Source organism: Vulpes lagopus, chromosome 8, assembly GCF_018345385.1.
Source record: "Vulpes lagopus strain Blue_001 chromosome 8, ASM1834538v1, whole genome shotgun sequence".
NCBI classification, from domain to species: Eukaryota; Metazoa; Chordata; class Mammalia; order Carnivora; family Canidae; genus Vulpes; species Vulpes lagopus.
In genome coordinates this window covers 90,384,093-90,960,808 of record NC_054831.1, presented here as the reverse complement: position 1 = coordinate 90,960,808, position 576,716 = coordinate 90,384,093, and the positions used below count along the sequence as shown (strand labels likewise).

The following is a 576,716-nucleotide window of genomic DNA, read 5'->3' as shown; positions in this document are numbered from 1 at the left end:
GAGACACAAGGATAGACAAACCCATCCCTGCTCTTGAGGCGCAAGTGTTCTGATGCGTGTACAGTACATATCACACCGTCTTCACCATTCAGCCTCTGACCATGACATAATGTAATTGAGAGGAAAACATCCTAAGATGTAACGGGAATATTTAATTTCTGGTGTCCAAAATAAAGGGTAGATCTAATATAAAATTACCCCTCTTACGTACTCACTAGAAAATAATTAACTGAAGAAGAGAGAGAGAGGAAAAATGGGTATGAATTAAATCACAGAAGAGATGAACATTTATGGCTCCTACTGTGTATACACATCAATGTGCTAATTTATTCCACAACATTCAATGAGGTGTGAATAATATAATTGCTTTCCAGAAAACAGGCAGAGTAGAACATTGTCGTTGAGAAAAAAATCACCAGTGTCATACAGACCTGAGTTTGTTTCCTGACTCCACCACCTAGAGCTTCATGCCCTTGGGCAAGCCATGGAGACTGAGAGTTTTTTTCTTAGTCAGTACAATATGGATGATAGTAGTATCTGCTCCCAAGGAATGCTGCAATGATTAAATGAGATGATGCATGAAAGCGCTTAGTGCAATGCTCAGTACAGAGGAGTACCTAATAATCATATTATTGTTGTTATTACAATGAATATCTCTCTTTTGTACAAAAAAAGTGTGAAATATTCCCTCATCAGCGCTGACTCTTGAAAGATCACTGCTGCAGGATATGGTTACAACACTGAACAAGGTAGATACTTATTTTAAGGAGCTCATCCTACTAAAGATGCAGTCAGGTTAGCTGGCAATTTGAATACAGGGTGATAGGGGTATGATATGAGAAGTTAGGATGCTCCATGAGCACATAAATGAAGTACACAGTCTAGTCTAGGAGTGTCAACAAACAGGTCACAGAAGAATAATAGCCAAGCTCCGTCCTGAAGGTGGAGTATAAGTATGTTGTGCAAAGGGAAGAGGAAGAGAGTGTTCCAACCTGAGGGAACAGCATGTGCAAAGGTGAGAGAGAGCAAGTTCTATTAAAGGAAACCAGGAAGCTTTAGTATGGAAAGTTGTGGAAGAGGAAGACACTACACAGAGCAAATAGAAAGTGCCATATTCTGGATACAACAGAGACAATGCCATTTTATATCATCTGCATAACAAATCCATAAATTATGTGGTTTTATCCTCTGTTTTCAGAACAGAATGCAGAAACTCAAGTGATTTAGGTAAGTTTCCCAAACTTCCATCTCTGGTTTACTACAGAGTCAGTATCCTTTCCATTAAGCTATAGGCTTCCTCTCTGTATGGTGTGTGCATATGTGTGATGCAATTTTTAAATAGATTTTATTTATTTATTCTAGAGAGACAGAGAGTGGAGGAGGGGAGCAGGGTAAGCAAGACAAGCAGACTCCACTCTGAGCGTGGACCCTAATGTGGGCCTTGATTTCATGACCCTGAGATCATGTCCTAAGCCAAAACCAAGAGCTGAGCCATCCAGGTGCCCTGTATGATGCAACTTTAATCCCTTCTATATCATAATGATTAAAAATACAACTTCAAAGAAAGGACATTCCCATAAAGTTGTTTTGAAGCCACAAGATTCAAACCTGGCTTATCTAATATCAGCTCCTCAGATGATTTGAGAAAGCCATCTGTGAATGACAGCTCAAAATATACAAATCATTTGATTTCTTAAGTAGTTTCTGTGTATTATAAAAAAAGAAATCAGGGACACTTGGGTGGCTCAGTGGTTGAGCCTCTGCCATTGGCTCACACTGATCCTTGGGATCGAGTCCCACATCGGGCTCCTTGCAGGGAGCCTCCTTCTCCCTCTGCCCGTGTCTCTGCCTCTCTCTCTGTCTCTCATGAATAAATAAAATAAAATCTTTAAAAAAATAAAAAAAGCAATCAGACAGTCGCGTCTTGACTTTGTTCTCTACATCATGAGTTTGCGCCTTATCCTTATGAGGGATCAGATAAAGTTGTGGCAGGGAGGGGAAGGAGTGATCTTATTCACCTATGAACAATTTAATTGGACCCCAACTTGCACACACACGGCACATGTGTTAGCAGCATAGCCCAGAGCAGGTGGGCGGAACAAGCAGCAGACTTGATATTTACTGAGAGAACAGAGCAAATGAACAAGTGCTTATCTGTCAATTCCTTCGCCTTCCTTTCTGGTAGTGCTTTTCTAATAGGGTTGTCTTTGCAATGAGCTGCCCTTACATCTGACCGGGAAGCTAAGGGAAGGATATGAAACTGTGCTCTAACACTGGAAAATACGTCTGATGAAATTATATTTCTTTTTTTTTAATTGTCTAGGGCAATATTTAAAAATATATGAATGGGTAAATATACCTTTTCATCTTTAGGATGAATGTTACATTTCATTGGATTAATGTACGTATTTTGCCCTGAAATCTTGTACCTGAATTTGCAGAGTTTGGGGAATAGAGTTTTTCCCCTAGTGAGATTGACCTTTTTAGATGCAAACTGTTTCTCCATCTAGCCTAGCCACGCTGTAATTAGAGATATTTTCTCCTAGGATTTCACGAATTTTTATAGTTTGGAGGCTATTTCACTGAGAAGTTTAGAAAAGGCAAATATGAAACAATTCAGGATACTAGTCATAGTAGGAAATTATGAGGTATCTTTAAGTGTCCGTGAAATTAAGGGTAAACTGCCATCCTTTACTTCTCTCAAAGCACATCTCCTTTCAGCGCATACCCAAGAAAGGGTGCTGTGGTCCTCCATAGGCGCCTGCTTTGTTTTTCTAAAGTTATGTTTAATTCTTCATTCTGTGCATTTCTAGGAGTGACTTGTAACAGATTACAACATTAAACTATAAAAGAATAACAGAAGAAAGAGAAATTGCACATTTTGCTTTTGATAGATCCCAAAGTAGGCCACACCTTCTCAAAATTAGTTATATTCATGAAGCATTACTTCTAAATCAGAATTTTGCTTTGCAGACTCTTTCGTTGTATGGTTAGCAGTCATTTCAGATATACTTCATCTTTATTTTAGGGTGCCCAACCTGTGATGAGTGCTCTTAGTCATTTGGCTTCTCTGGAGAATGGTTCAGAACCTAGGGGGTGGTGGTAAAGATCCAGCATTTTGAAAGAAGCCTTTTAGAAGGACCAAATAGAGTGTCCTGAAGTTGAATTACTAAAGCAATTTGAGTCTATTTGTTGTAGTCAAAGAGGTCTCTTTTCAAAAACTCTCTGTAAATTGTTCAGATCAGCATGACAGAGTTTACAATGACTTAAGAAAATTTCAAGTGTGAAACAGTGTACCCTGATGTACTTAAAGTCCACATGATTTTAGTGAAAATCATTGGTTGCTCTAAGTAGCAAACAATTAAAAATGATAGTAATAATAGTAGTGGAAAGAAGAACAAGAGACTAAAACTACCAATAATAATAACAGGTATTTATTTAGTGCTTTCTATGTGCCAGGCACTGAGCCCAACACTTTATTTGCACCCTCTCATTCAACACTTAAAAATGTTAATTTTTCAGTCCAGAGTAGTGGAACTTACAAAGATCAGACATTTGGCCCAGAGTCACAGGACAGAAGCCCAAGTAGTGTGGCATCAAGGTCTGGGCCTTAGCCACTACACAATTCTTGATCCTATAGGACAGTCACAAATATGGAATTAAGATAGTGGAGTTCATTTGTCATCTGACACACTCTCTGGGTATAGCTCTGCACCTGTGAAGATGTCATTAGCTATTCCTGGGGATTGGACTTGCCAGCTGTTAGAGATGGGACAGGGTAGTTCCCATGCTTCTGTCCAGTGCTGCTGTTCTATGATCATGGATACTGTTGTATGACGTATGGTAAGGGTGACCAACCATCTCTGTGTGTTGACAGTTGAAAGGGTTACTGAAATGGGGACTTTCAGTGCAAACATGGAGACAGTCCAAGGCCAAACCTGGACTGGGTCACCTACTATAATACCTGATACATTTACTTCATTACTGTGGGCATTTGTAGGAGAGTTCTTTGAATTCCTTTGACTGGGGCTTTCTGTTTCTTAGATAAAATCTTGCAGAACTAGAGCATAGGATATAATATTTGAAGGGACTTGGGCATGCTTTTCCCTCCCCATGCATGTTATTCTCGACAAGATATGTTGGGATAGTTTCACCTACCTTTCCTTTCTCTTCAAAATAGTGGGCTAAAAAAAACAAAAAACAAAAAACAAAAAACAAAACAAAACAAAACAAAATAGTGGGCTAGTTTGTTTTGTCAAACTTGCCTTTTCATCAATACTTGTGGAACGCATGCTGACAAGATGACAGCAGTTGTAATCCATTTGAAATTACCTCCACTGATTGAAGGGAATGGTTATGTAATAAAGATAACTTCTTTTTATTGAACAACTACTTGTGTAAAGGCACTGCGTATATGCTAACTGAATGTTGACAGGAGGGATTCTGGGTAGCTTTATTATCCACACTTTAAGGATCAGGAACCTGAACTATTTCCATCAATCTGAGCACTTGAGGCAGCAAGAAAGAACATTTCAATGAATTTCAGCATGTAACAAAATGTACATATGAAACCACAATTTTAAATAACATAAACTACAAAGTGCACCTGTTTATATCCAGTATATATTAGAAAATCTTTAACTCCAAGTAAAAACAATATGTGCAAAGCTTATTTTAAAAATGTAATGAGTAATTACATTTTAAGAGTGTAATGACACTGTTTCCACAATGTCTAAAAACAAAACTACAAAACTATGGAAATATGGCAAACATTTACTGTATGCTTACTATGTGAATTTAATCCTTGCAGAAACAATACAGAATCTAAAGTTTAGCCAGATTAAATTATGTGACTAAGAACCATGGGGGACCATTTCAGAGACCATATTGGAACTTTGGTCAATCTGATGCTACTTGGGTATGATATGCAATACTTAGGAGTTTGAAAACTGGATTATCAGTTCAATTTTCCTACCTTTATTTGAGTATTATGGTAAATACGATCTCTATTTCCAACTTCTTTGTCAGAAAGTCATCTTTCTTCCAACTACAGAGAGTTAGATAAACTTTTTCTTCTTAATTAATTATGTGATTTAATATTTTACTCTCACTAGACACTTATGTATCCTCTGCTGCCCAGTTATTCTCTCTTTCTATGTCGTTCTTTTGCATTAAAAGAACTGAGTGTCACGCAAACAGTAACAAGTGTTGAAGAAGTAGCACATTATATATCAGCTAATGAGGTCTGGTTTCTTCCACATATATGGAGTCATTGATAATTCTCAAATCCTTTTAAACAAGAAAAGAAACCAGTTCGGTTCTAGACTATTCAAATTATTGGTAGTTAATTTGCTGGTTAGTATTAAACAGTTTTTATTTTGCATAAATAAAAATTTAATCAGAAACATAGTTAAGTTTGCATAATTTATAGCAAATTCAAATACTTGTAAAAGCATGGGTATGCATACTATTACCATTTTAAAAGGATCATCATACTAGCATAAACATAAATATCAATAATCGTACTTTGATCTAGAATATTTTCACTAATAATTCCTTCCACCATTCCTATGGAAGAAGGAGGGACTTATTCCAACTTCTGAGATAGAAGTTAGAGAGATTAAATTACTTGCTTTTTAATAACTGTAAAAAATTGTAATTAGTAAATTAAAAAATTGAAAAATAGTCTGGAGCACATCTTCCCAAGACACAGCATTCATTGAGCTTATTTCTCAGCTGAATTATGAAATATTGACAAATTTCATGTTATATTTATATTTCAGAGTGGCCTCTATCACAGAGACCCTACATTTAGGTCCAGTTCTTTATATCTCTCCATAAATTCTTGGTTCCTTTTTTATTTTTATATTTCTCACTACTTTTTTTATAATACATTTTTATGAGAATAATGATAATATACATTATATAATAGAATTCACCTTTTAAAATATTTATTATTTTGATTCTAGTATAGTTAACACACAGTGTGATATTAGTCTTGGTTATACGATGTAGTGATTCAACACTTCCATACATTACCTAGTGCTCATCATGACAAGTGCACATCTTAATCCCCATCACCTATTTCACCTAATCCCCCAATCTCAACCTCCCTTCTGGTAACCCTCAGTTTGTTCTCTCTACCCCCCCCCCCCCCCCCCCCCCCCCGCCCCGTCCTCAGTTTGTTCTCAAGTTAAGAATTTGTTTGTTGGGCAGCCCCAGTGGCGCAGCGGTTTAGCGCCGCCTACAGCCCGGGTGTGATCCTGGGGACCCTGGATCGAGTCCCTGCATGGAGCCTGCTTCTCCCTCTGCCTGTGCCTCTGCCCCCCTCTCTCTCTGTGTCTCTATGAATAAATAAATAAAATCTTAAAAAAAAAAAGAATTTGTTTCTTGACCTGTCATTGTCTTTTATTTCCTCTGCTGCTTTGTTTTGTTTCTTAAATTCCACATGTGAGTGAAATCCTGTTAATTTGTCTTGCTCTAACTGACGTAGCATCATCCTCTCTAGTTCCATCTATGTCATTGTAAATGGCCAGATTTCATTATTTTTTATGGCTGATTAATAATCCATTGCATATATCCATTATATCTATATCTATATCATCTATATCTATATCTATATCTATCTCCATATATACACACACACTCTTCTTCATTTATTCATCTATGGATGGACACTTAGATTTCTTCCACATTTGGCTATTGTAAATAATGCTGCTATAAACATAGGAGTGCATATATCCCTTTGAATTAGTGTTGTGTTTTTTTTTTTTTTTTGTATTTTTTAGCTTGATTACTGAATCATGAGGGTAGTTCTATTTTTAACTTTTTGAGGAATATCCATACTGTTTTCCAGAGCGGCTGCACCCGTTTGCTTTCCCACCAAGAGTGCAAAAGGGTTCCTTTTTCTCCATATCCTTGCTAACATTTGTTGTTTCTTGTGTTTTTGGTTTTAAGCATTCTGACAGGTGTGAGGTGATATATCATGGTGGTTTTAATTTGCATTTTTCTCATGATGACTGATGTTGACTATCTTTTCATGTGTTTGTTGGCCATCTGGACGTCTTCTTTGAAGAAATGTCTGTTCATATCTTCTGCCCATTTTTTAATTGGATTATTTGTATTTTGGGTATTGAGTTGTATCAGTTCTTTGTATGTTTTGGATAGTAACCCTTTATAAAATATATCATTTGCAAATATTTTCTACCATTCAGTAGGTTGCCTTTTAGTTTTATTGACTGTTTCCTTTGCTATGCGGAGCTATTTATTTTGATGTTGTCCCAATAGTTTATTTTTGCTTTTATTTCCTTTGTCTCAGAAGATGTATGTAGAAAAATGTTACTATGGTCAATGTTAGAAATCTTATTGCAGTGGTCTCTTCTAGGATTTTTTTGGTTTCAGGACTCATATTTAGATCCTTAATCCATTTTGAATTTATTTTTCTGTATGGTGTAAGAAAGTGGTCAAGTTTCATTCTTTTGCATGTACCTGTCCAGTTTTCCCAACACCATTTACAGAAGAATCTGTCTTTTTTGCATTGAATATTCTTTCCCCCGTTGTTGAAAATTAATTGACTATATGATTGTGGGTATAAACCCACAGGATTATATTTATACCCTGGGTATAAACCCAGGATTCTGGGTTTCCTATTCTGTTCCATTGTTCTATGTCTATTTTTATGTTAGTATAAAGTTTTATTCCATACTGTTTTAATTACTAAAGCTTTTTAATATAACTTGAGGTCTAGAATTGTGATATCTCCAGATTTGCTTTTCTTTTTCAAAATCGCTTTGGTAATTTGAGATTTTTTTATGGTTTCATATAAATTTTAGGATTTTTTGTTCTAGTTTGTGGAAAGTGCTATTGGTATTTTATAGGGATTGTATTAAATATGTAGACTGTATTCAATAGTATAGACATTTTAGCAATATTTGCTCTTCCAATCCATGGACATGGAATGTCTTTCCATTCAGCTTTTTAAAATTTGTCATTTGATGAATTTTTGACAAATATATGAATTCATGTTCTGTTAGTTGTTTTTATCCTTTACACCTCTGTGGTAGATACCAGTTCTCTTGACCTGGCATTCAATCTACAGTTTTTTCATCATTCTGTAGTCCATACTTTTTCTGTAAAAGGTCAACTAGTAAATATTTTAGACTTCATGGGGTGTATGGTCTCTGACACAACTATTCAACTCTATGTAGTATATAAATACCCACAGACATATAAGTATATAAACAAATGAGTGAATATTTTCCAATAAAACTTTATTTATGGACAGTAAAATTTAAATTTCCTTTTTTTGGTGAAATTTAAATTTCTTATAGTTTTTACATATCACAAAATATTTTTATTCTTTGAATTTTCCCAATGATTTAAAAATGTGAAATCCAGTTTTAGTTCACAGGCCATACTAAACAGGTGGTGAGGTGGATTTGGTCAGTTTGCTGACCCATACTGTCATCTGAAGAATCATGAAATTACAAAATTTCAGAATAAGATCTGGAGAGCATCTTATCTAATGCTTTCTTTCTTTAATTATATATAGAAATGAAGCCTAAAAATAGCAAAGAACCCTAAATGGTTTAAAGAAATTATATGGAATGTCAGAGAGTCTGCCCTGGTCAACTAATAGTGACTGACTGCAGTACTGTGTTGGGAAGGAATGTCAAGTCCAATTCAGACCTCTTGGGAGAAAAATCGTATTGTGATTGATTGATGTCTGCCTTGAATGCTACAGTGGAACCACAGTGAGTGGATATTCAACCTATGTAAATTCACTTATTTATGCTCTGCTAAAGGAGGGGGAATTGGTTAAAGGGAAGGTCAAGAAGCAGCAAGACTATATGAATGGGAGTTTGAGAATAAGAAAGTGAATAAGTGAATAAATAACTGCAATACTGCAGGCTTTTCTGATTGCCATTCCACTCTATGAGTATATTCCTTAAGTGTGAAAAGCTGGATAGGAGTATCTTGTTCCCTTAAACATAACTCCATATGGAGAGTGAGTCTAGGCTTTAAAATACCATTTTTTTAATTGCAGCAAATCTCAGAGGCAAGACGCCCACTTAATGTAGTGTGTGTGTGTGTGTGTGTGTGTGTGTGTGTGTCTGTTTAGATTTTATTTATTTATTTGAAAAAGGCTGTGGGGGATAATCTTAAGTAGACTCTGTGCTGAGTGCAGAGCCCAACACAGGGCTTGATCCCACAATCCTAAGCTCATGACCTGAGCTAAAACCAAGAATTGGTCATTTAACTGACTGAGCCACCCAGGTGCCCCCAAAGCAGTATGTTTTCATAAGGGAAAGAAATTTGACTTTGTTGGATATTTTGAAACATATTATAATGGTTCTCATCTGGAGCTTTCCTAAGAGCAATTCGACTTGATGCATTTTTACCTTATGTGATGTACTTAAACCCCTCCCTGATGAAAGATGTGTCCCTACACTAGGTCACAAATTTGACATCCTCTAGCAAGCCCAAGGTAGCATTGGGCTTTAAAAACTCAGCTTCAACTTTACTTAGTAGCCTCACCCACAGGACACAAAGATTGAAGACTATGTCAAATGGTTAAGGAAGGATGCTTCATTTGTCACATCTAGAAGAAATTGAATCAATTTATTCCATTCCTCTGAAGTTCCAGGAGGACTTTCTATAATGATGTCTTTACTTATTCTTTTTTTTTCTCAGACTTTGATATTTGGAGTAAAGGAATAGTCAGCAGGGCCAAAGAGTATTCTTTACCTTTCTGATAACTTAATTGATGTTCAAACCATTAGCTTGCCTTAGTCATTAAAATGTCTGTGCTAAGTATTTGCCTTGTAGCCACCCTAGGAAGAAATGGGACCAGACAAACAGAAGTTCAACCGACAATCCTGAACTCCAGTAGTAGAAGTTGAGGTCCTTGCCCAGGGTCAATGTCAGTCTACACCTGGTTTTTGGCCGATGCCTGTACTGATCACAACTTATATAGATACAAGTTACATTGCCATTTTGTCTTGCTCGGCACAGTTTCTGTCATAGGGAAGTTGGTTACCCAACAGATATGGAACTCATATAAAGACAGATATAAATTCAAAATATCATTCCCCTTCTTGATCCCAGTTTTAAATATTTATATAAAGCCTTGGGAAAGTACAGAAGCAGAATATCCAGGTAAAAATTGCAGTTTTAATCACAGATTAGAAAAACCTGGCTTTATTCAATTTTTGCCTTATGTGCTGATTATGTTCAATATTCTTATCTGTGGCACAAAGAGAGTATTCTATCTGTCTCTTTTGGCACAAGAGGACTGCAAGAATAAATGATATACTGTGCTTCAGTATAATTCCTTAATTAACTGGTATACTATGTAAAAATTATGATAATACAATTATTGCTCAATCACGATGATTATTCGTGGTTTATGACAGATAGGCTTATTTGCACCAATTAGTTCTAATTTACCCAGCAGATACCCTTTTCTTCTTACAGCCTGTAACTATCTGCTAAATACACTCTTCCAAATTATTGGTTGGGTAAGAACAAAAAATCCATTGCCCTGGCTGTATATCAACTTGATGATATGGCACAAATAATCTTTGTGTTATAAATAGTTTCCTTTCACTCCAGATGCAACTAGAAAGTCAAAGAAAATAATGTTATAGATGAAGAGAAGCATTCTTTCCATCTTCTGGAGTGAACACAGTACTGCCAGTGTTTAATTTCCCCCCCTCTTTCCTGACTTCCACTGGCACTGCCTAATTATACAGCTCTGATAATTTTCCACGGTGATTTGGTAACATGTGAAAGGTTACATTTTTTCTGGCAATAAAGAGACATTACAGCTGTTCTTTAGAAACCTGGAAATTTAGTCATTTCTGATTTTGTCCTCTGGAAAGTTAATGCTATATGGGTCAAGGCAAATATCTTTTTAGAATCTTAGTTTTAATTTAGTTTTTTTTTTTAAATTGTGGTAAAAACACATAACATGAGATCTACCCTCTTTTTTAAAAATTTTTTTAAATGATCTTTTTTTAAAAAGATTTTATTTATTCATTCATAAGAGACAGAGAGAGAGAGAGAGAGAGAGAGAGAGAGAGAGAGAGTGGCAGAGACACAGGCAGAGGGAGAAGCAGGCTCCATGCAGGGAGCCTGACGTGGGACTCAATCCCGGGTCTGTCTCTAGGACCAGCCCTAGGCTGAAGGTGGCACTAAACTGCTGAGCCACCCCGGCTGCCCGAGATCTACCCTATTAAATATTTAACTGTATAGTGCAATATTTATAGCTATAAGCACAGTGCATCAGACCCCCAGAACTTTTTTTATTTGCATGACTGCAATTCTATACCCATTGAATAGCAACTCCCCATTTCCCCCTCCCTTGGCATGGCATGGCAACCACTATTTCACCTCCTGCTTCTATGTCTTCAACTACTTTAGATATTTTATTAAAGTGGAATCATTCAAACAATCTTTCTTTGTTCTTATTTCTCTTAATATAATGTCCTCAAAGTTCACACATGTTGTACCCAATGATAAGATTTCCTTTTTTTAAAAAAAATTTTTTTAGGGATCCCTGGGTGGCGCAACGGTTTGGCGCCTGCCTTTGGCCCAGGGCGCGATCCTGGAGACCCGGGATCGAATCCCACATCAGGCTCCCGGTGCATGGAGCCTGCTTCTTCCTCAGCCTGTGTCTCTGCCTCTCTCTCTCTCTCTCTGTGACTATCATAAATAAATAAAAAAAAAAATTAAAAAAAATTTTTTTAAAATTTTTATTTATTTATGATAGTCGTAGAGAGAGAGAGAGAGAGAGAGAGAGAGAGAGGTAGAGACATAGGCAGAGGGAGAAGCAGGCTCCATGCACCGGGAGCACGATGTGGGATTCCATCCCGGGTCTCCAGGATCACGCCCTGGGCCAAAGGTAGGCGCTAAACCGCTCCGCCACCCAGGGATCCCAAGATTTCCTTTTTATGGTTAAATAATATTCCATGGTGTGTAAATACCACATTTTCTTTATGTATCCATCTGTTGCTAGACATTTAGGGTAGATTTAGTTCTTCCCTACTATGAGTAATGCTACCCTGAACACAAGAGTGCAAACATCACCTCAAGACCCTGATCTCAATTCCTTTGGATAAATACCCACGATTGGAATTGTTGAATCATACTTCTGTTTCTGTGTGGAAGCTTTTAAATTTGATGTCCCACTCGTTTATTTTTGCTTTTGTTGTCTGAGGTTTTGGTATCCTAAGCAAGAAACCATTGCCAAGACCAATGTCATGAAGCTTTTCCCTATGTGTTCTTCTGGGAGTTTTATAGTTTCAAGTCTTACATTTTTAAATCTATTTTGTCTATAGTGTAAGATTATCATCTACTTTTATTCTTTGCATGCAGATATCCACTTTTTCCCAGCAGCTTTTAGTTTTTTAAAAATATTTTATTTATTTATTTATTTATTTATTTATTTATTTATTTATTTAACAGAGAGATATGAATAGAGAGAGCATGAGTGTGGGGAGAGGTAAATGGGGAGGGAGAGGCAGGTCTCCCCTACCTGAGCAGGGAGCTCCACACGGGGCTCTATCCCAGGACTCTGGGATCATGACTGGAGTTGAAGACAGATCCCCAACTGAATGAGCCCACCAGGTGCCCCCAGTATCTATTGTTGAAGAGATTTTTCTTTCCCCCTTATGTCATATTGGCACCATTGTATATGCAGAGGTTTATATTTGAGCTGTCTATTCTGTTCCATCAGTTTGTATGTCTGTATTTTTGTCAGTATCATTTTGTTGGGGTGATGGTGGCTTCTTAATTTTTAAAATGAGAAAGTGTAAAGCCTCCAACTTTTTTCTTTCTCATTGTTGTGTCTATTCAGGATCTTTGGGGTTCCATGTTACTTTTAGGATTGGTCTTTTTATTTCTTTGAAAGTATAAATGTATGTGGGAAAATGATGTTAGGATTTCGGTAGGGATTTCACTGCATCTGTAGATCACTTTGGGTAATATGGCCATTGTAACAATATTAAGTCTTCCAGTCCTAAACATATTGGTGCCCTCTTCAATTTCTTTCAGAAGCATTTCAAAATTTTCAGTTTGTAAGTCATTTGCCACCTTGGTTTATTCCTAAATATTTCATTCTTTGTGATGCTATTGTAAATGGAATTGTTTCCTTACTTTCCTTCTCATGTTGTTTGGTGTTACTGTTAGAAATGCAGCTGATTTTTGTGTCTTGATTTTATACTCTGTAGTTTTGCTGCATTTAGTTATCAGGCCCAAGTTATGTGAGTGTGTGTGTAAAGTTCCTAGGGTTATATATATATAAAATCATGGCATCTGTGAACAATGATAATGTTACACCTATATTTCTGATTTAGATGATTTTTCTTTCCTTTTCTTACCTAATTGTACTAGCAGGTACTATACTTCCAGTACTGGCTGAATGGAAGTGTTGAGAGTGGGCATCCTGTCTGTTGTTGATTTTAAAGAGAAGCTTGAAATTTTTCATTACCGAGTATAGTGTTAGTTATGGGTTTTTCATATGGACTTTATTATGTTGAGATAATTTATTTCTATTTCTAGTTTCTGTAATATTTTTATTATGGAAGGGTTTTGAATTTTATGAAATGCTTTTTCTCTATTGAGATGGTCACATGATTTTTATCCCTCCTTCTGTTACTGTGGTGTATTGCATCGATTGATATGCATAGGTTGAACCATCCTTGCATCCAGGCCTAGATCCCCCTTGGTCATGGTGCATGACCCTTTTAATATGCTATAAAATTCTGTTTTCTAATATTTTCCTGAAGATTTTTGCATCTGTCTTCATCAGTGATATGGGCCAGTGACTCTTTTTTTGTAACATCTTTTTCTTTTTGGTATCAGGGTAATATTGGCTTCATAAAATAAGTTTAGGTGTGTTTGAAAAAGATTGTTGTTAATCTTTCTTTACATGTTTTGTAGAATTCCTGCTGATTAGTAAATCATATTACCAATCCAATCTCCTTATCATAGGTCTGTTCACATTTTCCTTTTCTTCATGATTCAATCTTGGCAGTTTGTAAATTTCTAGGAATGTATGCATTTCTTCTAGGTTATCCAATTTGTTGGTACATAATTGTTCATAGTAGTCTCTTATAATCTTTTTAATTTCTTTAGTCTCAGTTGTAATGTCTCCTCATTCATTTTAAATTTTATTTTCTTGAGCCTTCTTGCTTTCTTCTTAGTCTAGCTAAGGGTTTGTCAATTTTGTTAATCTTTTTTTAAAAAACTATTTTCATTTTTGCTGATTTTTCTATTGTTTTTCTAATATCTATTTAAAAAAATTTCTGCTCTAATCTGTATTATTTCCTTCCTTCTGCTAATTTTGGGCTTAGTGTGTTCTTTTTCTAGTTTCTTAAGGTATAAAGTCAGTTTGTTTGAGATCTTTCTTCTTTTTTGCTTTTAGAGAGCATGAGAGAGAGGTGGAGAGGGGCAGAGGGAGACCAGGAGAAAGAATTTTAAGCAGGCTCCATGCCCAGCACAGAGCCTGATATGAAGCTTGATCTCACAACCCTGAGATCATGACCTGAACCAAAAACAGGAGTAAGATGTTTAACTGACTAAGCATCCACCTAGGCGCCCCACGAGATCTTTCTTCTTTTTAAATGTAGACTTTTGTAACTATAAACTTCCTTCTTAGTGCTGCTTTTGCTGCATCCCATAAGTTTGGGTATGTTGTGTTTCATTTTCATTTATTTCAAGGTATTTTCTAATTTATTTTTTGATTTCTTGTTTGACCCATTGATTATTCAAGAGCATGTTTTCTCATTTCCATGAGTTTGAATTTTCCAGTTTTTCTTCTGTTGTTGATTTCTAGTTTCATTCTACTGTGATCAGAAAATACATGTGGTAGATTTCACTCTTCTTAAATTAGTTATTTGTTTTGTGACCAAACATGTGATCTATCCAGGAGAATGTTCTGTGTGTACTTGAAAAGAATATGTATTCTACTGCTGTTGGGTTGAGTGCTCTGTATATGCCTCATAAGTCCATTTAGTCTGTAGTGTTGTTCAAGTCCTTTGTTTCCTTATCAGCCTTTTGTCCGGATGGTCTATTCCATTATTACAAATGGAGGTATTAAAATTTTCTACTGTGTTGCTGTCTATTTCCCCCTTCAGTTCTATCAGTGTTTGCTTCACATATTTTGGTGCTCCGATATTGGGTATGTATATATTTATAGTTGTTATAAATTATAACCTATAGGGTTATAATCAATAACCTTGCAACTCCCTTGCCTGCCTACTTGACGTATGAAGTCCTAAATAACCAGATGGTGGTTGTAGCTTCAAGTTTGGTGTAACCTTCTCTGAACAGTGTGGTTGAAATGTTCCTAAATCACAGATTTGAAGTTCAGATAAAAAAAAATCCTAAATTTTTAGGGATGGAAAATATAGTTTATCCAAGTAGATCTCTAGCAGTTTGTGTAAGAATAATCCTATTTCCAATCTTTGGTTCCCAGATCATATATTCTAGTTCTTAGGGACACAGTAAATATGGTGGACTTTTTAGTTCAATGCACACATGGTATTTTAGAAGACGGCACTGATAGCCCACAGATTGTCATATAAACAATCTCCTTTGTAGCTCTGCTACACTTATTATTAAGTCCTAGGTCTGATTTTCAGCATTGTCTGTCCTGTGGCTGCAGGAGATAAGAATCTTATGAAATCCCATCATGGACACCAAATGACTGTCATGGTGTTTCTTGAGTTGACAGTTAATTTGAGTCTGTCAATTTTTTCTTCAAAGCTTCTAAAGGCATTAGTAAAAAGTAGCTAACTCCATAATACTTATGATTACCATTGTCCCTCTATCATTCACCTGTAATACTACTACAAAAGGCAGTGCTTCACCTCTAGGTTATCTTAGTCCCTCACTGGTGAAAGTCTTAGTAACAGGGAGATAGCCACTAGCAGGGGTTCTCTGTATCTACTCACTACTAGCAAAAGAGTCCTGATTATTTTCTGACAGCTTATCTAGTTCTAGAATCCTATCCTCATGTCTAGGGTCTGATATCTAGGGCCATTTCTCATATCCACTGCCTAACCTAGGTTCCCCTCTAAAGCAGAATATAAGACAAGTCGGTTTACTTTGGGAAGTAAGTGATCCTAGGGAATAGGAATAGGGGAGGGGAAGACTCAGAAGACCATAACTGGGAAAAGGGGAAAGGTAACAGAAGAGGGGATTATTGAGCTGTTCTTAACTGTGGTCCACTGAGGTTACTCCTTGCAGATCCCTCTGAGAAGCTTGTAGAATATTCCTCTGAAATGGTCCACCAAAGGACAAATGAAGGGAACATTTAATGTTATATGCTGCTTCAGGGTATGATAATCCCTAGGAATTTAATTCCCCCTCTAGACTATTCCTTAAGAGCATGGTCCAATTTTTATATCCCCAATGTTGACCACAACACTTTGAACACAGAAGGTACTTAATAATGAATACTTATTGAATGAGACACTCAGTGAATGTGCTCTGCTTAGTCGTTATACTAAACAAGCAGTTACTGAAATCCACAGTATACATTGAGCCTTTCCCTTAGGCAACAAGTATGAATATTAACAGTCTTAGTTCATTTGGGATTCTATAAAAATGTACCATGGACAGGGTAGCTTATGAACAGCAGAAATTTATTATTTACAGTTCTGGAGTCTGGGAAGTCCAAGATCAAGGTGCCACCATGGTTGTGTTCTGGTGAGAGTCTTCTTCTGGGCTTATAGCAGAGCCTCCTTGCTATGTGCTCACAGGTGGAATGGGCTAGGGATCCCTCCAGAGACTCTTTAATAAGGCACTAATCCCATTCTTTTTTTAAATTTTATTTATTTTTTAAAATTTTTATTTATCTATGATAGTCATACACAGAGAGAAAGAGAGGCAGAGACATAGGCAGAGGGAGAAGCAGGCTCCATGCACCAGGAGCCCGACGTGGGACTCGATCCCGGGTCTCCAGGATCGCGCCCCGGGCCAAAGGCAGGCGCCAAACCGCTGCGCTACCCAGGGATCCCAAGGCACTAATCCCATTCTTGAGGGTTCCACCCTCATGAGTTTAGCACTTCCCAAAGGCCCCACCTAACTAGTATCATCACATGGCATTAGAATTTGGAATTATGGCATGTGAATTTTGGGGGAACACAAATATTCAGACCATAGCATTAACCTATGTCTCCAAAAAAAGTATCTATCTATTCTTTGTTGATCAGGGCTATCTCTAGTGGGGTGGGCATTTCAGTGGCTTCCATACTTCCTTTTTTGATTTATATATATTTATTATCGTTTTATAGTTCCTTGTCCACCTAAAACACACACACACACACACACACACACACACACACACACACACAAAGTCTCATACACACACACACACACACACAGATACATTTTGTTCTGGAGTTAGACTGACTGGGTTTGAGCCCTGATATCTCTACTAATATTCTGTGTGACTGAAAAACTTACTTAATCTCTCTGTTCCTCTGTTTCTACACCTTTAAAATTACAGTAATTCAATACTTGCCTTATGGGCCTATTGTGAGAATTTTAGGTGATAAACCAAATGACATATATGATAAATAAGTACAAGCCCCAATTGAGACATTTCCATGATGGTAATAGTAGTAATGAAAGAACCGTTTCACAAGGAAATTATCTTCTGTGTGTTTCATGGCTCTTGGCATCATCTGAATACATATTATTATGGGCAATGCTGAAAATATTTAGCATTTGTCTGGCACTGGTATTCACCAGAGTGGTCACTGGTCATTAATAATCATGGTGGCCATACTGGTATGTACAGGCTGATTATCAGCATGCAGCACCCCCCACCCCCCAGAACTTTCCCAAAGTGTGGGACTCTTCTGATATTCTCCTGATGCCACTCCTCATCTGCAGGTTTCCTATATCCTGGGGTGATTTGGGATTATGCATAATTCTATGAAGGCAGATTAACATGGGAGATAGGCTGCTGAAGGGTTGGTAACAGGTGACCAATAGCTGCTTCTGGGCAATAGCACTTATTGTGGTGATGAGGGATGCTCACATGCCACTCTTACCGTACTTCCTTCAGTTTCAGGAGTCTCGTGCATTTTGCTGTTGAAAGGACCGAAGTCTCTGCCTGTGCACAACACTGGAGTCACCTGAAATCTATTTACCAGCTCTGTTGTCCCAGCTATCTCTAAGGCACTAGCAAATACTTAGGAATTTCTATCTCCTGATTGTATAAGAGCCAAGTATGGAGGCAGCTGGCACATTCCCGCCATGACAGTCTGACTTTGCAAGGCTGTCAGCTGAAGGGGAATAGTTTTTAAAAAATTATTTATTTATTCATGAGGGACACACAGAGAGGGGCAAAGACATAGGCAGAGGGAGAAGCAGGGTCCCTGTGAGGAGCCTGATACAGGACTCAATCCCAGGACCCTGGGATCATGCCCTGGGCCAAAGGCAGATGCTCAACCACTGAGGCCCCCAGGTGCCCCAGAATAGTTTATTTTAAAAAATTGTATTTATTTACTTGACAGAAAAATAAAGATGGAGAGAAAGTACAAGCAGGGGGAGCAGCAGAGGGAGAGGGAGAAACAAGGAGGCTCCCCCACTAAACAGGACTGTGGGATCATGACCTGGATGGAAAGCAGATGCTCAACTGACTTAGCTACCCAGGCACCCTAGGAATAGTTTATTATTATGAAACCATAACAATGACTAAAATAGACAGCTTATAGTCATTTGGTTTCTGAATAGTGGCAAACTTACCCATTGCTTCACTTTATAAAACCAATAGCTAAAGTATAATTAATTCCCACTCCATAAGTGCAAGATAAATGGATCCTTTGAAAAGGGAAGAGGTAAACTGTTTTGCATATTTTTTTTGCAATACATAACCTTATAGATTCTCATTCATCATGTAAAACCTGAAAACATGACCTTATAAATGTGAATCCCCAAAGACCATTTGGAATCTGTGCTGCTGGGTTTTCTAATTCTCCTCCCACAGAGCTTATTGCATCAAGAGAGGGAATGAGCTGTAGTGGAAAGAATGTGCAGTTATAAAAGTGATTTTGTCCCTGACCTTCTACATTCTAACTTTGGGGCAGTTAGCAAGGCATGTCACTCTTCTGCTTCTTCATGTGCATCAAGATCTTCCTTATATACTTTACTGCCTCATGTTCCAACCAGTGCTCTGTGACACTCTGAATATAGCCATACAGTTTTTGATTCCAGCAAAATGTATTCCCATCCCCACTCCTACTCCTCAAGGCAGCTAAATCAGCTCTGGGGCAGATGAAACCTCAAGATTTGTTTTCTCTCACTAGTGCCTGCCTTCTCTTGGCACCACTTCACATTGCGGACAAAGACCAAATAGAATTGCCAGACATTTTCATGTTCTGGTTGTCCAAGGAGCATGCCACAATGCCCAAAATGTGACCAGTACTAGAAAGTTGGACAAGGCCATCTGGTTGGTGCAGTTGCAATTGAATGCCAAAATCTGTCTTTCTATTTATGAGGTATGTCTATCCTTTTATAGTAGAGTGTGCTCCTTTAGTGTTACACAAACTGACTTCAGAATTCCTGTAGCCAAGCATGTGAATTTGACAAATGGAAATTCCATCACTCGTTGGAAACATTTGATTTGAAAAATCTACTTACAATCTGCTTTTATTATCACAGTACTTGTCAAAAAAGATACCGGAACTCCTAGAACTTTTACCTAAAGCTAATTTTTGCAAATATTTGCTTAAAATTGTTTGTTTTTAAATTACAGAGTTGAGTAAATAGGTGTTTTTATGGATAATGTCTAACCTGAATTTGAAGAGCTCATCATTCAAGAAGATTTGATTAAGAATTCTATCAAGCTATTATTTGGAACTTCTACAAAGTAAATATTTAGACAAATCTGTAATACTTTGTATTTTATTATTTTTTAAGATTTTATTTTTATTTATTCATGAGAGACACAGAGAGAGAGGCAGAGACACAGGCAGAGGGAGAAGCAGGCTCCCTGTGGGGATCCTGATGCCAGGACTTGATCCTGGGACCCCCGGATCCTGCGGGCTTGATCCTGGGACCCCCAGATCACAGCCTGAGCCAAAGGCAGACACTCAAACACTGAGCCACCCAGGTGTCCTCGTATTTTATTTTTATAACAATACAAATAAGGTGTAATAAAAATTGTGTCAGCTCATATAGATACTCTCAAATCTCTTCCAGTTTACTCCAGTATCCTATATAAATATCTTGATTTTCTATGTTCCATGATGAGAAAAGATTGGGAGCAACTGACATACAGGGTAGGTCTGAGGCTCTTTTGAGAAAATTCACAAGAATGTCTTTTGTGAATCATATTTTTTTGGGTACAACTATCACATATTATCTCATTTTATGCTTTCAACCCAATACTTTGCCTTCCTAACAGACCAGTTCAGGCTCCAACAGTTTACCAGTATTTACCTAGTATACTGATTCAAAACACACACACTCACACACACACACACACACTACACACACACACACACACACACTACACACAAACAAACAAGGAACTGGAATCTTTCAGGGTTGAGTAAACAGAAGGCAATTTCTATCAATATAATTGCCCTAAAAGATATCATCCACAAACTTCACACAGCAAAACCTGAATAAATACAGCTCCTCGTTTAGTTTATAGCCTCTTACCCTTTTTCTGTATGGGAAAAAAAGTTCTGCAAACTTTATGTGACCAACATATTCATTCCTTTTTTTTTTCTCTCTCTCTCTGAATGTACTCTGTTATAGCCTGCAAGCTCCTTGAGAGCAGGAGCAAGTTTCAGAACTCTGGACAGAAGTACTAGTTTGTTGGATGATGTAGGTTTTAGCACTCTGTCCCAAGAGGGTCAGACAATTTATTACAACTCTTTTGGGTCTCAACAAAGTAGGTGAAAACAACAGGGCATCATAATCCTGGCTTCCATTTAAAAATATTAACACTAAAGGCACTGAAGAGACAATAACTCATAATAGCTTTCTCCATTCTACTTCTAAAATGTGTACTGAATCCATCCACTCCCCTCTGTTCTCTCCATGTCCTTTTGTGTAACTTCAGTCCAAGCCATCAGCATATGTCATCTGGGCTACAATTATAGCCTACTCCCTGGCCTCCCTCTCTGGATTCCTTACACTATGTTCCCTACGCAGCAACCAAATCCTATCACTCCTCTAATTAGAATCCTTCAGTGGCTTCCTACCTCACTGGAATGAAATCCAAATTTACTGTGGCTTATTAGATTTGAAATACTCTGGCTCACTGGTGTGTTTTCCTACTTGCTCCTCTGCTTAATGTGTTACAGTCACACTGACCTGTGGACTGATCCTTGAGTCTGCCCAAGTTCCTTCATCATTCACAGCATTTTTTTAATGGTTCCCTCTACCTAGGATCTCTTTCCTCAGATCCTCAAATGGCCAACTGCCTCTCATTCTTCAGCACTTGACTCCCCTAATTAGAAAGAACTTCCCTGGCCATCCTGATTAAAGTAGCCCTCTAGAAACACTTGGGTGGCTCAGTGGTTGAAAGCCTGCTTTGGCTCAGGTCATGATCCTGGGATCCCGGGATTGAGTCCTGCATCAGGCTCCCTGAATGGAGCCTGCTTCTCCCTCTGCCTGTGTCTCTGCTTCTTTATCTCTCTCTTTCTCTCATGAATAAATAAATAAAATATTTTTTAAAAGTAGCCCTCTAGCAGAAGTCCCATTCTCCATCTATGGACTTGCTTTATTACCATCATAGCACCGTGTTTAACATTCATTCATACTCGAGACTATTTTGCTTATTTGTTTCTGCATTTATTTTCTAACTTTTCCAATGAAAGATAAACTCCTCAAGAACAGACAACTTGTCTTCTTTTCCTACCACTGAATCCCCAGTAGCTATTAGAGTACATGGCAGATAGTAGTCACAATAATTATTTGCTGAGTGAATCAATGAATGAATGAAATGTACCATGACAGTAATTATAGTAATTATAACAGGCTTTTAGGTTAGAAGACCCTGCTGGGAAGATAGAAATAAAAGAAGTAGAAATTGCTAAAACTCATGCTATCAAAATAATATTCTTTCTCAGTTGGAAGTAGAAGCTATTAAGAGAAAGAGAAGTAAAAACAATTTTTCAGGTTCACTCTATTAGCAGTCAAGCTAGAATTCAAATCTAATACGGATACTGAAATGCATGGTTTCTTTACTGAATAGCACTGGCCACAAATGGCCAGCTTTCTTTCACTTATGGCATTGCCTAATGGCATAGTGGTAAATGTTATTACATAATTATTTAAAATGTCATCATAAAAAATGTCATCAGGTCTCAATTGAGTATTTATCATGTTTAAGAACCACATTCTTTCTTATAAATATTACCTTTCTTCCGCTGAAATTATTCCAATCTGACTTGCCAAACCATGGGTCAGAAGGATGCTAACTCACTAGTGAAATAAAGCAACATCTGCAGTAAATTTCCCATATTCTGGACCACAGGCATGTTAAGAGAAGATAGATTTTAAAAAATGCATTCAGTTGGAAATCAGAAATGAATTCTGGGAAACCAGTCTAATTGCCTGATTGGAAGCTGTCCCAGATTTTTGAAAGTTTCTCTTTAAAATAAAAGGAAGATGCTCTCAGAAATTAAATAGCTGCATATCTACCACAGTGATTGTACCTCTCATCTCAGGAACTATAAGCTCTGTTGTATCAGAGGAGAATTCTTTCCCTCCATCTAGTAAAATTCTCGGCTCAGAATCATAGCCAGACAAGCCGTGTATCAAAGTCTACAGATGAATCCATTTATTCATTGGGCAAGAATTGTCTTCATGTGTCCTCTTGTTCATAGTACCAGCTCTAGTCAGTTCTCTTATGCCAATTACACTGCCAACTGTTTCTTACATTATCTCATTTTGTTCTCATAGACAACCTATTTTTCCTATTTCATCCATTATGAAATTGAATCTTAGAGAAGTGACTTGACCAAGGTCACACAGCTAACAGGTGTTAGATTGAGCTTCAGCCCCATCCAGTATGATTTGAGCCCAGGCTCTAAACCATTGCATTAGACTCTACCCTTAAGCATACTGCTGTGTAATACCATGTTCTCACAGTTGAGGAATGTGTTCTCTTTAAATGAAAACCAAACCAAACTAAACCAAAAAAACTTAACAGTCAGCTATTTTGCTTAATTTATTTTTATTGTAATATTGCTTGTTATAAGTCAAAACATAAATCTAGGTATATGTTTCTATACTCACAATTCATATAAAACTGTAAAAATCAAATATGTTTGTAGATTAAACAAAGAATAAGACCAAAAAAATTCAAATGAACACAATTTAATGGAGAAAATGAATCTTGCTTTATTGAAATAAAACTGCCACTCCCAGCAGGGATCTGGTGGTGCTTCTCTGGTGGAATTCTTTTTGATTGGGCATGCCTCTGGTCCTCTGGGCCATGATGCCTTGCCACCGCCACCACTTTTCTCAATTAAAAATTCCATGACACCTTTGTTTGTGATGATCACTTGGTCTTCACATAGCTTGAGCATGGCATTGACATATTGCCTTGCTTTGCCCTTTTCCCATTGGCCTGTGATGATTGAAGTATGCCACCAAGTGCCAATGTGAGCATTAGCACAGATGTGAAAGCAGGCACTGAATTCATGCACTAGTACTTGTTTACAAAGCAGTCATCCAAATATTCCAGAAGTGCTGATAGTGTTTTAAGATATCAAAAGAAATGCAATTTAAAAAAATTAGAGATGAATTTAAGACCTAAAAGTATGGCCCCAGACACCACCAGACGTCCGTAGATCCTTGTTTGAGTAACCCTGTCCACAGTCAGTCTTTCTGGGTTCAAATGATAATTTACTGTGTGAACTGGGTACAAGCTACTTAATCCTCTGGGCTCTGTTTCTCCATCTGTATAATGGAAAAGAAAAGAAAGCTGTCCTACAGTTGGGAGTGTTCATTGATACAGTGCACATAAATAGCTTAAAAGGTCTATGAATAATTTCTAGTATTGTTAATATTATTAGGTGATCATGATGTGTTGAAGATTGCAGATAGGCATACAACTCACATAACGCAGGGAACAATTGCTTTGAATCTCTATACACAAAGTGCTCTTTTAATGTGGATAAGGCAGTGAGAATAGCACATTCGCACGGCTGGTAAGTGGCAAAGCTAGGATGGAAACCTGGCAGTCTGGCTCCCTGGGATGTGCTTTGGAGTTCTTGAGAGAGGCTCAAAGTTAACAAGAGAGAGGAACATTGGTCATCAGCAGAACCTGTCCATCTCACTCTAAAATAACCACACGTACGCACTGTGACCTACTGCCTCCTCTAGCAAATGTCACAGAAGCTTGAATTTAAAAAGCTCCATTCAGTCTTGGGCACTTTTTCTCCCTCCTTCCAGAAAATGCAGCTGTTGCTCTGGGATTCCTCCCACTTTATATGCGACACATTTTAAAAGGAAGATAGTGCTCCTGTGTCTATATTGATGGCAATCACTTCATTCCAGCATGGGTGAGCCAGAGGACTCAAATTGTCTTCCACGCGTGGCAATCTCCCGAATGCAAAGCCCAAAGAGTCTGCTTTTTCCTGCACAAAGTTTAAGAAAGTGAATTAGTTGTCAGCATTTAAGTATCAGGAGATTTAAAAAATATTTTATTTATTTGCTTTGAGAGACTGAGCAAGTGAGCATGAGTGGGGGAGGGATGGGGGAGATAGAGAATCCCAAGCAGGCTCCCAACACAGGGCTCAATCCTATGACCCTGAGATCATGACCCAAGCTGAAATCCAGAGTTGGATACTTAACTGACTGAGCCACCCAGGGGCCCCAATATTAGGAGATTTTATATAACAGTCCAGGTTATTGCCATCTCCTGAAAAATCAGAATATCCAGAAACATTGAGCCTACATTTCCATTGATAACAATTGAGTGGAGCTGAGCAGCAAAATGGGCATATGAGCTACATGCTGCCATAGTCTCTTGCCTCAAATCTCCTCTCACCTTCAGTATTAGCCTGGTTTCCATAGGCATTGAAGTGTGACACGTGGAAGGCACTTGATAGATGTCGGCTACCATCACTGAGGAGGTTTGGTTGTTGTTGACTGGCAGGTTTTTGAGCGTCAATTATGGTAGATGGCAAAAAAGCGCCCACAGTGCTTGCACGTACATCCCTTTGCAGTATGGCTGCGCCATTCCTCTGATCAAGATGAAGACCCCATTTCTCTACCCCATGAATCTGAGTGTGCCCATGTGATTAGCTTTGGCTAATGGGCATTAGCAACTGTGCCAAGAGCAGAGACTTGAAAAGTGCTTGTACGCTGGGGGCTGTCCCCTCCAAGTGGCCCACCAACACCAATTAGCGGATGAGTGACATGCAGAGGGAGGGGCTCAGCCAGGCGAGCAAGGCCACTCACTCTAGGCCTATGCCTCAGGTGAACTTTTCAGCCAACCCCCAACTCAGGGGAAGTAAGAAATCAGAATTGTTTTAATGTGGGTTGGCCTTTATCCAACAGCTAACCAAGGAGGCAAAGGCTTAGAGTGCCCCCCACAGGACAGATCCAGCAGTAGAAACTGATTCTCCTGAGGGTCTTCAAATTAGGGTAAGCCAGTGACTCCTCTGCTTTAGCTGTCACGGAATGAGAAAGGACAGCAGTGAAAAATCAATAGTGGGAAAATTTTTAGGGTGTTTTTAAAAGTGAGGCATGAGAAATGAAAAAATGAATGAATGAATTAATGAATGAATGAATGTGAGGCGTGAACTTTAAGATAAATATACCAAAAACCGAGGTAAAGGTAATTCAACCAGCTTACAGAAGTCCTAGAACATGTAAATAAAATAAGCATAATCATACCATTCTAAGATAATTCCTTGATAACTTTTCTAAGATCAAGATATTAAGCATGTGCCTAAGAGTTTCTTTTTTTGGAACTTTATCAAGATGGTCATAATAAATGTAACAGAAAGAAGAAAAATAAGAATAGCTTCTATAGTGAACTCTTACATACTGAGCACCTTTGTAAGGATTCTTTTTCTCTTTTTTTAAAAGATTTTATTTATTTATTCATGAGAGACACACACAGAGAGAGAAGCAGAGACACAGGCGAGGGAGAAGCAGGCTCCATGCAGGGAGCCTGACGTGGGATTCGATCCCGGGTCTCCAGGATCACGCCCTGGGCTGAAGGGGGCGCTAAACCGCTGAGCCACCCGGGCTGCCCTGTAAGGATTCTTAACGTAGATTTTCTTCTCTAATATTCACAATCCCCTATAAGAGACGTCCTACTGTTATGTCCATTTTACAGATGCGTAAAATGAGCCTTAGAGACACTGGACAGCATCTCCAGGGTCCCAGAGCTGGGCCCCAACCCGCCGTTCTGTTCCGAGCTCCTGTTACTTATGTCCAACATGTTACCATTTTTCTTGGGGCAATAGTCAGAGTGATCAGAGGGTTTAGATCTATTAAGCTCTCCAGAGACGATCTGAATTTGAACAGAGGGCTTGCCCACCAACCATCCTTTAAATTCAAGTTTCAAAATCTCCTTGACCCCAGCACAGCAGTTTTTATTCCAATCCACCAGAGGGCAGTATGAGGCAGAGTTTGCTTCTGGAGTCCGCGGGCCTTCGGACCGCTCCTGCAGCCTTACCTGGGGATCCTCACTCGCCTCTCCATCTGCTTGTTGTTTCCTTGCTTTAAAATGCTTAGGATGTCCCAGCTTTTTCAGAGCACCCTTCTTTTCCAACTAAGTGGTGTGAGTCTGTGGAAATAGTGCTGGATAAATTGCCTGAGTTGTAGTTTACTTGTGATCCTGCGTTTGCAATTCCCTGATCTTTGGCAATCCCTGGGCTTGCTGGGGTCAGGTTCATTGATGTGATGGCAAGATGAGGGTTGGATGAGTTTTAAAGATCACTCCAGGGCCGCCTGGATGGCTCAGCGGTTGAGCATCTGCCTTCTTCTCAGGGTGTGATCCTGGAGACCTGGGATGGAGTCCCACCCACATCAGGTTCCCTGCATGGAGCCTGCTTCTCCCTCTGCCTGTGTCTCTGCCTCTTTCTGTGTGTCTCTCATGAATAAATACATAAAATCTTAAAAAAGAAAATCACTCCAGCTCCCATGTTCTCTGATTTCTTTTTTTTTTTTTAAGATTTTATTTATTTATTCATGAGACACAAGTAGAAGCAGAGACATAGGTAGAGGGAGAAGCAGGCTCCCTGCAGGGAGCCCCCATACGAGACACTCAATCCCAGGACCCCCAGATCACACCCTGAGCCAAAGGCAGACCCTCAACCACTGAGCCACCCAGATGCACCTCCCGTTCTCTGATTTCAAATGTAGAAGATGATATGAGTCTTAACAGTGTGCAAACAAGGGTTTGTAAGGAATAGTCTTAACAGTGTACAAACAAGGGTTTGTAAAGAATATCCCATTTGTTGTCATTGCTGTTTATGAATTGGATTAAATATGACCAAGCCCCCACCCCACTAGACTGTCATTCTTGGGGCTCCCTGCAGCTCTCACTGCCCCCAATTGCCTAACAGTCTCATGGGTCTAAGAGAGTGTCAAATGTCAAGGAGGTGCCTATTCTTGGGTTTTCTGTCCCCACTGGCCTCCTGAGGTCAAGCACCTGCTGCTTGCATTTCTTGCTTGAAGAAACTGGGGATCTAGCGTCTCACTCCTCCGAGTAGGCCTTGGGGTCAATAAGACTTTGACCAACAACAGGAAAGATGTGTTACTGATTGAAGCCTTTCTCTGGCTGTCTGCAAAGGTGCTCTCCTGGTTCCTCTTTTCCTATCATAAATGTTTTCACTCAAAGGAGCAAGAGGGAGCAAGGGAGAATGGAGAAGGAGGGAGAAGTGGGGAATCTGTCCTCCAGCAACCTACTACTTCACTTCTGCAAAACCTCCTGGGAAGAAGAAATCCAAAGGATCTGCCTATTTTCATGGAAAGTGGGAGGGAAGCCATAACAGAAAGAACTCATGTTAATATTGAAGTAAATAGTCTCCTGAGCTCCATAGGACCAGAGCCTTGAGAGCAGGAGGGGACAGTGTCTTGGGCTAGATTGTATTCTCCACGTGTCCATGAGTGCTTACTTTTCTTCTTCAGTCTGGAAAAGAAAAGGAGAAATGGACAGGATTAGTTTTTGAAACAAAATGATGAGTATTTAAATGATGACCTAGGCATGGCTGTGACGCTGGCTCCACTGCTTCCTGGCTGTGGGACCTTGGAAAATACTGACTCTTCCTTCCCCAACATGGAGGTAGGTAAGTTCTGGATCTGGTGTAGAGGAGTTTGCTGATTGCTTGACAGGGGCTTCATAATCACCACCACTGGGGGAGGCTGCAGACACGTTCATGGAATCCTGCATGAACAGTTTTGCGTGAGAAAGCCTTGGGAATTCTCTCCTCCTTTGCTGAGACCCTCCTAGCTTTGTCCCTCAGTCCACCTGTCCAGACATTTTGACCTATAGCCAGTCTGGGACCTTCTGTAGAGCCCTCTGGGTTGATAGTCTTCTGGGAAGTCTTTCTCCTGGATTCCTGCTTTACCTCTGGAGATAGCCTGTTCCATTCCATGCATAGCTCATTCCATAAACTGAGATCTTACTCCAGATTCAAAAACCCTAAGCTAGATTCACAGTCCCAGGGCCCCAGATATGGTCCATTAAGTGCAACAAAGGTCTTTGTACCAAAGTAGCTGTTCCAATCTACATTCCCATAAGCAGTGGGGGTAACAAGTATTACCACTGCCCTGTCCTCACCAACCTTTGGTGTCAGATTTATTATTTGCTATTCTGGTGAGTGTGGTGTTGCTTTTCATTGTTTTTGGTTGTTGTTAATTTTGGTAAATAGCAACAACACACATAATGTGAAGTCTAGCCCCTTAAAATGTTAAGTGTACAGTATAGTTTTATTGTGTTTTTATTGGGATATTCTGATTACCAAGAAAATTTAGCACTTTTAGCATATTTATTAGATTTTCTCTACTGTGAATAGGCTGTTCAAAAGCTTTTCCCCACATTTTTGGTTTATTGTGTCTTTTTCAATTGATTGAGTTCTTTATGTAGCCTAGATATTTGCCGTGTGTCAAGTGAACATATGTGTGATCAATGTATATTTCCAGTCTCCAGCTGATCTTTTCATTTTGTTTATTGGTCCTGTTGATGAAGTTTGGTAAATCTATCAATTTTTTCTTTTTTTTTTTTTTTAATTAATTTTTATTGGTGTTCAATTTACCAACATACAGAAAAACACCCAGTGCTCATCCCGTCAAGTGAATTTTTTCTTTTTGAATTATACTTTTTGCATCTTGAGAAATCCTGTATACACAGAAAAACTGGGTGGAGTCAAATTTTATTTTAAAAAAGATTTGATCAAAATCCTAGAGGAGAACACAGGCAATACCCTTTTTGAACTTGGCCACAGCAACTTCTTGCAAGATACATCTATGAAGGCAAGGGAAACAAAAGCAAAAACGAATTATTGGGACTTAATCAAGATAAAAAGATTCTGCACAGCAAAAAAAAAAAAAAAAGTCAACAAAACTAAAAGACAACCTACAGAATGGGAGAAGATATTTGCAAATGACCTATCAGATAAAGGGCTAGTATCCAAGATCTATAAAGAACTTATTGAATTCAACAGCAAAGAAACAAACAATCCAGTCATGAAATGGGCAAAAGACATGAACTGAAATTCCACAGAGGAAGACACAGACATGGCCAACAAGCACATGAGAAAATGCTCTGCATCACTGGCCATCAGGGAAATACAAATCAAAACCACAATGAGATACCACTTCACACCAGTGAGAATGGTGAAAATTAACAAGACAGGAAACAACAAATGTTGGAGAGGATGTGAGAAAGGGGAACCCTCTTGCACTGTGGGTGGGAATGTGAACTGGAACAGCCACTCTGGAAAACTGTGTGGAGGTTCCTCAAAGAGTTAAAAATAGATCTGCCCTACGACACAGCAATTACACTGCTGGGGATTTACCCCAAAGATACAGATGCAGGGAAAGACTGAGACACCTGCACCCCAATGTTTATAGCAGCAATGTCCACAATAGCCAAACTGTGGAAGGAGCCTCAGTGTCCATCGAAAGATGAATGGATAAAGAAGCTGTGGTCTATGTATACAATGGAATATTCCTCAGCCATTAGAAATGACAAATATCCACCCTTTGCTTCGATATGGATGGAACTGGAGGGTATTATGCTGAGTGAAGTAAGTCAATCGGAGAAGGACAAACATTATATGGTCTCATTCATTTAGGGAATATAAAATATAGTGAAAGGGAATAAAAGGGATAGGAGAGAAAATGAGTGGGAAGTATCAGTGAGGTTGACAGAACATGGAAGACTCCTAACTCTGGGAAACGAACAAGGGGTGGTGGAAAGGGAGGTGGGCGGGGGGATGGGGTGACTGGGTGATGGGCACTGAGGGGGGAACTTGACAGGATGAGCACTGGGTGTTATGTTATATGTTGGCAAATTGAACTTCAATTTAAAAAATAAAAAAGAGATTTGATTTATTTATTCATGAGAGGTACAGAGAGAGAGGCAGAGACATAGGCAGAGGGAGAAGCAGGCTTCATGCAGGGAGCCTGACAGAGGACTTGATCTCAGGACCCTGGTATCACAGCCAGAGCCGAAGGCAGATGCTCAACCACTGAGCCACCCAGGTGCCCTGTGTGGAATAAAATTTTAAAGAGCTTTTGCATATCCCCAAAAAACATTTCTAAGCTCTCTTACACATATAATATTCCAGAGATTGGCAATGACCACCATAAGGATATTGGTTGGTTAAATGCCATTTGTTCAACTAGTTAATCATATGAAAGACAATACAGTTAGATTTCTACCTCATATCATACTAGAAGTTATGCTGGGGTCTTTAAAGCACTGTATATGAAAAGAAAAACTTTTTTAAAATATAAGGAAGAACTAACTGATTTTATTAAAAAGTTTTTCTTTCAGGGGTTTCTGGGTGACTCAGTCAATTGAATGTCTGATTCTTGATTTTTGTTCAGGTCATGAGATCAGTGTCGTGGGATAGAGCCCTGAGTTGGGCTCTGTGCTCAGTAGGGAATCTGCTTGTGATTCTCTCTCTCCCTCTGCCCCTCCCCAACTCCAGCTCACACACACTCTCTCTAAAATAAATAGGTAACACCTTTAAAAAAAAGTTTTTCTTTTAAAATGTGGCCCTACTCTATTTTGTCAAAGCTCAATATTATAAGTGCCACGACTAAGTGTAGTGCAGCAGAGGTACAAGACAGGAGTGCTCAGGAATATGGTTGTCTGTGTGTCAGGGCCAGATTATAAAGGGTCTTGAACATGAGGCCATGGTGCTGGAATTTTATTTTGGGGATAGTGGACAGCCACAAGAGGCTTTGCATAGGAAAGTGGTGTGATCATCAGATGAGCCTTTCAAGAGAAAGTTCTGGAGCAGTAAGGTGTAGAAACAGGAAAAGGGACAAATGTTGAGAAATCTGTTGGAGTAATAATCCAGGTGAGAGCCTTGAAATGGTGCAGTAGCCACTGGCATGGATACAAGACTGGGTGGATTTGAGAGCACTTAAGGACAGAAATTTGCTGGGAGCTATTTAATGCAAATTAGCATTTTCCTGGCTGCAAGAAATTGGCCACCTGGAAAAGCAAAAGTGAAAGGGATGCAAATGGAGAAATGCAATGTCCATATATGAGGTCCACTCTTGGGGTGGAATAAACCATTCCCAGTTATCATGAGTTACCATCTCAAAGCTCCTCTCTGAAGGATATTCAAGAAATGTTCTTTTGTGGGTGTTGGTGCACACGTCTTTAACAATAGCATTTTAATACTAAAAATCTATTTTAGTATTAAAGCTATTTATCTGATTTCGGTAATATTCATTAGTTTTACATGGGAAAAATAACAGAGGCTTGAACAGTCAGTGGCATTTGGCAGTGAAGGGAAAGATGCTTCAAATTCACAAAGATGAAATGTAGAATAAGTCTATATCAAGGAATTACGCTTAACAAATTTTAACTGGCAAAATTCATACTAGTTGCTCACCTGTGATTGAGGTGCCTTTTCCAAGGAGAAAGAAACAGAACTAGAAGCTCATTATCAGTGCCAGGAAATGCCTTCCTATCTCCCCACTACCTGAAATGGGCACAAAAGGTTAGTGCCTTAGAAAATGAGAGAATAACAGAGGAAAGAGGACATTACCTTTTCATACAAATGAGTCCAATAAAATGATGTTGGCAACTGTGGTAGCAGAGATGAGCTGGAGATGGGATGTGCAAGTTGGAATGAAAATGTCCTAAAAATAATTACCCATGGGAAGGAATAGCACCATCAAAGTTGGAACAGAAATGGCCAAAAATTTTAGTGTAGTAACAAATAACATTTAGGAAGTTCTTACCCATTTTGATGGTGTCGCCATCATCCAGTGACCAACCTCCGGTACGGTAGACAATGTCTACTTGGTTTCTGGCTTCATATGCACATACCATCAGTACGCATATCCCTGGCCCAAATTTAGTTAAACCTCCCTATAAGGGGAATGAATGTGTTGTTTGTATTAAGTCAAAGGTACCTGAAGGAATCACATTGTCTGGGGGAACTAGGATGACTTTGATTTAGGCTTGTTGGGTCCAACCTTGGATTTGAACGTGAGTGAGATAACTTCAAAGCACACAGCTATATAGGAAAAGGAGGGCTAATGGAATAATTATCTGTGCCTTGCTACAGATAGAGAATAGGGAACATATCATTGCTTGCAGCTTTATAAACATAAACGAGAGAGATTTAGCATTTTCTATTAATTGGTGCCTGATAAGGGAACTTAGCTGAAATATGGGTGGTGGTTTGAATTCTTCTTTTTTCTTTAATTTAAATTTTGTTAGTTAACATAGAAGTGCAGTATTGGTTTCTGGAGTGAAATACTGAAACTTGAATTCTTTGTGTCTTTATACCTTTCACAGTTCCTTTACGTTGAATCTCATTTGATCCCCACAAAAACCTTTGAAGTTTTCAAGGGATAAAAATATGATCCCCTTTCTTTGGCAGACGGAGAAAAGGAGGGAGGAAGAGGAACTGTATTTGGGCGGTGGATCTCTGTTAGGGAATGTGACCTACTGCTAAATGTATAGGTTTTTAAGTTAGATGGCTCTGGTTGTTTGGGCAAATTATTTGGTCGGTCAGAGATTCAGTGACTTTATCAGGAAACAGATTAGAATATCCACCACTAGTTGTTACAGAAGGAGCATAAAGGGGGGATGCTATAGGTGAAAAAACTGACTCAATGACTCTGAAGCCATAGAGGCTTCAGAAGGTATAGAGGTATAGGTTAGAGGTATAGAGGTTAAAGGTATAGAGGTTAAAGGTATAGAGGTTAAGACAGGCTCTGAAGGTTCACATCCCAGCTACATCATTTACTAGTTTTAGGGATTGGCAAGCCATGTAACTTCTCTTGAAGTTCAGTTTTCTCATTTATAACCTGGAGCTCTTAAGGGAGAATCTACCTACTAGAGTTGCCAGGAGGGTTCATTGAAATGATGAATGCCAAGCATTTAATGCAGTATATTAAGCACAGGCAAACACCGGATAAGCTCAAGGTATTATAGTTTGGCCCTAAGTTAACCAGGATTCTCAACACAGGTGCTGTGCATCACATGATCATCAGTACCTCCTAATATTTGTAAAATGACTAACCAGCAACTCTTCCTACATTTCTGAAACCCTTTCCTTTTTATAATCTGGGATATATATATATATATATATATATATATATATATATATTTGTTAGAAGTCAACTTCTGCAGAGAAATGTACACTGTTTTTGTTGTTGCTGTTTTCCCACAAGCTGGGCCAGAGAACAAGTATGGAAGTCCTGGCCACCCATGCGGAACTGGCTGCTCTGAGAGCAGGCATCTTCACTAAGGAGGTGAGTTAAAAACAAAACCCCAGCACAAATTATGCTTCAATTATATCCATTTCCTATAGTGGGGGAAGGCTGCAGTGCTATCTTTTCCTTGTTTGAAAAAGAAAGTAGAACATTTGGTGCGAAAAAGGCAGTGACAAAAAAGACATGTTTGACAGCTATTTCACACTGCTGTGAAAGACATTAGCTCTTCTCTGGAGCCAGAAAGGCAGAGTGGGGACCATCCGCTTGTCTAAAATGTCAGAGAGCACTGAAATTCAAGTGCAATTCTTTTACGCCAAACTTAGGGGACTCTTCTACTTTTTAACCATCTGCTTTCAATTGGGAAGCTCATGGAGGACTGGGGCATTGTCCTGCTTTAAACCTATTTTCTCAACTAGGTCACATAAAATGTTGTATGTAGAGGTGCAGCTCTGAAGCTTTTTTCTGATGATGTTTGCTTCTTAAAGACATTTCAGCACAAGTGCATCGATTGTTACTGTTACACCTGTGACATTAAAAAATGTTTGTCAATTGATTCAACAGATTGATTAAGAGCTAATTATGCTCACTAAAGAAAATGAAGCAGACAACAAAAATAAAACTAAAAACTATCATAATCCTAACACAAATATTAACTATTGTTAACAGCTAATGTAGTTATATTATAGCATATATCTTTCTACTCTTTTATTTTCCATGTATGTTTCCATTGAGTTTTTTTTTAAAAGATTTTATTTATTTATTCACAAGAGACACAGAGAGAGAGAGAGGCAGAGACACAGGCAGAGAGAGAAGCAGGCTCCATGCAGGGAGCCCAATGTGGGACTCGATCCTGGGACTCCAGGATCACGCCCTGGGCCGAAGGCAGGTGCTAAACCACTGAGCCACCCAGGGATCCCAAATTTTTGTTTTTAAATGGGCAGTGCATATGTGGGGGTGTTGATATATTTTCACTCTGTTTATTTACTATCTAAACATCTTCCCAACATAGTGTGAGATTTTTCTCTCTTTAAAATTATTAATTATTTGAAATATTTTGGACATAGAAAGGTATAAGGAATAGTATACCTCATGCTAAGTATCCACCACCAGTCATGACCAATCCAGTTAAATTTCTTCTTGCACCCTCAAAGATAATACAGATCTTGTTATTTTGTTATTTTTTGTTATTTTGTTATTTATTATTATTATTTTTTTGTTATTTATTATTTCCATCAGCTCTCTATATTTTTATTACACATTTATGCAGCTTTAGGATTTTTAGTTTTGTTTTATCTGGTTTATGATATTATGTTGTGTCAAATGGTAATGTTTCTGTTAACTTGCCTTTTTTCATCAGTGTAATTTTTCCCAGATTCATTCATGTTGATACCTGTAGCTTTGATAATTTTTACTATTGTGTAACATTTCGTTTTATAAATATGCCACAAATTATTTGTTCACTCATGAGATGATGGATATGGTTATATAGCTCTCCTTCTTCATATAGGTGAAAGTAGCTCTATGTACCTGGAAGTGGAATTGAATGCTTGTAGGGTAGAACCTTGCTCAACTTAATTAAATATCAAATTGTTCTGGAAGGGGTTGTATCAATTTATACTCATCAGTATATGAAATATTCTATTTTTTCAAATCTTCCCCAATTCTTTAAATATTTTTGCCTATTGTACAGGTGTGAAATGGTTTTCTGTTATGGTTTTAATGATGACTTTTATGTTGATTAGTGAAAGTGAACATTTTTTTATATATATTTGAGTTTCCTCTATGATATTAACTTCATATACCTTACCAGTATTTCAAATTTATTATTACTTATAGGTCTGTAGAAAACATACATCTGTTGGGGGGGGGATACATACACACACATATATGATAATCTTTTGTCATATTATTAACAAAAATCTTTGGATTTTGATGTATATTGTATATGTTTTTGCTGTCTTTTGATGGGCAGGTTTTAATTTTAATATAGTTAAATGTACTAATTTTTCTTAATGCATTTTGTATTTTGCTTAATAACACCCCAATGTCACAAAGTTGGTGCACTTCTCTCAAAATTTTGAGGTATTTGCTCTTCATATTTAGATCCTTATCAAATCAAGAATTGATTTTTGGTTCAGTATGTAGTAAAGATCCAGTTATTAGTCACCAATATATGTCCTAGTATCATGTGTAGATAGTTTATCATTTTTCCACCGACCTTCAACAACCTTCTCTGACTTATATCAGTTTCTGCATATGTATGGGTTTGTTTCTGAGCTTTCTATTTTGTTCCATTGGTCTGTGTGTCTAAATCTACCAATGCTATGTTATCTTAATTAACTATAATTTTGCAGTTTTGGTATCTGGTAGTAAAAATTTCCAAAGTTCATTTTTTTTTCTCATGTTTTTCACTGCCTTCAAGCTTGAGTTTTCTTAAAATTCTCTGAGCTATTCCTGGAACTTTGCATTACAAAATAATTTTAAAACAGACTTATTAAAGAAAAAAACTGACTTATTAACTGAAAGAAAACAAAAGCACTGATTCAAAAAGATACATGCACCCCTATGTTTATTGCAGCATTATTTACAATAGCCAAGATAATGGAGGCAGCCTAAGTGTCCAACAATAGATGAATGGATAAGGAAGATGCTGTGCGTGTGCACGTGCATGCACACACACACACACACACACACAGAGGAATATTATATAGTCACAAAAAAGGATAAGATGATGTTATTTGTAATAACATGGCTAAACTTAGAGGGTATTATGCTAAGTGAAATAAGTCAGGCTGAGAAAGACAAATACCATATGATTTCACTCATAAGTGGAATCTACAAAATAACCTGACTTGCCAAAATCCATAAAAAATATTGGTGTTTCAAGTGGAATTGAATTTATAAATTAATTTTGGAAAAATTGACATTTTTACTGTGTGGATTCTTCTCAGTTATTTCTATACTTATTTAAATCTTATTTAATCTTTTAATAAGGTTTTAGGATTTTTCTTTAGAAATATTACATATCTTTAATTAAATCTTTCTAAAATAGTATATTACACTGTTAAAAATTGTATTTGCTAACTATTCCTAGTTAAATAATAGGAATAAAATAATAATAAATAATAGAAGTGCAATTAACCCTCTTCTTAATTGACAAAACACATTTGTATATTATCATTTCTTTTTTAATCTAGATAATCCTATCTTATCTAAATAATTAGTGCTTTGCTTTTTCCCTTTAACACTAAATAACAAGAAAGTGTATTTACAGGGATGTCCATAATCAGATTAAGAAACTTCTCCTCTACTCCTTCTGTGCTAATTGCTTTATCATGAATGGATATTGAATCAAATTGTATTTAATATGTTTCTGCTGCATGTATTGAGATGAATTATTTTGTTCCCTATTAATCTCTTAATATTATAAAATATATTGATTAATTTTCTGATATTAAACTATTGCTATATTACTGGAAACAAACACAACTTGCTCACAATTAGGCAGTTTTTAAAATGTTATTTATTTAAGTAATCTCTATACCCACCTTGGGGCTTGAACTCATGACTCTGAGATCAAGAGTCATATGCTCTTTTGACTGAGCCAGCCAGGTGCCCTAGGCAATGGTTTTTTTTTTTTTTTTTTGTGCCAGAGTTACATACTGCTAATATTTTCTTAGTGCATTTACATTTATATTCATAAGCTTATCTAGCTGTTACTTTTCCTTGTTCTCACTGTCCTCATCTCAAGGTTATCTTACCTTCATGAAATGAGTTGGGAACTGTTTTTTTCTTCTCTGGAAGTCTGGTATTTTCTGTGTGTATAAGAATAAATTATTAATTACAGGTTTACTTTCCTTAATGGGTAAAGGTCTCCTTGTAATTTGTGATTCTTCTAGAGTTAGTTTTGGTGAGTTTTTAAATTCTAAAACGATGCACTTTTAAAATTTATTTAAAATTGATTTGTTATAATTTTTAAAGTCTATGCTTTAATTACAGTCAAAGCTTATGTGGGCTTATAGAAACATTATACTCTGAGTTCTTGTATTTTGATAGCCATTTGCCTTTATGCTTGAAAGTCAGTTTGTCTAGATATAAAATCTGTGGCTCACATTTACTTTCCTTGAGTATGTTAAATATGTTACTCCATTTTCTTCTGATATAAAACACTGATATTGAGACTTCTCATGGTGATTTGATTTTTCTTTCTTTATAGTGACTTTGTCTTGCTTATATGCTCAAGGAACTTTTTCCTCTTTGAAGTTAATAATTCTGTCAGGAATATATCTCGCTCAGTAAACACAGAACAAGCATTTGCTAAAATCTAACAATTTTTCATGATTAAAAAATAGTCTCAACAAATAAGAAATAAAATAGAGCCTCCTCACTCTGATAAAAAAATCTCTACCAAAAAATCCATATCTATAAAAGACTTAATTCTTTCCCCTTAAGATCAGGAATAAGAAAAAAATGACTATTCTTATAATTTCTATTCAATATTGTATTGGAGATTCTTGCCAGAACAATTAGGCAAGAAAAAGAAATAAAGACTTCTAGGTCAGAAAGGAAGAAGTAAAACTATCTCTATTGCAGATGACATGATCCTCATATATTGAAAATTCTAAGGGATCTACTAAAAAGTTATTATAAGTAATAAAGAAGCTCAGCAAGGTGGCAGGTTGCAAAATGAATATATAAAGATTGATTGTGGGGGCACCTGGATTGCTCAGTAAGTAGAGCATGTGATTGTTGATCTCAGAGTTCTAAGTTCAAGCCCCATGTTGGGTGGAGAGATTAATTAAAAATAAAATTTTTAAGAAAATGATTGTGTTTCTATATACTAATGAATATTCCAGATGAATTCCAATGGATATTCCAAATTAATTTTTTACTTTTACAGTACATTTACAAATGCATCAAAAAATACTAGACTATAAATTCAGTCAAAGGAATTCAAGAGTTGTACACTGAAAGCTAGAAATTATTGTTGAAAAAAGTTAAAGATGTAAATAAATGAAAGACATCCTATGTTCATGGTCAGGGGATATAATATTGTTAGACATTAGTACTTGCCAAATTGATCTATAGATTCAATGTAATCTTGGTCAGGAAACAGCTTTATTTTTTGCAAAAATTGTAAGTCATTCTTGGAAATATAGAAATCCAGAATAGCTAGCTAAAATTATCTTGAATAAGTAGAACATAATTGTAGGACTTTGATTTTCCAATTTCAAAACTTGCTACAAAACTATAATAATCAAAACTATACAGTTCTGGACTAAGAATAGATAGAGAACAATGGAATTGAATTGGGAGTCCAGAAATAAACTCTTACATCTATAATCAACCAGTTTTCAGTAAAGGTGCCAAGCCAATTCAATGGGGAAAGATTAGTCTTTTCAACAAATGATGCTACAAATGGATATATCCACATGTTAAAAAAATGAAATTGGACCCCTACCACATGCCATACACAAAACTGAACTGTAAGTGAATCAGGAAAACAAGTGTAAGTACTAAAAATATAAAACTCTTAGAAGAAAACGCAGGGGAAAGTCTTCATGACAGTGGATCTGGTAATGATTTCTTGGCTATGACATCCAAAGCACATTGAATTGTACACTTTAAGCAGATGAATTGATGATATGCAAATTATAGCTCAATAAAGCTGTTAAGACATAAATTACATATCTTGGTGATAATTATTATCAGTCAATTTTCTCCATTATATAGTATGTCTAATTAATTTGTTTCCCGGAAAGTTTCCTTGAATTATAGCTTTTGGATATTGTTTTGAAAATGAAAGTCAGAATGTAATATTAAAAGTAAAGGATATATTCAGATATAGGAGGGGGATCTATAGATATTATATTACCATAAATCATATGCAGAACTTCATAAATTTGTACTCCTTATGTTTTAAGATGCAGAAACAAAAGTAAAAGTCACTTACAAATGGAAATTAATTAATAGCTGCAGTGTATTTTAAGGATAGCTGTAGCCAGACATTCACATGATAGTTATCCATCTCTTTGCTCTGCTCTATTTTCCTCTGTGGTCTTCTTTGTTGGGCATTTCCTTACTAGTTATGGCCCTTTAGTGGTTTTTGGTTTGAACTAAAATGACTCAGTAGCTCCATTGGAAATAAAACTTCCTACTAAATTATTTCTGAATTATAAGATTTATCCTGATTGAACAAGGTGGAGCTACTTGGTTTTTGTGGACCAAATTGGGATGTGTGCTTAGTCCTGCATGGTTCAATATGGACACAGGTAAATAGTTCTGACTGGCTTGACAGGGGTCTCATGCTCACACATGGAGTGAGGTAAAGGAAGTTGGTCCCCAAAAGAGAATGAAAGGTTAAGTATTCTCTCACCACTAGAAATGGCAGAGAAGCAGGCTGGGAAAAAGTAACCCTCTTCCACAAAAGGAACTTCTCCTTACACCACTTGCGGTCTTGCCACAAATGGTGAGATAGGCAGAAATATCATGTATTCTTGTTTGATAAAGGAAGATCTATAAATAAATTGTTCCCCAAGTCTCCCAAGGTGGTAAAAGGTAGAATTGGAATGGAATATATATATCCCATGTTTTGAGTTGCCAATAGCACTTTATTTTTTTTTCAACATCCTGTTCTGCAGCTTCCTTGGCCCTTTTTGCCTGGATGCCAAAGAGCCGGGCATTGGCACAGGCCATGTGGAGGCTGGCAAATGCCTTGAAGTTCTTCTCCTCCTCTGTGATGACTCTGGCTTTCTCCTTGTAGACATTCCGTATGGGCATGACCAGTCCTGTCAGCTGTGTCGCCAGTTTGAGTTCTTCAGCAGAGCTGTTGCCCTTCTTGGAGGCCAAAGACTTCCTGGGGCAGAGGATGAGATTGGAGCGGTAGTCCTTGAGCCGCTGCATGTGGGCCTGCAGGGACTCCGTGGTCTTGTTACGCCGCCATGGGTCCACCGAGATGCCAGTGGTCCACGCCACCTTCTTGTGGATGCCGGCCACCCAGAGCTCCTCCAGGCTGAAGCCCCTGTCAGCCAGCACCTTCACATGGTACCTCACCGTGGGGCAGAGGACGATTGGCTGGATGGGCCCTGACGCAGCCAATTCCACTTGGCTTGGATACATGGCAGCATTACAATTCTTTAAATTCCCTTGAGTCCAAATGCCCATAATTGTTTCTTGAATTCTTTTGGTAAATAACCAGCTTCCCAGCTAGTCAGAGATTTCCAGAAACTATACTACTTGAACACCAAGACAGTCTACAATTTTGCTAGCTCGAGATTCCAGAAACTTGCCATTTTCTGTGTTAGACTTTACACCCCAAGAACATGACCTGCTTGCTGTTCTTCCCACATCTGTTCTTTCCTATCTCCATACCTGTGGCCAGGAGGTTCTCTCTTGTTGAAGTTTCCCCTTCTTTATTAGTCTGATTTCTTTTCGTTTTTATAGGTGGGTTGCTGTTTCCTTCTGCAGAGTTTTTCCTCCTCACTGCAGACAGGACAGGTACCCAACCCCATACTCTTCTCTGCAGTTCTCTGACTTAACATCTTTCACATCTTCTTTTTCCACCGAGCACTGAATTTCTTGTGAAGATGGATTGCAACTTGATTCTCACTGATTCTTCAGGGCTCATTATAATGCCTGGCACATAGTAGGCCCTCAAGTCCTCAAAAAATTTATACTGAATAAATAAAAGACTAATCAAAGATAAGAAATAATGGTGCAGGAAAATTAGATGATAAAAAAATTAGGTCCAAAACTATGAAAAATGTAAAGGATTGGCCTTATAAAACAGGTTAATGGAAAGGTGACTTACTGATAAAAACTGGAAACAGTGATCCAAATAACAGGTAAAGTATAAAGGACAAACAACTAGGTATTGTTAGAACTTAATCAAGAGAAGGAAACAAAAAAAACACTTAAATAACTTTTTTGACAGTAAAATAGATTATCCATTTAGCATTTGTCAGACAGAAAGCTACCATGAGATGTTATTCATTTTCCTCAATAAAAGGCTCACTCTTGTTTTGTAAATAATAACAGATTTTCTTAGAATAGCACTGAAACATTTGAAAAGCTCTTTAGCCATGTAATGTGATCGTGTCATCCAGTGAGCAGGTACTGAGGGCCCTGAGTGACAATTACAATGTGAAGCACAGAGGGAAATCAGGCTGTTCCTGCCTTCGAGGAGCTTACAGCAGCCATAGAAATGAAGTCAACAGTCAGATCAGGAAAAGGCATTATAAAAGAAGTTATGTGGTAGGCCCAAAGGAGGCGATGAACATGACTGGTAGGGAGGAGAATGAAAGCTTTGTGGTAGGAATGGGTTGGTCATGCAGGGTCTGTAGAGTGTGGCACACAAAGAAGAGAAAAAGGACCCTCGACACAGAGAGAAATGCATTGACAAAGGCAAAAGTTGTATAAATGGTGGCAATGTGTTCATGGAACAAAGGAAATGATTAGTAGGCGACAAATCATTTGATACCCCTCTTGTGCAAAGGTGCAACCTGGCAAGCCTTGTAATGATGAAAATGCAGAAAAGTGACACCAGATGACTTCTCAGGTTGGGTCCAAAAAAGGTGAGGTGGCTTCCCCCTTTTTGCTGGAATGCCAGTCCATGTAGTCGTGCACTGCCATGTAAGAAGCCCATCTGTTTTGAGATGGTCATGCTGAGGAAGCCACGTGTAGGCATTCGGTTGACAGCTCTGCTGAGCTCTCGTCAGACAGCATGAGTGGTCACCTTATGAGGGAGCCATCTGTGACACCTAGCCCACTTGGGTCCTGGTGACATCTCACTGCAACCACATGACAATCCAACCAAGAAATGCCTAGTTGGCCCCTTTCTGAATTCCTGACCTCTCAAAAACCAACAAAGTAAATAGAGGGAACAGAATAAAGTGGTATTTTTAAGTCACTAGATTTTGAAGCCTGGAATAGGAGAGAAATTCTTGTAGGTAAAAGTCATAAAATAGGAGTTGTTTTTGCCATTCTAGCATTCCTTTCTTCTTATTTTGATGGTAAGTCTGATTTTTGTAGGTGACCCTATTATTAAGCCATGTAGTTCAGGTGTGTCTGGCCCTGTCCATTTCTTCCTGAATGTGCCTGCTGCATAGCCATATTCCTGTTAGGAACAGTGTTCGGTAAAAGGATGGACCAGTGACCCAAGGCGTACCATTGTGATTTTGCCTTGTGTTGAAATTTGTGAGAAAGGCGCTCCCTTCCAAAGAGGTTGCAAAATAATTAACAGGTAAGCCTAAAATGTTAAGGAGCAGGGTTTTTTTATTGACTAGGAAGAGTCTAATTGAGAATAAAGTCACTATGGACGAAAGCAAAGCAGAAGATGGAGAGAATTTGCTTCCCAATGAGATGTGAGCCTTCAGGTCTAGGTGTTTCTGGTTTGCCCAGGGTTTCACTGTTGTTTCAGAAGCAAAGTTCTGCCTTTTGAGTAAGACTATGGGAAGGGTGTTTCAATGAACTAGCATCTGAAAGATTCCTGCTGTTATAAGTAGGTAAGATCAAGGTCATGGAGGACTTTGTATCCTAGGCTGGTAATTTTGTACTTTATTCTGATGATGATGGAGAGTCATATAATGATTTTAATGAGGATCAACATGATTTAGATGTGCACCATCTTCAGTGAGAAGAAAGGATTGATGGTGGTGCTAGACTAGGAACAGGAAGATGGGCTAGGAGGACCTAGTGTGAGTCTAGTGAGGAACTCATGATGCCTGAACTAACCTAGCTGTTGAGGATGGAGACAAGGAGATCTGAAAGCTATTTAAGACATGGATCAACAGAATTCAGACAGATTGGGTGTGGGGATGGGGAAGAGGGAAGAAACAAGGATGGGTTTTAGGTTTCTGGCTCATCTGATGTAACATTAGGAAGAAGATGTTTCGGGCAGCCCCAGCGGCCCAGCGGTTTAGCGCCGCCTTCAGCCCAGGGCCTGATCCTGGAGACCCAGGATCGAGTCCCACGTCGGGCTCCCTGCGTGGAGCCTGCTTCTCCCTCTGCCTATGTCTCTGCCTCTCTCTCTCTCTCTGTCTCTGTCTCTCATGAATAAATAAATAAAGTCTTAAAAAAAAAGGAAGAATATGTTTCATTACGTGTCTGAGGACACTGAGATTCAGAGAAGTTAAATGACCCGCCCAAGGTTGTGTACCCAGTAAGAGACATAGCCAGCCTGGTCTTCGGGCTTTAAGATTGCTGCCCTTTCAGTTATACCAGGCCACGCCCTGTGTTGAGAGTGCCATGGGCATTGTGGTCCTGGGAAATGAAGTGTCTGGGGCTACTTGTTGGTCAGCAACGTCAGGAAGAAGCTGATTTCACAAATGGTTTATTTTGGGGCCCCTTATACTATCTGTTTGGCTGCCAAACCAAATGTCTGCAGTAGGGCATTCGTAGCACTCATGCTGCTGTGGCTGACTTAGCAGTGTTTGTGAAAGGTACGGATGATTTGGTTTTGGCCTTTCTGCATTCCAGCTTCGGAGGCTGATTACAGGTGTAGAAGCATGAAGGGAGAGAAAATCTATTCCCTAAAATGGATTATTGATTGGTACTAAAGACCAAAGGATGTGAATTTTCTTTTTTTTTTCTTTTCTCCTCTTCCCTTTTTTCTTTCCCTGTTTTTCTTTCTTTCCCTTTTTTGAGTATAATGGACGTTCAATTTATATTAGTTTCAGGTGTACAACACAGTGATTTGATAAGTGCATACATTATGCTATGCTCACCACAAGTGTCGCTACCATCTGTCACCCTATGGCACTGGCACTGGCTATGTTCCAGCTGCTTGGGTGTGACTTTTCAACAGCTACAACACAGAAGAAAGGCAGGTAGTAAAGGGGTGCTTGAGTGGGAGTAAAGGCCTCATTAAAAAGAGAAAGAAGAAAGCAGGCCAATTTAGTTTAAAGGCAGTAGGAAGAGAATATTTTGAACTTGATGGAAAAGGCACCAGGGAAGGAGTGGCAGCAAGCTGAGTGGTGGATGCTGGTGTCCAGGTTTATCTTTGCTGCTAGGGGTGGAGCTCAGGCCCACCTGCCTTGAGTTGGGCTTCCCTCTCACAGGGAGGCTGAGTTCACGGTGGTCAAAGTTCAGACTCTAATCTCGAACTTGACATGAATTCTCATTCTAGGTTTCTAGGTCTGCAATTCGCTAGATGTATAAACTTTGGCTAATGGTTTCAAGTTTCTTAAGGCTCAGTTTTCTCAAGTATGATATGTAGAGAGCAATAACATAAGTCTCATATAATCTGCCCAGTAGTGATGACCAGAGCCGGATGTTATTATCCCCTTAGGACAAGAGTAGAGAGAAAATGAAAAAAAAAAATACACACTAAAAAAATTCTTTGTATGATTCTTTGGCTAATAAATATTAGGTGTTAGTATTATATTCAGCATCTTTATCCTTATTAATTACCTTAACAAATGTCTCTTGCTTCCCAGATCATAATTTCATTTTTATTGCATCAATACTGATATTAATTATAACATCAGGAATGTTAATATCGTCCTCTTCAGAGATTAATCACATGGATTCTCTACTTTGGATATTTTCTCTTGTGTCTGTAGTATAGAATCAGTGAAATAGATTATAGTGATTATAATCTATTGTGTAGTATAGAATCAGGTGTAATATATAGTGATTCAACAATTCTATACATCTCTTAATGCTCATCATGAGCATCCCCATCACCTATTAATCCCCATCACCTATTTCACTACACTGGAATTAAAATAAAAAACTTAAAAAGAATGAGTAAAATTTTAATGACTATATTGTCTTTATTGTTGCCCAACAAGATTCCAGTTAGGTACTATGTTAGGTGCTAAGGAGAGAACAGGAAACAAGCTATGCGTTTTATGCTGCAGAAACTCACAGTGGGGAGTAAACCAGGTAATAGAGAAGTGATCACATGTCATAATCCTAGGTTGAAAGCTATTTATGCAACCCAGAAGAATAATGAGCTATTTTTAGGCACACGCCTAGCATAATAGTTGGTTCTTACAGGAATTTATGAATCTGAAACCCACCCGTATATTCTACTTTATATTTCTTGGTCTCATTCTTCACAATCTAAAAACCACTTGAGCATATTTTATATACAGATATATCTGCTTCTTCCTGGTTATATTTTTTAAGTCTTTTGTCCTCTTTGAGCCACAGCGATCTCATCAGTAATACTTGGCATCCGAGGATTGCTATGAATGTTAAAATCATGACGTGATGCGCTCAGCCTAGTGCTTGTTACATGGAATCCGCACAGTTGATATTTGCTGGCCATAAAATTTATTATTTTTTAATAATAAATTTATTTTTTATTGGTGTTCAATTTGCCAACATACAGAATAACACCCAGTGCTCATCCCGTCAAGTGCCCCTCTCAGTGCCCGCCACCCAGTCACCCCCACCCCATAAAACTTATTTTAAAATGCAGTTACAGGGGCATGTGGCAGGGGGGGTTCAGAGGTTGAGCGTCTTCCTTTGGCTCAGGGCCTGATCCCGGGGTCCTGCGATGGAGTCCTGCATCAGGCTCCCCACAAGAACCTGCTTCTCCCTCTGCCTGTGTCTCTGCCTCTCTCTCTCCCTCTCTGTGTCTCTCATGAATAAATAAATAAAATCTTTTAAAAAATGCAATTACACTTGGCAAACTTTTGCCAAAATGATCAGTGTTGATTTCATAGACGTTAGGTAGACAGGACAAGCCAGCATTCTGTTCATTTGAAGAAGAAATAACTAGGGCTCACAGAAGTTCAATGGCTTGCAAGCCGTTGCTGAGCTAGTGAAGGACACTAGTGGGGATCACTAGTGGGGATCTTCTCCTGAGACTCCAGGTAGAAGTGCGGGTATTGAGGAGCTAGAGGGGCAGCTGCACGGGCAGCTCCCCCTGTGGCCTACTTGACCTCACATGGGGTTTTCATCACCTGAGAAAGAGGACACCCTGAATTTGAGAGGATGTGTAGAAGAAGGGGCCATTTCAAGGCACCAGGAAAGAAGCCGCATATGAGGCTGGGAAGAGAGAACAGCCGAGAGGCCACGGGCCATGAGGAAAGATCACAAGGGGAAAATCCTCAGGCTTTGGATCAGGTGAAGTTGTACTCAAATAACCCCTCCTGCGCTTACCACCTGTGTGACTCTGCATAAGTAGTTAACCTCTCTCAGCGTATTTTTTTCAACTCTGAGATGGAGAAAAGGAACCCTTATTTGATCATTATTGTTAGCACGAAATACATGTTTTATAAAATTCCAAGCCAGTCCGGTTCCTTAGTGTAACTTGGTGCAGTAAACCTACGTATGATTATTGCTGTAGTTGTTATTTTCAAGCAAGCCTCCCGGTAGACATTTTACCTGTGGAATCAGACAGCTTGAATGAGGATTACCCAACCTGGAGGGATGTCTAACATTGTCAAAAGGCTGTTTTGAAATGGGGAGATTTTGACAAAGTGTGAAAATCAATCCATTAAGTTTTTAGCGATTTTGAGCAAGAAGGTGATGGAGGTGGCAGGTTCCTACAGCCCATTGGTCTTTCTTCAGTCTCAAACCCAGGCTGGGCCCAAAGTGAAAAACAGAAATAGGGCAGTTGGTGACCGAGATTCAGAGATGAGGTGGAGGTCAGAAATATTTGTTGTAAATTACTAATACATTGCTAAAAAAATTATCAATTAGTGAAGATGCATCTTTCCCCTTTGAAGTGGCTGCCTCCTGACTTTATCAGAAAGGCTCTAAATTATGAATCCCACATTGGAGGTGAGGGGACAACTGATTGGAAACCTATCATTCTATGATTGTTGAATTTTAGGTCCAACTTTCTATGCAGAGATGGGGACATTTGGTAAGTTTCATTCTTATTGGGTTGTGGATACAAAACGGATTGGTTTTGAGGGTTTTTAAAAAAGATTTTATTTATTTATTCATGAGAGACAGAGAGAGAGAGAGAGAGAGGCAGAGACATAGGTAGAGGGAGAAGCGGGCTCCATGCAGGGACCCTCATGTGGGAATCAATCCTAGGACTCTGGGATCATGCCCTGAGCTGAAGGTAGACAGCCACAGAGCCACCCAATTGTCCCTGGTTTTGAATTTTATTCTATCTTTATAATGTTTCAATATGTTATTCATGTGTGATCTTGCATAAGTCACTTAAATAATTTGTGCCTCAGTTTATTCGTCTGCAAAATGGGGATATTAATAGTAACTTGTTTGTGCCCTGTTGGAGAGGATTAAATGAAATTGCTTTGCAAAATGAGTAGACTGTTGTCTGGCATTGAGTACGTGGTCAATAAATAGTAGGTCACTTTTCCAAGTTGCTGTCTCGGGAAGGTAACAGAGCTTTTGTATAAGCCTGTGTAAAGTTCCCTGTGGGTTGCATTGATTACCTGTTTGCTGCTTCCCTGCCAAACATTTAAAAAGAAAAGAGGTAAGTTATGCAGGTGGCCTAGCAAGGAGGAGAAAGGAGCAAGGAAGAGAAAGCTGGTATTGGGAGGATGGCCTGTAGGGCCAGAAGGGGTAGGATGGCAACCATTAAGAAAGCAGATATGTCAAAAAAGTGGCTGGGAGGGCTTTTCAAGTGGCAAAGTTGCCCTACATTGGTTTAGTGTTAGATCTCAGAGGCTGTAAAGTCTACTCTGTGCCCCTTCTCCCTTTTGATGTGTAAAGAGCTACTCGAAACACCCCTTGTGCCAAGTGGCATTGTAGCCTCTTTATTTAAGTAACCTTAATTTTTTTTCCCCTTTGAGCGTAGTTGATGCACGGTGTTACTATAATTTCAGGTGTACAGCAATAGTGACCGCCACCGCTGGGTGTTATGCTGTGCTGACCACCCGTGTGGCTCCCACCTGCCACCACACCATACTGTTACCGTATCACCATTCCCTGTGCCGGAAGCCTGTGTCTCCCACTCCCCTTCACCCATTTTGCCTATACCTCACCCCCACCCATCTGGCAAGCACATTCTTTCTCTGTATTTAGAGGTCTGATTCTGCTTTTTGATTAAATAACCTTTTTTTTTTAAAGAATATGTTTATAGAAAGATTGTGAGCACAGTACACTTTGCACTCAATTTCCCCCACTGTTAGCATTTTACTTTAGCACAGCTCCTTAATCACAGCCAATGAACCAGTACTGATGTTACTGTTAACTAGACATCATACTTTAATTGGATCTTATTAGTTTTTTTCCCTAATGTACTTTTCTGGGTCTGGGATCCCATTCAGGACACTGCATTACACTTAGTTGTCAGGTCTCCTTAGGCTCCTCTGGGTTGTGACTGTTTCTCAGCCTTTCCTTATTTTTTATTATCTCGTTTTGAGGAAGACTGGTCTCATATTTTTTTTTCTAATGTATATTTTTTATTGGAGTTCAACTTACCAATATATAGTGTGACACCCAGTGCTCATCCCATCAAGTGCCCCCCTCAGTGCCCGTCACCCAGTCACCCCATCCCTCCGCCCACCTCCCTTTCCACCACCCCTTGTCCGTTTCCCAGAGACTGGTCTCATATTTAATAGAATGTCCCTTTCCCTGGAAGTTGTTTGATGTTTTGCTCATGGTAGTATTGGAGTCAGGGAATTTTTGGAGGAGAAGCACAGAGATTCAGAGCCACAGCGTCACATCATAAGGAGTGTACATACCACCAACGTGGCTTACCGCCGAGCACCTGGCTGAGACAGTGGTCATCAAGTTTCTTTACTATAAGGCTACTATTCCCCTTTCCACATTGTACTCTTCAGGAGAAAGTCCCCGAGTGTAGTCCACACTCAAAGAATGGGAAAATCACCTTTTGCCATAAGATGGCAGTAATATTGACAGAACAAAGAATATTTGGGAATGTCTATTAAGGGCATATTATGTGCCAATGGTTACGTTAAATTGTTCTTCCAGGGCAGCCCGGGTGGCTCAGTGGTTTAGCGCTGCCTTCAGCTGAGGGCGTAATCCTGGAGACCCGGGATCAAGTCCCACATCAGGCTCCCTGCATGGAGCCTGCTTCTCCCTCTGACTGTGTCTCTGTCCCCCTCCCATCTCTGTCTCTCTCTCTCTCCCTCTCTTTCTCTGTGTGTGTCTCTCATGAATAAATAAAATCTTTTAAAAAAATAAATTGTTCTTCCATATTGACTCACTGCATCCTTGTAACAGCCATGAGGAGAAGCCAAAGCTTGGATAAGTGACCTGCCCAGTGTCACCCAATGTCACCCAGATAGGAATTGCAAAGGCTGAGTCTCAGATGCAAACATCTCTGATTGGCTCCCTGCTGCTCTCAGTGGGATTTCTGATCTGTCCAGTCTGGCATTTTCTACCCAATGAATCAGAGTCTCATATGTTCTCAGTAACTAGGTTTGCATCTGGGTTTGGTGCATGTCCTTGTCTACTCTCCAGGCCTCTGGTGCTTCTGATGGGACCTCTCAGGTATCTGAGGGTGAGCCTTGGTCCCACCAGCCCTGGGGCCCATCGACATGGCTTTGAAATCAGCCGGGCCTTCCCGCCCAGCCAGGCTGTTACACAGGGCCATCCTTCCACAAGTCGAACAATTTGTAACAGTGTCATCTTTTGTCAGCTTCTATCTTCTATCTCTGGTGTTCTTTTGCAGTGAGGGATATTTGGCAGCTCTAGTCTTTTTTTTTTTTTTTTTTTTTTAAGACTAGCTGCCTTTCTATTAACTTCTGGAATCCCTGGAGAGAAAAGAGATAAGGCTTTCCTTGTGAAAATGCTGCAGCAAATATCCGTGGAGACTAATCCTTGTACGCTATTAATGACTTTCTGATTATCTCGTGTTTTTATTATCCCTTCCCCTCTATTTACAGGGGTAATTGAGAATCAACAGAGCAGCCTTCACGGAGGCAAAGACAATCTCTCACCGAGGGTACTCATTCCACCTGTCCCGGGTTATCTATGGCAGGTTCATAATCTTTCAGAGCTGCAAGTGACACGTAAGATCACAAAGCCTTCAGTGTTTGGTTTATTATAAAACATGAATTGGTGATGATCATGGAGATTGCCAGATAAAACAAGAATAAGGAAGAGAGCTTGTGTTCTGAGCCTAGACATCTGGTTCACTCTGACTTCAGTGAAGTCACCGCTCTGTCCTGTGCCCGTCATGTGTGACACCTGGTCCCTTCCTGAGAGAGACAGACAGGTGGCTGCTACGAAGGAGACCGGGCTTCTGAGGCATAGGCGGCCCTTTGGAGTTTTAATGCTGCGGAGAAGGAAGTATCACTTGTCCCTGTGCTCCACACCTGCAGGACAGCTCGGAGAGCTATAAAAAACAAAACAAAACAAAAACAAAAACAAAACAAAAAAAAGGCACACTCCTGGGGAGAATGAGATGCCCTCCTTGGAGATCACCAGGGGAGGGGGGGCTTCATCAAAATGTAGTTTCCTCTCAACAATTCCAGTTTGTTTATTACTAGAATCCCGTTTACGGGTCTGACCCAGGTTCTTGCACTGGGGCAGGATTCAGCTTGTGTTTCCCAGAAAAATAACGTGGCTTGTAAATGAGCAAGGCTGTCTGTTGAGGAAAGGCCACAGAGCCCACAGAGGCGTGCTGGGAAGTCGGAGCCACCCAGCCAGAGCTGCCCTTAATTGCTGCTGCTCCAAGAAGTGAAAGCTCCAGTTTCTAGGGAAATTAATGTTTAATGATAAGCAAGGCACTTGAAAGAGTAGTTCAGGAGGCAAGAAATACTCCACAAAGGCAAGTCTCTTCTTCCTCTGGTTTCTCCTTCTATTTCAGAAAGATCCACTGAGGCCAGGTGGACACCCCCCCCCCAACTGCCCTGGGCATCCTTCACTTGCAGATTTTGCAGTCAGTGGTTGAGTGAGGGATTCCGACTTCCGTCCCCCGTCCATGGGCTATTCTATCGTGGTTTCAGTGTGGGCCAGTGCCTGAGCTTCAGGAGTGTGGCTATGTTACTCCTGGCCGCTCATCAGCAGTCATACCTGCGCACAACACTGGTGACTTCACACCTGGGCGGCCCACATGCTTCGCATGCCTTTGTTATTTTTACACAAGCATCCCCAGAGCCACGAGGGAAAATGCCCTGAGGGAGGAGAGCAGAGCTGTGGAGTTTAGGAGAGAAGGAAGAAGGGAAGAGGGAAATCTGCTCTGTAGTATTGGGATCAGGGTGTGAAAACACATGCTTCGATTGTGTTGTTCTGTACGGCCGACTTTTTAATCATTTGATAGTTCATCTCAAATGTCTGGGCAAAGTCCAGCTGTCCTAGATGGAAAATTCAGAAGAGAAATGACTTGCACAAGGTCTAGCAAATCACTGGGTCCCAGAAGAGAAAACCATGGCTTCTGGAGTGCGGAGTGCTGTGTGAGCCACTTATCTGAACGTTCCTCAGTGCCTGGAACCATCTACTTGCCCACTCCGCAACAGAGATGCATCTAGAGAGGCACACCTAATGCCTGGAGCACAGGAGAGGGAACGAGGTGCAGTTAGATCTTAGCTGTGCCACTTCCTTGTAGCAGCCCTGCCATGCCTCCCACATTCTCTGCATCCTGGTGGATACTGAGGCCAACCCTGTAGGGACAACCCTGTAAGTGGCCTATAATCAGTTGTGACTTAGAAGGAAAATTCTGTGTTCACTGCTGGGTTTTTGTTGTTTGAATGGAGTATGAAACCTAAGGGGAAGAGCTGGATTGCCAGGTCCAACACGATGGACATTTTAGAGGCTGAGGGAAGAAGGCCATAAAGGTAGAGACCTAGCAACAGGCAGGCGAGCAGAGAAATGCAGAGAATCGAGATGCTTGCTGGTGGCCTTAATTTAAATTTGGCCCAGTGGTGAAGATGGGTGAACATCTGCTTCCACATCTGTCTCCATAGCCACACTCAGACACACAGACCTAAATTTCCTTCGAAGAACTGACACCCTGGACAGAGAGAGACTGATGCGACCAAGAGGAGGCAGTAAGAATCACGTGAGGGGAGTTGATATCTAGGGTCTCAGGCAGAGAGGAGTCTGAGTAGCTCTTATGCTCAACCATGCTGGGCGGCAGCCTTTGGAAGCCTCCTCATCTCATGTGATAAAGCCACTGTCCTTTCTGTTGACTGTGAGATCTATACTATGGGCACTTGGTGACCTTTATGACTTCTTCTTCTACCTATGTCACCTACCCCATACACCCTCCATTCCAGCTACCTTGGCCTCCTTCCTGTTGTTTTCAGAATAGAAACAGAGTAATCCTAGATTACCTCTACCTCAGGACCTTTGCACTGCTCCTTGCCTGCAGCAACTTGCCCTCCATATCTAAGCAGTTTACTCTCTCACTTCTCTGAGAATCTGCTCAGATGTCACCTTATGAGAGAGCCCTTCCTTCCCATTATCTAGAACTGGAGCCTTGAGCCCCAGCACTCTACACCTTATCCTGCAGTATTTCTTCACAATTTTTATCCCTTTCTGACCTATGCTTTGTTTGCTTGTTGTTTTCTATCTGCCTTTCCCATTAGGGTGAAACCACAGTGCCATTTAAATGTTTTGACCATGCTGCACAGCAACACCCTGAACCTACAGGGGGGAAAAAATTCATGAAACAACATTCTTACTATCTGTGATGTGCTGTGATATTTTTCTATTCTATTTTATTCTATTTCTTTTAAAGAATGTTGGCCATAACCCGCTAATGGGTTATAAACCACAGACCGAGAACAATTCCTGGAATATATTAGGCAAACAATAGATGTTGAAGGTTTGTGAAAATGATTATACACTACTAACTCTGTTTAGAGAAGCCATTTTCCAATGAAAAGAATAAAAGTGTTGCTGGTGGATGGCAAGCTTTGGGGACATAGGTACCCCCCCATCTGGTTGGCACAGAGAGACTTAACAGGGGCAAGCCCAGATATCTTGGAAAAGTAAATTGAGCCCTGATTCCCTAACATCAGGCACATGAAAAGAGTATTTTTGTTAATTCCCACATAGGTAATAGCTGGTGTCTGCATAAATGGCTCAAATCTTCAAACTTTGAAGGGTTTGACAGGGTTTATTTCTGATTTTTATCATTATCGGTGGATCTAAAATGTTAGCTGCATAAAATAGTCTCTTATTAAAAGCAGGCTATTTTTATTCCAGTTACTAACAAACAAAGGCAAAAACAAAGCAAGAAAAATCCTTTGAAGGAAGGTACGTATTATAAGCCTAATTTGGTAAACTTACTAATTAATATAGAGCGAATCCTTGTTAATTCTGTAGGTTAATAGTGGTACTAGATTAAGTCAAATTTTAAATACTTAATTATAAAAAAAAAGCTGTTTAATCACATCCTCTCGGAAAAAAAGGAAACAGTAATACCACGTTAATTGTCTACATCGACTGTAAACTTCATTCTATTTTCAGAGACATTTAAAATGTGAAAAAGGTGTACCTTAATATGGAAGAAATAGGGTAACTCACATTTATTGAGTGCATGCCAGGCCACGTGCTAAGTACTTGATATACATTAATCCTTTTACAATGTTGTGAGATAATTGTCTAGGAATGTTTGGACCCCAAATAGTAGGCTGAACCACTTAAACTGCTTGGAATGGACAAAAGTCACAGATGCTCTTGGAACCTGGGAGCAGTAACTCATGCCTATTTTATGCACAGGCCTTACTGACTAGCAAGTAAGCATCTCATTGGGCTAGCCTGGTCTTGCAGCCTCTCACCAGGGAAAAGACAAGGACCTGAAAATCTCCCCCCAACCCAAAACTGTGTAATTCAGAAGGAATCATTTCGGGAATAGAGCTGACAAATAATCAGCAGGAGGAGGACCAGGCACTGGGCAGATCAAAGCAGTAGGCAATCGGCCCCATGGTCTGTGTCTGGCCCCTGGTTGGTCACATTTGATTCATTAACAAGAACAAAAGCTTCCACTTATTGAGCCATGTGCCAAAAATTTTGTGGGATATTTTAAGCTCATATTTCTTTAATCTTCACAATCAGATGTTTACTGTCCATGTTTTTCAGAGGAGCAAATGAGATTCAATACATGCAGATATCTATGAGGAATTCATCCCAAGTCATTTCTTGGCAGCTCTGAACATGCCACAGCATCCCGTGTCCCCATCTTTCTTCCAGGAAAGTCTTCTTTTAACTGCATGAGTGCTTCTCTTCTCTCTCTCTCTCTCTTCTTTTTAAAGATTTTATTTATTTATTCATGAGAGACAGAGAGAGAGGCAGAGACATACGCAGAGGGAGAAGTAGGCTCCCCACAGGGAGCCTGATGCGGGACTCGATCCCGGAACCCCCGGGATCACACCCTGAGCCAAAGACAGGCGCCCAACCACTGAGCCACCAGGTGTCCCTGCACGAGTGCTTTCCTTTGGTGTTGTATAAGTAGTGCATCAGGATAGCATTTCTTGGGAAAACTGATGACATTATTTCCTCAAGGAACAGTCACTGACACAAACTTAACACTTCTTTGCCCTACCATCTATTTCTAAAAATCCTCAGTGTCTGTATTTGTGCAGAAATATTGCTGTTCCAAATTTCCATACTGTCTAATTCAATAAAGGCAACAGCAAGAGCAGCTTTGTGAGACAGGGAATAAGTAGAAATTGTATTATTTAGTCCTGAAGTAAAGATCAATGAAATCCAGTCAATTGATATTCAAATACAATAAGCGAACACAGCATTTTAATAATTCACATGAAGTTCTCAGGTGCTTTGTCCATGAGAATAATTAACACCCCCTGCATCTGTGCACTTGGCAAGCTTCTCCCACAGTCTTCTGAATCGAATTGTGAAAATTCACTTCCACAACCTCCTTGCCAACACAGGGCCATAAAATGCATCAGTAGGATTCCAAGCTTTGGGCTAATATTAGCATCTGCCTCTGTGGATCCTCCTGATTCCTTTTGCAGAGCACAATGACAGTGTTATGTGTTATTGCCATGGATCTTAGGAAAGAACTCATTACTTACCCCAAGGCTGTTCTGTCTCCATTACTTTCCATTTTCTAATGGAACATGAAGAGACTGAAGAAGAATGTAATTGAATTGTCAACTCATAAATGATCTGGCCCTGCCAAGGAGGAGATCCTGCCAAACTGAGTGACTTATTATTCTCATGTCCCATCACCTCTTCCAGCCTTGGTCTTTACTTAAACTTTTTCTACACCTATCATGACTTTTCTTTTTCCCTGGAGAGCTTGTTAGAACACAGATTCCTGGGCTCCAGGCTGAGAAATTCTGATCTGGTAGGTCAGAAGCGGGCTCAAGAATTTGCATTTCTAACAAGCTGCTGCTGATGGTAATGCTCCTGGTCCAAGACGGAAATTCAGGTAGGCTTGCATAGATTACAGGAATACTTAAAATGTTGGGGGAAGTTAATTCTGGATTATGGTTTTAAGATGAGGATTTTTAAAAATGAGATATAACCTTTTGGAGATGTCAGTGAAAACTTAGGCACCCATGCAAGTGCGCAACATATCACTTCCTAAGCTGAAGTAATTATAAGTGAACTAAGACCATATGAGGTGAGGAAGCTGTAGAGAGGAAGAGAGGAAAAGCAAAGGTAAACCTGGGTACACGGGATGCAGTGGCATGTCAGAGCAGCCAAGAAATGACTTGCTGATGAATTCCTCATAGATATCCACATGTAATGAATCTCATTTGCTCCTCTGAAAAATGTGGACAGTGAACATCTAATTTGTGAAAGTTAAAGAAATACGGGCTTACTGTGTCCCACAACATTTCTGGCACATGATAGTTTCTCAATAAGGAGTAACCCCAGAAGGCATCTCCAGAAAAATGGTGATGTTGTGCTTCCATTTTTGGGATTGCAGGAGAGATAGGTGATAGAGCCTACAATTCATCTACATATGAGGATCTAATATGAGATTTCCGCTCCTGGGATCCCTAAAGGGCAATAGCTTCAAACCAAGAAAGAATGAGAAACAAACCCACTGCTCAGGATGGAACACCCACTGAATAAATGAAATAAACAGAATACACAAACACTTCTGTGTAGCTTGTAGCAGAATTCACTTTGTCTGTAGGGTAAAAAAAATGCCTCAAAAGGAGATTTTGATTAAACGAGTCCCCAATTTTTAATATCCCCAGGTGATTACAAGAAGAAATACACTTATTCTCTGAGGGAATGCAACCTCAAGTTGCATTAGCAAGGAACACAAATTCACAGCAAACAGACATGTACACATGTACACACGTGAAATACACATGGAAACAGGACGGCATGAGAAGAATCAGAAGAAACAGCAAGTGGCAAGATAATACTTGCAAAGACCTAAATAATTTTGGGATTATTAATAAAGCAAATAAGAGAACTCCATATAATATAAAGGAAAAGTTGAAAGAATCATCTTTGTATTTCCCAATTACATGCATATCGTAATTACTCAAGCAATATTAGTTGACTGAGGCAAACAGATACCTGCTTCTGTAGCAAAGATTATCAAAAGTAAATGCTTCAGAAATATAGGGAGGTAGTAGGTGATTACATTCTCCTGGCAACAATCAATTGGCATCAAGGAGTCCCTTACCCCTAGAAGTTATTAGCTTAGTAATCCTACACCCTCTCTGAGCCTGGTGGAGCAGCTCTTCTCACTTATCCTTCTACAAAGGTAAGCATTTAAGGGAAGTTCTGAAGGATCTAGGCTCTTTGTTAGCTCTGGGCATACGTCTATTAATCCAAGAGACTTCCTTTAGACTCCGCCATAAGCTGCTCAGTCACTGACAGTGGAAGAGCAAGAGTGGATGCTGCCTATGTAGATAAGAAATCCCAAACTTTATACTTGTTAAAAATAAGGCATTTTTTGGAATTGATTGCAGAGGTAATTTAGACCGAAATCTTTAAACTTGGGATCCACATACATTTGGGGGCCCACTCCTGGGTTTTAGGGGATCTGCAAACTTATGTATCAAAAATTTACATATTTCTGGGGAGAGGATCTAGAAATATTAGCTTCAGAGGGGCCCACGGCTCCACAAAAGATTACAGTAAGATTAATTTTTGTATATTTCTTTTTTTAAAAAATTGGGGAACTGAGAGCCAGAAAGTTAAAATGATTTGCCCGATGTCACAACTTGACATGGACATCTGCTTTCTGAGTGCCAGCCACATATATCTCAGGGGGCAGGTATATCCACTCAAAACTTGTGTCTTTGGTTAAGGCAGTTAGAGAGTGGGTCATGAGTATATCCAAGATTTAAATCTCTCTCAAAAGATGAGAACATCTCTGAAGTTTTCCAAACTTCCTCAGTGACTTGCTAGCCTGAAACCCACTCACATAGAGTGTTTCCATTTCCTTCTTTGCAAGGACATAACAGCACAGACGCAGGTTCCTCCATCATATGTGGAGTACTCCACCTCAGGCATCCAAACCGCACCCCAGACAGATCCTAAATCTCCATCCTTCAACAGACACATCCTTCTTCTGTCAGTATTTGCACAGGGAGCCAAAACAAGGGCCTGGCTTTGGCAGGTTTTCAGGTTTGGTCAGACAACTCTGAAATGCATATTGAGGCTGTGGAGGATCAATAATTGCCTTCCCCAAAGAGTCCTCAGCAGCAGGCTTACCATTAGTGTTAGAGATAACTTAAAAGATAAGCTTTCCTGTAAGTCTCCTTGCGAGTGGAGTTTGGTAGAAGGAGCATGGAGTGGGTTTGCCACTTGCTAGCAGTGGGACCTGAACAATCACTTTGGCTCTCAGTTTCAAGTGAAATGGAATCGTTTTAAGTGGATTAGATATGCTTTTATGTATGATTCAGGCATTGGGAAAGGTCCTTGTTTCAGTTAACAGCTGATGAAAAACTGCTGTGCCATACAGTTCCTGCTTTATAAAACAATGTGTGTTTCCTATGTGGTTTGCCCCTTGAGCACTTAAAATTGAAATTAAACATATGTGAGCCCCTATAGAAACAGTGATACTACTTATCTCACACAAGATTGTTGCAAAGGGGTGAATAACTTACAGTTCCTGAACCTTCCCTCAGGCCAGGGCTGACTTTTAGTTAGCTTTGTATCCAGGGTCTAGTAGTTGCCATTTACTCGATTCTGGCTGATTTACTGAACCACCCTGGGCATCACTTTTATGATCCGCCAAGTGGAAACAATGATAGTACCAATCTCGTTAGAGTCATGAGGTTTCAAGGAGGTACTAAATATAATGTGCTTAGAAAAAATTTTAAAGTTTTCAATCAATATTATTTTTATCATAACCAGTACAATTCATTCTCATGATGCCTCTTATAGTTCCAATATTTATAGAGGATCAATGGTATTTTAAAAATAGGGATGCCTGGGTGGCTCAGCGGTTGAGCACCTGCCTTTGGCCCAGAGCATGATCCTGGAGACCTGGGATCGAGTCCCACGTTGGGCTCCCTGCATGGAGCCTGCTTCTCCCTCTGCCTGTGTCTCTGCCTCTCGTGTGTCTCTCATGAATAAATAAACAAAATAATAAATAAATAAATAAATAAATAAATAAATAAATAAATAGATAGATGATAGATGATAGATAGATAGATAGATAGATAGATAGATAGATAGATGATAGATAAATATTGAATAGCCAGGTTGGCATCTGGCACAGAATAGGTGCTCAGTAAATTGATTGAGTTGATGAGCTACTACACTGTTTGGTGCTTCATAAGCACTTAAACACTAGTAAGTCTGAGTCTGGCTGAAATTATTCTGAAGGCCCTGTCTCCTCCTGCCCACCATTGGTGGTCTTATCCTCCCTTAGACACACTAGTGACAGTAGGGCTCTTGCTAACTACCCAGGCAGCTCTGTTCCCAGCCCTGCCTTCGTCAGTGTGACGCCTTTTGGCAAAATAAAAGGGCACAGCTGCTAAAAATAGAAAAGAGGAACGCACCCTGTGGTCTCTAGGGGGAAAGGGTAACCAACCCTGTGGTGTCTGTCGGCAGCCCCAAACCCAGAATGACAGGGACCTGCCCCATTTCTATCCCCAACCACAGGCCAGTGCCTTTGGGCTCCTCAGCCTCACTCTGGTGAGCCGAAGGCAGAGGAGCCCTTTGTAAACCATGACCTCCCCTGATCTTCTACCTCTTGGGCCTTGGGTAAGAGAAGGACTTAATAATACCCTCATGGTCTACACACTCCTTCCCGTCCTAAACCTGGGTGAGTTACTCTCAGATCTGGGAGCTCACTCACTTTTCACCTGGGGATCAGAGTTGTCCTGCCTCACAGCATCGTTGTGGTAGATTAAGTGGGTTCTCAGCACATGCCATGTGCTGAGAACAGTGCCTGGGATATAGTATTGACCCTTGAACTACAAGGGTTTGAACTATGTGGATCCACTTATAAAGTGGGTTGTTTTTTATAACGACAAATGATTTTCGTAATAACATTTTCTTTTCCCTAGCTTACTTTATTCTAAGAATATGCTATGTAATACATAAATCATACAAAATATAAGTTAATTGGCTGTGTTATCAGTAAGACTTCTGATCACCAGTAGGTTCTCAGCATTAAGTTTTGGGGGTCAGTGTCCCTAACCCCCACATTGTTCAAGGGTTAAATGTAGTAAGCTGGTAATATGAGTGGCAGTTAGTCCTGCTTATTACTAATACTACTGTGCGCAGGACACAGGATTGGTAGGCCCTGTTTGGGCACAGGTAGATTGATTACACAGTCTCTTAGTACAGAATGGTGTTAATAGCTCAGTCTTTAGAGTTAGAAGTTCCAGGCTCAGCTCCTGGACGTCGGCTTACAGTGAATGAGCTCTGGTGGAGTGGATACCTTGTCTGAGATTCGGGTTCACCATACTACACTGGCTAAGCCACCCGCTTCCCTTTCCGCAGGGCTCCCGGGGGTACCAGATTGGACAATGGATGAAAGGAACTTTGTAAACAAGGGACAGGAGAGTGGGACCATATCCCCTAGACTGTCAGGTTTCCTCCAAACACTCCTGCCTTATTCAGGGGAGATACCATGCTGGTAGTTCAGAGAAGGAAGGGCCTGACTGTCCCTCATAGCCCTGGGATTCTGGGAGGCAGTCACTCAGCTCTGGGCTGGGTATCCTTGCCTGGTGGGGGTCCGGGGGAGGCAGCATGTACCATTAGCCTGGATTTGGGGAGGGAACATCATTTCCTTGAAAGAATTACATGGCTGGTTTTGGAATCACAGCTTCTTGGATCGGCTCATAGAATGGAGTCTCTGGCAAAGCAAAGGACCTTACCAACTCTTCTAGCTTAACAACAGCCACATTTGATTTCTCAATACCTACTGTATGTCAGGCACTACTCTGGGGACAAAGGTTTCAGCAGTCCGCCTCTTCCTGGAGCTCATCTTCTTCTCAGAACCCCTTCACCTCAAATTCCAAGAAACTGAGACCAATGACTCAGAGGTGGAGGGGCTTGCGCATGTCACATTTTGATTTTTGCAGCTGAACTAGATCCACAGGCCAGTTTGCCAGCCCCGACTTATTCCTCTATGCATAGTCTCACAGACTGAGCAAATTCTTCTTTTCTTCCCTCTGAAGTTACCTGTCAACCCCCAGCCTCAAAAGAACACAGTATGTGATGCCTGTAAAGGACTGTGTGCCTTTAGGAGAAGAATGGAATCATTATTTTACCCTGGGCTTACTTCCCTTACATTCTGCTGACAGCATTATTTTTGCCACGTAGCTTATTAGTGGGAGAAGCTGCTAGGGCCACTGCAGGTGAGGTGACTGAAAACCTGCTCAGCATTGGAGACTCTACGGCCCCTTGGGCCTCCTCCTTGGCTATTTTCAGTTGCATCCCTTTCTCAGGCTTGTTGTCATGCTTTGGAGAATTACTGAACATCCAGGGGCTTTATGAGCCCGCCTGAGCCGGTTTCCCTGACAGGGTGTGGTTCTGGGCATGGAGGTGCTCCTGCCACTAAAGGAAATGCATTTTCCCAGTACAGATCCCCACTCCTCCCTGGCCTTCCTCCTTAGGAATCTTCAAAGGCTTTCAGCAAAGCCTAAAACTAACAGAAAAAAGAAAGCATTTTGGACATTTTTCCTCCTTCAATTTTTGTCCTTAAAAGTGTTTATCAGGAATTTGTATTTAGGTATCTCAGGGGACACTATCCCTGTGTGAAAGCCACTTCTCTCAGTCATAGCTGCCCCTGTTGCATGCTTGTCAAGGTCCAGGGGTGGTGGTACAATGGTTTATCCGGTACCTCCACCTTTTTCTTTTTATCCTGGCAAACCCTTATGGAGTAAACACCATTAGCTCCATTTTACAGATAAGGAAATGGAGGCCCAGAGAAATTAAACCCTGGACCAAGATTATATGCTCTATAAGTGTCGGGACTGGAACTCAGATCTGCCCAATTTCAGAGCTTGTGTTCTGGGTTACTAAGTGTGGCTGCTACTCTGCAGATTGCAGACAGGCAATGAAAGGAATCAGTGTGACATAGCAGTGAAGACAAGGTCCCTTCCTGCTGTTTGTGTACTTTGAGTCAGCTTATTCCCTGAGGTCCCATTCTGCTATTTCTGGAGCTCAGTTTTTCTCATAGCATGAGTATGTACTGCGCGAGACTTCCTTAATGCTGAACCTAGTTCATGGGAAGCATGGGCTCTCTTAGCGAAGTAGAGCCTCTCTATGAGACTATTATAGAAGGCGTAATGATAGCATCCCAAACTTCTTTATTCTCCAGTTTCTAGAGGACCACTGCATATGCATATATAATCTTGTATCTTCCTAGGTAGAGGTTGCCAGGACATAGCTCCAGGTTGCTTCACTCTGAGCAAGTAGAAGTGGCTTCAAATGACCACTTGCTCATGTACCAATGAGGGCCTTGAATGAGTTCCTTCACTTCTCTGAGTGGCAGACTCTCTATCCTCAAATGGGCATAATCATAGCCTTATTATAAGGTAACATAAAGATATTTTTAGAATTCTTAGGATTTGTCTGTAAACAGTAGACACTAAGTAAATGTTGACTGCTAATGTTACACTCACCTGATACCATCCATATCACATGCTTATTTTGATACCCATTCAATACCAAATACTGAATTCTATACATCCTCTGTCATATTTGTCAAAAATTGGTATAATCTATATACTTAATAACAATACTAATAATACTACTGATCATATAAAGTCACTAGATCTGTTTTAGAAAAACACCAAAAAACAATGACAGTAAAAACACTCAGCATCACATTTAGCATTTGCTGAAAACTGATTCCTGAGCTAAATTTATAATTCTAGGAGACACATCGCTGACTCCCAAGTAATCATCGTCATGGGGGCGCCTGGGTGGCCCAGTTGTTTGATTGCCCAGCTCTTGACTTCAGCTCAGGTCATGATGTCAGAATTGTGAGATTGAGGTGCGTTGGGCTCTGTGCCCAGCATGGAGTCTGCTTAAGATGCTCTCTCTCCCTCTCTTTTTCTATCTCCTCCAGTCCTTGGCTTGCTCACTCTCTCTCTCTCAAAAATAAAAATGAAAAAAAACCCCTAATATTTATTAAGCCTCACCATACTTAGGAATCTGAAAAAATGGTTGTTTTTTATTTGCCCATATTTTTGATACTCATGTAGGTACTTTGGAAAAGCCAAGCACAAGCGTCTTATGCAACAGGTTAAAATCCCACCCGCCCCTGCCTTCATCCCTTCCTGGTCATTTGGTTTTGACAATTATTTAGCCATAATGTTGTTGCAGGGCTTCAAGAAGAAAATGTATAGATAGTGCTTGGACCATAGGAATACCTCTGTCTTAACTGCTGTTAATGTCATTATTTTGTTATAATTATGAAAAAATTGGATGGGAAGCAGATCAGCAGGACATGGATATTGTATCATATATGTCCTCACTCTTTCTGTGTCTATGTGGATGTAACCTAGAGAGAAGGAAAGGAAAAACCAGCAAAGCTAGGCAAATGTCATTGTTTAGATCACTGTAAACTAAAATACCTCATGTTTTCCCCCCTTTCCAGCAGTTAAAGTCTTCTTGGCTGAAGCACTTCTGTATTTGTGTTTAGGCTCACTCAGACTAAATTTGTTTCCACTGTGAATAGAATGAAATGACATGTGAGAATCTTCTCATCTCTGTTTTCCTTATTAGTTATGTAACGTGACATTTTTAAAGAGTGAGGACTGGGATTTTTTTTTTTTTTTACGTATCATTTTGTGCATTTCAAAATTAAACAAATGGCCTGAGAATTTATATCTCAACTATAAAAGCTTTAATAGCTCAGAATATATTAAAAAATATTAGGATCACATCATTTGCTCAGCAATAGGATTTTAAATTCCATAAGGAAGGCCTAGTAATATCTCTCTTCCCTTTATCTAGAGGCTGGTACAATTTTTTTGCATTTACAAGAGGCTTAATAAATGTATAAATATGGGGTATTAATTTTGTAGCTGAATAACTGAATAAATAAAAAAATCATCTTAATACTTGTAATGAGGTCTTAACAGTTTGGCAGAGCTTTAACAATTCTAGGCTTTCTATGATTCTTTGTAGGGTCTGGACAGTATAGGAACATGCTGGCTTATTATTGTGGCTTATAGAAAAAATAGTTATGATGTTTGAGTTCCTACTGTGTCCCAAGCATGTGCCGGGAGTGTTACAGATTATCTCATTTAGTCCTCACTTGGACTCATATGAGGTTATTATCATGACCATTTTATAGGTGAGAAAACTGAGGGTCAGAGAGGAGCAGTGGTTTCCAAGTTTACACACCTGGTCAGTGACAGGTCTGGCTTTCCAAACCATGTCTGTCTGACTTTGAAACCCATGTTTTTTTTCCAGGAATGTCATAACCCTTCTCCCTAGGTCACCCAGACCTTTTCTGCACCAGGCTTGCATTCAGAGCTAGGAAGGCAGAAAGGCTAAAAATACCAGTTCCTCTACTCTTTCACCTGCCTGGGGACTGCTTGCAATCCCCAGCTAGTCTCAGCTAGGAAGGAGTGCCAGAAAATATCATTAAAATCCCATCGGTCCCTGGAACAATTGAGTCTGCAGACATATTTGATCTTTGAAAAGCTCCTTATAGATCTGAATAGAAAGGCATTTAATTTGGAAGCCCAGCCCACGTTACATGAGATCAAAGAAGGAAGGAGTTCCCTCGTGGGTTTAAAGATGCATTGAATGCCAGTGGAGCCCAAACTAGCTCCTTTCCCTTTGTCTCCCTTTTTGGGTCAAGGATCAGTTTTGTATAGACCCACTGTGGAAACTCAAATGGAAGGCATAGTCCATGAATAAGCTTGCTGAGTTGTATGTGTGACCCACAGTGCCTTCTGCATTTTAATTAGGAAGTTTGGGACTTATGACCATTATTTCTTCTGCTGTGCCCACCCCCCTTTGCTTAAAGTTAATTAAGTTTGCTGCTCTCCAGATGCTCAGCTCCCAGTGCCCCAAGGAAGAGAAGCTGTCTGTGTGTGAAGGCCCCAGAGCTGACAGGAAGAGTCACCAGATTGTTATTCAGCCGCGGGATGGCCTGGCCTCCTAAGACCTTGCTGCTGTCCCCACAGCGTAACACCGAGGGGCTTCTGACTGTCAAGGACTCAGACAGTAATTCTCTACTCTGGGCTTCCACGGAATGTGGCAGTGCATTGCGTGAGGCGTTCTCTCTACATTTCACCACCAGGAGCTACATGGCTTTGGCATGAGTAATAAAGCTAACGTGTGTCGAACATTTATTCCTTGCCAGGCAGATTGATCTGTGAAACGACTCATGAAATTAACTCATTGCATCCTTTCAACATTCCTATGAGGTAGATTTTATTATCATCCTCATTTTATTCTTGAGAAAATGAGACACAGAGAGGTTAGTTAGTACCTCGCCTATGGCAACACAGCTGGTAAGGTATCTACCCATTGACCCAACCAGCTGCTGCCCATTGATATCTTAAACTACAGTACAAGCACACACAGAAACCCATACCCCTCATCTCCCTCTTCTCCAGTGGTGGTCTATCCAAAGTTAATAGAGAAAACCAAAAACCGAAACCGAAAACAAACAATCAGAAAGAGCAAAACTATAAAGATAGTTTTGAACATACCTTTGGATCATTTCATTATTAGCCAAGGCTTGCTCAAAATTCTCTCTCTGATAGAATGCTAAGAACACCACTGCCCAAAAGAAATATATGCCATTTAGTGGCCACACTAAAAAAAGTAAGAAGCAGATACAGAAAATTTTAATAATATATTTTATTTAAACTAATAGATTCAAAATATTATCATTTTGATATGCATCCCATATAAAAACTATTAACAATGTATTTTATATTCTTATTATTCATCTAAGTTTTTAAAATCCGGTGTATATTTTATAGCATGTCTCAATTTTAAGTAGCCACATTGCAGATGATCAGTTGACACACATAGCTAGTGGCTACCACATTGGAGAGCACAACTCTGGAAACTTGCTGGGGCAGGGGTGAATAACTAGGTTTCCACTCTCAAGGAAACACCAGGGGAAGAGGCAGATAAGACAGTGATGATTTTAACACAATATGGAAAGTAAAGTCACAGAGAAGGCACAGGGTATGTTGGGAGGACACAAAGAGGGACCATAACCTGGCCTGTCAAAGGGGAAGCACAGGGAAGCCTTCTGGAGGACCTGGTATTTGACCTGACTCAAATGATGAGTAGGAGTAGGTCAGATAAAGTGTTTCAGGAAAAAGGGAATGGTTTTGTGTAAAAGTTTGAGAAGGCATGGGCTACTCAGGAAATGCACATAGCTCCTGCATTTGGAGGTCTAGGGGGAGGCTCTGTGGCATGATGATAATGGATGTGGAGTTGAATCGTGATTCTGTCATTGAATTGGACAAGTGACTGTGCTTCTGTAAACTTTAAATTCCTCTTCTGCAAAATGAGAATAACACCATCTACCTTATGTATTCTTTCAAGGATTATATCAGCTAATGTATTGAACATTCTTGGCCCCTAGTAGGTGTGTAAAGAAAGTAAGCTTACTATTAAGGGAGAATTTGAAACAGATGAGGCTGTAGAAATAAGCAGGAATAAGATCATGGGAGGTCTCATAGATTATATGAAAATACTGAGACTTTTCTCATGAAAGCCGTAAATAGAGTTGTTAAGCAAAGAAGTGAGACTTTTTGTTTGTCGAATCAAACAGAAATTGTTTAACAAAGGTTTCATGAGCACCTACCATGTACCCAGCACCATTCTATGTACAGAGATATAGTGATGAACAAGGGACAAGTTTTTTGCCCTGAAGTAGCATAGATTCTAGAGAGATGAGACAGTCTAATACAAGTAACCAAGCCAATAAATAAGATCAGAATGTTTTAGCCTTAGTATCTCAAGTGGAGACAATATTGAAAAGAGGGCTTCATCTATTGGATTGCAAATTAATTGAGCAGCTTGAATCAAAAGCTCAGATTTACCCTCAAAGTCTCCCATGTTGTCTGGGATCTGCAGTGACTTGAAGAAGGCCAAGACTTGGCTTTAGTCAATGTGTGAGACCAATGCCTTCTGACCACAGTGAGCTAAGGAGAGTTACTAATGATGATAACGCATGTAAAGAGTTCCCATTTCCCCTAAGTAGTGCCTAAAAGAAGGATTCTGGCTCTAGGGATATGATAGACTCAGATTAGAATCCTGGTTGTAGCATATAACGCTAACTGTGGTAGGTATTCTCAGAAACTGGTTGCCATGAATCCTTCCATCCCTGTTTGTGCGTGTTGATCCACCCATCAAGAGGGAGAGTCTGTTTCACTTCCCCTTGAATCTGGGCTGTACTGCTTTGTGACTTACCTTGAAATACAAATCAAAACCACAGTGAGATGCCACCTCACACCAGTCAGAAGGGCTAAAACTAACAACTCTGGAAACAACAGATGTTGGCAAGGATGTGGAGAAAGGGAAACCCTCTTAAACTGCTGGTAGGAATGCAAACTGCTACAGCCACTCTGGAGAATAAAATGGAGGTTCCTCAAAAAGCTAAAAATAGAACTATCCTACAGCCTAGCAATCACACAGCTAGGTATTTATCCAAAGGATACAGAAATATGATTTGAAAGGACACATGCACCCCAGTGTTTATAGCAGCACTATGAACAACAACCAAACTATGGAAAGAGCCCAGATATCCATCGACTGATGAATGGATATAAGATGTGGTGTTGTGGTGTGTGTGTGTGTGTATATATATATATATATATATATATACACACACACACACACTGACACACACAATGGAATATTACTCAACCATCAAAAGGAATGAACTCTTGCCATTTGCAACCACACAGATAGAATGAAAGTGTATTATTCTAGGCAAAATAAGTCAGAGAAAGACAAATACCATATAATTTCATTCATATGTGGAATTTAAGAAACAAAACAGATGAACAAAGAGGTAGGGAAGGAAAAATAAGATAAAAACAGAGAGAGAGACAAACCATAAGAGACTCTTAAGTATAGGGAACAAACTAAAGTTTGCTGGAGCAGAGGGGGGTTGAGGGGTTGGGGTAATTGGGTGATGGGCATTAAGGAGGGCACATGGTATAATCAACACTGGGTGTTCTATGCAACTAATGAATCACTAAATTCTACCCCTGAAACTGATACTACACTATATGTTAGCTGTTTAACTAGAATTTAAATAACATCTTGAAAGAAAAAAAAGTTTGGGAAAAGTGATATCCTCCCAGTTCTAGACTTGTGCTGCTTTCAAATATGTGAAGAAAAGTATTTGACAAGATTAAAAATCTGCTCATTGTAAAAACTAACAAATTAACAATAGAAGGAAACTTCCTCATTCTTACAAAGGGCATTTATAAAAAATCTATAGCTAACTTCATTCTTTGCTGAAATACCAATATTAGATCAAGAGGGATGGAAAGATGCCCATTCTAACCACTACAATATCTATATAATGTTGTATAGGCCTTAGCTGTTGCAATAGTTCAAGGAAAAGAGAATATATAAAATTTACAAAGGAAGAATTAATACTATCTTCAGAATTGAGGTAAATGCTTATATTGAAAGTTCAAAGGAAAATAAACTACAGGAAATAATATGTGAATTTAAATCAGTCTTATGTTTATATACTAGTGGCAAATATTGGAAATAAATTTTAAAAGCAATTCCACTGGGGCCTCTGGGCTGGCTCATTCAGTGGAGCATGGGACTCAGAAACTGGCTGCCATGAATCCTTCCATCCCTGTCTGTGCGTGTTGATCCACCCATCAAGAGGCAGAGTCTGTTTCAAGAGGGGTTTCAAGAGGGAGATCAGGGGACTCCTGATCTCAGGGTCATAAGTTTAAGCCCCATGCTGACCTTAGAGCTTACTTCAAAAAAAAAAAAAAAGCAATTCTATTTATAGTAACATCAAATGTGTATACATGTATACATGTATACACTCACACACACACACACACACACACACACACACAGGAATAAATTTAATAAATGACCTCTATAATATAAACGATAGAATGGTGTTGAAGAAATTAAAAAGGCCTAAATGTTCATGGATAGAAAGACTCCATATTGTTACAATGTTAATTCTCTCCAAATGGATCTACAGATTAATGTATCCTAAATCATAACCATAGTAGATATTTTTTAGAAAATTGATAAACTGATTCTAAAATGTATATGGAAAAGCAAAGAAGCTAAATAATCCAAAGCAATCTTGAAATAAAACAGTGTTGGGAAACTCACACTACTGGAATTTATGATTTATCATCAATGCACAGTAATCAAGGCAGTGCGATGCTAATATAAGGGCTGGCACATAGATCAATAGAGCAGAACAAAGATGCAGAAAAAGGTTCACACATGGTTTTTTCCCCGGTAAAGCCATTACAGGAAACAAGTGGAGAAAGAAAAGTCTTTTCAACAAATCAAATAAGAATAACTGCTTACCCATAAGGAAAATAATGAAGCTCGATCCCTGTATAAATTGCATAAAACTTTAGAGTTAAACATGGTAGAGTATCTTCTTGACTTAAGGGTAGTAAAATATTCCTTAGGAAAATAACAGAAAGGAATGCCATGAAAGAAATAAGAGATAAATTGGAGTTCTTCAATATTAAAAACCTCTGCCTGTCAAAAGACAGCATTTAAAAAATGAATAGGCAAGCTATAAACTGGAAGAAAATACTCACAAAATGTCTGTCTGGTAAAAGACTGGTATCTAGGCTCTATAAATAATTCTTGTAGCTCAATAATAAAAAGATAAATGCCCTCCCCCAAATTGGGTAAAAGACATGAACAGACACTTCACAGAGAAAGATATATGAATACATAAGAAAGTGCTCAACATAATTTGTCATCAGAGAAATACAAATTATAACTCCAATGAAATGACTACAGCCTCCTACAATGGTTAAAATTAAAAGGACTGACACCAAATGTTGATATAGTTTTGGAGCAAATGGGCTATTTGTTTGCTGGTAGGAATGTAAATGGGATGATGAGCTTAGAAATGCTTGCACTGCCTCTTATAAGTAAGTATACACTTATAAGAAAGGAAAACAGAAGTTTACCAGACTGGTACTAGAATCTTAGAAACTTTATTCTTTTATTTTTTAAAGATTTATTTATTTATTTATTTATTTATTTATTTATTTATTTATTTCAGAGAGCATGAGGGAGAAAGAGAGAGAGTAGGGGGAGGGGCTGAGGGAGAGAGTCCCAAGCAAACTCCCTGCTGAGCGCAGAGCTCATCTCTGGGCTCCATCCCACAACCCTGAGATCATGACCTGAGCCTAAAGCAGGAGTTGGATGCTTAGCCGAGGGAGCCACCCAGGTTCCCCAGAAAGAAAAAATATTCTAAGAAGAGAGAAAGAAAACTAGGATGAGTTCCTGACAATGATAGGAATATAGAACATCTACTAAGATGAGGTGCTGAGCATGTCCTACAGCAGGTCATGATCTCAGAGTCAGACACTTAATGGACTGAGCCACCCAGGCACCTTGCAGCTTTAATCTTAATGGCCCAAACTGGAAACAGCCCTGGGGCCAATCAAAGCATGAATAGAAGGTTGGTGTGCTCAGGAGTAGAATGCTACACCGCAATTAAAAGAAAAACAAACCACAGGTACACACCAGCACGGATGACTCTCAGAAACAGTATCATGACTGAAGTAAGGCTTATCTAACAGAGCAAGTACTATGTGATTACATTTTTTTTTTAAGATTTTATCTATTGTTCATGAGAAACAGAGAGAGAGAGAGAGAGGCAGAGATATAGGCAGAGAGAGAAGCAGGCTCCATGCAGGGACTCCGTCGTGGGACCCGATCCCGGGACCCCAGGATCACACCCTGGGTCAAAGGCAGACGTTCAATCGCTGAGCCACCCAGGCATCCCTGTGTGATTACATTTAAATGAAATTTTAGGCCAGACAGTAATACTCTGAGATGGAGAAAAAAAAAAATCTGAATAGTGGTTACCTCTGGTAATGGGACTTGAGAGTAGCTATGGACTAAAGCGGTTTGAGGAAATACTCGGGTGAAGGCAGTGTTCTGTATCTTGATAGGAGTTTGGGTTATAAGAATGTATGATTTTGTCAAAACTCAGCAAATGCATAGTTAAGATTTTTGTGTTTTGTTGTGTGCAAATTTTACATCAAAAGAAAAAAAACCATAAACAAATACTGGACAGTAGTTGAAGCTATGCATCCTGAAGTCTTTAGGAAGAAGTGTTCTGGTGTTGACAATTTACTGTTAAACATGTCAAAAATGAAATGGTTTGATGAATAGATAGAAGGATGGAAATTAAAGCCAATATAGCATTAGATTGATGTACTGTGGGTGGATAACTGGGTGCTAATTATAAAATTACTTCAACTTTCCTGTGTGCTTGAAAATTGTTCTACCTTTAAGAAGCCAAGCTTCTTAATGACCTCAGTATAGTGACAACATTGCCTGGGTCTGTCACTGTTATGTTGACTTAATAAAATAGGAGGGTCTTTTCTTGTAGTCAAGCAAGGAGTGTTGAAAAGTGACTACATGTGACCCTCAAGGAGCTAGTATATACAATAATGAATCTTGTGTTTTATGCCTTCAAGGTCACTCAGTAATTTTACTTAAATAAGAGAATTATAGTTCCTAGTAGTATGATTATCATAGATCTTTCCAGTCACTTCACTTGCTTCCTTTGCTCTTTAGCCACTCTAGGATAATACATACTCTTTCTACATTTTTGGTTTAAGGATCTTTGTGAAAGTCAAATGTATCTGGGTAAAAATAATAATAATAAATGAAGATAAATAAAAATTTAAAAAAGCAAATATAGTTTATTTGCTATAATCTATTATCAGAATTATGTACATTCAGATAATGAGGGATGGGGGAGACCAAGTTTCCTTAATTCACTGTCCTGGAGACATGGCTGTATATGGACACACCAGAGCAGCACTATCAAGTCAGTCTTAGGATAAAGGAGGAAAGAATTGGATACCTCGAATGTGAATTATGGAGAATTATTCTGGCCAGGAAAGCAAAGTTCTACACAAGTCCTCTTTCCTCTGGGTAGCTGTATCACATGAAAGAGGTGTTGAAAAGGAGTAAGGCTCCTCTCCCACACTTTCAGGGGAGAAACAGTCACCCTGATTCACAGCTATCTCTTCCAATCATCGTTTAAGATCCTGGCCATCTCCTCTTCCTGCTGTCAGGTCAACATGGCCATCCATGGCCCTGGTACAGAGGGCAAATGCAATCTCCTTCTCACATGAAGATGCAGAAATCTACAGTATTGCCAAGGAAAGCATTCACAAATTAGCATCCAGTCCTTTAAGTATATCCATTACTCAACCGTCATACTCTTGGAGATTTTTCCTTGTAAAGATTTTTGGGAGGAAACACTCATTTGCAAGCTGTTGATCAGTTCATCAGAGTGGATATAAAATATGATGGCAGCAGGTACTTCAGTCCTGTGAGTTTGCCAGGGGGAGAATCCCAAAGACTTCTAGGGCTCTAAGAGTTTCATTCAAGGATGGCCAACTTGACCAGTGAAGGAGAAGAAATGTATCACTATACAAAGAGCTAAATATTTCCTTGAAATGATAGTGCTCTTTGAAATGATTTTGCCTTAAAGCATCAATTGGATCCATCAATTAACTTTACAGGTGCTTGTTTAACCAACCCATCTGTTTTAATTTCACTTTAGGCTTCTTACAGGAACAATATTACTTTTAATCATAACAGAATATAGCACAACACTGATATTTTCTTCTCTTATTTGCTTTTCAAAGGCTGCAAATGACACTTGTGTACATGGATGGCTTTTGGACAGAGTAGTCATTTTTAAAAATAGGGCCATCACTGATACCTAATACATACTCTCTGAACAAAAGTTGATGGGTGACTTGGTACAGAGTGAGTCACCTGAGACACAAAGTCTTCACATCTCAGGGATTTAGGAGATGGTCCTGTGAAATTCCTGGCATAAATGATACTCTATTCTTTTTCAAATATTTTTTCAAAAGGTATTGATTTACTTGATGATAATGTCATTTTAACTTCTCTTAATTGTTGCGATGTTCACAAACTCTTCCATTCACCCATCCATTTAGTTGTTCATTTTGCAAACACTTCCTGAGCACTCAGTATGTAAGTACTACATCAAGAAATGGGGATTTTAAAATGCATAAGACATCACCTCAAGGAGCTTATTTTCTAATTGGAGGAATGGTGCATAGACAGTTAAACTATGATAAAATGTGAGATCTAGAAATTTCAGGTGGCCTTTTGTACTTTTTCAAATGATATAAGGCAGTAAAGGAAGTGATTTTTGGTCCCATTTTATAAATTTATGACACACTGAGGCCCAGAGGTATGACTTCCCCAAAGTCACACAGCTAGTTAGTGGCTAAAACTGGAAGTAGAACTCAGGCCTTTTCTTCACTCACCAAGGCCTTTTTTCTATCAAAACCCAGTGTCTATATTTAGTGATTATGCTTATTGCCTTAGTTAAATTTGAATATCTACTTCGTGCTTAAAAAAGAACCCAAATCATTTTTGCTTCAAGAAAAAAGCTGACTTTCCTAATTGCAAGCTTAACCAAGTACTAGAGTATATATGTCTTGTGCATAGATCATTACCAATTAAAGTGTGTAAAAGCAGCTGATGTAGCTAATCTTGTAGGAAGTAAGATGCAAAATTGAAGCTACACTCCTCTGGGTGCTCTAGAAAAGTAGCCATTTTGTTTTGAAAGAGAAGAGCCCACAAGGCCTCTAGGGTAGTAAATCCTGAACAGAGTTCCTCATTTTCTCAATACTTACTAGTATATCCCCAGGGTAAAAATCCTTTGCATCCAACCTCTAGAACAGGCTGGCAAGGTAAATCCTGTAGACCAAACCCAGCCCACCTCAACATTTGTAAATAAAGCTTTATTGCAAACGCTCACACCCATTTGTTTACAAATTGCTCATAGCTGCTTTCATGCTTTAACAGCTGAGTTAAGCAATTCTGACAGGAGTCATATGGCCCACAAAGCCTAAAATACTTACTGTCTCGCCCAATACAGAAAAAAATTGTCAAGCCCTGCTTTGGAATACATTTTTTTTTTCGACTTTCACATTATACCGTGATGAGTGTAAGATGGGTGTACACTTTCTGAAAAGCAAAAACTTTTCTTTCTGTCCCTTCTATTCCATCTTCATGTTGTGTGTACAGTGCTGTGTGTAAGTTTATGAGTGGTTTTTTGTTTTGGGGGTTGTTTTCTTTCTTTCTTTCTTTCTTTCTTTCTTTCTTTCTTTCTTTCTCTCTCTCTCTCGTTTTTTTTTTTTTGTATCAGTTCTGAAGTCTTGTTAGGTATGCAGAGTTCTATTTTTCTAGCTGTACAGATTCCTTCCGAGGTTTCATGTGCTGCTTTGGACATGCCACCTGTGGTAGTGGGTTATGTGGTGTGAAAGGCAAATCTTACCGCTTAATGTATAAACCTCTTACCACAGGAAGCATCGCTGTTTCCAGTAAGTATTGCTGAAGACAGAAAAAAAACCCCATCTTTCTAAGAAACTAAAAATGTATGTGCTTTTTAATGTAATAACTCTTCTCCCATACAACATAGCCCTGGTTGACCAGTGATAGGGCAGAGAAAATTCTGTTTGAGTGCTTACTGTGTACCAAGTGTGATACCAAGCACTATAGAGGCATAATCTCGTTTAGCTTCTCAAATGACTAAAGTAAGTGTTCCAATGAAAGAACTCAGTTTTGAAGAGGTTGGTTTTCCAAGGTTACACCATTAGTAAATTACAGAGTGTTTTGGTACTCTAATTCTAAAGCCAAATAACCTTAAACACTGTGTAGTACTAAGGGCAAAAAAAAGAGTAGGTGTAATGATTATCTACTACTGTGTAACAAACAGCCCTGTGCGTAGTGGCATGAATGGTTTGGGAATTTGGGCAGAGCACAGTGGGAATAGTTTATCTGTGTCCTATAAAGAGTTCAGCTAGGTTTCTCAAATGGCTTGAGATGTGTGGGAAAGCTTCATTGGTACCGTATATCTGGAGTCTCAGTTCTGGCTGTTGGCTTGATTTCTTGGTTTTACTACACTTGCTTCTATTCAAGCTAAAATTTTCAAGATGATGTTATTCACGTGTCTAATGCCTGAGCTGGGATTGCTAGAACAGCTGGTGATAGCTGACAATCTCCCTCTCTTCATAGAGCCTCTGCATGGCTAGTTTGGGTTCACAGAGCAATTACAGGGTATTCAGATGCGGCTGCTGGGTTCCCCAAAGGGAACCTTTGAAGAGATCAGAAGTGGAATCTCCCAGTTTCTTCATTTGTGCCAATAAACTGTACAGCATCATTTCTGCTCTATTCTACTGATCAAAGCAGTAACAGAGCCCACCAAGATTCAGGGAGCAGGGGAGTAGAGCCAAAGAATTAGCAGTCATTTTTAATCTGTCATGGAGTTTTCCAGAGAAGATACACTTTAGAAACATTGATTACATTATTGCCTCTGGGTGACTCACAGTGTACATTTGCCTATTAAAGATTGTGAGAATTCCCAGAATGAAAAAAAAAAAACCACTTCCCAAATATATTTGAATGGAGAACCTTATTTTTGTATTACAATTCTTAAGATCCTATGGCACTCACTTCATGAAATATTTTTGTAAGGAAATACTCTGAAGTAGGAGAGTGTCTTATGCATAAAAATCTTTGTTGCACTATCATTTGTGATATGTTAATGTTGCACACAACTCTACATTAAATATCTAATATTAGAGAAGTAGTTGGGTAAATAATGATCCTGTAAGATGTTATATAGCCCCTAAAATGATCTTTACAGAGAATTTTCCTATCTAAAATTATGTTTACATGGCAAGATTCTTGTGCTATATTTTTGTTTTTGCTTTGTTTTGCCTTAACTCTGTAAGATAATTGTAGGTTCACATGCAGTTGTAAAAAATAATATAAGAGATATCTGCTTTCACTCACTTTGCTCAATAGCAATTTTGTGCTCAACTAGGGTATAATATCCTAGCGGAGAAGTTGATACTGACATGATCCGCTGACCTCATTTGGATTTTGCCAATTTTACATGAATGTGAGTTTAGTTCTATGCAATTTCGTAGCATGGGTATGCTCAATTAGCACCACCACATTAAAGGTTTAGAACATTTCTGACATAAGGATCCTTCCTGCTACCTCTTCGCAGGCAGAGGCACCCCCTTGCCCCTCATCTCCTGGCAACCACTGATATGTCTTCCGTCTCTGATATTTTATCATTTCAAGAATGTTGTATATATATGTATGATATGCAACCTTTAAGATTGGCCTTTTTCTCTCCATGTAACTAACCTGAGATTCCTCCAAGTGTTTGCATGTATAATTAGTTCTTCCTTTTTATTGCTGAGTAGTATTCTGTGACATAGATGTACCCCAGTTGGTTTAACCACTCAGACACTGAGGTACATTTATCTGTTCTCAGGTTTTGGCTGTTACACATAAAGCTACTGTGAACATTTATGCACAGGTTTCTGGATGAATGTAAGTTTCATTTTTCTAGGATAACTGCCCCAGGATGAAGTTGCTGTGTTGTATGGTTGTACTTTTAACCATAAACCCCCCAGCAGAATTGGATATGAAAACTCTGTAAACATTTGTGGCAAAATACTGGAAACAAATATACCTAAAATATTAATAGTGGCTACTGCTTGCTGATAGATTTATAAATAACTTAATACGGCTTTTTATATTTTTCTAATTTCCAAATTTTTCCTAACAAATATAAATTACTTTTAGACTTAGAAAAGGTTTTAAAAAGCAAAAAAGAAATGCAGATAAGAATAGAAGAAAAAGTACTGAAATACTCAAAGTAACTTTATGGACAAAGAGACTACATTATTTTAATCTTCTTTTAAATGTTTGGAATTTTCCAAAATTTCTTTAATGAATATTGATTATTTTTACCTAAAATGAGGATAATATGTTTTAAATGTCGAAATTGTTCCTGTAGACTATATTCAGATTTTAGTCTCTATTTTCCCATAGATCTATAGCAGTTTATAGCAGTCTTCAGAATCTGATTCTTTGAAAAATTCTTTTTTTTTTTAAATTTTCATACAAAGTCTGTTCCTAATTCTTTTGTTTCAGTAGGCATCTCATGGTACCCACTACTCTTCCCCTAACTTCTCCACATCAAGCCAGAAATAAACTTTAGATCTGTTGAAATTTAACTACAGTTGTTGATCCAAGCTTCTGCCCTTAACATTAAGAAGTTAAAATCTTTCCAAAAATGGTAGTGGCAAATAATATTTTATTTGCACATCCCCATGTCCTGAGTAAAATGGAGTCAAAGAATCTAAAGACCAGAGGCACAGCCAACAATTTCCTTTTGAGTCTTTCTATGTCATTTCCTTCTCTCACTTCCCACCTGCTTCCCTTCTGTTATGATATAAACAGGTCATAACAAAGGGCCTTCTTGACAAACATTATATGGTCTCATTCATTTGGGGAACATAAAAAATAGTGAAAGAGAATAAAGGGGAAAGGAGAAAAAATGAGTGGGAAGTATCAGAAAGGGAGACAGAACATGAAAGACTCCCAACTCTGGGAAACGAACTAAGGGTGGTGGAAGGGGAGGTGGGCAGGGGTTGGGGGTGACTGGGTGATGGGCACTTGACGGGATGAGCATTGGGTGTTATTCTATATGTTGGCAAATTGAACATCAATAAAAAATAAATTTATATTAAAAAATTAATACAAGTTCTTTGTTCACAAATTGAAAAGTACACAAAGTGTAAAAGAGAGAATATAATACCTATAATCACCACCTAGAGCACTAATAAAATGTGTAATTCCTTAAAAAAAAGGGGGGCCTTCTTTACTCAGGACCCTGTCCACAAGCTATTAGGGATTAATGATAATTTGATAGTCACCTTAAAATAAAACTTCATGAAAGTTTGACATTCCCATGGCTGAGTTTCTACAGTCTGGCTTTTATCATACAAGAATATCTTACCTACTCATGATGTTATATTCCAAGACACACCTTTGCCCAATCTTCCATAATATGCTTTCTTCTACCTTCTAGCTTCTTGAGGTAGATAGATTTTATTTGAGGTTATTTTAAATAAAAACTGTTTGAACATAGGTTATTTTCTCTTTAGAGAAAAGAAAAGAGAGTTGAACTCATGAGAATTCAGACTTTGAAGGAATTTACAGGTATTGATGTATTTAATCCTCATTCCAGGACCCCAAGCCCACCTCTGCTTTGTAGCTAATGGAAGAGATGAGCACTGTGCTGAAGAGCCATGGAGGGTTAAGTAGCTTCAACAGGGGCCTAAAAAAAAATCAATGATTCTGAATTTGTAATTTCCAATTCCTGTGTTTGTGCTCAGAGAATCTGGTCTTTGAGGGAAGGTCAGAGAAGAAGGAGCCTCTATATTGTACCCATGACATCTGCTTAGAAAAAGTGACTCTGACCCTGGTTTGGTTTGTATTCTCATCCTGTGATTAATCCCTGTGCAGAGATACTATTATTGCCGCTGAATTTTCATTGGGCCAAAACATATAGTGAAGCTCAGAAGGTAAGGTAAATTACCTCATCAAGGCAGACTTTCCTAAATTGGTTTACCGATTCTGTCAGTGGTAATTCAAAATTCTTTCCAAAATGGGCAATATTGCTTCTATCATTTGACTCTATAGCCCAGTTTGTAATTCCAGAGGCCAAAAGGTAAGAATTCAGTCCCCTTAAGACATGAATTATTTTTTCCCTGGTGCTTTTACCAAGAAATATCTCAAGTAAGGGAGCAAACAGCTGATGCTTATGGAAAACTTTTAGTTGGCACAGGCTAAAGCTAATTAAACGGATGAGTAACTTTGGATTCTCAGATTCCAAATCCCATTTCAAATATCCTATCCCAGGGAAGATGGTACTGATGGAAGCATTATGAAATGTCAGGAATATCTAATCAGGGGTTCATCTAGCCTTTTCTTTCTCCCTTCCTCTCCCTGCCTCTAGTAAACATTTATTAAGCACCCTATCAGCATATGTCACACAACACCAGGCGTTGTGGTCAAAAGCATGAATAAATACATTACCCAAAGGGACAACCAGACTTCACCTTCGTTGTTTCTATGGCCCTCGTATAGAGTTTTCTTCCTGTTCCCAAATTGGATATTCCTCTGAGAATGATCCTTTCCTCATTTTTAGACTGGATTTTTACTTTCCACTCAGCCCTGGGATGTAGCATGTGACCTAGACCTCAGGCCCCATTGCTTTGGCCAGTGACTGATTCGATAAGAAGCATAAGCCCCAACCAATGCCGGTGTAAGCAATGAACTTACCATGGGAAAAATGAGAAAGAGCTTCTTCCTCTTTCTATTAGAGGGAAACAATAGATAATGACTGAAGCTGTGGCAGCTGCCTTTGAGCAGTGGCATTGAGAATGTAGTAAGTATTAAGGATGAGGTTAGGAACCAGAGAAAAACTACCCTGTTGACATCATATGAACCTTGAATTAAAGCATTTCTGAAGGAGAGCTATCCCTAAACTGTTCAGTTTTGTGAGCTGATGATTTTTTTCTGAAGCCTTTTTGAATTGGTATTTCTATCATTTCTATCAAGCTATCTTGACTAATATACCTAAGAACAGAGACACCATACGGTGAGTGCCATAGCAAGTATGTGAGCTAAGTAAAGCGAAAGTTCATGGGATGGAGGGATTACTTCCCGCAGAACATGGGGGAAAAGGGCTGTATAGTAAGGAGAGAAGGTGACACTAGTTCTTGTGAACTTGCTACCCCTGAGTTAATCCAAACTTTGTAACGATGTTGATTATGAGTGAACCATTTTCACATTTTTAAGATCTGGCCACAAATTGTCAGGCAGAAGGAAAAACAGATTGGGATTTTGATTAAAGGACCGATGCATAAAAATCTATCAATCTCAAAAGTGACATTGAATATCTACTATGTTTTATATGTTTTTAGAACTAAGGTAGTTACACAAGATAAGACATCTTTATAAAGGCTTTTCCCCGTCTATAGCCCATTTCTCTTATTTCAAAATTTCTTTGGGAAAATCTTTTCTCCTCTTACTTGGCTCAGGTGGTTGGATGGGGCTGACCACACACTTGGAGTTCCATGACTAAAGTCTACTCAGTGCAGAGCTACCTACCCTGGGACAGATATAGGAGTGGCTGGAGAAGGGTGGTTATTTTCCCCTGGACTTGTTGCTGTGACAATGTGAGCACCAGTGATGAGTTCACCTGGGAACAGCAGAGAGGGAAGCTGATCTGAGAGATATGGAGACTGGACCCAAAGGGTATCTATCTTTTGAGCTCCTGGATCCAGCTGTCCCTGTCCTAACCCAGGGATCTGGGCTACATTAGCAAGTAAATATCTTTATAGGATTTAGCATCTTGGGTTTTTTTAGTACCATCTTCAAATATCAATATTTTTGGAATGCCTGCTATGTTGATGGCACTAAAGTCTGACTTCAGGAAGCTTATTAAGTGGGAAGACATCTCTTACAAGCATGAAAGACTTAGAGAATATGATGATGGCTCTTTCAGAGAAGGGAGACATCAATGAGAGCCAAAGGCTTTGGGAAGAGGTGGAACATGAGCTGAAATATGACTTTATGTATAACCCATACTTCATTTTTAAAAACAATTTTAAGAAGTTCCAGTGTGGGGCTTGAACTCATGACTCTAAGATTAAAAGATGTATGCTGTATGGACTGAACCAGCCAGATCCCCCCAAACTTCATTTTTATATAAAGTATGTCAGCAGAGCATACTGAGACCTTTTGTTTAGAGCAATATTGACACACATCTGTTCAAATAAATTAATGTTCCAGTTCTCAAGCTACTCACTTGACAAGAAAAACAATTTTGTTCCCCATTTTAAATAGAAGGAGTAAAATAGAAGGAGTGGTAGTGGTGGTAGTAGAAATAATAGTGTTTCATTCTCACTATTTACTTAGTTCTGTCTCTTGGGTGGCTTATATAATCCTCACAGTAGCCCTAGGAAGTGGCTGTCATCCACATCTTCATTCTGTGTCTGAAGCCTAAGACATAGAGGTGAGATGCTGGGGTCAAGATCACAGCCCCCAGTTTAAATCTACCTCTACCTAATCTCAGAACTTGTGTCTTTAACCACCACACCTTTCTGATTCTAAAGAGTCAATATCCAGCATGTGTAGAGATACCTATACAGGTGCATCAAATGTTCCAGGCTTCAACTGGAAATCCCCTGAGATGGCTTCTTTTTTTTTTTTTTTTTTTTAGATTTTATTTATTTATTCATGAAAGACACACAGAGAGAGGTAGAGACACAGGCAGAGGAGAAGCAGGCTCCATGCAGGGAGCCTGACATGGGACTCGATCCCAGGACTCCAGGATCACACCCTAGGCCAAAGGCAGGCGCTAAACCACTGAGCCACCCAGGGATCCCCCTGAGATGGCTTCTGAATGCATATCTGGGTCATGGGGACACCAGGCGCAGGCGGTGTGAATGGGGACGTGCTCGTGACAAGCTGCCCAGCCTACTTTGGAGAATGGGTTCTCAGTCTTAATTCCTTCATCCTAATATATGCATTTAATACTTCATGAGAATTGTTTTTGCAAAAGTTGGGCACAAATGCCAGAGAAATGGCTCATCACCTTCCTTTAAATTTGAATGCTTTCTGGAGCGCAGTTTATGTGTTTTACTTGAGAAATAGGCATTGAACAGAGAAATTGTGTTTGCAAACATCTCTTACCAAGTGATGCTGACAAAATATAATTGAATTCCATCTTTTTTACTTTATTTGCGATCTGCTGCTTAATGAGCATTTCCAACTTCAGTGTGATTTTTAGGTTCTGCTTCCAGATCTAGTACGTGACAAGTAAAATCAGAGAGAATGCATTAAATTGGATTTGTAATTGCCCAGCTATCTTGGTGGCTGTCTCTTGCAATTAGTTTTAATACTGTCAGCAATGAGGTTTGGGTCTGGGAATCTGTTTTACACTCTTGATTCTCCAGACTGGTGATGGCAGGGTCTTTCGTGTTGACTGACATGCCCTCCCAGGCCCTGTGTATTCACGTCAGCTTCAGGATGTGAAAAATTCAGCCAATAGGATGCCCTATTTCTAAGCCAAGGTGTTTAAGGAAAGTCAATAGGAGAGAACATTTGAGGAAATGAAGACAATCTGGTTGAGGCCAGTTTGTGCGTGGCTTTATGACTCCGCAATTTACTGGCTTGCGTGTGACCTTGAGCAATATACCTGGCCTCGATTTCCACTTCCGCAGAAAGGGGTAGAGTAGTGCCCATCTCCTAGGGCTGCTGGGAGGATGAAGTGAATGCTGGGCACACAGTCAGCAATTAGTAGAGATAAGCTTCTGCCATCCTCAGCGTTATTTTTATTTCAGGAACATGGAGATGTACGTTTTTCAGGACATCACTTAGGACAAAGATGCTGCCTTTGCTCCTGCTGAGGTACCTGAAGGCCGGAGCCAACTGATGACTCAGGCACTGTCCCCAGCAACAAAAACCCGGGAGTGCAGGGGAGCTTCGCACCCACGGTGCCTGAGGGCCTGAAAACATGACTAGAGGGACAGATGCCCACCATCGTGAGGATCATGATACCAACCGGGGGATGCTAACCACCACCAGGAAGATTGCCCTCTTTTCTGTAGCCCGCAAACCGATGTGTCCTTGTCAGTGTTTTCTGTGATGGTTTTAAACTTCCAGAAGGCATCTCTTCTTTTTTCTGAAAGCAGACCAAGTATATAAATCATATATATGTATAGAATATATAAATAAATAGTCCTTTGGGTACAGTGCCCAGCAAACAAGTGCTCAGCCAATTAGACTATTGCCGATGAAATGGGATAGAAAAAAACATCTTAAGTTAATTAGGAAGGTGCTCTGGACTGAATTATGTCTCCCCAAAATTCATGTATTAAAGCCTTAACCCCCAGTGTGATCCATTTAGAAATGCGGCCTTTGGGAGGTAATTAGATTTAGATGAGGCTGTGAGAGTAGAAGCCTTTGTGATGGGATTAGTGTCCCAATGAGAAGAGAGAGCAGAGAACTTGCTCCATCCTGCCCCCACCATGTGAGAAAGCAGCCATCTACAACCTAGGAAGACAGCTTCACCATAACCCACCCATGCTCGCACTTGGATTTTGGACTTCTAGCCTCCAGAACTGTGAAAAATAAGTTTCTGTCTGTGCTGTTTTGTTATGGCCCACCCAGTGAGGATAGGCCGGTTCTCTGCAGTCACAGTCATAATCCCCCACATGAGTAGGGAAAGAGGGGACCTGGAAAAGGAGGCAGTGTAGGAGCTGGAGCAGTGGGTCCTGATCGCTCCTGTAGCAGCCCAGCCCCAAGATGGGGGAAAGATCCTGTTTTTTTTTTTTATTATTATTTATTTATGAAGATTTTTATTCATGAGACACACACCCAGAGAGAGGCAGAGACACAGGCCAGAGGGAGAAGCAGGCTCCATGCAGGAAGCCTGACGTGGGACTCGATCCCAGGTCTCCAGGATCATACCCTGGGCTGAAGGCGGCGCTAAACTGGCTGCCCAAGATGCCAGCTTTTAAACAAGCCTATCCGTTGCTTTGGGTGTGGGGCCAGGTCTGATGGTGGGAGAGTCACTGCTCAAGTACAAAGAGCCATCTGACTGGAGGCTGGAACTGACCCAGAGTACAGACTCCACAGTCTTGTGGCCTGAGGTGGTTCATCCACACCTCTGACACTGTGTCCTCATCTTATAGAGGAGGGGGTGACAGTAGTTCTAACGTTTGTGGGGGCCCGTCACCTTCTAGGTGGTATGTACTGTACATTACCTCATTTAATTCTCACAGCCAATTTTATTTTTATAGTGTGGCAAACTGGGGGGAGGGAGAGACACTAAATGCCTTATTGAAAATCCCACAGCTGGGAAATGCGGGGTTACACACAAATGCAGGCTGAATCAGACACCAGAGCTGCAGTGTTTGTGACGGTTTGTTATGTTAATTTTAAAGTGCTGAGATTGGTAGCTGCCATAAAGTGTTTGTTCACTAAATTATAGTGGTTATTTTTATCACAGTTGAATTAGTATCAATTGTCTCTGTCATTGTTATTTAAGACAGACCTGGGATGCAAGTGTGGGTTTCCTTACAGGTGGCCGTGGATTGGTTGCATGGGTCCAATCAAGACCAAAGTGTTTTCTAGGAAAAAGTGTTTTCTGCTCTTACCCAACCGAAACTACTTCTCACAAAAGGTAATAGAGCAGTCAATTAAGCCTTCCGGTTCTGGAATCAGAAGGCTACCAGTTACTAATTGTGTCACCTGGTCAAGTCCCTTCAGCTCTCTGTGCCCGTTTGCTCATTGGCAAAGTAGGCTTATGCATTGGTTAATTTTGCATGTCACCTTGGCTGGGTGAAGGGGGTGCCCGCATCAGGGGAAACATTATTTCTGGTCATGTCTGTGAAGGTGTCTCTGGAAGAGGGGAGCATGTGCATCCGTAGGCCAAGTAAGGATCACCCTCCCCAGTGCAGATGGGCATCATCCAATCCACAGAGGGCCTGAATAGAATGAACAGGTGAAGGAAGGTGAATTCACTCTCTGCTTGAACAGAGACATCCATCTTCTCCTTCCCTCAGACACTGACTCTCCTGGTTCTTCGACATTCCTCCCTAGACTGAGACTGACGTTGGCCCCTCAGGTCTCAGGTCTTTGGACTGAATTACACCACCAGCTTTTTGAGTCTCCAACTTGCAAATGGCAGATCATGGGACCTCTCAGCTTCATCACCATGTGTGCCAATTCCTATAATAAATCTCAATCTCTGCCTCTTTCTTTCTCTTTCATTCTTTCTCATATTGATTATATTTCTCTAGAGAACCCTAACACATAAAACTTCATAATGATTTCCTTCTAGGAAGATGGTTGAAGGAATTAAATAAGAAAATTAAATAAGACAATTCCTGTAAAACATCCAGAATGGTGCCTGATATATTCAGTACTCAGTATGTAGTAGTTAATTTTTTTTTTAATCTTTCAGGAAAATTCTTGGACCTCTTGGGCTGACCCTGTTACACACATGAAAAAAAAAATTAGGCTTAAAGCCATCCAAGCTTGCCTTTGATTTCACTTCTAGAATAGCAGAAAATCTGAAACATAGTGTCTGTGACCTTACATTATGTGACATGTCTGAGTTGAGGCAGGATAGTGTCCAGGGAAGGCCAAGGCTAGTACTCTGCTCTCTTGCCCAGAGGGTCATTTCCACCTTAAAAGTCTGATTGAGGCCTGTAGCTTCCCCAACCAATCTACACTCCCTGTTGGGTTGGGATTGAACCAGATTCTCATTATATTTGGGAATAATTGACTCGGAACACTACATGAAAGTCTCCTGTATGTAGGTATATGCAGATATCTATCTATCTATCTGCACATATATGTATGTATATGGATATATATATATATGGGTATCTATCTATCTATCTATCTGCACATATATGTATGTATATGGGTATATATATATATATATATATATATATATACCTCTCAGTGAAAAAGAATGTGCACCAAAGATTTGGAAACTGGAAAAGTCTATGAATTGAACCAGACAAGTAAGAGCTCAGAACCCATAGAGTAAAAGGCCTGGGCTGCCATCATCTGGAGTGCCAGGCTTTGCATCTTTAGATTTTGTAACTCAAAACAAATCTATTTGTTAATAATTCATTAATCACAGCCACTGTTTATTAGTGATTTGCCATGTGGCAGACACCAGGCTAAGTCCCGTGTAGAAGTCACTATTTCCTGTAATTACATTATGAGTCAGTGCTGTTCTCTCCTGTAGGGAGACCAGGAAATGGAGACCCGGAGGCTAAGTAATTTGCACTAGGCAGCCCCACAAAAGGTATGGGAGAGCCAGGGATTGAACCCATGAGCTGTTGGGTGCCGTATCTATGAAATGTGAATTCTGGTCTTCTTAGAAAGTTGTCAGCCTCAAGATTTTTAAAGTTGACTTTATTCTAGAGTGATGTCTGTTATTATATGCAGAGACCCTTTTCTCCCCAATATGGCAATATGCCTTGTGTTTATTGGGAAAATTAATGAGTTGACTGGAGCCACCTGAAAAAAATTTGCTGTATAGACAAGCCTTGCCCAAACACAGCTACTGTTTCCAGAGAGGGCTACCCATCGTGCCAATATCTAAGAAGATATCATTTCTCTACACGGACCCACTAATGGGAGAGCTGAGCAATCACCTGGAAAATGCAATCGATGCCAGCAGGCAATAAGAATAATTTAAACCAATAAACTCTTTTCCCTCAACTGCAAGGTTTGGTGTAGGGTTTTCTTTTTCTGTCTTTTTATTTTGTTTTCCATTGGCTGAGCTTTCCAAATAATTGTTCCATCTGTCCACTTCACTTTGCCTGAGTAATCACAGCCCGAGGGGAGTTAGAAGTCAAACGTCAGACATGCAGGGAAAACTAATGCGTGGGAGGCTGTGGCAAGAGGAATCATTGTTCTCCTTCCCTACAGCTGGGCTAGGGATCTGGAAGTAAATTACAGGCACCAGTTGCCCCAGAGAGACAGCCACAGTTTAGGAGTGGGGGTGAGGGGAGCGATTTGGGAGACCCCATTGTAGGGAGTGTTGGTGCCAGGATGGAGTGTGCTTAGGGGTTAAGGAGACAGATCATAGCCAGGCCAGAGATGGAAAGCACGGAGATAGGAAATAGAGACAAGAACACTTGTAACAGCTTTTTAACTGTGCCATTGACTCCATACTGCCCCTGGCTGGACCTTGTCTGTGCTTTATTATTTTTGTCCTCTCAATAGCTCTGTTTCATGGATAAAGAAACTGAGGCCCAGTGAGGTCAGGTAACTTACCCAAGACCACACAGCTAGTGAATAGCCGAGCCAGGATTTGAAGTCAATCTGTCTTAATCCAGAGCCTTTGCTGTTAGCCAGTGCCATTGGCTATTCTTAAACCAGAGTGCTCACCAAAGGTGAAAGCAGAATAAGATGAGCCCAGGTTATAAAAGCCTGGTTATAAAAGCCACGTTATTATTTATTCCATATCATGATATTTTACATGCATTGGAAATAAAAACAAGTTAAAGCCTCCATTTACAGAGGCACAGAGGGGTTAAGTAGCTCCCTGAACCACAAAGCCAGCCCATCGTTAGTGGACGATTTGAACTTGGGTCTGTTGAAGCTGCTCGCAGCCTCCTTTCTTTCATACCTGTCAACTTCCAGGCAAGGTGAGTCAGCAACGTCACTTATAAATTATGCTACAAACAAATAAAAAGAAGCTTGTAAAAATGCTGTATTAAATAGGGTTAAATAGATTTCTAAAATATAAGACTTCTTCCAGCATCTCACCTGCCCATGATGCCCATTGGGAACACCCAAGGGAGGCACATGATGTGAAGAATGCCCCCAGCTTACTTGACTGTGGAACAGTTTTTCTCAGATAAAGTTTGGGCAGTGGTATCTACCACAGATTAGGCTTTGCTCCTTTACCCTTGCCTCTGTGTAGCAGGACGGAGGGTTTTTAAAACACCAGCACTCACACTGTTGACCACCAAATACCCGAATCTTACGTTCCTCGAACAGCCAAGTGGGGAAGTGGTGAGATCTCTCTTAGTTGCCCTCACTGCCTCCTCTGGACCCTACCTCAAAGTTCAGTCTTCAATGTCCATGGTGAACCATCCTTCCCAGGTGCATTGATTCACATAGAGATCATTCGAGCCTGATTACCCATGACTAGAAAATAATGGATTCAATTCTTATTCTTTTTTTTAAGATTTTATTCATTTATTCATGAGAGACACACACTGAGAGAGAGAGAGAGAGAGAGAGAGAGTGAAAGAGACACAGGCAGAGGGAGAAGCAGGCCCCACGCAGGGATCCTGACATGGGACTCGATCCCAGGTCTCCAGGATCAGGCCCTGGGCTGAAGGCAGCGCTAAACCGCTAAGCCACCCGGGCTGCCCCATGGATTCATTTCTTAACCCATCTTATTAAAGACTTCTTGAAAAGGGAAAATGAGTGCAGAGAAATGCCTCCTAGTGGTGGAATTTTAAGCACGAAGGTCAGCTTGTCCTGGGGACTGGGTTGCAGGTTCCTCCAGGTGCTAATGCGTGGGCCACAGCCTGTCCTGACTGAAGAGAAAGCTAGCACTTGGATGAGTGTTTCAGGGTGGCTATGTCAGAGGCAAAAACTGCATGACCAAGATCTTTTGGTGGGTTGCCTGAGACCAGGGAGAAACCCCAGGATGAATTTTCAAGTTGATGGACATGGAAAACTTGAGTGTAGGGCACCATGGTGCCATTTAAAATCAAGGAAATAAATCTACAGTATTTTATTTATTTATTTATTTATTATTTTTTTTTTTTTTAGTATTTTATTTTGGAAATATGTTTTGTGTTCTCCTAAATTCTGTAATACTGAAAATAAAAAACACAGCATGTGATAATCTTTTTTTTTTTTTTTGAAGATTTTATTCATTTATTTGAGAGATGGGAGAGAGCACCAGCAGGGGGAACAGCAGAGGGAGAGGGGAAAGCAGGCTCCCTGGGATCATGACCTGAGCCAAAGTCAGGTGCTTAACTTGACTAAGCCATGCAGGCACCCCAGCATTTGATGATCTTAAAATGAAGTGAAAGTGTGATTTGAGACAAAGGAAAAGAGAAGGCACTGCAACCATAACCAAGTAGGCCATTGTGCTGGTGCCGTTCTTTGGCTCTCTGACCGGAAGTTTTCATTGGCCCAGTTCCTACCACGTATAGGTGTCGGGAGGACTCATTCCTTCACACTTTCATCCATTCACCCATTCACTAGTTACTAAGTGCTGGCTACAAATCTGGCATTGTGCTTGGTGCTAGGAGCATAGTGGAGAGGGACAGACATAGTCACTGCTCTCAAGGAACCACACTCCAGTGGGGAAAATGAATGTCGATAAAATTCACACATCCTATTAAATAAGATAGCTTTGTCACAGAGTTAGGAGCCATGGCTCCATGGCAATGGCAGGTGATGGTACGTAATGCCTATTTTAATATCTAGAGGGCATCAGAGCAGAACATATACAAAACGCCTCCATTCTCCCCTTCCCCATCTCAGTTAATGATAACTCAACTCTTCCAGTTGCTTAGGTGCAAGATATCTTGGTGTCCCTCTTTGACACTGTCTTTCTTGTATACCCAGCATGCAATTCTCCGCACCACCTGCAGTGTTCCCATTCTGGTCTATCCCTCCCTTGATTGATTACCCTAGTCTCCTAACTGACTTTGTTTGTTTTCACTCTTACTTTCTATACAGTAGCCAAAGTGACTTTTTTTTTTGCTTAAAATTCTCCATTGACTTCCCATGTCATTCAGAGCTTAAGGTAAACATCCTTACAATGTTCTGAGTGTTTCAGCCCTGTCTCATGGTCTGCCCGTCCTTGTGGCCTCCTGCTCCCTCTATGGTCACACAGCATTTCCTTAGTGTCCCCTGAACATGTGGAGCACTTACCAGTCTCAGGGATTTTGCAGATTTTTCTGGAATGACCTTTCCTGGCTGTCTGTCTCATTCACTTTTTTAAGGTCTTTGTTCAGATGTCACTTTGTTGAGGCCGGGGGCGGGGGGATGGCTTCCTGACCTTATAAAAACTAGTTTCCCTGTAGATTTTACCCTCTTTGAGCAGCTTCTTTCCACTTTACAGAATTTACTACAACTTAACCAATTATATATTTATTTCAATCATTGTATATCATCCCATCTTCTGGAGTGTCATTTTCATGAGAAAAGCTACCTTGCTCTTTTCATATCCCCACAGCCTTGAACATAGCAGGTTCTCAGTAAATATTTGTTGAACACTTTTTAGATGAATAATGATACCATAAGAAATAGCATTGTACCAGCCCTAGAGCTTGGAGAAATGGCCCAATTCCAATCACATTCTACTCACTTCATCTTTCCTGCCATTGTAATTGTTCTTCCCATGATTTATGATTCAGACATCTTCTTTTGCACAAAACTATAGGAGACAGAAAGTAGCTTATGCCCTGCAGAGTGATGTTTCCCTCAGCAGCTCCCCTCCATGATGATCATCCTGAATCTGATTCAGTGGGGTCATTTCAGCAGGTGAGCCATGTTGTCTATTGTTGTGGGGCTCTCCCTGCACCTAGTTCCTTCAGGAGACACTTTCTAGCAGCCTCTGCTCCAATCAGACAAGAAGTCTTCCCATGCATGGGAGCTGTATGACCTGAAAGAACAAGGATGAGGAGGAAAATTCAGGTCATCAAAAAGCAAACTATTTCCTTTCTTTTTTTTTTTAAAAAAAGTTTATTTTATTTAAATTAAATTAATTAATCTATAGAATATTATCAGTTTTGGAGGCAGAGTTCAGTGATTCACCAGTTGCATATAACACCCAGTCCTCATTACAACACATGCCTCCATAATGCCCATCATCCAGTTACTCCATCCCCCCAACACTCCCTTCCAGCGACCCTCACTTTGTTTCCTATGGTTAAGAGTCTCTTATGGTTTGTCTGCTTCACTGATTTATTTTTCCCTCCATTCCCCTATGAGCCTTTGTTTTGTTTCTTAAATTCCACATATGAGTGAGATTGTATAATAATTGTCTTTCTCTGATTGACTTACTTCACTTAGTATAATACTCTCTAGTTCTATCCATGGTGTTGCAAATGGTAAGATTTTAGATTTTGATGGCTGAGTAATATTCCATTATCTATCAATGAACATCTAGGCTCTTTCCATAGTTTGGCTATTGTGGACGTCGCTGCTATAAACACTGGGTGCAGGTGCCCCTTCAGATCACTACATTTTTATCTTTGGGGTAAATACCTAGTAGTGAAGTTGCTGGGTCATAGAGTAGCTCTATTTTTAACTTTTTGAGGAACCTCCATGCTGTTTTCCAGAGTGGCTACACCAGCTTGAGTTCCCACCAGCAGTAAAAGAGGGTTCCCCTTTCTCTGCGTCCTCGCCAACATCTGTTGTTGCCTGTCTTGTTAATTTTAGTCATTCTGATCGGTGTGAGATGGTATCTCATTGTGGTTTTGATCTGTATTTCCCTGATGCCAAGTGAGGTTGAGTGTTTTTTCATGTGTTTTTTGGTCATTTGTATGTCTTCTTTGGGGAAATGTTTGTTCATGTCTTCTGCCCATTTCTTGACAGATTATTTGGTTTTTGGGTGTTGAGTCTGATAAATTCTTAACAGCTCTTGGATCCTTTATCAGATAAGACATTCATAAATATCTTCCCCCATTCTGTAGGTTGTCTTTTGGTTTTGTCAACTGTTTGCTTTGCTGGGCATCTTTTTCTGTTGGTGAAGTCCCAATAGTTCATTTCTGTGTTTACTTTCTTATGCCCCTCTGTCTGCTGCTTTCTGTACTTGGTGTATGTGTAGTTTTAAGAAAAATCTGAATGTACTGATTTACTTTTACTAATGAATGCTTTATTTACCAAAGGAACCCAGAGGTGCTTTTTAACCAGCAAGCTTTTGTCTACACGTAGGATAGAATTTGGGTTGCAGAAATACCATCTCTTTTTCACAACATCGGTACCTGCTGGAGAAGACAGGAGGTGGGAAGCCTGATTTCAGGCTCACTGGGCTGATTTCTGATTGTAGCTTTGTCACACTCAGCCATATGACCTTGGACAAGACCCTTCACCACTCTATGCTTTAATTTTCTTACTTATAATCACTTAACCCATGGGCTGTTGTGGGGACTGTGTGATCCGTGTTTCTCTTGGGCTAAGCATGAAGCAGAGCCTCAATGGTATAGCTGTAGGGCTAGAGGACATGTGTAAAGGGAATTCAATGGCCATGTTTTTCCATTTCTGTACGCATGTTTCTGTTACATGTGCGTACCTCGGTGGGTAAATATGTCAGACAGAATTGGCTGCTTCAGTATATAAGAAGCCATTATTGAACATGCTTTACCTCATGTGCTCTGGGTGGCTGCCAGGGGCTGCCCTAGGATCCTGGAACATGTTCAGATGTCCATCCCCTGCAGTATTTTCCATGGCTGCAGATTGTGAGTTTTTGCTTTCTATTTCCGTTTGCTGTCAGAGCATTATTGTAGTTTCTCACTTGGCAGATTCTAATTGCATCCGCTTTTTTCCATAGCAAGGAATGAATGTTGAGAATGGTGGGGGGTGGTGAAGGACAAGGATAATAAGTAAGGCTGTACCTGCTTAGCTGACTGGGTTTCCTTCCTTCGCATTTTGATGTGGCGCTGTTTGATTTCCCTGTTTGCAAATGTGCTTATTGCTTCCCATCTTGCCAACTTTTTGATCATTTTCTTCTTTCAGCAAGAAAAAAAAAACCAGCCAAAATTTCATTTGCCATAGAGTTTAATTGAATTTATGGCAGCTGTCACAAAATAAAATAAAAACCTCACAAATAAGAATGCAAAGAACCCTAGGATTCAGTTACCTCTGATGTTGTAAAAAATTCTTCAAGGCATTTATTTGCAAATTGGACTCCATTTGCATGTTTCATAAGCATAATACAAATGTATTATTTATCAGGTGGTCTAGGCGTGCGTGTTGAAATGAATGGTTGCAAATTCAGCCTTCATTTAAAAATCCTCATTGTATATCCATCGCCCCCCAGCTTGTAGGAAAACTGGGCTTTTCAACTCTGCTTTTCTGAATCAATTCAAAATACGCAAGGCTCTACACTATGAGTGATCTTTCTTAGCTTTGTGGTACTGTGGATTTGAAGAGAATGGTGTCCAATATATAAAATTCCTAACAATTTTCAGCATCAAAATTTCCTGCTTCCATTGGGCCACATTCTATCTGTCCTTGCCATCAGAGCAATATGAATCCAAAAATGGTCTTTGAAGCCTTGAAGCAGGGATATGATCTCACACTCAGACAGTTTCATTTGTCAGTGACTCAAGACTCAGGAGTTTCATGTCTTGAAAACTTGTCTAACCTTTATTCACAGGCCTGAGAAGAAATCCAGTTTAAGCTGGTATTGGCTGCAATTGGTCTCAGACCCTGTGGGCCTGAGAAAACCACTCCTGCCAGATCCAAGGCAGTCGTTGGGTCAATAATTGGCACAGGAGAAAACAAAATTAAATGAGCAGGAATTGTTTGGCTTTTTGCCACTTGTTCTTTAGAACTGACTATCCAGCTTAAGGGAAACAGCGCAGCAAATATGACAGCTCTTTTTTATTTTTATTTTTTAATAAATTTATTTTTTATTGGTGTTCAATTTACCAACATACAGAATAACACCCAGTGCTCATCCCGTCAAGTTCCCCCCTCAGTGCCCGTCACCCATTCACCCCCACCCCCCGCCCTCCTCCTCTTCCACCACCCCTAGTTCGTTTCCCAGAGTTAGTAGTCTTTATGTTCTGTCTCCCTTTCTGATATTTCCCACACATTTCTTCTCAATCGGAGAAGGACAAACATTATATGTTCTCATTCATTTGGGGAATATAAATAATAGTGAAAGGGAATATAAGGGAAAGGAGAAGACAGCTCTTTTTTAAATATGTTACCCTCTTTGAGGAAATGTAATTATAGACAGGAAATACTGGAAATGGAGGAGTATTCGCTAAATCATCTCTTAAGGCTTCTTTCTTCAGGATGCTAGAAGATACTTTCATCCTTGTAGATGGGATAATGTTCTCTGTGTTATAGGGGGTATGACACTGGTACAATGACAAAACGCTGCCCCTATGTTCTTGCTCTCTTTTGCTTGCATCTCATATTATGTATCTGAGCTCTGGTTTTTATTCTGTGGAAACAGCTTCCACTATGAAAGTAAAGAGCTTCTCCTTCTATTCTAATTCAATTAAACAATCACTTCCTGATCATTTAATAGGTGCCAAGAGGTGTTTTAACTTCTAAGGGTGAAAAGATAAATAAGATGCAGGCCTTGCCCTTGAAGAATTCAGAGTCTATAAACAGAAGTGTAAATACAGAGTTATAACGTAGCTATCTGTGCTTTGATGCTTGACATTTCGGCTAATCATTGAAAGTAGTGAGCCAGAAGATGAGTAAAATGGATTTTTCTGGACTGATTTACCTCTTAAAATTGAAAAATGACTGTTGAGTTTTTGTTTTGAAAGAAATAAAAATATTGTGTAATTATGGAGAGGTAACATCCTCTTTCCCATTTCTGTATGGAGGATTGGATTCAGCTGTAACTGAATAAAGAGTAGCTCCCACAAATCAAGTTTTTGTTTTCTTTTGTTTTTCTGCCATGAAAAGCTGGAGGCAGACAGTTGCTATGCTGGTTCAATGGCTTGAAGATACCAGGGTCAAAGTCTTTTTGATCCTCTGTCTTTGGGATGCCAGAGGGCTGCAATAGCTCCTGTCATCACACGCTATTTCAGAAAGGAAAAACTGGGGCACTGAAAAATGGGAGAAAAGCAACAGATGTATCATGAAACCAAAAATGTTTCTACATACTCCTAGCAGAAGCAGTTAAAAGTTACATGGGCAACTCTAGGCAGTTGCAAGGGAGTCTGAGATTACAAATGTTTTTGTTTGATTTTTTGTTTAAACAGGAGAATCTGTTAATACATAGAAGAAATGGATGGGTATGACATTGACAAGTTCCTGACACCACACCACTTTTCCATAAGTATGAGGAAAGAATACAGAATGGAAGAGAGATGATAAACCATCTCAAGTGATCGAGTCTGCTGCAGCCAGTGTGTTTTGGTGTCGTAACAATGATCTTGTTGGAAGCCAGAACTATATCATAAAAGGTTTTGATTGTGCATGTAATTTCAAAGTTAGTTTCATATGAGTAAAGATTATTATACCTGCCCAGTATAATAGAATAAGAACCAAAATACTCATTGTATCTAGAAATAGTCTTCTCTGGTGACTTAAATTTTTGCTCTCAGGAATTCTGTAAGAATTCTTTAAAGATTCACTTACAGTGCTGTTTGTTATAAGTATTAAAACAGTAACCTATGGCCTAGAACAATTGGTTTCATTGGTTAATATAGCCTTTTTCAGAAAACATGGTCTGAGGGAGTAGTCTGTAGGACAGACACAGCTGAGGTCACAGGGATGACAGGATGCCACAGTGGGAAGCCAGAAATTTCTTAACGCCAAAGATTATTTTGATTAGGTGGAAACATTGGCTGGCAAAATAATTCTGAAAGCACCTGATAGAAAGGCAGAGATTTGTGGAAGGTTAATGCAGCCTGGTATAATTCTCTTCTTTTTTTCCACCAATGACTGACTATGAAACAAAATATCCAATGGCAAAAAAAAAAGAAAAGAAAAGAAAAGAAAAGAACAGATAAACCTGGTCCTAATATCAGGTAAGTGCTTGTTGCAGATCTACTAAAGTAAGATCCTCAAGTCTGGAGAAACACTTTAAAAAATATTACTATAGTTTGTTGGACTTCTGCTTCTGACCAAGATGGAATAATAGGGACTATCGGTACACTCCTTTCTGTGACAAATAACCAAAGAAGAAGATACATGGAGCCATGGCTTTTGAGTCATTTTAGATATTAGACAATGAAGAACAGTGGTCTCTCAGGGGAAAAAAAACAGCCCTATAATTGCTTCAGTTTCCTGCCTTGAGGTATTTCCCAGACTATGGCATAGAGAAGAGGACCCCAGGCAGATCCCAGAATGTTCTCTGAATTGAGGAGATGAAACAGAAAGTCTGAGTGACTAAGAAAGGTATAGTTTATAGGACAAGGAACTGAAAAGAAGAAATGTGCACAGAAAGAGAATTCCAGGTATATTGAGAGGCTCCACATCAAGTACTCAGCAGAGTTCTTTTTTTTTTTTTAATTTTTATTTATTTATGATAGTCACAGAGAGATAGAGAGAGGCAGAGACACAGGCAGAGGGAGAAGCAGGCTCCATGCACCGGGAGCCCGACGTGGGATTCGATCCCAGGTCTCCAGGATCGCGCCCTGGGCCAAAGGCAGGCGCCAAACCGCTGCGCCACCCAGGGATCCCTCAGCAGAGTTCTGATCAGTGTATACATGTGAAGAAACAGTAGGAGCCACCCAAGAGGATTAGGTTGATCAGTACCCAGTGCCCACATAGGACCAGCAATAGTGCCTGTTCCCAACTGCCAAACCACAACCTCACAATTCGTATGATATTGTGCAAAGTACTCAGAAAGGTATGGCCTCAGTAGTGAGAATAATTAGCCTGAGACTAAATTGAGCTCTGGTGCTGGTTAATAAATCTTAAAAGCAAGACCTGAAGAGATCACACATGTTTCCAACTTAATTGCCTCTCAGGAGAAAGATAAAAAATATATTTAAAGGAAAACAAAAATACACAAATACAGCACACAACCAGGTAAGATTCAGTGTCTGTCATCCAATAAAAAATTACCCGGTATGAAAAGGAGGAGAATAGAGATCATAATGAGGAGGAGAATTAATTGGAACTAATCCAGAACTGACACAGATGTTAGAATTAGCAGACAAGGACATAAAGGCTGTCATTATAATTCTGTTACAAGCTTTCAAATTAATTTTTGAAATATGGAAGAAATAAAAGACTGCTCAAAACCCAAGATAAAGGGAAAATTTAAAAGCAGCCAGAAGAAAAAAGACACATACAGAAGAACAAAGTTAAAACTAACAGCAGTTATCTTGTTGAAAACAATGAAGCATCATCCTTAAAGTACTAAAGGAAAACCCTTGTCAACTTAGAATTCCATACCCAGTGAAAATGCACTTTAAAAACATTTTCAGACATATAAAAGCTGAAAGAATTTGTATCCAGCAGATCTTCACCACAAGAAGTATTAAAGGAAGTTTTCAGGCAGAAGGAAAATGATACCAGGTGGAAATACAGAAGGACAGAAAGACATTTAGGGCGCCAGGAGTTGTAACCATATAGTAAAAATGAAAGCTTTTTAAAATTATTATTTAAATCATTTTAGAGGATAATTGACTATTTGAACAAAATGATAAAAAAAAGTGAGGTTTATAACATAAAAGTAGTCTTTGGAAGAATAATATCATGGAAATTGAGGAGAATAAATGGAAATATACTATTTAAGGTTTTTGTACTATGTATGAAGTAGTATAAAAGCACTAAAAGGTAGACTGATAATTTAGGTATACTATAAAGCCTGTAACAAACATTAAAGTAACAAAACTAAGAAGTATAGCTCAATACTAAAAAATTAGATGATGTCATGAAAATATCCAATAAACCAAAAAGACAGTAAAAGTGGAGAAAGAAAACAAAACCCAGAAGAAAACAAATAGGAAACAAGACAATAGATTTAAACCTATTTCAGTAAGCACAATAACTGTGAATGTTATAAACACTCCAATTGAAAGGCAGAGATTTTCAGATTGAATTAAAAAAATCTAAGTATATGTGGTGTACGGGAAACACACTTTAGCTATAAAGACACAAATAGGTTGGCAGGTTACAATGCATTGGGTGATAAGTAACAACCATCTTATTTTCTCAGCATCTAATATACAAACATTTGCATCAGTCGTCTTGAGGATATTAGACACCTCCACTTGTTTTGTAAAACAGTGAGGTTTCTCTATATTTAAATGTGTCTTATGGTTTGCCTCCTTCTCTGTCTTTATTTTATTTTTCCTTCCCTTCTCCTATGTTAATCTGTTTTATTTTTAAAATTCCACATATGAGTGAGATCATATGAAATTTGTCTGTCTCTGGCTGACTTATTTTGCTCTTAACTATAGAGAACAAACAGAGGGTTTCTGGATGGGAAATGGGTGACGGAATGGGCTAAATGAGTGGTGGGTATTAAGGAGGGCACTTGTTGGGATGAGCACTGGGTGTTACATACGTAAGTGATGAATTACTAAATTCTACTCCTGAAACCAATATTACTCTATATGTTAGCTAACTTGAGTTTAAATTAAAAAAAAAAATAGAGTGAGGTTTCCAGTGAGGCATCTTGCAGCATTATTAGTTATTTGAGAGTGTAAAACTCCTTTTCTTTGTTCAGCAAATGAATTCTGAGAATGCAGGATCAAGAAAGTGATAAAAAATGAGGAGTTGTACTGTGTCAGGGACAGCCCAAGATTTCCTCACTCATGAATTAAATCACCTCCATGGGTCCCTCTTGATTATACTTTCTTATTAATCAAAGTAGGCACTTTCTTCCACTTCCTTCCTCTTTCTTCCATCATCACATGGACGGTTGAAATAGTCAGTTTATCCAGTTAACAGTTTGCTTGACTGTCACTTGAATTCATCCAGTGAATTAAATACAGCAGGCTCAATTCAATTATGATTTTACTGAAATGTCTTTAATCATTGATTCATTTTGGTGCAAAGAAAGGGAAACATTTGGTTGAAAAATCTGACCTATTTTTTCTGCTTGCCCGTATTTTTCATGAGCTCACTGTCAATTTGGGGATGTAGAAGTAACCGGTCTTTACTAAATGCAGCAGCAGCAGCTAAAATTAAGCAGTATATGAGGCATTGAAGTCGGGAATGAAAAAAATGAAAGTCTCTCTTTTATTACTTTAAGTATGGAATGCCCTTGTTTGTAAATGCCTCTGGTGCAGCTGTGTCTCTTCTCTTTGAAACCTGGCATCTTCAATAGAAAGATTTTTACACCAAGTTGGAGCTGGTATTTTATCAAGATATCCATTCATCCTGAGTGCCTGCCTTAAGTTCTCATGGTATCAAAACAACACCCTTAGAGAGGATTGCATACTTGTAGGCTCCTTCTAAGTAGGTGAATGCACATCTACAGCTTATATCATAGCCAATTTCAAAACACATTCTTCTCAGAAAAAATTTCTCTGGGCAAGGATCACCTCTCCCTCTCTGCAGAGAGGAGCACACTGCTGATGCCAAGTCCATGAAAACAACTCTTTACAGTGGCCTCCCAATCAATAAGGAGCTTTATTTGCTGTGTGTCACACCCTCTGTTCATTGTATTCACACAGCCAAGTTGGCACAGAAGAGGTAGCACAGAGGCCAGCCTCAACTCTGAAGGGCCCTGCTGGGCAGTACAAGGAGAAGAGCCTGTGCTGGGCATAGAAGCTCTGGGATCTGGCTCCAAAGCTCCTGCCAGCTCGCTGCATGGCCATGCCCCCTCTGTGCCTCAGTGTCCTCTGCCTTCAAATGAGGCAACTGGAACAAACGATCTTCAAGGTCTGACCAGATTTAGAAATCAGCTGTTATGTGATCCTGGGAAGAAGACAGGTGTATGCCCTCAGTGGGTTGACCTGCTAGCCTTTCATCAGATGAGACTCAGGGCCTTTCTGAGCCATAGTTGTGGGGAGAGAGGAATGAGCATCTTCCAAGATGTTTAGCTACTGTATTTGCATCAGCTTCCTGATAGAGAATGTTGCTTATTGACACCGTTACCATAGCAACTGGAGTGTCATTTGGCACTGGCATTTAGGGAAGCTGTCAAGGTCTGTAATTTAAGAGAAACAAATTTTCCTTCCTCACTATGTCAGCTTAATTCTCTCGGTCATCCACTTTAGCAATCAAATACACTTCCCTGAAGAGCATTCATTAAATCCAGACAGATATCTCACCAAACCATCACCATGGGAGGTAGCTTGGAGGTAAAAGGAAATCTGGTATAAGAATTAGGATTGTCACCTTAGCGTCCTAAGTCTGCAGATAAAGTAACTCCACCGTGCTGCGAGTTCTTTCTCGCTTTGGGGCTTTGCTTTCTCATCTGCCAAATGGTGAAGATGGACAGTGTATTCTCTAAGGTGATTTCAGCTCAAATATTCTGCACAGAGGTTTGCAGATTGGTGGCACAAAGACCGTATTCAGCCTGCAGATGTGAAGTGTTTGTCCTATGTTGTATGAGCCACATGGAATTCTAATTTGAATTGGTTGACACTATTTAAAAAATTTGAGCTTTCACATAATAATCCTGATTTCTGGCTTCTCTTGGAAAAAGCCAATTAGATAGCACTAGGCTGGAATCCTTCATGGCAGCTCTCAGCTGGATCTGAGTAGCTGCTGCCCCCTGTAGACAAGGCCTGGTTTCTCCAGGGTCCATCATCTTACCCTTCCAGAGCTGATCATTGACTCACGTGAAGTGTCTGCTCCTCTGAGTATCCTACTCCTGGCCAGCTTTTCACACGTACGTCCTAACCCGCTTGGCATTTGCATTCTCACCTGCTGTTTGTCACTTTTAGGATAGAGAAGGCATGGCCCAAACTGTCTTTAGATCACTGATGGCATCATTTGGCCATGATCTTGGTGGAAGACAGAAACTGGGTCCAGTCAAAGACTGCCCTAGACAAGAAATCTGCCAAAAGCTCTGGCTGCCTTGATTTCTTATACTAATCAATTGAACTCTCATCAACTGAACTCATAGCCCCAGGCAACCTATCTAGGGGTGATGGTCAGAATCGTCATGGACAGCAAATTGGTCACATGATTCCTTTGCGACTCAGAGCAAGTTGGTAACTTTCTATAACTTGAGGTTTTTTTTTAAACTTGAGTTTTCAAATGTGAAATAAGTTGATTTCACAACAGGCGATTTTTCTTCTAAAGCTCAAATTCCCTGAAACAATGTGAATCTGTATACATTGGCTCATCTCAATCTGCCTAGGTGTGTGTGTGTGTGTGTGTGTGTGTGGTCGGTCTGCTTACTTTACAGGCTTTGTGATGAGTACAGTGAGTACAGTCTCTATACCTAGAGTCATACCTAGTGAGATAGAAACTACAGGAGCTGTGCCAGGACAAAAATCAGGAGACCCCTCATCCATAGCTGAAGTTCCTTAAGAAGTGATGCAGTCACAACCTCAACAGTAGGATTGGCAGTTTAGAGAGTGCCGGTGAGAGCTCACAGGAAGGGTAAGAACTTACCAGAGAGTGTCTGATGCTGAAATCCAAGATCAGAACTAGACGTACAATCCAAGATCAGCAGTAGGATGGTGGGTGTGGTCGTTCTAACAAATATTGCCAAATACCTTCCTTTCTCCCTCCCAGATGCTAATTTCATTAGGAAATTTTAACCTTGTGTAGCCTTAAAGGAGACATAGGGATTTTAATAATGAACATGGGGAATTTTCAGCCCTCCAGATGTGACTGCAGTTTAAGCTGTGCAGGTTCTGTGGGTCTCAGAGCCCTAACTGTTTAAGGGGAAGTCTGACCTCAGCGCACTGGGAGACTGGGATTCAGACAGCCTGGGTGGAAATCCCAGCTCTGCCGTGTTCTAGGTATGAGCTCGGATGAGTTACCAACACTTCCTGGGGCTTTGCTTCTTCACTGTAAAATGAGGGTTCGAATAGTACCCTCCTCGTGATCTGTATGAGAATGAGATCCTCTGTATAAAGTGCTGAGCATGGTGCCTGCCTTATAGCAACTCACTGGAAATTTCTCAGCTGGTGTTTTGTTTTGTTTTGTTTTGTTTTTTACTATCGAACTTTTTAGAATCTGTGTCAATAATAGCAATAACATCCTTTATTAGGTTGCTTCATTGTGCTAGGCACTTTTCTTTTCTTTTTTTTAAAGATTTTATTTATTTATTCATGATAGACATAGAGAGAGGCAGAGATACAGGCAGAGGGAGAAGCAGGCTCCACGCCAGGAGCCTGATGTGGGACTCGATCCCGGGACTCCAGGATCACGCCCTGGGCCAAAGGCAGGCGCCAAACCGCTGAGCCACCCAGGGATCCCCGCTAGGCACTTTCCTTTTAAGATTTATTTATTTATTTGAGAGAGAGAGAGAGAGAGAGCATTGGGGGAGGGGCAGAGAAGAGGGAAAGAGAGAATCTCAGGCAGAATCTGTGCTGAGCGTGGAGCCTGACAATGTGGGACTCAATCTCAACCCTGAAATCATGATCTGAGCTGAAATCAAGAGTCGGATGCTTACCTGACTGCATCACCCAGATGCCCCTGTGCTGAGCACTTGTAATATCTATAAAAACTCTGAGAGATGGGTACAATTACTATTATTGCCACTTTTAAAATAGAAAAACACAGTCTCCTCAGTTTGGGGACTTGTCCTAGGTCTGAGCCAAACTGTAGACCCAGTCTGACTGTAAAGTGTGTGTCTGTGTGTGTGTGTTTTAATTATATCAAAGAGAGAGCACATAAGTGAGGGGGCAGGGCAGAGGCAGAGGGAGAAGCAGACTCCCCAGTGAGTGGGGAACCTGATGTGGGGCTTGATCCCAGGATCCAGAAATCATGACCTGAGCCAAAGGCAGAGGCTTAACCGACTGAGCCACCTGTGTGCCAAGTGTGTGCCCTTAATAGTGACCCTAAGCAGCTTCCTTCAAATGTGAGGTCACCAACAACGAGAAAAGCATGTAGGGCCCAGCCTTTATTTCATGTGGCTGAGGGAGTGAAGGCTTCCATAGAGTTCAGTGAAGGTCCGTCACGCACACTGAGGATAGGATGGCTATTGAGTTTTGTGTGCATTTTTAGAAAGTCACTTTGGTTTTAATACTTGCTTTCTCTTTTTTACTAATATAACCATTCTGAAAATGATAGCCTCTCCTAAAATTGATGATGAAATATTCCTCTTAATTTTCATTCCTCTTAATATTAAAACCTAGTCGAGTTGAAGGGAACAGCCAGGCTGTCAAGACATAAACTGGCACCGCTGCTATTCAGAAGTGCCTTGAAAGGGACTTTTTTCGACTTGAACACACATATTATTATTCATAAATATATTAGTAGGTATATTAGTATATGCATTCATACCAGATACATATATTTGTAGAAACCAGAAGCCAGAAAAGCCAGAAAACGCAACCCTCCCCTCAAAGGTTGGGTCCACATTTGAGACACAAATCCCCACGGCACAAAATAGGTCACATTTGTCAGCGCTGACTCCCTAGGGCTGTCAGCAGGCGCCCCCCTCCAGCCCCCATCCCCAACCTGTTTTTTGCTTTCCTCTCCTCTGCAGTCAGCTCGGACTTTGGCAAGCAGTCAAGAAGTGAACAAGAGAGACACAAGTTCTAAGTATCTGACCCCTTACTGGCCGATCAGGCAGTGAAACCAGTTTAAAGAAAGAAAAAAAAGAAGTTGTCTTTCTTTTCCTCTCTTCCCTCTAACGAACTGCCTCTTTCTCCTCCCTACACCACAGGAGGAAAACAATCGAGAGCATTAGTATTCCCATGAAAAGGGGCAGTCACACAGGGTGTGAGGGCAGGCCCGCTCCAGGGCGCTGCCAGGGGACCAGAAGGGACGGACTCCAATTGCTCCAGCTCAGAGGAGCCCCAGCGTGGTCAGATGGAGGGGACAGAGCCCTGATTCACAGCAGGACACACTGCTTGCAGCCCAGACCTTCTCCCAGCGCTGGTTAGGGTCTCCTCTCCAACGGGATGATACCTGGTGTGCAAGTCTCCTTCTAGAAATGCATGCCTTACACCACGTGCCTCCTTTCTGGTTGGCCTTTTAAAGGATAACAAGGAACTCTCACCTAACCTGAAGTATCTCCTTGTGTTGCTTTCAGGAATTGGGGCACTCACCCAGGACACACTATGGTGCTTCAGCCAAGTGAAAGGCACCATCGAGATCGGAGCCACGGAAGGTAGGAGAAGCTTCCTCTGCTCTTTTCCTTGCCTCCTTGGGGTTCTATGCCGGTTCCAGAGTTGAAAACATTTACCTTTGTGTCCATGAATGCGAGGTCCCATACATCCCAGAATGGCCTTCTGAGCTAGAAATAGATTTAGTGATTTCTTTCCATCCTTTTATTCTTTGGAAGCTTCTTTTATTCCCACAAATGAGGCAGCACTGAAATGAACTTTCAGTGAAATAGGTTTGCACAGAAGGAAAGGTTACCCTTGGGCAAGTTGTGTTTGGTGACCATCTATCAGCTCTGGAGGATTGGAAGCCCAGATGTGGTTGTGTGGTCAGACATTAATATCCTCCTTCCATTTTCTGTTGAGGATCACTTGCTTCTCTCTACATGCAGCACCCAGGGAGAGTGAAGAATTCAAGTCTAGTCTCATAAACTATGTCTGCACTGAGTCCCAGCATTAACATATAACTGCCTTTCTGGCTCTCAGATTTTCCTATTCCAGGCCCTTTTCTTGAGCTACCACATTCATTTCCCTCATTCTGGAGAACTTGTTTCTAATTCTCTCATAAGCCTGAGCTCGGAGATTTCCAGGACTCTCCCAAAGGATGTCTGTATTTGAAAATAGTTGAATGATAGGCAACTGGAAGGAACTAGAATGGCCCTGCTGAGTGTCCTTAAAGGTTTCGCTGTTCTAGTGGGATGCAGCAAGGGTGCCTGCAATAGACTGTATTGTGTCGGCAGTCAGTAGAGATAACCAGATGTGCCATAAGACAGATCTAAAGCTAATAGAAATGAATAAGGAACTGAATAGTTGACAGGATTGAACTTTAATGTGAAATTTTGGGTCATTCTACAGCATTTTAATTCTGAGTAAAAATAATTTGAGTAAAAATAATTTTGAGTAATTTGGAGGAGATGTTTTATCTGCAGTTTTGCTGTAATTTATTTTTAGAAATCCAATATAACAGTGGATACCTCCAAACTAAACGATTTATGTTTAAAGGGAGAGAGAAGGCACAGTAAAAGAAGTTAATAACTAAATCTATAAAACACTACTGTATGGCATCTTCTGTTTTTTAGGTGTACTATAGACTGGAGCTTTCTAAACACTTCTCATAAAGCCCCTGGGAAGCAGACAAAACAGGCTTTATTAGGCCCATTTTATGCTCATCAAATCCAAAATATTTCTGAGCACTTCTGTATGGCAGCATTGTCCTAGGCCCTGGAGCTGAAAAAGGCAAGGGGAAAAAATGACTTATTCCTTAACTTGATAAATTTTAAGAAATCTGAAACTCAAGTTAACCACTTGCTTTAAATATTGGCCGTAAAAAAATAAATAAATATCGACTGTAATTCAAAATTGTCTGGGCTTTTTAAACAATAGAGACTTCTAGGTCCTCCCAAGAGCTACTGAGTTAGAGGTTTGAGGACCAGAGTGTTACAATGTGTTTTAATGAGCTCGCTTAGATGACTCTGAGGCAATAGGCTGGCTTTGGGGACCACCAGCCTGGCTGACCTGTTCTAGGTTATCCATCACTCTCAGACTCTGGACCTAACCCTTGTGTCTGTGACCGGCTCCCCATTAATTACGATGATCTGGGTGGCTACTCAGGCCATGGTTCATACCAATTGAGTATTGACTATGTGGTGAGGACTCTGCTAAGTGCTTAAGAGAAGTTAATAAGATAATGTAGGTACACATCCCACAATCCCTGACAGTTCGAAAGTACTCTCTATTTGTAAACTGCTATAAATATTGTTATAATTAGACCTTCATTCTAATTTGGTCCTCATGAAAACCTTATGAGAGGTAGGTATTTTTATTCCCACTTTACTTATGAGGATACTGAAGCTAAACAAACATACACACAAGACTGAGTTCTTTGCCAAGGGCTCCAGAGGTAATAAATGGGTGAGCTAGCTTTCAGCCCAGTCTTAGGATTGGATGGCCTCAGCTCTTTAAACATTGTTTTAATTTTTTTTTTAAATTAATTTATTTATTTATTTATTAGTCACACACACACACAGAGAGAGAGAGAGAGAGAGAGAGAGAGAGAGAGAGAGAGAGAGGCAGAGACACAGGCAGAGGGAGAAGCAGGCTCCATGCACTGGGAGCCCGATGTGGGATTCGATCCCGGGTCTCCAGGATCGCGCCCTGGGCCAAAGGCAGGCGCTAAACCGCTGCGCCACCCAGGGATCCCCTAAACATTGTTTTAAAGGCAGGCTCTTACTTGGTAGTTTGGAGGAAGGCCCAGGAGTCTCATTTTACATGCCTGCTCTTAGATGATCATCATGGATGCAGGTGAAGCAAGCATGTGGTCATATGGTTGCTGCCCATAATAAATAAGTAGCTTACTTAAATTAATGATAGTCACTACCAACTTTTGTCTGGAAAAGCCACTTCAATGTGGTGAAAAAAGCGATAACTGTTTTTTGAGAGGAGAAATCAGATTTGATACTAGCACACTGCCACTGTGCCTGGGCTCCCTGGCCACCATATCTTTGATGTCACTTAACCCACACTAATAGTTGCTTCCGTGGCAGTTGAGTGTTTGTTGAGTGAATTAATAATGACTTTTACTTGATAAAAATCATGGTTCTTAACAGTTTCTTTTTTTTTTTTTTTAATTGGGCTGCTCTACCCAAGTTGGTTTCCTACACTGATAAAAGGCATTAAAAATTATTCAACTTTCAGGGCCACCGGAGTGGCTCAGTCAGTTAAGCATCCAACTCTTGGTGTCAGCTCAGATAGTGATCTCAGGGTTGTGAGATTGAGCCCCATGTGGTGCTCCTTGCTCAGTGTGGAGTCTGCTTAAGACTCTCTCTCTCTCTCTCTCTCTCTCCTTCTGTCCTTCCCCAGCCCCCTCTCTGTCTAAAATAAATAAATAAACCTTTTAAAAAAATAATTCAGCTTTCAAGTTTCCCTTCAACCTTATGTATTCCTACTAATAACTTGCCCTTCCATTTCTACCACTTTCTAGCTGGTAACCTTGGCAAAGTCACTTAATGTCTCTGCTTAAGTTTCTTTGTATGAGAAATGGAGACAATACAGATGTCCATTAGGATATATATATATATCATGTATGTTTTTATATATAATTTATATATAATTCTATATATAATAGAAATATACATATAATATATACAGTATCTAGATTGTTATAAGATGCTCAGATTTCATTACCTGCTAATATTGTACTATAAAAGCAGGGCTGAGGTCAGATAAACTGACAGAAATAAAGATTTTAATGCAATATTTTTTGAAAACCAAAATTAAAACAATTCATGATGAGCAAAATATCAAAATGTAACATAAAGACAGCATCAATATTACTGATTGATTTTTCCTTTACTTCAGGTTCTAACATGGCTCAGCATGGGACAGTTATTGCTAAATTAACTAAATGTGTATCAGGTACCTGCTAATAGGCTAGAATTTTTCTCATTCCAAATTATTCAGTAGGATAGTGGATAAATAATACTGTGAGCCCGACAGTAAACATTGAGTGAGTGCTTATGAGATCCATAGCACTGCCCTAGAAAGAAAGGGTTATAAAGATAAATAGAGTCCAAGTTCTCAAGGAATGCACCATTTAGGGAGGAGACAGGAATTGGTATGTAAGAATAAGGAATTACATCAGTAAAAACAATATGAGGCTAAGTAAGCTAAAGAAAACCTGCTTTGACTCAAGACTAGAGTGCTTTGAGTACAAAAGAGGTAGAAATCTCATATATTTGGGATACAAAGATAGATTGAATGGGAAGAAGTCATTCAAAACAGAATCTAAACAATTTTTAAAATAAAACTTTTATTCTTTTCCTTTTTTGATTACTAAAATGTTTGTTCTTGGTCTAGAGAATTTTAAATAAAACTTAGAAAATATCAGAAAACAAATTTCATTCATAATCTTACAATCCACAGACAAATATTGCTGAAGTTTGTGTTATATTTTTTCTAACCTCTAGATCATGTATATTCATCAATTAATTCAGTCAACAAACAGGAATCATGTGCCAGAAACTGCAAAAGAGACTGGTTAGCTTATACCGAACAAAATCAACATTTTTTTTTTTACCAAAAGGGTCATAATTCAAGTACTATTTTATTAATAGATATTTTCACTTAACAATATATAGTGACCATCTTTCATATTATGAACATAGATATGCCCTAATTTATTTACTTCAATTATCAAGGTTTATAACATCACTGCTATGAACACGCCTAATAACTACCCTGTATTTTGCAGGAAAAGCTATGTGGTAGACTGATTGAGCCTATGTTTTACAATAAAATACCTGGTTAAAAATTTGGCCTTACTACTTATTGTCAAAGAGCAAGTTACCTCAAATTTTTCATTATTCCATTTCTTAATATGGAAAATTGGAATAATAAAGTCAACCTGAAGAATGGTTATTAGAATATAATTAGATATTTTAAACAACACAACACATAGAAAATGTTCACTAACTATGATTAGATACTGTGATGATATCATTGGGATATACTTCCATTTTCTATGTGCTGTTTTAAAAAACTAATTATATGATGTACAAGTAAAAAAAAGATTTTATAATGAGAAATTTAGCCAATAAAAAAAAGTATAAAACTAGGAGATCATCGGAGGTTTTGATGAACACTAAGAAAGATGTAAATGGGGTGGCATGAGAGAGCTCTGGGAGGAAATCACTTCAGTGAGGGGCGCTAGAGCCAAGGTCTGAAGAAAGAGAATGTGCCAGCGTTCAAAGAACCATGCCTTGGTCATTGTAGGAAGTAATAAAACAAGGACTTGTATGGGCCTGACGCCATCTAAAAGATGATATTCTCAAAACATAAAGGAGAGCTCAGTATGACAGGGGCTCTGTGAGAAAAAGCTGTTGTCTTGAGCTACCTACCAGAGAGGTAGAACAGGGTTAGATCAGGACCTGTTAGGTCACCTCACAGAGTCCGGATTTGGTTTTGAGAATAGTGGGACTCCTTGTCCTTGAAGGAGTTTAAAGACTTAAATTTATACCATTTTAATAAATTCTTGAAATTCTACTGACAGTGTGGCTTTGTTAGAGAAGAGAAGGTACAGATGATGAGAAGAGATTCCAGACATATTTTGGAGGTCATGGACTGGATTTTAGGGGAGGGATATCATACGGAATTAAGATGGCTTCCAGGTTTGGGCCTTGAGTGACTGGATAGTTTACCAGCACCAGTTGCTAAGCCTGGGAAACCTGGGAAGGAAACATGTTTGGGGGGTGGAGGAAGAAAGACATTCTCTCCCCACTCTGATGTTCAATAGGTAGATCTGAAATAAACTGACAACAGGCAGATTAACAGAGAAAGGGTATACAGATTTATTGTTAATATTATGTGCCTGGAGGCATCACTGGAAAAACAGTAACTATGCAAAAAGGCATTGAGATGTGAGAGTTTGTGTACCATCTGAATAGAGGAAGGATGGAGGGAAGTAAGCCTCTGCGAGAAAAGAAAATGACTTTTAGGAAAGAGGAATGGGCCCTTAGAACAACAGTTGGCAGATGTGATAGTTTGTGACTCAGTTTGTTGGGTGGTAGTGGGGGTGTCTCCTCTAGTCTCTCCTGGGATAAGAGTCAATCTTCTCTGGTTGATGAAACTCTTGGAGAGAGAATTTGTGACAGCAGAGGTCCTTTTGGAGACTATGTCTTAATGCAAATAAGCAGAAGTTCTGAGAAAGCCACTCCTTACATTTGCTATTTTTTTAAGTGCCTTTAGCTCAAAATAGTCTATAGACCAAAGTAGCATATTTTAGAGTGGCAGGGAGAAAAATTATGAGCTTCATTTTGCACATACTAAGTGTGAAATGTTTATAAGACACTCAGGTGTAGATGCCAAGAAGAAGGTTGTATTCATGAGTGTGGCTCTTCAGAGAGAGAATACGCATTGGAGGCAGAAACTGAAATTAGGGAGGTATCAGCACATTTGGTGGTATTTGGAACCATTGTACTGGATGGTCTCACATCATGCAACCTTGTTGACATGCACTCAACAAACAATTGTCAAGGGCCTAAAGCTTCCACTCTTCTGCTATGGTTAGGATGACTTCTAAGCTTTGTTCACTTAGTTTAGTCTTTGGAAAACACTTAAACATCGAAAGGTTCACCCTGTGTGATTTTTGTATTTGATTTATGCAGCACACACACATCATGTACAATTTCATCACATGACATTCTATGAGATGTCATCACATGAGCACTTTCCACAGTGGAAATTGCCCACTCTGGATGTGAGTCAGTTTCTTCAGATTTGGTGTATGATTCTGTGCACAGGAAGAGATCAGAATTATCTGAGGGGATTTCTGTGGCCATCTTCTTTCTGATGTTACAATTTGAGAGTATTTTGTTTGTTCCTTATTCTTCAGTTCCTCAACATCTGTCAGTACAGATCATTCCATCTTATTGATGGGAGATAACTATGATATTTATTCTGATTTGCTCCATGGGCATAGCCTTCTCTCCTTCCCCTCCTTCTGAAAAGACAACTCATGTAGAGGAATGGGTAAGGCATTCTATTGATTCTGTTTCCTAATGAGAGAAAAATAACAATTTGGCTGCCCATGTGAGCTGTGTTCCATACACCCTCCACTAAAAGCTGATGCTTCTGAGTGGCTCCCTAGGAAAGGGAAGTCATCTACCTGACATATTCAGGTAGGAAATTCTCATCTTTGCACTGAGAAATGCAGGATTTGGGAAATGGCTTTTTGGTTTCCCTTTGGGGATGATGACTTTTTGCTGTTGCCAATAAATAAAAAATAAATCTGATTAGGTTGTCTTAAAGCAGTAAAGACTGTGACCTTCTCATTCTATAGAGAGAAGTCAGTGACTGACAAACAACCTTTAGCTGTCTGTGCATCCTACAAGGCACAAGGTGATTATAATGTTACACCACAGACCTTAGCCTATGAGATGGAAAATAAAGCCCTTGCTTGCCTGCTTCTCCTGCTCCTGGAGACAGGGTGCAGTGGTGGCTGTGGTAAGAACTCTAGTTACAGGAAGAAGAGCTGTTGGTTTGGACAGAAGCTTTCTGGATCACCAAGGCCAAGCCACCAACATCAGATTGTTCATGAGGGACTAATCGGAAACTGGGTCCAGCCACCTAGCTAGTGACCTTTTGGTGACTGACTACCTCTAGATATTCTGATTCCAAGCATCGTGGATGGAGTCATAGAGCTTGCAAATCTCACAGGCATCTCTGACAATCCTAACATGGGTTGATTCAAGAGACACTGAGAAATTCTATTTCTTCTTTCCTTGCATCAGAGGAGAGAGAGAGAGAGAGAGAGAGAGAGAGAGAGAGATCTGATCATATTTTGAGTGCTTTTAAAGGAAACCAGAATGCCAATAAATATAGGGTGACTGTGCAGCCCAGCTCTGCCCCAGGTGCTGGAGGGAGTGAAAACCGCTCCTCTATGTGTCAAAAGGAAGTTCAGATCTCCACTATGCATCTGTACTCCACAAAGGGATTTCCTAAGTAACTTAACTGTGTGCAGGGCTCCAGTCCACTAGAAGCAAAAATGGTCTGATTATGAACAAGTTATTGCAAGATAACTTTTCTCAGGTGCGACGGAGGATGTCTTGATGCAGAGAGCTATAGGCTTGCGGTACTCTGAAGGCAGGCTGGTGAGAAGTTGACACCCAGGAAGCTCACAAGGCTCTGTGGGGGGAGAGGAAGCAAGTTCTCCTGACTCCAGGACCTGGGTCAAACATCCTTTTCTCTTTGTAAGCATTAGGTAATTAAGCATGTTCCAGACCAAGAAAGAGAGTAGGCTTTGTGGCTGATCCTTTCACCTATGCCCAAATGCCAATCACCTGAAATGTGTTTACAAAACAAATATATATGGAGCACCTACTATGTGTCAGGCTCTAGGCTGAGTGAACAAGACACTGTTGCCCCCCCCACCACCACTTGCTTAAGCAGTTTATACTTTCCTGGAGGGATATCAACAAGCGGTTGTCAATACAATCCAGTGTGAGTGTGGAAAGTGCTAGAAAAAGAGTTAAGTCACACAACCCAATCCACAGTGGGGTAGAGGAAAAGAGCCGGAAAGGCTCACTGGAGTACCTGGCAGTCAATCTGAGACCTAAAGAAGGAATAGGAATTAGCCAGGCTTTTTTTAGGCACACAGACCCTAGTTTAGGTAGGGCTCATTGATTCCTTTGGATACATTACTCATTTTTTTCTGGGCTATCTTAATATGATGTTGAGAGGCTTTGTTAATAAGATTTTTGAAAATATTACACAATGCCTGGCTGTGGTAGAGTAATGAAAAAGATAATTCTATTTCATCAGACTTCACAAAGCCAGATTTTATAATAATAACTTTCAGTATATTATCCCATTTCAACTTTGTCGCAACAATAAGATACCAGGCAACTTACCCTCCTTTTGCAGTGAGGTAATTGAAGCTCAGAAAGTTTAAGCACTTTTCCTGGTTACGCACCTGTCCGACCTCAGCTAGTGTTCAAGCGCTCCTGAGGAGCAGCCTGGCACCAAGTCGAGGCTCGGTGAATATTTATTGAATGAATATAGTCTTCAGTAAGTAATAAACGTCACCAAATGAAAAAAATCAGTGTTACCATTAACACAACAATAATGAATGCTTTCAGGAGAATAAAATAGCTCATTCAAACAATCCATTACAAATACACACAGCATTTTTCTGCTTTTAACATGTATGGGTCATTTATTTCTTATCACCCCCAGGGGAGATAACTAAAGTAGGTCTTATAATCCCACATTACAGAGATAAAAGAGATAATATAGATATTATAGATAGTAGATAGGTTATTCCTCATAGAGATGAAGAGATTAAGGCAGATGGAGATAAATTTTAAATTGCCCAAGGTCTCATAGAAACCAGAAAGTGAACTTTTGAATCATACACAGACTATTTTTCTACTTCTCATCTTCCGCTACACAATATGGATTGATGGCTTTGGGTGGGGAGAACTCTGTTCTAGAACTGACTCTGAATTTAAAACATGGTTGACTGTCTTCAAAATGCAGGGCACTGTTTACAAGGCACTGCAATGGAAATCCATCGCTCAAGATGCTTTCAGCTGCAACAGAAAATGCATCTCAAAATGCCTAGGATAGTAAAAGAATTATTTTCCCTTCCTTAGTTCCCCGAATAACCACAAATAGATATTTACCTATGGTGTGCTAGGCATTTGAGGCCCTGGATATTCAGTAGCAGAGGAGATAGACAATAGATTAATAAGTAGAATATGAAATATAAGACTGTAAGCACAGTAGAGGAAAATAAATCAGTAGAGGTGCAGGGGTGTGGATGTTCTCTTTTTAATAGGAGGGTTAAGCTTTGGTGCAAAAAAAATAACATTTGACCAGTGATACGAAAAAGGTAAGAGATGAAGTCATGTGGATATCTGGGATGGGAGTTTCAGGAAGAGGTAACAGTCAGTGCAAATGCCCTGAGGCAAGAGCTTCTCTAGTAAGTTCAAGTATTAACATGAGGCTGGTATGGCTGAAGGTCAGTGAGCAAAGTGGGGAGCTGTGAGAGATGGAAGCAGAGGGGATGGCAGGTAGATGCAAGCAGGGGCCTTCTAGATCATGGTGAAGGCTTATACTTCTGCCTAAGTGGGGCAGAGCCATTGGTTATACCACACACTGTCTAGCAGCAGGTCAGTATTAAATCATTAGGGGCCAAGGTCAAAAACAAAGAGCCCATCCAGTTCAGTGGTATTGCAGTAGTCCAGTTTGTCCCCTAAGTCCTGAGGCAGGAAACCCCCTCAGCTCATTAGTTCCCTGGCTGAAGTACAGCATGGGGGACTCAGATTTTCTCCGTCTTCTTGTCTGGGTGCCCTTGGAATATCAGCTTTGTCTTAAAACAATTGCTGCCATTCTGGGTGTCACTTTTAGATGGACACGACAATATCTAATGAAAGGTCATTTGGCTTAAACAAAACAAAACAGCAAGGACTTGTCCCCCAACTGTCCCCAGAAAATTTCTCTAACATCCCCTTGGCCTCAGTGTCCCACACACCCACTTCTAAGCCAACACTGGCACAGAGAATGGGATCAGCCTAAGTGGCTTCACGAATCAGGCTTGCATCTGAGCAGGTATAGGGCTGCCATCGCTGAGTGGAAGACACCACAATAGAATTCGGGTGCAGCAGGGAAGGGGGTGCAGTTATAGGTGGTCCCAGCACAGTGGCCACTATGGGAAGAAGGGGCAGATGTGGCTTCCCCAATTCTCTTGCTACCACTGGGCCAAGAGCAGAGGTTCATTGGCTTGTTCTTTGCAGAACATTCTGTTTGGGCAAACCTAAATGCCAAGCTTCCCTAGATTGCCTTGAACCTGGGGTCTGGGGTGTGTGAGATTACTTGCCTTTTGTTTTATTTTTAAGTTACTAATTAAGCAGGCACAGCATCATTCCACTTAGTGCCTATGTTATTTGTTAATGGAATTTAAGAGCTGAGAATAAATAATTAAGCATATGAACACTGCGGGGTGGTTCCTGGTCTTGTGCTCAAGGTTTCAAATAAGCGTCAAGCCTTTTTCCTTAGCATGCTTATTTTTCATTTATTAGGTAGCATTTTCTTTCTTTCTTTCTTTCTTTTTTCTTTCTTTCTTTCTTCCTTCCTTCCTTCCTTTTTGTTTTTTTTTTTCATAGTCAGTTGCAGAACCTGCACCCCAGAATACTTTATTATTTTTTTTTTAAATTTTTTAATTTATTTATGATAGTCACAGAGAGAGAGAGAGGCAGAGACACAGGCAGAGGGAGAAGCAGGCTCCATGCACCCGGAACCTGATGTGGGATTCGATCCCGGGTCTCCAGGATCGCGCCCTGGGCCAAAGGCCGGCGCCAAACCGCTGCGCCACCCAGGGATCCCCCCAGAATACTTTATTAAGCCTTATTGCTTACATAGAGACACTGAGTTATACCAAATTTCCCTGTGCCTGGTTCCAGGTTACTCTGTGTAGAGCTTCTCTAAGCTGTTGAGAGCTAGGACACTGCTAGGCAGGGGCAGGACCCAGAGTGAGAAGAATGGTACTTCCTAGGAGTTGTAGAGGGGGCAGTGGGCTTTGAGAGGGCCCTTGGGGTGAGCAAAGAGATCAGGAATATAGACTTAAGCCAGGGCCCAGGGGCAACATTCCCTGAGATGGGTCAAGCTCCAGCCCTCTCTGGAGTTTCCAGAACAAAGCTGGGTGGATATGGAGAGCAGCACTGTGGAGGGAGCAGGGGGCATTGTCTCCAGGTGCTGCTGGAGCCAAGGGAGCTTGGAAGAGAGGCCTGGGTAGCAATAGGGTTTCTTGCATTATGGTGCGGGGATGAATGTCTCTAATGGGGGATTCATGTACCAAAGCCGGAGTGGAATAGTTGTCATCAGGCCTGGGGGCAATGGGTCTGCTGGGGTGACCACAGGAGGCAAGGAGAGCCAAATTTGTCCACACCCCACTTGAAACAACTGCATTCATGCAGGATGAGGCAGGGAGTCTCCTCCAATGGAGATGGGGTCATTTTTAGGCTGAGGTATGGATGCTCCCCCAATTCCTTAGTGTGCACCAACTTTTGGGAAGTTTCTTTAATTAAACTCAGTCTCCTGGGGTAACCCTTCATTCACCCACTTCCAGAGACTAACCTGGCTGCTCTCACTTCCCCACCTTCTATCACAAGGCACTTGTTACAGGGCTGGCTGCTGAGGAAGGGTCGGGAGGCCTGGGAGGTGGCTCTGATGGTGGCCAATCTTTAGGGTCAGGAGTCCAGGTGGAGGTGGTCAGGGGCTAGCGGCTGCCATAATACAGGCGCACAGCCAGACCAATAAGCAGTGTGGCCAGGAAGAAGGCAGCTGTGAGCTGTAGCCGCAGCAGGGCTGCTGAGAACACGGCATTGACCACAAATGAGCAGGACACAACAAAGAGGCGTGTGATGCTGCTGCCGTGCTTCATGACAGCTGACATGAGCAGTCCATTTACTGCCTGGCTCAGTACCACAAGCGCTGCCCATCCTGAGAAACCCTCCAGGAGGCCCGGGCCAGGGCCGCCACCTGCATGCAGACCTAGATTTAGGAGCACACCAAAAGTGTAGAGGAAGAGGTTCTGAAGTGCTAGGGGCAGCCGCTGTCGCTTCATGAGCAGTTCTGTGTACACGGACGAGAGGCCTGAGATGAGGCAGTACAGGATGAGAAGTAGCAGTCCCAGTGGAGTGATATGCAGGGGCATGGGGCCAGCAGCAACTGCTAACGGGGATCCAGGAAGGGTGTTCCCAGGATCCTGGAGGCCACCAGCTGCATAACAAGCCCCTGCCACCATCAGCAGCAGCAGTGCTAAGCCCTGACGTGCAGAGAGGCGGTGCCAGAGACAGAGGCAGTAGAACAGGGCCGTGCTTCCAATCTTGAGATTGCTCAAGAATCTCAAGATGCTTGAGAAGGTGCTGGAAGCTGGAAGCACCTGGAAGGTGCTGGGGTCCATATAGCATTGAAGATAGATGACTAGGTTGTTGTTAGCTCCGTAGAGTAGGGCTGATAGTGCAAATGGGGCAGCCTGGTGCCATGGTGGGGCCCCCTGGGGCCATGCCTGCCAGCCCACCAAGAGGGACAAGGCGCACAACAGTAGCTTGGTCAACTCGGTCAGCAGCACAGCTGAGGAGGGCCGGAAGGGCACTTTGCCGTTCACATGGCACAGTGCCAGTAATGGGGCATGGGCACCACATATGGCAGTGGATAAGAGTAGCATCAGGGTCCAGCGGGCCTGCCTGGGACGGCCCAGGCCTGGCATACCCCCGTCCTCTACACTCATGCCCAAACCAGACCCTGGGTGGCTTGTGTGGCTAGCAAGGGGGCAATGGGAATTCTATCAAGTTTGGGGAAAATCAATATGGAGCCAGCTCCCCGGAGGGAGGAGCTGTGGTACATTGCTAGAGAATATACTGAGAATCAGAGTCAGCAGCAAACTCCACAGTCAGGGATGTAAAAGAAAGGGGCTGGTGGCTCTAGAAGCCACAGTTTTCGGGTGGCTTCTTTGGGGTTAGGGAGGGGCATCCAAAAACTGCTGGCTGATAAGCCACCACTTACACTCTACAGGAAGGAAACAAGGATGGAGGCTGTGGGCAAGTTGGAGATAGCAAAAGGGTGATAGGTCGGGAAGCCAAATATGGTGTCTGTGGTTGAAAGGCCTCTACCTGCAGGCCAGAGGAGCTCATCCTTTCTCCCCCATGGGATCCAGAGCTAGTCAGGCCCCTTTCGCAAAGACCGAAGATAGTCCCCCAATGTCTTCTCCACATTGGGCACGGCATATGCCTGAGCTGCGTAGATGCCAGTGCAGGTACCCACAGCAAAGCCCGATACTGCTGATGCCCTCAGTTTGGCCACCACATAGCCGGCTAAGAAGCCCTTGAGGAATGGGGAGGACAAGAGCGAGCCATCCTGGCTCACACCACTGCTGACTTCTTCTTCCACACGCTGCTGCAGGCGTTCCAGCTGGTTCTTGAGAAATGCCAGGTCCTTAAGCTTGGGCAGAGAATCCTTGTCATCCGCCATCTTCTCCGGCCTCTTTCTTCCTTCTTTTCTTTCTTTCTTTCTTTCTTTCTTTCTTTCTTTCTTTCTTTCTTTCTTTCTTTCTTCTTTCTTTCTTTCTTTCTTTCTTTCTTTCTTTCTTTCTTTCTTTCTTTCGGAGAGTGTAGTTACCTTGATGATACTATGGCTAAGGGTAAGAAAATTGAATTTCAGGGGTGTCTGGGTAGTTCAGCCATTGAACAACCAACTTTTGGTTTTGGGCTCAGGTTGTGATCTCAGGGTTGTGAGATCAAGCCCTGTGTCTGACTTCCCACTCACCATGGAGTGAGTCTTCCTGGGATTCTTTCTCTCCCTCTCTCTCTGCCCCTCCCCCCGCTCACACACACTCTCTCTGCCTCTCTTTCTCCAAACCAAATAAATAAATCTTAAAAAAAAAAAAAGAAAAGAAAAGAAAATTGGATTTCATTCAACCATTTATTCAGTAAGTATGTGTTGGGCACTAGGTTTTGGAAACACAGTAGAACTCAAACTTCCCAATGTTCTCCAGTGTTATGAAGCTCACATTCTAGTGGTGAGACAGACGATTTTAAAAAGTGGACTTATAAAGACATAGGATAATTTTAGATGGTGATGTGTATTATAAAGGGTATAAAATGTGGTAACATAGTGGCCATGTGAGGGGTTGGGGTGTTCCATTAAACAGTCATTCTGTGAAGGCTCTTCTAAAGAGGCAGCATTTGAGTTAAGACCCAGATAATAAGTAGAAGCCAGATTCAAAAGACTTGTTAAAATAGCATTTAAACACAGGGAGTGAGTGTAAAGGCCCTAGACACAAACCTAATCCTAACCCTAATCCTAACAGTCTTGGGACCAGGACCCTGAGATCATGACCTGAGCTGAAGACAGATGCCTAACTGACTGAGCCACCCAGGTGCCCTTCAACCTTGCCTTTAAGCTCAAACTTTTTATCGTTTGTTTTGTTAGTGCTTCCCACCTGGAGGTCTTCATACCTCACCTCTCAGAGCAGGAAAACTGCAGGTGGCGTGGGGCTCACTGTGGTGCTCACATCTTCGCTCAGAACCATAATAGGAACTTGTAAAATGTTAGTTTTAGTGCCCAGAAATCGATTTTCTTTTTTAAAAAATTTTATTTACTTATTTATGAGAGACACAGAGAGAGAGGCAGAGACACAGGCAGAGGGAGAAGCAGGCTCCCTCCGGGGAGCCTGATGCGGGACTTGATCCCAGAATCCTGGTATCACGCTTGAGCCAAAGGCAGACTCTCGACCACTGAGCCACCCAGATGCCCGCCGGAAATTTATTTTCAAGGAATTGTTGAGATCACTTAAGTTTGGAAGCTCATAAAAGGCTAGTGTCCTCTCACTCTGTACCTTGGGGGAGTATAGGATCCTTTGTTTTTTTAAATGTTACTCTTTACTATGCATGACATTTCCATAATTGTGTCAGCTGTTTTTAAAGAATCATTACTGCCTATTGTTTCAGGAATGATTCTCCTGATTACAATTTAAAGCAACCTTTCCCCAAATTATGGCACAAGTCATTTCTCAGTGTGTGCATCGTCCTCTATGCCATTCATCACACCTACCAGGCAATTTCCACGCTGACAGGTTTGTATAAATGATATTCAAACAGTAATGACTTCCAAATATTGATATTAAGTGCCTATTTCCCAAGGAAAACTGGTGTTAATTTTCTACAACTTCCCCCTTCACACATGCTTCAGAATTTACATTCTTACTCTTTAGGAGTCTATGATTCATGTAAAGTACAGCTTCTCATCAGACGTACATGAGAGCAAATGTGTTTTAATACATAATTTATAGGTTGCTGAAGATAAGCTGTCTCTTAAAAATTTGTTATTTAATCATAACTTAAATTCATGAAACTAAAACTAAAAAAATTCATAAATTTTATCCAAAAAACCCCCTCCAAAACCAATTAAAAAATCCCAGGTATTATTTCTAAAATACTTGCATTTCTTTTCACAGAAAGTGATATTCTTTGTGTCCCTAATGAAAGCTGAGGGCATCATGAAGAATGAAGTTACCATAGTGAAAAGCATGAGTACAGCATGATGGATACGCTTGTCAAATCACTAAGTTGCACATTTGAAACTAATGGACGTTGTGTCTATCAACTCCACTCAAAAAAATAAAAGAATAATAAGTATAAACTCTGAACAGGTTGAGTTTGAGTCCCAATGCCACCACTTTCTGTGTCACTTTGAATAGGTTACATAACCTTAGCTTCATTTAACTTTACGTTTTTCCTCCGTAAAATGGGAGAATATAATAGCTTCTCCTTCGTAGGGTTTTGTGAGAATAAATCAAACAATCCATGTAAAGGACAGAATAGAACACAGAGTAAATGCTAAGTAAATGTTAGCTATCTGCACATGAAAGCAGAGCCCAAGAAAATATTAAAAATCTGTCATCCCAGCCACCAGATAATTATTTATTTTTAACGTTTAATATCTGATAGGTTTGATAAACTTGCTTCAAAATGAGTTTGCAATGGCCAGCACACTCACATGTTCACTGAAAGAATTACTTATATGTGGCTGCAAACAAAATCAAGCATTCTCTCTGGAAAGAACAGTAAACATCTATGGAAGATTCTAGGTTCAGGCTCTATATGTTGATAGTGCCAAAGCAGTTAAAAGAGAATGATACGTAGTTAATTGCCCCTACATCATCCACAAACACGAATTAATAAATGGTTGTTATTCCTAATAAAAGTATCATTTGTCCACATGTTCTTAATGAGCGAATAGGTAACCATATGATTTAAACATGTAGATTCATAGCATAGTGGACTTTGAAGGAAGTTGGAAGATCATTTTTCATCTCCCTGTTTTACAGAGGGAGGAAATGGGCTGCAGAAAGGAAGAGGGATGCAACCAAAGCCACAAGTGCCATCTAACTACTTCATGTCTCCCTGGCTCAGGCTCCTCTGTGACATTACGGGGTTAGATTAGCTCTCTGATTGTTCTTCAGGCTAAAAAATACCATGAACCTGTGGGACCTGGTTGACTCAGTCAGTTGAGCGTCTGACTCTTGTTATTGGTTCAGTTCACGATCTTAGGGTCATGAGATCAAGCCCTGTGTTGGGCTCCATGCTCAGTGTGGAGTCTGATTATCCCTCTCTCCCTTGCTCTCAATCTTTCTCTCTCTCTCGCTAAAAAAGAAATAAATTAATTCAAAACAATATTATCAACCTGTGCTCCCTGACCTCTGGTCACCAAATGTCTGTTAGATCAATTTTTTGGACTCCGTTTTATCAGCCAGTTGTTTTCTTTCACCTTGATCCTGAGCCCCATGCTCCTCGCCTATGGAGAGGCCAGTGGGGGAGGCAGCAGCCCCTCTGAGGGCCTCTATGGGACCTCTGGCCAACGTTTGGCAGCTCTTTACTCAATGCTCAGTATTTGCCTCCAGATGAAGTCACCTCCCTGGCCTCCTCTGTAACCTTTCACATAAATGACTGACATGTCCCGAGTTCTCACAGGCAGCTTGACAGATGGGGAAAAAAAATAATCATGACTGGAAATGGCTTTCCAATATTCCAAGAAAGGCATTAGAACAAGGGCCGTATCTATCTTGTTTGCCTAACACAGTGCCTAGCACTTACCAAAACATGATAAGCTTAACATTGAATAAGAATTGTAGCCAGCACTGAACTAGGATCCCAGGCATGTGGCTCCTGGTGTGTGAGGGATTTCCTAAGATCTTACTTCTCTGTAGAGGCAGCATGACCCAGTGGTGAAGAGTACAGGCTTCAGAAACACTAACCCAGGTTTGCATCCCACCTGTGTAACTCTAAGTGTGGCGCTTAATCTATCTGTGCCTCAGTGTCCTCATTTGTAACATTATTGTGAGGATTAAATTAGCTATCACATATAAAATGTTCTACATTCTACAATATAGCGTGGATATAGTCAGCATTCAATAAATGTTGCTCTCTCATCCGTATTGGGACTGATTTAATCATCATATCAACTTTGTAAAGGAAGTATTCTAATACACTGATTTTGACTAAAGAAATTAAAATTCAAAGAGCTTACATGGTTTGGTGATTCCTTCAAAGGTATTGTTAATAACTGGAAGATGTGATTTAAATGTAGAAGGTAAACACTCAAATGACTTAATAATACATATGGTGGCTCAGAGTGGGCTCTGGTCAGGAAGTTGGATTTGAATCTTGGGTCTGTCTTTAACAGATATATGCCCTTGAGCCGGTTATTCTGAGCCTTGACATACTAAGAATGACAGATCCTATATGATAGAGATGTTGCAGGACTTGAATGAGACAGTGCTTGTCAATAGGGACCTGCTACTCAGCAGGAACTCATAAACATTCTTTCATTTTTTTTTTTATTAGTAGCAATGGCTATAGTCAACTTTAGTTACTTTCTCCAAAAACCTGCCCAAATATCTCAGAGTCATCCTTGACCCCACCTTTCTAGCTTCCCTCAATTTGTATGCTCATCTTCCCTAAGTCCTATGTCATTCTTCCTCCTAAATATTTCAAATAATCTCTCAAATTTCTTGACTTTGACCACATTGTCACTATTCTATTTTGGATGCCATCTTTTCTTCTCTGGATGTGGAAGCAGCCTCTTTGGTTGGTCATTTTCCTTCTTGTCCTGACCACCTCCATTCTATTCATCACACTGTAGCCATAGTAGTATTCTTCATGCGCACACATGTGACTTGCCTCCCTAAAGCTTTCAAAGGGCTTCATTGTTCTTAGGGCACAGTCAGCCTGGCTCACTGCTTGCCTGCATGTACTCTGTGCTTTGTATTTCCTTCCATGCCATAGTCTATCCCCTCCAGCACTACACACATGCTCTTCCCTTTGTCACAAACATTGCTCACTCTCTCTTTCCCTGCAAACTCCTCCTCATCATTCAGACCTCAGCTCTGGTGTCGTTTTCCCAAGCCAGCCTCCCCAAACCCTTGTCTCTAAGCTTGGGGGCCCTTCTAGGACATCCAGGCTGTTACCCTTCATAGCACTTGCCAAATGCATTATAGTTTCTTTACTCCTTGTATGTTTTCTCCCCTGGCTTATAACCTCCATGAAAGTGGGGCCAGATCTGGTGTGCCTACTACAGCTACAGGTTCTATAACTATCACTAGTGCCCAGCACAGTGCCTGACACATAGTGTCACTTAATAAATATCTACTGAACAAATCCGTGGGATGCATGCATAATTTAAACCAGCTTTCTGATCAGCAAAGGCCATAAAGACAGGGGACTCTAATAATATTCATTTTAGTGGGAAGAGTGTTATATTTTTACTGTTGCCTTTAACTCTCTGTTAGTAAACTGGGTTGATGGGATTCCTTTAAATTTAAATATATACTATGGGATATTACTCATCCATCAAAAAGAATAATATCTTGCTTTTTGCAATGATGTGAATGAACTAGAGGGTATTATGATGAGCAAAATAAGCCAGTCAGAGAAAGATAAATACCATATGATTTCATTCATATGTGGAATTTAAGAAACAAAACAGATGAACAGAGAAGGGGAGGAAAAATTAAAGAAGATGAAAATAGAGATGGAGGCAAACTTTAAGAGGCTCTTGACCCCTCCCCTTGCTGGAGGGGAGAGGGTGAGGGGATGGGATAACTGGGTGAGTGGCATTAAGGAGGGCCCTTGGTGTAAAGAGCAACTGGTGCAAGAGCAATATGACACTGGGTGTCATATGCAATTGATGACTCACTAAATTGTACCCCTGAAACTAATAATATAGTATATGTTAATTAAATTGAATTTAAATTTTTAAAAAATCTAAAAATAAATAAATAATTACAGAATAGAGCTGTTGTTTCCCAACATGCAGCATCAGTGGTTGCCTAAAGACCCAGATAAACCAACTGGCAACCACATTCTATTTTCAAATTTTCAAAAGCCCTTTTACAAATATTGTTTCATGGGATTTACACAGCAGACGTGTGAGAGTGAGGTGAGGAAACGAAGACATGAAGAATTATGGAAGCACTTAGTTTGCTGACTGCCCCTCAAATGATTATTTGCTGACACTATGTTGCCTTGTGTATAGTGAACGCGGCCACTGCCCTAGCCCCGTTCTCTGAGGCTGTGTCACTGTAAAGCAACGATTTTCGATGTGTGTGTATGTGTGAGACAGTCTTGCCCCCACCCCAGGGGATATTTAACAACATCTGGAGATATTTTTGATTGTCACAACCAAAGTGAGGAGGTGCTACTGGCATTTCGTGGCTCGAGGCTAGGGTTGTTGCTAAATATCCTATGGTACCCAGGAGAACACCCCCTAGCCCACACCCCACCCCTGCCTCCAGGCCCACTCCCACCCTCTACAAAGAATTATCCAGGCCAAAACATCAATAGTGCTGATGTAGATAAACCCAGCTGTAGAGCAAAACTCGTAGATTGAAACAGAGAGCAACGTTTAAGTGTGTAGCTCTCTCCAGATGCAGGAGACTGGTGAATGCGTAGCCTCTTAAAAGACATGAAATGTGAATTAAAAACTAAAATACTCTGCAAGACACACAGGACTCTTGTGCAGGCTGCATGTACAGTGTGGCACTTCTAGAGGAGCGTCTTTGCTGAACGAGCGTCTTTTCCCCACACCTTATAGACACCAGATAGAGCATTTTCTCCTCTGCTGCCTCCCGAAAGATTTACTATTAGGGCCTCCCAGCATCAAGGGAAAACTTGTGTTTAAAGTGTTTTCTACAGAAGACATTAAGCCTGAGGGGGTAACTAAAAGGTCAGAAAGCTAAGAGCTTGCCCCCTGGATCCATATGCTGGGTTCCCTTAAAATTCTCTTGTGTTTTCTTCTGTCCAGAAGGAACTGGTTCCGCCTCCTACTGGGGAAGGAGGCCAACACAGATACCATAGCCACAGAAATCCTTAAAAAATACTGTCTTAGCCTATTGATTTCTTTTAATTTGTTCATAGTTTAATTAAAGCCCAGAGGTGTGAAGGAGGGAAGCTGACAAAGCAATTTCTTTTGAGGAACTGGGCAGTTCTTTGTCCGGCTTGGATAGAGAGGTTGAAGTCTCTTATTTCCAAATGAGAGCTACTGAGTGTATATAGCCCAAACAGTGAAATTGGAATCTGCTTTATATGTTTAAAATGTGTCATAATTCCATTAATTTAGGACAAATAGAGTGAATTTGAGTTGCAACTAGCTATGTAGCTTACTAGATTTTAAGGAAATACAATATTACTATTTTCATGTTCACAAAGTAGCATTAAAAACCATCTTTCACGGTATTAATAGACTAATAAACAGAAGTACTCACTATTCCCCAAATAATCCTTGAGATTCCCAACCCTTACACTGTTGCTCTAATTTTTAATTCCTGCCAGCATGTTATTCCCACTTAACCTCTCCACAGATTCAAATCTTCCCTGCCCTCCAAAGCCTATCTCAGATGCTACCACCTTCCGGAAGTCTTCGTGGATTCCAACCCAATGTCCCAATTACATGTGAGATTTTCCTGTTCTGCACTTTATCTGTTATTCTCCTATGGCCCTTCTTGGTAATATATTCATATTTTTTTCATTGATTTCTTACCTCCCCAATCACCTTTATACCTCTGCCTTACACATTCCTCCACCTCCATGGTCCTTGGCACTGTATCTTGGAAAAAGCAACCCTTCAATGCATAGTGAGTCTCTGGAGGCACTGATGAGTAGTTGTGTGTGGATTTGGTTATAGTTCCCCCACATGACTAGGCTAGTCATTAGCAAACCCTTTCTTCCAAATGAGCAGAAGTAAATTTGACCAGCCCTGATCAAATGCCCACCAATTCCATATAAGTAGACACAGAAGATGAGTGTCATTCTAGGCACCCTGTCCTATACCAGACTCCACGGAAGAGAATGTCAGGATCACACAGCCCAGGAAACAGTGGAGCATCCAGACAGCATGGGGGTAGGAGTGAGAAGTCTGTGCTGGAATCTCAGCTCTTCCACTTGCTCGCACTTGGCGAGTTATTTGACATCTCCGTGCAAATTTCTTCATGTATAAACAAAATAATAACATTTACTTTCTTATAAGTTTTTCAAGAGGATTAAATGAGGTGTCCTAGGCATAGTGGTTAACAGAGCGACTGGACCTCGTAAAAACTCAGATTTGGTGGTTGATGTTATTACTGCTGTTTTCATCATGAAAATCAAGTCCTATTCATATGCCTTAGATTGAAAAAATATAACTCACTTGCTCTGACATCTCTTTTTTTTTTTTTTTTTTGACATCTCTTTATAAATGAGGAGAAGCTGTCTACTTTTGGTTGGCACTGTGAGAACTAGTATATAAAATTTGGTGGAAAATGTGCTTGGCTTTAGTATGCTTTTCACTGTATAGTCTTTTCATTGAGAGCCAAATCGTCCATTGTAACCAGCTAGGTTCTATTTTTCCCTTCGCATGTGCTCTACATTGAGCCTGTTCCCCATCTTCAAAATCCTCTTTAGTCTTATCTGTAGCTGCCCACCTCTTCCTTGATTCAGTCACACGCCTGGGGAACCAGCTGAGCTGTTGGGCCAGACTCCCTGTCAACCGTGTGAATCAAGCCTCTCCTGGCCTCTCAGGGAAAGTCTGGGGGATGCATTGGTGAGCAACACAGCACAATCTGTGTCCCCGCTGAATACGGACAAAAGCTAACTATTAGTTTAAAAGAATTAAATTGTTAATGAATTAAGGTAGAACACACAACCTCTCTGAAAGAAAATGTACAGGCTACAGCAGGGTTGGGTAAGAGAACGAGCCGAAACTATTTCTTGGCCAGCAAGTTCTCTTTCAGGCCTCAGCTGAAATGTCACCTCCTCAGAGAAGCCCTCCCTGACCATCTAAGCCAAGCAATCACTCTCTACCACAACCCCCATTTTATTTCCTTCATCCTCTTTTCTAAAAAAATAGAGGGATGATTAATACGTAGCATTATATTAATTTCAGGTGTAAGCGTAATAATTCGGTATTTGTATGTGCTGTGAAATGACCACCACAGTGAGTCTAGTGAACATTCATCACCATACATAATTACAGTCTTTTTTCTTATCATGAGAACTTTTAAGAGCCACTTTCTTAGCAACTTTAAAATATACAATACAGTATTATTAAATGTAGTCACCAGGCTGTGCATCATATCCCCATGTCTTACTTATTTTATATCTATAAGTCTGTACATTTTGACCCCATTCACCCATGTTGCCCATACTTCACCCACCTGGTCTCTGGCAACCACCAGTCTGTTCTCTGTATCTGAGCTGGGGAAGGGGGTTTGCTTGTTTTGTTTTGTTTGAATCCACATATAAGTGAGATCATATGGTACTTGTCTGTCTTATTTCACTTAGCATTATATCTTCAAGGTCCATTCATGTTGCGCAAATGGTAAGGTTTCCTACTTTTCTATGGCTGAATATATATATATAATGTACTCATTATGTTTATCCGTTCCTCCACCGATTGACACATAAGGTGTTTCCCCTATCTTGGGTACTATACATAATGCTGCAAATGAATATGGAGATGCATATATCTTTTGGAGTTAGTGTTTTTGTTTTCTTTGGATAAATTCCTAGATCATTCCTTTTCACAATCTGAAATAACTTTGTGGATATGATGTTTACCTGCTTATTGTCTATCTCCATCTTCTAGAATATAACCTCAACATGCTAAACCTCAATGTATTATTTACTATTGTATCTCCAACATCTAGAAGGATGCCTAGTGTTTAATAGCTGCTAAAAATGTTATATAAATGGATGAAGGAACTAACCAAACAGAGGTTCCTCTTCCAAATCAGAATGCACCAAGTTGTGAATGCCACATACTGGCTGGAGAATATGGGGGAGAGGATGAAAAGTATGTCACAATTCTGTCTGTTTTAGTCCAAATCAATTCCATCCAGCACAAACTTATCGAATTCCTATTATGCACTAGGCAGTGAGCCCCATACTCAGGATTCAGCAGAGAAAAGTCAAAATTCTACCCTCCTGCCACTTGGAGTCTGGCAAGGGAATTAGACACTTAGCAGCAATTACCAAAGTAATCGAACAGTACTTCATGCCACACAGAATTCTAAACACTCTAATGAATTATCTCATCAAATTTTCGCCACAACCCTGTATGTTAGGAATTATAATTGCCCCTGACGAAAAGGGCAGGCATCTTGAATCTGTCTTGTTTACTATTGATTCTTCAGTACCATGTACGATGTCTGATATACATAGATGCTCAATAAATATGTTCAGTAATGAATAAGTGCTTTGAAGGGAAATGATGGTATTTGAGAGTCTGTAGCAAAAGGGTTTGGCCCAGCCTGAGGCATTAAGAAACCTCTCCCTGAAGATGTGACATTTTGTTTAAGACTTGTAGAATGAATAGGAATTTGCTTTGCTTTGACTTGAAAGTGCAAACCTGGTCGGGCTCATCCTGACCCATCTTAAATAAGCTAATTTTTGTTTCCTTGGGATTTACTTTCCTTCTGAGCAAAATGAAAAACTGTTAACACTGAAACGTCCCCCAGAGGAGGTTGGAAGGGCAAATGAAAAGACCATGATCAGGATAACTTTCCCCAAAGAGGCGGGCTCAGTGGGGGTAGGCAATAGGCATGGCACAGTGGGCTCTAGGGAGGCCCCAAAGCAAGGGCTCCAGCTGGGGCTTTGTGAGACAGAAGTGAATACTTCTGATCTCCCAGGAGGTGGTCTAAAGAAAAGCTTGGAGCAGCCCTGGTCTATAGTGCTCCTCAACAATCTCCCAGTTAATTGCTTTTTCTCTGCCATTTGATGTCAGAACCTGGCATGTGGAAATCATCTGGGGAATTTCTGATCTCTAGGCTCTGTTTCGCCAGACTCCAGGGCTCTTCTCACATCACACCTAAAATGGGTCACCTTTCTCTCTCCCTCCTCCTGGGCTCCTGGTTTCCCTTTCAGAGATCCCTCTGTGCTTTTGGCACCACTGCCAATGCCTTTGAGCCTCCAGGCACCTCTGCCAATCCTTTGAGCCTCCCGTCTCCCTAGTAAGACCATTCCTGTCTTGGTAGCTCTGCTCTTATCTGTGATGCCATTTGTTATAGCAGAGTCGCATTCCACTTATGGGGTTAATGACTGCTTACTGTTCATTTGCGGTGGCTCCCAGTAAGATAATTGCCTTTTAACAGGAGCTTTTTGTAAATAATGTCTAATGCCCCAAACGGGATCTCTAACATTGAGGTTTTTGGGGCTCTGTAATCCCAAAGAATCTTTTCGGGTCCCTTCTTTCCATCATAACCCCTACGAAGCTGTATTGTAATAGTTTATTAGTCCTTTTTTTTTTTTTTTCTGGAAAATGCAGTCCTTTAGAGCAAGAGTCAGCAAATCACTCACGAATGCCTAATATAACATCAGGGTGCCAACAAAATGTTGGATCAAAGCAGCGAGATACATGATTTGGGACAAGAGTATTTGAAAAAGTTTCTGTAACCCTTATGTTTCAAGACAAAGCATGAAATGAAATACCTCACTCTGGAGGTTCTCAAACTCAAGCAAGAATCACTCGGCATGTGGAATATGCAGATTCCTTGTCCGTCCTCAGAGAATCTGTATCAGTCAGATTGATGGCTCTGAAATATGCAAGTTCACTAAGTGAGGCTGGTATAAAAACGCTAGATTTCCTTGGGGGCTATTTGTCTTTGGATAAATTATTATATCCTCTCAGCCTGCTTTCCCTTCTGTAAAATGGGATGGTTTGGAGAATCAAAGAGAAAAAAGAGATACACAAGCATACTGAAACACTTCAAATGGTGCAGTGCAAACCAACTGTGTCAGACTCATCTGATCGAGGAGATTTCACATTTGTTCTTTCTGCCCTTTGCTCATTCTGTGTCTGGGTGGGCGGGGTGCACAGCGCTGGCATAAAATCAGTAATTTTAAAGTAGGATTGGAAAAGATGCTTTCAATTGAGATTGAGAGGTAAGGGTTGGTTTGGAGTGGCAGTTTGGAACTTAGGTGCCAGCCTCACTGATCTTTTGATTCTAATGAAGGAGATGGCCTTTTGCTGGGAAACGTGGGGCGGTTGCTTAGTTCTTTCAAGTTAATTATGGGCAGCATAATCAGTGAATGTTTTGTCACTCAGGAAGTATTTACTAAGTGCCTGCTATTGACTCAGAAGGTATATATACTAAATGCCTACCGTTTATTTAAGACTAAATCTTGCTAAGTGGAAGCATGTCTATTTATGAATCCCATAATATCTTTGCCTGAGTAATATATTCCGGCTTTATAATAGGCTCAAATTCATTTGTGCTGTGAAAGACCTCCACAAAAAAAAGTCTTAAATATCTCTTTCAAAAGTTTTCTCCCATATATATTATCTATCCATCTATCCATCCACCTATCCATCCATCCATTGATTCATTTACTCGTTCAATTAATAGTTACTGAGTATCTACTTTGTGCCAGGAACTTGGGGTACAAAGATGAATTAGACATTGATATTTCCCTCAGGCAGTTTACAATTTCATTGCATAGACAAGATGGGTAAGTAAATGCAATAAGATCCTGTGATTCAGGGCTGTTATTACTGCTTTAGACACCGCAATTAAACTTAGGAAGCACTTACATTTTGCTAGGCACTGTACTAAACCCTTCGTATCTACCATCCTCTTTTGCCCTCATCATATCCTGTGAGATTCTGTTATTATTCCTATTCACAATGTAATGAGGCTTAGAGATGTGATGTCAATTGCCCAAGGTGACACAGTAAGTCAGTATCAAAGGCATGCTTAAACCCTGGCTGTCTAGTTGTGCCACCACCCTCCTCACCACACTTGTTCTGTCCCTGCTCTCAGGCCCATGTCTGGCCATAGAAGCTCAGAGAAGGTGCACAGCGACAGCAAGAGCACCATCAGTAGGAACAGTTGATCACATGGCTACAGTGAGCTATGTGCTTTATGCTTATTGTCTCACTCCCCCTGAGAATGCACAAGGAAAACCTTGTCATTGTTCCCATTTTAATACAGAAAAGGAAGGCTCACAGGTGTTAGAGTTTGTTTATATCTACCCAACTGGTAAATGAGTGCACAGGTATTCAAGTTTGGGTCAGACTGACCCCAAAGCCCACACTTCTTCCACGCTGCTGAATAGAGGTCACGCGTGCAGTACCTCTCAGGGAGACACCTCTGGATATGCTCTTGTGTCATGAGGTTAAGATGACTCATACAACCAAACCAGACCATTTAGGCATTGTTTGAACAGCACCTTACTTGGGATGGCCCATCCTTGCCTGGTGTCTAGGTCTAAGGAAGTCATGGGTTATATGATTTTTGAAGGATTAGACATCCTGTATCTGCCAGTAGTTTGTTGTCATTTCACAGTGGCCCAAAAGTCAGAGAGAAAGCATATTGGTGGAAGGGTCTATTTATACATCACGGCCTGGGCTAAGACTATAATTACTTTATGCCTCGAAGTTTTTGCTTTCCTAGACAGCCCAATATGTTTCTCCAGTGCTAAGTATATTTGTAAAGAGAAGAAGCAATAAAAAAATTAAAAAATTTTCTACCAGATTTCAATGCACACTTTTTAAAAAAATGGAAATAAATTGACATACAATTTATATTAGTTTCAGGTGCACAGAATATTGATTCAACAATTCTATACATTACTTTGTGCTCACCATGATAAATGTAGTCACCATCTGTCATCATATAAGGTTATTACAATATTATTGACTATATTTCCTCTGCTATTCTTTTTATCTCTGTGACTTACTCATTTTACAACTAGAAATTTGTACCTCTTAACCCACCTTATCTATTTCCCCGTGTCCTCCCTCCCCCACTTCATCATGGGCAACCACAACTTGTTCTCTGCATTCAAGAATCTGTTTGGTTTTATTTTGTTTTGATTTGTTCAGTAGTTCTTTAGATTCCACATATGAGTGAAATCATATGATATTTGTTTTTCTCTTCCTGACTTATTTCACTAGCATTATACACTCTGGTCCATCCATATTATTGCCCGTGGCAAGATCTCATTCTTCTTTATGGCTGAGTAATATTCTATTACCTATATCTATCTCTCTTTATTTTATCTATATGTCTATATCTATATCTATATCTCCCATGTCTACTTTATCCATTCATCTATTGACGAGCACTTGGATTGCTTCCATATCTTGGTTATTGTAAATAGTGCTGCAATAAACAGAGATGCATATATTATTTTGTTGGGGTTTATTTTTTGCATATGTTATTTTGAATTAGTGTTCATTTTCTTTAGGTAAATGCCCAGGAGTAGAATTACTGAATCATATGGCATTTCTATTTTTAATTTTTTGAGGAAACTCTTTATTGTTTTTCACTATGGTTGTACCATTGCCATCAACAGTGCACAAGGGTTCCTTTTATTCCACATCTTGTAAGTGTTTGTTGTTTCTTGTCTTTTTATTTTCAGCCACTGGGACAGGTGTCAGGTCATATCTCACTATGGTTTTGATTTGCATCTCTGATGATCGGTGATGTCGAGCATCCTTTCATGTGTCTGTTGGCCATCTGGTGGGTTTATTTCTGGGCTGTCTATCCTGTTCCATTGATCTATAGGTCTAGTTTTGTCCATCACCATAATGTTTTGATCACTATAGCTTTATAGTATACCTTAAAATCTGGAATTACCATACCTCCAACTTTGTTTTTTTCTCAAATTACTTTGGCTCTTTGAGGTCTTTCATGGTTCTTTATAAATTTTAGGATTATTTGTTCTAGTTCTGTGAAAAATGCTATTGGTATTTTGATAGGGATTGCATTAAGCCTCTAGATTACATTGGGTAGTATGGACATTTTAACAACATTAATTCTTATAATCCATGAGCACAACATATCTTCCATTTATTTTTCTTTTATTTAGTCTTTTACCATCGTCTTATAGTTTTCAGAGTCTCTTACCTCTTTGGTTAAAGTTATTCCTGGATTTTTTATTCTTCTCTATCATGGACAATAGTTTCTTTGACAGAACTTAAAAATCCCAAACTGATAGCTCGTGTTTGCCTTTCAGTGATGAAGTTCCCAAAATAATTATTATTTCAGGGGTCAAAACCAAATTCCCCCATCCAAAATTATGTGGTGGTTCGTACTGCCTCAATGAGGGATATTCTCATTCCCTCTCTTGTGAAATCTGAGTGTTTTGGTAAAGTCATCAAATTCTTAGATCAACTTACTTTTTCCATGCCACCAGGGTACACCAAGTGGTAAAGGGTCCGTTTCCTTGGGTTTGGCCTCCGTTCTTGTGGCTTTAAATTTGTCCGGCAAATAACTCAGAACCAGGTTGCTGCCTTGGTGTGAGGGCTGGCAGGAAAAAAAAAAAAGAAGGCTGTAGTGGAGCACAGAATCTGTCTGTGTTAGCCCTCTGTCACCGACTACTCACCCCAGCTTTGAGCTTCACCTAAATGATAAATGGTCCTATTGTTTGGGCTTTAGTATTTAAAAAACATAGAGCTAAATCTAGATGAAGCAAGGACAGAGACCCATTTCATTGCACTGTACTTTAATATTCCTGAGACCCATGGCATTACGGGTGGCTCTTTTAACAGCCATCTCTCTTCAGGGTGGAACACTGTGCTGCCTTTGTTTCATCTGATCTTCCAGCTAAATAAGAGATGGTCACTTATCCTCAGTGCTCCCCTATCCTGCTGGATTTCTATTGCTGGAGGAGAAACTGACCACACGGGAAAAGGTAGAGGTTTCAGGCAGGGCATTTCAGCGTGTGTTTACAGGCAGGGCTGACTTACTCAGCAAATCCTGCTCGGAGAAGCTGCAGCCAATGAAGAGGCTATATCCCGGCTTGCTTGGGGGCTTCTGAGTTTGAGCTGCATGCAGAAATGTAAGGCAGTGCTTCCTGGCGCTGATGGCAAAATGGGACCCATCTCCAGTTATTCCTCGGGCTTCCCAGCTTTGCAGATCCAGGGGAGAACCTACATAAACATATTGGTGATGTAGCCAGCTCTCAAGGCCAAGAGAATCCTCATGGATTCAGGAGACTGGTTTTTTATTTAGGTTTTTATTTTTTATTTTTGTTGGAAGATGAAATGCTTCTCTCGTTACCTGCCTTACATCTTCAGACCTCCGAATACCATCCTCTCTTCCAGCTGCCACACGGAAGGTACAGACCAGAGAGGGAGAGTGTCTGGGTGGGTGGGAAAAAGTGGGCTGGTGTGTGACTTCCCACAGGCTCTGCTGATACGGCTCTCCGTAGCCACCAGATGACTGTCGTTGCTGGCAAAGGCTTGGATCCAACAGACTTAGATCTGCTTCTAAAATCAGTCCGGCTTCTGTAAGGAAAGGGAAGTATTTGCTAAAGAGCAGGATAATCTTGCAAAGGTGATCTCAGAGCCGATAGAGCCGAGTCGGAAAAAAAAAAAAGGAAAGAAAGAAAGAAATCAGAAATATTTTGCCAGGTTCCCTTATTCTACTTCACGCGTAAACAAGTAATTAGAACTCTTGGTAAGGAAGAAAATTTTCAGTAGGTGCTGCCACATAGATTTGTCCAGGCTCTCTGTTTTTGTCATTGTCTGTTTAGTAACTTGGTGCATGCCCAAGATAGCAATTAGCTGGATAGAATTAGTGGGCTCCGTGGCGGTGGGGCGCGTGGGGCTGCTCGGCTCCCAGTCTGTCCCCACGCTGCCTGCCGAGCGGGAAGCCGCAGCTGACTTTGGGCACTTGCTGGGAATGGGGTTCATGGGGGTCCTAAGCTGGTGCCTTAGGGCGAGGGTGAGCTGAGCCTGGTGCACACAGTGCCCAGCTCCCGGTGCTTGGGGGACCTGCTGCGCGACCTCCTACCCTAGGCCGCTGTGCATCCGTGTGCGTGTGCGCGTGGGCACTTCCCTGTGCACGTGTGTGTCCCTTGTCAACATCCGACGGTCTGCCTCCATCTAAGCACTGCAGGTTTCCACACTTCTGGAGCTCGTAGCTGGTGGTGCGTATCCTGCGTGTCATTTGCTGTTTCTTTTGATGTGCCACGTCCTGGGAAAAGAGCAGTTTCAAGAAAAGCAGCTGGCTGGCTGCTTGGCAGCCTGAGGGGTGTCCTAGGAGCAGCACCGACTGGGGAGGGCTGGGGATGGTCCCGTGCTGCCACCACACCTCTGTACAGCCACACTGTCCGGGATGGAGCTGGGGAGCAGCCCATTCTGAACACCCAGCCTTGTTTCTCATCCTCCGGGTAGGAGCATGTGTGTGTGTGTGTGTGTGTGTGTGTGTGTGTATAAAACGAGAGAAGGACTCATTCTACCATAAAGTGATTTACAGTCATTACCCCCAGGAAAAGCCAGTAGAAGTTTGGGATCACCCTTGAATTGAGACCAAGGATGGCATGTTTCGTAGATCTTGGTATCTTACAGATTTGTTTTTTTCAATCAGATAGTTCCCTTACAAATTTTATTGGTGGCTAAAGGAGATGACCCACTGAGAAGTCTTTCCTCTTATGGAGGGAAATTTAGTAAAACCTCTGTATATACTGGGGAAGGATGGGGATGGCATGGATAGAAATCTCCAGGGGAACCTTCCATATACGAAAGAACTAAACTCATATAGGAAGATGCCTAGATGACTTTTCTATTTCTGATTGATCCTCTGTTCTCTCCTCCTAGCTTAGACTTTGAGAACCCAAACACTTGGTCTATTCAGTTGCTGTTTTGTATATGAAACTAAAGATCTTACCTCATATGGACAAACTGCCACCACCAAGAGCTTTCTTGAGCTGTTTTTCTTTTAGACCAATTTTAACTGTTGTATTCCATCAAGATGGAAATTGTGTTTTACTCCTATCAAAACTATCTCTAATTCACCAACTGTCACCAGATTAGGGGGTCAGGGAGGTGAGGAGACTTGTCTTTCAATCCGTTGTGAGACTAATAGACAATAGGTAGGGATAATAGCATGTGGCAAACATTAACTTCGTGAGTCAGGCACTGGAGCTGAGTGGGGAAGGCATGAGTTAAATACCAAACAATCAAAGCCAAGTCCCTTAGTTGCTCTATGCTCTATTTTATCTATAAAATGGAAATAAAGTCTTATTCCCAGGATGTTGAGAATTCAGTATGATCATTCCAGTTCTTTAGGAACCTTGGTACATGGTATGTGCTGTGCGTGTTGGAGTCCCATGTACTTTCTTAGATAGTCACGTTCTCTTTTTTCATTGCGTTATCTTCAGTAGTGAATAGTTTCCTCAATACATCACAGTGTCACTCGGAACTAGTTACACTTAATTAGAGTTTGTCTGGGGAGAAATGTATGTGAGAACGAATCTGAGCTTGAGTTTCTAGAAAAGTTATGGCTGTGAACTTCCTATTTTATTTAATTGAAGAGGCAGAGAATGAATAATTCTCTATATATATCCCTGTGAAAATCAATTAAGTTGAAATACCCAAACCATCCCTTTAAGAGTAATTTGAGAACAACTTTGGAAGCTTCAACAATTGCTGGGGCGCCTGGGTGGCTCAGTTGGTTGAGAGTCCAACTCTTGATTTCGACTGAGGTCACAATCTTATGGGTCGTGGGATCGAGCCTCATATTGGGCTCCACACTCAGTGTGGAGGATGCTTGAGATTCTTTCCCTCTCCTTCGGTTTCTCCTCCTGCTTGCATGCTCGCTCTCTCTCTAAAATAATAAATGAATAAAATCTTTAAAAAAGAAAAGAAGCTGCAACAATTGCTGGCCTTCTTAGAGAATGGAACCATTCTACTCAGGTTTTCCTCCCAGCTTGTCTTGACATTGTTTTCTCAACACAGGAAGATCCTGGGCTTTGAATTTTAGCTCAGCCACTTGCCAACAGGGGGATGTTGGGTAGTTATTTAACCTCTTAGAATCTTAGTTTCCTCATTTGTAAAACATGGATGATGATATATAGGGTAGCTGCAAAGAAATACACACAGAATGCCACACACAGGGTGATAATCATAGTAGTAGTAGTAATAATAATAATAATAATAATAATAATCAGTGGCCTTCGCTTGTGTTGCACTTACTGTGTCCTAGAAGTTATCTAAGCACGTGATGTAGTAACACATTCACAGGTGGGGTAAATCAACAATATGTGGTCCACAAATAACTGTTCTTTTTCTTTCCTTCTTTCACTTTCAACCTTCAAGACTGTTTCTTTATACATTAGATCGAGGTTTGGTTCTTCCTATTACAGTCAAAATATTTTTTTAAAAAAATATGATCATATCACCTCCCTCAAATGCCCTGAAACACAAACATGCTTGTGTTGAAAACCTCTCATTGGCTTTGCCCTGTGTGTTCCAACCCCTGCCTGACTTTCCTGTCTGACCCTGATCATGGAACATCTTGCCTGGTCTCCAGCCACACCGGCCTTTCTTGGTTCCTCAGGAATCTCCCTCCCACCACAGACTTTTGGGAAGCCCCTTTCTCCACTTAGCCCCGTTCCTTGTTAATTCTGGCCTTGTACTCTCAGCTCAAGCTGAGAAGCCATCTCTGGCCCCCGGGTGATCATGGTCATAGCTCTTAGAGAGCTGGGGTGCTTCAGAGTACCTGTCATAGTCTGTCATCACGAATGGCCTGCTATACCTGTTTTGTGAATGCCTGTCTCCCTGCTAGACCGAAAGCTTCATAGGAGCAGGACCCACATGTCGTTTTGCCCTTTGTTAGACTCCCAGCACTAGAACAATACCGAGCACTTAATAGGCACTCAACAAATTTTTATTGAATGTAACTATGACAAACACCAAGGCTGTTGTGTAGACATGTTTTTAAAACACAGGCAAAACGGTTCAGCAAAGCATTTGCTGCTACAAAAATGCAAGCTGTTTTAACCATTGTGGGTTGGGGAGCTTCTCGTGGCCAGCCGTGAGGGGACTGGTTTTATGACCTGCTCTACTTTAACTTGAAATTAGGAGATACAAAGGGGAAAAAGGTCACCTAAATAATGCTGGTGCACGAACAGAGCTTTGAGAGGACAGTTGGATTGTCTTCCCTTCTCTGAGGACCTCATTAAAAGGACACATAACTCCCTCTACCACAGTGGGGAAGGATTCGTCCAGCAAAATGATTCCAGGATTAGAGGCACGGAATCTCAATCACAAGCAAAAAGAAACCATTCCAGACAGGACAGAGAGGAAGGGGAGACACACAGGGATAAGAGAGCCAGTGAGGTATGAGGAAACTTGCCTGATATTTTCCAGTGGACCTAATTAGGCACCCAACATGGGAGGGCCTTTTCTGGGCTCTTGAACAGATGAATAGAGACACTCTCTCTTCCTGAAGGGACATGGGTCATGCGCCTTGCCCACACCATTTCTTTTCCCTGCGTGGTCTCTGTCACGTTTCCATGTTGCAAACCCTTGCTCATCTCTGAAAAGTCAGGTCAAGTCCAGGCTTCCCAGGAAGACTTCCTCAACAGCTCCAAAGAAGGACTTGTTATGAGTCACGCAAACCACAACAGTTGTGGGAAGAAGGCACGAGAAGGAGAAGCCGAGCAGCACCACAACAATTCCTGGCCATGTGCTCCAGGCCGGGCCAGTATAATCTCTTTTGCTGCTCAAATGATCTCCCATCAGGTGCTGTTCTCTCCATGTAATAAATGAGGAGACTGACACATCCCTGCCTTGCCCAGAGCCAGACTTACTAAAGCCACAGAGCTAAGGCTCAAGTCCTGACTACTGGAATCGGCAATCAGTGCTCTTATCTGCACACAACACATTTCCTCCCGAGTTACCTGTGTGAGAACAGCCGTCAGCTTACATGGAAACGGTCTGTTTATGTGCCTGTGTCCTGGTGGCCCAGAGTGGCTAGAGCACGGGGGTTCTTTCATTTGTCGTTAGTCAACGCATCCTGGTTAGCCCAGAGCTGGCGTGCGAGTAGGTGGTCAAGAAATGCTTCCTAAATAAAACACTGAATGTGTGAGTGACAAATGTGCCTACGTACCAGTGATTCTCCTTCATGAGGAGGAACCCAGAAGCAAAATACCTTCCAGTGACCCCAAAAGTAGGCTTGCTAGAAGTCTATACCCATGTACAGAGGGAAAAAATACACATTTTTCTAACTCTTTGTCAAATAATGATAAAATAATGACTAAAACATACAATGCTTATTATTTATCGGGCATAATTCCAACATACCCACGCATATGGATGTGGGGACGGGTGTGTGTATCCCTCACCACAATCCCCTGAGGTAAGTACTGTTTTTATCTTCATTTTATAAATGAGGAAACTAAGACACAGAGAAGTTACGTAACTTGCCTAAGGTCAAACAGCTGTTAAGTGCAAGGGTTAGGATTAGAACCCACACAGGCTGGTTCCAAGGTACCCGCTATGAAAAGATCCATTCGTCTTTTTTGTGCCTTTTTACGTATTTATGGAATTCTTGTTTTTCATATTTTTGGAATTCTCTTCTTAGCCCCTTCCATATATGTAGAACCAACCTACTCTTTAGGCCCACGTCAAACGCACTTCCACCTACAGCTTTCCCTGACTGTTCATTTTCTCACCTACATTTAAAGCTTTTCCCAAATGCGCATTGTGATTCTCTGTAACATGGAAATAATATTATGCCACCTGACCAGGTTGTTGTAAGGATTAAGTGAGACAGAACCTTACACTGCTTGACGTTGTTTTTAGATTAAAAGAGAAATTTTTAAAAATTATTCTCTACCATAGATGTATTGTCCCTGCTTTCATCCGAGGCCAACCCTCTACTTGGAAGCTGGATCCCACCCCTGATTTCCACTCAAGCCCTTCACTCCTGCACTTGTCTGCTCTCTGCGTGTCATCACCACATCTTTCATCTCTACAGGATCACTGGTGTGGTCCACCAACATGCTGTCCATCACCCCATGTTATTTTTTTTTTTTTTTTTTTTTTTTTTTAATTTTTTTCTTATTTTATTTATTTATGATAGGCATACAGTGAGAGACAGAGAGAGAGAGAGGCAGAGACACAGGCAGAGGGAGAAGCAGGCTCCATGCACCGGGAGCCCGACGTGGGATTCGATCCCGGGTCTCCAGGATCGCGCCCTGGGCCAAAGGCAGGCGCTAAACCACTGCGCCACCCAGGGATCCCTTTTTTTTTTTTTTTTTAATTTTTTTCCATCACCCCATGTTAGATACTCATCTCACCACCCTGTATCCACCTCCAGCTACTGCCCATTCCCTGCTTCTCTTTGCAGAAAAATGCCTTGAAAGAGTCATCTGTACGCAGTTGCCACCTCTTTTTCTGTCCCTCCACCAAAGTTGCTCTTATGAGAGTCATCAGCAGCCCCCCTTACTGATCTGTCCCATCAATTTCTGCCAGCTTCCTCCTGTTGCAGCTCTAAAGCACCTTTGGCACCGGTGGCCACTCCTTCCTTCTCGAAAGAGTTCTTTGTCTTGGCCTCAAGGCCCACAGTTCCTCTCTGTTTCCTTCTCCCACCATGGCCCGTCTTTCTCAGACTCCTGAACTATAAACATGCAAGCCCAGGCCTCAGGCCTCTCCTTATCCTGTGCTCAGTCCTGATGGCTTTAGCCAACCCCATGGTATTAGACATTGTCTCTTCAACCTGTATCCCCATCTCCAACCTCTCACCCCAAATGCAGACCTGCACATCAAACTGCCTACCCAGCATTCCCGCAGAGATGCATTAGAAGTCTTAAAACCCAACTTCTCATTCCCTTTGAGAAAGGTAAGTTTCTAGTTTGTCCAGCCGCTTCTCCAGCTCCATGAACGAGAACTCCAGTCTCCTAGTTATTCCAGCCAGAAACCTTAGAGTCATTCATTTCTGTTGTCTCATATCCTTCTACTTTTGCAGTGAATCCTCTGAGCCTAACCTCTAAAAATATCCAGAATCCAATCATGTCTTATCACTTCTTTCACTCAAATGTTTCCTCACCAAAGAGGCCTTTCCTGGCCTTCCTAAGATCTCTCTTTCCCTCTCTCTGTCCCTATCCCTGCGCACCCCCCCCCCCCCATGCACATGCTCTCCGGTTACCTTTACCACTTTAGCCCTTATCTCGCTGAACATGTTAAATCCCCTTTTATTTACTTGTTGCTCTTCTTTTTGCCCTATAGAATGTAAGCTGCATGAAAGCAGAGGCTCTCTCTCTTTTGTTCACTCCTGTATCTCCACCACCTAGGACAGTTTCTAGCATTTAGTATGCATGTAATAGATACTTGTTGATTGAATGATGGGAGAATGAATAAATGTTTATATGAACTCTTAGTAATAAAATAGGAAGAATGGGCTCCGACATCAGATGAACCTGAGTTCCAGTCTCACACTGATCATTACTTGCTGGGTGACCTTTGGTTTACTGAACTGGTATATTTCCTTTTCCAATAATAATGTATCAATATTCTTATGAAGGTTGAAAAAAATTTTTTTGCAATTCTGTGAAAATGCCTGTTGGTATTCAGTGAATGAGACTTAACAGTATTTCTTCTGTATCCTCCCACTGCACTTACCACAGCAACAGTCACATAAAGGCATTAATAGTTCCATGCTGATTGAATCATTTTTGCCTACCTACATAGCTAGCGTTGGTGGTGGCTTGTTATTTGCCAGACTCCGTGCTAATACTTAATAGTCACTACCTCATACAAATCATACAAATCTCAGAAAAACATTATGATATAAATACTTGTTGATTGTCCTCATTTTACAGATGCAGTAACTACAGGATGGTATGTAACTTATCCAAAGCCACAGGCTAATATGTAGTAGATCAGGTTTTTTGTACCCAGACTGTTAGATTCTAGAGCTCAGGCTCCTATCTGCTCCATAGTATACTGAATTTTACAATACAATGCATAAATACAGTATTTTAGACATTGTTCTCAGCACATGGGAACTTAAAAGATGCAAGGACTCATCCCTATTTTAAGAAGCTACAGTCTGGTAGGAGAGAGAAAGGCATGCATACACAACTCCTAACAGTGGATTTTAACCTGATTATGCATGAGCAGCAGCTGTGGCAAATGAACAGAGATATTTCCACCAGGTCCCTATTCAATCAGATTTCCTGGAAGGGGGCCCCCGGAATCCTAGTTTTAAAAGTTCCCCAGGTGAATCTTATGAACAGTCAGACCTGGGAACCTGAGTCTACGAGAAACAATGGTTAGAGTTGAGGAATATATTCAAAGGGAAGAGCTTTGGGAGAAAGAGATTGACCAGTTGTGGATCCCTTTAAAATGACAGAGTAAGATCCAACAACTAAGAAGAGGTTGCTTTTGGTTAAGATGTCTGATGTCTGGCAGATAAATGGCTGTCCTGGGAAGATTCAAGGTCAGTGTTATTCACTTACACATTTAATGGAACTCTACTGAGTATTTGCCTGTTTCACGGTAGCTATGATTTTGCTTCAAGATTTTATGTTTGGGTACCAGCTAAAACACATACCTAATATAGAGAAAGTCATTCAGATTCTTGGGCTTTAGTTTTGTCATCTACATAAGGGGAAATAAAAATTATGCACATATCAGAGTTACTGTGGTGAATAAACATAATAATTCCTACAACGTCCATAGTGTGCTACCCAAGGTATATTAAGAGCTTAATAAGAGCTGTTGCTATTATGAATGCGATTCATATTAGTGGAGGCCTTAGAAGTCACCCTTGCCTTGAGCACTTTGATGCAATTGGTCATAGAAAGAATCCTAGGCCAGCAGTCCAGAGACATGTACATTCTGGTCTTCTTTTGACATTGGTGTCCCTTGATAAATGGTCTAATCCTGCTGTGCCTCGGGGTCAAATGGCAATATAACAAAATGTGGCAGGGTTGGTGTGAGATTAAGTGATGGTGCTTTGTGAAGTATGTACCCCTCTTGAGTTTCCCATATTAAATCAGAAGCTGGGAGTGGTAATGGAGTTTTAGGAGTTCCTAATAAAATTTAGGAATTCCTAAAGAAATAAAGAAGAAAGAAAGAAAGAAAGAAAGAAAGAAAGAAAGAAAGAAAGAAAAGGAAAGACAAGAAAAGAAAAGAAAAAATGTGCCCAGGAGCCAAGCTCTCTCAGGTATTATTATCACACAGAGATAATTATCACAACAATTTTGTGTGGCAATGTCCAAGTTTTACCAGTGAAGACCCTGGGGGAGGACTGTGAGGTGAACTCTCTAGTTGGAAAAGACTTTGTCTTTGGAATCACATAAACCAGAGTTCCAAATATGACTAAAGGTATTTATCCTCTGAGCATCTGTTTTCTCAAGGGTAAAAGTGAAGTAATTACATTTCCTTTTCAGGTTTATCGTAAGGATTAAAGACATCGAGTGAAATGTGCCTGACAGCCACTTAATAGATGATCCCTGTACTTACTGTGATAGTGTCTTTGTCTGGGTCCTACCGATAGTAACACCAAGCTGGTCTGATGGTACATCCTGGGTTCCTCCCACACCATTAAGTTCCCATCAAAACAACAACAACAAAAAAAGTTCAGTTTTGCGTTCTTCAATTGTTTCAACCTTCATCACCTTTGCTGCTTGTTTGTCACATATACTGGCCAGCCGTGTTCTGATTTGTGTTTGTGAATTCATTGTTTGTCTTTGGTACTTGTGCCCCAAGGCAATTCCTTCATTTTGACTCAATTTTATAAATCTAATAGAAAAATCACTGGCGGTGAAATCATCACCATCGTTAGAGAGACTGGCCCATTAGTTTTCTGAGTCATTGTTTCTTCCCTAGCAGATGGAGCTGGGAGAAAAGATGGGCCGAGATGGCCAAAGCCATCACTAGTATCTGCAAAAGCACAGTAGTAGGAGAAGCAAACAGGAGGCAAACAAATGTATGACTTCAAAGATATGCATGAAGGGCTGCTCTGTTGAATGTTGACACATGGGAATGTCACTTACCTTGAAATTTTAGCAGTCAGTGAACCTCCTTGCAAGAGAAATTATTTATTCAAAAACTACAAACAGACGCATAAAGAACATCTCTCTTACATGTCAGAGATTGCCTAGGCAATGGGTTCACCTGCGGTAAACATGCATACGGTTCCTGCCCTAATGGAAGACCAATTAATCAAGTTACTGTAGACTGTGGCAAATGTCTAGCGGTGAGGATATTTGAAGACAAAGTCTAATAGGGTTATATACCTATAATAGGGAGGGAACGTCTTTTCTTCAGGAAAGGAGGACGTCTTTCCTGAAGTGTCCCTTGAGCTGAGATCTGAAGGATAAATAAGTTTTATGTAGGCAGAATGAGAGAGAATTTTCCAGACAAAGGAGAGCATGTTTGTGAAGCCCTGTTATTAGAGGGTCGTGGTGAAGGTGAGGTTCTCAAGGAAAGCTCGCGTGTCAGATGCACAGAGACCCAGCAGGAGGACAGTGAACAATGAGGCCCTGGGGTGGTGGGTCCTACATGCCTCTGTAATATCAATTATAGCTTTGATCCACAGAGCACCTGGAAATTATTGGAGGGTATGAATTTGGCGGAGGAGGGGGGGAGGGAATTGTCCACATCTGCAGCATGAGAAGATTCACCTGACTGCCATCAGACTAGAAGAGCTAAGCGGCAGGTGGATACATTTAGGGAGCTGGCCCCTAAAAGCCATCCGTGCCCTTGCATTTCAGGAGACTTGTAGATGGCTCTCTGGATGCCCCCAGTGCCTCAAGGTGTGTTTGTAGCATGAATCCAGTGCGGAAACCTGTCCATTGTCTTGACATCCAGCCAGAAAAGTGTTTCTTCTCAATGAGCAATGGCAGGAACACACTATGCTCTGTTCTGAAGAGGCAGTAAACATTTCCAGCATTGAAAAATAGACTGAGCATGCTCTGCCAGACATAGCACTTGCGAAGCATGATATTTAGAAAGAAGAGAAAGACTGTGTTGGGACAAAACCACTAAAGATGTTTTCATATAGTGTTTGTTCAGCACAAAATAGCTGCTCCATCAAAGCTTCTAGAAAGAATGGTACATCCGCTCAGCTGTGTATCTTCATATATACAGAGCAAGGTGACCTTCTCAGGGGAGAGTGACCGAGGAAAGGTTAGGAAGTCCTGTTCTATCTTCATTATTAATTCATTTTTTCATGGCCCTATAACTGAGATGATGGAATGTCTAGCATGTGGGTGAAAGCCTCAAATGTGAACTCCTACAGGAGCCCAGCAGGGAGCATATTAACCAAAAAGGCATGATATTGGCTATCCTGAGTCTGTGTGTTGGAGCCCTGCCCAAAGGCGACACAGTCTAGTTAAAGAAAAAAAGAAAAAGGCACTGAACAGGGAAAATAAAGACAAGCCGAGCCCTTAGCCCCCCCTCCCCCATTTTCATCCCATTAGAAAGAATCCTAGAACTTCTGTTTGGGAGCAGGCCTCCGAAACCACTAGTCCAGCCCTTCGTGGGGTCCCTGAACAGCTCACAGCACTCCTGACAAGGGAGCACTGGAGAGCTCACTCCCTCCAAAGCTGACCCTTGTACCAGAGCAACGCTGACTGTCTCTGGATCTTTACATTGAGTTGAACTCTATTTCTTAGAATCATTGAAATCAATTTCTTCTCAAATCATAAATCTTAGACATTTTCCTCATGACAGTTCTGCTTTATGAGGATGATTATCGTACTCTGTGCAGCCTTAAGAGTCTAAGCTCCTGCAAGTAGTCCCCTTTGACTTTGTCTCTAGTCATGATTGTAACAGGGAGCATTTAGGTGCTATATCCTGTTCTAAGTGTTTTTATGCACTAGCTCATTTTGTTCAAATAAGAGTGAAGAGGAAACTTTTACTATCCCCATTTTGCAGATACAGACACTGAGGCCCAGAAAAGTAAATCACCCGCCCAAAGTCACATGCTTAGCAAGCAGCAGAGGGGTAGGATCTGAATCCAGGTAGGCTGGCCCCCTGAGCTTCATTCTTCCACCCATGATAGAGGGAAAAGGACTCTTTTCTCTTATCTGTCACTGTCTCGCCTTTGAATCCAAGTTCCAACACTTCCCGTGACCACCTGCTTCAGACTAAGCCTCCATTTCTTCATCCATAAGATGTCAGTCATGATCCCTACCTCCGTGCTGCTGTGGGAGTACATAAAATAACATCTGCAAAAGCAGCTGCATAGAGCCTTGCCCACGCTGTCTTCATACTGAAGACTGATAGAATCAATAAAGGTGTAAGTGAATGCAGACCCTCAGGGCCAGCCTTCCCTAGCAAAGCTTTCTCCCTCTTTGCCCTGATTCTCAAGAGAAATACCTATTTTATGTTGCCTTCAGGAGAGCCTGAAACCAGGAGTCCCAGAGTAAGCATAGGACTGTGGATAGGAAAGAAAATAAAACTATACTACAGTATCACCACAGGTCATTTGCTCCACTTCCCCCTCAATCCAGACTTGAAAGCATTGGGCACCCTAGAAATAAAGCAGACATACTCCAAGATAGTGGCCTTTCAGATCGTGTAATATCTCTGTTCAAAGCCCATTTCTTTGCATGGATTCCCATTTTACACAGTAAACCCTGAAGTCTTTCTGTGGCCTCCAAGACCTCGGAGATCTGCACCCCAATGATCTCCTGTGACCTCCTTCTTCACTCTGCCCACACTCAGCCTACACTCAGCCTACACTGGCCTCCTTGCTGTTCCTTTAGCAGACCGAGCATATTCCCTCTCCAAGACCTTGTATGTGTCCCTTCTGCCTGGAATGTTCTTCTCCCGACCACATGGTTCTTTTCCTCACATTTTGTTTTTTTTTTGCACAAATACCACCCCTCGCATAGGCCCTCCTGCCAACCTGATCCATACCTCCAGAGCACTTGCCCTTTATTTTACTTTGTAGATGGCCTCACTGCTCCTCTTATTATATATTTGCATTTGTTTATCATGTTTCCTCTTGCTAGACCATAAACTCTATGAGAGCAGGTGCTCTGAGTTTTGCTTACCATTGTGCCTGCCACGTGGTAGTTGGTGACACATCTTTGTTGAATAAATGGTGAATAATCATGGTTAATAGTGGCAGCAGGTAAGTGCAGTGACCCGCAGATATTGCCTCTCTAGGAAGGCACTGGTTCCCAAGTGCTAGCATACACATGAAGATCATCTGCAGTGCTTGGCTTAAAACACAGATTCAGGGGCTCACACACCCCCTAAAATTTTGAATCAGTACATCCTGAGTGGAGCCCTAGAACCTCCACTTTCAAGAACTCCATTGCCCATTGAGGAAGGAATCCCCAAGTGCAGCCCTTCAAGAAACACTGTCCTAGGATAAAAGAAAGGAAAAAATATACATAAGCAACATCATTGAATTTTGCATGGTTTCCTTCCTCCCTCCATGTCTCGTCAGAGATGTAGGAACTCCAGACTTAGCATTAGGGGTGATGCCGGTGGAGGCAAGGGGTTCAGGGCACTGCTCATAAACACCGTCATCTCTCAGTTGGCTGCAGACTTGCTTAAGCAGGGGAGGGGTCTTAGTGTGATCTCCAACACAAAAGGACATTAATATCCACCCTTGCCTGTGCATAGAGCTGTTTTTGGAATGGCTGCTACCTCCTTGAGTAGACAAGGACACCCCATTGGTCCTGGCAATTGGCGTCAAACCAGATAGCCAGAGCTGGAAGAGATGCGAAGTTCTGGTCAGAGCACCACCCACCATCTTGCAGAGAGCTTAAGTGAACTGCCCAAAAGCACACAGCTAATTAGTTTAAAAGCTGGCACTGAAACCCAGCCTGTGGCTTCCCTGTGGTGTTTTGGCCTCTGTACCCCTTTAAAAGTGGTTTCAGTCTTTTAAAGGGATTTCACCCTGTTTCACACTGTTCCATACTGTTTCACACTGTTCCTAACAGTCCTGTGACTATCTTAGAATAATGTGCTGACCTGAGTAGAGACTCTACATAAACAGGGGGAAACCCCTCAAGGATAAACTGTAGAGTCTACTTCCTGTCGCACTCTAAGCATGCGTGCTGATAAGCCCTGGAGAGAACCAGCTTCCAGGTACTTTTAAATGGCCAAGCAAGGTATGTATAAAGGTGCTGTTACTTTACATTTTTTTAAAAGAAATTCATTTTTCGTTGAAATTGGCCTTATTTACACACAGAATCAGCAGGAAAGACTATTATCAGATATTAAGCCTTCAAGAATGTTCTCCCAAGTGCTGTCTTCTCTACATTGGGTACCCAACAAGGTATTTTAGACCCAGGTATACAATACGTGTTTCCTCATGTTGTGCCTCCTAAACACTGATAAGCAACAAGCTGACCTTGACTGTCTAGAGTTCAGGGATGGGGACTTGGGGTGGTCACACGTTGTCTGAACTGATTCTTTTACAATTTCTGCTACATCTAAAACATGCCGCTGTGCCAACTTGCATTTTTTTTCTTTCCCGTCAAACTGACCCAGGCTGAGCTTGCTGTACATGCTGGGAACAGCCTCCTCCAAATTCACTTCATTTGCACTCATTTGCAGTCTTCTGTTTGGGAATTGTATTTTTGGCTCCAATTCAGATAAACTCAAACTGAGATGATCAGTAGAAATGATCCTGTAGGTGAGACAGTGGCCAAGGCTTTAGTTATAATTCTCTATTGATCCTCAGATGTGCTCTGAGCATCATACAAAATTATTTATTTGACACAGCATTGTCAGGTCATAGCACAGACCTCAGTGAATTGATTAAAGTTTGAGGCTTCCAGGGATACCCAACCTTCATTTAAAGAAACACTCCCCCAGCAAGACTTGATATTATAATGTGGTAGTAGGAAGGTATCTTGCTTGTTCTCTGTAAATTTTAGCATCTTAAAAAGTTAGGCTCCCTTCCAAAGCTTGCAACTACACAGGGTAAACAAACAAAAGGTATGTTCCAGGCAGTTGGAACAGTGCCTGGGCTAAGGAGCGACTCAGTAAACATTTGCTCCATTCTGTTCTTCCTTCTACCTTGGTCTACAGACACAGCAACGTGGGCTCATTTGTTGGTCCATTTATGAAATATTTCTTGGGTTCCCATTCTATAGAATAATTCTAGACAGTATCCACAGGTGAAAACACAGCTAGTTTCTTGCTGTCACAGACCTTATGTTCTGGGGGGCAGACAGGTAATAAAGCATTACAAGCATTCCATCATTGATAGGACGGCAACAAATTAGAACTAGATCTAAACAAGGAGACTCAGGTAGCATTTAAATAATGACCTTTCACATATCTAACTACGGAAATGCCCTCCAGACTGGTCTTCTGGCAATTAGGCTTCATACCTGGTCTCCTTGGCAGCCCTCAGAGCATTCTCAGCTCATTCTGGGTGCTTACTGGCAAGTACTTGTCAGGCCCCCTGAGCTGATCTCTCCTTTCCCATCTGCTGCTCTAATTCTGCACAGAATGGTGGGCAGATGCTGCCTTCTGATCCTCTGCAGAAGTAAAGCCCTCTGGGAGCTGAATCTGCAGACCCCAGGGATAGCATGAATTCATTTGGATGGTTTTAATGTCTCTGTGAGGTACCAGGCAGTGATCAGGCTCTGGAGAAATTTCAGGAGACAAAGCAGCCACTGCTCCTGACCTCGGGGTGCTTACCTTCTAAGAGGGGAAAAGGATGACCAGAAGTAGACATCAAAAACAAGGACCTTTCAAATAGTGATCAGGGCAGGGAAGAAAATAAAAATAGGATAAATGGCATAGCCAATGACAGGGGAATGGCAGGCTACCAGCTGTAAGGTTGACAGGGAGCCCTCTCTGAAGCTGAACCCCCTGACTAATGAGAAAGAGCCAGCCATATGAAGAGCTCAGGAAAGAGGATTCCAGGCAGAGGGACTGGCAACTGCAAAGACCAGGAGATGGGAATCAATTTGCCATGGGAGGTGTGGGAAGGTGGACCATCGTATCTTTGGCTGGTAGGATTCGTAGCTTTGATTTTTAAAAAAATTCTTTCGAATATCTGAGCCCTATAATTCATTATACTTTTCAAAAAAGCAGTAAATATTAGTAGTTTGAAATATAAGATTCTAGAGATAGCTTACATACATTTGTAAGGTAATGATTTGACGATTGAGCCCTGCACTCAGATTGCCTTTACATAATACTGGTTTTGCTATCCACTGGCTGAGTGACTTCCCTCAACTTATTTAAGCTTTCTGTGCTGTTGCCATAAAAGAGGATAAGAAGAGTGCCCATTTCATGGGAGTCTTGCGGTGATAAATTGTGATAATGAATATAAAGCGCTAACCAGCCCACAGTTAGTGCTCAACGCAAGTGGGCTATTGGAATCCCTCCATTGTCGCCCCTGAAAATTCACTTTCTTGATCATTCTTGCCATCCTTTGATCCACCTCCACCCCCAAAGCCATTCATGAATAGTCTTCTAAACAATCAAGTGCAAAATACCCCAAATCTTCATGTTTCGGGTGCCATTGAGATCCTTGAAGTTTTCCGTGTAACTTAGTAGAGGAAAGCCCCATAAAATCCTCAGCAACTTGAGCCCTGGCCCTGGACAGTACTTTCCTCAGGGGAGATGGTGGGCTAACTATAAATATTGCTCCTTTATTCCCCCTTTTTTTTCTCTCTTCCCTACTGTCTCATAGCATTCATCGCCACCAGTCATAGTAAATATTTACTTGTCATGTTGTTTAACCTACAGGAATGAAAGCTTGGAGAACTTGTGTGCCTTGTTTGGTGCACCATCCCCAGTTCCCTCTAACAGTGTTCAAACAGTAGAGCTCAGGAAATACTTGTTGACTGAATTCTGTACGTACACATTCATTAAAGAAAACCCCTATGTATCGTGTTGCGAATGGGTCAAAGAGACATGGTTATAAAAATATCCCATATTTTTAATGCAACCTGTGTGTTGCCAACTTCTCAGTGACCCAGGAGAGCAATTCACTAGGAGCATCTTATCCAATAAATAAGAAATATTATGTTTATTTATTATTCATTTATTCATTCAACAAATATTTTTAGATCCTGACTTCATGCCAGGTAGCATATTAGATGCTGGTATACAGTGGTGAATAAAACAGACATGGTCCCTGACCTCAGTAGATTAGAGTCTTGTAATTAATCATCCTAATTTTTATAAAAAGCATCTCCTCGCCAGCTTCAGCAATATCATATTTTCATATAAATCTGTAGACTAGAACCTAGAGTGAAAAATAAAACCTTCTGGCAACGAGCCTGTGAGTGGGCAGTCAGGAAATGCTATTCCCAGCCTGACTCCTTCCTCCTCACACCACTCCTGGGGTACTGATAGTTTGCAGAACTGTTTCACAGATGGCACACATGTGCATCTCCCCATGGCACACAACAGCTCCTCTCTCACCCTCCACACACATGTGCATGCACGTGCACACACACCACTCAATATCAAACTCTCATTTGGCACCAAAAACCCATCCCGAGGAACTGGAAATAAAATTTCAAGTGGCACAAGAGCCATAAGGTAGATAGGAATAAGAATTTGCCAATCTTGATCCCTCTTTGCTCAATATCACACCCTCGATTTGCCAGCTGCTTGTTTGTCAGACAAACTAGATTGTTGTGAGCAAAACTTCTCTTTTAGGAAAAAGGCAAAGGCAGCTGCTATACAAGGAAATTTTGGAGTTAGGTAGCAGAGAGTCTGAAGTCTATATGTATGATTGTATATATCCCAGATTCAAGGATAGGCTCCCATCCTATTTATTTTTTTATCTACAGTTTACACACTTGGAGATCAGTTTCCCTTGAATCATTATGTCACGAATCCCTCTGTCTTGGGTTTGATCTGATTTTAGCACTGTGGTGCTAAACTAAGTGAGCCTTAGTATAGACTTGTTCAAACCATTGATCCCACATTACCTCTTTATTGTGCTTTAATGGTTTTGTGCATATTTGAATTTTTTTTTTCCAAAGAAACTATATATTCCCTGAAGAGTTGCATGTTGACATTCCCTGAAGAGTTGCATGTTGACATGTTTGGATTCTCAAGTTAAACTGCTTGGGTTCACCTGATTCTACTCATGCTAACTTGAGCAAAGTTACTTAGCCTCTTTGACATATAGTTTGCCCATCTATAAAATGGGTTCATAATAGTACCTTCCTCATAGGGTTGGTGTGCAATTAAATGATCTGTTTCATACACAGTGTTTCCCAACATCTTAAAGTGCCAAATAATGTTTGCTAATATTCTTTTTAATGTTTACCCTCCAATGCATCCACCACTGACTGATCCAGATAAGAAGTAAGCCATCAGTAAAGCATTAAGATCCAGAAGGCAGCTTTCCTACTGATACAATTGTATGATTGTGTTTAATGAATTTTAAGGTTGAGGCTGATCTTCCAAATTCATAAAATAACCAAACTTTGTAGTTCAAGATATCCATATAAGAAAACTAAAATTCTAAGAAAATTTGTTGAACAGAAACAACAATTTTAAAGTGCTTTACAAAGTGCTTTATCCTGATGGTAATTCCATAGTGCTAAATAATTAGATAAAAATTAAAATTTCAGCCAAATAATAAGCTTTATTTTTTGTTCAGTTTAACCAAGATATTTGAGGTTGCATAAAGTCAATCTCTTGGTCTGTGTAAACTTTTATCTTCCTAAGATTTTCCTTAACTATTTTTCTCTTTTCCTAATCTCTCCTATTTCAAATTGTATACTTCTTAGTGGTGTGTAAATGAGTTTCTATTTCTCATAGAAATAGTCTTGTTTTTTAGTAGTCTTGTTTTTTAGATAACAGAATGAATTGGTCAAGCTAAGCCTTAAGATTAATTGGTCAAGCAAAGTCAGCTTGCTGTTTTTCTTGAACCCAACGCTTTGAGAATCTACTAATTAGAGAGTTGTTCTAATACAAGGAGAAAAGTTTCACAGACAGTGACCTGACTTTGGCTTGTCCTTCCTTCTGGGGTTGATGTTAAATTATTTGAGTTCAGAGCTTGCTATCAAAGTTTTATCAAGTCATCATGATATGAATTGTGTGTTCTCACACACATCCTTCCTACCTCCCTCTGTTCCTTTCTCCCTCTCTCCTCCCTACCATTACTGATAACCAGAAAGATTATTGGGCAAAAAAAAAAAAAAATTAACAATGAGGTAAAATTCCTCCTTATCCACCTGATTTCTTGGTTCCTGAAGTTCCCTTGAGAAAGTAAAATGAAATATTGTTTAATTTTGTGACTCTGGGAAAATAATGGAGATATCTAAACTTCAGATTTATAAAGTATGGATTATGAAAGGATCTTATGCAAAGTGTTGGTGTGATAAATAAATGGGATAATCAGCACATTGTTTGGCATCAATAAGAGATCAAAATACAGTGCCATTTTTATTACAATATGTTTCTAACAGTTTTATAGAAAGAGTGTAGGCAAGGGGGGGAAGTGGTGTGACTCACAGTCATAAAGGAAAGCAGGAGTCAGACTATGTAAGTCCTCAAAGGCTATGATAAGGAGCTTGGTTTTATTTACATGTTACAGGAAACCCTGACTGGCTTAAAGCAGGTCAGGGACATAGTATGCTTTGTTTTGTTGTTGTTGTTGTTGTTGTTTGTTTTCTTCAAATCTCACTTAGGCTACTCTGTGGAGAATGTAGGGAGGCTATCACAATTGACTGGACAGAGAGGAATGAGATTGGATAAGGAAGCAGAGAGTAAAGGTTGGATTTTGGATAAATTGTTTTGGAGATAGAGTTGATAGGATTGCTAATGGATTGGATAAGTGGATATGGTGTCAGTAAAAGGGATATGAGTGGCATCCCTGTACTGAATGGTTGGCTTATGATGTAGTCTTATATGTAACAAAGAATGAGGATGAAACTTTATAGCCCAGTCCACCCATATCCCTCTCAACTCCACTCTGGCCAGATGTCATCTCAACAAAGTGAGACACAGTCTAGCTATGGATATCTTCTCACATTCAACCCACAAATAGTCATTCATCTACTATTACCATGTTCTGAACCAAGTTCTGAGTACTACTCAAGGAGTAGGAAACAAGATAGGCACATCACTGTTCTAATGGAACCTAGGTTCTAATGTAAGGAAATAAGACTATGAATAATAGGTAAATATCATAAGATACCAGACACCCAAAACCACTACTGATAAAATAAGAACTGAAGGATGTTTTGGGTTGCTATATTAGAATAATTGTTCAGGGGAGTGTCTATGTAGAAGTATCACTTTTCCCTTTGAAGCAGATTAACTTTGAGTCATGGATTCTATATCCATGAAGTGACATCAAATAGGCCATTAGATATCTTCACCTGGAATACTGGGAAAGAGGACAGCATTAAAGCAACAGGTGGTATTTAAAGCCAAAGGCCTGAGTTATCATTAAGTGAAAAGTAGAGATTGAAAATAGAAGGAGGCCAAGAACCAAGCTCTGGGAGCTCTCCAATATTTATAGGTTGCACAGGTGACCAACTAGCAAAGGAGATTGAAAGAGCCAGACTTAAAAGTTAAAGATAGGACCCTGTGGCATTACTGTGCAGATAAGCTGAGCCCTCTCCACCATTTTCTTCCCTCTAGCCCTTCATCCTCAGGAAATACCAGATGATGACTTCTCTTTTAAAGTATATAATGGGAATCTGGGTAGGGTCCAGCATTATGATGTAGGGTGGTACTTTCCTGACCAGAATTCATCCACTCAAGTCATCTACTTATGTAATTGGTTTGCTGTTGGAGGAAGGACAAAGTCCTTCATTGTGCGAACTCTGACATCAATTGAGATCTTCCCATTTTTAAGCCAGCAGGCTTCTGAATCAGTGATGCTCCCTCCAAGCCTGGCAGAGAGGTATTTGATATGCCAATCATATCTAATTACTCCAACCAAGCAACATAATGAGCTCTTTTCTAAGGGAACACAAACAACAAGAGAAAGCTTCTAGAGACAGTAGAGCTCTGTAGAATCTAGCTAAACCTCATACTTCTTGAGAGAACAGGCACATATGTTAAAAAAAAATAAATAAGAAAGATGGCTTGGTGGAGGAAAATGCATGGGTAGGTGGGGAAGGGTAAAAGTAAGGTAGATCCTGAGGCCATGTAATAGCAACAGATGAAAAGTTTAGTCTAAGAGAATAAAAACATTTAATAATTCAAATTAAGAACTCAATCAGTAGAGTTAAGAGCTGTATACTAGAACAGTAGAAAAGATTGCTGTTAAGAAGTCATGTCAATAAAAAAGAAAAGATTCAGACAGAAACAATGAAGTAAAGTGTGAAAAAAACTATGTGAGGCATAGTATATAGGTCTAACATTAGTAACTGGAGTCTAAGAAGTGGAAGGGAAACAGGTAATAGGCAAAATCATCTTTGGGAAGACACTGGTTTGAAATTTTATATAAATTGATTAAAGTCATTGGGGCCTGCAGATTCCAGAAATGTTACTAACTTCAATCAATATGAATAAAGAGAGAATCATAGTTAGGTACATCATAGTAGTACTATTAAAAACTGAAGACAAAGAAAATCTTAAAAACAGGCATAAAAATGCACTATACCACCAAAGAGAAAACATTTGCACAGTGGGGTTTTCAACAGAAATTAGGGAACCCCAGCAGACAGTGAAGTGACAGCTTTAAAATGCTGAAGGAAAATAAGTGCCACTCTAGAATCCTCTATCTCCTAAAAAATATCTTTCACATATTAAGGCAAAATAAATACATTTTAAATAAATAAAACCTGAGATGGCTTATTACAAGCAGACATACTTAAAAATGCATAAATGAGTAAGTAAAATGAAAAGTGTTGAATATTGATGAAAATTTTTGAAAATAATAACATTAGCTTAAAAAATAGAAAACAATAAGTAAAGAAGAGAAAGATAAAGAGTAAGAGGAATTAAAATATTTAGGGTCTTAGCTTTTAGGGGGAGTAGTGAAACTGCTTGTGAATATTATACTCAGTAATGAATAGATGTATACTGTAATCTCTAGTGTAACCATTATTTTTAAAGGATAGAATAATGTGAAAGTAATAAGCTAATAGGGAAGAAAATCTTAGAGTTAAAAAATGCATGATTGATTCAAAAGAAGAGAAAAAAGGAGAATGAGAGACACAGAACAAGCGAAACAAGTAGAATACAAATTATCCTATGGTCAATTAGCTGCATTAAGTGTAAATGGACTGAAAACCCCTAATAACAAGGACTCCCATACTAGATTTTGTAAACCCGTACTGTAAATATGTATGATAAAATCTCTCAGCAACTGTATATAGAAGGGAACATTTTAACCTGATTAAGGATGGCAACAGAAACCCTATAGAAATAATATATACTTAATAGTGAAAAGGTGGACATTTTCCTGGAGTTTGGAATAATGTAAAGATGTCCTCTTTCACAACTTCCATTCAAGATTTTACTAGGGTTTCTAGCCAGTAAAGTAAAGCAAGACAAAGAAATAAAAATATGGTTTGGAAATTAGATATGAAGTGTCCTTATTAGCAGATGACATGATTATGTAAATAGAAAATAGGTATCTATAGACAAACAACTAGATGTTATTTTGTAAGGTTCTCAGTTAATATGTAAAAATTAAGTCATATCTCCACATAATAGGAACAAACATTTAGGATGACTTTTTTTTTTAGCTTGTATTATTTATAATCTCAATAAAAAATCCAATACTAAGGAATAATCTAAGGAAAGGAGGTCAAAACATTAACACAAAGGAACTTTTAAAACTTTTCCAATAGAAGATTTAAATAGAAAGATATATGTTCACAGATTTAAAAGATTCAGCATTGTAAAATTGTCTCTTCTTTCCCAAGTTCATCTATGGAGAAATGCAACTCTCATCAAAGTTCTAGAACCATTTTTGTGGAAATTGAAAAGTTATTATAAATTTATCTTCAAATGCAAAGGGTGAAAATTAGCCAATGCATATTGCAGAAATTTCTACTTACCAAGAGTTCTTATAAAGCTATATAGGTAAATTAAGATATTGGTTATTAGACAAAAGGACAAACAAATAGATCAATAGAGTATATTAGAGTCCAGAAACAAACCCACATTCATTTTGACTTTCAGTGTCAAGTTTAAACAGAACACAAAAAGTTATAGCCTTGAAAGAAAATGTGGATAAATTGAATTACATTAAAAGTTAATTTTTTAATGGTTTTATTCATCCATTCATGAGAGACAGAGAGAGAGAGAGAGGCAGAGACATAGGCAGAGGGAGAAGCAGGCTCCCTGAGGCGAGCCCGATATGGGACTCCATCCCAGGACCCCGGGATCACGACCGGAGCCAAAGGCAAATGCTTAACCACTGAGCCACCTGGTGCCCCTAAAAGTTAACTTTTATTTCGTCAAAGAAACTTCAAGAGATTGAAAAGGCACACCACGGCGGGGGTGGGGTGGAGGGGTAGGGGTGGGGTGGGGAGGAGACTAGATTAGAAACGCAGGTAATTAAAACAGACTGAAACCCAGATGATGAATTTCTCCAGACAAATAAGAAAAGTTCTAACAACTCAATAAAATAAAAAATAAATAAATAAATAAATAAATAAATAAATTTTTAAAAAAACGGGCAAGGGACTTGAACAAACACTTCAAAAAAGATACTTCATAAGTGACATGAAAAATGTCATAAAAGCATAGGAAATATGTAAGTGGCCAAAAGCATTTGAAAATGTACTCAATTCCATTAGTCATCAGAGAAATGCACATTAAAACCACAATAGAATACCACTACACAATGACCAGAATGGTTAAAATTAAAAGGACTAAAAATAACTGGGATTCATGTGGACATAGTGGTACTGGTAATTTCATATATGACTGTGGGAGTATAAATTATTACAACCACTTTTGGAAAACTTTTGAGCAAATCCACTAAAGCTGAAGATACATGTAGACTATGATCAAGCTATTCCACTACTAAGTATACAAATACATACATTTATATATGAAATTAATGCCTATGTTCACCAAAAGACATATAAGAATATTCATAGCTATGAACATTCCTATAATAACCCTTAATATATATATATTATTATATAATAACCTTTATATTATAATAACCCTAAGCTGGAAGCAACTCAATGTCTATCAACAATAGAATGACCAAATAAATTTGGTATATTTATGCAAGGAAATACTTATAGAAATGACAATACCTTGTATTTTTTCTATTTATTTAAATATCAAAATCAGAATATTAGATGTCAAAATAGTTACCTTTGGTGGGGGAGGAGTAATGACTGGGGTGGGGATCCATGGGGGTTTCTGGAGTACTGGTTCTATTTCTTGGTCTATTTCATAGTATGTGCTTTCTGTTTACATGTTACTCCTTAATAAAAAAAAAAGGACAGTTCAGTTAACTGGAGGCTGAACTGTTCATTAGCCCTGGGTCCTTGGAATCAAGAAGGTTACTGAAATCAGAAAAGAAGTTCTATTGAGTCCTGTGTTTTGAGAGGAAGCCAAGATTTTCTGTTGAGACAACTGAAGACTTTATGAGAAGAAACATAGGAGTATCAATCCTTTGACCTCACTAGCCTCTCTTCTTCTCTCTCATTGGGAATGCATATTAGCTAAACCCCAACCAGCAATCAGAGAGCATGGGAAATTATAGATAAAGTAGACTTTAAATATTTCATCTTCATGAAGAGGAGGAAACACAAAAGCTACCATTGCAGCCAAGTTGTCTTGTTAAAAAGATATCCTAGAAGCCTCACCCCCTGACTTCTGCTTACCTCTCATTATCCCAGGCAGACAGCGTGAGGATATATTGTTGCCAAGAAATGGGGGGAAATGCATTTTAAATCGATTTTATTAGGACATAATTTGCATGCAATAAAATTCATCTATTTAAGAGTTTAACCCAAGGAGGGTTTTTTTTTTAAAAAAAAGATATATTTATTTACTTGAGAGAGGGGGACTGGGGGCAGAGGAAAGAGAAGAGAGAGTCTTAAGGAGACTCCACACTGAGTACAGAGCCTGATGCCACCCGGCTTGATCGCATGACTCTGAGATCCCAACCTGAACCAAAACCCGCAGTCAGAGATTTAACTGTGTCCCCAAGGAGTTTTAGCAAATGTATACTCCTCTCAATCACCACCACAGTCTAGATATAGGACATTTCCATTATTCCACATGATGATCTTATGCTCATTTATAGTGAATTTTCCCACTTTCTGTCCCAGTCATGCACACTGATTTATTTATTTAATTTTTAAAAGATTTTATTTTTGATCTCTCTACCCAACATGGGGCTTGAACTCACAGCCCCAAGATCAAGAGTCTCTTATTCTACTGACTGAGTCAGCCAGATGCCCCTAATTTTTTTTAAGATTTTATTAATTTATTAGTGAGAGAAACAGAGAGAGAGAGAGAGAGAGAGAGAGAGAGAGAGGCAGAGACACAGGCAGAGGGAGAAGCAGGCTCCATGCAGGGAGCTCGATGTGGGACTCAATCCCAGGTCTCCAGGATCATGCCCTGGGCTGAAGGCAGCGCTAAACCGCTGAGCCACCTGGGCTGCCCTCATTTTTTTTTTAATTAAGATGAAATTCATATAACATCAACCATTTTGAAATGAACAATTCATTTGTATTTAGTACAGTCTCAATTTTCCATGAATATACTTGCTTAATTTCTATCACGATAGGTTTGCTTATCCTTGGAGAACTTCACATAAATGCACTTGTATGAATGCTTTTCTTGCATCTGCTTTCTTTCACTCAGCAAAATATTCTTGTGGTTTATCCACGTGGTTTCATGTATCAGTGATCCCTTCATTTTATTGCTCTATAGCATGTTCCAAAATGTGTTTCTTCATTAACTTGATGATAGATATTTGTGTTGTTTCCAATTTCTTTTATTAAGAAAGTTACTGTGAGCACTCTTTTACAAAGCTTTTTGTAAATACAAGCTTTGATTTCCTCTGGGTAAATACTAGGAGCAGATCTACTGGGTCATGTGCTAAGGTATGTTAATATAAGAAATGACAAAATTTCTTTCCTAATGTGGTTGTATCATTTCATACTCTCATGAGTGGTATATAAAAAGAGTTATAATTTCCTCAAATACTGGCCAACCATTGCAATTGCTACTTTTTCCAGTTTTAGGCATTCTAAATGTGCATGTATAGTGGTATCTTACATGCCAGTGGTTTTATTTTTATTTCCCAAGTGGCTAAAGGTGTTAGGCACTTATTCACATGTTTATTGGCCATTTGTACCTTTTTTGAGAAATATTTATTTGAATAGTTTGCCTATTTTACAAGCTTTATTGAGGTAAAATTAACATACAGTAAATTGTATATGTGAAGGCGTATAGTTCAATAAGTTTTGACATAGGTATGTGTCCATGAAACTGTCACTGATTAAGACAATGCAAATATGTATCACTCCCAAGAAGTTCCCTTGTGCTCCTTTGTAATCCCTCTTTTTCCCCATCCTGCTTTCTGTTACTATTAGTTTGTGTATTCTACAATTTCATATACATAGAATCATACAGTATTATTTTTCTGGTATCTTTGACTCAGCATCATCATTTTTAAAATTGTCAATTTTGCTGTGGGTATCACTAGTTCAGTCTTTATTTGCTGAGCAGTATTCCTGTGTAGGGATATACCTTATTAATCTGTCTACCTGTTGATGGATTTTTGGATTATAAGAAGTGTAAGAATATTACAAATAAAGCAGCTGTGAACCTTTTTGGAGAATTCTTTGTATGAGTTAGGATTTCTTTTCTCCAGGTAAATGGCTGAATAAAATGATAGCGGGACATTTTAAGAAACTGCTATATTGGGCACCTGGCTGACTCAGTTGGTTAAACATCTACCTTTGGCTCATGTCATGATCCCAGAGTCCCAGGATTGAGCCCACATGTGTTGGGCTCCCCACTCAGCAAGGAGTCTCCCTTTCCCTCTGCCCCTCCCCCTGCTCTTCCTCTCTCTCTCTCTCTCAAATAAATAAAATCTTAAAAAAAAAAAAAAACTGCCAAATTGTTCAGTAAACTGGTAGGACCATCTTACATCCCACCAGCAATGTGTGAGAGTTCTAGTTTCCCCAATTCTCTCCAACACTTGAAAAGTCAATATTTTTAATTTTAGTCATTCTAATAGGTGAATGGTGACATCTCATTGTGGTTTTGATTTGCATATCCCTGATGACCAATGAAGTTAGGGATCTTCTCATGTGCTTCTTTGCCATCTGTGTATCTTCTCTTGTAAAGTGTCTATGCAAATATTTTGCCCATTTTTTCTTGGATTGTTTGCTTATAATTGAGTTTTGAGAGTCCTCTATATATATATTTTAGATACAACTCCCTTACCAGATACATGATTTGCAAATATCTTCCCACAGCCTACAGTTTATCTTTTTATTCTCTTAACAGCATCTTCTAGAGAGCAGAAGTTCTTAGTTTTGATCACATAACATTTATCAATCTCCTTTTTCATGGCTCTAAATCAGGTCGTCTTAGTCCTCCAACTTTGTTCTTTTTTTTTTTCCTCAAAATGGTTTCACCTCTCTACCTCTTTTGCATTTCTACATGAAAGAACCAGCTTATTAGTTTCTATAACAAAGGCTGCTAGGTTTTTGGTTGGGATTGCCATGAGTTTATAGATTAATTTGGAAAGAATTGACATCTAATTTTATGGAATCTTCTGAACCATGAATATGATATATTTCTCCATTCATTCTGGTTTCTTATGTTTATCTTGTAAATATTGTTTAGTGCAGTGGTAGATGTCATTTAAAATTTTTCGTATTCTAATATTTTTTCTAGTATATAGAAATAAAACTAAATTTTGCATTTTGATCTTGAATTGTGAGAACTTGCAAATTCACTTACTAGTCCTCGTACTTTTTGCTGGATTCCTTAAGGTATTCCACATTCACAATCATGTTATCTGGAAAAAGGACAGTTTTATTTTTTCCTTCAAAATATTTTTTTCTTTTTATCCTTTCTTGTTCTCTAATACAATGTTAAATATAAGTGGTGAGAATAGATATCCTTCCCAATAGATATCCAATCTTGTTTCTAATCTTAGAAAAAATTCAATATTTCTCTATTAAGTATTATGTTAACTGTAGGTTTTTGTATATACGATTTCATTGAGAAATTGTCTTCAATTCTGAATGCTGTTATCATGACTAGATGTTGAATTGATCAAGTCTTGTCTATTGTGAAGGTCATATAATTTTTCTCTTTTATTTTTTTTAAAATGGTGGATTCAGTAGGTTAACTTATTTTCTTAGAGAGAAGGAGAGAGAGTGCACGAGCAGAGGGGAGGGATAGGGCGCGAGGGAAAAAAGAGAATCTTAAGCAGATTCCACACCCAGCACAGAGCTTGATGTGGGGCTCAATCTCAGGACCCTGAGATCATGATCTGAGCCAAAATCAAGAGTCAGATGCTTAACTGACTGAGCCTCCTATGCACTCCATGGTAGGTTAACTTTTAAATCAATCTTACATTTGGTCGTGACTGATTGTACTTTTTATGTATTGCTTGCTTCTATTTGCTAATATTGTGTTGAGGATTATCATACCTATGATCATCAGGATGTTGGTCTTCAATTTTATTTTCCTGTAATGTCTGTGTGTGATTTCAGTGTAGGAATAATGCTGGCCTCATATAACATGTTCAAAATTATTTCCTTCTCCCCATTTCCTGATAGTCTATATAAGAATAGTATTTCTTCCTTAAATATCTGATAGAATTTACCATTGCAGCCATTTGGTCCTAGAGTTTGGGAAGGGTTTTATTCATGATAAACTAAATTCTTTAGTAGATAACAGGGACTTCCTAATTTACTATATCTTCTTGAATCTGTTTTGTTCTTTGTGTCTTTCAGAAATTCCCTCTTACCTAGATTGGAAAATTCTTTGGCATAAGATGGTTAATAATATTTACTTATTTCCCTTTTATTTTTTAAAAGATTTTATTTATTATTCATGATAGACATAGAGAGAGAGAGGCAGAGACACAGGCAAAGGAAGAAGCAGGACTCAGGCCGGGGTCTCCAGGATCACACCCTGGGCCAAAGGCAGGCGCTAAACCACTGAGCCACCGAGGGATACCCTCCTTTTTATTATTTTATTTTATTTTAAAGGTTTTATTTATTTACTCATGAGAGATAGACAGAGAGAGAGAGAGAGAGAGGCAGAAGCAGGCTCTATGCAGGGAGCCCGACGTGGGACTCGATCCCAGGTCTCCAGCATCACACCCCAGGCTGAAGGTGGCACTAAACAGCTGAGCCACCGGGGCTGCCCCCGCCCTCCGTTTTAAAGTCTGTAGGTTCTATAATGAGGTTCCTTCTCTCGTTCCTCATATTAATTTTTTTCTGTTCTTTTTAAAGGGGCTAGGCCTTGTTCTGTTTTTGATTACTGTTCCTAACTTATTATTTCCTTCTTTCTCCTCACTTTTGGTTTACTTTGCTCTTCTTTTTATAGATTCTTCAGGTAAAGCTTAGATCACTAATTTTAAGCCTTTATTATTTTCTGACATGAGCTTTTAAAGCTATAAATTTTCAAATGCTTCTTTATCTGCAGGCCATGAATTTTGATATATTGGATTTTTCCCCATTGTTATTCAATTAAAAATAGCATCAGATTTCTCTCGTGGTTTCTTTGAGCCATGGGTTACTGAGAAGGATGTTGTTTAATTTCTAATATTTGAGGATATTCTGGATTTATATTTGTTATTAATTTCTAATTTACTGTAGTATAGCCAGAGAGCATTTTCGGTATGATTTAAGTCCTTTTAAGTTCCTGGAGACTTACTGTGCAGCCTGGTATATGTTTACTTTAGGTGAGTATTCCATGCACACTTAAAAGGAATATGTATTTTTTCAGGTGGTGGGCATTGTGTTTTTTCAGTGTCAGTTAACTGAAAATTGGGTGATAATATTTAATATTTATTTAGCTTTATTTAGATAATATTTATTTAGCTTCTAGTTTACATCACATTATTGATTTCATTCTGCTTCTATCAGTTTTTGAGAGAGCAATGTCCACGTTTTCTATTGTAAATGTAAATATGTTTTTTCTCCTTTCTGTTCTGGTTAGTTTTGCTTAATTTGAAGTTCTGTTGCAGAGCCCATACACATTTGATATTATTATATCTTTCTGATGTATTGACCAATTTACCAGTACAAAATGTCTCCCTATGGCCCTGAAAATATAGCTTGTCCTTCAGGCTGCTTTTTTCTGATATTAGAATAGCTCTCTTAGACTTGTTTGCATGGTGTGATTGCTTCTCACTTTTTTTTGAGAGCTATGTTTTTATATTTAAAGTGCACTTTTAAAGACAGTATTTAGTTGAGGCTTATATTTTTATCCAATCTGTAAGTCTCTGCTTTTTAACTGGTATTACTATTCCATTATTTTAAATTGACCATCTTTCTATTTTTCCTATTTGCCTATCTCTTCTTTGTCCTTATTTCCTCCTTTTCTGCCTTCATTTGTATTAATTGCCTATCTTTAGCAACTGTTTCCTCTATTGACTTATACGTCTTCATTTTATTTTTGCATGGTTGTGCTAGGATTTAAAATAAATATCTAACATTGTAGTCTAAGTAACGTGTAATGTAAACAGCAGTATTCCTTTTCCTGTCTGATTTTTGTGTATTTCGACATTGGATATCTGTACACATGTGCGTACACATGTGTGTACATATAACTGATATATGTACCTATAATATAACACAATTCACTGTTAGTCTATTTGGTTTAATAAGTTGAATGTTTGGTTTACTAAGTCACATTTTTTTAATCTCAAAAACAAGAAAACAAGTCTTTTATAGTTACTCATATGTTTACCATTGCCAGTCTTCCTCATTCCTTTATGTACATCTGACTTCATGTCTACAATCATTTTCATGGCAATGAATTCACTCACCTTTTTCTTTCTTCTCTGGAAAGTTCTTTATGCTTCCTTCATATCTAAAGGATATAAACAGACTTTCATTGGTTATAGAATTCTAGGTTGATAGAGTTTTTAAAAAATTATTTCAGGGATCCCTGGATGGCTCGGTGGTTTAGTGCCTCCCTTCCGCCTGGGGTGTAATCCTGGAGTCCCGGGATGGAGTCCCACATCCGGCTCTCTGCATGGGGCCTACTTCTCCTCTGTGTCTCTGTCTCTCTGTCTCTCTGTCTCTCTCTCTCTCTCTCGTCTCTCATGAATAAATAAATAAAATTTTAAAAAAATTATTTCAACACTTTTAGATGTTCTTCCATTATCTTAACGGCTTGTAGTATTTATGTTGAGGAGTCAGTGGTAATTCTTAAGTGTTTTTCTCTACATAATGCACCTGTTTTTCCTGATTATTTTAAGGATTTTACTTTTGTAACAGTTGTTAATTGTATCATTATGTACCTTGCAAAGAGTTTTAAAATTTTTATGCTAAATGGGCTTTATTGAATTTCTTAGTTCTATGGGTTTATATTCCTTAATGGAATTTGGAAATGTTTAGCTTTCACTTCTATGAATACTTTTTGTGTCCACCTCTAACTCTCCTTCTAGCACTCCACTTGTAGCATTTAGTGGATTGATATTTTCCCACAGATTACCAACAGTTTTTTAATTTTTAACCAATATTTTATCAGTGTTTCATTTTAGATAGTTTTATTTTCCTGTCTTCAATTTCAGTGATTTTTGCTTTTGTTCTGTTTAATTTACATTGAAGCTCATCCTACTAAGCCGTTTATTTTAGACATTGTGTATTTTAGCTCTAGTTCCATTAGGTACTTTTTTTGTATAGATTCCTTTTCTCTTCTCATTATGTTTTGTTTCCTGTAAATCCTTAAATGTATTTTTATTTTTTTATTTTTTTAATGTATTTTAATACATCTTTTAAGTGATGGACTAATAATACTTAGACCTCCCTATAATGCTTAGACCTGTTTCTATTGACTGAATATTCCCTTTTATTCTGGTAGTTGATTTGTTTGTTAATAATCTTGTCCCTTTAAAGACTGTTTTAAGCTTTGCTTGGGAGAGCCTAGATGAGCTATCACTCTCTGGTTGGTTTAGTCCTGCTACTGGGGCATGGTCTTTCTGGGGTTTGTACTGAATATCTCAGATTAATAATCTCCCATGCGGGGGTGGGGGGGGGTTGTTCTCATAGGTAGTCAGTTTATACCTTCCCAATATTTTAAGCTCACTGGTCACTCTTTTCCAGGTTTGTGGAGTTTCACACTATTCGTGTATCTCTTGATAAACAGTCTGAAACTCAAAAAGACTTCCCTTATACACTCATTAAAATTTTCCTCTGCTTTCTGCTCACTCTCACTCTGCCTTCAAATTACAGCTGGCTTACACTTTCAGAAATCTCTCTTTCCTCGGTACAGCAAGAAGGTCATGATTTGCTTGGCTTCCCCCTTCTTACCCTGGGGTCCATAAAGTGCCTCCAGACTGAAAGAGTGATTATAAGGCTTTGCTTGTTTGTTTTCTTGCTCTATGGGATTACAATTCTGTGTTTGTCATTGTTTTATGTCTGAAAATAGTTTGGTTTTTTTCCCCCTCACTGTCTAGTTTTTGTAGTGTTGATAGTAAATGGGCCAGTCTGGTACCAGTTACCTCATCATGGCCAGAAACAGAAGTCAAAAATTGTTTTTTACTTTCACATCTGTTAATATACACTATTGATACTGTATGGCATAAGGGAGCTCACAAGTTTTTCAGTGACTATAAAAATTAATAACTGTGCCACACAGAATAACATACCTGGAAACTTTTAGTTCTGTAGCTTTTCTCCTCAAACACTTGCCTAAGCTCCCAGTTTTCCTAGGAATTTATGTGGTGTAGTTTAGAAAATTTCTTCCTTTTTCACTTTGTACACAAATGTTGAACTTTAAAGATATGACTAATGTTGCCGAGGTATCAGTCTAAATGACTATATATCAGTACTGTACTCATTAGGAATTAGGAATTAAAATAAATGTTTTAATACCAGATTGTAAGAATCAGAGCTCTGAGATCTTTGCAGTATTGACTATACCTTCTCAATCCCTATCAAAATCCCATAAGTAGAAAGGTATAATTTAAATAAATTTACAAATACTATTAGCTTATTTTTATTTTTCCTTCTGTCTTTCCATTCTTCCTGCGTCCCTTCTTTTGCCAAAGTTTAATGTGACTATTTTTTCCGTCCTCTTTAATACAACCCCCAAATCTTTCATGATATGGCACCATTACTATTTTTTACCTGTTTATCCACTCAAAAATATTTATCAGTAACTTGTAATTTTCCAGGTTGTTTGACAGATTCTAGAAATAAAGAAATAAAGTAGAAAGGTTTCTTAATCCCAGTGGAAATAAAAGGTCTGATGGGAAGAGAATAATTTATCAACTAACTACATAATAAGCATGTACTTACAAAACATGTGTGCTTTGAAGAAAAGACACAGCATACTTTGAGAGCATTGTAACTAGCTATGTCCATTTAGGCTCTCCATAAAGAAAATGCCAAGATTGAATCGAAAATGTTACGAGAATTATTAGAGGGAATGCTTGTGGAGGATGAAGGGGAGACAAAACAGGAGTGGGGCAAGTTGCAGACAGTGATGAAAGTCTGATACCTGTAGCGAGAGAAAGAGAGAGAGAGAAGGTTGAGTGGAAGGAACATAAAACAGTTATGCAGCTCTGAGAAAGCCTTGGCCAGATTAAGGGAAAGCCCCAGAGCAAAGATTGCCTCCTAGAGGATTCCTCCGTTAGGTCCGGAATGGACAGATCTAGTATCCATGCTGCACTCAGTGGTTAGTTAGGAGCAGCCCAGGGAGTGTGTCCTTAATGTTGCTACTGTGGTGGATCTTGAAGGTATGGCAGGTGGAGGATTCAGCTAACTATACTCCTCACAGCACAGTGCATTTTCTCTGAGGGAAGATGTGCACAGAGCACTCAAGCTGCTTTACAGGATCACTGGGCTTGGCCTAGCAAGGTGAGGAAGCTTTCTCTAGGACATTTTTAAAACATGTTTAAGTGCCTAGCATCTCTTCCATATACAAAGGAAAGACTAGTGAATCAGGTCACATAAGGAGCATATTTCTTAGACTAGTTGTTAACACAAGGGCCACTTCGCTGTATTTTGGCAGTAGACCCTGTATTTAAAGCTTTCTGTGTTTTTAGCATATCTCCTATGTATCAGGCATCAGATCACTGTGACTTTGTGGCTATATCATTTTTGTCATTGTGAAAGCCTAAAATCTTCCTTTTCTCCCATCCCCATGTTAGTGATAGACACCATTATGCATGCATCTCATTCCAAAACTATTGAACACCTGACATATTACAAGCATCATCGTAGGAAATTTTCTTTGTTTTGGTGGCTGGAGTCATACCCAATAATAATTTACTTTGAATATTTTCTGTTCAACTTGCTTTTCTTGACCTCAGCAGATCACATCTGTATCTTCAAACAGCTACTGTTGTGAGTAGCTTTGATTGTTGAACAGCAGTTATTTAAATATTTATGGTCAATCTGTTCCAAAACAATATTGAAAGCAGCAGTGCACAGTTTAAGAAATACATAAAAATCAATGGGGCAAATTTATGTATCAGAAGATCTACATTTCTAACTATGTGCCAGATTTTCCATTTATAATTCTTGCAAATGAAACACTTCGGGTAATCATAAATAGTGACCTCTCCAAACCTTTCTCTCTGAATTATGGTCTGTCAGTAATAAACAGAGAGCAGTATTTGATTTGTAGGGTGAACTATACAAAGCAAGAACTCAATGCTAATGCCTTTGATCATTCTAATTCATCTTAACTGGCCAAGAGGGAGATGGCAAAAAGTCTTTTATAACATCATCACCTTCTGTTCTAAGTGTGCCTCGTGCCTGTCTTGACACATTTTCTTTGCAGTAGCTGTACCTAGCATTGTGTCTGGCACCAGGAGGACATCATTAAATATTTGTGTATAAATCGGATAGTCTGAATCCAGCTTGGAACACTGCCTAATTTATCCCACAACCTTGGTTCTCCTGCAAGAGTCCCATGGGAAATGAAATCTAACACGACACCAACACTCATACTTTATTTTACGAATACTTTAGTTAACTGAGCTATTTCTTTTTTACCATCACTTTAACATTCCCCATAGAAAGAACATATACAATAGTTTCTAGAATCTAAATACATGGGATTTCCTATTTAGAAGGGAACTTAGAGGTAATATAATCCAGAAATGACAAATAGAATTTATTTCATTTTCTAAGCTCAGTAGGAAAAAGTGCTGTTTCCACTAAATAATGCCTCTAAAAGGCAGGTAAATACATGAGTACCATATTTGGTATCGGTCCTACCACATTGAGTCCAACTCTCCATTCTGACCTCTGCTCAAGCACTTCTAAGCTAGGGAAATGCTGCTTTCAGACTGGCTCATGTCATGACTGAATGATGAAAAATCCCTTCATAGTATTAGCTGAAGTCTGCACTCCTACCCACCCTCTTCACTTTTATTTGAGTTCTGCCTTTTGGGGTCACAAAATAAATCTACTCTGTCTTATTCTGTATGATAGTACTTTATGTATTTGAACACAATTTCTCTGCGCTTCTTTTTCTTTTGGTTAATTGCCAGTCTTTTAGCATCTCTGAAAAATTTTTTAGGTATTTATTTATTTAGAGAGAGTGCACCTGCATGCAGAAGGAGGGGCAGAGGGAGACAGAGAGAATCTCAGGCAGACTCCGTGCCAAGCATAGAGCCCAATGTGGGCTTGATCTCACACCCCTGAGATCATGACCTGAGCAGGACAAGAACCAGAGCTTAACTGACTGAGTCACCCAGGTGCCTCTGACATTTTTATCTATGATGCTTAAAGTTTTCTAATGCAAGTTTTAAAACCATACTGCAGAGCATGTGTGTGTGTGTGTGTGTGTGTGTGTGTGTGTGTGTGTGTGTCCTAGAATATAATTCGTCTAGGCTTGGAAGAATTCCTTATCTGTAAAGCAACACAATCCTGTCTTCACTATATTCTAATTTAGCTTGGGCTTTAATTCTCTCCTAAAGCCATTGGCTCTACCTTTCCAGTTTGAAGATCGTTCTCCTTGATAGAATAGATAAGGGACGGAAATGTTAGATGTTTCTCCTCTCTCACTGTCATCTGTTAACATTACATCATCTTTTTCCAAGCAGCAAGCTTAACCCTTTCTTGTTTTTCTTCTTGCTCCTAGTCTAATGTAAAACGCCTTTCCCAAATCTAAGAACATTTCTTAGTTGCAGCTATTTTACTTTGCAGCTATTTTTTTACACTACCGATTATTCCCTCCTTTCTGAAATTCTCTACTCCCTTATATCTGCAAATTTATTTTCTTTTTTTTTAAAGATTTACTTATTTATTCATGAGAGACAGGCAGAGAGAAAGGCAGAGACATAGACAGAGGGAGAAGCAGGCTCCTCGCAAGGAGTCCAATGCAGGACTCGATCTTGGATCCTCGGATCACGCTCTGAGTCAAGGGCAGACGCTCAACCACTGAGCCACCCAGGTGTCCCTGCAAATTTATTTTCATTTGGTTCTCCTCTTCTCTTTCTCTGTGCACTCCTACTCTGCGTCCTCTGGGCACTCTGCTTTCCATGGTGTGTTCACCACAATTCTGGTGAACAGAACTACATGAGAGAGAAATGAACTCTGTCCTTGAGTAAGTTCATGCACTCTAATGGTTAACCACCCTATATTCTGAGGACTCTAAAATATTATCTCCAGCTCAGACCTCTTCCCTAAGGTTAAGACTGAGTACTGATGTTCCATAGTAACTAAAACTGAATCATCCATCTTCCTCCCACATGCTCAGCCACCATTATGCTCCTTCTCATCAGTATCCTCTCTCAGTGACTGGCATCACCTTCTGCCCACTTATCCAAATGGAAACTCATGTTCTTCCTTCCTCCCATCCAGTTTTTATACCGATTACACAATTCAACTGATTTGATTGCCTATAGTTTTGTGTTCCATCCCTTCTTCTGTTGCCCTGCTTCTCTGGTTAGGCATTCCATTTTTATACCTTGGATTTTTTCCGATAGCCTCCTAATCTGTTTTTGTGTTTTGTTTTATTTTATTTTGTTTTATTTTTGCTTTCATTCTTGTGTTTCTCAGGTCTTTCCTCTACCTATAGCCAGAAAAATCTGTCTAAAACATAAATATGACCATGCTGCTTTACTGTTTCAAATCCTTCCAGTTTCCTGTTCACCCAGAACACAAAGTCCCAGCGCATGGGATTTAAGGTATTCTATGACATGGCCCACAATTCTCCCTTGACCTTTATATTTTTCTGTTCCTTGCTTTGGAACAGAAGCTGTGATCATGTGAAAATGTCTGTAGAACCCAGTATATATCATGTTATTTCAAGTCTTCTTACCTTTGTTTATGCCATGTTTTCTGCCTGGCATTTCACTTGTCCTTTTCTGACTAGTTTTCACTCATCTCTTATAGTTTAGCTCAGGCCTCCTGTGTTCTCATGGCACTCTACGCCTGCTTCTTTTCTGTTGCTTATTGAGTATTGACTCCACAGACTGTCTTCTTTATAGCAGGGACCACATCTTGTTGAACTTTATTTTTGCTCTTGAACTTTCTTTCCTGACCTTACATTTCCTTGGGCTTCTTTCAGAAAGATTTAGGTTGGTATTTTCTTAACTAATGAATTCTTTATGTACACTGAGAAATACAATAAGAAAACCTAATGCTAGTGAGCTTCAAATTCTATGCAAACAATATCTGAGAACTAAAAGTCAGATAGAAATGGATTTACTTGCTAGAATATGATTGCAAAAAACGCTGGTTTTTTATGCAAGTATCTTTACTTTAACTTAGAGGACAAAGTCACGGTCTTGATTCTCAAATTTACCCAACAAATATTTACTGAGTATCTGAGTGTGTGTAGAGGTGAATTAGATATTTATTCCATTTTTCAAGAAGCTTACAGCTCAGCAGGAAAAAATAGCATAACTATACTCCAAGGAAGAAATGATGACGTTGGTGATGATAATGAGAAAGTCAGATTTACTTCCATTATCTTGTTTAACTCATAATGTAAGTAAGCTACTATCATCCTCATTTTATGGTGAGGGAACTAAGATTTTAGAGAGCTAAAGAACATGCTCAGGGTTACACTCTGAGATTCACCACTCTTGACGCTGTGCTATGTTCTCTACAATATTGTGATATTAGTTATGAGAGTCAGCCAAGAGTACAACTCAGAAGAAAGCAAGACAGATGTCTTCCTGCTGGAGGGGCCAGAGAAGGCTCCATAGAGAGATGCCGGCATTTGATCTAGGCATTAAAACATGATTAAAATTTGGATCTTCAGAGGCAAGGGAAGGACATTTCAGGCAGAGGCGAGAGTTTAAATATAGTCACAGAGGTGGTAACGTGTGCAGTATACACAATGCTAAGCAAGGAAGATCGGTTTGGATGAAGCATAAAAAAGAGTACTGTGAACACAAATTGAAATGTGAGTAGGAACTCACTGTTCTTACTGAGCAATGTGAGCTTCCTTTTGGAACCATAGAAAGTCAAGAGAATTGAGAACAGGGTGATGACCTAAGAAAATGATACCAATGAAGTATGTAAAATTGATTGGAGGGAGGAGAGTCTAGAATGGTTTATTCATTCAACAAGCATTGATTAAGTGTTGGACACTGTTTTATGTACTAGGGCAACAAAATAGGCAACAATTTCTGCTCTCATGGAGTTCTTCTAGTTGAAGGAAACAAAAAATTAACAAATAGACAATTCATATATATGCACATACAAAAAAACAATTATACAAATATATATATGAAACTATATATACACACATAGAAATAAACAATTATGTAAATATACAAATAATTCTTATGTGTAACTCATAATATGAATTGATTGTTTTATTGTTACATATATATGTGTGGTATATATATATATATATATATATATATAGAGAGAGAGAGAGAGAGAGAGAGAGAGAGAGAAAGAGAGCTACAGAGAGATTGGTTGAGAGTGAGAAGGTGATAATTTTATGAAAAAAAATCTAAGCAAGGGAAGAATAGAGAAAGCTCTTGCATAAGGATGGGAGGGCATTCATAATTTAAATAGGGTAGTAGGTAAAGATCTTCCTAAGAAGGTGACATGAACAAAAATATAAAGTAGGTGAGAAAATAAGCCATTTGGATATTTTGGGTAAGAGCATTTAAGTTACTGAGAACAATATGAAAGGTCATAAACATACCTATCATATTTAAAGTACAATAAAGAGGACATATGGCCAGGAAGGGTGAGGAAGGGGTGATGGTAGAAAAAGTATCCCAAGAGATGATAGAGGAGGAGCATTGCAAAAACATTGGCTTTTTCTCTGAGTGAAATGGGAAGCCCCTGGAGAGTCTTTTTTTTTTTTTAAGATTTTATTTATTTATTCATGAGAGATGCAGAGAAAGAGCAGCAGAGACATAGGCAGAGGGAGAAGCAGGCTCCATGCAGGGAGCCCAATGTGGGACTAGATCCCGGTACTCTAGGATCAAGCCCTGGGCCAAAGGCAGGCACTCAACCGCTGAGCCACCCAGACTTCCCCACTGGAGGGTATTGTGCAGAGAAGTGCCATAGGCTGACTTAGATTTCTCAAGAAGAATTCGGGTTCTCTGTGGGGCATATGTGAACAGGGATAAGGACAATAGCACAACTTTCATTGGGAGCGCTGATGGTTATGGAAGATGGTCTCAGTCTAGTTTTGGAGTTGGTTGGTGGCAATCATATGAGCTGACCCACTGGATGTGTAGTGTGTGAGAAAGAGAGGAGTTTCAGATGACTCCACATAGAACATGTACTCAACAGTGACTCTTATTTGGTTTTATGTATTGGTGCGGTGTGTCAGGATATGTATGCTTTATATACACTGCATTTATAGCCCTTTTATGTTAGGCCACAAAACTGGAATTTCCTTTTGACAGATAAATGAATGTCCCCTCACAGTGTGTGCTCAAGAATAAATACATATCACATTGCTTTTGATTAAGACTTCTAACTTTACAAAGTGCTTTCTCATGTCATTTTATACTCACAACGTTTCTCTATTAGAATGGCTATGCTGAGTATTAAAAAGTGCTTTGAATTATCTTCAGTACCAATATCTGGAGCCAAAAAAGTATATAAACAAGATTCAGAAGGTTAAAAAAATAGCTGCTTTAACAATACCTCTACACGGAGGGTAGTAGTTAAGTGGCTGTGTCTACGTATGCCAATATCTGAATATTAACTAAATTATCTGTACAATATTAAAAATCAGTTGCAAACATGCAAAGCAGTATCTCCAGGTTTTCAGATATTCTAGAATATTTGGTATGGTTTCCATTGTCCTAAAATATTTCTTGGTTTTTTTTTTTCCCACTATTTAGATGTATGAGTAGGCCATAGATAGCTCTATCATCAGCTTGAATTTCTCCTTCATCTCGTCATTCTTTCTCTTTTTTCTTTTAAAAATACATACAAATTTGTCAAGTTCTAGGTTTATTATTGAAAATTCAAAACAGGGATCCCGGGTGTTTTTCTGTATGTTGGTAAATTGAACACCAATAAAAATTAATTTAAAAAAAAACAAAAAACAAAAAACAAAACAGAGATCCCTGGGTGGCACAGCGGTTTGGCGCCTGCCTTTGGCCCAGGGCGCGATCCTGGAGACTCGGGATCGAATCCCACGTCAGGCTCCTGGTGCATGGAGCCTGCTTCTCCCTCTGCTTATATCTCTGCCTCTCTCGCTCTCTCACTGTGTGCCTATCATAAATAAATAAAATTAAATTTAAAAAAAAAGAAAAAAAAGAAAATTCAAAACAAAATATATTATCTGCCTTCAAGGAAATATTGTTTAAGAAGCCATCCCCTGGCTTTTTAATAAAAAGATTTGATGTGTCTTAGAGGAATGTATAAACAAAAAGGAAAATATTAAATAAATGGAAGAAAGACAAAAAATAAGGAAAATAATGTGAGGCTAGCAATTGGATCACTATAAAAAACTGCCATCAAAACATTTTATATAATGTTGTTAGAAAGTGGAGGAGCATCAGTAAAATATCCTCCAGGCTGGAAAGATAAATACAGAAAAATCAATCAAACATAGAGTTGTATTCAGGGTAACTTGGTGATGGGGGCAAGTGGTTGAGCAGGCAGATGGAAGATCAGGGACACTGAGCAGCTCTTCTCCATCCTTATTCTCCACTCCTATCAGGTCCTTAACCCCCGACTTTTGTGGAGTGAAGGGCATGGTGGCGAGGTCACAGGATCGTTATCTAAAGTGCAGCCTTCTGTGCACCCATCAACATTACTATTACTCAAAGTGGGTCTCTGTGCACTACTTTAGGGAAGATTGGGACAAGCCTTCTGCAGTCTTACTGGGGCTAACATTGATCTCCATAAGGCCTAGAATATGTAGCCCTGAGGGAGGTCATTACACAGGCATGGACAGGAGGGAGGGCTAATGATGGAGTCAATATTGTTAGCACTCCTACAAATGTTTGCTCAGAAAGTTCTCCCAGCCAGGGCAAAAAGGAAAATAGGACAGAATTCACTGCTATCACCAAGACTAAAGCTCATTGGTTCCTTGGAAGTACATTTTTTTCTTAGTCCTCCATCATAGAAACCATTTCTCCAGTGGGTAATAAAGGCACAGTGCAGGTTTTCTTTAAGAGCTTTCTGGCAGTAATATAGCAATAGGTTTTATAGGGATCATTCTCATAGTATTTTGTAGTTCAGGTAGATGGCACATTCAAGTATAGATTAGCAGAGAGGCCCTAATGGCTCGATCTAAGGGTGCCTCCATTTGTTGATCTGACTCATGAATATCAGTTAGCATGCTTTTGATGAGAATGGAACAGCAAAAATATCAAGTCCAATTCTCTGAGTATAACCTAGGGTTCTTTTATTTTGCTTGTGGATTAAAATTGACAGTCAACCAAGGTTGCTTTGACAACTCACCCAGAGAAAGCTAGAGTTGAGTGCCTCCCATGGAGGATAAACATCAAGGATGGTGTGCCAGATGGAAAACCCAGACAACAAAGAGTGCTCTAAAAGGCTGACAGTAACAACCACAGTGACATGGAACACGGGGTGAGTGGGATGGAGTCCTTTCAGGTGACACCTGAGCTAGATCTCAAAGGATGAATATGATTTTGATAACGAGAAGCAGGGATGACCATTCCAGGTGGATAAGCAGCCTGACCATGCTGGAAGGGGTGAGTTTACAGAGTAAATTCACAAACAGCAGAAAGTCCTGTTTGGTGAGAATAAGTAGTGAGTAATGGCAGGCACAAGGCCAGGAAGGTAGTATAGACTCCAGCATGAAGACATCCAAATGAGGGGACTGGGCTTCCTCCACTGCAAACCTCTCCATCCACTTCACCCACTTCTCTAAAGAAACTAGAGCCTGACAAAAAATCTGCAAATTGAGAGCACTCATTGATTACAAAACTTGACAAATAGTCACCTTTTGCAGAAACCACGGCTTACCTGTCAGAAGCCATTGACTGTCAATCTCCCTTTTATACAAATATTTGCTTTCACAAAATAAATGAGAGGATTCTTGAACTCTGGGAGGTGCTCGCAAGTTATTTCATTCATGTTCAATAAATAGTGAGACTTGATCCACAAGGTTCGTCTTGCTTTTTCTAAAGACTTCTATATAAGAGGCTGCGTTTCATCATGGCAACCTTGTAGGTGGTCTCTCTGGGATAAAGGAAATGCAAACCCACAAGGGACAAATTGGAAAATCATGAGAAACAAGAAGCTGTATGACCTGATAAGCAATGAGAAGTCTCGAAAAAAAAAAAAAGTCTCCTTTCAAGCCTTAAAGAAATCAGGATAACCCTCGTCAGAAGGCTAGCTTCAGAGGGTCATGAAAGCAAGAGGCCTTTCTTTGCTGCTGATGGCAAGTGTCCACTGTGTTCAGCCCACACTGTGTGCTTTCTGTGTGCTGTCTCAGTTAGTTACTACAAACCTGTGTGATCGATATTATTATCTTGATGCTGTCGAGAAGGAAAAACAGGGGCCTGGAGAGTACGTTTACACCAGCATGAACACCACCAACTTGGCTTCAGAACCCCTCCTGCTCACCACCACCCTACTTCTTGTTTCATGAAATGTTAAAGCTTGAAGGGCCCTTAGAAATCACCTAGTTCCATGGTCCTCTGCATGTGGCCCTTGGCCAACTGGGATTAGAATCAAGTGAGTGAGGCCCTCTCTTTGGGTGCATAATCTAAAGGGGCACCACAAACCTTGGTATTCCAATGAATAATAAGTTGATGCTGTATTTTTTAAAAATCAAAATGAACACTTATGAGGAAGAAAATATTAAAATTTAAATAAAGGCAGGATCTCTAAAGAATGAATCTCTCTTGGGTTTTTTCTCTCTGCTAATGGCACCTTCATCCCAGCCCTGGTGCCTGGAGCAGCATCAGCATCTCCTGGAAGGTTTTCAGTAATTTGGATTTTCAGGCTTCACCCCAGATCTACTCATTCCAGTGCTCTGAGGGTGGAGCCCAGCAATCTGTGTTTGAACTGGGCCCTGAAGTGAGTTTGAGTTTGAGAACCACTGGTCTAGTCCAGGACCTTCATTTAACAGATAGATGAGCAGGTTGCTGATTAGTGGCAGAGTTCACGACTTCTCTGTGAGTTTGGGGTCCTTTCTTATCTACTGCCCTGCTCCCCCTTCTCTTGACCCGGTGTGTTTGGCTGCTTCCTAATCTGTTCTAAGCCTCATTTGCCAGGATTTCCTGTGACTCTGTTTCTTTCTTAGAGGCCCACTGAAGCTCCTGGCATTCTCTGTTTATGGCGAGATACAATCAAATAGAGAAGAAACCACATAAGATCCCCTAGGGATCATTTAGAGCAGTGGTTTTCAGCCTTGGTGAATTTTCAGTCTTGGTGGCATTCTAGAATCTCCCCTAGGAGACTGGGAAAAGCACCAATGCCCAGACCTCACCCCACCCAACTAAACCAGGACCTCTGGAAATAGGGTTTGAGCACCACTATTTTTTTAAAAAAACTTTTAGGTGGTTGTAATGAACATCCAGGACTGGGAACCTGTCGGTTGGCAAGTGTGGGAGGGGCCAAAATTGGTCTGATGGCAGTACTCACTGTCAAGGTCCAGAAAGCATAAACTAGGCACCACCTTTTCCCCTCTCCTGTCCTCATCTTCTCTATCCCCTCCACTTGTATGTCCTGTCCACATTAATGCTCACGTAGCTCCTAAATGTGTCCACTTCTCCATTCCCACGACCATGATTCCGAATCAACTCCTCATCGATCAACTCTGGTCTCCAAACAGTACTTTGTGTCTGCCCTTGGGCACTTGCTCAATTGAAGCACCACACTAGAAGCCCAAGAATCACTTTGAAACTATGATCTGACTATATAATTTGCCCCCTCCCTCACTTTAAAAACTCTCCATGCTCTTCCATTGCTCTTAGGATGAGACCGACATCTTAACATGCCTGCCATGGTCCTGGGTGGTCTTAGCCAGCCCACACTTCTCACCTGACTCTCTGCTTTAGTCATTCTTGCCTTTCAGTTTGTTACACTATTTGCTTTACAACATGGGGAAAGCTTCCCTGACCTCTCTGATGAGAGAAAATCCTCTTGTCACAATTTTTTTTTTAATTTTGTGTTTGCCTAAAGAACAAAGAAACCGAGAAGGGAGTTGAAATTCACCTGGCACCAGCAGTCATGAGTTCTTCTGGCAAGAACTCTCCTTCCTCTCTCCTTCATACACTTGCAATTTTACATTTGTGTGGCCAACTAATGAGTGTATTTCTCTTGCAATAGACTTTGTGAAGACAGAGACCACGTCTTTTGTTTACCATTGGATCTATAGCTAGACTAGACAGTGCTTGGAACGTAGCAGATGTTTAATAAAAGTTGCTCAAAAAAAAAAAAACAAACCCAAGTGAGTGCCTAGAAACTATGCCAGCTGAAGGAATGACTGTATGGGTTTTTGCATATGGATTGCATAGGAAAGCTCTCAGAACAGGAGATTCATCTGTAACCCAGGCCCTCTTTCTAGCACTGTTAGCTTTGGAAAGGCCTTTTACTCCTTAAGCTCAGTTGTTGTGTCCTTGTTTTTCAAACTTGGCTTTGCTCCTTCCCTTAGGGTCAGTAGGTGGGTGACAGAGGGGAAAAGGGGGAAGGCTGAAGGGGTGAATGGAATGAACTTCCTCTTTATTTCTGGGTTAACATTTATTTTGAAGAAAGAAGCTAGTTTCTTAAAGAAATATCTTTCAAAACCCACTGAACTAGAAGGTGCCTAAAGCCCCTTCCAGATCAACATGTCTGTACCACTGCTTTCCAAAGGAATCTCGACACACACTAAGTCTGAGCGGATGGAACAGCTGGCAGGGTCAGGTTGTCATTTTTCTAGAAGGCTGCACAGCTACGTGCAAATACAGGTGCACTTTTCTTTTCAGGAAAAAGCCTGGGAGAAACGAAATCGGCATATTTAGTCGCATCTGCTCAAGCAAAACACGGTGACAGACATAGACACTGACTCACTCCCACTTCCTGGGCTGGCGATTTAATAGGCTTCTCAGATTGTTGGGCTCAATTAAGGGTGTTTACTGTGAGCACATTCCTGGGCAGGTGGCTCAGTCTCCATCCGGGCTGCAGCAAAGATGATTGAAGCACCTGCCTTTTCATTGTGCTCACCTTGTCCTTGAAAGGGCCTCTCCCATGTGAAGTCCCCTCCCTCCCCTCCATCCTTGGTCTTCAGGGGAAAACACAGTCACAACACAAACACATTTCCTTTTTGTATTAATTAAAATGCCTGTACCAGGAATATGATAGAATTTCCCTGAAGCCTTTGCATCGGGTATGCAATGGGAAGAGGGAATTAAAACTATTTTCTGCAGTAAAGGGCCTTGCCTGGAGCCCTGTGGGCCACTGGAGGAGGAGTGGGGAGGTGAGAGGGGGAGGAGGGAAGAGAAGAGAGGAAGGAGCATGAGGCAGAGATCTGACTCCCTCCCCATTTCCCTAGGGTACAACCCAATTATCTGTCTTACATTTGGGGTTTCAGTTTAGATTTCATTTAAATCAAAGGTTATGTAGCTTTCAAAAAAGAGAAAGAATAAGTTTAAAAACCCACGCATGTAGATGATACAAATAAAAACCCAGCACTTATTTCCCTTAATTACCTGAATTTTTTAAACCTCAGCCTCTCGGGTAATTTCTTCCTTTGTCCATAGAGATGTTGCTAGGTTTCACTAAAGTAGCTACTTTATTCACAAAAAAAAAAAAAAAATAAATTCCATCCATTCTAAAATTTGTACCACATTATATTACCGGGTCTGCTTTCAGCTCAAAATAATGAATATATTCATGTATTATTTAAGAATAGTAATGCAGTTTTCTCCCCACCCCCCACCCCCCGCCGGCCTCTAACTCATTGGTTCTCAAATGTTAGCATGCCCCAGAATCTCCTGCAGGGCTTGTCAAAACAGGGACTGCTAGGCCCACTCCAGTGTCTGATCCAGTGGGGCTGGAGGGGGGAGCCTGAGAATTTACATTTCTAATGAGTTTCTAGGTGGTGCTGAGATTGCTGGTCCCGGGTGCACACATCGAGAAGCCCATTTTCATTCAGAAGGGTGCCGGAAATGGAGTTGTCAGAATGAGTAAGGCACCAGGGAAAGGCCACATCCTCAGGTGCCTGTGCCTGTTTGCTCAATCTTATGCCCCAGGGCTCACCTGAAGGACTATCTGCCTTGAGGTGATCACGTTTGATGCTCTCACCTGTCCTCAGTCATCTGTGGTTGCTGATGGAAGACACTAGTGTCCTGTCCTCACCCAGAGCCAGAGTCAGGGGTAGCTACATTGAAAGGATTTCAGGATCAGAAGAGTTCTCTTTCCTTTCTAGACCTGCCTCTGTGGCTGCTGCTTGCAATCCACCATTACTGCTGCATTCCTTTGTGAGGCACCATGCCTTGCATAAACACCAGCACCTAGTGGGAAGATGTTCTGGCAGAAGGGAGGATGTTCTGGCAGAAGAAATAAATCAGAAAAAAGCAGAACTTTAGAGGTGGATGCCATCCTGTCTCAGTCTTCCAATATTAGAAATGGAAATGGGAGTACAGAGATGTTATTTTTCCCAAACTCATAAAGCCAGGTTGCCTAAAGAGTGAGGAAATAGGGTGGGCCTAGAGGGGATAGGGGAAGGGGGATCTGGGACAGTCTAGGGGCTTGAGGGCTTGTGGGGCCATGGAGTGAGGGGTTAGGGCAGCCCCAGTGGCACAGCGGTTTAGCGCCACCTGCAGCCCACAGCGTGATCCTGGAGGCCCCGGGGATCGAGTCCCACATCGGGCTACCCGCATGGAGCCTGCTTCTCCCTCTGCCTATGTCTCTGCCTCTCTCTCGCTCTGTATCTCTCATGAGTAAATAAAATAAAATAAAATAAAATAAAATAAAATAAAATAAAATAAAAAAGACTTCTCAAACTTTAAAAAAATTAAAAAAAAAAAAAGAGTGAGGGTTTAGAGCTGATGGGTTGGGCTGAAGCATGATTCCCCGCCCCGCGCCCCCCCGGTGCCCTTTCCGTAATGACAATATCAACTTGGCCCCAAACTGGAAGCCTCAGGGTTGCCTTGAATTTGTTTTTCCGTGTCTGCATGGAGTTGTCATGTCTTCCCAGCAGTCCCCCTCCTTTCTCTTACCTCTCTTGCTGCTGAAGGCTGGGCCACCTGTCACCACAGCCTCCAAATTCTTTCTGTTCCTCCTGAAATCAGTCTTCCATACAGCTACCAGAGTTCTCTGAGTTCAAACTGTGCTCCTGCTTAAAGGTCTTCAGTAGCTGCCTAGCGCTGGCAGGCAATGGTGCCATCTTCTCAGTATGGCACTCAAGTTGTCTCCTTCCCTCAACACATTTGCCTTTTCATTTCTATGTCTTTATACTCCCTGTGTGCAAACTATGTCCCAGCTCTACCACACAACTTAGAAGTCCCTGGACCACTTTTGCACTGTTTTTGCTTTAGCTACCCTCTCTCATTGTCTCCTCTGACACCCAAGATTCTCCCCGTTATGTAAAGTCAAGGACAGGCTCTCCTCTGTGGAGTCTTCCCTAATGGACCAATAAGACCTGATTTCTCTCTTTGATGATCTGATAGCATTTTTATTTATGAATCTGTCATAGGCCTAGCTTAACTACATCCATAATGAGGAACTGCTTATCAGCAGACCCAGACACACATCCTACTCTTTTTGGTACTAAACATAATCAAAAGTATGCGCAGTCATTTATCGTGCTTCCAGGATTCTGAGGATTCCTGCACAAACACTGACCACATTGTCATTGTTTTCATTTATTGTGATGAGAGTTGAGGTTTGAACGTTGCTCAGAACAAATTAAAACATGACATACTACATAATTTATATTGGTGATTTTATGAATGTAGGACACTTAGATCCACCCAACAATAACGATTCATTCCTGCCACCAGTGGAAAGCCCAGAAGGGGAAAAGTTGTCCTCCTGTGCCCTGCACATCCTGTGTTATACTCATGATCCTTAATATCTCCCCCAGTCTGGCCTTCATTTCTCATCTTGGGTGTGTTTCCTCTCTCCTGCTTTTGGAGCTCACAACCTTGCTCACTAGAATGGACGCTGCATAGCATTTGCCTTTAAGTTTCCAGAAGATGATCTCTGGCATGTAATGGCTACTCAGGTAGGTGGCTACCAAAATCAATCTTGATTTCCTTCCCAGTTTTTTGCAAAGGATCACTTTTTGCTTCATTGAAATGGGAATTGTCCACATCATCTCTGAATTCAAACTTACACATTCAGCCTTAGAGAATTCGTTCCAGAATGTAGAACTGGTCACACCCCCAATTAAAGTACTTTTTCCCTTGGTTCTCCAGCCCCAGCAGAGAGTGTGACTTTTCCTATAGACAGATCATCTATTCCTTCATTCAATTGGTAATGATTGATTGTTACTGTGTGTTAGAAACTGGGCCAAGATTTGAGGATACAATAATGAAAAAGGAATGTACTCCTCCTGTTCATTGTTAATACAAATCTTGATTACCAGGGAAACATATTGATGGGAAGTAAAACCCAGTGTGGAGATTCAGAAAAGCCTCTCTGAAAAAGGCACATTTACATGGTGTTATGAAGAATATGTGGGAGACAGCCAGATAAAGATGGAGGACAGAGTGTTCTGTGCAAAGGGAACAAAACTGGGAAATCTCAGAGGCAAGATATTTGAGATACTACTACCTCTGACAAATGTCCCCTGGCCCTGCCAATCTTAGGGTGGAGGCCCCTCCTATATGTTCTCAAACATATTGTATTTCTATTATCACAACCATTATCATTTTGCATTATAATTACATATTTACCTTGCTGCTCTTTCCCACTGAGTAATAAAATCCACAAAAGCAAGAATTATGTCTATCATGACTACTACTGTATCTTTTGCAGTTGGCATAGTGCTGAATATATGGCATCTTGAAGGAAATATCCTAGATGTGGCCTTACCATTCTCCATTGCCATGTCTGCCTGCACACCTCCCTGCCTGCCAACCATCAGTGCTTGAAGTGAGGGCAGAGCAGGTCCACAGGCAGAGTCACAGATGCCAGGGAATTGACACTCCCAGGAGCAGCACAGCAAGGACTGTTGGTATTGATAAGTAAACACTGCAGTAGCTCTCCTGTCCCTCATATGGAATAGCTCTGAGGTTTATATCCTATAGAAGGATTTAGCCCCAGTGGCCCCCAACACTGAATTGGTTAAAAATGTGTTCTTGTCTACCTTCTCCTCCCTTCTCACTTCCCTACTCCCTTACCAGTGTTTCCTGAGATCACATCCCAAATAAACCACTCACCATCAGATCCCTGGCTCAGGATTGGCTTCTAGAGGATTTCAAACTTAGCAAATATGTGGTGAATGAGTGAGTCCCCTCCTGACTTAGCTGCTTATTTGCTTGATGAAATAAGTTATTACCTCTCTAAGCCTTCACCCTTATCCCCTCTACCCTATAAAATTTCTTCCCTACCTCACCAGGTTGTTGCTTGGCTCCAATGACATATGGTTCGTGAAAATCTTGCTTAAGTTGTACTGAGCTGTTGAAATGGACCACATGCCCATCTAACTTCGCTGGGACACAGCAGAGTAAGAGCCAAGTGGCTGGAAGACATTTTCTGACTGCATGTTTTGACCTCAAGAACCCAAAATCTGCTCAGTTATTCCTAAAGTGGGTCCATACCCAGAGAGAAAACACAGTGATTTAATGAGGTAGTTTTCTGTAGGTCACACATTGCTCTGGGGCCTATGCCTGCCTTCTGGCTTAAATAGCAGCTCTGGATCTGTAGAGAATGGCTACAAACCATTCCAGTGTCCTCAAATAGGGAATCAGAATTTGGTTTGTACGTGACTCACATTCATGCAAAACTATGTTGGATATTTCTGGTTAATGTGACAATGAGGATGATGGCATTAATGATGATGATGATAGCAAGTGTCATTTACTGAACCCCTGCTATGAGTGAGGAGTTTCACATTGGCTACCAATGTAGAGCCTCTAAGCAGTCCTATGCGGTTGTTGTTATTAACCCCATTTTGCCATGAGAAAGCTGAGGCTTGGAGACCAAACTTCTGCTCAAGATCACACAGTGGCAACTTACAGAGTTGTGCTCACCTTCTCCGTGCCATATCCTGTGTGATCCTTAGTAGATTCTCCATCATAAGAGCAGAGAATTAGAATTCACTGGAGATAGGGCTGCCACACCTTTCCTTGGTCTTTCCTCAGAGTAACATATTATCTATCATATTACACATGCTACCAGAGGCCAAGTGGGGAGCCTAGACTTCTACTGTCAAGAGTCTGTGATGAAGTATCTCAATATCGCTACTGAAGTGAGATCACAGAAGGACAAGTAGAAACCCAGGCCATTCCCCCAGCCAAGTGCTAATGAGGCTCCCTGCACTGCAAGGACAGTGGAGACCATATGCAATGTCTGGGATTCCATCCATATCTGGCAGTGATGAAGCACCCATCCCCTTCACTACCAGGAGTGTGTCATAGGATGTCTGTTGGAGAGTCGGGACTTTCACCACCACTCAGCAGAATCAAAGGCCATCTCCCCCACCCCAACACATCAGATGTCATTGAAGGGAGACAATAACACAGAACTCTCCTTCCCATTCATAGAGGTACCAGTGGAGGCCTACCAAGGAGTCAGAACCTCCTTTTCATACTGCCACTACTTAATAATGAAGAGTCTTTGCTCTCAGGTGTCTATGGAGGCCAAGTGACAAACATGGATGGACTTTAGTCCCCAAAATAATTTATAAACTGGTAACTCTCTCCCTTTCTTTTCTGGAACAGTGCCCTCCCTAAAAAGAGTCAGCTAAAACAGGTTTAATTAAGATCCAGAGACTCATAAAAAAAAACACCCACTTGTCTAAATTTCAGTTGAAAACTCATAATATAAGAACAAGGGAGACCTCAACCTGCCTGAAAGGACAACAAATGCCAATACTGAGATGACATAAATGTTAGAATTATATGACAAAGATTTTAAAGAATCCATCTTAAAAATACTTCAACAGCAATTATAAACACACTTGAAACCAATGGAAATACAGAAAGTCTCAGGAAGGGGCTTCTGGGTGGCTCAGTCGGTTAAGCATAGGTTTTCAGCTCAAGTCATGATCTTGGGGTCCTGATATTGAGCTTCATGTTGTGCTCCCTGCTCAGGGGGGAGTCTGCTTCTCCCTCTCCCTCTGTCCTTCTCCCCCACCCCCACTCAGGCTCTTTCTCTGTCTCAAATGAATAAATAAAATCTTTTTTAAAAAGCCTAAGAAAAGAAAAAGAAGGTGTAAAAAAGGGCCAAATGGAAATTTTAGAATCAAAGAACATAATAACAACAGCAATAAAAACACTTAAAGAGTGAGCTAAAAAGAAGAATGGAGGTAAAAGAGGGATGTGTCCACGAACCAGAAGATGAACAGTAGAAATTACACAATCTGAGCAACAAAGAGAAAATAGCCTGAAAAAAGCAAAACTGAGCAGAGCCACAGGAACCTACAGAAATATAACAAAACATTTAACCTCTGTGTCATTGGAAGTCCTAGAAGTAGAGGAGTAAGAAGGGAGGATTGAAAAGGTGTTCAAATAAATAATGGATTAAGACTTTGTATATTTGTAAAAATACACATGCCTACCTAAAAATTCAAACACTGAGCAAATCTCAAAAAGGATACATGTGAACACTTCACAACAAGGCATATCATAAACTCCTGATAAGTAGAAGTACATTAAAAAGTAGGGGCACCTGGGTGCATAGTTGGTCAAGTGTCTGACTCTTGGTTTTGGCTTGGGTTATGATCTTGGGATTGTGGGATAGAGCCGCATATTGGGCTCTATGCTCAAAGCCAAGTCTGCTTGTCCCTCTCCCTTCCCCAGCCTACTCTCTCTCTCTCTCTCTCTCTCTCTCGTGTGTGCACCCTATCTCTAAAAATAAATAAATAGAATATTTTTTTAAAAAGTTGAAAAGCATGAGACAAATGTGAATTTGAATGGCAGTGAATTTCTCAACAGAAATCACAGAGGTTAAAAGAAAGAGGCACAACTTTTCAAGAATTGAAAGAAAAGAACTGCCAACCTAGAATCTAATACCCAGTGAAAATATTCTTCTGGAACAAAGGAGAAATGAAGACATTCTTAAATGAAGGAGAACTAAAAGAATTTGCTGCTAGCAAGATAACATTAAAATAATAGCTAAAGGAAGTTCTCTAAACAAAAAGGAACCTTAGAATATCAGGAAGGAAGAAAGAAGATGGTAAGCAAAACTGTGGGTAAATGCCTTAGATGTTCTTTTTCTTTTTTAGTTTTTTAAATTATATTTAATGGTTGAAGCAAAAATTAAACTGTTTGATGTGGTTCTCAATGTAGATAGAGGAAATATCCAAGGTAATTATGTTACAAGTCATGGTGTAAAGGAATATGAAGGCATGTAAGATCTCTATAGTTCACTAGAAGTGATAAAATGACCATTTTGGATATTCATGGTTTCAGTTTATATATTTAATCTCTCCATTCCATTCAATTCCTTTCCATTTATTTTTAATTTGAGAGACAGAGGGAGAGAGAGAGATTATTCAGCCATAAAAAGAATGAAGCCTTGCCATTTGCATGAAATAGACGGACTTACAGAGTAGTGTGTTAAGTTAAATAAATCAGAGAAATATAAATACTGTTTCATGTGTGGAATTTAAGAACAAAACAAATGAGTGAAGGAAAAAAAAAAACAGAAAAAGAGAGAAACCAAGAAACAGACTCCTAACTATGGAAAACAAACTGAGGGTTACCAGAGGGGAGGTGAGTGGGTGGATGAGGATTGAGGGGCACACTTGTCAAGATAAGCACTTAATAAAAATGAATTGTTGAATCACTATATTGTACACCTGACACTAATATTACACTGTATATTAACTAACTGGAATTTAAATAAAAAACTTTTTTTCAAAAAACCTTAAAAAACAAAAAAAGAAATAAAAACTTTTGATTGTATGGACTCAGTGAATTTACCACTCAAGACCCACCCTAAAAGAAAACTTGAAGTATGAACTTCAGAAGAAATTAAACCCAGATTGAAGGAAGGGAATGATTGAATTAATTCCCTTAAGAAATATTTCTAGGTGTGTGCTGTGTGTCAAGCAACAGTGCTGGAGGCAAGGCAGACCACAGAGAACAAAACAGGCAAAATTTCTTGTCTGATCCTTATGGAGGTTAAAGCTCTAGTGAAGAAGACATACAATAAACAAGAAAAATGGGTCAGAAATAATAGTAACTTAAGTGTTCTGAAGTTGCAAGGGATTCTTTCCAGATGTGGATGTCTTTTTAATCTTTTCAGGATTCACTATTTCTTACATTTGGGTATCCATGTGAAAAGAAATGTAGAAATACATCCTTCCCAGAAATTGGCAAATCTAACAAAATGCAAAAACTAGTAAGGATATAGAATATTTAAATAGTACAGTTAGCTAGTGTCATATAACAAACACGTATGTGTATGAAATTCTCTGCCTATAAATTAGAGAAGGCAGTTCCTTTCAAGCATGTATAAAACTTTACAAAAACTGACTACATATTAGCCTCAAATCAAATGTGAAAAAAGTACCACAATAATCAGTACCATAGCAACATAAAATGAGAAATGGTAACAAAACAGCAGGTAATATTTTGATGTCATATACATGCCTTCTCAGTCCACTTCAGTCCACAGGGAGTTGAATACAACTTAGTCTTAGCTCAGGCATGGGAGTCTCCAATCTCTCCCTTCAGTCTTCCTCTCACTCTTGTCTTTTTTCCCCACCCCTGTTCCTAACCTTAATGTGTGGGATGGGTTGTCAGTCATCAGGGTTCCCTTCTGGATGAGCCTATATCAGAAAGAGGAGGAAAAATATAAAGGAGGCAGAGGCCAGAGTACTCATCAGACCAGTAGGCCATTTCTTCTGCCAAAATTGACCTTCTCTTTGCATACCATCTCTCCTGCTTTGTAATCAAAGGATTTCTGGCTCATCCTTTCTATTACCAAGATACCCTCATCTTTTTTTCTTTTAAAAGATTTTATTTATTTATTCATGAGAGACACAGAGAGAGAGGCAGAGACGAAGGCAGAGGGAAAAGCAGGCTCCCTATGGGGAGCCCAATGTGGGGACTCGATCCCAGGGCTCCGGGATCACGACCTGAGCTGAAGGCAGACAGAGGCTCAACCACTGAGCCACCCAGAAGTTCCCGAGGTATCCTCGTCTTACCCTATCTTCCAGATATTTTTAACTCCAGCAAGGGAGTTTGTAGGGAGCAGTGAAGAAATATAGATACATGTGCACATTTTTATCTTTATCACAATGGAATCATGTGACATACTGTTCTGAGTTTCTTTACTTTTGTAAAAATATAGACATCCCTCCCCCATAAGAATAGATATAAGTCTACCTCAGTTTTTGAAATGAAAGGATAAAATTCTATTTTGTGGATGGCTGAAGGATAAGAAAACCACAAAGCTATATTGAAGAACACAAAGCAATATACACATTATATATAATATTGAATATGTGTGAATATATTATATATATTTTAAAGTGAGAAGACCAGAGTTAATATACTGATCCATTTAAGATCTACTGTTTGAGTGCATACCATGTGCCTTGTAGGCAGTAAAGACATAGCCATAAACAAAATAGGTAAAATTCCCTGCTTTCCTGGAGCTTTCATTCTAGTGAGAGGAATCAAAAAGTGAACATAATGATAAAATTATTCATTACATAGACTTTTTATAAGTGGCAAATGCTTTGGCAAAAAAAGAAAGCAGAAAAAAAAAGAAAGCAGGACAAGGTGGATGGGGAGTATTCAGAAGGGGTGCAATTTTAGATAGAAGAATCAGGGAAGATCTCAGTGGCGCATGTGCAAAAACATTAAGAAGGTCCTTCCTTATCTGGAAGGAAAGTGTTTCATACAGAAGAAACAGAGAGTGCAAAGGCCCTGAGGTAGGAGTATAGGTGGCTTATTTGAGGATTAGCAAGCAGACCAGTGTTACTAGAGTGAGGGGACCAAAAAAGGGAGGAGTAGGAAATGAAGTCCTTCTTAAGAACATGAGCTTTTCCTCTAAGTGAAATGGAAACCATTGAATGGTTTTGAGTTAGAGAGTGATATTCATGGACAAATGTTCTGATAGGATTGTTCTGTCACTTGCGATGAACATAGACTCTAAAGAGTTAAGGGCAAATGCAAGAGAATCAGGGAGGAGGCTGTTGCAGAACCCAAGGATGAGATAACGGGAGCCAGATCCCCGTTGAGCCAAGCAAGAGGGGTGAGAAGTGGTTACATTCTGACTGCTTTTTAGGGTGGACCTGAGAGAATTTGCTAGTGGGTTGGTTATGGGGTATGAAGAAATGAGGGAACTCAAGGATAGCTTCCAACAATTTTTGGGCCTGACCAAAGAGAAAGAAGGATAAGGCCGTTGTTATCTGAGACGGAACATACCACCGGAGGAGCATTTGTGGAGAGAAATTAGAGAACATGTTAAAATGCCACTCTGTCCGCTGCATTTCCTTCTTAATCCCTATGCTTGTTTCCGGGCGGTGGGGAGGTGGAGTGGTGTTGATGAGGTGGCACAGGGGTACCCCCGTGCCTCTGGCCCAGGGTGTCTTACAAGGTTGCAATCAGACTACCAGCCAGAGTTGTTTCACTTGAGGGCTCCACTGGGACTACACGATCCATCTCCAAGTTTATTCACAAAATTGTTGGCAGGCCTCAGATCTGCTTCCCACACAGGCATCCCTACAGCACTGTTGCACTAAGTGGGGGCTGGCCTCCCCAAGGGCAAGGAGAGACCCCACAGAGTGGCAGGGAGAGTGCTCAGGATGGAAGCCCCAGTCTTTTCTAAGGAATCTCTGGAGTGTCATCCCATCACCCTGCTGTATTATAGTTGTCAAAAGCCCATTACTAAGTCCATCCTACATTCCAGGGGAGAAGAGTATATAAGGATATGAATACCACGAAGTGGGGATTTTGGGGTCCTCTTAGAGGCTATCTACCATAGGATCCTTGTAAAACTTGGGGAAAAAAACTCAGAATTCCCTATCATAAACAATCCAAGAATCACGGTGTAAGACTTTGTTCATACCTCCCTGATAAGATTCAGGGAGTCAGAATTAATTAATTAATTAATTAATTAATTAATTTTAAAGATCTTATTTATTTATTCATGAGAGACAGAGAGAGAGGCAGAGACACAGGCAGAAGGAGAAGCAGGCTCCCTGCAGGGAGCCCGATGTGGGACTCCATCTGAGGACTCCGGGATCAGGCCCTGAGCCAAAGGCAGAGGCTCAACCACTGAGCCACCCGGCGCCCTGGGAGTCAGAATTTATTAAGCAACTAGTTTGTGCCTGGTATTTTGCCAAACCTGAAAATACAAGCATGACTATGATGGACTCACAGCTCTTCTAACAATAAAATGCATCCACATGACAGCCACTGCCTATCCGCATGGCCCTGCTAGGAAGGCAGCAAGGCCAGGGATGCAGAGCATACACCACAGGGCTGGACTGCCCGATCCAAATCCGCCTCCACCACGTACAAGCTGTGTGACATTTAACTAGTTACTCATTCTCTTGGGCCTCCATTTTCAAACGTGTGAAAAGGAGAGACTAATGGAGCCTACCCCGCAGCGGGTTGGGAGGATGCGGAAAGCCAGCATATGGTGAAGAGCTTAGAGCAGTAGAAAACACATAGTTAAGGACTATGTTAGTGTGTGTTTTTAGTAGCATGAGCTATTCCAGAGCAGGACCCTTTATTTTCTGTCTACTTTGACTTTTTTGTTCTTTTGTACTGCGTTACTGCTTTTATACACCTTTAAGCTCATGTGATGCTTTCCTGGTCAAATTTTTGAAAAGATTTACAAGTATTTACTGTCTTTAATGTCATTTGCTCGGTTCTTCAAGCAAAAGGAAAAAATCAGTCTGAAAAAAAAATTACCATCACTTAAAACTTTAAAATCATTTTGGGACACCTGGGTAGCTCAGCCATTTAAGTGTCCAACTTTTGATTTGGGTCAGGTCATGATCTCAGGGTTGTGAGACTGAACCCTGGCAGGCTCAGCACCTTCTGCTTACGATTTTTTCTCCCCCCTCCCCTCCCTTCTGCGAACCCCCAACCCCAGCCCCTGCTTTCTTGCTCTCTCTCAAATAAATAAATGAACAAAGTCCTTTTTTAAAAAAAAATAATCAGTTTGCTCCTCTTCTCCCAGATTATTCATGCAGATTTAACTAAGGATGGGTCCAGAATGGATCGTTAGGAAACAAGGATCCCTTGTTCTGTAGTCTTTGCAAAGCTGGTCTACTCAGCCAGCCATATCCATTGTTCTCCTTAAAGCAGTGACAATCCCTGACAAAACGTCCTTTCCAAGGACATGGGCACTTGTATTTCTCATTTGGTTTTTGTGTGCAACCTTGTCAAAGATGTTTTTAAAATATAAGTAGATTATACCACTCATCCCTTTTGTCAGTGTGCCCATGTACCTCCTTAACCAGTTCCAGGATCAAACAAACACTATTACCCCAATAATCAAGTTGCATTCCTTTCTCTATTGGGGTTGGCTCATAAGTGGGGAATTCCCAGCCACAGAATCTTTTTTCTTTGTTTATTTGTGTATATATATATATATATATATATATATATATATATATATATAGCCCTGTCTCTATGGAAAGAACATGGGAATTTGAAATGCACAGGACTGAGGCTCCTATGATGTTTTTCCCTGAAAAAATGATCTCTTGTACTTCAGATGAAGTAGTGGATTATAGTCTCTTCAATAAATTTCTGTTGGGGCAACTGGGTTGTGATATGAATAAGAAATCAGATCCTTCCCACTTTTATTCCAACATAAACTCTTTATTTTCTGTTTTTTTAAAAAAGATTTTATTTTTATTTATTCAGGAGAGACACAAAGAGAGAGGCAGAGACATAGGCAGAGGGAGAAGCAGGCTCCCAGTGGGGAGCCCAGTGTGGGACTTGATCCCAGGACCTGAGATCACGACTTGAGCCAAAGGCAGATGATCAACCACTGAGCCACGGAGGTGCGCCTAAACTCTTATTTTCCAAAAATGAAACCATGGAACACTCCAAAAGCCACCATGAAACAGGCTGTTTACTTCAAAATGTGAAAGAGAACCTGTATATCATAAAGGGAAAAAAATCAGTTTCATTAAATTAAAACATTTACATCTCTATTGTAAAAAAAAAAACACAACAGAAACATGCAAGAAGTGGTAAAAATGTTTAATTTGCATTACAGAAAAATAGCTTATTTTTCACAGCAATTGATAAAAGGAATGACAATGCAACAGAAAGAAAATGGGCAAAATGCCAACAGAGTCCAGAAAATACAGATGGTTCTTAAACTCAGGAGAAGATGTTCACTCTCTCTAACTGCAGTTTCACTAAGATTTCACTAAGAGCCGAGTGTGGAAAAAGGAAGAAGAGTCATGCTAAGAGTAGAGTAGCCTGGGAGAAAATATCTTTGCCAAATGAATGAGGTCACCATCCCTGGTCTAGTCATGAGAGATAACCTCAGGAAACCTCAGGTTTAACCTCAGGAAAACCCAACTCAAGGAATATTCTACAAAATACAATGAGTTCCTCAAAACTGTCAAAGTCACGTGGAACAAGGGAAGTTGAGAAACTGTCAGAGATCCGAATAAGGACACATGGCACCGAAGTGCAATATGCTCTCCCGGATGGGATTTTGGAACAGAAAGGGGACATTAGTAGAGAGACTGTGGAGATCCTCACAAAATCTGGGCTTCCATTAATAACAACATACCGATGTTGATTTCTTCATTTTCATGAACATAGCATGTTAATGTCAGATATCACCATGAGAAGAAACTGGGTGAGGGGTACCTAGCAACACTCTTTCCTATCTTTGTAACTTTTCTGTAAAACCTGAAATTATTCCAAAATAAAGGGTTTTAGATATACATTTTTACCGATCAACTTGGCAAAGATGAAAAAGTTTGATAATGTTCTATGTGTGGAAATGATGTAGGAAAACGGTGTTTCATGTATTCTTAGAAGAAGTGTAAATTGGAACATTTATGTAGGTCAATTTAGCAGTTTCTGTCAAAATTACTGAAGTTACCTTGTGACTCAGCAGGATTCACCTGATAGGTATACTGGTATGTGTACAAATACACAAGATTATTCATCATGGTGTTGCTTTAGCGAAAGATTGGAAATAACTTTGCAAACCAGTAGGGGACTACTTTTTTTAAAATTCCAGTATAGTTAACAGGAATGTTATATTCATTTCAAGTATATAGTAAAGTGATTCACCACTTCCATACCCCTCAGTGCTAATCAAGACAAGTGCACACCGTGATACCCATTCCCTATTCCCCCTCCCCCACCTCCCCTCTGGTAACCATCCATGTGTTCATTGTAGTTAAGAATCTGTTTCTTGGTTTGTCTCTTTTCCCCCCTATGTTCATATGTTTTGTTTTTTTAATTCCACAGAGGAATGAAGTTGTATAGTATTTTTCTTTCTCTGACTGGCTTATTTCCCTTAGCATTATACTCTCTAGCTCCATCCATGTTGCTGCAAACAGCCAGATTTCATTCTTTTTTTATGACTAAATAATATTCTGTTGTGTATATATATAGCACATCTTCTTTATCTATTCTATTGATAGACGCTAGGCTGCCTCAACAATTTGGCTATTTTAAGTAATGCTGCAATAAACATAGCGGTGTTTACATCCCTTCAAATTAGTGTTTTCATATTTTTTTGAATAGGTAGCAAAAATCACAGTAGTGTTATTACTGGATTATAGGGTAGTTCTATTTTAAACTTTTTTAAAAGTTTATTTATTTATTTATTTATTTATTTATTTATTTAGTGATCTCTACACCCAGCATGGGGCTCAAACTCAGTGAGCCAGCCAGCCAGGTGCCCATATTTTTTTATTTTTTTGCAGAACCTCCATACTGTTTTCCACAGTGGTTGCACCAGTTTGCATTCCAGTAGGGGCTTCTTAATAAATTGTGGTATATCTTTTCAATCAAAAATTTGCAAATGGGAAGAAAAAACTTTCAACATATATTAAGTTTAAAGAAAAGTGCAAAAAAAAGAAAGAAAGAAAAGTGCAAGATACTCTAGTGTGGAGTGGATAGTATATTACCATGTACTTGAAGAGAGGGGAACATGTATAATGTTTTCTTGTATGTGCATTAAAATACTCTGGAAGGTCAGACAGACAATTAGGAATTTTAATCTGCCTCCAGGGAGGAGCACTGGAGTAGAAGGAGTGAAATAGATCTCTGTATGTCTTTTGCTATATTTTGAATTTCAAAAGTTGTGACTATCTTGCCTACCATATTACACAAAAGCAAAGATGTCATGGATTACAAAATGTAGCATTCCTTCATGTATAATTAAGAACACAAACCTGCCATTTACCTGTAAAGCACCACTGACTGTAAAATAAATCCTGATTTTAAGATGGGCATCTTTAAAAGCAATAAATGCCTAATTTTTAAATGTGTGCTTTAGAAACCATAAAATGTGCTTTCAAAACAAAACTTTGGAAAAATATTTTAAAGAAATAGCCATTGTTTTATGTGTAGAAAAAAAAAGTCTACAGGAAGATGTGCCAAAGAGAGTTATAGCAATTATTTCTAGGTGGTCTCATGGTGGGGATTTTTATTTTCTTCTGTGTACATTCTGTTTTTTCTATCAGGATAAATCATTGCTTCTATGATCAGAAAAGAATATTAGCAAATGCAGTGTGATTATAAGCTTTAAGGGGGCAATTCTGCTACCTTGTTTGTGGTGAGGAGGTTTTTCAAAAGTTGACCTGAACGACCTGAAAGATGATAGGCCTCAAGTTCCCCCACCTGCACCCTGTGCTTTAGAGTTGTTTCCTTTGTAAGTTCCTCTTCCTACAAGTTAAATATTCATTTCCTCAGGTTCTATTTTTCCAGTCTTCTCTTCTCAGTCTGTGTATTTTGATACAGAAGCAGCCAGTGTTGTTATAGCTCAGAGTGTGGGTTCTGGTGCCGGACAGACCAGCTTCAGATCTGGGTTCTGCTGATACTGTACAAGTTTCCTCATTCACAAAAGAGAGGTCACAGTAATACCTACACTTCAGGGTGTTGCAATGACAAAAAGAGCGAGTAGGCATATGGTGGACAGGCAGTGCTGGCAGGGTAAGCGGCCCATAAAACTCTAGTTATTCTGATTTACTCCTGACAGTCTCGTCTACACACACAGCTTTGCTTATCATCTTTTTTGCTGTTGACTCCCAAATTTATTTCCCAGCCCCAGACCCCTGTCCTGAGCTTCAGGCCTACATCCACTGTCCCCTGGATATCGTCACCTGGACATCCTGTAACGTGAACCTGTCTAAAATGAAACTCAGCATCTTTCAAGCCAATTACCTGTTCTTCCTTCACTGGCTCCTCCTTCCAGTTGTCTCTGATGTTGCTGTTGTCAGAGATCTCAGGATCATTCTTGACTTGGTTTTGTTCAACACACCCCCAGCCTTGCAATACACACACACACACACACACACACACACACACACACACACATACACACATGCACACACCCCTCACTTTGTCCAATATTACAACCTCCTAAATGATTCTAGATTCCACGTGTTCTTCTCCAATCCCATGGCCATTACCACCATGCAAAAAGCCTTTATCTCTGTCCTAGATTGTGGCACCATCCTCTGGTCTTGCCCACATGCCACCTCTTTCCCACACTGCAGGCAGAACAATCTTCCTGGCAAGACATTTAATCAGGGGGACCTCCTGTATACAAGCTGCCAGTGAGTATCCACTCACCTCGGAGCCATCTTGAACAGGGTTTCTATGTTCTGGAACCCTCTTCTTTCCCTCCATCCTATTTCAGGTCACTGTCTTACCTTGGACACTTGATTCTAGTCATAATGGAAAACTGCATGTTCTAAAAGGTTCTGTGGTCTGGCCTCCCCTAAGACCTCTGCACATGGTGGAGAGGAACCCACCACCTGGAACCCACTTGCTACCCTTCACGTGGCTAACGCTTATGGTTCTTCCAATCTCAGACGTCTCTGTCTCAGATGGCACTCCCCAAATCCAACTCTTGGCTGGATCTGCCTCCCAAATGCTCCCAGAGCACCTCGTGCTTCCTTCTCACAAAGCATTTCATGCTCTCTCTTAGTTTTTCCCTGATTTGCCTGTCAACTTCTCACTTTATGAGTCTGTGTCTAAGCAGTGGTACACCGGAGCTGACAAGGACCAGCTTCTGAGAACCGCGTTGTCAAATGTGCAGGATTGCTGCGAGCCGCTTGGTAAACGTGGCCATTATCCAAAATTAAGTTATGTAAGCTTGTGATTAAGTATATCATGTTTAAAATGAAAATAATAAATACTAAAACTCATCCCCTCCTAATTCCTACATTTTGCTCCCTGCTCTAGAGATTACCAATCTCTGTATGGTGCATCTCCTCCTGGTTCCAAGCTCAGTGACCGAATACTGGTATCTTGACATCAGCCAAGTCGGTGGTGGGCATATTCACACATGAAAGTGTCAAATGCTATAAACCAGGGTTTGATTTATAGTTTTGTTGATTATCCAGGCTCAGCACTGTGTCTAGCTGACTGTGGGGTTCTCCATACCTGGCATTGACCTGAAAAGGGGGTGGTGCTTCAGAGATATTTATTGAAAAATGTGTAACTATAGGGAAATATGAATGAATGAATGACCATAAGGAGGGGCACTTGGGTGGCTCAGTGGTTGAGGTCTGTCTTTGGCTCAGGGTCATGATCCTGGGGTCCTGGGATGGAGTCCTGAATCAGGCTCCCTGCTCAGTAGGGAGTCTGCTTCTCCCTCTGCCTGTGTCTCTACCTCTCTCTGTGTGTCTTTCATGAATAAATAAATAAAATCTTTTTAAAAAAATGAATATAAGGAGGCCTAGAACTTCCCTGAATCCTGTCACTGCCTGTTGCTTAGGAAGAAATGTTCAAGAAGGTATTGACTGTATTAACTTTGCCATCCCTGGAGTGTTCCCTGGAACCTCTTTGCATAGGTCCTGTGAAGCAGGGGAGACAATTCAGTGAGCGAGGGGTCAAGTTTCCCAGAGTGCCTCTAGGTAGACCCTAAATAACTTTTCATTAACACCTAATTGGCAGGATTGGCCTAGATTCTTAGGGCCTCAGTTGCATTCCTCAGTGGTGAATGCCACTTACATAAGCTGAGTGGGCGGGCTTTGAGAAATGTCCAAGGCTCCAAGGGGAAATTTCCCTTCTCTCCATCACCAGTTTGCTTACTGCAGTGAAGATATTTTTGGATTTTGGCTGAGTTGGTCTCTCTTTTTGGCCTGTGTACCCCTAGGGAATGGCTGCTCCTACAGATGGAAACTAATTGAAGAGTTACTGTGGGCCAGGTCTGCAAGCAGGAGGGGGTGGGGGGAGCCACAGGGCACCCTGGCGTTCCTGTCTTGTTCCAACTTCTGCACAGTTTTTGAGCTGAAACACTGCAGGATGTGCTGTACTAAGCAAGATGCCCTGAGGTTTTCTAGAGCATAAGGTTTGCACCAGAATGAGCCCTCTACAGAGTCAGCTGGTGCTGTGGAGTGTAACCTGGAGGCAAACCGCCTGGGTTCAAGGCAGGGCTGTGGCTTGCAACCTGGATATCCATCGGAGAAAATACTTAACCTCTCTGTGCCTCAGTTTCTTCATTTGTAAAATGAGAATAATATCAATATATATGTATATATCAATTTATATATCAGTATCTATCTATCTATCTATCTATCTATCTATCTATCTATCTATGTCTATCTATCTCTTATTTTACAGGGCTGTTGTAAGAATTTAATGAGATCATTGAACCTTGCCTGGCATATGCTAAAATCTCAGTGAATCTTAGCTAGTTTTTTTCTTTAAAGCAAAGATGCAGGAAACATCTGTGGACCAATAAAGACCTGGCTACAGAAAAGTCCAGCTTGAAAAAAAAAAAAGTCCAGCTTGAGATGCAGCTTGGGAGCAAGGCTTGTTTCAAGAGGCTTAACCAAAACTCAGGCTTGGGTTTCCTGAGGCCTAATTAAGGAAGGCCTTTTTATTCTCCTATCCCATAGGAGACATGTGTTACAGTGAAAAGGACAGAACTTTTAGAATTAGACAAGACCTGGGTTTTAAATAGGGGCTGAATAACTTTGGGGGAAATTGTTTCATTTCCATGAGAGTCACCTTTCGAATCTGTAAAATGAGTCAAACTATAATACAGACTAGAGAAGAAAAAGGCTTAAATAAAATTTGGCATTATGGAGCACCTGGATGGCTCAGTGGTTGAGTATCTGGCTCAGGGCGTGATCCTGGGGTCCTGGGATCAAGTCCCACATCGGGCTCCCCATAGGGAGCCTGCTTCTCCCTCTGCCTGTGTCTCTGCCTCTCTGTGTGTGTCTCATGAATAAATAAATAAAATCTTAAAAAAAAACATATGGCATTATACTGTTGGACAAAGAGGTGCTGTGATTACTGAATTGGGAGGATCACTTCTAGGTCCTAGAAATTTCTGATGCTCCATGGGTGGTGACATCCCCACTAGGATAGTGATTGTAAAGAGTAAATGAGATGGTCTGTATACAGAGTTTAGCTCTCTGGTAAATAAGTAAGGATCCATTAACATTAAAGCTATATTCTTGCTATTTTTTATTCTATAGGAAACATTTTTGAGCACCTACTATGTGCCAGGCCTGTGTTTGTTGGGAGGAATAGGTAAGGGAAGACAGCTTATAGCTTATGTGACCTTGCACTCAGGGAGCTTCCTTCCATTCCAGCTGGGGAGAGAAAGAGTGAGAGAAGGAGAAAAAAAATACCTGTATATATTTTTAGACAATGATATGCTTTATGTAGAAAACAAAAAGGTGATTGGGTTAGGGTGACGGAGGAGGGGTCTTCAGATCATGTTGTCAGAGAAGGCTGCCCTTCGGCTCAGATCCTGTGGTCGATGGAAGACTCTTTTCTCACCTTTGTGTCACTGTGACAAATGAGCGAAAATGAAGGGGAGTCCACCTAAACAGGAATCCAGAGATCTCCCCGCGGGCCTAGCTCCAAGTCAAGATGCTGAAAGCATTGTGGTCGGGGTGGCCCCAACATCCTCCTGGTCCAGGGTGGGGTACCCTGATGTAAGCCCTGCTGTTTCCCTGCCTGCGTGTGGCCTCTCTCTCCACCAGGTGGCAGTGTTCAATAATGAACAGTGAAGGCTTTAATTAAAGAGGGCCTCTGGCCAGCGTGACTCTCGCAGGCCCCCTAACAAACATTTGCTAGGAGCACTAATGACAGTTATCCTTTCTGATGGCTGTGCAGGATTCCTGGCCTTTGTACAGTGACAAAGCGATTTCTTTCTAGATCTCCTTTCATTGTATGTCTGAAATAAACAATGTTTTTAAAGGGTATGACTGAGCACACACATGCCCAGGTAATGTAGAGAGAGCTCTACAAAAATTATGACGTGGCATTGTTGCAGCAGCCTGGCAGTGACTCATATTGCTCCCACTTTATAGATGAAGAATCTGAGCATCAGAGGGTAGCAGCTTGCCTGGGGACGCACGGCTGGTATGTGACACTGCTGACAGGTTCAACTCTAGATTTGTCTGATGTCGAAGTCCAGCTAGTACCGTCGCTGTATTCCTCTGTATTTAAAGAAGACTTTTTACTAGGATAAGTGCACGGAAACAGCAAATTTTCTCCCATAGTAAGGTATCACATTCTCCTCCATGTAATATTAGTGTTAATACTTTCAAAGGGAGTACTTAACCCAGCTCTAGGAATAGGGGGGAACGGAAGGAAGGAAAGTTCCTATTTCTGAAAGACCAGAAACTTCTGAGGGCTTAGGCAGTGGCCGGTATATAGCCAGAGGACAGAGGTGTTTGTGTGTGTGTGTGTTTTTTTAAACTGTGACTGATAGTCCTCACAAGATGTCTTAAAAGAATCAAGAACAAACTGTCGTTCATGGATGAATCTAAGTCAGAGAAGTGAAGTTCCTGCCTGAGGACTCACAGTGGTTCCCTGGAACACCCTGGAGGTTCCAGGGTCTTTCCCATTATCCTGGAAACTGGCTGATCAAAGATAGCTCCAAATTCTAAAACAGTAAATGATAATGTATTTCGAGAGAATATTTTACTAGCAGATGGGGGCAAATTAATATTTATGTGTTTAAGATTTCTACAGCTTGAAAAGAATTATTGCTATTTTGTCTCTAGGTGATGGAATGAGATTTAATGAGTACATATAAATGCACAGTTTATCATGATATTTTGGGTTGTGGCTCTACCAATTCCATATGTTCAGGTGATGGTAGCCTTGAACTAGAAGGGAAGTTACAGACACTCCTTCATGTTATAGCTGGGAAAGTTGAGGCCCAGAGAAGAGTGACTTATTCACAGTTACCCAACCAGCTAATAGCAGGATCGAGCCTAGATTTCCAAAAGAGGATCCTCTACCAACTCCCTTCAGAGCACAGGAGACCAGAACTCAAACCAGAGGCCATCCAGAGTGGGCCCTTGTGGGCTGCTGCTGTAAGTTCAAAGAAGGCCCTGAGATCAAATAAATCTGAGATGCATCAAGTCAAGCAAATTTCAACAAATTTTAGTAGGAGTTGTCAGAACCTTTAATGTACTAATATTTCCTATGAATCTCCAAGAGGGAGCCAGAGTATTTGTAGTTTGCTAACATTATTTGACCTCAAATTCTGATTACTACTATGTTCATTAATGGCTCACACAACAATGTTGAGTCGACCACAACTGGGAAAACAATGACTTAATTTTTGTTATGTGTCTTTCCCAAAGCATTTGGTCGTGGAACCCCATGTTGAAGAGTATCTTGGAGCACACTTAGGAACTGCTTCAGTCAGCTACGGATAAAACAGAACCATCTCTGAGTCCCAGCATCCAGCTAGCTTAAGGGCTGTGGTTGGAGGGCTCATCTACCTAGGGAATATCAAGTGTCCTCAGAGGAAATCCAGCCTTCAGAAAGGGAAATTAAACAGAGTAGAGAGCCACCTTTGTGAAACCTTCTCTATGAGATCTGAAAAGGTCAAGCTAATTTAATTGTTCTTTTGGGGGAGGGTAATCTTTTCATACAATATTTTAGAAGTGAGCAAAGATGGTGAGATTTCTGTACAATGAATTAGGGGGTTGTGTCATTAAAGCCAGAACTGGGGGAGTCCGATAAACACAGGTTTGAATTCACACTATGCAGTGTTAGCAGTGACTCTCGGCAAATTGTCCCCATTGACCTCCAGACTCCTTAAAATGGGGATAATTACATTCTGGGAAAATTGGGATAACAAGAGCACCTATGGGAAAAGATGGAGAAAAACACAGACAGTAGCATCTTTATTCAAAATAGTCACGCAGAAACCACTTGGGAAGAAACGTGGGACTCCAAGAAAATGCTCGAGTAACAAAATATGCTCAGTTGACTGCTCTGCATAGTAAGAGGATAAGATCTCTGAGTGTGGGTAGAGAACTAACCTGGTAGACGAAGAGAAGCCAGTGAGAGGTGAGGCAGAGAGCACGAAGCAGAAGGGGAGAGAGGGAAAACCTCAGTTCCTTGACAGGCCCGCTCCCCAGGGTGCTAAGAGGAGGAATTCTGTGAAGAGCAGTGCTGTAAGGTGTTTTCACAGGAAATTCCCCAAGCAGTCCCAGGCCAAGGTGTCAGTCACCTCACAAAACCTCAGTGAGGATGGTAACTCTCTCACATTGATTGCTTGTGTTGGTTTTGATTTGGAGGTAACTGACACCAGGTAATGACCACCAGAGAGGGGTGTTATAGGGGGCCAGGGGAAATACTCCTAAATAGGCACCTAACCGAAGAACATGGGCTTTAGCTCACTTTACAAAATGTGTTCCTGCCTAATTGCCTCGATCCAAAATTGCCTCGATCCAATTTGTACACATTTAATAATGTTTTCTCATTAAATAGCATCATCGTCTCAAAGATGAGTCAGCACAGTGAAGGAGAGCAGCTATGGCCTTCCAGTCAGGGGCCTGTGCTCACCACTCTGCTAAGGAACTTTGAGCGCCATAGGCCAGTTGCTTAGCCCACTGGACCTTGGTTCACTCACCTGTAAATCAAGGAGAAGCAGGCGTGGTGATTCATGAGGCATTATCACCTCACAGAAATGGGTTTGGAGTCCTAGTAACCTGAGTTCCAATGTCACCTCTGCCATCATTTAATTTTGAGGCTTCCAGCAAATGCCTTACCATCTGTGAAATAAGGATTATCAGAATCCAGTAAGGGTATGCTTGTAATTCTGAAATGGTATCTCTGGTTGGGTCTTCAGTTGGTATTGGCTTCTAAGACTCTTAGCTTTAAACTTTTTTGTCCTGAAATCTTCTTATCTGTTTACTGTGTGCACACACACACACACACATACACACACACACATACGCTTTGCTAGATCCTTCTCCCTCATCCTGAAAAACAAAAAAAGGGAAGCACTGGAAACCAAGTGAAGGCAAGAGGATGGGGAAGGGTTGGCCTAAGCAAAACCTTTGACCGACCCAAAGGAAGACAGCCATAATGCTCTTCACATCTTAAGTGATTTTAGGGTTTGGAACACATATGAATAAGGAAGAGCTCATACCGCATACCAGACAGGTAGGTAGACCAGGTAAATACAGACCTGGAAAGACAGATGGCAGGGGGGGTTATTGACCCTTTCCTTTTTCCCTGAAACTCACAGCTGGCCGTCTCAGCAGATGAATCCCAGACTAGCTAAATCAGCTTTTGCCAAACCTCTCTCTGAATCACCCTAACTGGTGACTCCATAATTCACTCAGATCTCTAGGAACACACACAGGCAAGGACCAGAAATTGCCCAAGCAAAAGTGGGTCACAGACCACAGATTACTGTACTAAGTGGGCCACCATAGAAAATCCATTTGGTTTGTGATTCATTTCTCTTGAAAAGAGCTCTTCCATGGGGCACTAAGGTCTTTTTGGCTCTGGATTATTAAGGCTTAAACATCTAGTACTGATATAAGGTAGAATTTAGGTTGGAAGCTATCTGTAGGTGACTGGACCAGATTGTAATTTTCTGTCTAGAAAATGAGTTTGCAACATCCTCTTAATATATAGTCTTAGTCTATAAAAATACTCGTAATATTTAAATACTCTTAGTGCTCTTAATATGTAAAAAGCACCACCAAACAGAAATATAAGCAAAGAACAACTCATAAAAAGAATAAATATCTAATAACCATATGAAAAGGTATTCACACTTAGTAGTAATGAAAGAATTAAAATAACAATGAGATGCTAATTTTCACCTAATATATGAAGTTGATAAGTATGGAACAAAACAGATACGTTTCTTTGGTGAGACAATAGATAGATACTACATTTCTGGAGGGCAGTTCAGTGATACAAAGCAGAGGTTTTAAATGTGCTTACCATTTGGCTCTGCAATTCTATTTCTTGGATTTTATTTTAAATAAGCATGGAAACATAAGACGATTGAGCTATAGGGAAGCTTATCAGAGCCTTCTCTCTCCATAAGCTTTTTTTATTATGAATAATCCAAGTAGGTATGAAGAGGAGAAAATTATGGTGTATCCAGATAATGGAATATTCTGCAGGCTTTAGAAATCATATTCACAGTAAGTTAAGTACAAAAAGACAAATTATGCAACTTTAATAATTTAATATTTTTATTTTAATATTCCTTTAAAAGACAACAATAACAATAAAGCAACAAGAACAAATAACATTATGTGGATATGAAGCCAGAAGCTGGGGCAAGAGTTGTTCCAAAATGTGATGCCTTGTTTACTCCAGTTGGGAAGGTTGAGGCGTGAAGAATGATTTTTACTTAATTCTTTTTCTGTACCATTGGAATTATTACACTGAGTGCAAATTGCTTTCGTAATCAGAAAATAGCAAAGAAGGCAGAAAATAGAATAAAAGATGGGAAAAGATATGGGGGGGGAGGTACCACATGTGATGAGAGAGGGCTTACAGCGTCAACAGGCTGGAAATAAAAACCTGTCATTTTACTATAGCTTCAGAAAGTTATGACATATCTTCCTCAAACATGTGAAGACCTGTCACCTGTGGATTTAGGGCTGATGCCATGCTTGAAAGATGTTGACCTGAGCTGAGTCTAATGTGTTTAGATTTGTTGTACTACCTGGTCCACTTCCATTTAGGTCTGGTGGCTTTCCTTTCTAATTTATTATGCCTCTCTCTTCAGATCCTGGGTGATTTTAATTTAAAAGAACATGTGCTTGTCTTTTCTCCCAGTAGCTTTTGTAGGTGTGGAATTAGAGAGTGTCTGATAGATGGATTGCCCTCTGTCTGTAGCAGAAAAGGTCCCGTATAGGACCAAGGGAACCTCAGGAAGAACCTCAGAGGTAGATTAAGACCTGAACCAGAGGTAGAATGACTACTGCTCATTAAGTCTTGATACAACTCTCTGTAGTGTTATCTAACAAAGCCATCCCTGTGGGGGGTAAGGAGAGAGAGCTCATAGTCAACTAAAATCAATGAGGACATTTCCCTACTTAAAACCTATCAGTGGGGACTCTTGGGTGGCTCAGTGGTTGAGCATCTGTCTTCGGCTCAGGGTGTGATCCCGGAATCCCAGGATCAAGTCCTACATTGGGCTGTCTGCATTTGAGCCTGCTTCTCCTCCCTCTGCCTATGTCTCTGCCTTTCTCTCTCTCTCTCTCTCTCTCTCTCTTTGTGTGTGTGTGTGTCTCATGAATATATAAATAAAATCTTAAAAAAAAAAACAAACCTATCAATGACTCTGCCATGGCTTTCAGAGTCAGGTTGAAAAATCCTTAGCCCAAGAAAGAGCTGACTCTTCTATTGACGTCTTAAGGTCCATCTCTCATTGTTGCCTCCCCTCTCTGCTCTAGTCTTCCTGCTTCTTCCTCCTGGTGTCACACCTCTCTGTGTGCCCCCTAGCCAAATCTAGAATGCCTGTCACACGCTCACCATCAGCTCACCACTCATTCCCAGTCTGTTTTTCTGTTCCTCCAATCCCTGTGTCTCCAACCCTTTCCCTTGCCTGCCTCACTCCTGATAATTCTCAGTTCTCAATACCTACTACGAACACCACCTTCAAGGATACAGAATTCTCTCCTTTCCACCCTGCCCCACCCTTGGCTAATTTAGCCCCTCCCTCATAACCTTAGCACCTCACACTCAGCACCACCTCACTAGTCTACTCTTTCGTACCTAAATTAATAAGTATTCATGTTCGTGCTCTCTGCCAGGCAGTGAACTGAGTGCTGGGTGGAGATAAAGCAAATGAAGGCAGAAATCCTGTCTTCGTGGAGTTCCTAATCTATTGTAGCACTTGACACTCTACTATAATTACTGGTTTCCTTCTGAGTCTCCTCCACCAGACTGTAGGCTTCTTGAAGTCTGGATCATGTCTCAATCCACTTTGATTCCCCAGTCCCAGAAATGTCAGGCACTCAGTAAACATGTGTCAATCACTGAACAATTGGATGAAGAAATTAATACCAACAAGACATGCTAGGCAGACAGGTTTTGAGCATTTACTACAAAATTCTGTTTAGTTTCAATTACATTTGAAGACAAAGATTGGGGATCCCTGGGTGGCGCAGCGGTTTGGCGCCTGCCTTTGGCCCAGGGCGCGATCCTGGAGACCCGGGATCGAATCCCACGTCAGGCTCCCGGTGCATGGAGCCTGCTTCTCCCTCTGCCTGTGTCTCTGCCTCTCTCTCTCTCTCTCTGTATGACTATCATAAATAAAAAAAAAAAAAAAAAAAAAAAAAAAAAAAAAAAGAAGACAAAGATTGTAGACTTAGAACTTCTAGGGTTCTACTGCACTCTCCCTTTGAATTGAAACATAACCCTGGATTACTCAGAGTGTTTTTCTAGGTGTTTGTTAAAACACCTTGAAAATGTTGGATCTAGCTGGATTAAGACTGCTGTGTAAGAACATAATATAGAATTGGAGGCAGTTTTAAACAATATCTCAGCAACTATTTTGAATGATTTGGATCCCACATCCACCCACTCAATAAATGGATGATCTTGAGCACATACTTTAATTTCTCTCTGCGTTCGTTTTCTCATCTCTGAACTGTGGGTTATAGAACTCAGTGCAGAAGGTTGCCATGAGGTTTAAATGAGTGAAGACCTATAAAGAACTTAGCTCACAAAAGGTTAAGTACTATGATGATAAAGCTCATTATCTGAAGCAGAAGGGATGGAGACAGTATTATGTACTGATTAACACTGTGGCCTTTGGAGGTGGACGATGCTGAGTTTGTATTCTGGCTCTGTTATTTATTAACCGTGTGATTGAGGATAGGTTACCTAACGTCTCTGAACTATGGCATGCTCTTGCCTAAATGGAGTTTAATAACAGATAGATCATGGAATTCTTGTGAGGATTACATGAAAATCGTGGACATAAAGATTTAGGACAATTGCCGGGCACATGGAAAGTGATGAGTAGATGTTATTTTTAATAGTTATGATAATAAGATAATGAGGTTGGTTATAGAAGATGGCCAACACTGACTCTATAGTTTCCTTACCTTTCCTTAGAAGGAAAATACATCTTATGTATGTAAGCAGATCAACTAGGTGATATGCCCTTCAAAACGGAAAACGTCTCCCTAGGATTGAGATATTGGAATGAATATGAAGACCCAGTTCAACAGAGTGGAGGGCTGGTAAAGACACAGATAAGGGCTAGAGACACTGCATCCTAAAGGTCCTCAGGGGAAATGAAAGATGCGCTCTTCACAGATGTGCCTGAAGTTTGAAAGCCTAAGGCCCTCAGCAGATCTGTGGCTCTAGCTACTTGGTGTCCTATCTGAGGAATTCTGGGTATTGATTATTTGATTAATGTCTTGGAACCAACATTTGAAGAAAAACAGCAAATATGATGTTTTGTGATCTTTACCCACTTCTCCATTTATTTGATCCTTTTTCCTAGCCCAAAGATCACTTTATATTTTGAGCAAGTATATAACCTTTGACATGAAGTCCACACAGTGGGTGTGATTGTAGCCTTTCCTCCAGGATTCTTTGTTTCTTTATCAAGTGGTAAGTACATTTGTGCACTGACAAGTGGGAAAGAAGGAATTTGGTCCTTGAATCTCCTCTCCTCTAACCCTACAACTAGTCCGCTGGTCTTTTGGGTAGTTAGAAACAGCTTAAAAACAGATGCCCTTTCTTTAAGAATTTTTTTGCCATATGAAATTATTGCAATACATATACAAAATTGTTATGACTACAATGTGATGACTATAACAACCATAATGCCCATGAGATTTAATTGCATATAAGATACATAATGCTTTGTGCCAGCCACCTCTCCCTTCTCCCATTGCTCCCTAACTTAATCTTCAGTGATCATACCTCAGAAGATGTGTTTGCATATCTCCCATTCATTAGCATCTACTGAACTTCTACTTCTCTCTCAAGACTCAAGTTAAACACACCCTTTGAAGAAGCCATCCCTAGCCACCTTCTCTGCTCTGGACTAAATAAAAGTCTTGCTCTGTCCTTCGCTGCTAGCACTGTGCATGGTACACTCTCCTGTCATTGAATTTGTCATGCTGAATTGCAATTATCTGTTCACATGATTGGCTCCTATTCTAAACTCTGAGCTTCTAGAGCAAGACCACCTGAGGGGGTTATGAAAATGTAGATTCCTGAGTCTGATTCCTCATTTCCTGAATCAGATTTGCTGGGCACAGAATCTGAAAAGCTGTATTTCCAATAAGACTTTTCCTGGAGCAGCTTAAGCCCTCTAAATTTTAAAGCTCACTTCTCTAGAGAGCAAGGCACTTATTTGCTATAGGCAGTGATGTATCAGGCATTGAATTCCGCTTGAAGAATGCCTTGGCTATTTATGTCTTCCCAATAAGAAATTTTTGAGTCTCAAAATGTATTAGCAATTCTAGAATATATACATGCATGTCTGTATTGGTTTGTTTGCTTGTTTGTTTTTTAAATAAGTTAACTCTTAAGTCTATCAACTGTGTGTTTGGCACTGGGGGAGTTAATAAGAGGAATGGAGGGCACTCCAGGTTTGAAGTGATTATTTTTTTTAAAAAAAAAAAAGCATGATGACAATATCCTGGGTTATTTTAAAAGCTGGCTGACTGAGTAGGACATATTTTTCTTTCCAAGATCAAAAGACTAATCTTTGGTCAAATGCAGGTTGATAAAATCATGAGCAAGCTCTTTGGGGAGTGACCAGGGCAATTAGTTTTCTGTGATGACAGCTCCACATAGTTGTGGATCAGATAGGAGAACGAAGAGCACAAGTCAAGAATTCAGGCAGAGTTTTTTCTGTTCGTGGGATTTGAATGTGTAGGAAACAGAATTGTGCATGGACCTTGTAATAATGAATAGGAATAATTCTGAATAACAAATATGTGGAACTTCGACGCTAGGGAATTGGTTTAATTCAAGTTAGCTATATCTTTTTGTAAATCCTGAGGAACACATGCCTTTGCCTTTATCCTGTGATCTAATGATTTTGTGGATGCCTCTTTTGAGTCCATTTTCCCAGAACTCCTGAGAAGTTTGACTCTTGTCAATTATAACCTGTCAAGTGACCAGATATAGGGACAGAATCCATAACTCCTTCCAGGTTGAAGTAAATCAGAGCACTTGCACTCTGAGAGGAAACTCCTTTGATCTGGTTCATCTCATGTTGTTTTAAAAAGAATATTTCTCTCAAGAATCATTCAACAAGCATTCATCACATGACTTTATTTCTAATAGATCTAACATTACTATGGGTTGGAGATATCTTGCAAGATGCTAATAGGTAAGGTACTTATATTTATCTAGGAACACAATAATTCATAATTGTATTAGAGGAAAATGCATTTAGCATTGTATAGCTGAGTGCTATACTCTAGTGCCTTGCTGCTCAAAATGTGAGCTGAGGACCAGTAGCATTGGTGTCACCTGGTACTTATTAGACATGCAGACATTCAGGCCCAAATGCAGACCTACTGAATAGGTATCTGCTATTTAATAAGATCCCTAGGTGATTTATATCCCCGTTAAAGACTTACCAGTGAATTTTTGGATCCATAGTGAGCTGGATGCATTAGAATCACCTGGGGGCTTGTAATTATTTCCATTCCTAGGCTTTAACCCTAGTGTATTACATTTTAGCTCAATGAGTAAGAGTGTGAGCTCTTGGTGAAGATTGCTTAGGTTTAAAGTGTGATTTGCCTCTTACTAGATGTGTTAACAATCAAACAATGTGACCTGACTGGGTCTGTTACCTCATCAGTGAAAGAGGGAAATGATAACTATTTGGCGGGGCTGTTGGGAGACAAGATATTATGGTCTTGGTACATAGGAAGTAATAGAAGAAATGCTGGCTATTCTTACTCTAATAGTGAAGTTTGAGAACCACCATGCTGTGGAAATGTACTTGGTTTATTTTACTGATCAGAAAATACATTTTCTCGGGCAAGAGTTGAGTGCATGGAGAGAATGCTTAGTAATTCCATCACCACCATACCCTTAACATATGTACATGGGTATGCATTTGGTGCATGTATTTTCCTGCATATCTGGACATTTTTCAGTGTTTAAATTTTCCAGAGGTACAACTGATCTACTATCTTAAAAACTGGCCCAGGCATCATTTCAACATTGATTATTCCACGTTATCAGGGCAATATCTTTATTAAAGGGTCCTTATACACTCAGGGGTACTGGAGAATTAATACCAGTACTTCTAGTAGGAGTGATGAGTTCATATGGGGGCTAGACATTGACCCCATGCTCCCTCTGTTGAAAAAGAGTCTCTTTGGGTAAAACTAAATTATGTTATCTTTTCATCTTCAGGACATGCTTATGTAACGTGGTATTTATAGGCAAAAGAAAATTACACATACACACATAGCCTAGTTGACCTCAGATAGCAATCAGTAGAGTACTCATACCCCAGTTTAGAAATAATGGAGAACTTTGTCCTTCCTTAGTGGCTGACCAAACTAGTTGATGCTATTTAACAAAGTTTCTGCAGTTCTCTTGTAACACATCTATTTGTTTTCTGGCTTTGAAAGTCTTGCTAAAATATCCATGTTTGTTTTTAGGTGTATGCATTCTTCCATAGGAATTTATCATTAGATGCTGTTGTCTCAGTGACTGGTGTTTCTTACGTCTATTCTTAAAAGTTAAATGGGAACAGTAATTAACTCATTGCTTATTTCATAAGCATATTGTAAAATTGCTGGCCCTCAGTGCAATGTTTAACACAGGTTGAGTGCTCCATAAGATTATTGTAAAATTGATGGCCCTCAGTGCAATGTTTAACACAGGTTGAGTGCTCCATAAATGGTGGCCATTATATTCTATTCACTCCTTCAGTAGTGGGGTTCATTTCCTTCATCAATTCATCAAATTCAGTTTTGTATCACTGAATTTCATTTTGTCATTTATATAACAAGTATTTGACTGATTGAAATAACACTTCCGAATTTATTTTTGCCTCTCCCAACTAAATGATGTGAAGTTCTCCTCGGCTCAAAGTAAAGTGCTTATTGCATGAGTATATGTGGCAATTCAGTTGAGCTCCATGTTGACATCTGGCTGTTCCCATTGTTCCCTGGATGATATAGTTTTAACTATATATACTCCCAATGCCTTGGTAACATTTTTGCAAATGACTTGGAGTATTGTATTTCAAAGGTGTTATATAAATTGTAAATATAAATATATAAGTGTATGTGTATGTATTTTGAATGCAACAGTTTTAGGTCAGGTAAATGAAGGAAGTAAGCACTGTATCATAAGCCATATTAGTGTTTGGGTGGCTCAGTTGGTTAATCATCTGTCTTTGGCTCAGATCACTCAGATCATGATCCCAGCCCCACATTGGGCTTCCTGCTCAGCAGGGAGTCGGTTTCTCCCTCTCCCTCTGCCTGCCACTCCTCCTGCTTCTACTCTTTATCTGCCAAATAAATAAATAAAAACTTTTTTAAAAAAGGATGCCATGTTATAGATTTATGCATAATCAGTAATTTTATTCAAATGTGTATCCATGAGGATTTCTCATTATATTTTCTAGGTTATAACTCAGTGATCTGTTTGATTAGTGGGAAGGCATATAACTCGGTACCAAGTCATTTGGCTTTTGGTTTGTAAAGCAAGGGCTTCTAAATGGTGTTGTTCTTTAAATACATTTTATGTGTTAAATTCAGATGGTTTTTTTTAATATTTGTGGCTATACCCCCAAATTTACTGTGATTATAGTGCCCCATCCCTTTCACTTATTATCTACTGGTTGCTGTTCATTTGCTATCATTGGGTCTCAAGTGGATAACAATTCAAGTTGGTCATTTTCGAAAGAATGTGACTCACACCTCTAACAGCCAGGGTTAGTCACATAATCTCATTCTCTCACACTCTTCCCAACCTGGCTGTAATCTCCTACCATTCCAGGTGACACAGACCGCTTGTAACGTTGTTCCTTATAAAATTGTTCAATTGCAAGCAATAGAAACCAACTCTGGCTAACTTTTGCAAAATAGGACATTGTTGGCAGAATCTAGGTAGCTCGGCAAACAGAAAGTCTGGCCGAGAAAGGGCAGGAATTGGGGCAGTGCAGGGTGTCTAGATATCTCTCTCATCTGGAATCTATTCAGAATGAATTGGCCCCAATATTTTTTTTTCTGTCCTTGCATTGCTCAGCTCAAGGTCCAAAGTCTTAGGAGAGAAAACCTGATTATCTGAGCTTGGATCACAGGCCAGGCATCTTGATGGACATGTTCACTAAGATCATAGGCACTGGTGGAGGATGATGTTACTACTCTAAGGAATGAGTGAATGGATGGGGGGTGGGGGAAAGTCATCACAAGCACTTTATAGTATTGTTTACCTGGTTATGATAAATGATTATTATAGAAAATGTATCCACCCAAAAGCAAACTAAGAAGTGAAATCAAAAGGGCAATAAAAGAAGAGGGAGTTACTCCTTTCCTCCTGTGGGAAGATAATGAAGATCATGATAATATTTTCAGTTTTTTCGGGTAGGCAGAATTTTTTATCTGTATGACTTCAGAATTAGAAAGTGCTAAAGATAATAAATTTCAGTGATTCTGAAACACTGGAGTGGACCAGCTGTATTAAATCACCATGGAGCTGTAAGAAAATTGGGATTTTAGAGTCCCAGAAATAGTGTGTTATTTAAATCTGGAGTTTATCTCCACAAGTAAATTTGAGGAACTGCCAAACCAGTAAGTAGAGACCTCAGAGGGCCATTTGTCTGGGCCTCACAATCAACGAAGAATCTTAAATGTAGATGATAAACTTTATCTCTCCATGAGACTATGCTATCACAGAACTAGCTGCCAGGATTGACAAATGGCAGCAGTCACACTCTTGATGTTGCATCCACCTAAACATTTGGGCACCAAGAATGAAATATTCATTATGTACTATTTCTTACCTGATGTGTGGCACACCTGTGTATTCACCTGTATTGCACTAAAAGCATTAATTTGTTAATTGCAAACCTATGAAATATACCATAATTTTGGTCACCCCCTTCACATATCTTCAAGCAAGGAGTCTGATCTCTTTTGGCATCTGTGAGGCACAAGCCTGACCTGCACTCATCTCAACGTTAGATCCAATACTTAGAGTCCTCCTAGGGACACTGAGGACTGCCTAAGTGACAATTCTTCAGCTGCACATTTGTTATCACCTGGGAGTTTTTAAAAAGTACTGATGTTTGGCATCATTGCTGACCAATTCAATCTGTACTGGGGGCAGGCCCCAAATATCTTTATTTTTCAAGGGCTTTCCAGGTGATTTACTTTACACATAGCCAGGTTGAGACCACTAGACTCAAAGTCAAAAAATACACTTGTCACACACTTTGGGATTCATGGAACAGCTGTCAGGCTCTGAATTCTGTCTTTGAATGCAGCACCGAGGAAAGCTATTCTCCAAGCACGGTTGTGTTGCTTATGTTAAAGATTAGCAAACTCCTCATCAGCTGTGAGAATCCAGTATATGCAACTTCCACTGTGCAGCCTTCCTGGACCCAGCCAGGCCAAGAGGACCATCCTGTCTTCTAGTCCAGGATTCACACGTGGATATCTGTTACAAATGCGGATATATAACCTCCAACCTTGTATTTCAAAAATTTCAGGGATAGGGCCTGAGACACCCTGTCTTTAGTAAACTCCTTAGATAATGCTTATGTGCAGCCATCAAAGAACACATCACTCTAGTTCCCATGGTATGTGTCCATACTTTTCTTATTACACATTCTCTCAATTGTAGTTATTTATTTACCCTTCAAATTCATCTACTAAGCCATGTGCTCTTTAAAGGCAGGACTGTTATCTTAATCAAATTGATGTCTCAGAGCCTAGCATAATTCTCTCTCAATACATGTTTTTGCACCAAACAAATGAATATGAGCAAATCTCAGACTTTTTAATTCTCTTTAATGCCTCATGATTTCTCACAGGGACATATGAATTTAAGACAATAAAGTTAGGGGGCCTGGGTGGCTCAGTCGCTTAAGGGTCTGATTTTTTATTTTGACTCAGATCATGATCTCAGGGTCGTGGGTCAAGTCCCTGCACTGGCCTCCACACTGGGCAGAGAGTCTGCTGGGGATTCTTTCCTTTCCCTTCCTCCCGCTCATGTCCTCTCTCTCTAAAATAAATAAATCTTAAAAAAAAATAAAAGTAAAGAAAGTTGTAAGGATTAAGTGACTTCTTACTCTTTCTTTTCTACATAGCATAAGCCTTCTTCTCACAGTTGCATTTATTTTTTTTAAGTACCTGTTATATGCCAGGTATTGGTAGATACTAGAAACAGAATAATAATGTTTATTGAAAATCTACATTGATAGATTAACTCATTTCAACCTCAATGAAACCTGAGATATAGATATTAGCATTGTCTCTAATTTTACAGATGAGGAAAAGTAAGGCACAGGTTAGGTAATGTACTTAAGTCACCCACCACAGAAAGTAATGGAGCCAATGTTTGAACTCAGACAGTCTGGATCCAGACACGTTAGGCTCCTCTGAGCCTAATGGAGCTTCTTGCTACTAAATGACAAAGCATTAGGTCCCTGATGCTAAGGAGCTCACAGCCTCACAGGAGAGATGGACAATGTCAAAACATATTCTCATGTCACGTATAGAGGTATAGAGTAAGGGAAAGTGGTTCTAAGTACACAGCTCAGGAAGTTTTAATTCTTGCATTGAGGTATGTAGGGAAAACATAGTAATGCAGACTTCAAGAGGTGGGTTTGGGTTGAGCCACGAAAGATCGTTAGTGGAATGTGGCCAAAGGTATGGACACATGAGAACTCATGGTGTATATGGATAGGCTTTAGGCTGAGTGCATTTATGGTGGCTTCAAAGAAGCAAGGGTAGATGGTGAGATGTGGAAGGGCAATACTGGCAGATAAGACAGGAAAGGTGGGTGTGATCATTAGAACTCTCACGGAAAGTCTCATTCAAATGGACTTAAGCAGCAAGAGACTGTCTTGCCTCATTAAACAGGGTCACAGGATGGGGCTGGCCTTGGGCACAAGGATGTAAGACTTCAAATCATATGTTAAACATCTTGTGTCTTTCTCACGGTCTCTCAACTTGGCCTCTGTCTCTTAGCGCCATTCTTTGGCTGCAGCTCCAAAACATAATCATCTTCTGCTCAAAGTACTAAACTCAGCAACTGAGAGTCCACTTCTTCAGCACTTCCAGAAAACCCACAGAAATACATTTCACTGACCCTGATTGATCAGATTTGAGGCAAATGCTGGTCCCCGCTGTCCTTACCCCAATCACTCGAGGGTGGAATGCATAGACTGGTTTAGCCTCAGTCCTACACTTCACCTTTGGAAGTCATGAACTAGTCACAGAGCATGTGGGCAAAGAAGATATATGCCTCAAAGTAGAACTGGGGTATCACGTTCACAAGAAGAGTAACTACATACTGGGTGGCAACATAACAAATGCCCGCTAGAGTAGAAGTTCAGTTTTTGAGAGTCCTTGGATGTTGTCTGTAACGGGTGATCAAGGCTTTTTCACCTTGTATTATGGAGTTTCTTTCTCAGCCTCAAGCAATGAGCTTTGTTTGGTCACTGGCCATCCAGAGACCTTGCTTTTGTTCTTTTGGGCCCAAACTGAGTTGAAAAGTAGGTTTCTGTCTCCCCTTCAGCTGTAAGGATGTTCACCATGGAACAAGATACGGATTATAAACCATGCTTTGGATTTCTAGAGAAAGCCTCCCAGGCTCACTCTGCTGAGTGTTTGCCAAAGTTGCCTAATTAGACCACCCCCGCCCCCAACTACATGATCCCCATCCTATTGGCAGCAACTTTAGAGGGGAAGTTCCCGAGACGGGAATTGTTTAGATGGAAACAATCATTCTGGAACAGCCTTGGCCTCCTCTGGCATGAATTGAGCATTTACAGTAGTGAAGCCATGTTTTATTTATGTTATTTCCTCGAGACCTCTGGTTAGCTTCTCTATTTGCAATGCAAATCAGAACAGAAAAGGTTTTATATATTCTACATACACTTCTCTATACATCCACATTCAGTGACAAATTGTAATCTCTTGGCCCAGCAGTTCTAGTGTGATTTCAGTTAATAAAAATATTCACCAATTACAGTTCTAGCTTATGCAAATAGACTCACAGTCATCTGAAAAGCTGAGACCAAGCAGCAGACTTGGGGGCTGAGAAAAGTAACATCATTGATTACACTGTTGTTTGAAGGGCCAACTTCTATGAGATACCCTAACTTATACCCCAGAACTCAGAAGGCAAGGACTGATAACCATGAATTCAAACATCACTTTGCATGTGCGTTCTTACTGGTATCCCATTAGATGCCAAGGGAAAAAATTCAGAGCCACCTTTGAGGGAACAAAAAAGGAACCTTGTGTCTCTGCATCTGGTACTGCCTGCAAGTGGAATGCTTAAGTTTTCCCTGGGGGTGGTGTGCTTTCCTAGCTGCTGGCTAATTGTATGCCCTTTTGTGTAAGGCACTGCTCAAGTAGCTACCCTTTAAGAAAGGGTAAAAAGGTTTTAGATGAGTCACTTCATAGAATCCATGTGAGTAATAACTGGACTGGCTCAAAAGCTAACTCATGCACTAGAATTAACCACCCAAATATAAGAAATGCTGCTCAGCCTTCTGGCCACCCGTGGCCACTACTCAATCCCAGTATTTGTCATTTGTGGTAGGAGTGGCCAGCAGCTAATGACACACTGGCCATGAGGCAGGGGTCCATAGTCATACTTTGTTAGCCGAACGACCTGACACAGGTGTGTGTTACCTCCCTTTCTAGACCTCAGCTCATTACTGGGAACAATGGTTCTTCTTTCATTCTATCAGCAGTATTTTTTCTCAAATTAGGTTGCCTTGCATGATGATTTTCTGCTTTCAGAAATTAGACTCATGTGTACATAACGTAATATCATATTATCCATGATGACAGAGTGGAAGATGCCTGTCCCTACTGTCACATAAGCTTTTAGAAAAACAGATTGCCATTTTCATTTCCCACTGGTTCTCCTCATGGGTGCACCCTGGAAACACAGCCCTTAGAAAACAGCAGTAGCAGCAGGTCCAGTAGCACAAATGCCCCTCTGGAAATTGAATGCCTCTGTATTGCAATGGGGAGCAAGGTAATCAGTATATTGAACTTAGACGAACCTAAGTAGCTCTTAAAATTCAAACCATGAATTGTGGCCTCATTCTGGGGGAATTCACTGCTATCCAAGATAGAAATCTGTTTGGCAGAAGAGAAATGTTTGTTTTAAAATGAAATTTATTTCATTAATAACTACCCACCCCGTTAGGTTTCTTTCTAGAATTCTGTAAATAAAGTTTCCTGCATTGCCTTTCCCAGTGATGGATGAAAAGTGGATTTACCTTTTGAGGAATGGATCCTAAGAAGATAGCCAAGTCCTCATTTCCTGTTGGTAATAGTGGCGTCTAATGTTTTCTGGCTATTTTTCCTCCTGAATAATTAGATGATGCGGCACACAGAAGGCACCAAAGAGGCATTCATCAGGAGTTGGAGAGATTCAACATGGGTCACTAAGGTGCCATATGTTGGCCTAATTTGAAAAGAAATTCTACAAACTATGGCCAACATATATTAGAAGTCAGGATGTCTATCTGGGTAATTGGGTTTTTACAAATCCTAAGTTGTCTATTAGAACATGTCTGTCAGATAGTTAAAGCAGCAAGTTACACAAGGGGTACATTTGGTTAAATAACACAAGTTGATCTAATCACCAATTAAATGAAAGCAAAATATTAGGCTCCTTTGAGAAATCATATCAGACATTTGGTATTTTTCTCCATATCATCCAGATGCCCTCTTTTCCTCATAGTTTTTATATAATATATATATATATATATATATATATATATAGAGAGAGAGAGAGAGAGAGAGAGAGAGAGAGAACATGCACTAATGGTGTGCTGTTATATATATTTTAATGTTGACTGCCAAAGGGGTTGAGGGAGGGCAGGGTAGGAAGGTTGAAAATAAAATTCTACTGATAATATCAGCTTTTTTCAGGTGCTACCAGCCTGAAATAAATAGAGCTCTTAGACCGCCTACACAGCCTTCTTGCTTATGCGAATATTCTTCCATTTTTTGCCTTAAATCACAGGACACAATTCTGCTTTCTCAGGAGATACATTGAATTTCATTCAAACTATGTAAGAACCCAGCCAAATAAAATCTAGTATGGGTCAATCACTGTAATAATGTGGCAAGGCTAAGAATGCTGCTTTATTTAATCTTTGATTTCTTTAAACCTTTCAAATAATTCGGAGATTCTCTGGGTTGCATAATTTAATAATGAAAAGAAAATAAGATTGTGAAACTTACTTTTTCTCTCTCCCTCTCTCTCTCTTTCTCTCTGATCTACAGCTTGAAAATATCTTTTCAGTTCCTTCCCTTCAATTAATGAAATAGTTTCCCACCCCACTCCCATCCTGCCTAGAGACACCATTACCATGGTTACCTGGATACCTGTTCTCAAAGAATATATGTAGTAGCAATTGACAATTTAAACATCTCAATGTGTTGCACTCAGGAACAGTAATGAGACCATTATGAAACTACTTGTAGTGAAAATACCATTTATGTTACAGTCTGAGATTAAAACTTTAATTTGTATTCATTTACTCAATTTAAAGAGATAAGGTTGAGGAGGTTGATCTCTGTAGCTAAATAGCAACTCACTGACATGCAATGCCGTCTACCTGAGACAAGACATTGAGGCTGCCTCTTGTTGAATACATGTTGATAATGCTGAGAATTCTCTCACCCAGCAAACTAATGGAAAGTTAACAGTAAAAGGCGAGTGTGAAGATGGTGCATTGGGGAAATGAGTGTTCTTCAATACTGAATCCATGTGAGGATCCAGAGAAAGAGATACTCAAGGATGTTGTCTTTATTTTATCTGAAGATATTGTTTTGGTACGCTTGCTTCAGGACCTCTCATATGGGTCTCTACTAGTTTTCTCTGGGAATAAACATACTTCCCTCTGAGCTTTAGTTGTCTTGCCATCAAAATTTTTCTCTCTGAACCAAGGAACTTGACCTCAAGCCTGTTACAAAGAGCTGGGGAGATGATTTGCAAGTAACCTGAACTAGTGAAAATTAGAAAGACCCAAGTTTGCCAATATTGCAATTTAAAGAAAACAAATTAGAATGGATTAAAGATTAACCCTATAATTTCATTTATTCTCACAGTCTCACAAGCTATTTTGAGTGGGAGTGAAAGGGGGTAGTTATAGCAAGAATGCTGGGAAATTCAATTAACTATGGTATTGAGGCTGAAAGTACTGCTTATTGACTGTGTGCTCAACAGTATGTCCCTGATTCCTTTTTGCAGACGCATTTTTCTGTGACTTAGGATAGGACCTTTTATTAAGTAAATCTGATCCCCTGGAAAGGGGAAGAGGAAACACACTGAATTTCCCCATTCACATTCCTAAACCATACAATTTTTTAGAGAGAATTAAAAACCAAGACAAAGAAATGACATTCAGCTCTGACAGAATCTCTGGATTGCAGATTCATACCATATACGTGCACACACATGCACACACACACACACACACACACACACAGATTTCTAGATGGGTCAAGGTTTAAAGATTAAAAAACCAAATAATAGACACTAAATAAAAATGGATTCATGTTTGTTACCTATGAGTAAAGGAGAACCATGCTTTAGAATTCCATAAAGGAGAATCTATTTATAAATAGTCATATGTATAAAGTTTTAAACTTATATATCTCATTAATAATTATAATCAACAGGGCAAAGCAGGTGAAAGAAACTAGAACTCTCATGCATTGTTGGTAGAAGTAAATAATCCTTCATTGGATGAATAACTTGGTAATGTGAATAAAAATGTATATTTTCATTCAATTAGGACACTTTATTTTTAGGCATTTACCCTAAAGAGGTTTAAGTTGAATCAAAAAAAGAGTAAGAAAGAAAACACAGCATATCAAAGCATCATTTATTATAATTTGCATGAAACCACAGATATCTTTAATGGCCTATGTATTTCAGTTTGACTTAGTTTTGATTATAAAGAAGGAAACCCTTTGGTTTATATGAGAAATATTTGAAAAGATGTCCACCAAATTTTGTGATAGAAGTGTAGATGATTTTTAGTTTCTTCTTTGTACATTTCTTAATAATTTTATTATTTTAATAAGCATGCATTAATATTACAATCAGGGTAACAATAGAGCGATAGAATTGTGTCTCCCTAAAAGATATATCAAAATTCTAACCAGCAGTACCTCAAAATGTGACCTTATTTGGAAATAGGATCTTTGCAGATGTAATCACACTAAAGTGAGGTCATACTGAATTACAGTGGCCCCTAACCCAGTATGACTGGTGTCCTTAGAAGAAGAGGAAGGACACACAGTAAGAGGACAGCCATGTAACAGTGGAGACTGTGATTGGAGTGATGCATCTACAAGCCAAGGAATGCCAAAGATTGCTGGCAAACACCAGAAGTCAGAAGAAGCAAAGAAAAATCCTTCCGTACAGGTCTCAGAGGGAGCATGGCCCTGCCAACGCCATGATTTCAACATCCAACCTTCAGGACTATGAAACAATAAACTTCCATTGCTTCAAGCCATCCAGTTTGCTCCAGCAGCCCTAGAAAACCAACATAAAAGCCATTTTAATCTAAAGGAAGAGACTCTATTTACTCTCTGGATGTGGAAAGAAGACACATCATCTTACCCTGCCACACATGGAATAGCAAACCCTACTATTCACAGTTCTGCATCCAATTTACTGATCTGGAAGTTAATTCATGTTACTTAGAAAAAGAAATTCAAAATGTCTAACTTCTTCACTGTTCCACAGATGGCAAAATGCTGAAGTGGTCCGAATATACTCCCAGGTAACAGAAGCATTCTTTTCCAAGGCTCCAAAAGGCTTCTTCTTCTGTGAATCATCATGTAGATGATATTTCTGTGAAATATCTAGAGCTATGTCTCATTGATGCACTACTTTAAAGAATTATAGGCCTGCTTATCACAGTTTTCATTTTTTCCTCAACCGTATTAAATATGACTGTACCAATGAGCTGAAAGGAAAACTAGGTCCCAAGTGTTTTGGCATATTTTCAGTATCGAAGGTCAACCACATAGCAGTGAGCCAGAATGCATTGTGAACAGACATATGGCATTTGTTTGGGAGAGGAGAGGTGGGAGGAGGAGGGTCCTGTTTTCCAGCTGCCTCCTAAAGTCAGCCTGGATTTCTGTAAAATCTTACTGTATCTTATTTAGGCTCATAATCATTTTCTTTCTAAGTGGTCTTTTGTAATCCTGAGAACCGAAAAGATATGATTGCAGGAAACTCATGCCTTCTAACTATGCCGCGTCTTTGGCAAAGTAAACTTGAAGATCTAATTGCATCAGGAGTGGGTGAATGTGCCAGTTCAGGGTGGAGTCTAAACACAAGAACAGAGGAACGAAAGACAAGGCATACTTCTATGGTATGTATGTAAGGCTGTAGCTTATGAAGAATATAGCACTGGGGCTTAAGTCACTCATATTCTTTTAGACTAACTGCACTTTAATCAAATTATACCTGTTTGGATGCTCTTAGGACAGAGAATTCAACTGAGCACAGCCACTTCTATGTGCCTAAAGAACATGTGTACGTGCCTAGTGTGATTTGGAAGGTAACCAGAAGACCAAGGATTAGTCAAGAACTTGGGTAGTTTCAAATGATAGAAACCCAACTTCAACAGGCTCATAATTTAAAAAAAGGAAAGGGATTTTGGGGGAGATTAAAGAGTAGAGGTGGCATCCTGTCTATAAGGACTCATCATTAAATGTGTCTATTTATCACTGTACTCCCTTTAAGCTCTGGTTCTCCTTGGGTGGTGGCCTCATTTTCCCTCCTGCTAATGGCCTTCTCCTATGTGGTTGGAACAAGTATGGCTCAGCTCCAGACATGTGTTCCCATGGCTCATAACCCAAAATGAAGGAGAAAAATTCTCCTTTTTCAGTTTCCATATGTAAATCATTTCAGAGAAGCTCTGTCATGGTTAGTTTGGGATTAGAGGCCCATACCTGAGTTAGTCATCCTGACCAGGTCAACAGGATACTCTGCTTCACCAGGCCTAGATCCACTGCCAGGAGGGCAAGGTAATGGGATTGGCAACCCTCTTGAGACAATATAGGATAGAAAGATCAAGTTTCCTCAAAGAAGTCAGGGTGCTGTTATCCAGAAGAAAAAAAGTGATGCAGGAAAGACAAACAGTAAATGCCTGCTAGGATATCCAGACATTCCCCAAATACTGTCCTCCCTCCCTTTATCTAGGCTTCCATGCCACTTGAAATCTTTATTCTTTTAGGTTACAACTGTCCAATATTATATGAAAGAAAGATAGATGATACATAACAGATAACAAATGGATCAAAATTGCAAAGCTAACAAATGACAAACTCAAGTGTATAAACAAGTAAAAATTGATTGCGAAATAAAATTTGTATCTTAACTGAGGTTTAGATTAAGGAAGAGTTAGATCCATACATAATCCTTGGAAAGTATAAAGGACAGCTTGTTTTTTAAAGCCAGCTATAAAGAATACAAAGCTATATTAAAAATACATCAAAAGGCAACTCGAGACTGGGGATAATATATACAAGTAGCATGCAAATTCAGTCTACAGTCTTACCTATTCAAGCAGGAAGTCTATGAGTGGCCATCCAAAAACAGTGTCTCCTGTGAATTCTGAGCAGACCAGTTCACTATATAGATAGAGTCAAATAGTGCACTTTATTCTCAAAGTGGGGCCTAGGCCACCAAGGCTTTATCAGGAAATGACTTCATTGAGGAAGAATTATAAATGAGTTGCAAAAGAAAAAAAAGAATTAAATAAAGGCTGTGGATCTGTAGCAGGTATGGTGCTTAGAGAGACAGAGCTGGAGGTTTTCCATTGTAGCCATGGTAAAAATTGAGATATGACCTTGACTTCTGATCACGCTCCCTCCTAGATGGGAGGACCTGGACCTTGCCTTGCCTGAGCTCAGCTCTTTGCTGAGATTAAGATGACATCAGACAGTAGAGTTCCTCAGACCCTTGCATAGTTGTGGTCTGCACTATTTATTTTCTCATTTTAGCTATCAGCATTTGAGGGAAGACTCCAGGTGGTGAAGTTGTATTTCCATTTGGGAATCATATAGCTTTTTCCATACCTTTTAAACAGGGCCTCAGTTGGAAGCAGCCCAGCCAGGCTCGTTTAGGAAAGGAAAGATTCAGGAGCGCACTCTATAGAAAATGAAGTTTCTAAGTCAAGTCAGTTGGTTTTCCATTAACCACATTCATATTATCTACTTAAAAGTCTATGTCTAAAACCATAAGATGCTGAGAGTTGCTGGAGGAGAGGTGGGGGAGGGGACGGGGTAACTGGGTGATGGGCATTAAGGAGGGCACGTGATGTAATGAGCACTGGATGTTATATGCAACTGATGAATCACTAAATCCTACCTCTGAAACAAATAATACACTATACGTTAAATTTAATTTAAAGATTTTTAAAAATTTATTTATGATAGAGAGAGAGAGAGAGAGAGGCAGAGACACAGGCAGAGGGATAAGCAGGCTCCATGTGGGGAGCCTGATGTGGGACTTGATCCCAGGACTCCAGGATCACGCCCTGGGCCAAAGGCAGGCGCTAAACTGCTGAACCACCCAGGGATCCCCTCGTTAAATTTAATTTAAATGAAACACTTTAAAAAAATCTATGTCTAGCTAAGTGTCTGGTTTTCTAGTTTTTGAAAAATTAAAACACAGAGAAAAGATAAACTAAAATCCCTTCATCCAGACAACCCCTTTTAAATTTTGATATATGCCATTCAAGGCTTTATTTCTATGTAAATATAGGGTGTAAATGTGTTTCTCATTAACAGCAGTAATTTTGTCTTATAGCGCATATTTTATACTGCAGTTGTAAACCATAATGCATCATAAAATGTTTTTCCATTTAAATGAATATTTTTCTATCATTTTAATCTATTGTATAACTCTAACATTATATATATTTAATCATATATCACATTACATTATACATTATATAATACATTACAGAATGTTATATATAACATTATATATGTCTAATTATACATATATATATAAAATGAAGACTTTAGGATATTCTTTATTTTTTATGACTACATATAATTCTGTGTTGATACCTGTATAAACTCTTATAAACTTTTATGTTTATTTCCTTAGGTTCAATTCCTAGAGGTACAATTGCTAATTCAAAGTATTTCCAGAATCTTTAAGGGTTTGGATGGTGAGACAAGTTGGCATCCAAAATGATGTAAGAGTTTTCATCATCTCCCACACTCCATCAGAATATCATTAATTTTTAGAAATTCTGACTATTGGGGGGTGGATAGTATCCTCACCATATATCATGTCTTTAAAGACACACAGCTTTTCATATTTTAACATATCTGAAAACAGATTGCATCTTGCAGTAGATAGTGACTCAACACTGTGGTTTGGTTTAATTGGCAGTGTTTTTCTTCCCCTCTCTTAGGAGCACATGAAGTAGCGGCATGCCCTCTGATCACGGGCATCTTAGATCCAGTGAAATATGGTATTCAATCTAAGCAATTTTAAGTTTTGGCCCAGCTTCCCTTGCCACCCACCAAGCTTCTGGGACCAGTTGCCCTTGCTAACTACTTGCAGTGTGCTCAAAGTATGTAAATTCAATTCAACTTTTATTCACGTTGCTGTGCATATGGCTCAGGGAATATAAAGATGATCATGACAGTGCTGAGAAAAACTTAATTAGGAAGGTCACTGCATAAAAACCGTGTAATGAATTTTACCTAAAAACCTTTGTGGAACAAGGCAGGATATAAATAAATAAAAACATTATCTATACAGAAGCCAAATAGGCATGCATCTTAGATCATCCGTCACCCATGTTGCCTTTATTGACACACATGACTGCGTCCATGCTCCTCTGAGCTACCTGCATTTCCTTGACACCATTCTCTTCTGGAAAGAATAAACGCTGCTCATTTCACTCAAGAGGTATCCCCTTGTCTCCAGCTTTTCACCTGGCCACATCCTGCTCGGCCCTCAACACTGGGTACAGAGGTTGCCCTCTTTGGGAAGTGGCTCTGGCTCCTCTGTCCCTGCCTTCTGTCAGCGTTGCTTCCACAGTACTTGGTCTATTTAAAACCACACATCGTGCAACCTCTTCACCTGCCATGAGGAATGTGGGGGCATTCCTAGCATTCAAAAGCAGGACTCGGATAAGACTGTTCCTGCTCATCCCAGATCTGCCACCTGTTACCTATCTATCCTTGGGCAAATTACTAGTAATCGCTCTTCAGTCTCAATTTTCTTATCTACAAATTAAAGTTAGCATTGCCTTGTTCAAAAGACTGTTTTAGAGAATCAACTCTAATAAAACATATGAAGCACTTAGCACAAGTGCTGGCCATTGGAAAACATTGAGGGGGGAAAAATACTAGCTTATTGGCTCCCTGTCTCCCCAAGCAAACCAGTGCTCTTCCTTTATCTCTATGATCCCACTTACCTGATACGGAACAAATACTCAGTACAAATGCATTAAAATGCTTATACAGAAAAACTAAGCCCACAGCCTTAGGGGCTAAAAGAAATTAGGCGAGGGACTTCTCTCTTTGGCTCAAGAGAGATATTCTGCTTTGTGAATGGCCTACTATCTGTCTGTCTATAGAGAAGGTTTTGTTAGTTTGAGCCTAGAGATGTGAAAAGCAATCAAAAGGACTAGAAGATCTCAATAGAACAGCCTTTTTAAAAAACTTTGTTGTAGCAAATTGAACTCCAATAAAAAAATATACGAAAAAATTTCATTGTAATTGTCTAGGGTTGGGAGTTTTTTTTCTTGCTTACTGGGATTCTTAAGACTGCTAACAAAAACATGGTATTTCATGTATTAGTCATCCTTGCATATGGCTATTAGTTTCTTTCATTTACTTCCTGTGTCCCCTCAGAGGCGGATGTGATAGTAATTCAAAGATCTTATTAAACAGTGTGAATGGTCAGGACAGTGTACTAGCAGATGGAAAAAATGACTAAAATGGTATTTTGTCAAGTGATTCCATTGCTTATATTGGGAAATCTTTGCTCTCTTGGCACTAGAGCCATGACCAGCCTCCCATAAGGAATATGTAACTGAGACACATTAGGAAGTCACTGTACCCCAAAATGTCAACACATCTAGCCTTGCTGATGCATGCCTAAAATGATGACAGTAGAGCTTACTTTCTCTAAGATACTGTTCCACGTGGAAATGCCATTGTATTTGACCATTGCATGCAGAAGGAACAGCCATAGCTCCCATTAATTGAACACTCTGACCTGCCACCTAGATACATGTTCAATTACTTAATTTTTCAAACAATCCTATGAAGTGGAAAGATTTCTATTCTATAGATAAGGAAAGCGAGGCTTCCAAGTGAAGTAACTTGCCCAAACAGTTAGGAAAGATCAGAACTGCAAATTACACTCAGCACCATCTGATTCTAAGCCTGTGCAGACTTCAGAAGTCAGGTCTCAGATCAGCATGGCTCTAAGATCCACTCACTCCCCCAGCTATGTTTTCTACCAAACTTCACAACTAAGACACACCAAACTTCTTTCAGTTCCTCCAACACACCACTATGACAACTGTCTTCTTTCTCTTCACCATCCCCCTTTGCTCTCTGGCTTATGCTTTTGGGGACTCAGCTAAAATGCCACTTCCCCAGAAAATTTATTTCCTGCCAGATCAACACCATCCCCAGATATTGTTGGACAGCCCCACCAAGTGCTCCCAGGGCTACTTGGCCATCCCGAATGTTAGCATGGCTCATGTGGCAGAGCTGTGTCTTTTTTTTTTTTTTTTTTTTTAGATTTTATTTATTTATTCATGAGAGACAGAGAGAGAGAGGCAGAGACACAGACAGGGGAGAAGCAGGCTCCCTGCAGGGAGCCCGATGCGGGATTTGATCCCAGAACTCTGGGATCACACCTTGAGCCCAAAGGCAGACACTCAACTGCTGAGCCACCCAGGCATCCCGCATAGCTGTGTCTTATGTAATTCCATCTTTTGTTGGACTATAAGTAGCATGAAGACTAGATGCAAGTTCCCTTGGTTTACTGCTGTATCTTCAGGGCCTGGTAACTGGTATTTAGTAGAGAAGAGTGGAATGAATGACTAAGTACACCAATGAATCAACAGTAAGTAGAATAGGAATGCATTGCAGTGGGAGAGTGACAATGTCCCATCTATTTTTCCACACCAATGGCAAGTCCCACCTTCCTCATAATTCTGTACCCAGGCTAGCACTGCCTCTTTAAAGACATTACCAGTTAGCAGTCTGGTTCACATTAACAATACCTTTCACTCTTAAAAGTTTGTTCTGCTGATTTTCTTATTCAACTTTGATGAAATAGGATTCAAGTTTCAAAATTTCAGTTTGAGCTACAGCTAAACCTAGGAAAGTTGTGCATTCATTCTTTGAGACCAGGGTCTCTCCCAGTCACTACACCCTATGCACACTTTTTATTTTCCCCTCACTTGTCAAAGATTACCTCCTCTGAGTCCTCATAGATTCTGTTTGTCACAATAAGCGTCATGCTCAGAGTGTACGTGTTTCATTTTGCTTCTGTTTGGATGCTTGGAAATCTGCCTGAAGGGGAAATTTCGGAACAAAACAAAATGGTGATTAATAGCATCACAAGTATGATTGATAGGGGTTTTTTTCTTTCTTTTTTTTCCTCAACAATTAGGTGCCATAGTCAAAATGCTTATCTGACAGAGAATGAAAGAAAAAAGCAACCCTCTCAAATAATCATAAAAAAGTCTTTTGATTTTTAAAAGAGAGAATTAAGGTGAGGTTTGACCTCACTAATCAGAGGACTGGCCTCCCAGAACGCAGACTTTGTGCTATTCCACTTAACCAAAGAGCAACTTGGGCATTTATCCAAAGTACTCCTCAAGGATCTAATATGTTAATTGAAAAAAAAATCTTAGGAAATAACTTTACAAGTAAACAATTCATCCAATTGGAAACACATGGGATTATTATCCAACCCCTTTTACTTGACATCTCAGCTGCTGAAGCAAAGGGTTTTTTTTTTTTATCAGAATTTTTCAAAGTGCAAACAGAATAAGTTACAATTTCAAGGTAGAATACGATTTGCTTTAATTAAAACAGCACACAATAGAATTCCCACATTGACATTTTAGCGTGTTTACTGTTGTTACAGGTAAAGAAACACTGTTTCCTGGGCTCTCCTTCCAATTCTCAGGGCCGCCCTCAGACCTCCACAGCTGTAATATATCTGATGGATGTAGCTCTCTCTACCTGCTCTCCTTCTCTCTCCAGGTTCTCTTGAGATGCCTCAGCACTTGGTATTTCTTGACAAGCACGAGGTGATTAGCTTACGTTTTCTCACTGCTCTGTGACCTTGCTTATCACAGTCACAAGTGTGATTTGCATAAAGAAGCTCTCAGCAGCAGCAGGGACAGGACTCAGCCACCTGGACCACAAGACCCTTCAGGCTCTTCGTAGAGTCTGTTGTCTAAAGATTGGCTATCTTAGGTAATTCGATTGATCCCTTAAAACCAAGACCAAAAACTGAGCAGCAAGCTGAAAACCTGGTAAGCTCTAGAACACGAAAGGATTTGATTTCGAGAATACCAGCATGTCTGGGGGGCCAAGTGGTTGAGTGCCTTCGGCTGGGTTGTGATCCCAGGATTCTGGGATCGAGTCCTGCATCAGGCCCCCACAAGGAGCCTGCTTCTCTTCCTCTCTCTCTCTCTGCCTATGTCTCTGCCTCTCTCTGTGTGTCTCATGAATGAATATATAAAATCTTTAAAAACAAATTCGGGAATTCGAGAATCCCGATTCCCTGGAGTCTAAACAATTGAGTAGAAACTGAGGACATACTAAGTAGGGTCCAAAGACTTTGGAACTCTCCTGCTGCCTAGGGATGGGTGTTGGGAAATCAACCACATTGTTGCTATTGACCAGACCTGGATGAGTTACTGCAGGTTGGGGAAAGAATTTAGATTAATCCACTCACACCCGCAGTGAGAACACAATAAAATTCACACAGGTATATGCACACTCATGTGCAAACACATATACACAGGTGTGCCCACTGTGCCTTCACACGGTTCTCTTCTAGTCTCCACTGAAGATTTAAGGAAATGACTTCTTTATTAGTCATTAAGATAATTAAGAAGTGTTTCTCATTTCGAGTCAACTCGATTATTCATAAACCAACAAGCTAAGGTGGAATTAATGAAAACATAGAGAACTCTTGAACCTCACAATTTCAGTGCTTTCTACCACCCGCCTAGGCTTTTCCCATACCTGCTAATGAGGAGCTAAAGATGGCCTGAATGTTCCTTCCTATACCTCTTGTTTAGCCTCTGCCAGAGTTACTAAGAATAATGAAATGCCTCAAAAGGCAAGAATTTGAGAAAAAAGGAAGATGGCATCTAAATAAGTCCCTGTAGGCAAACAATTCCTAAATGTTTGAATTGGTGCCATAGGGTACATTTGACTGGGCTTAGATTAGTCAAGGAAATGTTTCCCATTTAGAAAAGAGAGATTATTGAGAGTGGGTACTATTTCTGGACATTTCCAAGGATGCCGTTAGAAGCAAGCATTCTTGTTAAGAAACTTTGTCTAAACTGCAGAGAGGTCAGCACTCCTCTTACCTCCTTTTTCCATTGTGTAGCAGAAGAATAATAAACAGGTTGGTTCTGCATTCAGAAACATTAAGATAGGGAACAAAAGCATGCACGCATAAAACAATTTCATCACATTGTCACTTGCCAATGTATTATTGCAAAAGGATCTGGTTTGAGTTACAGAGATATCACTTTCTCCTTTCAACTATAGTTATTGAGAAGAGCACTAAAAAAATTATTCTTGGCAAAAGGGGACACAATTTTCAGGCTAGTTTGGCAAGGTCAAATGAACACCAATGAAAATTTATATTCACTCAGCATGTGGGGAGAGTTTTATGTCTGGAAAAGGACTTAATTATGGTAGGGTAAATAATTGAGTTTTTACAAGTTAAAGTAACAGCATGCAGTATTTGCTGAGAATTTTTCTGGATGTTTAGTTATACCCAAGAGATTTGTCTCTGCCCTCCAAAAAGAGGGGGGTGGAGAAACAGTACACAAAAGAGAATTTTTAGACTAACATGTCAACTGAGAGAAATGAGTGTAGGCTTCAGCAAGAATGAGAGCATTTGGGGGCAGGGGAACCACAGTATGAGTAAGATCCAAATATGGATCTTTTCTTCTGAGTTTTTAATTCATATCTCTTTATCCTCTGAGTTGATCATTCACATTCACCTTAACCCCACTGCCCTTTGTGTGTAGGGGGTGCAGGGTGAGGGGGAAGGTAGTAGAGAGCAGCAATCACCACCCGAACCTGGAAAACCCATTCAGGACAGGCTGGTCACTTCCCCCTGAATCCTAGGATTCTGATCATTGCATCTCCCTTCTCCAGACCGCTGGATTATTGCTAGAATCCCTGTAAAACCACTTTCTTCTTCCTCTCCAAAAAAAGAAATAAATAAAATCATAAATTGAGAGCTCATCCTCTAAATAAAAGTCCAGAGGTGTTGCTGTTATTTAAAGCAATACAGATGCTATTTCTCTCCCCTGTTTTCCATGACCGGCCATATCAACTTTTCTTCCAATTGTGAGCAAGCCAAACTTGCTTCTCCCTTCACACCTCTGCTGTTGATGCACCCCTGTGGTTTTTCCACAAAGTTCTTTTCTTGGCTGGCTCCAAACTGGTCAGCTCCCAGTACAAGGGCTCTTTCTTCTAAAAAGTCTTTTGGGACTACCCAGTCTAAAGCCCTCCTCCATTCCCCTCTATCACTTAACCCCAATTTATTTCCTTCATTCCACTGTTACTATCAAAAAATGTTCATTAGTTTACAGGTTTCTAGTTTCTCTCCTGCCTATAGAACATCAGCTCTGAGGCCAGGGTCCAATTTCTACTTCTGTATCTCTGACATCTAAGATAATACCTGGGAAATAATGACATTCATATAACTATTTCATTTAAAAATATGGAGCTTCTTATTATTTACATATGCTATCTTATTTAATTCTCACCCCAAACTATGATATTGCTACCATCCCCATTTTACAGGTAAAAGAGCAAAGGCTTAGAGACACAAAGTAATTCTTGAAAATGGCAGAGCCAAAATATAAATAAACCCAGGGGGTCTGTCTCCAGAGTCCATGCTTACAACTGCTACTCATTTTACCTATACATTATATATAAACCTTTTTTGAAGTTTCAGATTGTGTAAAAAAAAAAATTCCTGTTTCCAGTTCCACATACAAGGAGCTTGAAAGTTAACATTCCATCCTAACAATAAGTGAAAAGCTGACTTTTCAGTTGACTGAAAAGTCAACAACTCTTCTTGCATCTGTAAAAAGAGGAGAGGATACAGGATAAGCTGCTGCCCCCAGGATTGGTGAGACAGGTGAATATGGGGAGTATCGGTTTACCAGAGCAGAGACTCATGAGTGGAAGCAGTTTGGGGAACCAGTGCCTGGATAGGAAATCCTGAACTATAATTGATGAGTTGGTTAGAGGCTCAGTGTGGACAACTCTGAGAGTTAAAAAGTACAAGGGGACCCAGTCACGGAGACAAGGAGGTACAATTTATGTAGTTTACCTCCAAGAGGTCAACTAGGTTCTCATAGCAAAATATCAGAAGAAAACCCCCTTGTTCTTCCAGCAAGGGAGGGGAAAAGGAGCCATTTTGAAATATACCAAAGCACTTTGTTCTCAGTTAACCAGAGCCCAATCTACTGGGGTTTTATCAGAGCCTAACTGACCTGGGGAAAGGGAAACACCCAATTCCAGTCAGCTCTAGCCTTCCACATGGAAGGAGGGAAATATTAAACTCCAGCCCACTCTAGCTATCCTGTCCCAAACAGAAGGCAAGAAACAACTGAGAAACACTTGTGAAATTCACAGCCCAGAGGTATAAGCTCATTAAAATATGAAGACCTAATCATAGGACTGCAGAACATTTCCCTTTCCCTCACATTACTACAGGCATATTTTTCACAGTTCCTTTTATCTAGTACATCATGCCCAGCTACCAACAAAAAATTACAAGACATACTAAAAGGCAAAAAAAAAGAAGAAAAAAAAGAAAAATCCACACGATTTAAAGAGACAGAGCAAGTGTCAGAACCAAACATGGCAAGAATATTGGAATTGTCAGACTAGGAATTTAAAACAATGATCATTAATATACTCAGGCCTCTAATGGATAAAGTAGACAGCATGCATGAACAGATGGGCAGTGTAAGCAGAGATGGAAATCCTAAGAGAGAACCAAAAAGAAATGCTAGACAGAAAGAATACTGTAACATAAATGAAGAATGCCTTTGATGGGCTTATTAGTAGACTGGACACAGCTGAGGAAAGATCTCTGCACTAAAGAATGTATCAGTAGAATCCTTGGAAACTGAAAAACAAAGGAAATAAGACTGAAAGAAAAAAAAAAGGAACAGAATATCCCAGACAACTACAAAAGATGTAACATATGCATAATGGGAATACTAGAAAAAGAATGGAACAGAAGAAATATTCAGGGGAAAGAAATCCCTTCACCTAAGCATATAATTTTCAACCTACAGAAAATCAAAGATTAAAAAAAAAAAAAAGATTCTGAAAAAAGCCAGAGAAAAATAAAGTTCAGTTTCTCGCCTTAAGGACTTCTCAGAACCTTTAATATGCTAATGTACCCCCAGGACTTGTCAAGATAAGGATATAATCTCCCATTCACCACCTACTCTTCTTTTTCATGAAGATTTTCTTGACATTTCTTTGAACTGTGTTACCCCTGAAGTTTCTTTGGAAATTGTTCTCACATTTAGTCTGTGTCTTCAAAAACACCTACTTATATCAGAACCATAGATCTGCCACTGATTCATTCATTCGACTAATGTTTTTTGAATACCTGTTATGCACCACACACTTTTCTAGAAACTATGAGGTGTCAATGAGAAAAGCAAAAATCTCTGCTCTTTTTGAGTTACAGCATTCTAGACAGGGGGAAGATAGATAATAAGCCATGAAGATAACAAATAAGTAAATTCTATCATACTGTAGAAGGTGATATTCTCTGGGAAGAAAAGATGAATATAGAAAAGGGTGAGAGGCTGAGAGTTAAGAGCCAGAAGGAATTGCAGTGAAGGAGAGGCAGATGGAAATGATGAATGTGCCACGTGAAATAAGCTGGTCAAGGTGGGCTTTTTTAAAATGGTTTTTATTTATTCATGAGAGAGAGAGAGAAAAAGAGAATGAAAGAGAGAGAGAGGCGTAGAGACATAAGCAGAGGGAGAAGCAGGCTCTCTGTGGGGAGCCTGATGTGGCACTCAATACCAGGACCCTGGGATCACCACCTGAGCCAAAGGTAGATGCTCAAACATTGAGCCACCCAGGTGGCCCTCAATGTGGGCTTTATTGAAAAGGTAGGAGGTGAGAGAATTAGCCACATAATATCTGACATAAGGGTATTTCAGGAGGAGCAATCTGCCAATACAAAATATCTAGAAACCTGGCTAAGCATTTTCAAGAAGCATCAAGAGACCAGCATGGCTGGAAAGGGGTAAGAGGAAGTATAGTGAAAGATGAGATCAGTAAATTAAGGGGGTGGCAGGGCATGCTGTTTAAGGTAAGTCATTGAAAAGCCTTTGGCTTTTACCCTGAGTAAGATGGGAAGCCACTGCAATGTTTTCAGTCGGGGAGTGACACAATCAGCCTTACTTTTGAAGAGGATCCTTCTGGCCACTATGTTGAGCATAGAATAGCAGCGATCAAGGAACACTCTGGATATTATGTTGAGTACAGAATATAAAAAAGCAAAGTTAGAAGTAGTGAAATCAGTTGTAATAATACCATGAGGGATGTTGTGGCTTAGACTACAGAATGGTATCAGTGACAGTAGAAGAAGGCATAGGGTTCTGATTTATTTTGAAGGTACAATTATAGGATTTCCTAATAGTATGAGAGAGAATGAGAAGAATTGAGGATGACTCTAAGTTTTCTGATCCGAGCATCTGAGAGAATGAATTTAACATCAATGAAGAGGGAGAAAGCCAACAGGGGTAGAAGAGATTCCAGGTGGGAAATCAGGGATTCAGTTTCAGGCATGGTCACTTTGGAGATGCTCTTAAAACTTCCAAGATGATGTATAGGGAGTTGGAGTCTGGGTAAGAGATTCAGTCTAAAAATATGATTTGAGAGAGGCCAATAAATGGATGGAGTTTAAAGTCCTGAGAATAGGAAATCATCAAGGGAGTAAGTATAAAGATCCAGAAGAAAAAACTAAGCCAGAGCTGAGCCTGAAGCCCAAAAAAAAAAAAAAAAAAAAAAAAAAAAAAGGCATGTTTCTCAGAAAACCAAACCCAAAGCCTTGATTGATGGGTAGAAGTAAAGAAGGTAGTAGGAAGAAGCTTCAGCTTTGGGAACTTGAAGAAGGTATGTCTAAAAGATCGCATCTCCTGAACCACATAATGGCTGCCTGCAGTTCTGTCTGAGGAAGATTCTGGGACCATGTCTGAGTGGGAAAGAAATTAGTGATTGGTGCTATCTGCTGCAGTTGTAGAGTGCTAAGTGCCAGCTAGAAGGGCAGCATCAGATTTTTACCCTTCTTTGCTGAGAGGAAGGGCCACGTGACTAAGAATAAGCAACAACTGGTGTTTGGAGAGTTCACTGAATGCTTTCAACTTATTTCAAGTAAATTTCTGTGGTTTGTAGGAATGTCAGTGTATAACTTGCTGCTGAAATTATCTTACTTGTGTAAGAATAATTTTATTGCTCTGGAGCCATAAGCTTATGTTGGCCTTGAGTGTGTGGAAAGGTGATCCCTGAAAGAAGAGTAGAGAAAAAGAAGATATGTAACAAGGAGGATGGTCTGCATAATTTGTGGACTCAAAGCACAAATGGGAAAAGTCAAAACCCAAAACAGAGTAAAACTTTTAGCTCTGTGAAAAGATTGGGCAGATCCTCTCCCCAAAATGCAACCATAGTGCTAAGAAAAACTGACAGGTACAACCATACAGTGCTTTGGAAATCAACCAAAGGCACAAAACAATCTGAGAAGTGTTTCTGCTTTAAAACAAAACAAAACAAAACAAAACAAAACAAAAACCTACTGAACTTCTAGTAGGAAGAATGGGAGTCTGTAAAGTTCTAGCCTGAGTCTTCTCCATTCACCTGACCCCCAGAGTTTATAGATTCTGTGAGGGTAGGGAAAGCCTTGATGACCAAGCAGCCTCTCTGCCAGAGTTGAGGAGACTCACCCAGTTTGGACAAGTGGGCAATGCAAGCACTCAACAAAGCTGTCAGTAGAAATGATCACTTGGAGGTGGATGGGTGGGAAGAATTGTGGGGTCCACTAGTTACAGATTGTATTTGTGGTGAAAGACAGCATATTCCTGGTTGAGGCTATTTATGCATCCAGTGGAGATTGAGAAGAACATGAACATTTCACATATTTCTGGTTAGTCCTAGGTCTGAGTACATGAGCAGAAGAGACTCAAAAGGGCCCAGAAGAAATTAAAACCCAGGAGGCTTAAAAGCAGCATGAATTTTAAATGTGCCCCCCTACCCACTAACCTATCCAATAGCAACAGATGGAAGCTTTATGGGTTCGAGGTGTTAGAGCACAGTTGATGTGCAATCATTAGTTTTATACCACTAAGCTCTATAGACATAGGAAGAGCCTCTAGCAAGCCAGGTTTAAAAAATGAAGGATATATATACTTGAAACAACAATTTAGCAGAGGCATTAGCGACTGCAGGGGACCCAGATTTCACAGATTTAGCCCAGACAAGTTATTAAACAAACAAAACACCAGCAACACCAAACTCCAAAGGAAAAAATACCAGAATTGGAGTAGCTGCAATATATTAAATAGAATGTCCCATTTTTAAGAAAACAATGAAAAGGAATGCCAAGAAACAAGAAAGTGTTATCCGTTCTCAGATAAAATTAAAAAAAGAAAGAAAGAAAGAAAGAAAGAAAGAAAGCAAACAAGCAAGCAGTGAATAGAAACCATCTCTGTATTACCAGCTACTGGCAGACAAAGGAAGGCTTCAAAGCAGCTATTACAAATAGATTCCAAGAACTAAAAGAAATTGCATTTCAAGAATTAAAGAAAAGTGTGACAATAGATTAACAAATAGATACTCTTAATAAGGACATAAAATGGGGCAGCCCAGGTGGCTCAGAGGTTTAGCGCCACCTTCGGCCCAGGGCATGATCCTGGAGACTCAAGATTGAGTCCCATGTCGGGCTCCCTGTGTGGAGCCTACTTCTCCCTCTGCCTGTGTCTCTGCCTCTCTCTGTGTGTCTTCATGAATAAATAAATAAAATCTTAAAAAGAAATAAGGACATAAAATTATTAAAAATACTGAACGGAAATTCTATGGCTGAAAAGTACAAGAGCTATAAAATAAAATTTCAGTAAAGGGGCTCATCAGCAGGTTTGAGAATACAGAAGAAAGAAGCAGTGAACTATAAATTGATAGAAACTATCCAATCTGAAGAATGAAGACAAAAATGAACAGAGCCTTAAACCTGTGAGATAAGATCAAAGCTAGCAACAACCTCCATGTAATAGGAGTCCCATACGGACAGAACAGAAAGGGACAGGAAAATTATATGAAAAAAATAAGAGCCCTAAACTTCCCAAATTTGATTTTTAAAAAGGATTCATCCACACATCTAAAAAGTTCAAAGAAATCAAAGTGTGATAAATATAAATAGATCCACACCTTGACACATCACAGTCTAACTGTTGAAAGTCTAAGCCAAAGAGAAAAATCTTGAAAGCAGCAAGAGAAAAACAACTCATCCTATATAGGCAAACATCGATACAATGAACAGCTGGCTTCTCATCTAAAACCATGGAGGCCAGTAGGCAGTAAAGTGACATATTCAGAATGCAGAAAGAAAAATAACTGTCAAACAAGAATTCCGTATCTAACAAACTCTTCTTCAGAAATGAAGGCAAAATAAAGGCATTCCCAGATAAACAAAGGCTGAGCAAATTCATCACTAGCAGATCTGTCTTACAAGATATACTAAAGGAAGGAAGTCCTTCAGGAAAAGTCAGCAGAAAGCCATACAAATCCACAGGAAGAAATGCAGAGCGCTGCAAATAATAAATACACAGGTTAGTATAAAAGATTCCATTAATACATCTTTTCTCATCTTCCCCCAACTTCTTTAAGAGACACAAGAGTTTATGAAATAATAATGTTAATACTGTATTGTTCCATTTATAACATGTAGCTTCAGTATATATGACAATAACACAAAGGGAAGAAAAATGGCACTATATTAAGCAAAGTTTCTAAATTTTCAAATTAATATTCATCTGAGGGAGGCTGTCATAAATTAAAATGCAATTCCTAGAGTAGCTGCTGAGAAAATAACACAAAAGAAATATAGTAAATCCACAGAAGAATTACGACGTCACACTAAAATATTTGTTCAACACAAAGGTGGCTGTCAAGGAGGAATAGATAGTCAAAAAAGGCAGGAGACATATCAGAAATCGAAGGCAGGTCCTTAGTAAAATTTTCCCTCTTTCTGCTTTCATGTGATTTTAGTAAAGAGGGAACTGAAGATCTATAACAAGCATAGCGGTCTACTTAATTTGTGGACTGAGGTCAACATGAAATGCAGGGTTCCTATTCGAAAAGTATTAGGAATTTCAAGATGGCAGCAGCAGATTGTGAAGAAAAACAAGGGGCCCTTCTGAGCACAGGGCTCTGTGACTGCATGAGTTGCTTACCCGATGATAAGACGTTATCATATCCCATTTTCCTACTCCTTTCATAAGCTTCCTTTGGGGATATAGTACCTTCTGTTCTAGTCTTTCCCCGTTGTCTTTTCCTTTCCCATCCTTGAATCCTAAATCTCCAGCATTTGGGAAGGACTCACCCTTCACAGTCGAAAGCCCAAGAGACAGGATCCTAGCTCTCACATCCACGTGAGACAGCTGTGACTACACTCTGCTACAGATTTTTTGGGCATTAAAACCTGTAATTCCCTTACATGTGCTGACCCTGTGGTTTCCAAGGCAGTTGTCATTGTCAGCAAAGGCAGAAAGGCAGTCTCCGAGAACATCCAAGTAGCTGATACTCATGAATTCACTTGACAATACATAGTCTACAGGAAACCCAGGAAGGGTGTGTGCAGGACTGTGCTGGGGGGAGCAGATGGGCTTGTTAGGGTAGCCGTTACCTTGTGGCTCAGTGGTGCAGTGATCTCATCGTGTCTTCATAATTAGGCTTTATGACTACCATACAAATAATTGATTGGAATGCAGTTCAGTAGTGTCAGACACACTGAAGAGCACTCTGTGAGATCATGGCCCGAAATCATGCAGGCCAATTCTACTCAGGCTTTAACAGGTAAATTTTATAATTTATGATAAGCCATGGTGCCCTTTGGTCCTTCAGACCATTGTCATAGTTGCTGTTGTGAAAAAAAAAAAGTGAATTTGATGGCGAGCATGAAACAAAGTTGTCACCTATGAATATTAGGAGTCTTTTGGTTTCAAGTCAGAGAAAATTTGGCTCAAAACTGGCCTAACTAAAAAAAGGGAATTTCGACTCGCACATAGCTGGAAACCCCAGAAATAGTCCAAGATTTGGAATAAGTTGTAAGTGGCTGAGTTATATCATCAAAAACAATTTTTTTGTTTGTTTTTCTTCTTGATCATCTGTGATATCTTACTTAATCCTATGGTTGGATTTCTTTGGAGATCTGGAATGATTTCCCACACCTTCTTAATATTTCTTATGCTGTGTAAATGCCCAGCAAGGAGAGAGAAATTGCTTTCCTTGAAGCTTGCTGAGCCAGAAATCATGGTGTTTCCAGAAGCCCCAGCAGATGTCTCCTTGTTTATCATTGGCCTGCCCTATGTCTTCTGGCATGAATTAATCACTGTGAAAAGGCCAGTGGCATGTGCTGATTGGCTTAAAGCAATCAGGGTTCTTCTCTGGAGCTGGGTGGGCATGACTCCCTCCAAGTGCATGGGCTGCATGGTAGAAGCAGCTACCCGAGGAGAGAGAATGCTGTGTGTGGGAGGGTGAAGGCATCAAAAGCCCACTACCCCCACCAGTGGGAAACGCTATTGTGAAGTCAGTGACCACCAGGCCCTGAACTCCCCTCCATGGGACTATAGAGCCAGGATGTTGAAGAGAGCTGGGAGGAGGTGCCAGGAACACTGGACTGCCTCCTAACATCTAGCTTGCAGTCCAACATGTGAGTAGCACCAATACAAATGAAAAGCCATCGAATGGGCCCAATTTTGAATACCATCCTGGCAGACACTAACCTGAGAGGTAGAGTCCTGGAAAAGTGTTTATTTTCTGATGTAAAAAAGGTAAGGGGAGCTTTTCTTGACATTTTTGGATATCCAGTAGTAATAATACCCCCTAACATCATGCACACCTGGGAAAAATGCACAGGAAAGCAGAAGCTGCAAAGATTGAACCTTTACTACCAAGGGGATAAAGGCGTGAATTGATGTTAAGATACTCACTTACTCCACTGACATTGATCAGCACCTGCTGTGTACTTGGCTCTGACCTTGGCACCCCCAGCTCTGTCACTCACTCTCTTCGAGCCTCGGCTGCCTCATGTGTCAGGTGAGAGTGTACCTACCTCCAGGGTCCATTATGAATACCAAATAACAAATAATAAATTTAAGAAAATTAAAGCGCTCGTCCAAGTGACTGGCATATTTGCAATCACGAGAAACGGGCAGGTATCTTAATCACAATTCGTAGCAGTCGGTAGTGGTTGTTGCCATTGTTGTTATACCTGAAGGGTCAGTAAGACATAGCTTCTGTTCCTTAGATGCCCAGCAAGAAGAGATGTGAAATGTGAGGAGGGGCTCAATGGTGGAAGAGAAATAGGGATAAAATGACAGAAAAACTTTTCTGTGCTGGGAGCCAAGCAGCCTCCCTGATAAGATTTTACCTGCAGAAGCTAGGGGGCTTGTGTTTAACTTTAGGTGACATCTTTTGGGTCTTTTCTCTTATGTCTTCTTAAGAAAACAAATCTTAAGTGTCAGTACAAAGGCTGCAAGAGCAAGCTACATGAGTAACATTGACACTGGCTAAGGAGTACATTCTCTCCAGAGAGGACCAGTTGCAGGATGTCTCCATTGCTCTGTCCTGGCTCACGTGGGAGATGGGATTGTCATGGCCTGTCCACATGGCAAAATGAGTAGCTCCTTTTTTATTCATGGCTTAGAATGGGGCTATTAGATTATATTCCCAGAGGCATTTGATAATCTGTTTAACTGAGCTCAGTCGTTTGTCTTGTTTGCTGACTACTTAGCAGATGGATTTGTGATTTGGGTAATTACTATATGAACGTTAATAAGACATGATATCTTTTATTAATTACTACTTCATGTGGTTTGTTTTTCAAAATAGCAAAAACTAGGTGACTTACAAATACTAATGACTCACAAGTATTAGATTTGCACAATTAGCATTTGAAGGTTATTTGTTCTGGAATGGATTTACCCTCTTGAATTTTTTACTCAAGAACAAAGACCAGAGCCACCGTATTGTACTCTGCATCCTAGGAAAGGCTAATTTGGTCTGCTCAGCCAGAAAGTGCTTAATTTACAGAAGTGCTCATTTATACCCTTTCCATTTTAATTCTCTCCAAAGAGATTTTGGTGTTTAAAGGATAAAAGACTTTCAGACTCTAAGTTATGCCATAGAATAATTTTCTAATAGAATTAAATGGCATTTAGATCTGATTTTCAGAGGTAAGGGGGTACTGCTGTTGTATCTACTCCCCCACCACACACACACACACACACACACACACACACACACACATCAGAGCATAATAGGACACAACAATGCCAGAGGCTGGGAGCAGATTGGTAGAAGTTTCATCCTGCTCTGTGGCTCTCTTCCCTCCATACACAAAAGCATCAGCAAGCCATCCTGAAAAGCCATTTCCTAGTAGGGACTGGAAGTCCTGCAGTTATGTAGCAAAAAACAGCATCTCTTCTGGGGTAACTCAGTCGGAAAGTACTTCTGAACAAAGCAATCAGATGGCTTGTTGTTACTGCCCTCCTTGAAGAACTCGTTTAATGACTCCTAGGAGGGTACAATTTCCTTTTAAGATCCACTGCCTATGGTGCTTTGAACTGCCTGCATATTCCATCGTTGACAGCTTCAACAAGCATTTCTTGAGCGCACACTGTGTGCCTCACACTATATTAAGCTTGGTGAAGGCTTTATAGTGCACAGTGAAGACAGCCTGTGCCACAAGGGATTTAAAGCCCATTTCCCTGGTTATTATGGGGTCAGACATGGTGCCCACTTGCTTTTTCTAAACTTAGACCAGCAGACAGACTCAAAGGAATAGTGAGTTTACTAATCTCTCTGCCCAGCTACCTTTTCAGGAACTCAAGTAAATCCTATGAATTGCTATAACTTTCATTCATTAGGTACTGATCATGTGCCGCATATTATGTCAAGCACTTTACGTGCATTTTCTACTGGCTCTTCACACACACACACACACACACACACACACACACACCCTTTGGTAATTATATTTGTAAGCCCATTTTATAGATGAGCAAATTCTTGATCGATTTATCAAAAATCACACCGTTATTAATCAGCCATTAAGTGGCAGAGCTCTGTCAGTGGCTGCCATTATATACAAACTTAATTTCAAAAATTAGTATTTAGTTCAATGGCCATTTTTAAAAGTCTTATTACAAGCCACAAAATTGGAACTATAGAGCTGTTTTCAGCTTTAGAGCTGCTCTTCTGGCATAATCTATAAATTAAACACAGGGCTTTTCACCTGACCATATAGCAAGGATCTGGAGAGAACTGGTTGGCTGCCATGGGGACCTCTTTACAAACTGTGTCCAGTAGGGACAGGTGAATCTTTCAGTGATGCCTCCTTGAAAAAAATGTGTGAAAGTGATTGGCTGCTGCACCATGGAATTGGGCATCAGTAGGGGAGAATGTGTAGATACTGAATCATATCTCAAATGGGTGGTCTGTTGCTCTGGCTCTGTCTTTGTTGCCTGGGCAACCTCACTTAGAATGTGAGAAACTCACTTTCCCTTTTTTCATGTAGATCTGTGGGAAGAACTAAAAGTTGTAGCTATGGGTTGGTTGCTTGTTATCCACACCACCTATGATTGAGAGATAAAAACAATATTTGGGGGAAAGCACTCATTTGGGGCTGAGTCTGCCCCATTGTCCCAAGGGGCAGAAAGACTCAGCCTCACCCAGCATCTCTTAGGTAGCTTTGAAATCAGATGGGAGGAAGATCACCTCTCTGAATCCCAACAGTTTTCTACACTCAATTTTTCTGTAAGATGAATATTCTATAGTTATTTTCTTTATTTTCCTGTTAGAATTGGAGGAAATTTGGAGAAGGCAATGCTACGGAGAGAGTGAGAACCTGGGTCTGGGAATCAGTCATGGGTTCAAAGTTTAGCTTCACCATTTGCTAAGTGTATGTCTTGGGGCAAGTTATTTAACCCCTCTTAATCTGTTTCCTCATCTACAAAATGGAAATGCTCAAATATACATCTTGCATATAATTTATTTCCATTCATTTATTCAGGATCTACTCATGCAATGGGTAATTAGCTCAATGTGAGGGAAGCAACTGTGATAAGACGCCTTCACAAAGGTTAAATCTACCGGTGAAGGTCGGTATCTAACCAGTCACTACAGGTATTGAGTTACAAAAGAGGAGACAGAATGAATCATGGAAGCAAACAATAGAGTACCCAATCTAGTTTAGGTGGAATTGGAGACAAGTCTCCCTGAGAGAAAGCTATTAAAAAATTGAGGGAAAGTTCAAGTTATCCAGGTGAAGGGTTGAAGAAATACGTTCCCAAGGGAATGTATTTAAAAACCTGTAGGCAAGAGAGAGCATAAAATATGCGAAGAACGGAAAGTGTTCGAGTACAGATGAAGACAAACCCTTTAAGAGAGGTGCAGGGAGCATAAGATTGAGGTGGAGAGATGCAAAGGTTGATGACATCTTAGAAGGTCTCATAAACTCTAAGGCATTTGGACTTCATCCTAAAGGCAACACAGAGTCCTTAAAGGGTCTTAGTGGGAATGACACAGGGAGGAGTTGTTAGGATGGGATAAAAGAATATGTACAAAGGCTTCGCAGAGTGTCAGCACCTCATCCCTGGCTCAGTAAGTGGTATGTGCTGTTGTTATCATTTGCAACTTCTTCATTACTCTTAGCATTACTGTGCTCTATGGAAAGAGACTTGAGGTCGTTTGTTACGGAGCAAACATGTTCATGATAAAACCATTCTCGACACCATGCAGAAAGAGGTGGGAAGCCCAAAGGCAAATTTCTCTTCCTGTATATTCTTCCTCCTTTTTCTCCACGCCTCTGCCTGCCACCTCCTCGGTGAATTCACATGCAGTGAAGTCATCCTCCTTTCTGGCAGTTCTATCAATTTCATAATGGTCTCTTTGCCGGAGCCTAAATACGAAAATGCAGGTGGGCCAGATTATATGTTTTCAAGAGAAGGCAGGCGGGGTGGGTGGGGGGGAGGCATTCTCATGCTCACAGTTTGAGAGAGCACCCGTGAACAGCACAGGTAAGCTGAAAAGGGACATGGGTCCCTCTGTGCTTGAGATGATTCACCTGTGTTTTGGCTGAGGATAGATGTCAGATTACTTGGCACTGTATTATTCAATAAATACTTTGTATCCTCAGGTAGCAAGTATAATGACAGAACTCAGTAAGAGCTGAGCAAAGCAGAACTTAATGTTTTTCTGTTCATCAGACTGTTCACTTTCCTTGTCTTCTGATCTGGCTACATCTAGGTTGTAAAACGGTTGAAGTGGGCAGTCACTGTGGTATTCACAGGAATATGGACTGGCAGCCAGGAGACAGATCATTTATTTCTTTGTAGCCCTCCCTGTTCATAAAAGAATGTGAAGAGGCCAAGTTATTTAGGTTCTGAAACTAACTCTGCCAATAACTGTGTGTAATTCTTGGGAATAGCTTTGAGCCTCTCTATAAATAAGGATTTTTATCTATAAAATGAATTTCTTAATTGCACACAGAATAATTGATGGACACCAGCAAGCGGGAATACTTGCTTTTTTCTTGGCTCTGAGAAATGTCGAACAAGGAATGATCCCGCCCTGAGGCACCTATAGGCGCTTGGTGAGAAAAACATAAACACAGGTAATGACAGTCAGGAGAGCATACATCTCAAAGGATAGCACCAGAAAACATCATGGTAACTCAGACGAATGAAGAAAGTCAATACAGTTTAGCTCTGGGACATAGGCTTGCAATCAGACCAATCTGGCTTAGAATCCTGGTTCCGTCACCTATGAGCTATGTGCATTCTTTGATTGATTCCATATAGCTTAGATGACAATCATATGCCAGGTACTGTTGGTGTTGGGGGTACAACAGCAACCAAGGACATAGAGAGATGGAGAGAAATGACTTACTCTTTTTCTCTGTCACTCTCTACCGAGTGTGTATACTTGTAATCATTTGATTAACTATGTATATGATGAGATCATACTGTACCCTCAGAGAGATAGAATGTTCGCTGAGTGATCAAAACAATAGGTTGTAACATCTGGTTAGAATTTCCCTTTATATTCTTCTGGGTTGGAGAGAATTTACATAACTCAAATACCATTTTAAAATATTAACACTTTGCCTCTTTTTGTAGTGGATCATGTAGTGTTTGCAACAAATATTTTAATACCAGCTATGGGCCAGATGCTGAATAAACCACTTCAAAGTGAATAAAGTTATTGATTTCCTTTAGAGATGTTATTCTAATGCACTGTCTTCAGGGAGCTTTCAATGGGAATCACAGCTGGCCCCAAAGTGAAAGTCATGTGTTCACCAGTCTGGTTTCTATAAATGACTTTTCTATCATCCCTGGAAGGACAAGAGGCTTTTAGGGCAATAAGGTGTAACTTTTCTTAAGACTGTTGGATTCCAAAAAGGTATGAGGAAAAAAGAGTGCAGGAAAAGTGTGGATATGGAGGTTTTGTTTGATTTTGTTCACGATTCTTAAACATTAGCCAAGAGGAGGCAAGCCTAAGAATTGGAGCAGAAGGGAAGGAGTTAATAGGTGATTTTTGACAATGGCTCAGAATATATAATACTATATGAACCAAACAAAATCATATCTGGGCAGGGACAAAGGGCAGTTAATCTAATGAGTCACTGGCTAAGGAAATGTAATGATTAGAACAGATCCCTTCTTAAAGTCTGCACCTGGATGTGACAGCTGAACTCAGGGTAAAGGAACAGCAGCTCTGTGATATAACCTTAATGTCTAGGGTGCTGAAATTTCACAGCAGGGAAACTGTTATGAAAAAGTCCTAATAGTGGAGGCGGTATGCAGTGTGTGTGTGTGTGTGTGTGTGTGTGTGTGTGTGTGTGTGTGTGTAGGGAGGATAACTTCTCTTGATTGATGGGGTGGGAGAGGAAAAAGGTACATGAATGAGAGAGAGCTGGGTTTGCAGAGGGTTGTGGGAAGAATGTTTTCAACTGAATGCCAGGATAAGCAATTTGGAATTTATTCTGAGCACAGGGGAAGACATTGGAGGATTTTAAGTAGAAGAACAGCATGATCTAATTCATAATTGTTAAAGATGTTTTTCTCTAGCTACTTGCAGATTATAGATTTCAAGGGGCGAAAGTGGAAGCAGGAGGCCCAGTTGAGAAGGCTGTTGCCTTCTCATGGAGGGGATGGTGATGGTGCCTTAGGCCAGAGGAGTGGCGGTAGAGATAGATAAGGACATATTTGAGAGCTATGTAGAAAGTGCATTTGCTGGATTTGTGGATAAAATAGATTTGGAGGAAAAGAAAAGAGCAAAGAGGAAAAGAACACATTGGCTTTAGCTCCAAAATGTGTGCAGTTTGACTGGGACATCCAGGTGAGAATGGTTTTTGTGGAAGCCATTGCTGATTCTAATACAGAGAGTGATGGGCTAGTTAGTGAGACATTTTTGAGCTAGAAGGGGACTTGAAGTCCCTGGACCCCAAACTGTACCACAAAGGATGGGTCAATATCTAGTAGGGCTCTTTGTAGCTCTCATTTGGGCTACCAAATCTTCTTCCTGCAAAGAAGATGGCTTTGTTCATAAAACCCAGTCCTATAATATTAATTCACCAGCACGTGACCTGTATTCTTCCCCAGTGTCTCCATCTGCTGATAACTCATGCTTAACATAGGGCCATCCCAGCCAACAACATATTTTTACAACAGCATCAGTTTCATTACTTCCGTTGGATACTTAGTTAGTTTCCACACGTGGAATACTTTGTTGAGCAGGTTGTGCCAGGAGATCAAATTTGGAGATACTTGTGAATACACCTTGAAGTTGTAGGTCACCAGAGATGAGAAATGGTGGATAGGAAAATATACAGACCATTAGCTTTTGGGTGTGACCCTTATACAGGTTGTGATGAGGTACCAGGATGCAGTCCAATTCGACAGTTGTGTAAACTGTCGCCCACCTAACCACTGCTTTCCAAGGGACCCCATAGATGGTCTCTGAACTCAAGGCACACAGGCTTGACAAATGAAAAGCATGTGGCTTTTTTTGTATTTCACCTTACTTTCTTGCTCATGATAGAAGGCTCTCTTTAGGGGAAAGAGAAAATACACTGCAGTAAATCTTTCAAAGTATTGTAACACTCAAAATGTCAATATTGATTTGAAGTGATTGCATCATTTTCCGAAATAATGATTTGTGTGAGGAATGTCATGAATTATAATTAATTTACATATGCATTAAAGCCCACTTTCAAAGAAACCCTCTTTTCTCTTTTAAACATTAGAAATTAAATATTTATACTTGTTGTGATTTCATATATACATAGTTAATATTGCCTCTAAAAACCACCTGCTCTCCACCGTATGTCATTCTCTCTGATGATTCTTTATAACCCATAGATTTGGAGTTGGGTTATCCCCATCTGAAAATCCTACATAAGTGGCAAGTGGAAAGCATGAGCAAGTTTCATTTTAGTAAATCACAGGAGGAAATTTGGCCTCAAACAGTCCTGTCACTTTAAAGGATCTCTCCTTACAGTTTAATTCATTATAGGATTTAAGAGGGAGTGCCTGGGTGCACTCAGTTGGTTAAGCATCTGCCTTCCACTCAGGTCATGATCCCAGGGTCCCTGGGATTGAGCCCCACCTTGGGTTTCCTGTTCAGCCGGGAGCCTGCTTCTGCTCTATCTCTTAAATAAATAAGATCTTTTTAAAAAGAAAATAAAACATAAAAATAAAGGATTTAAGAGTTTAGCTTTTAGTCCTTCAATTTGAATTCCTGAGCAGCAACCAAAATATATTTATTATATTTATTTGAGGTGATGGTTAAGTTCCTCAAATTCTTCATGTCCAAATTCAGTTTCCTCTTTTCAAAATAAAGATAATCATATAAGTTAAGAGCCAGGTCTTTTAGGATCCTTATGGGTAATGGTAGCTATGAGATTGGGAAACTGAAGGAGCTGTTTCAATGCATCAGGTTTAGAAAAATCATGGAAAATCAGAAAATAAAAAAAGGAGGCCTAGTATGCAAAGGGAATTTTTGCCTTCCTAGAAATACATATTGGCCTCTATTTCTTTCCATTCTTACTAAGCAGAGAACTTCCTTGAATATTTCTGCCTTGAGTGTAGGGGTAGTTTGAAAGTTTGGTGTAAAATGACCAGTCACAGTAGATATGGGAGGCGATAGTGAGCCTCAAGGATCCTCCTTGTCTTACTCAAACATAAAGCCTCCTCCTCCAGGCCAGTCACATGTAAAGAATGCCTTTTCCAAAATTCCCATTCTATCCCTCTGCCTTCTCCCATCAGCCCAGTAATGATAACAACAAGTATTTGTTTAGCCTGGTTTTTGCATTAGTACTTGGCTCTCTTTGTGCCTCTGAGCTCATAGCAAATATACTTCCAGCCAAATATAAACTCAGTCTTGCCTCCAAAACATGTTGCCCTTATGAGCAGTCTCCACACGACAACTACCTTTCAAGAATGGCCAAAATGAAGCATTAGACAGGGATCTGCCTACAGGGTGAGCGCATGGTATTTTCAGCAACATTTCCTGCAGGTTAGATGAAAGTTCCCTAGACAGAAAGGCTTTCCACATACCAGTATGTAATCTCCCAAAGAGTTTGAGACTCATCTGTCTTTTTTTTTCCTATAGTATTTCCATACCAAGGTAATACTATGCATATAGCAGGAACTTACTAAGTGTTGGGTATGAGTAAGTGAATACATGAATGAATAAGTGAATGTTGAAAGAACAGAAAAGACTGTGGATCAGGTCCCCTCTTTGCAGCTGTGCAAAATGCCTCGTCACCCTTCCTCTGTTCTTGTTCTTGGTCATTGAGAGTATTGGTTTTCTCCCCTCCAACCCGCATTGTGTAACTCCTACTCACTCTTCAGGTGTTTAGCTGAGTCGCCTCATTCAGGAAGTGACCCCCGGCTCCTCAAAGAAAATGACCATTCTTCTTAGGGTATTTTATAGATGTCTTAGGAACATAATCACATAAATCAGAGCATTGTTCTCCGCGCTGTGCTGAGAATCTTCAGTGGAGAGTGTGGCCCGTAGTCACTGTGTATACCCAGCCAAACATACTGTGCTATTTGTTCTAGATGCTCAACAAACACTTGTGAGCTGATAAATATGCAAAGAACATGACTGCTTGTGGAAGAAAATAGGAACTAAGCATGCCATGTAAAAAGAAGAATCATTTGGGCTCACTTTGAGGAACATATGCAGTGAGAACTGGTGATATTATAACTTACAATAGGAAATAGATATATTTGGTCTTCATCCCTGTCTGGCACAGAGCTCCTGAAAACCTTAGAGTTTCCTAAGCAATGATAGCCAGAATTGTGTCTTTTGTTATGAAAGGAGGTGACTTCTGGAGATTACCTGGGGCTGGGGGATCGCTACCAGTGGAGCCAGGCATGGGACTAGAGGGTTTAGAACTTCTGGTTCCAACTCAACCTCACAGGAGGGGAGAGGGACTGATGGTTGATTTCAAGCACCAGTGGCCGATGATTTAATCCGTGATGCCTATGTAATGAAGCCTCCATAAAACCCCCAAAAGACAGAGTTTGGGGAGCTTCCTGGTTGGTGAACACATGGAGATTTGGGGAGAGTGGTGGCATCACAGGGGGGCTGGGAGCTCTGAGTCTTTGTCCCATGCTTTGCCTTGTGCATCTCTTCCATCTGGCTGTTCCTGAGTTATATCCTTTCCTAATAAACCAGTAATCTACTAAGGAAAATGCTTCTTAGAGTTCTGTGAGCCTCTCTAGCAAACTAATCAAATGCAAGGAGGCAACCTCCAATATTTGGGGTAAGTAGTGTCAGAAATGAGTTGAATTATAGCACAAACAGTTGGTGTCTAAGCATTACTTCTTATGGAGAAACCACTCCTCCACATTGGAACTGGTCCCAGAACCTTTTAGAACCATTGATAAGAAAGGCACTAGTCTCCCATGGAAGGCCATGCATGCCCTATGCCTGACTGAAAATAGCCCTAACAAGGATGAAGCTGTGGCAATATTGTTTATGCCAATCACTAAAGAATTACTTATGGTACATCCATTGATTACAAGTTACTGTGCTGAGGACAAATTGCCAATCAAAGTAAAAAGTGTTGCTGCCCTCTTGGAGTTTAGCACCTAGTGGGAGAGAGAGAGATGGTAATCAGATAAACAAGTAAATAAATGCTTAAGTACCAACTGTGATTTATTATAAAACCAAAAAAATGTCTGACAGGTCTGAATTAAGCCCTAAGGATATGATGGAGTGTAATATCAAGGAGAAGGGGGTTAACTGTATGAAAAAGGATACTAAAACATTTTGGACTAGGAACAGCATATGTAAAGGCCCTGTGGCAGATAAGGAGATGGAGCATGGTATGTTCAAGAATCCAAAAAGAAGACCAGTGTGATTGTTGTGCAGAGATTTTCAGGAAGAATATTAGAAGATAAAGCTGAAGAGGTATTCAGGGACCAGATCATTCTGGGTTTTGGTGACATGTTAATGATTTTCTACTTTATTTTAAAAAGAGCCTAACAGACCACTGAAAGGCTAAATGTAACACCATCAAATTGCATAATACAACATAATTGTTTTAGTGTGCTTAGGCTGCCATAATAAAATACCAAAACCCAGTGGCTTAAATAATAAAAACTTATTTCTTACTGTTCTGGAGGCTGAAAGTCCCCAAGATGGGTGGGTGATGAAATGATCAGGTTTTTGTGAGTGTCCTCTTCCTGGCTTGCACAGAGCTACCTTTTGCTGTGTCTTCAAATGATGTGTCCTCAAATTCTTATAATGATACTAACCCCATCATGGGGACCCCACTCTTAATGACATCATCTAATCCCAGTCACCTCTCAAAGGCCCCACCTCAAATACCATCACATTGGGAGTTAGGGCTTCAATATATGAATGGGAGCAGGGGGCAGTTGAGTCCATAACAATAATATACTATTAATAGCAACATCATTGAACACTGATTGATGCTTACTATGTGCCAGGCAATATGTTTAGGGCTTGGTGTGAAATATTTCATTTCATCCTCACGACACCACCATGAGAAAGGTTGCTAGTAGCAGTACATTTTAGCAGATAAAGCAAGGGATCCTCTGAGACCAGAGTTAGGACTGGAGCCAAGCAAGCTATGAGCCTATGGCACAAAAGTTAAGGAAGGAGGTACTCACTCACAGGCCATGCCACAACCCTGAGAGTGAACACCTCACATTTTGTGCACTAGGCACCTCACTTGTCTCAAATCTGGGTTAAATAAACTATCCTGGGTTACTTGGAAGTTCATAAACAATCAAAGCAGGTTTTAAACCCAGGGCTGGAGAGCTCTTTAAGATGTTCTCTGTCTCTAAAATTTTCTGAATTTCCAAATGAACACTCTGCTGCCCACTTCATTGTTAGCCTCACATAAAAAATGGAATTATTTGCAATGAAAGATTAAATTTCATATTAGGTTTCAAAGTGTAAATAGCTAGACTCAGCTGAAATGAATTCAGAAATTGAAAACTGATAAAATATAGCATTCACCCCATGGAATGGACTATCTCAACTTATTCAGGAGATGAGTCAAATATTTAAAAAGTAAACAGGTTTTCTCATTAATTCTAAGCCAACAAAATGAAAATTAAATCTTCTAGCTGCAATTAGATAAATGGATGTCAATCAGATATGAAACTGCTAAAGAAATTAGCCATGGGGTAGTCCTTAATCTGTTTGGGCTATTTTGTGTGTGTGTGTGTATAGGATGGTATAAATGTAATCTGTTATCAGCACAGGTATGATTGAATTATTAATAATATTGTGCAAGGCCACCTCGAAACCAGAGCTTGGGGACTCTTAAATCTATTCTAATTGAAACAGAGAATCAGCGGACTGGAAAAGACCCTGACTCTTCTCAAGATATGTCACAGTATGTGACACAGAGGACATTGGGGTTTGCAACACAGTGGCAGCTGCAAGCTGACCTTTTGGCAAATTTAATCTGCAAATGGGTTCCTGTTTAAGATAGTTAATGCCTTCTCTTATTCAGGAGGCTTCCCTCTATATTTTGGAAAGGCTAATTAAAAATATTTCATGCAAGGGTATTAGGTATATTGTCTAACTAACAGGAATATTATGGATGCAAATAAATCAGGTTTCTAAATGAAATGTTTTACTGACCTCTTAAGAGGATAGTAATATGTGTATAATTGTGAAGAAAATGCTTCACAATTTTATCACATCAGGATAAGAAAAGGGTCACATTATCATTCTTTGAAGCATATTATGGTTAGAATAAAAGTCCAGGAACACCCAAGACGCTAATGAACTGAACTCAAGAGAGCTTGACTTAATACAACATTACTCCCTCTTTCCTCCATTTTTGCTGGGGGTAGGATATCATACTCTAGGAGGATGGACGAGGTCCTCATGGGACCCCAAATAAGTCACTTAATCTCTCAGTGTAAATTTCAATTGTGGGAATTGTTGGTGGTTAGAAACAGCTGGGGTCACTGACCCTGCTTCTTTTTGTGACCTCCCAATGCCCTCTTTCACTCCCAAGGGAACTCCTCTCCCACTATTACTTCTCCATGGGCCATCTGCCTTTTCTTGGGTGACTGTCTCCAGGAGCTGTACTGAAGGATCATAAAGGAAACCTAGAAGGTAAAGAGCATGAGTTTTATGTCGAGGGGTGCGTGGAAGTAGGTACCGAAGCCTGGTACCTAGTAGTATTTGCCCTTGGGCAAACTCCTCCATACTCAGGTTATCAGCTGCTTCTCCTACAATGTGGAAACAATGATATGAACCTTGAAGGGCAGAGATCTCTAAACTTGCTTAGTTCCCAGAGCCTTTACTGTCTTAGTAATTGTTTCACAGAGCTATTAAGTAGCTCTGAACAACTTCATACATATTTTCATCCAAATAATTTAGTAGAATTTTGAAAAAATAGATATAATTTAAGAGAAAAAAATTAATATAACTTTTATGTAATCACAAGGACCTGCTGAGCACTGAACAATGTCCTCAACTTCTGAACCAGATTTGTGCTTTCATATTAATTTTCAAACCATAATTAGTTGGAAATAGCAATCACTGAAAACTAAGCTTTGCAAACATGTGACATAAAGCACAATGTGATACATGTGATCTACCTCATGTTAGTGGTTTACGTGGCATCTGAGAGGTGTGTTTCCTTAAAAAATTTTAAATTTGCCATACACCCCTGTGAGTTTGCTGTAGTGTCCAAGGTATACCTTATGTCACTTTGGGTACCATGGTTTTGGGGGATCATATCATTTGATTTGAGAGGATAGAATATGGGAATGTACATAAAGAATTTGACTTCTGGGCATGTTCATGGCTTAAAACATATAGTTACAATAGCTCACCAACTCACTCGTACAAAACTGTACCTTTGTTGGTTGATTTTAACTTTCACTTCTGCTGATTGATGTCAGAAGATGTAGTGTTGCCAACTCATGGTAATGCAATGACTTTCATTTTTCAACTGAAAATTTAAGATTTACACAATCAATTAATTGCACACATACCCAACCCCTCTGTCCTTTCCCCTTCCCCTACAGAATGGCATCCCTCGTCCATCCTCTGTCCTCATGGGAATCAGCAAAGGAGTATTTACTTTTTCTGGCGTCCCATATGGGCCTCTATCCTTGGGGTGCCGCCTTCCAGCCATAACTCATCTTGTCCCTACTCCAGATGGCACTTATCCCCAAGAGGCATAAAGCAGCAAGTCCTTCCCAGGTGTTACTCATTTTATCCTCTACTCCAGGTGTAACCTCATTTTTTACCACCCCGCAAAAATAATTTATTTTTCCCATCTCCAGATGTAGCTCATCTTGACTGGTCTTCCTGATGGTATTCTTTGATGTATGTTGTTTTTTTTTATTTTAATCTGTTGTATGAGGTATAATTGACATGTTATCAAATTTGCTAGTTTTGTTTAATTTATTTTTAAAGAATTTATTTATTTATGTATGTATGTATGTATTTATTTATTTAGCAGAGAGAGAGAAAGCACAAGCACAAGCAGGGCTAGCGGCAGCGGCAGAGGGAGAGGGAGAAGCAGGTTCCCCGCGCAGCAGGGATCTCAACACGGGGCTTGATCCCAGGACCCTGAGATCATGACCCAAGCCAAAGGCAGACACTTAACTGACTGAGCCACACAGGTGCCCCCAAATGTGCTAGTTTTAAATGTACAGTTCAATAAATTTTGATAGGGCATAAGGTCTTATAACCATTCCCATGATCATTATATAAAATAGTGCTGTCCAATAGAAATATAATATAAACCACATAATTTAATTTAAAAATTTCCAGGGGCCACATTTTATTAAAAAATAGAAAAAAGGATAACTTGATTTTAGTAATAAATCAATTAAATACATTTAACTTAATATAGCCAAATATTGTTATTTTGACATGTAGTCAATGTAAAAATATATCAACAAAGTATTTTACATCTTTCTTCACATTAATTCTTTGAAATTCATTGTGTGTTTTACCCTTACAGGATATCACAATTCAGGCACAAAATTTTCATCAAAAACACATGATTTGTATAAAATTTTTATAAAATTCACAGTAAAAAAACTGGATTAAAAGGCCCAATTTTCTCCAAACATACATAAAAGTTTTCCATTGTAACTTTTTAAAAAAATTGTATTTATTCATTCATGAGAGACACAGAGAGAGAGAGAGAGACAGAGACACAGGCAGAGGGAGAAGCAGGCTCCATGCAGGGAGCCTGATGCGGGACTCGATCCCGGGACTCCAGGATCACACCCTGGGCCAAAGGCAGACGCTAAACCTCTGAGCCACCCAGGGATCCCCCATTGTAACTTTTAATTTCATCTATATTTCATTTAATTTAAATTATATGTAATAAAAAATCCAGTCCTTTGGTGATATGAACCATATGTCAAGCACTCAATAGTCATGTGGCTAGGGGCTACCATATTGGATAGCACAGAAAATATTTCCATTACCCTAAAAGGTTGTGTTCTGCACTTTTGAAATCAACCCCCTCTTCCCACCATGTGGCACTAGGAACCAACGATCTACCATTTGTCACTGTAGTTTTGTTCTTTGTAAAATATCATATTAATGGAATCATACAGCATATAGCCTTTTGTTTTGGGATTCTTTCAGTTACCACAAGATTTTGAGATATATCTAGGTACCGTTCATCATTAGTTGTTTAATGGTAAGTATTACATTGTGTAGAAGTACTATAGCATTCACCAGTTGGTAGACATTTGGGTTCCTCCAATTTTTGGCTATTTAATAAAGCTGTTATGAACATTCAAATACAAATATTTGTGTGGACATATGTTTTTATTTCCCTTGAATAAATATCTATGAATGGACTGAATGGTGTCTGTTCAAAGAAAACTACCAAATATTTTCCAGAGTGTGATTTATTCCCACCATTACTGTATGACATGGTCCGTTGCTCCACATCCTCACCAACACTTGATACAGTTAGCCTTAGCAATTCTAATCGGTATGCAGTGCTTTTCATAATGGCTTTAATTTGCTTTTCTCTAATGACTAATAATGTTAAACATATTTTCATGTGCTCATTTGCCATTTGTACATTCTCTTTGGGTAAGTATCTTCAACTATTTCACTCACATTTTATCAGGTTGTCTTTTTTATCATTGTAAGAGATTTTTTAAAGAGGCTAGATACAAGTTCTTTATCAAATATGTTTAGTTTATGGGGTTTTTTTCCCCAGTCTTGGCTTAGGTGTGACTCTTTTCTATTTCCTGATATTGATGTTATTATCTGTTACTAGTGAATGTGGTCATATAGTTACCTCCAATCCAATGCTCATGCATTCATTTGACTCCTGGCAACTTTGGGTCTACCAGCATATTCTTAACTGTCTTTTGCTTTTCTCTCAGGGAGCTATAGGCACTTCTAGCATTCTCTTTCACCTGATGTTAGGATTATAGGACTCCAAGCTGATGTACTCAGCAGTCTTCATGAACAGTTGTCACACCTGTCACTCAGGTCCCACAGTGGTTAGACATGAGGTTTCTCCATCTCCAAGAAGTTTATAACCTCAGGGCTATACTTTAGAACTTGAGGCCCTGGTCTCCACTGCCATCTGTGGGATTTCCCGTAATCTCTCTGTGATTTCTATCATTCATCTGCCTCTCTCAGGACTGAATTTAATGAGCTTATCAGAAATTCAGGGGACATCCAATATGTAGACTTGCCCATCTGATCTTCATGCTTCCTGCCACTTGGTCAGACTTTGGTTTCCTTTCATCATAATGCTCTTATGCAATCAGCTTGCTTTCTTCCCTTCTTTTTCTTCCTCATAGAATAAATGCCAAGCTTTCAATCCGCCAGGCATTGGTGCTCAGTATTTAAAGCCAAGCTTTTGATCTTCAAAAGTCCTTTTTATTCCCTTCCCAGGCACCAGACTCTAAGATTAATATCCCTGCTATAAGTTATAAAAGTGTAGTTAGAAACTAATAAACAAAGAATGTAACACTTTGGTCTTTTTGGGTCTGCCTTCTTTGGTTCTGAGTTGAGTGCTCAACTGCCTGAATGATAGGTCCAAGGAAGAGTGAGAGTCACTTCCTAATTCTACAAAATATTATCCTACTGCTGTTGGCTCTCAGTAGGTAAAAAATTCTCTAAAAGAGAATTATCCCTGCAGAGATAAGATCACTGATAACTTAGAAGCTGAAAAGCCAGAGCACATTTGAAAATGACAATTAAAACGATTGTTATGTTGATGATGATAATGGCAGACTCTCCATTTTTGCATGTTTGCAGGTGCCAATTCTGGCTCAAGTATTTTGGTTCTATTAGCCTATAAAGTTGATAATAATTATTATTTCCATTTTTCTAAAAGATTTTATTTATTTTTTCATGAGAGACACAGAGAGAGAGGCAGAGACACAGGCAGAGGGAGAAGCAGGCTCCATGCAGGGAGCCCGACCTGGGACTCAATCCCGGGTCTCCAGGATCACACCCTGGGCAGAAGGCCCTCCATTTTTCTATTGAAGAAACTCAGGATCCTGATTTAACTTTAACTTCCCTGAGATCAAAAAGTTTTTAGTACCTCCAGGTCAATTTGATTTAAAGCATATATTCCAGGCAGCCCCGGTGGCGCAGCGGTTTGGCGCCGCCTGCAGCCTGGGGTGTGATCCTGGGGACCTGGCATCGAGTCCCACATCAGGCTCCCTGCATGGAGTCTGCTTCTCCCTCTGCGTCTCTTTCTGTCTCAATAAATAAATAAAATCTTTAAAAAAAATAATAAAGCATATATTCCTAACCATGAGAATTGTGGTTCTCAATTTTAGGACCCCTTTGCAACTGTAAAAATTGTTGAGGACCCCAAAGACTTTTAATTTATGGGGTAATTATCTTCTTATATTTACCGTATTAGAAATTAAAACAAATTTTAGAAATATTTATTAATTCCTTTTTAAAACAATAATAAACCACTTGCATATTAATATCCACAACATACTTTCATGAAAAATTACTATATTTCTCAAAACAAAGTATTAGTAAGAAGAATAGCATTGCTTTATATTTTTTGTAAATCTCTTTAATGTCTGGCTTAATAGAGGAGAGCTGGGTTCTCATATATGCTTTATATTCAGTCTGTTGTGAAATCACACATCAAGTAGCCTCTGGAAAACTCCACTATACACTCATGAGAATATGAAAGTAAAAACACAAATAACTTCTAAGTATTATTAAGTTTTAATCTGTGGACCCCCTAAAGGGGTTTCAGGGAGCCCTCGGGGTGCTCAGACTATAATTTGAAAAATGTTGTATTCAGATAATTGCAAATATTTTTATTCCAGTGTAGCAAAAATCTATTATGTGTAGAGAATAAGAGGGTTATGTATTAGGAAGCACAGATTAGGACCAGACCATGATAAAGTGATAATCAAATTAAGGAATTGAGATGTCATTCTGAAAGCATTGAGATACCATAAATGTCCTTTGGCTTCATCGCAGTTTTGTGTGGGGGGAAATGAGTAGGATAGATTAGAAAGAGTATTGACAACCAGTAAGAACACTATAAAGAAGTGGTGGATCTAGACCTCTTAGGATTTTGTGAAAAATAAATGTGTTTAATTATATAAAACGCAGAAACAAAGCCTGCTCCATAGTAAGACTATTAGCAGTACTTGTAATAGTTGTTTTTGTAGCAATAGTGTTATCTCTATTATTATTAATATTAAATAACCAATGATAAAAGCTAAAGCTGTCAGAATTAGACATTTTGCAGTAGGATGTAGTTTGTTAATAGGATGTATTTGCTGACTGGATGTGTGGGTGAGGAAATTGAAAATGTTAAGGTGGTGATATTTTGCCATTTGGCTACACAAGGGATCCAGGAGGTATTTGGACAAAGAGTTGATTCTCAATAAGTATTTGAAGGGAGGCGTGGAAAGGGTTGAAGGCTTTGGGGCAAGGAAGATGATGTCTGTTGGTTTTGGTTTTGAGATGCCTGTGGTATGCACACATGATGAGGTCCTTAAGTGGATAAAACACAGGACTATGCCCGAGTTCATGTCCCTGCTGTGCTTTTTGGTCTTCAGAGAGTTTTCATCACAGCTTGGAGTCTCTTCTAATTTCCTACAGTAGCCTACAGGCCCAATGTGCTAATGGTTCTAATTACCTTTCCAGTTTCATCTTGGTCCATCCTCCCTTTCTATTACTTTGGTCCAATATTTCAGTTCCTTGAGCCCCCAAAGCTGTTTCTCACCTTGGGGTGTTTGCACTACTCTTCCCTGTCTGTAATCAGCACCCATCACAGCACCTCTTCACATAGCTAGATCTGTTGAATCCACTGAAATGTTACCTTGCCGGAGAGCCCTTCTCTGATCATTCCAACCAAGCAAGTCTCCCTCCCCCTTGCATTCTTTTCTCTCACCGAATCCTCTTCATTATCTTCGCAGACAGCATTTCATGACGACAGAGACTTTCTATTTCATTCATCTTCGTTGGCATAGTGCCTAGGGGAAGGTCCTCAGATATAATGCATATTTGTTTCATGAGTGAATAAATGGGATTCAGGGCATGGTTTGAAAGAGAAAGAGAGCATTAACATGTAGGGGGAATCTGTGCTTTGGTTTGAATTTGTTTCCTATTTTAAGTTAGCACCATTAAGCCAGCAATCTTTAATGGGAGTTGCTTCATTGTATTTGACTTGAAAATTGTATATACCTCAATCTGTGAAATCTCTTCAGTTGTATGCTGTCAGCTGGAACACTAACCTTCGAAAGTTGCCAGGGTAGCAACAATGCCATTTATAGGTGGCAGCAGCTTTCCCTTTGCCCTAAAGTCCCAGTAGTGGATTACTCTCCCTACTTCCACATTGCAGCTTCCTCACTGTGTCAGCTAGTCTGCCTTTGTGCATTCAAAGGCCTGGTGCTGGGATGTCTGATTGGCTCAGTCAGTTACGTGGCCCACCCTGGATCTCAGTTCAGGTCTCAATCCCAGGTGTTCAAGATTTCATGAGTTCAAGCCCTGTGTTGGACTCCATATTGGGCATGGAACCTGCTTTAAAAAAATTAATTTTTAAAAAAAATAATAAATTAATTTTAAAAACAAAGGCCTGGTGCTATATTCTAGAAAAAGAGTAGCAGACTGATGCAGGTGTATTTCTGACTTTGCTGCTTTTTCATTGGGTTGACCTATTAGCAGATTTCTTTTGAGAATTGTGAAAATAATACCGCCCTTAAAGGTATCTTGATATTTCAAGTAAGGTATCTGGCAAAAGAATGGGATAGCTCAGTAAATTTTCGGTTTCCCAGTCATTCAGTCACTCAATTGATAGTATAGAATTCTTATTTAAAAAGCATTCTTTTTTTTAATAATAAATTTATTTTTTATTGGTGTTCAATTTGCCAACATACAGAATAACACCCAGTGCTCATCCCGTCAAGTGCCCCCCTCAGTGCCCGTCACCCATTCACCCCCACTCCCTGCCCTCCTCCCCTTCCACCACCCCTAGTTCATTTCCCAGAGTTAGGAGTCTTCCATGTTCTGTCTCCCTTTCTGATATTTCCTACCCATTTCTTCTCCCTTCCCTTCTATTCCCTTTCACTATTATTTATATTCCCCAAATGAATGAGACCATATAATGTTTGTCCTTCTCCGACTGACTTATTTCACTCAGCATAATACCCTCCAGTTCGACCCACGTTGAAGCAAATGGTGGGTATTTGTCATTTCTAATGGCTAATATTCCATTGTATACATAAACCACATCTTCTTTATCCATTCATCTTTCGATGGACACCGAGGCTCCTTCCACAGTTGGCTATTTTGGACATTGCTGCTACATTCTTTCTTGGAATTTTGAAGTTGTTGCTTCATTCTTTTTTATAAGGGACTACTGTTGCTGAGAAGAAGATTCTAATCTAAAAGTTATGGCCACAGGGGCACCTGGCAGCCTCAGTCAGAAGAGTATGGGGCTCTTGATCACAAAGCCATGAGTTCAAGCTCTGTGTTGGGTGTAGAGATTACATAAATAAATAGATAAATAGATGATAGATGATAGATAGATAGATAGATAGATAGATAGATAGATAGATAGTTATGGCCATATATTTGGCCTCTGTTTTCTTCTAGGAAACTTTTAGAATCTTCTGTTTATCCTTGGTGCTCTGAAAATTTTAAATAATTATGTAGTTGTGGGTTTTTTTTTAAATAATCAATATAAATACCCAATGGGTCTTTTCATTCTTAAGGAATCATGTTCTTTAATTGGGGGAAATTCTCTTCAAGTACTTCCTTAACAATTTTTTTCCTTTTGATTTCCTAATGAAAAAGGAGCTTTCTGATATTTCTTTCAGTTGGCTGTTGGGCTTCATAGAATAATTTCCTAATTATATTAGCTCTAATATTTTCTTTTTGTCCTACTTCCCCCCAGCTTTATTAAAGTACAATTGTATATATTTAGGGTGTACAAAGTGATGTTTTTATATAAGTATACATTGTAGAATGAGTACCACAATCAAATTAATTCTTGAACTAATTAACATATCCATCATCTCACATAGTTTGTATATGTGTGGTGAGAATACTTAGGATATACACTCTTAGTAAATTTCATGTGTATAGTACATGATTATTAACGATAGTCACCTAATAGTACAGCCAGCTACTGCTGTTCATTAGGTCTCCAGAACATACTCATCTTGTAACTGAAAGGTTTTACCCTTTGATCAATATCTTTCCTTTTCTCTCATCCCCCCAGCTTTAGGTAAGCACTCTCTTCTTTATTACTATGAGCTTGATGTTCTTTCTTTCTTTGTTTAAAATATCATATTTTCTCTATCCATTTATCCATCGACAGACACTAGGATATTTCTGTATCTTGGCTACTATGAATAATGTTGCAATGAACATGGGAGCACAAATATATCTTAGAGATAGTGATTTCTTTCTTTTCTTTCTTTCTTTCTTTCTTTCTTTCTTTCTTTCTTTCTTTCTTTCTTTCTTTCTTTCTTTCTTTCTTTCTTTCTTTCTTTCTTTCTTTTCTTATACCCAGAAGTGGAATTGCTGGATCATATGGTGGTGGTTTTATTTTTAATGTTTTGAGGAACCTTTATTATACTGTTTTCTATCATGGCTATACCTATTGTATATTTCTCTCCAACAGTGCATAGGGGTGCCCTTTTTTCTACAACTTCATAAATACTTGTTATCATTTGACTTTTTGAGAATAGCCATCCTAACAGGTGTGAGGTGTTAGCTTATTTTGATTTTGATTTTCATCTCCCGTTGATTAGTGATGTTGGGCACCTTTTTATATACTTGTTGACCATTTGTGAATCTTGGAAAAATGTTCATTCAAGTTCTTTGCTGTTTTGGTTGGGCTATTTGTTATTTTGCTATTGAATTATAGGAGTTCCTTATATTTTTTAGATATAAACCTCTTATCAGATACATTGTTTGCAAACATTCTTTCATTCCATTCATTCATTTCATTTTGATTGTCTCTTTTGCTATGTAGAAATAAACAAGTGCTATATAATGCCACTTGTTTATTTTTGTGCTTTAGTGTTATATTAAAAAAATCAAGATCAGTGTTAAAGACCTTTTTCTTATGTTTACTTTTAAGAGTTTTATAGTTTCAGGTCTTATGTTTAGGTCTTTAATCCATTTTGAGTTGATTTTGTGTGTGTTGGGGGGGGGTAAGATAAGGATTCAATTTCAATCTTTTGCATGTTGCTGTTCAGTTTTCCCAGCACCATTTATTGAAAAGATGTGTTTATTAGCACCTTTGTAAAAAATTAGTTTGACCATATATGTATGTGTTTATTTTTGAGCATTCTCTTCTGTTCTTTGACTTTTAACCTTCCAATGATTTAAAAACAAATTAGCCATATTTTTTTAATTTCATGGATTTTTTCCTTATTCTCTACTTGTTCCTTTTTAATAGCATTTATTCTTTATTTATTCCCCTTTTTAGTATTTCTGCATGCACTAATTATTTATTTATGTTCCTAATATAATATCTGTGTCCACTAGTATCTATTTTTATGTTTTTCTTGATTTTTTTTTTATATTGTACATTTTACTCAATCATCTAGGTGATCTTACATTGCCTTGTTGTATATGAGAATGAATCAATAGAATAGTTGAATGAACACGAATAGAATTTATCACTGGCTACTTTCATAGTAAAGTGATCAGGCAGGGAAATTGTCTTGCATTTGGGAATCTCTAGATGCCAGAATGCAAAACGTTTCACCTTGGACACACAACTCCTATCCTCACCACCTTAGTCTATCCCAGACTATTTAAATTTTTTCAAAAGGAAGGATATTCTATTGTGTCCTCCAGGGTAAAGTAGAGAGAGGAGTTAGACAGTGGAGATGAAGGGCATATCAATCAATTTTTCTATGGATTTTATTTTAACATCTCCTCCATTTTTTGGTTCTCGTCTTATATCATTTTTGGTGTTTCTAAGTCCTGAACCTCTCTAGGTTTCTGCAAGGTAGATAAGTACTCTATTTTGCCTCATGTCACCTCTCCCCTTCATCATCATTATCCTTCTATCTACTTTTCTTCTCCCAGAAACATGAAATCCATAGTCCACTTAATGCCCCTTACCCTATACTCTCCTTAATGCCCCCCACCCTATACTTTCTTTATTGTTGTGAGGTCTGCTTTGTCCCTTTACTATCATTTAAAAGAGCTTGGGAAAAAGAGATGATAAATGTATATCCAGTTCACTATTACCTTTAATTTTCTTTTTCTGCTTTTCCTAAATCAAGGCAGGCTATTACCTTTGTAAGAGATGCCAGCCTCTCTCAGATGGTCTACTTCTACATTCTGCAACTTTGTGTTTTTATTTATTTGTTTGTTTGTTTGTTTGTTTGTTTGTTTTTAAGTAGACTCCACACCCAGCATGGAGCTAAATACAGGGTTTGACGTCATGATCCTGACATTAAGATCTGAGCTGAGATTAAGAGTCAGATGCTCAACTGACTGAGCCACCCACGTGCCCCCTTGCAACTTTGTTTTAAAGTAGAAAAGCTTTCTTCTTTGAAAGTTTGAACCTCCACTTTTCCCCCAGTTATAACTAGTTTCTCTGTTTTCAGGTATTCCCCTAATGCCTTTAAATTTGGAATATTCAATAATCAATAGGTAGGAGTATAATATTCTAAGTAATAGAGAGGTAAATTACCAAAAAATAAAAAAAAACACAGAAAATGGCTTAATTTCTTTTTCAACAATAAAAATTCAAGGATTTCTTTATATTTTCATAAACTCTCACCATTACCAGATACTTCAAAGTGAACAAATTTTTTGAGAGAAAAATCATTCTGGTAACTGTTTATATGTTATTTTCAAAGAATTGTGGGGATTATAGCTTTATGGTTTTTTGACAAATATTAAGTATATACTTTCTGGATAAAAGACCTTAAACATAGATGGGAATATGTAAATGAAACCATTATGGAGTAGCTGGCTAAGAGTCAAGTAAAACGGTTCAAATCCCAGATCTGCCCCATTCTGTTGCTATAAGCTAACACTGTCTCAGTTGCCTCAATTATACAAATGATACTGGGGTGGTCAAGAGAGAGAGAAGTAATGTGTACATAAAGACATAAGCCCGCTGCCTGGCAGTTAGTAAGCACCCATCAAATGGCAGCTGATTTGATCATGAGGTAAAGAGCCTTTATAATATAAGTGCTTACCATCTTCCTTAAAATATGGAGAAAGAGCACTTCATAGTCACATCCAAGTTTGTGTAACTCAACAAGCTGTAGATTTAGCTTTCTTTAATGTCTCTCTCCGGCCCTCTGCCTTTGTTTAAGTTCATTTCATTTTGCTCAGCCCTAAATGTATTAGAAAACTGAGCCAGGTTATCACCTAGTCAGTACTGTTTATATCCAATGAACTGACAAACAGTAATGACTCCTCAAGATTATTTGTTTTGCCATTTTAATAATTACTCGCTGGAGAATCACTGGCTAATCTATGACATGACAGGTTTTGACGTCTCCCAATTATGTGCATGTTGTAGAATCTGTGAGTTAGAGCTCTTGTCCTTTTCTGTGAGAATTCGACTTGCAGTTCCTTATTTGCCTATCAAGGTAGAGTCTAAGATCCAGCACAGATCAGATTCTTTTGACAACATTCACATTTGTTTCTAGAGAAATTATAAACATAAACACCTAAGAAGCTAGTGCAGACATGCACATATGTTGCTAAATTTGTAGGAATGAATTTATTTACTTCAAGCATACCAGTTAATAATTACTGGGGAAACTGGGGAAAGAAAATCAGTTCTAGTCTTTCATTTAATAAACAATGATTTCTTAGCAAACCCTACTATATACACAGTACTGAAATGAGCCAACAAACTGCTGATGAGACACTGAGGTTTTAATACATGAATCCATTTAACAGACTTTTATTTTGTGTGTCAGGTATGTCCCAATTAGGCATTGGGAACCCAATGGTGAATAAAAAGCAGATATGATTCTCTTGTGGAGTTTACTGCCTCCTAAAGGAAGCAGTTACTAAATGAACAGTCCTAGACATAGATGTAGAAATATAATGTAGTGAGAAGGATGAAGGACAGACACTTAGTGGCATGAGGATAACATAGTAGAGGGGCTGACTTGGTCTGAATTGGCAAGAGTTTTTCCTGTAGAAAGGATGACTAATCTTAAATGTGAAGGATTTAAGGAGCATTAACTAGGGGTGGGAAGGGAAAGAACATTCCCGGCAATCACAAAGGCTATGCAGTTGGAGTGAAAAGGTGTTTGTGGGGAGTTGAAAGGACAATGAATTTTGATATGGAGGCCAAAGGCAAGCAGACAGGTGCAATCAAGCTCTTAATCTCTTCTCTTTTAATACTCCAGGCTGCTCTTTAGTTTTGCTTTCATTCATCCATTTATTTATTCTTTGATTCATTCAGGCATTCAACATTATTATTCCAGAGCATTATTCTGTGGTAGCCTCTGCATTATGTATAGATATAGCAGTAAATCCACAGGCTCTGCTCCCAAAGATCTCATAGGAAAAAGGACAATGATTCCCAGGAGCTATGAGGTCACAGCGGAAGAGCATGAACCTCAGTCTACATTTAGGAAGCTTGTGGAGTAAAAGGTAAAGATGAGAAAGAAGAAAAACTGTGAACAGAGGTCCAGGGACAAAGGAATGCTTGGCAAGGCCAGGAAACTTTGAGAGACTCATTGGATCTTCCAGCATAGACTGTGGGATCCTGATTGGATGAAATGAAAGTTAAGAAGTAGGCAATAGCCAGTCCTTAAAGAGTTTTTAAAGCTGTGTTAAGGGTCTTGTTCCCCCACCCCCACCCCCTTAAAGACTCAGGGGAAGCCACTCAGGAAGTTAAGCAGGGCAGTTGGCATAATCAGACCTGTATTTCAGGATGATGGTGCTAGGAGAGCGGAAGATTTGCTAGGGAGCTACTGCAGGAATTTCTGAGAGGTAATGGCCCAAGTTAAACTGGTGGTAACATGAATGGATAGATGGGGACAGATTTTATGGTTGTCAGGGAACTGGAATTAATAGGATTTGAATAGATGTAGGGTAGAGGGAAAGGTGTTAAAAATGTCTTTTGGGTTTCTGGTTTGGACAAGTAGGTGGACAATGAGTACTACCCAAAAGATAGAAAATACAGAAAAATGAGTGAGTTTCTTACTCTGTGTATTTCTTCTCATTTTAATCATCTTGTAGTGGATTGCCTACACTACACTAAGAACTAAATCCCTGGCACAGAGAAGATGTCCAGTAAACATCAGCAATTATTTTTTGTGGAGTTCCATAGAAACAGTTAACACACTGAAATTAGGAGACAATGCAGTTACCAAGCATGTCAGAGAAGACATCACAGGGCAATTGAACTGGGCCCTATTGAGTAACAGATCACCAGAGCATACATGGAGGGATGAGTGGTTGACAACATTCTCAGCAGAGAGCACAGCAGATACAGAGCTCAAAATCTTTCAAGAAACTTGAAATGGCCCACTGCTCCTGGAGCATAGATCTTGGGAAGGGTATGGCAATAAATGGACTAGGAACTTAGAGATTATGGAAGCTCCATAAACCAAGCTGGAGTTTGTTTGTCATCCCACTGGCCAGCATTGGCCAAAGGTTTACTATAGAATACAAATTTCTTATAGAATGTTAATATGGCCAAACTTATATGGAAAATTCTGGTTTAAACAAAGTTAAATTAACTTCCTTATTACAGGACTTCTCAGAGCTTTTTAATGTGTTTTGTAAACATACAACAGAGGCATATATCATGATTCTATTTTTTTCTCAAATTCCACACCTCTTTTCCCAGAAAAGATTAACACCTCAAAAGACACTGACAGTTCGGTGCCATCAGGTTTTGGAATGGGGAGCCACGTAAGGGTTTAGAACAATTAGAGGATCAGATCTATGAGTTATAAAGAACATGTTCACTTAGAGAGGAGGATGGATTAGAAGAGGTAAAGTCTAAACACCTGATGACTTTAAGAAGTTAAATGAGAAAGATCACAAATTCAAGTAGGAGGCAGCAGTAAAAGGGACACGTAGGTGCTTGCACAAGTGTGTATGTGTGTTCACTTAGAGCAAAAACCACTTGTTGTTTGTAGAAACTGGTGAATCCTTTATCACACACACAAAAAAAGTCATGAAGCTCTTCATCAACATGAGAAATTCTTTTTTTTTTAACATGAGAAATTCTTATTCCAAAAATCTTTTGTATTTGTGATGCCTTTCGACACTCCCATCATCCTGTGAAAGACATTTAAAATCAGTTTCCCAAGGCAAGTATCAGAGAAGAGACTTGGCCACAGTTCTGGAACTGGTGAAAAGACATCACAAATGGCTCTTTGCATTCTATCACGTTCCCTCTAAGCAAAGACTTGAGCTACAGTTTGAAGGGTATGTAGGATTTGTATAGGTTGAAAAATAAGCAAAAACTTCTTAGGTAGTAGGAAAAATACAAGAAAATATACGGAAGCAGAAATACACATGACACACAGGAAGTACCAATCTGCTGCAGGCTGGAATCTCTCTGTGAGTAGCCCCCCCCCCCCCCCACCATCCTTCAGGGCAGGGCGGGCTCCATGGATGTGTAACGTGCAGATGCACAGAGCCCCATGCTTGAATCAGTGCTCTGCTGTCAGTCTTGAAGTCCTGAATACTTTTCCAACAAAGGACCCCATGTTTCTATTTTGGATTGGGCCCACAAATTATGTAGCTAGTCCTGCTTCAGACCTCAGAACCGGTGTTTTAATTGTCCATTTTACATTTGGGGGCTGCTCTCAGCTAGGTGCCTTTAAACTCTCGCATTGTGGTTAGTCAACCCTGGATTAGTCTTATTTGCACGTGAATTTCAGCATTTATCTCTGCAATCCAGCTGTGTTGTTACCAAGGCCTAAGAAGCCTGGTGCTGAGCACATAGTAGGCAGGTAGAAAATGTTTGATGTTGAATGAACATATGCCTCCCTGATGAGCCCACTGACATAAACAGTGTGATACTCCCTTGTAATGAAATCCTGGCTTTGAGTGCACCTAAGAAAGGGGTGGAGTGGGAGGAGAAGAAGCTGCCAAAATGAGAATGAGAATGACAACTAGAAAAGTGAATAAATCTGGCATCCACGTGGACAAAAACAGAGCATAAAATCCTGACAGTGTGCAGTGCTTCATACTGCTAGCTAACACTGATTGGGTGGGGGTTATGTGCTGCAGGCTGTTGTAAATATTTTATACCTATTAACCCATTTAATATTTATAGCAACCTCATGAAGTAGATACTACTATGATCACTATTTTGCCACTGACATTTAAAGCACACAGTGATTAAGTAAGTTGCCCAAGATTATACTGCTAGGAAATATCAGAGGCAAGTTTTGAACTTAAGCAGTCTGTTTCTCAAAAATCATGCGTTTGACCATTTGCCTCTTACACTTTGCTGACCCATCTTAGAAAGGAGTCTCACATCTGGCCTTACAGCATTACTATTAAGTGCTATATATGTGAGAGCTATTATTATTCTCCATATAAAAATATGCATGGGAGGTGATGGCACTGTAATTCTAAGCTTATATTTAATTTTGGATCTTTTTTTGGTCCCAGGTTCCTCGGCCCCCCTTTCCTTTTCCTGTGCATGAAATAGACACAGTGAGTCAGCATTTGGAAGCAGAACGTGCTCTAAACTATGTTGTTGTTGTTGTTTTGGGGGGAGAGAGTCCAAACCTTCATCAAACTCTCAAAAGGATCTGTGACTTTGACCCTAAAATGTTAAAGTCACTGCTCAGGGCCCGTGCTCCTTTTCAGATGTAAATTCATAAACTTGGATTATCATACTTTATTCATCCTTATAGCCCTGTCAGATGCCAAATGGAAATTACAGAGGTCTCTATCTGAAACATGTTTAATATCATTATTTTCACTCTGTATTTATCCTATAAATATTTATTGAGCTTTAAAACATATACAGACTTGCTTACAAGTTCAAGGTCCATCTGATTCTTGAATTCGGCTTCTTTGTCTTATCTCATGGCTGTAGTCACGACTAGGGTATTAACCTTGTCTGTGTAACACTTCGAACTTATCAAAATGTTTTCCCACATGATGAACTTAAGTTTATCATGTGATATATCCTGTAGCTTCCCAAAATGCCTATACTTAGAAGTTTTCTTCCAAAGAAGGAGAAAATGGGAGAACGTGGTTGTGGAGGCAGAGGGTGATAACTGCTGCTTCTCTACATGAGCATAAAGGCTTTCTTCTCAGACTTCTGTGGCTGAGGTTCATAAGGACTGATGCAACCTCTCCTGCAGCTCCACCTGGCCCACCTTTTCAGGCTGGAAAAATGGAGACGATGAGAATGAAGGAGAGCATGGAGCCTTTAGGGATGGCCCCCATGACTTTTGGAAGACAGTAATAGTAAATTCTCCCCTTCATAGTGACCTCAGAGCTCTAGAGAGTGAAGCCAACTTAATTTCCAACAACTTTTCTGTTCACCCTCTTAAGACAAAGCGGTATGTTGAGGAGAAAAGTTAAGAAGAGTCGTTGTAGAGGGATAAGCAGGGGAGCCAGGACACCAGGGTCCATGTTCTCAGTCTGTTGCTGGGGGAATCTGGGCAATTTGTTCTTTGCGCAAGGCTTCAGTTTTCTCTTCAGCAAAATGGTAGCCTAGACCTAATGATCTGTAAGCTACCTTTAATACGAGACTTGCTTGGTAGTTGTTTAGTCTTATCTACCATTAACCAAACTAAAAAGTTTAAGAGCAGAGTTCCCAAGACTGTCCTCACTTCTGACATCAACTGAGAATTGGGGGGGGGGGGGGGTCCAAAACTATCCTCGGTTTTAATAATTTGCTAGGATTCACAGAACTCACAAAAAGCTATTATATTTTGGTTGCAATTTATAATAAGGAAGGGATACAGGTTAAAAGTAGCCATGGAGGGCACCTGGGAGGCTCAGTGGTTGAGCATCTGCCTTTGGCTCAGGTCTGGGGTTTGAGTCCCACATCGGACTCCCCACGGGGAGCCTGCTTCTCCCTCTGCCTATGGCTCTGCCTCTCTCTCTCTCATAAATAAATAAATTTTAAAAAATCTTTTTTTACAAAGTAGCCAAAGAAGGGGTGCCTGAGTAGCTCAGTCAGTTAAGTATCTGACTGTTGATTTCAGCTCAGGTTGCAACCTCAGGGTTGTGAGATCAAGCCTTGCATCTGGGAGGGGGATGGGGAGGTGGGGGGAGTCTGCTTGCAATTCTCTCACCCTCTCCCTTTACCCCTCGCTACCCCTGCCCTCTCTCTCTCTCTTTTTCAAATAAATAAATAAATCTTAAAAAAAAAAAAAAAGTAGCCAAAGGAACAGATGTATAGATCAGAGTCAGGGAGGGTTCCAAACTGAGTTTGTCTTCAGGGCACACACATTAACCCCTCTCCACTGATGTATGATAACACATACAGAGTACTGCTAACCAGAGAAGCTTAACTAAGCCCGGTGTTCAGAGGTTTTATTGGAGTCAATTACGTAAGCATGATTGATTGATTAATCGATTGCCCATATGGTTGAACTCCATCACCAGGTCAACCAACAGCTCATGACCCAAATCCTCCACCCTAAATCACATGGTCTTTCTGGTGTGGCCAGTCCCCGCAGTTACACTGTTGAATGTGGCAACCTCTGCCCTAAACAAAGACATGGCTATCAGGTCTGACATACATTACTGCCCAGAAGCCTAGGGCAAAAGCCAGGCCTCTCTTTGGGCAAGGCCAAAATTTTTACTATATAAGCTTCCTAGATTTATTGTTCATTAAGATTCCCTCCTGATAGACTTTCACTATTACGCAAACACACATTGACTCTTCCATTCTTTCAACAAGGCTTTAGAGTAACCAGTCTGTGCCAGGCACTGTTATAGGTGCCAGATATAGAGCAAGGAACAAAAACATTCCTGTCTCCCTGGAAATTAGGTTCTACCGACCTAATAACCAAAGCCAAATAAATAGGAACTATCAGGCAGCAGTACAGGGGTGGAGAATGCTGGGAACAAGGGGTGCTATTTTATTTTCTGTGATCAAAGAAAAAAAGGTATCTCACAAAAATGATAACTGGAGTAGACCCCAGAATGAAGCCAAACACTGAGCTCTGCTGTTGTTTGAAGGCAGGCACTTAGCACAGAGGGAACAGCAGATGCGGGGGGGGGGGGGGGGGCGGCCTGGGATGGGTGTGCTCTTCCTAGTGTGTCCCATAAACAATAAGGATGCCACTGTGTCTATGAGCGAAGGGAGTTGAAAGAAGAGTTGGTGGTGCTTCAGGTAAGGAGCAGAAAGAAAAAAAATGACAGAGCTGGAGCTGGAGCCAAATCTTTCCAGCATTTTAAGAAAGTTTTACTTTGAATGTGTAGGAAGCCAATAAAGGGCTTTGAGCAGAAAAGTGACATGAAGTGATTTGCATTTAAAAGGACCATTCTGCTTGCTGCATAGAAACCATTCTGTAGGGGGCGAAGGAGGGATCACAGGCTCCTCAGAGTCTTGAAACAGTCATGGTGATCTTAGATGGTAGCTGGCACTTGGTAGCAGCAGCGGAGGTGGTGAGAAGTGGTTGGGTTCTGGATGAATTCTGAAGTTGGAGCTGGCAGGATCTGTTGATGGACTGGAAGGAGGTGGGAAATGAGAGAGGAACCAAGCAACAGGAAGGCGGAGCGCGTATGGGGGAGTGGGCTCTAGGGATTGAGGTGCCTTGTAGACAGTAAAATGCCATGTCTCCTGTAAGTAATACTAGAGTGTGGTCAGAGGAGAGATTTGTGCTCAAAATCCAAGTGTGGGGTTTAGTCATCGTGTGAGAGCCAAGCTGTGAGACTGGATGAGGTCCCCTGGCATGGGACTGTGGCTAGAGAAATCTAAGAACTTGGAACTCTAGGGTGGGTAGACATTTCAGACATCAAGCAGGGAAGAGGAACCAGCATGTGCCCAGTGGAAGGAGCATGCACCAAGGTAGCAGGAGGGTCAGGAGAGAGTGGCGCCTGGGAAATCAGTAAGGAGAGTGTGTGAGGTAGGAGGAAGTGCTCATGCACACAAAAAACTGTTTACATGTGTGTGTTAGAGCTAATGGTATATCTAATTTACTAAATCTTCAGAAATTGATCTGTTGATCATGTGACCACAAAGTCTTAATCTCTAATTCAGTCTAAAAGAACGAATCATTCTCAGCCAAACTCCTGTCACTGTATCTTTAAATTTCTCCAGCTTTAGTGGCCATAAGAGAGTCCAGATATCCAGCTGTGGAAGTCCTTTTTTCAGCAGTGACATCTGGCAACCTGGCTCCTTCTCCTACCTGGAATTGAAGCCATAGGCTCAAACTAAACAGTTGGCCTCTAAGAGTGATAACTATTACAGTGGCTGAATTACACTTTTCCTGATACCTATTACGGATTGTTAAATGGTGTCATTTTAGCACTTTCAGAAGCTGGTTCTTTTTTCCTCTATTATTTCAGCTTTACACGTTTTAGGGGAAAATGCAGATTGAGTTCATTTGTACTATTACATTTAATATATATGTAAATAGGGATCCCTGGGTGGTGCAGCGGTTTAGCGCCTGCCTTTGGCCCAGGGCGCAATCCTGGAGACCCAGGATCAAATCCCATGTCGGGCTCTGGTGCATGGAGCCTGCTTCTCCCTCTTCCTATGTCTCTGCCTCTCTCTCTCTTTCTCTGTGTGACTATCATAAATAAATAAAAAAAATTAAAAAAATATATATGTAAATATATGTGCATGTGTCTATATCTGTTTTTTTTTTAAGATTTATTTATTCATGAGAGACACAGAGCGAGACAGAGATGTAGGCAGAGGGAGAAGCAGGCTCCCTGTGGGGACCTGAGGACCCCGTAGCCTCTCCCCATGACCCGGGGATCATGAGGATCACGACCTGAGCCAAAGGCAAAGCTCAACCACTGAGCCACCCAGGCACCCCTGTATTTGTTTTCTTATTCAGTCTATTGTTTTAAACATAATTGTGAGGTTCACTGTATTAAGGTTGCTTAGTTTGGTTTTAGTTAGTTTTGGATCTTGTTCAAGTCCTTAGTAGATAAAAATTCCTCTCTGAAAAAGTATGACAAAACACATTATGTGAATGGAATAAACTTTTTTGAAAAGTTTCTCTATAGCAGTGCCATGGCTACTAGACACAGGGGTTATTGAGCCCTAGAAATGTGGCTAGTTCTGAGAGATACTGGACGTTTAAACTACACAGCAGATTTCAGAGATTTGGGGTGAAAGAAAAAGAGTATAAATAGATTGGTAACAATTTTATATTGTTGAACAATTTTATATTTATGTTGAAATCATAATATTTTTGATATATTAAAGAAAATATTTTCTTTCTCCGAAAACTTTTTAAAACATTTAAAAAATATTAAAATTATTTCATCTGTTTTTTTTCACTTGCTAATGTAGTAACTTAAAAATTTTATAATTACAAACATGGCCAGCATTACATTTCTATTGGACAGAGTTTTTGTTCCGTGCATTTGGTAGCATATACATTTGTATCTGTGTCTCAATTTCTTCATGTGCAAAAAATGATTTTTGACCTTTCCAATAAAAGGTTTCATCCAAAAAAAAGTTTCATAACATTAAAAAAAGAAAAAAAACCTTGGGGGCACCTGAGTGGCTCAGTTCTTTAAGTGTCCAACTCTAGATTTCAGCCCAGGTCATGATCTCAGGGTTGTGAGATCGAGCCCTGCTTTGGGGCTCTGCACTAGGCATGGAGTCAACTTAAGATTCTCTTTTTCTCCCTCTCCCTTTGCCCCTCCCCTCAAAAAAATACTTCAAAAATATTCTTATTACAAAAATAAGACATTCTAAATTTTCTTTGACAAAAATATGAACAAAGATAACCACTGAATAGTATTTTTATATATTGATTTTGACATACACACATTTTTTTACACACATTTTTTTAACTGAGAAAAGAGAAACCAGTTTTTTGACTTTTTAATTAAAACAACGTAAGAGAAGCATCTATCCTTGTCATTACATACCTTTATATTTTTTCTGTACTCATATTAGCCTGAAGGACATATCCTACTCCAAGAAGTAACAGTGGCTTCTGATAGCACAGAATTTTTAAAATCCTTAATAACAGCTTTATTGAGATACTATACCATAAAAATTTACTTTTTAAAAGTAGACGATTCAGTGGTGGTTAGTATATTCAGAATTATGCAACTCTTGCCCTTATCTCATTTAGAACTTTTTCATCACTCCAAAAAGAAACCTCCAAATCCATATGCATTCACCTCCATTCCCCCACCCAGCCCCTGGCAAACTAATCTACTTTCTGCTCTATGGATTTGCCCATTCTGAACATTTCATATAAATCATATAATATGTAGTCTTTTGTGACTGGCTTCTTTCACTTAGTATATTTTCTTTTCTTTTCTTTTCTTTTTTTTTTTTTACTTAGTATATTTTCAGGGTTGATCCATGTTGTAGCATGTATCAGTATATCATTCCTTTTTATAGTTGAATGATAATCCATTGTGGATATATCACATTTTATCCATTTATTAGTTGATGAACATTTGGGTTGTTTCCACTTTGGGGCTATTCTGAATAATGCACCATCATGAATATTCATATACAGGTCTTGGCATGAAGATGGGTTTTCAATTCTATTGGGTGTATACCTAGAAGGGAAACTGCTGTGTCATATGCAGTGTTTCACATTTTGAGGAACTGTCAAACTATTCATGGATGGACCATTGTACAACTGCACAAGCAATGTGTAAAGTTCCAATTTTGCCACACCCTCACCAACACAGTAGTAAGTGGTTTTCAACTGAGAGGATAATATTCATTCCTAAGAGAGACAAATTGGAATCTAGTAGTGCATGCTTTCCAAAAAAGAGTGATCTCAACCTACCCCAACACACACACACACACACACACACACACACACACACACACATACAGTGCCAGGCTCCTATTTGTTTGATTTCAGATATATTATTTATCTCTATTACCCTCAGTCAAATGGAGGTAGCAATAGTACTTTCCTTATAAGGGTTGCTGTTAGAATTAAATGAGATAATGCTAGGAAAACCCCTTGCACAGCACCTAGGACATAATATATGCTCAACAAGTGTTAGCTACTAATATTTTATCAATGGCTCAATACCTTCCCATTATATGTACACACCATAATTTGCCTAGCCAGTTATACTGTTGCACATTTGGGTTATTTCTGTTTTTTCATGATTCTAAACAATGCTCTGAGAAATAACCTTATGGCTAAATTTTTGTCTATATCTGCAATGATTTTCTTAGGATAGATTCTGTAAAGTATAATTTCTTGGTACCTCTTAAAGAAATTTGAAAGATATTTCCCCATATATATTCTCATTTAAACTATATGAAATTTTAAGAAATGTAATCAGGAACTAGACAATACCCCTTGAGTATTACCAAAGTGGTTTTGTAAAGCCTCACCTTATACCAAACAAATATAATGCAAATTAAAACTACCTTGAGTAAGATAGCCTAAATTTAACTCTAAAACCACTGAATGAGAAAAGGTACAAGAGGATATTTTCTCTCAGGCTCTTGTATCTAGACTCTTGGATTTTTGTTCCTCTTCTCCCATTGAATCCTAAGGAGACATGTTGGATCCTAAGAGCTATCAATGAAATCAGTGGATGTTGTTTTGCATTTAGGCAAATCCAGGGCAAAAGTAAAGAGAGCTTGAACAGTAGAAAAGGATGATTCATCTAGAATAGGCATGCACCTGACATTCCTCATGTCATCAGGTCCCCTATGGGGCAGTCTCTTCCAGGTCTACCATGGCAATTGCATATCCAGCCTGGCAAGGATCAAACAAAGGCATCAGGTTTCCTGATGGATATGCGAAAGCTTCATGGTCAAGGTAGGATTTTAAGAGTCATTTAGCATAATGGCTCAAGTGTGGTTAGGTGGTGGGATACTTTGGAATTTGACACAGTTTGGGAGATTTAGTGTTGAGAATTGGAAGGAACTTTGCGTAGATTACAGGGGTGAGAAGGAAGATAAATCAGCAAGTATTGCATTTCTACTGGTGTGCTGCTAAATGCTTAACAGTTGGCTCTCAAAGCAAACAAAAAAACCCAAAGCCCTGATTTATGTAGGGTTTCTTTTTAATTTCCATGATATAAATATCCCACCATAGCAGATTTCAGATTTTAAGCTACCAACATGATGTCCCTCACAGCAGAGCTGGAAATAGCTGCGTATAATCGGCACGTTGGGCTCTCAATAGCCAGTACATAGCAGCTCCAGCATACCACTGTTTCTTTGCATAAATTACTGTACTTGGATAATTGAAGGCACATTTTACTGTGTGAAATCCATTAAGTATGCAGGATCTAGATTTAATACAACGTTTGAAGAGCGAGATGTTTTGTTTTCTTTCCCTGGGTTAAATGCCATGTTAAAGGTTCACTCATGTGGGGTATTGCATTTTGTAGTGTGCACAAAAAGGAATGGCAAATCTTGCTAGAAACTCTAGAGGTTGCCCACTAAGCAGTCAACACATAAACCCCCTCAGAGAGATAGTTGTACATTCAGTGCTTAGTGATCCTAGAGAGGGATTTCGTATGATTCTACAACAGAGAAACATGATTAGGTCTGCACGTAAATAGGGTAATCCTAGTTCCACAGGACTTATAAAGGCTTTTTGCAGGATGGTAAAATTTCATGTATCCAGTTTCTAGTTGCTTATTAGGACAGACCTATAGGTAGTAAAACTCGGGTTTCTAAGTCACTTTTATTCACATAGTTGATCCACTTGTGGTACATCTCTCCATTTTTCTACTGGTGGAGACTCACAGGAGCCACGGCTAGGGAGGAGAAATGATGTTTTACCATGAAGCATTTAGCTGTCTCTGAAACCACTCAACAACACTGTCCAGTAGTTTCTATTATTTTCTTCAATTTTGCAAATACAAAGGCCCAGAGGTGTTAAATTACTTGCCAAAGGTCAAACCAGGACTAACACCTAAGGCCTATATTAAGAATCTCCAGGCTGGCTTAGGTCAAAGTTTTTAATAAAATTGTAGATATTTAATGTGTTAATTGGATAGGATGACCTGAAAGATTCCAGTGTAAGCAGCACTAACCTAACTGGGTGAGGGTATGTGACAGTACAGGGGGAAGAGGACCATGACAAAGGTCCACAAAAAAAAAAGGAACGTGTCTACGTGTCATCATACTGAATTGTGTAACTTAAGAAGCCCTGTGTATTTGCCATTGGCCTTTTTGTGTCTCTGTGTGTAAAGTACAGGCCTGAACTTGGTCAGCCTTTCAGAATGTCTTCTGCTGCCCTCTTGATAGTTTATGATTCCCTTTACATAAACTACAAATTAGACACTAAGTTGCATGACAGCAGAAACTGACTATTCACTTTATGCACAGATGTGGCTAAGTCTCCAGTCCTGCCCCACTGCCTGACATTGTAGGTGCTTTAATATTTGTTCATTATTGATAGTGGTACTGATAATATTCAACAAGTAATAGCAGTATAGTCTTTCCAGGATTATTCAATACATTATCTCATTGAATCCTTACAATAACTCCTTGAAGTAGATACTGTTCTCCCTAATTTAGAGGTTTAAAAAATGCCTCAGAGGAACCTTGTAATTTATTCAAGGACCCAGTGATAAGTGTCAGAAAATCAGCTCTGCTTGCTATCAGAGCCTTAGTCCTTAACATTATGCTATAGTCTGTTGATTTATAATGCATCTGTTGTCTTCCTTCCTTCCTTTCTTTCTTTCTTTCTTTCTTTCTTTCTTTCCTTTTTTTTTTTTTTTTCAGAGACAGAGAGGCAGAGACCTAGGCAGAGGGAGAAGCAGGCTCTATGCAAGGAGCCTAATGTGGGACTCGATCCCGGATCCCAGGATCATGCCTTGAGCCAAAGGCAGACAGACGCTCAACCGCTGAGCCACCCAGGCGTCCCACATCTGTTGTATTTCTAAGAAAGCTCATTTTATCAAAATCAGATGATAGAATTTCAGTTCTGTGACGAAAGGGACTCTGTTTTAACTGTATCCCCAACACCAGAACACTTCTTGGCATATTAAGTGCTCAGCAAATAGTTTTGGTACATATGCATACAGGAATGGGTAGGACAATTATTTCAATTGGAATAAAGCTTACAAACTAGAAAACTACTGGCTCACGACAGGTTTTATCGTCGGGCGTGGGAGTTTTTTGGCAAGAATTTTAATAAGGATTGAGCTGCTAAACCTAAATATCACAAATATTTGTTACATTGAACAAATTCAGCAATTTACTCATTCACTGAAGAAATATTTATGTCCATTTACCAAAAATAATTGAGCACCTACTAAGCACCAGCCATTTAGTATCAGAGATATAGTAGCAATGGTTGATAATGATAAGGAGACAACTATTACAAAATGCAGTGAGCCATGAAGAAGACCCCTCCCCCCCAAAAAAAAGATACAGAGACAGAAAATTCCAGAGGAAGACATTGTGTTACAGTCAGGTAATGCCTCAGGGAAGTAGGGACAGTTCAGTTTCCATGCTGCTGAAGAATGCCAAGAACCAGGCACCTGGGTGGCTCAGTGGTTGAACATCTGCCTCCGGCTCAGGTTGTGATTCTGGGGTCCTAGGATTGAGTCCCGCATCAGGTTCCCCATGGGGAGCCTGCTTCTCCCTCTGCCTATGTCTCTGCCCCTCTCTCTGTGTCTCTCATGAATAAAATATTTAAAAAAAAAAAAGAATGCCAAGAACATAAGGAAGGAACACAGGGAATGGCATGTGCACACTTCAAAGGCTTTTAGAAAGAACTTTGTTGGAGCACAGACAGAAGGTCAGCAGGTCTTCTGAGAAATGGTCTATACGGTCCTCTTACCACCACAGGATTGCACAGGGTTCTTTCACCCCCTTACCTCCTTTCTTATATATAACTGAGCCAGCAGCCCTATTTTTCTTGGTCTTGGCACAGGGGTTGCGCCTGTTCCCCATTGCTCATGGTAGAAAAGCTGAAAAAAAAAAAAAGTTGAAACTTTGCAGTCTACTTACCCAGAATGTATCTGTTTTGCCTGTTCTGTTGCATAAATGCAGGAGGGATTTTTGCAGGCAACGTGAAGGGTGAAATTTAGTAAACCCCAGAAACTTGATCTCCAGAGAGCACACCTCCCATTGGTTACAGTGGAAAAATCTCTCAAGCACAGCCTGGCCGGCAGGGTTGGGCCTACCCCATTCATCATGCAGCTCTGTTCCAATCTAGCCCACCTTCCAGGAGGATAAGGGGAGAATTTCCAAACACCATACCTAGGTGTCCCGTCGCAAGTTAAGGTCATTTCCACTGAAAGCAAAATGTCTTCTCACCACTGTGAGAGGGACTTAGCTTATTTCCCCTCTGCCCGCCCCTTCCCCATGATGCTGAACAGCAAGAGGAGCTAAACTGTGTAACTGCAGGTGAGCTGACCGCTGGAGCCCTGGTGACGGACACAGCTGCTCGTGCAGAAGAACCAGCCATGCACCGACACTGAGCAGACTACATTTGTTACCGCAATTTCATTTGTGAAATTCGAACAAACGAGCTTAATTAAGACTTCACCACCAAACGAGAAGATGGAATCTATTGTAAGCTGAACTTCCCTTAAAAATGATATCCAAGAAGATCTCTACAGAAGATTTTGAGTCTCTTCTCCATCAGGCTCCCTGGAGGTGGGGGCGATGCCATATTCTAGCTGCCGGAAGCATCCACTCTTTGTGGAAATCTGATGGCAATTCCCAACCTCCGTTAAAAACTTGTTTTCCTGTTTTTCTGAACTTCCAATACTTTCTAAATTGTGTTAGCTGAAGCATTGTATGTATATAATTAACTCACAGGTCCCTCTGGGCTCATCTAGCTCCACTTGTGGAGCTTAACTGAGCAAGACTGCGCTGATGTCTCTCCCTGCAGTGACACCCACTGCCATGAGTACCTTCTACAAGAGGAGAATGGGGGAAATGGCTTCTCCAGCTTGGCTTTTTAGTGAGTTGGGTAGCTTCATAAAGGATTTTACTGGTTTCATGACACTAGCGATCCACTTTTCTTTCAAATACAGAATCTGCAATTTGGGGGAAACGTGGGGGAAGGGAGGGTGGGAAATTCTGTATTTTCCTCCTGGGTGAAGTAGGGAGGCAGGTCTCTTTTTCGCCTTAATTGGATCTTTGAAATCTCAGGGTAGCAGGGGCCGTCTGTGGGCACAGGGCTCCGGCGTCCCTTCCATGCTGGGAGCAAATGTCAGCGGTTCCTGCAGGGCTGAGTCTTCACGGGCAACACCTGCAGGGGGGCCTGCGGCACTTTGTCCAAAAGAGAGCGCGAAGGGCCAGGGACGGTGGACCTTTTCAGGCCGACTCCGTGCACCAGCTTCCAAACTCAGCCCTCTTGCTTCCCTCTGCGGTGTAGACACAGACGCCCACGGTGAGAAGGGGATGTGGACTCTGCGGTGGAGGAGGCGTGGGTGCTCGCACCAAAGTTCTGGCCCCCGCTCCCCCGGTTCTATTCCTAGCACAGGAGGCTTCAATTAAGCGACGGCGGCAGCCCTTCCTCCCACACCCTCCCCTCCCTGAGGCTTCGAACCCCAGGCCTCGCCGCTGAGCTGGATGGAGGGACCGCGTGCCCCCTACCGGGTGAGCGCAGGGGGCCCGGAGGTGGTGCCCCTGCCCAGCCACGGGGACCTGAAGCGCAGGTGTCCGGATCAAGGCAGCGAGTTAGGGACCCGGGGGCGGGGCGGGGGTGCGGGGCGCGAGTCGGCGGCGCCCGGAGCGCGCGGCCCGGCTGGAGCGCGGCTGGCAGAGCGCGCGGGCCGCGCCCCCGGGACCCTGCCCGCCGGCCGCCGGCGCCCAGGTGCGGGCTCGCGGCTGCGTGCGCCCCACTGCAGCAGGGAGCAGCCGCAGCCTCCGCCGCGGCCACCGGCGCGGCCGGGGAGAGTCCCGGGGCTGCTGACGCGGTGGGGAGGAGCCTCGCCCGTAATGCACCAGCCGCCTCCAGCCTGCTCCTGCAGCAGCGGCGCGGCAGCTGCGAGCGCGCGCGTGTGGGCGTGAGGGTGAGTGCGCTGGCGCCGGCCGCAGCGCCCTGCCCGGCTCCCCGCCGCCGTCCGCGCCCCCGCCCGCGCGAGCCGCCCTCCCGGGGCCCCGGCCGCCCGCTCCCCGCCGGCCCGGCGCGAGCCCGGCCGCTGCCACCGCGCCACCGCAGCTCGGGGCCAGAAAGGCACCATTTTGTCGCGGCCGCCCGCTCGCCCGGGGGGGGAGGGACCTTTTTTGCATTTCGGAGCGGCTGCCAGCGTGGGGAACCTGTTGGGCTTCTCCCCAAGCCCGCTGGTGAGCGCCTGGCGGGCGGCGGGCGGCGGGCGGCGGGCGGCGGGCGGCGGGCGGGCCGGACCCCTCGGGGCTCGGCGCATCCCGGCCCCCGGCGGCCGCGGAGCGGGGCGCAGCATCCTCGCCGGGGACTGGAGCCGGAGTGAGCGCACCGCGGGAGGAGCCGCCGCAGCCTCGGAGACCCCGAGTGGAGGAGGTGACAGCTCCATTGCCGGGTTTTTATTTTTTTCTCTCCGCCTCCCCGTCTCCTCCTCAGGCTCGGACCATGGTGCAGTCCCTCCGGCTCCCCTGCCCCCCTCTCCAGTGAGACTGGCTGCGGGGAGGGATCATGGATACTTGTCTGCCGGCTTCTGGTTCCCACGCAAGTAAGCCTGCTGTCAATGGAGGAGGACATTGATACCCGCAAAATCAACAGCAGTTTCCTGCGCGACCACAGCTATGCGACCGAAGGTAACGCCAGCCCCGCCGCAGTCCGCCGCTGGGGCCCGGCGCAAGTTGCGGGTCGCTGGGCTCGGCCGGCCGCGGGCGCCGAGCGGCGGAGGCTCCTCCCGGCCCGGGCGCGGGGCCGGGGCGGGGGCTCGGCCCGCGGGGGCAGCGGCCGGGGCGCCCCACACCCACCCGGGCTCCGCGAGGCGAGCCCGGCGTTCAGCAGCAGGTGGACCCGGCGCCCACGGGAGTTAAAATGGCCCTCGGGGATCGGGCTTTGCAGGGTGGGGCTCCCGGCCGGGGAAATGACCGCCCCCTCCCCCGAGGGCAGACGCCCCCTCCCGCGAGCTGTTTGCCGAGGTCTGGGTGGGGAGGTAGGAAGGGGCCCGGAGGACCGCGGATGGGGGGGCCTCCCCTCCCTGAGCGGAATGATGCCGCGTCCCGGGGGCTGCAGGGAGGGCATGGATGGCTTCGTCTCCTGCCGGCCCGTGTCTGCGGCCAGGTTACCTGCTCAGACAATCGGAGCCCCGAAGGGCCCTCCCTCGGCAGAAGGGCAAGCCCCTCTCCCCTTGGCAGCGCATGAGCAAGAAATAAAAAGGTAGCCGGGGAGACGGCGTTCCAGCAGCGAGCGAACCAGTCTGACACGTGGGGCGAGCAATGCGATCAGTGGGGCCTTTAAAATCACCATTATGAATTCTGCAGCAGTAGTTTCTGCTGAATCAACAGCCAGCAGAAAGCAAGAGGGTTCAGTAGGCTGGGCTTTGCCGAGAGGTGAAATTGTCGAGGCTCTCTCTTGTTCTGACGTTAGCAGGCAGGCAGGGAAGTCAGCAGGTGGAATCACATTCTGCCTTTTGTGTGTGAATAGAGAGTAAGAGGCATTTTTTTTTTTCAAATGCCAAAACTTTTGCATTTTTGCCTTCATTTTCTACCTGTAGGCCCTTACCCTTAAGCCCGCATAGAAAGTGTTGCATTATCACGTTGTAATATCCACGTGAGTAAATGTGTGTGAAAATGCCTTAGGAAAACACAGCAAGGTGTGTTCGTTTAGGACGATTCTTGTTATTGATGGGACACTAATATTTCTATAGTATGTAATCAAACCAAGACTCCCAGAAAAATGCGATGGGTTTGGCAAGGTAGTAAAAGAGTTCAAACTCTGAAAGAAATAGAAAGATACAATTGTGGGGGGCAAAGGTAGCGTCTTCTATAAACGTCCCAGTAAGTTTTAGGTTAAAAAAAAAATGCCTAGTGAATATATTGAAAATATATTCTTCATTCATCATCATTTTTGGAGAGCATCCAGCCTAATATGTCCATGGTGCTAGACAGATTAAGCAGACTTGTATGAGCTCTGGCGTTCAGGAGCTTAGAGGTGGCTTTTAAGAGATGTTCAGCGTGTCCCTCCCCCATACAGGCACACCATACTTGCCTATTCTTTTCATTTGCAGGATGACAGGGTGGTGATAAGATGTTCTTTCTCAGTCTCAAGTGCTTTGTCACTGACTCAGTCACCAGGTAGATTATGACTACCTGTGTAGTCTCTGTGTCTGAGCATGTCATCCAAGAGAGAAGTTGGCCTTAGGTCTATTGGTTTTTCCGGGTGATACTTCTTTCTGTTTGTGACAACAAAGAAAGAGGGCTGCCTTCGTGTTTTCTTCTAGATTGCATTATGCCTCCAAGCGCAGGCACAGGAAACTTACTGAGCTGGGAAGATGGGCAAATTGGGGCCGTGTGTATAGGGGTATCATCTCTAGAATGAAGAAATGAGTTAAAATGGAATTCCTTAGTGCTTTGGGGACCCCAGGTACTGCACTGATTGTTGTTCCTGTTTTATGGCATTTTTATAGACTCTGATTTTGGTTAAAATAACTGGGTTCATGTAGTCAAAAATGAGGCATGAGTTTATAGCAGACAGCTCTATAAAACCTTTCTAAAGAGTCAGCCTCTCAGAACGTTCTGTCTCTCATACACACACACACACACCATGCCGAAAACAAAACAAAACCTTTATTTCTTAGTATGCCTTCAAGTTTCTTTACCTGATCTTATTGAAAGTCTGGGAAGAAGGAAAAAAAAATGGAACTTGGACAATGTAAATAGCAGAAGTTGGGTAGAGCTGGAAGTTCTCTATGCTCTTAATTTGTTCATTTTAGGGAACATTCATGCAGTGGTGCTGGCCAGAAGGGCAAGAGTCCATCCTCTCTCTTCTGATGAATACCTTGGAAGTGCTGAGTATACCTTGAAAGATCACTAGATTGAAATATTATTTGTTAAAATCCTTTCTGTTGAGGGCTTGCCTCAAAAGTACCCTTCTCCTTTATTCACTTAAATCTACTTTCTCTTAAATCTGACAGTAGTGTCTAGGTACTTCTACAGATTTTGCTTTGCTTTTTGCCTTCCTTGATCTTTCGGCATTCTCCTACCTGGCCAGTTATGTCAAGGTTGTTGTTTTCTCCCTCCCACCCCTTCCCTTTCACTCTCTCTCCAAAATCTCCTTCACATTTATCTCTGAGTTTTTCTTTGCTTTGCTCAGATCATTCCACACTGCAGTATTCTATTTAAAGCTGAAAGGTTTTTGCTGTGTAGTTAGTGTGAAGGACTCTAAGCTCAATTTGCATTGTAAGTGGTAGCTGCAGGCAAGTTCAGCCAGCTAAGAGCAATGCAAATGCTAAAGGACACTTTTACCCAAGCTCTTCTCTTATTTTCTCTCCCTCTGCCCTCTCCCTTCTTCTCTCCCTTCACACTACCCCCTCCCTCTCTCCCTCCCTCCCTTTCCCTACCCCCCACCCCCCACCACGGGGAAGGAAAAAGGATGCATGATGTATATTTATTGAAGACATTTCCTATGACTCCTCTTTTTTTTTCTGAGCATCAAACTCACCGCCCTCCTCGATCTTTCCGTATCTTTTTCCCCTTTTTAAAGTTACCATCTTTGAGCATCTTCTATTTTCCATGTACTGGCTGAGCTTTTGAAATATAGCACTTCAGTATCTCCAAGTCCTGCTAAGTGGATGCTATTAACATTTTCAAATAAGGAAACTGGGCAACTGAAGGCCAGGGATGTTATTAATTTGTGAGGGTTACACAGATGAGGGTAATGCTTGCCTTCAGACTCAAGACTGTGGGAAATGAGTACCCTTCCACTAAGAAATTCTGCACTGCCTCATTTTCTATCCTTCAACCATTAGCTCCTGTAAGGAGGAAGACCACTGTGGTTTTATCTTTGTGTGTAAATTGTATTCCCATCTGAGGTAAAATTCTTGGCAGGGATCATTTGAACATGATGTGTATGTGGGATTACATATGACAAAAAATGGGGTTGGAACAAATACAGAAATAAAGTAACACAATGCTTGTACCGGATTTTTCAGATATGGAACTCTGGGGATCCTAACCAAGGCTGCATCTCTCAAATCTCTCTGATCTATATGTGGATTTCATTCTTTATTTCAGACTTGGTAGAACGGACTAAACCCCTCTCTCCATTAGAGCAGCTTGAGAGTTTTCTGTGTTAATCTTCCTACTCTTAAACAGGACCACAGACAGAATAAATTTTTTTTTTCGAGCTGACTTTACAGGAATGACAATCTGGTTAGAAGAGGAAGTCAGAGAATATGTTTTAAAAGAACTACTCTGGGGGCACCTGGGTGGCTCAGTGGTTGAGCATCTGCCTTTGGCTCAGGTTGTGATCCGGGGGTCCTGGGAGCGGGAGGTCCCGGGATCTCCCACAGGGAGCCTGCCTCTCCCTCTTTCTGTGTCTCTGCCTCTCTCTTTGTGTCTCTCATGAATAAATAAATAAAATCTTTTTTAAAAAATGAAAGAACTATTCTGTTCTCAGTTTCCTTAGTTGTAAAATGGGAATAACAATAGAACCTCTGCCATAGAGGGGAAAAAATTAATACAGGAAAAGTACTCAAGACAGTGCCTGATACAAAGCTATACCTTGGTAAAATGTCCTCAGTACCTTATAGGTACATTTGCATAACACACACCCATTTTCTTTGGATTGTGTGTTGATTCTGGATGGTCTTGAGGGGAATGGCTAGTGGAGATGGGAGAGAAGTCTCTAAAACCCACCAGTCTCTTCTCAGCTGGAACACCAGCAGTGGATCTTACCACATAGTTATTTGCTTTAATGTTCTTGGTGGTTATATTCTGGCAGTAAGTAAGTTCTACTTTCTCGCAAGTATCTTTAAAAACCTATACTGTTTACACATTTTAAAGGAAGAACGAATTTATTTATTCCATGTATTATGATTATTATTATGTAATTATTGATTCATTCCGCCTTTAATTCCTTCCACAAATATTAGTTGACTTTCTGCAGAGGTGATCCAGCATGGTCCAATAATACGGACATGGTATCAGGCTGGCACAGGAGGTGGACATTAAATAATTTTGCAAATAAACATATAATTACCAATTGTGACAAGTGACATTCAGGAAGAGTGCAAGATGCCTCAAGATCATATATAAGGCAGGAAGGTGGATCTAATTTAGTTGGGGGTGCAGCCTGTAAGAGTAAGTTTTAAGTTGAGAACTAAAGGATCAGTCAGGAATAAACAAGAGGTAAAGACAATTCAGGTAGAGGGGACAATAGGTACAAAGCCCAGAGATACGAAATAGTCTGACTGATCTGAAGAATAGAAAGCTGCCTGTGCTAGACTATAAGGAACAAGAGGAAGAAGGATGACAATGAGACCAGCACCTGCAGTTTACTTTGGAATGTACCAAAACCAGGAAAGATTCATGCGAGGATAGACGGATGGATGAATGGATAGATACACACACGATAAAGCAAGGCCCATCAATGGGTAATCACTGCAATTTTTTTCCATTTTGATTTCTGTTTAAAAATTTTTATAATAAAATGTTACAAAAGAGAGACTGGAGAAGTATTCAGAGACCAGATCATGTGTAGCCTTGACCATAAGGAGTTTGGACTTTATCCAAAGATGGATGGAAAGCCATTAAAGGATTTTGATCAGGGGGGAAATCTGATCAGGTTTTTTTTTTTTTTTTTTTTTTTTTTTTTTTTTTTTTTTTTAGAGCTCAATCTTTCTGCTATGCAGGGTGGGGTCGGAGGGCTAGGGAGGAAAGGAATAGGAGCAAAAAGGGAATAGTTAGGATGCCACAGCTGTACTCTAGGATGGCGGCAACAGTAGAGATGGAGAGAATTAGGTGACTCCTCTGATACATCGTAGAAGAGGAATGGGTGGGATTTGCTTGGTGTGACAGATTGGGCAGAGATACAGAGAAGTAGATGGAGGTAAGTATCAAGGACGACTCCCAGGGCTTTGTTGTGAGACTGATACATAATGGAACTTTTCACTGACTCTGGAGAAAGACTTTGGAAGTTGATTAATTTGAGGGGTGTGTGAGACATTTAGCCTCACAGCAAGATCCTCAAGCAGTTAGCTATCTGGGTCTGAAGCTCAGAAGCAAGAAAGGGACTAGATGTATAATTTGGGATGTTGGCAGCATATTAAAAGTATTTAAAACCATGTGAATAGATGGGATGCCTGGGAGAAGAGCACTCTAAGGCAGAATTTGAGCCAGCAAGGAAACTTATCTTGGCTTGGTATAAAAAGATTATAACAAAAAGGACCCCACAATGGAATGCCTTGGTGTAAACATAACTAACCACACGCTGAAATTATTCAACACTATATGGCCTTTTTCAACAATATGATAGAATAAGAAGGGTCCAGTCTTGCGTGAATTGAGTGTTAGAGGGTCTCCAAACTTGAGTGAGATCTGTGTGATCTCTGAAATGTGACAGCTTTCTAGGGGCACCAGAATAAAAGTGAGAAAGTAGAAGTCTCTGCTTCCTCCACCCCACCCCCTTTTCACACACAATCTAGAGGAATCCAAGATGAATAAAGCTAGGAAGGTACATGAAAATGGCTTTTGATATGAAGGTGCTGGGAAGGCACTAGAAAAATAAAAGGAGGTGGTGTCATATGATGGAGAGCTGCCTTGTAGTTCTTTAAGTTGCTTTGATATTTGTATGCAAATGCCACATCAGAATAGTACTTCCAATGCATATGGATGAATGTTTGAGTTCTCTGCCATTCTTGGAAAAATCTGAAATGGAAGGTGGAAGGAAGCTGCCTTACACTATTGTAAATGACCTTTCTGGGGATGGGAAATGTTCTGCTACCAAACATAATAACCAGAGTGCATTGAAAATCACTAGCAAGTATTCATTATTAGCATCCAGGTCCCCAGGGGCAATCTCAAGCCCTTTATGAGGGCTGGTCAGAAATGTGCCAATGAACCTGGGGTGAATAACATTAGGCCAGTCCTGTCAAAATATTGGTAATGCTCAATGAAAAGAGCACAGCTGTAGACTGACATTCCTAGACTCTGGCATTTGCATTTATGAAGAAACTAAAGGTCCAATATCAGCAGTTAGCTGAGGGAAGGGAACTGAGGTTTCTCAAGTATTGTCTAGTCCACATGTTTTCCTAGGTGTTTCACATATGTTTACTCATTTAATCTCTTTCAACAACTGTGAGCAAACGGTTTCATTAGTCTCATTTTTCAGACTGAGAAATTTCGAGCTTTGGAAAAGCAAAGAAACTTATGTAAGTTCACATACTTGTAAGTGGTAGAACCAGATTGGAAGCCATGACTCCCTGGACCCGAGGCATATGCTCTTTGCCCACCCCTGCTGCCTCAGGTCAGGATTTGGTGGGGGGGGGGGGGATGGAATGCAGGATATAGTCTCTGTTTTGCATATATCTCCATGGTGCACATTCAGTGCTGCTGGACTGTCTTATTCCATCTTTCTAGAAGGGCAGTGCACAAGTCTGGGCCTTCATCATTGTCCCACAGGAAGGAAATTGAACTCCTCCACCCAATGCCAGAGTCCTCAGTTGACCTTCTCTTCCAGATGTATTTTACTCTATAAGGAAAGAAGGAAACTATTTATGGGATTGAGCAAATTGTGAGAATTAGCTGGGTTTTTAGATGCTTGTCCATGTCCCCCTGCCCTTAGCTTAGGATGTTAATGGTGCAGTTCCCCGGCTGTGCTGGGATGGCTCCCTGGGATCTTCTGGACACCCGTTCTCCGGAGCTGGTAACAATTCCTATAGTTGGCTCAGAAGGAATGGATAGAGACAGCTGTGTGATGGCAGTTGTCCTTTGCGTACAAATGCGAAGGTGCGTGAGGCCTCGTTTTGGCCAGAGAGACTTGCCCATGCTGTTCGCCTCATCCCCCATTAAGGAGATTGCTTTCCCCAAACTTGTCATCTTTACCACCAATTTGCCTTCTTTTGCCTTTCCAGTAGAATGCTAGAATGAGGCTGAAAATCAGAGCAGACCAGAGCTGATGTAACTATCTCTTTATAAGACCATTGGGAACTGTGTCTTAAATAACCCAGGAACCCTTGAATTCTTATGCTCTAAGTTCACTGTGGAAAGAGTGGGAAGTGATGATGGTAAGATCTGTATGTGTGAAATCCACAGAAAACTAATTAGTATTAATTTTGGAGACGGGGTCATGGTAACGGAAAGTGGTAAGTGGATAGAGGGGGATGTCAGACTCTCAGTTCTGTGCTTTAGAAGAAAGAGACCTGATTGCTTACAGCAAATGTAGGGAAATGAAGGGAACTCTGGATAAGGAGCAAGAAGAGTACATGGGATCTCAGGGTCTAGAGGGACCCTGAAGGGTAGTATTTTAACCCAAGACAGGTGAGATCTGCTAGTAGGAGGGTGCCAAAGAGTACCTTACCTGTGCTGGGCTTGATGCAGGGGGACTGGCAGCCTCGTCCTCCACATGCATTGCCAATTCCACTGCTGTGAATCCACGAGGTAATGAATCCGAAGTCATCACAGAATGGCAGGCATCCTCCTCCACTTCGTGTAGGGGACTCATCTTTGTGACACTCAGCAGATACCCAAAGGTGCAGAGGGTAGACAAGCTGCAGACAGCTCTCATGGAGAATGCTGCAGCAAGGTGCTGAGCACTCCCAGGTGGTCTAAAGGACAAAACTTGGATCCTCAAGTACAAAATATCACCAGAAGGTGTTGTAACCAAAGAGTAGAGCTTTACAAGAACCTTGAGGAGAGTAACATTGCTCATGTAACTTTGTAGAAGTCAAGTGGGGGCTGGGGACACCCAAGTTAGGAGGTTAAGAGGTCGGTTGGTTCATTATAGTTGTATTGCTGTCATTGACATTCTCCTCTATCAAATAATAACGTGTCTTCTTGACACTTGAACGGATTCAACCATTACAGAAGAAGACAAAACAGGGGCACGTGACTGGCTCAGTCAGTAGAGCATGTGACTCTTGATCTCAGGATTATAAGTTTGAGCCCCACGTTGGATGTAGAGATTACTTAAAAATTTTTAAAACTCTTAAAAAAAAAAAAGAAATAGACATAGTCAAGCATGAATTACCCTCTATCCCTACATTCATCCCACTTTCCTGCCCAGAGTTAGCACTGTCATTTGGATGTACTTTGATACATTTAAATATACATGTACACGGGCAGCCCGGGTGGCTCAGCGGTTTAGTGCCACCTTCAGCCCAGGATGTGATCCTGGAGACCTGGGATCGAGTCCCACGTTGGGCTCCCTGCATGGAGCCTGCTTCTCCCTCTGCCTGTATCTCTGCCTCTCTCTCTCTGCCTCTCTCTCTCTGTGTCTCTCATGAATAAATAAATAAGATCTTTAAAAAATAAATAAATATACATGTACACGTGTACATCGTGGGAGGGATTGTTTGCATGATTGAGTGTATACTGCTTGTTTTGTTTGTACTTTGTTTTTTCCTCCCACTCAGCAATCTTGAAAGATCATTACATGTCAGGACACCTACACCTGCCTTGTTCTTTTTAATGGCTGCATAATGCACTGTGGTATGACTGTATCATGGTTTATTTAGTAGTTCCTTGTACATGGATGGAAAGCTATTTCTGGCTTTTTTTTTTATACTAAATATGATGCTGTGGTGAACTATCTATCTATCATTTGTGTTCAGAAGTTCTCCTTCCTGATTTTACCACCTTTAAAACCAAGAGGCTAATTCCTGTTTCTCAGCAAAGAGGCAAGAAGGACTCTTTGGTCCTTTACTTCTTTAATAAACCTTGGATAAGTCATGTAACTGCATGAGCTTGCATTTCCTAATGTAGAATATGGGCACACCTGGCATATCTACTTATCTGTGCAAAGCACTGTATGTCCTATGACCATTTTGAATTCAAGTGTTCATAAAGAACAAGGTTGATTGGTAGCAATTGTGGAAGGCTTGCTATGTGCCCGGAACAAACTTTGAGTTTTGAAGATTTTTCTTATTTAGTCCTCGAAACTCTAGAGGTCAATGCTGTCCTTATCCCCCATGAAGTGAAAAGTTGAAGCAAAAATGAGATTATTACTTGTCCAAGGTCACCTGCCAGTAAGTGGCGGAACAGAAGTCATTTCAGGGTTTGACAGTGTAGTATATGGACACGCCTGCTTAATACAGAAGTTGTGATGTTGACACGGGGAAAAGATTATTCATTTTTCTACAGAAAGGTGATTTTGAATCAATGCCAATACAAAAGGCCTAATTTTTATCAAAATTTAAAAAATGAACAGAGGGAACCTTCGAAGAGGATGAAGCATTGTATCCAGTGAGGTAGAATGCACACGAGAAGACCTGGGTGCTATTCCCAGTCCCACCATCATAATTAGGTACTTTTGCTCTGTGGGCTTCAGTATCCTAATCTTCTAAAATGAGGCTAACGATGGGGGGAGGGGTGGCATTCTCTTTCTCTAGATTTTTCTGGCTCTAAGTTTCTTTGATGCCCTATGTCTGTATTTGATGTGCTGTGTCGTTTAGACCTCTTTAGTCTATTGTGACATTGTGCTCATAGGTGAGCATGGGGGACACAGGCATTGGCTTTAAATGGCCCCACAACTCCAGGCTTGGCTATAGGAACCAATGGGTCAGATCATCCTTCTGGCAAGAAGTCTCTGGTGCAGCCAAGAGGTGGAGCCAGAAAGGGAAGCATCTCTTTGCCAAAAGCTGCTGCAGATGGAGGAGCCAGTCTGTCTGGGCGGCCCATGACTTTGAGAGGAGCCATTTGGCAAAGTTGTTGGCAGGAGCTGCCTTGCAGCGTGAATGCTGGAGACTGTCCTGGCTGGAGTGAATCAGGGATGCAGCAAAGGTGCCTGGTGGAACAAATAACCATCTGGTGAGCAGGGTGCTGCTCATCTTGCCACACTGACAGCAAAGAGCGAGTGCCAATCGGTGAGGCTGGGCTCTCCATGCCACGATCTGACAGGCACAATAAAATGTCTCCCCTGCTGTTGTACACTCCTTGGAGGGGGTTGTAAATCCCATGTGAACGTCTTCGTGTGGAAATCGGGAAGGCTCTAGTTTCTTCCACTATTAGAGGAAAGAAAATTCACAAAGTCAAACAAAATATACTTACTATATTTGTTGCCAGCTGCTGTGTTGGTTATGCTGGTGACTGAGGTGAATGAAGTAAAAATTTCTGTTGTATTTGAGCAGATGATATTCTGTCCTGCTCAAAATACACTTAACCCTCCAAGCCAGCCTTTGTGAGTCTGTGCTGTGCTCGCCTCTCTGTTACATCAGGTGGCTGAGGTGGTGGAGTCAGACCCTGCCTGGTTCTGGAATCACTCCAGCAGTACTAGTTCCATGGTCTTGAACAGGTCACTCTGTCTCTGATGATTTCTTTTACTTAGAAAATATGGCAGGTGTTGAAGCAACATGCCCTGGTTAGCATGCTATCATTTATATGTGAGAAGTACATTAAAAAGAGTGCCTCTCTTATTCTGTGCTTTTGAGACCAATGCTTGATGGTCAATTGGAAAAATCAAGGCAGAAGAAAAAAAGTTTGAATGCTGTTTTAAATAGCATTGCCTAGTTTTGATGAAGTGTCTGTTGAAGAATCAAGGCTTCATCTTTGAATATGAGTCTGCTGATGGGGTCTTGTATTTTTCTTGTACAAACCACACCCAAAATGACAAAAAGCATGTCTGAGTTTGGTTTCCTTGAGGTTAAATGACAGCATAGACACTTGAGAAGCCGTCTTACCACCGACCCTTCTAGATTTTTTTACAGCTGTCCCATATCTTTTATCTCTACCACATTTAATCTGACAACTCTTTGTCATCTTTTGAAAGCATCTGACTTAGTTTTCGTACAAAATAATCCTCTTCTAACTTTCCTCACCATTCTTCATCGCCTTCCGTGATATTTGGTTAACTAACAAGTATAACTGGCATCAAGAGATATGGGAACAAATAGAACTGCCTCGCGGTAAACATGCGTCTGAGCCAGAAGAAGCAGGAGTGTGCCTGTGTCCCAGAGATTAGCCTGCTAAATTAGCTGTGAGTATAGAGCATCCTATAGGCCCATTTTATAGAAGCAACAGAAGGCATTTTTTCATCCAATAAGCCTGCTTCTTAGATGTCTGTTAAAAGAGCTTCCGTGGGGCCCCTGAGTGGCTCAGTTGGTTGGGCAGCCCACTCTGGGTTTTGGCTCAGGTCATGATCTCCGGTCGTGAAATCAAAGCCCTGATTCAGACTCTGCATTGAGTGCAGAGTCTGCCTGAGATTCTCTCCCTCTGCTCCTCCCCGGTTCAGCTCTCCCCACCCCCAAATAAATAAATAAATAGATTTTTTTTTCTTCTAAAAAAAAAGAGCTTCCATTTTAACTATGGTGAGGAGAAAGAGCCACCATGTACTAAGTGCTTGCAGTGTGCCGAAAATTGAATACCATTCTTTGTACTTAATATATTCTATGTGATATACTATATATCATGCGTGTATGTTTATATTGTGCAGTATATTGATGTGTATATGATACAGATACGTGCACATTTACGTGTCTATTTCATTTACTCCTCACAGCTAACCTCAGAAGTATGTACAATTGAAGCTTAATTAAGGGACTTTTAGATCTTATTCATCATTGTCCGATATCCATCTCCTAGCACAGTGCCTGGCAAATAGCGCATATTACATGTTTATTAAGGAACTAAGTGGGTAGGCTCCTATTTCACTGATAATGAAACTGAAGCTTAGAGAATTTGTAGGATCTGTCCAGTGTCAATCAGCAGACTCAGGATTTAAAATACAGGAGTGTCTGACACAAAAATATAAGTTCTTAAGAACGAAGTTAGGTATATTAGAATAATGTGGGGGTTTTAGAATAAAACTCTCAGACATATGCTTTCGGTTAAAAAAAAACATCCAAAAGGATAATAATTTGATAGCTCTACTTTGCACAAGTATGTAAATATTCTAGAACAGGAATTGGTAAACTTTCCTATAAAGAGCCAGGTGGTCAACATTTTAGGTTGTGCTAACCATACAGTCTATGTCCCAGCTACTCATCTCTGTCTTGGCTACATGTGGTCATGGCTGAATCTAGCAAACAAGTGTGTTTACAAAATCAAGTGGTGGCCCTTGGATGGTAGTTTGCCCATTCTAAAGAAATGTTTGGAACTCAGTAGTCATTCAAAAAATGTTGGCTTTCCAAATGAGTGGTTGCAGTAAGTGCTGGAGAGACTATTTATTTATTTAGATACTCTTTATTAAACAGGAATGGCTTATGGCCAAAGTGGAGTCTTGGTGGGATTCTGATAGGTAATGAGGAGGGGCAAAGACTGTCTTCATAGAGAAGAGGGGTCTTTTGCAATATGAGGGGGGCAAAAGTATGGAAAGAGAATAGCATACTATTTGAGCAAATTAGCTAGAAACTAGACACATAACAGACTTCGATAGCCCATTAGAATCCCTGCACATAACCTTACCTCTCTTAGTAGTGTCCCTCAAATGCTCACTCCATAGTCATTTAAAAATGCTTATTATATACAAGGCACCATGCTAAACAAACAAAAACAACACAGTGAAAAAATTAAAAACAAAGACTCTGTCCTTATAGAACTTGCATTCTATTGGGAAGACACACATGAAATAAACATAAGAATATGAATATAAATTTTATTAAATACTCTGTAGAAAAAGAAAAGCGCCTATGAGAACAGAAGATGTGTTCACTGATGAAAACTTGGACTATAAATAAAAATGAAAAAAAGAAAATTGATTTTACCTCTAGCCCCAGACATAAACATTACAAATATTTTCAATGTATTTTCCAAGCTGTGTGAGTACGTGCATGTGCGTGCATGTGCATGTAAGAGAAAGGGATGGATGCTACTGGAATTATATGTAAAATAGTATCATATCTATTTTTGTTTTGTTTGTTTATGTTCCAAATAAAACTGTGAGCATTCTTCTATAACATCGTATAGTTCACCCACAATTTTACCATTCATCTAATGCTGGAAGTTTAGATTATTTCCAATATTTTTCTATAATAATTGTGTGATAAATAATTGCTCTCTAGTTATTTTCTTAGAAGAGTTTTCTAAAGTCAAGATTCCTGGGTTAAATGGTACAAATAATTGTTTCTAGATATAAACAATTAAGTTTCTGGATAATAATTAATATGTTTTCTAGAAAAATCTGTCAAGGAAGACCTTTGTGGTTGCTGTGGCTCTTTCTCACCATTGCCTGGTCTGTGTGTTTCCTCAACCTCACATTGTCACAGATGTTCAGAGGGAATTTACACAGGTGGAGTAGAAATAAATTCATAAAGACATAACCATTGAACCTTAATTTGCTCCTTTGCCCTTGTCCTTCCCCAAAGCCCATGTACTTCTACCCAATCCGAGAGGGGAAGCAAGCTCAATTCTCAGCCTCTGCCATGAAAGACATGGGTGAGTCATTCGTTCTCTGGGATTTAGTTGCCCATCTATATTAAATATAATGACTTTCATGGTTTCAGGCCATCGGTTGTACATAAGTATATGGAACCTGGTGACCCAGAAATGTTAATTTTCCTCAAACTGATAAGTAAGTGACTTCGAAGAATGATTGACCCACTGTAACAACCAGTATGGTTGTTTAATGAGCTAGTCCTCTCCTGGGGTTCAAATTTGACATTTCTGAAAGCTGTGATACTTTTTTTTTCTATTAATACTGTGTGTGGTTCAATGCAACTTGAACTCAGGTAAATCTGTGGAAACTAAACTTTACCTATCATTGACGTAAGACTTGCAGACATCTCTAGCTCTCCTCCAAAAGTTGGGTGCATGATTTGATAGTTTTGGAAAGTATAAATCTTATAAACTGCCAGTGGGATTGTATTTTTAGTGAGTGATTGTAGTCCCTTTTCAAAATATATGGGCTGTCTGCATTTTAGCAGTCACTGGGGATTTTAGGTAGGAGTTGTTTTGAAGTCTCAATCCATTTTGTGTGAGTATTTGGGACATATTTCTCCCTGGAAGTGAGAATACAAAGTTCTTCGAGACATTTTTTTAATTTAAAATTTTTATGAAGTTTTAAAAAAATGATACATAGATAGTGACCTAACAGGCAGATAAAATTTAAAGGATACATGGCTGTCTGACTAGCTGGCTGACAGGCTGGCTGGCTGCGTGGATGGGTGGCTATTTGAATGGATAAAGATTTGTGATAATCAGGAGACTCAGTTGCTTCTTCAGAGGACTAAAAGTATTAAAACATCTTCTAGAAACGTCAGTTTTAAATTATAATTTGGGATTGTAATATTAAAATCTCTCATCTCCTTTCTCTTCTCTCTAGGAAGCCAGGGCAGGTGGGATGAGGTGAGTGAGTGAGTATTGATTAGGGCAGCACATATTCCTGGGAATATGCTTCCAGGAAGCCCTCACTGGTACTGGTTTTAAAAAGGAAATATGACAGAGGGGAGAAGAGCTGCCCTGGACAATCCTGAGCTAACAGAAAAGACTGGGACAGTTCAGTGCTTCCAACTGACATCTCTTGCAGTGACCAATACCTAATCCCATCCCAGTTCTGTAGGATTAGCCTGGATGAAACTAACATTCTATGCTTTGAAAGTCACAGCCCTCTGGTCACTTGATAGGATGTAGGGAGAATGTTTTTCATGCAGTGGCATTTGTGAATGAGGTGTATTTCCCAGTAGGTTCTCTGACCCCTTGCAGGGTCAGAGATCAAAGACTTGCTGAGGTCTCCCCAGGACCTGAAGAACTCTGTGCACAGTGAAAAAAAAAAAAAAGCAGTCTGATTATCATATTGTGCTTCTGTTGCCAACATGCTTACTCAGTCCCTGAGCTTCCTCAGCACAATTTGAGATGGAAATTTTCTGATCAGAATTTTTCCTATAAGTCTCAGAAACTTGGATTTAAGCCCATTATGTGGGCCAGGCTTTTTCTTTCTCCAGTTACTTGACAAGCAGGTTGCCTTTGAGTCACTCATTTGGATGGCCTTGAACTAGACATTGGCACGTGCTGAAAAGACAAAATATTTTCCCGCTTGTGTTTGGCCCTTTAAGAAGTTTGGGCTGTTGACTATTTTGTCCTGTGCTTGTAAACTTTACTGCTTCCTGACTGTCCCCTCATGTCTCTGAGTCTCCTAACTGAGATCCCAAGTCAACCATGTGGGCTTGTCCTGGGTCCTCAGCATCCCAGGCCATCCCTGCTCCCTGCTTCTATATGTACCATTTAGTACCTGGTACCTGCATGTCCTGCCTTGAATCTTCCTGGTACCTGCATGTCCTGCCTTGAATCTTCATTTTCCCATGAATTATTTTTTTTAATTCCTTGGGTTTTTTAAATCATAACAACAGTGCTATGATATATAGATATTTTCCCCATTTCATGAATGCAGACACCAAAATCCAAGTTTAGATAGCCTGCCAGGAAGAGGAGGACCTGCACATTGTCTCCCCAGCTAGAAAGAAACTCGTGGAAGATAATTACCACCCTTTCACTTCTTTATCCTACAGATGACAGTACAGTGCTTGACACATAGGTGCTTTGTAAGTGGTTTTGAACTTGATTTGAGTTGGAGAGTAGATTGATAATATCACTGTAGTTAGGACATCAGCCAGGTACCTATTCTTTGCTCAGGAGTTTAAACTTACAGCTCCGTCCAGACATGATCAGCCTAGGTTTTCCTACCCCGACTGGAGTTTAAGGATGTGCTATATGATTTTTGCAATCACTTGGAAATTGTGCCAGCTAATTAAGAACATAGCCTATTATTCAGTCACTCATTTTTTTGTTTATATGTTTTTTCATTTTACTGTTTAACCTTTCAGCAAGTATCAGTTGAACAACTAAAACCTCACTCATGCTATAATGAGTTGGTATATGATGACATAAGTATGAAAAAAATATATCAAAGCTTATTACCACTGGGTTATGTGGGGAGGAGAGGAATAAGTACAAAAAAGACTATTAAAAATTAAAGGAAGCCATATCCATGATAAAAGTGGTATATATAATATTATTTCTCTTCTATAAACTTCTGTGTGTGTTCATAAAGAATTCCATGGAAAGAATGGCTAGTAGAATATTAATGATTGCTATGTCAGGCTGATGAAATTTTAATTCTTACTGTTTATATTTTCTGATGACAGTTTTCAATAAGTATAAACACTGTTTCTGTAATAGGAACAATAAAGCTGTCATTATGGTGAAAACAATTCATGGAGTGTCCACTACGTGCAGATAACAAGTCTGTGGGTATCAGTGTAGTAAATATCCACCAGAGTTCTTCATTTTTCTCTGAAGTCACATTAATAATTTTTCAGATAAAAATCGGAAAGGAACCTGGAAGAGTAGTGATATATAAAGACTAGTAACTCTAGAATTTTGTAACAAGAATTCCATTTGAGTTCTCTTACCTGTAGGTCTGTGTGCAGGGGCTTTGGCAATGAGCTTGGCCCTTAGGTTCAGAGCCACCTTTGTCCTGTGTCTGGGCTGAAACAGTAAAGGTCAGGTATCACTGACCTCAGCCAATCACTTCATAAGGGGGCTAGGAAAGGGTCTGGATAAGTCATTGAAAATATATTGCAATGATGAAAAAGCCATCTAAGAAAAAATGTCCTAGAGCCTGGAGGGTCAGAGCCAGCCCCTTTGCACACGAAGGATCTCACAGACTGTGTTTATTGACATAGAAGGTGGTTTTAATTACCCTGAAGGAATTTCTGGCATGTTTTGCCAAAGCCAATCTTTAAATGTTTAATCAGTGGATTTCTGACAACCAGGCCTACTGGAGAGATCTGCATATGGGGGCAGTTGGTCAAGTGTAGAGTGTATTGCAATGTGGCTGCTAGTGACGGAACATGGTAGGTTTATTTTATCAGATAAATTTAGGCCTGAAAATACCAAATTCCCCCCTTGAAATGATCTTGGCTTTGGAGGATTATGGCATGTTTTATGTCTGAGAAGCTTTGGTTTCCTTCCCAGCCATAGATCACCATCTAAACAAACTCCACTACCTCTGCTTTTGGTGTCCTGAAAGTAAATTTGATAAGGTGATCTAGAGCCAGAGTTTAAGTGATAAATCAACCAGCTTCATAGTCCCACACTAGTGACTTGAAAGAAGGAATATGCCTTTCCAAGTATAGGCCCAAGGTAAATGTAAACTTATAATCATTTACTTTAGTTTTACCCATTTGTGTTGACCTACAAAATATTTTAAGAAAAAAACTAAAATAGGAAAATAGCATGAAGGTGTCACATCACAAAGCCATTTTAATCTGTCAGATAACTTGAGGGGAAACCAGAGTCCAAGATAAATGTAAAAGCACCAAAGAAATTGTTTCTTTGATTTTTGCCTCTTTGCTGGAGTGTCTAGGTTGAATCCTCCTGCTAAGACTATAAAAATAGTCAATAGTGCTACATACTATCTTTGATTCATCTCTTCACATTTAACTCCAGATGGAATTTCTTTTTTGTTCTCCTTGCATAAAAACGTCCTTCACACTATCCCCTTTCACTGCTGTCCCAACTAATCTACATAGAAGCCAAATTCTACTCTCTAATGTAGACATGCAAGGGAGAGTAAGTCGGCACCTTGAAATCTGAATAGGAATCCAAAGGCATCTTTGGCAGGATCTCCTGCGCCTCCCTTTGAGCTACTGAGAGTGTCTGTGTGCTGTAAGTGACAGTGGTTTAGTGAGAATCCAAAAAGGATGGAAAGGTTTCTCAGGCTATTTCATACTGATGTTCACTGATCTGTGGACTTGCCAAGCTTACAGGGAAGTAAGGCCAATGGAAATGAATCCCTCTTAACCATAACAACTGAGCAAACAGTTCCACAGATATTTTTGGTACAGCTGATAACTATCAAGTTTAAATGATCCCTCTTCCTCTTGTCTTTTAAACTAGTCTGTAGGTAGGGGCCCTTGGGTGGCTCAGTTGGTTAGGCCCCTGCCTTCTGCTCAGGTCCAGATCCCCAGGTCCCAGGATGGGACCCACATTGGGGGTCCTTGCTCAGCGGGAAGCTTGCTTCTGCCTTTCCCCCTGCCTGTGGCTCTCCCTACTTGTGCTCTCTCTGTCAAATAAATAAGTAAAATCTATCAATAGGAGATCCCTGGGTTACTCAGTGGTTTAGGGCCTGACTTCGGCCTGGGGCATGATTCCGGAGTCCTGGGTTCGAGTCCCACATCAGGATCCCTGCTTCTCTCTCTGCCTGTGTCTGCCTCTCTCTGTGTGTGTGTCTCTCATGAATAAATAAATAAAATCTTAAAAAAATATTTTATTTTATTTTATTTTATTTTATTTTATTTTTTTATTTATGATAGTCACAGAGAGAGAGAGAGAGGCAGAGACACAGGCGGAGGGAGAAGCAGGCTCCATGCACCGGGAGCCTGATGTGGGATTCGATCCCGGGTCTCCAGGATCGCGCCCTGGGCCAAAGGCAGGCGCCAAACCGCTGCGCCACCCAGGGATCCCTTAAAAAAATATTTTTTTTTTTTTTAAATTTTTTATTTATTTATGATAGTCACAGAGAGAGAGAGAGAGGCAGAGACACAGGCAGAGGGAGAAGCAGGCTCCATGCACCGGGAGCCTGATGTGGGATTCGATCCCCGGTCTCCAGGATCGCGCCCTGGGCCAAAGGCAGGCGCCAAACCGCTGCGCCACCCAGGGATCCCCCCTTAAAAAAATATTTTAAAAAATCAATCAATCAATAAAGTCTATGGGTAAACCAACTTGGTTTAATCAGGTTACTGGTTATTGCCAAATCTTAGGCAAGGAAAGAGTTACATAAAATAATGCCATCTTAAACTTGTGAAGGGGATTTATATTTTTACAAAATATTTTCACAGCTCTTACTACTCTGCACAAAAATATTGGTGAATGAGTTTCTTATTTCCTCATTGTAAAAACTGAAATCTAGTAGAGTTAATCAATTTGCCCATGATCACATAGCTGGTTTGTGGTGGAGACAAGACAGAGGTGCAGAGATCTGATCCCTAAAACAGAGCTTTTCTCATTATGTTAGAAACAAAATCAACTTTTATTGAACTCTCAACTGGATGAAGTTTTGCAGTATTGGGGAAAAAATGTTCATTTTTGCTGACTCTCTTTGCAAGATATTGGCTACCTATATCCTTAGCACAAGGTTCTTTGGGTGGAGCAACTTGGCATGTCCTTTGTTGGGCACTGGGTGTGGGGTATATTGCATTTCTAAGGTCATTCATTGTTACTATTCCAAATGGAAGGGTCTTGAGGCCATACTTCTGCCCACTGCCTTTGGTGCAAGCCTCAGAGAACTAGAGTTTAACATGTATGAAGATGTGGAGAAGGCAATAGACTTGGTTCAGCTTCGTGACTGCATATGGCACCCAAATATCTAACTCACAAGTATCTGCCATTTAAAGCAAAAAATAGATAAGAAAGAATGGATGCATTATCACTAACACCATTCTTTTCCCTGGAAACATAATATAAGGGTAGTGAAGCTACATTTACTGAATGATTCTAACATGTTGTATATTTCTTTTGCTTCATTTCCATTTAAATATGTGAGCAATGAATTCTTTATAAAGAAAAGAGGCTTACTACTTAAACCATCTACCTCTAATTGCTCATATGTAAAATCAGGATAATGCTAGTAACTACTTCTATGGTTGTTGTAAGCATTAAGTGAAATAGTTGTACAGTGGGTAGCTCAGTACCTGGCATAGATGAAACATCAGTTAAGTGGTTGTTTGGTTCTCTTTAGTATTTCTAGAAGACCTAACTGGTCGTATTATTTGCACCGGACCATACATTCTTTCTGCCCACCAAATCCCTAGAATCCTACTAAGGATTCTACTAAGAAAATAAATTTAAGGGATCCCTGGGTGGCGCAGCAGTTTGGCACCTGCCTTTGGCCCAGGGCGCGGTCCTGGAGACCCGGAATCGAGTCCCGCATCGGGCTCCCAGCGTGGAGCCTGTTTCTCCCTCTGCCTGTCTCTGCCTCTCTCTCTCTCTCTCTCTTTCTCTCTCTGTCTATCGTGAATAAATAAATAAAATCTTAAAAAAAAAAAAAGAAAGAAAATAAATTTAACGGGTTAACAACACTGACTCTGGAGAACACCAGGTTTGTATTCTGGCTTCACCACTTGCTAGCTCTGTGACAAGTTCAGCCTTGCTAAACACAGGTGCCTCCTCTGTAACAATACAGATAAGAAAGCTGAATTTCCTAAGATTGCTGTGACTATTAAATACAACAGTGTATGTGATGTACTCAGTATCAAGTGTGTTGTAGCTGCTACATAATGTTGGGTTGTGTTTTCATTAATATTAGTTCATCTATCTAGATCCTAAACAAAATCATTAGTGCCAAAAGATGGTTGTTTTCATTACAAAACAGAGGAGAAATAATGCCCTAACCTTAATCTATGATCCAGTATCAGATCAAAACATTGATCTTTTTAAAATAAATATAATCTCATATAATAATATATGGAATCTTGTGAGAGTCTAGGCCAACTGCTGCCCTTTTCTGAATATGAAATAAAACATTAGGAAATGAAAATCCATTATCTACTCTATGCAACATCAGTAGGATAGTTTTTAAAGGTAATAGCTTTGAGATATTAAAAAATTAATGATAATAAATAAATTATAAACCTCCCTTTCTATATTAGTGGTATGTTGAAGCTTCTTATTAAGGCTTAATTTTGTTGTTGTTGTTTTTAATCCTGTAGCTTTATTTTTAGTACTACTTGTATTGCCTTATTCATTGATTCTTCTAGAGTATAATCCCAATACCTCTGGACACTTTAAGGGAAAGAGAGGCTTTTCTAATCAGTGAAGTGACCCATTCCTGTTTCTGAATACTTGTAGTTGCTTAAAAGTTATGTGTACCAGAGCAGTCTGTATTTTTACCCATTGCTCCTAGCCCTAGACTGTGAAGCCTTACCTCAATAGCTTTGTATCCTTGCACTCTTGATCCCTGTTTAACTACATGAAGGTCACTCCCCTAAAAGCCCCCAGGCTCCTGAAAACTTCGTACAAGTCTTCTGGCCACTGTTTTCAATCTTAATGTTTATTTGAACCACCTGAAGTGTTGGCTAAATATAAATTGCTAGGTTCCTCCCAGAGACTCTAATTAAATAGGAGTGGGAGAGAGCCCGAAAGTTTGCTTTCTAGTGGAGTCCTAGGTAAAGTCCCTGTTGCTGGTTGGAAGCAACACTTTGAGAATCCCTGCTCTCCAAAATGTGAAGGCAGCCCACTTCCAGTTGAGGCTGAAGCACAGAGAGGTTTTATAGTGTTGGCTATTTTACTGTATTAGCCTGGATTTTGCCAGATGAGGAGCAACCTCCTACCAAGAGGCTATGAGGGGAGGGGGCGCTTGGGGAGTGTGTAATGCACCTGTATGTTACCAAAAATTGAAGCATCATTACCTCCTGGAGTCTGGATCTGAACCCCATGTTTGTCACAGGAGCCAAGGGAGAAACCAAGACAGAGAATAGTGGCACAATAATGAAGCATGAATTATCCAGATGAAAGCACCTATGGAAATAAAGGTATTAGTATTATTATTTATACCTACTCTTCTTAATAAAATAGCAATATGGAAGTGTTGAATAGTTCCACGTGCTTTAAAGTTGCTCTGGGGGACTCAAATAAATTAATTCACGTTTTAGAAAGAACGTGTAGATAATAGGCACTGTTTGACTTGTGTTTTCAGAATGTGTTTTGATGAAATGTGTTGGTACACAGCGATAACAAATAATGACTGGTTATAAAGCTAACCAGGAGAGAGGCAAGGCTCTGTAAGAGTAGATCCTACTGTATAAATGCTAGCAAGGTATGTAGAATAGGCTAGAAAATTAGGCAGATGTATTAACTGCTCTAACAGAGTAAAAGCATTGGGTCAGGAGGCGAAGAAACAGACAAGAGCTTCTTACTGCGTACAATGAAGAATGAAGGGCCTTACCAAATGGCAATTTTTTGAATTAGGAATGAAATCTGGAAATTACTATGTAGAAAAAACAGTAACTTCTAACCCATATTAAATGCGTGGAGGCCCTTTAGTATAATCATGGAGCCATCCCACCTGATTGGAATGAAGTAGCATGAAGGCTTCTGCTAGCTTTGTTTTACTCACTTCTTAAAACTATGTGGTGAGACTGTTGAGCTTCACAGCCTCCACAATTGGCCTCCACTGAATGGGGGCCCTGGGCAATAATACCTGGTACCAAAGAACTCTAATTTTTATTTGAGAAAAAGAATCCTTAGAGAATTCTCCCCTGAGGTGGAAGTTTGTAATGGAGATAGATAAAAACTCTGAGTCAGATTGAGGAGTAACACCTGCAGAAGTTTATTTTATTTATTTATTTTTTAAGATTTTATTTATTTATTCATGAGAGACAGACAGAGAGAGAGAGAGAGGCAGAGACACAGGCAGAGGGAGAAGTAGACTCCATGCAGGGAGCCCGATGTGGGACTCGATCAGGCCTTGGGCTGAAGGCAGGCACTAAACCGCTGAGCCACCTAGGGATCCCCTAGAAGTTTCTTTTAAGAAAAGGTGTGGGGGGAAAGAAGAGTATTCAGACAAATACGTACTCTAGGAAAATGAAATGAAAAACGTTGTCAAAGACTTAAAGGGAGAAGGAAACAAAGAGTAGGTGTACGTATTTATGGATATGGATACATGTTCCTGTATATTCTCTATCAAGTAATGGGTATGGGTGAGTCAGGCTTCGGTGTCCCAAGGCAAATTATGCACCCTTTGCTTTATATATTTATAGAGGATCCACATAGCCTATATTTCTTCATGTGCTTTTTTATATAAGAAAAAAGGGCAGGCCTTGTTTTCAAAAAATACCTTGGGGTGTTTGTGTTGGGGGGTGGGGTCTAGCTCTTTCCTTGCAATAGAAAAACTCCACATTTTTCTGTCTGATCTATTTTAATAAAGAGTTTACATCTCTTATAATGTAGTGTACCTTTCATTCCTACCAGCCAGGTAACCTTTTCAGTGTGTTCTAATGTGGTTTTGATTGGGGGTGTGCGTTTCATTTGGTTTGGCGTAAGTTGCTGCCTTAATGAGATAAGACTAGATGGACTTGGAATGGGTTTCCCTGAAGCTGCCAACTTTTATGCCAGCCCTGCCTCCTCTAAGGGGGGGGGGCGGATATGTGCACTTTGTTATTTGGTCATGTTTTTCTGACCTGTGTCATGTCAGACTCGAAATTTCCAAAGGCACACAAGTGGCAAGTGGGAAAGAGTTCAGAGTCAGAATTTTGAGAGCTTGTTGTGAGGAAGAATGCTTTTCGTTGCACCTTATCAAGTCCAACTGTTTCTGAAAAATCCTTTCCAAGTACAAAGACGGTGCCCTTTTCAAAATGCTGAGGGATTGGTAACTAAGCATTGTGCATAACTCTGTGATTGAGTGTGAGGTATAAAATGAAAGAATGTGCGTATGTTAACATAATGTAAGCATCACTTTGAGGCATTATTTTCACAAGTTACGCTACTTTCTTTGGAAATGGAATCCATTAAAATTCGGTTAAGATTGCTTTGAGTTTTCATCGTGAGGCTAAGATTATTTAATAGCTGCATAAGGCAAAAAGCCAGGGAGGACTCTCTTCTGACTTCCTGAATGGTGCTCCAGCGAGAAATCCTACTGTTCCATGTAGCAGCAGAGTGGTGTGAAAGGAGTGTGCCGTCAGCCTTTCATTTACTAAGTATTTATCTGCCTGGTGCTGTGCTTTGTACTGGAATGCCGAGGTGTAGTGTCCACAGCCGGTCTCTTCCCTTAAGGAACTCATGCATCAGTAGGGGACACAGGACAAAGCAGGATGAGAAATTCTGTGATTGGGATGCACAGGGGGCTGTGAGATGATGTGCGAGGGCTCAGAGGCGGGCTTGTAAAGAAAGACATAGCTCAGCTGAGACCTGAAGGATAAAGAGAGGGAGGAAGAATGAAAATTTTCCAGGTAGAAAGAATGGTATGGTCAGAAGAGACAATGGCTTCATCCTACCTGAGTCCTTCAGTAGTTCAGGGACTTTAGGAAAAAGTCTGTCTGGAAGACTGTTTCTTTACCTTCCTTTGGGAGATGGTGGTGATGATAGTGGTAGCTGAGTTGGTGGCCATGGTGGGTGCTGGTTGTGGTCATAGAGGAAGACAAAGAGGGAAACGATAGCAGTTAATATTTATTCAGCACCTATTATGTACTATGTTTAAATACGCTAAGCACTTTCTGTGTGTTCATTACCTACTAGAGTTTGACAGTCACCTTCTGAATGTAGGTACCATCATTATCTGTGTTTTACAGATGAGAAAAGTGAAGCTGAGAAAAGCTAAGTAATTTACTGAAGGTCACCTTGCTAGTAAGTGGAAAAGACCTGACTTGCAAACAGAAGTTGACTCTAGAGCTTGCGTTTTCCACCATTACTGTGTTATTAATAATCTGACTTTTTCAGGGGCTGATATAAATAAAGATGAGCAGGATAACTCATTTGAAAGAGCTTTTTAAACTGCATGGAACTCTAAGCTGTCTTTGCACATGTTGAGCTGAGGCATGAGTCATATGCTCTGCAGCTAGCCTAGAATAAAAAAGTAAAAATGGCTTCAGCAATGTATGGGCTGCCTTCCCCTGCCTTATTAGCAATTCCTCTAATCGTATGGCCTCAGCATGTTAATAGTCAAACATGGCATTCCCCAGGGGACTTTTTTTTGAAGCAACAGAACATTATATGAGATGGACCATGGATTTGCTTCCAAACGGCAATTGCTATGTTAGAAAGTCCTCAAATATTTCTGAGATTGTTAATCTCTGTTATTCACTCCCTGCTCCTCCTTGACTGCTCAGCACAAAATGAAATGGAGGCTTGGCAATGGTCAGATTCTTTTTGAGTCTTGGCTTCTAATATGGGTAATCCAAACCCTCAACTGGATTTTTTAAATTTCTGGACATGTCTGTGTATGTCTTGTGCATGTCTTTAAATTTCAGTTGACATGTCTGTGTATACGTATATGTATTCCCTACCCTGCCTCCACACTTTGCCAAACAGTCTCTGTTCCTGTCCCTTAATATTTTGGACAGTCCCCCTTGTGCTCTGGGCCCATATCTGCACCTCTAATCAGCCATCATGTGAGGAATTGAGGACTGCCTGTACTAGTATCACACAAGGAGGTTCGTGTGGCTCACCAATACACTAGCAGTCACTGGGAATAATTGAAAATGTTCATAGAGGTGGTTGGGCCACCTCTCTGGGCCCAAAGAGCATTTCTCCACTACAAAGGGAATAGCTAGTTCAACAATGAACCAAACTAATGGATTCTTCTGCATCACAGTTCAATTGCAGAGGCTAATTGTTAGTTTGTTTTTAGTCCCACTTGAGGCCTGATAACGGGGTTTCCCTTTGGAAGCTTGATTGAGCTGGTGTGCAAGGCAAGACTGCGTAATTCAGATACACTAGTGAAATGCAAACAGTTTCATGTATTAATGGTCACTAATGACCTGTAATCAAGCTATGATTTGTTAGGTTAAAAACAAAGATGCAATTAGTTTATTTGTTCAGGAGCGTGAACAGAAGAATTTATCAATCTGCTGATTGTTCTTCTTTGTTGAAGACGATAGGCTAGAGCATTAGTCTTGAGCCGTGGCTCCTCTGAGCTGCTGTTCATCCGTTTCTGAGATTTTTCCCAGCTTCCTGACCAACCATTCATGAATCTATGGCCTTTGTCAAATGGGGACAAAAAGGATATGGTTTTGGTGTCCTTTCTCTGTGGCTCTTGATGAGCTAACTGCTTCAATATTAGTTTTCCTCTTTCCTCTCTACTATAGTTCCATGCTTCAACTATCTAATTTTCTCAAAGTATTATCATTCATTCAGCAACATCTAACCCATAATTGTTGAGGGCCAGTTATGCTGCCACTACTGTCCTAGGTCTTAAGGTTTCTTCTAATGGTTATGAAGAGAGTCTTGATTTAGTCTTTGTGAACTTTACTATCTCCCCATAGATGTCTTTAAAATTTCTGTGCTACTGCTTCTTAAACTACTTATCACTAAAACCAAATGAAAAATATTCTTCCATGAAACATATTCTGTTGAGATAAGCATCGTAAAGAATAATGCACTGTGATCCTTGGGGGTACATCAAAACTGACAATAGAGACTTGGAGGGATAGTGACTCCTTAGAAAAAATATACCTTGTGTTTTCCTTAGTCATTTATTTAAACAGAGGGAGAAAATACATTTAAATCCTTATGGGAGACCTTGAGGTTAAAACATAAGAACCTCTAATCCTTTGTCAGGTGAAAATTTTGTGATCTAGTTGATATCGCAGAGCAATAATGATACAGGTTACTCTGGTGAGGCATTTGGATCACTTAAGAGCATGCTGAAACAGTGGAAATGATCTTACTCACATGGAACATGACTTATTTCCTTATTAGGCTTAGTCATTCGCTAATCTGAAATGACTATCAGTGCATGTTGTCTATGTCCTCTGCTTAGAAGGCACCTTGGGTCTCTTGCTCAGCTTGTATCCCAGGGTCTCGCACAGTGACTGGCGTGTAATAAATATGCTCAGTAAATATTTGTTGAGTGAAATTCAGGCACAATGATTAGAGTTTGAAAACTAATAGCAGCATTTGGGATATTGTGAAATAAAGCAAAATTACTTGATAAAAATCATCTTATGTATTAGAATTAGTAAATAATCATCACCACAGCTGACTTTTTCTGCCTTTTTTATACCCTCTTTGTCCACTTCCATACAGTGCATACAATGCATTAATAAACTTCCATTTCATTGCACTAATAACTCATATGATAAAAGGGACCTCCTGTTTCTGTGGAAACCACCAAAGCCTAACAGTGATATTTCCTGTACTCATTACAAGGGCGACCTATCAAACTTCTAGTGTGATGACCTACTCTTTAGAATCTCAAGAGGAGCCTTCACATTCAGGAAAGCCCTAACAATAGCGTGGGTAGATGGAGTGGTCATTTTTCATTTGTTTTATTCAAGAAGAGATACTTCCTGGATACTTCTTGTGTGCCAGGCATGGGGTTAGGTGCCAGGGATATGGAGTAACAGGCCCTATAGGGAAATACATTAATCCAAAATAACAGATGAAATGTTCACTCATAACTATGATAGGCACTCTAAAGGGAGAGTTTGTGGTGCTGTGAGAGTGTGTAAAAAGACTTTTGGACCCAGATAGGGAAGGCTTGCCTGGTGAAGGGGTCATAGGATTAAATCCTATAGCCTTGATAGGTGATAGCTGCTTTGAGAGGAGCAAGAGGCAGGACTCAGGCAAGAGAACTGCATCACCTAGGGCCCTACAGTAGTAGCACAGAAGGAGTGTGTCCAGGCAAGGGAAAGATGCCCCCGTATGACTTGAGTTCCCACAGGATTGGCATTAGGCAGAAGCCTCATCTTGCTGGGCCTTGAGGGTGTAAGAGGACTTTATTATTATTATTTTTTATCACAGGAATAAAGGGAAGTGTTAAAATGTTTAAATGTTGGGAAGATGGGGAGCAGCGATCACATTTGTTTTTCAAAAAGATCATTCTGGCTGCAGTGTAAAGAACAGATTGGAAATGCTCCAGAATAGATTTAAGGAGACAAGTGATTTGTGCGTATGAAACTGACACAGAATCTACATAATATATGCCCATGTGAGGCAGTTCCAGTGTAAAGCACGTACCCTTCCAAGAGATTGAAGATGAGCTCCACCGTGGTATAATATAGACCTCTTCAAATTTCCTCTGTGTCATGCACACACACTTACCCAGACATAAATTAGCATCATTAATGCAGAGTGTCACATTAGAGCCCAGTTCCCCTTCCAGCTGATGCACCACTTTAGCACCTTTCCCTTTGTACTTTACCCTTCGCCTTCAAAGGCTGTTCTCGGGTCTTATTTTCTTTCCTAGAAGTGTGAGATTGGTTTTTCTGCTGTGCTGTTAGAGTGATCCTCCACTTAGAGTCTAATCTGCCATGGCTTTGTGCCTGTTTGTCAGGAACTTCGAGAATATATTAAGACATTATACAGGGTGGAAGCTCTATTTTGACAATGATTATACTTATTATCTATTTTAATAAATGTAAATTGCTGTGGAGAAACAAACCATTTTATGCCACTTGAATCCTTTTCAAGGAAGCCTGAATCCTTTTTGTATAGCTTAGATGTATTGCTGTCATTTTCCCTTCACAGAGTTGAATAAACACACTTAAATCAGACCTTTGTTAGTGCACCCTCTTATACTGTTGCCCTAATAAATTGTTGTGATTGTAGTCTTTGAAATCTGTATTTGGTAATGTTTACAAATTTATCTGTATTTCCTTCCAGAATTAAAATTATTGGAACCGCAAGTCCACATGTACATTACTTTTGCCAAGCACTAGACTTGGGATATAGCGATGAGTTAAGGTACTGCTGTTGCCTTTAAGATCCTCACAGTCATTCCTGACTGTTGGAACAAGGATAAGCTGATGATCCTATGTGGTGATGAATTAGAGTTGGACATATAAGGGAAAGCTCATGTTTAACTTTCTGAAGATACACATGATTACATGTAGAGATATTTTTAAGTATGTGTATATGCATGGACTTATGTACATATATATATTTCTTTGTCATTTGAGAGAGCCTAAAAAATGACACCCTAGTAGCAACAGGTACAACTAGCACTTACATCTTTATTTCTAAAACCATTGTCCAATGAAAGGAACTGGGAATCCTTCCAGAAATGTCTGATTCGAGGACTGGGGAAGGAAATCTACAAGATGAGGCTGGAGCCTTTTATAGTGCCAAAATGTAAGGAGGTTCTTGAATAAAAATACGTTGGTGGGAATATGTCAAAGGGGACATTAGGAGTATGTCTAAGAGACAAAGGAGCCACTGTCTCAAACGGAATAATTTAGGAAAAAAAAAAAAAAGAAGAAATACTAGTATTGGAATAGAAACCAAAGTACATAGTAAATATCCATGGCTCCATACTGATATCAATAAATAATTGAATAAATTAATAAAGGACAGAGAAAAATCTAATCAGAACACCAAGTAAAATTATATAGATGACTCAGCCTCAAGGAGCATAGCAAGTGGGCGTAGCTCTCCATTTCTCCCCAAGTGTGGGCTGCATATAGAGGCATCTATCAAAAGAGTGCCTATTGGAAAGAGGGGTCAGGAAGAGTAAACTTGGAGACCAGAAATGTGACAAATACTACTTTAGCTGGGTGGTGAAGGTCCACGTGAATAGTCTTAAGTCATGTTGATAGTAGGTGGCCATGATGTGATGTAATGAAAATGGCCTTACCTCTGATCTTCATTTATGAGAGAAGCACATAGAGGCCTCCTACAATATTCCTGACCATGTTCTTCAACATTGTCAAGGTCACCAAAGGCAAGGAAAATCCGAGAAACTGCCACAAAAGACGGGCCTAAGGAGACCCGACAACTGTGTAATGTGGTATCCTAGATGGGATTCTAAAACAGAAGGACATTAGGTAAAAACTGAGGAAATATGAATTAAACTATGAATTTCAGTTAAAACACTTGTGATCCATTAATTATAACAAATGTACCACACTAACAGAAGATGTTTGTAATAGGGGAAAGTCAGCAGGATATATATGAGAATTCCCTGTGCTATCTGTTCACTTTTTCTATAAACCTAAAACTACTTTTAAAAATTAAAGAACAAGCTTATCATCAAACAAGCTGTTAGGCAATTGTAAGACCTATTGGGAGGATGTTTAGGGTCATTGAAAGAAACATAATGGGGGTTCTAACTGGTTTTTCAAATCCTAACTCGACCACTTTGGGCAGGTTACTTAACCTTTCTGATCTTCTGTTTCATCTTCTCTAAAATGGTGAAAAACACCTGCCATGACTCAGTACAGGCTGTGAGGTCAAGCTACAGGAGCTCAAGCTCCCATTAAGAAGCTGAGTGATAGACTAAACCTATCTGGGCATTAGTTCCTCATCAGTAAACAGGATAATAATAGTACCTAATTCTGAGTATTGTCCTGGGGTCTGGGATCATGTATGTGAAGAACTGAGGACAAGTCCTGGCATACTGTGTAAGATACACGTAAGCTGCTGCTGTCTTCTCACAGGTTTGTGGTGAAGACTCAATGGGAAATCAGAGTGCTTAGCATATACCTGGCATATTATAAGCTCTCTATCAGTAGTGGTGGTGGTGGTGGTGGCAGTGGTGGCAGCAAGAGAAAGGTTCCTGGAGGCCAACAGATGCTCTCCTCATAATCCTACACAATGGCCTTCTCTGACCCTAAACTGAGAACAGAATAAAAGGAAGGTGGGTGATGCATGTGGGCTCTAGAAGAAGAAGCAAAGGTTCCCAAGCCAAAGGAAGTATGGTACCTTTCCAGAACTTCAAAGATTTCAGAATGGCTGAAATGTGAAGTTTAAGAAGGAGGAAGAGGAGAGGTAAGCAGGACCAGCATTATGTTTGGAACTGGAGGCTGAAGTAAGGATTTGGACTTTTATCCTGGGATCAGTATAAGACTTGTACTCTAGAACAGTCACTCTTGCTTTGTTTGAAAAAAAAAAATGCATTGGAGGTGGAAGACCAGTTAGGAAGTGAATTCACCCACATAGATGAGAGATCATGGTGGCCTAGGTTGTGGTGGTGACTCTGGAAGTAAAGTTAAAAGATAAGAAGGCTAACAAGAGGGCAAATACTGACCATATAATTTTGTAAAGATCTCTTTCTACCTAGAAGTCAGAAGTATCATAGTGTGTAATACCTGTAATTTCCTAATAACCTGCATAAGATTTAAAAAGCTATAGGGTGATATTATGAATTTAAGGCATTGATTTCAAGACTACTACATATATATGCATTGTATACCACTATAGAGGGTTCAAAATTTTAAAAAGGATAAGCACATAACAATCACATTAACTAGAATGCTCTACACCAGGATCATCCAGCAGAAATATAAAACAGGGGCACTTGGGTGGTTCAGTCGGTTGAGCATCTGACTTGATTTCAGCTCAGGACATGATCTCGAGGTTGTGAGTATGAGGCCCCCGTCAGGCTTCATGCTCTGAGTGGAGACCACTGCTTTGGATTCTCTCTCTGCCCCTCCTCCCACCTCTCTTTTCTCTTTCTCTCTCTCTCCTTCTCAAATAAATAAATAAATAAATAAATAAATAAATAAATAAATAAATAAATATTAAAAATATAACACAAACCACATGTAATTTAATTTTCTAGTGGCTACATTAAAAATAGGTAGAATTAATTTTAATCCATTGAAAAATTCATGTAATGGAGATGAAAATTATAAATAAAAATTATAAATCAGATTTTATATTTTTCTTACATTCTGTAAGAATATACATTTACATTGTGCAAGCTTGGTGTGTATTTAATACTTAAGGCACACTCAATTAAGAATAGCCTCATTTCAAATGTGCAATAGCCACATGTGGCTCATGGCTATTGTATTGGACAACTCAGGTCTAGGGCTTCCAAAATCTTACTCAGAAATTGTTTTTGGCTTTACACTAGCTGGAGAAATATTTTTAAAATAACATTTCTGTTTTAATACATGTACATGCCAACAGACTTTAGTATACATATTCAAATTGCCTCTTTACTTTCCCTCAACAAGTTTTTACTGAGTGCCCAGTATATGGTAGTGCGATACCTACTCTATCAGCACTGGCAATGGTATACCTCTGGTGTTTTTTTTTTGTTTTTTTTTTTTTTTACCTCTGGTGTTTTAATTGTGAGTTGACTCCCACCCTCATGGTGCCTATCCTTCATGAAGCTTACAAGTTGGTGGAAGAGACTTGCAAAATAAAACAAAACCCAGTAAATGAAGTTATTGTAAATTATCTATGATGAAAGCAATGAGAGACAGAGATACTGAATAACCATTGTGGGATGGCTTTACATAATCTCAGTTGAGTTCATGTAAACTGGGAAATAAAGATGAAAATCAGTCAGCCACACACAAAACTGGGGCAAGAGTAGATCAAGTTGAGGAAATGGCATGTGCAAGGGCCCTGAGGGTTGCAGCATGTGGAAAGAATTTTTTTAAAAATGAGTATGGCTGAAGGTTAGTAAAGGAAGGGGATAGTGGTAGGAGACTCTGTATTGTATTGTAGAGATCAGGTGTCTGGGAACTTTTTGAGCCATGGTAGTTGAAATATTAATCTAAGTGCCCTAAAATCTTTAGTTTTAAAGATTTATTTATTTTAGAGACAGAGAAAAAGAGCATGAGGGAAAGGGGCAAAAGGAGAGGGAGGGACGGGGAAAGAGAATTTTAAGTAGACTCCATGCTAAGTGTGGAGCCCGATGCAGGGCTCCATCTCATGACTCTAAGATCATGACCTGAGCTAAAACCAAGAGTCAGAGGCTTAACCGACAGCACCACCCAGGCAGGCACTTCTAAGACTTTGATTTTGAAGACTGCCTTAATTTCAGATCACTCTGTAGACTAAAGGTAAAAATTCAGTCACTTGAAAGATGGAATAAAGTTAGTTCTATACATCTCACGATGTTATTAATGAAAGATGGAATAAGGTATGTGAAAGTTCTGTGGAGCCTGTATAATGATCTATAGAGGCAAAATAATGAAAGGAAAGATATGTAGGTGCTAAACCCAGCTGGCTTTGTTGAGCTCTTCTTTGCAATGGATTCGTATTTTTCAGCATCCAGCGTGTTTTCTGAATGGCATGTCAATTTTTTTTTTCCTAAAAATTAGATTGCACAGAGTGGAGCTAGGTATATAGGTCTTCTACTCTGCCTGTAGTTTCTGGGTTTCCAGATAAGTGATTGGCTATTCCTGAAACAAATGGCTGCAATTCCATAATGACATCCAACATTTGTATGTGTGGAGAAGGAAAAATATCCAAGAAGGCGAGGAAAGAAGTTGACCTTTTATTTGTCTGAAAATACATATTTAAATATATTTTTGAAATCATTATCTCATGGTCATGATAGCTGCAAAATAGATGAAGCAAGCAGAATTACCTCCAAATTATAGAAGAATAAGCTGAGGCTTTGAGAAGTAGAGAGTCCCCTGGTTAGTTGCAGCCAAAGTGGAGGGGGAATTATATTTTCTAACTTGTACTTTTTCTCTCCTGAGAGAACAGCAATGACTTTTGTGATCTTACACCCTGTTAAGGCCATTCTTTTAGGAATGTATAAAATAGGATTTGAGCTCATTGGGAATTTATTTCCCTTGGGACTGTTTAAAACCTAATTTCCTTTATTGTGTCACTGCTGGAGAAAGAGAGGGTGGGATAGTTTTATAATCTTCCTTATTGATAAAACAATTTGATTGCAAGGTCCAAAATAATGGGTTTATGTACTTCTCCTAGGATAGTGCTCAGCAGACTACCAGGTGTAATTAGATAGCTAATAAAAAATGTTCCTATTAAGACCCCAGTTGATCACTATTTATAGAGCCTGATACCTGGATAATTTTTAAGTATTAGGATGGGAAAAAAAAACTGGGTGCCTGGATGGCTCAGTGTTTGAGTGTCTGCCTTTGGCTCAGGTCATGATCTGGGGGTCCTGGGATCGAGTTCCACATGAGGCTGCCCATAGGGAGCCTGCTTTTCTCTCTGCCTATGTCTCTGCCTCTCTCTGTGTGTCTCTTATGAATAAATAAATTAAATCTTTTTTTTAAAGAATGGGGGAAAAAAACCTGCACTTAAAACTCATTTTAATCTAATTTACCAGCTGAAAGTCTAGGAGTCAGACCTTCCAACAATTAGTACTTGGTTGTTTTAACACAGAAAAAAAAACAGTGAAATATTCAAGTGTGTCATTTTTTTCTTTGAGTTTATGGTTGGAATATAGCCATTGGGACATGGTATAAATAGAAATTTCATCCTAGATTTAAAATACAGGTTCTTAAACTTTTTGGTGGAAGTGTGGGTTAGGAAGACTCATGAAACCCTTGGAGAATTTGATGAATAGTAAGAATCTTCTACATAGGGAAAAACTGCCAAGAAAGCCACAAACATAAAATAGACCATGTAATTTCAGAGAAGTCCTAGGTTCCCATTACATTCATCCTCAATGGCTGATCAGGTAATTCACAAGATTGAAGAAAGTTGAGGTGAACAAATGTGCAGACTGTAACTGAGGCGTTACTGTACAGTACATTAAGGGGGGGAGAATGTTGTCTTCTGTGCCAAGGATGGAGTGTGGTTGTTATAGCTTCAGAATGATACGGTTAGCGAATAGGGATGAAATACTATCACAGAAGGCTCATCTGTAAAGCTTGTCCAGTCCAAACAGGATTTATAATTTTAAAAGCTTTCTAACATCAAACCTCTTCATTACTAGCTCCTTTAAAAATCCTGCAGTGGTATCTAAACCAATTCTCTTTCTCTGAGGAGTAGTTTATGTTGTCTTTTGGATGAGATAGAACCCAGGTAGAATTTGTACTAGTGAATAATTATAGAGTTGACAGCAATAGGGATTCAAGAACAGAAGGCATTATTGTAAGTAGATGCTGCTTTGAGTTTTGGTGCATTCTGTCTTCAAAAAGAGGGTAGAAGATTTTGAATAATTTCCCTTACTCTTTAAAAGTCTCAGCTCAAATGTTACTTTTTTCCCAAAAATCCTCACTATGTCGATCTCTTCTGAATCTCTATATTAAAGACTCAAGTTCAGAATTTAATGCATATAAAATAGCATATTGGCCACTCAAATTTCTTCTTGTTTCTTATTTGTCCATCTTGTTTCTTCTCCTGATCAAGGATTCTAGCCTAAAAGCATTACATTGCTAATAATTGAAAGAAAATTTTCCATAAAACCAAGTTAAAGTCAAAATAGAAGTATTAGAAGTAGTATCTGTGCCTGATTTTTGAAGTTCTGTCATCATAGTTGATGGATCTCCCAAAAAGACTTGGGGGGTATTTGAAGAATATCTAGATTTATGGAACTGTCTATTGGTTTTATTTTTGCTTATATACTAGGGCTGTGTTTTTATTTATTTATTATTAAAGCTTTAGTTATTTATTTGAGAGGGGAGGGGCACAGGGAGAGGGAGGCAACCAGATTCCCTGCTGAGCAGGGAGCCCAACCAGAGAGGTCAAGGCAGCCCAATCCCAGGACCTTGAGATTATGACCTGAATTGATATCAAGAGTCAAATACCTAACCAACTGAGCCACCTAGGCGCCCCTAGAGCTGTGCTTTTAAATCAAAAGTTAACACAAAAGAGAAATTTATTTGGTTTTCTGAAGACAAAAGGAACTAAGATTTGTCACGTAATGACTATGCTTAGGGACTAGGCTTTGTAATTTTACGTGTGTTACCTCATTTTAATTATAAGAACCTTGCAAATGGAAATGTATATTCTTCTTTTCAATTTAAAAACAGGTTCAGAGAGATAACTTACTTTAAGCTCTGTAAGGACAAAGTGCCTGGCACAGAGGAGTAATTGAATTAAGTGTCAAATTAAGTTCATGCAGGGGTACTCAATGAGGCAACAACTGATCAAGTTTGAGTTTGAACTCAAAGCTGTTGGTACTTGAAACCCATCCTCTTTCCACTACTGCCTCTCCTCTAACTAGAAATTCTTGTAGAGAAGAAGAACCAACATTACTAGTTTTTCATTTTAGCTCTTTGCTCTCTCAGCTAAGGCTACACAAGCCTCAAGTTTTCATCATTTGGCCCCAAGTGTTATTTTCTTTTGTCTGTGCTATTTGCCCAGAGATGATGCTAAAGTTGACTTTTGGGCAGAAACCCAGAAAAATTATAACACACTCTTCATAATACCCCAAGGAAGCAAAAATAAACATTTGGAAAGAAGGGTGAATAAAATTGCAGAAATGGTAACACTATTGCATTCTGTTCTGCTCCTCCACACCCCAGCATGGGGGCTAGTGGCTATCCAAACACAGCTAAGAAGTCAGCAAATTAGAACTTTATCTTGTTTCATCATTCCAGCTTGTAAATTTGTTTTTAATGGAATCCTGGCTCTTGAAGATGCTGATGACTATTTAGCATGGTCAGCAGATTTAATAAATCTTTTTCTAAGCTATAGTAACAATGAGAAAATACTGAGTTTTATAAGGACAAGCAAGCTCTAGCTCTCGCATTCAACTTCCTGGCTGACTCAAATACATGGTTTTTAATTATCTGGAAATTGCACCTACATTTTAGGACTCAATTTGAATCTATGGTTGGTGGTTTGTTGGCTTTTTGTTTTGTTTTGTTTTTGAGTCTTAAGTCATGGTTTCTTTTCTGCCACCCCCACCAGCATCTGCCAGCCCCACCAGCATGTGATGCCTTTCTGTAGAGGAAGATCACATAGGGCAGACAGAGTTAGAGCCAGCTCCCAACTAATTAGAAGTTATAGGGCAGGAGACCTAGGAATCAGACTATGGAATATTCTTCTGGTGTTTGGTGTGTCAGGGGTGGAAGGGATGGTCCTAGATATGGTATTTTCACAGGGAAGATGGATATCCATTTTTCAGAAATGTTGAAGAGGGCGAAGGCTGAGCTTAAACTCCATTGCCTCTTCTGACAAGAGTTTCTCTGGTTCTTATTATCCAAAGTGCCCTTTGCATTTGGAAAACAGTAGTTTGGTTGTGTTTCTTATTTTTTTTTTATTTATTCATGATAGAGAGACAGACAGACAGACAGACACAGGCAGAGGGAGAAGCAGGCCCCATGCCGGGAGCCCCACGCGGGACTCAATCCCGGAACTCCAGGATCACGCCCTAGGCCAAAGGCAGGTGCCAAACCACTGAGCCACCCAGGGATCCCCAGTTGTGTTTCTTATTTTAAGGAAACTTTACCTCGAGGACAGAATAAAGGGCTAGGGGAAAATATACAAATTATCGTGTAAGATTTGTTGAACAAGCTAATTAGTCATAAATTAGGTTAGTACGCCCCCCCTTTCTCTATCTCTCCTTCTGTTAGTAGCCCTCCTCCCTTTCTCTCTCTCTCGACAGTCATTTCACATACACTGAGCCCTGTTCGCATACCCACTTTAAGTCTATGCTGTGGCTCACTCTAGAGTCTAGTCTATTTTCCTCTCTGTCTCTAAATGTCTAAATGTTCTCCCTCCTACTAGGTCTGTTTGCACATAGCCTTCTTCCTCCCTTCTTTCTAGCATGATGATCTTGGAAAATCCTTTAACTCCATGTTTTAGCTCCCTCTCTTATAAAATGGAGGTATTAGTGGCTCCTTGTAACATCATTATAAATGTTAGGGAGATTGTATGCAAAATAATGACCTGGAGTGTGGCAAGTGGTAGGTGGCTATTTTAATTTTTTTGCATATATTTATTTAACAGGTAAAGACATGAGTTTTTAGAATGGGTATATGCTAAGCTCACTGTTATGAATACAACATAGAGTCTTCTCACAAAGGGGCTCCTAAAATAATGAGAAAGACATTCTTTTACTGCAGGGTGGGATGTGGGACTAGGCAGCAAACATACTTGGGAAATCGGCTCAGATATCCAAATCTCTCTTAAGTCAAATTCTTTGATTCCATTTTCCTCTATTCTAGAAGCAGTTGTTCCATCTCTTGAACTTCTTAGTGGGATGCTATCCAAGAAGGTCACCACACATGTGTCTACTGTACTTTTGACATGTGGCTATTTTACTTGGGATGTCCTGTAAGTGTAAAGTACATATCAGACTTCAAAGATTAGTACAAAAAAAGTAAAATATCTCATTAATAATGTTTTAATGTTGATTACATATAAAATGATATTTTGGATACATTGTGTTAAGTAAAATATAAGATATAAAATTAATAAAAGATAATATTAATTTCATCTGGAGTTTTTTGTACTTTTTTTAATGTGGCTACTAGAAAATTTTAAATTCCATGTGTGGCTCACATTTTATTTCTATTGGAACCTGCTGTTCAATATTTCATTGTGCCACGTTATGGCCACATCAACTTATTCTGCCTACACCCATATGATTCTAACATACTATATTTGTTGTGTGGATTATTTTTGCTTTCTAAATTAGAAACTCCAGGACACCACTTACCATCATTATTGATTGGTATTGTCATAGCACATAACACCAAGTCTTCAATATGCATTTGTTGAATGGATGGATGGATGGATAGATGGACAGAAGCTATATTCTGAGGCCTACAAACTCCAGAGAAATGTAGTCTTTCATTGTTTGTGATGCATAAGGCAAGTCCAGTGGCTGCAAACTATCAAAATGTCACCCTATACCTCACCAAGATAGTATTGTGTCAATTACATAATAAAGCTCTAACCAGAAGGCTAATCAATATGTCCTAATACTGCATCTGTGTCTGCAGCTATCTCTGTGACCTTTGGCAGTGACTTGTCTCTATAAGGAACAGTCCTCAGAATTCCACAAATGTTTGTGCTTTGCAAATGACAGAAACCTGGCTGTCACTCATTAGGCAAAGCCACAGAGCACCCAAGGCACTGCCTCCTTGCAAGGTCCAGACTTAGGGAGAGCATCAGTGTCTAAATGGTTCATCTCAGAAAAGCAAGTACACAGTGTCACCCTTGGAGCTAAACAAGGCCAGCTCAAATTTACAAAATATGGAGTGGCCATACAGTTAGCTGGATTTTGGAACAGTGTCACCTCTCATTTGGCCTCTGTACTCTTAAACAAAGGAAATCAGAAGATAAATGCAATATTTGCCATAGATCTCAATATTATTTATCTTTACAGAATAGCCTTACACTGGATACTTGGCAATGTATCAGGACCATGCCATTATGAGTGGACCTTTCCAAGCATGTTAGCTGGAGACATTTCTCAGTCAAGAGCCTCGAGAAGTTTGGCCATAGCCAAACTATACATTGTGGTGGTTCTACAGGAGTTCATACTTCCAGTTGAGTGGGGAGCTAGAATTTTTTTTTTTTTTTTTACCCATTTGAGATTTAGCAAGTTGTGTCTTGACTGCAGTGGGCTGGCTGGCAGCTGATTAGGCAGGGAGTAGTAAGCAGAATTATTTACAGACCTGCTGGTGAGTTTCCTGTTGCAATTTGGCAAAACAATAGTGATAACAAAAATAATAGAGTGCTTATGATACGTTAGACATATTGTTGAGTATTAAATATGAGTTACTGCATATTTAATGCAACACAAGCAACCCTGTGAGGTTGGTGGTATGGCCATTACTTTCTTACTCAGGCTTGGGCAGGTTTTGTGACTTACTTAAGGTCACAAAGCTTACCCCTGGTGTAGCTGGGACTCCAGCCCAGATCATTAGGCCATAACTAACAAGATATACGGGGTATCTTTGATGCAGAACTAGCATTATCTGTTTTCCTTAAATAAAGCACTGTCTGGTGAACGACATTAAGCAGAGAGGACATTCTGTCAGCCTTATTCACAGATGATGAATCCTATTCTGTCTACACTGAAGAGGGAGCATGGGACAGTAGAAAATGTATAGAACTGGCCCAACTCTGCCAGCTTACCACCTTTCTGGGCCTGTGTTTCTTCAACTATGGACTACAAGGGCTGGAATAGACTGAGTTATAAGGTTTCGTGTGATCTCATTCTCCAAGTCTTAGAAACCGGAAAGGAAGGAGAAATGTGAAGCAGTGGTCATTCCTCTCCAGATCCAGTGTGGACAGGTGACACATCCAAGATGAACATCTTCCTAAGGACTAACAGGGCCTTGTGAGGGTAGGGCCCAGACTCACTCACCTGTGGGACTGGGCTCAGTGCTGCCTCGTGAAGTAGTAGACTGGGAACTCAGAACAATCTGAAATTTATACTTGATTTGGCCACATTTCACAATTTTTAGTTTCTTGATATGCTCTTAAAGGAACACTTCAATCTTACTTTCTCTCCAAATAAATGAAAAAAATATATACTAGATTGAATGATTATTAGGCATTGAATATTTTTCTACTAGACTATAACTACAGATGGGTAAATAGATCCTTAAGAAATATTTAGATCATCTTTGATTTCAATTTCTGAAGTCCAGTTTTGGGCCACAAACCAAAGCTCTTGACCTTTATGAAAATCATAAAAATTTATGACTTTTCATATGAGAATGCTATCAGTATTGTAGCATCAATTGGAGCTCTGTGCCTTGTTAATGAAACCTCAATACCAAGGATGTTGAGTTGATATAATTGTAATATTTATAGGTAAACCAAAACAAAAATGGTTATAGCTAAACTGAAACAAAAATACATATCGCTAAGAAAGACATGTAAGGCAGTGGTTAAAACCTTTGGCTCTTGATTCAAATAGAATAATTCTGAATTCTAGTTCTGCTACTAATTTGTTACCACCTTAGTTGAGTCACTGTACTTTAAAATTTCAATGTCTTTTTCTGTATAAAACATGAATGATAATGGGATTTATCTCCATGGAGTTAGCATGAGAATGAAGTGCATCTTGTATGTATAACCCATAAGATCTTGCCTAGCACATTCATTGCAAGTCCTCAAACGTGTTAGCTACTTCTATTTTTAGAAGCCAAACAATTTACCATCTATAGCAAATATCCTTTCAAGAAATCTAGATATTGTAAAATCATATTTTACCAAGAAAATCACTAGACAATAGGTTAATGTAACCAGAGAAGTAGTAAGAGCATTTCCCCAGGGCTGTTGTGGAGTCACATTAGCTAAAACCCTGAACTGTGTGTAGAAGTAGTAGTAATTTCTTAATCTTAAGAGATAAACAGATTCATATAATGAGTCGTCTCTAATTTCCCTGCAGTATTATGTGAAAATAAATACAGTTCTGCACATTGAATATTACTTGGTTCTTTGGACATTCACTATTGATTGTTAGGAGACTAGGGGATCGATATTAATAAATGTTTGAAGTTGTCAGCTGTGCTACTGAGAGGAGAGTGGGAAGAGAGAAAGAAAGAAAGAAAGAGGGAGAGGGAGGCATTACTTGCCTGACAGAGCACTTCGTGGTCCATCTCATTACTTTCCATTCACCAGAGCTTAATATGAAAATGCCTGGGAGAATGGAGAAACTGTTTAAACATGTCATTCCCACAGTAGGTGAAGTGTCAAGATTTCATAACCATTGAATGCCCTGAAGTTAGACACTGCCTTGTCACACTGAAGGCAAAGTCAAGGTGGAAAACACCATGTTTCTCCTGCCAGTGCTCAAACGGTCTGTGGAATTTGGTATGACGGTACAGACAGGTTTTGTTTCAAGGCATACTGAGAATTTAGCTTACTTAGATCCTTGCACATATTCTTGCTGTGACTAGTGAAGGCTTAAAGGTGACAATGAAATTATTGACTAGTTAGTAAACATTCCACTAGAGGGAAAGCAGCGCAGCAAAGTCTCCGCGCTGTTTAGGAACGGTAGGTAAAAATCTCTTTGTAGAATGTGCTCACTCAAAGCCCTGCACATTGCACACGTAGGTAAGGTGTTCTGTTTGATGAGCTTGATACATTAGTGCTGAAAATACTTGAAGGTGATGAGCTAATGTGGAAATTTTAGCTGATAGTGCTAAAAATGAAGAAACGATAATGCTAGAAGTGAAGCAAGAAGCAAAAACAGCCTGTGACCTATCGACTGGAAGTATCTGGAATGTTTTAAGTAGTTAGCTCTCTGATATTAACAAAAGGATGACAGCGAAGATGAACAGTATCTCCTCTAGTTTGCAGAGAGCATGTAAGGCATATACCTCAGGTGCTCTGTGAAATGATAATGTAGTAGCAAGTCACCTGATAATGTAGTAGCAAGTCACCGATACATGCAGTCAGACTAACCAAGCTGGAAGAAGAATGAACTAATATTTAAGGTTCAGGCACTGTGGTTCTGCTTTATATCCATTATTGCATTTAGGTGCCATATCAACCTTTTTGAAAGGATATGATGATAAATCATGATTGTTAATTTCCACAAATGAGAGTGTGTGTTAAGCATGTGACATGAATTATCTCATTTACTTCTCACATTTCTATAAGGTAGGTAGTTTAGCTTCATTTAACATATGAGTAAACAAGAGTATTGATCAAAATGTCTCCCAGTAAGGATTCAAACTCAGATCTTTAACTTTTAGAAACACTATATGTGTAGTTGTAATACACCCAAAGTGCAAAGAAATCATAAAGAAAAAGAGGAAGAAGATGATGTATCTGTTGAGGTGTAACCATATGCTAGGCACTGAGCAATATGCTTTGCATGGAATATCTTCTATAGCCCTCACAATCCTGCTCTACTTTTTTTGTTGATGAAAAAATAACAGTTTGTTAAAGTTAAGAAGCTTGCCCGGGCTTAAGCAACTAGTAAGATGCAGACACAGACTGTGAACCCGATGCTGTGTGGCCCTATAACCTAAACCAATGCTCTTGGAAACAATAAGTTGACCAATTTGTTTGTGTTAAAAATAGATTATCATATTTTATTATTGAATTTTTTATTTTAAAAAGAAAAGAGCTTCCCTATAAAGTGAGGATAGTTAACTTGAATAAATGGGGGTTCATAGGCTAGACTCTGGATTCTTGGTACAGTTTGAAACATCCCAGGTTCCCTATCCATCTATTTGAACCGGCTGCCTTTGTCTCTTCTGTATAGATTGGCTTTATTTTATTCTTAGGACTGTTTCCTGGCATCTCTATGAAATATGGTATCTCTATGCTATCTTTATGAAATAGGGTACATACTTCACCATCTAGTTTACTTGGAATTTCCTCAATGTGTGAGAACTAAGTGAGTTCTTAGCTGAAGCTGCTGTACCTCTTGCCTTGTGCTTGTCTTCATGAGAACAATGTGATTCTACCGTTGCAGACCAAACAGGATGATGTGCTAATCTCTTGCCCATTTTTTAATGATACTGTTTCCATTGTGTGTAAAAACCCAAAGTGGGATCCCTGGGTGGCTCAGCAGTCTGGTGCCTGCCTCTGGCCCAGAGTGTGATGCTGGAGTCCCAGGATCGAGTCCCACATCGGGCTCCCTGCATGGAGCCTGCTTCTCCCTCTGCCTGTGTCTCTGCCTCTCTCTCTCTCTCTCTCTCTCTCTCTCTCTCTCTGTCTCTGTCTCTCATGAATAAATTTTTTTAAAGTCTTAAAAAAAAAAAAAAAAGGAAAACCCAAAGCCTCCCATTTTGTGCAGCTTCACCAAAATATAATGTAGCCATTCGGTCTTGTGACAAATCAGATACTTAAAAATAGTTTTTCCTCTTATTCACCTGGCAGGTTTTTATAAATTAAAAAAATATATTAGTGTCCATAAAATTTTGGCTTAAAAGAATCACAACATGACATTAAGTATAGTAGCTGTGTAATTCCAATCTTGCTGTGTATTTTCTTACTGTAATTAAAATAAAGATGAGTGGAGACCATAATCATGTTAAATCACACTAACCAGTTTTTTTTGGGGGGGGGGGTTGGTCGTTTCTTCACATTAAGAAATATCGGATGTGTTATTCATTCCATTTTTATCCCTTTTTCTGTGTAAAGGAAAATATTTCTGATTCAAAAGACTGTCCAGTATTATTGTTGTTTTTTTTTTCCTTGAATAATTGCCAAATTGTTTTGTTGCTGATTTTCTGTATCAGGAAACAGGATTTCTGTGTCAGGATTTCATTTTAGTAATCAGGGTTGTTAACCCACCTGGATGTTTTTGTCTTTGTAAACTGTGTAAGGAGTTATTTGAACAACGGGAGCAATGATAAATCACATGTGATTTAGAACCAGTCCGGAGAATTAGAAAGGCGAAAAAAATTTCCTCAGAGAGTTTGGCTTGTAATAAAACAGGATTGTCATGTTTTTAGTGTTGTCTGTTTTGTGTTGGAAAAAAAATAGATCATCTTTTTGTCCATACAATCACCCTGTGGTATTATCTCCATCTGGCTGTCTCTACAGCCCTGGGCCTCTTAGCTCTGAGTAAGTGTGTACCAGCAGCTATTAATAGCCCAACTCTACCACAGTCTGCTGTCACAGATGGAATCTGAGCTTCCAGAGACTAAGACCATAAAAACTCATTACAAAGAAAGCAGTACATTCTTTGGCACTTAATGCAATTAAGCTATCTATAAATAAGGAGCATTTTTAAAGCAATGCATCAGCCCCTGATTTTAATTTGTGGGTGATTGATTTGGCTTTTGATACAAAAGTTTCTCCCTTAGGATGTCCTGTGTCTGTATTATTAACCCAAATACTACATGTAAAATTGCAAGAGAATGTCTTAGTTTAGAAAAAAGTAATGCTTAATTTGAGGGTATAATAGGATATTCCATCACAACAAAGGGCAAAAAAAAAAGCTTTGAACTGGAGAATGTGCATCATGGATTGCAGAATTCATGGAGATCTGCATGTCCATGCCAGGAGAGAGTAGCTCCTTAACCCCTTGAGCTGTGACCATTGCAGGGACCAGAACATCCACCATAAATGAAAGCATCCTTGCCTATTTTACACACACACACACACACACACACACACACACCCCACACCCCACACCCCAAGTACATCCATGGAAACCTCCAATTCTCCTAAGCAAAGCAGAGATTGCTCTCTCCAGGAACTGTCTCAGTATTTCTATTTAAGAGTATAGGAAGATGATGGAAAAAGGGATTAAAGTCTATTTCTGGACCCTCTTTCTCCATGATCCCTTTGCTTTTCTAGTATTTACCAAGAGAATTAAAGGATTTATTAAATCAGATTAACTGCTTGTATCATCTGTTCTACACTCAGTAATATTAGAGATGCAGCAAGGCCAAGAAAGTAAAAGCCCAGTGCTATGCACAGAATTGATTCTTTATCAATACTTATTGTATAAATTTTCTCATTATATGTTAGAATGTAGGTTCTATGAGGTCAGGAACATACTATTTTTGTTCAGGTTTCTAAACCCCCAGCATCTACTGCAGTAAATATTATTGAATAAATGTGTAAATGTATGGAGTGAAGACGTCTTGCATGCTTTTGAAAAGTGTTCATGCAAATTCCTTTTCAGCTCTGTGCTGAAGTAATATGCCTCAACATTTCCTTGCTATAAAACATTGAAAAAATAATTGATGTGTTCTGGGTGCCTTTTCCCTTTTATTCCCATGTAAGTTTTTATGATTTATAATACCCTTTTTATATATACCTGGAAACTGAATTTTCAAGCAGTTATCTCCTATGGTTCTTTTAAAGTGATTCTCTTGTTGAATAAAATAAATTCATTTAGGAACATAATTTATCCACTTGAACTAAATTTGAAATTTCTTACAAATAGCTGTTGGGGTAGGGGTAGCGTTGTGGGCATTCAATGTAAGATAATAATCCCTGTCAATTTAGCAGGCTCATTTATTCATTCCTTCATTTATTCCAATTATATGCGTAAGCTCCTGTGATAAGTTTGGCAAAAAGGATACATTAGCAAGTATAACAGAAAAAATAGCTCTTGCTTTGTGGACCTAATGGGATCGACAAGCAGATGGGGGAGAAAGCAGAAACTCAGCAAGCAATTACAGTCAAGGTAGTTAAGTACCAACTTCAAATATTAAGCACCTACTATGAGTAAGTCTCAAATAAGATTGGAGAAATAAAGTTAAGTGTGTTAATTGGATATTACTAATTAATATATATCAAATAGATATGTGGGGAAATGGAGAGCTACCCCAGGACAGTAGGTGACTTGTTGCATGTTTGGTGTAGGCAGAAGCAATATACATACAGAGAAAGATTAAATTACTATGAGTTGGAGCAATTCATGGATATTCTTGGAAGAAGGAGAATATCAACTAGATCTTTAAGAATGGAAAGGGATTTAAATAGAAGGAGAAAGGTTTGCATAATAGATGAAATTTTAAAATATAATTATTAAGGTTGATGAGTTTTGAGTTCCAATAGGAAAATAAATGAAGAACGTGTTATTTGAATTCTTTATGATACAGGGAAATAACTTCTAATTGGTGTGGTGTTGCTGTATTGGTCATTTGTAAGTCATTGCTTTTGTGATTGCAGGAATTTATTCCTCTTCTGATTTGTTGCATCATGTAATCTAGGGTATTTAGAGCAAATTAGAATCCACAGGCAAAGATTACAGTAAATTTCTCCCTGTTCCAAAAAAAAAAAATTTGTTTTTACTATTGCTTCGAATGTGTTAGATAATGTTTTCTTAAAAGTTCTGTTCCAGTATGAGACCAAAGAAATTCTGGCCAACTTCTAAGTTAACCTACATCTAAAGGACCCCTTCAGATTTAGGGGGATGTGGATATGATGATTAAGAGGATAAGCTTTGGATTCAGAATAACTTGGCTTTAAATGTTGACACTATCATTTTTTCTTTACTTGGGCAGGTTATTAATCTGAAATGAGTTCCTTTATCTGCAAAATGTGAATATTCAGATTAAATTGGATAATCTGTGTTTACATAGTATGCTAACAGGGGCATTGTTTTGGTGAATACTAAGCACTAGAGAGGAGTTGATGTTGAGCCAGGAAATGACTGAGAGTTTGGACCTTAATCTTTCAGTGACTAGTGGGGTCTGGATTTCACAATTTCCAACTTTTCTACCTTCTAAGTCTGTCTTTCTGTACAGTCCTTATCTCCTAATATTTTCTGGGCTTGACATGGGATCTTAATTTTCACAGACCCATTCTGAGTTGAAGGAGACAACAGAACTTTAACTGTCAGTACTGTGTTAAAAATATCTGTGATACAGCAAAAAATTTTTTGATGTGATAAATGCTTACAAATGCCTGTTACAGTTTGAAGAGCACTTTGAAATACACCATTGCATTTGACACTCCCTAAAAGTTAGTGCCTGGGTGATACTCCCCTCTTTCTACAGAGAAGGAAACTGAGCACAGAGTAACTTGACTCAGCCAAGCTACCCAACTAATAAGTAATTAAGCCTAAATTTGAAACCAAATATTCCAACAAGTCCATAAGTATTTCCACAGCTTTTGAGCTTACAGTTTATTTGGAGATAGCATACTTACATTACAAGGGAAAATGCAGGCAAGTGCAAATTAATATACCTCAATGTGATAATTAATATCTGAAAAAGAGTAAAGTGAGAGACTTCACTGAGATAGCATAATGAAACTAAAGCTTTCTAGGAAATCAGAGTAAGAGGAGAGTCTGGGTTTTTTTCCCCCAAATAAACACGGAAGTGTAGGTAACTGCACTATGAGATATCATGTCATTTCTGGGTATGTGTCTCCTGCTGAACCAAAGGGGAAAGAACAGTTTTTTTTCAGCACCGGGGACAGTTCAGCAACTCTCTAAAGGGTTGTTCCATATACAGCATGAACAAAGTGCTGTCTATTTGATAGCATCAGCTCTGCGAAGCCCAGGGGAGCTGACCTGACCTTGTAATGTTCACTCAGTGAGGAACGTAAATTTAAAATAGCAGTGGAGTTGCATTAAATGCTTATTCAGGAGGTTTCATTAGTGTCAATAAGTATGACACATTTGAAATTATTGATTTTTTAATTTTTCTCAATTTAAAATGAGGAGAGGCTCAGTTAATTACTATGAAGTGCCTTCATACAGCTTTCCTTCCATCTCTGTTAAAGCCCATTTTAGTAATTACCACAGTTGAGTTTCATGAGTCTTTTTTTTTTTAAAGCATAACCCCTATTTTGCCCTTTTACTCAAGTGCTTTTCCTCAAACTCAATTATTCAATGTATGGCTAACTCTTCTCTGTGATGATAAGGACCAAATGGAAATCCATAGATGCTAATCCTGTCGCTTTTGGAAAAGGGACTTAAGTAGTCTAAAAGCTGGCTTATAAATTAGAAAGAGTAGATACAACACAGATGCTAAACAAGCAATATCTGCCCTAATTGGCCTTAGACCAAAGAAGTAGTCATGAAAAACAAACCGAGGCAATGTGAGTTCTAGGCATCAATTGGACATGTTCCCTCTGATTTTTTTTTCATGTCATAAGTCCCCATTTGATTTTTAAAATTATTTTAGAGAGACAGAGCATGAGCGGGAGGGGCAGAAGGAGAGGAAGAGAAAATCTCAAACAGACTGTGGAGTCTGATGCAGGGCTCGATCTCATGATCCTGAGATGATGATCTGAGCTGAAGCCAAGAGTTGGATGCTTAACTGACTGTGCTACCAGGTGCCCCTCTGTTTGATTTTTAAGGCTGGGATGAGAGGATGAGACTATGGTCTGAGCTTTTGTAATAGAAATGACCTCACATTCAATAAACTCCTTTGATCTTTAATAAATTATACTGTTACTAGATTTGACATAATTATGTATATCCAACCCAAACCTTGTTTCCTGTAACTTCCTGTGGCATCTGATAAAGAAAAATTTGTGATTCATCTGTGTAAAAATGAGGAAGAGGAAAATGGAATTTGTTGGGAGAGAGAGCTTGGAGTTTGTGCCTGGATTCACTTTACATGTGCACCAACCTCCAGAGATCTGGGAAAGAAATGGATTCTCAGCCCTAACCTTTCAGATGATACTTGGTTACTTATAAGCAAGAACCATTTTAGCATAAGCTTGATTATGTCTTTTCCATCTTTATTTCTAAAATTAACCTGAAATGAGGCAGTAGCGACTTTTTTCCACTGGGTTACAAGTAGGCTGTGGATGCTGTTATTTTTCATGTTATTAGGAGTAAAATTCAGGGGAATAGAGAGAAGGATCATCTCATCCTTATGCTTGAGAAGAATGTGTATTTGTTAAGGCTAATTAAAGAAATTTTCAGGATTTTTTGCATTCAAGTGGATCAGGCACCATAACATTAGAAATGAAGTTTCCACATAATTCAAAGTTAATCTTAGAAATTAGATGACTTTAAAGGTCCTTCTTTCCCTCTTGATGCACATTTTGATCTTCATGTGACATGTCCTGTAAGTTAACTCTGGCAACAGAGCAAGTCCACTGTAAGCAATGACCTGCTGGCTGTCAGATAACATCTCCAGATTGAAACCAGTGCAGGGAATTGAGCTCCAAATTGAAGAAGCATGTGTGACCTCTTGGTTCAAACAGAGGGAGTGTGTCCAAACAGTTTCCTTTGCTAAAAGACTCAGCTTTCCTTGGACATAAATAAAAATAAAGTCCTTTGTTCTGAAAGACATAAGAATGATTAATGTTGGTTTACTTCTTCCTATGAGTTCTCATTTTGGTGACTGTATTGTTTTTAGTTTCAAGGATCTTCTATCAGTCTAGATTGCAAATGCATGGGAGGATCTTCCTTGGTGTTTTACTGGTGATAAAAGAAGCTTATGTATTTATCCATTTAGCAAATGTTTACAATACCTGCTATGTACCAGACACTGATACATAGCTCCTTAAGATAAAATGATGAACAAGATCAACATGGTCTTTGCCTATTCTCAAGGGAGGTAGGGTCCAAAATGCAAGTAAGAATTTTATATGGTGATAAATGGTGTAAACAGAGTAGAGCAAGTTAATGATATAATAGAGACTCTGGGCAGTGGAGAACCAACATTAGATAAAGTAGACGGAGAGAGTCTTGACACTAATACCTAAATAACAAAATGGAACCAAGATGGGTAAAGTCTAGGGAATGAGGACTCTCTGGAGGGAAATAGCAAATGCAAGGGTCCTGAGGCAATAAGGAGCTTGGAGGGCAGCATAAGTGGCTCAGGGGTTTAGCACCGCCTTCAGCCCAGGGCCTGATCCTGGAGTCCTGGGATCGAGTCCCACATCAGGCTCCCTGCATGGAGCCTGCTTCTCCCTCTGCCTGTGTCACTGCTTGTCTCTCTCTCTCTTTCTCTGTCTCTGTCTCTGTCTCTCATGAATAAATAAATAAAATCTTTAAAAAAAAATGAGCTTGGAGAGTATGAGGAACAGAAGGCCAGTGCAACTTGAGCCTACTGAATAAAGCTGGAGTAACAGGAGAGGTAGACAGGATCCAGACCATGTAGAGTCTTAGGGGCCATGACAAGGAGAATAATTTTATTCTGAGGGCAGTGCAAAGCTTTAGGGGTTTTGGAAGCAAGGGAATGGCATAATATTTATGCTTTCCAAAAGATCTTTTTCAAATTTGCATTTTCATTTGCAAGGCTTTGCTCTAATTTGGGGAACCAGTTTTTGTTCTGGATCTTATTGATTTGTTACTTTAGAAATTAATTTCCTTGTAAAATTAGGATGTTTTTAAAAATTACCCAACATACTGCAAATGTCTGGACAGACAGCCATTTTTAAGTGGGCTCATTTTCTAAAATGTGAGATGATATTTTACCTGTAATACAACATTTGAAGGCTGAGTTCCACTCTCATCTGGGCAATTGATTCTGTGTCCTGGGCAGTTACTTATGTTCTCAATCTGCATTTCCCCTTGAGTGAAATGGGAATATTAGTACCTCCTTTGCTTGCCTCCGCAACTAAATGTTGGGAAGCTCTGGTGTGACGATATACATGCTTTTTATGAAGTTGAAGGGGCTGAAAGCTAAATTTATTCATGCAGTTAAACAATTCTTGAGTATAGGACACAAGGCATCTAAAGAATTTTAATACTAATGATTGCCATTCCAGTAAGTTTTAACTGCGTACTAGATACTGTGGACTTTTTCTTTGACTTCTAGGTCTATCGCTATGAAGTTAATGATGGAATTATTTCTAATTTTATTTTTGAAATATAGTTGTCATACAATGTTTTATTAGTTTTACGTAAACACCATACTGATTTGGTAGTTCTGTACATTACTTGATGCTCATCATGATAAGTGTAGTCATGGATTATTTCTATTTTTGAGAAGATGAAGGCTCAGAGAATTTACTTTCCCAAGCTGGTAAGATATGAGTGGGAGTTTAGCCCATATCTGTTTGCCCCCAAAACCCATGCTCTACACTAAAGTTCTGCTACCTTTTAGGATTTCGTTGACCAGGAGGGAGAGCAGGCTAACAAACCTTTGTTGGTACATTGGGATATGCATGTACTGCGAGATCTGACAGCATCAAGAAGGAAGGGGGAACAAGTTCAGCTCGTTTCACAGAGGGAGGGCTGCTTTGAACTTGATCTAGAAGCATAAGAGCTCTAAGGGACATTATCAGGTGGTGTGATGGGGAAGGAAGGTCACCTTAAGAGAAAAGAGTATCCTAAACAGAGATTGGGGACTGAGAGGGATGTGGAATGAGAGAATGGCCGGCAAGTTAGTGTGCCTGGAGGATGTGTGCTCTTGTATTTCTCTGTATTTTTGAGTGTTATCTGTAGATTTTGTTTGGTATCGGGGAGAGGGAAGAGAGATGTGGGATGAGTGTGTGTGTGTGTATGTTTGTATCTTTTCCTATCTTTGGTTTTTATGGTGTGTGGAGAAGTTGTATGGTATGTGACCATGGTGAGAAGGCAGGATGTGGCTGGAATATGACCCTGTCGAGGAAATAGCATGACAGGAGGGAGGCCTGGGGGGAGGCTAATGCACTAATCCAGGTAAAAGATAGTGTGTGGCCAGAATGAAGGCTGCATAGAGGGTATACAGTGAAAAGAGGAGACTTATGGAATGTTACTTTAGAAATAAGGTCATTAGTGGCTTCTCTAATCAAGGTGCAGCTAAGAGAAGTATATAGAGTGAATCCTGGGTCTCTAGCTTGGAAATGGTGTCCATGCAGTCCTAGGAACTTAAATTAGAGAAGTGGGAGTGGAGGCAGATTTGGAGAGTGGAGGAGGTAGGGTAAATTTGGGACTCAGTGAGTCTGAGCAGCCTGACATCCATAGGGAAATGCCAGCATTGGGGGTGGATGTGGAAATAAGATCCAGAGCTCAGAGAAGGTATAGCCTAGAGGAAGAGTAATGGAGAGGAAAGGTCACCACACAGCTGGCCTGTCCCATCTAGTATTGCAGTGGTATACTTTTGTGATCATATTGCTCTTACACAGCATCTAAAACTCCCACTTGATGAAAGAGGTTTTCTAAAGGAGTGTGTGTGTGTGTGCGTGCGCCTCTAAGAAAACATGCCGATTCTTAGTTATCCACAAATGAGCATCCATTGCAGTTGCTTTTATTTTTAAACTGGCTGTTCCATTCTACCTAGCATGGTTTAAAGGATATCTCCATAATTTCTCAAAGCAAATTCATTTTAGTATATAGTTATCCAAGAAAAACATAGTTAGAAAGGTAAATCTTATAGGTAAGAGTTAGATGCATTCTAAAGCTAACTAGAGCTGGTTTTTAAATAGTACATTTTCTGGAATATCTTTACCTCCCTATTCTTTATTAATTGCAACAATCATGAATCGACACTTTTGGAATCAGCACATTCGAAGGCAGGTGCCATGTTGCTATCCTTTCTGGTTCTACTACGGTTATGTCTCTATCCAACTACACCCATCCTACTCGAGTGTTTTATTTACTTCAGATTTATTTCTTTAGACTCTGTCCATTCTCATGTTTTTAATCTTTTTCTAAGAATTTTAGGGGAGAACTCTCCATGTAGCCCAGTGAGAAACTGTGGAGTTAAAATGTCTTCATCTGACAAAGCAAAAGATGCAGGAGAGCAAGAGCCTGATGGTGAAAGTGATGAATCAGCTCTGATTTACAGATTTCTTGGCCCAAAATAGTTCATTTTCAAAATATATTATTCAGAGCAAGGCCTGAGCAAAAGGAAGAATTAGAGCTGATTTCCAGCTGGAGATTTTGTGCAGGAGAAGAAAGCCTACAGTGATTTGTAGGCACAACTGACCTTGGTAGAAGTGTTTGATTTTCAAATGAGGAGAAGGCCATCTGTTGGTTCTTGAGGGTAGGGGGAATGAGGCGGGATAATCACTCTTTATAGAATGCTGTACTTGATTCCTATTCAGAAACTTTTGAGTCCTGGTCTGGACTCATCTTCAGATACTATTCCTATATACAGGAAAGTCAAAATTCAAACATTATATGCTTGGCTCAAGGTCACCCAAGGAATCAGTGGCCAAAGATGGACTAAAACTCACATCTCCTGATTGCCAGGTCAGTGTCCTTCCCATTGACTATCTGTGTAACAATGTTAGATTCCTGCGATTACTTGTTCTGTGCTCTTGGCTGAGTAACTTAGTCTCTCTGACTCTCAGATTTGGATCTGTGAAAAAAATAACAAACTTTGTTGGGTCACTGAGAAGATCAAATAACCTAAGATGCATGGAGAATAGTATCTGCACATAGTAAGTACTCAAAATATGTGTTTCCCTTAGAACAATGAGGCTGATACTGATGATGCATCTCTAAGACATTTCAGTTCAAGCTTAGTGGTTTGTTTATTTTTTTAAAGATTTTATTTATTCATGAGAGACACAGAGAGAGGGAGAGGCAGAGACACAAGCAGAGAGAGAAGCAGGCTCCATGCAGGGAGCCTGATGTGGGACTCAATCCCAGGAGCCAGGATCACGCCCTGGGCTGAAGGCAGGTGCTAAACTGCTGAACCACCCGGGGATCCCCAAGCTTAGTGGTTTAAAAATCTAAGGAATCTCTTTGTGAAACGAGGATGAGTAGAAAATATCCATTAACCAAGAGAAGGAGCAAAGACTGAGTTGGAGGCTTTGCAAAAATCCCCATGATTGTGACTTGTTCCAAGTCTGAAGGCTCCTTTCTAACAGAGTCACATTTTGCTGGGATAATCTGACACAGTCTTGTGGGATCAGGAAAGATTTCCCTGAGGAGTGACCTTTAGGCTGAGGCTTGGGAGTAGAGTAGCCATGTCGCTTAGAGGGAGCAGCAGAAAGTGAGGCTGTGGGGTAGAAAGACACTCAGGACTTTGGAGAAAAGTTTGTGGGAATGGTGGCAGGGTGGCATCAGATGAGGCCATGAAAGAAGTGGGGGCCAGATCTGACAGGACTTACCTAAGATCAAGGACCTAGTTTCTAGGTGGCTTTATATGTACATTGGTCATACTGGATGAGAACAGAGCCACTCAAGGGGGCATAAATACACCTGTCACTCAATCTGGAAGCCCCCCCAGTCTGGCAGCATCTCACCTTTCCTCAAGGGAATAGTCTCCTAGCTCTGGGGCCATGGGAAAAGATTTAAGTAGTAATAAATCCGAGTTATTAGCAGAAGAGATGAACTAAGTTCTTTCATATCAAATATGCTGACAGGAATCCACTAACCAGGCTCTGCTTGTGTGCATGGTAGGCTGACTGCTGGTGGATTATATGTTTTTAATATTTTCTTCAGGCAGAGGGTACTGATTCTTCTTCCACACTCTTTCCCCCACTTTGGTTTTATATGTTCATTTGTGGATTCCTGTATTCACTCATTCAATAAACATTCATAAATTGACTTATAACCCAGTTGGAAATGTAGGATATGTTCAATAAATTATAACACAAGACTGAAATAGGTGAGTGCCCCAAATAGAAGAAATGGAGTAGAGGTTTCAGGGAAAGAGAGGACCACTTCTACTTTGTTAGGAGGAGGCAAGATGTGGGCAGTGATCAGAAGGGGTTTTATGGACAAGGCAGCATTTGATGGGAACCTCAGAGGATGCAGTAATAAACAGGCAGAGGTAAGGAGTGCAGGTAAGAAAGGAGGCACGTAGCAGGGAAAGAGAACAATAGCAGTACAGGCACAGAGAAAGTTTAGGATGAATGAAATAAACAGTCTCATTGAATTTTAACGTGTGTGAAGGAAAGTTCTTAGAATATGAGACAAAGCTTCTCAGGAATGAGAAGCTATAGAAGCTCCTACAACGAGCTAGTGGATTTTGACTGTGAGTTTTTCAGCTGGAAAGTGATGTGACTTGGCAGGTAAGGAATTAGAGGAGCATTGGGTAGGAGGCAAGACAGATGGGACCAGAGCACCAAGCTCAAGGCATTGGGCGCATTGGCTTTATGTTTTAATTGACTAGGCCCAGACCCTGTCCATCATTAGTATCGCCTAGGGTATGAGTATAGTCCTGAGGCCCACTCCATCCCTACTGTGTGAGAATCACTGGGGAACATATATTGGGCAGCTGTTACTTTTTTTAAGCTCCCTAGATGATCTCAATGAAGCCTAGCATTTGGAAAGGTCTCTTGTCCTCCATTCCACATGCAGGCCTCACAGAAGCCATATGAGCCTGAAGAACCAGCAAAACTGTAACTTGCTCTGCCTCTCACGGGTATGAACTGAAGTGGGCTGCTCCAGGTGGTGTTTTTGGAAGTAAGAATGATGAATTGAGGGCTGCCCAGGTGGCTCAGTGGTTTAGCTCCTGCCTTCAGCCCGGAGCATGATCCTGGAGACCCGGGATTAAGTCCCATATTGGGCTCCCCGCATGGAGTCTGCTTCTCCTTCTGCCTGTGTCTCTGCTTCTCTCTCTGTGTCTTTCATGAATAATAAAAATAATCTTAAAAAAAAAAAAGATGAATTGATGCTTTTAAAATTGACGCCAAAATAAAATTCTGATTATGAAATGGCTGGCAGAAGCATTTCATTGTTGGTGAAAAAGATAAAACGAAGCCTAGCAGAGAGGTGTGCAAAAAGCCTCCTGTATACACCGTGTTCATAACAACAGGCACCTCAGGAAGGGAGTTTGGGGATGGGGCATATTTTTGTTTTATACGTCTTAGTATATTTAAAACATGTTTTACACGTAGGCAAATATCACTTTGGTGCTTAAAAACCCTAGTTAGAGCCTTTAAGCAGCAACAAAGGACCTTTCCAAGTTGTACTTTGTGATCTGGTTTAAAAAGGGAAGACAGCCCTCTGTCCTTGTTGTTGACTAGACTACCCTGAGAGCACCTGTGTCAGAGGATGTTCAAGTCAGATGATGAGATAAAAAATATCTTCAGCTTTCTTGTTGATGACTTTGGTGATGTTTACTTTGAGAAAAAGGACTTTTGTATAGGAAGTACCTTAAATGTCATTCTGATTGAGTTTTAGGATTACTCACAGCTGGGAGGAGGAGCCAGAACCGAAAGATCTTGACAGTCTACATTGATGAGCCAAACCTAATAATAACATGAATTGTATGGGGATCAATGCCAATATCTTCCCTGAAGTCTCACAGAGCCACCTGCATGCACACAGGGAGGGGAGTAGCCCTTAAGAACAGCTCATCAAAACAAGCCTCCAGGGTCTTAGTTAACATTAACAGTGAGTCAAAAGAATGATGTGGCTGCCAAGAAAAGGGATATGATGTTTGGCTGCATTAACAGAAATCTAGTGTCTGGTTTGGTTCTTAACCAGCGGTATGCATCAAAATCACCTGAGAGGTTTTTTTTCCAAATATGCTCACCAACAACCCCTCCCCCTTCAACAGCACATCTGACCATTCCAAGCTGGGGGAGGAAGAATAGGGACTAAACATAAAGATTTTAGAAACTGTCTCCCCATTGAAGACTGATTTTTAGAACCAGACCTGGGTCAAAGGAGGGCCATCTCAGACTCTTCCATGTTAAATTATCTGCAATCTGCAGTTTTTAATATCTGAAAACCACATTAAGAAAAACAAACGTGTGTTTTTATTCCTTATTATAGAAGTCATTTTTGGACAATATAAGTTCCCATTCTCATTTGCCATCTTACATAGATTAGTTTTAAGTAGTTTAAATGAAAATAGGATCATGATGTATGCAACATTTTGTAATGTGACTCATTCTAATATGAACATAGGTCTTTGCTTTTCGGCATGATTTTAAGAGATGCATAAACCATCCGTATTAGGAAACATATCAAAAATTACCAATTTCCTATTGTATATTTGGATTTTTGCCAAAATTTCCCACTATTGTTAATAACATTTACATACTTGTGTGGTACTCCACTTTGAAGGGAAACAACCGAATGGCCAGAATGGTGGGAGTTTCTTAAATCTTGACATAAGGAGCAGCTGAAAGAACTTTAATCTGGAGAAGATTTAGTGGGGTTAGAGAGGATGGTAAATATCTTCAAATATTTGCAGGAAAACTAAACAAAACTCATTCAATTTGTTTTTTGCCGACCTCAAAGGGACAATTGGGTAAAAATTGTGAGGAAGTAGCTTTCAGGGGAAGGTAATGAATTTTCAAATAATTAAGTTTGAAGATCTTGCCTGCTCATCCTTGGGGAGGCAGAAAGTTAGCATTTGTAAAGGAAGTCACCGACAACATTCACATTTTTAACTGAGATGATGGAGGTGGGACTGGGGGGGGGGTGCAAAATGCAGTCACAAACTCTAGTGGCTCAAGCAACAACTCAACTGTAAATGGATTTGTACTGCTACTGGACTCTTCTAAAAACAATTTGAGGGAACACTGGGTGGCGCAGCGGTTTAGCGCCTGCCTTTGGCCCAGGGTGCGATCCTGGAGACCCGGGATCGAATCCCACGTCGGGCTCCCGGTGCATAGAGCCTGCTTCTCCCTCTGCCTATGTCTCTGCCTCTTTCTCTCTCTCTGTGTGTGACTATCATAAATAAAAATTTAAAAAAAAATTTAAAAAAATAAATAAATAAAAAATAAAAACAATTTGAATTCAAATGCCTTTAGGTAGCACATCCACTCCTCAATTAGCCACAACCCACACCCCTCCCTAGTTAATTTACCTGCCTGGGCTCCTGAAGGCAGCTGAAATTACCACTCCTAGTAGTTGATCTTTAAATCCTTTGTGGGTGTGACTACCTGTCTTTCATTCAGATGTTTATTGCGCACCTTTGTGTGCTGGGCATTGTGAGAGACGCTGTAGATGACTGTGAACCTGACAGCATCTCTGCCCACAAGAAGCCTGCAGTGAGAACCTGCAGAGAGGGGGAGTGGTGTTCCATGACTTCACTGGAAAAGAAATACAGGGTTTCAACTCCAGAAGGTCTAATTAAGAATAGTTGTTGCTACTAACAGCAAGGTGTACTTTGACTTGCTGAGAAGAGCTTTCATAACCAGGTTCTCAAGGGAAAGAGACCTTCCTAGAGGCCCTGCCCTTCCCCCTGCACCCCCAGCAGACTAGTGCAGGCAGAGCCAGATGGCACATTTGTTGGGGGTGCTCTGGAGGAGATTCTGGCTCTGCGGGAGAAGTAGTATAAATGGATCATCCTTGGATTCCATGTAGAGAAGAACACACAAAGCAAGCAGCATTTGCAAAACTTGGTAAATTAGAAAGCTAACATCATCCAAAAAATGAAGAAAGGGCCAGAAGAATGTCGAGTTCTTTTTAGTTGTCTCCCTTTGGTATATATTTCACATGGGGGATGTTTTAACTCCATTCTGTTGCCCATAATCTTTTGAAAGCAAGCATTTCTTGAATGCATCTTTAATACTAGACACTGTTTTCGTCCATCCTCCTGATGCTCTCCATTTTGTAGATGAGTAGCCTGGAGTTCAGAGAGTCCTTGCTTAGCAAGTGCTGGAGCCAGGGGCTTTAACCACCACAGTCTGTTGCCCTCTTTCTGCCTTCTCCTGATTGTGATGTTCTCTCTACTCCTGTCCCATCTAAACTCTTGAGATGTTGCCAGGACTCTTCCCTAATGTTCTTTCCATTTTTCTCCTCACCTAATCCTGGATTCCACTTTTCCTGCCATCCATCAAGGCTCCCTTTGTCCCATTATTTATTCTTGCTCCTTAAGCAAGGCCCCTCGTCTTTCGGTTAGTCAATATTTGGAAGCCAAATACAGTGAGGCCGCAGATTTTCTAATAACCAGAGTAGCAACAGAGCAGAGCATGGAAAGTGAAAGACTGAGAATTAGAAGGTGAAGTTTTAAAAGGAAGTGCTTTGCTGATGCTTAGAAGTTAAAAAAAAATTGGGGAACCTGGGTGGTTCAGTCAGTTAAGCATTTGCCTTTGGCTCAGGGAGGGTTCTGGGATGGAGCCCCATATCAGGCTCCCTGCTCAATGGAGAACCTACTCCTTCTCCCTCTGCCCCTCCCCACTCACGTTCTTGCTCTCTCTCAAATAAATAAATAAAAATTTTTTAAAAAGAGGTTTTAAAAAATTATCTCCCCATATGGCCTGTGTTTCAACTCACTAAGGATTCAGGCAGCTGCTAGCACTCATTTGAATTTGTCCCCACTGAACAGAGCTACATGCTGATGTCAAGTGGCAGCCATGCTTAAAGGCTACATCCCTAAAGAAGCATCTTGTTTTTGGAATGACATATTCCTAAGGACAAAGCTAGACAGTTTCTTAGGGAAACTGTACTTGAAGAAGCTGCTCCTGAGGTTGAGTATGACATTATATTTATCCTCAGTGATATTTTCAAAATAATATTAGCAAGTATAGCAAGTAGTTTAACCCCAAAAATCTTTTAAAGATATCCTTTCTTTCTTTCTTTCTTTCTTTCTTTCTTTCTTTCTTTCTTTCTTTCTTTCTTTCTTTCTTTCTTTCTTTCTTTTAGAGATAGGGAGAGAGAGAGAACAAGAGAGCATGAGTGGGGGGAGGAACAGAGGGAGAAGGATAAAGCAGACTCCATACTCAGCATGAGCCTCATGAGGACCTGGGTTCCACAACCCTGAGATGACAACCTGAGCCCAAATGGAGTTGGATGCTCAACCGACTAAGCCATCCAGGCACCCCTAAACTCAAATTTGTGATGTAGAGTTTGAGTTGGTATGTGGGTTGTATGTGTATAAAGGGTGGGGTTTTTTTAAATGATAAAAAGGCTAAGATTTATTAGGTGCTTCCTGTACACAAGGCACTGCTCCATCTGTATACTATTTGTTATATACATACACCCACATACATGGCCATATACTAGAGTTTGTATAACGCTCAGAAGAGCCCCATGAAGTTAGTGCTATTATCCACATTAATTTATTTCAGAGAAGATGACTAACCCAAACATAACTAGCTAAATGTTAGAACCAGTCTCCTTAGGTCTGCCGGACTCTAGAATCTTTACCTCTGGGACATGCTAACAGGGAATGATGTTATGCTGATGTGCTAACAAATGGGGCACCATTCATAAATACATATACTTTTAGTACCTTTCATGTTCTTTCATATATATTTGGATTTTTTTGTTCATGCCATGAGATCACCAAGCCAGGTTTTGATTTTCTTTGAGTGGCAAGAAAAGTAAGGTCCAAGGGGTAATGAGACCTTCCACACATTACAGAACTAACTAGTTAGTAATAAAAGCCTAAATTTAACCCAGATCTTCTAAGTCCTGGTTCCCCTCAGCAGGCTGATAGGAACACTAATCCAGGCTCCCAATTCTTTGAGTGACTCATAAATTGGATGAGTCCTCCTCTCAGCTTCACCAGTGACTAGGAATTCATTTAGTAAAGGTTTGCTGAATTACCACTCGATAATTTCAGGAATTGTGGCAGGCCTTAGCAGGGCAGTGATGAACATCACAGGTATGTCCTGCATTCATAGAGCTTACAGTCCAGTGGGGAAATCAAACAATTAGATAACTAATTGCTATAAAGTCTGATGCTCATTGGGGGAGCAAAGGCAGGAATAAGGAAGGCATGTCTAAGATTTGGGGGAATAATGCTAGCCAGGTAAAGTTAGAGGTAGGGGACAGAGGTTTCCATATGGAAGAAATGTTTTGAGCAGAGAATTGAGGCAAGGACAACACTTAATACGGACCAACACAGAGATAGCGGCTGTGGGGATTTGAAGCCAGCAACTGGGAAATAGTAGAGGAGGCAATGAAGTCAAAGGGAAAGGTACTCCTGAGGTTTGCAGAGCAGCTAAAGGTTCAAATACTGGCTTTAGTGTTCACAATTTCCTATGACTTTTCCCATTTGTAAAGGGAGATGTTAACACAAACTTTTGCAACATTAATCATCAGGCTTGCAAATAATACAAAGCATCCAACTCAGTGCTGGTAAAAGGTACCACTGCCTACTGGTTGTTCACACCTACACTTGGGAGTCCTCTTTGAGTCCAAACTTTTACTCACCCCATGCAACAGGATGACTGGCAAGTTTTTTCTGTACTCCCCCAAAATATCTTGTAAATTTCTCCATTTCTTTGTCCCTATATTATAAAATGGTGTAAGTCCGAACCACCTTCCTCTTCCACCTGGACTAGAACACAGCCTCTACCCAGTCACTGTCCTCTGCTCTCTGTCCCACCCCTGACCCCAATCCATTCTTCACCCCTCAACTAGAATGATCTTTTTAAAACCAAAAGCACATGTCATCCTGCTGCTTCAAACCTTCCAGTTACTTCCCCTTGTTCTTAGTAGAAAATGTAGCACTCTTTGCTTATTAGTCTGACTCTGCAGTGTCTGCAGTGTCTGGCCTCTGGCCACATCTTCCTGTCCTAGGTCACAAACTCTGCCCACACTGGCTACCTGCTTCATCTTTCAGGTTTTACCTGATCAGCCACCTTCTCAGAGAAGGTCTTCTCTGACCGCTATATCTAATTAAAGTCTTTCCTGTTAATTTCTACCATAGAACTTTCTCTACTCCCCAGCCATTATTAAAATTTGTCACTATACATTTAATTTGGGTGCTTTCTAGATTAATTGTCTAGCTCCTTCACTATGTTGGGAGTTATGTGAGACTCTGAACTATTCTTTTAGGGGCCTAATGAATCATAGCACATGTCTGGCACAAATTAGGCACATGATAAACATTTGCTAAATTAGTAGAGAGGTGAAAACAAGGATCTCAATAAATAATAGCTATTACTATTTATTAATACCTGGCCGAGAAACTGTTCTGTTTGTGAGCATTTGGTAAAAGTTTCTGTCCCCATTATTTGCTTCAATTTCTAAAACAGAAAGAGTGACAATCCCAGTAGAAGGCTTTATATATATAAGAGAAAGGAAGGTCGTTCTGTGTCAGTAGGATCACTGGAGAGAACTGACCCAAAAGCTCCCTGATGTTGGATCCATATAAGACACAATTTCTGGGAAAATCTTTGGTATATTTTTCTCTGAGACTAAGGACCCAGGGACATTCATCACTGGAGAAGTGGGTGCTTATACATACTCTTGTGTTAGCAGCTGGCATTTCTGCCTTGAGGATTTTACATTTACAAGGTAATAATAAAAGTGGTATTAGAAACCTGCAGATGGTCTGTCCAATAGAGATAAATGTTGATTGCAGACTCCAACATGGAAGTGGGATTGAGTAGAAGTGTTACTCGGTAATTTAAGACCCTATCGTGGATATCCCTGGAGATACCTTGGCCAGTCAGGTCTATTTTATTTCAGGGAAGAAATAAAACTCTGTCTGATTGGACTTTTTTTCCCCCTGACAGAAATGAGTAGTTGACGCAATGAATCATAAAGGCCAAGGTTGTAAGGCTGGCAGTGCACACCAACTCCTCCCTTCTCCTCTGTGGACATGGTCTTTGAACTTGAAATCAGGGTCAAGTTTTAGGGCTCTCATATTGTTGGATATACAAGATCTTTCAGTTCTTCCCCAGAGAGCCTCTTACCCCTTAGGGAAGGGATACTGAATGACTTTTCTGAAGATGTACTTAAAAATGTTCAGCCCTGAGAAGTAGTAAAATAATGGACAAAGCCAATGATGGAGTAATGATTTTAATCCATTTGATTTTCTAAAACAACACCATCCAATAAAACTGGCTATGATGACTGAAATAATTTATATCTGTGTTATCTAACATGGTAGCCACTAAGCACATGTGACTACTAAGCACTTTCTTTTAAAGATTTATTTCTTTGAGAGAGCGATTATGTGAGAGCTGGTGGGGGTGCAGAGGGAGAGGGAGAATCTCAGGCAGACTCCCCACTTAGCATGGAGCCCAACACAGGGCTCAGGCTCATGACTCTGATATCATATCAAGAGTCGAATGCTCAACTGACTGAGCTACCCATGTGCCCCAACTACTAAGTGCTAAATGTTCCTAGTGCAATGAGGAACTGGATCTTTAATTTAAATTTGAATAGCCATATGTGGCTCTTGGCTCTTGGTTATCACATTAGATAGCACAGCTCTAAAATACCATATGATTGGAGGAAGACTAGCAGGAATCATGTGCAAGACACAAGGGTAGAATGGGAACACCTAGAAGAAGGTTCCTTGGGAGTTGTAACCAAATAGCTGGGCAGGACATGTCCTGTGGTGGCTACACATGGGTGTGAGATGTGAGTTCAAATCTCAGTTCAGCCAAATTCCTGCTGTGTGATCTTGAACAAGTTACTTAACTTCTCCAAGATTCATATTTCTTTACTGGTAGAATGAAGATAAAAATAGGACCTACTTCCCAGGGCTGCCTTATGTCTTAAATGGCATACTTAATACTATATGCACACACCTAATTCTGTATGTCTGGCACAATTTAGGTCTCAGCAAATTTGGTATAGTATCTTTTAATATTAATATGACACACATCTGGATAGCAGTGTTGATGAGCTTTGTGATCAGAGAGGTAGAGGATTGGCAGAGAGAGCTGACCAGACATTTGACGAAGCAAAAGTGAATTTATAAACAACAAACACCATGCTTCCTCAGCCATGAATAGCAAGTTTTGCAGAGTCTCAATAAATGGATGTTCTATGAAACTGCAAGACTCTGGACCATTTGTAATCGAATTGTAGAATGATAAAGCCGGAAGGGATTTTGAAGACCAGTGATCCTCAAGCATTAGTGTGCAAACAGATCACCTGGGTGTCTCAGGAGATGTAGGTTCTGATTCAGTGGATTGGGATGGGGCCCAAGGTGTGGCATTTCTCCAGGCCACCAGGACTTGCAGAGGCTGCTGACCAAAGGTCCATACTCAGAGTGTGAAGGTTGCTGAGCACCTGGAGTCTAAAGTATAAGACCAATACCTTTTTTTTCTGAAGAGGACTTGGAGACCCAGAAGAGGAGGCTTCAGGGTCACAGGACCATTAGAAGTAGAACCAAGGCTGAAAGGAGCCTCCCGTGTTACCTGCTTCAGTGTCATGTGCACTTCTCTGCTTCCCTGGGCAGCTGCAGCCTCTTGCATTATTACATGGCACTCAGCAGTTTGTAAAATGCCCTTCTCTATGACACTTCCTACGGTACTTCCATTTGACAGCCAAGGATAAGGAATGGTGAAGATGACTCCTTTTGCCCACCCTGCTGCTTTTAGTGAGTGCTAGTGAAGCTGGGGCTAATGCTCTGATGGGCCCATTCTGATCTCATGATTCCTATATACACCAGGGCTTCCCTGCTCCATCTTGAGGAAGCTCCAGCCTGGGTGTGTCTTTGCAGGGATTTGGGGGACAGTCTGCATTTAGGATCCCACTCAGGAAACAAAAAGTCAGGGGTCTCTTCTTTCTCTTTTCTATGTCACAAACACAGGATTCTAGAGCATTTATTACAAGCTGAGCAGTTATTATTGTGCCTATGGCCTGTGCATAAGCCATTCCCTGGAGTTCAATATTTTATTCCTTGAGAACCTCAAATGAGTGGCAGCCCCATCTGGGAAAGGTGGAAATGAAGGACCAAAGTCTGAGAGAAGAGGGAAAGTTTCCTTGGTAGGCATGAACTGCAAGGTTTCTTAAGACAACTTGGTGGGAAGGGATTGAAACTTAGGGCAGTGATGGTCTCTGTTACTGGCTCTGGGTGACCCCAGATAAAGAGAGATGTGTGTGTACACACATGTGTGGTCATGTATACATGTGTAACACAGACATACACATAAACTTACCTCCTCACTTTCCCATATGTTCAGTGGTACACTCAGTTCATATTATCGCTTATTATTATCCTTCACCAAATGTTTTGTTAAGACAAGTGGAATGGCCCCTGCAAGCCTCCAAGAGAATTGTGAAAGATTGCACTTTATTTTTACCCCCGATGTTATCTCTTTATTGGCCTCAGTGGCCATGATTAGGGTCAGGCAGTTTTCTGGGTCTTTGCCATCAAGTGAGTGGGATTCTAAGAGATAAATGTCAAGAACTAGGAATTCAGACCCGTTGAGTTGCTGAAAATTAAATGAATTTGTAGCCTCTGACTATCAGGTCTAGGTCACAGATGGAGCTACACATTTTGGGTTCCCCAGCTTGGAGTTGCTGGCAAATATAGCTTTCCCTTGGAGACAATCCTTATGCGTAATCTCAGTTGCTTAGTATGCTTTGCAAGCCAGTAAGGTAGCCTTTAAATAAAAAAAAGCACTTTCAAACCAATCCATTTTCCTCCTAACATATAGTTTGTGCTCTAGGCATATCTGGCTTACCCTGTTCCACTGTTATATCCGTGAGCTCCTTCCAAAGGTTGATAGCAATACAGCTCTGAGTAGGAGACCTCTGGCTAGTGCCAAAACTCCATCTTCTGCCCAAATATCTTCTTAGGTCAATGGGGAAGATCTCTCTGCTCTGAGTTTGCAAAACCATTGATTTTTGCTGCAATTAGAGAAAGAAAAGCAGGCAAGATTTTTTCCCCCAATTTTAAAAACCGCATTTAAGGATCCCAGCTGTTTTATTGGATTTCTCCAGTTCCAAGAATAGGGGTGCAAAACATTCCTCGAGTCAGCATGCTATCCTTGCTGGGTAAAGGAAAGGGTGCATCTGTGATCTCTGGGAAGGTCTGCAGATGGTCCTGCCTATATGACTTGAGGTCCCCAAATGGCTTCCCAGTCTTCAACCTTCCATGTCAGAAGAGCTATAGATATTTCTGAGCACAGTTTGACCTGCATTCTATTGACCTAATCATTTGGTTAATTGCTGTCTGCAATTAAGTTCTTCTCAGTGCAATAAAGTTAATCTTTTCCCCGGCACATAAAATCTGACCCCCATAGCTTGCGAGTGCAGAATTGCTCTTGTTTATGCTACCGTCTTGGGGTCCAACAGCCGACTTTCTGAGGGCCAAAGCAGCTCTTGGAGCTTGAGAAGTTGCACCCCCTGGAATTAAAGTGTCAGAATGCTTTGCTTCACTCTCAGATGCAAAACCCCCAGAAGGTTGCCTTGTCTCTACTCAGCCTCATTTCTTGTCTGTTGCCCAGCATAGAGTGTGAACCACTAAACATGATGCTTTTCTTCAATCTCATTGCTTTGTTTTATTATCGAGGTCATTAGCATGTGTTTGACAATTATTCAGTCAGCCCTTTTTGTTCCAACTTGAAGAGCTTTGTGTCCAGTTCATAAATAATTTCAAAACGTCCACAATCTCCCTCACGGCTCAAACCAAGGGACTTCTCATTGCTTCTGAACAGAAACAACATTTGAAGGCTCATTCATATTCACTTGGCAAATATTTACTGGCAAGTCAGGGTGTTTCCATTGGAACTGATAAGGTAGTCAGTTGAAAAGGCAGTGGGTCAGGAGTAGAGATGGAGGGGACAAGGCAGGCACCAGAATCAACTTGGTGCCTAGATGGGCCTGGGTTCCAGTTCCTGTGTGACAGGTGCTTGTCATGATACCTGGTTCAAGTTCATGATCTTGACTAAGCCTCATTTTCCTTATCATTAAAAAGAGATAATGTCTATTTCTTTGGGAGAATTCAACAACAACAACAACAAAAATCTTAATATGTTTAGAATAATACCTGGCACATAGTAAGTGTTCCATAAATGTTAGCTGTGGTTATCACTATTTTATCCTTATAACAACTTTATGAGATAGGTCCTACTTTTGCCCCCACTCTGCAGATGAGAAAACTTAGTCAAAATAACTTGCCAAAGATCACATAGTATATAAGTGGCACACTTAAACACAAGCGTACCTAACACTGTCATTCATATTCCTTATCATTACCCTCGGCTGACTGGGTTAAGATTTCCATACGTTTTTAGGAGCTACATACATCGTTGGGTTTTGAGAAACTTAATTTGCTAGATTTGTTAATGGCTCAAATTAAGCCATGTGACTTAGCTAGAATATAACATTTTTCAAAATTCATTCTATTGTGGTTCCCCCCCCCCCATCCAGTAAGTATTTCTTTTCACATAGAGAATTTTTATTAAATGCCTAATTACAACTGGTTGGATTCTCACTTAAAACAGTTCTCACTTTTGAATTTAAATTTAATGATGTGTTGAAATATTAATGACCTTTATCTTGAAAAGTGTCTAAATTGTACTAAAGTTAACAAATGTGGCTGATAATACCCAGCACTATCTTGGAGCATTCTCCCACACAAGGCATTTGCTTGGGCTTGCGTCATTCTAATGGTGGGTTTTATACAGCACTGACAAATACACAATGTAGGAAAATTTTGCATCACAAATTGCCTGGGGATTTAGTCTCCCCATAAATGCTTTAAAGTGCTCTAATTCAGGCTAAGTAATAATAGCTGTAAAGCATTTAGAAGGATCAACAGTGCCAGGCATGTATTCTATGGAGTAAACAGGTTTCTGAGGGAGAAGTAGCATTTACATCATATGGAAAAAGCAACCCATAAGCAACTTTCATTCCTACTTTCTCTGTGTATCCTACCTTCTATGGCTTGAACATAACCTCATGGCTTTGGTTTTAGCTCCTTGAGCATCTTATTAATCTTGATAGTGAAGACAGAAGTGAAATTTATCTGAGGCTTGATTCTAATAGCCAGGTTAGACTCCTTCCAATTCCCCAGAAGTCCTTTGGGTTCAAAGTACTTGCATAACTGGTGCTGTATTGTGAGCCTTGGGGCATAACATGAAGGTTTGGTCTCTTTTTTTTCTAAGTTGCCCTTTGCTGAAAGACCTTGATACATTCTTGTCCCACCCCCACCATGACGGAATGTTCAAGACAAGGGACAACTGTTTACCAACATGTGGACAAAACCCTACTTACAGGAAATCCCATGTCTCATCTGGCTAAATAACTTGGACCATATGTTCAGGTCCCAAAGCTTGGGATTTTTCAGAGCAAGTTCAAATGTGCCTATTTGCATCACCTGGGGATATTGAAATTCCAAGCACAAGTTCATTTTCACATAATTCATTATCCTCCCTTGGATTTGGTACTTACTGTGAACTTTGGCAACAGATGGAATGAGATGATGTTCCAGGAGCACTTACTAATTCTTTTGTCCTCAGGAATACCCACAAATAGTGATAATTTGCACTCAAATGAAACTTCAGGGCCAAGCAGTGCCCTCAGGTATTCATTTGCCACCCCCTATTGAGTTCTTGGGTAGAATTTAATTATCCAACAAATTTGGGGGTAGCTCTGCCAGATGTTGGGTACTGACCCAGACATTTCAAATGGAAGGATCTGATGCATTCCAGAGAAAAAGAGGGAAAACAGTCTTGGGAGCTGGGCCCCTGGATGGGAGAAAGAGAGGCACAAACAGGGGGCTTGGAATTTGTTGTGAATTCCTCAGAGCCACTTGTTCCTCCTGAAGCCCCAGTAACCACTGGGCATTTGTGAAGGTCATTCAGGAAGGTCTGAGACACCCCTGACTTCTGTTAAACACAAAGGACCTCAAGAGTTAAGAATCAGTTGAGGAACCAGCTTTGGTTTGTTAACAATAACAGCAAAATTACTGAGTTGATGTGAATGATGGACACACACAGCTGCTCCTCCCTTTTGTTCCAGCACAGTTAAGTGGGGCCTCTTGGAACACCAACTGGTCCTTGAATTTGGGTTTATCTTCAGAGAAATTACTGCAATTATAACTTGTTATTCATGAAATATGGTCCAAGCATTATAACAGCTAGTATTGATGAAATGTGAATTCTACATGTACCAGGCATTGTGCTAAGCACCTGTGTACCCCTTTCCTTCTCATAACAACCATATCAATTATAATAGTCCCATTTTATGGATGAGTGAATAAAATTCAGTCTTACTTCATAACTGCCCGAGGTCCTGCATCTACCACGAAGCAGAGGCAGCTAACCTGATCTCACAGCCTGTGCCTTTCCTCACCATCTTCCGGCAGAACTTGACTTATCGATGGTGATCTCCCCATCAAAAGGAATCTAGCCTGTTCCCATCTCCACTCAGAGTGTTCAAAGAAGGGTCCTATTCTGTGCCCTGTGTCATCCCCACCTGGTCCCACCACAGCTGGTTGGACTGGAGGGAAAAGACTGACAAAAAGGCAGCCAATCAGTAACCTGGCTTATGATCTCTGATGTGGCCTAGTACCCTCCCATCCCCCCCCCCCCCGCCCAAAATGAGCTAGCTAAGAATATCAGATTCTTTCTTTTGGGAATTTAGACTAAAAAATACCACCAAAGTATTTGGCTTTTAGAGTTTAAGATGAAATGTAGCCAGGAGGTCAAGTCAGGCTATGACTCAGGCAGTAGTAAATGTGAATAAGCACACAAATGCATTTGGTAGAATTTCAGAGAACACACAAGAGCAAAGTAGAGGGGTCATGAGAAATGGAAGAAGTAGCCAGTGGCCCACAATGTTTTTCTGGTTCCAGTCCATGGGGATCCTCTTAATATGTAATGTGAGAGTGAAGTGGGATAATTTATGTAAATCACCCAGCAGATGCCTGATGTGTAGTTAAGTGATCGATACAAGTCAGCACTATTATGATGTTTATTATTATTGGAATTTTAATGTGATTTGTCTTTTATTTGAAAGAAAAAAGTTCCTTTCATTCCTGGTTTACCAGCTACAGCCAGGGATATGAAAAGCCATATTCTTTCTTTTGTCATTGAATTGGATTCCTTAATTGTTATAATTTATAATTCAAATTTTGGCTTATGATTATCTTAGTTTTCTTTCAGATCGATTCCACACCCACTAATGAACTATCATGTTAGAGCAATGGGGAGCTATTCCCATAATCTGTTTTCCTCCAATCCCCCTTCAGATGCTAATGAGAAGTACCATGGAGACATCAGCCATTAGTATACATGGGCTGGTATAAATCATGGACTATGGATCATTGAGCATCTTTGTTGTAAAACAAATGGCCTGTGGTCAGTTAATCATACAAAGAAACATCTCCGGGGCCTCCTGGCTTTATTCATAACCCCTAAATCCGGTTGCAGTTTTATAAACAGAACATCTGTTAAAATATGCAGAAATTACAGTCACAGTCATTAGCAGGAAGCTATATGGCTTTGGCAGATTTTTTTTTAAGCTTTTGATGGTAATCTCCTCTGTCTGGGATTCATGCTTTATTCCCATTCTTCCCGAATCTCTTTTGTTCCCCTCTGTTCTTGTGGGTTATAGCATTTTTAACCCAAGACTGAAAAGTGGGCACGTGTTATTCCAGGCTCGCTTGGCCCTGTGCCATTCTGCAGCATGGAAGAGTAACTGTAACCCAGCCTTGCAAAACCATGTATTTCAGGTATGTGACCTATAGGGCCTCAAGCAGCCTGCAGGTGAGAAATCCCAATTGGCTTCACCCTTGTCTTACTGACTTTGGACGCTGGTAGCCCTGGAATTTAACAAAAGTGAACAGAACTGCCTGCCAGCACTGCCCCAAATTTCTCACTTTCTCTTACTTTCTCTCTCTGTGCTCTCACCCACCCCACCCTCACTCTTCATTAAATTTTTTTACTGTGTTCATATTTAAATTGGCCTGGGAGGCTCTGAGGACAAAGACCAGGAGAAATGTAGATAGCCAGGGAACAAGGTTTGTCCTAATAATGTAGATTGACCCCCTCCTCGTTCAGTGAAGAAATTCTTATTCCACCTAAGAACTAGAGAACAGGTCAACTTTGTTTAGCAATGGCTTTGCTCTGTCTGCCATGGAATGGGAATCGGCAAACAGTCCCAGTGGAAATTAAAAAGTCACCTCTGAGAATTCAGTGTGTCCATCACCTATCCTTACATATAAGGTTTTGTAAAGTCTCAAAGTCAACCTGGTTAAGCCTGAATGGATCTTTCTTAATGGGCCCACGAGGAAAAGGAAGATGGTGTGGTAAAGTGGCTATGAGAATAAACTCTGGGATTAAGACAGGGACCCGAATCCCAGATCAGCCCGTCACTGGCCATACGCCCCAGAGGAAGTTCATGAAAGAAGCTGCAATTCTCCATCTATAATATTAACGCCTACTCCATAAAGTTGAGCAAGTTCAAGGAAAACCCAAGCAAAGCACCTAGCCACATGCCTGGCACGTTGTTCGTTGCCAAATAAATACTCATTTTTGCTGTTGTCATTTTTTAAAATTGTTTTTGTGCTTAGTACCAGCCCATGGTTCGATTATGTTAGGTGTTGATTTTAACCTCAGTGGAACTTACTTTCTTAAGTACGTACATAATTTAAAGCATCCACTTGCTCAAGAATATTTCCTAAGCACCTGCCCTCGGCTCAGTGCTCTGTTGAGTGTGTGTGGCCTGTAAAGATTGATCTTTGCAGGCATCTGTCTGTAAGGAGCTCATTGGACGAATCAGCACCGAATGTGTTGGAGGGAAGGTCCAAATCGAAGGCCATGGAAGTTATGGGTAAGAGAAACTAGTGACTAGGGGAAACTAGGGGAAGGCTTTATGTGGGAAAGTGGGGAAAGCAGAGGTTTCGAGAAGTATGACATATCTCCCCAGCGATGTCCTGCAGTCAGAGAAGGATGAAGTCTCAGTGGAAGATGAAAAACAGAAGTGGAACAAGGCAACAGTGAAGGCAGGTAGGCTGGCAGAGACCAGGAATGGGCCAGTTCATCTTCTGAGGGAATCAAAAAGGATTGGAGGGTAAAAGCCCATCAGAGGATCGAAACCAGACACCCCAAGCCCCTAGAGAAATCTGGAGGATCAAAGCAGAAAGCTCCCCAGAAGGAGACAAAATCAGAGTAGTGCCCCTGGAGGGTGGAGCGACCAGAAAAGGAGGCTCCCCCAGAGACTGATGGCTTGTTTGTCCGATTCCTGGTCTGCAGCCGAGAGCAGGGCTGGTTCTCTTCTGGATCCACGGCATGTCCTGGTGCTTGTGGCAGAGGGGCTCCCACCACCCTCCGAACTCTAAGAGCCACCCCAGGCATCTTGAGGCAGCAGCTCTCTGAGCTTTCAAAAGGAAAATTGCAGTCATGCGTTGGAGTCCTCGGTGCCAATTAAAGTGTCAGGCTCTGAAACAAACAAATATGGATAACAAAGATGGGGATGATGTTTTAAAATTAGGTTCTCAGGAGTCACCCATTAATTTGGAGCTCATAAGACATGGCCTGTGTGTTCAATAAATACCATCTGATGACAGTAGCAGCCCGTAGTGGGAGATGCCCAGCAGCCAGGTCGCTTTAAGCATGCCGGTACAAATATATCCTGTGATATCACACTCAGCATGGAGGCAGTGTCTCTCAGCTTTACAGCTCTTAAAACATTAATCCCTCTGGAGGCCAGAAAGATGGGTGTCATTGTTCTCCTGCTAAAAGTACAAAAAAGAAACAAAGCAAGAGAACTAATATTAAAAATTAGAAGGATGGATTCTGTATACACAGACCTAACGTATGGGGCTCAGTACACTCACAATCACTGCATAATTAGATAAACTGTGTAAATACCCAGAGGTGGTTAGTGAGGTAGCTTGTGGAAATGAAAAAATTAGCAATAGCGGCATGGATTTTTTAAAAAGCAATTATTTGCTTTCTGTGATGACAAGAATCCACAGATGGTGCATCCTCAAGTTCTTGAGTGTCTTGAAACCCTTTGAAGCATTATTGTTTTCATACTATAAATAATAGCTGTAGGTTGTACTGGAGAACCTTTTATGCTCTTGATTGCAATGGAACAATACCTGTTACTGTGTGGATCATGGTGCATGGTCTCCATGCTACAAGAACATAGCAGGGGTGTCAAGAGCTAACAGACAATTAAGTCTGAAGATGTTCACAGGAGCTGATTTCTGACTTCCATCTTGAAAGGTGAGGTTCCTCTGGGAGAGGGGCACAGGTTGGTGAAGTCACACTGATCCCATCCCCAACAGTTCTCCATCTAGTCGCGGAAGGCTAGAGTAGACCTTGGCGAATGCAGCAAGTGCAGGGTGAGTGTACTTGTTGAGAATCCATGGCCTAAGGGAAAGCTTGTGCTTCTTGGCCAGGCTTAGAAACTGAAAGACAAAGAATGCCTTTTGACAATGCCTTTTACCAACAGAGGCTTCCTGAATATGACTTGATTTGTTTCACTTTCTACCCTGGGCTTGTAGATGGGACTACCCAGATGATATATTTGTTCCTTTGATCAACAAATCTTTATTAAGCGTCAGTTAAGGGCCAGGTCCTTTGCCAGGTGTTTGTTGGTAAAGTAGTGTTTTCTAATAGGTTATCATTATCTTGACTTCAGGAATCTTGTGTTCATTGCCTCTTTCCCCCAAGGCACTTGGCACAGTCTATGACACATAAGGGGCACTCCATGAAGGGAATTGGAAAGAAAAAAGTACCCTGTCATTTGCAGCTACCAGAGCAGTCAGGTGCCAGGAAAGTAGCACTGGATCTCCTAATAGCCCACACCTATCCCTTAATGAAAATTGCATTGTACATAGTGAGACCAGGTGGATAATTTCAAGTTGCACTTACTCCATGACTCTGTCATTATTTAATGGCTTGGCTAAGGGACAGTGACATACAGACTTGGAAGCAGGGGAGCAGATCACTGGAGTCCACCCACTTCACCGGCACATGTGGACCTATCATGAAGATGTCCTTTGTTTTTTTCATTCCTCAGTTTAGTAAGAAGATGATGCCACTGCATTTCTGAAATCCTCTTCAGATGTTAGATCACTGCAGTGCCGTTTTTATGTGGGTATTATTATCCATCGGTGTACCATCATTTTGAGTCAGCAGCACAACCACTGAATGAACGGCCCCAGTAAAAGAGGTAAAGCAGAGATGCTTCTCAGGCAGCACCTGGGCAGCTGAGTGCCATAGCGAAATGCACAGTAGCAGAAGTTGGGGTAGCCTGTGTGCTTCCCAACGGGCAGGTGCAGAGATAAAAATTATAGTCTCTAATATTTAGAGATCTAGTATTTATGTGTGCTAGACACTATGCTAGTGATTCCCATGTGTTATCGCATCTAATTTTTAAACATTCCTTATAAAATGGATATTTGTACTAGCCCCGGTTATAGATGAAGAAACTGATGTTATGTTCCTGGCCATGCAGCTAAGAGTTCATGATCTTAATCACTGCACTATATTACTGCATAAATGTTTAATACAACATGGTTTAAAAAATGGATTGTTAATGGACAGTTGGTTGGATGGGAATGAGAACTTATTCCTTCTTGCCCCCCATATTTTCATTTGCACAGATATGTGAGTGGGGAGCAGGAAACAGAAATCACTGTTTGTTGTCTTGGTTCTCCTGCTTTATAAATTAGTCCAATTCTAAAAAATAAATAAATAAATAAATAAATAAATTAGTCCAATTCTATTTGATAGCCTCCCAATTAAACCAATAAATTGGATGAGTCAGTGGTTCTGAAATAAAAGTGAAGCCACACCATATTAATATGGTGATTAGCCACATCACCACAATAGAGACAATTTGTAAGGCCTGTTTTCAAAACCCTGAGTAGAAACAGAAAGCAATAGGATGTGCAAACATTTGGCAATGGTAGTTGGTATTGGGGGAAATCATTCGTGCAATTACCTTTTGATTCCAACCAAATTGGGAGCAAATATTAGCTATGTTCCTCATGTTTCTCCAGACTTACTCAACTGCTTGCTGAATTATTGGAGTTATGTGCATTTCTGAAAAGCTCTGTACTTGTGTATTTGACTAGAGGTAATAAGGAAGTGAGCATTCACACCAACCCGCTTTATTTATAGCTCTGCTTTGGCAGTGTTTTATAAAGGATAGTCACTCACTTACTCCCTGAAGGTAAATGCTATTACACTTTGATTGTAATTGCCATTGGGTAAAGATGTACAACTAATCATGGGTCATAATGCTTATGACAAATACACGGCATAAATTTGTCACACATCTTACCTTTTTTTAACGAGTGTTTAGTAACAACCCACCATTTGCTGTACAAAGTTCAGGCACTGTCTCATTTACTAGCACGATTAAGTAAAGAATAAGATCAATTTTAGTTCAAGTAGGAAACTGACTATTGGTTAACAAAGGAAGACTAAAGATCTTTGTGAAGAACTTCAGACTATTTTTCTAAGCTCAGCTCTTTTTCTTCTGTCTCAGCCCTATCTGTGAAGCGAAGATGAATTAAAGTCCAATTTTATCGATCCTTTGGGTGGACAACTGTTGGACAGAGATGAACCAAAGTAGACTTCCTATGATAGTGTTTCTCAGAAAGAAATGTTTAGAATTTCTTGAGACACTTGTCGATACGAAACTCCCAAGCTTCATTCAGTATCTACTGAATCATGTCTACAGTGGTTGCCTAGTAACCTGTAATTTTTCAGATTCACCCAAGTAAATCTAAGTGTGAGGACCACTGAAAAAACTGGTCTTATGTTTCCCAAGATCAACTCTTCCCTTTGTCTCAGTATTGTATTTGCAGCCTGTTCTAGCTCTGGAGGCAGGATGCTCAATCCTTTTAGCTTAGTGGGCCACTCTTAGGTCCTACACCCTCCATTTATTGCTAATCCTAAACGTCTACCAGCTGAACAAACAATTCCCCTTGGGAACTGGTAGCAATATTGAGTAATACTTAAGAGCATAGACTCTGGAGCCAGACTGCTTGGGTTTTAGTCCTTGCATGCCTACTCCAAGTGTTGATATACAGAAGAGCGCATGTGTTCTTGGCCAGGTTGCTGTATGATCTTAACATCTTTAGTCTGTGATTTTTCTCAAATGTGAAGTTAAAGTAGCCATAATAACTGACTTCATAAGGTTATCTTGGGAATGAAATGAGTTGATTAAATGAATGGGTTCTTAGGATCTGTTGTTTTCATCTACAACTGCTCCCTTTGTTATTTTGTCCAGTTTGCTGGCTTACAATACTACCTGAATGCTGGCAGCTCTCAGATTCCTATTTTTAATCCAGTCCTCTCCTGAAATCCAGACTTACATACCCAACGTCTTGAGAATATTTACTTGGATGTCTAATAAAACATCTCAGACTTAATATTTTCATATTGAACTCCTGATCACCTCCTGAACAAACCTTTTTTGCCTGCTGTGGTCCCTTTCTTAGGCATTGGCAATGTCCTTCTTCCCCCCCACCTGGCTGAAAACCTTGGAGTCACAGTTGACTCACAATCCACACATAATGTGTCAGGAAATCCTGTTGTCTCTATTTTTAAATTCTACTCAAAATCCCATCTCTCTTGGGATCTTCCACATCTACCATGCTGATCCAAGCCATTATTCACTGTTGCAACAGCCTCCTGCTTCCACCCTTGCCTCTGACACCCAGATCTGTTCTCTATACAGTAGCCAGACTAATTCCTGTAAGAATTTAGGTCAGATCATGTCACTCCTCTGCTCATAGTTTTCCCAAGACTCTCCATCTCACTCAGCATAAAAGGGTCTTTACAGTGGCCTGGAAGGCCATACATCATTAGTCCTTCAGTTTTCTCTCTGACCTCATGCCTGCTGCTTTCTCCATGCTCAGCAGCCTTCTTGCTGCTGTTTGAACTCCCCAGACCTCAAGGCCTTAGTGCTGGGCTGAGTCTTCTGCATAGACTGCTCTTCTCCCACATACCTGCAGAGCCACTTTCCTTCAAGCTTTTGTCTAAGTGTGGACTTTTTCCATGAAGCCTTTATTAAGTAGCTATTTGAAATTGGAATTCCCTTCTACCTTTGACCCTGCTTATAGGACTTAACCTCTTGTCTTCTCATAGTTTTTAATAAATACTATATATTTACTTACTTATCATTCTGATTCTTTATTAAATATCTCTTTCCACTAGAATTGATGCTTCCAGAAGGTATTTGCATTCTGTTTGTTGCTATACCTCTAATGTCTTAAAAACAGTACATGGCATATAATAAGTGTTCAAATATTTGTTAAATGGATGAATGCACGAACAATTTGGACTTGATTTAGAACATGCTCTATAACTTCCCACAGGATTCTACCTTGGTACTTATGCTATTTAACATTTTTTGTTACACTTCTGGTTAGGAATATTTTGGTTACCAGGCTAAAAAACTCTACTAAAATTTTACTTCAATCACAAATTTGACACACACAAATGAAAAGTTCAGAAAAATACTAACTTCAGTTAAAGCTTGATCCAGAGCTCAGGTGGATTGCCCTGAATTGATAGTCTCTCGGCTCCACTTTCCGTAGACCCAGCAGCTATTTGCAGGCTCTTCATTTATGGTAGAAAATTGGCTACTGTAGTTCAGGGCTTCAAATCTCCTTAACTCCTAAGGACTCCTCTGATTTGGTTTGTTTGGATTCCATGCCCAACCCTGCGTCTATTCCCTATACTTAGTAAGATGGACTGCCTGGTGGACTTCAGCCAGTTGGACTATAACTCTGAGGTTGAGGAAAGGGTGGGTACTACCCACATGACTTGAGGGTGATAAGGGGGAAAGCCAGGGGACTGTTGGCATTAGAAGAGAAGGATGGTTGATGGGGAGACAGCTCTTAGTCTAGTATAACAGTAACGAGTACATGCTTATTAAGTTAAATATGATAGCATAAGGTTTGGGGATTCAAGCCAAAATAACATATGGAAGAACTGATGGATTTCTTCATTCATTCAAGAAGTGGAATAGCATCTGCAAAAGCACAGAGGTATGAAAATGTTTGACATGTTTAGATTGCTGTGAGGAGTTGGTGTGAAGTGGGTGAAAGTAATATATTACAGTCTTAGTGCAGCAGCAGAAGCCTGAACCTAACTCTCATTGGTCCACATTGGAGTATTTTTTTGTGTTTGGCCCAATCACTGATGACAGGGGGTTGGAGTATGCCAATTAGCCTTTAAAGACACACACAGAGAGCAGATTGGATTCAGAAAAAAAAAAAAGGATTTTCTTAACAGAAGAAAGGGAAATTGATGCTGAGAATGTATCAGAAGCAGAAAAAGATGTGTAAATAATCTCACAATAGACCAGTGGACCAAGATAGATCAATATGATGTGATCACAATTTTAAAGTTAGATGACATTGAATGCGGTGATATTGTGAGATACAGTGTGAGAATCATAAAACTCCCTGCCTCTTCTTTGTAGAACTACCATTCTGATTCCACCCATCAATTGATGAGTTAAGTGTGTGTCCTTCCAAGAGCCACAAGCAGAGAAACAAGTCCAGAAAGGCAGGTGACCAGGCATAGTTGAGTAGTCTCATCGAAGGTAGCCTTTTCTTTATTTTTATCTTGGGAATTAAGGGATATTTTGAGTGGAAGAAAGAAAGTCTAAATGTTAACTAAATTACAGGATTGGTTGTAAATTTTGTCCTTGCTTCTCTGCTTGTGAATCTAACCAGGGAATTCAGAGGTAAAATTTGAACATCTGAGCCTTCTCCTAGAATCCATTTTATTTAGCCCCTAAACCACCACTCCACATCCTTCTTCTCTTCAGTGCCAAGTGGAATAGGATAGGGACCACCATAATATAAAACTCTATTCTTGTTGACCTGCCAGATTTCTGAAGAAGAAAATGTGCTTCTCTGATAGAAGGTGTTGATGGCCAGAGGAGTGAAATGTGAGGATTAACGTGCATGACTTTGCCCTTGGGAAGAACATTCAGGATTGCCTTACAAGTCTCAGAGCAGGTGTGCTTGTGAGTGAAAGTAGACATCAGAGTGTCTGTCCGTGCCTGTTCCAAGACTCCATCGTGTGCTCACCCCACTTTGTGCTCATCTCTGTTGCCTTGCTGGCATAATTAAGCACTCCCAATGCCGCTGCCCCAGTTTTTAGTCCGTGGGTATGGAGAGCTGCCCTCACCCGTGCCAGCCCCCAGCATGTTCCCTTGTTAAATTATGCATATGCTAATGAAGTGTGAAAATCAGCCAAATAACAACTCTTTCTAATCATTTAAGGTCCCAAGAGCAAAAGAGCTTTTTTCTCTTTTCTTAATTTTGGGGTGGTTGTTATGATTTGCAAGCCAATCGGAAGCACAATTCTCTGGGTGTTTCTCTTCTCCCAGTTCCCTTCCACAGAAATGAGGCTAATTGGCATTCTCACTTCTACCTCAAGTGAGAAGAGTCTTCTGGAAAACCAGTGACCTACTGTGCCCTTTTCATTTGCATCTGGGACTGGATAATCCATAGTTTTACATGCATACACAGAGCAGTCCCGAAGGGCAATTAACTAGACTAAATTATTTCCTGCCCCCTGGAGAGCCAGCGTTTGAGAACATCCCCCCAGAGATGGTGCATGCCAAGGCCCTTGTGTTGTGATTACATTTTACCTTTACGTTCCAGTCACCGGCTCTGAGTCTTTGCCAGTCCACTCGGTATCCTTAAGACCTAGTAATGTCTGATTTCCTGTTCTGACCCCTGCCCCCCTCTCTGACCATCTTCTGTCCCCTCCTCCTCATCACTTGCCTTGTACCACCTTGGGTCCTTTGGATGCAGCTCTTGGCTCATCTTGAAAAGCTTTATCCACACACCTTCATGTAGCTTCTTCCCATTCTTCAGGTCTCAGCTCCCTTGTCACTCTTGAGAGAGGCCAACCCTGACCATCTAGTTAATGCTGAATCCCATCCATCATCATCATATGTCATACCCTTTTTATTCTGTACGGAGCCCCAATCACTGATTCCATCCCATTCCTTGGATTTATTGCCTCTTTTTCCTTGAGGGCAGGGGACTTTGACTATCTCTTTTGTTGCCATTATCACTAGAGCCCAGCACGTGCCTGGCACACAGGAAATTGCAATAAATGTCTTTGTTTAAATCATTGGGGTTTTCAACTATCTCTGAGCAGTTTCTCACATTGTATAAGGTTTTGTTTCTCTGGCTGTTTTACCCTAGATGATTTGTTCCTCTAAGGAAGGGAATTTGTTGTATTCATCTTTGTTTTACACATGGAGCACGCATGTCAGTTATGCTGTTAATACAGACTGTTACTTGGCTCCAAAATCCTTGATGATAGGGGGTATTTCACTGAAGGTTTTACAGAGAAACTAGGTGGGGGAAGTACGTCACATACCCCCTCGTCTCTTGTCTCTCTCCCATGGCTTGCCCGCGTGCCACTCAAGTTTCATGTATTTTCTCCCTGCTGCTCACCTTCACATCCACTCAGAAATACCCTTTCCCCTGCCCCCCGCCTTTGTCCTGAGAAAATCAGCTGTTGCCCTCAAATTCCACCCTACACAGCAAAACAAAAGTCTCCTAGTGATCTGAACAGCGGCCACCTTTTGTTCTTCAAGCATATTCCTTAGGGACCTGAGTTCATTCCAACATATTTGAATGAATAAATCACAGCATAGATGTTATCTCGGTCCCCACTGATCTGAGGCCTTCTTTCATTTTATTCATTTATTCAACAAATACTTATTAATGTTTGTGCCAGGTGCTGGGGATACAACAGCAAGCAAGATTGATTTCCTGATGCTCAGGTCTCTGGGAGAAGAAATTCAGGAGGATGAATGAATATAGAGGTTTGTGTGAGTCTAAACTCCAAAATAGAGAGGTTTGCTTCTGCTGCTACAAGAGATCTAATTGTAAACCAAAGGATCAGATTTAAAGAGTACCCCCTTAGCACCGATTTCAAAGTGCTTTTCCACACCTTCTCATGCTAAGACTCTAGGTTTCTCTGTCCAAATTTGACATCTCTACACTGGAGGAAAATTTCGTCTTTTTTTTTGAACCAGGAGGTACTTTAAAAAAAATGAGGTTTGTTGGGTGTGGAAATGACCATCACCTCTAAAATTTGAGCAGAGGAATCCGAAGCTGAACCGTGTTTTTCAGAGGTTCACAGGGATTTTTTTACTTTCTCCTCCAAAACACACAAAATAGATGTCTAAATGCAGTGGAAGCCAGCGTGTAGCTGAGCCACACAAGAAAGCCGAAAGCAACTCCCAAGATGCTGCCACAACAGCCTGAAGGGGGAGAGAGGGACAGATTCCCCTGTCACCAGCTGGGAGAGCAGGCTTCTCCCAAGCCTGCTCAGTTTTAGCATTGCCTCCTAGAGCAGACACTGGAAAAAGAGCGTACTACTCTGCTCCTTACTACAGTGACTAGGAGAGGGAGAGATGGAGTGGTCGGCTCAGAGATGTTTCCTGTTACTAAAGCAACATGATCCCACCTGTCAAGGTTTGAGCTTGCAGAAAAAGACGGGTCAGAAACTAGGAGCACACAACCTGAACTCTACCGCCAGGTCGCTGATGTGTGGCTTGTAGAGAGGGGATGGGATTAAGGGAGCAAAGACTCTGAGGGCTGACTGGGTGCCAGGTCTGGGGATTAGCTCAATGTTTCAATATTTTTTCATGAGCTGCTAGCATTTAAAAATCACAGTACTTAAGACAGACCCATATTTCCATCTTCCTTTGAAAACTCTGATCCTCTGGCCACGGTGAACACACAGATCCTTTGTTACCCACAACTGGCTGCAGGAGGGCAGCAGTTGCCCTCCCATAGGTCATGCTTGAGGCTCAGGGCTGCTGTAAGTCTCCTCCTAGCCTGCTCCATTCCTAGAAATGACCTGCCTAGCATCAGAGCTTGCTTCCCCCCAACACACACACACACACACACACACACACACACACACACACGGGAAGGAAAATAACCGAATGGCTCTAAGCACTGGTTTTGTTTATTTGTTTATCTTTAAAGATTTATTTATTCATGGGAGACACAGAGGCAGAGACATAGGAAGAGTGAGAAGCAGTCTCCCTGCAGGGAGCCTGATGCAGGACTCAATCCCAGGACCCTGAGATCATGACCTAGCTGAAGGCAGACGCTCAACCACTGAGCCACCCAGGTGCCCCTATTTGTTTGATTTTTGACAGACATTCAATCCTAGATCTGCTACTAAAGAGCCAAGTGGCTTTGGACAGATTGTCCCAATGCTTCCATTCTTCATCTGCAAAATGGACATTTGTTATAATAAAGGACTTCATAGAATTGTAAGGGATGAACAAAATAAACTCTATAAGACATTATGCATTAGACTGGGCTTATGATAAGCATAAAGTAAATAATTAGTGTTATTGTTGTTAGCTGGGTCATATAGAGAAGTCTTCTGAGATGGTTGAAATAAAGAACATTAAAAAAAAACATTTTAGAGGTCCTATTATTGCTTTCTAGAGTCTTCTTTCTCTGAAGACTGATCTCTAATTAAGAAGGGACTTGCTAGGTCACATCATAGTCAAGTGTGTCTTTCCTTTTTTCTCTGCTGCTTTTTGGGGCTGTGGGAAGAGGCAGGGGAAATGAAACCAAATCATGCCTCTCCAGATGATACTGAAAAGCATTAACATGGGTGAAGGAATAAAACCATTTGTTAAAAGAAAACACACGTGCACGCTAAGAGGTTGTAAACTAAGAGCTCAGAGCAAGTGGAGGGCAATATAAGTATCTTCAATTGCCTGTAAGTAACCCGGCTCCCCAAGAATAGCACTTTGGTGGTGATTATCAGTAGTTCCACAGGTGGATGGAGTGCCATGGCTGCCAGGAGTTTCAGGAAATGGCAGTGTCTTCCTTATCAGGATGTGGGATAAACAGGAAGGTGCCAACTTCATAAATGGTATCTGGCTGACTGTCTCGGGGAGCACTTAACTTGACAACCTGGGTGAACCACAGTAATGGACTTTAAGTAGCCTTTACTGATGCGTGTGCCACAGGAAAGTGGAGAGTCGGGGCGGGGGATTGAGGGGGGGGGCTGTTGTAGTGTTGTAGTAAAGCTCCGAGGTGGCCCTGGTGAGGGGGCTCTTCTCAAAAGTATTCTACGCAGTAGTGAGCGAGTTTTGTTTTCTGTTGGCTTCTCTCTCGGCAATCATAACTTTCACAAGTTGATTCTCCATCCCCTTTTATTCATTTCTGAATTTTTCTAACATAGGTATGTCCATTCCTAAAATTTCATGATTCTGACTTGTCAGTATGTCTAAGACTGAACTTATCAGGAAACTGGCATTCTGTAAAGTTGAGGTAATGGAACCTTCTCTTGCAAGATGGTGATTATCCTCCTTTATAGAAAAATGAACAATGTTTTAATATCTGTTTGGCAGTCATTCTTATTGAGAGCTAAGATCTAGGAGAAAATAAGACATGAAGATGTGTTAAAATGTCTATCAGTTGCATCTAACACTTATTTAATAGTAAGGACCAACATAGTTAAATTATGTATATTTATTTGGAGTTCCAATTCTTAATTGATGTTAATTCTAATTTACTAAATTATGGAGTTATGATATTTACTAAAGATATGAATATGATAAGATTGTACTGGAAGAAATGTCCCAAGGAGTGTTGTCTTGAATCAACTTTCTAGCAGCACTCCTGGTGCTAATGCTTCTTAATTAAGATAGGTCTGATTCAAAGCAATTTTTCAGGGTGATATGAAAACATCCTTGACAGAAAAGTAGTGACTACATTTCTTACATGGACACATCAAAATTCATTGTATTAGGGGACTGAGACAGTATTGCAGTTTAGTTTTAATTACTATCATTCCATATGGAATTCCAGACAAATAGACAAACAGATTGATAGATTGAACAATTGATTGATTTTCACTGAGAAAACCTTCTCTGCACATAGTTTTGTCTGTACTACAGACAAAACTGGGAGTTGAATGCAACTTGAGGGAAGATTAGATGGAATAATTCCATTTTCTTATTTTTTTTTCTTTTTTTTTTAAATTTATTTATGATAGTCACACACAGAGAGAGAGAGAGAGAAGCAGAGACACAGGCAGAGGGAGAAGCAGGCTCCATGCACCGGGAGTCGATGTGGGATTCGATCCCAGGTCTCCAGGATCGCGCCCTGGGCCAAAGGAAGGCGCCAAACCGCTGCGCCACCCAGGGATCCCCATTTTCTTATTTTTATTTAAAGGATAAAGCCTGTGGCTCAACATCTTCTTCCATGGTGGGCCAACTTCTGTAGATCCAGGAATTATTTACTGAACACACAAAACAAGCACATACTGGACAACGCATGCACACCTATCTTATTTTTCTCTGATAATCTCTTGATGTGATAAGTTATTACTGTGTTATTGTGGTTATGTGGTTATTACTGTTATTACAGTTATTACTGTGGTTCACTAAGGCAGAAACACCACATCTTGATCCTTTTGTCCTCTAACCAGATAGTGCCAAAGTTTCCCAAAGCCCTGAAACAGAATTAATATTGAGTGATTCAGGTCCTTGGTCCTGAGAGAGTGTGTTTGCTGTGCACAGAAAATCACCACACCTGCTTTCCCAGAGCCTATGATATTTCCAATGGTAGCTTCAGAAAATCTTCATTTAAAAAAAAAAAAAGAAAATCTTCATTTCAGTTCAGCTGTTAACATAGTGCAGCCAGCATCCTAAATTAAGCCTGGAGATGAGACTACAGCCATGCATGCATCTGTAATTGAAATAGATCACAAATTGTATTAAATACTCTTCTATCACATGGCTTCCAGTAGCTGTATAATATGCCCTTTAATTTATTTAACATGGCCTCTATTCTTAGGTGCTTGGTTGTTTCCAGTTTTTCCATATCTTAACCTTTACTGTATCTACATCGTTTTGCATATTAGGGAGAAATTTCCTAAAAGGTAAATTTGTATCAGAACATGTGACAGCAGTTTTAAGGATTTTTTTTCTGTATGAATATATTATCCTAAGACCCTGTTATATCCACATTTCATTTCACTCTTCCCCTTTTCTGTGTTTCCTCATCTCTTTCTCTCCCTCCGTCCATCCCCAACACATACACACACACCCTGACTAATTGGTTAAGTCAGTCATTTAAAGTAGGGAAATAACAAAGCATCCAGACATATGTGAAGGTAGTCAGCATACATAAAGTATAGGTTGGAAAACTATAAGCCAACCACATTAAAATAATTAGACAAGAAGAAAACAGCTGTTGAGATGTTAGGTTTGGAGGATCTCCTGCCTTTTGCTACAGTGTGATTTGTGCGATAAGTAAGGTGTCATTGTGGAGGAGTAAGGCGGTCCTTGGGAGGTCAGGCTAAAGTATTACTTGCTTTGGATTTTGTAACTTGACTGTAGGTTGGTGAGAGATTATGGGTATGCCACAGACATAGCTGCTTTGAATGAAAACTTCTGGATCTTGGCCTGCTAGGTGAATACTGAAATACTGAGAGAGTGTGTTTGCTGTGCACAGATACTGCAGGTATCTTTATTTAGATTTGAAGTAGTATGTTAAGGTCATCCATAGCTGTAAGAGAGTCCTGCTTCTATTATGATGTTGGATGGTGAAGAATCTGCAATGATCCAGGATTCACTTCATTCACAGCACTTTCCTTCACCCTTTATTTGAACCTCAGCTGGATTTGATCTGGCTCAAATGAACTGTTTTCATGAAATATAATATTAAGGCAACATTGCTTCTATGAAACATTGTGGTAGATTGAAAGGAAAATTCCTGTTTTCACTGGTAATAATTAAACAATGAATACTCTTTGCCTGAAACTTTTGTTTTTTAATTCACATCCTTATGTTCTATTTTCAGGAAAAATGTCTTGCCTGGGTATTATATAGAGCCAGGCGATGAGATAAAATCTGAAATGCTTGCCTGAGCATCACTTTTCCAAATATCCAGATGTTTGCGTTCATGCAGACTAAATGTCCAGGTGGTCAAGTGACTGCACACATTTGAATAGCTGGCAGCAGACAGGCAGCCGTAGTGCCCAGGCGTTCTTTTTGAAGCATGTAACTCAGTAGACATACTTTCACATCTGTTTCTGATATGAAACAGAGAGAGGCCGAGTAATGTGGTGGCTAAGAGCAGAGTTTCAGACTTAGACCTGGACCAACACCCTGACACTGCCATTACTAGCTGTGTGATTTGGGGACGGGTTTCCTTACTGTGTCTGTGTTAGTTTCCTGACTCATAACACAGGGAGACCAAGACTTCTATCAGGGTGGTGTTGGGTATGTGAGTGAAGTAATGTGATATGAGGAGGTAGTACAGTCCAGAGCAAATAATAAGTTCTATCCGTAGTGTAAACTGCACTCACTGTCCTCATCAACTGGGATGTGGGTGAGGATCGGAAGGAAGATGGGAAATACATGGTTGAGGGAATGAATGAATGAATGAATGAATGAGCACCAGCAGTGCATCCCTGTTCTAGATAGTATTTGAGGTAGCCTCTGAAGAACAGGTGGAGACAGAAAGAGAAAGAAAGTTGTTATGGACCAGCAATTGGGAAAGAGAATGCTAAACTCAAAGCATAGTGACTAATTCTCTTTTTGTTTCAAGTATTCAACAGGCATTTGAGATTCCTTTCTGGCCAGGCACCAGAGCAGTCTGGGATGTTTGATGGGTATGAGGAATAATCTACCTCTACAGCATAGGGTCGGGAGAGGAATATGTCAAAGATAAGGGTAGAAGACATTGTACTTAGAGTTTGGGTTTTATTCTGGCAAGTTGAGATTACTTTGGCTCTTGGACAGGCAGCCTGTAAAGTCAACCAGTGCTTGCTGCAACATCCTTTCCACTCCTGGTACCTTAGTGTCTGGCAGTAGACAGTCAGCAAACATTGGTTCTTAAAGAAGGTAGAGATGATCATTTTTAGTTGATCATATTATTACTTTTCTGATCATATATTCAAGATTTCAAAATATAAAATATCTCACAATCAATTCACTGACTCATTCATTCCATAGGTATTTATTAAACATGTAGTTTCCCAGATTTTGTGCTAGGCGCTGTTCCCAAAGATAATTAAAACTTCGTTGCCTCCACAGCTCTGCAAAATGTTCACATAATAGGTCCAAAATAAATTATAGCTCCAGAATAATGGAACAAATGTTTTACTGTAGGAGAGAAAATCTCCTATTACATTACTTTTTTGTAACTTTGTTTTTCTAAAAAACAGTTAGATTGAGCCAATTTATGAAATACATACAAACCACCTAATTTAGTGTCCAGGCTCTCCAGTTCTAACAAAAACCTAAATACCCACTATACTCAGTAGCAGACTTCACCTTCATCCTTAGCTTTGTCCATATTAATTGATTAATAATCTGGGAAATTATACTATCCATTCCGGGCACTGGACTCCACAGAGGGAGGGAGGTCCACATCTGCCTTCTGCAGAGCCTGCAACATTTCCAGCAATAGCATCTGAAAATCTTTATTTCAGTCTAGCTGATTATGCATTGCAACCTGAGCCATAAATTGAACCTGGGGATGAGACTATGACCAAGGGTGCATCCGTAATGTTTATGAGCTATAGGGTCATTGCAGAAAACAGCAAGAAACATAGTTGTAATAGACTGTTGGCCTCTAAGGAAATTATTAATTAAATTTTATCTTCTCCCCGGCATGCTTCAGTGCCACTACTATGAGTCTTTAGACCTGAGGAAAGTACAGCTCGGTGATAACTGGCCTTATCGTCAGGCTGGCAGTCATTTAATATGCTCCTTTGTCTGACACCAATCACGAACTGCAGTGTGGGATGTCAAGGTTTCTGCAAATGCCAATAGCACGCCTCACTGTACATCAGGCCCAGGGTTCAGATCTCATGATAGAAAATCCAAGAGTCAACAGTGAGCATAGCAATCCGTTTTCTGGAAATGAGGAGTGGGTACGGTCCCCTTTCCAGCATGCAGCCCCTTCAGTCTCCAGTGTTATCTCCAAAAGAGCTAAAATCACTTTCAAAAAACCAAGGGAAAAGAAGCTCAAGCATCACTGTGTTGACACCATCTAGGTGGAGTGCTATTTTTGAGTCTCTGACTTGAGGTGCAGACTTCATGAGGAAAATCAGAGCTGAAATGTCATTTCCAGCTACTTTCTTGGAGAGATTTCCCAGATGGATTGGCTCAGCCCACGAATCAAATGGCATTTTTGTTATTGTTCGTAACTGCTTGCTGTGTCAGCCAGCTGTGTGCATCCTGCCTCACACTGGATCCCCCACATTAAATGTTTTCTGATCAGCTGGCAGCCATGCTGAGGACCCACAAAGCAGATTGGAGTCCAGCCCTGTTTTTCCATAGATGGGTGGACCTGCCCCACTAATGGGGATTTAAGCATCTTCATTTCAGGCAAGACAGCAGGTAGAGAATGTAAGGCACAGATGTGTTTCATTAGATTCTCAGTTTTCCAAATCAGCACTTAAACATGCCTTCTGTGGCCCAGCTTTGTATTTTGATACCACAGTCACTTGCCCCTGCTTTATGTTTGATCCACTGACCTATCTCCAAAGTTGTCTTTGTTATGGAAAACTCATGATAAAGCCTGGGAGGAATGAACATTTAACTCTAGAGATCTCAACTGAGTGCCTGAAAGGCATGATGCTGTATGCCGTCAGTAAGGCCAAGAGTAAAGAAGACATATTCCCTAGGAAGAAGAAAATCAAGAAGTGACAACACTGGCAATAGCCGTGATAATTTGGCTCCAATGGCCTCCACATAGGGTGAATAGTTGAGGTCTGCAGCCCGTGTGCAAATCATGTTCCCATCTTCATTACAACCTTCCTGATCATGCCATACTCCTGGATAGTCTCCTTGGAAACACACTAGTGCAGATGTTTAGGGTTAACAGAGCTTTATTTTCTGTATTGCAGTTTCATAGAGGAGTCTGGTCCATTCTGTAACTAAGAATTATTGTAAGGTGATCTGTTTTATGAAACCTGATATGCTCTAGGAACATTTCAGGCAGGGGATTGATAGCAGAGCTTAGTTTCAGTTGGAGCTGTCACCAGACCAAGGTAGTAAATTGTCATCAGGAATGCTGGAACCTGTAGGTTTGCCACTGCCTGAGGAAGAAAGAAATAATTTAGCCTTGGCAATGTTTCTGGTCCTGTACAACTCTCATGGAAGCTCAGGCTCTTAAAATTGAAGGTATGTTGAACCCTTACCATGTCCAACATCCTGCCATTTGTATAAATTCCTTCCAACATTTCCCTGCTGAATCCAGTTTTCCATGAATATCCTCAGTGCAGAAAAGTTTCATCCCTCATAGCAGTGCATTCATTTATGTTTAAATATTTTTGTTTATTAACATATTAGGCATTACTGAAGAAGTTGGTTTAATCAATTTTACCTGTTATATTAGGCCCAAAAATATATAAAATCTAAGATGCATAGGTCACTTTTTGTTTTCTAAATTGTGCAAAGATAAATTGTGAATAGTTCAGTATGGGTCACAGCCTGGTACTATCACTAATTTCAGCAGTGATACTTGTAGATTTTTTATTTACCTGTTTTTATTGTGGTAAATAATACATAATATACATAATATATGCCGTGTTAACCATTTTTCAGTGTACAATTCAGTGGCATTAATAACCTTCATAGTGTTATGCAACTATTACCACCATTTCCAGAAATTTTCGTCATCCCAAACAGAAACTGTGTACCCACTAAGTGATAATTTGCCATTTCTCCTTCCACCTAGCCTCTGGTAACTTCTAATGTATTTTCTGTCTCTATTAATTTACCTATTCTAGATATTTCATAACAGTGGAATCCTATAACAATTGTACTTTTGTGTCTGACTTCATTCGGTTAGCCTAATATTTTCACGGTTCATCCATGTTATAGCATGTCTCAGAACCTCATTCCTTTTGATGACTAAATAACATGCCATTCTATACTAGGTTTTGTTTTTCCACCCATCTGTTGGTGGATATTTATGGTGTTTTCACCTCTTGGCTATTGTGATAATGCTGCATGAACATTGGTGTATAAGTATCTGTTTAAGTACTTGCTTTCAATTCTTTGGGGTATATTCACCTAGCAGTGGAATTGCTGGGTTGAATGCTTATGTAGATATCCAGTTTTCTCATGGTCATTTGTTGAAAAGACTGTCTCTTCCCCATTGTGTGTATTCTTGGCACTTTTGTTGAAGATCACTGGATCATATATGAATGAGTTTAACTCTGGGGTCTCTATTCTGTTTCATTGGTCTCTATGTCTGCTTTCATGCCAGTATCATACTGTTTAATTATTGTAGCCTCATTAATATATTTTGAATTAGGAAGTGTGATCTTTTTTCCTTAAGATTTCTTTGGCTGTTCTGGATCTTTGGTGGTTTTGTATGAAGTTTAGGATTGTTTCTTCAGCCATTGGGATTTGTAAATGCCATTGGGATTTTAATGGGGATAGCAACAGATCTGTAGATGTAAATCCCTTTGGGTAGTATGGAAATTTTAACAACACTGTCTTCCTTTGTATGATTACAAAATGTCTTTGCAAATTTTTTTTGTCATCTTTAATTTCTTTCATCAATGTTTTATAGTTTTCAGTGACTAGTCTTTCACCTCCTTGGTTAAGTGTTTTATTAATTTTTATGCTATTATAAAAGAGATCATTTTCCTTTTATAAGATTTATTTATTTGAGAGCGAGAGTGCATGAGCGAGAGCGCATGAACAAGGGGAGGGACAGAGGGGGAGGGAGAAGCAGACTCCTCACTGAGCAGGGTGCCTAATGTGGGGCTCAATCCCAGGACCCAAGGGCGGTGATATTTGAGCCAAAGGCAGATGCTTAATGGACTGAACCACCTGAGTTCCCCTAAGATCGTTTTCTTAATTTTCTTTCTGGATCATTGCTAGTGTGCAGCAGTGCACTTTGGTGTGTGTGTGTGTGTGTGTGTGTGTGTGTGTGTGTGTGTTGGTTTGATATCTTATAACTTTGCTGAATTCATTTATGCTGTAACAGGTTCTTTTGTGGATTCATTAGGGGATTTTTTTTTTTTTTTTAGATATGAGATCAACATAGTTTTGCTTCTAGCTTTCTGATTTGGAGGACTTTCTTTTTTTTACCTAATCACTCTGGCTTAGACTTCTAGTACTCTATTAAATAAAAGTGGTGGAGTCAGTATCTTTGTCTTGTTCCTGATCTTAAAGGAAAAGACTTAAGTTTGTGCCATTGAGTACGATGTTTGCTGGCAGTTTTTCATGAGGTTTGAATAGTCTATATGAATTTTAGATTACATTTTTAAAATTTATACAAAATATACCATTGAGATTTTGATAGGGATTGCATTTAATTTGTATATCACTTTGTGTTTTTTTTTTTACATTTTATTTATTTATTCATAGAGACACAGAGAGAGAGAGAGAGGCAGAGACACAGGCAGAGGGAGAAGCAGGCTCCATGCAGGGAGCCTAATGTGGGACTCGATCCCGGGTCTCCAAGATCACACCCTGGACTGAAGGCAGCGCTAAACCCGCTGAGCCACCAGGGCTGCCCTGTATATCACTTTGGACATATATACCACCATGTAGTGGTATCATCTGAACAATATTATCTTCCTAATCATGAACACTGAATGTTTTCCCATTAATTTTGGTCTTTGATCTCTTTCAGCAATGTTTTGTTGTTTTCAATATACAAGTCTTGAACCTCTTTGGTTAATTTTAATTCCTAAGTATTTTATATGGTATTGTAAATGGAATTATTTTCTTAATTTTCTTTTTGGATTGCTCATTGCTAGTGTACAGAAATGCAACTGATTTTTTAAAAAAAGATTTCTTTATTTTAGAGAGAGAGAGAGAGAGACTGGGAGCACATGAGTTGAGGGAGGGACAGAGGGAGAGGAAATCTTAAGCAGACTCCATGCTGAGATGGAGCTCATGATGAGTATGGAGCTCAACACAGGCTGATCCCATGACCTTGAGACCACAGCCTGAGTTGAAACCAAGAATCAGATACTTAACAAACAGTGCCACCCAGGCACTTCAAATAAAACTGATTTTTGCATGTGTTATTTTGTATTCTGTATCTTTGCTAAATTCATATATGAGCTATAAAAGTTTTTTTCTGAATTCTTTGGGTTTTTTAAATATAAGATTATGTCATATGAAGGTGGAGGTAGTTTTACTTCTTTCTTTCCAATTTGGGTGGCTTTTATTTCTTTTTCTTACCTAGTTGCTCTGCCTGGAACTTTCAGTGCTGTGTCAAATAGAAGCAGTGGAATGGACATCTTTGTCTTGTTCTTGATCTCAGGGGAAAAGTTTTCAGTCTTTACCATAGAGTATAATACCGTTAGAGGTTTTTCCATATATGATCTTTATCCTGTTAGGGAGGGTTTTTATTTTCTATTTTTAATTCATGAATATTTTTCTCATGAAAAGGTGTTGGTTTTTATTAAATGCTTTTTCTGTATCCACTGAGATCATTTTTTTTATCACTGTATTAATGTGTCTTATATTGATAGGTTTTTAGTTATTGAATCACTATTGAAATCTTAGAATCAATCCGATTTCATTGGGATAATCCTTATCATATGCTGCTGAATTTGGTTTTCTAATATATTGTTAAGAATTTTTATATAAATATTTATAAGGAATATTGGTCTGTAGGGTTTTTTGGGTGGGAGAGTTGTAGTGTCTTTGTCTGGCTTTGGTATCACAGCAATACTGCCCTCATAGAATGAGTAAAGAAGTGTTCCCTCCTTTTCAATTTTTTTGAAAAAGTTTGAGAAGAACTGGTATGATTCCTGTTAAAATTTTTGGTAGAATTCACCCGTGATTTTTTTTTCCTAGTCCTGGGCTTTTCTTTGAAAGGTTTTAATTAGTGATTTAATTTCCTTATTTGTTACAAATCTGTTCAGATTTTCTATTTCATCTTGAGTCAGTTATAGTAATTCATGTGTTCCTAGGACTTTGTCCAGTTCTCTAGGCTATCTAGTTTGCTGGGGTATAGTTGTTCATAATCCTTAAAATCCTTTTTACTCCTCTGAAGTCAATAGTAATGTTAGTGCATTCACTTTTTATATCTGCAATCATGAGGGATTTTTTCCTTGATTTTTTACTAAAATTTAATCTGAGAAGCTTTTTACTGTTTAGTCCTGGATCTCAGGCTGTATATTTTTAATTCAGTTTATGATAAAAATGTATTACTGGTAGTGACAATAATAGCAATAAAGCTGACATTTAGTAAATGCACTGTGTGTGAAACAGATTACAAATATCATCATTCTTAACTTTTATATTCTATCACTTTTTAGAAAAACAGAAACACAAAGCACTCACCAAGTTAGAGCAAAAACCCCAGAGACTCAAAAAATGAGATTTCATCTTGCTTATGACTAGTCCAATGCTGGAGTCCACAGAAATCACCAAACTTACAAAATGTTTAGTTGCTCTTATGTTGGCCTATAAGTGCTAAGATATTTTATTTCCACTCATCACTGACATTCCACAGGTTGCTACAAATTTGCCTTGGGGTCAGGGAAAGGGGAGACATTTAAAGGAAGAGATGGTCTATGTACCTACCTAGGCTGTCCTAGGAAGACAGATAATCTGGATATTTCACATTAAAAAACAATCTCACAGCAATTAAATTTGGCTCCTATGGTTAAGATATTTCAGGCAAAGCTGGATCAAGGGGAGACAATTTTCTGTTTAGTTGCTTTATTGTGTATATATGAAACAGATCTTAGACCACTTGCCACAGAAGCAAGTGGAAAGGAAGGCGAAAGAAAGAAGGAAGGAACTTTACTAATCATTGAGTCCACTCACTCTGTGTTCTTTCAGACAACATTTCTTTTGAGAGGTAAGCCATAGTGGATGTGCTAGTACAAGGGAGAATGTGCTCTGCTTTGCCCTAGTCAACCAAACTAAATAGGAATTGTAGAAGTGAGCCCATCCCCACAGTTGTAATTTGGTCTGGATCACGTAAACGGCAGTCTGAAAGAAGAGCATGGAGTTTAGCTCTGCTTTGTGCAGACCTTTGGAAAAGATGAAATAAGAAGTTAAAAGAGAAAAGACTCCACCTCTTTAGAATTATATCAGACATATTAATCATGGAAGGTCCAAAAGGACTTGCTACAATACAAATGATGGTGCACAGAATGGTCATTCCCCATAATCCATCGTGTTTTCCAAGTTGTCCTCCATCAGCTGTATAATACTGTTTAATCCCTTATGCTGATTTAAAATTCCATCAGAGGAAAGTAATGTGTTTCTGTTCTGGGGGTTTGCTATGGTAAATGCATTACTGGATTAACTTTATCTTCGCTATTACAGGGGTCTTTGAGGTGCTAACACAATTTTAACATAAAACAAAACTCTCCTGTTCAAAAATGTGTTTCCCACCTCAGAACTCATTCGTGGTGTTCATTGAGTGGTATCTGACATCTGAAAACCTGAAATCTTGTCCTTTATAGGCAGAGAAACCTTAGCAGTGAAAGGACTGGATAATCACAACCCTCAAATGATCTGGGATCAGTCCAGTTTGAGGCTCAAATTAGGCTTTTATCTTTATTCCTTATTCTTTTGTGTATTAAAATAATTTTCTGATTATGAGCAAGATTGGCTGTTCTTAAATTTTTGTTGCTGCAGAAGTCTTGGATCAAAAGAAATCTCACTGCAGGTCTAAATAAATAAAATAGATGACACTGATGGTGGAGGAGGGAGGAAAAATGCCCCCCTCTTCTTTTCTAGAAGTGGCCCTTGGGGGATTCTGCAGAGCAGGGTCTTGGTTCCATTACTGGAACACATTCCACTAAAGATGAATTCAAATGCACAAATACATTCATGTAAGAAGAATTTGAACCATACAGGAGAATATAAAACAAGAAGTTAATATACCTCTTTTTATCTCCACTCCCCTCTCCAGAGCTCATCATTATGGATCCTCGTTCTATATTTAGAAATAAATACATTTATATTACTAATTGATAGTTTTAAAATATTTAAATATATGTTCTATATACATTTAGCTTGATAGGGCAAGGGTTTTTGTGTGTGTTGTTAACTAGTTTATCCCCAGCGTCTGGAAGAGTGCCTGATGAATAAACTATGAATAAATGTGGGCTGGATTAGGGACAGAATCACTTTGCAACTTGTTTTTTGTATTCAGCAATAGGTCTTGTGATCTTTCCATTTCAGTATATATGGAGCCATCTTATCTTTTTTTAAAGATTGCATTGTATTTGTAGTATGGATGTTAACATAATTTAACTCCTATGGAATAATTGCCTGTGGAGTAATCTAATTGTTTCCAGTTGCCTACTATAATCAATTCTGCAATGAACGTCCATATAAATGACCTTTTGTGTATTATTTATGGATAAATGACTCCAATGCTTCTGTACGATAGCTTCTTTGAAGTAGGATTTTTGACTCCGAGGTTATATACTTTCTGAGTTTGCGTAAGTGGGTCTTTGGATTTCTCCTTTTTCTGGCCATGAGAACAGAGATAGAATTTGGCTTGGGAGTTCTTTATGGGCCTGAATATGGTTGATATCACCTCCATCTCCATTCCAGTGGCTAGAGCTCAGTGGTTTGGCCTCTCTTAACTGCATGAGAGATTGGAAAATATCGATAAGTTATTTAAGAAAAAATGGAAAGATCGTCTGGTGAGTTTCTAGCATGCCTGCCACGGCAAGGGAATCTAAAACATATTTCTACCTACTCAGGTACACAGCTAAAACTCAATTCCTGTTGAAGAAGGGAAAAACTGGGTTTGATAGACAACTGATCATCTGCCACTCTATGGACATTTGAGTTTGTAACCTCTCATATAAATCATCTCCAAGACAATTTGTGTTTAAACTGCATGAGTCTTTCCCAAATTTATATTTAACTGAATTTTAGCCAAATCTGAGTATGCTTCAGGTCAACAGGCTCTCTGTAATTGACCTGAAAATGATTGACAGCAAAAGATAGGTCTTACAAAAAATTAGTAGCACTTGGTTTGCAAGGGATTTATTGTGTTTAGTGATCAGAAGCTGAGACCTTATCACCTGTCTCCAGGTTGTCAAGCCACTTATCATGGTCTTTGAAATTTATGTATTGGTGCTGAGCGATGAATGAACATCAGAGAGGTATTTTACTGCTCTTTCGGTAATCCTGACCATTGACGATGGCCAGACCATGAGATTAGACCGCCTCTGGAATTCTGGCACTGGGAGCTTTAAGTCTGAGATACAAGGTTATCTTTGAATGTCCTCCTTCTTCCTCTTTCATCTGATGTTATCACATAATAATCCAGCCAGAATGAAACCTTGGTATGGTTTCTATTTATTTGTATTATCCTTTACACAACAGGAAAGCCTCTGTGGCTTTTCAAAATGCTGAGAAAGGAGCCCTGTGGAGCATGGATGGCCCATCATGCATAAGTAAACTCTGATTTTGATTAATAAAGAATGCCATTGTCCATATGGGGCTTTGTTTCTTTTGTGAAGGTAAACAAACAGATTGCTCTCTGTAGGCTATATTTGGTGGAGAGCTGCAACTCTCTAGAACTGCTTCATCCTTACCCGGCTGTTCCTTGTCCCCCAACCACACTGCACTTTCCTGACTCTTGCTGGTTGCTGCCACCTCTCCCAGACACCAGCTCCTGTACATTCTTAAGTCCCAGCTCAAATGACAGGTCCTCTGTGTTGATACCCTCCATGCCCCAAAGCAGGTTTATTTGTTCCTTCCACTCTGACCCATTGCCCTTGACATTTTTCTCTAACTATAGTAGTGCATTGTAGGAAATTTGGAAATAGAAACATAAAAGGAGAAAAATGATCCGTTATCACCCATCTAGTAACTTCTGTTAGTATCTTGTTAAGCACCTTTCCAATATATTTAATTAAGTATGTCTCTATGTTTAATTTATTAAGTATGTTTCTGTACAAAATGCATAAATATGTATGTATACAGTATATACATGGTAAAAACCATTTTCCTTCCTTCCTTCCTTCCTTCCTTCCTTCCTTCCTTCCTTCCTTCATTATTGGAGTTCAATTTGCCAACATATAGCATAACACCCAGTGCTCATGCCATCAAGTGCCCCCCTCAGTGCCCGTCAACCAGTCACCCCACCCCCCGCCCACCTCCCTTTCTACCACCCCTTGTTCGTTTCCCAGAGTTAGGAGTTTCTCATGTTCTATCTCCCTTTCTGATATTTCCCACTCATTTTTTCTCCTTTCCCCTTTATTCCCTTTCACTATTTTTTATATTCCCCAAATGAATGAGACCATATAATGGTAAAAAACCATTTTGCACAGTTTTTTACTTAATAGCATATTGTTAGAAACTTGATATAGTATTAAGAATTCTTCTAAAATACAATAGGTTTTTTAGCATCCTGTAATCTTAGGTCTAGGATAATTTTCAAATTACGCTCCTTGTTTTTACATCCAAGTTGTTTCTGATTTTTATTTTGGCTAGTATAACTAATGCTGTGATAACCATTCATTTGGTAAATCTGTGTGTATGTCCCTGATTATTTTCTTAGAATTAACTTTTAGAACTGGAAAAACTAGGTCAAAGATAATACATGCATATTTCTCATGCTTCTGATGGGTTTTGCTAGACTTAATTATAACACTTAGCCAATTGAAATAATTGTCTGTTTACCTGGGGTTTTTTTGTTTTTTGTTTTTGGTTTTTGGTTTTACAATCTCCCTTGCTTCTAATTGCTCTTGTTTGTACTTATATTGTCTGAAACAGTACCTGGCCTATAATAGATGGCAATAAATATTGAATAAATGAGTGAAGAGTAAAATTGGTGGCATGTGGCTCATGACACTTGAAGCTTAGCCATAAGCTAATACAGATCCTATTTTTAAAGCAGTATTCAAAAAAAAAAAAAAATAAAAATAAAGCAGTATTCCCCAAGGTGTGTTCCATTCATTAATTCATCAGGAGATATTAATTAGAGTCAGCTATGGTCCTGGACTGCAGTGATTGCTGCCTAAGGTCCTATGCTTACTGTGCTTATGAGTCTAGCAAGGGACTTGGATAAAACAGTTTAATAAAGAATAATGGCAGTTTGTGATAAACATACAAGGAATAAACAGGATGCTGTCACAGAATAGTAAAAAACTTTGGTATGCATCGGAATCCCCTGGAGGGCTTGTTTATACACAAATGGCTGCTCCCCCTGCCCCCAGAGTTTCTGATTCAGCAGGTCTGGAGCAGGGGCAGAAAACTTGTGCTTCTGACAAGTTCCCAGATGTTGCCTATGCCATTGCTTGGGATCACCCTTTTTGCAATCCACCGTGATAGGCAGTGAGGGATTGAGAAGCATGAGAGAGCGGGTTGCTGCTTTGGTGCTTACAAAAGCTTTGTCTGAAGAGAGGATGGCTAGACAGACACCTGAAGGACAAGAAGCCCTAACGTCTCGTATTTCAGACTGAGGCAAGTGCAGATGTCTAGAAACAGGAAAGGTTTGTCTGGTTTAGGAGCTGGGTGGAGGCCAGTGAGGCTGGAAGTTACTGAGGGAGGGAACAGTCAATGTCAGAGTCTCGCAGAAGTGGGTTCAGCATTAGTGGTATGGGAACTTAAGGGCCATGGCAAGGGGGTTGCAATTCACTTGAAGTCAGCCTGAGGACTGCAGGCAGAGAAGGAATGAGATGCAGTTCACATTTTAAGGAGCTTACACTGTACAAAGGAGAAAGGATGGCAAGTTGGCAAGAGTGCTGTTGAAGGGACCAGATTTGGAGGCTGTGACCATGGACAAACAGATTGCTCTCTGTAGGCATCTTATTCAAACCTAAAAAGACTATCATGAATTGGGTGACAGATGAGGTTGGTACGACCCTATGGAGTGTAGGGGGAACACGGTGAGAAGGGAATGGACTGAGGCTCTGTTTCACACCCTATCCCCCCAAAAATTTTAGGGAAGCATTGGCTACCTGAAAATCAGAACCCGTCTTTAACCATTGTGCTTTTCAGAATGGAAATGTTCACTGTGAATCCCTAATAAGATATTTTCCCCAGAGCACCTCAGGTTATAAAGTGCTTCACTAGGAGTATTTGCCAAAGCACTCACCACTTCAAAGGTTCTGGCCCTCTTCCAGCCTCCACAGAGTCTTCTGGTAGAAGTTCACTGTGTCCCATATAAGAATGAGCTGTGAGACAGAGCAGTCACATTTCCAGTCAAAGCTGGAGATGGTCTTAGGAGCATGATGCCAGGAGCATCTCTGACTTAGACTGCTTGCCCCAGGCAAAGTATGAATGAAAGCAATGTGCTTATAGATTGGCTGCCTGAAGAGTCTGTGAGCCCTTTGGGATTCCTGGAACAGGTGATATGAGGGGTGCGTGTGAGAGTTCAAATTTCAAGCATATGTGAGGCTTCCCTATTTTCTCAGATATGCCTGTTTGGTGGTTGCTTCCTCAACCTAACCATTTAGTGAAGTCCCAACATAAGCAAGGGGTAGCTCAGGAATGCCCCTTAAAGTATTTTGCACCAGTACTGCTTCTGCTAAGCTCCCTGTGGGGTGCCCTAGGGCAGAGGAGGGGTGTGGTGGCTCTCTCCAGTGTGACAGGTACTCCACACCTGTCTGTGTGTGTGACTTGGAAGATTTACCTCTCTGAGCCTCAAGTTTGTCTTTCAAAACTGGAAATAGTAAAACTCACCTTAAGAAGTGCTTAAGAGGATTAATGAAATCATTCAGGTAAAGAACTTCAACACATTAGCTATAATAACAGTGGCTCTTGTTATTGGAAGGAATTACATGTTTTCCACTTCACTTTTGGTCAAGTGTTAACTTGGCTCTTTTCAGCTGCAGAAAGCCCCAGACCGCTTTCCTCCTCCCTGTCTGCTGCTTGTTGAAGGATTTATTCACAGCTCTTCTTGCTTGGGGTGAAATTTTGCAGGGAGTGATAGTTTGGAAAACCGTTGTTCCTCTAACCACATGTTAACTTAGAGACATGTTCTCCTGGTTTTTTTCCAGGCATCTTATTCAAACCTAAAAAGACTATCATGAATTTTCTATTTTGGAATGAAATTTGATTATCATCCACAAAATACATCAAAGACTGCTGTGTGATAGAGCAACTTTTCATGAGCTGATAGTTATCAAAGACATCCAAATGCATTTCAGGGATGCACACAAAGTGTGATGAGAGCTTTTCAGGAAACTCCACTGGCTCACTTTCTTTTCCTCATTTCATTATTAGTGACTTACTAATACCCATTTTTTTTTCATGAGCACATGTTTAGATACCACCATCTTAAATTAATTCTTTCCTCACTGGATTGTGACAAATGGAGAGTCTAACAAGATCTGTCCAGAAGAGCAGGTCTCAAAACTCTTTGCCAAGGTGATTGTTGGATTTGTAAGTGAAGACATGAGAAATAGTGTTCCAGTTGAAGCTGTTCGGTGTGTCTTGGTGACTTAATTAAAGTCCTCCTGATAGCTCTTAGGGAGGAATAATGAGTTGCTTTTATCAAGCTTTTTTTCCCAGGCACTTCCTGTGGTACAAAATCTGAATTAAGTATCTATAAATCTGATGAGGAAACCAAGTTCTAAAAATAATATATGCACTATGGGAAGAATCTACATTCAAGCTTAGCAGCCAACATGCTAGATGTGAAGAAAGAATTTAAGGTCTTGAGGCTGTCACTTTGGGCACAGTGTAACAATGTGACTACTCTCTGCAGGTTAGAGCAGCATGTGTGTCATCATATGTCAGAAGCCAACATTAAGGGATTGTAGTCACTTCTCATACCGTTAAGTTGATGTAGTTCTCTCCATATTCTGGCACCTTCTATTTGATGCAGGCCTCACATAAAGATTCAGTGGAATAAAGATAAAAGAATAAATTTATTACTATGAAGCCTCTTTGTGAAGTTGTTCTTACCAAAATGAGAGTAATTCCAAAAATTATCCTACTACCAATTGGGAATGCACACACAGTGCCTAGTCATGGGTCTCCTGTGCTTACTCTAGCTAAGGAGCGTGAATGCATTCAGATATCATGTGAAAACATTTTTTAATTTATAAATGTGGACATTGTGGGTGAGCGATGGCTATTATTTACAACCAGGTGACCTTTTAAAAAATTAATACTAAATTTTCTACAACATATAAAAAGTCCTCATCCATTTAAAACTTAATAATGGTATAGATTTGTTACAAAATAATGTACGAGACACTTCATAAAACCTTATTTTTTTATGAATCCCCTGTTTACATGTTTTCTACCAAGAGGTTAATCATTTGCTTCATTAACTCTTATATCTGAGAAGAATGAGTTTCTTAATTGTGTTGCAGTGCAATAGGAGATTAGATAGAGTAACTTAACTTTTTATTAATAACTATGAAGATCTAATAGGATGGTTTAGATAGGAAGGACAGACATACACATGTGTGTGTTTGGTTGGTTTATTTGTCCCTTTCTTCAAAGGAATAGAGAAGAGCCATGCAGATAGACCTCTCCTGGCCAATAGGTGATAGATCTCACCTCCTGAGATCACAAGGACTTGAGTTCTCTTAACTTCAGCAGACACCAGCAGGGCTGGAATGGGACCTCCACATTCAGCTCCACATTACTGAGTGGAGTAATGGATAGATGGATAGTGGAGCGTAGTGAACTCAGTCCTGCAGACAATGGCACAACTGGACAAATTTGTGCTGAGGAGCAGGGAGCATGAGCACCAAGAGAGGCCTGCTTAAAGCCGTTTATCCACGAGGGAATGAATAGGTGTCCAGAAATCATCCTTGCATGTGTAATTGCCAATGTGGGCCACCCAGAAGAGTCTTTAGATTGTGTACTTGTTTCAGTTGGAAAGGGATGAAGAAATAACACCCTAACTACTCATGGGGTGGTAGCTTTTCCCAGGCCACTCTGAAGCCCAAGTGATGTGCCCAATGCACATCCATCCCCACGTAAAAGCTTTTGACTGCTCACACCTGCTCTGGGTACATTGCCTCAAAAATGGGCCCAAAAGGCTTTTCTCACCTGGCAGCAGCCTCAGATCATGGCACCCTACACACTCCTCCCTACTATTTCTATCTGTCTTGTTCTTCTTTTAACTTGGAATTCCCTCTCTACCTTTCCTCAGAAGGCTGACTTTGTGCCAATCCCTTATGTTCAAATCAGCTTGCTCCTTCTCCATGTTGAGTTGGTGCCCCTCTCTCTGTGCATCCTGTCACCTGATACATTTTCTACATTCTCTCCTCTTGGAAGTCTCTCTTCCAAATTATGTTAAAATGATTTCTGTTCTTGTAGAGGAGGTCCCTTGTCTTACCTACGGGTCCCTAGCCCTTAACAGAGTATGTAGCACATGATAAGTGTTTAGCAAGCATTCCTGATGGAAAACTCTGAGAGCCTGCATTGGTATAGTGTTGACTCATACAGTTAGTGAAAGATTTTCACCGCATTTGGCCTTGCCTGCTTCCTTATGAGCAGCAGAAAAGCTGTTCTCGGAAGCTCCCACTTACTTAAACATCAACCAGGAGCTAGGCTGTGTGCTGGCTGCTTGACGTGCATTAATGCTCCCTGAATTCACAGAACAATCTTACCACTCTTACCAAGGAAGAAAACTGAGGCTCGGGCAGGTCGAGAACGATTCCTAAGTGTCCTTGACTCCACCACATTGAGAACCTCTCCTGTGTGTTCCTGTTGACAACCTAGTGCGTTTCCCTGCCTGTGCCCTGGAGCCATCTCTTTTTCCTCCTTCATGTTTGCTTACTAGACTCAAAACAGATCACAGAGCAAAAGCACTTTGGATGTTAGTGACAAGGGCGTGAATCCAGAGTTGAAGGCTAATGTTTTAAGTGAGTATTCAGTTGAGGTGGTATTGATTTCTCCCTTCTCCACTTTGTTATGGCCAAGTGCTCTGGGCAGAAATCTAACAAAACAGGCGCACAGAGCTGCTCTTGGGTCCCCGAGGGTCACAGGTCACTTCCCTGATGTGTGGGGAACCTTAGCCAAATGACAGAAGCTCAACTAGAGAACTTAAAGTGACTGTAGTTAGATATTAGTGTATTCTATCCATGTTAATTATTACCTGCCATCTTGGGACAGGACAGAGCTAAACTTGGTCTGGTGTACCTCCCGGAGAGTGATGGTATTCACCAAGACCTTCTGTGAACCCAGAGTCCTTTGCCCACACCAGTTACACCACATTATAATTTCTTGTCTACATCTCTCTCTTCCCTCCTAAGAGTTTCTTAAACACAGGGATTCAGTCTCATGTACCCATTCACTCAAGTCACAACTGTTAAGCACATATTGTACTTCAAACTCCATGCTTAACTGTTTGGGTAGAGATGAATACAGTGGATTAGACCAAAGCTCTTAGGTATTTCATTCATCTTGCTAGCCCCAAATTTTAGCCTAGTACCTGGGATGATGAGTTCTGAATGTGTGTTGAGTGCTAACTAAAAGCCTGAAACTGTGCTAAATGCTTCATATTCATTATTTAATCCTCACAACTCTTTATATAGAGCTGCCAGTACAATGATTATTCACATTTAGTAGATGAAGACAGTAAAGCATCAAGAAAATGTTTGAGTGAATTCAGGAATAGTCAAGCCACTGTTCCCACATTGTTGGGTCTTACTGTCCCTTCTTAAAATCTCATATGGAAGATTATTCAACAGCCTGAAGTAAACTCTTCTTGTGTTTTAGCCAACATCATTAACTTTTTTTCTTTAACATTTTATCCATTGGAGGAATTCTCCTTGTCCCAAGAGCATGTTGTATGAAATCATACCATTCCATTATGTTTAAGTGGCCATTTGGAGTCAGAGCTGTTTAAGAAGAACCATCAAAGATGTCTTTAGGTTGGAAAGTTTAGGTCCCAAGATAAATTGAAATTATACTGCTTGTCAGCTCTTCGCCTGCCCCCTCCCTGTCACAGTTCCAGCACTAGCTCTTTGCAGAGAATTCAGAGCAGTTTGTTGTCTGACATATATCTTAGGTCAGTGATTCCCACCCTCTTTCTCCCTCATCAAGCCAAGGCAGTACTGCTAACATTAAGCATCATGCATTGAACATTCACTACACACTGAGCTTCATGCTAGGAACTTTACATACATTTTCTTATTACTGTAATTAATATTTCCCTTTTTATGGATGAGAGAACTAGGTTCAAAGAGAGAGAGAGATTGAGTGTGCCCAAATTTGAGCCTAGATAGTCTGACTTGCACGGTCCACACTCACAATTGGTATACTGTAAATATTGCCATCATTGTCCACGGCAGACTTCAACAGTAATTCTTTACATATGTCTGTTAAGGTGAGGGGAGTGAAGTTTAGAAAGCACCGCTCCCCGCCCTCAGGATAGTTCCAATACATTCCTCACTCACAAAATCACCGCAGAGTATGCAGACCATGCAGATAGTTTCAAATCAAGCTCAAGTTCTGAAGTCTTTCCTGATCTCTCCAACCTCTTAGTCTTTCCCTCCCCTAAGCCTAGAACACATTTAGATGAAATATTTAATTGACATTTCATTATGCACTGTCTTATTGCGTCTCATCTTCCACTTGGATATCTTGCCTGCTCTTTGCAACTAATTTGTTAGAGGGCTGAGAGTTCATTCCCTCCCATATGGCACTTGCTGAACATACTATGGGGCGTGGACACTTAATCAATGCCCCTTGTTTCCTTAAAGAGTGGCAGGATAATTTATTGGACTCTGAAGGCAGAGAACCTCTGTTCTTTACCTGCGAAGTTACAATGGGTTGCAACTAGTAAAAATTACGAAATTTCATCGGCTCCAACTATAATACAGGGATTTGAACAATACCTCTAGAGTTATTGGGAATATTAAAAAGGAACAGAGAATGCACTTGGCATAGGTCCTAGCACGTAATAAGCTCTCAATAAATAGTAATTATTAATATTGTTATTACAAAATAACTGAATTCATTGGGTGTTGCTGTGCCAAATACTTTGTATGCAATTATCTCATTTAATTTTTTTCATAGTATTAATTTTTTTCATAGTATAGAAAAGACTTGCCAACTTCAAAAAAATACCCTTCTTTTTTATCCAAAAGTTATTTAAGAATGCCAGTTGGTCTCACTGTCCTCAGAGGTAGCAGGCCATGCACGCATAATATGGCGTTGTAACACACTCTTGGTACTTCACGGTAATTGTTAGACTTAACACAGTAATTACTAATGGCAGCCAAAGCCCAGGAATGACTAATGTTTTGCTTTCTTATGTAAGTTAAAATGGATCCAAATTGTTGATACCATCGTTCCTTCTCAAAGATGTCCTTATCCTTCTCTCTCAAGTCAGAGAAAAAGTCAAGATGGACTACCAATCAGAACATCCCACATTCCCTATCAGTAATGTGTGTTGCTGTACAAAACAGGATGAGAACCGCTGGTCCAGGCACTAGGTGTTAACATTAAATCTTTTAGGACCCTGAAATACTTGTAAGGCAGACAAAGTAGAAGCTTCTCTGTGGGGTGTGATCTAGACTAGTAAATTTGACCACGAGTTCTTCAGTGCCTAGTTGGTTTATTTTATTAGAGAAGTTAGAGCAGGTTGGGTTGAAAAAGTCTTGTCCTGTAAGGTTTTTTTGTTTTTTCTTTTAAAATCAATTTGGTGCCGAATTATAAGCTAAGAATTTTCTAGCCACTCTGTAGAAAGTGTGCTTTAATGACATAACAGAAGCCTTCAGGACAGAGGATTTTTAGGGCTGTGAAACTAGTCTGTATGATACCACGCTGGTGGGATGGGTCATTATACATTTGTCCAGACTCATAGAATGTGCAAAAACAAGAGTGAACCCTAATGTAAACTATGGACTCTGGGTGATAATGATGTGTCAGTGTAGGTTCATCAATTGTAACAAATGTACTACTCTGCTGGGGGTTGTTGATAATAGGAAAGGATATGCATGTGTGGAAGCAGGGGGTAAATGGAAAATCTCTGTACCTTCTGCTCAATTTTTCTGTGAACCTAAAATAGCTTTAAAATAAAATCTAAGGGCAACTGGCTGGTCAGTCAGTAGAGCATGCAACTCTTGATCTCAGGGTTCTAAGTTAGAGCCTCACATCGGGTGTAGAGATTACTTAAAAACAAAAGCTTTAAAAACCTTTATAAAATAAATACATAAATAAACAAATAATCTATTACCAAAACAAAATGGGGTTCTTGTCCAGTTAAACATATATAAAGTATATGTTTATATTATATTTTATGTTATGTTTTATGTTTTATGTTATGTTTATATTATGGTAGTCTGCTGCATGCCAGACTATGTTATCGATTTGGAGAACACCAAAGTAATGAATTTGTACATGTTCTTGTTGAGAAAAATGGGTGCATATCCTGAGTAAACTGGAGTCAAGAATAAAAACTGCAGAATTTTAATAAGGATTGTAGGATGATGCATACAGAAAATGTTGAGGGTAGGATGGAAGAGGATGTACCTAATTGGACATGGAATGTAGAGGTATGGGAGGCTTCATACAGGAGGTGATACCTGAGCAGGGCTTTGTAGGATGAGTAGGAGCTTCCTAAGCCTACAGTGGAGGTAGGGTGAAGGTGGGGGTGGTTCTGTGATCGGCTGACTCTGAATATGTTGGTGAGATGCCTTTAAACTCAGTTTTGGTCTTCTGCAGTGGATAATTCCTTTTTCCTGGAGTATTATGAGGTTGGCTTAATTAAAGTTCGTAAAGCTTTCAGCCATTTTAGGGTAAGAGGTAAAGTAGAAGGGAAGTACATTCTTTATTATCCTAGCTTTACCAGCATCTCATCACATAAGGAAAATTCCCTGAAAGGTCATTTCTAAGAAGTAGTATTAGTCTCGTGGCTCTTAAGCCTTATGTAACTTCCTGGAACAATGCAAGAACCAGGGGAAAGAAAGTGACATCAGTGTGGAGATAATAATGAATTTAAATCCTAAGCCTTATTGCCTTACTGCAGCTGCTGAGGATGAGACAAGCTGGAAGCTTCTAAACTTAACTCTGCCACTGCCTGGAAGCTTCTCATTAAAAGTTTTCAAATAAAATCAATAAGTTTTGACAGACAAAAGAGCAGATGGCTTAAGGAAAAGAACTGAAAGACCGCACTAGGAAAGCATGGCACTTTAATTCCGTTGGAAAACATATTCCGTGTAGGAGAAAGGAGAGCTCCAACGTGGACATGCTTAGGAGGCAGTAGAGGCAGCATTAGGCCCAGTTCCATCTCAGATTTCACTGTGAAATTTTAGTTTGTGGCACAACTAACCCTTCCTGTTGCTCAGAATCTATGCCCGTGAAACAAGTGATCATCTGTGCCTTACAACCAAGAGTGGTTTTTGTTCCTTCTGTTCCCTAGAGTGGTTTTTGTTACTTCTTGCGTTTTTCTTTCATTCACCACGTGTGTGTTGAGACCCTCCTACTACTAGCTGGTGTTACTCTGCTGGGTGGGGAGGCAAGGTGAGCCAAAATCAGACCAAGGGTTTGTTTTGTTTTGTTTTGTTTTGTTTTTTTATTTTGCCTCTGACAGAGCCAACTTAGCATAGACTTAGTGCAACTCATTAATTGGTTAATTGGCAAATTAAATATAGCAAGTGAAAATAATATAAATGATTAAAAGTGGTGTGTAAACATCTGATATTATTTGAAGATGATGATGCTAGCACATACTTGTATTTTATTAATTTGATCAAATACTTTGACATACATCATAGTTAATCTCAGGACAAATCTTTGAGGGTGGGTGTTGATAAATTTTAATGAAGAGGAAACTGAAATTCAAAGCGATAAGGGGTCCTGCCCTCAATCCCAGAGCTGCTCCATGGCAGAGCATGACTTGAACCCATGTCCTCCAAAGCTAGTTTGCATGCTCTCTTGATGCTGCAGGTTGAAGCTTTTGGGCAGTCATTTGGAATTTCAGTCATCTGACCATTGTAACCCTCTCATCCAAAGAGAATGCTTGTATGAGCAATTCTAGAGAATGCTGACATCCCTGGTGTTCATATTGAGAGGTGGGGTGGCCTACCAGGCAGAAATATTGCATAAACGGAACTATGATGTGGGCAAAACAAGCTGAGCAGTAGTGTCACGATGCAAGCTCTTTGTTTGGACTGGTCTATTCAGCTGTCACTGGGAGTTCCATGTCCTTCCTCCTTCCTTTTCATTTGGACATCACTCTGCCTATGTTTGCTCAGCTTCAGTGTGTGGAAGAGTTTTGTTTTACCTTGATGCCTTGTAGAAAATGGAGGGTTCTTTAGGTTTCCTTGGCCTTAAGAAGCCAAGATGAGGTCAGGGCAAAGGATTCCACTTGGGTACTGCTCAAGTCATGGTTATCTTAGAAAACTCCTTGTGGTTTGATTCTACCAGCAAGTCTAAGTACCAGTAACTTGGGATGCAAGGCATACTTTGATGTTTCTTCCTCCATGCCCCATCTACCTGCAGTTTTCAGAGATCCATACATTAATGTGGGACACTCCAGGGAAAATCCATTTGGCCTCTTTGCAAGATACACAACAATTAGTGAAGGCATCTGTGTTTTCCAGACACCCCTGCATGTCTCAAAGCAATGACCTCTTCAAAGTCACCTCTACTGGTACTCTCTTCTCTGGTTCTCTACATTTTTCTTGAGAACTCCATTGGTACTTTGTCCTTTTTGGCTGGCACATGTCTCTTTTGTTATTCTGTTCCTACGCTGGTCCTTCCATCCCACAATCCTCACCACACACCACGGCCAGCGCTCTTTAAACCTATGTGTATATGTGTGTAATAGATCATTATACATGATATCATTAATACATTTGTACTAAATGTCATAAATTTATATGATATGGAACCATGTTACTTAGCTGCCTCACACCCTTGTGAGGCTGCCGTGTACACACAGGACCACAGCACTTCACTGTGGCCCGCATGCCTTACCTACCTCTCTCTCTCCTCAGCAAGTAGTTCCTCAAACCTGCCACACTCTCACCTCCTGCATAGCCCTTGCTCATCAATTCCCATCACCAGGACACTTCCACTCCACATGTTTTGAAAGACTGGATTTTCACATCCTAAAATCAGAGGATACCCTGTTCCCACTCATTCTTTAGCACTCAGTCTCGAGCTCCACTCCCCAGTTTTTTGTTCTCTGACCACCTCATTAGCCTTTATTTAATTCTTGTCTTATCTACCTCTACCACCAGACTGTAAGCCTTGTGAAGAGAGAGATGGGGAGGACTCACCTGGCATATCCTCCAAGCCTGGCACTGTGCCCATCAGAGTGCTGCTCCCACATACCCTGAAATGGATGAATGATGGATAATCCCCCACCCAGCCTGTGATGCAGCTTGTTGTGTATACTAACAGGAGACCCCGTCACTAAGTGTTGACTCCAGGGTGAGCACACTCCTAAGCACCCTGTCCGAACGCACCCATTTAATTTTCATGAAAACCCTCTGAGGACCGTACAGTCCCTGTCAGCCCCATTTTTCAGATGAGGAAACCTAGTGGTTAAACAATTTTAACTATTCGAGAGATCAAACAAATCTGCTCGAGACTATGCAGCTGCAAAATGACGAAGCCAAAATTCAGACACAGGCATCTGGCTCCCAAACTGCTACAGGTCCCTCCTGGCTTCCTAGAGCCGAGATATGTATCACATTTGAGATCATGGAAAGAAACTTGGAGCAGACTGCAGTGCAGCCCCGGGAAATGAATCGATCTCACACCTGCTCCAGTGTACTCTTTCCCAGCCTGGGGGAAACTGGAGCTGGCATCATTATTTCTTCAGTGTGTCCATATGAAAGGGAAACCAGAGTAATCTCTGCAGATGCTGAGCCTGAAAGAATCCTTGTCCCTTCATCAGAAAAGCATAATTAAGAGCCTCTCTGCCTATTAAATGAGGCCATGAATGCTAACGCAGTTTGTAGAGAGTAAAACGCTCTATACACATTAGTTATTCTTATACTCAAGCTCCATGGGACAATGGCTTATGTTATAGAATTGCTGGTTTGGAAGGTTTCACTAAAACTAAACCTACCTGGTAGTCAAGGAAAGGAAATGCCTCCGGTGTGTTCCCTCCTATCATCCTGTAAACTAAACAGGAATCCATTCTTCTCCTGCATTTCCAAAATCCAGAGATATGCAAATTTAAATATGCAGGCTGCTTTTAAATGATACATGAAAGGGATTTCTGAAATGAATGTGCTGTGATTGAATTTCTGGTCAGTCACCCAGAAGGCATTTTGCACTAAGCTCTGGACCCAATTCCACTGAAAATGCATGAAGCTTTGGTGCCTGCAGCCAGTCTAGCCCGAGATGGAGATCAGGGTCTTTGCCACAAAACTTACACTAAATGGTGCAGATCCCCAGGCTCAAAGTTAAAAAACAAATCAGCACAAGCCTAAAACAAATCCAATACAAAGTTGGATTTAGAAATACCAAAGTTACTTTAGAAATACCTTTTGCGCAACCTTGGTTGGATAATAAAACCCCTTTGATGTTAACCTGCTTGGGAAGACCAGCAGGTATTAATATATAACTTGGCATTTTCAGTGGATGTAACTTTGTCACTCTCAAGAGAATTTGGCTACTCTTTGAAAGTAAGAATATTACCAATTGGTGTTGTCCAAATAAAGGTCTCTTTGACCTGATATGAAATACGAGTAAAAATAATCGCTTAATGTGTGTGACTTACGCTGAGATGATTTTTAAGAATAACTGGCAGGAGTTGGCTCTCTTAACAAGGTTGAAGAGCCCCACTAATCACCTTGCTTATTATTAAACAAGTTTGCTAAGCAACCTTACTTCTTGCAGATGATCAAAGGTAAGCCTCAGACTTATCAGACTTCCCATGACATTCCAAAGTAGTGGAATTTTAAATTATATTCCCCCCTTTTAGTTTTTAAAAAAATTCAGCCAGTAGCATTAATAAGGTCTGTACAAGAAACATAAAGACAGAAGAGGTGAAGCTAATTTCACCTGCTCTCCCCTCACCCCAATCCTCAGAGGTGACTCCTGGAGTCACTTTAGCACATCTCTTTCCAGACCTTTCTCTACATGTTTGTCTCATGTGTATATATTACATTTTGAAATTTTATGCTGGTATAAATGGTATACTAGTTGTCAATTGCTGCCATAAAACTTAATGCTTTGAAATATGAAAGCTTTTTATCTGACATGTTTTCTGAGAGGGAGCCATCTATGTGTGGCTAAGCTGGGGGCCCTATCTTATGGTCTCTTGTAAGGCTGTAGTCAGGATGTAAGCTGGGATGGCAGTCATCTGAAGGCTGGACTAGGGCTACAGGATCTGCTTTGCTGGTGGCTCACTCGCATGGCTGCTGGCCGGATGACAGAGTCCCTCACTGGCTCTTAATAGGAAGCTGCCACATGGGCCTCTATATGGGGCTCCTTGAGTATCCCTACAGTGTGACAGCTAACGCCATTGAGAACAAGTGATAAGAGAGCGAGAGAGCAGAGTAGATCAAGGAATAAACCATGACCTAGTCTTGGAAATGACACATGGTCATTTCTGCCATATTCTATTCATTAGTGGGTCACTAGGTCTGGCCCACAGTCAAGGAGAAGCTAATCAAGCTCCAGTTGCTAAAGGAGTATCAGAGAATTTCTGGACACATTTTAAAACCACTATATATGGCATACTGCACATATGATTCCACAATTTCCTTTTTTTCATGTAATAATGTCTTCTTATGGACAGATTATATGTACTGACTTCATGTATGTATTAGCTTATTCGTATAATAGCTGCGTACTATCCCACTGTCTATTTAATCATTCTCCTCAGGACAGATTGATCTCATATTTTCACTCCTATAGATACAGCAGTGAGGGTGCTTTCTTAATGCCTCATTGGCACGTGTGCCAGCCAGGATTTCTCTAGTAAAAAATATATCGAAGTAGAATTAGCGAGTTGAAGTGTCTATCTATTATAACAGTTGCTATCAAATGGCCCTGCAGAATGATGATTCTTATTTCCAATCATTTATTCCCCTCTCACTTGAGGTAGGGGAGAGACTTGTGGGGAGGACTTGTGGTAGAACCTTATTAGGGCAAACAGCTTTGGGCCACTTGCAGATTATTTTGGCCTTTTACGAGTTTGGGTTTGGGAGAGGCCTGAGAAGTATCCCCCTTTGCTCATGATTGCAGCCTCTCTCCTTGAACTCTGCTTGATTTAAACAAAAATACAGGAGCTCATCCCTCTGGAGACAGGGAGGCTTAACTGTTGTTTACAAAGGACTCAGGTTCTCAGGTACAAGTTGCCCCAGGAGTACCAGGTTGATTATTGTTCATTCAAAATGACTTCCTCTGTTATGGTAGCAGCTGAGAAATCACATGCACAAAGCAGCATGTGGATTTCAATGCAAAATTAAATGCCATTTTAGTAGCAACTATTTCTGGACTTTGTGCCTTTTTATTGCAAGTTAGTGATGCATAAAATCACAGAATCCTCTGAGCCCTCCCATCATGTAACTTAACCTCACTTTAAACCCAATAACTGGACTGATTTCCTTCTGTTCAAGCTTCCAAGTGTCCTTGGCTGGCAAGAATCATTAGTTGCAGCTACCAATCCTGATAAATAATTAATAATATCAGTAATTAACAGCAGATACCGACCCTGAGACAAGTGAACCACACAAAAGGATTTGGTCTGATTTATATCTATTTACTGCCCAATCAGGAGTGAGAATGCTTGGGCAGATCCAAAATAGTCTATCATTGAGGCAATCGTCATTCATTCATTTAATCTATATTAATTGACCCCCTACTAGGTACTGTGCTGCTTGGTATGTATATGTAGGAAGAGTGTTAACATGATTAATACTTGCAAGAATTTGAAATCTCGTTTTAATTATTACCAGATAATTTGTGCATCTTATGTACCGGCCACTGCATTCAGTTCTTTATGGACAGTGATGCCCTTCATTCTTTCTCAACAGTCCTGTTGGAGTAGATAGCATTGCCCTTCTATAAATGTCACTATAAATGTAAAACCCTAGTTCTTTCATGAGCCAGCTGCGGATCTTTATCTAGGTTCCTAGTCTTGCTGAACCCTAGTGCCTAGAAGGCTGCACTAATTTACCTTTTGCCACAATATGTTTTTTTCTTACAAGAAGCTCCATGAAAATGCCATAATGATAGCACATACCTTGCTTAGAGATCCCTGAGGCCTTCCAGTGGACACTTCTGTAGATCTCATCTCAGAAAAGCTTTCCCTGAGCTCCCTGGCCAGGTTGGATCCTCAGATCACATGCTGTGTACCTTCCCTCCTGCATTCTTGGCACAGTGGAACTTCACATCTGTGAGATTGTTTGCTGTGCCCACACCAAGGTACTGTAAGCTCCACAGGGCTGTGGTCTGTGCTTTTCCTGCTCACTTCTGTTGCTCTAGAGCCTGGCACAGAGCCTGGACTGGATAATCGATATTATTTAGTCCATTAACTAATTGCTTTATTAAAGGCTCAAGAAACCTGGAGACTTCTTTAACTTGCCTCATACCTTCCAAGCTTCAGTCAGCAAATCTTTTTCGACTGTGTCCTATGAGGGAGGCATCTAATTAAGAATGGAGGATGTAGCAATAAACTAGACATGATCTGTACCATCCCAGACCCTGCATTCCGTCGGGGCATCCAGATCATAAATTCATCAAATAAAACGAACAAGATAAATTCAAGTATTTTTAAGTCCTCAGAAGAAAATTAAACTGAGAAGGACTAATAGGATGGGGGGGGGGGCAGTCAGGGAAGAGTCTCTAAAGAGGGCACATAGCACCAAAACCTGACTCATGGTAAGGAAGTGCAGGTGCAGAATTATCTTGATGCTAGTGAAGGTTTGAGTTGCTCAGGGCAGAAGCCTTGGAGTCATCCCTGACTTCTTCCTCTTATACTCTCATTGCCCCTGTTTCCAAAGGGTCCCAAGTTGGCCGGCTTCTCCCCATCCTCACCCCAGCCATACTAGTCTAGCCCATTGCCATTCTCATCTGGCCTGTTGGAATAACCTCCTGACGGGTTTCTCTGCTTTCATGTCACCACTGTCCACTATCTGTAAGTCAGATCAAATCACTTCATGTTCACATCCTTCTGTGGCTTCTCCTCACACTGAGGGTAAAATCCCAGCACTGACTAAAGCCTACATAGTCTCATGTCCTCTGGCCTCCTCTCCAGCCCCATTTTCTACTGCTCTTCTGCTTCAGGCGCACTGCCCTTCTAGCTCCTCCACAAGTAGGCCAAGCATGTTCCCACCCTGGGCACTTTGCTCTTGTGGTTTCTTCTTGTTGGAAAGCTCACCCTAACCCACCCCGTGCTTCTGTGGTTTGCTCCATCACTTAATTCAAGTTCTGTCCACATACTAACCAGAAGCTTCCACCCTAACTAATGAAAATGACAATCACCATTCCTTCCTGTAGCTTCAACACTTTGTAAGTTTGCTTCGTATACTCCTTATGTAACGGAGTGGGCGTGTTATGTGTCTGTCTGTCTCTGCTATTACAGTATAAGCCCCATGAGAATGGGAAATGAATCAGCTTTGCTCACTTTTGTATTTCCAATCCCTGAAATAGTGGCCCTTGATCACTTTTTCTTAGATGCGTAGATGGATGGATGCATAGGTAGATGGATGGGTGGGTGGATAGATGGATGGCTGAGTGACAAAATGCAAAGACTGTGAGTCTTGATATACTGGAAAAATGGAAGTCAAGCGTGGGAAGAGAAAAGAGGAAATCAAAGAGGAAGCCTGGGGTCAGACAACACAAGACCATGTAAGTGAATTTAAGGAGCTCAGAATTATTCTAAGATGATCAAGAGGTTGTTCACCTCTGGAAAGCTTTTGCTTTATAATTCCTTCTAACAAGTGACGTGACATTTGGAGAAACATTGAACCGTATGACCTCTTTATTACCTTCTGTGATGCCCAGGAATAGAGGTTTATGCTGCTCTTTGATCCTACCAGTGTTTGCTTGAGATGCTATGGATGAAATAGCACATATGGAATCAGCTACTTTGAGTTGCAGTGTAAATGCGCTTCCCCCAGGAGCTACCTCTAACCTCCCAGAGCAGAGTTAAGAGTCCTCCCATGTGCTTCTCTATAGCTCCCACTGATATCAGAGTATGAACTACTGCTTTGTAGTATCTGTCTCTTGGTCTTGCTGGAGTGCAAGCTCCTTGAGGCTGAGGACCTTCTCTTGTTGTCTCCTGTAACTCAGAAACCACAGAGAGGCTGCTGCTGGTCACCTGGGCCCAGCCCACCAGGTTAATGTTTTATGTTAATTCACAGTAGCTGCCAATATACCTATCAGAGTGGCTACCATAAAAAATAGTGACAATACCAAATACTGGTGAGGATGCAGAGAAACTTGATCACGTGTAATGCTGGTGAGAATGTAAAATGGTACATTCTTTTTGGAAAGCAGTTTGACAGTTTTTTTAAAAACTAAGCATGCAACTACCATGTGACTCAGGAACTATAGTCCTGACATTTATCTTTCAAAAAGTGAGCACTTACTCTCACCCCAAAATCTGTACACAAACCTTTACACAACATTTCTTGTTGCGTTGTAATTGCCAAAACCTGGAGACAACTCTGACATTCTTCAGTGGGTGAATGGTTAAAATGTCTTACCTCTGTACCACGGGATATGGCTCAGAAATAAAAAGGAATGAGCTCTTGATACACTCAACAGCCTGTATGAATCTGCAGAGATTATGTTGAGTAAAAAAATGCCAACCGCAAAAGCTCAGGTACGTGTGATGGACCTCTCTGTCACCCCTGGCAACCAGTAATCTGTTTTCCATTTCTCTAATTCTGTCATTTCAAGATTGTTATGTAGATGAAGACAAGATTAGTGATTGCCAGGGGGTGAGGAGAGGGTGGCAGCTAGAGGAAAGTGGGTATGTGGCTATAGAGAGGCACCATGAGAGATCCTTGATGTAATGACAGTGTGGTCTGTATCTTGACTGTATCTGGTTGTGACATTGTACTGTAGTTTTGCAAGGTGTTACCATTAGGAAGCATTGGGCAAAAGGTACATGGGAACTCTTTGTATTATTCCTTAGGAAATAAGAAGTGTAAATCTATAGTTATCTCAAAATTAAAAGCTTAATTAAAGCAAAATACAGGTCTTGGAAATCAGCCAGCCTTAGACTGAAATCCCTGCTCTACCACTTAGTAGCTAAGTGACCCTAGGCAGTTTGTTAGCCTCCCTGAGCTGCTTCTCCTCATCTGAAAACTGGGGATCTTAAACGTCTCATGCTCACATTGTTTTAGAGATCAGTGAAGTGGGGGCATGCATTTACAGTACTTGAGGGCTAGCTGTATCAGGAGTGCAGTTAAGAATCAGAGGCAGGGTCACCCTGGGTACTCCAGAGGGTAAACCAGGGCGGGTGCCCAGCAGAGATTGCCCATGATCTCAGCTCATGCATCCTTAGTGTTGTAGTCACAGCTTTCATGGTGCTTCTAGGCTGGAAGAAATCTGCAGCACTTCTGTTTATTAACTAGCTAGGTCCAAAATACTTATACATATGTGCACCCTAACAATTTAGGAACCATTTGAAAAAAAGAGTACACATAAATGAGAAAAAACGTTTAATTTCATTCTTAACTATAGTCACGTACAGAGAAATAAATGCCCCTGTTGGACTCTGCACAGCTTCTCCAACCTCAGCATCGGATTAGACACTGCCACCCTTTGTATCTGTTCCACCTTAATTTTGATGCAGTATTTGGTTTTAATCACATCAACTGTCAAAACCAACTTTACAAAAATATGATATTAAAGGGGAAAAAAACAGATCCTGATGTTAAAGTAGTGAATTTCCTTATGCTAGTTCTTGCAGTGTCTGACAGATGTTAAATATTGCTTTTTTTCCCTCAAAATGTGAAACATCTTCCAACACCCCTGTGAGTTTGCTTTGATGCCATAGGGCACTTTGGTGCATAGATTGCAAACTGCAGGTATAATGGTTCGTTTTTGGCCTCTTTCCGAAGCAAAGTAGAGAAGAGAGAGACCCAGACAAAAAGTTACCCTCCAGGATCTTCCCAGTTGGAGTGAGCCACCTGCTATTGGACATACTTGTGTCTCCAGGACAGGTCTTTAGGGAACAAGAGGTACTTCCTGTGACTCAACCAAGGCAGAGGAGATGATTAAAAATGAAAGCTGGAGAGGTGCCTGGATGGCTCCGTCGGTTAAGCATCTGCCTTCGGCTCAGGTCTTGAGCTTGGGGTCCTGGGATAGAGCCTAGCATCTGGGCTGCGCCCTCAGCAGGGAGTGTTCTCCCCCTCCATCTGCCCCTTCCCTCCTCCCACTTGTCTTCTCTCTCTCTCTCTCAAATAAATAGAATCTTTTAAAAAATGGATGCTGGACCATTTTAGATGCTTACTGTTTTGGATGCACTCTTGTGCAAGGCTTATACCAGAGATAGTAAGCAATTTAGGAAGCTCCTCTTCTCTCAAAATTAAATTCTAATATAAGTACCTAGAAGGTGACAAGTATAGTCCTAGGTATGGGGGTCACAGAAACTGGTCAGACCTGCTCCCCAACCTTTGAGTAATGGGTACTTTTTAAAGAGATTTTATTTATTTAGTCATGAGAGACACAGGCAAAGGGAGAAGCAGGCTGCAAGCAGGGAGCCCGATGCGGAACTCCATCCTGGGATCCCAGGATCACACCCTGAGCCAAAGGCAGACGCTCAACCACTGAGCCACACAGGCATCCCTGAGTAATGGGTATTAAAAGCCATTCCACAGATGACAAGCAGCACAGTGTTATGGAAACCTTGCAGTCAGCAGACCTGAATTCCAGTCCAGACTCTGCAAAGTGTACTTACTTGTTAGATCAGAGCCTCAGGCTCTGATCAGGCTTCAAGAGCCTCAGTTTCTTTTTATTTTTTTTATTTTTTATTTTTATTTTTTTTAATTTTTTTTTTTTTATTTATTTATGATAGTCAGAGAGAGAGAGAGAGAGGCAGAGACATAGGCAGAGGGAGAAGCAGGCTCCAAGCACCGGGAGCCCGACATGGGATTCGATCCCGGGTCTCCAGGATCGAGCCCTAGGCCAAAGGCAGGCGCCAAACTGCTGCGCCACCCAGGGATCCCTCTTTTTATTTTTTTTTAATATTTTATTTGTTTATTTTAGAGAGAGTGGGCGAGCGAGCACAAGCAGAGGGAGAGGCAGAGGGAGAGGCAGAAGGAGAAGCAGGCTTCCTGCTGAGCAGGGAGCCCAATGCAGGGCTTGATCCCAGGCCTCTGGGATAATGACCTGAGCCAAAGGGAAATGCTCAACTGACTGAGCCACCCCGGTGCCCCGAGCCTCAGTTTCTATATCTGCCAAACAGGTGCTTACTATGTGCATAGTACCTTAACCTGCCCCCGCCCCCCGCTGAGCTAATGATGTAAATGCATGCAAATTCAGAACCTTATGACCATCATATAGTAAGCACTTATATTTGCCACTTTTGAAATCACTAATTATCAACTCAGTCTGCTTTGTCCAAGGGTGAAAAGATTCCCAGACAACAAAATGTATCTCTCACTCTCCTCAGAAGAGGTGGACCTATCAAGAGGTGGGGGAAGGAAGAAAATTCTGGAAGGTTTTGTAGTTGATGTTAATGAGAAGCTTGGGAGTGTAGAGTGATACTGCCCTGGGAGCCTCCTCCTCCTTTTTGCAAACAGGAGAATAAATTCTTTGAGAGCTAAATTGATCTACTCATTCCCTGTTCCTTTTTTTTCTTTCCAATATATCACTTAAAAGAGATCAACTTTCTTCCTCTGATTCTGGCTGTCACCCAGGAGCTGTTTCATCCAGCTAGTGTTGCATGTGACATTTTTTATTTTTACTCCCAACCCAAAAGCCTTTCCAAAGTCAAAGTTAATATTTCTTCACAGATGTCGTGTCATTCCAGGCATTAGTGATAGATGTCGCTTTGTCAAGGTGGATCTGATTGGGATCTCTCTCCAAGAAAGTGAGATGATAGGAAAGACCATAAAGCAGCTGTTAATTTCCCTCTCAAAGTGAGGAGGATTATGCACAGTGGTGGAAAGCCACTCTCTGGGTCCCCAGCCTAATTGTCTTGATTAACACGCTGCACGGCCATCACAGGTGTAGCACATAATAGCTCTATAAGATTTTCATAGCCAGGCCAATTAAAATCTGTCATTGAGCCAAGAACTAACAGTGTGTGCATCATAATACCAAAAGTCAAAACGAGTTCTCTAAATAATAATTGCATTTCTAGGACAATTCATGGTTTAAAAGCACATTTACACTTCCCTCATTTTCTCCTCCTGTGAAAGGCAGGCAGTTGAGGTGGGGAATCCAACACTTGGAGAGATTTAGTGACTTATCACTAATAGGACAATGATAATTATACCAAACCGCTCATGATAAAGATGAGTCCTGGGATCCCTGGGTGGTGCAGCGGTTTAGCGCCTGCCTTTGGCCCAGGGCGCGATCCTGGAGACCCTGGATCGAATCCCACGTTGGGCTCCCGGTGCATGGCGCCTGCTTCTCCCTCTGCCTGTGTTTCTGCCTCTCTCTCTCTCTCTCTCTCTCTGTGTGACTATAATAAATAAATAAAAATTTAAAAAAATAAAATAAACTTTAAAAAAAATAAAAAATAAAATAAAGATGAGTCCTTAAAGAGTTTTCTCCTGTCCATATGGCAAAAATTAACATACGTCACTTAACAACTAAAAAATGCTTCTATAGTTATTTTCTTATCAGGTCTCCCATAATAGCACTGTGAATGCCGCCTTTATTATATCATTTTTATGCACACAAAAAAAGCTCAATACCATGGGAGTCCTGCGTCTCCTTTTTAGAGTTGAGGAAACTATGGTTTTGGTGAGTTTCTGTCACTTGTTCAAGGGCATATGGTCACCAAGTGGTAATACAAGGGTGAGAACCGAGGCTTGCAGACTCAGACCCAGCCTTCCTGCCCACCCTTCCACACATGCTCTCAGGGACAAGGTGCATCTTAGAGTGAGAGGCACAAGAGGCAGTGTAGCTTATGCTGTGCTGTAAAGACACAGATGCCTCCTACTGCCCAGTGCCCAGCTCTGAACTGACTGAAAGATTTTGGTCAGTGATTGATTTTTCCACTGGATTGGGAATGGGCAGTTTATATTCAAACTGAGTATAAACTTGACCCCTAGTCTCTTCATTGCCTGATCTCTGCAGTGCTGACCGTGTGTTTGCTGAAGCTACCTTTGTTCGCTTATAGGCCACCCACCAGAGGCCCAGCAATGCATTTAAAGAGCCTGAGTGGCTGTGAATGGCCATGAAGGCAGAGAATAAATGTCTTAGCATCTGAAGCAGGTGAGGAAGTTGCTAGACAGCTTACCTAAAGCAAAAATGAACTGTAAGCTATTCTCGATCAGAACCACAGTGTCTTGCAGGAAAATGGGGTGCTCTTTATTTCTTAGAGATGAGAAATGAGGAGGAAGCCCTCTTTGGCTCCTCTGATGATTTTTTAGGTTAAGGCTGAGCCCCTGAGTACAAATGATTGCCTGGCTCATGTCCCAGTCCTGATGGAGCACACGGGATGGCTCCCTGGTGACACGTGTGAGGCTGGAGTGGAATTTCACATTTCTCACTGCTGGAAGGGCAGTGTTTTCTACCAATTGTTCATTCTGAAAGCTCTCTTCAGCTTCAGCCTGTGTGTTCTCAATGGAGGAGAGAAGAGAATGAATTCTGTGTTCCCTATGGTGCATTGAAGCCTAGGGCCAGGTTCCTTTAATCTAAGGAGCCAAAAATGATGATTTCCTCAAGAGCAAATGGCTCCCATTGCCTCTTTGGCTGCAGTGTATCTGTGTCTGCTCTCCCATTCCATCCTGAAATCTGGGGTGCTGCTAGACTAGCCAAGTCAACGACATCCCAACACAAACAGCTTCTTTCATTTAAAAAAAAAAAAAAGAATCCCTATTGGAGATGGGAGAGAACAGCCTTGTGTTCTGTACTATTTTGTTTCAGAAAATAGTACAAATATTAAATATTATAAAATGGAAGAAGCAGTATCTTATGTATCTAAATACATAAGTATTTATTTATTAATGAGTATATGTGTCTATATACAGATTTTTAAAAATTTGCCATTTTTCTAAAGACATTCTTCCCAAGTATGATATGAATAAATCTTCACTTGGCTTAGCTTAATGCAGTTGAATTGATTTCTGCCCGCTAACCTGTGATTCCCTCTCAGTGGGGAAGAATCGATAAGATCAGTCAGGCCCACTTTTGCACGTCATCAGGACTGGTTTTAATCTTGGTGGTCCTGCTGCAGACCACTCAATATGGAGGCAGATTGATTGGCAGTCGTGTTGGCTGGATGACTTGGTGACCATATTTAGGGCACGTTTCAGCTTATGATGTGCTATACAGTTTTTTGTCCTTTGGGCTTCTAGTGTGGAGTCTATTGTTTTCCTTGTCCTACAAAGGACCTCTTGGAATGAAGCATGGGAAAATTAACTTGACAGGGGAGAGAACAGAAAGAGTTTCAAGCAGTATCAGAAAGGAAATTTTACATCATAGAACTGTAGCACTTAGAGAGGTTTGAATCCAGTTAGGCTTGGGGGAGCAGGCATTGAGTCCAGAAGTAAAGAATGCCCTTAAAGCCACTGGGCTAAAATTCATACTGTCCCCCTCTCTCATTAAGCACACAGAAGCTGCCTCCTCTTTTCTATCTTTTGAAAATGGCCTCTTCTCTGAATGGTTTAGACAACAGAAATGTATTATGTTATGGTTCTGGAGCTTGGAGAGTCTGAGATCAAGGTGTTGGCAGGGTTGGTCACTTCTGAAGGTCATGAGAAAAAAACTGCTGCTACATGCCGCTTTGTTAGCTTCTGATGATTTACTGACAATCTTTGGCATTCCTTGGCTTGTAGATGCATCATCCTGATGGCTGCCTATGTGTCATTGTGGCATTCTCCCTGTGTGTGTATCTCTATGTCCCAATTTCATGTATTTATAAGGACACCAGTCGTATTGGATTAGGGCCCACCCTGATGATCTCATCTTAACTAATTATATCTGCCATGATTCTGTTTTCAATAAAATCCCCATAATATATGGGGGTCAAGATTTGAACATATAAATTTCCCATAACAACCCATAGCAATTACTATTACTTATTATTATGTGTTAATCATTGTTTGATTCTTAGCTTTTCATGACTTCTCTTCACTATGGATCTACTTTCTATATACTACACATTAAAAATTGCAAAAAAAAATAGAGAATGAGGATATTGAAATATCACTACATAGTGTGAATATCTTCTAGTAGCACTGGCTGAAAAATTTTGTCCACAATGTCAGGACATTTGTGGTCCTGAAAAAAGGAACCAAGACAATTGGCCAGCCGAATCCAGCAAGACAGCAGAGCTAATCATTAGTTACACCCAAAACCATCCAGTTTTGGCAATCTCTCCAACCTTAAGATGCTGGTATCTTCCCACGGTAAGCAGGCAGCAGCCTGCCCAAACCTCAGCAGATGGTGTGGAGTCCCCCGTGCCACTGGCATCATGCACATTTTAGATTTATTAAAACACCCATGAAAAAAAGAAATCCCCTTTGGAGCAATAAAGTCCCAAATCCAGCAATTTCCTGCAGTATCATAGCAAAGTCCCCCCGGCTGTTGTTGAGATGGTTAGCCAGTAATTCTTCAAAACGGTTTTCTTCTGACATGTACACAACATTTTCCTTTGTAAGAACCTGAAGGTTTGATTCCTCCAGAGCCCATTACATAGACAGATTGGCCCCTGAGATAATTACAAGAAGATAGTCTAATGGGCTCGATTAAGGAAATCCCATTACCTCCATGAAGAATCACCAGTGAAATGCAAACCCAGACAAGTCTCCCTCCACAAAAAAATACAGTCTCTTACCTAGAAGCATAGAAACAGCAGCATTCAGTCCACCTGTCTATATTTGGAAACTAGGCTGATATTGATCTGTCAAAACAGGGTTGTTGAACTAGAATATTTTTACTCCACTCTATTTCAAAAGAATTTAGGATGACATACAAGGTTGTATCAAATATAACATTTTAGAATAAATTAAAAATTGGATGACCTAAAATTATAGCCTGGGTATTGGGAGCCATTTTTCTAGCACAGGCAAAACTGGCAGCTATAGAAAACCCAGCTCTTCCTAATCTGGCATGATCCTCAGAGCCCTGGGGATTGTCACCACCACCTGAGAGTGACAGCCCCTTGGGTTGTTATTAATACCCCTAGCTATTGAGTCTACCCTGGCATCTAGATGTGTAAGAGGGTGAAAAATTCTCAGGTGTCTATAAGGAAGTATGCTGTCTACCAGGATGCCGTTAGTGATTTTATCCTACTTTCTCAGAAAGGTGGCATTAGTATGGATATACAACATTGTCAGCTCATAATTTTATACTGTCTTCCTTCCCCTGCCACTATTACCTCCAACTTCAGATTTTAAGTTTATTTTATTTTTTTAATAAATTAATTTTTATTGGTGTTCAATTTACCAACATACAGAAAAACACCCAGTGCTCATCCCGTCAAGTGTCCCCCTCAGTGCCTGTCACCCATTCACCCCCACCCCCCGCCCTCCTCCCCTTCCACCACCCCTAGTTCGTTTCCCAGAGTTAGGAGTCTTTATGTTCTGTCTCCCTTCCTGATATTTCCCACACATTTCTTCTCCCTTCCCTTATATTCCCTTTCACTATTATTTATATTCCCCAAATGAATGAGAACATTCACTGTTTGTCCTTCTCCGATTGACTTACTGCACTCAGCATAATACCCTCCAGTTCCATCCACGTCGAAGCAAATGGTGGGTATTTGTCGTTTCTAATGGCTGAGTAATATTCCATTGTATACATAGACCACATCTTCTTTATCCATTCATCTTTCGATGGACACCGAGGCTCCTTCCACAGTTTGGCTATTGTGGACATTGCTGCTATAAACATCGGGGTGCAGGTGTGCCGGCGTTTCATTGCATCTGAATCTTTGGGGTAAATCCCCACCAGTGCAATTGCTGGGTCGTAGGGCAGGTCTATTTTTATTAAGTTTATTTTAAAGATATATATATATGACAGTGTTTTGGAAGGTGGGAAAAAAATCACTTTTGTGAAATCACTAGATGAAAAGTTAAGGGGATGTATTAAGCTCACCTCTTCCCCATGCCCTCTTAGTGTCTATGGCACATACATACATGGAGAAGAGAGGTCAGATGCTAGTTTTGAACCTTCCTTACTGAGAGAGCCTCACCACTGTTGACCAGGTATTTTCAAAATCCCAGCATTGAGTATAGGAGTTATTTTTGGAGTTTGTAAGTTGCAGATTCACACTTCAGATTCCTTTAAGAGTCTGACTCAGTAGAACCGGGGCTAGACCCAGGCATCTGCATATTTAATGTGTTTCTTCATGGCCTATGGAACACTAATGAGTACTGTCCTTTCTTGTGACCATCATGGTTTTGAGAGTTTTTTGTTTGTTTTTTGCATTTTTTTACTCTACCATTCTTTTTTCAGAATGGAATATCCTCCCCCCCCCCCCACCAGGTGTGACACCTGTAAAAGCAAAACGTGCTTATTATTTTTTCAAAAATTTAGAAAACATAAGAAAAATCATCAATTTTCTGCCATGGAGACAGAATTGCCATAAAATTTTAATGAATACCCAGCAAGAAATTCTGTGTGGGTGTGTGAATGTGTTTGTGTATGTGTAATTTCTATCATTTAAAAATACTGTTTTACGTCTGCAGACCCAAATTCGTGAAAGAGAAAGGGGGAGGCAGGTAGCTTCCACAAGACCTTTTCCTGCCAGTAGTAACAACCAGTACCTTGTCTTCCTTGAGCTCTGGGCCTCTAAGGGCGCTTCCTTTACAATGGCCCATTCCAGTGGTGACTTCACAACTCCTCATACCTCTACTTGGAATAGTTTTCATTAAGGACTGGGTTGCTATTGATTGCTAACTCAGAAGACATGAGGGAAGTGACTGTACCATCTCCAAGATTCTTTTCCTTTTGTTGTACACATCATTTTCCCATCATAGAACTGGTCTCTTTTCCCCCCTCCATCTTCTCCACTTGGGAATCCACATTTGCCCATCGTTTTGCTGCCTTTGGTGTGAACTGTCCTTGAGCAGTTGGCCTCTGAGAGGTCTTCCCTAGCAAAAGCAGGCTCTAAAACCATATTTCCCAAGGTTCTCCATTTACATAATACTTCATGATCATTGCGCAGTCTTACCCCTCTGAGAATCTCAAGAAAGTAATGATCCCTCACTTCTGAAAACTTGTACATATTTACACTGAGATTTGTGCTTGTGATTTCAGGAGGTCCAAGGAATCTAAGTTAAGGACCTCTGTGGTGATACATCCTCAGCAGACTGAATCCCCTCAAACCTACCAAGGATTCCTAGAGAAATCAGTCATGAATATAAGTATTAAACATCAGTTATCCAGTAGATACTGTATTGGGGCAATGGAGATACAAAAGTAAATAAGATAGGAGTCTTGTCTTAAGGCTATCAGTCTAATGGTAGAGGTATATAGACAGTGGCCACAGAATGTGAGAAATACCATAATGAAACATGGTAAACACTATAATGCTTATACAGCATAATTCTCACTTCTTTCCTTAAACATGATGCCTCCTCTTCCTGTTGTCCATGAAAATCTTCATGAGGAACCTCAAGCTTACTTCTCCAGTATCGTTTGGACACACCTTTCTTTTGCCCCACCCTGGCACTTCATGCTCCTATCTCCCTAAAGTCTCTATTCGTCCCCAAATGTGTCCTGCTCTGTGGGTCTTATGAGCTATCTCCCTCTGCCTGGTATACTTCCCTCCCCCATCCTTTGCCCTTTGGTCAGGCTGAGTTTTTTTTTTTTTAAAGATTTTATTTAATTTTTTGAGAGAGAGACAGAGAGCAAGCATGATTTGGGGGAGAGGTCATGATCCCAGGTTCCTGAGATCACAACCTGAGCCCAAGGCAGATGCTTAACCAACTGAGCCATCCAGGTGCCCCTGGTCAGGCTGACTGATTTGTCCTGTACTACTAGACTTTGGATGCTTTCTCCAGGGAGCTTTCCCTGATATCCTCAAGTTTAAGTTAAATGCTTCTTCTACTTATTACCATAGAATTCTATCCTTACCCTCATTTTAGTATCTTTCATACTATGCTGCATTTACCTCCTTATATGTCTGTATTCCTCACCAGACAGTGATATCCTCAAGGGCAGGAAGCACCATGTTCATAGTTCTAGTCATACTGGCTAATGCATAATACTTAATAAATTTTTGAATGAATTAATTTAGTAATTAGTCAATTTAATAAAAAAAACTCTCAACAGAATTAGTTATAGGGCTTTCAAATATAAGTCAAAGTGGAGAGCCCTCCTACCTCTTTATTCTTTTTTTTTTTTTTTCTACCTCTTTATTCTTTAAGAAATGCTTTCTATAATTAGAACTTTAACAGTGTCTGACCGAGACACTCCTTGTCTGTGAGGAATCTGACTCTTGGTTACTTGGTACACACAGAAGCAGAAACAGAGCTGGGTCAGTTAATTAAGAGATGATCACCCGTCACTTACTTAGCATTCTGTAAAATACCCTGGGGAGTAAAGAATTTATGAATTTCTTCCTTCAAGAACTTCACGTTGAGAACATGAGAGTCCTTTGTGTGGAAACTGGATAGTATATTATGTCGTGCAGATTATAAAATGGTATTTATAGTCACTTCCAGCTTGGTCTTTCTGAGAATATCAGGTTCTTAATAGCATTTCACTGTATTAAACACTCCCATAGCCTGATTGCCAAACCAGACTGGGGTTGGAGGAGAGGGATCATGTTTTGATGACTTTGCACACCTGAGGATGGCCATAATCCCCTCTTCTGAGTAGGTATCTAGCAACTATTTGTTAAACAAATGCCATCAAAGGAGAGGGAGACACCAGTAATTGTAACACCTAGATGAAGAGTTTCACACCTATAAATTATTTGACCAGGATGAAAGGCTTTTAAAAAAAATTTATTTATTTAACAAGCATTGGGGAATCACTGCACACTGTGTTGGGTGCTATGACAGACCCACAAGAATTAAGGCGACATCAATGGAAGCCTACCAGCTTCAAAATCAGGTGTACCTGGGGTGGCTCAGTCAGTTAAGTGACTGCCTTTGACTCAGATCATGATCCCAGAGTCCTGGGATAGAGCCCCATGTCAGGCTCTTGCTCAGCAGAGTCTGATTTTCCCTCTCCCTCTTCCCTCCTTCCATGTGCTCTGTCTCTCTCTCTCAAATAAATAAATTAAATCTTCAAAAAATCAAGGGTACCTGATTCAAATCCCAGCTCTTCTGCAGGCTTGCTAAGTAACTTTCCATTCATTCCATTGATATTATCATGTTCTAGACAAGGCAGTGTGCTAAGTGTTGAAGACACAACATTAAATATTTCCTATAATTTTGGAGCCTTCACTCACTTTCCTTGGTTTCTTCTGGCTGTAAGGTAGAGCCAACAATATTTTTGAGGAGAGCTACTGGAAGGATTACATGTGATGTGTATGAAAATGCTCAGAACATTCTTGGCATGTTTTAGATACTCAATAAACGCCACTAGAAAGCGCAGTTTTTATAATGTAGTAGGACAGTATAACATAATATAGTCAGGACAAGACAATGAAAACTACGGAATGCAGCTGGAGCTCACTGTCTAAGATGTCAGCCCTGCTACCTATTGAGCCCTTGAAATGTAACTAATCCAAACTGAGATAAGCTATAAGTATAAAATACACACCAGGTTTTAATGACTTAGTATGAAAAAAAGAGAGCATACATTTTGTTCATTACATTTTGAAATCATATTTTCACTAAATTTGGTTAAATAAAATGTTGTTAAATTCTACCTGTTTTGGGTTCCTGGGTGGCTCAATTGGTCAAGCATCTGCCTTTGGCTCAGGTCATGATCCCAGGATGGAGTCAGCAGGGAGTGTGCTTCTCCCTCTTCTCCTCACCCCTGCTCGTTCTCTCTCTCTCTCTCTCTCTCTCTCTCTCTCTCTCTCTCTCTCTCTCTCTAGCAAATAAAATCTTAAAAGAAAATTCTACCTGTTTCTTCTTTTGAATGTTGCTACTAGAAAATTTAAAATTATGTATGTAGCTCACATGACTCCTGTTGGGCAGTACTGGGCTTGAGAATAAATAAATGGGTTACTGATTTTTTTTAAGATTTTATTCATTTATTCATGAGAGACACACACACACAGAGAAAAAGAGAGAGAGAGAGAGAGAGAGAGAGAGAGAGGCAGAGGGAGAAGCAGGCTCCATGCAAGGAGCCTGATGTGGGACTCGATCCCAGGTCTCCAGGATCACACCCTGGGCTGCAGGTGGCACTAAACTGCTCTGCCACTGGGGCTGCCCGAGTTACTGATTTTAAAAAAGAGCCAATTAGAGATGCCGGAAATGACCCATAGATGTGTCCTATGGGGTTGTGATGGAGCAGAGATGAAAACACAAAGCTGCAGTCATGACGTCATAGCCTCATGGTGCTTTTGGTAGTCGTTACCAGATCCCAGAGCCAGAATATTCTAATCTACTTTAACTCATACTCATAGTGAAGTGTCCCTACCTACACACATAGGAAAGGGGGTGGAGCTGGGGTGAGGGAAAGCTGGCTGAGATGTCATCACTGGTTACAGAAGCTGCTAGGACTAACTTTGTCATTTGGTAGCAGGGTAAATGCAGCTAAGCTTTAGACAGATGAGGTTCGAATGTCAGGATTATTCTTCCTGCATGATCTGGGCAGGTTACTTAATCTCTCTGAGCCTCCATGTCCTCCTTTATAAAATGATGATGATAATAGTAACTATATAAGTCTGCTTAGGCTGCCATAACAAAATACCGTGGACTGGGTGGCTTAAGCAACAGGAATTTATGTCTCACAGTCTAGAGGCTGAAAAGTCTAAGATCAGGGTGCTGGCTGACTCATTTCCCCGGCAAGGACTCTCTTCTTGGCTTGCAGATGGCTACTTTCTCTCTGTGTCCTCACGTTGCAGAGAGAAAGCAAGCTCTTTGGTGTCTTTTTAAAGTCATTTTATTTTATTTTTCCTTTATATATATTTTTACTGATGTATGGTTGACATACAATGTGACATCAGTTTTGAGTGTGTAACATAGTGCTTTTGACAATTCTCAACATTATGCCCTGCTTGCCACAAGTGTGGCTCCCATCTGTCACCATACAACAGCATTACAGTACCATTGACTATATTCCCTATGCTGTACCTTTCATCCGTGATATGTTCATTCCATACTGGAAGCCTGCACCTGCCCCTCCCCTTCACCCCTTTTACCCATCCCCTATCTACATATCCCAGCCAACAACTACCAGTTTGTTCTCTGTATTTATAGGTCTGTCTGCTTTTTTGGGTTTTTTTTAAAGATTTTTTAAAATTTATTTATGATATATAGAGAGAGGCAAAGACACAGGCAGAGGGATAAGCAGGCTCCATGCCAGGAGCCCGACACGGGACTCGATCCCAGGATTGCACCCTGGACCAAAGGCAGGCGCTAAACTGCTGAGCCACCCAGGGATCCCCTGCTTTTTTGTTTTTTGTTGATTTGTTGTTTTTTTTTTCAGATTCCTTATATAAGTGAAATGATACAGTATTTTCTTTCTCTTTGTGACTTATTTCATTTAACATATACCTTCTAGGTCTATCCATATTGTTCCAAATGGCAAGATTTCATTCTTTTGTGGCTGAGTAATATTTCATTCTGTGTGTGTGTATGTGTGTGCACCACATCTTAATCCATCTATCAGTGGACACTTGAGTTGCTTCTATATCTTGGCTATTGTAAATAGTGCTGCAATAAACAGAGGAGTGCATACATCTTTTCAAATTAGTGTTTTCATTTTCTTTGGGTAAATACTCAGTAGAATTTTTAGATCATGTGATAATAACTATTTTTAATTTTTTGAGGATCCTCCATACTGTTTTCCACAGTGCCTGCACCAGCTTGCATATCCATCAAAACAGTATGAGGCTTCCTTTCTCTCCACATTCTCACCAACGTTTATTTTGTCTTTTTAATACTAGTCATTCTGGCAGGTAGGAGGTGATATCTCATTGTGATTTTCATTTGCATTTCCCTGATGATTAGTGGTATTGAGCATCTTTTTGTGTGTCTGTTCACCATCTATATGTCTTTGGGAAAATGTCTGTTCAGGTCCTCTGCCCATTTTTAAAATTAGATTGTTTGGGGTTTTTTTGGTGTTAAGTTTTTTCATATATTTTGGGTATTAACCCTTGATCAGATACATCATTTGCAAATATCTTTTCCCATTTGTTAGGTTGTCTTTTAATTTTAGTGATAGTTTCTTTCCCTATACAAAAAGTTCTTTTATGTTGATACAGTCCCAGTAGTTTATACTTGGTTTTGTTTCTCTTGCCTCAGGAGACATATCTAGAAAAATGTTGTTATGACTGATATCAAAGAAATTACTACCTGTGCTCTCTTCTAGGATTTTTTATGGGCTCTGGTCTCACATTTAATCTTTAATTTTGCATTTATTTTTGCATATGGTGTAAGAAAGTGGTCCAGTTTCATTCTTTTGCATGTAGCTGTCCAGTTTTCCCAACACCATTTATTGAAGAGGCTATATTTTCCTCTTTGTATATTCTTCATTGTAGATTAAATGACCATAAAAGTGTGGGCCTATCTCTTGGCTCTCTATTCTGTGCCAGTATCTGGTTTCTCTTCCTGTGAGGGCACTAATCCCATCATGAGGGCCCCATCCTCGTGACCTTTCTGAACTTCACCACCTCCCAAAAGCCCCACTTCCAAATGCCATCACATTGTAGGTTAGGACTTCAAAATATGAGTTCTGTTTGTAACAGTAACTGAATCTTTAGAGTGTTGTGAGGATTGAAGGATCTAGTGAATGTGAAGAATGTGGTATGATGTAAATGCTCAATTGCTAGTATTGTCACTGTCAAGTCTGTTTTGTGTAGTGATATATCTTCAGCTCTGGAACAATCCCTGCCACATATGTGGTGTTCAATAAATATTTGTTGAATTAATGAAATAATTCATCATCACATCCAGCAATGACTAATTATTCCATTTGCTGAGATTCCCATGGCACTAAGTAGGATCCTAATTCCCTCGCCCTCAAGGCCACGTCTCTGAATGTAAGTCTGAGTTCTCTCAGGACTGGCCGGCTATTGAGAATGGGCCATTTGGATGACTAAATTGTCTTGTGCTTTGACATTAATGCCCTGCAAGTTGACTCCACCCTGAGGCCACTCCTTCTCCAGCCAGCAATGCTCACAGCTCTGTGTTTCCCTAATCCTTTCCATCTCTCCACTATATCCAACCATGAGACTCCTTTTCCCCATCCAATTTAATAGTATAAAACCTGCTCTGATTTAGAATCTCTTTTGCAGCTAATCGAACCTTGCGGCTTTCTATTAGCTGTTCGTATTTGCTCTAAGCCCAAGCTGAGGCGTCTGGGATTATTATGTAATAACTTGGGCTCATTTCTGGTCAGTATATACCGTCCCTTTTCATTCTGAAAATCCCCTTGGGGTGCTCTTTCTGTTTGCAAGGGGTGAGGGAAGTAGTTGGAAGAGCTGTGGCCGGGGGGTTGGGGATGGGAGGAGTGTTTGCTATGAGTTATTATCCCACACTTACCAGTATTAAACTGGATTTGACAACCCATAGCCTAGGATTTAAATGATCTAAATCCTTCTTTATTTGGCAGCCTGGTCTCCCTTACTATTTATTGTGCCACCCAATTTATTATCATCGGCACACTCGGAAGCTTTGGTGTGTGGTGCCTTCACAGTCAAGTGATTTATACAAATAATTAAAAAGATGAGGGTTCCCAGCAATGAGATCCAAAGCTGACAACCCCCACCCTCATCTGGTTCAGTTCACCTCTCACGTGTTAACCCTTGGCCCCCTTACTTCATCTCCTTGGAAATACATCCTCAGCTTTCTTCAGGAGCTGGGAAGTAAAGGCCCTTCGCAGGGAACAGTGAGGGTGGTGAGAGCCACAATCTGATTCCAATAATCAGTATCAGGTCTTTCAGTGGGAAGTACAGTGCAAACCCCTTCCATATATTCTAGGATTTCAGTTGTCACACCAGCCCTTGGAGGTAGGCATTGATTTTATTTCATGTGGCAACTGAGCAAGTAGACACGTTGTGTCTCAGTCTCACTAGAACAGGAAGAGTGGGAGAAAGGAGAATTGGAGGCTGGGAGGACAGGGTAGGACATGGCCACAGGGTCAGAAGGAATATTGATACACAGGATAGCAGGTAAGTACGTGAGCTTTGAAATCAAACAAACCTGGGGGTGAATTTCAGCTCTTTGTGGGACTCTGAGCATGTAACCATCTGTGCCTCAATTTCTTCATCTGTAAAATGGGGATAGTGAAGTACTAACACAGGTAATTTGGAGGAGCGAGTGAGATACCATGCTCAGAGCACTTAATACATTTGTCCATCTGTTAAAAGGCTAGAATAATAGTCCCTAACCCACTTACCTTCACCACAACCCTATGAGGTAATATGCATAAAGCACTTTAAAACAGTGCCTGGAAATGCTCATGTACGTTAGCTGTTATTACTACTGCTCCTACTGCCTTTACTTCCAGTCTCACCATCACCACTACTATTACTACTGTTATTGTGATCGTCATGATTCAAACTAAATCCCACACAGATCAGTAGTATCCAACCAGTGTGTTGCAAAGACCTTGAGGTGGGACCGTGAGAAGCAGAATTCACCCCATGATAGTAATTATACCTTATCCTACTATAAGAACAATCATGCATGTGTGTGTGTGCATGTGCGTGTGTGCATGCAGGCATGCTTGCTTTACTTTCCCTACCCCAGATCTACACATGCCCTTCTCAAACTAGATGCCAACTCCAGGCTTGCCTGAAGGACATTTGATCTAAAACTCTAGCCCATGCTTAGACACAAACAGCCTTCCATTCAAGAACTCCATTTCCTATCATCTTATCTCTCTCGTTTTAAGGCTTGGTATGTATACTTTATTAGGCCATATGTTCTTACTGAAAACCAAATGTTGATGGATGGGTTCTAGAGAAGTTTTTCCTTTATTTAAAATATGGAGCAAAGGTGGTTCTGTTGGGAGCATCTGCTACATTGAAACTAGACAGATGTCCCCTCGCCAGTTTCATATCTTACAAAAATATTTCTGTTGACATTGACCTCAAGTAAACTTGCAATCCTATAAATGCCATTATAATTTTTGTACTGCTCAGCCCTGTGCTTTGGAAATAAAATAAATTTTATCCTGTGTTGCCATATAATTTGCACTGAATGTGCTCCTTGCTACTTGTCTATAGTTTGTAGATTATGAAATAGCAGCCTCACTGATAGAGATTTGCAAAGGAAGCAATGCTGAGGGTTCGCACTGGCTTGGAAGTCCAAGTTTGACCCAAATTTTCTCCCATATCCTATACTGAGAGCCAAGATTAATGTGGAATACTCCAAAATGATTTGTATGGCATGTATATGTCAATAATTTATGGGCACTGGATAGTGCTTTCAACACAACTCTGCTTTGCTGAAGCAGTGACAGCAGAAAATGGGCTTTAGAAACCATTTTTATGTATTAAGTATGTGGTCTTGCGAGAGTTATGTACCTTTCTAAGCCTCAATCAAGTTCTGCTGCTGTAGGTATGTGTAGAAGGAGAACCATTCTTACAGTACTGCTTGAGGATGAAATGAAACGATGCATTTAGATTTTGTAGCCCCATCCCTAATGCAAAGTACTCAAAGAAGTGTCAATTATTTGTGCTTCCTCTTTCTGGTTTACATATTTCTGAACTTTTAAAAAAGATTTTATTTTTTTAAGGATTTAAAGAAAGAGCACAAGCTAGGGTGTGGGGGCAGAGGGAGAGGGAGAAGCAGACCCCCCACTGAGCAGGGAGCCTAAGGAGGGGCTCAATCCCAGGACCCTGGGTTCACAACCTGAGTCGAAGGCAGAGGCAGACACTTCACCAACTGAACCACATAGGCACCCCTTGAACTTATATTTTGTAAATTTTGTCGATATTGTCTTCATTGGCGATTGTAGTATGATGGTGATAGTGTTAGGAATGTTATTACTGTGCAGGGTAATAATCATCAATTTTACACTTCTTGTTTTTGGAAACTTTTTCTATTTCCACGTCTATTTCTGCAAGTTTGCTCTTCATTCATCATGTCAGGGCCTGAGTCGCTGTGGAAATTCCGAATCTTGCCTCCTTTCTATTTCTGCCCTTCCTCCCTGTCAGCTGTCACTTGGTTTTCACTTCCTCTGCAGAGGAGCTGGAGTTTCTGTGAGTTTGGAGCTGAGAGCCCGAGGCATCACACAGAATATTAGCGCTTAGCACTGCTGTGGCATTTGTGTTAAGAAGGACTTTGCAAACCTTTTCATGAATGTTAGAAATTCTTCTTTTTTTTTTTTTTTCATGAATGTTGGAAATTCTTTTTTTTTTTTTTCTCTTGCGGTAGAGACGTTATTGAAATTCTGATTCTCGTACTGAGCCCTGTGCTGAGTGGCTTACCTCTGACCTTTCACCATAACTGAGCAGCAGAATAAATGAATGATGATTTCAGCTGCCTCCTTTCCTCCTCGGGTAATGAATGAGTCAGCATCAGGGACTTTGCCAGGAGGCCTGAGTCATAAATATCCCTGCAATCCATCAAAAATCCCCACAAAAGGTTGTTTTTAAACAGTAAATGAGTACTTGGACCTTATCTCAATCATCATATCAGTGGGAGAGATTTATACTTCTGACTTTGGGGGAGAAAAGAAAGCTATAGCCAACAGTATGGGTAGATTAGTTGGAACCCATTGTGAGATGATAAACTTCTCATGAAGGAAAGAAAGACAAAAAAATCTCAATGAACATACCCACTCTGCCCCCCACATTTTTGTCCCTCGTGTCCCACTTCCCACCCCCCTCTCTTTCTAACCTTTATTAAAGGCTCATCAGATGCTATGCCTGGTGCTAGCTCCTTTATTTGCATTATCTCATTGAATCCTCACAACTAAGCTATAAAAGAGGAAAGATTTTTCTTCACTGTTTACCAAGGAGGAAACTGGGAATAAGAATAACTGACACTCCCAAGATCTTCCAGTTAATATGCGGCAGGACTGTGCTCTGACCCCAGATCCATCTGACTTCAAAGCCCAAGCTCTTAATTACTCAGTTATCCTCTCTGGGAGGCCAGGGAAAATGAAGAGGGAGAGGAGAATATTCAGAAATGCAAGTTGACCTTCTCTGTGCTATATAAGATGCTAATTATTTAGCAACAGATATAGGATGGTATAAAGTCTCTGGCAAAACAATTTAATTTTTCTGCCAAGTACTATAAAAAGAGAGCCCCTAAACAGATACCATAAGACCCTAAAAAGTCCCAACAGCAGACTGTATTCCTGGGGATGCACTGAACATCAAGGAGCCCGCCATACTGCAGATTTTGCAGACATTTACAATGCCGGTAATTGCAATAATTACACATACCTGAAAGTGCCCTGTTTTCCCTTCATCCATTCTAGCTAACTTGGAGTGCAGTCTGCCATCAGGGATGCCTTTGTGATATGTATGATATTTTATTTATGAGAAGATTAGCAAAATATGATTGTTGGATTCACTAATAAAGAGGCAATTGGAAAGGGAGCCAGCTGGCATGCCACATGTAGCTCCGGCAGGAAGACACATCTAATCTGTGTTTTTCTCTCCAAACTCACACCTTGTAGGCGCCTAGAGCTTTCCCCCTCCCTCTTTCCATTAAGTGCCTCAAAGACCTCGTCAGTTTCTTCTGAAAATGCAGAGAATATCTCTGCCTACATTGCCTGATCAGACATGATCATGACTCTTGAGGCTGTTCTTTCTAGTGATGAAGGTTAATCTTCCACACACATTGGAGCATGAATTTGTCCAGTTGAGAAGGACAGGAGAGCAGTGTTAAGGCATGGGCTCTGGAGTCCAAAGGACCCACAGGGATTGGTTAACTCTGAGATACCCGATCTCTCTTCCTTGGTGAAAACAAACACACACACTTGCAGTTTTCACTACCTGATAAGTAATGACTCTCATTACTAACTATGGAAGAGTCTCATTTCAAAATATTCCATGTATGGGAGTCATGCAGTAGGACAGAGAATGCTAGAGGTTAAATCATTTTTTTTCTTCCTAATTCTGAACTCAAAAGAGATAGCAGTCACTAAATCAATGTCTCTCTCACCCATCTTTCAGTGAGATGGGAGTCATTGCATCTTTTTAAATGAGATATTTTGTAATAGTTAAAATTATACATGCCCATTACAGGAAACAGAAATTTATCTCAGCAAAGCAAAAGCAAAATTTAAAGCCTTAGAATCTTGCACTTTGAGGCTTAATACACTTCCTTCTTGTGATTTTTTAATTTAATGAGTGTGTTTACCATAGTTGAGTGGATCCACACTCTTTGCAGTGAAGGGAAGTGTCTCTGAGCTAAAACCCTGAGACCTTGTTCTTGACACTGTTTTCTACTGAGTGAAATTTAGTATACAGTTAGTGAATTTTGTATTTCCTCAAAGATACTTAAGAAAATGAGCTCCAAAAGGGCCCCTTTGTAGACCCACCTCACAACTGGAGTGTAATAGTTCTATGGGACGAAACCTAACCTTCAGTCCTTCAACACTTAGTCCTTTTGAAAACTTCTCCCTGAACCAGAGTCATAGTATATGTTAGAGTTAGAAGGACATGTAAGTCAGTCTGTTCACACATCTACTTAGCCACAGAAGGTACTTTTCCTTTTGGAATCTGGAATTTTACAAAGCCCTTTATGAATCCTGGGGATTGCCCAGGATTTATGAACATAATGGACTTTGGGTGATTTATACAGCAAATGAGACTGTGGGAAACACTTCATAGTTTTCGTAAGTGAGATCCCAGGAGCCTGAGGTTCAGAACCTTGTAGTTGTAAAGATACTGACTCAGGGACCACACTGTCCGGATTTGAAGCTTGCCTCCATTACTAAGTGGCTTTAGGCACTTGTTAGGCAAGTGACCTAGCCTTCCTCAGCCTTGGTTTCTTTCTATGTTAATTAAAATAACAGTACCAACTTGTAGATGTGCTGCAACAATCAAGTGAGTTCATGCATTTTTGGTGCTTAAAAGAGTACCTAAGATACTGTTGAGTAAATACTAGTTTTGGCACTGTTACTGGTAATCAAAGGTATCTGTGTTTATACTCAGCCACACCCCCTTCCCCATGATCTCTCAAAATATCTCTCTTGAACTCTAAACTTTCTGGGGATAAAAATTCTTGTGCTCTATTCTGTGCCCCTCTGCACCGGGGTCACCACCTGGTTTGGCATAGATGCTTATTAGTTGGCTCAAATTGGCTAAAAATCCCAGTTTTCTCCTGGTTATATACCCACGTGAGGTGGGTATATAATGGTGAAGAAAGAAGCCTCAGTGGATGGTATGCTCTTTGCTTACCGCCACCTCCCAACACCAATTCTTCCCTTTAACTCCTGATTGCCCCAAGATAGAAGAGAGACCATGAAACCATAGCTGTTGGTGAGATTTGTTTCTCATTTATACACTCAGTGCCTCGGAGTTACCCATTCATAGTTTCCTGGTCCTCATTTTCATTCCCTCTGCATGCTGTACTGGGTGCAAGGGAGTAAGTGGGGATGATGCTTATGGTGGGGAAGCTGTACAGTAGATGTTAAGTACTAGTGGGATAGGTTCTCTGGCAGGAAACTCAGAGTTGCCTAGGGAACCTTAGGAAAGTCTGTGAACCATTTTGAAAAGTAAGGAAGGCCATTTATTTAGCTTAAATAGAAAGCAAGACTCCTTGATAAAGAATAGAGTAGGTAGGTCTTATGGGTTTGAAGATTTCCTTATCCTATGCACTCTTGTATTTTCTGTCCTAATGAGAAGGTAGTACATTAAAAATTAGATTTTTTTTAAATTTTTTAAAATTTTTTATAATAAATTTATTTTTTATTGGTGTTCAATTTGCCAACATACAGAATAACACCCAGTGCTCATCCCGTCAAGTGCCCCCCTCAGTACCCGTCACCCATTCCCCCCCACCCCCCACCCTCCTCCCCTTCCACCACCCCTAGTTCATTTCCCAGAGTTAGGAGTCTTTATGTTCTGTCTCCCTTTCTGATATTTCCCACACACTTCTTCTCCCTTCCCTTATATTCCATTTCACTATTATTTATATTCCCCAAATGAATGAGAACATACAATGTTTGTCCTTCTCCGATTGAGTTACTTCACTCAGCATCATACCCTCCAATTCCAACCACGTTGAAGCAAATGGTGGGTATTTGTCATTTCTAATGGCTGAGTAATATTCCATTGTATACATAGACCACATCTTCTTTATCCATTCATCTTTCGATGGACACTGAGGCTCCTTCCACAGTTTGGCTATTATGGACATTGCTGCTATAAACATCGGGGTGCAGGTGTCCCGGTGTTTCATTGCATCTGAATCTTTGGGGTAAATCCCCAACAGTGCAATTGCTGGGTCGTAGGGCAGGTCTATTTTTAACTCCTTGAGGAACCTCCACACAGTTTTCCAGAGTGGCTGCACCATTTCACATTCCCACCAACAGTATAAGAGGGTTCCCTTTTCTCCACATCCTCTCCAACATTTGTGGTTTCCTGGCTTGTTAATTTTCCCCATTCTCACTGGTATGAGGTGGTATCTCATTGTGGTTTTGATTTGTATTTCCCTGATGGCACGTGATGCAGAGAATTTTCTCATGTGCATTTTAGCCATGTCTATGTCTTCCTCTGTGAGATTTCTCTTCATGTCTTTTGCCCATTTCATGACTGGATTGTTTGTTTCTTTGGTGTTGAGTTTAATAAGTTCTTTATAAAAAATTAGATTATTTCTTATAACTCAATGTTTGTGGTCAACTTATACCACCTTCAACATGTAGAAGAATTAAGATCATTTCCTCTCAAAGACAGGCTTTCTAACATTGAGATACACACATGCATATCCAAGCTTCCAGACACCTGCATCCATTTCCCTGTGGCTGGTGATTTTTCCCTCTGAAATGTCTTTTTTCTTTCTGAAAGTGTAGTGGCAGAAAGATAGAGTTTGGTCATGCTGTGTTTTTACTTTCTATTTTCCTGATAAAACTGTATCACTGCAGAGGAACTCAAATCTAATCTTCAATATATTTAGCATGAAAGCAATAAAAAGCATTAATTCACTCCAGAAAGAGTGAAATACAGTCGGGTACTCAAAGGAAGAATCACCATGGAAACTGTTTTCTTGAGATTCTGTACTCTCCAGGCTCCAGGCACGACTATGTGAAGAAAGGAAGGTGAAGGGAAGAGAAGAAATACCTTGCCCTTTCTGTTGTCACTAAAATGCTGCAGAGGAATTGCCATAAATTATTGATTGCATGAGTAGAAGTATATATGAATTAGAATTATTAAACTGTTGTCTTTTCAATGAGTGTGTAAGAGCATGCAGAGAACGTGTTCCTCACTGTTCTCCCTTCCTTGCTGTCAAATCCTATTGAGCAATCAAAGAGCTATCCTAAGGTCAAAAGTTGGCAGAGAAGCATGAAGAATTACGATGATTAAAGAATTCTGGGAGCCAGAAGTAAAGTACAACGATTTTGCACACAACTCCCACATACACTTGCCTTTGTATACCGTGTCTGGATGGTTATAGTTTCAGAATTTTTTCAAAGATATTAAATATGTAAAGATCAGAGGCCAGCTCTTGCCTTTGGGACCGTGATAATGGGATGTGATGGAATGTCCCAAAGGAATTGCTTTTGGATTAAATTCATTCTGTGTTTATGTGCACATGCATCTTACAATGCGCCCACTTTTCTTGCCTTCTCTATTTTTACCAGTCCATAGGTTTTCTTCCCTGAAACTATACTATCTCCATTTAATAGCTCTGGTAATAATATCTGCCATGTGTTAAATGTTTTCTATGAGTCAGTCACTGGGCTGAATCCGTTGCCTGACACTCTTAAGAGCATGGACTTTTATTTGGGTACCATTATTCTTTTTTAGCAAAATGACTGATTCAGTAAGTGCTCACTAAGAAAATAATTATGTTCTTATATAATTCTCACAACAGCCCTAATGAGAAAGTCCCTAATACACAGGTGAGGGAACAGGGATTTTGTGATGACAGCTGAGGATATGCAGAGAGCCAGTGAGTTTCAAAACCTGGATTTGAAACCATGCATGAATCCAAGACCATGGTTTTCACAGCAACACTAAGGTTTCATCCTAGAAGACACAGAAAACCTGTCTTTTTAATATCTGTGCAAGCTAATAACTGCTGAGGGTCTGAGCACATACATTGGCCCTCAATGTATTCATAACAAGAACATATTTAGAATCCACCATTGTACCAGGCACTATTCTGAATATAAAAATTGAAAATAAGATAAAGTCTCTTCCTTCAAGTTGCTTACAGTCTTTGGGAAATGTTGCCATGTATGAATAACCAAAATAGTCAGTGGTTCAGAGAAGAGAGAGATTAAGAGATCCGTGAAGGAAGATTCATCCTGGTCTTTCCAGAATGGGAAGAGCTACCAAAGGGTCGAAAAGAAAGTAATAAAAATGTGGTGGGTGGTGATAAGGGGCACATAAAGCATCTGTTTTGGTGACTTTTAGAGTGTCATATGACTTCATGGATTTAAATAAATTCCTTGTGTTTTAATCCATTGTAATGATTAATAATGGTACTGATGGTACTGTTATAATAATATATAATATATATTATTATATAATATTTTATATATAAATATTTATATATAAATATATATAAATATATAATATAATATATAATAATATATATATTTAATTAATTAGAGTGCATTGTTTACACATGTTTTGCTCGAAGATTTTTACATACCTATACACCCCTGTCACCATTACCAAGATCAAGATATAGGAGACTTTTGGGACCCCATGCCCCTTCTGACTGAACTCCTCCCCGCCCCTGAGATATCACTATCTGACTCCCATGTAAGTGTTCAAAGGAAGTAATGAAAAGGCCAATGACATAGTGGAGAGTAACGACCAGAATAGTGATGTCTCTGATGTAGCATGGAGTGTGAAGGTGAGATATTTCAGAGAGGGAGCACAGCCAGGAGGACGTTATAAGGTTCACATACCCCCTATCCACCCATGTTGGACATGTATTGGACAGGACACCTACTGTGTACCATACCCTTACACTGGGGCTACCACAGTAACCAGCATACACTCTCTCGGTGAGAAGACCAACAAACAGAGAAGCAGTTACTTTCCCTTGTAGCAAGTGCTGAACTAGGAAGAAGTACCAGCTGCACTTAAAATGGGCACCTAACCCAGAAGAGTAAAGTCAAAGAGGGCTTCCCAGAGGAAGAGATGCCCTCCCTGAGGCTTAAGGACAAACAGAGGTGAGCCAGACCAAGGCAGGGATTGAGATGGATATGGGTCCAAGCAGAGAAGGAGTATCTATAAAGGAACAAAGAAGACAAATGGCCATATTGAAGTAGAGGCTTGGGCAGAGCAGAATGGTCGGAGACAAGGGGCTTTGCAAGTAAGAGAAGTAGCCAGACTTCGTAAATGATACTCTATCACAGGAGCCATGCCACACCAGGTCTTTTCAACACCAGCATATAATCCTGGCAACCCGATGGCACAAGTCAGTGTCTTTTGTTTGGAATATTTCAGATGCTTAGTGTGGCATGCCTTCTCATTGTTGCTTTTTTTGTAAGCAGCCCACCTGGTTGTCCGTCATTTCTCTTTGAAGCTGAGCCATAAAAACCAGCCAGGCAATGAAACTTCCAGCATCTTTCATCTCCCTCTTGAAGATGAAGAACTTTTCTTAGATTGTCTTTACATTCTTTATCTCCTTTTTTCTGGAGTGGTCTAGGCTATGCTGATTTTCCAGGCCACCTGTCTGCCCTGACTTGTCCAGCAGGTTTCCTTGCACAGCCTTGAGCAAGCAGGGGGTTCAAACTACCACTTTTCCTCTTGACCATGAGCAGGTGACTCAGTAGGCAGAATGTGGCCTTTGTAGCCCTGCAGACCTGAGTTACTGACTCTCCTGACCTGGATAAGTTGATGTTTCTGGGCCTCAGCTTCCCTGTTTAGAAATAGTAATACCACCATATATAATGCCAGTGAGTAAAATATAATACAGCAAATCCCTAGGCAGTGTCTAACACGTAGTAGTAGTAGATCCTCCAAAAATGTTATGCAGATACAGTAATGCGAAGTGGTTTAGAGCACAGCCTATGTTTGAGGCCCTGCCAAAGGCTGCTGGGTTACTCTGGGCAGATCACACACGCTCCCATGCCTCAGAACTCTTATCTATAAAATGGGGGTCATAATGACATCCACCTCATGGTTTTATTGTGAGGGTTAAATGAGTTAATGCATTTAAAGTGCTTCATATAGTATCCGGTGTATATGTTTGTGTATGTGTGTGTATGTTTGTCTATATATCCCCTATTAGTAGTGTTGATATTAATCTTCATAATTGTTATTTTCTATAGTACTGGGTCATATCTGTGAAAATCGGAGGACAATGTTTGCTTACCTTGTAGGGTTGCTGCCAAAAGCAGCTAAGGAGGAGGTGTAGTGGCTCAGTGCCAGACACAGTGGGCCCCCGATCATGTTTGTTGAATGAATGAGAGCAAAGTGCTTCTCTCTAAATGTTTTCTATAAATGTTTCATCTTAATGATCAGTGGGGGCCTCCTCATGAAAAGAAGTGCCAAAGGGGTTCACAGGGTGACAGTCTGGGCTCGGGTCTGGTAGATTCTGATTATGTCAAACAAAATAGATTCAGATCAGTCTATTTGGCGCCATTGAAACTGTGCCAGTGAGTAGCAAATTGTGATTTCACATTGGGGGAATGCCAGCATCCAGATTTACAAATCAAAGCAAACCTACCTATTTCTAGTACCTTCTCTCTCCCCTCAATGGGCGTTGCTTACGTCTGAAAGAGCTTCTGGATGTTTCACAAAATCAGGCCCCAGATGTTTGAAAGACTTTTGCAGACAAGGTAATCAATCCATTTGGTGGCCAGATGCTGTCTGAAATTTTTCCTGCTACAGCAGTGTGAGTTTCTAAATTCATTAGAAACATAAATTAATTAAATCTAATCAACAGTGGGTGATGCAGAAGATTAAACAGTGAAAAACAAATACATTTCCAACTGGGTCATATTAGATGCAGAGAAAAACACTCCACTTTGGAGGTGAAAGTCAGATTAACCCTTTGTGTGGTTCTCAAAAAAACCTTGGCCAAATCTGAGACCCCAGGTGAGCCTATGGTTGTTCCCACATAAATCCGCCCTAGTGGGTTCAGTGACTTCTCAAGAAATAAGCTATTTCTCCAAATGAGAAGAGTTCTGGAGTGGTCTTACTTTGTTATGCATTAATAGAGGGAAAATCTCCACCATACTTTTATCACTGTGCATATAACAGTATTTCCCAAGAGCAAAACCACACCCTGGATAAATTTTAAAACAGAGTGAAGCATCCTTCTATATTCCACACTAGAATAAGTTACCTGAGTTCAGTGTTCTTGTTTATCTGTGCTGAATCCCCAATATCTAGGAGAGTTTCTGGCACATAGTAGATGCTCAGTAAATATGTGTTGAATGAATTGTGGATGAACTAGTTTCAATATAGATATCTGAGTTAGAGATTTCCCAGATGAGTCCTCAAGATGTAAGATAAAGTGTGAGCTATTTCCCAAAAGTATTTTGACTTTTTTCACCCATGGATCAGAATCTTGAGGGACTGATAACCCATAAGGTATATTTTAGAAAACTTGGCTCTAAAGCATTATTGTACAGCACCCCCTAACCTTTGTCCCATATCTTTTACCCTCAGTCTAAATGGAACTAGAGAAGACTCAGGGTGAGTAAATTGTGAATTTATGGGGCCAGCTTTTGGGTGGGAGGCTGTTCTTCAAGGATGTGCTCAGCTCCATGGAGAGGCCAGACTTTAGCTGTGGAATTGACTCATTCTACACTATGGTTTGCCTCTGTAGACAAATGGCCAGACTATGTGGACAAATGCATTCCTTCCTTACGTGCACACTTGTGGAGGTATCCATTTCCAGAGGATACGAGCAAGCACCCAAGACCAGCGGCTGCTAACTCAGATGCCTACAGAGGCAATAACATCAAAAATGAAGGTAGAGAGGTAGAGAGCAACCTTAGGAGGACAAAGGGGAGCTGACATTTGGCTTCAAGGTTGGGGAACAGTAGGGAGTGGTCAGTTCAAGCCCTTGCGCCCTTCTAAATGAGGCAGCCATTTCCCAGCCCAGGCCCAGAGTGGCTGTGTGGGGATGCCAGTCCAGTGGTACCCAACCATTAATTTCTAAAGAAATTGAAAATCTGCATTGTTTATACACAACTTCATAATTTCTAAATGTAAGCATCCCGTTCCAAAGATTGGAGATCTTCATGTGGACTAACATTGCAGTGTCAAATAAAACAATCCTGCTGGCCAGATATGATGGTACACTGTAGGTGGTGGTCTCTGGACTATTTGTTCCTATGATACAGAGTGTGGGGCCTTGCTCTGCCTCTCTGGGATCCATATGGAGAAACAACCCATTATCCTATTTATCCAATGCCTATGGCATGCTAAGCATCACGCTCAGCTCCTTACTTTCCTTAGTTAGTGTTTGTAACACTCTGCCAAAGTGATACCAGTATAATTTTATTTTACATATAATAAAACTGAGATTCAGTGAATTCAGGTAACTTGTTCAAAAGCACATCTGTTATAAGTGGCAGAGCTAAATGGGTTCTCTCTGACATCTAAAGTGATGTCTACCATTCATTGTATTACTTTTGGGCAAAACATTATTTTAATTCTTATTTACTGCTATGCATGTCGAGCACCATGCTAAGTACCTTGCATAAATTTACTCATTTCAGTGTTGGTATAATACCACCCCCATTTTACAGATTAGGGTAACTGATGGGGAAAGAGAAGTTAAGACTTCTGCCCATAATAAGCACTGGATATTATATAAGACTGATAAATCACTAACCTCTACCTCTGAAACCAGTAATACATTCTATGTTAATGAATTTAATTTAATTTTTTTTAAATACCATAAACTGAAGAAAAAAAAGAAAATTATTGACCAGCGATGCTGGAATTAAAACTGGAGCTAGGAGACTGCCATTGACTCCTTTATAGAATTGCTTCGCAAAACCACGCCCTGGATTAGGCACACAGAAGGTGCTCAGCAAATAGTTTTCCATTGACACCAAGCCCCATTTTCAGCTGTGTACACTCTAGGGATCCTGAGCCTAAGGGTGGGGTTGGCGCCTCTGGGTAGCCTGCTCTTTCACCCGTTATTTCTTGTGACTCACCAGAACCTGTCCCTCTAGCAACCTTCACTGTGTCACTTTGCTAACTCCAGACATGCAGAGCAAGGACGGACAGGTCCTAGAAACTGGCTCAGCCACTAGGGAACTGTCTAATCCAGAAAGCCCTTCTCAGCAATTGGGCAATCCAACTCAAACTGCGTGTTTGACTGAAATAGTTCACTAGGTCAGACTTCTTGGCATAGAAAGCTCTTCCCACCCAGTCTCTGGTGTTCTGTTCTCTTTCTTCCTGAAAATTGAACAGGGTGGAGACTGGTTTAGACAGGGCTAGAATTTAAGAATCAGAGGGTGTGTATACATTTTATAATGTGTGAGTTTTCATATGTGATTCCCTCAGGAGAATAAGGCAAATGTAGATCTTAAAGAGAATGAGGGAAGTTTAGTTGGTTTGTAAATTTTCATGATGGTACAGGTGTGCTACACCCAATTTGACTGAAAACCAAATGTGTGCATGGTGTGTGTGTGCATATGTGCAAGAACAATATTGGAGAATATGAACCCAAGTGATAACCCAGGTAATAACCGTTAACAAATATTCTAGAAAACCTTACTTTCATTGAACATTGATCATGTATGAAAGATGGGGCTGTGGGACAGGAATAGCAGGTGAAAAAATCAGTTGTAATCCCTGCCCTGGTAGACTTGCAGTCTTAGAGGGGAGACGGAGATTAACAATAAACACTCACAAATCTACAATGAGGAATTCTGGTAGATACTTTAAAGGGAAAGAATAGGGTGGTATAGAGCAGTGTAGAGTGACTCTGACACAGGCTGTCAGAAAAGGTTTGTCTCAGTAAGTGCTGGTTAAGCTGAAATTTAAAAAATTAATAAATGTTAGCCAAGGGAAAGGGAGGAAGGAGAGAATAATTCGGGCAGAGAGAGTAGTGTGTTTGCAGAGCCCAGAGTGGGAGGAAGCATGGCATTTATAAGATGCTGAAAGCAAACTGGCTAGGCCAGAATGTAGGAAGATAGTGGGTCAGGGAGATGACTTAAGATGAGGTTTCAGTGGCAGGAAAAGGCCAGTTCCCAATGTTACCTTAGTGATAAATTACCAAATGTTGTATTTTCCAAAGGTTTTCTTCATATGGCTTCTGGTAACATTTTGCTTGGGTGAAGATTTGAGATTGTGGACAGTGTTAAGTCTGTATCTTTGGTGTTTAATGGTTTTATTTCTTCTATGACCTGATAAAATATTGATGTTTAATTTCTTCCAATGGACTTTGCGGAAAATGTCTAATGCATCACAATCTAGGCTAAGAACCTGCTGTGGTGTGTGTTGGATAGAAAGGAATTTTGCTACTGCATTTAACAGTTACTGCCTTTTTTGTTCCCTACACTTTTCCATAACTCTCCAAAGGCAATAACTTAGGTTGTTGGAATCAGTATTTGAAATGTCCCCCAAAGTAGAGTACTTAGAGACATGGAAATATGTTCCTATTTCCACTTCTCTACATCTGCTGTGCTTGGAGGAAGTACTTCTGACTCTGAGATACCAATAAAGATGTTATCTATTGTTATTCTAGTAGATAGGATTCTGTCTTCAGGGAACTTACCATCTAGTTAAAGAAACATCACACACACACACACACACACACACACACACACAGGATACTGAAGCATTCTCTTAATATTTATACCATAATCCAGCATGAGTCAGGCCCAATAAGAAGATGCTAAATTAGTGAAGTTTTATATGGAATTTATCGGCAGATCCAAAGATGAGTAAAATAGGACTTGTGCCCTTGATGAAATATGTTTCATTAAGGAAATAGAGCAAGTACATTCTCAGTTATGTAGCTATATAAGTACACTTGAGTAGTCCAGAGAGTTGGGGAACTGTGTGGAGGAAAGGATTATGTTCCAATCAGGGGAGCTCATGGAAGACTTCATGGAGTAGGTGACATTTGAGTTGACCTTGAAGGATTCAGGTGTTCATTTTTTCATTTGGCTACTAAACACACTTTGTGCAAATCTCCTGAGTGCCAGTCCCTAGAATAAGTGAATAAGATCTTGGCCTTAGGGGCATTCATGTCAGCAGGCACAAGTAATGGAAAAAAACATTTTAGGAAACATGAAATTGCCTCACAGTTGGTCAGCACAGACTATATTTGCATAGGGTCCAAGAGTTAAAGTAGCTCAAGTGCCAGGTGGGTGGCAAGGAGGACAGAAGGTAGATGGAAAAGTTAAGGCTGAACCCAGAAGATCCACTCTGCCATGTTTAAGAAATAAAGCCTATAAGTAACTATGAGTGAAAGATGAAGAAAGGATTAGGAAAAAATTAATGACAGACAAATGGGAGTGGGGACAAGAAATAATAGAATGCAGAGGGAAAAGAAAAGGACCCAAAAGGCAGGTTGCAAGCATGGGCTCTCAAACTCCCTATTAAGCCTTCCAGACATTTCAGTGCTTGAGCCATTTCCCCATCTGAAAAATGGACGAAGGGACTGAAATCATAGAGTCCAAGTGACACCTAAATGATATCATGTAAAGCACAAAGCACAGATCCTGGCCAAAGTTGGTGTTCGATAAATGAGCCTGATAATACAGATTGAGGAAGAGAAGGCCTCTAGGGTCTAGGGTGAAGGATCTAGTCCAATGCCTGGCACGCAGTAGTCCAGCTCAGTAAATAGTAGCTTCAAAGAAAAACTGGAATATTTTTGTGGTATTTTTGTGAGACTGAACTATCTTGAGGCCAGGCGAATAGCTAGTTAATTTCAGCGAATCTTTTGCATGACAGTTGCCATCCTCTCCCTGTAGCCTTGCGTAGTAAAAGAATGTTCAGCTAGAAAAGTTTTCCACTGAAGACTGACTTCCTGGCAGGAAGATCTACAAATCACTTGGAAAGTTCCTGGCACCATCACCTGTGTCTGGCTATTTGCAAAGTGTCTATAAATCTTCCACAGGGCCAGATGAGAGTGTGGGTTTTTTCTTTCCCCTCTGACAGACTTGTTTCTTTCTATGTGATATTAGGAATGATGGTGAAAGTTACCCAAGAAAGGCCATAAAGAGGTCAGGCTATCCATGTGGGAGTGATCTTGTAGTAGATCTAGCATTTTAAAGTGTCTGCAGGTGAGCAGGCTTCCATCCCTTTGGCAGACAGGAGATAATGGACCTAGAGCTCCATAGTAGCAGAAGGAATACATTTCTTTCTGCTGCTGAATTTGAAAGAAAAGAGAAGGAGGGAGGGAGGGAGGGAAAAAGGCAAAAGAGAGAAAGGGAAGGAAGGAAAAAGAAAGGGAAAGAGGAGAGGAAGATAAGCAGGAAGGAAAGAAGAAACAAAAAGGAAATCAAGAGGTTTTCTTTGATTCAATGTGGTCACATGGGCATCTGATGGGTTGGTTTGTGGGAGAAATTCTTGTAGTACTAAATGCTTTGAAAATCCTATTAAGTCTTTTATGAAGATAGGGTTTCCATAGCATTTTTTTTCCTGACCATCTTTTGGCTGTGGGTAGGAATTGAACCTGGGCAGATCGGATTTTACCTCTCACTGGTGGACCATTCCTGGGCACAAGGAGGCTTGTTTACTCATGCTTGCTTTCATTCATTCATTCAGTAGTTCCACCTTAATCTCTTCTTCACCCTTAATTTTTCCTTAACTGCTGAAATTTTCTCATTAGCCTATGTACATGCTGCTGTGTGTCTATGATTTAAAAAAAAAAAAAAAAAAAAAAAAAAAAAAAAGCTCTGTTGATCTGACTTCCCTTACCATCCCCTGCTTCATTTCTTTGGTAGGCTTCTCAATCAAAACTCCTTGAAGAGAAGTATCCACAGTCACTCTCTCCCATCTTCCTCCTCCCATTTACTCTGAAACCCACTCTCTGGTTCCACCAAACTACTTCTGCTGAACCACAGAAATTGTACTTGATGAAGTCAATAGTGACTTTCGTGGTTCAAATCCAAAGGTCAGTTGAAGGCTTTTACCTTGCCTATCAGCAGTGTTTGGCGTGATTGATCACCCTCTTCTCTGCAATTCACTGGCTTTTGGGACACTCGGCTTCTTTTATTTTCCTCCTATCTCACTGACTGCTCCTTCTTCCCTTTTCCTGATTCTTCTCCCAACCTTTCAGATGTTGGGTGTGCCCCCAAAGTTCAGCCCTTGGCTTTCCTCTTATTTAATAGACTCCCTGAGATTTCATCCAATCCCATGACTTTAAATATCATCTGAGATACTATTAAACTCCCAAGTTTATATCCTCAACTCAGACCCCTCTTGAATTCTAAACTCTGATATCTATCTCTACGTATAAACCCCTCATACTCCACATGCCAGAAACTTACTATCTGGTCTTCCTCCAGAATGCCTGCTTCACCCACCAACTTCCCATTCAATGAAGGCACCAACTTCCCATCTCAACGAAGGCAACTCCCTCATGTCAGATGCTGAGAGCAGAAACCTTGGAGTCATCCTGAATCCTTTCTTTCATACCCCATAACCAGCCCATCTGCACTTCCTGTCAAGGTGACTCAGTCTACTCCAGAATCTGTTTACGGTTCTCCACCTTCACTGCCAGCCTTGGTCCAAGCCACCCTCACCTCTCACTGAGATTATCTCAATACCCTTCCTGATGCTCCTTCAGCCCTCTGCAGTCTGTCCCCAGTGATACTTGTACACGTCAGGCCATCCCACTCCTCTACTCAGTCCCCTCCAATGGCCTCTGATTCCATTTTTTCTCACTTTTTCAAAAACAGTGGTGAGAGGAACATAACACAGAATTTACCATTGAACCATTTTTATGTATACAGTTCAGTGGTATTAAGTACATTCACATTGTTGTGCCCATTTTACTTTTAGCAAAGACCAAAGTGCTTGCTATGGTCTACAAGGCTCTATATCATCTGAACTTCTTATTTGTATGACCTCATTTTTCCCTTATTTGCATGGCTCTGGCTACACAGGTTTGCTGACACATGCATCTCTCTCTCTTAGGGTCTTCTCACTGTCTGTTCCCTGTCCGAAGCACTCTTCCTTCAGATACCCACATGGTAATCTCCCTCACCTCTTTCAAGTTGGCTCAGTGGGGCCTATTTGAAATCACCCTATTTCAAATCTAAACCTCCCACCTACCTACAGAACTCTTTTGATGATTATTTTTTCTCTACAAGTAGAATGTAGGTGCTGTGAGGAAAACTGCTTTATCTTAACAGATGTATACATTCAATTCCTAGAGTAGTGTTCAACACCTAATAGATGTGGTCACTGAATATTTTTTGAGTGAAAAATGGAATTAGGAATAAATCTATCAACATGTAGTAGTCCTAGGACTTTTCTACATTTTATATTTTTTGTTGGTTTCTAAACTGCCATATGAACATGATATCAAATATAATGGATTTTTTAAATATCCAGTTTTCAGCAGATATAAAAAATCAGTAGGGATATACATTAGTGTTTTTGCCTGATGCATATTTATTAAAGTTTTGGTCATGCTGGTGATGGAAATCAACACTTGTTTATGCTATCTTTCGCTGTTTACCTACTATGTATAAAGTACTGTATTCAGTGTTATAAAACAATATCCAAAAGAGGAGGGAGGAGCAGAGGGAGAAGGAGAGAGAATCTTAAGCAGGCTCCATGTCCAGCAGAGATCCCAAAGTGGGGCTGAGTCTCACGACTCTGAGATTATGACCTGAGCCGAAATCAAGAGTCAGACACTTAACCGACTGACCCAGCCAAGTGCCCTGGGTGTAATATTTTTTCTAAGATTTTATTTTTAAGTAATATATACACCCAACATGGGACTCAGACTTACAACCTCAAGATCAAAAGTCATCTGCTCCACCAACCGAGCTAGGCAGTCACCTGGAGAGTAAATATTTTTTAATAGTCTTCAAAACGCCACAACTCCTGGCCAGAGAGAGAGAGACAGGAGAATGTAGGGAAAGAGGGGAAGAGGAGAGGAAAAGAGAGAAAGAGAAATACTGACTCATAGAATTGTAAATGACACATTTGGTTCCAATACTTTGTATTTTCTTTGCTAAAACCATTGAAGAACCATCATTGCATAATACCTTGTAAAATGTTAGCATCTTTCTTGTGTGTGACATAGAAACGTCATGTTTTAGGGGGGAAAAATCCAGCTGTTGTCCTACTACATTCTTCTTTCATTCTTTAAGTCCATCTAGATTTTAGCTCACAGAAGTATTGATTATTCAATTTGTTCTTTAGAAAAAAATAGGGTTCTTGAATACAGGCATATGGATGACATGTGAGTTACCTTAAGTTTTATTAGTAACTTCCTTTTGCCTTCTAGGTCAACTGTAGAGTTCTTACTCTCTGGCTCAAAGACTTCCATTATAGGGTGTTTGAACAATTCTTCTCCAACATTTTTTTTTTACCATATACCTATTTACCACTGCTTCCCAGTCCTGTAGACTGAAAGCTTCTAGAAGGCAAAGACCAAGAGTGTTTTGTTTATAGAATATACCTGGCACCCAGTCCAGTGATGTGCACATAGTAGGTGTTCACTAAGTAGATTCCTTGCATTTCAGACCTGTTTGCTCCAAATCTGCTTTGAGGGTGTCATTGCTACCTCATGCCCTCTCCTGGTACCCTCTCTTCACTAACCCATTTGGTGTTTTCTCTTCCTGTGATTCATAGGACCCTTATATCCCTGCCAAATGACAAAGGCTTTGTAGGCTTTTTGGTGTTTATTGATCAATCTACATGGTTCTAAAGTCATAAAATACTCATTCCAAAATAAGAATATCCCATTGTCTCACACCCCTTAAAATGTGTTTCTTAAAATCATCCAGCAAAAATGTTTTGTTTGTTGATACTCTGTTTAGGGTTATTCTCTTTATGGTGGCCCACTTTGGTGTTGACTCTCTTTGTCTGCTGTTCAGTGATTGATTAAAGAAAAAATCTGAGAAGCATCCATCATGTATTAAGACATTAAGCTTGGCACCAAAGCTTCAATGATGAATATGTTCCTTATGGAGTTTACAATTCAGAGAGTGATAAAGGCATTTAAAATGGTTCTATCACTGTTGTAAGCACTAAATGGTAAGTGGTCTGTTAGGAAGGGGAAGTATGGGGAGCAGTAGAGGTGCCAAGTAAGAGAGGATCTCTGGGTTTTGGGAGAACACATACATGGCTTCCCTAAATAAGTGAAATTAGATCCAACACATAAACAGGGGATGTTTAGCTCCCATAAGGCAGGTGCATATATTCTGACTTCAGAGCCTCTGGCTCTGGTCAAAATTTTTGACCAAAGACATGCCAAATGAACTCCACATTGTGTTATGTTTGGGTGGCACAGGGCCTTCCCGAAAGCTCCTATAGAGACCCACAGATGTGATGAATTTCCTCACTTTAGACCCAGAGTCCCACTAACTTTGGGGTCCATGCTAGATGACCCATGTTATATAGATAATAAATCTGAATGATGGACAGAGTTGGCATTGCCTAAGCAGTTAATTACTCCTCTGCTTTCTGAAAGAGGGGGTGACAGATGGTAGATACCTTGACAGCAGATTCCACTATAAACCATGCAGGCTTGTATGCAAGTCTGGACTGCTACCAATTTCCCACTGGATTTTTCTGTATTTGGAGGACTTAGAATTTTTAAAATGACTTTGCCCCAGGTTTTGTCCCCACGACAGGAATGTTCTTTCTTCTCAGCTTCTTTGTGGTAAGAACTTGTATTAAATGAAAGGCAGTCTCCATCAACCCACACATGTCTTGGGTCGTCCCAGACCCGGCTAGTGCTGGGGATTTGGTCAGTGTGGGGAAGCTGTGTGCATTTTAGTAGGAACAGTATGGCATTCATTACTCACTGGCTTCCCACCATCTGGATTTTCACAGCTCAGCAAGCATGGTAGGCTCCCTAGACTTAGTGAAAGAACCTGGCTCCTAAGGAGAACATGGCTCAGTCTCTCTGAAGTCATAATTTTATAATGGACACCATGATAAGTTGGAGGTAGGGGATGCTTCTATCCCAGTAAGCTGCTTTCATATTTGAACGGTGGAACAATAATGTACCATTTCCACACAGAGAAAGATGGGGAAACAAACCACCTCAATGCTGGGAACTAAGCAAGTATGAAGGAACACTGATCATGTGATAAAGTGACATGAAAAGTGTGTGAGAGCTTAAGTACAGATGTTGCAAGACAAAGAACCATTTTTTTCCCAATTCAACTTGTATTGATAATCTAGCCCTGTGCATAATGCTATGAAGAGAATAAAGACAGAAAGACATGTTTATTATGTATGCATTTAGATACAAATAACAGAAAATCTAGTTAGCAGTGGTTTAAACCCCTTGGTATCTATTGTACCAGTGCCAGATTGAAGTTAAAACCAATATGCACAGAATTAATTACATTCAAATGAAAGGAAAAGGATTCAGTATCTAAATACCAGACAATGGTTGGGTGACAAAGGAATCAAGTCTGGATCAGTCAGAGAGTGTCTATTACACACAGAAGGTTAGGATAGCAAGGACATGGCATGTGTACTGGCCATTGCCATACCCATGCTGGACATAACCAGTTGATCTCAGCACCCTCCCACCAATCCCAGCATGATATCAGAATCCTTCTCACTGGGAAGCTCTTGCCAATAAACAAAATTCGTGAACAAAATTAGATCCACTTGTTTTCACTGCTCAGCGCTTGATATTTACTACTTCTGTCACTTAGAACTGAGCTCCAGGAATGTGAGAAATAGTACTGAGTTACGAAGCTAATGCTACTACTGAACTAAGGGCTGAAACATAGTCCTGTTTCATTACCAAGAAAACTTTGAATTCACAGGCAGAAAACTTCATGCATAAACCTAGTTTGTGATGCAGGCTAACAAAGGCATATTGATGAGTTTAGTTTCCGGCCACTCTAAAAGCAGAATTTTAAATAGTGATACTATCTAAACAGTGAGATTAAAAAATAAAACTTTGACTCTCACTAGTGAGAAATAAGCATTGGGTTTCCACCTGAGCTATTTCTATAGAAGCCAGCGGTATTAAGCCTCTGTACCTTCACAATGGTTTTGACGTTTGGAAACTGTTCTATATCATGGTGGTGGTAGTGGATACACCTCTATACCCACTGATCCAAACCCATAAAACTGTATGGCACAAAGAGTGAATCTTACTATCTGGGAACTTAAAATTTAATTTAAAAATAATTTTTAAAAGATTTATTTATTTATTCATAAGAGACAGAGTGAGAGAGGGAGAGACATAGAGGGAAAAGCAGGCTCCCTGCAGGGAGCCCGATGCAGAACTTGATCCCAGATCCCAGGATCATGCCCTCAACTGAAGGCAGATGCTCAACCGCTGAACCACCAGGCTTCCCTAAAAAGAAATTGTTTAAAACGTCTATAGAATCGCTGAGATAAATGCTAAAACCCTGTATTCAGTTTGAAAACCAATTAAAATTGTTTACAAGTTAAAAATTATTCAAGATTGATGGTCCTGATTTTTTAAAAAAATTAGAAAATCCTGAAAAACTTAGAAAAAGGCTATAAGAAAAGTTAAATCATTAACATCCTACACTAGAACATCATTTTGGACTCTGACTAACAACAGACTTAGGCCTTTGACTATTTGCCTGTGTGTGTGTATTTATAGGAGTTAATTATTATTTTCCAGGGAGTCAGATTATAAGAGAAATTTCATTTTATATTTTAAGCACCATCTTGGTATTAATGAAAGTTTTTATTGAATAAATGAAAGTGTATATTTCTTTACCAGTTAAAAGTATATTTTTAAATGAGAATACCTTTTAAAAATTGCAGTCATTGCACACCTACTGTTTTATTGCCCAATTTTGTTTGAATTTTACAATATATTAACATTTTTCAACAACTAGGCCATTTGACACAATCCCACTAGCAGAACTTGGGCATAACTTATTTGGCCACAACCAGACTTCATTTTATCCCCCTATTTTGAGATGGAAAATATACTGTAACACACTATTTCATTTATCAAAACTTACCAGAGGAAACCTCTTCCAAGAAAATGGATGCTGACTTTGGGCCGTGAACCAGAACCCGAGAAGGAGGCCACCGTTTTCTGTAGATGGAGGGAGTAATTTTAATTCCTGCTGGGAGTCTGTCTTCCCTGTTTATTTAATGAGCCACAAAAGCATTGCCAATCTAGCTACAAGCCCCTATGCAGTGACCACAAAGGATACACATATTGCCCCCTGCCCTTCACCACGCAGCGCAGGACCCATTGCCGATTAAAGCACTTCAGCCTGCAAGTGACCTCTCAAATCACTCTCAACACAAATTTTCCATCAACTACCTGTATTCCACTGTGGCACCTGTTTTCCGTCCTGGCTGGCCACATCCTCATCCTCACAGAAGACGCAGACAACTCTGCCTAGAGCCCATCTTACCATCTGGAAGAAAGCCAAGAATTGAGTGAGCAGAACTGGCCAGCTGATATAAGCAGAGTAAATGACTTTATAGTATTATCTCCCAAATGTTTCATAGATGAAAGATAAAACATTTAATGGGCTTTGAAGGCTAAATTGCATTACCTTCTCATTTGAATCCCTATGATTGATGCAGAGAGGCCAGTGCTCCTGACCTGGTCAGTAAGACCTTGTCTCACCAGAGGACCTGGGTTTAGGTCCTCTCCAGGTTTAAACTGAGCCATCATTTGATTGAAACAGTCACCATGCTCTTTGGGTTGTCCATCGCCTAATCGTTGTGCTCAGCCCAGGCATTGTGCAGGCTCCAGCCTAGTGTGGTACAGTGAGAGACGAGGGCATGTGCTGGCGGTTCCCTCCATTTCTTCAACCTAATCACAGGCATTTAAAGGCCACGTCAATTTCTATTATTCAGGTAAATGGAGACTTTATGTATGAATTTACTAGTTTGGAACCTTTGTAAGATGCAGAGATTGATTTTAGAAAAGAAACACTCAGTCTTGGCAGTGCCTATTGAACTAGAAATGGGGTTACCAGGCCACCATCTTGTGGAAATTAAATCAGCACAAATAAATGTGGAACAGGGCAAACGTCATACCTCCCAGGGTTTCCTTTTAAAAAATCACGTTAACTACATTTGACCTCCATAACTGTTTTTGGCCTCTGGTCTTTGTTTTTAGTCAAAAACAGGCACTTTATCTACATCTCTCTGGAGCAGAGGGAAAAAGCTCCAGTTTACAGCTTTTTATATAATAGTATGACTGGGCTCGGCATTTGATAAAATGAGTTGTCACATACACATATCATTTAAAGGTGAAAGTTATGTTGAACTTGATGAATTTACTTCTTTTGGCCATGATCTCAGATGAAGTTTTTGTTTCAGGCTTGCTAGTTGATTATTATCACCGTGTCCTCTCTATACTCAACCAGAGTTATTTTGTCCTGAGCAGCATGGGTTTTCTGACTTCAGTTGCTCTACCGAGAGCCCATTGCACACCAGAGTATTTGCATCAGAAGTTTGAGTGTCCTTAATTGGAATGTAGGGTGATTCATGAGGTTTGCATCAATTATTAAACAGTCATAGATGAAGATCTGCAGAGGTGGATGGGGCCCTACAGTATTCTGGTTACACCTACTGGCTTAGCAGTGATAAATGAGTCAGGAAACATGAAGGTTCAAAACAGGTATTAACTCGAGCTGCAGTGGCCTGTGCTCTGAAGGGAGGTAGACAATAGCTGGATATAAACAACCTAGTATACAGACCAGCTCACTGGCAGGATTAAAACAAAACTAAGGACTTGGCAAAAAGACTAAAGAATTTGAGAATCCTGCTGTGCCAATCACCTTTTCCTCTTACAAGGTTCTTGAGGGAGGCATAGCACAAATAACTGTAACACCTAGAAAATAAATGGGTCATGTTTATTAGCTGGGGCCATGCCTGGATCCCTCATAACGCAGAGTTTGAGTAACACCAGCTTGGATCAGGTGGCTCAGCTGTGAGCTGGAGTCCGACCTTGTTTTGACCTGTGCATCTCTGAAAGGGAGAGTGAAGACGTTTTCTCAGGGAGTCTGGGCAAAAAGACAAATGTGTATGTCATCCCTGGGAGAGTGAATTTTGTTTCTGTTGGTGTGATGTTTTCTTGGAAACTGAGTCGGAGACTGACCTTGGAAAATGGTGCTTAATTCTTCCTTCTGATTCCTAACTTCAGTAACAGGGAAGGCCCATCTTTTAGTTCCCAGTGCACCTTCTAGAACTCTGGAGTCTGTGTCAACATTGCTTCTAAGAGGAAGGGTGTAAAGTGCAGTTAGGCTGCTTGTTGACCTAAAGACATCCTAAACATGACTCTGGTAACCTGTCCACCAGAGACAGGGGGTCCTCCCCACCGCTCCCCCTTTGTTCCCCACCACTCTTTCCTTCAGGAGGTATTTATAGCTTTAATAGTTTGAGAGCTTCCGCCTCCTACTGAGGTACCTGACAGAAGCTGCCATGTCCACTTTAGGTTGCACACAAGTCAGGAAGCTTTGTGGATAACCCCATTGCCAACCCCTCACTGAAAGGCCAGAATCAGTAACAAGTGTTAGAAGTGTGTCCTAGTGCTCAAGTGCTTTTCCCAGGGCATCCTGAGGCAGCTGCAAACCCTGCACAGCCGCCTTCTCTCCTCTTTACATGAAAGTGCTTTGCTAAGATACATAAACTCTAACAAAGGAAAGTGGCGTCATAATTCACTTGAGGTGCTGGCTTCTCAGCCTTGCTGGGCTTGCTTACTCCTCAGTGAGCACTCATTCTAGAAATGGGCTTCCAAACTTACATCAGGAACCAAGGAACCGCCCAGCTTCAATTGGCTTTCCTTAAAAGTCCTATTCATTTGGAGGAATCTTCCTGAGTGGACAGACTAGATCTCTAGTTGAGATCATCTGTAAGGAATGGGGTGGACTTTCCTGAAGAAAGACTCGATAGACCAGATGTCACAAACTCATGACTCACCAAACACATTCTACCCACAGGCGAGTTTTTTTTTTTTTTTTTTAATGTCATGGCTTGGGGAGTAAAATAGTTGACAATATTATAAAATTCAGAGATTTTGCATAAAATCTGGATTTTCAGCTTCTTATTAAAACAAAAAAAAATTTAGCAGCACGTGAAATATTTCATATCCACAAGTAGCCACTTCCCCTTAAGAGGAAGCTTTCTCCTTCACCTGGTTTACTTTGGGCCATGATGCCTCATGGCTCCGCAGGGCTTGAATTTGCTACCACTGGAGTCAGACACCCAAGAAGCCAAAAAAGGAAATCGTGAATTGTTCTTTTAAATGCTCCCTACTTGAGAGCGGCCTTGGCTTGTCCTTAGTCTTTTTACTTCTGCACAGAGAATGACTATCGAAGTGTTTTTGTATATGGAACGGGACTGTTCCCTGCAAAGTGGAGAATTTTACACTACTTGCCTGAATAAATCAGGCATACAAAGAAAATCCTGAAATGATGATATTAAAGTGAGATTTGAGATTTGAATTATTCAGGGGTAATTGCCTTCGTTTTCCACCTCACTGTCTCCCCTTTGCTTTCCTCACCTGGACATAATCTTCAGAATGTTCCTCTGTCAAAGGCCATAGTCATAATTCCCCTACCTCTTGTTTTTTGTTGTTGTTGTTGTTTTGTTTTTTTTAAAAACTCATTTGTACTCTGGGTAGCAATTGTTGGAGCCCTGCAGGGGAATAATTGCAGAGGAATTAACCTCTGACATTTTTCTAAAAATAGCCCTAATAAATCCAATCATAGGTAATTTACCTGTCCGTGTTGCTCCAGGGTAACCAGGGTTGAAGAAAGACCTGGCAGGCTGGCATTCCTTCAGCAATTATCTGTGATCTGAGTTCCTGGCGCCTGTGTATTTTCTTCATTCTGAAATAACAGAGTACAAATTGCCCTCTCCCCTCTGACCTTGTGACCCTATTCTCAACATCTTGCTCCTGGGGTTGGAGTAAGGCCATACTCTTCCAGATAGGGGTGTTGGGCTCACCGGGGAAGAGGGAGCCTGGGTCAACCTGGAGTAATTGTGGTCAGGCTGAGTTTCTGCCTCCTAGCATCCCAGTGGTACCTTCCTATTGCATCCCCACATCTGAGCTTCAAGCACCCCCAGCCCTGGTGCTTCACAGTCTTCAGCCTGCTTTCAAAAGGCCACAACTGAAACCTGTTTGGGGAAGTTTCTCTGTGTAGAAGGAAGGAGGAGGCCCAAGGCCCCGGGTGGGTAAAAGGTCCCCGGTTGGTAAAAATTCTTAAAAATCAAAAGCAAGAAGCAAACATTGCCATTTCCTGGGGGCATTAAGGAAAGGCGTTTTCTTTTGCCCCAAACAAATGGGTCTGTATGTGCTTCTCCCTTTTGTCATCCCAGATGTTCCAAGAGCCCACGCTGCCGTGTGGGCATCTAGGAAATTGCCTTTCTCAAACACCACTCCTCGTGGCACTTAAAATATGGAGCATCAAATTCTTATAAATTCCACTGCAGAGACAAAGCCCAGAGCCCTTCAGTGCACAGAAAAGTATATCTATTATCTATCGTTTCAAAGTAAGTGTGCAGTTACTTTAATTGCCTTTGTCTTCTCCTTTTCAGCTGACATTATCTCTACGGTAGAATTCAACCACACGGGAGAATTACTAGCGACAGGGGACAAGGGGGGTCGGGTTGTAATATTTCAACGAGAGCAAGAGGTAAGTGGCAGTGAATGCAAAATGCCCATTTTCTTCTCTTTTTAAAGGAGGCCTCCTACTGTTCCTTAATCCTCACGTGTCGCCTTTAACCTTGCCGCTTTGCTCGAAAGCTAAAAACTGCCAAAAAGTCATTAACATCAACAGTTCCACATTCAGGCTCATTGAAAGCACCTGATGCTAGAGCCTAATCTTTCCAAACCTGGGTGTTGCACATTCAAAACGACCTCACTTCCCATCCGACCTGCAAAACTCCATGGGTGCTGCTGAGCAGAGAACTCCTTTTTGACTGGGATTTCTCTTCCAGCCTTTGAAACGAAGTCTCCAGATTTCAGGTGCTCCTGCAGAATATGTAGGAGGGGGAAAAGATAGCTTTTTGCCAACAGATATGAAAAGGACACCTTGGGTCAGTGGAGAAGAAAGGGACAGTTCACCCTACCAAAGGGAGTGAGAACCCACAAAATAACATCTCAGCCATGCATGTGGCGTGCGCTTTACTGTAGGAGTCATCACGGTTCCTGGAGCTCGGTGCTGTGTGCATTCGGAGCAGGAGTTCCAACTTCCAGTGAATTGAATCTCAGAAAAGCCCATTTCCTCCTGAGACTTGGGTTCCACTAGGAATTGTTTCTCTTTTTCATATAAATTGAGTTTTTAGTGCCTGCTTCTGTTTTGTCAGAATGGAATTACAACCCAATCTGATTTCCTTGGCCTCCCCTGGCATGGTCCTGGGGCTTCCAGCAGGCCGGTGTGTGTTCTAGGACCTCTCCCATCTGTTACCGCCTGCCTCTGAGATTCACCAGGCCCAGTGCAGGGGGAGGCCCAGTGCAGGAGGAAGGTTTCGCAAGAGACTTCCCTAGCAATTTAAAGCCTGCTTTGTGCCTCAAAGCCATTTATGTTCCACCTCCCCTCAAAAAAAGGAAAGCCTCATTTAGAGGTGATATATTTGGTAATTGCACATTATTTGCAATTAATTTCTATAAGGGCATCGTGATCCCTCGGGGTTCCGTAGAAATTCAAGTGTTCAGCATTAAATCAGGCACCCGGCCTATTCCATTGGCCCTGGAAACACGAAAATGTGGTTGGCAAGTAGGAACTAATAGCTCTTCGTGACCTGGAATTTTTCCTGCTTTTCCAGAGCTGCCTAGTGCTAATTGGTCTGGCACATACTACACACACTTGACAGTCTGATTTGGATGGTAGCAAATCAACACACATAAATTTATTGTTAAGGTGGACTGGCTGTCTCTGTAGTAAGCAGGATATTAGCATTAAAAGTCCTTTGAAAACTGATTTTCAAACCTTCTTCCATTAAAAAAAAAAAAAAATCCAATTAGGTTCATAGTGATGATAAAGAAGATCCAGAGCAACTATTTAACATAAATTACCCAAGGCAGCATGTTGCCGGTCATATTCTATATCACGATTTCCATTAGCTATTTATGGATTTCACCTATTTTAATTGACTGAACTATTTGGGAAGCCTGAGTCAGTAGCAGAAGGAAAGGGCACACATTTTTCCAAAGGAAGAGGGTGGTTTTGTTCAATAAAATATAGACGTGGAGGTTGGTAGCATACAGTTGAGTGTTCTGCTTTGCGGCAAGCTTCGGGTTGGAATGAACGCGAAGCCTGAGAAAGCCATAGGACAACATCTAGGGTCAGGCCCACTGCCGACTTGTGTGAGTGGCTTCTCAGGAGGCACACTCTGGGAGAATTTGCTCGTAGACCCTCAGCACCCTTGCAAACACACCCCACACCGGCCATCGGCACCAGCACCCATCAAATGGAATAAATGGAGACTTGGGTTTGAATGTTCAATATCCATCCAGGAATATGATTGTGTTTTTCTAATTGAGACTTTTCTTTAGAGTCAAGTTTCTACGACAAATGTGTGGTAAGACCTGAATTTGAATTTGTATGCAGTTTTCCAAAGCCTGAATCTGGAAGCGCTTGGTAATAATGTCCTATAACACCTGCAATAAAAGCTCCCCCACTTTTTTTTCCTTCTCGTCTTTCCCTCACACCCTCTTTGTTCTCCTTTCCACCCTCTTCTTACCCTTGTGCCCTCCTGCAGATCCTATCCTCTTTCATTCTCCCATCTTTTGCGTAGTTCCTGTGGTTCCATGCTATGCATAACCGGAGCTGAGGGGAAGCCAGAGGTAGAGTCTGACAGTCCTCCAGGGACTCCTGTGGCATCTCTGTGCCAATGTCTGTTTTGTCTTTTGTGCCACAAGAAAATGGGGAAGGGAGAGATCGGATGCCCAAATCTGTGTATAAGCTGTGTGACCTTGAAGACGTCATTTTAATACCTCTGAACCTCTTTGGTCCATTTCCCTGCACTGCTTACCTCTCAGAGGTTCTGTGAGGATCCAGTGTGATTTTTAAAGGCCAGCAAAAGGTATAGATATCATTGCTTTGGAGTCTTTGTGAGGGATTAATATAGGTCAGTGTGGATGTAGCTGTGGGATGGCTCCCTCCTAAGGGTGTCTGAGACCTCTATTAGGATGTAGAAAGAAAATATTAGAATTTCTCTTTATATGCATTTTTAAATCGTGTCCTATTTTGACATCTATTTCTATGTGTATTTTGTACACACTACATATTAGTGCAGAAGTTCATGCATATAATTTATAAATAAATAGATGTATATTGGAGGTGCCAGTTATGACCAACAGGGATGCACAATCAAATGCTGGGGAGGCCAGTAAGGTAAGATCAACTAGTTGCCATGGGTCTGCCCTCATTCTACACTGACGTGGCCTGACCAGCCCACCCAAGGGACTCTAATGCTGGAAAAAAAGAAAAAAGGAATTGGTGAATTTGCAGTTGGCTTATATGATTTCATTTCTTTTGTGTGTGTTTTTTTTCCCTTCCTACAGAGTAAGAATCAGGTTCATCGTAGGGGTGAATACAATGTTTACAGCACATTCCAGAGCCATGAACCCGAGTTCGATTACCTGAAGAGTTTAGAAATAGAAGAAAAAATCAATAAAATAAGATGGCTCCCTCAGCAGAATGCAGCCTACTTCCTTCTGTCTACTAATGGTACGTGGAGGTGACTTTGCCTGTTTGGTAATTGCAGAGATACAATCAGCAAACCATGTATTTCCATCTCTCTTGAGCTCACTTTTTGAGCTGTTGAAAAACTTTCAAACAGTATATGCAAGATGTCTACCAGAGTTCTCAGCACAGGGTATCCCCTCAGTACATAGCTATTATCCTTTTTAAAAATAACGGATTTATGACCAAATTATGTGAGACCCATTGTCCGTAGTTTTTTGACTAGTGCAGATTATTTCCAGGTGTTTTTAGAATCTGACTTCCTTTCTTAAGATTGACTAAATGTTATTCTGGGAATACAGTTCAGACAATTCAACATGCCATCCCCATGAGTTGGGCATACTGGAATTATTAGTTCCTGGATGTATTGGGGGTTCGTAAAGGAAATGGCTGTGTCTCTCTTTCACCCTCAAGTTCTTGGCCGGGAGCACAGATCAAGAAGAGAGGGGGACCTACCTAAGAATAGACCAAAAAGTGATTTCTTTCTCTCTGGGTCCTTCCATCCTCTTCTTATACCATTTGTTATTATAGGGGGAGTTGATAGAAATAGGTCAAAGAGAGAGGACATTAGGGGTTGAACAGAGAGCCAAATTCCATATTTGTTTGGTAAACTTTCATGCAGTGAAATGACCTACCCTAAAGGTTCATAATACCCTTGCTGAAAGAAGCCATCTATGCTCAGAACAATTCAGAGTAAAATCACATACTAAAGGGTGCTAATTGAATAGCATAACAATTCAGAGGATTAGTGTATAAAAATTGAAAACCCGCTACCAAGCTGGAGAGCACTTCATTTCATCCCACATGTGAGTCTGCCTCAGAGGGATATACATTTAAATATAAATCAAGAAGGCAGGAATTTGCTTTTTACCTAGGCCCAGCACTGACAAGGCCACGCTCACATGTATATAATATGATCAGGTATATATTAACGTTTTTAAAGACAGGAAGCACACAGAAAGATTTATGATTAATTTTGGATCATGCATGTTGAATGTCTTGTAGATTTTGTTCCTTTTATCATTTTTTACTTGCTAATAAGCTTTTACAGTGAGTTTTATGTTAATCTTCTGAAAAGAAGGGGGAAAGTTTTTAAAGCATATGAACTAAAACTCCCTTGATGACAAAGCCAGTATACAAACTTAAACATGGGCACTTCTGAAATAGCCAGTTTAGGGTTATTCAAGCATGGCTTATCTCAACATGACCAGATCTCCACTCCTCTGTTTTTCCAGATTCTCAGTAATTTGATTGTTTCTCAGAACTGTATGTATTGTTCACTTTACTTTTTTCAACTCAGATTTCTTGAAAGCCAGACCACATGCATGTTTTTCCTTCATCTTCTTCTTCTTTTTTTTTTTTCGTTTTGCTGTTGAAGTTTTACTCAAAGGCCCTGTGTATCCAACCCTTTAGAATAAAAGAGACTTCTGATGATGTTGACTTAATCATTTCAGGCAGTAAAAGTGTCTGATTATCTTCTATGGCTAACTTACTTTATATTACAAAATTTACCCTATTGATTATTACTATAAAACCCAAAGACTTATTAAGTGCTTTGTGGGGGGGATGGGATGGCAATCATTGGAATGCAATGAAGATTAATTATATAGCATAATGTTCTGTTAATTGAGTTTTTAAATAGTTTTTTGATTAACAAGGATATTATCTTCCCATTTGGGATGCTATTTCATATGCCAACAGCATCTCAAAATGATTCTGAGAAGAAAAATTCCCATGTTCTTCTGCGATTTTCTTTTTTGTACTAATATTGAGGTTGAGAATTCCCCTTAAGCCAAATAGGTTAACATGCAAAAATTAATGAAAGACAATTGGAATTACTGTACAAAAGAGAAAATGAAGATAGATGATAAGATTGTGTTTAAAAGCTGCCACAAGTAATGATAAACTACTCAGAGAGCCAGCCAGAAAAAAGAAAAAGTCATTACTCATAGTAACAGCCACATATTCCTTAGACTTTTTTATCCACAAAGCTTCAAGATACTAAGTCAAGAAAAATTGTGTGATAATAAAGTCGAGAATGACTCCAGGCAACCCAGCCATGGGGAATTGGATTGAATTTGCCATCAATTATCTTAAAAAATATATACATATGTGCTTATCTCATTACAGTTTGGTGCAGTTTTTACATTCTGCTAGCATATATTTTCAACTTTACCATTTTTCATGAAAAATAAAACCAACATTCCATTGTGAATCAGTACTTTGAAATTATTTGCCAGGTACAAACACGTTGCTTTACCTAGCTTTCTACTTCTATCTTAATTCTTAGGATGAGAGGGAAAGGGAAATGATTTGTTTTGTGAGCTATGAAAGTAGTGTGTATTCACTGTAAAATTTTTTTTTAGAAAATACAAGGAAGCAAAATGAAGATAACAAAGTGTTTACACCCAGAGAGAACCAGTGTTGATGTCTTTTAAAGAAAAAAACAGAGACATGGATAAATAGATAAATCTTTTTGCTTCTTAACAAAAGTGGGATTATTTGATAAGCTGTTCTGCAACAAATTTTTTTACTTAATAATATAACAATTAACAATAGTAATATCTTCTAGTTGTTAAATATTCTAAAATATCATCACATTTTCGATGACTGCATAGCATTCCCTTGTATGAGTTTTCTATAATTTGCTAATAAATCTCCCATTATTCAACCTTTAATTATCAAGAAATTCTTATTCTTAATAAATTATATATTTATAGGAGTAGATGTTAGTATGGATAGATAGGATCAGGAAAAAATAAGCTATGCATAGCATATTACATATATTAAGTTATATAATTATATACATAAATATAATGAAAGGATATTTCATTCAAAATTTTTATAATACTTTATCTAGTGGAATTGAGGAAGGTTTTAATTTATTTTTTTTTAACTTTAGGGCCCATTTTCAGTTTTTGCAATTACATTTACCACTTGTATAATAAAAGGAAATAAAATGAGAAAATACAAAATCTGTATATGCAGTATCCCTATTGAGGTTTGTACTCTTCCTGCCAAAATGTAGAGAAACAATACTGCAAATGTCTCTGCAAAATGTTAACAAGGATAGTCCCTGACTAGAGGGATTATAGTTGATTCTTGCCCTTTATGTTTTACCTGTGATTTCTCTATTTCTCTGTGTCGCAACGTATCATCCATAATAAGAGAAATAGAAGAATTGCCGAATGGGACAGGATATATTCCAAAGCCAAGCAATAGAAAATATTTGGTGTTGAAAGTCCCCGTTTTGTGTTGTTCTGAGTCACAGCTTGACCATCACTAATCCAATGACTGTATAAAGCAGAGCCTCTGCTTCATTTTCTCACCCTAAAATACCGGGCATTATGCTGCAGTGTGTCCAGAGAGGGTAGGACCAGAGGCATGTTGGTGTATGGATAGGAAGTTCAGAATTCAACTCAATGTCTCGGGAAAGGCTTCCTTGCCTTCTTTCCCAGTACAAGCCGAGGGGAGCACACAGTTCAGAGCACACAGATCTTACACTTAGCAACCCAGCCAGGTGTGCCAGCAGACATGACCAGCTGGAGGAGTCCCCAGATAAGAGGAAACAGGGGTACTTACCTGTTAAAGTAGCCAGATGGTTGCTGAAAGCCCACTTCAGGAGAAGGTGCATTTCAGACCACTGGGAACAAGGCCTTTGGTGAGGAGGCGTGGGAAGGAAGATGAGGGGGCGAAGGAGAAAAGGAACCCTAATAGAGGCTGGGGGAGGGGTGGCTCTTCTGCCCACAGTGTTAGGGAGGAAACAAAATGTGCTGACTTCACCCTGGGATGAAACTGTTGCTGTCAGAGCAACATGTTATTATCAGAGAATAGTCACCCACTTTGCTAATTCTAATAACAGCTACCCTTTGTCAGCCAGTATTAGAAGGCCACCCGTGTTCAACACCATACACAGGGTGTTCCGTGTAATCCTTCTGAGAGCCCCGTGGGGAAGACACCGTTTGCCCCAACTTAAAAATAAAGAAACCAAAGCATAGTAAAGTTAAGTGTCTTTATTTGTGAGGTGGAAATATTTGGGACACATCCTAAAATGTCATTTGTTGCTGCTCTGAGGTTCAAATTGAATTAGGCATTCTGTACTCTTTCTCCTGATCAGTCGGGTGCTCCTGTCACTTGAAGAAACTAGGCACCTACTACATGAGAATCCCAGTCATCAGCCACTTGGCTGGCTGGAGTGGGAGTGAGGGTGTGGCCCGAGCTTGTCTGGTTCCAAAGCCTACCCTGTGCAGGCACAGAGGAAGGTACAGAGGAGGTATTTAAGGAAGGGGCCTCCCACAAGAAAAGCTAGAGGAAGTACAAATAATGAAGGCAGGACCTGTTCGGCAAAGCCTACAAGTCACATGGCCCCCACATATGATCTGATTGGCCCAAACATGTTTACTTAAGAAATGGGATCGAAAGCCTACAGGTGAGGCATGCCATCTCCTGCCTCCCAGAGCCCCCAGCCCCTCGCACTCATTCCCCTGGACTGCCTCACCCCTGTAGACATTGGAGATCTTGCCCTGCTTTATTGCTATGGAGAATGATAGGTGTCAGCTAGTGATATAAAGCTCTGGAACAGTACACAGGTGAGAAAGGTAGTTTCCAGCTGGAGATTCCAAGGAGAGTGCAAGGGGAAAGGAGCCTTTTGATGAATGTTCTTACCATTGTTTATCTCTGAGTATCGCTAGCAAGATATGCACTGTAGAGATAGGATTCATTCATTCACACACCTAATATGTATTGAACATCCACTGTGTTCCAGGCACTGTTGTGGGTGCTGGATGTGTAGTGATGGACAACATAGAATCCTGCCTCCAGTGAGTTTCTAGGAAGGGAGACATAAAAAAGCCTATATCAGATAGAGGGAAGCACCAATATTTTGAAGCAGGAGGAGCAGGTGAGAGAATGGTGGGGACGTTTTGATGTAGGTTGGTTAGGAAAGGCCCCTCTGAGAGTGGGACTCAGAGCAAAGGGAAGGAACAAGTCACATGAAGAAGAGGGTCAAGGGCTTTTGAGCAAAAAGCGCAGCTAGTGCAAAGTCCGAGGCAGGAGTGGAGGTGATGTGTATGGGGGGCCGTGAGGAAGCCATGTGGCTGGAGCACAGGGCAAAGGAGGCAATCAATGAGACCAGAAAGGGTGAGGAAAGACAGATCATGGAAGACCTTTCAGGTCATGGTCAGGGCAGTGCTTGTGGGGTGGACACTGAAATGGGGTTACCTACCTCCCGGGGTTAGGGTGCACATTAAATAAATTGTCCAGGGCAAGTGCTGATAATATAGTTACACAGCTAATTCTGTCCATGTGGCTCCTCTTATTCAGTGTTCAATAAATATTTTTATTGAATGAACCAAAATAATGGTTAAGCTCCAGATTTCATAGGCCATTGTCAGGAAAACCATTGGTCTGGGTATAATATGGTTTTGTTTTGAAACATGAGCGCTGCCTCCAGACAAATGAGTTATGCCCTGAGCCCTTGACTCGAACCAGCGTCGGTAGCATGTCTCCGGTGCTCATCTCCACCTCTCCCTGCTTCTCCGCCCCTCTCCTCCTGCCATCCACACATAGAACACCTTGACAAGCTTGTTTTCACTGTACTTTTGATTTCCTCTGGTTGCCCTCCACAGATAAAACTGTGAAGCTGTGGAAAGTCAGCGAGCGTGATAAGAGGCCAGAAGGTTACAATCTGAAAGATGAGGAGGGCCGGCTCCGGGATCCTGCCACCATCACGACCTTGAGGGTGAGCCCAGGGGCAGCTTTTGCCACCATCTTTCATTTGTCTTGGCCACCAAGCGCAAAGGAAGGGCCCCCTGGTGTGCATGGGCTGGGTGCTGCCCTAGGATGCAACTGGAATGTATGAGTGAAGGGGATGAAGCAGAGACTTGACCTGAGTGTGTGTCCTTCCTTTATTCCCCTAGGACTGGTCTTCATGGCCACCACCGTGCCTTACTATATTCTTAGCCTCTGCTTACGTTTCCTAAAATGTCTTGAGCGTCTTTTGTACTCAAGGTCCAGGGGATGGGACTGCCCATATGGCAGGTTGGGGTTTTGTGATTCAGGACACGAACTTCTGCATGTAATGGGCCTGGGTTGGAATTTGGCCACTCACCAGAATCGCCTGTAGTTGCTTAACCCTCTTGAACTTGAGCCATGTAAGTTATTTTTAGTTTCTCTGTCTGTAAAACAGTGAACCTCATACTTGGGTGAAAAGGTGGTGAGGGTGGAAAGCCCTCCTTCCGTGGCCAGTACTCAGTATGTGATCTCTGCTATTAATCTGAATAGCTCCCTTCCTGCCATCCAGAAACGCAGTGAAGAAGGGATTTGTAGGTCTAATATAAAAATGCTTATGGTGCTAAATAGAGTAAGATAAATGCAGAGAGTGTCAGAGAGTTACAGTTTGATCAAAGGAGGAAGAAATTATATTTGGCTCTAGGAGAACCAGGAAAGGTCTCTTAGGAAAGTGATTGTTAAAAATGGATTTCTAAAAGCAAACTTTTAAGGGAAGGCTCTCCAGATACAGGTTAAAATGGTTTAGGACTCGGTGGTGAATTTAGGTTGGGATGTGTTTAACATGAATGAGCACAAGGGCAGGCACATATTGAGACCAGCCCTAGCCCCAAGGGACTTTCAAAACTGTATCAAATATGTGCTTTCAGATACCAGCTGCTTTACTGAAGACCAAAAACTGAAAAGGGAGGCAGTGCAGTGCATGTGGGGAAAAGAGGTTGTCACTCTAGGGTTTAGAAGCAGATACAGGGATTGAATGATCAGTGTGTGCCTGATTAGCTCACTTGTTTATTTGTTCATTAATTCATTTGTTCCACTCTTTATTCATCAGGTGCTTTTAAAAAAAATATTTATTTGAGAGAGGGGGAGTGCATGAGCAGGGGGAGGGGCAGAAATAGAGGGAGAGAATCGCAAGCAGACTTCCCACCAAGCACAGACCCCAATGCGGGGCTCAATCTCACAATCCTGAGGTCATGTTCTGAGCTGAAACCAAGAGTCAGACACTCAACTGACTGAGCCACACAGATGCCCCCAGCAGGTGCTTTTTGAACATAGGCTCATTGCTGCCCACAGTGCTAGGCTGCCAAGTATTGACCCAGTACTCACGGGTAGCTGGTCTTTTGTTGAGCTGCTTCTGAGCAGGTAAGCATTGGCTGCTCTGTTTCCTCTTGTCAACCTGTACCTTCAGCCTGAAGAACTGCCACACAAGTCTTCCTTCCATATCAGACTGGGCTGATGCTCTAAATGCTCAGAGGTTTTGCAGACCTGAGGGGAGGGTGGTGAAGAGTGAAGAATGTGGACATTGAGTCTGTCTGTCCTGGGTTAGAACAATGGCACTGTAGGTCTCCAGCTAGGGACCTTGGACATACTAACTGAAGTCCTTGTGCCTCCAAAGTCCCATGTGCATTACAAGGATTCACTGCCTCCTGGGATTTTTGTGAGAAATCTATGCTACATTGTGTATGATGAAGTACTTAGCCTTGTAGTGTCTCACTCACAGAAAGCACTTCTTAATGTTTGTTCCCTGCTGTTGGTTTAATATTGTCTTCATCATTATTATCCTGGCTATTGTTACTCCCTACTGATATAAGAAAATTAATATGCTTTCCCTTTTCATATACTTTTTATTCTACTGTATTCAGTCTACAAGCTAGCTATTCATTGGTACCTAGGGAGTGGCGGGCAACCTTCTGGCTCTCCAAGGGGAATAAGACAGTGTTTCGCCCCTTGGAACTTTGCAGTCCTGTGGGGGAAACAGATGGTGTAGGTGCCACTGGGGAGTTCACAACATGAACTTCTGCCCAGATGTCACCTTGTCCTGGTTTCCTCTGTTGGATTGACCTTCTCAGATGCCGTCTGGAGTTCCCACAATGAATTCCTGTTGTCCATGGTGTCCTATAGGATTTCATATACCTGCGGTTAGCCACTCAGAGATGTCACCCCGATGTTGAGGAGAAGGCCTATCTCTATGTTTCCATTAGAGCAGAAATGCTGAAGTGGACTTGCGACCACGTGGAAGGAGGCCTTGAAATGTGGCTGGGAGTTAGAACACCTCAATTCTGATTCTTGCTTTCATCTAAACCAGCTGTGTGACCCTGGGCCCGTGAATTGCATTTCTCCTCTCCAAGCTTCGTTTCTGAACTGCCATCCTGAGGACTGTGTGGTCTGTGCTTTTGTATCCACAGTACAAGTTCCAAATGCAGATTCCCAGGACCTGACCGCAGTGATTTCCCTCAGCAAATGGGGGTGATCCAGAGATATCTACATGTTTAGCACAAACCCCTGGTGATTGAGTAGGGGGCATCTGTGGTCACTGGATTTTATCATCTCTAAGGCTCTCCCGAGCTATTATTTTTTATAAGCCTCTACTACTTTTCAATCATTTCAATAGTTACTGCATCAATTTGAGAGACACATTTGCTATAATCACGTAAATACCCGTATTTGATTTCACCCCATCTACTTTCCTAGGCTTTCCAATATCCTGTGTTTCAGTGTAATCATCCACACTGCGGCATTCTTTGGATGAAAACACTGAAAAGGCCAACCTCCTTTTCTTTTTGATCCCAGTAGTAGAAGAAGGGGAAAAAAAAAAAAACAAGCAAACCCGAAGACCATAGATTCAGAACAATGACTCCAAACAGAGAATGAGCTGACATGATATTAATCAGACTGTAATTTACTAACATGCTCCTCTCTCAAATTTGCATTGCCAGCATTTGTGGCTCTTTCCCTCCTCCCTGTCTTATGATTACCTCTTGCTCACTTTCAGAGAATCCAGTTCTGTGTGGATCTGAAGAGTGAGAACGTTTAATAATACCCGACAGCTAATTAATCCTCACTGAGTAATGAACCTGTTCTGTTTCAGTGCTAGGAGGCTCAGCTTTTCAAAATAAGAATGTAGCTATTTTTTTCCCCTTTTTCATGGAAGAGATAGCCTCTTAAATCCAATCACTCACCCAGAGAGGCTATGAGAAGTGCTTTTTGAAAACCATATTGCCTGCTCAGTATATAACATTCACAGCAATAATCATAATGATAATTTAATAATAACACCTTATAGCTGTAAAGTGCCATTTATGTCACCAAGTGTTTTCTTACCTAATCTTTTGATTCACCTTTAGAACAGCCAGTGAGGAAGGGCAGTGAAAATGCTGGTGTCCAGTACTTAGCATTTATTATATCCCATGCACCATACTGTACACTGTGTCTGCATTAGCTACCATGTGAGGTCCAGCTTACTGTCAAATACCCACTGTACAAATGAGGCTCGGAGAGGGTAAATAATATGCCCAGGATCATGCAAGACTAAGAATCAAATCTTGATCTACTTTGCTCTGGGACCTGAGCCCTTAGACCTGGTACAGGCCAAGAGAGAGAAGTGACTGCTAACTGGTTATTCCAGAGCTGGGACTAAAAATCCAGAGCTATGGCTCTTACACTTGGACATATACATTTGACGATTTGAAATGGCTTTCTCAATAATTAATACCATTATTATTCTACATCAGGATGTCTGTCTCTGTCCCCACCCACTCCCCTTTCTCATTCATACACAGTGAGTTTGTAGATCCCTGAGCTCAGCGTGCAAAAACGATGACCCTGAGGTCTTCTGTAGTTCCACTGAGTGAGAGTCCCCTGGCCTTCTTCCCTGGCCTCCCAATACCAAGATGTCAGAGGCCCTCAGAGCCCTAGGCAACAGAAACTCATAGTTCTAGTAACTTCTTCAGTCTGGGATGGGAGCTGGGTGTTGAAAAATCTCACTTAGCATATTTCTCCCTGCAGGAGGAGCCTGGAGTTATTATTTGCCTCATTATGGTTGGCTGCCAGTGCCCTGGGAACCTAGGCCAGATTGGAATCTGTTTTTTAACCAGTTGTAAATATAGATTTCAGAAAGTGTGATCTCCCACGCTGTGACTTGCCGTAACCACCCACAGAAATGTAGGGGATGTAATGAATTCCAGTTTTCTAATGGGTTTTACCTAAATCTTCCTCACAGCTAATATAAATAATAATAATAACCATGTTTATTAGGTGCTTACTATACACCAGAGGCTGGATTTCATATCCTTAAATCATGTAGCTCCAACAGTAACTCTGTGAGGTATGTTCTGTTATCTCTGAGTCACCCAAAACCTTCCTCCCTCAGAGAAGCTCTCCTAGAATATCCTAGGGAAAATTGCACGCTCACATCTTCCCATTCACTCTTAATGGCCTCACCCTGTCCCATTTTTTGTTAGCTTGCATCATACCTGGGATGCTATTTGTCCATTTTCTGCTGCCCCTCCACCTCCACTTAAATCTCGCACGTTATGTTTTCTCTGGGAGCCCCAACACCTAGAAGAACCCATGGCCCATGTAAGGCCATGTATTTGTCAAATGAATGCAGTACACAGAAGTAGAAATGGAGTCCTAGCATCGACGAGGATTTTTACCCAAGATCTCATGGCTAGAAAAAAAGAGTAGGACTGGAATTCAGATCTAGTCTACCTGAACCCAATATTTCCATTATGATTCCTTATAGCTTCTGCCTTCTAAAAAAATATTAGTTCATGATCGGAGAGTGAGGGGAGTTTCATTATTTGTGTTTCTCACAATCCTTCAGCAGAGCTTTCTTAATGCATAAGCTTAAATTTGGCAGTGGGAAGTGGGGGACAAGGACCGCAAAGGCTTTTGTCTCGGGATGGGCACTCAGTGGATGCCCTGTTTCTAGAGAGATTAAAGATAGAAAGATCAAATGGCTTCCTGTTTTATATACGAGCCTTCTGCTGGTGATGGCCTCTGTCTTCCTCTCAGCCGCAGGACACACACATGGGATGTCTCAGACTAACATTTTTCCACGTAGAGTGACCCTGATGTTTGCAAATCTCATCAGTGGCTGTTTGGATCTCCCCCAGCCACCATCTGCGACACCGTGGCCGGTCAGCATGAGCATTTGCCAGCTCTGCACTCTAAAGAGGTCATCTTGGGGATTATTGCTAACAGGTCATGGGGGTAGTAGGGTTGATTAAACAGACTAGCTGTTTTCCCGAAAGTGAGCCTTTCCAGTGAAACAGCTACTCTCACTACCTGACCTGTTTCCTAAAGAACTGATTAAACAGGCCAGTGGGTTAAGTTTACTAATAGCAACTGCGTGGACTCAGCCTTTCTGAGGGACAGGCTCTGGGCTGAGCAGAGTAATGTATGTTTTACAATTCTTTCTTCATCACCATCCTGTGACTTCGGCATCATGTCCATTTTATGGACGTGTCAACAGAGGCTCAGGGAGGTAAGTGCTGGCTTAGTGTCCCACAGATAATAAGTGACAGAGCCAAGAATAGAGCCCCAGTGTGATCCCAGAGCACCTGCCCTTCACCATCATGCAGGACTGTTGATTGTGTGGCCCCTGATCCGGAAAACAGTAAAGGTGAGAGCATCGGACATGTAGGACTTTTTCATGTATTTTTATCCTAGTCAGTGAGTGCCTACTGTGTGTCAGGCACTGTGCTAAGTATGTATGCGCTACCATGCGGATCTCACAAAGATGTGTGAATTGGCACCCCCTTTCCTCAAGAGGAAGGAGAGAACAAAATGTAAGCGGTGCAACATGACATTAATCAAAGCAGTGGTTCTTAAACTTTGGAGGGCCTCATGGGACCTGTGATGCTTTGTGGAGGACAGTCCCTGGCTTTCTCACTAAGGATTCTGAGTTAAAAGGTCTGACTTACACCCCGTGACATCTTTGACAAGACCCCTCTTGGAAAACCCCCCAGATGATTCCAATGCACATGGTCCCTGGGCCACCCTCTGAGAAACACAGGATGGGATAAGTGTCCTGGGACAGCATAGAAGATTGCCGTATCAGAGGAAGAACAGAGGAGAAGGAGGTGCAGGACTAGGAAGGAGTTTCCAAGATGCATCTTCAAGGATAGACGGTCTTTCACTCTGGGAACCTCATGTGATGCTCCCATGGACCCTGGGAGGCAAGTAGGACATGAATTGATATTTTGCTCTTTCTAGTGGTATAGATGTAGGTATCCCCATTATAAAAGGAGGATACTGAGGCTCTGAGAAGCAGACACTTCCTGTGTAGACACAACCTTACTTTATGCTTTCTTGCTGCCTCTGTGATGCCTATGTGGTGATGCTCACTCCGGAGAGGGCGAGGGGCAGGGGGTGAGGGGGTGGGTGTGTAACTCCAGGCTGGTTTCAGGACAGATTAGCAGGTGAGTCAGGATCAGCCAGGCCTGCCCAGGTTCTAATTTTGGTTTTATGCTTTGATACCCAAGGCCTCTTAGGACACAGAAGCAGCCTTCCCGACCCTTTTTTAATTTTTCTAGACTTCATTTTGTGATTTATTGCTGTGCTGGGGACTTAATATCCAATCCTTTTACAGTTTCATCTTTCCTTTCCTTATATTTGTTGCAAATAACAATGAAGTGTTTAGCTACTGCAGCGAAAAATCAATCAAGCCTGTTCCATATTCACAGGCTTGCAATGGCACCCGGATGGCCCCTTGGATTAGATTAACTTTGTGAATGTGTCAGTCTGGTGTGGGTAATTTCTCAACCTTCGCTCCATCCCTCCCCCTCCTGCCTCGGCGGGTGGATATTGAGATTTCCCATTGATTGACTGCCCCGAAAGAGAATGCTGGCATGTGATGTGTGTAACTCAGCGGGACGCACATAGTCTGTGTTTATGAAAATAAATAATAATTTCTGTTATCATTATTGATTGCCATCATTATCTGATTGTATCTGTCTGTGTCATGGGGTTTCAGTTATGGGATCAGAAAGCACTCCACAGGAACCTCAAGCGCAGCCCTCACTGACAAGCCCCTGTGTTTTGATGGGTTTCACCTCTTGGGAGTGAGGATTGTGCGTGTCCCTGTCCTGTTCTTTGGCTAATGTTCGGTGAGACAGTGCTAGTTGTGTTCATTGTTAGGCAAAGGTACTAATTCTGTTGGAATAATAATAAGAGCAGCAAACACTTATTGAGCATTTGCTGTGTTCCAGGGACACTTTGCATGTACTGGCTGATTTCACCTTTGAGATAAAGCCTCAATGTAGGGACTGAAAAAAAAAAAAAAACCCATTTTAGAGAAGTGAGACCAGAAGCCAGAGAAGTTAATCAATGTGCCTGAGGTCACACAGCTGGTGAGTGGTAGTGTTTGGACTTGAATTCGTGTTTTTACTATCCTTCCTCTCATATCAAAATAGAGTATCTGGTATATTCATCTGAATATTCATTGGAAACCACACTCTGAGTCAGCAGGAACTAGAGGACAGCCTGTTGAGGAAACTGTAGAAGCTGCTGGTGCCTTGGGCCCAGGTCAGTTTCCCATGTCGTTTTGGGGGATAGTGGAGCAGAAAGGATGCATGGAACCAAACCTGGATGATGATCAGACTCTGGGAATGGCTTACATCATTCCCAGCTCAGTGACTCAGAATCTTCCCCCTACCTTTCAGCTCTATCCCAGGCTGTCCTGAAGAACACCTGGGCTTGAGGGGCATTGGCATGATGACCTCAAAGGCTCTCTGGTTTCCTTTTTTAAGTTCTTTCTTTGTGATCTTCCTTCCTCCTACATCAAAGTTCTATACAGAATAATCTGAGGGCAACCTTATTATCAAAATGAAGTTGGTCCTATACTGAGTGATTTGATTTGGAGTAAGCTGCTGTTTGTTTGCTTTTTTTTAAAGATTTTATTTATTTATGAGAGATACAGAGAGAGAGAGGCAGAGACACAGGCAGAGGGAGAAGCAGGCTCCTTGTGGGCAACCTGATATGGGACTCCATCCCGGAACCCTGGATCATGACCTGAGCCAATGGTAGACACTCAACCACTGAGCCACCCAGGCACCCTGGAGTAAGCTTCTGCAGGCCATTGAGGTTTAGGTTGTGTGTGAGTGATTCTGACCTTTAAAATTCAAGTTCTTTTCCCATCCTACTCCTTATGGAATCAGGGGACAGCCCACCTGATGGCCAGTTAACACTGTTGCAGACATTAATTAAATATATACCGTGTGCCAGGCTTTCTGCTGGGAACACTGCAAACACCATCTACTACCGCCTGACAGTAGCCCCGTGGGGTACATAATATTGTTATCCCCATTTTACAGAAGAGGAGCTTTAATTCAGAAACCTGAAATGACTTGCCCACAGGCCATAAGCTGCTAAGTGGCCGGGTCACATTTTTAGGCAGATTCACACCGACTCCGGAGTCTCTACGTTAACACCACTCTGCAGGTCTCCAGGAAAGGGGCTAGGGGCTCTGACCACATGTTAGCCATCATCTGTAAGATGAAAATCACCATATGTCCTTCCCACAGAGGTCATGCTAATAAAATAGAGTAACATGTCGACATATGTAGTGCGATGCCTTGTGAACTGTGGATGATCAGCATTACCACCACCTTTCTCTGCTTCCCTCCCCTCTTGTCTGTCACCTGGACACCAAGAGTTTCAGGAAAGTCTAATGAATATAATTGTAAAGGTTCAAAGCAGTGTGACGTCTGGTGACCAGCAATCTATTGTGCTTTATTTTGAATATGTGTTTGTACTGACTCTGCAAAGCTGCCTCAGATTCAGAGTGTATTCACAGATTATAAAATATTTTCTTTCATCTGAAAGCTACCTTTGTTCTGCTGCCTTTACAGATCCAACGTAAATGTAAATATAAGCAGAATCCTATACCTCGTTCAAGATCAAGTTCTCATTGTCTCTTGCTCCCACCCATTTTGGAAGGCTACCGTGGCTTCTTGAATGTGATGGGAACTGATAAATGCCTCTCCCTTTATGTACACTCAATGCCAGTAGGAGGCTGAGAAACCTACTAGTATTAGAAAAAGAAAAGAATCCTGTTATGGAAGAAAATCTTGATGTTTCCATGGCCTCTGATGCAGTTTATCTTGGTCATGAGGCAGGACCCTATTCTAGTCTCTTCCTAATGTTGCTCATTAACTCGCCTGGGTTTCAGAGGGGTGGTAAGATTGGCCAGGCCAGGCAAGCTGCTGGTCTTTCTCAGGCTCTGAAAGCAAAGATCTTGTCACTGTGTCTAACCTAATTCACACTGACCCTGCTGGATTTTTCTCAGAAGAGAAGTTACCAGTATTAGTTTCACCCATCTTTTCCTTTTAAGGGCTGTCTGTATATTTTTACAGTAAGTGGAAAATCCAGGTACAACCAGTTGATTCAAGGAGAAAAGTATCTCCATTTTCTGAATTTTTCGGGTGGAATAACCTGATTTATGAGTATGATGGGAAAGACACCGTCCTCAGACCAAGTCCTGGCTTTGAAATGTGAACTCACTGTTGCCGCTGTAAGAGGTATGAGCCCCATCCCCTGAAGAGACACGTGCTCATATATGCATGTATAGGCGTGCACAGGGCACAAAAAACCTTAGAATGTTCACAAAGCCTAGAATGGATTTGTATTTGTTTTTCAGTTAGACTTACTTAACTAGAGATCAGAAATATGTGCCTATCCCCCTTTTGCTACCGGCTTATACACAGAACTAATTTGAAGCCACAGAAGAAAGTCTAGGGCTCCTGCTCATTATACATAAGATTTTTGTGGAAAATAATTAACACTAATAGGTTTCAAATCAAGTTCAGTGGAAGATATCACTTTGATCCTAGTACATTGCAAACCAGGCTTTACCTCATGCATTGATATTGCATATTAAATACCCCCTACCTGTCCTTACCTGAGAAAAAGATTTTAAATATTTCCCCAGAGGTTAATGTACAAGGAGATCCCTTTGGGGGGGAGGGGTGCACAGGAAGTGATTGGAAGAAGATATAAGGGTACTTTCATGGTAAAGGAGATTGTTAACAGAGAAAATACTTAATTCTTTGGTTTCCTTAGAATGATTGAGTCCGAAGGAAAAGAACTTTCCACCTAGGGTGTTAATTTGTATTTGCTTGAGCAGAGGAGAATGGATCCCACCCTGGTCGTTTGTTATGATCAGATGATCAGTTGGGCTCACATCCTTTACCAGGAAAACATTAAAGGCAGTGATAAAAACACATAGACACATTCACTCCCACAAATGTTTCTTGTTCAAGAGTATATGGGGAAACACTCAAACACATTTAAACAAATTTATTTACTTCGTAGGGTTTCTCGAAGCCTTTACTGACAGAGGATATCTTACTCCAAGAAAGATACACAACATGCGATATTTCCCACCAAACTTAGCAGACTATGAAAAGCCCTTGGCTCAGCTCATGGGATCATGTTTCTTTATGACATTCTCCTCAAAATGTGATGTTTGGCCCAGTGCCAGTCCACAGATAAGGTACCAGAGTATGAATCGTCACATCACCCAGCCACTGCCTTGTTCAGCTGACACTTTTATTTTCCATAGAAAGACTTTCTCAGTGAAGGAAGCAATGCATTGATTCTATCTAAAGCTCCTTATCTTATCACCGACCATTAACAGGCAGCTTGTGGGTCTGTTATTTCAAGCAGCACAGCCCTAGAACCTCATTTAGGGAAATGCTGGCTGAAAGGATTGGGTTGGGGAAGGAGGAGTTCGCCTGGCAGTGTTTTCCCTCTGCTCTTATGGCCTTGCTGCCACAGAATCACGTGTCCTTAACTTTCAGATTCATTAACATTAACTGAGCACTTCCTAGTACCTGGCACAGCACCAGGCACCTTGCATATTCCCTATTTAAGCTTTACCTTAACTCCACGAGCTTAAAACTATTGTTGCCAGAGGCACCTGGGTGGCACAGTCTGTAAGTGCCCAAGTCTTGGTTTCTACTCAGGTCATGATGTCAGCGTTGTGAGATAGAACCCCACGTCTGCTTAAGATCCTCACTCTTCCTCTGCTCATCCCCCACCCCACTCAGGTACCCACACTCTCACACTCTCTCTCTCCCTCTCCAAAAAATAAATAAATAAATAAAATATTTAAAACAAAAGCAAAAATCTATTGTTGCTATTTCAGATAAGGCAGCTGCTCTACATGGAAAAAGCAGTTTTTTCACTACCAAGTGGCAAAACCAGAGTTCATTCCTGTTTATCTGAAAGTAGACTCCCCCCTCTTAGCCACTTAAATGGCTTCCCCAAAGCAAGGGTTTTTACCATGTAAGCCAGTGGAGGTTTTATCCCATTGTCAGAGACCTCTTGACGCAGGAACACTGCATTAGCCAATCCAGAAACCATCATTTGTCACAAACGTTTCCTCCTGTGTAGCTTAGCATCTAATCTACATTTATAAAAAGAAGGTTCCACATCTATAGTCCTAGACAGACAGGGCACCCTCATGGGGCTGACCATCAGTGAGGAACTAGGTGGATACATGCTTTTGTTTGAGAACGGAATGGAACCAACTTCATGGGTCTGTGCCTGACACTGCAGCCCATCCTGTCGTGCATTTCAGCCCTACCCCACTGCCCCAGCACCTTCTCCACATTTCCTTTTCTGCTCTTTGATTCCACTTCCTCTAATTATTTCAGAGGTTTAGAGTTCTGCAACTTTGAATTAAATAAGGACATTGTCTGTTTAATGCCAAAACATCTAGACACAAGGGGAACAAACTTCATCCAATTATCCTATCTCAGTAGCAAACAAGCAGACATTTAGAAACATGTGAAAGCTCAATTAAAAAAAAATCTTTTGCTCTCCAAATTCAAAAGCATCTGAGAAAATTATTCGGGGTGAGAGGGTGAAGGAAATGGGGGAATGTAAGATTATCAATGAGCTCAGGAGTTGTGAGGTTAGGTATTGAAACAGGAGTAACAAAAGACAGCCATCGTTGGTTACCATTGTTCTTTCCCATGATAAAGTCATCCCTGTGGGGCACCTGAGCAGCTCAGTCAGTTAAGTGTCTGCCTCCTGCACAGGTCATGATCTCAGTGTCCTGGGATCAAGCCCTGCATCAGGCTCACTGCTCAGTGGGGAGCCTGCTTCTTCCTCACCCTCTGCCATGCGCTCACTGTCTCTCTCGAATGAATGAATGAATGAATGAATGAATGAATAAAATAAATAAATGAATGACGGGATCCCTGGGTGGCGCAGCGGTTTGGTGCCGGTCTTTGGCCCAGGGCGCGATCCTGGAGACCCGGGATCGAATCCCACATCGGGCTCCTGGTGCATGGAGCCTGCTTCTCCCTCTGCCTGTGTCTCTGCCTCTCTCTCTCTCTCTCTCTGTGACTATCATAAATAAAATTAAAAAAAAAAAAAGAAATTTAAAAAAAAAATGAATGAATAGATAAATAAATAAATTCTTAAAAAATAATGATAATAAAACATAAAGTCATCCCTGCACCTGAACCCACAGTTGACTTATCGGTCCTGATTAAATGTGCCTTTGCCCTATGCGCTGGTCAAATGGACCAACAACAGATATACCACCCAGATCTCACTAATTCTAAAAGTACTCCTTGAGTCCCTACTGTGAGCCACACCCTGTGGTTGGCCCTGGAGTGGCAGTAGTGAATGACTTGGTTTCTGCCCTCACGGATCTGACAGTCTCTTATGGTTGGAAAGGGCACAAATCAAATGCCCCCTAATGTGAAACTCATGCCAGGCAGGGGCTGCAGAAGAGAGGTGGATGGTGCATGGGAGAACAGACAGGATATTTTGATCCATTTGGGGAGAGCAGAGAATAAGTTCCTGAGCAACTTTGGATTGAGCTGAGGCAGGAGGTGGGTGACGAGAGGAGTGGGAGGGACATTCCAGGAAGAGGAGATACCATAGGCGAAGGCCACGAGGTGGGAGGTTGCACAGGTGAGCAGGAGATGGAATGAAAACCAGAGTGGCTGGAATGCACACACAAGGAAGTGTGTGGTGACAGCAAGGTTCAAGTGACAAAGCAGGCCAATCATGGCCAGACCATGCTAGTAGGCATCATAGACCTTGCCAAGGAATTTGCCCCTTCTTTCGAAGAGCAATACAAGCCCTTTCTTCTCTGCACTGGTCATCTTCGGAAAGACCCCTTCTTTGCTCAGATAGCAAAATGTTCTGCACATGAGACAGGATATGCACCATGGTAGAAAAGTTGTTGGCACAAACCAGGAAGTTACTGGCAGATATGAAGGATTTAAATTGAGGAAGCAAATGGCGTCTTGTCAGTGTGGCCATGTCGCCCTCCAGCCCCTTGCCTGCCACTGTTTTGATACATGTCAGGTCATGGCCTCCATGACCTTCTCTAGTACAAAGGCGTCCTCCCTCCAAGGTGAATCCTCCTGTGAGTGATTGAATTGTTTGGAGGGTCATGGAACCTGACAGCTCCCTATTACACAAAGGAAAAGATAAGCTTCCGATTAGTCCTGGGGCTGGAGGAAGCCAAGACAGAGTGCACCTGTCAGAACTGCTTACGACATATAAATCATTACCTCAATTTTCCATGCAAGAATTGGGCCAGAGAGAAAGAAGTGACTGAGGTTGGTTAGCAGTGCAGAACCATTTTGAAGAGCCCTTGCCTGCTTCCAATGCAGGATTTGCGCTGCTATCCACACAAAGAGAACGGAGCCCCATGCTCAGAAGAAGGACAGAGACAAATGCCTACTGGCTCCAGGAAGGGGTTTGTTTCTCTGGTGTTTACTGAGGGCTTTTACTGCTCATCTAATAAGAGCAGCCACCAAAGCTTTCCCAGGCTCCAAAAGGGAGCACATTTGGTACTATGCTTATTTTTTGTATGGTCCTTGATTTCTCTGTTGTGGAATCACCGTAGTAATCATGGTTATTTCAACATTTTCCTTCTCTCATTCTCTAGCCAAAAATCTCCAAGATAGTCAGGGACCAACTGGGGCTAACCTGCTGTCCCATAGTCTAAGATGTCAAGGTGTGTCTAGGGGCAGAAAATCTGAAGAAAAGAATTGAATGAAGAATAGCAAGTTCAAAGATGTTCAATAAAAATATAAAAGCTTAAACTGATGGGACAGCAGTCAAATATTCATTGCATTTTATGTTCTATAAAATACCAAATAGCTAGCAGAATGTGGGGTTCTGGAAGATTCCAGTTGGAGAAGCCCCAGCGCTGAGTAAACCCAAACTACTAACTTGTGTAGCAAACCTCAAGAAATGCTGTCTTGTGCTTCCTGTGGGCTATGGCAGACAGAGTGTACAAAACCAAGGAGGAACTCATTCATTCTCCAGGACAGATCCAGTTCCCAGGACTTTTGAAAGGGGCTTTGGTCAGTAGCACCTGCATTGAAAGGAAAACATATGTTTGTCCAGCTCAGATATTCCTGTTGCCAATGATAGAAGAGTCTTTCTTCTTTTCTGCCTTCATGTATCTTAAAGAGAAGCATATCTTCAAAATCACAACACAGCCCAAAATGTGTTGGCTGCCAGTTAAAATTCCCTAGGAGTTAGAAATGCAGTATATTTTCTGCGAACAAACCCAAAATATGAGTCAAGACAGTACACAGAGGGATGTGGGAGCCGAGGGAACAAGTCACATGGGTACTTTAAAATAAAACAGAATAATTGCTTGTTTGTTCAGAATGTGTGAGCAAAATGTTCTTATTGCCAGAAGAAATGTGAGGCCGACTTCGTTCTACTTATCCTCTGGTAAGGGAAGGAAGCCCACAGTTGGAACTTTTGTGGGAGACCGTCTAGTATGGCAGTTAAAAGAGTTTGGAGTAATAGCTCTGGATTCAAATCCCAACTCTGTCATTGTATGGCTTTGGGCCTTTTTATTTATTTGTTTTATTTTTGAGAGAGAGAGTGTAGGTGTGGGGCAGAGAGAGAGAGAATCCTCAAGCCGACGGTCCACTGAGCCAGAGCCCAAAGCAGGGCTTGATCCCAGGACCTTGAGATCATGACCTGAGCCAGAATCAAGAGTCAGATAGGTGTTTAACTGACTAAGCCACCCAAGCACCTCTGGCTTTGGGCCTTTAAGCTCTCAAAGTATGGATTTTATCATCGGAAAGGACCTACATCATAGTACTTAGCAGAAAAAAATACCAGCAGATGATCTGGCTTTTAGTATTATTAACCATTCAGCAATAGATAGCTACCTTCGGTTAGGAATCAGGAATCCTCAGTAAAGAGAGATCATCAGTAGACCCCAGTTGTTGGTTTTGGGTGGAAGCATACAGTTCCGAGGACAGGTGGGAAAGGAAAGACTTCTGACTTAAATGGCCAAAGTTCCCTCACCTAAGCCACATCAACCTCAATATTTAAGACTCTTTCCGTGAATGTTCCTATCACTGGCTTAAAGGAAATTACCATTAAAGATTCATAAATATACAATGGCAGACTCTGTAAGCGAAGATAAGGAGATAATGGAAAATAAGTCATCGATTTGAGTCTCTGGATAAATCGAGGTGTGTTCCCATGCTGTATCACCCTTTTTTGGAAGACCAGTGAACTTCCAGTGAGAAAAATTCCAGGCTTAGTAGTAACTGCTTCGTAGAGAAGAAGCTGCAGCCCTGGTGGGAGCAGCCTCTGGGGTAGCATTTAATCCTTCCCCGGAAGGTTGATAAAAGTTGGCCTCAGGACTCTGGTAGCAAGTCTTTTTTCTTTTTTTAAGATTTTATTTATTTGAGAGAGAGCGCGCGCATAAGCGGGGTGGGAGGCAAAGGGAGAGGGAGAAGTAGACATTCCACTGAGCAGGGAGCCTGACATGGTGCTCAATCCCAGGACCCTGAGATCATGACCCGAACCAAAATCAGTCACTTAACTCACTGAGCCATGCAGGTGCCTGCAAGTCTTCTTTTAGATTCTCCACCTCAGCCTCCAACTGTCAGTCAGCAAAAGTGTAGAATTCTTTACTTGGGTCAAAGGATCCACTCTAGGGTGTTAGACCTTCTGTCTTTATTTTGTTAGAAATGAAGAAAACCTTCTACAAATGTCACTTTCACTTAAAAAACAACCAAAAACCCAAAAAGTTCTCTCAGTATTTTCTCCTTGTTTTGACCACTGAGAAAAGAATTCTAATTTTTTCTTCCAGCACAAGCTCATTATTAATCTATTTCACATTCACAAATTCGAATTCAACATTGGACATTAAAATTGACCTAGCAGAAATTTTCCTCTTAATCGGACCGCGCTTTTCTATAGAAACCATCCTGCCAGCATCTGTGGTAAGGTATGTTCTGGAAAAAACAAATAATCAGGTGGAATTAGATTGCTCTTTCTGTTTGCTAACAACGCTACACCTCTGCATAATTCTTACTGATTATCAGAAAGGAAAAAGCTATAACTCAGGCAGAGATGAGCTTTATTGGCGTTGGTCCCTTCTAGGGAAGGAAAAAAATATATATATGAGCAGAAGCATTTGCAAGTGCCTTATATGTTGAAAGATTGAAATTCCAAACAGTCTGTAAACTTAGCTTGCCTAAATCTGCAATCTTAAAAAATGAAAATGCCTCCCTATATTTGGTATCATAACTCAAGAGCTGGGTTTATCTCCTTCTCTATAATTAAAGACAAAAAAATTTATAGACCTATAAATATATCTCGAAGAGAATGTCATTTGAAATGAAAGAGTTCTCGTGAAGGAAAAATAAATAGTTGGGGATAGTCTGGAGTCAAGATGCCTTCAAAGGCTTAGGAATGAACAGAAGAATATTAAATGACCCCTCCAACCTGAACAGCTGCAGGTTCTCCTTGTAAAGGGCGAGAGGTTTGTCTGCCACCTTTGTTTCCAGGCTGAACCCTACTATGGTCCCTTTTCCCCAGCGGTCCTTAGGCCTCTCCATTTCGGCCAGTCGCTTCCCCTGTCAAGATTGATCATGTAGCTTTCGTCTGTAATGTTTGGACAAATTCTCCTTATGCTTTCTGTGTCTGTGGAGGCATCCCCCATTCCGGCACTCTCTTTGTCGAGAAGCTATTCGTTTGCCCTCAATTTAGGATTCTCCTCCTTTCTGTGACAGAGTCCACAGAAACCCACTGAGTCTGTTCCCTGAGTGAATCGAGGTCTCCTTTGACCCGGTCATTAGGAGACTAAGGAATAATTAGTCCCAGTTTCCTCTACTCCAGACAGTTTCAGGTGTCTGTCAGCATCAAGGCCAACTGTGTGGTTTGATGGTGTGTTGTTTGTTCATCAACAAAACCCGGAAAAAAAAAAAAAAAAGGCAGTGTTTTCTTTTGGAGGACTTGAAAAATCTTAGTTCGTAATCTTCTCCCCTGGGAAATTTACATCTTTTGCCTCCTTGGACATCTCCCATTGTGAAAACTGCAGCGAATAATTTTCCTCCTCTATGTCTTTCTTTTGGGCACATTCTTGTCGATCAATAAATTACCCCCTGCCAGGCTCCAGCAGTCTGGTTTCCTTCTTCACTGCTTACATGCTCCTTTTGTGTTTAAAAAAGAGCTCATTATTTTTCTCTTAACCTCCAGTAAAATCTTCTCTTGATTCTCTCCCTCTGTCTTGCTTATCATTTCGCTTAATTCTCAGTCCAACTGTCCCCAATCTACAACTGCCTTGATTCCTCTCATTTTCCCTTTTAATAACCTGTAGTTAATGAGACAGCCATTGGAGTCACACGCTCCTTTTCTGATCACACCATGATAAGGAAACAGAATTTAATGGCAGTAGCAGGCGATACAATAGAAGTAAAGCCATAGTAGGGTGACCATCAGGCAGGTAGTTTTGTGTTCCCTGGCAAGGATGGGGCCTCGTGTCTGAGCAGTGTGAGGGTTAACCCTCACATACTGTCCTTGTTTCCTATGGCGGTGGTGAGGATTAAGTGAGATAAATCATGTCACGTGTTTGATGGAGTGGCAGATGGCAAGCCCCACCCCAGAAGCTTTAGCTACCATTTTGGTTCTAGAAAGCAAGTGTAAGAGACAATATCTAACACCTTCCTGGATTTGGAATCTGTAGCTAAATATGGCCAGCCAAGGGTACCAGCTCTCTGTTTATGCAAATGGCTCATCACAGGAAACACTTAGCACTTCCCAACTGTGTAGAGGCACATAAAATAGCGTTGAGCCACCAAAAGACAGAGACCATCTTATTTGATGTCCCGTTCCAAAGACCCAGTGTTGTGCCTGACGCAAAGTACATTACCTATAAATATTTGACATGTCTCCAGTATTGTGCTGGTCACTGTCAAATGTCACTCTGTTCCCCAAAGTCTAGGCTGTGTATTTCTGTATTTCTTTGTATTGGTACAAAGATGCAGCTTTAAGTAATACTGAATCATATAACGCACAAAGTTTTTCCTTCCTTGTTCGTTTTTAAAATCATTCTGTTTGGGGCACCTGGGTGGCTCAGTGGTTGAACATCTGCCTTTGGCTCAGGTTGTGATCCCACAGGGAGCCTGCTTCTCCCTCTGCCTATGTCTCTACCTCTGTGTGTGTGTCTTTTGTGAATAAATAAAATCTTTAAAAAAATCATTCTGATTATATCAAGCCCAAAGCCCTACTTTGATATTAATATTTTGTAGCCTCTCTAAACCTTGGTTTTTTTAAGATTGGAAGGTAGTTCTTTCTAGGTGATCCATCTGGCTAGAATTTAAGAACATTTTTTTTTTTTATCTTGATAAGTGCCCTCTTTAATCTCCATCATCTATCTCACCCATCCCCCACCACTTCTCCTCTAGTAACCATTAGTTCTCTAAAAGTCTGTTCTTGGTTTGTCTCTATCTCTCTCTTTCTTTTTCCCCTTTGTTCATCTGTTTTGTTTCTTAAGTTCCACATATGAGTGAAATCATATGGTATTTGTCTTTTCTCTGATTGACTTACTTGGCTTAGCATTATAGCCTCCAGCCCTATGCATGTTGCTGCAAATGGCAAGATTTCATTTCTTTTTTATAGCTGAATACTATTCCATATCTTCTTTTGCCATTCATCTAGTAGTGGACATTTGGGATGCTTTCATACTTTGGCTATTATAAATACTGCTATAAACATGGGGGAACATGTATCCCTTTGAATTCATATTTTTGTATTTTTTTGGTAAATAGTAATATGATTACTAGATTGTAGAGTAGTTCTGTTTTTGAGGAACCTCCATGCTATTTCCCACAGTGATTGCACCAGTTTGCATTCCCACCAACAGTGTAAGAGAGTTCCTTATTTTCCACATCCTCGCCAACACTTGCTTTTCTTATGTTTTTTTTTAAGATTTTATTTATTTATTCATAGAGACAGAGAGAGAGAGAGAGAGAGAGAGAGAGAGAGAGAGAGGCAGAGACACAGGCAGAGGGAGAAGCCGGCTCCATACAGAGAGCCCAACGTGGGACTCGATCCAGGGTCTCCAGGATCACGCCCTGGGCTGCAGGTGGCGCTAAACCGCTGCGCCACCGGGGCTGCCTGCTTTTCTTGTTTTTAATTTTAGCCATCATGACAGGTGTGAGGTGATAGCTCATTGTAATTTTGTAATTTTGATTTGCATTTTCCTGATGCTGAGTATATTGAGCATCTTTTCTGGGTCTGTTGGACATCTGCATATCTTCTTTGTTTTTTTTTTTAAGATTTTATTTATTTATTCATGAGAGAGACAGAGAGAGAGAGAGAGAGACATAGGCAGAGGGAGAAGCAGGCTCCATGCAGGGAGCCTGATGTGGTGCTCAATCCCCAGACCTGGGACCATGCCTTGAGCCAAAGGCAGACGCTCAAGCACTGAGCCACCCGAGCTTTCCTGCATGTCTTCTTTGAACAAATGTCTGTTCATGACTTTTGCCCATCTTTAATTGGATTATTTCTTTTTTCAAGTGTTGAGTTGAATCAATTCTTTATGTATTTTGGCTACTAACCCTTTATATGTCATTTGCAAATGACATATCCTATTCAGTAGGTTGTCTTTTAGTTTTGTTATTTCCTTCACTGTGAAGAAACTTTTTATTTTGACATAGTCCCTATAGTTTATTTTGCTTTTATTCTCTTGCCTCAGGAAACACATCTAGAAAAGTGTGTTGTTATGACTGGTATCAAAGAAATTACTGCCTAAGCTCTCTTCTAGGATTTTTATGGTTTCAGGTTTCACATACAGGTCTTCAATCCATTGTGCATTTATTTTTGTATAGGGTGAAAGAAACTGGTCCTGTTTCAGTCTTTAGCATGTAGTTCTCCAGTTTTCCCAATATCATTTGTTAAAGAAACTATTTTTTTTCCATTGTATATTCATTCCTCCTTTGTCAAAGATTAATTGGCCATATAGTTGTAGCTTTATTTCTGGGTTTTCTTCTCTATTCCATTGACCAATGTGTCTATTTTAATGCCAGTATCATACTGTTTTAATTACTACCACTTTGTAATATAACTTGAAATCTAGAATTATGATACCTCCTGTTTTGTTTTTCTTTTTCAAGATTGCTTTGGTTGTTTGAGGTCTTTTGTGGTTTCATACAAATATTAGTATTGTTTGTGCTACTTCTGTGAAAAATGCTGTTGGTCTTTTCATAGGGATTACATTACATCTGTAGATTTTAACAATATCTATTCTTCTAACCCTTGAGCAGGAATGTCTTTCCATTTCTTTGTGTCATCCTGAATCTCTTTCATCAGTGTTTTATAATCTTCATTTATTCCTAGATATTTTATTTTTTGGATGCAATTGTAAATGGGATTGCTTTCATAATTTCACTTTCTGCTGCTTTATTATTAGTGTGTAGGAATGCAACAGATTTCTCTACATTTATTTTGTATCCTGAATTCATTTATCAGTTCTAGTAGATTTTTGGTGGACTCTTTTTATATACTGTTATATATATACAGTATGCTATCATCCACAGATAGCAAGAGTCTTACTTCTTCCTTACCAATTCAGATGCATTTTATTCCTTTTTGTTGTCTGATTACTGTGGCTAGGACTTCCATTACTATGTTGAATAAAAGTGGTGAGAGTGGACATCCTTCTCTTGTTCCTGACCTTAGGGGAAAAGCTCTCAGTTTTTCCTCACTGAGTATGATGTTGGCTGTGAAATTTTCATATATGGCCTTTATTATGTTAAGATATGTTCCCTTGAGACCTGCCTTGCAGAGGGTTTTTATTGTGAATGGAGATGTACTTTGTCAAGTGCTTTTTCTGTGTCTATTGAAATTATCATATGGTTTTTATGTATTCTCTTTGTGATGTGATGTATCATATTGATTGTTTTATGAATAGTAAACCACCCTTGTCTGTGATTTTTTTTAAATTTATTGTTGGATTTGGTTTACTAATATTTTGTTGAGGATTTTTGCATCTGTATTCATCAGAGATATTGGCCTGTAGTACTCTTTTTTTGTAATATCTGTATCTGGTTTTGATATCAGGATGATACTGGCCTCATATAATGAATTTGGAAGTTTTCTTTCCTCTTCTAGTTTTGGAATAGTTTGAGGACACTAGGTACTAACTCTTCTTTAAATGTTTGGTAGGATTTGTCTGTGAAGCTGTCTGGTCCTAGACTTTTATTTTTAGGAGGTTTTTTGTTACTAACACAATTTCATTAGGGTATTTAGTCTGTTCACGTTTTCTGTTTCTGCTTTAGTTTTGGTAGGTTAAGAACAAGTTTTTTTCTTAGTGTTTATTTTTATTACATTCTTCAATGTTTTTTTTTCTTCAATTCAAAGAAAACTGTGTTTTCATGTATTGCTATAATGTAAAGTTCCCTACCAGAATTAATTTAGTTAACTAAAAAGCTAATTCATTTGAAGAAAATGCTAAGTAAGTAATAGTCTGGGTAAAGCAGATAAGGTAAAAAAAAAAATCGAAGAAGTTTTTCAAAATGAAGATACTCAAGCCTTACCCCAAAGTGAATTTGAGTTCCAAAGTATAAATCTGAGCAATCTGTATTTTCTGCTTCTCTTTAAGATGTGTCAAGTGGTTCTGATAAAAAATCAGCTTAGAAATCTCTGAATGAGAAAAATTTCCAATTTTCCTTTCTGTAATTTTTTCATTCAATCAACAAACATTTGCTCAGTACCTACTGTGTGTAATGCTGTATTTCCTGGATGCTGAGAACAGAATGGAAAACAATACAGTAGTAGACCCTACCTCCATTGAGCTTACATTCTAGTAGAAGCTTGTAAATACTGTGTTCCCTTTTTGCTTCCTTAAGAAAGTTGCTCCAATGCTAAATCACAGCCTTAAAGCTTATTCAATTGTTATAACTTTGTGGACACTAGTTGTGTTTCTGGCATTGAGTTTCCTGTCTGAAGCCAGTCTTTATTTTTACCTCTTGTACTTGACTCATTTTAAAGATCTGTGTAACCCATAGATATTCTTTATGTTTGAAGTAACATAACTTCACTAATAACTTGGTATTAAACTTCCTCTGCCCATTTTTCTTGGATTATTATACCCTTTCCATCTTTTTAATCTTGGATTTGAGTCTTCACTTTTATAAGTTTTTATAAATACATTTTACATTTTTTTAGATTCACTTCTTTTGATCTTTTCATAACCAACAATTATACATACATTGGATCCTTGTGTATATATAATCTGTTCTTCATTGATTTTTATATCTTTGTACTTTTTCATTTTGTTTTGTAATATATCCTCAAGTCTATAAAGCATGTTGATAACTCTGATTTCCACATTTTCTCTGTTTGAGTATAGTTGTTTCAAGGCAGCTTGTATCTATCACTGTTTTATTACCTTTCTGTGTTCTGCTAGTTTATTTCTAACCTATATCCATCACTATGATGTAAAAAGCTTCCCGATTGCTATTCCTACATTCAGTCACTCCTCCACCCCAACAACCTGATAACCACAAACACTTAGAAGGAATTTATAGTTTTTAGAAAATATTTTTATTTATCCATTTGAGAGAGAAAGAGGAAGAGAAAGAGAGTGTGCACAAGCAGGGGAGGAGGGAGAAGTGGAAGCAGGCTCCCCACTGAGCAGAACGCCCATGCAGGGCTTGATCCTAGGACTGGAAGATCATGACCCAAGCTGAAGGCAGGTGCTCAGGCGCCTCTAGAAGGAGCTTTTAAAAGTGCAAATAAGATCTCTCCCTTCTCTTTTAGTAGCCTCCATTGGTTTCTCTTATCACTTAGAATGAATTCCAAAGTCCTTATCATGACTTACTGGAGCCCCATTATTGGTTCCTGCCTACAAATTATTTGATGATTTTCTTGTTTTATCTTCTCATTTTCTGAGTATATAATAGCACCTTGCATTTGGTAAGTGCTCAAAAAATATTGCTTATAAATTGGTATATTAACGTTTTAAAGTATTAGAATATTGTATGCTATCTAGTCCTTGGCAAAAGAAGATAGAATATCTGTAGTATAAGCCATTGAAGAGCTTGAAACATATCAGGATTTTAGAGTCCCTGACATAGTATGTTTGTATACTATGTCATAGTAGTATGACATAGAGTCCCTGACATAGAAAAAATATGTTTCATGAATTCAGATTGTGTTTAGATCCTATCTCTGCTGATCCTAACCAAATGGCCTCATGACTATGTCATTTAACTTCACTGAATCCCAATTCTGTTTATAAAACAATATCAATTGTGTGGGATTTTTGTGAAGCCTAAAGGATCTAATGGCATATGGGAAATAGTAGGTATTTGTAAAAGGGTCAGTGAAGTTACAGTTTTAAAGAGGCTAGGTTCCAAAGTCATCCCCTAATGCAAGAGTCAAGTTTGTTCAAAAATATCCTTGAAAAATCTCTTACATCACCCTAAAGATATACTAGACATAGTTTTTGTAAACCCTATACAATATGTATATAAATAAATATGTACCATGTGAAGAATAATTTGTAATATAAAGCTATACAAAAAATCTGAAAGGCCGTTTATGAAAAACATTGGTTTTGTTTGTTTGTTTGTTTGTTTTTTAAGAGAGGAAGAGAGAAAGGGGGCAGGTGGATTGGGCAGATGGAGAGGGAGAGAGAGAACCTTAAGCAGGCTCGGCACCCAGTATGGAATCCGACACAGGGTTCAATCTCACAATCCTGAGATCATGATCTGAGCCAAAATCAGGAGTCAGCCACTTAACCAACTGAGCCACCCAGGAGCCCCAAGATTGCTTTAAACCTTAGTAGCTCATTCAGCATATCAAGATGCTAGGAGATGAGATCCACACAGTCAGTCAGTCAGAGGAAAGAGCAGATTGATTACGGCCATCTCATACTTATGCAGGGTTTCTATCCATTGAGGGGAATGCAGTCACAGCAGTCAACATTATTTAAATTTGTTTCCTTCCCTCATTTTTCTGTTTTATGCTAAGCATATATAGTTGAATCCACATATTAATGCAATTCAGTATATAATAATTATTCCTAGATTAGATGCAAAATGGATTCTCAAAAAAATGTGGAGTAAGTGGAAGTCAGGTGGAATAATTTGGTGTTCAACTACAGTGATTTTAAATGAACTGCATATTTGTCCTATTTTCCATCTGTATGATTAGTTTTTCCTTCCTTTTAACTGTTAGCCTCAGAGATTTATGGTTTTTAAAGGACTCCCCTGCTTTGGCTTTTTGAGAAAATAACTTATATTCTTCCCTTAAGGAAGAAAAGAAAATTAATAGAGTTTATAGTCCTATGAGTTAGCCTCAAAGGCTATAAGCTCCATCTTTGCGTCCTTCCTCCTGCTCCCCACCATTATATAGGCTCACATTGCAAAACTAGGGGACAAGGAGAGGTCACGAATGAGTAAGGAAATGAATGGCAACCTTACAAACTTGAGGGGAATAGTTCTAAAAGGGTACAGAGTTCTAAAAGGACAAAGCATAGTGCTGGTACACGGAAAGAGAAAATCTTACCATTCATGTATAGAATGTGAAAAGAGGAAGCAAATGTATAGAAAAACATCCCAGGGTCCTCGTGAATAATAATATAGAAGTGTTAGTTAAGGAGCGCCTGGGTGGCTCAGTCAGTTAAGTGTCTGCCTTCAGCTCAGGGCATGATCTCAGGGCCCTGGGATGGAGCCTTGCATCAGGCTCCCTGCTCAGCGAGGAACCTGCTTCACTCTCTTCTACTCCCCCTGCTTGTGCTCTTTCTCTTGGTCAAATAAATAAATAAAATAATTTTTTTAAAAAGTGTTAGTAGAACCAGATAGGCCTAAGTCATCCAAAATAGTAATGTTGTTCTGAAAGAAGTACTTACCAAATCTTATTCAAGATAAACTCTTATTCTAGTACGCTTTAACAATCTAGCCTAAGAAAGTATGTGATTGCCACAGACAAGTCACAATGTGTACAATTATTAGGGAATAGAGGGAAAATGGTAAGATAGAGTTAAAGAAATGGGTTCGGGTTCATTGCCTAAAGAAGATTGAAGGGCAGCATAATAGGATTCCAAACACAATAAATTTTCTATCCAGGGAGTAGTGACCAATTGTGTTTTGCTCTTGAACGAGAGACTGTCAGAAGTCTGAATTATAATACTAGGAGCTTTAGTCAGGAAATGATTCCAAGAAGGCCGTCAAAATAGTGCCAGGTTGAAAGAGGAAGTTAGAAAATTCACCATTTTCTACAGGACTCTTTAAATGCCAGATTTTCCACTGGGTTGAGTATATATGTGGCATGAGGAATAAGGGGAGATCTGTTAACTGGCACAGTCAGAACGTGGGAAGACTTTTTAAAAAGCCTTAATCGGAAGTGAGGCATGGAGGTGACTATAAACATGATATGTACAAGGGTAGAGGTGAGATGCCTTTACAAGGATGACTCTTCCATTCTTCCTACTTTATTCCCTCCTCTCCTTTATAATAGTCGTGAGCACTTGGTTTGAAAGTATAATAGAGATAGGACTAGAGGGACTCATTGGAAGCCACAGTCAGACTTATAAACAGATGGAGTTAACTTTTGTTGGCGAGGAGAGGAAAAAGGGCCAGACATCCAGGGAGAAGCAGGTTAATAGACCAGGCAGCCCCAGGGGTGCCTAGATGGCTCAGCTGGCTAAGAGTCCAACTCTTGGTTTAGGCTCAGGCCATGATCTCAGAGTTGTGGGGTCCAGCCCTGCATTGGGCTTCTCACTCAGCAGGAAGTCTGTCTGCCCCTCCTCCCACTCACTCTCAGGCACATGCACCTCTCTTCTCTCAAAAACTAGCAAAACTTATCCTCCAGAGCTGTCTCTTTCCTCACCCACTTCCCGTAACAGTTTTATTTTCTGGGGTTATTACATTTCCAATTCAACCCTGCCGTTGGAGAATGGAAGATTTCAGGTACCTCCCACTTTGCAGCCAAACTACAGGGCATTATCCTGTCCTCTTCGTGTTCCTAACTCATTCACCCATCGTCTTCATTATCCAGAAAATCCAATTATCTGGAATCCATAAATCATTAATTTCATACACTCACACACATACCATTTCCCCACCCCTGTATTTCACTTTTAAGAGAAAGAGGTAAATCCTGTATGAGGCAGGGAGAATTTAGGAACTCATACTCAAGTTAAAAACAGTCAGTAGTGGAGAAGATATTTGACTTGATTGATACTCATTTATTTAAAAAGAAAAAAAAGGCCTAGCAATTTTAATTGATCATGCGATATGGACTAAGAGAGAGGTAAATCAATTTTAAACTAAGGGAGAGACGGTTGGGTGGCTCAGCGGTTTAGCCTGCCTTTGGCCCAAGGCGTGATCCTGGAGTCCGGGGATTGAGTCCCACATCGGGCTCCCTGAATGGAGCCTGCTTCTCCCTCTGCCTGTGTCTCTGCCTCTCTCTCTGTGTCTCTCATGAATAAATAAATAAAATCTTTAAAAAAAAAAAACTAAGGGGAAAAAAACACGTCTTGTGTAGAAGAATACAGATCCCTTTATGTTCTGAACTGACAGGTGTGTTCAGTAAAGCAAAGCTTCAGTAGGGGTGAACAGCCCTGACCATTGGTGGGGTGTGAAGATGGGGTCTAGGTATAGCTATACTAACGAGGAATAGGATGGGTTGAGAGCTGGCCTCAAATATCTGAAGTGCTTCTGCGTGGAAGAAGCGGGTGGCCTGGCTCTTTGATGACCTAGGGAACTAATAGGTAGACAGTTAAGGAAAGAAGATTTGAGCTCATAGGAATGAGGAAGTTGTGCTCATTTGAGCCACTTCAATTTTCCCAGGAAGAGTCTGGTGCAGACTAAGAATCCTAAGAATCTTGCCCTGGCAGGACATTAGACATAAGGATTTCTCTGTTTTTTTTTTTTTTTTTATGCTCCAAAATTAACACATAGTTACAGAAACAGGTCAAATCATACTAACTCATACTAAATCCATATTACTTGTTTGCTGTGTGTCTTCCCATACCTTTCTCTTTGCCTACACAAACACATATTAACATTCATAGATGGATATGACTTTGTTATGTTTTTCATACAAAATTGAGACCATACTATACACTTTACACTGCTCAGTAATATTAGCATCTCTTCAGGTCAATTCTTCTCTGAAATAGCAGCAGATATTTTAAAGCATGGGTGCACTACAAGTTGTTAAATCATCCCCTAATTGATAAACAGTTGGGTTGTTTCTAGATTTTGCTACAATGCAGTTATAACTAACAATGCTGCAATAAATGTTCGCAAACGTGTATTATCAGAAGCTAATGTTTTGTTTTTGTAGTTTTCATTAGAGTTTGCTAAATTAAAAGATGTGTACATTATTTTGTTTTAATAGCTACTCCAGATCACCTTCTGAAAATCTTTGTTGCCCTGTAGAATCCCACCGGCAAGTGCCCGTTTCTTCCTGCCATTTCTAGGATAGGGTATTATTAGTCATTGTAACTTTTACCCATACCAGTGGAGGTACTGCGGACAAGAGAGTGTAGTGTAGTCCTTAGGGGTAAGGATGCTCTTGGCTAGAATATAAAAGTACCTATCTCAGCTCTAGCACATTCTATCTGTGCAACTTTAAGCTAAGACATGTACCTGCTTTATGTCTGTTATCACCCTTTGTAAAGATATGAATACCTACCCCATAAAATTGTTATGAGTATTAAATGAATTAATAGTGATAAAGATAGAACAGTGGCTAGCATATAGTAAATTTTTTAAATAAGTAAAAATTAAAGATTAATAAGATTAATCTTCTATAAGATTAAAGATTCACAAATTTAAGTTACATCTCCTTGACAACTAATAAGGCTGGGCATATTTCTGTATATTTCCTGGTCGTTCGGTTTTCACTTCCAACTCTGTTCATATCCTTTGCCCATTTTTTTACTGAGTGTCTTTTTTATCAGGTTTTAGGAACTCTTTGCATATTTAGAATAGTAACCTTTTGCTGCCATTTTTGGAAATCATAAATCCTTCTTATTTGTTTATTTGTTTATTTAAAACAGAGTTTAAACCTCAATCAAGGGGCTCAGTGGTTGAGCAGGTGCCTTGGGCTCAGGTCGTGATCCCGGGGTCTTGGGATCGAGTCCTGCATCAGGCTCCCCACAGGGAGCCTGCTTCTCCCTCTGCTGTGTCTCTGCCTCTCTCTGTGTCTCTCATGAATAAATAAATAAAATTCTTAAAAAAAAAAAAAAAAAACCTCAATCAGTACAAAACCATAAACATAATTTTAAATTCATATAGTCTCATACGAAATATAATCATTGTTGCAAGTTTATTGTATGAAATCCTTCCATCTAACCCCTCGGACTCATTGGCTCTCACCCTTAGTTCTACATATGGTCAGTTAGGAGACTTTTGAAAATACCAGTACTTGGGTTCTACTTCACAGGCATTCTGACTTAACTGATCAGTGGTCAGGCCCAGGCATCAGCTTTTAATAAGAAACCTCGTTTGATTCTGATAGGCAGCCTGGAATGGGAACCAGAGGATGCACTTCTGAAAGGTGATTCATTAAGTCAATTGTTCCTAACTTGTGGCATCATTAGTAATCACTACTGCCATCTGTTGGCAGGAGGCAGCACTCGCCATGTAGCTATTTGTAAAGCTTTGTGCATGTCTAGGAAAGGCCATGTTTCAAAGTTCTTTGTACACCTCCACATCTTTTCAGTGTCATGACCTCTTAGACGTAACTTCCAAGTCTAATATTCTTGACATAAATATCAAATTTGTATTTCTCTTCTTGGTTTATATATTCTGCAGGAATGAATAACAGAATGTGATATGATGCTCCTGAGGTATTGCCAGTCTTTGGTCATCAAAGACTCAGCGATGTTTATGCTAATCACTGATAGAAGAAAGTGTGTGGACAGATTTTAGAAACACTTTTATCAGTAGGAGTTGAAAGACAAAAAACAGTTTTGCGATTAATTTAACCAAACTAATCAGAAATTACACCACTGCCTCTTCCCATCCCATCTCCTTCCCCACCTATAGGCGTTAATTGAAATTTTCCCCTACTGGGATATTTTAAGATGTCTCCTTTTTTCATGCAGAATTACACAATGTGAAACATCAAGGGAAATAACAGGAAAGGCAGTGAATAGGGAAACATGCTTTGAGAAATAGCAATGTTGGCAGAAAATGGAAGTGTCTGGGAGAAAAAAAAATAAGATAAAATTGGCAGAATTACAGGCTGCTGCATGGACTGGTAATTAGATAGTGAGTTTATCTTCTGAGGGAAAGATATTTTTCCTGTCTTTTCCATAGAGAGGCCAAAAGAAGTCAAAGACACTAAGAGCATGAAATTGTTCGTCTGCCATTAAAACTATCTTTGATGCATTGGGTTTAAAATACATATATTAATTCCTCAGGCAGTTTTTATGGGTTTTGTGTTGTTCTTACAGCTGGTAATAGAGGATAAGACTTTCATGTATATAAAAGTATTTATTTATGTGTGTATACATAAGTATATAAAATATATACGTGTGTATATGTATCTACAGGAGTATTTATGTATATAGGAGTGTGTGTATTTTTAATTCCAAACATCTCTGTGAATGAACAGAAACTCATTGCTGCATGTTGTGTAAGTTAATACTGGGTTTCTTTTCTCTATCCTAGATTTAGAGATTGTATCTGATGGATTTCCTTAGAAAGCTGGGTTTCTCAACCTCAGAACTGTTGATTTGGGGGCCAGATAATTATTTGTCAATAATATCCTTACATCATTGTAAGCTATCCTTACATCATTGAGCATTTAGCATCATCCTTGGCCTCCTCCTGCTAGTTGCCAGTAGCATAGACCGAATTGTGACAACCAAAAATATCTCCAGATTTGTCAAATGGTAAAATTCCCCTCAATTAAGAAGCACTGATTTAGAGGATACTATGGTCCTGCTTTTTGTTTTTTGTTTGTTTTAAAGATTTATTTATTTATTCATGAGAGACACAGAGGGAGTGGGGGGGGGACAGAGACACAGGCAGAGGGAGAAGCAGGCTCCATGCAGGGAGCCAGAAGGGGACTTGATCCCAGGTCTCCAGGATCAGGCCCTGGGCTGAAGGCGGTGCTAAACCTCTGGGCCACCGGGACTGCCCTGGTTCTGCTTTTTGGAGGTGAATTTTCACTTCCTTAAAAACAATTTACCTAATTCCCCAATCTAAATTAGAGCCCCTGTTTTTTTTTTTTTTTTAATGAAACAGTATTTTTTTTTTCTCTCTTGAGACATTATACATCTCTTTATTGCATCAGTGACACTTGAGGACAGGATTATCTACCTTGAGACCTTAATGTCTTTCTTTTCTTTTAGACTTTAAGTGCCACAACTAATCTGTTTTGTTCAGTCTATACACGTACCACCTAGAGCAGTGATTGGCACTTAATAAATGTTTGTCAAATGAAAGAATATAATTCTCGGATATTTAAGAACCTGAAGCACAAAGCCTGACTTGGTCCAAAGGGGTTTTTCCTCTAAGGCATATTTCAATCTACATGACAAAGCCAGTAAAAGAAATCAGGGCCATATTGAGGCTGTTGAAGGGTGTGATCAGGGAAATCTAAAAATTATATTATTTGGATAGGATTCCCTGGGGGTTTGGCGGGGTGCTCTTGAGTGGCAGTTTCATTCTGCAAACAGCTCTGATATGTCGCTGTAAGCCAGAGCCAACCTATCGCTCTTGCTTTTTAAACTCTATCCACCATTGGTCCATGGAGGAAACAAGTTTTTTGACCAGGGTGAGACTTAATGCTTCATTAAGTCTCTTAAAGAACATGCCCCAGGACCAGGAAAGATGCGCCTGTGGAAAATAAACGGCAGTGCTGACAGCACAAGAGACCTTCAAATGCTTCTTTTCATGTTTTTAAAAAATGGAATTAAGATGCATATTTTTTAAAATGAAAAATGACTGGCATTCTTCCCACTGAAAATGGGAAGTAATTTAATTTGTTAGTGGTTTATTTTATTTGACAGTCTTTGTACATACTCGATTTGGTTTGTTACACTGAATTACCCTTTAATAATGGGTACACGTAATGCCAGACTCTGCCCCCCAGGTTGGTTTGATAATTGGATGAACGACCATATTGTTCCAAGGTTTTCATGACAATGTGGACAGAAGCTATTTGGAAAACTCCTAACCAGAAAAGCCTTCAGCTGTTTTGGATTTTTTTTTTTCTTATGAAGTTAATTGCTACCCAGTGAATAATCATCCCACTATCCACTTTTCCTGAGCCATGCTGAATTCTCTAATCATGACTGATTTCCCTAGAAGGGATGCCTAAACCCCAGAGCCAATAGAAAAAGTCTTAAAATCTTCCCTCAGCAGTCTCAGAAAGGACCATATTTTTACAATTGCAAGTTAATGGTAAGAATTCTAATAGTAGCAAACATAGAAGCAAGACTGCCGAGTTCAAGGGCAGCTTCACAACTTAATAGCTGTATAACCTTGAATAAGCATTATGATTTCTCTTGTTTTAGAATCCACGTCTGGAAAGTGGGAACAATACCAGCACCTACCTCTTAAGGTCATTGTGTGGGTTCAGTAGCATGGTATGCATAAAGAGCTCAGCACAATCCTGGCCAAATTAGGTTCTCCATAAGTGTTTCTTCCTTATTAGATGGTATGCGTCAGGCCCTGTGCTAAGTTTTCTCAAAAAAGCTACTGAGAGTTGCTATCTCTAACATTGTGGAAGGCACCAGGGCCCCAGGACCATGTGGCTAGTAAATGGCTCACCCAGGATTCAAGCCCAGTTATTTTTTTTTTATTCATTTATTCGAGAGAGGCAGAGACACAGGCAGAGGAAGAAGCAGGCTCCCTGCAGGGAACCCAACGTGGGACTTGATTCCAGGTCTCCAGGGTCAGAGCCCGGGCCGAAGGGAGGCGCCAAACCGCTGGGCCACCCGGGCATCCCTCAAGCCCAGTTCTACTTCAGAAATTCTCTTATACCATACAACTTCAGATTTTGTGTTTGTGTACCCCAGTTTGAAAACCTGTGTACATTTCTGAGGTACACAGGTTTATAAGTAGACTAAGTATTTTCCATTGTAATGGTATATAATTATTGAAGATGATTACAGGAGTATTTCGAACATAGGTGGTTTAATTTAAAATTATATCACCTTTTTAATGCATCCACTAGAATTTAAATACCATCTTAACTGGATACCCACTACTATCCATTAAAAGAATACATGAGCAAATTCTTTAAAAGTCAGAACTTTACATTGCTTTTCTTGAAACATGTATTTTCACTTCCCCCAAATAAATGTTAAAAGCCTTTTTAAAAAAATCATTTCTGTAGCAAGAATAGGTCCCACCCAATGAATGTATGACTGTAACGGTTTAAAATTCTATTGTGAATATAATTGTTTCTAAAATTAATAGAATACAGTTGACCTGAATGACATAGACATATAATTCTGACAAATAATAATTAAATATAAAATGTAAAACTTTATTAGAAATTCATACTATCTTGAGCTATGGCTGGTGACATTTGTGGGGCACTGATTAAAGGCATTATCCAGTTATCTCTCCGAGAAGTGTTTATAGTTCACCACAATAAGATTGAAGATGGGTGAATGTATTTCTTCTGTGTTTTTCTATTTGCAAAGAGAAGGAGACTTAGGCTGTGGGTATCTCCTGAGATGATTTGGTTTCAGAAAGGAAAATATGTGTAAGTTAGATATGGGGAAATGGTTGACTTTTTTTTTTTTAAGAGGTGGGAGAGGGATGCAGGTCAAGGGAGAGAAAATTTCAAGCAGGCTCCACATCCAGCATAGAGCCCAATGTTGGATCTAAACTCAAAACTCTTGAGATCACGACCTGAGCAATAATCAAAAGTCAGATGCTTAACCGGCTGAGGCACCCAGATGCTCCAAGAGGGTTGCTCTTATTTTTTTTAAGACTTTATTTATTTATTCATGAGAGACACTCAAAGAGAGAGAGGCAGAGACACGGGCAGAGGGAGATGCAGGCTCCATGCAAGAAGCCTGATGTGGAATTCGATCCCGGGACTCCAGGATCATGCCCTGGGCCGAAGGCAGGCACTAAACTGCTGAGCCACTCAGGGATCCCCGAGGGTTGCTTTTAAAACTCCATGTAGTTGTTGGGAAGCCATCCCATACTCCTGTTTGAAGAGAGCTGCTCTGCCACAAATCTATGATCCTTGGAACAAGGAGCCTTACCCAATGGCTCTCCATTTTTAAGATGACCTACTCACTCTTCCTTGACACTGAAGTCTTGAGTTCTTCTTAACTTTGGCTTTATCCTAAGCTTATAGTAATTGTCATTGGAGGGCCATGAAGGACTTTTCTTGAAGAAAGCCCAGAGAGAAGCATGGTGGCCAACTTGAAGTTAGGTTGGGATCTGTAACTCCTAGATTCTCCACCTGCCTAACCACTTACTGCTTCTAGATGGGATAGGATACTCACCCCAGTTCTCCACTCAGCCTTACACCTGTGGTCCCAAGCACCAGGGTCATGGTTTCCTTTCACCAAGGAGGAGGTAGACAGCTCTCATCTGTTTATTTTCTATGTCAAACAGCAGCCATGATTTCAGCTTCCCCAAAGGGCTTGTTAGGAAAAAAAGAAAAGGTAGGAGAGTTTGTATAATATCTGCCTCCAGTAAGATTCCTGAAGATCCTCTGTGTGGTAACTGCCTAGCATGTAATAAATGCTCAATGCATGGTTATTGAAGGCTTTATTTCGGGCCAGTATGTGGTCATAACATTGCCATATGTACTTCCTAAGTGATGACATGGAGACCACCTAACCCATGACTCTAATGTATCCTATCAGTCCCAATATCAAGTAATCTGAACTATTGGGAATAGTGGGGAGCATCTGTTGAACATTGATAAAAAGATATGGAGCAAGCATGGATTTAAATTGATAGCAATTTTTTCCAAAAAAAAAAAAACCATAATGCCAATTATGTTAACTGTTCTTGACAACCAAGGGTATTCAAATGTTTGTCTGCCGAACTCAAACATATTTAAGCCACTGTTATCGATCAGCTAAAATCCATTCACATCCTTCTACACCTGACCATCTCTCTCTTCCTTCTGCATGACTCCATCTTCTCTCTGCTCTTTTTACCTCCTATCACACCATCTCTTCTCTCTGAGCCTTGCCTTGAGTCTGTCAACTTGCTGGGGCACTGGAGGTTGCCATGGTAAACACAGCTGTTGTTTTTTCTCTGTGAAGAGTCGGTGCGTGAAGGCACTTGAGTCCTCACCTCTAGCCTCTCCCTGCTGTGCATTTTCACAGATGTCGTTTCAAGTGGGGGCCTCAGGGGCTTCAGGATTCTGCACAGCTTTCCTTGTGTATCTCTGAAGGGGGGCTTTGTGACCCACAGACACCCGCTTAGGTGCTGTGGAAGATTGTGAAGAATCGCCTGTGTGGTCACCAAATAAGCCAAATGACAGCAACATTCATTTTGTTAGTAAATGGGTTCTGGGAACTGAAAGATGATCTTGTATTTTCCAAGAGGAGAGGCAGGGAAGATAATGAGAAAGTAGCCAAGGCAAGAAGACTGAAGGAGGGGTGGGGAGAGACAGAAGGAGTGGTGAGAGGGCGAGTGAGCAAGGAGTTCCTGAGCAGGAAGGGGGTGTGTATTGGATAGCTACCTGCACCTCCCTGAATCTTCCTTACCCTCACAGTTACATCCGTGATCCAGCACCAACTACTGATCCGACATCTGCTGCAATTGCTCGCTTCCAAACTCCTCTCTGGCCACAAAGATTCCTTGCTGTTCCTCCTATATCATAACCTCAAGTTCCAGTGTCATGCTCCAACCTCAGGTGCTCAAACTTTTGTACCTGTTCTTCCCTCTGCTACGAATACTCTTCCCCAGACGGCCATAAAGCTCCCTCCCTCACTGCATTCAGATCTCCACTCAAAAGTCATGCTGTAAGAGAGGCCTTCCAAAAACATCCCACCTCAAGTTGCACCCTATCCACTGTCTACCACCTTACCCAATCCAGGCTTTCTCCATGTCTAATACAGAATAGGGACTTAAGTATTTGTTGAGCCAATAGTTAAGTCACGGATACCCTCCTTCAGAAACATGTGGAGTCACATACTTACACACCTGTTTTTGTTCTCTCCTGCCTAAGCCTTTGCATGTGCTGGTCCCTCTGATTAAAGCATGATCCCTTCTCCTCCCACACCCTACTCTGCCTGATGGAGTCCTACAAACCCTTTGCACCCTGTCTGGTTTCATCACTCAACCCTCCCCTTTCAAGGTCTCCCTTGACCTCCCCAGGTAGCCACAGAACCCATTCAACTAGAACAGCCTGGACAGTACCTACTGACCTTCATCATGGCACAGATCCCCTGCATTGGCATGTCTCTTTATTATCTCTGTCCCACACTCCCCACTGCGCTCTTCCAGAGCCCAGAATAGAGCTCAATGGAGGGCTTAGACTCCAGAGTCAAGGGAACCAGGCATGCATACCAGCTGTGTGACTTTATACAAATTACTTAACCTCTGGCCTCAGTTGCCTCACTTGTGCAATAGGGATCATAATATCTACCAAACTAAATCATAGGATACTGATGATTATCAGTACTGATGAGAATTCCCTGATGTGTTGCTGAAATAATACATCATACTAAAACATACTAAGGCCCACAGCAAATATTCTCAAGCCCACAGCAAATATCATTCTCAATGGGGAAGCACTGGGAGCCTTTCCCCTAAGATCAGGAACAAGACAGGGATGTCCACTCTCACCACTGCTATTCAACATAGTCCTGGAAGTCCTAGCCTCAGCAATCAGACAACAAAAAGACATTAAAGGCATTCAAATTGGCAAAGAAGAAGTCAAACTCTCCCTCTTCACCGATGACATGATACTCTACATAGAAAACCCAAAAGACTCCACCCCAAGATTGCTAGAACTCATACAGCAATTTGGTAAGCGTGGCAGGATGCAAAATCAATGCCCAGAAATCAATGGCATTTCTATACACTAACAATGAGACTGAAGAAAAAGAAATTAAGGAGTCAATCCCATTTACAATTGCACCCAAAAGCATAAGATACCTAGGAATAAACCTAACCAAAGAGGTAAAGGATCTATACCCTAAAAACTACAGAACACTTCTGAAAGAAATTGAGGAAGACACAAAGAGATGGAAAAATATTCCATGCTCATGGATTGGCAGAATTAATATTGTGAAAATGTCAACGTTACCCAGGGCAATTTACACGTTTAATGCAATCCCTATCAAAATACCAGGGACTTTCTTCAGAGAGTTAGAACAAATTATTTTAAGATTTGTGTGGAATCAGAAAAGACCCCAAATAGCCAGGGGAATTTTAAAAAAGAAAACCATAGCTGGGGGCATCACAATGCCAGATTTCAGGTTGTACTACAAAGCTGTGGTCATCAAGACAGTGTGGTACTGGCACAAAAGCAGACACATAGATCAATGGAACAGAATAGAGAACCCAGAAGTGGACCCTGAACTTTATGGTCAACTAATACTCGATAAAGGAGGAAAGACTATCCACTGGAAGAAAGACAGTCTCTTCAATAAATGGTGCTGGGAAATTGGACATCCACATGCAGAAGAATGAAACTGGACCACTCTCTTTCACCATACACAAAGATAAACTCAAAATGGATGAAAGATCTAAATGTGAGACAAGATTCCATCAAAATCCTAGAGGAGAACACAGAGTCAAGGGAACCAGGCATGCATACCAGCTGTGTGACTTTATACAAATTACTTAACCTCTGGCCTCAGCTGCCTCACTTGTGCAATAGGGATCATAATATCTACCAAACTAAATCATAGGATACTGATGATTATCAGTACTGATGAGAATTCCCTGATGTGTTGCTGAAATAATACATCATACTAAAACATACTAAGGCCCACAGCAAATATTCTCAAGCCCACAGCAAATATCATTCTCAATGGGGAAGCACTGGGAGCCTTTCCCCTAAGATCAGGAACAAGACAGGGATGTCTTGTTTTGTTTTGTTTTTTTTTAACTAGTGTTTTTTTTTTTTTTTTAATAAAGCATTAAAAACACGTGGTTAAAAAACCAAACTGTACAGGAATATAAAGCAAAAAGTTTCTGCCCTCCTTGTATTTCTGATCCACGCTCCTCCCATTCCACTGGGGTAACCATACTTCTTTGTAGGTTATTTCAGAAATGTTCTGGGCCTATAAGAACATCTTTCTCTCTCATTCTCCCCTTTTGAAAACCCTCATGGCATACTTTAAAATACTACTCTGCCCATTTGGACATTTTCTATTTAACAGTATATCTTGGACTTTTTTTTTTTTTCAAATTAGCTTTTTTTAGAACTAATTTCTTAACTATTTTTTTAATTGAAAAGCAAAAAGGCAACACCCTTTTTGAACTCAGCCACAGTAACTTCTTGCAAGATACATCCACGAAGGCAAAAGAAACAAAAGCAAAAATGAACTATTGGGACTTCATCAAGATAAGAAGCTTTTGCACAGCAAAGGATACAGTCAACAAACTAAAAGACAACCTACAGAATGGGAGAAGATATTTGCAAATGACGTATCAGATAAAGGGCTAGTTTCCAAGATCTGTAAAGAACTTATTAAACTCAACACCAAAGAAACAAACAATCCAATCATGAAATGGGCAAAAGACATGAAGAGAAATCTCACAGAGGAAGACATAGGCGTGGCCAACATGCACATGAGAAAATGCTCTGCATCACTTGCCATCAGGGAAATACAAATCAAAACCACAATGAGATACCACCTCACACCAGTGAGAATGGGGAACATTAACAAGGCAGGAAACCACAAATGTTGGAGAGGATGCGGAGAAAAGGGAACCCTCTTACACTGTTGGTGGGAATGTGAACTGGTGCAGCCACTCTGGAAAACTGTGTGGAGGTTCCTCAAAGAGTTAAAAATAGAGCTGCCCTACGACCCAGCAATTGCACTGTTGGGGATTTACCCCAAAGATTCAGATGCAATGAAACGTCGGGACACCTGCACCCTGATGTTTCTAGCAGCAATGTCCATAATAGCCAAACTGTGGAAGGAGCCTCGGTGTCCATCGAAAGATGAATGGATAAAGAAGATGTGGTCTATGTATACAATGGAATATTACTCAGCCATTAGAAATGACAAATACCCACCATTTGCTTCAACGTGGATGGAACTGGAGGGTATTATGCTGAGTGAAGTAACTCAATCGGAGAAGGACAAACATTGTATGTTCTCATTCATTTGGGGAATATAAATAATAGTGAAATGGAATATAAGGGAAGGGAGAAGAAATGTGTGGGAAATATCAGAAAGGGAGACAGAACATAAAGACTCCTAACTCTGGGAAACAAACTAGGGGTGATGGAAGGGGAGGAGGGCAGGGGGTGGGGATGAATGGGTGACGGGCACTGAGGGGGGCACTTGACGGGATGAGCACTGGGTGTTATTCTGTATGTTGGCAAATTTAACAACAATAAAAAATAAATTTATTATTAAAAAAGAGTGAAAATTAAAAAAAAAGAAAACATACTAAGCCATCAGCTGAGTAAGAGGATAGTGAGTGGAGAGTACACTATTTGAGATATGGTGGGCATGACATGGAAGCTTCTCTCAAGGTTCCCTCTCTCAAGGGATGATAATTGAACAGAGACCTCAGTGATGAGAGGGAGGCAGCTATGTGGTTCTTGGGGCTCTTTGCATCCCACTAGTATTACAGACAAGAGCTATCTGTGTAGGCTTTACGGCTGGTTAGACTCTGAGACTCTCTTGGGAGATGGGACCTTATTGGGCTGATTTTCTAATACAGTGTTGGTTGTCTTGGCCAGCTGGACTAATGCATTCCCCCTTTAGAATCAGGCTCAGGGAGATGAGGTGAAATGGAATCCAGATGCAGAAGGAATTGGAGGTACTGAGGGAGGGATGTGAGGGAAATCCAACAGCGTACCACAGACCCACCTGAGCCCTCTGAGGGCCAAGGATGCTCTTCTCATTGAAAGTACAATCCAGCACTCATCATGTCTCAGAGTTGATTTTAGCCTCGTCCCCTACCTGCTGACATGGCTCAGAAAGGAGGCTTTGAACTACAAGCTAAAGGTCCTGGCTTAATCCTGGGCTTTGTCCAGTTCTGGTTCTGACATTTGGCAAAAGGAAGGCTCTGGTTCCATGGAGAATGGTTCAGGCACATGGTATGGGGGGCAGAGGAAGCTCTAGGATGGGAGGTAGAGACCTGGACTGTACCTGGGTAACCATGGCTAAGACACCTCTGTGGGTCTTGATTTTGTCATCTGCATATTGTAGGTACTGCCTGGGTCAGTAGTTTTCAAATTTTCCTTAATCACAGAAATATTAATTTAAGCAAGATGTGATTGAGAATACAAACACGTACTACCAAGAGTGATGAAGAAGGTAAAACCTAGACAGCCACAGCCGCTTATTAAATTCCCCTCCACATCACACACATGCACACACAGGATGGTCTTTGAAAAAGACTCTAAGCACCCTTCTAAGATTCTTTATTCTGTGACCCAGTGTCACATCTGCATACCAGAGTCTTTCCAAAGTAATAAGCTAAACTGTTTGCAGTAATGGGGACTTGATGGTTTTTGACCTGCAAAAATGGCAATTTCATATTTCCCTCTAATAGTTTCATCTGCAATAGTATGCTCACTCGGGAACCAAACTGCCTAGGTTCCACTCCTCAGCTTACTCTGTGTGTGACATTGAACAGAATACTTCACCTCCCTGAACCTCTGCTGTAAAATGGGCAAACCGAAGAACCTTCCCCAGGCCTGTGCCCAGAGAAGGCAGAGGGCTGCAGAGTCCTGGACTTGGGGCAGGGGATCTCTGACAGTGTGACTGGCACACAGTATGGAAGCCCTCCTTGAATATTGTATAGAGAAAGCCCTAATGAGGGCCTATGGGCCCAACTTGAAGCATTGTGTCCTACTCTTCTCCCTGTCTAGCCCTGAAGACAGTATGTAGCCAGAGCAAATAACACAGAGTCCCAATAGGGCTTCCTGGCCAGTCATGCTGTCCAGATTTAATCTCCTTCTTCCTTCCTGGGAAGGGCATCACTAGGCAGTGGACAGGCCTTGACCTGGGCAAGAGAATGGTGCTGGAATACCATGGATGACATTCATCCTTCTGCCTTATCTGGGTAACGCATTAGCGGCTCCCTCCCCAGACACCTCCATGGAGCCTTCCCCATTAAGTGGTACATCATGGAATATGTCAGACTGAATTAGCAGGCAGGCCCGTCACGTTAAGCTAATGCTCTGGGCTGGCAGTTCCCACTTTGTAATGCCTCTTGATCCTAGCTGTCATGCTCCCTCCCTGTCACCACAGCCATGGGAAGCCTCTGCAGACAACGCACAGTAAGGAAGGATGCTCAGGGAAGGGTTTAGGAGAAGCCACAGGAAGTCCTTGCAGATTGCATTTCTTCTGTGGCACTGGGAAGCCTGTTTTGAGTTCTGCTACCCCAGGGTGGGTGCAGAGGAAGCACAGATAGCCCCCATAAGCTCCAGGTGGGGTGTTCCTTTATGACAGACTATAAAAGCGTGGCATGTGTTGTTGAAAGCACACAGCATAGTCACCCTGATTCAAATACCAGTAACACCTACAACACCTAATTGAGGTTTCTAGAGGCAGCCTAAGTACAAAACTCGATGACTACCACTACAGTTGTCATCAGTAATACTGTCGATGCCATAAATACTTCTGCCAGCTTATTCATGTGACATATGGAGCATTTATCACTTCCCACCATGTATGATATAAGAGTGTAGTGTGAGACAGTGGAAGAAGCACAGCTTTACAGTCAGGTAGGCTCTGGTACTAAAATCCGACGATGCCTCATAACTCCTACGGCCTCCTATTGCTGGGCAACCCTAGGCAGTGACTTCGCCTCTCTGAGCCTGACCTTTGTCTCTGTAAAAGTACTTACACTCATACCTATTTAACAGAGCTGTTGAAAGAATTAGCAGAGGTAATAAATACTTTATACTAGCAGAGGTATAAAGAATGACCCAGAGGAGTAAATGCCTAAGAAATATTTGTGGGGAGAGTTCCCAAAAGCAGAGTCATATTTTTTTTATCCATTACAAAGCCTTGACTCAGATGTACTCTTTGGTGGTGTTTGATGGTATCACCTTTCTTTCCAAATTTTTACTTCATTTAGCCTCTTATTCTCCACTGTACATCAGGAATGATCTCAAAACTTTAATCGTATCACAATCATTGGAGATCTTTTTATTTCTGCCCATTTCCTTAACAATAATGGCAAAAATCTTTGGGGGGGGGCTTTCCTCTGACCTACCCTGTTACTTTGGCTCTTACCATGGTTTCCATCACTGTCTCTGTTTCACCCACATTGACCTATCAGCCCTTCATTCTTGGCCCTACCCCCACTCTAGGACCTTTGCACATGCTATTTTCTCCAACTGGAACGTTCTTCCCTCCCCAAATAAACCAGCAGTAGTATTTATGGCATCGACAGTATTACTGATGACGACTGTAGTGGTAGTCATCGAGTTTTGTACTTAGGCTGCCTCTAGAAGCCTCAATTAGGTGTTGTAGGTGTTCCTGGTATTTGAATCAGGGTGACTATGCTGTGTGCTTTCAACAACACATGCCACGCTTTTGTAGTCTGTCATAAAGGAACATCCCACCTGGAGCTTATGAGGGCTATCTGTGCTTCCTCTGCACCCACCCCAAGGTAGCAGAGCTCAAAACAGGTTTCCCAATGCCAACAGGACTTCCTGTGGCTTCTCCTGGACCAGCAAACCCCTCTCATCCCTTGCAGTCATCCATTCCATACTTTCTCAGCAATGGCTCCCTGGGCCTCCCTGATCATCCCCCCTTTGCACGATATCCTCTCCTTTGGGGCACTTACTGTATTTTATTATGATATGACTTCGTGTCTACCTCCTCCATCTAGACCAGCTGGATGAAGGCAGGAACTGTCTGGTTTTGCTCACTACTTGTATCCCCCAGGATCTTGCAGTCAAATGCTCAACCACTGCCCCAGGACCTTGTATAGAGCCCAATAAAAGTTTCTGAAAGGGTGAGAAGAAGGGTGAATCAAAGGGCATATTATCTCCACAGATCCCAACCCCCCTTCCTGATAACTTTCAGATAGTATCCTGAGAGCCCAGAAGGGGCAGGTTAACCACCCATGGTCACACAGCCTTTAGGTTTGTCGTGAATCTGTGATGAGAACCCAGGTCTTCCAGTTCTTGCCATCCCTGAGCTTATGCTCTAAAATCATTATCCATAATTGGAGTGGAAGTCTCACAAAGACTTTCCTTCCCCTCCCTTTCCTGGTGTTCAGAGGATAACTGGTTCTTCCTATATCCACATTGAAAGCCACCTCTGCCTTCCAGGATATATAGCACCACAGCTACATAGGACTCTGATTCCCTGAATTATTTATTCAATTTTAAAACTCTCTCAAAAGTGTGAGGGACCTAAGCTCCTTCAAGACCAAACTGGGAGAATTCTGTTTTGTAAAAGGTTATACTGTTGAAGTGAGTACACTTCACAGAATGTAACCTTTGCTTCTGTCCTCTTCCCCTCACCCCCTGGGTTGAAACAAATCCAGAAATTAAAGTCTTCATTGACCACCTGGAAGCAAATCAGTCAGCAAGTCTGCTCAGTTGCAAAAGATGACTTTTTTGAAAGGGAAATAGCTGTTGGTTAAGGACCACATCTGGTGTTTTGTGTTTGTGTTTGTGTTTGTTTTGTTTTGCTTTTAGTCTATCCCCTGTCAGGCATAGGTGTTCTTTCTCACTTTCTCAGGAGCCAGTTGACCCAGGTGTAGTCAGAAGTGCCCTTGAATTCAAAGAGGGAGTCAGAAGAGTGATGAATCTTTATTCATATTTGGCAGGAAGAGCTTCATGTGTGGGAATCGATTTAACGGCCTGATTCTTTGACCCACAGGAAAGAAAACATTTGCTCGAATATTCTTATTTACTCATTCAACAAATAATCACTGAGTACACCTTATATATCACTAAGATGACCACATACTTTATTGTCCAAACTAGGACAGTTTTGTTGTGAAAGTAGATATTTTGTAGTTGGTACAAAAAGACAACAGGTATAAACCAAGATTTTTCCAGGTAAAACAGGATGTCGATGAGTGCCGTCTATATTAATGGCTAAATTTGGGCTATTAGAATCTTGGGTGGTTATATATTTTCCCAAAATCCCTGTAAAGATTGAAGAAAAAGCCAGGATGGCGTCTAGACCTCCTAAGCCCTGAAGTATAAATTTAGATCAAAGTTGAACTACATATTTCTAAAATTTGCCCACAACTTCCTTTTTAAACTATACTTCATGTTGAAAACAAACAAGCAAGCAGCTTGGAACAACAGCTCAGAAAGCTAATGACCACACAGTAGATTCTAATTTCAGTTCCCCCAGGATGAGGCCACCTAGAGGGGCCAGGAAGAAAGCTTAGAATCTATAAAAGATGAAATTGCCCATGAGGGCTAAGTGATGGTGACAGCTTTTGAGAAAGAAGTAAACCTGAAAGGAGTAGAAGGAAAAAAAATAAAACTAAAAGGGAGAGAGGAAACAGGAACATGTGATTTATCAGTCTTCTGATAGTCTTCAGGCTCCTCTAAATTCAAGTTTTTGAATGTGATTATGATTTTGTGTGTGATGATAAAAGACATCAACATGCATACTTTTTCCCTCATGAAGAGCTTTGATTCTGAAGTTATTTGTTTCTCTTCCATCCCAGGTGCCTGTCCTGAGACCCATGGACTTGATGGTGGAGGCCACCCCGCGAAGAGTATTTGCCAACGCACACACATATCACATCAACTCTATATCAGTCAACAGCGACTACGAAACCTACATGTCAGCTGATGACCTGAGGATTAACCTATGGAACTTTGAAATAACCAATCAAAGTTTTAGTATCCTTTACTGGGGGCCAATAACCAGTTGATTTGAATCATAAGTATTCAGCTGTGAGCAGGCTTGGGGGGAAGTAGAAGAGAAAGAAACAATCACAACCACAACTCCTAGCACTTGTGGTGAACTGTTCCCTTGTAAACTATGTTGGCATCCATCCTTCATCCTAACAAACTTAGAGAAGTATTGACTTACTGAAGTAGTAGTCCAGGACTACCTCTGGGTTGGAACTCTGCATCAGTTCGTTTACACAAAGTCATTTGCATGTCATGAATTAAAGTCTGTTGCAACTTTATCAACTATGATATAAGACCCCAGAATTCAGTTAAGGTTTCTTCCTATTGTGAAAGGATTTATAAATGGTCTGTATGGGCAGCATGGACCACAGGTACACATGAGAGGGTTTTCATTCTGTCAACATAGTGAAAATAATACTGGCTGCCATTTATTGAATTCTACGCACTACAGTATATAGAACCTCATTTTGAGAAGTGCACATATCATAATTTTACAGCCTGATGGCTTTCCACAGGGCACACCTGTTTAACCAGCATCCAGATCAATAAACCAAACTTTATTAGCAATCCTCACATCCCTATCATGCTTCCTTCTAGTCTTCATACACCAAAGGTACATTTGATATAACAACCCCCTGATATAAATATTACTATCCCCTATTTAGCTAAAATCCAGTGACATCAAGAAAATTGGTAAATGAGTATTTGAGCCCACATCCTAATCCCGTTATAATGACCCCATTTCATAATATAGATGAGTCATTTATTCACTACCTATCCTGTGGTCCATCCCACCACAAACCTGACTCTTCATTTGAATGCCCATTCTCAGGTAATGATTTCTCTACCCATGCAGCTAAGCACCTGACCTAGGAGTCAGTATTTTTTTTTCTCTCACTCACCAGCCTCCCTACTCCTGACCCAATCTATGAGCCCTCTAGTGCTTACTCTGAAATATATCTCAAAGCCACCCCTTGCTCTCCCTCTCCACTCTTACCACCCTACACTAGCATAGGCCGCTGTCCCTTCATCTGTGTGACTGCAATAATCTCCTGCTTAGTCTCCCTTTTTTCTTGATCTTCTACATAGTTCATGTTCCCATAACAGAGTGGAACTTTCAGTATCTAATTCAGTTATCATTCTTCCCCAGCTTAAAACATTCTAATAACTCCCCAATGGATTTAGGATAAAATCCAATTTCTTTACCTTGAGCTACAAGGTTCTACATGATCTGGGCCCTGCCTCCCTCTTTGATATCCAGTCATAGCACTCTCCAGGATTCTCTCTACTTCAGCCAACTCACCTCTTTTCTGTTCCTGGATAAACCTTGATCTCATGTCTCTTCTTTATGTTTGCTGTTCCGTCTTTCTGGGATACTTTGTCCCCGAAATTCACATGACTAACTACATGTTCAGCATTCAGACTTCAATCTAACGTTGCCTCCTCAGAGGTCCTTTCCCATTAACTGCCAAGTAGCCCCCAAATAGCCCTCTATCGTTCTTATCACAGCACATATGACTATTTGAAATTTTGTGTGTATATTTTGGATTTCCCCATATTCAGGTGTAAATTCTATGAGAGAAGGACTTTGTATGATCTGTTCCTATACTCTAGTACCTAGAACATTCTGAGATAGAAAATACCATTTTGGTTGGACAAGTCAAGTTTGAAGTATGATAGGTCGCTGAAGTGGAACTCTCTAGTAGACATTTAATCATGAAATTCTTTAAGATTTATTTATTTATTTTAGAGAGAGAGAGGGAAAGAGAGAGAGCATGAGCTGGGGCAGGGGCAGAGATAGAGGGTGAATTCCAAGCAGAATCTCTGCTGAGCATGGAGCCTGGTACAGGAGCTCGATCTCACAACCCTGAGATCATGACCTGAGCTGAAACTAAGAGTTGGATGCTTAACTGACTGAGCCACCCAGGCATCCCAGTGATCATGAAATTTAACCCAGAAATTTCACTGTAAGAGTACATGGGTTATAGTAAAGCTCTGAATGTTTTTGATAAAAACAGACCTCATAGTGGTTCAAACACATAAAAAATAATTTCTGTTATAAAGTCCATTGTGATGATCCCCACTAGAAAGCAACCTCCTCCAAACAGTGAACCAGAGAAATAGGTCCTTCCATTTTGCAGCTCCCCACTCTCACCAGGCTTACCTGCAGTCAGGACAGCAAAAGGAGATTGTAGAGAACCACATACTGGAGGCTCTTTTGGGCCAGGCCCTAAAATAGTATGAATTCCATTGGTTAGATATCAGTCACATGGCGACTTCTAACTACAGAGCAGGCTGGGAAATGTAGTGTAGCTGTGCATGTAAAAAGAAATTGACATGGTATTGCTACACAGCTAGCTAGTCTCTACCATAGAAGAGTACTTGATGGTTGTCCAAGCCTTTTTTTTTAAGTTTTTATTTAAATTCCAGTTAGCTAACATAGTGTTATATTAGCGTCAGGTGTACAATATAGTGAGTGATTCAGTACTTCCATACCACACCCAGTGCTCTTCCCAACAAGTGCCTTCCTTAAGCTTCCATCACCTATTTCACCCATCTACCTCTCCTCCCCTTTGATAACCTTCAGTTTGTTCTCTGTACTGAAGAGTCTGTTTTTCTGGTTTGCCAAGGCATTCTAAGGAAAGGAGCTTTAAGCAAGTAATGGCAGTGATGGAGGTACTAGGACCTGACCCTCAGGACCATGACTGGCATCTGTTATTGATTGCACAGTGGATTCTACATGCTGTCTGAGCCTCAGAGAGCCTGCCTACAGATTTTGCCTGGAAGTACAGCTGCTAATAGAATGAATGTGTGTTGTGGTGCCCTTTCTCCCTTTACATCTTCTCCAAGAACCAGAAATCTGCTCAGACTCAGCTGCTGTCACTCTGAGCATCTGCTGTCCCCAGTCTAGGTGACATGTTTTCTGGATTTGCCTCCAGGCCTTCAAGATGGAGGGGGGTGGTTTCTTTAGGCCTTTGGGGAGACAGATGCCTTGGGGAAAATGCAAAGGGGAAATATTAATAGCACAATTTAGGTTATATTCTGCAGATGTGTGACAGTCTGCCAGATGCTGGCATACAAATGAGACTGTGCCATTCACCCTTAAAGCAGCCATATGTAAAATAATCATTGTCATCATGAGAATGATGATCACTGATATCTATATAGTTCTTTTCAACTACACTGCCTTAAGCACTGAGCTGACTGTACAAACTGGGACCCTTTTGCCTCTTGTCACTGAAGTACAGCCACCTCTGGGGTAGGAAGCGGCCATCTTTCAAAACACCCTCAAAAAAACACCAACAGGTCTTATTAAATCAAACATTGTTTAGCACCATTTTTATAATGTGGCTGAAAAACATGGTGCAGGATAGAATAATGTGGGGTTCCCAGAACGTGGTATGAGTACCACTGGGTGGTAGTCAAGGTACTTCTAAGCACTATGTGGATTTTTTTTTCATTTTCATAATTAGATATTCATAATAATACTAAAAAAGACAACTATCATATCAGTCTGGCAATTTCATAGATACTGAAAAATCCACTTAAATTACAAAGTAAGTTTATGTAAAGAAAAGTAAATAGTAAGACAAGTGGTCTTGCAATGTGGTTAAAAAATAAAGTCATGACTTCCACTGCCTGGCATTTGGTATGACACTGGCATTATGATTGAGAATGCAGGCTTTGGAGTCCTAAAAGTTCTAGAAGTTCTGAACATCTTAAAGACTGAAGTTCACACTCAGCTCTACCACTTGCTGGATGTGTAAGCTTTAATAAGGTTCTTAATTTAACCAACCCTCTGTTAATTGATCTTTAGAGAGGAGTTTTATCAAAGAGGATTGTGAGAATTTTAAAAAATATGTTTATATATATGATTATCCACATATATAAAAATATATTTATATCTTTAATATGTATATGTGGATAAATGTTATACATACAATTGACCCTTGGACAGCATGAATTTGAACTATGTGGGGCCACTTACACGCAGATTTTTTTCAGTAAATGCAATAATGAATTTTCTTTATTAGACAATAATTTCTTTTCCAATAATGTTTTATTGTAAGACTACAGTGTATATATTATATATAGCATACAAAATTTGTGTTAACTTATGTCATCAGTAAGATTTCTGGTCAACATTGAAGTATTAATTACAAAGATTTAAGGGAACCAAAAGTTATATGTGGATTATTGACTGCACAAGGATCACTGGCCCTAGTCCCCACACTGTTCAAGGGTCAACTGTATATAAAATATATCCATCTATGTCTCTTTATATACATATGCATATATATACACACACATATATATGCTTAGGCCAGTACCCTGCTAGATGAATGATAAACAGATTTCAAAAGAAGCTTGATTATCATGGAAAGGACAAGGAAACTAAAAAAGTTAGATGTTAGTATGGTGGTTTCTATTCTACTGAATTCATTACCTGGGTCATCTTCTCAATTCTAGACTCCTCCTTTGGCTTTGCAGTTGGATGCTCTTTTTAAGACATTGCTCATTATACCATAGACCACATATTTGCAGGATCTCTGAGGTCCGGGGCCTTGTATTTAACACTAGATCAGATTGAAACATTCCTGGCTTCGTGACATCTGGAGTCCTCTCCTTTCCCTCCATAGCCAGTCTGTCCTTATCTGATGTAACAGGTTCTGTCTTAAACTGGTCAGACTTTGGCCTTAGTGGGTTAACTACTTTTGGACAATAATAACTCATTTCTAGATTAGTGGTATTCTAGGGCAAGAAGCAGTCCTAACTTTTCAAACTAGTTTTCTATGATACACTTAGAATCTTTTGAATTCTTTTCTCAAGGATGAGAATGAGTTAAATCTGGACTTTTACCTAGTCCAATATGGGACCTATTAATAGGCTACTATCAAGTAAAAGTAAATATTATACAGCCCTCAATAACTGTATACCGAGTACCTAGTTTGTGTCAAGTACTGTACTGAGGACATGGAGATATAGAAGCGAAAAGAAACTTTCTGCTTTCAGAATGACATTCATCAAATAATCACATTAATGAGCATATAATTATAAACAGAGGAAAGCCCTGTGAGGAAAGGAAATACATTTGTGTGAATGCTTCTTTTTTCAAATCTGATAGAAACTAGGAATAAAAGAAGACTTTGCAGAGGAACTGGTTATTGAGTTGAGATCTGAAAGATGAAGAATATGAGCTAAGTTGGGAAAGAGGTGTGGAGAGATTGGTCTAGCATGTACAAAGGGCATGTGGCAGAAGGTAATAAAACAATGTTGGAGGAAATCTAAAAAGGCCACTGTGACTGGAACCCAGAGAATGTGTAAGCTTTACACATTCTGGTGGAGCATGGTATAAGCAAGACTGAAAAGGTCAGCAGAAGCCACATCTTACAGAACTCTGTAAGTCTCTGGGCATGAGACAGGATTTCTCTGAGAGAAGACATCTGGACTCTGGGGTGTTTCATCATTGGCCTTGGTCTTAGCATCCCTGTGTATCAGCTTCATTTGTCAACTGAGCTGAGGCCTTTTTGGACTTTATTCCCTGATCAGGGGACTGTATAACCTCAACTCTTGACTTCTGTCTCTCTGTAGTACCATGGACAGCGGCCTGCCTTTTATTCTGATGGGATTCTTTCTGCAGACAGACTTTGAAGCAAACTGTGGGGCCTGATACAAGTCTGTCTCCCTTGTTGCTGCTCTGGCTTCAGATTCCCATTTCTCCCATATCAAGTTGAGACTGGCATTTGGTGTAAAAGGAGAGCATTCCAGTGACACCTCCAGCACATTGGCCCACATGTACCAGGGCAGCCTCCTCCTTCCCATAATAAGTGCTGCCTTGGTGGGTTTTCGAAGGCCTGGTGCTTTGCTTGTGAGGATGCTGACCCTCCGTATCCGTCCTACCTAGGGATTTATGAGATGAGGGATTTCCCTCTACATGAGGAAAGCCCTTTGGACTTCATGTTGTCAGGGCAGAGGGCAAGAATGCAACTAGGTAGGCTTCTGGGGCTTTTTGAGCTTCCTCAGAGCAGTATAGCATAGTAGTTAGGAATGCTTAGTAGTTAGTAGTTCGACTCTGGAGTCAGATTCACTGGATTTGAATCCAGTTTTTTCTCCTAAAATCGGTATGACCTTGACAAGTTGTTAACATCTTCTGACCCTCCCATTTCTTCATCGGTTAATGGAGATAATAATACCATCTATCTTGTAAGGTTGTTGTGGGTATTAAATAAGATCATAGTGTTGATTTCTTAGCCAAGTACCTGGCACAGGGAGAAAGCTTAATAAATAGTAGCTATTATTATCTGTAACATTTCCCCATCCCCCTGTTCTTCTAATCTTGTTGCCTGGATCCCGTTCTTTCCTAAGAAAACCACAAGCTAAACGATTTACAGTATCCAGGCCTGGCATCTTGACCTATTATTGACCTATGATGGATTTTCTGCATTTTAAAAAAAACTATGCCTAGAGAATGCTGCTAAGTCACTATGAATTAAAGTAAAATCCATAAACATTTATTGAACACTTACTATGTGTACTGGAATGCCAAGATGAATAAAACTCCATCCCTGGTATTATGGTTCTCGTAATCTGAAGCTTAGATGTATCAGCTAGAGTTCAAGCAAAAAGCAAAACTCTTGCAGGAGCACTGTATGTGTGTGTGCTCTTTGCATGTGTGTGTCTGTCTGTCCATCTGTCTACAGAGAGAGGGAAAGGCAGGAGAGGAGGGAGAAGGAGAGAGACTGACTTACTCTAGACTTGCAGTTGTGAGGCTGGCCAAGCAAGTCAGGGTCTGTTAGGCACTTAGTCAGAAATGGAAAATCACAAGTAAGCTGGAAGAGCACAAGGATGATTTGAAGCTTGTCCACACATGGCAGTCAAGAAGAGAGAGCCTCAGGGAGGGCCTAAGCTTTCCTTTAAAGGTCTTCCAACTGATTAATTCAGGCCCACCAAAGAGAATCTTCCTTTGGTTAACTTGAAGTCAACCTGTGGGGGCCTTTAATCACATCTGTAGAATTGAAGATTCCCTTACAGAAGCACCTGGATTTGTGTTTGATTGAATAAGTGAAAGGAGATGTGTGTGTGTGTGATACATGCTTCCTCTCTTCTGTCCTTCAACCTTCCTGAGCCCATGTTATCCCACCATAACCAGAGACATCCTAGAAAGGGAACTCTTAAGGATTCAGCCTAACCAAGTTAACATATCACAAAACCAGCAAAGCAAGTATATGGACAGAGGAAGACAGACATGTCACCATACTAGGGAAGATGAGACTAACAATTTTTGGAGCCTGTATTAAGCACCAGGTATAATCTACACATCATCCTTTGTAGTTGTCTGCCTTTTTGTAGATGAGTTAACAAATTTAAAGGCTTTCATGATTATGTAACTAGTCCAGACTTGGAGATTCAGTCTTTCATACTCCATACTCCAGTAAACTATACCCTATCACACCGTCTCAAATTACTCAATTGATTATAATAATATGTATTAAGTGTTAGGTGTATTCAAGGTGCTATGGATACACAAGATAGGGAGAATCATGAAGGAAATTCGGCTGGAATGAGTCATAAAGAAAGTAACATCTGAACTGACCTTTGAAGAAAATACTGGGTGTTTTCTAATGGTGGAATTCAAGCTCTCTGTCACACGAATAAAATAGGAAAGAGTCTGTGGTTATGAGATTTTCAAGTGCCCCCCCAACCCAAATCATGAATTTCATCTCAGCCCTGTGTCTTCTGTAGCTCAGGACATACTTAAGGCAGTAACTAATATGGCACCATATGTCTCTTTGTCGGTCTCTCATATTGAGCCTAGGAATTGGCAAACCCTCCATAAATATTTGCACATTGGCTTTTTTTAAGCTCTTAAAAGAAGAATATCCCTTGGAGTCCTCTTCAGAGATTGCCAGTGTCTTATCATCAAGTAACACATCCGTTCAGCTAATAAGATCTGGATGCTTTGTAATCAGTACTTAATATCCAAAGACTTCATTCAGACTTTGGAAAGGGGGAAAAAGCCCTCAAAGCAATTCAAGTCTCCTAAAAGGAAATCCAGCTCTAATGCGGGTAGTTCTCAGGGCCAAGATAGGCTGTTCTCCACCTTCAGTATGGGCAGACTCTAAGTACAGCTACATGAAAAACTTCAACTGCTCCTGAACATGGGTGTCTTTCCCAGGCGAACGTAGATTTCCAGCCTGGCCTACTGAAAGGCTTCCTGTTTGGCTTTCCTGCCCTTGATTGGCAGGGCTTAGAAAGAAAACAAAACAAAACAAAAAATGTCAGAATCGGCACTGATAAAGACAAGTGTACAAGGACATCACCTTTAAAAGCCCACAAAACTGAAACATATAAAGCTATCTGGGGAAAACTAGATGCTTTTTTTTTTTTTTTTTTTTTTTTTGAGAGAGAGAGTGAGAGATGGGATTATCCAGGCTACCATAAAGCCCTTTAATAATTGTCTCGTGAAATTATTTCATAATCACAATTCTCAGAGGTTATCGAGGTAAATAGGATTATACCCTTTCAAAGGCTAAAAAATCGAAACCCAGAGAGAGAAAATGACTTTCCCACATTTTCCAAGCAAAACAGACTTGGAATCAGAATTGAATCCCAATCTCCTGACCCAGTTTTGTTACAATCATGATATTTATCACAGTATTTTTTAAAGATTTTATTTATTTATTTATTCATGATAAAGAAAGAGAGGCAGAGACACAGGCAGAGGGAGAAGCAGGCTCCATGCCGGGAGCCCGATGCGGGACTCAAGGATCACACCCTGGGCCAAAGACAGGCACTGAACCGCTAAGCCACCCAGGGATCCCTATTTATCACAGTATTATCTTGAACTTTGCCCATGTTGATGAGGCTCCTGGTCTCTCAACTCTCTCATAGGTGGTTCTAACACAAGGAAATTTTTTTTTGTTTATTGTTTAAAAATAAGCACTTATCGTGGAGATATATAGAATCATCTGTAACCTCCCCACCTAGTTTTGGTGTATATACAGGGGAATAGCATCACCATTTTAACATCGTGCTAGCTAATTGAGCTATAAGGACTCAGAAAAGTAAATAAATAATAAAAGGGGAAAAAAATCTTAACTCTATTTATCCAGGAAGCCTTCTGTTCAGTCCAGGATATACACACACATACACCATTTCTCTCTCTCTCGCCTCTGCTTTATTTTTCTGCTTAGCAGTTATTACCATCTAGTCTATTCTATATTATATTTATCTGCCATGCTTAGTGACCATATGCCCTGCTAGGATATAGACTCCACAGATCAGGAGGATTTTTGGTCCTTTTTGGTCATGACTGTATCCCCTGTACCCAGAAAAGTACTAGCAGGTTCGTTGTTAACATTTGTGGATTTACATGGAGGAATGAATGAACCAATGGTAAAGGTAAATCACCCTTTGTAAGCTAGAGTTACTAAAGGGTGACTTACATGCTGACCCTCCAACTAATCCCTGTAAGGTATTAACCATATTTCCTTCCATTCTCTATTGTCTTTCCCTCTCTCTCATTTTTTACATGATTCTGGTCAGACTATATATATATTTTGTATTTTACTGGTTGTATATAGATAGAAAGAAGTGAAAATACCTTGTCTTTTTCTGTCCTTTAAGACAACATGGTCAAAAGAAATTGTGGAAATGTTAACTGATAATTGAAAATCCCTATCCTCACCCAGACAGAACCATTACTAACATTTAGTAGTTTGCCTTTTAGCTCATCATTTTCAGAGTGTAAGTTTTAAATGACATTATGATCATGCTATAGATACAATATTTCATGGTTTTTAGTGGACTTGGAATTTCCATTTCAGAAACAATTTATTGAGGTAGATCAAATTTTAATCATTTCCCTATTTCTTTATACACAGGTTATTGTCAATCTCTTTTATCACATTGCAGTAGACTTTTTTTTTTTTCCATAGAAAGCTTTTTCTAAATTGGAGATTAGGGAAATGACTTTTGAATGGCTCCTGTGCTACCCCTTAGCATCCTGCCATTACCCTCTCCATTCCCTCACCCCACTGGTGATGTAATTTATGGTTCTGGCTTCTTATTTGTTTGAAGCCAATCCCTTAAGGGGTGACCTCCCAGTGTCTTCAATTATTATTTTAAATGATGCCTTAGGCCCTGCCTGGCACAGTGATGCCCTCACCTTCCCTCCTTCTGCCTTCCAAGCATGGAGCTCAGCTGCCAAACTAGCTGTGCCCCCTCCTGTCCTCAAAGCTGCCTCCAGAGTCCCAACAGAGAAGCAGATTAACCCCTTTTGTTAGTAGAGGTAATTTGTCTGGGCTCAGCATTAATAAGGAATGCCATAAGCAGTTGGGGTCAGGAAGAACAGATCTGTCAAGCCCCAGGGTTAATTTAATAGCAATCTGTTGGCTGTCTGCCTTGTATATTAGCCGAGAATCCAGTGCTATGTTTTGCTTTTGCCATTTAGTTCTTTGGGACAACAGGGAAAGAATTTGGATAGAGAGCTCTAAAGCATAGGGAGGAGAAAATTGACTGTCAAAATGCATCATTCTGTTTTCAAGATAATACAGGGAGCCATTCACTGCTTATCTCTCTTCTCTTTCCCTCCTGACATGAAGGGCAAAACCACATATGCTGAAGGTGTGCATCTCCCTTTAGAACAGAGTCAGAGGAGAGGACTGGGTTTCTGGATGATGTAGATGTGAAATACCCTGTCCCATCATCCCCATAAGCCATTGAATTTTTAGTTATTAGTCTCGTCCCAGATGTTCTTAGAACTCAGCAAATCCTCCATCGGTTAACAGTTCAAGAAATTCCATATGTTTCTGTTCCAGTTCATGGTTCAAAAAAGAGAAAAGTAATTATCACATCCTAGGACGCAGAAATCCTGAGATGCTATGTCCAAATTCTGATTTCGAAAAATGCAGCCACCAGGGTGGTCGGTGAATTAAAAGAACTGGCTGCCCTCTCAGATTAGCCAGAGGTTGTTTCGAGAGAGCCAGAATGACTGCACTCAGAATGGCTGTCTCTGGAAGGGCCTTTCCTCAGGGGAGGGAGAGTAGCATGTGGTCGAGAACCCAGGCTCTGAAGCCAGACAGACTGGGTTGGAATCCCAACTCCTCCTCTTCCTAGTCCTGTGACCTTGATGAATTCACCTCAGTTACTGCTCCTTCCACTGGAGAATAGGCCTGTTCATAGTATTGATCGCATAGGGCTGAGATGAAGGTCAAATGGGACAATGTGTGGCACTTGGTAAACATGAACTATTGGTTATTATTCTCTTGTCCTTCACAGTTATTAAAGAGAGGATTTGAATCATCTCTGAACTGCGTAGAGTCAGACATACTAGTCAAAGGGGTGATGCTTGAGGATGAGAGATGATGGGGAGGCTCAAAAAAGTCCAGCTTGGGGGTGGGAGGGAGGGAGCATGGATCCAGGGGAAGCAGCCCTCAGCAGACTCCGTGCGCACATCCCCGTGATGCTGTTCTAGATGCTGGGCGATGTTCCTTCCTGCTTTCATAGATATCTTTAAGCACTTCATTTTCACACATTCTGACTTTGGGGCTTTATTTTTAGGTAAGAAAGAAATAGTAGATGCGGCACCTCCCCCTCCCACACAGCAAAGATCCTTTCCAGTTAAGCTTGTTTTTAGAGCTCTACTGGTAGAGGTTGAGAAAGCTGACACCAGATTTTCTTGCCCTATTTTAGGAAAAGAGAAACATGCTCACTGGCACAGTAGGGTATGGAAGCTCTTTCTGGAGGGCGATGAGATCTGACGGCAACTGAACACTAACCTCTGCTCACCCCATCCCATGGTGTGGACACCAAGCCCAGGGTATAGGTCAGGGAGCTGGAGAGAACATCAGAGGTGCAGCTTGGAACATCCTAGGGGACACAGCCTCCTGCCCCCCAGCATGTGGTGCTAACTGCAATCATATTTATAACTCGGGCAGCAGTTGAGTTGAAAGGTAGTATTTTGTGAATCCAGGGGACCTACATGCTCTGCAGACCCAAGTGATATTTGCATCTGAGTTTGGTGGGGCAAATTGTAGTAAAATGCAGTGTTAGTTCAGTCTCAGACTAATTTTGGAAAGCCACGACAGGACTTATAACAGATCATTGAAGGGGAAAGAGGCAAAACCAAGTACAGAGCCATTATTGCACCAGATTGTGTGCTGGAGCTTAGGTGGTGTGTGGTAACAGATGCCTATGTTGATGCTGGTATGACTAAAAATACAAGCACATTTATTTGTACTGTATATATACTCTTTTTTTTAAAGATTTTATTTATTTATTCATGAGAGGCAGAGACATAGAGGGAGAAGCAGGCTCCCTGCAGGGATCCCACTGTGGGACTGGACCCCAGGATCACGACCCGAACCAAAGGTAGACCTCAACCACTGAGCCACCCAGGTGCCCCCCTTATGTATACTCTAAAAAGGGGGACTGTGTTACTAACTTTATGAAACATCCATCCCCACCTAATAGCAGAGTCTGTGTTAAGTTACTTCTTGCTGAATCATTGCACTGTTTCCCCAAATGGGATATACAAGCTCCTGGCACAGACGTAAACATTTTTATTTTAATTGGTATGCATTTATTTCATGCATATTATTTAAAATGTAACCAGCTCGTTAAACCCACAGTTTTATGAATAGTGGGTTACAGCTTAGACAAGGCTAGGAAACAGAGTTGATTTAAGCCGACCGGAAGGACAATGTTAAGCAAATACCACCTGTTGATATACACATGGGGCCCAATCAGAAAGCTGGCTCAAAAGTGATGAAGTCTTGGGAAAGTGGGAATCACCTTGGTCAGCTTTCCTGTGTAACAGCACCCACATCACGAGGCCCGTTTCTTTGCAGGAAGTTTCGGGTCCTCGGCATCACAGCCTCAGACAGGTGCTTCCTACCCTGCACGCAGGTCCCCCAAACTCCAGGGTAGCACAGACTCATTCCCTCCCACATGCCAGACATCCTCCTGAAAGTCCTTACGTCCACTGAGGCATCTCCACAATTAAAGGGCCAAATGATCCGTTTCAGTAATTAAGGACGAGGTCTTTGAAAATGGAGGTATAATCATTCTTGATCAGAAAGGAAAATACTGAGGAAGAAAAAAACAGATGATAAAACAAAGGTCTATTCCATGGGAGGCTGAAACTGTCCCACCATCCAACTGGAGGGCTTTTTTTCTGGTGCTTAAACTCCCACCCAAGCTCTTAAGGCAAATCACAGCTTATGGAAGCTTGAGGTCCTCTGTAGTGTTTTCGATGAGAGACATTTTGCATAATTACTCAAAAGCACAAGTTTGGCCCCTGGGAGGAAATCCTGGTGCTGCTTCTCCAGCCTTGTGACACAGGGCAGGCCCCCATCTCCATCCCTGGAGGGAATAAGAAAAGGACAGGTTACAGAGCTGTTCTAAGGATTAACTGCACTAAAGTACTGATCTGCTTTGCAAACAATGGGCCTATGGCCAGTGCTCACAAAATGGTAGCAGCAGCTATTCTTACTCTCACCAGCCTGTTATTAAAGAAGATCTCAGGGATTTCGTGGAAGAGGATTCACAATCTACTGTGGGTATCATTTATCAGCCTAATCGGGGGAAAGATTCAAATGAACTGAATCATTTAGTTGGAATGGGGCTAGCTTCTTCACCACTGTTGTCTTTGTGGCTTGGCACATTTTAGCCTGATTGCATGGGCAGACAACTTTGATGGGCGATGGGACGCGTTCCCTATGTGGTGAAGGATGAAATATTCAAAAGAGGCCAGGGAGACCTGAGTTCTAATGATGCCTCAGACCTGGGCATCCCTGGGCCTCATCTGCCAAGACCAGTGAGCCCTGCCTCATTTGCTTGCAAGGTTACCGTGAAGATTCCCTGTGTGTGGTAGATGCTCGCAGGTTACCCTAAAACTAGGCGGTGCCGCTACTCATCACCCTTGAGCTTCTGCCCCCGGTCCTGGTCCCGTCCTTGACTCACCTGTGCCAGATATCGTTGACATTAAGCCGGCCAACATGGAGGAGCTCACGGAGGTGATCACAGCAGCCGAGTTCCACCCGCATCACTGCAACAGCTTCGTGTACAGCAGCAGCAAAGGGACAATCCGGCTGTGTGACATGAGGGCGTCGGCCTTGTGTGACAGGCACAGCAAATGTGAGTACCAAGCTGTGCACAGTGGATGGGGTGATGGGATGGGCAGGCCAGGCCCCTGAACTGCAGGAGGAGGAGGGGAGAACCTAGAGGATTTGGATCTCCTTCCCCACCTGACACCCCCTGGCAGCAAAGTCCAGGTGTTGGCCTGACTCAGAATCCGCTCCACATCTGGTGTGTGGGTACATAGGAACCCTCACGTTCAATTCCACAAGTGTTCGCTTAAGGCATGTAATCCAGAGGTGAATGAGACCCTGTCACATCACATTGTGGCATGATCCGAATTGTGTTTTAACATCACTCTTGCTGCCATGGAGAGAATGAATCTGCAGAGTTCCCTGAAGGGAGACCAGTTAGGGGATCATTGCAATGTGCTGGCTGGCGATCTGGGGATGAGTGTGGCCTGGACAGGGGTGCTGGTGTGCAAGTGGAGAGGGGCTGGCGGGTTCTGGACAGATCTTGGTGGTAACAGGGCCTCCTGGACTATGTGAGAGGCTGAGAGTATACAGGCAATCACAAATGGCAACTGGGAATGGTGACTAAGTTAATAAAGCTCTCCTGCATGTTTAAGAGTTGCTAGACCACATCTTAAAAGTTCTCTTCGCCAGAAAAAGAACTTGTAACTCTGTGTGGGAATGAATGTTAACTAGGCTTATTGGTGATTATTTTGTGGTATATACATATATCAAATCATTATGTTGTATATTTAAAACTTATATAATGTCATATTTCAATTATATGTCAATTAGAAAAAAAAAAACCCAGCACCTGTAGGAAGTGGTTAGTACCCTCTTGGAGAGGTGGTGGCTTTGGGACCAGAACTTTAGAAATGCCCGTGGCCGTAGTGTGCACTAGAGAAAAGCTTCAGAGGAAGAGGATGGGTTAAATAAAGAGCAACTGGACTCACCAGCCACAGTCATGATGGTTTTCTAGGCATTGTTGGAGAGAAGTAGCTCAACTAGCGGGGACTGAGTGCTTAGAAGCCAAAGGCTCCACGAGCTCCCTGAGCAGGGGAAGCCTGCTGGCCCCAACAGTGAGTACTGGGGTAGACCAGGAGGGCCTGGCTGTGGTGGAGGAAGGGAGCCCAGTAGCAGCCCACCCTCTCTCGTGGGCTCAGCCAGGTCCACCAGCACGAACAAAACAGTAAGTGAGACCTGAGACCCTGGGGAAGTGCCAACCATAACAGATGTTCTTTGAAGTCTTACTTCTCCATCTTAAGATTTTGCATGGATTTTGCATTTTACTCCCATAAAATGTCTATTTTCAGTTTAATTAAATAATTACATTTCTACCCTACTCCCAGATTTCAAGCAAAATTGGTGTTCCCAAAAGAGAGTGTTTATCCTATGGCTTTCTGCACTGCCTGGTGCATCACCATCTCCTCCTCCTCCTACTCCTCCTCAGATATGTACATGTGCCCCAGTTTGAGAAAAACAGTCCCTAACATGTGGAGAGTAATTTGAGATCGTTTGGCTGGAGAATAGAGTGATAGAATTTATGGTTTATGGAAGATTAACACAGTGGCAGTGAGAAGAAAGAAAGGAGAAGTAGAAAATATTGCTTTGGTCTCAAGACAAAGGACATTCAGGATGGAAATCAGAAGGAAGAGAAGAGGAAAAGGGATATTTGTTTTTTAAATAACTACAGGTGACGTAAGCATTATCAGAGGTTGGCCTTCATCGCGCGTAGATAGTCATTGCTCACCGCCCTTCCCCTCCAGAACACAAACCCTCTGAGGATAAGCACTAAATCTGTTCTGCTCACACCACATTGCCAATGCGTGGCACATAAGTAGGTGCTCAGTAAATACTTGTTCAATAAATGCATGAATGCCTGAAGGTTGACATAAATGGCACGTGAAACAGGGACTGGTGAGAGCCACATTGGGCAGAGTCAAGGCTTGGGGGTCAGTTGGGGAGCTGCTCTGTGTGGGGTGCCCTGAGCAGCCTGAAGTGGGGGGGCAGGTGTCTCTGGTGAGTGAAGCCAGAACTGGCTGGTAGGTCCCCTGACCAAGGTGGATGCTGGAGGTGGCGCAAGGAACTCCAGTGTGCTCACAGCCCTGGGTGGCAGACCCGGGTACTGAAGAACAAAGCTCACTGGGAGGTTTGATGAACCCGGAGCTCGGGGTGGGAAAAGGAACTCCCAGAACCAGAAAGGTTTGGAGCAGAAGCTTTGGAATTGGAACTGCGCTCTGACCTTCAGTTCCTGTGTGACCTCGGGCAAGTTATTTAATCCTTTTGAGCCCCAAGTTCCTCGCCTGAAAGTAAAATTCATTGGGACGGCCTCATTGGGCCGACTGTTCACTGGAAGGAGATGCCAACGTGTGCGTAAGAACCTGGTGTCTGCTGGACACACAGGGGACAGTAAGTGGCAGCAGTAGTTCCCACAGAAGACCTGAACTCCGCCAAACTGGGCCTGCAGCTGGGGTGCAGTGCTACAGCCTTAACTCTTTTCCCATGACATGAAGCCCCATTATTCATTTGTTTTAGTTGTTTTTGTTGAGCACATACTACATACATACATCAGGTACTTTGCCAGGCGGAGGACATAACTGGTTTCCTCTGCATGGAGCATCCTATCTCTGTTAGTGAGGGTTCTGCAGACAAACAGAACCAATAGAAGGTGGATGGATAGACAGACAGACATATACATGTGTGCATATGAGAGAGAGATTTATTAGAAGTATTTGGCTCATGGAATTACAGAGGCCAACAAGTCCCAAGATCCACAGTGGTGCAGCAGGAGCCCCACAGAGCCAATGGTATATTTGCAGTCCAAGTCCAAGACCTCAGACCCAGGAGAGCTGATGGCATAATTTTAATCCAAAGGCCAGTGGGCTCATGATCCGGGAAGAGCCAGTATTTTCAGTTCAAGTATGAATCCAGGGGGAAATAAAAATAAACGGCCCAGTTCATAGGGGTCCGGCGAAAGAATTTCTTCTTATTTGGGGAGGGTTGGCCTTTTGTTCTGTTCAGACCTTCAACTGATTGGATGAGCCCCACCCACATTCAGGAGAGCCATCTGCTTCACTCAGTCTGTCAATTTAAATGTTCAAGTCATCCAGACACACTTTCAGAGAAACACCTAGAATAATGCTTGACCAAATATCTAGGCACCCCACGGCCCAGGCAGGTTGAAGAAAGAAAGACCCATTCATCAGGGAATGACAAACAGGACATTGCAACCGTAATAAGGTAGGAGAGGCTCATGGTGCTGCGAGGGAGTGCGACGTCACCTCCGAGCTGTGACCTGACCCTCGACAAGAGACCCAGGAAGAGTCATGGGGCCCACAGAAGCAGGAGGCCTGCTGAGCCACACCCCCAGGTGCCTCCCAGGGGCCTGGGTCACACAGCTCTAGAGGCAGAGCCTGGGGACGGTCCCCCCCACAAGAGAGCTCCAAGGCCCCCCCACAGCCCTGCCTCCCACGCTCCATCCCCACCCCGGCCACAGCGCTGCTCTGAATTGCCAGTGCCAGCCTCCTAATCTAATTAAGAAGCGAACAAAATGCATTTTCCTGACTCATTCGAAGTGCCCACCTTCTTCGATGCACATCCCCCTTTGTTCGGTGGCGGCGGCGGTCCTGGCTCCTGCCGACTGGGGAAACGGGCTCGCTCTGACCTCTCGCCTGACATTTCATATTGATTTTCTCCATCCTCCTCAAACACCAGCCGTCGGTGGGCGACGGTGCAGCCGAGGTGTGTGAACAGAATTGAGACAGTTCATCAGAGTTCAAGATGAAAAGCAACATTGGCTTTCGGAGATGAGCTCTGAGAAGGAGAGTATTTAATAACCGTTGGCGTTTAATCAAAATGCCGAGCAGAGCCGTGTGATCAGGGCTGCATATATTAATTTCCATATGTCCCTCACTCTGCATACTCAGCAGGGGTTGGAAGGGATGATGCTCTCCTTCATCTCTCTATTTTTTTTTCCTATCCCTTCTGGCAGCAGTGACAAGGGTTGCGTTCACAGTTTGAGATTTTAATGCCTGGAACAATAGCAGTTGGCTGGGCTGCACCGTGCTTTCCCTTCCCAGTGCCTGACTATTGGCAGGTGAGTGAAGACACTGGCCCAGGTCGGATGAATGACAACCTAGGAAATAAAAGAGAAATTACATCTGACCTCTTTCCCAGGGCGCTGCATGAATCTGGTCCCTGCCCACCTCTCCAACCTCAGTTCCCCATAGTCTGGCCACACAGGGCCTGCTCCTCTAATGCATGCAGACCTGCCTCAGGACCTTTGCACAGGCTATTCCTCGGCCTGGAATGCTCTCCCAGCGTGTTCCTGCTTGTCTGGACTGTTCTTGTTTTTTTAGGTCTCTGGGAGAATCTTACTTCCTCAGAGAGGAATTGAATTCCCTGTTTACTTCATTTGCACCCTGTTTATATCTCATTACCCTGTTTTATTTATTTTTTTGTAGCATTCGTCTCTAGACGTTTTCTTTACTTTCTGTGTCCCCCCCACCTAGAATGTAATCTCCATGATGGCAGGGACTTTATCTTACCAACCACTGAATTACCAATACTTAGTGTAGTGCCAGCTACAGGTAGGGCTTCACTGGATCTCTGTGGTGGAAAAGCAGGCAGATGGGAAGTGACAGGTGAAGGAGGGTGTGTTCATTTACTAGAGCTGCTGTAGCAAAGTACCACCAACGGGGTGGCTTACCCAAACCTAATTATTTCACAGTTCTGGCACCACAAGTCCCATATCAGAGCATTAGCTGGGTTCACTTCTTCTGAATGCCATGCAGAAAGGCCTTCTGTTCTAGGCCTTTCTCCCTGGCTTACTGACGACTGTCTTCTCCCTGTGTCCTCACATTATCTTCCCTCGGCACATGTCTACATCTCAAACTCCCCTTCTGTTAAGGACACCAGTCATATGGGATTAGGGTCCACCCTACTGACCTCATTTTAATTTACCTACCTCTTTAAAGACCCTCCCTCCAGGTACAGTTACAGTCTGACATACTAGGGGTTGGGCTTCAACATAAGAATTTGGGCAGCAAGGGACACAATTCAGCGCATAACAGGAGACAGGAAAATAATCAAGAGCATTGGCCCTGGAAGCAGCAGTGCCAGGTGTGCATCCCAGGCTCTCTTGCTACTGTGGGTGAGGAAAGCAGCAGGTGAAATCCTCAAATGGAAACAGAGAAGGCAGAGGGCGGCGGGGGCAGTTGTTTCCCCTGAAGGGCCCTAGAGACTGAACCTGCCACCAACCTGTGGATGCAGTTAAAGAGGGAGGAAGTGGGAGGTGACTAGCATAAGCGTGAAGGTAGGCCTGAGTTCCAGACCCCCACGTGCAGCAATGTGAGGAGAGCGGGTATAGATGGAGGCTGGCAGGCCCGGGTGAAAGGGGTGAGGTCAGACTCCTGAGAGGCAGGCACCTTGCCTGTCTTCCACACTCATATTTTTACTTCCCTGATTTGAAGTCTGTGAATAACAAGCAAACCTCGCTGGGTGCCTTGGCTCCGGGGTGGAAACATAGGGTTCCCTGCATCTGCACACACGCACAGACACACACACACACATCCTTTGACTTGGCTGCTCACACCTGCCTTAGGTACTGGGGTGGGCAAGGCAGTGCAGAGCCCAGCAGGATGCTCCTTTTCCTCATCCATCCAGGAGGCCGGGAGAGAACACAGAGTGGGAGACTTAAACAACATGCATCTATTTCTTTTATCCCAGAGGCTGGCAAGTCCAAGACCAAGGCCCAGACAGACTCAGTGTGTGGTGAGGACCCGCCTCTTGGTTCCTAGACAGTGTCATAGTGCTGTGTCCTCACACGGTGGGAGGGGTGAGGGAGCGTTCAGTGGGCGCTCTTCTCATTCATGAGGGCCCCACTCTTGAGACCTAATCACCCCCCCGAGGACCCCCCTTACAGATGCTGTCCCACTGGGGTGGGGGGTGGGAGGATTCGACATGTGACCTTGGCCCAGGGCGAGGGGCACAAACGTTCGGTCCAGAGCATTCCCTGTCGGCACAGGCTAGAACGTTTTGCTTTGTTTCTTCCCTTCTTCTGGCCTAGACTGACAGTAGTGCAGGAGCTCAGAGACAGGGCCAGTGTCAGGGAGGGACGTCAGTCCGGTATCCATTGTAGTCTGTGCCCATGGCCTAACTGCGTGACCTGGAACAGGTTTCTTAACCCCTCTGTGCCTCAGCTTCCTCGTCTATAAACTAGGACCAGTGGGAATGCACACCTCACAGGTGAAGCCTTAGAGCAGTGCCCGGCCCGTGGGAGCTCCGTGTCCGATTCGGCTGGGATGCTGGTGCGATCCTGCTTCCTTTCCACACGTGTCTTTTAAGAGTGGAAACAGGAGGGGCACCTGGGTGGCTTGGTTGGTTAAGCCTGTCCCTTCGGCTCAGGTCATGATCCTGGAGTCCTGGGATTGAGCCCTGCTTCAGGCTCCCTGGCTCCCTGCTCAGCACAGAGCCTACTTCTCCCTCTCCTGCTGCTCCCCCTGCTTGTGCTCTCCACCACACCTCCCCCCCGCCCCCATCAAATAAATAAATATTAAAAAAAAAAAAATGGGAACAGTAACAGCGGCAGCAATGGCCATAGATGTAGTAATGTCAGAGGCCATTATCACAGCTAACTTCTAGAACATTTTATGATGTCTAGAAAGTAGGCCAAGGGGTGAGCTCATTCAGCCCTCCTGACAGCCTCTGAGGCGCATACCATCATGAGTCACATTTTTTTTTAATTTTATTTATTTATTTATGAGAGAGAGAGAGGCAGAGACACAGGCAGAGGCAGAAGCAGGCGCCATGCAGGGAGCCTGACGTGGGACTCAATCCCAGGTCTCCAGGATCACGCCCTGGGCTGAAGGCAGCACTAAACCACTGAGCCACCCGGGCTGCCCCATGAGTCATGTTTTACAGATGATGAAGAGGGGAGACAATACTCTGATGGCCACCAAATGTTCCTTTTTGTGGCAGAGTACCAAATGCTCCCCAGTGACAGAGCTAGGGTTTGATCCAGATGTGTACTCCTTAACCAGGACACCAGAAGTCTCTTATTCAGTTAAGATTTATTCAGCACATACTCACTCCTGCCTTGATGGAACTCATATTGCCAGCAGGGAGTCAGGGGTCACAGGGAACACACCAATATACAAATGAACGTGCCCATCTCTTTTTTAAAAAGAACATTTATTCATGAGAGAGAGAGGCAGAGACACAGGCAGAGGGAGAAGCAGGCTCTATGCAGGGAGCCCAATGTGGGACTCGATCCTGGGACCCTGGGATCATGCCCTGAGCCCAACCACTGAGCCACCGAGGTGACCCTGAACTGAGATTGGAATTGTCAGAAGCAGATAAAGAGAGATAACATCGAAGTATGAGGGCCCTCACAGGGGAGCAACCTTGTGTGTTTGAAGAATAGGAGACAGACCGGTGGATGGAGGCTTGGTGGGCCGAGCCACAGAGTGGAGAATGAGGCCAAAAAAGTAGGGGGAGCCAGAGAAGGTTGTCTTGGAGACCAGTCAAAGCCCCTGGGTTCCCTTTAAAGTGAGGTGGAAGCCAGGAGATGTTTCTAAGCAGAGAAGTGGCTAGTACTCTACTAACGGCCATAAGAGAAGTTCTCAACGGGGTGGCGAGCTGGAAGCAGAGAGACTGGTTAGCAGGTGCTCGCCTCAGCCTGGACAAGAAACGATAGTGCCTCTGACCAGGACCTCAATCCTGAAGGGCTGGTAAGTAGGCAGATGCAGAATCTCCCAAGGAGGCAGAGCTCAGCGGACCCACTGAGGGGCTGGTGATGGAGAGATCTAGAAAGAGAGGCGCGTAAAATAACTCATGGGTATCGGTCTTGACCGACTGAGGGCGTAGTGATGACATCCAGAGATGAGGACACTGAGCATGGGAATAGGTTGAGGTGGAAAGACCAAGCATTCTCTTTGGGATGTTCCAGATCGAGATGGCTCTGACCAGCCCATGTAGGGAAATGTACAATGCATGGACACCTGAGTGTGGAAGTCGGAAGAGAGGTGTGGGCTGAAGAGAGAACTTAGGAGTCATGAGCTGTTATGATATTTAAAGCCAAGGGACAGGGTGAAGTCACTTAGGGGAGAGCATGTCCGTGGGGAGGAGTGGAGAGTCCAAGACAGAGGCCTAAGGCCCAGCAACATTCACCAGTGGGGTGGGGGTAAGGGGAGGTGGTCTGAGAGTGAGCTGCCATGAGGGAAGAGGAAAACGAGGGCTGGAGGACAGAGGGGCGTGGGGAGGCTGTGCTATAGAAGCCAAGAGAGGGGAGAAGGGGGGGTTAGGAGTCGGGGCTCCTGTGTGCAGCAGTGACGGGTGGCTGTGCAGCGCCCGTCCCCTTGCCTGGCTCCACCGGTGAGTCTGCTCCATGCAGTCATTGTCTTTCAGCAGCCAGGCCCTTCTGCACCGGCAGCTCAAGATGTGACCACCGGAATTCCCTCATTCAGATGACACCAAGGCAGGCTGCCTAGCTAGGGACAGTCAGTACCAACCCTGCAGTGCACTTCCACCTGTGGCCATGTGGCTGGTGTGAAGATGATCAGACTTTTTTATGTGGTGGAGGATAGATAGAAGTCCTGGAGGCCATAAAGTCTTATTCATATTTTAGTGAATAACGTAGTCATTGGGAAAACAGCCTGGTTCCATTGCAAGCAGTTCGATGCCCACTCTAACCAATCAAATCAGAAATTCCATTTTCCTCCAAAAGTGTGTATAGTGGAAGGGGGTGCCTCTTACTTTTGAGCCCTTCTATATTTGGTATAAACCTCACAACAGCCCACGAAGATTGATACCAGAAACTCCAATTTACAGATGGGGCACAGAGGTCAAGACACCTGCCCCAAGTCAGAATGAAGGAGCCAACATGTGATCTGTCTGCTTCCAAGAGAAGTGTTTCTTTTCCTGGCTATTTGGCAGTTAGCGAAGGAGCATGACCCTTTGCTAACATCCAGAAGGATTATTTCACCGGACCCCATTTCAAATAATTGCCCACCTGCTGGATCCCCCAGCCCAGTGATTTCCAACTTCAGAACTAACTATGCCCTTGCAGAGAATGTGAAACCCACTGTCTCCTTCTTCACCCTCATCTACAAACTTAATTGCCAAGTCCTGCTTCTCTAGACCGCTAGATCCCTTAATAAAGCTACGGCTCATTCCCCAGGTCTCTGGTGGAATGTGCCCGAAGACATCAGCGAGAATACAGCTGCAATGAATCTTAAAACCTCTGAGGTTTGAAAGAGCTTCCAAAAGAGGTTCAGTATTGATCGGGCACATAATTAACTGTTTATTTTAGGGGAGTTTAGGTGAAAAAGACAAGGCCCTTTATTAAAATGCTTCTGCCTGGTGACAGGATTACACACAGAGAGACACCATCCCCTCCTGGGGAAAAGCCAGAGACATGCTACAAGGAGTAGAATTCACTAAAACCAGCCCTCCCCCCACCCCAAGCCCATGCCTACCCCCTTCCAGTTTAGCAGCCATTAACAACTGAATAGGCAAGACCCAAGCCATCGAGTAAAAATATAATCCTTTCCCCCCTTCCCCCATCCTCATTTCCATTTTTGATTAATTTAACCAGTTCTGTCAATTAGTCATCCTAGAGACTCCAGTTGAGTGCATTTTCCTAAGAAGTAGAAGGCTTATTAATTTTGGAGGCAAGTATCATTCATTAGTAGTTGACACCTTCCTGGGCCCTGCTCTCTCCCTCACTAGGGGGTCTTAGATGAGAAAGCAATAGAGCCACAACTGGCTCAGGCACGTGGCTACAGCCCCAGAGACACAGAACAGGAAAGGCTGGCCATGACTTTGTAGGTGGCCCTGGGCCGCTTTGGGCTTGGGACATCTCAAAACCAACTGGCCTCATCCATGACAAGCCATCATCAGCAAAGCAGTCACAGGTACTGGGTGAGCATCCTGACCTTGAGGTTCAAGAGAACCGTAGTCAAGGGAGTACCTGGAGAGAGAGGCATGGGCCTGGGCGGGATAGGTCCTCCCACCGCAGGTGACATCAGAAAGTTCACCTCTTCCTCTATGTACTAGTTTACTCTGGCCCCTGTAACAAATTATCACAAATTAAGTGACTGAAAGCAACAGAAGTGTATCATCTAATGGTTCCGTAGGTCAAAAGTCAGACACGGGTCTCACCAGCTAAAATCAAGGTGTTGGCAGCGGTGTGTTCTTTTGGAGGCTCTAAGGGAGAATCCATATCTTTGTTTTTTGAACTTCTAAGAGCTTACCCCCATTCCTTGGCTTATGGTCCCTTTATCTGAAAGCCAGCAACAGTGGGATGAATCCTTAACACAGCCCTTTGCTTTTCTTCCTTCCTCTTCCACATGTAGGGACTTTTGTGAGTGCATTGCATCCGCCCAGGTAATCCAAACTAATCTTATTTTAGGTCAGATGATGAACAACCTTAATTCCATTTACAGTCTTAATTCACCTCTGCCATGAAAGGTAAAATATTCATGAGTTCTGGGGACTAAGACGTGGACATCCTTCGGGAGTCATGACTCTGCCTACCCTATTCCTCAAGTGTCACTAAGTAGGATTAAGTGCCCTCCAACTGACCACCTGATACTATTGGTGGAAATTATCTGTTTCCATTGTGTCTCTGTCATTAAATGGCTCTTCCATTATTGCTGAAGCTCTTATTTATCCCATTTGCACTTAGCATAGCGAAGGTGCTAACCAAATGCCTGTAGAACAGCTATAGTCATGCAGTGGGATAAATTTGCACCTGAGTCTTCTCTGTATATAAATGAAAAGGCTCACACTAAGGAGTGGTTGGCCCCATCTGTGTTCACTCGTTTCTAGCTTTTGGAACACACTGGCATTTGTAGGTGACAAAAATAAAAGGAAGAGGAGTCTCCGAAATGATGATAATCAACCTACTGATCATTTATTTGACAACTATTGATTGTTGCTACTGTGTGCCAGGCTCTGTTCTAGGCAGTAGGAAAATGATATCGCCTGCCCCCATGGCACCCTATCCAAGTAGATAACACACACAGGCAAATAAGGTAACATGAGATTTGGTAAAAAAAAAAAAAAAAAAAAAAAAAAATCTAAAGTGTTTCTGGAAAAGTAACAACAGAAAATGCAGAGGCTCTGAATCTGGACTGTGCTTTGCCAGGTTGAGGGACAGAGGAAGGCCAGTTTGTCCTTCTGTAGTATGGTGAGGGAAGAGCAGGAGGGGATTTGGGTAGTCCAGGTCCCAGAGGACTCTAGTGAGAACTCATTAGAGGTCATCAGAGGATCACTAGTATTCAGGGGTCACCCCACACAATCTCCAGGCCTCAATCTCAGGGTATTCCATGCAAAGGGTTTAGGAGTCAGGCACTTGGTCAGTAGCCCTGTATGCAAATGTAAGGCATTTGGCTTTTATTGTATGTGGGAAGGGAAATCTAGGAGGGCTTGTGCAAAGGAGTGTCATGCATAGCCAAGGTGCCTTGGTGGCTCAAACACCTGCCTTAGGCTCAGGTCATGATCCCAGAGTCCTGGGATCCAGCCCCATATCCGACTGGCTTCCTGCTCAGCAGGGAGCCTGCTTCTCCCTCTCACTCTGCACCGCCTCCCTCCTCCCTGTGCATGCTCTGTCTCTCACAAATAAATAAAATCTTAAAAAAAAAAAAAAGTGCCATGCATAGACTTGTAAATATATCACTCAGGCTACATAAGGAGGAAAAGCAGATGCTGGGAGAAGAGTTAGAAAGACATCAAATGGTTCAGGCAAGAGAGAACGGAGGCTTAGATCTAGACTGGCCCCATGTGGGCTGTGCTTTGAGTGTAATGTGAACAGGACTTGTTTGAAACCTAAATATGGAAGGTGAGGTAAAGGGAAGAATCCAGGATGATGCCCAGCATTCTGTCCTAAGCATGTGCCTAGATGCCGGGCAGTGGATGAGCTGGCATAGACCAGTGAAAAGTCCATTCGGGGAAGAAGCTCACAAATTCTGTGGACTCAAAAGATGCATCTTAAAAAAAAAAAAAAAAAAGGTCTATACGAATATATTGATACCTTTTACTATTTAGCACTTTCCCATTTACAGAGCCCCTTCTGTTATTATATTGATCTTGACAAAACCCTGTGAGTTCAGAGTATTTCCTCCTTTTTGCAGCTTGAGGAAATGAAAACCCAGAAAAGTTAAATCTCATACACCGACAAAGATCATGGGTTTATCGCGGGTTTATTTCTTCCTATAATGAATACGGCCGTCTCCCGTACTTGCCCAGCACTGGAGGGTAGAGAAGGGAATGGGGAATCTCTCACGTGTGTAATTGACCCATGTTTAAGTATATCGGCTAATTCCAGCCCCCTGTGCAGTTCACATAATTCTATTTTGACAGCTCAGTAGGTGGCATCCATAACTGAGTTGTGAGAGCTGCTGTCCACTCACACAGCTTCCAGCCCCATCAGTGCAGGTCCCTTTATCTGCTGAATTACTCAGAGCACCTGCTGGCCTCCCATCATCCTCAAGCACAGCCCAGAGGCAGCAGAGGGCAGGGGAAAGCTCACCCCTACAAAGCTTATAATGATACTTGCTTCTATCTTCTCTTACATCTTTAACCTGGACATAAAGATTTAAATAGGGTTTATCTTATAGGTGGGCATCCTTAATCCTGGGGTCGACTAGTTCATTCTGTAATTTTGGTATCATTTCAAAATCCCCATAATGTAATGGAATTGTCATTGAAGAGTTTACATAGGAGAAAATAGGATCGCCCAGCTTAGGAAAAAAAGGGGTAGTGAGATCAAACAAAGCAAGGACCCGACCGGTCAATAAATGTGAGCAAGGTATTGTGCTCAACACAGTGGGACAGGCACACAGACGCATAGGATGCAGTCCGTGGTTCAGTGTACTTACCTCAGACAAGAGGATATGAAACTATGGTGTGTCTCTAACATACACTTCATTTCAACTGGAATGTGAAATTTAGATTCCCAGAGTCCGGGAGAAAAAATGCTGGCTACATACGTAGTACTTATGCTGAATATCATGTTACATTGTTAAGATGAACTTCCATGCCCAATGTCATCCTCAGTGTGTCCCGGGCATTCCCCCCAAAGTTCCGAATCCTATTTTCCAGTCCCTGTTTACTGAGATTCCTCTGTATTTATGTCACTGTAGTGCCAGAGAAATACAGATGTGTATTACTACAGCACATGGTTGCTCACATCCAAGGAGGTCAGAGGTAGCAGGGCGCATTCCTGAACAGCGCATGCTAACTCATACTTAGTGAGGGAATGAAGGAATATAACCTGTTATGAAGAATCATAACAATTGATTAGCCGTGCCTCCAATCTACTGTGCTAGGTTTGAGCCAAGTATGTAAATGGAAACATGGTGTTCTTTTCCCCCCGTGGCAGGAAAGTTACCAATAAAATAAGCTCCACCAACTGACAACTAGGGTTTTATTCCAGACTGTGTAATTACTTTAACCTAGATAACACCAGACGTCTTTATTCTGTTACAAGACTTTAATCTAGTCAAATACTATCCTGCCTTGTAGTAGGAACTCATATGCAGCAAAATCATATTCACAGGGAACATTTTACCACAATATACAAATGAACGTGCCCATCTCTTTTTTAAAAAGAACATTTATTCATGAGAGAGAGAGGCAGAGACACAGGCAGAGGGAGAAGCAGGCTCTATGCAGGGAGCCCAATGTGGGACTCGATCCTGGGACCCTGGGATCATGCCCTGAGCCCAACCACTGAGCCACCGAGGTGACCCTGAACTGAGATTGGAATTGTCAGAAGCAGATAAAGAGAGATAACATCGAAGTATGAGGGCCCTCACAGGGGAGCAACCTTGTGTGTTTGAAGAATAGGAGACAGACCGGTGGATGGAGGCTTGGTGGGCCGAGCCACAGAGTGGAGAATGAGGCCAAAAAAGTAGGGGGAGCCAGAGAAGGTTGTCTTGGAGACCAGTCAAAGCCCCTGGGTTCCCTTTAAAGTGAGGTGGAAGCCAGGAGATGTTTCTAAGCAGAGAAGTGGCTAGTACTCTACTAACGGCCATAAGAGAAGTTCTCAACGGGGTGGCGAGCTGGAAGCAGAGAGACTGGTTAGCAGGTGCTCGCCTCAGCCTGGACAAGAAACGATAGTGCCTCTGACCAGGACCTCAATCCTGAAGGGCTGGTAAGTAGGCAGATGCAGAATCTCCCAAGGAGGCAGAGCTCAGCGGACCCACTGAGGGGCTGGTGATGGAGAGATCTAGAAAGAGAGGCGCGTAAAATAACTCATGGGTATCGGTCTTGACCGACTGAGGGCGTAGTGATGACATCCAGAGATGAGGACACTGAGCATGGGAATAGGTTGAGGTGGAAAGACCAAGCATTCTCTTTGGGATGTTCCAGATCGAGATGGCTCTGACCAGCCCATGTAGGGAAATGTACAATGCATGGACACCTGAGTGTGGAAGTCGGAAGAGAGGTGTGGGCTGAAGAGAGAACTTAGGAGTCATGAGCTGTTATGATATTTAAAGCCAAGGGACAGGGTGAAGTCACTTAGGGGAGAGCATGTCCGTGGGGAGGAGTGGAGAGTCCAAGACAGAGGCCTAAGGCCCAGCAACATTCACCAGTGGGGTGGGGGTAAGGGGAGGTGGTCTGAGAGTGAGCTGCCATGAGGGAAGAGGAAAACGAGGGCTGGAGGACAGAGGGGCGTGGGGAGGCTGTGCTATAGAAGCCAAGAGAGGGGAGAAGGGGGGGTTAGGAGTCGGGGCTCCTGTGTGCAGCAGTGACGGGTGGCTGTGCAGCGCCCGTCCCCTTGCCTGGCTCCACCGGTGAGTCTGCTCCATGCAGTCATTGTCTTTCAGCAGCCAGGCCCTTCTGCACCGGCAGCTCAAGATGTGACCACCGGAATTCCCTCATTCAGATGACACCAAGGCAGGCTGCCTAGCTAGGGACAGTCAGTACCAACCCTGCAGTGCACTTCCACCTGTGGCCATGTGGCTGGTGTGAAGATGATCAGACTTTTTTATGTGGTGGAGGATAGATAGAAGTCCTGGAGGCCATAAAGTCTTATTCATATTTTAGTGAATAACGTAGTCATTGGGAAAACAGCCTGGTTCCATTGCAAGCAGTTCGATGCCCACTCTAACCAATCAAATCAGAAATTCCATTTTCCTCCAAAAGTGTGTATAGTGGAAGGGGGTGCCTCTTACTTTTGAGCCCTTCTATATTTGGTATAAACCTCACAACAGCCCACGAAGATTGATACCAGAAACTCCAATTTACAGATGGGGCACAGAGGTCAAGACACCTGCCCCAAGTCAGAATGAAGGAGCCAACATGTGATCTGTCTGCTTCCAAGAGAAGTGTTTCTTTTCCTGGCTATTTGGCAGTTAGCGAAGGAGCATGACCCTTTGCTAACATCCAGAAGGATTATTTCACCGGACCCCATTTCAAATAATTGCCCACCTGCTGGATCCCCCAGCCCAGTGATTTCCAACTTCAGAACTAACTATGCCCTTGCAGAGAATGTGAAACCCACTGTCTCCTTCTTCACCCTCATCTACAAACTTAATTGCCAAGTCCTGCTTCTCTAGACCGCTAGATCCCTTAATAAAGCTACGGCTCATTCCCCAGGTCTCTGGTGGAATGTGCCCGAAGACATCAGCGAGAATACAGCTGCAATGAATCTTAAAACCTCTGAGGTTTGAAAGAGCTTCCAAAAGAGGTTCAGTATTGATCGGGCACATAATTAACTGTTTATTTTAGGGGAGTTTAGGTGAAAAAGACAAGGCCCTTTATTAAAATGCTTCTGCCTGGTGACAGGATTACACACAGAGAGACACCATCCCCTCCTGGGGAAAAGCCAGAGACATGCTACAAGGAGTAGAATTCACTAAAACCAGCCCTCCCCCCACCCCAAGCCCATGCCTACCCCCTTCCAGTTTAGCAGCCATTAACAACTGAATAGGCAAGACCCAAGCCATCGAGTAAAAATATAATCCTTTCCCCCCTTCCCCCATCCTCATTTCCATTTTTGATTAATTTAACCAGTTCTGTCAATTAGTCATCCTAGAGACTCCAGTTGAGTGCATTTTCCTAAGAAGTAGAAGGCTTATTAATTTTGGAGGCAAGTATCATTCATTAGTAGTTGACACCTTCCTGGGCCCTGCTCTCTCCCTCACTAGGGGGTCTTAGATGAGAAAGCAATAGAGCCACAACTGGCTCAGGCACGTGGCTACAGCCCCAGAGACACAGAACAGGAAAGGCTGGCCATGACTTTGTAGGTGGCCCTGGGCCGCTTTGGGCTTGGGACATCTCAAAACCAACTGGCCTCATCCATGACAAGCCATCATCAGCAAAGCAGTCACAGGTACTGGGTGAGCATCCTGACCTTGAGGTTCAAGAGAACCGTAGTCAAGGGAGTACCTGGAGAGAGAGGCATGGGCCTGGGCGGGATAGGTCCTCCCACCGCAGGTGACATCAGAAAGTTCACCTCTTCCTCTATGTACTAGTTTACTCTGGCCCCTGTAACAAATTATCACAAATTAAGTGACTGAAAGCAACAGAAGTGTATCATCTAATGGTTCCGTAGGTCAAAAGTCAGACACGGGTCTCACCAGCTAAAATCAAGGTGTTGGCAGCGGTGTGTTCTTTTGGAGGCTCTAAGGGAGAATCCATATCTTTGTTTTTTGAACTTCTAAGAGCTTACCCCCATTCCTTGGCTTATGGTCCCTTTATCTGAAAGCCAGCAACAGTGGGATGAATCCTTAACACAGCCCTTTGCTTTTCTTCCTTCCTCTTCCACATGTAGGGACTTTTGTGAGTGCATTGCATCCGCCCAGGTAATCCAAACTAATCTTATTTTAGGTCAGATGATGAACAACCTTAATTCCATTTACAGTCTTAATTCACCTCTGCCATGAAAGGTAAAATATTCATGAGTTCTGGGGACTAAGACGTGGACATCCTTCGGGAGTCATGACTCTGCCTACCCTATTCCTCAAGTGTCACTAAGTAGGATTAAGTGCCCTCCAACTGACCACCTGATACTATTGGTGGAAATTATCTGTTTCCATTGTGTCTCTGTCATTAAATGGCTCTTCCATTATTGCTGAAGCTCTTATTTATCCCATTTGCACTTAGCATAGCGAAGGTGCTAACCAAATGCCTGTAGAACAGCTATAGTCATGCAGTGGGATAAATTTGCACCTGAGTCTTCTCTGTATATAAATGAAAAGGCTCACACTAAGGAGTGGTTGGCCCCATCTGTGTTCACTCGTTTCTAGCTTTTGGAACACACTGGCATTTGTAGGTGACAAAAATAAAAGGAAGAGGAGTCTCCGAAATGATGATAATCAACCTACTGATCATTTATTTGACAACTATTGATTGTTGCTACTGTGTGCCAGGCTCTGTTCTAGGCAGTAGGAAAATGATATCGCCTGCCCCCATGGCACCCTATCCAAGTAGATAACACACACAGGCAAATAAGGTAACATGAGATTTGGTAAAAAAAAAAAAAAAAAAAAAAAAAATCTAAAGTGTTTCTGGAAAAGTAACAACAGAAAATGCAGAGGCTCTGAATCTGGACTGTGCTTTGCCAGGTTGAGGGACAGAGGAAGGCCAGTTTGTCCTTCTGTAGTATGGTGAGGGAAGAGCAGGAGGGGATTTGGGTAGTCCAGGTCCCAGAGGACTCTAGTGAGAACTCATTAGAGGTCATCAGAGGATCACTAGTATTCAGGGGTCACCCCACACAATCTCCAGGCCTCAATCTCAGGGTATTCCATGCAAAGGGTTTAGGAGTCAGGCACTTGGTCAGTAGCCCTGTATGCAAATGTAAGGCATTTGGCTTTTATTGTATGTGGGAAGGGAAATCTAGGAGGGCTTGTGCAAAGGAGTGTCATGCATAGCCAAGGTGCCTTGGTGGCTCAAACACCTGCCTTAGGCTCAGGTCATGATCCCAGAGTCCTGGGATCCAGCCCCATATCCGACTGGCTTCCTGCTCAGCAGGGAGCCTGCTTCTCCCTCTCACTCTGCACCGCCTCCCTCCTCCCTGTGCATGCTCTGTCTCTCACAAATAAATAAAATCTTAAAAAAAAAAAAAAGTGCCATGCATAGACTTGTAAATATATCACTCAGGCTACATAAGGAGGAAAAGCAGATGCTGGGAGAAGAGTTAGAAAGACATCAAATGGTTCAGGCAAGAGAGAACGGAGGCTTAGATCTAGACTGGCCCCATGTGGGCTGTGCTTTGAGTGTAATGTGAACAGGACTTGTTTGAAACCTAAATATGGAAGGTGAGGTAAAGGGAAGAATCCAGGATGATGCCCAGCATTCTGTCCTAAGCATGTGCCTAGATGCCGGGCAGTGGATGAGCTGGCATAGACCAGTGAAAAGTCCATTCGGGGAAGAAGCTCACAAATTCTGTGGACTCAAAAGATGCATCTTAAAAAAAAAAAAAAAAAAGGTCTATACGAATATATTGATACCTTTTACTATTTAGCACTTTCCCATTTACAGAGCCCCTTCTGTTATTATATTGATCTTGACAAAACCCTGTGAGTTCAGAGTATTTCCTCCTTTTTGCAGCTTGAGGAAATGAAAACCCAGAAAAGTTAAATCTCATACACCGACAAAGATCATGGGTTTATCGCGGGTTTATTTCTTCCTATAATGAATACGGCCGTCTCCCGTACTTGCCCAGCACTGGAGGGTAGAGAAGGGAATGGGGAATCTCTCACGTGTGTAATTGACCCATGTTTAAGTATATCGGCTAATTCCAGCCCCCTGTGCAGTTCACATAATTCTATTTTGACAGCTCAGTAGGTGGCATCCATAACTGAGTTGTGAGAGCTGCTGTCCACTCACACAGCTTCCAGCCCCATCAGTGCAGGTCCCTTTATCTGCTGAATTACTCAGAGCACCTGCTGGCCTCCCATCATCCTCAAGCACAGCCCAGAGGCAGCAGAGGGCAGGGGAAAGCTCACCCCTACAAAGCTTATAATGATACTTGCTTCTATCTTCTCTTACATCTTTAACCTGGACATAAAGATTTAAATAGGGTTTATCTTATAGGTGGGCATCCTTAATCCTGGGGTCGACTAGTTCATTCTGTAATTTTGGTATCATTTCAAAATCCCCATAATGTAATGGAATTGTCATTGAAGAGTTTACATAGGAGAAAATAGGATCGCCCAGCTTAGGAAAAAAAGGGGTAGTGAGATCAAACAAAGCAAGGACCCGACCGGTCAATAAATGTGAGCAAGGTATTGTGCTCAACACAGTGGGACAGGCACACAGACGCATAGGATGCAGTCCGTGGTTCAGTGTACTTACCTCAGACAAGAGGATATGAAACTATGGTGTGTCTCTAACATACACTTCATTTCAACTGGAATGTGAAATTTAGATTCCCAGAGTCCGGGAGAAAAAATGCTGGCTACATACGTAGTACTTATGCTGAATATCATGTTACATTGTTAAGATGAACTTCCATGCCCAATGTCATCCTCAGTGTGTCCCGGGCATTCCCCCCAAAGTTCCGAATCCTATTTTCCAGTCCCTGTTTACTGAGATTCCTCTGTATTTATGTCACTGTAGTGCCAGAGAAATACAGATGTGTATTACTACAGCACATGGTTGCTCACATCCAAGGAGGTCAGAGGTAGCAGGCGCATTCCTGAACAGCGCATGCTAACTCATACTTAGTGAGGGAATGAAGGAATGATAGACCTGTTTATGAAAGAACTCATATCAGATTAGATATAGCGTGTGCCTCACAATCTACTGGTGCTAGGGTTCTGAGCCAAGTATGTAAATGGAAACATTGGGTGTTACTTTTCCCCCCGGTGCCCAGGAAAGTCAAATGAGCTCAAACTCAGAATTTTCTCACTGTTAAGCTTTCCTCCTAGCAATTTTCCTGAAACATTTGTGGTCTGTATATATGCCTGTAGTAGAAAATCATATTTGTGAAAATCATATTTACAAAATTATATTTATTAAATCATTATTGAGTTAGATAACAACCTATTTTAAGAGTAATATATCGTCATGTTTTATGATGTTTTGACTTTCATGTCCTGATGAGAACTTGAGAGCTCTGCTCCCAAAGTTCAGGGAAGAAAATGATTGTTCCTGAGTCATCTGTCCAGAAGGAGATGGGTGGGGTCGGTCAGAGGGAAAAGAGGGGACAGGGAGTGGAAGAGGAAGCAGTGGAGCAGAGCGACCACCTAATAGCTTTCTGGCATTAAGTTCCCAACTATACTGAAGTTTATGAAGGTAAACTCGAAAGGCCAGTTATAGGTATTGGTGAGACTGTGGTTTGGAAAATAGGTTGGTTTCTTTTGCTTTGCTTTGTTTTGTTTTGTTAAATATTTTATTTATTTATTCATGAGGGACAGAGAGAGGCAGAGACATAGGCAGAGGGAGAAGCAGGCTCCCTGCGGGGAGCCTGATGCAGGACTGGATCCCAGGACCTTGGGATCATGACCTGAGCCAAAGGCAGATGCAACCACTGAGCCATACAGGTGCCCCTGGAAACTAGGTGTTAATGAGGATAGAGAAAGGACGCATACTCCAATGGTCACTTGCACTGGTTCTGGCATCAGACAAACCCGGTGTGGGTAACTTGGACCTAACTTCTTGCATTTAAGCTCTGTACGCCTCAGCGGCTCCCTCTACAAATTGGGGACAATAATAATAGAGCCTGAATTATTGCATTATGAGAAGGATTCAGTGAGATAATGCCTGGCTCACAGAAAGCACTCAGTATTTATTAATATTTTATTCTTATCCCAACAACCCATGAACTCAGAGTCTTAGATGAAAAATGGAGGCTCAAGAAAGCAAGTAACAGGCAAAATCAAAGATCTAGTCACAGGGAGAGCCAAGATTCAAACCCAGGTCAAAACCCCGTGGCTGAGGACGCCTGGCTCAGTGGTTGAGCATCTGCCTTTGACTCAGGTCGTGATCCCGGGGTCCTGGAATCAAGTGTCACATCAGGCTCCCTGTAGGGAGCCCGCTTCTCCCTCTGCCTATATCCCTGCCTTTCTCTATTCTCTCATGAACAAATAAATAACATCTAAAATAAAATTTAAAAAAAAAAAAGCCCATGGCTGAAGCTGTTTAGAAAAAATGCCTAGAAATACTACCTGCCATTACGTCACTAGGCCAGGGCAGGTGGTGGCAGGGTAAGCCAGGTACTGGGAGAGCAGAGGAGGGCTCAGGCATTTCACTGGTGGAGTCTGGCTTTCGGAAATCAGCATACCGTGGCTTCATGTTCCCTGAGCACCTGCTGAGCGGACGCCTGGTGTGCACCACAGGGAGGCCGGTGAGCAACAATGCAAAGATCACTTCATCTTTAGCAAGATTCAAAACGAGAATGGGATACAGCCTGTCCCTCACTCCCCCTGACCAAGTCGTTAAGCCCAAGTGCTTGCTGAGAGACAACAGCCTTTATTTTGTGCAGCAATTGCAAAATGTGTTCTCTCTGCCTCAGAGCACAGAGGCTTGAAGGGCCCAGAGGCTCCTGGAGGGGAAGGGGAGCCCATGCGGGGATGGTCTGTGCAGAGCCAGGGAGGAACAAGAGAGGGAGTAGCCAGCAGGTGAGGTGCTCCGTCAGTCTGGTGACTGTTGTCTATGTTGCCCCTGCTGCACTGTGTTACATCTGTAAAGAGGTATCTCCACCCAGCGTAACTCTCTGTGATGGGTGGGAGCACCCAGCTAATGAAACCCAGACCCAACATTTCATCCGTAGACCACCCTGATGCATAGTCCTGAGGCCCTGCCCTCTGGTGCTATCTCCAGGCCGGAGGGGTCACCCTTCCTAATCACAGGACCAGAGGACTAATGATGTAGAAGGGGGGACAGTGGTGGCCCACATTGTGGCGGCTGGGCTCCCATTCCAGCCCTGCCTCCTCCCGGCCTGTGCTAGGGCCAGGTGACTCCAGAGCCTCATCTCTTCATCTGCAAAACAGACAGCTTGAGAGAGTGGAGTGGATTGAGCGTGGTGCCCGGCAGACGTGAGGCTGTTCCTCGTCGCACTCTGACACGGTAGCTATTGCCACACCGAGGATGCGAGTTCCAGGAATACCCAAGACCCAGGTCTGACTGTCAGCGGGTTAGGAACAAGGGTTTCCTGTAAAAGCAGTGTTGGAACCCAGGCAGTGCACCCAAGCATGGAGCACAACGAAGCCACAGCCAGCCCACACCAGGCCCCTCTCCATGCAGAGCTTGGTCCATGTCCAGATGGGCACCCCCGGCTCAGCCGTGAGCCCCTCACTCTGCTCTGGCAGGAGATTATTGTCAGCAGGGAACCGCTCCTCTCTCCCTTTCCGTGCCTGCGCCTCTCATTGCGGTGATTATGTATCCAGCCTGGGAAATGGTGACATCCTGGGAGTGCGGCCCTGGCCTCTGTGGTGCCATGACAACCAGCCTCCCAGCAATCACCCCTAATAACCACCACACACTCACCATCCCTTACACTTGGGCAGAGGCTCCCCAGGGAGCTTGGGCTTCTTTTGGAGCAGCTGCACAAAGCTTCCTGCTGGGAACAGATTTTGAGAGCAAGAGACAAAAATCAGAGAGGTCTCTAACCTGGCATGTATAGAGTGGGCCCAGGGACCTGAGGACCCTGTTGTCATTGTCTGCAGCCCAGTGGCTACAGGAATTTGTACTTCCACAGCGGGAACATAAGGACCCATAGATGCCTTTGCAACTCACTCACCTTACAGAGAGAGGTTATACTGGAGGGAAAGACCAAATATGAGCACGTGTGTAGCCAGGCCTCACTGTTACGAGATTTCTTCATTAGGCTCCTGTCAAGACCCCAATGCCCAGTCGTCATGTCATCTGGACGGGTGCTGCCTCCCTTCCCTGCTGCAGGTGGAGACAATGTGCTCAGAAATCTCCACTCAACATCTTTCCAGAATGACAGTTCTCAGAAAGGCACCAGCCCCACTTGGCTAATAAGTGCTCATTCCTCACAAAGGAAAGACAAACAGGCCCTCATTAATACACTTGTCTGTGGCTGTTAGCCCAAATTGCCCCTTTAGATGGGCAGGTACGCCCTCAGCCAAACACAGGTTCCTGCTTCCCTTCTTGTTAGATCACAGATTCCAACTGAGGCTCCTTCATGATAAATGAGGCTAATGAGGCTCTAAGATGCTGTCCTCACTCAGGGGGCACATGGTCCCCATCTCTCCAAGCCCTTGATCCCTCAGCTGGGAGATGGAACTCATTCTGACCCCAGACAGCACCTGGCAGGTACCCCATGCCATCACTGCTCCCCCCGTTCTGTGGGGCCTGCCCCCTGCACTAGGACTGCTCAGCAACTTATGGATCCTCAACAAATGCCTATGCTTCTAATAAAGTAAGGAGGCTGGCCAAAATTAGCCAGTAAGAGGAAGAAAAGGATATAGAGGGCTGAGGTAGTCAAAGAAGGCTTCTTGGAAAAGAGCAGGAGGCAGAGAAACATGGGAGCAGAGAGAGGTGGTATGGTATCTGGACTGAATGTGTCCCTTCAGAATTTGTATGTTGAAATCCTAACCCCCAACTTGATCGTATTCGGAGGTGGGGCCCTTAGCAGGTAATCACATCATGAGGATAGAACTCCCATGTATGGGATTCATGCCCTGATAAAGGAGGCCACAGAAAGCTCTCTCACCCTTTCCATTACACGGATACAATGGTCACCCACAACCCAGAAGGGGGCCTTCACCCGAGCCTGATCCTGTTGGCACCTTACTCTCAAATTTGCAGCCTGTAGAACTGTGAGCACTTCTTGTTGATAAGCCACCCATCTATCCTCTCCTGCAGGAGCAGCCCAAACTATGTCAGGAAGGTGTGAGCATGCATCACGGGCTAGCACCTACTGAGTGCTCCATAAACACCAGTCATCAGTATGACAGCACGTGACCCACACATGACAGGCTCCCGCCCGCATGGCTGACAGATGGATTATGTCCAACCGCACACTAAAATAGTTTCATTGGTTGCTAACAATGAAACATCTGGATTTCTCAAAAAATTAAGACTTTACAAATGAGACACTCTGGCTGTGCTGGACTCACATTCCTGCGTGGCAGTGATGGGCTGGAGCTGAGTGGAAACCACCCCCGTTATTGGTTATGGACACAGCAGTTGTCCACAGTCCCTGCCACTGTCTCACTGTGTGCCCGACCACTGGAGGTGGGAGCTCTCTGCTCCTGGTGCGAATGATGAGTAGGCCATTGAGGCCACAGTGGGGTATCAGAGCAGAAGAGGAAAGGGCAGTGACACCACATCTTCCTGGCATCTGGGCCTCCTGGCTTGCTCTCTTTGCAGCTGCTCTGTCCTGATTCTTCTGGGTGGTGTCAGCCTGTGGGTGGTGCAGCAGCAGGGCAGTGGCAAGAACACAGAGAGGAGAGGGTGGCTGGACCATGCAGGTTCACTGGCTCCCCAAACCTATCATAGCCCACGCTGGCTTGCTTTCTGGGCCAGCTGTGGAGCAGCAGCTGCTGAGAGGGAGCAGGCTCCTCGGGGACCTACAGGGAGACAGAGATGCCACTGGGCCCAGGAGCATGAGAGCAGCCTCCCAGAGTCGGGTTGGGCAAGAGAGCATCATCATTTCTCCTCCTTCTGAGTTTCAATCCATTTTTTTTTCCTCTCTGAAGAAAAACAAGTTTTTCACTTACTATTTCTTAACTTTGAATGACTGTTTAATAAAAGATCTATTTGTGAAGTATTGGATAGGCTGACCTATTTCAAAAAGTTATACAAGTCAGGGACCGATGTCACCCCTTCTAGATATATCGCTTACTCTCCGTGCTGCTGTGCATTGTATTGCTGTGGTGTTCACTGTTGAACAGTTATTTGTAGAGTTAATCAAGGATTGTATGAAAAGTGAATCGTTAAGTGTGAGTCACTGGGCATCACTCTTTCCCAACGCAGAAGCCTCTGAGTCTGCATATGATCTCCGTTGCCTTTCGGCGGACGTGTCTGGGGACTGTGTCACTAGGCCCACGGTAGTATAGTAGCCGCTAATTAGATCTTAGCCTTCTCTCACTGTCCTCAGCTGGAGAAAAGCCAGCATTACCCGTCCATGGGAGTTCTTACCCTCCCTGGGAAAATTATTGGCCGGGTCTCTCATTGGGCAGAATTACTGGACGTGGCTTCTTGTGTGGTAAAAATTACTGGCTACATCTCAATTGTGGAGCCTTTTCTCTCCAGGGGCAAAACCATGGCCTGCATATCTCTGAAGGAAAATTGCCATCTGCCTCACTCTGTAGTCGTGCCCCCATTATGGGGAGATTGTCAGCCGTGTCTCCAAACAGAAGAGCGTGCCAGCTGTCCTTCTCCACAGAAGAAATGTCAGCAGAAGTGAGCAATTTCAAACCCGTGCGTGATTCTGAGTCTGTGCCTTTTGCATCATGAACGCAACCATCACATCCGGCTGCCTTCTTTCCTTTATTCTCCCTCTCCTCTGCCTGAGTCATCCAAGGCAGGGCAGTGGTGACATCGTTCGGCACCGAATCACAACCCCTTGTACGGAGAAAGGGGTATTCCAAGTGATAGTCCAGAGACAAGCTGTGTCCGTGTTCCAGCCCAGTTCAAAGACCTAGAAATCCATTTCACAACTTGTAGCTCTTACTGTCTGACCCTGGTGGAAAAACACATGAGGCTCTTGGGCTCCTCTCGCGCCAAGCTTCCCTAAGGCAGCACACTCTTCTCTGTTATTCTGGGTATGGGCACTATGCCAAGGGCTCAACATGAAAAATCTATCTCACCTACCCTCCGAGGAAAATGAAGCTTGGAAGGAGGCAAGCCACTTGTCCAAGGCTTCATAACTTAGAAGCCACAGAGCTCGTTTCAGCCCAGGCGCGCTGAACCTGGAACCACTTGTCCTCTTAGCCACCAACCGTGGACACCAACCAGGGCAGTGTCTAATGTGAGGTCCGATGAATGGAGCCACATACAGAAACAGCCTATATGAGCTCTGGATTCCCTCCATCCTCTCTTCTCTTGACCCGAGCCTACACCACACGCAGCATGCTGTGCTTCCTACCAGCTTCTGTCCCAGTTGTAATGTGGGTGGGTTTAGCTCTAGATTTCTCCGGAGTCAGCAGTTTTCTTAACTCTTCCTGTCTTGTTGCCTCACCTCCTTCCCAGGATTCTGATAAATCTTCAGTTACCCTGTCATCTGAGTTCTCTCAGGCGAACAGCGCTGTGTCAAGCACCATGAAGGATAATACTCGAGTTCCATGCAGACATGTTCATGTGTGCGTGTGTTATAACGCAGACCTCTTCCTGCACAGGGCACCTAACAGAGCCTGTAGAACTTAAAAGAAGTGTTGGTTGCTTTTTGCCTATAGTATTGTAACCCCTGGTGTTCTGAGGGAGAGCGTGGGCTGAGAGTGCTTTGTCCAAAAAAAGAGACAGTAAATAGAGGGAAGGGAGAAAGTGTGATCCAATAAGATGTGAAGGCAGGACAAATGCAGTTGGTTGTCAACCAGGGGCAAGTCATGCCCCACAGGGGACAGAGTTGGCAATTTCTGAGGCCATTTTTGACTGTCTCATCTGGGGCTTGGGGACTCAGTGGACACAGGCCAGGGATGTTGGTACACATCCCACAGTGTCCCAACAGCAAAATATTATGTGTCCCAAAATTCAGTAGTGCAAAAGTTGAAAAATGTGGATTCCTAAAGAATAATAAGCCTTTTCTTCCTGCCGGACTTCTCTGTACCTTAGGTACCTCTGTACCTAATTTCAGTGTCCACCCCCAAAACTGAGTAGGAGTTTCCCCAGCTCTTTTTGACCTCAGCCTCTATATTCATGAGTATTCTGCTGAAGTCACCTTGGGAAGGCTAACCTAGAGTACTGGGCATTGGTAGAAGAAAACTAAAAGATAAGACCTCTGGAATCCATGGGTCTTATGATCCGAGAGGGGGAAGTCACCTGGTAGACAATCCTACCTCCTTCATATGATAGACAAGAGGATGGGTCCAGAGTGCCAATGGTGGTCCAGCCATTGAAATGAGAGGCAGATAAGAGATTAAAAGCATAGGCTGGAAACAGACCAAGTTAGAATCCGTGCTCTGCCTCCTGCCTATGAGCAGGAGAACCCATGCCTGGGTTGATGAACTAGACTGATTTGTCCAAAAGGGAAATAATACCTGTGAATGTTGAGCAAGTTAATATATGTAAAGTGCACAGTGTAATTGTTCAACAATAATAGGTGTTAATAGGAGCGGCTATTTTGTGTCCGGCCTGGATTCCAACCCAGCATCGGCAATTCTCAGGCTGACTGTCTTTCCAGTATCTTCTGATGGGTACATGAATAGGTAAGGAGGAACAGAAGTACAGAAGTGGGAACTCACAGGTACCTCTAAAACATGAGGGAGCCCACTTTGATTCAGTTGTATGAGCAGAGAAATGATACTGACAGAGCAAGGGAAGGCCTGGTTGTGGAGACAGTGTAACAGGGAGGCAGACGGATAGTCCTTTGAAAGTCCCCCTCTGCTACTCACTTACTGTATGATCCTGAGCAAGCTACTCAGCCTCACTTGGTCCATCTCCTCTCTAACTCAGGACACTGAGAGTATCATTCTGATAGGTTTGAGCGTAAATGGGATGATGTGTGCAAAGAAATGATAGGTATCATTACTGCTTTTGATGTTGTCTCTGAGACACACACTCCCTGTTGGCAAATCTAACACATTCCCAGGGCCTCGATCTGGGCTCTTTGGATTCTCATTCATCCAGAATCTTTGCTCACAAGGGGAACAGAGCTTGTCTTCTCTCTGTCCAAAGTCTCTTCTTTTCTCTTCCTGAGTGCTTTATATTCTAGAGCCTCTTTGGCAACCATGTAGGTCAACAGGATTTTTAATGCTAAGCCAAGGGTCTCCAAGAGAAATACCCAGGTACTCGAACCTTTTGTACCATAAGTTTAGTAAATTACGTGGAACACACAGTGATGTTCCATTTATATTCCCCTAGCTGGTTCCCCAGTACCTTCCCTTGCCTCTGATAATACAGTAAAAAATATCACTTATTCACACCTGTAACTAAGTTTGTGTGATTGGTTAACATTTATCATTTCCTTTGGCCCATGAGTTCCAGGAGAGTAGGACTGGATCTATCTTGCTCCTTGTGTCCTTCATCAATAGTACAGGACCTGGCATGTGTGCATCCAAAAAATAATAATAATAATACTTTGAATGTTCTAGGTCATGTACTAAGTGCTCTTGCATGTGTATGAATGCATGTAAAAGACACTTAAATAGCTGATAAAGGATTGTACAGGCTGAATTACTGAAAACGTTGAATTACAGATGACTTCCTATTGAATGTATTTATCTTCATACTTTTCAAGGAATTGGAACAAATCCGAGGTGTATAGAGCACTGCTTAGCTAGGGACCTGTTGAACTAATAAGTATTATTTTCCTGTAGAAATTAAAATGGCTTGTCAATATTCATTCATCTAATATTTACTGAGCATGCCTATGTTTCAGGGAATACATCCAGGTAAAACAGACAAAAACCCCTCCCCTCATAGAGCTTGCATATTAGGAGACACAAAATATATTAAAAGCCAATGCATATAAGCTGGAGGTGAGGGCCAGTGGGAGGAAAGGTTGGCTCACTGCTGATAGACCATAGTGATTAGAGCCCAGGGGTGAGAGATGGCCTGAGGGTATGGGCTTATTGTGATATGAGGGTCTCAAGTCATACAAAGTTCTGAGGTCCCCAACTATGCTGGCTGTTGATGGTGTAATGCTTGAACTCATGACCCCTTGCTGTAGAAACTGTCCTCCTTAAGTGTTTGAAAGGAGTTGATTCTTTTGAGGACTCTGGCCGTACAAAAAGGATAGGGTAGGAGCAGTCATCATTAAGAGCCCCTCCACTGACTATCATCTAATTAATACATAATAAAAAATAGTGTGATAACCAGGGAGGAAAAAACCTTCCAGCTTTGAGATTCTGTGATTCTCTCTAGATTCTACTCTGGTTACCTTTTTCACAGCTATGCAGATGTGTACATGTGCACATGATGCAGGGCAGAATCACATCATGATTAAGAACAAGGACTTTGAAGCCAGATGGATCGGAATACAAAATGCCTCTACCTCAGTTGAGCTGCGGTCCTCAGGTTACAAAACCTCTCTGTGCCTTAATACTTCACATCTGAAATAAGGAATCACTGTTATTATGTGAGATTAGTGTAAGGACTAAATAGATGAAAAGCCCAGGGCCTGGAACATAGTAAGCTTCCTGTAAACGGTAATTACCAATATGTGAAATGTTGCTGCTGAACGAATGAAAAGAAGTCATGGCATTGATATTAAGACTTCAGTAAATATAGTCATGGAAAAATCTGCCAAGTGCTGTGCTGGCCAATCCATTGTCTATAACCTGCCTTCTGTGTCGTACATGGTAATTAGTGGTAGGCTGATGAAAGAATTGTCTTCTTTCATTTCTGCTACATCTTCTGGGGCTGTCCTTTTCGGGCTTTACGGGGTTGCTACGCTAACATCCCAATATGCCATGCATACAGAGAACAGGCTGCTAGGTATAACCTTGTAAACATTCTTTACGTCATTGAAATAGCCCACAAGTTCTGTACTCCTCAGTCCCCAAGTCTCAGTCTGGAATAAAATACGATTGGCCTATACAGAGGCAGTGTATGCTAATGAGGATAAAAACAGCTCCTGACATTTATTGAGAACCTACAATGTGTCAATCATATGTTCCAAGCAATATGGAACATCCCCCTTCTGCAGCTGGGAAAACTGAATCTCAGAGAAGTAAATAGAATGTGAACAGCTGGTAAGTGCCAGAGGTAGAAATTGATGGACTCCAGAGGGCAGTGTGCTGATCCCTTCCCATTCACTGCAGGTGCATCAGGTGGGAAGTTGCTAAGCCTCAGGGCTCCCACTTAGCTATTGAGATGTTTGCATGGGGCTTGTCTGGAGTTTGGAAGTTCCCAGTCCTAACGAGAATCCCTTGGAGAGAAACTAATGTGAAAATCTAGTTCTCAATTATGAGGACACTAGTCAGAGTCCAGGGGCCTTCATGAATGCCTGATTAAAGTCCAAGAGGCTTTTCTGTTTCAGTGAGTCTAATTCTCAAGTTCAATTCTGATTGATGAGGGTTATTTGTTGTTCTCTTAAATGGTTAGGTGACAATTAGTATTTTGGTTCGGCTCCGAGTTTAATTCAGCAAGGTTTGAAAGGGAATTCATTATAACCTTAGATTTTCTACATAGAATTTGATACGGACTCTGTGACTGTGTTGAGCAGGCAGGAAAGAGAAAGCTCTGGAAGATGTATTAAATAATACATCCCAGTGTTCAGAATTGTGATGCAAACACTTGTTAAGTGGAACCATACTCCATTACCATTGGTCTAGATTAAAAATAAGTATGGGCAAATGCATATACCTCTCCATCATACATGCTGAGCACCCAGATGGCAAATTCATTCATTCATTCATTGATCTAGCGCTGGTTCTAATCATATTTATTAAACATTCATGTGCAAGAAGCTTACATTACAGTTGAGATAACACAAACGCAGAGATTGTTAAATCATATTGTGAGAGTACCCAAGGTCCTGTTAAGTGAGTGCGCCAGGCCAAGTGTGAAAAGATCATTTAAGGCCCAGATAGTAGTGAAAGATGAGGCCTGTGAGTCCAGCAGAAGTTGAGTCAATATAGACAGAACAATCAGGCATAGAAATGGGAAAGGTCAAGATATACCTAAGCTATCTTCTATAAGTTCAAAGTTAAGGTAGAGAGGCATGTTATAGCAGCATCTGATAGGATTTGTTGTCCCAACTGAGGAGCCTTACGTTCATTCCTCTAAATGGAAATCAGCTGAAACTACTGAGAAGTAATAGTGCCTGGATGTCAGAGCAAAGGCACAATATATACAAAATAACTGAGGTTCAGTCAGGTGCCACTATTAACAACTGTGACCCAAGAGCTATAAAAATAAATGTCCACACACAAGATTGTCCATGAATATTGATGGCAACATTATTCATAATAGTCAAAAAGTAGAAACCCAAGTGTTTAGCAACTGAAAAATGGATAAACCAAATGTGGTATAATCCATACAATGGATTATTATTCAGCCATAAAAAGGAATGAAGTGCTGATACACTACAGGAAGCAGTATACTGAGAGAAAGCAGCCAGTCCCAGGAAAACTCTATCTCATATAATTTCTCATTTATGGGAAATTTCCAGATTAAGCAATTTCATAGAATAAGAAAACAGATTATCCAGTTCCTAGGGCTGCAGGAATAGGGAATGAGGAATTATTACAAATGGGAATGGACTTTGGGGGTTTGGTTGATGAAAAAAATTTGAAATTAGTGATGCTTTTATATAGTTATGTAATTATACTAAAAAAATGAACTGTAAATTTCACATGAGCAGATTTTATGGTATGTAATTTTATATCTCAAAAAAAGCTGTAAACACATTTTTTAAGCATCGCAGATGACTCCACGTGTTGCTAAGTGCAGTCACACACAGGCCAGGGGAACTGTGAAACAGATATGTCAACCCAAAGCTTGGAAAGGTTCTGTGCCATATCTCTGGATGGTACAGGTCCCATGTGAGTCCTTCCATGAGAAAGGTTTCTGCTTTCAGATTCTCTGTGTCACTTAGATTAGACTCTGCACATTCTACTGCAAGTTAGAGTGTTGGCTTTGTAGCTGGCCCAAACATGGTAGAGTTAGTGGGTAAGGACATGCTAATTTTGTCTTGTTTTGCTTCTGATCTACAGTTTTTGAAGAGCCCGAAGATCCAAGCAACAGGTCGTTTTTCTCTGAAATTATCTCTTCAATTTCGGATGTGAAGTTCAGCCACAGTGGGAGGTATATCATGACCAGAGACTATCTGACCGTTAAAGTCTGGGATCTCAACATGGAAAATCGTCCCATTGAGACTTACCAGGTATGGACCACCGCCCACTGTAGGTACATAAGGCACTTCCTTTGTGGGCCTCCACATCAGCCTGCAAAGGCTTACAATGCACAAGAGTAAGAGACACTACGTCATCATATCATATATTCAATAAGATGGTACAGTCTATAAATTCCATAGGATATTAAACAAGAGTACATAAGGAGGAGCTTGAATTCAATTTAACCTGTGAGATGAATACTGAAGACAGAGATGTTCTCTTAGAGCTAGTTGACTGGTGGAGAAGCACGATGATGAACAGGGGATTGAGTAGGCAGTGATGCCAGAGATGGTGCTGGGTATATGGGACCACAGGCAAGGAGGGCCTGATGAGAAGAGACCCAAAGGCTGAGTCTTGATTGCCAGGAACTAGCCAGAGGATAGTATATTCACAGGTGGTATGTTCAGAAAGGAGTTCTTTGTATATTAAATATAGAACACAGGCAAAAAGAAGAGTCTAGAAATCTAGGCCTTAGTAATGAAGATTAGGTTATTTTGTCTTCGGGCTGAGTGCAATGGAAAACCATTAAAAGGTTTGACACTGGAAATAAAGGAGGAGATGACGGCAATTGGTGCTGGAATGGTGGCATACAGATAAAGGGAGAGGTAAGAGGAGAGTCGGGGAGGCACACTTGCTGACTCAATGTGGAGGGAGGAGTCAAGAAGACTGTACAGGTTGCTGGCCTTAGCCTTGGCTAAATGATTGGTAGGTCTATGGACAAAGGGAACAAAGAAGAAGGCAGGCAGTGTTTAGAATAGAATGGCTTTTTTTAGAAAATGGAAGACCAGACTGTGAGGTAGAAAGGATTTGAAGCAGCTCATTTCAGGTAAGAGCACAATAGAAGCAAAGATCAAGAGGCAGGGATAAACTGGTCTTTTTAAATATATTTTGGGTTAAAGAGGTGTGAAAATTCTGGACCGACGGATTTAACTTATATATTTTTTCTTCAGACATAATTCACATACTGTAATATTCACCCTCTGGAAGTCTACATTAGTATATTTACAAAGTTATGGAACCCTCACCACTCTCCAATTCCAGAACATTTTCATCACTGACTAATATTCTGGTGGTTCTGGGGAGGAGAGACTCTAGGGGGAGATGGGAGGAAACAGAACAGTTAACAAGTTATTGCAATATCTTGGCAAGGGCTGATAGTAGCTTAGATGAGGATGTGAGCAATGGAAGTGGCCAGATTCCTTACATATTTCCAAGGTAAAATCAACAGGATTTGACCACAAATTTGATGTAAGATGAAAAGAAACACCAGGGATCATCATCCCAAGGTTCTTATCCTGAGTGATTAAGAAAATGATGGTGCCATTTTATGTAGATGAGGGAATCAAGATCTAGTCAGAGACATGTAGAGCTAAGTAAACATCCAGAAATTGCAAGTAGACAGCTCAGTTTGAGTTTGGGTATACCTTAGCTTAGAGAAAAGAAGCAATCAGGACTGTGCCCTGCGAACCCGGTGTTTGGAGGTTGGAAGAGGAAAAGTGAGAGGAATGTTCTAAGAGCCAAGTAAAGAAACTATTTCAAGGAGGAGGAATCACCAACTACTAAATGCTATATAGCTGAAAATCCAATAGCTGAATCAAGTAGGAAAGGACTGAAAATTGGCCACTGGATTTAGTAATGAGGAGATAGGTGTAGGTGAATGGTATTAATGAAGGTCTAATTGGAGTGGATTTTGACATAGACTGTAAATAGAAGATGTGAATGTAATGAGTACAGGTAACTCTTCCAAGAAATTTTAGTCTAAAGGGTAACAGCAAAATGGGTTGTAGCAGGAATTGGATACAGGCATAAGGAAGTTATCACAGTGTATTTTATGCTGAGGGGAGTAAGCCAGGAGAGAAAGAACAATTCAAGCAGCTGACTCCTTGAGGGAAGCAAGAGGGAATAGAGTCCATTGCGAAACTGGCCATAGATGGGAAGGTGGACAATTCATCCATCAGTGAAAGGAGAGAAGAGTAAATAGCTATGGATGCATTGTGATGGGAACCATAGATGATTTCTTCGTGTTGCTTCTGTTTTCTCACAAAATAAGAAGCAAGGTCATTAGGTGAATGAGAAAGAAAAGCAGAAAATAATCATCTAAGAGAGAGGTAGGGTTACTCAGGGATCCAGTTGAGTACAATATAGGAGAGAGATACTTAAGGTGTGAGTGTAATGATAGGTCACTGAACCTCAGGTAGTTGAGGAGGGAATTAATTGAGTGAAGGAAAGTAGACAAAAATGGATTTGAAGAACTGATGGAATCAAGATAGTAAAGGTAGTGAACTAAAAAGATAGGAGGTAGCAATAGAGCAGTACTTGTTAAACAGATACAGTTAGGGTCATGGCTAGTCTCATCATGTGACCAAGGAAGCAAAAGACAAAACACACTGAAAATGATGAGGCCTGAGTAACGGAGAAACCAGAGTAATGATTACGAAGAATAATGGCAGCAGATTTGAGAGCTAGAATTACTTCCAAGGAATGTGGCAGAGGGACTCAGAAGTATTGCTGACACTAACAAGGTAGACAGCAGGGAGTTTAGTTGATGACATGACTAGAGAAGAGCCAAAGGCTTTAGTACAGGAATCATTGTCTAGAGCAGCAAGAAGCCCACTACCCCACTTTGACACATGTGAGCACCTATCACTTGAGTGGCCACAGGACAAGCCAATCTTTCAGAAGAAATTCAGAGAGAAGATTGAGGACCCCAAGGACTTTGACCAACTGTGAGTAATGCAGGGTGCTGTGAGGTTTTAGGGCCAGAATTCAAGACGACATATGTAGCTGAGATAGTCTGTTGGTTGAAATAGCATGCCGTATATATTTGGGGTCTTCCTGTCCCCCAGATCCAGCCAAACTCCAGGACCCTACTTCCCAGCACCTGCCTCCAGACTCTTACCTTCATGTTCAACCCAGGCCTAAGCTAACTCAAGTGTCCTCTTCCAGCTTCACAAATATGTCATATGACAGGGGGCAATGACTGCTAGAACCTGAGTGTGTGTGGTATGTGTGTGGTATGAACAGACTTGTGGCCTTCTGATTGAACCTGGATTAGTGAAAACTGGATTTAGTCTCTACAGTGGCAGGAGCCATTAGTTACTTTCATTTTGGAGAAAGGGTTTAAGAACCCAGTGAGCTAGCCAAGGAGCATGATTCTCAAAACAGCTTCAGCTAGTGATAGGTCTTTGAGATAGGTCTCACAGTACACATACTGAAATGAAATATTACAGAAGTCTAACTTCAGATAGCATATTTCAAAGTAATTTGGTTATGTTTATAAACTATAACCAACATGGTAACATACTGTGTAAAATATGGTAAATAAACTCTGACTGAATTTCTAGAACACTATTGAAAAAGATTCTGAAGGCTGACCCAATGGGAAGTAATTTCCAATGCCAGTTACTAATGCCTTCCCTGAAGAGGGAAGTAAGTAATGTTCCTGCCATGTATTTTCATACCTGTATCAACTGGTCTCCGGCATCCTTCCAGGAATAAGAAACTGTAGACTTAAGTATCATTAGCTCTTTTCAAGTTCTCCTACAGAACAGGGGTTGGTAAACTGGCTGGTGGGCCAAATCCAGTCTCCATTTGTTTTAGTAAAAGAAGTTTTACTGAAACACAGCCATACCCCATCATGTGTACATGGTCCATGGTTAGTTCATGCTACAATGGCAGAGATGAATAGGTGTGACAGAGATGATAGAGCCCACAAGCTTAAAATATCTGCTTGCTCTCTGACTCTTTATAAGATAAGTTTTTTGAGCCCTGAAATCTAAGAACCAACCAACAGACTTCACTCTTGCTGGGCCTCATGAGCAGTCCCATTAACTACAACATGAGGCTTCTACGAGTTCATGATTTGAGAACCTCTATGTTGGGAGTCTCAATTTAGTGTCAAGAAGGCCATACACAATAGGAACATGGACAACAAATATTTGGAACATGAAGAAAAAAGCATCAAATTGGGTGAGTTTTAAGTTTTCTCTTGCTCTGTGTTCTAGATGTTTCTAATCAATGTTTCTTACCTTATCCTCTCCTCTGATGGAGATAAGTCCATCTTGTTTGCCTAAGGGTTTGTTTTTTGTTTGAGCAACAGGACATAAACACCATACCTTCATAGTCAAAGATGATGAAATCAAGGCAACAGGAGCATCCCGAAATTTAGCTGCTGGGCAAGACAAAATACTGGTTCAGACTGGATTTTCCTTTAGATCCCCTCCCCACCCCCCCCGACTTCTGTCTTTCAAGAATTTTGTGTAGAGTTCTTGGCAATGTGTTTCCTGCTAATGGAACCACACTTCCAAAGCACACATGTTTTGATACTTATTATTCACCCATGATGTTTCTGTAAGACAAAATGCCAAAGGTGAAAGTTTGTATGTCAAGAAAAGTTTGTAAGCCTGAGCCAAAAAACAAATCTTAGTGACTCTAGTGAAATGAAATAATCATCTATCCATTTCTTATAGTTTTACAATTCCTTAACCCATGTAGGATTCTGAGAAGTTCTGCATAATGGAAACCTGCTTAACCGTTTTTTTTTAAAACTTAATTTCTCCCATCTCCAAACATTCACATCTGTGCCTTGCCTGAAAAGTGCTCCATACCAGATCAGAGGAATGAGTAGTGGGAGAGAAGGCTAAACATAAGGAGCTATTTGTCTTATATTTTTCCCTCAAAAAGTAGGAGAGCTAGAGTACAGGTGTGTCTCATTGTATTGCACTTCCTAGCTACTGCCTTTTTAAGATACAAGTTGAAGGTAGGTGGCAAGCCTGCATCAAGCAAGTCTACCAACACCATTTTTCCAACAGCATTGACTCATTTCGTGTCTCTGTGTCACATTCACCATTTTCAAGCCTTTATTATATGTTACGACAATCTGTGATGAGTGATCTTTGACATTACTATTTTAACTGTTTTGGGGTGCGATGAACGGTGCCCCTATGAGATGGTGAGCTTAAACAATGTATGTTGTGTGTGTTCAGCCTTCTCCACCAACTGGTCATTCCCGCCTCCCTCTCTCTCCTCCTCTGGCCTCCATATTCCCTGGACAAAACAATATTGAAATGAGGCCAGTCGATAACCCTCCACTGACCTCCAAGTTTCATGTGAAAGAAAGAGTTACACATTTCTCACTTTAAATCAAAAGTTAAGGATGCCTGGGTGGCTCAGCAGTTGAGCATCTGCCTTTGGCTCAAGGCGTAATCCTCCAGTCCCGGATCAAGTCCCACATCAGGCTCCCTGCATGGAGCCTGCTTCTCCTCCCTCTACCTATGTCTCTGCCTCTCTCTCTCTGGATCTCTCATGAATCAATCAATCAATCAATCAAAAACTAGCCATGATTTAAGCATAGTGTGGAAGCCATGTCAAAAGCAAAGTAGGCTGAAAGCTAGGCCTCTTGTGCCAAACAGCCAAGTTGTGAACATAAAGGAAAGTTTCTGAAGGGAATTAAAAGTGCTACCTTAGTGGACACATGAACGATGAGAAAGTGAAACAGCCTTATTGATGATATGGAGAAAGTTTGAGTGGTCCGGAGAGGAGATCAAACCAGCCTCAACACCCCCTTTAGCCAAAGTGTAATCCAGAGCAAGGCTGAGAGAGGTGAGGAGGCTGCCAAAGAAAACCTGAAAGCTAGGAGAGGTTGGCTCATGAGGCTCAAGGAAAGAAGCCATCTCTGTAACATTAAAGCTCAAGAGAAGCAGGTTATCCAAGATCTAGCTAAGATAATTCGTGAAGGTGGCTCTACCAAGCAACAGATTTCCAATGTAGACAAAATAGCCTTCTATTGGAAAAAGATGCCATCGAGGAGTTTCATAGCTAGAGAGGGGAAGTCAGTGCCTGGCTCCTAAGTGTCAAAGGACAGGCTGACTCTTGTTAGGAACAAATACAGCTGGTGACTAAGTTGAAGCCAAAGCTCATTTACCATTCTGAAAATCCCAGGGCCCTTAAGAAATATGCTAAATCTACTCAGCTTTTGCTCTATAAATGGAAAAACAAAGCCTGGATGACTGCACTCTGTTTAAAAGATGGCTTACTGAGTATTTTAAGCCCACTGCTGAGACCTACTGCTCAGAAAAAGAGAATCAAAGTACTACTGCTCACTGACAAGGCAGCTGGTCACCCAGGAGCTCAGATGGAGATGTATTACGAGATTAATGTTGTTTTCCTGCCTGCTATTAACAACATCCAGTCTGTAGCCCATGGATCAAGGAGTCATTTTGACTTCTAAGACTTATTATTGAAAAACTACATTTCATAAGACTATAGCTGCCCTAGACAGTGATTCTTCTGATAGGTGTAGGCAAAACCTTCTGGAAAGGATTCGCTGTTCTAGATACTATTAAGAACATTGGTGGGGTACCTGGATAGCTCAGTTGGTTGAGCATCTACCTTTGACTCAGATCATGATCCTGGGGTCCTGGGATCAAGCCCCAAGTTGGGCTCTCTGCTCACCAGGGATACTGCTTCTGCTGTTCCTCTGTCATCTTATGCTCTTTATTAAAAAAAAAAAAAAAAAAGAACATTGGTGATTCATGGGATGGAGTTAAACTATCAATAGGCACAGGAGTTTGTATGATGTTGATTCCAGTCGTTATGGATGACTTTGAGGGGTTCCAAACTTTAGTGAAGGAAACCACTGCAGATGTGGTGGAGATAGCAGGCGGAGCCTTACAGATGTGATCGAACTTGAAAGAATGAGGACTCGCTTCTTACGGATGAGCAGAGGAAGTGGTGTCTTGAGCTGGAATCCACTGGTGAAGATGCTGCAGATTGTTGCAATGACAACTAAGGATTTAGAATATCACATAAACGTAGTTCATAAAGCAGCAGGATTGACATCAATTTTGAAAGTTCTGTGGGTAAAATGCTGTCCAACAGCATCGCATGCTACAGAGGAATCCTCGGTCTTATTTGAAGAAATTGCCACACCCATGCCAGCCTTTCCCAACCACTACTATGGCCAGTCAGCAGCCATGAACACTGAGGCATGTCCTTCTACTACCAGAAAAAGGACAACTCTCTGGAAATCTCAGATGATTAGCATTTTTTTCAGCAATTAAGGTTTTGTTTAAATTACAGTATATACATTGTTTTTTTAGATAATGTGATTTATTGCACACTTCATATGGTATAGTGTAATAAACATAACCTTTACATGCCCTAGGAAACCCAAAAGTCCACTTAACTCACTTTGTTACAATATTCACATTATTGCTGCAGTCTCGAACCCACAGTATCTCTAGGGTGTGCCTATACTAGAGCAACAAACTTGGCTTCCATTGCCCACTGGATTAATTTCCCCATTGGCATACTACCCTTCAGAAGCCTCATCCCCCTTTTTTCCTCTATTATAAAGAACCAGAAAAAGTCCATGAAAAGCCAAGAAAAGGCAAGAAAGGTCTGTTGTAGGCAGAACCAGGACCGAGAGGCTCATCCTGCTCCCCACCTGTTTTTGTAAATCAGTTAAGTTCTGTTGGAACACAACCCCACTCATTTGTTTATGTATGACCCAAGGCTACTTTTGCATTCAAGGGCTGAGTTGAGTGGTTGCCACAGAGGCCCAATGCCACACGAAGCATAAATATTTATTCTCTTCCCCTTGATAGAAAAGATTTGCCAAACCCTGGTCAAGATAAAGAATCAGTCCTTTGTTTGCCCTCAAAGGAGCAGAAAATGCTTCTTTGCTCAAAGACTCTTAACAATCACTAGAGATCTTCAGTCCTACAAACAGAAATGGCCTCCTACATCAGTCTTGTGCCACTTCTAATATGCCCAAATGGTGGCAGGAGAGGAAGGGAATGACAAGGAGTTAATTTATAGCAGACATCTCAAGTACAGGCCATAAACCTCACCCTCGCATCCCCTTCCCCATCTAACAATGCCAGAAGCCCTGCTGCAGATGAATTCTCTTGTCACCAGAGCAATGAGGCAGGTACCTTGACAAGGCCCAGGACTATCTAGGAACAGTCATTTGCAGAGTTAGACATACTTGCACTGTCCAAATGACTCAGCTTTTCAATACCCAGAACATGTCATGGAACATAGAGTGAATGACCCAACCATGCTGACTGGTCTCATGTAAGATTTACATCCAACAACTTCATGAGGCCTCAGTGCCTTCCAACGGTGCTGCATTGATTCCCAAGCATCCTCTACCCTGCCTCATTCTCACCTGGTACCTTTCCTTCTTATTTCACTGAAAAATAGAAACAGGAGAGAACTATCACATACTTCAGGACCACAACCTTTACATCAGAGTCTCTTTACAGCTCCACCTGCACAGACCTATTCAAATTATTGTACCCAAAAATGAATATGGCAAGTCCATCCTTCCACTTGCTCAAGAGAAAGATCCAGAAGCCATCTTGATTCCCATTCTTTCCATGCTTCACATTTACACCATCCACGAATCCTATCCATTCTCCCTGCAAACATACTGAGAAGCTGACCGTTTCCTCCCACTGTTCTCACCCTGCTCCCCATTGTCATCTGTCACCAGACTATCACCGGCCTCCCTGACTCTGCTGTCTCACATGATCACAACATAGCCAGCTCAGCAGTCCTTTCTGTGATGTCTCCTTACCTTGCTCGATATAAAAGGCCCATGTGAACGCTCACCTGCCCCTATGCTGGGATGAAAACACACCAAGGGTATTTTGTTCACTGCATATCCCAAGCACCGAGCAGGCCGGCCATAAACATTTGCTGAATTAAAGACCAAAAGAGTAGTGTCCTCTCATGCCCATTAGCAAATCAATTTATAGAATAGGACTCTTATCACTTACCGGGCCCTTCTGCATGTCACCGGCTACCTAAGCAGCAGAGGGCCCAGACTGGATTCTGACCCAGGCCATCCAATTCAAGGCACAGTTATACTGGAAGAATTAACAGCTCACATCCCAAGAGGAGGTCTTCACAGAAATAAGCATGCTTAAAATAGTAACTGACCATCTTGGTGTATTCCCCCAACAGGTTCATGACTACCTCCGCAGCAAGTTGTGCTCCCTCTACGAAAACGACTGCATTTTTGATAAATTTGAGTGTGTGTGGAATGGGTCAGACAGGTAAGAAGGGCTCTGTGTCTAGGGAACCTTCCAGAGGGTGGGCCCTGTATTTGCTGAAGCCCTGGGCAATTTATCCTAAGCAGGGTGTGGCCAAAGGGAGGTCAGACTCAGGCCCCAGGGCCTAGCAGGAATCTAGCATGTTGATCCCCGGATTTCCCTTGAGGTCAGACCTGGAAAGGAGGATGGGATGTAGTAACACCCTTGAATCATCTTTCAGGACTGACACTGATGACCATGTGACATTAGTGAGAAAATCCCATGTTTCACACACCAGCAGCCCCCAGAGCTAGGTCAACATGGCTGAAATGAAGAACACTAACAATCCACCAGTACATTCCAGCATAAACAGTTCAGATTATTGCGAAGTGCGCTTTCCTGATCAAAAATTAATGCTAGACACTTCTAGTGTAGACCTGGCCAAAGGCCCTGGTGGTTCATTAGCTGAATTCTAGTTGGCCTCATTTATCATATTCCCTCAAAGTGATTTATTATTGTTTTAAGGCCTTTTATTTCAACAATACTTCATATTACCTTCTAATGGTTCATTTTTAGTTTGACAAATACAGATGATTCTCCAGCTTCCAGAACAAAATACAGGCTACCAGGAGCTGATTTAGTGTTTTGAGAAATGTGGCACCAACAGTAGTGCTTGGAAGCTCTACAATCTGTCAGGGCAAGGCACTCAGAGGCTGGAGCTTCTAGTAAAAACAAGTGTTTTCTGACTGTTATTTGGCTTCCTTTGCCAATGAACCAAAATGTGCCTTCCACTTAGCAGGCCTGGAAAGAACCACCACATGACAGAGGACCCAAGTCACAGCACTTACTATAGGGCAGTGGGGAGAGACAGCAGAGCAGCTGTGATACATAGACCAAAGCTCCTAAGGCGGAAAGTCGCTGGCCCTGGCCCTGTTTTCTTAATTTTTATTTGTATGTTTCTATAAATACATTTCTATATATTTTCATGTTTATATAGAATTTATTCACTTTTCCGTTATTAATAAATTTTTTATATTTGTTATCACCCTGATAACTTACCTTAACCTAGACTCACAAAGTACTTATTAGTCTACCTTCACACACATCCTGTTATATAATCCTGACCACAAGATGACAAAGTTGTTGTCATCATCCCCATTCCATAGCTGAGGAAACTGAGGCTCAGCAAGGTAAAGTAAACTGCCCCAGCTCATGAGCTAGTATGTAGTAGAGATAAGAGTAAGAAGTTTTGAATTCAAATCCTAAGATCGACATTCTTTTCATAACTTCACTATTTCCTTCCATAACCAAGAAGATTCTTGGTTCAGATAAGATTGAGAGTTGTTCTTGTTGTTTCCAAACCAACAAATAAAAACCAAAAAACAAGGGCTTTCTCTGTTTAAAAACAAGTCAGGATGGAGGAAGCAAGTGTGGGTTCATGGGAAGCAGTGAGGCTGAGGGCCGAGTGCTGTGCCCTGGGGTGAGGCAGATGGGGGCTGGAGGCCTGACTTGGCCACTTTGTCACAGTGTGACACTGAGCAAGTTACTCACTTTTCCTCAGACATAGCTCCCCTATCTGGGATGAGGTAAGTCCAAGTGACATTGTCAGTACCCTACCTGATAAGGTGGCAACAGCTTCTTCTGCTACAATGACAAACACATGTCACCACCCATATTTCCTGGACCGGAGCTATGAAAGCTCACCCTTGATTGATTTGCCTGGCACAGCTGACCCAGCACCCAAAAACCTGTCCCCCTAGCTGTGGTCCCATGCTCTCAGCTTTCCCTTCACCTGTCTACACACTCACACCACGTGAACATTGATGAGATGCTTTCCTAACCAGCTGGTCAGGGCTTCGCTCAGAAATGAGGCCAAGCCCACCTCTCCAGCAGCAGCTACTTTGGGGTGTTACTGGAACAGCATTAAACCCCCTCAGCCTGTCCCTGTGTACAAACTGTCACCAGTTAAGAGTCAGTCCTTTGCTTCTGGAAGGCTTTGGCAGTCACTGCCCTCTGTCCATCATAAATAAGTCTGAGGATGAAGCACTCTTATAAAAATGTGGAAGCCATCTGTCAATCCACTAGCAAGTCTTTCTTCTCCTCCCAAATTCTTTTAAACTTCGAGTTTGTTTAGTCTCTTCCTGGGGGAAACCACAATGACATCCATTTGTTTTTTGTTTTGTTTTGTTTTGTTTTCCTTTTCTTTTTTATTGGAGTTAGATTTGCCAACATATAGTATAATACCCAGTGCTCATCCCGTCAAGTGCCCCCCTCAGTGCCCATCACCCAGCCACCCTATCCCCCCCACCCACCCTCCCCTTCCACTGCCCCTTGTTTGTTTCCCAGAGTTAGGAGTCTCTCATGTTTTGTCACCCTCTCTGATATTTCCCACTCATTTCTCTCCTTTCCCCTATAATCCCTTTCACTATTTTTTATATTCCCCATATGAGTGAAACCATATAACGTTTGTCCTTCTCCGATTGACTTGCTTCACTCAGCATAATACCCTCCAGTTCCATCCATGTTGAAGTAAATGGTGGGTATTGGTCATTTCTAATGGCTGAGGAACATTCCATTGTATACATACCACTGTGTTTTGAAACTTTGTCAGAAGTTGGTCACCAGCTTAGAAAATTATGGCACCAGTGACAAAACTGTTTATATTTGGTTTGCAAATAAATATCTTGCATGGGTCTCATTTTGCTATTGTGTAATTTTGCTTTTTTTTAATTATTGGAGTTCAATTTGCCAACATATAGCATATCACCCAGTGCTCATCCCATCAAGTGCCCCCTCACTGCCCATCACCCAGTCACCCCAACCCCCACCCCCACCTCCCTTTCCACTACCCTTTGTTTGTTTCCCGGAGTTAGGAGACTCTCATGTTCTGACATCCATTTTCTTAGGTAAGGGTTCCAGCAAGGCTGCTCCTCAGCAGGGGGAGGACACACCAGGCTCCCCTGTGCTGTAGTATCAGCGTTTCTCCCGCTGTGCTGATGGCAGAAATTCCATCAGCACGGAAGCCCCACTCCTGCAACCACACTTCCAGTGTGTACAACTAGTGTCTTCACAAGTGTTCCTGACCCCTCTCCACCTTCACAGTCCTATGGGAGGTAGAGCGGGGATCATTAAAACCACAGGACTCACTGAGCCAAAGAACCAAAAGCTATCTACCAACCGAAGAAGGAAGTAACAAGGAGGATTATCATGATCCTTCATTGCCAAACCAACCCAAGAGCTTGTTGCTTTTAGTGGCTCAAAACTGTGACCACAGTCAGATAGGCAAACCTGTTTGGGTTTTTGGTTTTTAGTAAAACGCTTGGCACCATTAGCTGGCCACCATGTGGTGTCATTAGCTCCAGAAAGACACAAAAGGGATGTGCTACCGCCTTCCTCCAGAGCACTCAGTGACTCCCTCTTTTCTCTCTACCTTGCAGTGTCATCATGACAGGCTCTTACAACAACTTCTTCAGAATGTTCGACAGGAACACCAAGCGTGATGTCACCCTGGAGGCCTCGAGGGAAAACAGCAAACCTCGGGCTATCCTAAAACCACGGAAAGTGTGCGTGGGGGGCAAGCGGAGAAAAGATGAGATCAGTGTCGACAGTCTGGACTTTAGCAAAAAGATCTTGCATACAGCTTGGCATCCTTCAGAAAATATTATAGCAGTGGCGGCTACAAATAACCTATATATATTCCAGGACAAGGTTAACTAGGAGGACAAGTTATTACTTAATAATCTCACATACTGAATACTAGTCAGACATGTTTTTAAATGTTTCTTTGGGTCTTCATTTGATGCATTGACATTAATTTCCCTATGCAGAAAACAATTGGAATAGAATTAAAAGGAGTCCAACTTTCCCAGATTCCCAGTTCTAAGAAACTTTTGTCAAACCCAATAGGTTCTGAGACACTTCTGTTTAGAATTGAGAGCTGCCAGCTAACACTAATTCTCCATAGTTGACTTGAATTTCTGATGCTTTTATTGCCCAGTTTTCTCTGGTGGGTCCAGTGTTTTGTTTCTAGGTGTCTGCTGAGATAAAATGAGGTTGTCTGTAGTATTTAAAGAGAAAAGAGATAAGTTTTTTTTTTTAATTAAGCAATTCCATTTGATTGAAAAAATCAACAAAAAAAATAAACACCGTTTACTCTTAGAGAATTTCTCCTTTTTTTTTTTTTTTTTGGTGGAAAAAAATCAGTGTCTCCTGCCCCTGCAGCACTTTTTTATTAGAGGCTCATTTGAAGCAGAGATTTATGTCACGAGGCAGCGAAAGGGACGCAGAATGCGAAGGGAAGGGACATATCAACACTGCTATACCCTTTTTTGTAAGCACCATAGAAACAGCCTGAGAATTTGGCTAGGAAACCCCATGAATGCTTCAGGGGACATAAAGAGAGCACTTTCTACACAGTGCTTCTCAGAGTTAGCTTGGCAAGGCCATGTGGGGCCAGATTCCATCTGGGGCCTTGTTACTCTTGCTTTTTGTGATCTTAAATGGCTTCATATAATCCTCTACTTACACGTTCATTGGCTTTTTCTCTTCAACCTTTTCCAGTTTCTTTATTCCATTGACTTCTAAAGGCCGAGTCCCGGTTGTTTATTATCTGGCATTCTAAATGAAGCAGTGGCACCTCCCCTGGTTCCCTGAGAAAGGCTGGTCTGTTCCTTTTGGGTGTGTCTGCTTAGCAGCCCCCTCCCCTCTTCCTGGGTTGGGTAACCGAAAGTCACAATCCATCCACCTCCACTGCAGCTAAAACAGAAATGGCCAATAAAGTGCTGATTTGTGAAGTCTCATCAAGTGTTTCTAACCCACCCCAAGCTCATCATCTGGACAAATACACCAAAGGACTCTCTTCCTACAAAAACGGAATATGAGGGAGTCAGGAATCTTTCACAATATCATGAAGTCTGCTTGAACCTGTGCAGTCTGCTCTATCTTTCCCCTTCTGATTAGAATTCAGACTTGTAAGTTCCAGAAGGTTCTACGTGGCATCCCTCTGGGAAGGAGACTAAATGAATTCAAATGGGTTTATAAATATGAAGAGGAATCTCAGAGTGGAGGTGGGAGGAACCCAGAAAGCAGGGCCCAGACTTAGTATCTCCATACCTGTCACAATGACTCATTCCCTTTAACTTCCATTTCATTAACAGGAAATGGTTTGAGATGAGCATTTTTCTTTTAAAGAGAAATTCTCTTTTGAGTTGTGTATTTATTAGAAGTCCCAACTTTCCAAGTGTAATTCGCCTGGGAAGAGGGGAAAAAACAGTGTAAGGCTGGTCTGTTCCTTTTGGGTGTGTCTTGTTTCAACCTTCAACAAGGTTCAAGAACCTTGTTTCAACTAAGCTACTATCCACTTAACAGCTTCTTGGCAAGGTAATAGCTATCTAGCGTTTAAGGAAGCACCACTTTGTAAGATGTTGCCCAATTTCACAAACATTGAAATGTGAAAAGTACTTCTCAAACCTGAAGGAGTATGTGGATAAAGATGTGACTCTGTTCTCAAGGTTTCTCCTCTGATGCAATGAGAGCCTCTCTTCAAGCATTGCCTACAAAGTGACCCAGATAGAAACTCTTTGAGCAGGATTCCTGGCCTGACTGGGGCAATGTTCTTGGGGAAAACCTAAGAGAGGATCAGAAACTTCTCCAATTTATAGAGAGATATCAGGATAGATAAAAGGACCAGTGAGTTATCATCTAGAGTTTACTGTCAACTTCCTTCTGGCCTTTCTGCTCCTGAGACTCATCTTCTCTCTCAGTACCAGGTGGGGGTCAGGGGAGATAACTGTTGCTCAAACTTAGGTATCAACCTACCTCTGTGCTATTACTCATTTAAGTCACTTTTTTTTAAAAAAGCAAGACTTAGCCTCCTCCAAAGAAACGATAATCATGAAATGTCCATTTTAATATTTTTTAACATTAAAATAATCACATAATGAGTGATATAACAAACATACCCGTGTACCACCTACAATCATTTTTGCGAACCACCGGGAACATGTTTATTGAACTTTGAGACACTGAGTGGTGTCAGAGAACACTTAGAAGCATCCAAGAATCCCAATGGACAGTGGTTCTTCACTAACTGGAGCCAAGAGTGCTCCCCACAACACATCTAATAATAATTTTGGTCACGGTTTTAAGGGATTCACAGGCACCCCTGCAGGCTACCTGAACTCCACATAAAACCCCCTAAAGTTATCCATACCTTTAGCACATAGATTTACAGTTTGAAATCCAGAGAGTGGGAGGAATTTGCCAAAAATCTCAGAGTTAAGAGCAGATTCAAAGATCTCAGAGTTAAGGCCATTCAAAGGATGCATCAGAAAAAACATCCAAGACTCCTAGACCAGAACAGGAAGGGGAGGCCCCAGAGATTGGACCTCAGGCAGCATAACCACCACCATGTATCAGCACTTGACCCGCCCTGTTCCAGGTACTGAGCTACGTATTTTGCAGTTGCAACTTCCTTCTGTCCCAGTGCTGGAGATGTTCATCATCAACTCAGTCCCCATTCCAGCTGACCCTAAAAGCTACTGGACAGCTGCCCTGCCATGTTTTCAACAGTTTGTTGGTTCTAAGAATCCTGCACTGCTTAATACTCCAAGGCCTACTGCTTGGTATGAGCTGTGAACTTATACTGGCAGCAGGTAACTGAGGGGGACTGGGAGCCACAGCTTCCCCAGTCTTTATTTTTTTTAAGGATTTTATTTATTCATGAAAGATACAGAGAGAGAAGCAGAGACATAGGCAGAAGGAGAAGCAGGCTCCCTGTGGGGAGCCCCATGCGGGACTCGATCCCAGGACTCTGGGATCACGCCCTGAGCCAAAGGCAGATGCTCAACCACTGAGCCAGCCACCCAGGAGCGCTGCCCACACCCCCAGCCTTTATTGAAATAATCCAAGTGAAACAGTCCCTGACATTTAAAAAGCTGCACTTGAATAGACATCCATGCCTTCTTAGCTGGAAGAGGATGTTCGATGAAACAAAAAAGAAAGACACAAACAAGCATCAGAGTAGTGGAGTGTACACAGGTGAGCGGGCAGTAAGAACCCATATGCTTCTGAAATCCTTAAGGTCTGGCTCCTGTCTTTACTCTGTATTGGGGGTAGGGAATACAACATCTTTAAACCTCTCATTGATCTCCTAATTAACTCAACCCTACCAACACTTATTATGCAACCAGCATGTGAGAGGCACAACAGCAGTCAGGTGGAACGAGGATGAGGCTTCACTTCTTGCAGCTGAGTACCCAATGAAATAAGTCAACCATCCCCCCTGTATTTCTTTTCATCACTCTAGGGTCCATTAAACTAAAAGTTGACCCAAAAGTGCTCAATCACTGACAAAGTGGGAGACCATAATTTTCACTCCTTCAAACCAGCAAAGCAACTGCCTACAGCTCCCTTCCTTCACACCCTCCCACCACTGTCAATGCATGCTTTTTTATTCTCTCTGCCTGCAGCTCTCAAGAAAGCCCTACTAGGCCTAAGAGCAAAGCTCTGGGGGTGACACTATAGTCTACAGCCAGCCCAGCCAGAATAAGGGAACTCTTTCTAATTTGTCCTCCTCCATTATGTCCATGTGTGGATGAGGCGGGTGTGTTTTAAACAGTACCCCCCCCAAAAAACACTGCAATCCACTGATTCACCACTAGGAAACATCCACCCTGGATCCATCCATCCATCCATCCAGTCACTGGACATCTGTTAGACCTTAACCTGCCACTTTCTCTTGTACTTCTAAGTCAAATCTCAGGAATTGCTTTCTATTGGAAGAAACTAGGAGATAGGAAATGTGGGTCCTGCCCCTGGCTCCCCTGCTAAGTAACTGAGGAATTTATGCAAGGCACTCAATGTGTATATCTGTCGCGTCACCATAAAATAGAAAACCATCTGTCCTAGCTCACAGTACTACTGTGAGAAGCACAAGAAATGTATTAACTTATAATAGCTTGGATAAGTTTAAAGCACCACAAAATAATAACAGCAACAATACTTCTAAAAGGACATACTAGTAATTTCTCATTAACTTCCTTCTTTAATCCCGTGAGATTATGCCAGTATTATTTCCATTTTGGAAGTGAAGAAATTGACTCAAGTTGTCAACCCAGCCAAGGACACTTAGCCAGGAAGATAGAGACCCAGGACTCCAACTCAAGGTTATCTGACTCTAAAACAGTTCTTAAAATACTGTTTCTAATATACAATAGTAGCTAACATTCACTGAGCATTTCTTATTACAGGCCAGCCTTGGTTCAAAAATTTCCCATGTATTAATTCACTTACCTCTGGAATTCTAGAAGCCAATACTATTATTGTTTCCATTTTCCAAATAAGGAAACTGAGAGGGATTTGTGTAACTTCACTAAGCTTACACAGTTCACAAGTGACAGAGCCAGACATTTGTGTACTTCTCGTCTAGCTTATCTCACTTTCTAGATAGATGATCGACAGATACATAGATACATGGGTGGAAGTTACAGACTAGAAATCAAGTCCCAGTACTGTCCCATAAATTCACTATTAATCATGTAGTGAGTTCCTGGCATGTGACATGCATGAGGCGTTACTGAGGTATATAAGCCATTCGTCCCCACCCTCCAGGAGATGACAGCCATAGAGCAGCAACATGGATGTTGTTAACCTATCTACAATATGCTGAGGTATTTGTAAACTGCAGAAATAATACAAAGAAGGAAATAGTTAATGAGGACTGATAAGAAAATAATTTTTCATAATATGGGATATCTAAGCAGAGTTTTAAAGGGGTTCAGTCAATAGTCAAAGCACAATATGGCATTTCCAGTACAGAACACAACATATATGAGGTCCTGAAGCAAGCATGAATATGGCATGGGAGCATGAAGTTGGTCTTTCTCTCATTCTATCAAAAACCCCTTTTCAGTTTGCCAGAACTGGCCTCCCCCTTCTTTCTTTCATTCATCCAATAACAATTATTTAGTAAGCTCCCACATCCAAGTCCTATATTTCAATGTAAAAATGGAAAGAATAAAGGAAAACTAATATTTATGGGCACCAATTATATGACAAGCACAAGATAGGCACTTTTTAAAATCATTACCAGTCACCTGATGGGTTCCTTCTTCACAGTTGAGAAATGTACTCAAAAAGGTTCAATGACAGTCATTGTGACCCAGCCAGAAGTTTCATCAAGATCTCTCCTGTCCCAGATGCTGTACTTCTTCCATCACAGTAATGGGTAACACATAGCTACCCTGTCCTGTTGTTTTGTTTTTTAACACTGTTGAGGATACAAGCAAACCATCCCTCCGCAACCAAATATGGGCTGACAGCTGACAACAAGTACAAATTTGGCCCATCACTAAAGCAGAGAGTGAAGTCAAGTGGCTCACAGAGGTCTTCAACCCCTAACCCTGACCTTATTATTACTGTTAACTGTCCTCCAATTTAGATCTTTCACACACCACTGGTTACACTGCTGGTAGCCAAACAAGGTGATCTGTCACCTTTGCTGATTCCTGCCTCGATGCTGTCAATACAGTGATTGCTGCCAAGCCAGAAACAGGGATTTCGTAACTGTCATATTCCCAATCCACTCCCTACACCCCAGTTCCCTGAAAAGTCCTCTTTGGTCTTTTTGATAGACAGCTCCCTTCCTCCCAACTTCTCTTTGTCATGACCCTGGTCATATGGGCTGCTGCCTTCAGTTTGAATCGGACTGGAGAAAGCACTTCTCCCCAGACTCACCCTTGTACAGAAACTGTGAAGCCATAGGGATGTAGGACCAACCACAAGTGCTGGGATCCTTGCTCTGATTGGCTACTGGTACACTCTCTTCCCAGCAAAATCACTAAATTCTTGTGTGGGTCAAAGAGAACCCCAGGAGGGCTGGAGAAGACGTGATGGAGGGGGGTCTGCTTCATTTGCAAAAGGAAAAACAATATTTTAACATTCTTAACAGCAGCTCATGAGTTATGTTTGAGTCATGCTCATGCATTTTTTCATTCACTCAATAAACATTTAATGACTGATCGTGTACTGCCTGTGAAGCCCAGCCTCAAAGCAGTATTGGGGAAGCAGTAGTGACAGTACCTGTCCTCAAAGGGCTTACAGTGTTGTGTGGGATACAAATTCACAGGCAGCGGTCCCAGTAGAATGTCATGGTTAAGAGCCCAGGGTGCCTGTGTAAGTTGAAACTGATCTCCCACCACTTAATAAGCTGAATGACCCTTGATCAATTATTTAACCTGTCTAGGTCTCAATGTCCTTATTGATAAAATAAAGTTAAAATGGCACCTATATCATAAGATTGCCATGAAGACCAAATTATTTAATATACATAAGAACTGAACAACTTAAGACATATCAGAATGGTGCTTGACAACAATGAATACCCCACACATGTTTCTTGCTCTTGTTCTTGTAGGACTATAAAACAGCATGGTGTGTGTTCTAATGGGTATCTCAGGGTGCCAGGACAATGCAAAGTAACTGTGGTTCACCCAGACCAGAAGCTACTAAAAGGAGGTTATTCCTCCTTAAGCAAGCCTTAATAGATAAATAGGGAATGAATTATCCAGAGGAACAGAAAGGACAAGAGTGTTCCAGGTGTCAAGATAGTATATGCAAAGGCAAGAGAGAGAGAGAGCGAGCCCATAATGTATCTGAGGAACTTACATTATTCTGGCATGATAAAATAGTAAAAAAAAAAAAAAAAAAAAAAAAAGAGCCAGTGAGCCAAGATGCTTTAAGACCAAGCCACCAAGTTCAGATTACAAAGTTAGTTAATAGAGCACATGTGTCCCTGACTGATGCATTACCTCCCAGCAGTAGTGAGCCTTCTGGGACCCTACAGAGCATGCAGAAAGGTTGACAGCTTACAATCAATACCGTGTTCACTGATGCAGGGAGCAACATTATCACATCCAAGATATTACCCCCACATCCCAGCTCCAGCACTAAATATTCCCCATAACAAGGCAAAGAGAAGTGACAAGAGCTATTATTTTCAACCCTTTCCCTTGGAAGCAAGAGGTGACGCAAACCTTCCCCGGGACGTTCTTAGGGGAAGGCAAGCAGTTCCCCAAAGAAATCACTTGGAGCCTAATACACGCCTAATATAGCAAGACAGGGATGGGAGAAGATTGGCATTTTCATTTGCCTGGGTGTCCACAATCTAGAAGGGGAGACTCTGTGGGCAGCTGAGAAGCACAACAACAAATTAAAGGGAGGAGCAGGGGATGGAGGGTCAGATTGGTGGGGAGTGTGGGAGGTGTGAATGCTGGAATTTATTCTCCATGCCCAAGTCACTTGAATGAAAAAAAAAAACTTGAGTCCCCCCAGTTTCACTTTCTTATTTCAGCTTCTTTGACTGCAGCATAATTGAAAGTCATATTTCATCTAGACCAGTGGTTTCCAACTGTAAGTGCAAGTGGCTTATGAACAGTCAGTCTGAATTTATCAAAGAGAGCAGCAAACAATTGCATGTTAAACAGCACCTATATCTCAGGGGAGGGGGAAGTGGCCATGTTACATAGTAGCCACAAAGCAGTACTGCTCCTAAGTACACTGCAGCATGGTTCTTTACCCTGGGATGGAACTCTTAACAGGAAGAAGAGCAGGGCTAGGGACACCAGGGTTGTTTTCTCAATTCCATGGGGGGCATTTATCTAATGGCAGCCTCCATTTCTCAGTCCTTCATTTCCTAACAAGATGAGGGGCATAACTTATTTGTCATATTCTTTTTGAAAATGTAGAAAGGCTACTTAGTTACATCTGAGATGCTGGTTTAATAAAGGAATCAGCTGAAGCACAAAGATGGGTATATTCATTGAAGATGTGACAAATGTCATAGAAACTCAGTGTGTCCATCATGGAAAATAAAGGTCAGCTTAAAAGCTAATATTTTCCAAAGTATAAAAAGAATGTGCCATTTCAGGAACAGAACATGGCTCAAAACAGCTCTTCACTTTGACCAGCACAGGTATGGTTAACTAACTCCCATCAGTTTCTAAAGATGTCCCAAGAGGGACATAGGGTTGAATCCTGCAAGAAAGGCAATTACAGGTTTTCCCTCTTCTCCAGCATTAAACAAATGATAGATTCTTCCTAACGTATCATGCACACATGCATGCGAGCGCACACACACACACACACACACACACACACACACAGCCTCAATGCCCCACTAACCGATATTCCTCTCTCAGGGAATCGTCTCTGAATTCATTATTCTTCCGGTCAGAATGGTAGGTGCTTCTCAGCTACTTAAGAACACAACCTGGAAACAAAGGTTGTAAATTATTTTACTGCATTTTATATCAGAACTGGGGATTCATTTACACAGTAAAACTCTGCTGGCTGGGTTGATAATAAAATTATATGGCTCCACATAAGAACATAACAACTTCCTTTCTCACCTGCTTGTTATATTGCTCAGTCACAACATTTTGGATGGAATAACTATCCTGGTGATGAACAATAATTGACTATTATAGTTTGTAAGGACACTTGAGTTTACTCAGGCACTTTCACAACCAGAGAAGTGGTGTAATCTGCCTAAGGTTGCATGGAAAGTTACTCCAAAATCAAGACTGATACCAGGTCTTCTGAATCTCTAAGATGAGCCTTATTTCATTGGTGTGGCTTTTTTATTTTTCTGTGTGCCTAAAACTAAAGGATCTATTCAAACCTAGGCAAAATGTCTGAATAAGAAGTTTTAATTCCTACTCAAAGAGCTTTCAACATTTCTCTCTATGGTACTGAAGACAGTTCTGCAGGTGGTGCTGGAGATGTTCCCCACGCCAAATCTCACTAGTGTCCACACTGGCACTGATTCAAAAAGGTGGACCATTGCATTTATTCACTAAGTATTATCTACCCACAAAATTAAATGCTACATTATTTGCCTTCCTGTAGATCTCCTCATTAAACCATTGTCCATATTTGATTATATCCCACTGATATAAACAATATATAATTCCTAATCTCTAGGAGGATAGTCTAGTAAAAAATTTAATTCCAACGGGTGATTTCAATATAACATGGCTAATGCAATGGCAGAGATATGTGTAATCTATGATGTGTGTAAAGGGTTAGAGCATCTGATCTCTTGGAATGGATAAAATGAAGTTCAATCCCAAAGGAGGATGCAGCTAACCAGATGAGCCCAAACATGAGCAAAGGCAACCACCAATTTCTGAGCACCACCAGCAGTTTGATTTTGCTGAAAACCTCTTGGCTAGGACTGTCTCAAGTGCTAGGGAGGAAGCAGGCTGAGATGGCAGAGGGTCATTTAGAGGACTTAGGTGTCACTTAGCAGTCCATGGAGTACTGCTGGAAGATTTTTAAGAAGAGAATTGACACAGATGCAATTACGTTTTCGAAGATCACTCTGGCAACTGTATAAATGACATATGTGAAGTAGACAAGACTGAAAAGCAGGAAGCTTAGGAAGCTGCTGAAGTGGTCCAGGAAAGAGGATGAGGGCCTAAACTGAGTGTGTAGGAAAAACTGAAGATGTAAGATCAGTATAACTTAGAAACTGGTGTGATGAGAGCAAACAGTTAATAGATAAGATTATAAGCAATGGTATGAAAAGAGGTAGATACTGAAGGAATGAGACCAGGGCTCAGGGGGAGGAAGAGAGATAGATAAGGGATCTAATTTGGAAAAAATGAGTTGCCCAGTGGGGCAACCAGATAAAGAGAGATCAGCAAGAAAAAAAAAGTGGGCAGCAAGAAAAAAAAGTACTATGACCTAGATATCACTGGATATGATGGAGTGTTAGTCATTAATGTGTCCTGGCCTTTATAGAGGAGATGGCACAGGGAGAGTAGAGATCAAAACTCTGCTAGCTGAGGAGAGGACCCTGGGAAGCAGACACCAGGTAAGGGGGCACACCCCAAGCAATAGGGAAGGAAGCATCAGAGTCAAAGGAACCGTGGGCAGAGCATATCATGGAGACAAGAGAGTAGAACTTCCCCACTGGAAAATACAGGTCCAACAAATCTATTTTTTAAAATAAAACAGGGTTCCAGACCAAGATCATGACAGAGGAAGACCCTGAACCCACTTCCTCCAGGGACACACCAAGTCTACAGCCATTTATAGAACAATTCCCCCTGAAGAAGAACTGAGAGCTGACTGAACAGCTTCTGCACAGAAAAAGACCACAGAGAATGGGAAAGACAGGGTAAGGAAGGGAAGCCCCACCTCCCACAGAGCAAACTGCAGTAAGGAAAGATAGTACTGCAGACTGTGAGCAGATTAATCTGACCTGGGGCACAGAACAAAAAAACCTTCAGTTTAGGAAGGGAACTGGAATATAAAGGAAACAGCCCTCAAGCCCGCCAGACAGTAGAGTTGCTGATGGAACTCTCTCCAGGTTGAGCATCTGATTTAAGTTCCCTTTCCACCTTGCTAGTGCACAAGGGAGCAGGTTCCAGGCACTAACACTGGCCAGCAACCTCAGTGAGCCCCAGAGCCCCTAGACCACACCAGCCCAATCCCTCCTACCAAGGTGGCCACAGCACAGCACACACCCAGACACCCCTGGGTTGGTACTCACTATCCCTCTCATCAAGGTGACACAGGTGCAAAGTACCCCAGAACACTCCAGTGACACACTAGTTTGGCTCTAGACTAATTCTAGGGTACCCTGGACTTTGACCACTCCTGGGCCACCTGGCTCAGGCCTGCTTCAGCTCCAGTCACCCCATCAAAGTACCACCTACACAGAGTACCTGGAGACTGCTGACCCACCCCTACCTGAGGTTCAGCTAGCCTGCCAGTATACTCTCTGTGTAGAGAGCCCCAGGACCTCCAGACTTATCCCTACCTTAGCTTCAGCTAATTCTGAGAGGGTGTCCTCTATATGCAGAGCCCTGGAAAGCCCTTCCTTGCACCAACTTCAGCTTCAGCCGTCTAGACAGGGCACCTTTTATGCAGAGAGTCCTGGCACCATGCCAACCCACACCCACTTCAGCTCTCTGGCCATCTCAATAGTGCAGCCCTAGCACAGAGTGCCTGAGGACCCCTAGCCCACAGCTGCAGTGAGCCAACCAGCCAGCCAAAGTCATCCAAAACATAGTCTACACAAGGGATAATTGTAAACAAGAGCAATCCTCCAAGTGTAGGAGAAATCGCTACACTGCTTATTCATAGACCCAAGCACAGAAGTCAGGCAAAATGAGGAAACAGATGAATATGCTCCAAATAAAACAGCAAGACAAACCTCAAAAAAAGAACCAGCTGAAATGGAAATAACCTGGTAATGAGTTCAAAGTAATGATTATAAAGATGCTCATTGGACTAGAGACAAGAGTGGATAAATCCAGTGAGAACTTCAACAAAGAGATAAAAAATTAAAAAGAATGAATCAGAGATGAAGAATACAATAACCAAATTGAAAAATCCACTGAAGGAAAGCAACAGTTGATTAGAGAATGCAGAAAACAGATAAATGATCTGGAAGGCAGAGTAATGGAAAGCACCCAAGCTGAATAGCAAAAAATATATATATATTAAAAAAATGAATATGTTAAAGGATCTCCTGGACAACATTATGTGAAGAAACCTTCATATTATAGGGATTGCAGGAGGAGAAGAGAGAAAGGGGGGAAAACACTTAAAAATAGTACCTGAAAACTTCCTTAACCTGGGGAAGAAAAGAGACATCTGGGTTCAGGAAGCACAGAGCGTTCCAAACAAGATGAACACAAGGAGATCCAACCATGCCACATAATGAATAAATGTCAATGATTAAAGATAAGGAATTTTAAAAGCAGTAGTAACATACAAGGGAAACTCCATAAGGCTATCAAATGATTTTTCAGAAGAATCTTTGCAGGCCAGAAGACAGTAGAATAATATGTTGAAAGTACTTAAAGAAAAAATACATAACCAAGAATACTCTACCCAGCAAGGTTACCATTTGAAATTAAAGCAGAAAAAAGACTTTCCCAGACAAACAAAAGTTAAAGAACTCCATCACCACTGAACCAGGTTTCAAAGAAATGTTAAAGGGACTTCATTACGTGGGGGATGGGGGAAACCATGAGACCATAATTAGAAGAGAATCATGAAAGGAAAAAATTTCACGAGTAAAAGCAAACATACGGTAAGAATGGAGCAATCATTTACAAAGCTAATAGGAAGGTTAAAAGACAAAAGTAGTAAAATCAATTATATCTTAAAAATTAGTTAAGGGGATTCATGAAATAAAAAGATGTAAAATTTGACAACACATACATAACTTATGGAGAGGGGAAGAAATATGAATATCTTTTATATTGTGTTCAAACTTAAGTCACCATCAACTTAATATGGGCTGCTATATACTGAGGATGTTACATATAAACTTCATGGTATCCACCAACCAAAACCTTTAATAGATACACAAAGAAATAAAGAGAAAGGCAAGCATAATGCTAAAGTAAGTCATCAACCACCAGGAAAGAAAGCATGAGAATAAAAAAGTAATAATAGAGGGATCCCTGGGTGGCGCAGCGGTTTGGCGCCTGCCTTTGGCCCAGGGCGCGATCCTGGAGACCTGGGATCGAATCCCACATCAGGCTCCCGGCGCATGGAGCCTGCTTCTCCCTCTGCCTGTGTCTCTGCCTCTCTCTCTTTCTCTCTGTATGACTATCATAAATAAATAAAATTTAAAAAAAAAAAAAAGTAATAATAGAGAAGAATTACAAAAACAACCAGAAAACAATTAAGAAAATGACAATACACATATAGCTATCAATAATTACCTTAAATATTGATGGCCTAAATGTTCTTATCAAAAGACAGTGAGTGACAGAATGGATGAAAAACAACACCAGTCTATATGCTGCCTATAAGAGACTCACTTCAGACCTAAAGACACATATAAGACTGGAAGTGAAGGCATGAAAAAAGATATTTCTTTGGAATGGAAGGGAAAAGTAAGCTAGGGTGGAAATAGCTGTATCAGACAAAATAGACTTCAAAACAAAGACTGCAACAAGAGATAAATAGCATTACATAATGATAAAGAGATCAATCCAACAAGAGAACCTAACAATTGTAAATCTCAGTGCACCCAGTGTGGGAAAACCTAAATACATAAAACAAATACTAACATACATTTAGGGAGAAACTGACAATAATAGAATAGGACTTTAATGCCCCCATTTACCTGAATGGATAGATCATTCAGGCAAAAAACAGAAGGGTACAGTGTCACTGATCAATACTTTAGATGAGTTGGACTTAACAGATATATATGGATCATTTCATCCAAAAAAAAAAAAAACCAGAATATACATTCTTTTCAAGTGCACATGGAACACTATTGGACATTCTATAGGATATTCTACAGGATAGGACAGATCATATGTCAATTTACAAATAAGTCTCAATAAATTAAGAAGACAAAAATTGAATCATGCATCTTTTCCAACTACCATGGTATAAAATTAGAAATCAACCACAAGAAAAAACATTGGAAAAACACACACACACACACACACACACACACACACACACATACGCAAAGCTAAGCAACATGCTACTAAACAACCAATGGGTGAATGAAGAAATTAAAGAGGAAGACAAAAAAGTTCATGGAGAAAAATGAAAATGAAAGCACAACAATCCAAAATGTCTGGGATAAAGCAAAAGCAGTTCAAAGAGAGAAATTTATAGCAATACAGGCCTATCTCAAGAAACAAGAAAAATCTCAAAAAAACAATCTAAGCTTGCACCTAAAGGAACTAGAAGGGAAGAACAAACAAAGCCTAAAGTTAGTAGAAGAAAGGAAATTAAAGATCCAAGTGGAAATAAAAGACATAGAAACTTAAAAAACCAATAGAAAAGACCCATGAAACCACAAACCCTGATGAACACATATGCAAAAATCCTCAATAAAATATTAGCAAATTGCAATCAACAATACCTTAAAAAGGATCATTCATCATGATTGAGTGGGATTTATTTCAGAGATGCAAGGATGTTGAATATCCACAAATCAACATGATAGACTGTATTAACAAAATAAAGGATAAAAATCACATGATCACCTCAATGGAGGCACAAAAACCATTTCACAAAATTTAACATCCTTTCATAATAAAAACTCTCAACAAATTGGGTTACAGGAAACATTCCTCAACACAATAATGTCTAAATATGACAAACTCCAACTAACATCATTGTCAATGTTGAAAAATGAGAGCTTTTCCTCTAAGATCATGAACAAGACAAGGATGTCCACTCTCACCGCTTTTATTCAACATAGTCCTGAAAGTCCTACTCCCAACAATCAGACAAGAAATAGCACAGAGGGCATTCAAATTGGTAACAAAGAAGTAAAAATATATACAGATGACATGATACGTTACCAAAAAAAACCTTGAAGACTCTACCGAAAAACTATTAGAAATAATGAATGAATTCAGTGAAGTTGCAGGATGCAAAACACACAAAAATCTGTTGCATTTGTATACCCTAATAAACTAGTATCAGGAAGAAGTTAAAACAATTCCATTTACAACTGCACCAAAAAGAATAAAATACTGAGGAATAAAGCTAACCAGGATGGTGAAAGACCTATACGCTGAAAACTCTAGAGCACTGATGAAAGAAGCTGGACAACAAAGACAAATGGAAACACATACCATGGTCGATGAATTTGAAGGATATTGTTAAAATATCCACATTATTAGGACTGACACTAATAAGTGCTGACAAAGATATGGCACAACTAGAATTCTCATGTACTACTGGTGAGATTGTAAGTCCATTACTTTGGAAAAAAAGCAGATGTTTCACTATCTGCTAACAAGGGAGGTATTCACACCCTATGACCCAGTAACACATTCCACTTCTAAGAATATGCCTAACAAATGCATGCCCATGTACACTAAGCGACAAGTTCACAGCAACACTATTTATAAATGTTAAACTTAGAAAACACAGATGACCACCAACAGAACAATATGTTCCTCTCACAAAAAAATGGACTGCTATCAACAAAAATGAATGAACTAAAAAAACATGGGTAAATTTTACAATTTTACAAATATGACAGAGAACAAATATGTTTATAAAAACACACACAAAAGAATAACTGCTTCATGACTACAGTTATGTAAGATTCACAAAAAGGCAAAACTAAAGTATAATGTTTAGAATATATACATAAGTAGTAAAACTATGGAGAAAAAAAAACAAAGAATTGATTACTGTAAAATTAAGGATAATGGTTATACTTTGGAGAAAGAAAAGAGTGTGAGGAGGAGGAGGTATTCAGAGGGCTACTGGGAAGCTGGCACAAAACCAATTTACCATTTTAAAGGGTTTCCCTTGGGGCCCCCAGGTTGCCCAGTTGATTGACCCTCTGCCTTCAGTTGAGAGCATGATTCTGGGGGATCCTGGGATCAGCCCTACACTGGGCTCCCTGTTCAGTGGGGAGCTTGCTTCTCCTTTTCCCTCTGCCCCTCCCTCCTCTTGTGTTGTCTCTCTCAAATAATAAAATATTTTTTAAAAATAAAAAGTAAAGGGTTTCCCTTTATAATAATTCATTACATTCTACATTGATCTATTCAATTTTCTCTATGTTGTATTTCATCTTTTTTTTTTTTAATTTTGGGGAAAATAGCCATGACGGCAAAGCAAGAGCCCTTCAGGGCATCCCTGATTCACTTGGCACAGGACAATATGTTTATAATAGTGAGCACAAATTATCATGAAAATATCAAGTTAATTCTGTATTTGCTGCTGGACAAGGCAAGGAACTTTTGTCCTACCCTCACAAGGAATAAGCATTTGATCAAGAAACCATCTTCCCAGGTATCTGAGTACATTACTGAAACATTCCCATCAAAAATTTCCATTTAACTCATTAAATAGGAAAATACACTCAACAGGGTATTAATAGTGAATCCAGCATTTGTTTTCACTACTTAGAACTCTGCCCTCCTTCTTATAAAATCTTAAGAGGTTTCTTCTGGTAGACCACTCTTTCCCAACACGTGGCCATGTACCTTGAATAAAGCTGACCTCAGTCTGAGTTCCGAGAATGGAGCATGGGACCTGGACCAAGCCAACAAACCCTGACACAGTTCATAGAGAACCTAAAGTGGGCCACACAGGGTTAGCAAGGCTCAGGTCTAAGGCTTTGTTTGAGCAATCAGGGAATTGGATGTGCTCTTTCTTGATGAATATGAACAAAGAAGGTTAAGGGGAAGGAGCAGCTGCAGCCATCTTGCTGGCATTTGAAGCCTGAGAATAGTAGAATCCAGCATATCAGAATCATTTAGAGCCCAAGTCGGCCAATTCATCCTGTATTAAATATTTTGGGTTTTGCAGGCTGTACAGTCTCTTATAACTAGTCAACTCTGTCACTGTAGTGTGAAAATATCCATTGGTAATAATGAGTGTGTCTGTGTTCCAACAAAACTTTATTTACAAAAATGTATAGTTGTAGGATTTGGCCCAAAGTCCACAGTTTGCCAGACCCTAACTTACAGCATGGGATCTAGAAACATCACAGACTCAAATCTTGACTGACAAACTCCTGAACAAGTTAATATCTCCATGCCTCCTTTCTTCATCTGTAAATGGAAATAATGCTATCGTCTACCTCACACACAATACAATTTAATGAAGTAGTAAATTTGAAGTGCATAAAACAGTGCCCAGCACACTGAAGTGCTGCATGTGTTAGCTGCCATCACCATTATCATCAGGATTATTATCAATGGGGCCTTCAGAGAAAACCTGCCTTGTGTCATTTCAGCACAGGATCAAAATGGGCCCAAAGCCCTTAGCCCAGGCTATTCAGTTACAAGAGGTAATCAATTCTTTTTTTGCTTAAAACAGTTTGAGCTGGATTTCTGTCTAATAACTGAAGTTACTCTACCTGACTAAAAGTGAGATCAGGGTAAGGGTAGTAATTATGGAACACCCATGATGTAAACTCAGTCATTTCTGTACCCATTACAGACATTACCAATCAAACACACCTTTCCTTCTCACTAAGCCAGATGGGACCTCAGATATGGTTATGGGATGAATTGTGTCTCTGCCCCCAAATACCTATGTTGAAGCCCCAAACACCTCCAATCTGCTGCTATTTGAAAAACAGAGCCTTTGGAAGGTGATTAAGGTTAGCTGAGGTCATGAGTGTGAGACCCTCATGATGAGATTAGTGCCTTTAGGAGAATAGACACCAAAGAGTTGGTTTCCTTCCTTCCCTGCACCTGTACACACAAAGAAAAGGCCACATAAAGGACAATGACAAAGTGGCCATCTACAAACCTACAAGAGAACCCCTGCAGGCATGACTTTGCTGGCAAACTGATCTTGAACTTCCAGTCCCCAGAAGTGTGAGAAATAAATGCCTGCTGTTTAAGTCAACCAGTCTGTGATATTTTGTTGTGGCAGCCTAAGCTGATTAAGACAGACATGTTTTCTCCCCAAAACAAGACCTAAGTAATCTCTATCAATCAATCAAAGTCAATATGTGAAATGACACCTCTTTATTCCTGCCTCAGGTTGTGAATTTTAGGGCTGATCTCGAGTCATACTAACAAGCTTTGTAAATCTTCTCTTAGAGTGTGCTTATAATAAAGAAATTTTCCCAAAGAGTTGTAATTTTTAAATATGTGGTCTCCATTTCCATATTCTCATTTATGACAGTTTACTCCATTTTAAATCCATATACTTTAAACTGCCTGCAGAAAAACTTGAAATCTACCTACATTCTGTTTTTCTTTACCAAGTACCTTTTCTCTTAGAAAGTTCAATAAGTGCTGTTTGCAAGAATGAGGTCAGCAAAGGCTGCTAAAGAACAAGTTTCTCCTCTACCTCAGGAAGTGATAATTAATAGACTTCAAAATGTACAGTGTCACTGATGAATGTAATGTCCTTAATCTACAGTGGAAAACAACAATGGCATAATTAATTTGATTTGTTTTACATTCATAGAAAGAGGGCCTTTTGTATTCAGAATGCAAATGAGCCACGAACCCAGACACTTTCTTTTCTTCTTTAAAATTTAATTAGCTTATGGCTAGCAATATTCCATACTTAACAAATTCTTAACTCACGTGGTATGAATACCATTACAACCCCCCTGAAAAATTATTCTGATACATTCTTTCTTCTCAAATAAATGACACTATTTGTTTGTGAAGGAAAAAAAAATCCCTGGTAATTTCATAGGTATCTGTGAAATGTCAAGAGCAGTGGTCCTCCAAGGTGAGTGTGCATCAGAATCTGGAGGGCTCATTAAAGCCCAGATTGCTGGGCCGACCCCAACAGAGGTTCTTTTTCAGTAAGTCCAGGGTGGTGTGTCAGAATCCCCATCTCTAACTAGTTCCCAGGTGATGCTGGTGCTAGGTTTTAGGGATCACACCTTGGTAAATGTAAGAGCTCCTGCTCTAGACCAGTAGTTCTCTGTCGACAGAAAGCTATTTTTGGTAGCCTCTGCTTTACACAACTCAAATTTGTTCTTTACACCATGTCTGCAGTTATTTTCCTATTGTTCCTGGCTGCAAATAAGAAAACCCTGACTCAACTGGCTTAGGCAATACTCAAAATTTATTATATCATGTATCAAAACAATCTGGAGATAAGATGGCTCCAAGAATAGTTACTTTCACAGCTAGGAGATGCCATCAAGGACTAAAGTACTTTCCAGCGTATTAGTCTGACATCCTCAGTACACCCTCTTGCTTTTAGGCTAACTCTCTCAAGCTCACAAAGTTACCTTAGCATTAGTGATCACATCCAGTCAAAAACACATCTAGCAGGAGAAGTGGGGGGAGTGCTCTTGAGGGCTTCTTTTGGTCACTAAGAAAACCCTGCAGATTCCTTAGTCCATTCTCCCTAGCCAAAATTGTGCTGCATTCTCATTCCTAAATCAAACACTAGAAAGTGGATTGGAAGTACCCTGATGACTTACATCAGAAGTCAACAAATTTATTTCTGTAAAGGGACAGATAACAAATATTTTACGTTTTGTGGGCTGTGTGGGCTGCATCACAACCACTCAGTTCTGCCTCTATGGTATAGAGTGGTCATAGATGAAACATAAACCCATGGATAATTCATCCCAACAAACTTTATTTACAAAAAAAAAAAGTGTCATACTGGATTTGACTATTAGCCATCTTGTGGTTTAAGGCAATCAGAATAAATTTGTGAGTCACACTAGGGAAGTATAGAGGCCTCAAAAATAGCAGGATTCTTTTGGCAATGAAGAATCCAGAAATGACTTTTATAAAAGCAGCCAGCAGCATCAGTGGGATGCTTGGAATCCAAGCATCCCAGCTTGGGAATATCCTCCAAGTCCTACTTCAAATGCAAGAAATGAGTCCTTCTGTAAGTCTTCTCAGGCTTAATCCATCATTTCTCTCCTTCAAAGCTCCCTCAGTAAATTGTTTAGGTCTCCATTTGGAACTGGAGAAAGACAGAGAGACAGGATTCAAACCCAACTGCTTTGCTCCAAACACTGCATTCTTAATTATTCATCCATAATACTTCATTTCTCATCCATGGAATTACCATATCACAGTAACTTTTTGCAGTTTAAAAACTGAGCTTAGGAGCTTCTGGTCCAAGATGGTAATATAGGGAGACCCTGAACTTACTGCCTTCATGAACACACCTATTTATAGTGCAATTCTTCCCGAAAAAGAACTGAGGGCTGACTTAACAGCTATGGCACTGCAGAGAAAGGCAAGAGAGTTAGAGGGATAGTAATGAAGGGAACCAACCCCCTCCTCCTGATGTAGCAAACTGCAGTACTGAGGGACCATGAGCAGATTTGCCTGACTTGGTACAAAGAAGAAAGACTGTAGATTCTTTTTCCCCAAAATGATCAAGGAGCTGCTGGAACTCTCTCTACGTTTGAGGGGCTAGGGAGCATCATGGTTTAGGCTCCTTGTCCATCTTTGTAGCATCAGCCAGAGCACAATCCAGGTGCCATGGCCAGCATGCCACCTCAGAAAGCCCCAAACCCCTAACCCACAACAGCCTTTGATATCCTAGGACACAGGAAAAAAGCTTCAGTTTAAAAGAGCAGCTAGACTATAAAGGTACTAATCCTAGAACCCTGCCAAACAGCAGGAGAGCTGCCAAAACTCTCTTTGGGTTTGTGGGCTGGCAAGCAGCACCATTTATATTTCCCCTCTACCTTGACAATGCAGATAAGACCAGATCTGGGCACCCTAGCCAGCCTGTCACTTCAGTGAGCCTTGGCCCCTAGTCCACACCAGTCCAAACCTTCCCACCAAGATGGCCCCAGTGCAGTGCACACAGGGATACCCCTGGTCAGTGCTCACAACAGCTCCAGCAGTCTCACCAAGGTTACACAGGTACAAAGAACCCTGAAAGGCTATCAGTTTATTTCTCAGAAGAAACTTCACAGGCTACAAGGGAGTGGTTGATTATATTTAAAGTGATGAAAGGAAAAAACCTACAACCAAGAATACTCTACCCAGCGAGGTTATCACTTAAAACTGAAGGAGAAATAAAGAGCTTTCCAGATAAGCAAAAGTTTTAAAAGTTTAACAGTACCAAACCAGCTGTATAAGAAATGTTAAAGGGACTTCTTTAAGTGGAAACTTAATATAGACTGGTATATGCTTAAATGTTAAATAGGAACCTCATGGTAACTGCCAACCCAAAGCCTATAACAGATATACACAAAAATAGAAAAGAAGCCAAGCATAACAGTAAAAAATAAGTCATCAATCACAAGGCAAGAGAGCAAGTAGAAAGGAACAGAGAACTACAAAACAACCAAGAAAACAATTAACAAAATGGTGATAAGGAAATAGCTATTAATAATTACTTTAAATATAAATGGTCTAAATGCTCCTATCAAAAGACATAGGGTGGTGAAATGGATTTTTTTAAAAAAGGACCCATCTGTATGCTACCTTCAAGAGACTGACTTCAGACCTGAAGATACATGCAAACTGAAAGTGCAAGGATGGAAAAAATTATTCTATGCAAATGGAAGTGAAAAAAAAAGCTGAAGTATCAATAATTGTAACAGAAAAAATAGCCCTTAAAACAAAGACTGTAATAAGCAACAAAGAGGGGCATTACCTAATGATAAAAGGATCAATCCAACAAGAGGACCTAAAAATTGTAAATATCTACACACCCAACAGGGGGCACCTAAATAAAGAAAATATTAGCAGACTTAAAGGGAGAAACGGACACTAATATAATAATAGTAGGGGACTTTAACATTCCACTTACATCAATGGTGAGGACATTCAGGCAGAAAATCAATAAGGAAACAGTATCTCTAAGTGACACATTAGACCAGATGGACTTAAGAGATATGTACAGAACATTTCACTCAAAAACAATAAAATACACATTCTTTTCAAGTGCACATAGGACATTCTACAGAATAGGTCATGTATCAGACCACAAAACAAGTTCCAAATTTAAGAAGAGTGAAGTCATATTATACATCTTTTCCAAACACAACAGTATAAAATTAGAAATTAATCTCAAAACCAAAACTGGAAAAAAAAAAATACACCACCAAGTGGAGTCTAAACATGATGCTAACAACCAGTATATCAGCAAAGAAATAAAAGAAAAAAAACAAAAAATGCAAATGAATGTTTTATAAAGGATTCAATATACTTGAGACACAGTGAAAATAGTTCTAAAGTAGAAATTTATAGCAATGCAGGCTTTTAAGAAAGAAAAAGCTTAAATCAACAATCTAACCTTACACCTAAAAGAACTAGAGAAAGAAGAACAAAGTTCAAGGTTAGTAGAAGAAAGGAAATAATGAAGGTCAGAATAGAAATAGATGACATAAAGTCCATAGAAAAGATAAATGAAAGCAAAAACTGGTTCTTTGAAAACAAATTCAACAAGCCTTTTTACAGACTCATCAAGAAGAAAAGAAAGAAGAATCCAGTAAAGAAACTGGAAACAAAGTAGAAGCAGTAGCAACCAACACTACAGAAATACAAGGACTATAACAGGTTACTATGAAAAAGTATATGTCAGCAAATTGGACAACCTAGGAAAAAAAAAAAAGATAAATTCCTAGAAACATAAAATCATCCAAATTTGAATCAGGAAAAAAAATAGAAAATCTGAACAGACCAATTATTAGCAATAAAATTGACTTGGTAATTTAAAAAATCTCATCAAACAAAAGTCCAGGACCAGATGCATTCATAGGTGAAGTCTACCAAGCATTGAAAGAAGAGTTAATACCTATTCTCTTCCAACTATTCCAAAAAACAAGCAAAAAAAAAAAAAGAATGAGGAGGAGAAGGAGACAGAGGAAAAAGAGGAAGAGGAAGAGGAAGAGGAAGAGAAGAAGAAGAAGAAGAAGAAGAAGAAGAAGAAGAAGAAGAAGAAGAAGAAAACAGCTTTCAAATACATTCTACCAAGTCAGTATTACCCTGATACCAAAACCAAAGATACTACAAAAAAAAAAAAAAAAGATCTTTCATCATTATCAAGTGGGATTTATTCCAGGGATGCAAATGTGTTTCAACAGTCGCAAATCAATCAACATGATACACCACATTGACAGAACAAAGGATGAAGATCATATGATGATCTTAATAGATGCAGAAAACAATTTCACAAAATTTGACAAACTTTCATGATAGAAACTCAACAAAATGGGTGTATATGGAACATAATTCAACATGATAAAGGCCATATATAACAAACTCACAACTAATATCATTCTCAGTGGTAAAAAAACTGAGTTTTTTTTTCTGAGATCAGGAACAAAACAAAGATGTCCACTCTCACCACTTTTGTTCAACACAATACTAGAATTCCTAGCCAGAGCAATTAGACAAGAAAAAAATAAAAGGCATCCAAACTGGCAATGATGTAAAACTGTCACTATTGGGAGATGATATGATATTACACATGGCAAGCCCTCAAGACTCCACCAAAAGACTATTGGCATAAATAATTTCAATAAAGTTGCAGAATATAAAATTAATGTACAAAACTCAGTTGTGCTTCTATACACTGATAACAAAGTAACAGAAAGAGAAAACATCTCCATTTACAATTGCACCAAAAAGAATAAAATACTTAAGAATAAGCTTAAGGTGAAAACTATAAAACATCCATGAAAGAAATTGAAGACAACACAAATGGGAAGACAGTCCATGCTCATGAATTGGAAGAATATTGTTAAAAATGTTCATACTACGCCTATGTCTCTGCCTCTCTCTCTCCCTCTGTGTCTCTCATGAATAAATAAATAAATAAATCTTTAAAAAAAACCAGCAGCATTTTTCACAAAACTAGAACAAATTATCCTAAAATTTTATGAAATTCTAAAAGACCCCAAAAAGCCAAAACAATCTGGAGAAAGAAGAACAAAGCTGGAGATACCACAATCCTGTATTGTATGTAGTACATAGTACAAAGACATAGTACAAGACATAGTACAAAGCTGTAGTGTTGAAAACAGGATGGTAATGGGACCAAAGCAGGCACATAGATCAACAGAACAGAGAGAATAGAAATAAACCCATGTTTATATGGTCAATTAATCTACAACAAAGGAGGCAAGAATATCCAATGGGCAAAAGACAGTCTCTTTAACAAATGGTGCCAGGAAACCTGGAAACAGCTACATACAAAAGAATGAAACTAGGCCACTTTCTTATACCATGTACAAAAACTAAACTCAAAATGGATTAAAGACCTAAATGTGAGACTTTTTTTTAAAGATTTTATTTATTTATTCATGAGAGAGAGAGAGAGAGAGAGGCACAGGCACAGGCAAAGAGAGAAGCAGGCTCCATGCAGGGAGCCCAACATGGTACTCGATCCCAGGTCTCCAGGATCACACCCTGGGCTGAAGTCAGCGCTAAACCGCTGAGCCACCCAGGCTGCCCTAAATGTGAGACTTAAATATGAAATTCCTAAAGGAAAACATAGGCAGTAATTTCTTCAGCACTATACTTAGTAACATTTTTCTAGGTAGGTCTCCCAAGGCAAGGGAAATTGAAAATAAGCTATTGGTACTACATCAAAATGAAAAGCTTCTACAGGACAAAGGAAAGAGTCAACAAGACTAAATAAAAGGCAGCCTCCAGAATGGGACAAGATAATTGCAAATGGAATATCAAATAAAGGATTAGTATCCAAAATATGTAAAGAACTTACAAAACCCAACACCCAAAAAGCAAAAACAAATCATTTAAAAATGGGCAAGAGACATGAACAAACATTTCTCCAAAGAAAACATCCAGATAGCAACACATGAAAAGATGCTCAACATCATTATCACCAGGGAAATGCAAACCAAAACTATAATGAGCTATCACCTCACATCTGTCAGAATGGTTAAATCAAAAGCACAAGAAACAAGTGTTCAAGAGGACGTGGAGAAAAAGGAACCCCCTTGCATTGTTAGTGGCAATGCAAACTGATGCAGTTACTGTGGAAACCAGTATGAAGTTTCCTCAAAAAATTAAAAATAGAATTACCCTTTGATCCAGTAATTGCACTACTGGGTACTTACCCCAAAAATAGAAAAACATAAATTTAAAGAAACACATGCACCTCTATGTTTATAACAGCATTATTTATAATAGCCAAATTATGGAAGCAGTCCAAGTGTCCAATGACAGACAAATGAATAAAGAAGTTATATATCTATATATATATATATATATTCCTATATATGTATATACATACATATAGGAATATTATTCAGCCGTTAAAAATAATGGAATCTTTCCATTTACAGTAG

General features: G+C 40.9%; 4 protein-coding genes and 1 long non-coding RNA gene across 10 annotated transcripts; 1 reads left to right on the top strand and 4 right to left on the bottom strand.

The window, feature by feature from the left end:
- Positions 1–40,431: 40,431 nt before the first annotated feature.
- LOC121497775 (60S ribosomal protein L13-like) lies at positions 40,432–41,034 on the bottom strand. Its single transcript, XM_041767492.1, has one exon. The coding sequence runs from the start codon at positions 41,032–41,034 to the stop codon at positions 40,432–40,434; it is 603 nt and encodes a 200-aa protein (XP_041623426.1).
- Positions 41,035–90,388: 49,354 nt separating this feature from the next.
- On the bottom strand, positions 90,389–133,038 carry LOC121497475. Its single transcript, XR_005989479.1, has 3 exons — positions 132,966–133,038; positions 132,396–132,522; positions 90,389–90,457 (listed from the first exon to the last, which is right to left on the bottom strand). It is a non-coding gene; the product is annotated as an uncharacterized LOC121497475 (long non-coding RNA).
- Positions 103,357–551,842, top strand: PPP2R2B (protein phosphatase 2 regulatory subunit Bbeta). 6 transcript variants are annotated; one of them, XM_041767141.1, is made up of 11 exons: positions 103,363–103,494; positions 103,616–103,693; positions 280,334–280,527; positions 439,737–439,834; positions 442,708–442,873; positions 448,516–448,628; positions 492,727–492,904; positions 506,894–507,058; positions 538,752–538,921; positions 547,905–547,996; positions 551,410–551,842. In XM_041767141.1, the coding sequence occupies exons 2-11, from the start codon at positions 103,644–103,646 to the stop codon at positions 551,687–551,689; spliced, it is 1,506 nt and encodes a 501-aa protein (XP_041623075.1). In that variant the 5' UTR covers positions 103,363–103,494; positions 103,616–103,643; the 3' UTR covers positions 551,690–551,842. The 6 variants fall into 6 exon arrangements, with proteins under 6 accessions (XP_041623076.1, XP_041623075.1, XP_041623077.1 ...); XM_041767142.1 differs by lacking the exon at positions 280,334–280,527 and having other exon boundaries at positions 103,357–103,494; XM_041767144.1 differs by lacking the exons at positions 103,363–103,494; positions 103,616–103,693 and adding an exon at positions 279,690–279,806.
- Positions 115,409–116,615, bottom strand: LOC121497473 (probable UDP-sugar transporter protein SLC35A4). The gene has a single exon (XM_041767147.1). The coding sequence runs from the start codon at positions 116,470–116,472 to the stop codon at positions 115,459–115,461; it is 1,014 nt and encodes a 337-aa protein (XP_041623081.1). The 5' UTR covers positions 116,473–116,615; the 3' UTR covers positions 115,409–115,458.
- Positions 116,901–117,216, bottom strand: LOC121497474 (SLC35A4 upstream open reading frame protein-like). The gene has a single exon (XM_041767148.1). The coding sequence runs from the start codon at positions 117,210–117,212 to the stop codon at positions 116,901–116,903; it is 312 nt and encodes a 103-aa protein (XP_041623082.1). The 5' UTR covers positions 117,213–117,216.
- Positions 551,843–576,716: the final 24,874 nt, after the last annotated feature.

Bases quoted from the DNA above. Each gene is read 5' to 3' on its own strand.
- LOC121497473 (XM_041767147.1), bottom strand. From the start codon at position 116,472: ATGAGTGTAGAGGACGGGGGTATGCCAGGCCTGGGCCGTCCCAGGCAG.
- LOC121497474 (XM_041767148.1), bottom strand. From the start codon at position 117,212: ATGGCGGATGACAAGGATTCTCTGCCCAAGCTTAAGGACCTGGCATTT.
- LOC121497775 (XM_041767492.1), bottom strand. From the start codon at position 41,034: ATGTATCCAAGCCAAGTGGAATTGGCTGCGTCAGGGCCCATCCAGCCA.
- PPP2R2B (XM_041767141.1), top strand. From the start codon at position 103,644: ATGGTGCTTCAGCCAAGTGAAAGGCACCATCGAGATCGGAGCCACGGA. The intron at 448,629-492,726 runs GTGAGCCCAGGG...CTTCCATCCCAG, and splicing joins CCACCATCACGACCTTGAGG to GTGCCTGTCCTGAGACCCAT. The intron at 507,059-538,751 runs GTGAGTACCAAG...TCTGATCTACAG, and splicing joins GTGTGACAGGCACAGCAAAT to TTTTTGAAGAGCCCGAAGAT.